This window comes from Cydia pomonella, chromosome 8 (genome assembly GCF_033807575.1).
Source record: "Cydia pomonella isolate Wapato2018A chromosome 8, ilCydPomo1, whole genome shotgun sequence".
Lineage (NCBI taxonomy): Eukaryota > Metazoa > Arthropoda > Insecta > Lepidoptera > Tortricidae > Cydia > Cydia pomonella.
This window is the reverse complement of record NC_084710.1, coordinates 3,298,541-3,782,088: the sequence shown is the minus strand read 5'-3', so window position 1 is coordinate 3,782,088 and position 483,548 is coordinate 3,298,541. Positions and strand designations below refer to the sequence as shown.

The following is a 483,548-nucleotide window of genomic DNA, read 5'->3' as shown; positions in this document are numbered from 1 at the left end:
TGATCGCATGCATTCAACGCTACAACAAGTTTGCAAATTTTAAAGACAACTTACATACGAACAAGGCAGATAAAAGAAAAGTGGCTGTGACATAATCGGACAGACAAACGGACATGACGAATCTATAAGGGTTCCGTTTTTTGCCATTTGGCTACGGAACCCTAAATTTAGGCTTGTAAAAAGCAAATCTGATGGCGGGCGACCGTAACTTTGGTTTGGTAAAGATATATTGAATGGGTTCTGCTCTTCACCAAATGCGTTTTACATTGCGTGTTACATCTATAGGTATAGTTATCGAACCTACTCACAAAATTTCAAGAGAATCTGTTGAGAAATTCGACCTTTAGGCGAAAACAGCCGAACAGCCGGACGTATTAGGTACGACAGCATTATTGCTTAAGCTGAAACAGAGTAAACAGAGACGCTTCGCTTGCCCTTCGCGCAAAGTTATATTACTCATATTGTCAAACACAAACATTTCTCGAATATTCTCTTCTGTCTTTAATATCTCAATATTAGAAGTTCATATATAAGCGCATGGTAATATGCCTACTTGAAATAAACTATCTTTATCTTATCTTTATAATGAATAGGCCTAATAATGATCAAAATAATCCCTCCGTCTCCGCCACTATAACTCAGATAAAAGCGACTTCCTACGTGTTTCAAAAGGCGGGTTAGAAGTTCAAATCTCGTTCGAGGCGGTGAATTACATTTTTCCCCATTTTTTTTATTTTGCCAGCAGACGGCTCTTTTTGTACGGATATCAGTGAAAATGGGAAATGTAGGTATATAAGTTATTTGACATTAATTTGGGCCCACGAATGTTTACTCTTTTGCCGCCTTTTATTTCCAGCACGCATTTCGCCTACAGCTGTAATTAAGATAAACTGTTAGGTATTAATAACAATATAGGGTGTTTGGTCCATCGCTTGCCAAATTAAAACAGCAGATAGGTTGGGTCATTGATTTGTTAGACCTGTACCCCAAAAGCATAAAATTGTTGTAGTAATTCACCGAATCGCATTTCACCTTGAATGAAAAAGATATCACTGGATTTTTTTACTTGACGCACTTTTTCCCGTAGCCTTTGACATTAGTATAATTAATTTGTAGTATTTAATTTTTCGTGTAGTACGTTACCGAAGAGGCATTTCGCCGCGATCGACGTTTGTTTGGGACTCTATTTAACTTGATACGTTAATTTGATGCTTGCACTAAAATTAAGTGTTTTTTAAACACGTTTTGTACTTGTAGGATTAAGCCTCAAGTGCTATCAAACTCATTAAAATTTTATCTATGTGACGTTGACGTTGCGTTGAATCACGTCGCCAATACAATACATGATCGAGGTGAAATGCGACTAAAGTAATAAACGATTGAGTCACAACGCGATGTTTAAATGCACGGTCGAGGTGAAATGCGACTAAAACTTATAGCCACTAGAAAAAAAAACTATTGAGACACAATGCGAAAATTAAATATGAGATCGAGGTGAAATGCGATTCGGTGAATTACTACAACAATTTTATGCTTTTGGGGTACAGGTCTAACAAATCGGGTCATTTTGCTATCTTATCTTTGAAACCTGAGAATTTCTTTTGCACACGGTTTTTTTATTACTAGCTTTTGCTTTGGCTTTTTAGGGGTGTTGGTGCCCTCACTTATGTATGGTAACGAAAGATGGGTATGGCAGAAGAGGCATCAGAGCCAAGTGAATGCAGTGGAAATGAGAGCGTTTAGAAGTGTGAGTGGTGTGAGATTACAAGATAGAATTAGGAACAGTGTGATAAGGGAAAAGTGTGGACTGAACGAAGATGCATTGAACAAAATTGAGAAAAGTATGTTGAGATAGTTTGGACACGCGGAAAGAATGAGTGAAAGAAGGCTAACAAAGAGAGTGTAAAAGAGAGAAGTAGAAGAGGGTGCTGGAAGGGGTGGACCTCGGCGGACTTTCTCTGATCAAATCGGCGAAATCCTGAAGAAAGGCCAAGTCAAGAGCACCCTAAGCCGCGACCGTGTATCAGGAATGTTATGAAAGTGAAAGAACCGCAAGAGGTATGTCAGGATCGCTGCAAGTGGAAATCCGTGGTCTCTACCTACTCCTCCGGGAATTAGGCATGATTATATGTATGTATGTAGCTTTTGCCCGCAACTTCGTCTGCATGGGATGATGATTGAAAAAAACTATCCTATCCTCAAACTATCTTCAAACAAATTATCATCTTAATCGGTTCAGCGGTTTAATCGTGATGACTTGAAGAGGTAACAATGTTAATTTCGCAATTATAATATTTTATTTGGGATTTTAATTGGGAGTTAAAAAAAAAACAAGCAAAACATTTTATAACCATTCTTTGGCGGCTTTGACATGTTCATTATACCAAAACATTTTTCAATATACCTATTCAATTTACAGAGCACCTAATATATCAGGAGCTTGATATAAAGGCACACGGTCAAAGGGCGTTCGTGCTTTTGACGGCCAGACAGACATACATATTAATACGTATGAATAGTATCCGTGTAAAGCGTTGAAAATAGCCGAGGCGTTTGTCTTTAATTTTTCAATGCTTATATAAAAAAAACGTAATACATATATGGATGAAGTTGTGTACCTATTCATTTAACCCTTCTCCAGGTATAGTATACGATATATGGACCACATACGCGACAGTAGAATTTCAACTTTAGTATTCCGGTTTTGGGTACAAATTAGAGTGCACTTTCGGGAAATGTGACTTGTTTTTAAATGAATCATCAAAGCTGGACAAGATCACAATATTTAGAGTTTTTGGGGAAACCTTGTAGATGTAACAAAAATTCTCTTAACCAAAAAATATCTGACTTCACAAATCAGCCATGCCTTCATGTTATGGTTTTCATCACCGCTTCACAAAATGTTTCGAAATAAATGAAGTGTTATATATAATAAAACAAGTTACTATCAATCTTTTTTTTTCATTTCTCATGCTCCGAAAGAGGGCATTGTTGTTCTAAAAAATGTGCATCAGATACTTTTCTGCACTAGAGCATTTTACTTTCTACTATATTTTTTTCTTTTTTTCTACGATAAGCAATTGAAATTCAGCTTTAAATGGATTTGTTGTACAATTTCCATTCTGATAACGAACTCCCCATTCCATAACGATATTTTTACCTAAATTGTTAATTGAAAGTACCCTCAAGAAATAATACTGAAGTTTATACTTAGCCGTGTTTTTTAATATGCACATGTACGAGTATTTTACTTCCGTCATATTCGAAATGAAAAGTTAACTCGGTTGTAAGACACTATTTCAGTCTTGGACTATTGGCGCTCTTACTGAGTTCGAACGCCAAACTATCTCGACAGAAATGGGTGCCTTTCATTCCTGGGTTAGCAATCTATTAACAAAGCAAAAACATTGCCGCTCGACAAACTTGCTCTAGCCAATCAGCCCGCGATCTTATTGCCAAGTCCTTTGTGTTTCACTCGCTGAATAAATGTTTCCGATTTGAATAAAACAAGCGCTAACTCGCTTAAATATTCCTATATAAATTATGAAAATATGATAATACAGATCATAGACAATGCTGTGTAAATGGTTATGTTGTCGCGCTGTTATTTTTTTCTGCATTTAGAGTCAATTTTATGTAAGCGATTAAATCTGAAAACACAAACACATTACACGGGTTAAATGCTTAAAATAATAATTTATGATACAAGTGCGAAAAATAGGAAATTCGTAACGAATGGCGATAAATTAAAACACGACCGAAGTGAGTGTTTTAAATCGACACGAGTTGCGAATTATATACCTATTCGCACATGTATCTGTACAACGTTTTACAGTACTATACGACCCTTTAAATTTTCGACATAGTTACATAATGTGTTAATTTACGCACTAGTGTAGAAAAGTAGCCCCATATGTACTGTAAAATACTTTTTAGAACACTATATACTTGCTTAGTAAGTATCGCCAAAGAGAATTTGAAATAGAGGTGTATTGTCAAAGAAAACTTTGTAGCGACGTAAATTAACTGCCATGTTTCGATACATAATTGTAACTTTTAGAATTATTCTTACACTGATATGTGTTCAATTTGTTAAATATCAAAAAGTGGCGCCATCTTATAGATCAAAGGACAAAAGTAGGTGTAGCAGCTTCGTTTTGAGTGATGGCAAATTGCACACATATCCGCTGACAGCTGCCATGAATACAATCTTCTTACACTTGAAAATAGACGCAAGTTGGCAGACATGAACCTCCTTTTTGATATCGTTCGAAGCCGTCTTGATTGCCCTGAGCTACTGTCTTGCATATTGTTTCGGGTTCCTAAACGTCGCACCAGGTATACCACCCTCTTTCAAGTCCCACTACACTCCACTAACTACGGCGCAAATGCCGTACTATCTCGCATTCCCCATCTTTACAATCAAGAATTTGACTCAACGGAACCTTTTAATGGCCCTAAAAATAAGTTTAAAAATGACGTATTAGATATATTACTTAACAAAAAAAGATGAATATAATAATTATTTTGGGTTTTAATAGGTTCTAAAGATTAACCAAATACTGTTGTAAATGTTAATCCTATATTATACTGTAGGAGTACTCATCATTGGCGTCTTGGCATAATACAAATTTTGGTATCTTATGCAAGGGATGGTCCCATGTAGTAAGTAAAACAGTTACTTTACAGGAGCGCTAAATAGTGATCTTTGGGTAAAAGCGTGATCACTTAAATTATTTACAAGAGCAATATAAATAAATTAAATCAACTATTAACGTTAATGCACACCTATCAACTTTATGCAAGCATGTGTACCTACCTCTAACTTCAATGTTCATGTTGATTATCACCTACTGTTACTGTTACTGTGGGCTTGCACAGTTTCACTTTGATTATTACTTTGTTTAACTAATTATATTTGTATATTATTTTGCACCCAACGGATAACTGTTATTGGCCTAATACTATGTAAAAATACCTATGTAAATTGTATATCTACGGCTGTTGTTGTCCTGAATACCAATAAAATAAAATAAAAAAATATCAGTGAAATAATAAGGATCAAAGTCAAATGGCGTTCTAAAAGTTTTAATTATGTGCCGAAAGATGGCAGTAAATTTACGTCGCTACAAAGTTTTCTTTGACAATACACCTCTATTTCAAATTCTCTTTGGTATCGCTATCGCTATAAAGCGGCCTGATTAAAACAATGCTTACACCTATATAAGAAGTCACAGCGATACGATACCGATCTGTCAGTGTCAAAACTCTCAAAAGTGACGTTTTTTGGTTTAAGAAACTGAATGGAAAAAAAAACGAAATTAATTATTTGTTTAGTTTATCCCGATTTGAGGTTATCGCCCACAACTTAGAACAGAAAATAAACTCTGAATTATACTGGAATAATAATATTCCTATAAAACTACTTATGTTTGCCCCATTAACATCAGTGGAGTGCGAGCGGAGTTTTTCAGCACTTAAGTATATTTTTGATGTAAAAAGAAATAGACTGACTGCAGAAAATTTGGAAAAAATACTGATTATTTTCTTTAATAAATCTATATTTTAACAAACTTTTGTATTTATTGACTAGGAATTAAAATTTAAGTCAAGTAAGAAATTAATTAAATGATTACATATTTGATTAATTTTGGAGTCATGTCCACATTATTGCGAGCAATGACGCAAATTTGTCCGATCTCTGGTTATAATTCTATATAAATAAGAGCAATACTTAATTTTTTACGCTTTTGAAAGAAGTCATCGATCCTATATGTTTTAGCGATTAGCAAATAAAATCTTCAATTGCTCGAAAAGCGTGACTTACTCCTATGACGATATTTTTTATTTATTGATCGTGTTATCGGGCTCGGTTCCGTTTCGGTAATAGGTAGAGGTAATGAAGTTTGTAGATTTAGTATTCACGAGATCAGTAAATATTGCCAGTGGCTGTTTGGCGCGTTAGTCTTTGCCTAGACCCCGAGCTGTCCGCGTCGGTCCCGCGTTTCGTTTCCCGCGTTTTTCGTTTTCGCGCGCTTTTGTGTTTGTCTTTGGTCTTTGCGGCCAGTATCTGCTTCTCTGTGCAAGTTTGAATTTGGAATATTGGAACAAGTAAGTAAACTGGTATTCTTTGTTTGCATCCACTTTGTATCTTTTGTTTGGGTAATTAAAACTGCAATTAATATTGCACTTGTGTTGTACTTAATTACCTTGTGTTGTACAGTTATTAATTGAAATGCCTTAAGATAACGTTTTCGTGAGAGACAGGTTATTTAAGGAAATAAGCATTATTATCTAACAAAAAAAGTAGAATAAATATTAAATTAACAAACCCCCTACGATATATGCTAAGAAAATCCATTTTATGCCAAAGAGATGATACTCATCAAACTGCTGGATCGATTTCTATCAAACATAGCTAAAAAACAACCGCAGGGAAAAAAATCGCATCGAAATCGGTCCGTCCGTTAAAGAGCTACGATGCCACCGACAGACAGACAGACATTGGCGTCAAACATATAACAGTTGTGCGTCGGGGGTTAAAAACAACTTAGTTGGTTTTATATAGGTAATGATTTATTGAAACCAAAAACTGAGAATAACAACTTCATTAATAACAAACTGAGAATAAAATGTTACCTAAAATTAAAACTACCTACAAAACTAAAATTAGTACCTAAAAAAACAAATATATTGGGCTAGGTCACCCCAATATATTTATATTAAGCTAGATCACCGAGGTCCGATCCCTGCGGAAGGGTTTCCGCCGATGCCGATCCGTTGGATGAGGAACGGGCCAGCCGTACGGTCCCCGGTGACATCATTTTTTTTAAGTTGCCTAATAATTTATGAGTCGCTTGGGCACCAACGGCCCTAGAGTTTCGACTGCAAAAGCCGCACATATATGACGGTCAGTGAGAGCTGTTTGTTTTTAATTTTCATGCTTACTTCGTTATTTGCATACCTACGTCAGAAGAAGATTTAGTTACAGTCAGCACCAGAAGTGGCTTAGCCGGTCAGTACGGCTACCACGAGCTTGTCACTGACCTGATACATTCGCTAACGAAGCATACAGGGTGTCTAAAATTCACACGCTGACACGCTCTGGTTTTCTTAGCAACAATGCGTAGAGCCATTGATACATATCTAAGGACGGGCCTTACGGGCAATAAGAATGGGGCCAGTACAGCGGTGTCACGCACACGAATTCGAGCCAATCGTGCAGTCTGTCGCCACAACGCGAGTGGTTGATGAGTTCGCATCACGCGCGCGATTGGTTGCAAAGTCGCAACGCAACTGGTTGCGCTCCGTAAGGCCCAAGAGCTCATTTCGACCATCTCACCCGCTTAGCTATTTTTGCTGCCGACTGTATTGGTGATACTAATTCGTGATTCGTAATATTCGTACGTGTATATGACAATATGTTCGCAATTTTTTCCCCCTACTCAGGGTTTGAAATATGGTAAAGAAGACAGCAATAGAGTAGCCAATTTGATATAGACGGTTAGAGATACGGATACGTAGCCGGCAACCCCGTTTCTCGCCGAGAAAAAAAAATTGTAGTAATTTCACAGCTAAAAACTAATTACGAATGTAGTACTATTTGTGTCACAATTTGACGTTTAAAAACAAAAGCAGGTGGGAATGGAAGCCTAGGTATGGAAGGCTATATAAAAATTCCTATACATATGTATCATCTTCACTCATCGAACCGAACTGAAAAAACTAGTAGGTTTTCCACACAATGCTTTATCAGCGAAGGACTTTGTTGTAGTGCAAGGAGCAGACCTCGATCGATCGCGTCTGTACCGAGGCCCTTCAACCTACTGGTATCATTGGCCTAGGGCAGTTATTCCCGTTCGCTTACCCTTTGAACGCTACGGTTATTTTGTACATGTAACAACCAATAGTAAACCTTATTGCAATATAATAAGGTTATTATTAAACGGTAACCGTGAGTGTCTGCGGACGTCTTTGGCGATCAAAGGGTTAACCAAGTGCATTTTTTAGCATACAAATGCGATTTATCAACCCTTTAGATATTGTGCACTTTTTGAAGAACTCCATACTGGTAGACCCTCGAAACCTGAGTTGGGAGTACACATACAACAGCCAGAGCGTTCGAAGAAGGAAATTCTTCAGAAACAGTACCTATAAGTACAGTGCACTACCATACCGTTTACAATTTTCCGTGTGAAATGACATGTGCAAGCTAGACAGCGCTATGCATATGTAGAGCGACGTCCCGTTCACACCTGTCTTTCCGTACGGAAATCTAATGAAAATTCCGTGCGTCTGCAGCCACTCGGCCAGGGATAAGTTCCAGGGTATTAGGATGTCAAATCAAATTGAGATTTTTAAGTTAGGCTTCCAGAGCTCTCGGTCCAATAGAAGTCATCCGTGCATCGTCTCAAGCTGGGTTCACACTTGTATCATTTTTCTGATCACGATCATGCGGATCGTATCGAGCTCGCGTATCCTGAGTATGTCGGCTCATTTTGGACATGCCGTATCACTACCTTCTTCTTTAATTTAAGAGCAGGGCTCTTGTCGATGCAGCTTGATGAAGTTGTCTCCACCTTGGTCGATCCGAAGCCAGCGTTTTAGTGTCCTGGTACGACACGGCTCCTACATGCTCCTTTACTTGGCTCATATAACTTTTTCTTGGTCTTCCCCTCCCTCTCCTTCCATTTATTTTACCTTCTATAATGTTTCTGATGAAGTGGTCGTGTCGTAACAGGTGGCCGATCATTTTTCCTCTTCTATTTTTAATAATGCTCATGAAGCTTCTCTTTTCCTTCACTCTTTTTAGGACGGCTTCATTGGTTACTCTTTCTGTCCAACTTATTCCTTCCATCATTCGCCAACACCACTACCATCGGAATGAAAAAATACATCCTTAGAGTCAAACCAAGATAAGTTTACAGCGATTTTGATAGCCCAGACGGTGTACGGATTATTTTAAACGTCAAACTTTTATTAAATTAAATTAAATAAATTAAATATCCGTTTATTTCAGACCGGGGGCCATAAAGAAAAATGTTAGTTACAATTCCTTAAATTATGTTAGCACCTACTCGTATACAAAAAGTAATTACAATGAAATTCTTAATAATTAAAAATTAGAATAGATAATACATAACAACAATAATAATTATAATATTCCACAATAACCAAATATATAAAAATAATCAAATTAATAATTCAAAATATAATACATAATTTTTACACAAGGCCGAGCATTATTTGCCTCCATTTGTCATAAATGGGGCAGTCAAACCTATAAGCAAACAGGCCTAGGATGCTGTTGCTGCTGCTTCGAACGCGACTGAGTAGGGAGGCCACTTTCTTGCGGATAATTGCGTGGAACCCATCTGTGTGCGCCGAAATTATGACGTTTACTTGACACTTGCACCCTCTGGACTATCAAAATCGCTGCCAACTTATCTTGGTCTACATATCATATCACAAGTTGCGCGATTTGGCATAATTATAGTCCCGCCAATAGTCGCGACAAGACGTGCGAAACGTGCCGTTTCTGTTTATTATTCGAATACCAGATAAATAAGAATACAGCTTTCCTTGCAATCTGATTCACTAAATGAGTAAATATGATTTGTCGATTTTGCCTGATAAATAAAATGCACAATGTCAAAAATCACCGGTTCTTAAAACCCAACGAATTAGAATAACTATTTAAGTCTGAATAGAGGTCAGAAATGATCCCACAGGAATTATGCCGCAAGCCACTCAACTGTACAGCGCGCATATTAACAACATCAAATATTGTACAGTCACGTCTGAAAATATCGATACGAACAAAGTACCAAAAACATGTATACACGACCTTATTGCCTATATAATGAAATGAAAAATGAAATGAAATTTATTATTAATAACAGAGTTACAGGTCACCACATTTTAAATATCACAATATTAATAATATTTATACAATAGTATATAAATTAATTACATTAGTTTAATAAATTTTAATTGTAATAAATGCAAATTTCAGTATGTTTTTGGTTTAAATATTTATAGGTAAATCGAAGAAATCTTGATAATTATAAAATAATTCTTGCGACAACCAATTTTTTAGTCTGACTTTAAACGCCGCGATGGAAGTTGCATTTCTTATAGTGTCAGGCAGGCGGTTGTAAACGGAGGGGCCTAAAACGTACACGGACCGCTCTGACCTGGCAAGCCTGTGTGCTTCGGTGACCAGCCTATTATGGTGTCTATTACTGCGGAGGTTGTAATTGGTGTTAATGCCCCTGCAATTAAACATATCAAGGTTTTCGCGCATGAATCTTGCTACTTGGTTAATAAATAGGCAGGGTAAAGGCAGAATCTTGAGATCGCGGAAGATGTCTCGCGCCGGTGCATCCACCGCCTTGCCGGCCATCGCACGAACGGCACGCTTCTGCATAGAGAACGCACGTCTCCAGTCGGAAGCACGTCCCCATAGCTCAACGCCGTACGTCAGGAGCGAGTGCACCGTCGCAAAATAACACTCTCGCACTGCGCCTCTTCCGGCTGTGTTCGCTAACCGTCGCAATGCAAAGCACGCGCGACCTAGCCTTCCACAAAGTTCATTGATGTGCGTCTCCCATGAAAGCGCGTTGTCGAGCTGGAACCCGAGCAGACGTGTGCTGGCCACGTGCTGTAGAGGGGCACCACCTGCACTTACCCTCAGGGTTGGGCTTCTATGACCGTTTAATTTAAAGGTCATGTAGCTCGTTTTCTCTTTATTTAAAGCGAGACCGTTTGACTGGAACCACTGGTGCAGTTGCTCCATAACAAGGTTAAGCGCCTCTTCCAACCCCCGTTCAGCGGTCGCACTGACGACTGCCGTGACGTCATCGGCGTACATCAGTATGTCTGCACCTTTGATTGTCTTTGGCAGGTCGTTCAGCAAAATGCTAAAAAGGGTGTTAGAGAGGCACGATCCTTGAGGAACGCCCATCAGGTTTTGTAGTTCGGAAGACACAACCTTACCTCCATCCCCGATGACAACCTGGGCCCTGCCGGTCATAAATGACAGTATTAGTTTGGAGGCCGCGCCTCGGATACCGTAGTATGCCAATTTGTCTGCAACTAGTGCGTGGTCCGCTGTGTCGAAGGCACGCGATAGGTCACAGCAGATGACAGCTACATATCGTCCCGCCTCGCGGGCGCGGAGCACACAGCGCACCACTTCTCGCACCAGGTCTGTAGTCGACCGGCCGTGTCGGTAGGCATATTGGCTGTCGGATAGGGTGTTCCTTGGTACCCAGAAACTGAGTAATCTGTTATTTAACCCTGCTTCAAAGCATTCAGGACATATTTTGACCTTTTTGAGGCACTCCGGATACTGTCCTAATCGCATGCAGTTATTAAATAGGTTAGCCAGGACATAACTGATTGCGGGGCTGGCTCGCTTTAGTAGTTTCGCGGAGAGGCCATAAACGTCGGTGCTATTTTTTGGTGCTATAGATGTTTTAAATATTTTTGTAATTTCGTCCGGTGTAAACAGTCTGAGTCTAATAGAACAATCGCTGGCGGCGCACTCGTCTAATAAAGAGGCAATACACTGGTCGCGATCGGCAGAGGGCGCGCCGCACGCGGCGGCTGCCGATACGAATTCGTGGTTTAGCGCATCCACCGCCAGTTGTTTGGTCGCGAACGGACGGCCCGCGCTGTCCACTAGCAGCTCGGTGTAGTCGACGCGCTCGCGGGGTGTATATATAATATATTAAGGTGTATACATATTTTTGACACTTTATCGTCCGTATCTATATTTTCAGACGTGACGGTACCTACGTATGCCGTGCCAGAAGTTTACCATATAGAATTTTAATGTATCCAATCAAAACTTTAATTGACCAATTACAACTTTTTGAATAGAGAGAATTTGTGTATTGGGTAAAGGTAATATTAAAAGATGGGCACTGGGTATATTTATGGAGAAGAGTTCAGTGATATGTAACGAGTCAGTTTCCAGTCATATGGACCATTTTAGAAGTCAAAAATGTATTGAGAGTTTCGTTCGATTCCGTTCATATTAATTAGCGATTCCGTCCACATTTCGTCTCTTTTAAAACCATGTTCTCGGTCCCGAGACCGACGTAAGTCTCACGGTCAGCGCACGTAATGGCTTTACGGGTAAAACAGATGGTAAAGACATACTTGAAACCCGTGAAATTTCTAGGTCTAAATATAAACCCCTTTTTATGCGAAGTCCTGTGCAAGACTCACAAAACATAGCCGCCACTACCACTATGCAATCGAAGTTACGCTCTCATTTTATTGCTAAAAAAAAGCATTGTTAGCCTAGGGATAAGAGCTTGCGACTTTCAATTCGGAGGTCGCGGGTTCAAACCCCGGCTCATTAGTACCAATGAGTTTTTCAGAACTTACGTACCTATGATATTTCATTTGTCTTTTTTTTCCTCTTGGTTGAAAGGTCAGATGACAGTCGCTTTCGTAAAAACTATTACCTGCGGAATTTTTCGGGATTGCCAAGCGGACCCCAGGCTCCCATGAGCCGTGGCAATAAGCCGGGATATACGCTAGGAAGAAGCTGAAATATTATGAAACTTGGTATTAAATTTTAAATGGCAATGTGTTGTACTTGTATGTCTCTTTTCTGTTGTATATACTTAGTAGCACGTAATGAAAACGTTTAAGTCTTATTTAGAAAAAAACCACTGCAATCGATAGACCATCGACTAAAAACATTTGCAATATCACATCCGCAAAGTTATGCACAAAAATCCGATCGAATGGTACCTACAATACCGACATAGTTCAGACGGGTATTTTTCCATTAAAATCCAATCGTGTATCGTACATCGCTTGATTCACATGCTAGACGGAGAGCTAACCCCGGGAAATGTTTCGAAGGCAACGCAACCAGATTGCTAAACTATCCTATTTTCTTGATCCAGGTGTCTGGCGCCCGGATTTAGTAATAAGGATTGTATAGAAAGAGGTGGAATAGGTACGGGTAAGTGTGGCTGGCCTTCACATTGGGGACTGTATAGATGAATTACCCAATATTTTTTTTCCCCAATCGTTATATTCCTATTCGCTTTTTTCCCCATATTGTTTTATTTCCATACGTCATTATCACCGGCAAATTTATGAACTCGGAATAAACTCAGTATCCTAGTCTTTTGGCTGTTCCTCATACGCGTACAGTTTCCAGTAGAAACCCCCTAGTTTTCCGAGCCCTCAGGACGATTAACGCGTTCTTGCCATCAGCTCCTGACTGCGATGTGTTTGCTAGCAGATGGGTGAATGTTTGAAATACTGTGAGTAGTGCATGCAATCCGATATTCCGGATTTCTAAATTCTGGAATTTCGGACCAATTTTCCGGAATTGAGACCACTGAATATCAAAAATTCCGGAATTGGATTTATGCACTTTAAATAGATTTTATTACGTTTACTACTGAAATCGTTAAGAAACTAAGTACACTATGCTGGTGTTATTAGCCGTCACTGACAAAAGTCTCAATATTACTAGCAGCATTAATGTTGTAATTTGTTGTGATATAAATAAATTAAGAAAAAATTAACCATCGATTTTTCACTTTTGATACTTATTTGCTAGACTTCGTTTTTAGGGTTCCGTAGCCAAATGGCAAAAAACGGAACCCTTATAGATTCGTCATGTCCGTCTGCCTATCCGTTTATGTCACAGCCACTTTTTTTCAAAACTATAAGAACTATACTGTACATACTTAGAACTGAAACGCAACAAATTTTTTTTCATCAAACCCATACGTGTGGGATATCTATGGATAGGTCTTCAAAAATGATATTGAGGTTTCTAATATCATTTTTTTCTAAACTGAATAGTTTGCGCGAGAGACACTTCCAAAGTGGTAAAATATGTGTGTCCCCCCCTGTAACTTCTAAAATAAGAGAATGATAAAACTAAAAAAAATATATGATGTACATTACCATGCAAACTTCCACCGAAAATTGGTTTGAACGAGATCTAGTAAGTAGCGTTCCTTCTCGATACAAAACGAGTGTTTTGCTGTTAGCAGATAAACAATGATTGATGGCGATTTGTGACACACAATCGTTGTCAGTTGTCACAAACTCATTTGACTCCTGAATCGGTTTTCCTGTGCTTCGGCGTGAGCGGCCTAGTCAGTATTCCCAACGGTTAAAAGACTTAAAAGAGCTTAGGTGTATCGAGTTCTGAAGATCTTTTATCTGTTTGACGAACAGTCTGGCCTAGTGGATTAGTGACGCTGCCTATGAGGCCGATGGTCTTGGGTTTGAATCCCGGTAAGGGCATTTATTCTTGTGATGAGCACACACACGTGAGATATTTTTAATAGTCCCAGTTGAAATCCCAGCCTTTATCAAACGGTGACAGAAAATGGTTTCCTCTATTTTAGATATATTTATCACTGCGAAAAGACCTGACGGCCTCTCAAAGGCGCTTAGTACACTGGACCTGATTCGCACGTCGCTGAAACATCGGAACGACGTGCGAATCGGATCCGGTGTGCTAAGCGTCAAACGACATTAGCGCGATGGAAAACTCGTCATACTCGTATGCAGTGCAGCGACATCTACCAGTCAATTAGGTGACCTTTCCATTATCGACGCGAATGATTTATGGACTCACCAAATTCATAACATTCATCTCTGTCCTTCCAATTTGAATATTACAAGAGTGATAGAAATGGAGATAGGTGAACTGAATAAGCCTAGCCAGTATGACAATTGTTGCTTTTATTTACATAGAGTGCTCACTCCATACATCAGTTTTGAGTAAGCGTAGGAGTTGAAAATAGAGTTCCGGTTACTCTGGTTATAATATTAGCGGAAAATCGTTGAGCATTAGACTTTTTGTTTGCCGCGAAATCTATCGTCGAGTAGCAGTACTGAGAGTTCTGCTACTTGACGCTAGATGTAGACTACGAAAATAATAGTATTTTTGGTAAGTAACAAAACCGTTGTCGTCAAGCTCACCATACTTATTAACCTATCGAATGAGCTAATGCTTTTACGGATACTGGAAAGCGATATGTAAATGTACTACATACCTATGTGGCCTGGATGTTAGTGAGATGACGATATGAGTTGTGCTGGTGTCCGACTTTATTACCTACATATAACATGAGTATCACATGATTATCCACCTGGTTTCTTGAGCTTAATAGTCGCCTCCAAACCTCCCCTTATAGCGACCCCATTCCTCACACAAAGTTTACCTTAAGTTCATATTAGTCATCATGGATCACTGTTCACTCTGAGTACTGATAACGTTGGTCACAATATACCAGAGACACATCATTAATCTAATAACACCATAAGAACGTTCTTGACTTGATCTAAAAGCAAATATCACTGCCGCGTCGATTTGTTCGCACACAACCTCCTTTTTCCTACTGTCGTTCTCATCTACCCTCTCAACTTCCCTCAAAAAATCCCAATAACCTAGAAGCGGTTACTTAAACGTGACTACTAGCGCCATCTACTCCATGGCGTTGGCAAATATTAGCTGGTTCGCAATACGTTCGCGACAACCGTTGTATGGAGTGAGCACTCTTGGTCTTCTTAATTCTCTTTGGTGTGGATCAAATCTTGGAACGTTAATTTGACCCACTTCCCGATTTCCGATTGCATTTAATGCAATATTATGATGACATGGGGCTGATCTGATGATGGAGATAGGAGGTGGCCATGGGAGCTCTGTGAAAAAACAACGCAAACTGATTGTGTTAGGGGTTGTTAGAATTGTATCGATGAGTATTAGATGCCTCTAGAAAGAAAAGTACAGTCAGCGATAAAAGCTTGCATCAAAAATATTTTTTGCCAAAAAACTTATTTATTATTTGTATTCGTGGCGTTTGTCGATGTACAAATAGTCATCTTGGCTAGGGCCCCTGTGCTCTGCAAACGATCGGAATCCTTCTGCGCGGCAAATGAGAAATAGACCGCAACAAAGAGTCGCAATTTGCTTGTGTCGGCCATATTTATACGATGAACTTATCGAATGTACCATTGTTCTGTAAATGGAAAATATCTATTGTCTTAGTACACCTGTCTATTGAGATACGGCACGGGTAACAATATATCATCTTTATGCCTCAGAGATCATAAAATTTCTGGAATAATCGTTAGGTATATAGGGGGTTCAAATTACATACTTGGGAATAAACTTTTGTGGCAGTTTAGTTAATTTCCGTTTTAATGCTAGAACATTTTTATAACGGATTAACAAAACATCGGGAGTTGTAAGGATTGATATTCTATACTATACAATAGTTTCATAAAAAAAACCCTAAAAAGAGCATCAAAGTTAAATGATAAATGGGGAAAACCATGTTCACAAATTATTTTCTCTCAAATTTCCCTAATTAGAGCTGTCTCCATAAGAGTCAGATGCACAAGACGACACATCAAAGCTTTTGAGTGCAAAAATGGAGCAGGAATCATATACTGAAAAATTGAAAATCCCCCGAGACCCCTATCTTCTATTCATTGCCGTCTTCATGTTTACCCATGTATATTGTGTCTTACGTTATCTGAATAAATCTCACAAAACATCGTCACCCTAAGACTTTTCACATCGTACAGTATGGGGAATTAACATAATTTGATATCGATCACTAGTTAATTCACCGTTGGAATGGTATAAAGATGAGGGCGTTTTTGTGCTCACCAGTTGGCGCCACTTTAGATGGTGGTCCAGAAAAAAAGCTCTCACAATTCTGCTCTTCTTATTTAAAAAAATTACGTTCTTATATAAATAAAATATTTTAACGTACGAATTTGCCGTTTTTTAAACCTGTTTAATTTTACATATATTTTAGTTGGCACTTTTTTATAACCACTAACTATATCTAATCTTTACCATGAATAATCAAAAATAGAAAAAAGATTTGCCACAATTATGAATCAGGAGTGAAAATTTGCAATAAAGAAAAATGGGTGTTACACCAAAAATACTATGAATTTGACATTTTGAAAGACCTACGTCGACACTAGCGGCGAAATGAGGCGTGCTTAAGAGCGGCAAACTTAGATTTCACAACACGTATTGGAGATCTCTAGAGAATGTTTTTATAGACTTAAGATATTATACACTGACGTAAGAATATCTCTAGGTATGTGAATCTTTAATTCTGTCAAAACTATCGTGATACTGTCATGGGTGGATGTCTATTGTACCAAACAAAAAAAAAGCGACCAAGTGCGAGTCGGACTCACCCATGACGTATTAAAAAAAACTTACTTACTATCTCGTTCAAACCAATTTTCGGTGGAAGTTTGCATGGTAATGTATATCATATATTTTTTTTTAGTTTTATCATTCTCTTATTTTAGAAGTTACGGGGGGAGGGGGGGGGGGGGGGCTGAGGTGTGTGTAGTAGTGTAAGATATAGATATACATAAGTTGACGATGTACATTGAGTTAGTTACAATACAGACGCTCGCGAGTAAGCACTTGTGTTTGATTTCACCTCTCAGCCCCATACATGCCACATGGCGACCGTGACCTCGAGCGCGGGCTCCGCCGGGCCGCACGATGTTAGTGTCAGCGTTTTCGCCGCCTCAGTGTTAGCGTGATTATTACAATATGGGCTGCGTAAGCGACAGTACTGCAGACTATTAATACGATTACGGACAATTTTCGTGTAGAAAAAATACAGTAACTCAGGCGTGATGGGGCAAGGATACAGCAAACAGGAGGAGAAAGAGGTTGTGATCACCCAGAATGCGGTTGGATCGAATGATGCGACGGGCACGAGCGAGCATCACACAAAGGTCAATAACATCCTTATAAGCGTTCTTTTCGTCGTACTCGCCCTCATCGGTTGCTGCGTCCTGTACAAGTTTTTCAAGAAGGCACAGCAAAAATATATACACAAAGAAGTCAGGAGAGAAGTTTGGGCACGATTGCAAGCTAGGCTGTCCATGAGGAAGTCAGTTCCGGCCAAGGACGACGAGGAGGAAGGCGCATAAGCGGTGGATGAAAGCGCGGCGTTTTACGTATAGTGTGTGTGTGAAGTGAAAAGTGTCGGGAGTGAAAAGCGTCGGAAATGTTAAGGGTATGAATTTAGAATTACAGACTATATATAATAAGTTAGACAATATACGCATATACCTACGAAAATTAGGCGAGGCTAGAAGGCAACTAAAACAAGGTCAGGAAAAAATTGACAATGCACAGTTGATATATGAGGACTATCAATCTTTAATCACTTCTGTTAATTTAGATGATCTGTCTGAGTCCGAGGAGTGTTATATTTTAGAATTATTATGTGGAAAAATAGATAAAGCTTATAGTAAAATTTTACAATATAAAGTCTTAGAGTGTGTAACCGAAAAACCAATTAAAATGGAGAAAAAATTCGAAATAAAGGAAGCGAACAGCTTAATACCTATTTTGGACGGCAAGGAGGAGACCGTGGAAAAAATGATCTCCGGTATTGAAATGCTAGACAGTATATTGAACGAAAGTTGCGAGAAAAAAATACTAATTTCATTTGTCCTTAAAACAAGAATTAATAAAATTGCGCAACTAAAACTTAAATCGAGTTATGAAACTGTTGTCGATTTAGTGACTGATCTACAAAAATATTTGTTGCCGAAGAAATCCGCAGTCTCTTTACTTGAACAATTAAATAACATTACACAGCGCGATATGTCTATTACTCAATATGGTGATAAGATCGAGGAGTTGTTCATTGGCCTAACGATAGCGCAAGCCGACGGGAAGCCCGAGGCGCGCGATGTCCTTAGACCAATCAACGAGTCCTTAGCTATAAAGAAATTCACGGACGGTTTGAGGAACCGCCGTCTTAGTACCATTTTAGCAGCCCGAGAATACACAGAATTAAAAGAAGCTGTCAGAGCTGCCCAAGACGAGGAGCTGGCGCGACCCCAGCCCGAGCCAGTAGTCATGAACATGAACTACGGCTACAGAAGAGGTTTCCAGCAGCCACAGCGCTACGGCTGGCGTGGGCGCGGGCCCACCAGCTACCAACCCAATCGAGCCAGAGCCTACCACAGCCCATGGATACCACGCTATCCCACTAATAGAGGTACTGTACCTAGTAATAATTTTCACAGGGGCCGTGGACAACGTACGAATTTTAGGGGACATCCCAGTACTCGCAGGAGTCGTGGACACCGCGGAAACGTGTATACATATACACACGAGCCGCAGACCCCTCATAGTTCGACAAGTGACGAGACAGACAGAGTTCAGTTTTTTCGAGCATAAAGTTTTAACTATATGTGACGGATTAGACTATGTAAATTTTACTGTAGGTGGAAAAAATCTTATTCTTATGATTGACAATGGCGCAAGTATATCAATTTTACAACAAAGTAACGTTCCCACAGAATCGCAGATATATGAGAAGGGTACTATTATATCAGGAGTAGGTGGCAGTATTACTAGTAAACAAGTGGCGGACGTGACTTTACATGACGGAAATACGATACAGATTAGGCATAGGTTTCACGTTTTGCAAGATCAGGATATGCCGTGTCATGCGGACGGAGTACTTGGTTTAGACTTCATGCGAACTTATAATGCGATCATAGACTTAACAAAGGACGAGCTTACTTTGCATTATGGAAATCAAAGGTGTGTGTTACGAATACAAAGAAGTAATGAAAACGAAACTTGTTTATCTTTGCCAGCGAGAAGTGAGTCTATACATTTAATTAAAGTAAAATCATTCGATTTAGGAAAGGATTACGTTATAAACTCCGAAAAATTGGCCGAAAATGTATTTTTGGCGGGAAGTATAAGTAGAGTTAAGCAAAGTAGAATACCAGTGCGAATTTTAAATACAAGTGACAAAAACATAAAATTACCTATTTTTGAACCTATTTTAGATAATTTGAGTGATTATAACATTTGTAACTTTCAAAAATGCGACAACGGAGTAGAAAGGGTTAAAAGGTTTTTTTTTTTTATATTTATATTTATATTTATTCACTTAAATACAATGCAAGTTTACAGTATGTCATTACACCAAAGCACTTACACGCTAAATTATTAATTATACATAAAGAGAAAATATGTCAGTGAGAGAAATAATACCAATACTAAATACATTCACAAAAAATAATAATAATAATACTAAATAAAGATAAAAAAAAAAAATACTAATAAAACAAATCATGATTCATTCAAATTATTTAGGAACTGTTTGGCAATACAACATAATTGGGCAAATTTTCCGGCAAACATGTCAGCCTCCTCGTACTGAGTGAGCATTAAGTGCAGTAAAGATATTGCGCGCGCGGTAGGAGCGTGTCGAGCGTGGCACGTGCGAGCGGACACGCGCTGCAACAGGCCCGGCCGGCGGCGCGGCGCCACCGCCACGCAGTTCATATCCTGGGGGACTCTCACCGGAACCACCAATCTGATCCTCTCTAGCACAGCTGGGCAGTCCACTCTGTGGTGTACGATAGAAAGATAGTGGACTAACAACAACAACTTCCTCCTCATCCGAAGCGTGTCTAGCCCAACCATCCCAGAGACAAACAATGAAGGGTACAGGTATGGATAATACCCGTAGGCTTTGCGATACAACCAGCGGGCGAATTTACGCTGTACTCTTTCCACCATCAAGGAGTATTTAGCCTCGTAGGGATCCCAAATAACAGCCCCATACTCCAACCTACTACGGACATAGGCACTGTATAGAACCACAGCGACTCCGACATGGAACTGCTTCGACGCCCTCATGACGAAACCTAGGGTTTTACTAGCCTGCTTACAAATACCAGTTACGTATTTATGGAAATCCAGTTTAGTATCTAAGACTAAACCTAGGTCCCTAATTTCCTGAACTCTTTCCAAACCAACGTTCCCCAGGCTATAATCGGCTAAAAGTGGCGAGCGCTTACGTGAGAAGGTAATGACCTTGCATTTTGCTGTATTAAAAGGCAGCCGGTTTTCTACACTCCATTCAGCTGCTGCATTGATATCGCTCTGCAATGCAGCGCTATCCACCATACTACTGACGCCGAACAACAACTTTAGGTCATCCGCAAAAAGCAAACAATCAGCTGAGCGAATTGTGTCAGGCAAATCGTTTATCATTAAAATAAACAATGTAGGCCCCAGAGTACTGCCCTGACTCACCCCAGAAAGCGTGTAGTAATCATTTGATTCGAAGCCACCTACCCTGACAAACTGCTGCCGTTCGCCCAAGTAACTGGCGAAGAAACTTAAAAGCTTTGGCGTGAAGCCCAGCAGTGCCAGCTTCCCCAGCAAGATGTCGCTGTCAACCAGGTCCGGGCATGTAGTATCAGCGGAAGGCGTGTTACCAGATCCGCAAAAAACTAAAGTTTTAGAGAATTACCCAACACCAACAAACAGTGATGAAGTTAGGAGATTCGTAGCCTTTTGCAACTACTATAGGAAATTTATTCCAAATTTCGCAGAAATAACATTACCATTGAACAAATTATGTAGGAAAAATATACCATTTCAATGGACAGAGGAATGCCAAAATTCGTTTAATAAATTAAAAGAGAAACTTATTACTCCCCCTATCTTACAATACCCAGATTTTTCATCAGAAAATGAGTACATTTTGAAAACAGATGCATCCTCAAGGTCAATCGGTTCGGTACTATGTAACAAAGATCAGAGACCTATAGCTTATGCTAGTAGACCCTTGAATAAAGCCGAGTTAAATTACCCTGTCATTCAAAAGGAGCTTTTAGCAACCGTCTGGAGTGTACGCTATTTTAGACCTTATTTATTTGGAAAACAGTTCACAATAATGACGGACCACAGACCACTCTTATACCTATTCAGCATGAAGGATCCGTCAAGTAGATTAATTAAATTTAGATTGCAATTAGAGGAATATGACTATAAAATAGTATATATAAAAGGAAGTTCGAACGTAGTGGCAGACGCGTTAAGTAGAATTTCAATTTCGTCCGACGAATTAAAAAGTATGAGCGAACAAGTTACAGTTATGACAAGGAAACAGAGTAAAAAGTTGAGGCAAGAGGAGGAGTTGTGTGACGAGAGTGTAGGAGATCTTAGTATACCCGAGAATTCAAGGTCTGATCAGCCGAGAATTGCGGAAATATTAAGAAAACCTAATGACTCAATAGAAATGTTGTTTGAATCAGAACACGAGTTAAGAAAATTAAGAAAAAATAAGTTAATAACTAGAGAAAAAGATTGTTTCGCGTACGCAAGGGATAAAAAACGTCTCTACATAAACCTTAACTATATGTCTCATTTCACGCGAGCCGTATTTGTGAATATGTTGAGTGATTTCTGTAGAAATATAAATATAGACGAGTTATGTATGATAAAAAATGATAAAAACGCGTTATTTATAAAAACATTGTTAAATGAAATAAAAACGATGAAAGACTGGTCCGGACCGCGAATAAAAATCCTAGGAAATATAATCCGAATAGATGACAAAGACGAGAGACGAGTTATCATTAACGACTATCATTTACTACCAACCAGCGGACATGCCGGCGTTCGCCGAATGGTTAGTAACATCAAGTCTAAATATTATTGGTCAACTTTAGAGAGTGACGTCAGAGACTTCGTGAAAAAATGCAGTAAATGTCAAGTAACAAAGTACTCTAAAAATATACGACAACCTATGGTTATCACGACAACAGCGTCGTCAGCATTCGAGAAAATATACCTCGACTTGCTTGGACCGCTAGACACCGATACGGAAGGTAATAAGTACATCCTAACGTTACAATGCGAGCTAACGAAATACATTGAAGCTTACCCATTGCAACGCAAGGATGCGATTAGCGTAGCAAAAACTCTTGTTAGTAATTTTATATTAAGATACGGTATTCCAGGTATGATATCAACGGACCGAGGTACCGAGTTTATGTCATCCACTATGGAAGAAGTTTGTAAGTTACTAAAAATAAATAAGATTAATTCGACCGCTTATCACCACCAATCGATAGGTGCTTTGGAAAATATGCACAAACATTTAGCCGCTTTTATGAGAATTCAGTGCGATGGTCACCCGGACACATGGAGCGATTGGCTACCGTTCTGGTGCTTTGCATACAATACAACAGTACATTCAATTACAAAGTATACCCCATTTGAATTGGTTTTCGGAAAGAAATGTCAAATCCCTAGTAATCTGATTAAAACTGTACAACCACTGTATAATCCCGATAATTATGCTCTAGAATTAAAATACAGACTACAAATAGCTCATAAGGATGCCAAGGAAAATTTGTTAAAATCTAAGGAATTACGAAAACAATATTATGATAAGTTATCTAACTCAGTGACTTATAAAAAGGATGATCTAGTTTTGATTAAGTCAGAAACTGGAAAAAAATTTGATAATCTTTTTAAAGGACCTTTTAAAGTGATTGAGGACGATGGAGTAAATGTTAAGTTAGAAATAGATGGTAAGATCGATCTTGTTCATAAAAATAGGACTAAGATTTTTAACCAGTGACTCATGTGTCACTGCTCTTTTTTTTTGTCATGTTGTGTTAACATTAATAGTTTGACTTTATGTAAACATATTTCATAATTGTGTTTTGTTGTACTATCGATATGTTTAGATTTCTTTAAATAAATCAAAATGTTTGATAGTGTATACATAGTTTTATATAAAAAAAAAATTAATTTACATCAATTTTTTTTTCTCAACAACCCCCCAGATGAGGTGTGTGTAGTAGTGTAAGATATAGATATACATAAGTTGACGATGTACATTGAGTTAGTTACAATACAGACGCTCGCGAGTAAGCACTTGTGTTTGATTTCACCTCTCAGCCCCATACATGCCACAGGGCAAACATTTTACCACTTTGGAAGTGTCTCTCGCGCAAACTATTCAGTTGAGAAAAAAAAAATTAGAAACCTCAATATCATTTTTGAAGACCTATCCCGCACGTATGGGTTTGATTAGTTTCGGAAAAAAGTGGCTGTGACACAGACGGACAGACAGACAGACATGACGCATCCATAAGGGTTCCGTTTTTTGCCATTTGGCTACGGAACCCTAAAAAGCTAATGCAGCGGCTGCAGATGCAGAACGCATGTGCACGTTTTTGTTTTAATATCCCACCTCGAACTCATGTAACTCTTTATTTAAATAATAGCGGGTTATTAAATATGGAATCGCGACGTTCGCTGCATTTTGCTTGCATGCTTTTTGGCATTATAAAAACCATGACGCCCCTCTACCTCTATGGAAAGTTAACTTTTTCACAACGCCATATTACGGGAGCCATTCATCTTATTTGCTCTAGGCACAGCACCGCAGCATTTCGTGGCAGTTTTAAATACTCTGCCACGAAGTGCTGGAACAATATACCACCACCTATAAGGAACTCACCATCAATTAGCTTTCTCAACAAAAATTATAAATATTGGGTTTTCTCCTGTGCCATCTCTATGCCATGTATTAGAACGAACGCCTACCTAGAGTTGTGCCAGCGAAAACATTCTCGCTCTCGGAAATTCCTTCTCTTGGAAATTTCCACACTTTCCCGAGTATGTTCTCTTGGAGAACATCTTGGAATTACCGAGAAAGTTATAAAAATTTGCAAAAACGTTTAAATTTTAGTATTCGTTTATAATTATTTAAGTAATTGACAGACATCTGCAAACATTCAAATGCAGTACTATATTATAAAGGTGACTTTCTCCACAGTCTCGGGAAATTTCCGAGCATATTCTCGGGAATGATCTCGCGAGAACTTTCTCGAGCACTTTCTCGGCACTTTCTTTGTCCGTTTATTGAAGGAAACGTACTAATTTATTGGGATAATGTTTCTTTTTTTGCTCAAATAATTTTCTTATGTGTGTTTAATTGCGGATCCCTTTGTTTGACATAATTATTGAAAGTCATAATGTAATGATAGTCATATTATCATTAGTCATAACTCTGAAACCGTTAACTTTTCAGGAATTTCCTTAGATTATCCTATAGATAGGTTAGGTTAGGTTAGGTTTGTTTTATGGTAATCCTGAAAAGTTACGCGTTTCTGAGAAAAACCAAATTATGACTAACGAAAATGCGGACAAACAATACATTATGACTTAAAACTTTATGGGAAACAATAGAGACCCGTTTAATTGATATTAGTAAGGCAACCTGGTCTCCTTTTCAGTGACGCTTTATAATAAATTGGTTCTGTCGTCTCATGTATTACCTAAACTCAAGCGTTTTCTAAATAAATTTCTTCTATTCTATTCTATTCATAAATGAAACGTATTAGCCCTCATTACCGAAAATTGCAACATTATACGACATTTAAAGCACCTCTAGATATTTTTACTTTATTACATTATTACACACAAAGAAACAACGAGAGGCTCACTTAATACTGCTATAACTATGAATTTTATATATAGTTTCAGTTTTTCTGGCCGCTACATGAGGTCGCATGTTATGAGTTATGACCTCCAGGCCAAAAATAACGAAATGTCGCTGGTTTATGAGACCGTGGCTCAAATTTAATGGTTAATTTTTACTGCAGGATTACCTAAGATTCTTAATTAAGTCTATATTTAGTTTTAGACTAGCTCTAAATCATTACAAATGAGTTATCTTTGAACCCTTTCAAGGAATACGTCGAAACGCCAATCCATCTGTATATGCATTAAGGGGGTCCCTAACGCCAATGACCTTCGATCTGAATCCCTTAGTTTTCTAATGTTATTTGTAGCTTATCATATTAATAGCAACGGCTGTTAGCAATATAGTATACCATATTTACTCCAAAGTTCACTGTCTTCGAGATATTTGGCATCAAAGTTGAACAATTTAAGGCCAAAAACTGGTTTATTGGCCATAACTATTGTGCTCATTAGTTTAAAATTAAAATCTCTGACCAGTTTTTAGACCAGTCAAAGACGAACCCAAATGAGTAGATTTCGTACATGTAAAATCCTTCACAGAAATCTAGTAACGGAAAAAGTGTTTTTTTAGACAATGTTTAAAAAAAAAAGTGTTCATTTCTTTCAAAACCCAGCAGACCAGAATGGGGATAAATGATTGAAGAACCGATAGCCATATTTCTTATAATTCTATCTATAGTGCAAATGTAGGAGTAACGACTCAAAACTAGTCAAATCGATGAAAACCGCGGGGAGCCCCTTAAAACTAATCGTACTCTAAGCCCGAAACGATTATACTAAACGATATGTCAATGTTAAAGCAGTTTCGAAGAATGGAACACAAGAAAACTGCGACGACAAACACGATGAAAGACGGTGAAATATTACATACTTAAATGTAAGGAATGCAATGGAACCTTTATTTTTTATTTTTGGAAGTTAAAAAAAAAACGAAAAGAAAATAATCTTTCAGGTCATTTTTGTATGTTTTTTTGTGCCCAATTTATTGTCTTGTTTTATGCAATAGACGCAGCGTTGAACGCATGTGATCACGAAATGAAGGGTAATGACAATGCGCTTACCGCTGCGTTTAAATAAAAATAAAATAAATTGATTTTATTTCAGGCAAGCACCCATATAAAACAAAGTGATACACAGAGAATTAAATTTTTAATTTTAATTTATGTTTTACTTTTAATTTATAATTTTATTTTTTTAATTTACCGCGCAAAACAATACGGTGTGCGACAAACGCATTGCATTTGACGCTGCGTTTATCGCATAAAACAACCGCGCCTTTATATTTTTTCTATGGCGAGAAAGGGGTTGAGCATCAGGACACCCCTGTCTATTTATTTTATGCTATGCTCGATACCGTTTTTTATTATCCGACCCGATGTAGACATGCCATTAGTTTAGTACCGATATCGGCGCTGATATATTACGGAATATACGGGTCAGGTATATCCAACGTATCTAGGGTAATTCCACCATTATTGACCGCAAGCACGCATTGGTTCTACCTTCGTTCGTTACATCTTAGGCACCAAACATACTATATGCACACTAGTGGCTCTATGAGCTGTGTAATCCTCGTGAATAGCGCCACTCCGCGATTTTAATGACAAAACTTTCGTGAGACACAGATATATTAAATATGTTAAAACGGGTACGCTCGACAACCCAAGCTTCTGACGACACTCCTCGGAATGGAGTGAAACATGTCGAGCGTTTTCGACTTGAAATACGTGAGTGACCCATTATACCGCTCCGCGATTATGAAAAAATCTATTTCTAAACCGTATTACCTATATTTAATCATAGAACCTGCTTAAAAAAATTCACAGCCTCGAAAGCATTTTTGTAAAAGCTAAGACTCCTACGCTAGAGATCTGACTCCTACGATAGGGTCGATAGGCTGTGTGGGCGATAGTAACGCTTGTAGTGAGGTATGGGGCACATTAGTCACCTGATACAGTAGGTGCTCGATATGTATTATGGCGCTCCAATGCACGCCCAGTAGTCCGGTATTTAGCGAATTATTGTTCTGTGTTTAGCGACTCAGAAGAGCCGCTATATATTCGGCAGTTTACACACAGCCTAACGGATTACTGAGCGGTTGTGTTTGATATGTAGAATTGTTTCTCTATAAAGCTTTAATTTCCCATATAAATGCAGCACCAAAAATCAGAAGGAAATTTCAGGTACAGTCAAGTGTAAACATATGGGTGTACACATCTTACTAAAAATTTGTAAGATTCATAAATATGGTACTACGCTCTTATTACACTGGAATAAGAGCGTAGTACCATATTTATGATACGATTTATTCGATGCATATTTTTGCACTTGACTGTACCGGATTACCGAGTCACTGGCCCAATATTACGGCCCGATTCGAAGAATGAGATACGATAACGATAAGTTCTAGTTTAGATAAGTTCTCATTTAGATATCGTTTATTTATTTTTTATCAAATTCTATAATTAAAAGAAGCTACTGTATGTAATTGCATGATTTGTATAGTGATCTAAATTGTATTTTTTTTTCTTATTTAATGCAGTTATTTATAAGATGTAATGTTTTGAAAAGATGTGTCTCGCCGAGTTTCTTGCAGATCCATATTGGGATACCCTCCTCCAATCGAGAGGGGATTTAAATCTTCTCGAGTCAGAGGTGTAGGGTTAGAGCCGGTGTAGCTTTATTTGACATTCATAAGCGCATTGTAAATGTAATATGCCTACTTGAATAATAAACTATTTTTATCTTTATCAATGTCACTTTGACGTTAGAAATATCGTAGATAGATCTTATTGGGATCACAACGGAATCGAAATAAACGTCAATGTTGACATGTCGTTTAGTTATCGATCTTTTAAAGATCTTTCCAATATCTTAAACGTGTCTTAATCATTCTTCGAATCGGGCCATTACAGGGTTCTATGGTTCACTTTTATCGAATTGAAATCTGAACATGTCACAATGACATTGAGTCGAATTTCAACTATCTTGAAAATGTAACATAGAACCCTGTAATATTGGGCCAGCGGAGTGCCTACTGTAGTTGACGGATATCAAATGATACAGGGTGCCCGTGAGCATTGCGAGAGATTTTAACGGTGCATTCCTGATGGCAACAGAAGCAAAAAATGTTATATGACTTTTAGTGAAATTCGACAAAAAAATTTTTTTTTGTTTTTTTGTTCTCTCTTTTTAAAAATGTCTTTCAAAATTGTAACATATTTTGAGCATTTTGATCATAACTCAGGAACATTTTGTAAAGACATTTAATTGTTAATTTATTAATTATCTTAATCAATTCCGTCAACGTCTGCCTATTCTTTCTGTAGTTTAGGCCAGAAACTTTTGGACCGCACCTCGTGTATCCGACACATCTAGGGTAATTCCACCATTAGTGAGCGCAAGCACGCATTGGCTCGACCTCCATTGGAACTTTGTTACACAAAACAGATAAACCCCCTTATTCATAAACATCGACTAAAGTTAACAAGCCGCTAATAATCGTTTGTCCCTTTCCGACGTATTGGTATGATGGAAAGGGACAAACGATTATTAGCAGCTAGTCAACTTTAGTTGACGTTTATGAATAAGGGGGTTAGTATATACATCGTGTCATTCGCGAAGACGCGTGCCTTGACTCGTATTGCCACGTTATTAAAGGTAAGATTTGACAAATCTGCGCGTCATTATACATGAGACTAACGTTAGTTACGGTTAGTTTTTTGTAAAACTTGGTTTTTTTTAGGTGTTATTTTTCACTTTTTAACCGACTTCAAGAAAGGAGGTTCTCAATTCGGCTGTTTTTTTTTTGTATGTATATATGTTACTCGATATCTCCGAGAATCGTGAATCGATTTTCAAATTTTTTTTTTTAATCTAACGGATATAACCCCGAGATGGTCCCGTTGGCACCTAGTCGGGGCCTGATGATGGGATCTTGGAGAAATCGAAGGAACTCTTCAAATGTTATAGCTACATGTATGGCGCTTTTGGTAATTTCTAAAGTCGGTTTTATTTTTTGTTAAAAAGTTTTTTTACATCTATCAATGGGGATATTTTGACCACGTCCTATAGTAGCAACATCGCCATCAAAAAGGCGTTTAACACTAAGTAACACTTCCTTCACTTTGTTCTATCCAAGTCATCAAAGCATTGTTTTGTGACGTAGGTACTACATATCTTTTTTGTTAAAAAGTTATTATAATTATAGTTACTGTGGTGATTTTTATACCACGTCGGTCGGTCGGCGCACACGCATACGGCCTGCCTGATGGTAAGCAGCTGCCCAAAGGTGACAGCAGCAGCAGGTGGCTCCATATGGGCTCTGATTATGGTGGTGGGTCCAATATACTACAGAAAACGGAGAACGTTCTCGAGAACGGCAAAAATCTCCAGGGTTCACCGTGTCTATTCTGTGTGAAATATTATGACTAGTTTTACTTATTCTATACCTGCGTTCTAGCTAAAATACACCTTTTTCTAATCTCCTAGTCACATGACCATCTTCCGTAAGAACCTAAGCACCTTCGGAACAACTACTAACCATCTAGTAACCATCCCAAAAGAGCATCACAATGCAACATTAGTAACTTGGCAAATGCTCTAAGGATAACTTTCACGAGTCTACATCGCGACGTTCTCTTCAATAGAAACTGCATCTTTGTCTTATTGGAATAGAGTTAAATTTGCAAGGGAAGGATTAGATTACATACGATTTTTAATAGTTAGCCTTGGAATACTTAAAAGGTGAACGCTATATTTTTACTATTCAGCGTAGCACATGCATTGACTGGCAATAAAAGTACGATTGCTTTCAAAAGATTCTTGATGCTTTACCACCGTGTCTGTTTTGAGTTTCGTGCCACTTTGTATGGAGATCTCTCCGATTTAATTGGCTAAGAGAAGAAGAGAGAGAAAACAACTCCAATCTTTTTGGCCCAAGTACCAAGACCACGCTTTGACTCTCACTTCCTTTCTCTACCAGACAATCTGATGGACATATCTGTAGATATATCACTAGCGAATCATTGTACATTTAGCGTCTGTCGAATAGATGCCCTAAAGAATGATAGCCAAGCTAAACTAAACCTTAAATCAATGACATAAGACTAAGGTTTAGTTTTTAGACTTTGCTTGTAAACACAGATTATGACCGTGTCATGGTGTTTATTCCTCTTTATTTGCTCAATAAAGTAAGGCTATTGAATTATGAATTACCAAGGTTGAAGTGGTCAGTACAAACATTCAAAGGCAAAGGTAGTGAAGGATTCTCTGCTCACCAGAATGCTCTATGAGGCAAGACGTTTATATGTATAAACATAAATTTAAATACAGAGTTAATCCATCTTGGTATAGGTAGTCATTTATAAAAACCACCCATGGGCCATGATTACTGGAAATTAGGTTAAGCAACTCTGTGTCTTCGCAAAGTTTACGATACATTTAACTATGCACACGCTAAAATACAATCAACTTCGTTGTTTTAATTATGATGACGGGGGTTTTTCATGCTAGCATTTATGACGTTTAATCAAGTGGTTTTACTTCGGTCTGGCCTGTACTGTTTTTTTTTTTCATCCTAAGGTAAAGTCCAAAGGAAGGAAATGATTTTAAGCATTACTTTACCTAGAATTTAAACTAATCGTTTTCACTTTTGTTTTACTAATTGCAGAATTAGCCCATTCGATTCCGGGAAATGGTCGATTAAAGTCAATTAAATTTGAAATTTAATTATTTATAAGAATATTTCCATTCCAACAACTCAACTCAAATATAACTTATGCTACGTACGTGAAATGAAGTGCAACTACTTAACTGAAACGAGCATATTGGACGAGCTATTCAAGCCCTCCCTTTTATAATAATTTAAATCACTAGTTTTGTTACACACTAGAACCTCTAAATGAAAAACTAGTCTGACACACCAATTTGTCAATAGAAAAAGGCAGAATAGTTGAAAAATTTAAAAAAGCACGTACTCATAGGTTTGATCTCCCATAGTAATTTTGACTTTTGCGCATTTTCCTACTGACTAATTGGGTTTGCCAGACTATTTATTATCTATTCAGTGATAGATCGCCCTGTTCTGAAGCCTTTCAATCCCGCGGCATAACCCAATTCAGTTAAGAGCCAAATAATTAGTTTACCCACCGCAGCTAGCGGCTAATGTGGTTAAATAATTCTGACATAATATTTGGTTTGGCTCATTAACCTAACTTGGTAACTGGAGCATTTGAACTAACATTTCAAGCGGAAATAGTTTATAGAAAATCTGACATTTAGTATATAATATTTGGTTTAGCTAGTTTGGCTCACTAATCTAGCTTGTAGTCCAAGATCCCAGAGCCGCCAGACCTCACTTATTTTCTCATGAATAAAATGTATGGGATAATATAGTGATAGTATGTACTTTTAACGTCTGCATACTTGCTATATAGGCCCGACGGCCATTTGTCCGGTACAAGGCGCTAAAGTTTGATAAAAAATTAACTTTCTTTCTTCCTCGCGTTGTCCCGGCATTTTGCCACGGCTCATAGGAGTCTGGGTTCCGCTTGATAACTAATCCTCAGAATTGGTGTAGGCTCGTTAGTTTTTAAGAAAGCGACTGCCATCTGACCTTTGAACCCAGAGGGTAAACTAAGCCTTATTGGGATTAGTCCGGTTGCCTCACGATGTTTTCCTTCACCGAAAAGCGATTGGTAAATATCAAATGATATTTCGTACATAATGTCCGAAAAACTCATTGATACGAGCCGGAGGTTAAACCCGGGACCTCCCGATTGAAAGCCGCACGCTCTTACCGCTAGGCCACCAGCGCTTCCAGCACCAGCGCACAAGGTTGGTAAAAATTTTACTAACTTTTCTTAATATTCTCATGGCTGATTTTTATGTATATTTTAGAAAATATTGTTAAAAATTGATTATCTATATTGCCAGACTATTTCCGTCGGCGGTAACTTTTACCAGACGCTTTAAAACTGTCACACAACTGCCAGTCAACCATAGGGCCATACAGAGAAATGTCACGGTGGGTGTAGTGAGAACTGGTTAGAAGCAAACAAGTACTACAGAATATATCATCATATCAGCCTTTTATCGCCCACTGCTGAGCATAGGCCTCTCTTCTAGTACGCCACTTATCCCGGTCCCGAGCCAATCTCATCCAGAAGTGACCCGCAGTCTTCCGAATGTCGTCCACCCAACGAGCCAACGGACGCCAGGCACTCCTTTCGTCTGAAAGCGGCCACCACTCCGTTAGCACTTTGGCCCACCTGCCATCACTCTGCCTGGCAACATGTCCCGCCCAGCTCCAGTTTAATTTGGTAATGACGTGTCCGACGTCTTGCACCTTGGTGCGACGTCGGATCTCGACATTCCTCACTCGGTCTTGAAGTTTGATGCCGAGCATGGCGCGCTCCATGGCTCTCTGTGCCACTCGAATTTTATGCACAGTCTCCTTAGTGAGCGTCCATGTCTCGGCACCGTAGGTCATGGTGGGCAGGACACATTGGTTAAAGAGGCGAGTTTTCAGGCATTGTGGAATGTTAACGGGTTTGAGGATGTCCGGCAGTTTATTGAATGCCGCCCAACCCAGCTGGATCCTCCTGGAGATCTCCTTCCGTTGGTGTGTTTTGTCAAAAGATAGAATATGTCCAAGATACACGTATTGCTCGACCACCTCCAGTACTTCGTTCCCAACCATAATAGTTGGAATCGATTCACCAGAGATGTTCGTCATAACTTTAGTCTTGGACATATTCAGAATATATAGCTATGCCTTATGTATACCTCATGTATGAAGATTATTACCTACTACTACTAGTTGTAAGTAGGTATAAAAGTGACCTCACACTAGCGTCTTCCCAGCGTCGGTGTCTAGTGAATTGTAATGGCTGCTGCTCGACGCAACGTTATTAGTGCATCTGCGCCACAACATCATTTTCCATAGCGACTAGACGCCAACGTTCAAAAGACGATAGTGTGGGGTTTCTCTAGGGCCTTTAAGTATACGGTGGCGACAATCTAGCGTCGCGTGCAGCGTGGTTTCCAAGGGATTTGAGCAGCGTGCATAAATTTCACGCCGCGCCTCACGGTCCGCTTGTCGGAATATCGGCTTTATCGTTCTCTCTGAGCGTTCACTCAGTTTTCACAATGTTTATTTATTCCACAGGATGGAAGTAGGCGTGCGGATAGTCGGCGTGATCCTTCGTCTGATAAACTTTCTTCTGCACCCGCTGTTCTGGCTGGCGTCCGCCCGTGGCCCGAAGCTGCGGGTGCCTCCACCAAAGCCCTTGCACCTCCGAAGCGCCACCGACCTAGCCCGAGCCGTCAGAGATGGAGAGGTAAAGGCAAACATTCGAAATTCAAAAACATTTTCTGCAAGTAGACCTCATGGGGCTCTTTTACAACTTATAGCTGTTGAACGTCTCATCTTTAACATAAACCCATTTTATGTAATTTGCTTACTTCTGTCCCTATATTCCAAGACACATTCGCGCCACCGACCTAGTCTCGCTTCGTTAATAAGTAATAAGCGAATGGAGCATTCCACAAAATTGTCTAGGTACCGTTGTCCCGTGCAAACGCGAATTTTCTTAAGATGGATGTAAAAAATACTCTGCAAAATAATCATCGATATTTCAAATGTTGACGTTTGCACGGGACAACTCAAAGAACATCCCTAAACATGCATAATTCGTTATTTTCTGACGATTAATTTTTTGACAGTGGGCGTGGTTATAAATTCTACTATATGTGACAGCTTCACAACCCACCGCCATTCTTCTCTGATGGCTGACTACCTTGTAACTTTTTACCTATGTTGGGCCCGTTACCCTTATCCGTCCTCTAAATCGTTTTTCTTGTACAGTCGCCACCAGATTCACAGTCCCCATTAGATATATCAGAGCGGCCAAGGTGCTCACAAATATCTGAACACGCCTCTCTTGTCAAGGCGCTAGAGTGCGTGTTGAGATATTTTGAGCACCACGGCAGCTCTGATATATCTAATGGGGACTGTACACTGTGGTGATTAAGAATTTTTATCAAACTAAAGCTCACAGCTCATCCACGTAGAACATGTCCCTTCTTGTTATGATTAGGCATCCTTCTGCCGTCAAACTAACTATTCCTATTAATATCAAATTAATTTTCAGATGACAAGCGAAGAACTAGTGGCAGCTTTCATCGAGCGTGTCAAAGAAGTAAACCCGATCCTCAACGCCGTTGTCGACGAGAGATATGCATCAGCTCTCGTGGAAGCGAAGGAGGTGGACCGACAGATAGAAGAGGCAAGAACAAATGGGAAGTCTCAAGAGATGTTTCAGAAAAAACCTCTGCTGGGTGTTCCTTTTACGGTTAAAGAGAGCTGCTCTCTCGCTGGTAAGTTAATTGTTAGAATGATACGTTACGTCCTACAACGATTGCATCAGTCCAGGTAGAAGCAAGAGAGGGAGACCGGCAAATAGAAGTGGAAACTCCATTGATATCTTTCTGAGGAAACCAGAACTGGGTGTCCTTTTTACGGTTAAGGAGAACTGCTCTCTCTTTCAGTAACTTAGTGAATAACTCTGACTCTCAGTTGATACAATTCAATCTAAGTATTTATTAATGCACACTGGGCCTGGTGTTGCAACACCATCGTGAGATAGAGAACTTACAAGATAAAAATGGGATGATATAGGAAGTTATTTAAAAGGAACTGCTTTCGGTCAAGTATAATAACGTTGGCCTCTGGCCGTTAAACTATAAATTCTCGGGCATAACAAAACAAAGTTGAGTGGGACAAACGATTGGAGGTCTTTGCTCAGCAGTATTAGAACGCGAAAACAAGAGCTAACAAGAGAGAAAATCCTATAGAAAGGGCTAGCTGTCAGAACCTTCCAAATCTATATTATTATTCCTGGCTCGCTTTTAATTTACATCCTTAAAGAAACCTGGCAGTAGTAGAAACGTCTAATAAAACATTATACTTTACCAGGTATGTCGAACTCCGTCGGCTGCCTAGAGAACGCCGGGAGCCGCGCCACGACCGACGGCGCAGCCGTCAGACTGGTCAAAGAAGCTGGTGCCATACCACTACTAGTATCGAATACACCAGAGCTCTGCCTCGGGTGGGAGACGACTAATCTGCTCAACGGGACGACGAATAATCCTTATTGTGTTAGTCATACGCCGGGCGGATCGTCGGGTGGAGAGGTGAGCTCATACATTATAGAAGCCATACGTTAGAGAGAGAGAGAGAGAGAGGTCCAGTACACCAGCGCTTAGGCTTGGATGGGAGACGACAAATCTGCACAACGGAACAACCAACTACTGTGTTAGTCAATCATACGTGAGTAAAAAGGTTATATATTTACTGTAAATGTACAGTGTTTCTTCAACTCTTAGCAATATTTTGCGAGGTGGTCATACTGAAAAACTTACTTTTGGAGTTGCGAAATATACATTGGCTGATGTCAATGTTTTCTATGGAGAAACCAAAAAATAATCTTGTTTCGGAAATATTTCCTAGCAAAATTGCACAGCATGATTATATATTGAAAAAACATCCCGTACGTCAGGTACTCAGTTACTAACCATTAAAATCAAACTGAACAAAATAGGGTCTTGATGTAATCTGCCCGTGGACATAAAATTTTCATTTGGTATATAACATGAAGCCATCAATGCATACGGAAATTTGACGTCCGCAAAGCTATATATAATAGCTATACACACTGAGAGGCCGCCTAAACGCCTGTTTGAATGCCCATTGTGAGCCCGGGTCGCTAAGTGGCTCGTTTGTTCAGTTAACATAACTTACCTACGAAAAACTGCGACCTCGTTTGGTTACATGAACCGTTTATTTTCCATGAAGCTTTCATTTGAGACTGTTTTTTCTGCGTCATTGTATTTCTTCTTTAGAATTTTTTCTTATGTAAAATTACCCTCGTATATACTCGTATAAATAAGTTGTATCGCAACGCAGATGTCGTAAATTTTAATTCTTCGATCAACGTTCCCATATTTTATAAACAGTGACTGATTTGACTATTTAGTACACTACCCTATTCTGTAGACCATTGTTTTGCAATAAAATCAATTGCATTAATACATACAGTAGGTATCCACGCGCTACGTGCTAATTTAATACACAGATACTTTATATGACAAACATCTTTTACTGGGCTCGTTCTGTTTCTCAGTAGACACGGTTAGTGCAAACACCGGTCCAAAGCAAAGGTTAAAACAAGGGCGCAAACATTACCTAAGTGTAACTTCAATATATGTACCTACATAGTTAGGCTTCAGTGTCGCACGACACTATCATTGTCTTTAATATTTATGTACCTACATGTGTAGCGTATTCACGAAAACGCTAATGCACATAGGCTATTCTTGAAGCTGACTCTTAAGTTTAAAATCTTTGTTTTGCTATTATTATGATTTGAAAATGACAGTCTTACCTAATTTTGTCCGATGATCACTCATTAATTCACTATTCGAAACTGTGCATTTTAAGATCTGTGATATAAAAACAAAGATACCTTTATTAAAGTTATGTCCTGTTATGCTAAGGATAAAGCACAAAGCGGCGGTGGCAGATGGCGTTGAATTCATTTAAAGAAAACATGTTATTAGATATGCCTAATCCTAAGAAACATAAACCACACTAGACTTTTTTTAGTTTTCTGATAATTGGAACCTTAATCTGGCGCGTTTTCACTAAACTGTATACCATTAACGGCCAGTTAGCAATTATAGTTTTGAATGATTCATGGTTACTTTCACTAGACTTAAATATCTCGTTACCCGTGAACAAGATGCATGTAACTGCGTCGAAATATCGGGAGCTCATAAACAATATTAAAGGTAATCAGGTTCATATCCCGGTCGATTTAAGTCCAGTTAGCAATCGTCACAAAATTGACGGTAATGTCAAACCCCATACACTTTGTCAGGAAAATGACAGTTAGACGTGACTTTAACACAACTCTAGTCGCCCTTAAAAGTACAAGTTATAATAAAAACCAGCCAAGAGCATGTCGGGCCACGCTCAGTGTAGGGTTCCGTAGTTACTCTTCCGTCACAATGAGCTAAACAGGAGCTTAAAGTATAGTAAATTGTTAACCAAGGGATGAAACGGTACCTTTCACGCGAGTTAAACAAATAGGCAAATTTGCATAATCAGTACCTAATTAAAGTAAGTCTTTTTACTAAGGGAGAAACTTTTTGCGATAACTCAAAAACAGCTAAACTGATCATGTCCGCTATAGTTTTCATTTAATGTCTTTCTATGGTTCAAAAGTTAGAGGGGAGGGGGACACATTTTTTTCTCTTTCGGAGCGATTATCTCCGAATATATTCACTTTATCAAAAAATGTTCGTTGAAGACAGCCGTGTTAGTTTTTAAAGACCTTTCTAACGATACCCCACACTGTAGGGTTGAAGAAAAAAAAAAAATTCACCCCCACTTTACGTGTAGGGGAGGTACCCTCCAAAACATAAAATTTTTATATTTTATTGTACGACTTTGTCGGTTTTATTGATTTATATATCCATGCCGAATTTCAGCTTTCTAGCACTAACGACCACGGAGCAAAGCCTCGGACAGACAGACAGACAGACAGACGGACATGGCGAAACTATAAGGGTTCCTAGTTGACTACGGAACCCTAAAAACGTACCCTCATTTCAGGGCGCCCTGCTGGCATGCGGTGCTTCAGTATTCAGTGTGGCATCAGACATCGCTGGCTCCATTCGGCTGCCGGCTGCGTTTTGCGGCGTTTTTGGACATAAACCTACACCAGGTGATGTTTTTGCAATCCTAACTAATATTACACCAATGTTAATGTGAAAGTTTGGTTAGAGTATAGGATTGGTTGATCTTTGAGAAGATTTTAGTTATAAAAGTTATAAAAAATGAGTTATAAAGTTATAAAGGGCCTACAGATGGGGGCAGTTCAAGGATTCCGAACATTACGGTCGTATGTTAATATTTTCCAAATACTTATCAAGCAACTTTCATTACTACAGGCATCATCCCAATAGAAGGCCACATCCCCACCCTGAACGACGAGAACTACCCCAAATTCCTCACAGTCGGGCCCATGACCAGAAAAGCGGAAGACCTGCCCCTCCTCCTCAATATAATGGCTGGAGACAACAGAAGCAAGTTTAGATTGGACGAGCCGGTGGACTTAAGCAAGCTTAAGGTGAGCTTTTGCCATCTTCAGCTTCACGGTGCTTACTTACTTACTGCTGTGGCGCAGCGACCCGAAGTAGATCTTGGCCTCCGACACCAAAGACCGCCATGCTTCTCTGTCCAAAGCCGTTTCTGTCCAGTCGACGGCGCCGAATTCGCTAAGGTCTTTTTGCTCTTCGTCTCTCCAGTGGTACCTAAGGCGTCCAGACAGTCTTCGGCCATGGAACTCCTGAGTACGCCCTCCAGACTGCACAATCCTCACCCATCCGGACTACGTGCCCGAGCTATCGGAGTCTGGCGGCTTTCGTTTCTCCAATGATATTCGGCTCGGACAACAGATCTTCCATCTCCTGGTTCCTGCGGAGTCTCCAGGTTCCATCCTCTCCACGTGTGGGTCCTAGGATTTATCGGTACATCTTCCTCTCCGCTACCAGTAGCGCGCGCTTTTCGTTTTGTGTTAGTGTTGACGGTGCTACCGGTCTCTATTTCTCGAGTATAATAGATCGTGTCATTCACGACGATGCCTGACTTGGCTGGTATTGTCATGTTATTAAAGTATGGAAGGTAGAGACAAGGAACAGAATCTTCATATACCGAAAGTGTCCGACAAAAAACTATAAATAGGTGGCGCTACAATACCTAGAATACTTGAGAAAAAAATCTAATCATAGACAGCGCACTTCACTCCGTCAATAACGCCTTGGTTCTTAGCTACTCTAGCGCTACTCTGGAGAGATTCGGAACTATTATTTATAGCTGACAGCTGGACACTTTTGCAACAGTTCTGCCTAAGGAGATTTTGTTCCTTGACTCTACCTTCCATATATTAAAGGTTAGATTTGACAAATGTGCGCGTCATCGTGGATGACACATATGCAATCTTGGCATAGTCTTTTGTCTCTGGATCGGAAGATTAATTGGCAGGCGGTTTAGTAAAAAATCTAGCACTAACTCTTTAGTTAATTTTATAAAAAAATTGTTAAGAATTGAGAATTTTTTACCAAGCATCAATAAGCTTTCCATATAAGGGGAAAAAATTCTAAAGGGTTAGGGTTATTGGGTTAGGGTTTTTAAAGGGTTATCAAGCGGTTTCTATTTACTTAATTTAACTGCTTATTGGTCTGCCGGCCGGCGCGTGCGTCGGAGCAGAACTGTGCAGTACAATATTAATTGAAGAATACCAATGAAAAATAAGTCGTATCTGTAACTTTAGCCCAATATTGTTTGCGTTCAATGCTGAGTAACTTATTAATCCTATAGGATAGGGTTTCAGCTTAACTTGATTAACTCACAGGAACGACTTTCGGGTTTTTCAAATAAGGAATCGAGGAGCTATGATAATAAGGAGGGATTCGTAACCACTTACCGCTAAAACCTTAAACAGGTTTCTGACTGGGTATTGAGTTTACTCGGAATTAATTTCAACGTTCGGGTTAGTTGTTTAATAGCTCCTCTACACGATGGCCCAGCGTAGGCCAGTCCAAGGGACGCATTTATGCGTTAGAGGGAGCAAGTGATATTGCTAACTCATTCCACCGCATAGCTGCGTCCCTTAGACTGGCCCACGCTGGGCCATCATGTAGAGGATCCCTAAGCAATAAGCCGTTGATAAGCTTAACTAGAAATACCAGAATGACATGGTTTCTCAAAAGCAGCATTATAAAACCCCGCTTAAAACCCGGTAAGCGGTTCCGGTCACGTAATATTTTGTTCCAGGTGCTATACATGACGGAAGCCACGGACGCGATACCGCTGATGCCGGTGCACTCCGGCATCAAGCAGGCCGTCCGCGCCGCCGCGCGCTGCCTGGCGGAGGGCGGCGCCACGCTCAGCCAGGTGAGGACGGGTTTATGCGCATTCCGCCAAAGGGTAATGAGTGGAAACGGGGGCAACGGACTGAGGAGAGGGGGGGGGGGGGTTAAGGAACTCGAGCCTTCCCTAAAAGCATATATCCCTCTTATATCATACAACTTTGCAAACTTTTGTTAAATTTTGAATTTTTCTATATGTAAAAATGACAAAACGACACATATGGATAAACTGTTATCAACGGCTTGTTAAAGTCGACGTACCTGGATGAATAACGTCATAAATTTTCATGAATTTTACAGTAATAAAGGCAGGGTAATCCTTTCATTTATTAAACTATCCTCATACTGAGAGAGGCCCCACACTAGCGTCTCCCGAGCGTCAGCGTGTAGTCAACTTTATGGCTGCTGCTCGACGCAACGTTGACGCAACTGCGCAGCGACGCCATTTTCCATAGCGCTGACTAGACGCCGACGCTCAAAAGACGCTAGTGTGAGGTGGCCCTTACAAAGCGCCGTCCATTTAAAATGCCCATTTTTTGCAGGAAAAATTCGAAGAACTAGAAAACTCTGTGGAATTATCAATATCAGTGTTCTTTTCTATGAAAGATATACCGAATATGCTGCAAGACCCGACTAATCCGAAGGTTGGTATTCAATTAAATTGAATGGGCGTAGTCAATTGCAATAATATTTTATACAACGTTGCATACAATACTTTTTCTACGAGTCATTAAAATAATACTTTAAACTAGTAGAATCATATCTATAGGTAAATAAAACCAACACCTATATACATTAATACACATTGTAGGAGAGGCCGGAAAACCGCTCAAAGATGGAAGAGTGAGTTTGAGGGCCGACACATCAGAGGAGGCCCTCAAATAATGCGAGTCCATTTTTAACATTTCCGGCCGAGGCATTACACAGTGCTTTTCAGGACTACTGCAAGGAAATAAGAAAACATTTGCATAACTATAAGTACTTTAATAGAAATTTAATTTATATTAGCGTGAAGACAATTGTTGAAAGAAAGCGATGTATTTTTGCCAGGAACATTTATATTTCCTTTACTAGAAGAGCTCATTTTTATAGCGAAGATACGTGTTTCTTGTATTTTTTTAGTGAAACACAATTACACTATCCAATTCAGTAAGTATTTTCCGATCCCGCTTTTTTTACTTTTTTTACACTTTTAAGAGGCGTTTTTCTGTTGTTTGCTTCAAATCGACTCTAAACTTAGAACAGTTTTTGCTATAAAAAAAAACATAAACAGCTACAAAAGTAAAAACGCCCTAAGCAGGAACTGAATGGTTTTGAAGTTTCTTTTTTTTTAACAAGTAATTGGTCCTATAAATAACCTAATTTTATTTTTGAAGGAAAAGGTGCGCCCTAAAAAGACCTTTTTCATCTCTCCTGTTCAGAATGTGTGATTTTCATGAGCAGATAGCCGGTGGAAAATAGCTTTTCCCACCGTTGGGTGGAAAGTAATTTTTTTTTTCAATTTATGATGAGCAAGCTTATGCTATATAAAATAGACCCAGTGTCTGTACCTCCATTCATTTAAGGCGGTACAGACACCTATTGCTATCTCTTTCTGTCTCTTGAAAAAAGCTATTTAAATCATTCTACTATTCCACTCATTCATGGTGGTACAGACACCTATTGCTATCTCTTTCTGTTTCTTAAAAATAGGTATTAAATGTCTGAAACCATAGACAATCTAGCAATTGAATGAATGAAATGATTGAATCATTGGGTTTTATAGACTGAATTCGTACCCAATTTATCGGGATCGTATCTAAAATCGTTTGCGATTTGTTGCATGTGTTTTGTATGTTGTCTATATAGTAGAGCCCATTACACTGAAACTTTTTAATCGGAAACAAAAACATAGAAAAGGCGGGAATAACGGATAAACTCACTCTGGAACTATATCGCCACTCGTTTCAAATTTCCCATTTTTCGCACTTGTATCGTAATGTACTATTACGATACAAGTGCGAAAAATAGGAAATTCGTAACGAGCGCCGTGAAATTAAAACACGAACGAAGGGGGTGTTTTAAATCGACACGAGTTGCGAATTACCTATTCGCACATGTATCGTATAACGTTTTACAGTACATATGACCCTTTCATTTTTCGACATAATCTTCTAGGGATCTTTGGCGAAGAGATTAGGCGTAAAAATCGTTTGAGAAAATTCATATTATAACTACTACGATTAGCACTCAAGTATTGTCTAATATGAATGCAAAATAATCGTTTTGTCGTTTTCAGCGTCAACGCAGCCTCCTAGTGGAACTACTAAAACACATAGTTGGTGGTGCGTCCCGCTCACTCCAAGCACTCGGTTTCACTCTCATAGACAAAACCAACTTATTCATACCGGAGCACCGGCGGAGCCATTACTGCGAGAGGGCGGACAAGCTAAGAGAACACATGACGGTATGTCTATCTCTTTCTATCCTGTAGTTATTGTAACATAGTCGGTCTCCCTCTCGTAGACAAAACCAACTTATTCATACCGGAGCACCGGCGGAGCCATTACTGCGAGAGGGCGGACAAGCTAAGAGAACACATGACGGTATGTCTATCTCTTTCTATCCTGTAGTTATTGTAACATAGTCGGTCTCACTCTCATAGACAAAACCAACTTATTCATACCGGAGCACCGGCGGAGCCATTACTGCGAGAGGGCGGACAAGCTAAGAGAACACATGACGGTATGTCTATCTCTTTCTATCCTGTAGTTATTGTAACATAGTCGGTCTCCCTCTCGTAGACAAAACCAACTTATTCATACCGGAGCACCGGCGGAGCCATTACTGCGAGAGGGCGGACAAGCTAAGAGAACACATGACGGTATGTCTATCTCTTTCTATCCTGTAGTTATTGTAACATAGTCGGTCTCACTCTCATAGACAAAACCAACTTATTCATACCGGAGCACCGGCGGAGCCATTACTGCGAGAGGGCGGACAAGCTAAGAGAACACATGACGGTATGTCTATCTCTTTCTATCCTGTTGTTATTGTAACATAGTCGGTCTCCCTCTCGTAGACAAAACCAACTTATTCATACCGGAGCACCGGCGGAGCCATTACTGCGAGAGGGCGGACAAGCTAAGAGAACACATGACGGTATGTCTATCTCTTACTATCCTGTAGTTACGGTAACGTAGTCGGTCTCACTCTCACAGACAAAACCAACTTATTCTTACCAGAGCATCGGCGGAGCCATTACTGCGAGAGGGCGGATAAGCTTAGAGAACACATGACGGTATGTCTGTCTCTTTCTATCCTGTAGTTACAGTAACGTAGTCGGTCTCACTCTCACAGACAAAACCAACTTATTCATACCGGAGCATCGGCGGAGCCATTCCTGCCATTACTGCGATAGGGCGGACAAGCTTAGAGAACACATGACGGTATGTCTGTCTCCTTTTATCCTGTAGTTACGGTAACGTAGTCGGTCTCACTCTCACAGACAATACCAACTTAATCACACCAGAGCATCGGCGGAGCCATTCCTGCCATTACTGCGATAGGGCGGACAAGCTTAGAGAACACATGACGGTATGTCTGTCTCCTTTTATCCTGTAGTTACGGTAACGTAGTCGGTCTCACTCTCACAGACAATACCAACTTAATCACACCAGAGCATCGGCGGAGCCATTCCTGCCATTACTGCGATAGGGCGGACAAGCTTAGAGAACACATGACGGTATGTCTGTCTCCTTTTATCCTGTAGTTACGGTAACGTAGTCGGTCTCACTCTCACAGACAATACCAACTTAATCACACCAGAGCATCGGCGGAGCCATTACTGCGAGAGGGCGGACAAGCTAAGAGAACACATGACGGTATGTCTGTCTCTTTCTATCCTGTAGTTACGGTAACGTAGTCGGTCTCACTCTCACAGACAAAACCAACTTATTCATACCGGATCATCGGCGGAGCCATTACTGCCATTACTGCGATAGGGCGGACAAGCTAAGAGAACACATGACGGTATGTCTGTCTCTTTCTATCCTGTAGTTATTGTAACATAGTCGGTCTCCCTCTCGTAGACAAAACCAACTTATTCATACCGGAGCACCGGCGGAGCCATTACTGCGAGAGGGCGGACAAGCTAAGAGAACACATGACGGTATGTCTATCTCTTTCTATCCTGTAGTTATTGTAACATAGTCGGTCTCACTCTCATAGACAAAACCAACTTATTCATACCGGAGCACCGGCGGAGCCATTACTGCGAGAGGGCGGACAAGCTAAGAGAACACATGACGGTATGTCTATCTCTTTCTATCCTGTTGTTATTGTAACATAGTCGGTCTCCCTCTCGTAGACAAAACCAACTTATTCATACCGGAGCACCGGCGGAGCCATTACTGCGAGAGGGCGGACAAGCTAAGAGAACACATGACGGTATGTCTATCTCTTTCTATCCTGTAGTTACGGTAACGTAGTCGGTCTCACTCTCACAGACAAAACCAACTTATTCTTACCAGAGCATCGGCGGAGCCATTACTGCGAGAGGGCGGATAAGCTTAGAGAACACATGACGGTATGTCTGTCTCTTTCTATCCTGTAGTTACAGTAACGTAGTCGGTCTCACTCTCACAGACAAAACCAACTTATTCATACCGGAGCATCGGCGGAGCCATTCCTGCCATTACTGCGATAGGGCGGACAAGCTTAGAGAACACATGACGGTATGTCTGTCTCCTTTTATCCTGTAGTTACGGTAACGTAGTCGGTCTCACTCTCACAGACAATACCAACTTAATCACACCAGAGCATCGGCGGAGCCATTCCTGCCATTACTGCGATAGGGCGGACAAGCTTAGAGAACACATGACGGTATGTCTGTCTCCTTTTATCCTGTAGTTACGGTAACGTAGTCGGTCTCACTCTCACAGACAATACCAACTTAATCACACCAGAGCATCGGCGGAGCCATTACTGCGAGAGGGCGGACAAGCTAAGAGAACACATGACGGTATGTCTGTCTCTTTCTATCCTGTAGTTACGGTAACGTAGTCGGTCTCACTCTCACAGACAAAACCAACTTATTCATACCGGATCATCGGCGGAGCCATTACTGCCATTACTGCGATAGGGCGGACAAGCTAAGAGAACACATGACGGTATGTCTGTCTCTTTCTATCCTGTAGTTACGGTAACGTAGTCGGTCTCACTCTCACAGACAAAACCAACTTATTCATACCGGAGCATCGGCGGAGCCATTACTGCCATTACTGCGATAGGACAAGCTTAGAGAACACATAACGGTATGTCTGTCTCTTTCTATCCTGTTGTTACTGTAACATAGTCGGTCACACTCTCATAGACAAAACCAACTTATTCATACCGGAGCGAGAAAGACAAGCTGAGAGGAACATATGACAGTAATTAGAGCTTTAATCTCAGCCTTTATGGTATAACAATACGATTGCTTTCGGCTTGCATGTGGCGGCGAGTTTTCGTTATCTGTTGATTCGATTAGGCGCAAGTTGTTACAAGATCACGGAATATTATTAGGCCCTTGCTCTTTATATGTATGTGTATTTTGGATACTTCCATAGTGTTATAGTTGAGGAGATTATAGTTTGGGGCAAGGCCGAAACCTCCTTGTTTTATCAAAATGTTCATATTAATTGCTGGTAATAATAGTTTGTACCTACATCGCGAACTGTGCCATGAATTCGAGCTTTCTTTACATTTTCATACTTGACATGTGGCGGCTATTAAAAAATAGTAAAAAACATGCATACAATAAAATAAATGCACACTTGTGCATCCGACAGATTTGTTAATGTCTCATATTTTTTATAAATCCACTTTATAAGATAGCTCGTCAAATTTATAAATTTAACTAATACAATGAATACGCGGTTACCTTATTTAATTTTTTTTTATCTTTCCTTTCTTCCTTCTCCTGCCTTGTTATGTTGTTGTTTTCGACGCTTTTCGGGTGATAAAATATGATCTTATGGTTATTATTTTACAATTAACCAGTTTTGATGTCAGGTCAATATGGAGAACGCCGTCTATCAGGTAGGACCGTCCACAAACTCTTACGTCGCTTTTAACTGTTGCCTTTGTACATACTCCACTTACAGAAGATCTATGGAGCAGAAGGAGCGAAGTAAGTATACAAAAACGAGATGTCATCTCAACCAAATCAATAATTTTATATGCTGGTCTTCTACATTGATCTCAGTTCTTATAATTTTGATTGAGGAAAAGACCATGACAGGATAACGATAAGCTAAGTGATTGGATAAGGATTTGCGACGTCTACAGCGCATAGAGCTAGTCGAAAACGAATTTATTTTAATCTTGTTGCAGCGAACCCTGGGCACGGACGGAGTGTTCCTGTACCCAGTGTTCACTGGGCCGGCGCACCGCCACCACGAGGTGTTCGCGAGGGCCTCGGGCGTGCTGTACACGATGCTGTTCAACGTGCTCGGGCTGCCCGCCACCGCCGTGCCTGTGGGGCTGTGCGGGGCCCTGCCGCTCGCTATACAGGTTACACTAGACACTGTTCGAGGGCCTCGGGCGTGCTGTACACGATGCTGTTCAACGTGCTCGGGCTGCCCGCCACCGCCGTGCCTGTGGGGCTGTGCGGGGCCCTGCCGCTCGCTATACAGGTTACACTAGACACTGTTCGAGGGCCTCGGGCGTGCTGTACACGATGCTGTTCAACGTGCTCGGGCTGCCCGCCACCGCCGTGCCTGTGGGGCTGTGCGGGGCCCTGCCGCTCGCTATACAGGTTACACTAGACACTGTTCGAGGGCCTCGGGCGTGCTGTACACGATGCTGTTCAACGTGCTCGGGCTGCCCGCCACCGCCGTGCCTGTGGGGCTGTGCGGGGCCCTGCCGCTCGCTATACAGGTTACACTAGACACTGTTCGAGGGCCTCGGGCGTGCTGTACACGATGCTGTTCAACGTGCTCGGGCTGCCCGCCACCGCCGTGCCTGTGGGGCTGTGCGGGGCCCTGCCGCTCGCTATACAGGTTACACTAGACACTGTTCGAGGGCCTCGGGCGTGCTGTACACGATGCTGTTCAACGTGCTCGGGCTGCCCGCCACCGCCGTGCCTGTGGGGCTGTGCGGGGCCCTGCCGCTCGCTATACAGGTTACACTAGACACTGTTCGAGGGCCTCGGGCGTGCTGTACACGATGCTGTTCAACGTGCTCGGGCTGCCCGCCACCGCCGTGCCTGTGGGGCTGTGCGGGGCCCTGCCGCTCGCTATACAGGTTACACTAGACACTGTTCGAGGGCCTCGGGCGTGCTGTACACGATGCTGTTCAACGTGCTCGGGCTGCCCGCCACCGCCGTGCCTGTGGGGCTGTGCGGGGCCCTGCCGCTCGCTATACAGGTTACACTAGACACTGTTCGAGGGCCTCGGGCGTGCTGTACACGATGCTGTTCAACGTGCTCGGGCTGCCCGCCACCGCCGTGCCTGTGGGGCTGTGCGGGGCCCTGCCGCTCGCTATACAGGTTACACTAGACACTGTTCGAGGGCCTCGGGCGTGCTGTACACGATGCTGTTCAACGTGCTCGGGCTGCCCGCCACCGCCGTGCCTGTGGGGCTGTGCGGGGCCCTGCCGCTCGCTATACAGGTTACACTAGACACTGTTCGAGGGCCTCGGGCGTGCTGTACACGATGCTGTTCAACGTGCTCGGGCTGCCCGCCACCGCCGTGCCTGTGGGGCTGTGCGGGGCCCTGCCGCTCGCTATACAGGTTACACTAGACACTGTTCGAGGGCCTCGGGCGTGCTGTACACGATGCTGTTCAACGTGCTCGGGCTGCCCGCCACCGCCGTGCCTGTGGGGCTGTGCGGGGCCCTGCCGCTCGCTATACAGGTTACACTAGACACTGTTCGAGGACCTCGGGCGTGCTGTACACGATGCTGTTCAACGTGCTCGGGCTGCCCGCCACCGCCGTGCCTGTGGGGCTGTGCGGGGCCCTGCCGCTCGCTATACAGGTTACACTAGACACTGTTCGAGGGCCTCGGGCGTGCTGTACACGATGCTGTTCAACGTGCTCGGGCTGCCCGCCACCGCCGTGCCTGTGGGGCTGTGCGGGGCCCTGCCGCTCGCTATACAGGTTACACTAGACACTGTTCGAGGGCCTCGGGCGTGCTGTACACGATGCTGTTCAACGTGCTCGGGCTGCCCGCCACCGCCGTGCCTGTGGGGCTGTGCGGGGCCCTGCCGCTCGCTATACAGGTTACACTAGACACTGTTTTAATGGTTTATCTTCGAAAATGAGATATCCATTCATTCATACCACCATCATTCAAGCTTTCGGTCATCTTGCCATCTATATTTCCACCCTTCTATTCATCCATCCTTCCCTCCCTCACTCCATCAATATCTCCGTCCATTCAACAAGTCATCAATCTAATTAGTGCGGCTCCTTGGCTCGATTTATTATGGAGGTATGGTCCCATCCGGCAGAAAGCATGAAACTTGGTATTATGCATATAGCTTTTGGGTTAGGGAACAATAAACATCACATTTACGCCTCGCGCCAAAAATCTGACGGCTCCTGTGCTGCCTTCTACAGTTCATGCACGCTCCCTATACTAACAATGAATTTTTTGACAAAAACTTTTATAAACATACGCCATTGTTTCAGGTGATCGCGGGCCCAAATCAAGACCGGCTGTGCATCGCCGTCGCCAGGCAACTGGAGATCGGCTTCGGAGGCTGGAGGCATCCTAGACAATAGGCCAAGGTGGTTGTCGAAAATAATAATAACAAGATACATCTTCATTATATGGTAAAGACAATCGAGCGCGTTATAAGTCACACACTGTGTGAACGAAACAGGACTAAACAACTTTCACTATGTGTCCAACTCAGAAACGGGGCCAACTTTTCTATAAAAAATATTGAATATGATTCACCGAAATATATGAGACGGTAGACTTTTATCGCGATTTCGGAGTTGGCCCCATAGTCAAAGTTGTTCAGAATGACCTACACTACTTATAGAGTTCGGTTAATACGGTAAAATCAGCCTGTATAAATTGGCATTGACAAATATTTATGTTTAATCTTTATAATAAATAAATTATAATTGGAAAAGATTAATGGCAATTAGAAAAAATATCGAGTTTGCTAATTATTTATTTACTTCTACACGGGTTTTTGTTCAGTTTTTTACACACATGCATTTTGACATAATGTGGGAGATGAGATGAAGGGAAACACCGCATGTGGAAAATGTTCCCCTCTCACTCGCTCTCACCACAATCACGACTGGCAAGGTCGCCATGTGATGTGGGCGATGTGTAAGGGACACACCGCATGTGGAAAATGTTCCCCTCTCACTCGCTCTCACCACAATCACGACTGGCAAGGTCGCCATGTGATGTGGGCGATGTGTAAGGGAAACACCGCATGTGGAAAATGTTCCCCTCTCACTCGCTCTCACCACAATCACGACTGGCAAGGTCGCCATGTGATGTGGGCGATGTGTAAGGGAAACACCGCATGTGGAAAATGTTCCCCTCTCACTCGCTCTCACCACAATCACGACTGGCACGGTCGCCATGAGATGTGGGAGGTGTGTAAGGGAAACAAAAGTTGTTGTCGGTATGATGTTTATTATAATACTGTTTAATTAAGTTGGGTGTACCCAATGCTTGGTGGCTTATACAGTAATGCTGTATAATTAAGTTTGTACATGCTTATACACACATAACAACTTTATTAGACAGTGAGAGGGAACATACTACACGCTACAACACAACATAGATTGCGTAAAATGTTGACTGTTGAAAATTATTATTTATATAATTTGTATCAATAATGACAGGTTATAAATTTCAAGAGGAATGAAAAATGGGTCACTGGATGTGGGAGTTGTCATATAGTGTACCGTTTTTATGTTCTTGTGTGTACTGTGCACTATTAATTCTATTATTATTCAATAGGTGGTTGTTAATTTTATGTTGATCTTTGTCAAGGGCGTAGACAGCCAGTTAACTAGGGGGATGGGGGGCAGTTGATATCGCCTTAGGCCGGGGGGGGCCAATGTATGTCCCCCCACATACATTGTATGTAAAATTATAATGATAAACAATTATAAACGTATTGAATTTTATATTTCATATCTGGGAGACCGAGATTTGTTCGGAAAACATATGAAAACTCGAAAACGCAGGTTTTCCCAGGGATAAAACCCTGGCTAGATCTATTATTCATCCCCGAAAACCCCCATATAGCAAATTTAAAAAGGTTCCCATAGACCCAAAAGTGCAAAAGTCAAACGTTATCGAAATTTCAGAAACTTTATGCTATGGAGTAGCATAGGCGATTGCCACTGGTATGGCGTGGTTTTGAAACGAACTTACCGTTGGCCACAAAAGTCACTAGCGATTTCACGGAATACTATTTTTGTATTGATTTCATTTCTATTCGGCAGAATTACATTGATTCAGTAGAAACCAACAGAACAGTACAGCCAACAACAGAAGTAGGCCAGCGAATGAAGTACCGGAAATAATTTACACAAAATATGAGCGTGTGGAGATCGTTTCGAACATCTTATAAAAAGCAGTTACTTTTATCACTTTGATTCTAAATTTTAAATATTGTCTTAATGATACAAAGTTAGCTATTCCCAGTGATATTCAAAATTAGAAAGAGTAATGTTACTTTTACGCCAATGTCGATATAATTCCTGTAGAGTCAGACCAAGCTAAGTTGGCAACGATTTTGATAGATGCAAGTGTTAAGTAAACGTCATAATTTCATAGAAGTTTGACGTTTAAAATAACCCTTGCACTGTCTGGGCTGTCAAAATCGCTAGTTGTGTATTGAGTTACTTTTATTTTCATTCGTGTACTCATATTTTTTTCTACTCTTACTAATTTTGAATATTACTTTAGCTATGTGTAATTGTTAGTTAGACCAATAAAATTGGTGTTATGTATAGTTAAGCGTATATCGAGGGCAAAAATGGACCTTGTAACTATGGTAATAAAAGTTTTCTTACGCAAATGTATGAATATGAATTAAGAAACTAATGACGCAAATTTTTGTTACGTTTATGCCTACTTGTGTATACACAATGTTATAAAAAAAGAAATTCCTTTTTTTTTCATGGGTTTGTACTTATAAGAAATATCAGTACAATTTTATCTGAATTTATCTATTATATAAGTAATAATTATCAATTGTGTTATGGCGCCTCCCGCATTGGCTGTTATATAACATCGTGTGACAGGGACAACATAGTAAATTACTATCAATGTTATCATGATGTCCCTGTCACACGATGTTGTATAACTTATAACAGCCAATGTGGGAGCACCATTGGCGTTCAAGTATATTCCAACGTTGATAAAGGATGCTACACACTGGCGGACCACCTTTTCCGAGTATTTTATTTCTTACAATTCAACTAGTTAAGCTCCAAAAAAATATTTATATACGAATAATATATTCAAATTATTGTACTGTAATATTTCTTTGCAAGGAACTAAAAGTTTAACCATATCCCGCCAGTGTTTATGTTTATACCTTGACCTTTATATGTAATATAAGATATCAAATTCAATATAAGATGTAAGTATACTGTAATGGTGATTTTAATTTATTGAAATATCTCTTGTGTATATTTATTTTCATATACCTACTGTACGGTTTAATTTTTTGACTAAATGTGCTGTGACGAAAATATACAGATGTGTGAAGGTTTTGGAAAATATTTCATCTACACGATGACATTGTGTAGACCTTATTTTTTGTATACACTCTCTTTAAAATGTAATTTTGCTATACTGAATAAATATATATGAATTATTGTTGATTTTACTTTCCTGTAGAATGTCCACGAATATAGGAAGCGCGATCCGCGTTCAGAAGGCCTACCGCGAAAACCGAAATTCGTAAATTGCAGGGATTTTTCTCTTTTACTCCAATGAAGGCGTAATTAGAGTAACCGAGAAACTGCTCACTCGACAAAATGTTTGGTGTTCAGACACGTTTAGTAACCAAAATACTCGCTACTCTACTAAATTACTAATGTAGTCCGAACTAGCCTCAACTTTGGTCTTAAATAAAACACAGCTAAGGTGTCTCACTGTAATAGGAAACTGTATTAAAATATTCATATCCTTTTTCAAGCTTAGAAGCACATAATAAATAATAGTACTGCCGTACAGAAAGGAAACTGTCTACAAAACTGATGTTTGGCAGCGATTCAGGGCCAAATCATGTTGTCCAATTTATGGGATCCGTTTCGGCTATTTAGGGTTATCAAAATTCATGTTATTATGTCATCTGTGGTTGTGCACGCAAAGGAACGTCAAGTTGTGCCAACCCTAATAACTGCTCGGACGGAGCAATGCTGAGGCGACTAGTTTCCTCCCCCTGTTATAAGCATGATGCAATTCCAATTAATTATATTTAAGTGGCTTGGAAATAAACAAAGAAAGAACTCATTTTTTATTGTTTAGTATAAAGACTTGTGGGGCTTTTAAAGCTATAACAGACGAGCGTACCGGCTCGCAACCTTGGTCCGGCCTGTATATCTCATTCTCGTTCTCACCAAAGAGCATATAATCACTACTTTCTAGCTCTCACTTGTAGCTGCGTACTTTAAGTGGCTTGGAAATAAACAAAGAAAGAACTCATTTTTTATTGTTTAGTATAAAGACTTGTGGGGCTTTTAAAGCTATAACAGACGAGCGTACCGGCTCGCAACCTTGGTCCGGCCTGTATATCTCATTCTCGTTCTCACCAAAGAGCATATAATCACTACTTTCTAGCTCTCACTTGTAGCTGCGTCCTTAAAGGCTGGTTCGGACTACGTTAGTAATTTAGTCGAGTGGAGAGTATTTGTGACTTTGCATGCCTAAAGGGTCCGTATGCTCCATGTGCACTATGTGGTCTATGTGGAGCATAAACGTAGTCCGAACTAGCCTTACCGCGGTTTACATTCACGGCTTGAGGCTCGGCACGCGGCTCGTGGCTCGGCTCGCAGCTCGTCTCGTGTCTCGGCCACAGCCCCTAAGCTCGTCGAACTAATCAATTTTAAACACAAGCGGCACGGTATAAGTTTTGTAACCGAATGAAAAGCCGAACTCGAATGTAAACAGCAAGCGCGCGTCCCCCGCGAGCCCCTTTGAGCTTTGACTTGTACCCAAAAAACCGCCAACCACGAGCCCCCCGTTTGCATACGCGTCTCGTGGCTCGGTCGCCACTCGCACGCGAATGTAAAGCGCCATTACGAATGAAAGGCGGACATGAATATAGTGATCTACTGGATAAGACGGGGGGGGGGGGGGGGGAGAAATGACCGAAAGCCATCCCCTTCTTATTTCGTGTTCTACTTTCCTTTTCTTATACTAGTACAGAGCTATAACCGCGAAAATCGAAGTTCGTCAATTACGGGCATTTTTCTCTGTCACTCTAATTACGTCTTAGTAAGAGTAAAAGAGAAAGATTTCCGCAATACGCGAATTTCGGTTTTCGCGGTAGGCCTCTTGGTACCCAAAACAGGAATAGTTTTTTGTTCTTATTTACTGACAAATTTCGTTTGCGAGACTCACGCCAAGAAGGAAGGAAGGTGGAGGTAAGGAATTAAATCTCCATGTACTAAAAAGTGTCATCAAAAAACTTTAAATAGGTGGCGCTACAATACCTAGAATACTTGAAAAAAGAAATCAAATCATAGACAGCCCACTTCAGAAGCGCTGGTGGCCTAGAGAAGCGCTGGTGGCCTAGAAGCGCTGGTGGCCTAGCGGTAAGAGCGTGCGACTTGCAATCCGGAGGTCGCGGGTTCAAACCCCGGCTCGTACCAATGAGTTTTTCGGAACTTATGTACGAAATGTTATTTGATATTTACCAGTCGCTTTTCGGTGAAGGAAAACATCGTGAGGAAACCGGACTAATCCCAACAAGGCCTAATTTTACCCTCTGGGTTGGAAGGTCAGATGGCAGTCGCTTTCGTAAAAACTAGTGCCTACGCCAAATCTTGGGATTAGTTGTAAAAGCGGACCCCAAGCTCCCTTGAGCCGTGGCAATATGCCGGGACAACGCTAGGAAGAAAGAAAAAAAAAAATAGACAGCCCACTTCACTTCGTCAAGACAAGACAAGACAAGACAAAGCATTTATTGCAATCATATTAAGTACACAAAAATTACATAATATGTACCCTGCAAGGGCGCAGCAGTCTTATAACTAAATAACAATCTAGTACCAAGATAACGCTTAGGTTCTTAGCTACTCTAGCTCTACTCTGGAGAGATTTGGAACTATTATTTATAGCTGTAAGCTGGACACTTTTGCAACAGTTCTACCATAAGAGATTTCACTCCTTTTAAATCCACACTCCATACTCACGCCAGAGAGCCTACCGCGAACCACGTTCAAATTATATTTAAGCCATTTCCTCTTATTATACTAATTTTATGAATAATCTGTATAATTAATTTAGTGAGTAAACAAAGACGAGACGAAAACACCTACTGCTCGTTTTATTATCTTTTTTTATAATCTGTTTCATGCGTTTCATGTCATTCAAAAACAAAAATATCTTGTCAAAACTGGTAACACTGAATTTAACGACGTTCTTTCGAGTGCGTGCGACATGACGCGCCGGTGAATTTATAGATAAATTGACGTAATTTTTATTCACATATACCACAAATAAGGTGAAAAACATTTGTTAGACGATATTTACAAGTGCATTTATCAGTGAATGTGTACATAACCTGCATTTTACCTGCAGATTTCACAATGGCCGATCAAGTGGACTCAATGTCAGATGCAGAGCTCCGGACAAAACTCGCGGAGCATGGTTTCCCTGTTATGCCAATAACGGCGTCAACAAGGAAGTTGCTGGTCAAGAAGTTGAAACTAGTGCTCGATAACAAGTCTAAGCCTCGCGTGGGCGGTGACAACAAAGCCGAGAGCAGGCGCTCACTCGCGCGGTATTCAAGCGGAGAAGAGTCTGATTTGGATACCAGCAATGCTCGCGAGAAACGTGCCGGCCGTCGCGCTACCACCGGTGGCGCCATGTTACCGCCCGCCAGCAGCAAGACGCGGCGCGCGACGCCTAAGAAGGATTCGCCGGTCAAGCAAGATTCCGACAAGGGTTCTGAGTCTGATGAGGAGAAATCGCCCGTACGTACTCGTGAAGAGGTAGAGACGGTGACGACGCGGCGTATGACGCGCACGTACGCGGCCAAGGACGACGACTACGAGACTGGCTCTGACAGTGACGTGGATGTGGACCGCAAGACCGCCTCGCCCTTCCGAAGCCACTCGCGCTCTAGTGATCATATCTCTAGTACCCTGCCCATTAACGACGCTTCTACCAGCCCGCCCAAATCATCACTATTTTCTCGGACAACTTTACCAAGCTCAAGCTACTCATCCTCACTCTCATCAGAACACTTAAATTCAATCCGGTCTCGGCTAGGCCTGACATCTACATTAGGCGACCGCCCGTCCGTAAGCAACTATACTTCAAATTATACTACAAGTACTTACCAGCCCTCAACTTCTACAATAGATGAGGTAGAATCTCCATATTTAAGTAATTTCACAAAACGCCTGTCTGCCTTGAAAGCTGAACCTTCAAAACCCACATATGCTGACCGAGATATCAACAATGGAAGCAGCACACTTTTGCCTCGCAGGTCCTACATATCGGGAGTGGCAAGACCTGATGTGGTAGACTACAAGTCTGCGAATGACAAAAAATTCTTGAAAAACAACCTTGTGTCCCTTGCTCTGGTGGTCCTAGTAGTGGTTTTTTTTTTTTTGCTTATTTTTCATGTATATAGTTAAGAGAAATGATATCACATCAGTGGTAGATGATCAGAGCAGTGTCCTGCCCATTTGTCAATTGAATATCCCAGGAAACCGGCCAGGCATTAACTGTGTACCTCGGGAACAAATCAGTTATGCTAAAGACTTGTTGAAAGTCATACATCCAGAATTAACTAAGAGAGTTGCTGATTTTCAATGTGGGAAGCCTGGTGTCCTCCCTTATTTAACAGAAAGAGAAGTCCTAGATATAGCTGCTACGAGAGCTGACACCTCGGACATCAGTCAGTGCCGCATGGATCTAAATAATCTAGAGGTATTGCTTGTGAACAATCCTCGCTGGGGTCTGAGTGTAGTGCAGCTTAAAAACTTGTATTCGAGAGATGCAGAGTTCTCTCCTATAACATCTTCTGATGTAGTGGTGCAACAGCGCAACAAGGGAAGTGTTGCACTAACCATAACTGACCCATCCACACCCCTCTCTTGTCTCTTCATTAACACCCTGTACTCCACTGGATCATCTCTGGTAGTAATTGGACTGCTCACATTACTGGCTCTGGGTTCCCAAAGGGGCTACAAATACTATGTTGCATATCGCAAAAGGAAGAGTGATGAGATCTACTCAATGGTGGAGCAAATAATTGACGTAATATCTCAGGAGACTGAAGACAGTGGAGAACCGTACATATCCGTGGACCATGTTAGAGATACTCTCATTCCACCCCAAAATAGAGAAAAAATGGCGTCAGTTTGGGATGCTGCTGTGAAATTTATTCAGAGGAATGAGAGCCGCGTGCGAATGGAGGTTCAATCTGTCGATGGGGAAGATTGCAGGGTTTGGCGCTGGTGTTCCGCTCACAGCAGCCCAAAACGCAGTGCAGCCTGGCAGGGACAGGCATTTGAGACCCAGGAAGGCTCTGTAAACAACTTGACCGTATCACCTACACCATGCCTAAAGATCCGTCACATGTTTGACAAAAACGACACAAATGACAACTTGAGGATGGTGGTGCAGGATGCAATTCTGGAGAAGTGTGGTGAGCGCTGCAATGTTTTGCATATTGATGTCGACCGGGCTTCATGCTGTGTCTATGTGAAATGTGCAAGCACGAGCGACGCGGGAGTGGTGTACCGCTCGCTGCACGGCTGGTGGTACGAGGGCCGTCTTATAACTGTTAAGTACCTTCGCCTGGAGCGCTACATGCTACGCTTCCCGAACTCTCCCTCCGTTGGGCCCTACCTGAAAATGTCCCGTCCACGCCGCACTTGGGATGAGTAACTACTAACTGACAATTTTACACCAACAACTTTGCGGCTTCGACATAGAGTACTTTAGTTGCCGCTTAGCGTATTCTCATACGGCCTGATTATTTATAACAACTTGATTTGTACTACGGCTGATTTTTCCTACTTCAACTAAGCCAATATTAAATCTCTGAAGATGGAAGAATCGGCCTCAAATTAATCTATTAAAGTTTGTGTTAGTTGTACTCATGTTTAGTGAATGTAAAACTTACAAATTGTATCTTAAGCTATTTGTTATTGCAAGAATTGATTCTCCGATGCTCTGCCTTTGTAATTTATTTGCTGATGAAGTCTAATTATGGATGCCGGAATCGATTCTTTCTCTTTCATTTTATTTATAAGCAATCGCATAATATAAACTCTTATGTAGTTCACTGGACATTGTTATGGTTAATTTGAATGCTAATTCATTTTGGTTCTTTTATTAATAATTTAAAATTTTAATTTACTGACATTAGATCGATAAAAGAATCAAAGTCTTCAATACATTAATGATCCTCATAATAATATATTTTAATAGAATTATCACTTTCGATTGAATTCGCGATGTTATGTATTTCGAAAGTTGTCAATTAAAATAGATAACATATCAGTCATTTCGGGCATTTAAGTTTGTTGAGCCGATCTGGCTAAAAATCATTTGGTCCTGATCTGAGTATTCATTAGGTGCTGGTTGGAACACTATGCCTTATGTAGCTTTCCTCTCGCTTCATGTTTATTTTCATATAAGTTTAAACATTGGCGTAGTTATATTGGTTAGGGTGTAGATTTTTTTAAGTATTGAGTAGTCTGTACCTTTTATATTTGAATGCTGTCATGAAACTTCACTTAATATTATTACATAGGAAGATAGATAAATTTTACGTTGTTAGGTACGCACACAATGCGTCCTTATATACTGGACTGTGTAAATGGTACTGTAACCTGATTTTTAAAGAGCGGGAAGGGTTAGGATAGATTTTCTATATAAGTACGCCAATGAGTAGGTAAGTAATATAATTATATGTCGCTCACTAGCTTATGTCTGTAAATAAATGGCATCACAAGTCGCTTTCGACACGATGGGCGCAAGTCGTTGACTTGTTTTGTTACTGAATTTACTGTTTTGGAATAAAATTGTTACAAAAATAATTGTAAGTAGGATAAGTTAAGTATTCAGATTAAATTTTCATTATTTTCAGTTCAGTCACTCACAGCACAACGTAATATGTGTTACATTAATAATAAGTTTGACATTTTTATTTGGATACTAACTGCTGTTTTAATTTCTAGCGTTATTTTATGGATTGATTTTTATTTTTTAATAAATAATTTAAGTATGATGACTTGTTTTCTTTTAATAGGAGTTTTAACTAGGGATTGGGAAAAAGGTATTAGTGTTTTTTTTTACATTTAACTTAAAGTTTTGATGACTGGATTTGCGTTATAAATCCTATAATTTGATTGTCTCTCTTTGTCTTATGAAATCTTGCCAGTTATATTCAGACAAATTCAACTGAGCTTATACATTACTTCGAAAACAATGCAATTATATGATACTATCAAGCTAGTTTGATTATGGGAGTCAAAGTACTAAAAATTACTGAATAATAATTTGCAATATAAACTTGTATCAAAAATGAGTATTTTGGAAGAGCCTCACTCGTTTCTTTTCAAAAATCTTAGTCTTAAAGGCAAGATATTCATATAAAAATTCCACTTGAATGGATTGGATGGATGGATTTTAATGATACAACCAAAAATAAGATATAAAACATATACTCGTATTGTAAGAACACTACAAGTTGTTTATGTAGGTAAAAAAAAACATGTAAACGATCAAATATACATATATTTATAAAAAAAAAACACATTTGTACAACAGAATGATCCTTATAAAATTAAAACGACTTATATTCAACAACCCGCTCCCAAGGCACTGGAATGTAAGGAACTTTCACAAGCTAACTTTTTCCCAGCCTGAGGGAGATATATTTCCCACATACGGCACTTCAAACTTGTGTTCTATTCCCAATGAGTAAGACCAATAAGACTGATACTCAATTGTTATTTTTGAACTGTCGGGCTGGATAAGGGCCACTTGCACCGTGCCATTAACCCGGGGTTAACCGGTTAAACCCGGAGTTACCATGGTTACCAATACAATTCGACACCGAGTTAACCGGTTAAGGTTAACCTCGGGTCAGTGGGATGATGCAAGGGTTAATATTTTTGTTGGCAGGTCAGTAATCTAGCAATTGCTTAAGGGCACCGAAGCACCTCCACTTGTCGGGCAGGTGCAGCGCCTCGAAGGCGTGCGGGAAGGGCGCGTCCCAGCCCGCCGCGCGGGACACGGGCGCCTCCAGGTGCAGGAAGCATTCCTTCTGAAATATTACGTTTTCTTTTCATGTCAACTATAAAAGCTACTTTAAAAGTACACTAGCCAATACGTAGTTGTAAACGTGCAGATTTGACTGTCGGATCTGAGGGCACGAGCAAAGCGAAACGCAATACCTACCTTTTCTCAAAGCGCACTGTCGTTTTTTTAACCCTCATATGTTGTGTTTGGATTATACCAGATAAACAAAATTCTCGGGATATGATGTCCATAGTGGACTTATTAAGCATAAAAAATTTCAATTGCATAGCTCTCATATTTTCGATTTTATTCATATCTAAAAAACCCCGATTTCGTCACTGACTACCTCACTCACTGATGATCGGGGATCATCAAAACCCTTAGGAAGCTGAAATTTGGTATGTAGAACAGTATTAGTACACAAACAACAAAAAAATCCAAAACTTGAAATTTTTGCCCGTAAGTAATACCATCACACGCTGACTTAGAACAGCACATTATGGTTCTCTTTGTGTAATTTCAAGTGGAGTCCCGCCGTGGTATATGAAATGGGGTATACCTACCTAGTACAGTCAGCTGCAAAAATATGTATCGAGAGAATCGTCTCATAAATATGGTACTACGCTGTTATTACACTGGAATAAGATGCTATGGGACATATTCTTGAGTAAGATGTGTACACCCATATTTTTACACTTGACTGTACTAAGTGGGATATGGTTATAATTTACCTGTATGGTGGCAGCTAATTCGGCGCCGAAACCTGAAGTAAGAGGCGCCTCGTGAGATATCAGGCAACGGCCAGTCTTCTTCACCGACTACAAACAAAAACATAATAATATCACCAACCAATCGTCATCATCGTCTCAATACTCTCAATCATCAGATAAGTTCGATGGTACTATAACATTGCATTATAACCCGACTTACATAAGTATGCAAATTTTGAGCTCCATCGGAAATCTGGAAGTGGGTCAAATTTAGCTTCCTAGATACCCGCGCCAAATAACTTACGAGTACATACTAATAGGCCAAGTTAAATAAAAGCTTGTAAAAAGGAGATTCTTTTTATGCACACATGCATTTGTTCCCTAATTAATAACTTATCGAATTTTTTAAATATTATTTGAGACTTCAGTGTGTAAGTGCTCTTACGATAGATGTCGCTAGGCGCTATCCGAGAGACGGCTTGTATAAAATTAAATATTAAAGAAGAGACGCTTTCCAGATTAAAGTGTTGGGCCAATAAGAGAGAAAACCGTGCAAGTGCGAGTCGGACTCGCCCACCGAGAGTTCCGTACTTTTAGTATTTGTTGTTATAGCGGCAACAGAAATACATTATCTGTGAAAATTTCATCTGTCTAGCTATCACGGTTCATGAGATACAGCCTGGTGATAGACGGACGAACGGACAGCGGAGTGTTAGTAATAGGGTCCCGTTTTACCCTTTGGGTACGGAACCCTAAAAAACCGCCAGACTCAAATGGGACCGAGCCGGCCACGTCTAGCGCATGCATCCGGATAGGTGGGCTCACATAAACACCAAGTGGACAGCGGTAGAGACCCGAGGGTGGGCAGGCCCAGATTTTGACACCTTCCTTTACAACTGGCCGTAGGAAGCACAAAATCGGGAGTTATGGAGAACCAGAAAGGCCTTTGCCCAGCAGCGGGACACACACATAGGCTAAGAAAATGCTTTAGTTCTATGGCACTAACGTTGCAGACGGTGTCCTGGTCCCAGGGCAGGATGGACTGCAGATCGATGACGTCGCAGCTCGCGCCGAGCTGGTCGCGAGCTGCATCGGCCACCTCCAGCAGCACGTGCACTTGCGTGCCCCAGCCTATGAGGGTCACTTCTGAACCTGAAATAAATTTAAATATTTTAAATTATTTTCTTCTCAACTTTTACCATCGACTGCCATCTGAGGACTATTTCACCGTGGTGACAATTGACACCTAACACTGAAAATTTTTTGACCGTTTCTGAATCGATAGTAACAAGGGGTCATCCATTAATTGCATTACACGTTTAGGGGAGGGAGGGGGAATAAGGTCTCTTAATGTCGAATACCAAAAAAAAATAAAAATAATATAATTAAAAAAAAAACACAAACAGATACAAAAAAATAATCTAAAATTATTTACAGGTGTAAATGTTTCCAAATGTTAAAACAAAGATTATATAGTTTATCAAATTATCCTTAGGGTCTCACTGTAATAGTATGACTCGTATCTCAGCCACCCTCCCTCAATCTTAATTCGGGAAAATGAGAATACACCAACAAATCGGTTTCCCAGACTATATGACTACATCAGAAAGGCCTGCCTTCTCTAAGCAGCTGAGCCTGCCCTAGCGGTAAAGTATAGTTAGCCAGCACATTTTTAGTAGCGGAGCGGTACAGAATCTTGGGTTCCAGGAACATGCAGGGGTCGTGGGAACGCAGGCGGGCTGTGAAGGATTTGTTCCAACTTTTTTTTTTATGATAGAGGAGGCAAACGAGCAGACGGATCACCTAATGGTAAGCGATTACCGCCGCCCATGGACACCTGCAACACCAGAGGGGTTGTAAGTGCGTTGCCGGCCTTTAAGATGGGAGTACGCTCTAGTACCTTGCAGTTGAGTCTTGACAAATTGCATGTGACACACTTAAGACAAGAGTTCCATAGAGTACAGTAACAGCTTATTCATTCATTAGTCATTAGATAAATAATAACTTATTCACCGCTATAACATAGCAGTGAAGGACAATCTGTTACGTACCTTCAATTGAGCTTTGGCGACGCACTTGTGAAGATTGAAATCCACTTCCATAGGTTACAATGATCGCTTATTATTAGATTAACCATGCACTTGTTTGCCACCATCGTTGCGGTCACATACAAACATAAAACAGGATTTTTTGTCTTCCAAAAGTACCAGGCTACCATGACTTATCAAGAGACTACGTTAGCGAGTCATGCAATTTTAAGTATGAGATGAGAGGTCTTAAAAATTACAGTTTAATTATATATATTAGATGCTCTTCTGGCCCGTGGAACTGTCATTTTAGGTGTCTCAAGACTCAAGCCTCTATATGCGCTAATGGTACCTATAAGATACCTACCTTCTCTCAGGAGCTGGGCCTGTCCTAGCGGTAAAGTGTAGTCTTCCACGGGCACGTCCTCCGTAGCGGAGCGGTACAGGATCTTGGGCTCCAGGAACACGCAGGGGTCGCGCGAGCGCAGGCAGGACAATAGCAAGCCTTTGGCCGCGATGGGGCCGCGGGGGACTACAACCTAGATAAAAGTTTACTTCTTATACATATTAAAATACTGTTAAGCTAGGTAGATTACTATACTATACGACTGATAACATTATACTTTTTTATTTTTTCTAAATACATAATTTGGGCCAATCTGTCATTTGGGTCAATTATTCATTTTTATTCCTTATATTTTGATCTGTGGCTGTAGCACGGTCGCATTTTTATCACTTGTCACTATGGCTGTCCCGTTCTATCAAGTATGTAAGTGCGAAAGTGACAAGCATAGTGACAAGTGATAAAAATGCAACCATAATGGATAGTTCTCTATTCTTTACACGATCAATTAAGAAAACGGATGGTATTTTCGTAATACGGCGAAAAAATAAATAGGTACAATTTTTTGTCCCAAATTAGGATATCGTAACGGATGGTATTTTCGTAATACGGCGAAAAATTAAGTAGGTACATTTTTTTTGCCAAATTAGGATATCGTATTTAATCCACCCTGAATGAGGTATTCTTCATACCAGCCAAATTTTATAAAAAAAAATAGGCACATTTTCTGAACATACTAAAACCCCACCAGAAATATATGATCATTGTCAAGAGGGCGCTGTTATTCTCATGACAGTTCAGTTTAGTATGAAACATTTAGTTCCGAAGAAATTCCGCAATATGGCGCGTGATCAGATATTATTGATCAGGCTTTAAAAACTTTAAATATGTTATCTCTTTATTCCTTTTGATAGAACCTGAGGATAGACCGAATAATCATTTAAATCGTGAGAAAAATTTCTGACATTTGACTTGACTTTTTTATCATCTGTCAGTGTCCTTAAAAAACTTTTGTCAATTGATTTTGTTATGGTGTTGTGCAATAGTATTTTAATGTGGTTTAGTGCTATGTTTGAATTTAATAGACAATTCCTAAGAATATTTTTTCTCTACGATAGAAGCGCTGATAAAAACGTGCGATTTGCAATCCAGAGGACGCGGGTTCAAGTTCAAGCCCGGGCTCGTACCAATGACTTTTTCGGAACTTATGTACTAAATACCATTTGATACTTACAAGTCGCTTTTCGGTGAAGGAAAACATCGTGAGAAAACTGGACTTATCTCAATAAGGCCAAATTTACCCTCTGGGTTGAAAGGTCAGATGACAGTCGCTTTTGGAAATCTAGTGCCTATGCCAATTCTCGGGATTTGTTGCCAAGCGAACCCCAGGCTCCTATGAGCAGGGGCAAAATGCCGGGACAACGCGAGGACGATGATGAGTTTTTCTCTTCGAGTCTCCTGTGAGTACTTAGGTATAAAACAATTATATGTTTGATTGACTAAAATAAGTTTCCAAATAGATAAATATTTACTAGGGAACATCTTTCACAGATTAACCTAGCCCCAAACTAAGAAAAGCTGGTACTATGGTTACTAGGCGACGCTACATACATGCTTACGGTGCTCACGAGGAACCCGAAAGATTTTAACCACGTACTTCTGAGGCCAAAAGAACGAAAAAAAGTTATGAGTATCAGTAATTTTTTTTTTCAAATTTTGAACATATTTGTACATAAAAAGTTAATGTTATGGTAAAACTGGCACTGAAAATATTTTTTTACGATTTTTTTTGTAAAAACTAGTTCTTGCAAAGGACTTGTCACTTTTTGACATCTATCAATAAGGATATTTTAGACTACCCCCCATAATGGCATCATCGCGATCAAAAAGGTGTTTTGCACTAGGTTACGAGAAGAAGATGTTTCTTTTTACATTGGTATTAACTCTGAAACTAGGCGAAATCCAGAAAAGTATATGACATTTTAGTCTCTAAATGTGATACACTGTCAAAATCTTTCAGTTTCCTCATGTAACACCATGTATAGATAAGTAGTATAAATACATACTACTACTACTACTGTGTTTTTCGTGTTTTTATTTCTATGTACAATAAAGTATATACATACATACATACATACATACTTATATTTACAGAAAATACCCATGACTCAGGAACAAATATGTTTCTCACACAAATAAATGTCCTTACCGGGATTCGAACCCAGCACCATCGTACAGTCAGGAATAAAAGCTTGTACCAAAAATGTAATTTTAGACAAAAAACTTATCATTACTGACCCTTAGTCCAGCAGCGTGCGCGAAAAATGCCTCAGGGCTCTGCGAGTGGTACAGGCCGCCGTGCCCCACTGCGGCGCACGGCGCGCGCACCGTCAGCCCTCCGCACTCAAACTGGCCTCCCGAGCGGTAGCGGTATTTAGCTGCTTCGTTTACTAGCTGAAATATAGAGAAAAAACATATAAGGCTATGTCAATAATACACGTCACTAAATACATTGACACAAAACAAAATGGGCAAAACCAAAATACTAGTTTAGGTGTTGATGGCAATAAGCATGTATACGACAAGTCTGATAGTGAGCCTGTAACCGAAAGGTGTCACGTACGCGTTACCGACATTTTAGGAACCTATAACTAGAATTTGAAAGAACCCCATATTGTAGTCTTAATATTGATATTTATTGAAATACAATTTTACAGCATAACAGCTAAGGGGCGCCAATGCGCTGGAAAGTTAAGTAGTATAAGCTAGGTAATAAAATTATACGATAAATATAAGAATAATTAATAAGTTGATGTTGATTCACAAGAACGTAAAAAAATATTTAAAAAGGTGATGATTTTTGTTAGCAAACAAGTCACAGTCAGGTGCAAAAAAAAAAAAAATATTGAGGAGTGTCAGGGAGCGGACGATTGGACGAACTGGTGTGCTAACGTGTGATAGGTTCCGTTCACTCAAAAACACTTCGATAAAGAAATCCATTATACGCAGAGAAAATGTTTGAATTCACCTGTATTTTTAGTGATATAAAGACTATCTGTACTTTACCTGTAATTTCGAAACTAGGGCTTATAAATGTAGGCAAGGAACAGTCAAGTGTAAAAATATGGGTGTACACATCTTACTCAAAAATATGTCCCATAGCATTTTATTCCAGTGTTATAAGAGCGTAGTACCATATTTATGAGACGATTCTGTCGATACATATTTTTGCACTTGACTGAACATTGATAGAAAAGATGCTGTAAAGGTAAAAAGCACAAGGATAAATTTTGGCAAATTAAGCAATTAATATTAAACAAAAATACATTTTAAGTTTTAGCAGCAATTTAACTCGTAAATTTTGCAAAATTCTGTTAGATATTAAAAGAGTCAGTATGATATTGCATTTACCTGATCAAAAGCGGGAAAGATGTAGTCAGCAAATTGTATCTCTGCTATGGCAGTGGCCCCGGCTGTGGCGAGCCCTATTCCAAATCCTGCAATACCCTGCTCACATAGTGGGGTGTTGAACACGCGATCCTTGCCATATTTCTCCTTAAAATATCCAAAAATAGGCTGTTATATCTCAGGGACCAAAATTAGTTTAACCAATTAACTACCCATCCTGCTTTTGTAAATAGACAGGTTAGTCAGACAAATTGATGCAGTAAAATAAACATTTTAGGACAGTCAGCATCAATAGTAGCAGACAAAATAACAAGAAAAAAGTATATGCCACCTTGGAATACATTTCCAAGCAGATATATCTCTAAAGTGACCATATAGTTCAAAAGTATCTGGCAGTTCTGTCACAATAATTGTCCTACATGTAATATATGATCAGGTGTCATATTGCGGAATTTAATTGTAAGTAAATTTTACCGAACCAAAATTAAACCGAACATTCTCTGCTCACATAAGTCAAAAGTCCACACCTCGACATTGGCAGAATCCACCTTGCTAAAATTAGTGAGGAGTAAAAGCCATTTATGGAAAAAAAAAGTAAATTTTTCATCCTAAACTGAACAGTCACCCTATACATCGGAATAACAGTGCCCTCTTGACAATGATCATATCATTCTGGCCGGGCTTTAGAAATGTACCTCTTTTTGTCAAGCTATTAGAGAATGGTAGATTTGTTTGACACAGTCTGTTCCACTACTTTTGTGTAGAGTAATTACTTACATTTTCCATGTTAAAGTGTATTTTAGTACAGCAATATACACATAATAGCTGCACTAGGTGGTACCAACCCTTGACAAAAATGGTATATTGCCATAATTGCTATGTATTTTTACAATAGTTAAGGATGAAAAGAAGTTTCTATAAATTACCTGTAAGCCAAGTGCACAGCGGAAAACTCCACCGAAGCCCACATCCTCCCCAAACAATACAGCCGAGGAGTCCTGCTTCAGTGTGATGTCCATGGCATTATTAATGGCATGCATCATGTTCATTTTTGCCGTCTCACCTACAGCAAAACACCAAATAATAAATATTATTTCTCATTTGCAAAGTAAAATGATGATAAAAACCTATTTATTTCTATAAAAGTTAGCAACTAAAATCAAATTTGTGTTAATCAATATTAGAGCATATGGCTTTTTTCCCATGATAAATAACTTAGACTAAAATACTCTGTGACTAAAATGACTGCTTACCCTTTCAAGTATGGATATTAAATCTTACCACTTTTATTTTAAAGAACAAAATATTAATAACTAAGTACATTTCTTAATAATTTTCGCAATAAAAATTACAAGTGATTAACATATGGCATTTTAAAAATACACAAACATCCTCCACAACATAAGTTAATTTTAAAGTAAACAAGTGAATAACCTAAAATAATATTTTTCATTAGAACAAATAACTTACCTTCGACCGGTTTTTCATTGTCAGGATAGTAAATAAAATGTGAGGATAGCCGTTTTGACCCATTGGACACAGTTTTAGCAAATCTTGTCAGTAAAACGAAGTTTTTTGTCGCTAAACTCGCCATGGCTGTAAAAAGTCGATGTCTTAGCTATGACTGACTCGGAATTATTCAAGCAACTCATCTTATCAGCAATTCTAATTAAGCTTTGATTGTTAAACGCCACTGATAAACATAATGATGTGACCATGATGTGACGAACGTTATTGTTTATTTTTTCTTATCACTACGCACCGTGGGGCATTTAGGCCTTATCTTATACTTGATTATTATGCAATTTTTAATATATGTTACCGTGATTTTATTGCGTTTTAGTTTCTTAAATTTCTTATGAAAAGAAATAAGTTTCAAAGTTAGAATATCGAAACAAAACAAACATTGCGTTGGCATTGGCGTTTTTCACTTGGTTAAACTTGTCATTAGTTTTGACGTTAAATAGTCTGGTCTGGCAATCACAACTTGTCAGTCAGTAAATACTAGATATACTCATCTCTTTCTTTTGGATGCTAGTACTAGCGTAAGACAAAGATAGTATGATTCTCTCTAACTGTGCTTGAAATGAGACAGCCCTGCGGTCGCATATTTATCACTTGTCACTATGCTTGTCACTTTCGCATTTACTTGTTAGGACTTGACAGGCATAGTCATAAGTGATAAAAATGCGACCGTACTGCAGCCGTTGGGCTAAACTATAGTTGAGTTTTGTTTGTATTTTGTATTATAGTTGGGCAGGCCATTTGCGAAATTCAAATTTTCTATGGGAACATAGGTCAACTCTTGGCGCCTACATTTTTAATTTTGTCACCTTTTTCTACTGACAAAATGGGTTTGCCAGAGTTTATATAGGGTACCAATGGCAATGGTGAATGGTGAAGGTTAACTGGAAGAGAGCCCTGAAAGGGATACGTTTGCCTTTGTATACGTACTAATGATGTGTAATTTTTCCAGTTCTGTTTTTCTTATTTTAGTTTTACTACTACTACTACTAAAAGTAACTCTCATATTTTCATCATGTCTGTCTGTCTGTATCATCCCTAAAAGGTTTCATGGCCATTTTGTAGTTTTTATTGTCATATTTGACAAACAAACATTTAGTAGGATCCTATAGATATGCTATACCGCGTGCGCCCGTGAGGGACAGAACATATGCAATGCGATTAAATTAAAAACACGTTTTAACATTCCTGACAACATACCAAAAACAACCTACGTAATTTGATCGGCTTATTTGTTGCCCACTATAAACTCTACTAATATAAAATTTAAGGTGGCAAAGAAAAAAAAATAGGCTGTGAGCTGTGACTCCTACTGAAAGTTCCATAAGTGCAACTCGTTCGGACATCTGAGCGGCTACCGGGATAATCGAAATTCGTCAATTTCGGGCATTTTTCTCTGTCACTCTAATTACCCCTTTACGGCCGGGAAAAATATTTTGCAAAGATTCATAAAAAATGCATGTGAACCGTTTTTAATTGTTATAAAATACGCGTATAAAATGTTTAAAAAAATCCTAGTGTCCTTTATCATAAAAAAAATCGCGTGCACGAAAGTGACGTTCAGGAACTATCTGGAAATGCACGAACGTGCAAACTCATTGAATTTTGTAAAATAATATGACTAAAACGCAACATTTTACAGAACAATGCGTGTGTATGCTGCACATGCATAGCATATGAAGTAATCAGTATTCAATTTAGCATAATTATCACAATTTTCTTTAAGAATCAACATCTTAACGATTAAAGAATGATTAAAAACAATAATCAACAATTGTAAAGTACTCTCAATTCAACTACATCTAAAGGAAATGCTTGAAAAAATTATTTGACGTGTAACGAACACGTTGCATTTAATACAACAAGTAATAGCCCTGCTGAAGCAGTCTGAAATTGGCGGGCTCTTGGAGATTTGGTATCGTCAAATTGAAGCATCATCTGAAACATCACTCAGACGCCTCAGACATGCTTCACTACGTCGTTTTCGTGGTGGTTTAACCAACATTTCTAAGATTTTGAAGCGAAAATCGAGTAAATCCAGTATTTCGCACCTAGGACGGCCTATGGCATCACAATCAAGCGAATATCCATAAAATGAATATTGATTCATTCACATGTAAAAAGAAAGAAAGAATTTAGTTTCAGTGTCCATCTCCTTGTTTAAAAAAAGGTATATCAACGCCTCCCATGGGTTTATTAGTTCATAACTTTTTCTGAAGCTGTAACATACACGTATGACCGAATCTTTATCTCCCATCTCTTGACAACTTTAATGCTGATCGTTCCCGAGCAGTTAGACAGTAGGAAAACATATTTGTTCTTTCCTCCTAACTAGTGACACTGGGTCTGTCACCATCAGCAGACTCTCTTTAGGTACATCTCATCGTATTCGTCGTTGATTCTTTGATTTCGTTTTCAATTCATTCAAAAAGCGAATAAGGGAATTCTTCGAGGTCATCGTATAATTCCTCAATATGTGATATACTCGTATCATTATTGCACAAAATTTCAAGGAATTTTTTGCCTCTTAATGGACGCTTAAAAAAAAAACACAAATCTAACATTACAAAACGAAAAGTATTATAAAACTATCAAACATATGACTATTTCTTTTGATTTGATTTTCTGCGCAGAAGCCGGATAGACAAAAACTTGCAAATAGTTATGACCATCGATTTACGGGCTACGGCCGAACCCACAAATTCGTGCACTTCTTTTTTAGGAGCATGTAGTTTCCCCTTAATAACTTATTGTTACTCTAATTTGTGATAAATAAACACACATAACTCTTTTACTGTAATAATTAAGTATTAAATAACAAGTTTGATACCAAAATTATACAAAATTAAGAACTTACGTGTGCCACTACTCCCATCAAAAAATGCCACCATCTTCAAAGCAGTCTCGCGACGGACTAATCCTACTGACCTGCGGTATTTAGTACTGAAACGTGTCGCTAATGTCTGCAGATTCGATCGGAATAGGTCTGAGCTCGAAAAGACAATTTACTTGCGGGCAGGATTTTTTAAAAGTAATTTGCAGAATTATATCGAACCGGTCGTAAAGGGTTACGTCTTAGTGAGAGTAAAAGAGAAAGATCCCCGCAATTTGCGAATTTCGGTTTTCGCGGTAGGCCCCCTGGCCCCTCCCCCATTTCATCTCTTTATGATTGTGCCGTATGTAATGGTATGTAAAAATTGGTAGGTTTCAAGAGCTCCTTATTTTGGTCGAAATTTAGGATAAAAATGAATGTTACAGAATAGGGAACTCTATATCCACCAATCAACACGCATGCGATCGACAGCCCACCTGAAGGCCTACCGCGAACCACGTTCGACGTGTTGCCACTCTGTCGCACTTATTAGTTCGTACGTAAGTGTGACAGGGAGGCAACACGTTGAACGTGTTTCACGGTAGGCCCTCTGGGGGCCTACCGCGAAAACCGAAATGCGCAAATTGCGGGGATCTTTCTCTTTTACTCTCACTAACACGTAAAAAATGCCCGCAATTGACGAATTTCGATTTTCCCGGTAGCCGCCCTGTTTCCGGCTGGACGTCCCTGTACCTACACTACATCTACAACTACATCCACCAATCAAAAACTGAGATAAATTAAAACAAAAAAATAAAAATAAACCGGCCAAGTGCGAGTCGAACTCGCCCTCCGAGGGTTCCGTACTTTTTAGTATTTGTTGTTATAGTAGCAACAGAAATAATTCATCTCTGAAAATTTCAACTGTCTAACTACCTATCACAGTTAATGAGATACAGCCTGGTGACAGACGGACAGACAGCGGAGTCTTAGTAATAGGCTCCCGTTTTACCCTTTGGACACGGAATCTTAAAAATACAGTAGGCGCTCGATAATCCGGCGCTCGCCAATCCGGCACGCTCAGTAGTCAGTAGGCATTTTGGGACTCAGGTAGCCCGCTCTATAATCCGGCATTTTACACAGCTGAACGCCGGACTACTGAGCGGGTTCGAGTAGTTTCTCTCGCTCGGCAGTCCGGGCCTAACCTTAGTAGCGAAGCCACGTGTTTGTTTTGCTTTTTCTTGTTTCGCAGCGTCGCTTTGACAAAATGACAAGCTTTTACTTCCATACAAATTCGATATTCCGGCAGTTCCGACAATCCGGCATAGAGAGAAAAAATCGGGTGCCGGATTATCGAGCGCCTACTGTAGCAGTGCGGCCCAATTTGTTAAGGCACGAAGTTCAAAAATAAGGATTTTTTTGCTGGATATGCTCGGATTGGGCTGCTCTAAATTTGAAAAACTTGACGTTCTGGTGCAAAATTCAGCCTCCTTATACCTAAGATCAGTCCTATGTAACTATACCTAGATAAAATATGTAGGTATCTATATTACTTATTGTAACGCAAACAAACACTATATCTCAATCGTTATTAACGTCTGCATAACATTTGAACATAATATCCACACATTTAACAAAGATTGAAAGTGAAGATTGTATAAATTTCAGAAAGGCGTAAATAATCAAAATTATGAGCGAAATATCCGTTGCCGTTAAATGCGCGAATGCGTAATGCGTTGCGAAACCGACGTACCGAGGCGTATTCGGATATTTAAATATTTAAGTAATGTGTTTAAATTTAATTTTTATAGTTGGTCAAGCAAATCTTGTCAGTAGAAAAACGCGGCAAATTTGAAAAATCGCGGGCTAGCAACACTGTGTTCGAATAATTCCAAAATCGCGTGTAATCTGTGTTTTATCTGTAGAATGTGGATCGTCCATCTTGTTTGTTTACATTCCGAATCGGTGCTAATTCAAGAGAAATTTCTGCTCCCAGCATTAAAATAAATATCAATATATTAAATAATATTGTGCATGACCATAAGCAAAGTCAAGATGCCTACAATGTAAGTAAAATCATGCTCGTTGATCTTAACCATTAGAAAATTTTGAGGTTATGATAATTACTTCAAGATCCCGGAGAATTTTTAAGATAATGTGCAGTTTTTTCTGTTTCAGGGTTAAAAGGCTTAAATAAAGATAAAACGTATGCCTAAATATATCCAATAAGACCACGAATTGTGCCCTCGAAACCGCAACTGATTCGATTGTTCCCAATATCAACAGACGAAGTCCTCAAATATTTTCAAAGGTAACTTTTTTAAACAATCTTAAGACGTTTAAGAACCTTGATTATACCTACTTTCTTTCGCAACATCAACCTAATACTTCCATATGTTTGTTGCAGGATTAAAACTCGCCCAATATAAGGCGTTCGTAAAAGTTTCTCTTCATACAAAACTTACCTACGGCGGTTTACGTACATACGTGTACAACGCAAACAAGACGAAAAATAAACTTGTTAATTAAAAAAACTAAAAAAATTGGGACAATAGTTTAGATTATTATTGTAAAAGTTGTCCGTTTGTTAATCATCACGAAAATATATTATTTAGGCTGATTTGTTTCATGCACTCAGCTATTGCACATGTATACCTATGGAAAATCCTAGTTTATACTTTCTGAAGTCGGTATGTACCTATTTAAAAGAAGTTTTAAGTCGCTTTACCTGTTTGTTCAATAAATTAAAATAATTTATTCAGTGTGCATAATTTTAGAAAAATATTTTAACATTTAAATCATACCTTCTTTTATCCAGAAACAATATAACTCCATATTACTCACATGAGTGGAAGTTGTTAAGTTTCCATTGTCAAGGTATCTTTTATTAATATTTTGAGTACCTGAAATTGTGTCAGTTCCTGACAAGTCTTGAATAGACTAATGTGAAAGTTAATAAAATTTCTTAACAGCATTCTCCTGATATCTAAATGACTTTTTTAAATATCTACATATAAAATATGATCTAGCCAATACATGTAAATATCTAACATTTTTAGCCTGTATAAAAACAGTAGTGTGAGCAAAACCTTACCAAGCTAGCATGTAAGAGTGGTCTCAGAGATATTGGAATATCTCTGTACTATAAATTAGGCAAATTGCTTTAGACTAAGTTTTATGTGTAACTACTACTATAAGAATACATTTTGAAACTTGGAATGGAAACTTTAAACTTGAAATTACAAATTTTCAAACAGATCTGTTTTATGCTTAAGATGCAATAAGTGACTAGGTACAAAGTATTCTGATGCTTGGTTGGAGTGGACCAGTAACATTGGTAACTTAATGATATTTTTTCAATGAATGGCCTGAATTAAGTGTAAGTAAGCTAAAGTGACCCGTATCTTAATTGCCTTGAAATTAAATGAACACCAAAATATCTGCAGTTGTGTTTTATTTATTTTTAATCTGTATATTTATATAAATATATTGTAAAACCATTTCAAAATTACACTGGTATGTGAATGTGACATTGTTCAAGAGAAATACACTAATTTACAATTAACAAGTGGCATAATTATTTTCTTTGGGCTTCTTCAGTTTCTGAACTGATGTTAAAAACAGCTTTCTACCGTGGTGCTCATGTTCTCTTTGCTCCCTATTTGTCTTCTAAGTTTGCTAAAACAGAATAAAACCATATCAAAATGATGTAAATAGTCCAGATATTTGATATTTAATAAGCCCTGCAATTGTGACAAGAATAGTTACAGTGATACCCTACCAGGGCTACCGCTGCCAGTGATGGCTCAGGGGTTACTTACCTAGGTTTTAATATTTACCTATATAAAACAATGGATTGTTTTATTCTAGTTAAATTCAGTAGTATAGGTACCTACTAACAGCTCGTTTGGTAAAAAGTACTCAAGTGCAAATGCCTTAACCTTTACATTTATTTAGCTATGACATCTTCATGTTTAAGTTGAATATATATGTAGCAGATCTGCTCCTAAGCATACCAAAGGTTAAGAATGCGAGCGTTCGCCTTTTGCGTCCACCTTTTACTAAGCATACAAACCTTTATTTTAATTCAATCTATTGATATATTTTTCGATTGTACCTACCTAAATATGTCTAATTAGCTTTTGAAGGTTGCATAAAGGAGCATTTGTATTGCATTTTATCGTGATATATCTTTAATATTGAATTCCAACCGAGAAATCTGATAATATATTAAAATCCAGCTACCTGCGGAAGCAATGACTTGATTCAAACATTATTTTCTCCAGCATAGTCCGTTTGCAAATAGGTATTTTTTGATCTCGTTTATCATATTGATTGACATCGTTTTTACTCCAGTTTAAATTGTCCCTCTCATAATAATAACAATTTCCAAATGCTTCAATAAACCGCGAGCGGCAATTTTAGTTGACGTACGAAGAGCGCGCTCAGCGGAAAAAAATATGTTTCGGTTCGATGTACATTGCTGCTTTTCTTAGCGCAATACTGCTCTGTGAGTGTTGCCATACTTCAGTTTGCTTTACATTGCTACTGACAGACTTTGCTTGACAGACTATAGGAGACAATTTTATCACTGACTGTACCTTTCTTTCCACAGACAACGAATACTCAATGGGACAATTTTAACAACCCCAAATACAATTAGTTTGTGTTTTGTCACAGAATTCCCAGCCAGCTCCTGTCTCCATCATCAGATCAGCTTCATGTCATCATAATATTGCATTGTCATTCGTTTTTCATACGTATGCAAAATTTCAGCTCAATCGGAAATCGGCAAGTGGGTCAAATTTAGCTTCCAAGATTTAACCCACATTAACTAACATACAGAATAGTTTATTATTCAAGTAAGCGTATTACAATGCGCTTATGAACGTCAAATAAAGCTACACCGGCTCTAACCCTACACCTCTGACCCGAGAAGATTTAAATCCCCCTTCAATTGGAGGAGGGTATCCCATTATGGACCTGCAAGGAACTAGGCGGAACACACCTTTTCAAAACATTACATTTTATAACTAACATGCATAAAAAAATACAATTAAAATTAATATGGAATTAAAAAAAAAATTAGTTATAATTTTAGGCCCATAAATAAATACCTTAAAATTAACATACATATTATAACATTATATTATATTTTTAAACTAAACACTGAAAATCACATTATGATATAAAATAACATACAGTAGATACTTTCTTGTAGAAAATTGATTCACTCCTAAATTGTAGGAGGGTAATTTAGGAGGGATTTAAATCTTCTCAGGTCAGAGGTGTAGGGTTAGAGCCGGTGTAGATTTATTTGACGTTCATAAGCGCATTATAACATGCCTATTTGGAAAATAAACTATCTTAATATTTAATGTGGTCGTCTGGAAGAGATAGCTTTTCAGCGATAAGACCGCTTGTCATTTCATCTAATTAACTACTGTGTTATTTGTAAATACAATAAAGAGTAAACACCGTACCCGTGTTGAATTACATCCTATCAAATAATTAAAACTCATTAATTTTTAAGTCGAAGATTGCTCGGCTCGACATGTTTCGCTCCATTACGAGAAGCTTCAACGAGATCACACGTTGGCGAACCGAGGCTGACTATCGTCGTTTAACTGTGTCTTACAGAAGTTTTGATGTAGTTATTGTATCCTATTTTAAAATAAGAATAAGGCTTTGATCTCCATTAACGGTTTTCAGTTTCACATAGGGATTTTAGTAATATCAATATTATTGAATACGGAATAGAAGATCTATTACAATAAATAAATATGCATATACGATGCGTGGGTCAAGTGCGGTGAAATTAGAAACTATTTTCTCAAGCCGAAGCCATAATTTCTTAGAATCAATATATAATATCTCATTGTTTGGTCATACAATGTAGGTAGGTACTGGATTTCTGGACTCTGTAATTAGAAACCAGTACCACTTTTAAGGAAAATTCCAATAATTTATTTTTTTATTATTACTTACACAAGCGGTGGTGGCCGAGTGGATCTAGGGACCGATTTTTGAATTTCGATTATTTCGACCGCTCGATTTCGTGTATTTCGTTCAATACTATTTCCACTAGGCATATTAAATATATAATGGGCAAATAGAATTGAAAGTGAGTGGTTATACGACCAGGGGCACCACGGTCATTCTCGACTCCGTTCGGGTCAGCATTGCTCCGAGAAATAGGGTTGTTTCCAATTTTTTGAAATGCTTGTTGTAATACATTCTATATTAACCAAACGTTGCCCTAAAATTCAACTTTTACCCTAAAAACGGCTTTAAATATGTTAAATTAACAAAATATATTTTGGCAGATGCTTTCGCGCCCAAAACGCTCTTTGGAAATTGTGTGACGTCACAGTTTACAGTTTGACATCCCCCGTTGTCTGGGCTGTAACCGCGAAAATCGAAGTTCGTCAATTGCGGGCATTTTTCTCTGTCACTCTAATCACTTCTTAGCGAGAGTGAAAGAGAAAGATCCCCGCAATTTGCGAATTTCGTTTTTCGCGGCAGGCCCCCTGTTCTCAGTACAAAATTTGATACTCAAGCCCTAGCCATTTAGGTGTTGGGAAAGATGTGTATGAGTGCGTATAAATGTGTATTTTGGCGTTAGGTGTAGACCCCAAACCGCATTGTTACAGCGTGGAGACTATGACCCAAGCCCTCTCACGCATGATAGCAGACCTGTGCCCAGCAGTGGGACGTATTCAATGCTGTCGGCAGTACCTATTAGTGTAACTAAAAAAAAACATTCATTCAGAATAAATATAACCCATTTTACAAAACAACTCTTCTGCCAAACTGCAGGACAGTTTGTTAGCAGAGGGACTCCCTTAAAACAAACATGGGTAGACTTAGCTAAATGGCGTAACTTCAATTTGATTTTGTTTAAGAGAAACATTTTAATTTCAAACTTAAACATTCTCTCCCTTATATCATACGGTATTTTATTATACAATTTTGGAACCAAATACTTTCTACTTTTTTCCATAATAAATATTACCTACCACACGACGGAACTTCTAATATTTTCTTACTACTTACTGTTTCTTGTTAATCTAGGGCGGTTTGTCTGCTGCAGTCGCAATCCGAACAGTACCTTTAGGTTACGACAAAACATTGCCAATTTATGTTACATCGGTCGTTTCCCAGACTTAACTCGTCAATAAAATACGTTATGGCATTTTTGCTGTGTTTATACTGTTTATTGGAGATCGTGATGGAATTTAATGGATCCCAAGATTCCCAAGTAGCAGGCCAATGCGAACTTGCAATGATATCATTTCTGATTTCGTGCATTTCACTCGTACTTTTCCGTACTTGTATTAGCGTGAGCGCACGCACGATAATTAAGTGATATCATTCAGATATCATTCTGATGTCTGTGTGCGTTCGAATTGCCTTGTACATCTTTATTGAACACAAAGATGATTCCTTTTGCGATTTGCGCAACTTTCATAATTACAAATTATAAGAAACGATAAAATTATTTTATTATGGGGAAATAATTTGCAAGAAAATGCAGGATGGCAGCAATAAAATTTCATTAAACTTATTTCTTATTTTTGTTAAACTTTCAATTTAAACTTGTGTGTCAAATTGTTGAAACAGTGCGTTACATTTAAGAGTCCCCGGCAAGCTTGGCCGAATTTCACCTTCCAATACAAACGGAGTTTCGTTCTCATTTTAAAACTATGGGTTGGATTGTAATGAGCAGAGATCGGACAAATTTGCGTCATTGCTCGCAATAATGTGGACATGACTCCAAAATTAATCAAATATGTAATCATTTAATTAATTTCTTACTTGACTTAAATTTTAATTCCTAGTCAATAAATACAAAAGTTTGTTAAAGTATAGATTTATTAAAGAAAATAATCAGTATTTTTTTCCAAATTTTCTGCAGTCAGTCTATTTCTTTTTACATCAAAAATATACGTAAGTGCTGAAAAACTCCGCTCGCACTCCACTGATGTTAATGGGGCAAACTTAAGTAGTTTTATAAGAATATTATTATTCCAGTATAATTCAGAGTTTATTTTCTGTTCTAAGTTGTGGGCGATAACCTCAAAATCGGGATAAACCATGGATAAACTAAACAAAGAACAGAAAATAAACTCTGAATTATACTGGAATAATAATATTCCTATAAAACTACTTAAGTTTGCCCCATTAACATCAGTGGAGTGCGAGCGGAGTTTTTCAGCACTTAAGTATATTTTTGATGTAAAAAGAAATAGACTGACTGCAGAAAATTTGGAAAAAATACTGATTATTTTCTTTAATAAATCTATACTTTAACAAACTTTTGTATTTATTGACTAGGAATTAAAATTTAAGTCCAGTAAGAAATTAATTAAATGATTACATATTTGATTAATTTTGGAGTCATGTCCACATTATTGCGAGCAATGACGCAAATTTGTCCGATCTCTGGTAATGAGGCACCTATAATGACATGAGGTATATCTAGGGCTGAAATTAGTGTATTGCTTCACCTTATAAAACAAACGAAATAGAGCAAAAACAAGTGTTGTATGAAAATTTTAAATTCGGTGTATTTTTAACCAGGTATTATGATATCAGTACCCCTAGTGTAACTTTGATCGACATCATAACGTGACGAACGCGTTTGCGTTAAGTCTCATTTTGTATAGGATTTTGAGTTTCCAAAACGTCCCGCTTGGAGCGCTCTTTCGAAATCCAATACAAAATGAGACTAAACGCAAACGCGTACGTCACGTTTGGAAATCGAATTTATTTACACTAGGGGTACTGAGGGTACTACTCACATAAACGAATTACAGTCGTAGTATAGATATATCTTACCCTATAGTAAATAGGTACAAAGTTTCTGAGTAATCTAGCGAGTCGTTTAAAAAAAAGAGCGAAATTACATTTATATGGAGAACCGAGCACTAAGCGGACGGCCGTGCGTGCCCGGGATAGGGACCGTGCGCGTTGGAGGGTCTGCCATCTTGTGGTCTGAATCGGAGCCATAAACAGTCAACCTACACATTTACATGTCAAGTGTTTTCTTGTGCATAGTAGGTTCTGCCATCTTGTGGGCTACATCGGAACAAAAAACATCACATTTACGCCTCGCGCCAAAAATCTGACGGCTCCTGTGCATCATTCTCTTATTTTAGAAGTTACAGGGGGGGGGGGGGGGACTACGGGACCCTAAAAACCGGCCATGCGCGAGTCTACAAACCTGTAGGTATATATTATTATATGATGTAACTAAAAATTTACGGTTTTCGCAATTTTTCCTTTATCTGTGCTATAAGACGTTGCTACGTACCAAATTTCATTCTGAGTTCATGGGAAGTACCTACCCCGTCCTGTAGGTTGATTCCCTTGCGAGTATCGAAAATTTGTTTTTTTTTTTATACTACGTCGGTGGCAAACAAGCATACGGCCCGCCTGATGGTAAGCAGTATCCGTAGCCTATGTACGCCTGCAACTCCAGAGGAGTTACATGCGCGTTGCCGACCCTAACCCCCTCCCACCCCTCGTTGAGCTCTGGCAACCTTACTCACCGGCAGGAACACAACACTATGAGTAGTGTTATTTGGCTGCGATTTTCTGTAAGGTGGAGGTACTTCCCCAGTTGGGCTCTGCTCTAGATCTGGAATGACATCCGCTGGCTGTGCCCTACCACACAAAGCGAGATGACATTCACAATACCCATACCTCTCTAGCCTACCCGGGGGTTTGTGGAAATTTGCGGCATAAACGACTGTATCTTTTGATTGCGTTGGCTTAGAAGTTTGATATTTCACAGCTCCAAGGGACAGTAGACCTGAGTATTAGATATAAATGACAGATATACAGACGTACGGGCGGACAACAAGTATAAGGGTTCCGTATTTTCCTTTCGAGGTACGTAGGTACGAGGAGAATCGGCGTTCCGTGCGGGCCCATTACGGGACGCATACTTTAGGGCTTAGGGCTCCAGAAACGGGACGTCCCGCATGTAGCGAGACGGTTGGCAACCGGTTCAGAGGGCTTATCGCGAACCACGTTCGACGTGTTGCCACCCTGTCACACTTACGTACGAATTTACAAGTCGACACACGTCGAACGTGGTTCGCGGTAGGCCCTCAGAGCCTCGGTGATCACTTGATGCTTTCTACAATGCTATATTTGAATCGTTAAACATTGACATAAGACCATATTATTGTTTCTTAAACACAAATTGAGAAAGACCGATCTGTATTACTATCATCAAACCAAACGACCATCCTATTCAAATATTATGTCTTGTGAGCATATATTGTTTTAAAACGAAGACGTTAAAAAATAACACGATATTTGAATTATAGACTCTGTTCGTTAATAGTTACAGTTGAAATTGCAATGCGATTGTTGTCTGTAATGCTCTTTTACGGAACGCGTTACATTTGACAGTCTGTTAGCAGTGGGTATAGATAGCTCCAATAATATATATAATATATATAAAATTTTGTACTTTAGCGTGTAGCTGCGCTCTCTCGGAAAGGTTTCCACGGAAGACCAGCGTCGAGACCCTTAGGTGGTATCTTGACATTAAGCTGAGTGGAGACCTTTTCAGTGACGCTTAATAATAAATTGATTCTGTCGTCTCATGTAATTACCTAAACTTAAGCGTTTTCTGAATAAATTTCTTCTATTCTATTCTATTCAATAGAATTCGCATTAACACTTTGAACGCCATACCTACCATGTGCGGTGCGTCATTGTGAACCTTGTCGGGATGCACGAAGGTTGATATTGGGCCGTGCTGTAGTCGCACGCGTCAGTTGACGTCTTCATGAGTCAAAGGGTTAAATAAAATAAAAATAAAATAGCCTTTATTTACAGAACAAAGAACAGTTTGCACATTATGTATTCTTTCTTTGTCTGCTTGCCCTTCGGCAAAGGCCTCCTCCTTGTCCATTCTCTCCGATCTATTGCCACTGTGCTCCAGTCAATGGGTTATCAAGCATAAATATTCACCTTGTGCCCGTATAACCCGACAGATTTTAACCACGTATTCCTGAGGTCATGAAGGAGCAAAAAATGTTAAACACATGCATTTGGTCATATTCGGAAAAAAAATGTGTGTGTGAAATAAAATCATTGCAAGGGATAAGTAAAGTTTTTTATTTATTTACAAATACATTTTGCAAGTTTCCTTTAAACCCTTATTCAGTGTCAAATTATAGTGGTAACCATGGTAACCAGGTTTGACCGGTTAATCACAGGAATGGTTTATTACTACTATTAGACCTTATTAGCGCCTTTTAGTACCTTTAATTTTCTTTTACAGTGGACGCATAGTAAATAACAATACTGATAGTGATAACCGAGGCTACAGTTACAGTCGTTACAGTCAGCATCAAAATTGTCAAATATATAGGTACACATGTGTCACAATGGTCAAATATATATTGTTACTTATTTTACAGTACATATGGAGCTACTTTACCGCACTAGTGCGATATTTTTTTTTTATACTACGTCGGTGGCAAACAAGCATACGGCCCGCCTGATGGTAAGCAGTTTCCGTAGCCTATGTACGCCTGCAACTCCAGAGGAGTTACATGCGCGTTGCCGACCCTTAACCCCCCTCCCCCTCGTTGAGCTCTGGCAACCTTACTCACCGGCAGGAACACAACACTATGAGTAGGGTCTAGTGTAATTTGGCTGCGGTTTTCTGTAAGGTGGAGGTACTTCCCCAGTTGGGCTCTGCTCTAGATCTGGAATAACATCCGCTGTGCTGTGCCCTACCACACAAAGCGAGATGACATTCACAATATGTGTGTGAAATAATATAAGTATTTCTGTTTTGCACTAATGTTGACTAGTAGTACTAAGTACATATATGTACTTAGTACTACTAAGTACCTACTCTTTGTAATGTGCAGTAAAGTTGAAAGTAAATAAATAATAAAGACATGAAGACTATGAAGATAAATATTTATTCCCGTTATGAAGTAGGCATTAGGTATTTCCAATTCCTCTTTATATCGTTGATTTTCGTTCTAAAAATTTTTTACCCTTTAGGGCCACACACACTAGCGCCTTTTGAGCGTCGGCATCTAATCAGCGCTATGGAAAATGGCGTCGCTGCAAAGTTACGCCTACGTTGCGTCGAGCAGCAGCCAATAGGCCTCACAGCCTCAGTACACGGAACGTAAGCGTAAGAGACGTGTAAGCGTATCGTAATACACGCGTAAAAAACAAAATTTCTGACAATCAAACAATAAAAAATCGTCATCTGACGATAAAGTAAGATCGTTGATTACATCCAAGACATCTGACGCTAGCGACTACATGATTTCAACTAATGAGATTTCACTTATAAATCGATTACGCTTCAGGGTCATTCTCTCATTTCGTGCAAATCGGTGATATTCTCTCGATTTGTAATTTTTCTTTTAATTGATAAAATTTTAGATTTCGTCAGTGTGGATTCGTTTATTAACACTTTTATGCAAAAGGCACCTTCGTAACCTTATTACTTTTCATTTAATAGGGCTACTGGTGATGAACTACGCGCTGGTAATGAAATGGCCTGAGATGGTAATGAATGATAAAGGAAAGGAATGAAATTGGCATCGGACGGTAATTTTTTCACTGGACTGTAATGAAACAAACTTATGAAATCTGACATAAAAATCTTTATTTAAAGAAAATTAACAACATTAATATAATCAACAATATTAAAAACGTGTCGATTAATGTCTGGCATTTAGCAAATACACAATATACCTGCATAAAACTATGAAATAGTGAAAAGTTGGCATAAAAAGTTTCCCAAAGAAATATATATGTATGCTTCTGAATAAGAAGAATTTTGTTATAGCCGATCCTTATTTGTTATTTAATAGTTTAAGTAACCAACATAATTATTGTTTTATTCAAAAAACTAAACTAAATTTCAATCGGTCTTTGATTAGTCTATTATTTTAAATTGTTGCATTATCATTAATTGACTCTCTACCTATGCAATTTCGATTAAATCTCTTGCATAGCAATTATTTTAATGGCGTGTTTTGCAAATTTCTACAAAAAAAATTTTTTTACTATTTGACCGCCATTTCCTTCTGTTTTCTTTGAGCACGAGGTGTCATTTCCTTTATGCTACAAATCTTTTTTGTTCCTTTCTTAACAAGTATCTATTTCTTTCTTTTTCTCTTTGTATCGCATATAATTCGGGATTACTTTTTATAATCTAATATTTCTCTTTTTTACGCTGCCTATCTTTTGCTAGTTAGTCTTCTTTGGTCATTTTTTTCTCTGGCCTGGCCATTTTAATGCTAAAACAAACATTTGACGAAGGGAAGCCCTATAAAAATGGGAAACGTGCACACGAAGACGATGCTGGGAATCTGTAGCCGGATGTTGCCCCAAAAATAAACACTGCGCGTAGAGGAAAAGCTGGAGGTAAATATTCAGGCATGGCAAGAGCTAAAGCACAACTGCGGAATATAGATTCGGATGAGTATGAAATGATCTCTGACGTTAATGAGGATGCGGAGCGACGTATCATACGTGCACGAGGGAAGGACATCTATGAGTATACCAGGGCAACTCCTACCATCAGCTCAGAAGTTGTAAAGAGCTCCTCCCCGGTCTGGAAAATCTATGAGGGGGACATAATTGACGAAGTCTGCACGGAAGCCAACAATGTGCTAGAGGAGGCTCGCAAATCCGGGAACTTGAATGCCTCAGCCCTGTGCCGACTGCTCCCAAATGGAGGTGGTCCGAATGCTCCGTGTCAGTGACTGTATGCGGGAGTACTAAGGAGCATGGCGCTGTATGGGGCGCCAATATGGGCGGACAGGCTCTCGGAGCGCAACAGCGCCCTACTAAGGCGGCCTCAGCGAGTAGCAGCACAACGCACCATCAGGGCATATTCAACGGTGTCCCATGCCGCAGTGTACCTCCTAGCTAATACCCCTCCGTGGGAGCTTGATGCTCAGGTACTGGCGGAGAGGTACCGAATGAGTGCGGAGGTGAGGGCGCGGAGAGAACGCGTAGACCCCGAAGAGTCGGAGCGAGTGCTACGTCAGGCAGAAGAGAGGCTCCTGGAACGATGGAAGGAAACCTGGAGGACTCGCCCTATGGCACCCGCACCATTGGGGCACTCTTTTCATCGTTCCGGGAATGGATAAAGCGGAAAAGAGGTGTGCTATCATACCGGCTGACCCAGGTGGTGCTTCGGTCACTACCTGCACAAAATTCAACGGGAGCTGAGTCCGGTCTGTCATGAATGTGGTGACTCGGACGACACAGCCCAACACACCTTGGAGGTGTGTAACCGGTGGGATACCGAGAGAGGTGCCCTAACGGGCGTTATTGGGCGTAATCTCTCGCTGCATAGTGTTGTCTCGGCCATGTTATGCAGCGAGAGATCATGGAATGCGGTTGCCACCTTCTGTGAAACCGTTATGACACAAAAGGAGGCCGCTGAGCGCGAATACGCGAGGAAAATGTGGACGCGCATCCTCTCAGGCGCAGACGGCAGAGGAGAAGGCGAAGGCGCTATGCAGCAGCCTTAGTCTGATCTTCCAATAGGGCTGGTGGGCTGGGTACCCACCATACGGCCCCACACGTCTAGGGGGAGGGCCACAGCGTCCCTGGTCCTCTCCTTCCTTAGCGCGGGTGCTCCCAGCGTCTATGCTGGGGAGCGTCGTGGTAGAATGGCTGCAATCCCTCGGCGCTCCCAGTAACGGCAGAGCGGGTGACGCCGCAGGGGATGTAAGTGGGTATTCTCCTCCCCTCCCTCTGTGTAGCAGAGAGAGCTGTGGGAGGAGCGAGTCCCACATACTACCCCCACATGGGCTGACCTGGCCCGGGGGTGAGATGCGTAAATGCATTTACCCCTGCTTCACCAAAAAAAGGCGATTATCTCACACTGTCACCGCATTTCGTTACGAAGTGCGGTGCAACGAATTCGCGAGCGGCGACGATACTAAGGTGGTGCAGTTGGCTCCGTATCTTCGTCCGGAGCTGCTATGCACGACGAACCAGGTTTATGAACTAAAACCAGAAGTAGAATAACCAGATTTTTATGATATACTATTTCTTAAGATTAATATTTATCAGACGCACCCCTACATTCAAAACTTATGTATCACAGAAGTACTGAACACTCATGTTTTGAGTGTCATCACAAGTAAAGGTAACAGAGCGGCAGGTTTATGTTAATCTACTGCGCTCGAGTAAACCCGAAATATCCGTTGGGCTTCCCTATTATTACATATCTACAGTTTTAAATGTTTATAACAACGTAATCTTTATAATAACTGAGCCTCTTTCCATTAAATGTACTGCCTCGAATATATTATCATTACCTTCTTAATGCATTCATTACCTTCCCCAGTAAAACTGGAAGGAAAAGAAGTGAATGAAACAGATATGAATGAAGTTTTGGAAGTTTTTGTCGCCTACGTCGGTTGGCATCAGACCTTAATTTTGCAGAATAAACCATCTGGAAGGCAACACTAAAACACTTCATTACGTATAATTATAATAATGTACACTTGGAACTTACTGTGTAAATCACTGGATGGCGATGAAGATTGTTTTGAACCACACTCCTTTTCGACACGCGAGAACGTAGGTATGTTCACTAACAGCGGCATACGCGCGTCCGCTACGAGATCACGCGGCCAACTGACTGACGAACAATGCGTAGCATCGGCGGTATACGCTATATACCCTTGCTATGTAGCAAAATATAGCTAATCCATTTCTCGCGTCGGTAATGAAGAGATTACTTGAACCATACACTTATAAGGCTGTATAATTTTAACTGTTAATATCTAGCTTCTAATATTAAACGATTTAAAACATAACTAAATTAGTCATTAAGTGAGCAAACAACGAGTTTTCTATTTTTAGTATCTTAAGGTTCAAATGTAGGTCAAAGTTATACCTTCATGCGTTACATGTAGAGAGGAATGAAAAAATTGGGTGTTAATTGTAAATATAAAGAAAACTATTACCTTTTTAGAATTGTTCGTTGAAGAGACATATACTTTAGGCCATATGTTACAACCTTGCTTTTACAGATATTCGAAAACAACAACACATTTTTGGTAAATTACCTAAAACACCGATTTGCACGAAATGCGAGAATGACCCTTCAACGCTCGGTGCCCAGAACTCTACGCGTCTCGTACTCGTAACGTTTTTACGATACGCTTATGCGACGCTTACGCTCCGTTTGCTGAGGTCCATAGAGTTGACTAGACGCCGACGCTCGGGAGTCGCTAGTGTGGGGTGGCCCTTACCAGTAGGTAGGTGTCCGTGTCATGGGGATAGGTATATTTATCGCAACGGGTAGCCATTTTGCATATGGCCGATGCCTGTTGCGCTACACGACATATTTTCTCCATCGAAACTATATCCCGCATTATTAACATAAAAACCAGCCAAGAGCATGTCGGGCCATGCTCAGTGTAGGGTTCCGTAGTTACCCTTCCGTCACAATAAGCTAAACTATTAGTACCCATAGTAGATTGTTAACCAAGGGATGAAATGGTCTTTTTGCGATAACTCAAAACCAGCTAAACTGATAATGTCCGCTATAGTTTTCATTTAATGTATTCCTTAAGCTCTACTTCTACGATTTTTTCATATGTTTGGACCTATGGTTCAAAAGTTAAAGGGGGGGGGGGGGGCACATTTTTTTCTTTCGGAGCGATTATCTCCTATAATGGATAATGTTTGTTGATGATCCCTATTAGTTTTGAAAGACCTTACCAACTATGCCCCACACTGTAGGGTTGAAGCAAAAAAAAATTTTTTTCACTCCCACTTTACGTGCTGGTACCCTAAAGAAAATTTAATTTTTAGATTTCATTGTACGACTTTGTCGGCTTTATTGATTTAGCATTAACGACCACGGAGGAAAGCCTCAGACAGATAGACAGAAAGTAGTTGACTACGGAACCCTAAAAAAGTTCTAAAATTAACCACCTTATAATAACATTTAGGGAGAACTGGTAAAGGCCCTCTGGATTGTTCTAAAAGACACATGTGGGGCAAAGTAATCAGATGCAAATTTTGAGTTGTTTCCTGGTGCAATTGACTCTTAAGTGATGATTTTGAATAATATTATTTTTATTACGTGTATTTGGATTTTATTTGGTGTAAATTTTTTGGTGGCGTAGCAATAATCACATAATAATTTCTGAAGAAAAAAAAATAAAAAAATAATCTTTTACAGGTTTTATACAATTTATGTGTCGCCCTTTCTTGATAGCCGGACACGCATTTGATCCGTCTATACCCTAGCAGAAGCTGAGGGCAGCTTTTTTTGTCACCTGCAATAATTTATGGGGTGAATATTATACATCGTGTTTTTTTTATTTCCGGTAATTTCAAGGGTGCATCCCTGGGCTTGAATTAAGTACTAAAATTAACCACCTTATAATAATATTTAAGGAGAACTGGTAAAAGCCCTCTGGATTGTTCAAAAACGAATAAGAAAGTTGCATTTTATCCACATGTGGGGCAAAGTAATCAGATGCAAATTTTGAGTTGTTTGCTGGTGCAATTGACTTTTAAGTGATGATTTTGAATGATGTTTTTTTATTACGTGTATTTGGATTTTACTTGGTTTGAGTATAATACACCGTGTTTTTTTTTGATTTCCGTTAATTTAAAGGGTGCATCCCTGGGCTTGAATTAAGTAACTTTCTCAAAGACTCAGGTATTCTAATTAACTCCATTTTGGAGATAATCAATCGATATTTTTAATCTTATCAGACCCTGGCGAACGAGCTTGTACACTTGCCTTTGGGCCTGTTTACATATATTGATTATTGTTTAGTACGAGTTCATACATTTGCTACTACACTTAAGTACTATCTCGGACGATCCATGTTCGAAATGACATTGATATGTCACAGTTTTCAATTGTTTGGTTGAATTAAATGTAGTGCCCCTGTTACAACGCTATGTGCATTTAATTACTTTTTATAAAAATAAAAACAGTTAAAAAATACAAAAAAAAAATGTTTTTTTTGAGAATAAACTAAGCCATTTAGTTTCCCAAAACGTACTTACAGATACCCCGAAGTTAACGGAATTCAAAAAAACACGGTGTATAGGTCATACTGAGCAACTTTTACAATGGACCAAAGCCGAAAGCGCGAAATAAATTTTCTATATCATACATTTTGGCTGGCCTGATGTTGATATTTTGTATGAGAGAATCATTGCAGGTGGCTAAAATAATAATATGGTTGTTTGTATATTTTATTCTCTGCCAATAAAGGTAGGTACCAAGTACACAATTATATTTTTTACGTTCGAAGAATAAGGTAAATAGTTGTGAAGCGCTTGTGGCCTAGCGGTAAAAGCATGCGACTTGCAATCCGGAGGTCGCGGGTTCAAACCCCGGCTCGTACCAATGAGTTTTTCGGAACTTATGTACGAAATGTAATTTGATATATACCAGTCGCTTTTCGGTGAAGGAAACCGGACTAATCCGAACAAGGCCTAGTTTTACTCTCTGGGTTGGAAGGTCAGATGGCAGTCACTTTCGTAAATACTAGTGCTTACGCCAAATCTTGGGATTAGTTCTCAAAGCGGACCCCAGGCTCCCTTGAGCCATGGCAATATGCCAGGACAACGCTATGAAGAAAGAAGTTGTATAAATTATTGGTTAACAGATGGAACGGTTAGTAAATACCGTTGGAGCTAATGGCGTGGAAAACTACTATCACAACTCATCTTAGACATGTGATGGTTCGTTTCGAATATGAGGAAAGTAAAAGAAATGTTTTTTTCTTTTTTAAACATGACTAAGTATAATTTTTCTAGGTAACATTTCGTGAGGGTACTTTCAGTTAACCATTTAGGTACAAGTTTCATTATTTATGGAATGGGGAGTTAAATATTAGAATCAAAATTGTCCATTTAAAACCAAATTTCAGTTGCTTATCGTAAAAAAAATGAAAAAATCGTACTTGGAAAGTAAAATGCTCCAGTGCAAAAACGTACGCTTTTTGCACATTTTTTAGAACAACAATGACCCTGTTTCAGAGCACGAGAAAATAAATAATTTAAAAATTATGAGGTTTAGCAATTAAATATAGCTAAAACAAGTAAAATACGTGTCGGATATTTCGCTATTAAGTAATAGTGACTGAAAACTGAATTTCACTACTGACGTTACACGACACGTGTAAGTTACAGCGAAAGACTCGTCCAGTACAATAACATTGCAAAACTACCGTCAAGTGGGTTAACAAATGGGGACAGGAGGGGTAACATTGACTAAGTAATATTCCCCAATTATATGAATGTGGGTGACAGTAGTGTGCTTTTTACAATCTTTGAATCATAATTAACCAGTTTTAGGGTAAATTTTCAACTAGCTATAACTGAAAGACCGTTAACATCTCCAGCATCTCCTGAGGATGCACCGTAGACAGGCGAAACACGGTCGAGTATTGTACTTTTGGCGGTGGCTTGTTATATTTAGTTGCGTATTCACTTTTGCGGTCTATTAATTGCATGTAAAAATACGCAAGTAAGTATTATGGCTGGGATTGATTGACTAGCATGTTATCTTTTCGCGGATCAGCAAAGTAATATTTTTTGCTTTAATTAGTATGGATTTCCGCAAAGTAACGCCTGATTCTATTCATTAAGCGACCTAAATCACTGATGTAAACTTTCAGGATATTGGCACATTATTAATTACGAAAACGGGACGTAATCGCGTATAATTTATACAAAAACGGAACTTAATCGCGTAGGTATGATTTATAAGTTTTGTTTTCCAATAAATTATACGCGATTAAGTTCCGTTTTCGTAATTTATAATTAAGGCAGTGTCTTACCTGAGCGAATAAATCGCGAACGCGAAGCGGCGCGGGTAAATTCAAGCCTTTGATACCTATGGAATTGTCCTACGTGGGCGATCTCCGAATGCCGTTGGGCCGCCGCGCCGCGTCGCATTCGCGAGTTATCGCCCACGTAAGCCGCGCTGTAAGCGACATAAATGTTTGGAATGATCGAGCATTCGGCATTAGCCAAAGCTTTCCAAAGAAACAGACACACGACATACATGGTAATCAGAAGATGACAACCTAAGTGCGATTGCGATTATGTGTTGAAACATAAGTAAATCGGATTTATCGCGAATTTATATTGTTACCTTTACTTACCCGATGAAGTCTATGAAAGAGTTGGGGGTAGACATCGCAAATTCAGACCACCCACCACAGATATGTTAATTATTATCGATAGTCCGATACGCACCACTCAGTACAAGATGTAACAAAAATAGTGGGGATCCGTTTATGAGTATATTCGGTATCGTGTGCTGATTAGGAAAACGTAAAAGAAAATTTTTTTTAGCAGAAAAATTTTTGGCCGTTTTATGGAGGGGTAGCTGATTTGGTCGACCTGCCCCATAGAAAACAAAAATTCTTCTTCAACCTAAGCCTTTTCCCATTATCTGGGGTCGGCTCTCCTTGTCCTCTTTCTTTCATAGAACACAAAAATTAAGCGTGAATAAAAGTTTTCTCTTTCTTTTGCCTAATCAGAACACGATACCGAATATGCCCTTTAACGGATCCCTAATTATTTTGGTTACACGCACGATTTAGTTATATTTTTATACTTATGTGTTTAAAATGCAAAACTTTTAGGTTAGGTTGAGATTATGACTGATGATGATGATGAGGAGCCTAATGATTAGGATCATTAGGCTCCTCTAGCCTGGAGTTCTCTCTGTAACCTAAGACTTATAACTGTCGCAGGTTATAGGCACTAGTTTTTACAAAAGCGACTGCCAAACTCAAGAATCCATGGAAAAATGATCCCTTATTGGGATTAGATCGGTTATCTCAAACTTTCAAAGTGTCTTTCTTCACCGAATTATAGCGAAATTATCAAATTTACTACTAGTTATAGCTTTTACTCGAGACTTCGTCTGCGTGGAATGAAGATTAAAAATGGTCCTACAAATAATCGGTTCACTATTTCTGGCTCCATAACTACCTCTGTCAACGATACTTAGCATCAATATTTACTTGGACCAGCAATGTACGGTGAATTGTCACTGTCAGGTGAAACAGGGGCCTGGTGATCTTATCGGCAACGGCTGCTGATAGAAGTTCACCTGATACTAATTTGACTATAGTAAAGATTAAGATACTGTCTAGCTTGTTATACTGTGTAACAGCAGTTTTCCAGCTCAGTACAATCCTTAAGCCATGTAATGTGTTTCATTCACTTAACGATAACGCTGGCAAGGTTAACGACCTTTGAACGTATTTCCTATATTCCACATAAAACGTATGTAACTGTACAAAAACGATCTTAGTCCACCGAGCTAAGTGGTTCAAAAAGTATCCGTAATACATTGCGATAAGGTATTTTTTCTAACATTATCTCAAGCTGTGAAGTCCAGAGTGTGTGTGAGTGACGTTCGATGTGTTGCCTCCCTGTCACACTTACGCACGAATTTACAAGTGTGACAGAGAGGCAACACGTGGCGGACGTGGATCGCGGTAGGCCCTCAGTATTGCCGAATGTATTCCCTTTTGCAAACATGATTATATATAGCACTTGAAAGATTAATTTGAATTTGGACTTCATTAGGTAAGAATATTTCATTCGTAATAGATCAAGATCACAATTGAATGAATTTTCCAAATGGCCGTCCGTAACGATAGGAATGATTGTTCAGCTAAGTTAAAAGGGCGCTATTTTGTAGAAGTTGACTACCGTGCAATGTCGGGCAAAAATTACCGTCGAAGTTTCTGAACTCGACTGTACTATTTTTTTTACTCTGCAAGCTTCGTTGCCTAAACACGGTACTCGACTGAAAAAACCTCTATTATATCACGATTGTATAATAGTATTAATAGTACATTACTATAAAGAACGGGAAAAGAAGGGTTGGAAGTCAAATAGATATAGACGGCCGAGCGTAGCGAGGTCGAATAGGGATACGCGGCCGGCAACCTCGTTTCTCGCCGAGATTTGTATAGTGCTTTTCTCAAACTTGCAATGAAAAAAAAAATAGGATGATGATGATTGTTTCATGTCCTAATAATGTGATAGGTTATTCAGTGCGTCGGGTATTGAAGGGGAACAAAAATGTGATTATTTTGGCGCTACGGCGTACGCCATTACGCTTTTTTCTTTTTTGGGTTTTTTTATTACTTTGGGATTATTAAAAGGGGAACGAAAATTTGTTTATTTTTGCGCTACGATGCACGGTTGAGAAGGTACAACCCTATAAACATTTCTGCATGAGTGAAAAAAAACTTTATAGGGCTGTATCTCCTAAACCGTGCGTCGTAGCGCAAAAATAATCAAATTTTCGTTCCCCTTTAGGAAACCCTGAAATAATATTCAACTAACACAAATAAAGTATTATGTCAGAATTTTGCTTATAGGTTTTTCATGGTTGAATGCCAAGACGTGCCATAATTTTACGTTTAAAAACAAAAGAAGGTTGCCTTACAGTCCTAGGTGTGTACGGCTGTACGAAATTCCTTTACATATCATCTTCAGTTATCGCACCTGATATGTAGTATTTCCGGACATCATCTTCAGTCATCGCACCTGATATGTAGTATTTCCGGACCTAATATGAAGTAAGTCATGTCAACATTTCATTACAAGTTTGAGAAAAATAATATTAACGTACACTAGGTCGCAATACAGTACAATAATACTATATTATATAGTATGGTTGGCAACCCTACACGGCTCTATTGGTGTGTTAAGATAAAATGACCCTGTTTTACAGATATTGCGATGAGTCGTAAGCCCTTTAATTTTATCATAGGCTGTAACGTAGGCTGTGAAATGGGAAACGAGGCGTGAGCGATAAAAGGTCAAGGGCCAGGGACATGGGAAATGTGGTGATCAGGATGAGAATATTAAGCATTTAGAAATAGGGTGGTTCAAGGTTTTCCATTCGCTTTGATGGCTATGGTTCCGCCCTAACAGCTATGGACTAGTTTTACTAATCACACATTATTTCACATTTACAAACTTCTTTTGTTTAATAGCTAAACATCCGGAGACACAGCCATATACATTATACAAGGTGCCCGTGAGCATTGCGAGAGATTTTAACGGTGCATTCCTGATGGCAACAGAAGCAAAAAATGTTACGACTTTTAGTGAAATTCGACAAAAAAAAATTTTTTTTTAATTTTTTTCCCCTTTTTTTGAACACTCCTGTACATAAAACGTAATTTTTATTGATAAACACATAAGCTAAAATTAACTTAAAAGTTTTTATTTTATTTGGGGGTAGCCTCTCGAATACATCTTTTTAATTTTTCGATGTCAATCAATAGGTATTTCCAGACTAGACCTCAAAGTGACAATACCGCAGTCAAAATGTGTTTTGTACCGACTTATGGCGAAAGAATGATTTCGAAAAACATTGAATCATCTCTGAAACTAGGCCTAATCCAGAAAATTTTATATGACATTTTAGTTTCTAAATATTACCAGGAATGCTTAGTTAAAATGTCTCGCAATGCTCACGGGCACCTTGTATTATGATACAAGTCTGAAAAGTAAGAAATTCGCAGTGTGTGGCGATAAATTAAAGCACGACCGAAGGGAGTATTTTAAATCGACACGAGTTGCGAATTTCCTACTTTTCGCGTGTATCGTACAGTTTTAATGGCCCTTTAATTTTTTTTTATCTATAGTGTTAGTAAATTTAATAATTGTATTTAGTACCTTAAGAGTAGGTTTAGTAATATTTCTGTTATGCATGTTTTAGTGAGAGTTGTTAAGGAAATAATTGAATGTCCTTTGTGTGTATTTTGAAACCTTATCTCCTGCTCACTTATTTCTGTTTGCTTTCCAAATAAATAAAATAAACCACAATAGTTATATATGTAAATAACAAAGAGCCAATTATAGGCATAACTTATTTTAACATAACTTACTTTACATTTAGCTTGCACTATTATGCCAGTACGAGCGAGATGCACAGAAAGAAAGTTACGCACACGCTAGCAAATATGTCAGTATCAAACTGGTGGTAGCTGTACGACTCTTGCGATGACTTCCGCGGACGGCAAGTAAAATAAATTCGTGGTAGTGTCATAGGAAATTATGCTTTAGTATAAATATAATATAAATTTAGAGACAATCTTACACAGATCGGCCTAGCCCCTAACTAAGCAAAGTATGTACTATGGTTACTAGGTGACGTTATACATACGTATACAATGTGCTTGTATACGTATAGTGGAGCCGTTAACCACGTATAGTACGATGAATTTTATCAGCTCAACAACGTTGTCGGCATTATTTATAGAAAAAACACACGCTTATTATAGACAAAGTTTGCAACATATAGTTCGTGTCATCCACGATGACGCGTAGATTTGTCAAATCTAACCTTTAATAATATGTCAATACGAGTAAAGGCACGCGTCTTCGTGAATGGCACGATCTATAGGGCTACACGTGGTGCCTTGGAGGCGCATCCAGGTTAGATATATATGATACGGATACGGACATGACGTAAATATACGTTTGTACTCGGAGTAACATATATGAAAGCGTCTTGGGGCCAATTCCGATTTAACGAATTGTTTGGGGTTGAATTGTTTTGATTCACGCTGATTAAAGATTTAAGATAAAAAATATTTTAGATTAAAGATAAAGATTTATTAGGCTAAATGTTTGAATTCATGAAAATCATAAAATAAACAATATGTACGAACATATATAGACAACAAAAGCTGAAAAATACAACATTAAGTAGGTGCGCATCACAAAATGGACCCAAATTCAGCATAATGCTAGTTACGCCAGCGCTGGTCTTCCGTAGGGTCCACTCGGTGATGTCACAACAGATAACATATAAAGGGACATTAAAAGATTATTAAAACAAAATAATAAATATATAAGAAAGAAAAAGAGTCATACAGTCGTCACCTGGAGAAAAACAAACGCAAAACAATCAAATAGAATAATAGTACATTATTGTCGAGGGTCGGAAGTAGCCTTAGAAATATTTTACATGCGTTCTTACGTATATATTTTCACAAACACAATTGAAACTTTGCTTTGCCGCTTTTTTATTTATTTTTAATAAAAAAGTGTATTTTCTGCCGAAAATACGCCTGAATAGTCGCGGTACCTACATTATAGTAATAAGGACTGATCATCTGTTTGGCTGTTTAATGGACTTATGCCTTCATTTGATATGGCCAATTCACCTTTTAAATATTTAGGAACTCAACAAATAATACACCAAAATTTTAACTCTGAATAAGCTTCCAAGTTCTTCTTCTCAATCAATCTTCTGTCTCAACACCCATGACAACCCTAAGTTAAATTAGAAAACTGAATCGAAAATGTACTTTATGGCGCTAGAATAAGGTATAAATTGGAATGTGTTTCCCGATATAACATAGGGTTGTGCATGCTACAGTTCTACACGTGTCACAGGTCGTTTCTCATCTGAATGAGTGAATAAAAAAGAGTTGGCCTTGAAGAAAAATACGTCGTGCGTAAAAGACAATTTTCACTACATGTACGAAAATTCCGAGCTAAATTGTTATATTGGTTACTAAGGCGCTTATAACACTGGATAAGATTCGCATGTCGCACCGATGTTTGAGCGAGATGATGCTATGCCCGTATTATACCTATAGCGACATCCAGCTCGCACTTCTGAGCGTGTGATAACCGTCTAAAAGTGCAGGCCAGGCTACGCAGGCACAGAGAAAGCAATGAAAATGGGTTACTTTGTCTGCAGATTTCTATACAAGAATCAGGTTTTATTGTTCGTTTTAAACGACATATATATATATATATATATATATATATATATATATATATATATGTATATATATATAGTCCTCGTCATCGTTTTCGATGAGGGCGATCCTAAATAAACATTATGGACGTTGTCTAGCATGAGCCCTAATATGGCTGGCCAGGCCGAACTTGCTCTTAAATAGTTAAATACTCTATTGCACGCATGACAATAAAGTTGGCCAGCTGCGTTGAAAGTGTACACGTAGGAGGGCTTAAGTCTCTCTTTCCTTAACTGGCGTTTTATGTCTAGGCTAGTGAGGCGGTTATCTTCAAATGTTTTGACACCGTTATGGATGGTAGAACGCCAAGAAGACCTTCCAGCAAGCTCCTCCCAACGCTCAGGGTCGATGGCGCAAGCGCTCAGATGCCGTTTGAGGACGTCCGTGTAGCGCAGGTGCTGACCACCGTGCTTCCGCTTACCCACCGCCAATTCAGAGTAGAGAACAGCTTTAGGCAAGCGGTGGCCATCCATTCGAAGGACGTGTACCACCTGAGCTGCCGCTGCATTAGTAAGGCCTCTATGCTATACATTCCGGAAGAACGATACGATACGTACCTACGTATTGAAGTAAAAACTTCTTTAGCGGCGCTGTGCCCTTTTTGTGATGGGGAAAAAATGTTAAACTCGCGATAGGTCACGTGACCGATAGATTCGTCAGATTGAAAATGCATAAGACGGACATGTGACCTGATTGAAAAACTCCATGATGGTGCTGGTAATGATAATGGCGTAAGAGTCGTTGAAATTATGGATGGAAGTTGATTTTTCTGAGAGCTAAACTTTTTAGTGTTAAATAATTGTAATAGTTCTGAAGTGTTAAATTTTTAATGTAATATAAATTGTCATGTTTGTGTACGATAGCGCAATAAATGAATATTGTATTGTACCACATAAATGATAGTACTTTTATACTGATAATTAAAGCAATTCGTGCAAAAGTATTCTCTAACCATTCCAAAATATCAAAAATGCACAACGTTTATATTTAAGTTTTCACTTCTGCCGGCACTCCTGGAGTGCAACCCGTTGTTTTTTTTTTAATTAATAATTATATAATTAATAATTAAAATTAATGAAGTGTCAATTGATTCATTATTGTGGCCCGGGAGACTATATTTCAAAAAGAATGGGGCTCAATACAAAACAATCTTAGTCCGTTTAAAGGGCAAAGCGCGTTGAAGTTTTATATTATGCAAGAAGAAATTTAGAAACAATTTTATACCAAATTAATAATAAAAAAAAAATATATATTATTCAGCCTAAATACGTCCCACTGCTGGGCACAGGTGTCCTCTCATGCGCGACAGGGCTTGGGCTATAGTCCCCACGCTGGCCCAATGCGGGTTGGGGATTTCACATGCACCTTTGAATTTCATCGCGGATGTGCGCAGTTTTCCTTACGATGTTTTCCTTTACCGAAAAGCTAGTGGTGAATATCAAATGATATTTCGTACATAAGTTCCGAAAAACTCATTGGTACGAGCCAGGACTTGAAACCCACGACCTCCGGATGAAAAGTCGCGTAAGCCGGTGGTGGTCTAGCAGATATGACCAAATTAATATATAAATTAATATAATTATAGTTGATAAATTTAAGTGGAAAGTTTTTATCGAATGTAAATTGTTTTTACAGTACATATGGTGCTACTTTACCGCACTAGTGCGAAAATTAGCATATTACGTTACTGTGTCCAACATTTAAAGGGCCATATGTACTGTAAAACGTTGTACGATATATGTGCGAATAGGTAATTCGCAACTCGTGTCGATTTAAAACACGACCGAAAGGGAGAATTTATCGCCACTCGTTTCGAATTTCCTATTTTTCGCACTTGTATCGTAATTATACGCTTCGGTAATATTAAAGCAAGAAATAACCAGGAGACTGTCACTTACACATTTTATGGTTGTTTTGTATGGCCGCGGGGGCCGATTCGACTTGTTTCATTTGTAGCTCATGAATCAATATTTTGGTGACTGGCAAATTGGGGTATATTTCTAAATTGTTTTTTGATAGCAAAGGAATCGTACTTTTAGATTTATTTATGATATTTAGTCTGCGGAGAGGTAAGCGAGGTAAAAATCCATCAATAGAATTGCATAAAATCTCCGCTCCTTTTTTTTATACTACGTCGGTGGCAAACAAGCATACGGCCCGCCTGATGGTAAGCAGTCTCCGTAGCCTATGTACGCCTGCAATTCCAGAGGATTTACATGTGCGTTGCTGACCCTAAGCCCCCCCTCCTCGTTGAGCTCTGGCAACCTTACTCACCGGCAGGAACACAACGCTATGAGTAGGGTCTAGTGTTATTTGGCTGCGGTTTTCTGTAAGGAGGTACTTCCCCAGTTGGGCTCTGCTCTAGATCTGGAATGACATCCACTGGCTGTGCCCTACCACACAAAGAGAGTTCACAATGCCCATACCTCTCTTGTGGACGTAGTTTAAGGACGTACCCGGGTCCAAAGCCATAGTTTTTTTTGTTTATATTTTAGCGAGGCCACTGATTGACACTGGCTTAAAGCTTAACAGAATTTATGGTGAATGATTTGTGATATGAACGGTGTTTATGTATCGGTAATAATTGTTGCCATCTATGGTTCAAGCTAATTTGGTTTTCAATACGAACACTCAAGAATTAATGTCCGTGACTGTACAAAAACAACTGTGCCCCTTTACGTCACAATCAAGTGGCAAATAGGACCTTCTGAATGTCATGTGTACGAATTGACCTTACGGCCCGATTCGAAGAATGAGTAAGACACGTTTAAGATCTTTGAAAGATCTTTAAAAGATCGATAACTAAATGACATGTCAAAATTGACGTTTATTTCGATTCCGCTGTGATCCCAATAAGATCTATCAACGATATTTTTAACGTCAAAGTGACATTGGTTGCCCGAATCGAGCTGCTTCTGTCAATTATAGAATTGACAGAAGCAGCTCGATTCAACCAACGGTTTGTCGTATACCTATGTATACGACGTACAAACGATATCTTAATGAGAATTTATCTAAACCGGAACTTATCGTTATCGTATTTCATTCTTCGAATCGGGTCGTTAGTAATCGTGGTACAGTCAGTTTCATTTACTTTCACCTGTTGTGTCTGCGTTGTTAGATAGATAGATAAATCAGTTATTTGACAGCTGCAAAGACACACAATATAAAGTTTCAATATCATAACAAAAACAAATTATTACATGAACAAAATAAAAATGGCACAAAAGAAAATTGAGACACCAAAATAGAAAAATAGAAATACACAAAAATAGAAAAATAGAAATAAGCACACATACAAAATGGAATACTTAACAAAAAAAAATGGTTGTTGTTCGGTCATTTATATTTTGATGTTACAGTCGAGTTCATAAATATGTTTACATTTCTTCACCTTAATCCATTGTAATAAGGCGAAAAAAAATGTACACATTAATACTCGACTGTAGGTAACATCGCCGATAAGCTACAAAAGCAAGGGCGTAGCTATCTAGTGAAGTTGGGAGGGGGCAAGTTGATGAGCAGACGCCGCAGACATTGTATGTAAAATTTGAGCTCTACAGAATTTGAGCTGCCTGTACCTGCCTACACCCATGTACAAAAGAGGCGACTGAGATGGTTTGGACGCATGTAAAGAGAAGACCTTCTGATTGCATCGGGAATGTTGCTATGGGTCTGAACACCGCTGGGTCTCGAGGAAGAGGAAGACTCAGGATGAGATGGGCAGATACCATAGCAAAAGACATGAGTGCCTGCGACGTTACAGTAGACGACACGTCCGATCGCGCGAAGTGGAAAGAAATGTTAAGGAAAGCAGACTCCACAATCAGATTGGAATAATAATGCTTAGGAGAGAGAGAGAAAGGGAGATGAACTGACTGTTTGAATGAGCTAAAATTTTGCTAATTACTTTATCATAATTATCATATCTGTGATGAAGCCGGTTGCTAATATGTGTAAATTAATTTATCATTTCTCCTATCCGAAGATTGTCTGGAAGAGATTGCTACACGTGTCATTTAAATTCTTTGTTTTAGTTTTGAGTTGAGTTTTGAATGTATTATTGGACCGTATTGTAAACCCTAAAAAAATAGGTGTTAGTAGGCAGGGAACCCTCACGGAGTCAGTAAGACTTGCTTTTCTTTATCACCAATTGGGTTTGCATGACAGATCTGGAATGTAGGAAGATCCGCAGAACCAGATCCGGAAAATTTCATACATTTCGGATCCAGATTGCAAACACTAATCACCTACGACGGTTGATTAGTTCATAGTTCATGCCTATTTTATTAATTGACGACAGGGATGGCCAAATATTTGGCGTAAACCGCACAAAGCGCAAGTAGCTCGATAGATCGTGATTTTCAAGAAAATCTATACAGATTAAATTGATCCTACATTTTAGGAATTATTTACGAGGGCGGTTTGAGAAGTCAGTGACTTTAAGTAAAACAAAAATCATTTTAACATATAAACTTTTTAAATACAATTCTGAATTCCTTGGTAGCTGGCAGTTTTTTTTAAAGGCGGGGCAATAAAAAAAGTTGTTGAGGCATATGTCAAATACGATCGGAAAATTGTTGGAAAATGGAGAAAAGCGAATTTCGTGTGTTAATTAAACATTACTTTTTACGTGGAAAAACTATTAAAGAATCTGCTCCTTCTCATGGAATGGTATATAAGTGCTTTACAGAATTTCGTTCTGGACGTACCACTACCAATGACGCAGAACGCTTTGGAAGGCCGATTGAAGTGACCACTGATGATGTCGTGAATAAAGTTCACGATATTGTTTTTGATGACCCACGAGTGAAGATTCGTGAGATAGCTGAGACTGTATACATTTCATCTGAACGAGTTTTTCATATCTTGAATAATATTTTGAATATGAAAAAGCTTTCCGCAAGATGGGTGCCGCGTTTGCTGACAGCCGATCAAAAACGACTTCGTGAAACAACTTCCGAGCAATGCTTAGTCAAATTCAAGCGTAATCCTAATGAATCTTTACGTCGATTTGTGACGGTAGATGAAACGTGGATCCACCATTATACGTCAGAGACGAAAAATCAGTCAAAACAGTGGACTTCTGCTAACGAACGGGCCCCAAAGAAAGCGAAAACCGTTAATTCGGCAGGAAAGGTAATGATCACTGTTTTTTGGGACAGCCAAGGTGTTATTTATATAGATTATTTAGAGAAAGGTAAAACAATAAATGGCCCTTATTATGCTAATTTTTTTGAAAAATTTAACGCAGAAGTTGTGAAAAAACAGCCACATCTGGCAAAGAAGAAAATCCTTTTTCACCACGACAATGCCCCTGCACACTCGTCAGCAGTCGCAACAGCCAAATTAGTAGAATGGCGTTACGAAATACTGCCCCACCCACCTTATTCTCCAGATTTGGCCCCATGTGATTTTTTTTTATTCCCAAACATGAAGAAATGACTCGGTGGGAAAAGATTTTCATCAAATGAGGAAGTCATAGCTGAAACTGAAGCATATTTTTCAGGGTTTGACAAAAAATATTTTTTGGAGGGGTTGTAAAAACTGGAACATCGTTGGATGAAGTGTATGGAGTTGAAAGGAGATTATGTAGAGAAATAAAACTAAAAAAGGTGAAAAAGTTTTTTTTTGGAAAAAAGTCACTGACTTATCAAACCACCCTGGTATAGAGGTGCGCATTCCAGTTTTTACCAGTTCGTGTTAAGAAATCCCTTCGTACGAAACGAACAACACTTTACGTACATTAGCCGCGAATGCTTCGATATAGGCCACCGACTGTACCGATGCAGTTTCCAACATTACGGCAAGTCGAGCCGTCCATCAACCCACTTAAACACCTTACCTAACAGCTAAGTGATAGGCGGAGTGATAACGCATTTCAAAACTAAGGGTCCGCGCCAAAGTATCGACTTTTCGTTTCGCCAGAACTGAATATTCATAACCTGCGATACGGCCGTCTCAGCAGCTGTCAAGCTCTCCGAGGCTCCCTAAGTCGTGACACCACCGCATCGATTAGACTCGAACGGGCACAGTAATCGAGTAACACGGTTACGAAACTATAAAATATGGAGTTAAGTTACGTTACGTGCCTATCTGTGTATCTGTGGTTGCGAATTTGCCGTTCGCCGCGGTGAGGAGAGGCGGCAGTCTCGCGCCGAGAGCCGCGCGGTCCGCTCGTCGCTCGAAACGAAACAAGTGTACCCTGTGCTGCCAGAGCGACGACCCCGTGCTGTGTCAGTTCTGCAGTTTGGTTGTTTATTAATTGAAAAGTGAGTGGAAGCCGGCCACGGCCGCGGCACACATGTTCGGCCCAGTTTTCACGATCGCTGCCTCCGTCTTGAGTATTCTGCTTTGCTTTGCTTTGTTTACCGTCGCTGCACTTGTTGCGCGGCCCGAACTGTAATAGGAACCGGCGATCCAGCGGAGCCTTAGCGAATTTGCGCAACTACCCTCTCGAGGATCCACGTAACGTATAGATTTCACGAAATAATTAAAAGTAAACTGTTTCGTGGTTGGGCTTTCCAATGGAACGCTCTCGTGAGTTCATTATCATGCGCGGCTCCGCGATGTTTTCATTCGATCTCGGCTTGATCGAGCTCGCATACTTACCGAAGAACATTGCGAACAGCAGTTAAAAATAACATTCTTTCTATGTGACATTTTTCTTATCACTTATTCTATCGCATTAAAATCATAAATGCATGAGCGTTTCAATCAACAGCCGTAAATTTTGGATGTGATTTGGTCTTTAATGGTTGACCTGTTGATTGGTCTAAAACAATACGAATTTTTAAGATAAATCAACGCACATGTCAAAGTATTAAATTTTAAATGGTAAGAACTTTATGTTTCACTTAATGGAATTTATTGCAGCCATCAAATTCCGCGTACAAGCGTTCGTACTTAACTTAAGCGATATTTCGTACCTAGATCTATATCTGTTCATAGCTGGCTTAACTTAGCGTGAAGTGATCCTAAGTTGCTAACTTTGGTAAACATAATTCAATATAACAGGTGTCACGAACATAAAGTACCCATTGGTTGATGGGTACAATAAAGTTACTTATTGAGGATTGGCTTCAGGATAGGAAAATTAATGGAAATTGCACACAACTTACACGCACAGGGTCTAGTCAAGACTATAATCGTAGATCGACAAACGCCGATCGAAAAGAAATAATGTCACAGTCCTAAATTGTTCCTTAAATAAATAGACTTAAGGTTTACTTGCAATGCCCTACCAGGGTGCCATGTGTTTCTCTAAATTGTAATAACTATATGTACTATCGGTCGCGAGTAGAAGCGAAATTTTATATTTAAATGTACCTATTGGGATGACAGATGCAACGAAAAATCACGTGATCATTTCCATCCATTATTTCACTTTCGATTGGCATTTTCTACCATCGTTTGTCACTGGGCTAGCCACGTAGGTAAACGAATTACTAATGTCTACTAGGGTTTGGAAACACGCAAGTACGCAGTGTACGAAGTAGTACATAGAAACGCGTAGTTTTCCACGAACGCACGAGGAAAACACTCGTTGATGCCGACCGACCTTAGCCTGTCATATTCGCTTTAGATCAAATACGCAAAAACGTGTCTCACTGATCTCGTGAACGTTTAACATTAACTTAACGATCTGCTTAATTGATCGCGAACAAAAAGCGACGTCCTTGTGAATAAAAAATGTGTTAAAAATGTACGGAATAGATAGGTATACCAGAATCTGCTTAACTCGGCAACGTTCAAAATACTGGACATACATTTTGAATTTTTGACCCCCTTTATGTATTTTTTCTAAAGAAAATCAGTGCTACAATTGAGCATCGAGGACTCGCATCCTTCCGTGTTACGATTTCTCGCATAACCCATTTTACACCATTTTCTGACTTGTTTTCTTACTTTGCCCAGAAATGCACAGGAAGTTGTCAGTGTCAGATATCAATTGTCAAGTTGGTGTAATGATGTACTGTAATCCGAGTCTGACTGTCAGAAATTGTAATAGGTATACAATTAGGCTGCGGGACTTTACCGCAATGTTTTATCACAATAACGTCCTCCATCACGCAATGGCTCTTGTCGTTCGAGCGCTGCGGACTTTTAATTCCATGATTTTGATTTTCCCGTCGGTAGTCATTGCGTACGGATTCGTTGAAATGAAAAGTTGATTTTAAAGAAGAACCTGTTTATTTATTACAAAACAAATCCAAAATTTAATATTGACGGATATTATTCGAATTATTGTTTTAGCAAATGCTTACGTAACATCTGATTGAAAAAAAACTTATTTGAAGCTTGTCTGATATGAAGAGAGTTTAGTGTAGTTTTTCGATCAGATTTTATTAAAAACTGTAAGGTTTACATAATTTTCAAGACAAAATAATAAGTAAATAAGCGCACGATTTTATGTTCAACGAAATTATCTTTTGACTTAGGTCGGACAAGTTACTTACAATTAGTTTAGGTACTAGGCTAATCTTTAGGTAAAGTATAGTTACCTACCGTTAATAGCTACATAGTTGAAAATTGTAAATAAACGAAATACATTTATTAACGTCCAACAATATACACACACAAAATTAATTAAAAACAAACGGACACCAAGAAGGATACCAAGTTTAATTGTTATTGCAGCATGTCGTTATTAAATGAGAGCGTAACTTCTTTTTTAATTTTTTTTTACAATGCCAGTGGCAAACAAGCATACGGCCCGCCTGATGGCAAGCAATCACCGTAGCCTATGGACGTCTGCAACTCCAGAGGAATTACATGAGCATTGCCGACCGTTTAAAAATCTGTAAACTCCTTTTTTGGAGAACCTCATACTGTAGACCCTCGGGAAAACCTCGGCAGCGAGCTCATTTTTTTGAGATTTTGATAGAGCTTGAAATAGTGGTGGATTGACAAAGTAAATTTTTGTACCCAAAGTAAATTTACTGCCATCTTTCGACACATGATTCATCTTCCTCGCGTTGTCCCGGCATCAACGCCTACCATCCATTCAAGTTGGACATTATGTAAATTCCATTAAGGGCTACCGTTTATGTGTTTTCCTTTTAAATTCGGAGACTTGCGCTATGAGCCTGCCAGTAGCAAGTAGACGAATGACATTGACTTTTGACATCCCAAGTGTGTGTTTTACTTTGAGACTAAAACAATATTTGCGTGAGATGAGTGTGCCTAGATTGCGATGTCTACGTTCACTAATATTATATATATCATAATTATTTTTTAATTACACCAGCTCGTAAAGGCTCTCTTGAATGTTCAAAAAGTGATGAGAAAGTTGCATTTTACCTACAAGAACGGCAAAGTAATTTGATGCAAATATTGAATTGATTTCTTATGTTGACTGGTGGAGCTGACTGTCAAACGATGATTTTGAATGATAAATATTTATAATAGCGCTCATTTAGATTTGATTTCTTTTATGTTTCTTTCGTTGCGTTTTTCACACGGTGGCTAAATTTTTAACCCTTGGTCCTTGAAACCCTCGGAACGCTCAAGTCAAGATTCCACTTTTCGAAGTCGCATGCGTTTGTTTAAGATAGAATCGCAATAATTCATTTCCTTTAATTTTTAAGTTCAGGTATATTATTCCGGTAAATATTCCGGTTATTACTAGAGTACTTACTATACATAATTTATAAATTATGAATAACGGCCATATTTTGGAAACTATGACAAACGGTTTGTGTCATAGTTAAGACACTATGTTATCTCACTACATATAACAACAGCCACATACGGCCCTCGAGCGCTTAGTTTCCATTTATTCGGCGCTTATCTATTTCAATTTGTAACCGGCAAATTATCAAGTAATATAGGTAAGGGACCAAGTATTATTAAACTTTAGCGAACGCGGGTGAATTGAGGTATTTTGCAAACCAGTGTAGTAAAGTTGAGATCCATGACAAGTTGAACTTATAATTGATCTAGAAATATAAATAATAGAATGCATGATGGGGGAGCATGAGTGCGAATGGACAAAGTATTAAATGACAATAAACATAATTATAAAAGGATAATCTAACAATCAGCAAATATGACGTGGCAAATGACACGGTTTTTAGCCTTGAATGAGCTGTGACGTGGAAAATATGCACGGTGCAACCACCGCGCGCACTGACCGGTGACAAAAAGTATGCCTTTGTTACTCGTCTTTTGTTTTTGATGGTCAATTCGACTACAGAGCAAGAGATAGCTAAAGATATCTGTTAACCACGTTATCATTTTACTGGTATTTTACTTGCCCATATTCCGTAAGCGGTTGAAATGATACCATGGTTAGAAGTTGGGCAGTTTAAGTCAAACACAATCAAATTCAGCTTGCGCCGAGTTAACTCTGTGCGTAGTTGTCTAATTTGTAGACAATTACTTTTGAACTTATTGTAGTATTTTATTTCTCAGTGCCCAGTATCATGTAAAAAAACATTTATTATCAGGCAACTATGGCCCATAACATAGACCTTTCAAACTAATATGCATACAGTAATAGAAATCTTAAAAGCTCAAAATCATTTCCGCGTCACACTTTTCTGTTCCGTCGCGTTCCAATGTAAGATTTGGCAGATTCCCACGGAACCGCCGAAATAACACACCCTTCGGCCAGAAGTCCGCGCTCGCGATGGTTTCCAGCAGCGGCCGCGGTACGCGCACCACGAACGAGCTGGTGCAGAGTAAAGGTGAAAGGATCACTGCTATATTTGTCAATTTCCTTGATAAAATGAGTGACGTTCGCCGCCGCATTACTGCCGCGATTATGACGATCATCCTTCACTCTTTAAGAAAATTGACAGGATACGGCCCCCGCGCAATGCCTCGTCAGTGATGTCGCCACAGTAATGCAGCTGTAGTTGATATCGGGACCGTTTCCTTAAAACAGGGGTGGAGCGTAAGATAAATTTAATAAGTAGGCTTTGGATGAATGGATTTAGTTTATTCTAGGAAAAACTGACTGCGTAGTCTAGTCTAGAGGTCAACGGGTTCGTAAGCTGTTCATATTTTATTTAATACGTTGACGAGTAATCTACTAAATTAATTTTGTATTAGCAGAAATATCTGCCAATGATAGAGTGGAATTCAACAGAAAGTCATATCACTTTTTTAATATTACGTCGATGGCAAACAACAATACGGCCCGTCTGATGGTAAGCAGTCTCCGTAGCCTATATACACTTGCAACTCCAGAGGAGTTACATGCGCGTTGCCGAGCCTTACACTCCGCACCCTCGTTGAGCACTGGCAACCTTACTCACCGGCAGGAACACAACATTATCCGGGGAGCGCTATGGTGGAGTGTTCTCGATCCCATGGCGCTCTCGCAAACGGCAAAGAGGGCGAAACGCCGGAGTGGGTTTAGTGGGTAGGGCCAAGTTCTCCCCCCCTCTCACCAGGACAGACGGGACAGGAGCGGCGAGTCCCCCACCCCCCCCCCCCCCCCATCATGGCCTTCCCGCAGCTGGAGGCCCGGTGCGTTAACGCATTCGCCCACAAAAAAAAGTGGCGGTGACATAATCGGATAGACAGACGGACATGACGAATCTATAAGGGTTCCGTTTTTTGCTATTTGGCTACGGAACCCTAAAAAGGAACACAACACTATGAGTAGGGTCTAGTGTTATTTGACTGCGGTTTTCTGTAAGGTGGAGGTACTTCTCCAGTTGGGCTCTGCTTTTGATCTGGAATGACATCCGAACGTATTTATTTAGCCTAAACATTAAACCTACTATCACATATGTCATAGTATCATACAGTATAATCTTATAAATATATCCATAAACATAACATATTTGCATACCTATATTATTTTCTACACAAACTAAAACAGTCTTAGCCATACAGTTTCCGACAAGCAGCAAGCAAATTCGTATTGTACGAAGGGTCGGCCTGAAAACCAGCGTTGTAGTAGGTAAGCCTGCTGCAACACATGCTGAGGTTCGCTCCTTTTTAGCATCATAATTTTAAAAGTTTTTTATATCTACATGTAAACATAAATTTGTGCCTAATTAAGTTTCATTTTAAGGCTTGTAATGTTTTGTAGTATTGCCTGTAAACATGTTTCAATGTAGTGTTAAATAAATAAATTCTATGTCTATGTCTATGTCTACATCCGCTGTGCTGTGCCCTACCACACAAAGCGAGATGACATTCACAGTGCCCATACAAGTAAACAAATATGACAGATTTTACTAGTAATTGACGTATAACCTAAACGATCAGATGGTTCTTTTCATAGAAATATTAATTATTAACATTACTAAATAAATAAATAAAAAGTTTAAGTACATGAACTGTTGATAAAATCATGGTTATCCATACAAATGTGAAAATACGAAGATTGAAGGTAATTTGGTTTGTTTATTGTATTTGTCTTTTCTACCAAACTCCACCTTAGTAATCTACTTTTTTGCATCCGTAATAGGTGTTCGTAGTATATAATAGAAACGCCACAGTTTTGAAACTTGCGGGGTGATAATGGATTTCATTAAATGTATGTCAGACTTTTTTATTATAAAAAAATACCTACTTATTGTATTGTTAATTTAGAAGTGTCTACGGTACGATTCGGTTTCGGCCGAAACTAGTGCCAAAGCCGAACCTTCGGTTTCGGCAAAAATACATGTTTCGGTCGGTCACTACTTTTCATATAGGTACATTTGTAACTAAGTGCAGTCAAGGTGATTAAACTCTTATATGCTCAAGATATGAAGTTAAACGCACAACAAACAACCCTCACCTGCTCCTGTGATCCCGAATGTGGCCGAAGGTTCCCGAAGCCACGAAAGTAAAATAGCAACCGACCCAACGGGTGGCAACTAGGATAGTTGTGGAACCGGTCCGTTACGATACTCGCTCGGTTTGTAACTTTGTAGTGTATTAATAACTACTTATAACTAACTCTATATGACACTTCTGAACACTAGCAACCACTAGTTAGTGCAGGTTACAATGTCAGTCGTCAATTTGAAATAGTGGATTGACAATATTGAATTGAATTGAAATCACTTATTTCATGTAACTATAACACATACATTTTGTTAGTAAAAAATAGTTTCCAAAGGGTTAGTACCTAATCCTAAAAATTATACCTAAACATACACACTTAACCTACAAGTTACCGCTGTATGGAGCCCATAGGGGAATGTAGTCCCGCACAGTGTAGGATATGCGTTTAGAAAGGAGGATGCGGGAGCTGAGATTTAAATATTTTAGGTGAATATATATAAAACTAGTGCGATAAGGACAACGCTAGGTTAGGCGAAAAATCCTGCGTAAAAATCTAAAAAAAAAACAATTTTTGTACTCGACTGTTGCCTCCTCCAAAACTTAATAAATGTAACGATTTTTTTAAGATCTAAATGGTAACGAAATTATCTGTGTCTGTTTTGCTTTTTAGGCTAATTAATTGATGTCAGTTTTGAATACCATGCTTCTCTTTGTGGCCTAGTAAATTAGGCCGTTTTTGCGAATATTTGAGATGGACTAGCGCCTTAAGAAACAATAATATAAAAAAAAAGCAAAACAGTCCGACACAGATATTAATAATAATAATATGTATTGAAAAAATATTGCTCTAGCTTCAAAAACCACGGACGAAACAGTCAAGTATGTTTGTATAGAGAAATGACCGGAGTGGTCATTTATCTATACAAACATAGTGTGGAGTGGTGTCTCTTAAGAGTCACGGGAACCCCTCGCCAAAAAGCCGCTTCCATACTATTGAAGCTCTCATTTTAAAGGCAGCTGCCCCCTATCCCCTTGGCGACGCCCATGTGCTTGTTTGCCTCTCAAAAAAGCAACATGAAAAGGTTCAATGATGAAGATTTCCGAGAAGTTTGTCGATAGCTTTAATTTATTTGTCAAAGTTACTGATCAAACTTCCAGCCGTTTCACAAACTGAATGTTTCTTTGTGTTAACATAATCTTCAGTACCTTAAGAGATTCGTAATCTTGGAAAAGAGGCTTTATCCAAAATTTCTGTAATGTGACGAAAGTACTGGGCGCGTATTTAGAAACGAAAATGTAAATTAAATGTAATATCTGCCATAGATACCATCTTTTATGGGAATGTTTTCGAGAATAAATTAACTTAATTCAATTATAGGTGTGGAGGGTGAATTAAAAGCGTTGAGGTAAATTAATTAATTTAGACACTTCATTCAAAATGTATCTTTAGTAATAAGGAAATAAATTTTAATCGCGCGTTAAATTGATATAAATTGTATTGGGACCGTGCGAAGTACATGGTGGGGGTAAGGAAAGCTATCCCGGTGCATAAGGTGGTAAAAATTAGAACTAACTGCGGATAGCGTCTTTAACATTTCGTACATGTTATATGGCTCGAATTAAATTTTATTTACGATTTCTCCTGTAATATTAATTTAAATTGTATGGTGTAAGGGACCATTGTAATCTTTATGATATGCTTAATATAACTAACGTATTTAATTTGATAATTGTTAATAATGTATCCGTGTAAATAGCTTTGCAAATGCCACATATTACGTGATCTATTTCTAGAAGTTAAGAATGGGGGTAGAATGGGGAATATATATATACTCTATAGATGAAAGTCGTCTGAAAATCCGTTCAGTAGTTTTTAGTTTTGAAGTAGTTTTATAAGATGCAGTGAATTGACATGTTCCCCTAGACATGCGGACGCTAGGTTGCGTGACAGTCGGGCACATAGCGAATTGACGGCTGACGCAACTTGGAACAAAATAAGTTTTGTATGGAACTTGTTTCGCAAATCTTTGCCAACGAAGAAAAATAAAACGTCAGTGCTATTTATTCTGTCAAGTTTACATCAAGTCAACTGTCAGCCTAATTGTTTTGTTTGTTATGAAGGCTTCAATGTTTTGTTCGGGTATTTCGTGCAATTTCTTTATTATTTAGTGAAAATATTGAAAATAGTGAACCGTGATCAGAGTAAAGAACGAGCTTGTTACAATGCCACCGAGAAAACGGTTTACTAAGTGTGAAATATGTGGCAAGCGAGCCACTCGAGAAAATCACGAAAAAAGGGATTTTATGGCGAAATTTCCCTTGGATAATGACCGGTACGTATTGCTTTAGATACTTTTGACCTTATTTTGGTGCAGCAGGCTTTAAACACATCGAAAATTTGATATTTTATATTAGTTAGTCAGTTTTTAGTTGTGAACTAGGGATGTACTAAAACTATCGATAATTGTATGTTTATTTGTATATTAGTGTAAGTAATTAAATAAAATATGTGAAATTTCCTGAGAACTTGCATGCAATATGACACAAAATTAATTCGTCGAAGATTTTCAGTGGAAAATTATCTATCATCTATGCATTAATGGTCATTATTTAACATATTTGATTTGATTTATAGATGCATATTAGCGCTAAATAATCAGTTGATCATCTCATTAGCAAACACTTGGAATATAAACTGTACATAACCAAGGCTGTATGTTTTCAGATGCAGGCAGTGGGTTAAATTTGTTGGGAACGAAGATCTGATACATCTTCCCATAGAAAAGTTACATTTATTGAAACATGTATCTACAGATCATTTTGAAAATAGTGCTTTTAATAAAAAAAAATTAAGAAAAGAAATAGTGAAGGATTTTATAATTACAATCTGAGTGTAATGAGGTATTCTAAAATAGAATCCTAGCGTAGTGAGGGATTCAATTGTTAACGCCTATGGGTGGTATTCCACCTATGCAATTTCTTTGTCCAATGTGTATTGCGTCTCACATTTTGATTAATGACAGAGTGAAACACAATGACATTGGACCAAGAAATTGGATAGGTGGAATACCACCCTAAGGTGGAAATATTTTTGCTACCACGTGATAAATTTACATACTGCTTTTCACATCACTTATGAGGAAATTATTATGGTACAAATAAATAAATACATTTAATTAATGGTAATTAAATTAAATAATTTAACCTAAGAAGTATGCAAAAAGAGGAAAAAAGTGATCCCTCCTAGTAGGGAAAAAAAGTGCTACTTTGATCCTTTCTAGTGGTGAAGAACAACAAGGTGTTCTAAAAAAAAATCGAGTCGACATTAAGCTCGACCACGTATTAGTCCACTCATAGAACTATCCACTATATAACATACAACTTAAATGTGAACTCGATCCTAACTTGATTTCGTTTCGAGTACAAAATTTGTAGACAAGAGTCTATATTTCAACCCTCTCCATTTTATCGATATCGATAAGAAACGCAAGCGTGTAGCGTACTACACTATTTAAATTGTTTATGGTGGTACTATGGTTCTTTGACAGTTCTTTGTCGTACATTTTGGTAATGATTTGCGAAACAAAGGGATTCCACTCGCTAGTATGGAAGTCCCGTCTCTTAAAACGTAGTGATTATATGCTCTTTGGACAACCTTCATGTCTCCGATAGGCTATTGTTTCTTTTTACAAATACAACCATTAAAGTAATAGGTCTAAGCAAATAAACAGCGGTATCTATTATCATTAAATATTACAGGATATAAAGTTCGACAGATGTTCATCCTCCTAAGTCCTGAGTTCCTTTTAAAAGGACAAAATCAAATCGAGTTCAAAAAAATAGCATACCATCAGATCCACAGCGCAGGCTTCGTCACATTACAAACAGCTCATCCACCTCAGTTTTCGTCAACCTATAGGTTTAGAACTATAATGGAATAAAATAAGGTTCCAAATTCCACACTGCAAAAATTACTCTGGGTCCTGGATCATAGGAAGTTAGAGTACATAGTGAATCACCAACCAACCAACCTACCAACCAACTTACCAACCAACCAACCAACCACGTTTATACGTTTTAAGTGTAATTTTGATACATCAAATGTTCATTCGAGAATAAGTCCTGGAGATTTTTTGCTGTACGCTAAAAGGTTAGATGGATTTCCATTATGTGTTGAGATTTTGGAGCGCCGTAATAAGTTACAACTAAGTCTAAATAAAGAAAATATTTAAGTACCCCTTCTTAACCTTTTGTACGCGAAGAACACCTAAAGTCGTCGTTACTATTCGTGCCCACAGCGCCAAGGACAACTATAGGTGTTATGGCTGACGCTGTCAAAGTAACCTTCACACTTTCAAGTAAGGTTTACATTAGCTCTCTTGCGCCCGGGAGCTTGGCGTTTGAATGATGTTTGTGTTTATGATATAAAGCTTTCAAAAGGTTAATAAGATTCTAGGTTTCTAATAAAAACTCTGGTTAGTTTATTGCCAATTTATCACAAATGTGCTTAGCAAAAATACAAAAATTATTAACACGCATTTAACAGTCTAAAACTATTCCTCGTTCTGTAAAATTCTAAATCGATTGTTGAAAATCGAATAGCTATATCCTCTTTAATTTCGAAATAAATCACCAGAAAGGTATTTTCCGTTCATAACTTGATAAGAAAGCCTCAAAAGAAGTAAATTAAAGCATAAAATAACACAACATTAAATTCCCCAAAATTCAATCACATTTTCTCCTCTCCCTTTATTGTGAAATTATTAACGCACCAAAATGCTACCACGATTGAACGCTTCAATAGCTTAACAAACTTACGAAGGCAGGTGGTCAACTTTGGAACTAAAGTTTCTTCATACACTGTGACAGCCTCCGTGCGACAGTGGCGACAATGACGGTATCAAAGTTAGTTTTGAGGTATACCACAGATAAAGAACTTTTGTGACATTCGGTAACCTTTGCCATTACTAACTCCAGAAAGAGCGGAGGTAATAGAGAATTGATGAACAAGCGGGGTTGTTTGGCTAACGTGTGTATTATTAGAAAGGGATTAGCTTTTGTACTATTTTGGAGTGTAATTTATGAAGGTCATTTAGGTTTTCTTTATATAATAAGTAAATAAGCGAGACAGTAACGCTTTTAGTTTTGTTTCAGGTTGAACCATAGAAAAATAAGAATCATAGAGTGCTGTCGCCATACATCAGTTTTGGTACCAAAACGATTATTATTTTCGTAGCCGACATCTAAATAGCATCGAGTAGCGGAATTATCAGTAATGCTACTTGACGAAAATAATAAGAGTTTTGGTACCAAAACTGATGTACGGAGTGAGCACTCTAAGCTTACCTGATGCTAACATCTTATCGTTATGATCGGTCATCTGATACAACTAAACTGTACTATTCGCCAACACACTGCCAGTCACCAGTTTGGTACCACACTGTACCCCTAAGTATTTTTAAACAAAAAAAAGTCACTTTCCATAAATCGTTTGTGCAACCCATCTTAACAGATGGTTCAAATCGTGATACGTTGAATATGCTTTTCGAAAGCTATTTAAAAAAAACTGAAATAAATGTCATATACTAAATAAAATATGACCAAACGCCTCCAGTGCCCAGGGCTAGGATTTAACTAGCGTCCTTTACATTCGCGGCAACCACTCGACCACTTGGCCACCCGAGTGGCCGTGACTCGAAATATGGGTATCGGTCGAAATTTCTCAAGTACATACATAAAGGCTTACGGCGCCATATTTTAAATAACAACTATTTTAGCAGCATTGCACAGCAACCTTTACGGCAAATAATTGCTAATTTACTATTAAACGTTTGAAGCAGAAACCACAATACATATAGATACACTATGTATACACGGTGCTCACGAGGAACCCGAAAGATTTTAACCACGTACTTCTAAAGCCAAAAGAAGGAAAAAAATTTATATGAGTTTCAGTAAATTTCGCCAAAAAAAAATTGTTTTTTTTTTTTCAAATTTTGAACGTATTTTTACATAAAAAGTTAATGTTATGGTAAAACTGGCACTGAAAAAAATTTTTTACGATTTTTTTTTGTAAAAACTAGTTCTTGCAAAGGTTACTTGTCACTTTTTGACATCTATCAATAAGGATATTTAGACTACGCCCCATAATGCATCATCGCGATCAAAAATTGAGACTAGTCATACCTATCGACTGAAGCAACTATAAGTATAAGTTTTAATTTTATTGTATTTAGTTCGTATTTTTATCTTATTCTATTATTATGGACTTTTGTCTGAATTAAAGTGATTTTATTTTTATTTATTTATTTTATTTAAAAAGGCGTTTTGCACTAAGTTACGATAAGAAGATGTTTTTTTTTTACATTGGTAACAACTCTGAAACTAGACGAAATCCAGAAGTGACATTTTAGTCTCTAAATGTGATCAGTAATACACTGTCAATATCTTTCGGTTTCCTCATGTAGCACCGTGTATGTATTAGCCTCGTTTCCAGAACGTGTCGATATATATTGATTGATTGTATATATTCATTTGCCTGGTCCTTCGTCAGGCGTGGGCGATTATGGAACGGCTGTGAATTTATAACAATGAGATTCGATTTTTTGATAAATCGATGAATAAAGTAAGACGTTATAAGAATTTTCCATTTTTATGAAAACGGATTTCTTTTAAGTTTCGTTTTTTATACCGATTTAATATATTCGAAATAATAAGTAGTCTTTAATGATAAGACCGCCTGTTGTCACCTCTATCTTCATGTATTATGTATGTCTTTCTGTAAATGATATTTGGAGGTTATGTAAAAAAGAGGATTTGTATTGTATTGTATTTGTATTGTAGTTTAATTATTGTTTGATGGAATTCTATTTAGCGATTAATGTCACGCTTTTGACGTTTTATCTGAGGGACTAGCCAAGACGTCAATCGTTTGCGCCGTAGCGAACGACACTGTAATCTCTATCTACATATCACTCTTCCATATTAGTGCGATAGAGATACATTGGCGTTTCGTTCGTTATGGCGCAAACGATTGGCATCTTGGCTAATAGGCACCCAGTGGTTCTAAGTGCTTAGCTAACATGCCAATCGTTAACGCTCCGTAGCGAAGCGTAGTCACTTCTATCATTCTGCGACAGTGACAGTTGCGTTTCGTTCGCTAAGGAGTGATTGACCGTTTAAAAACCATAATTGAAGATTGTCAATCGTAGAAATATGTTTAAAAATAGCCAAACATTTACATCACTGATTGATTATATTATTATGGTAGTCATAGTAATCTTTTATGACCCCCTATTTAAAACGGGGGCGTTGGGCATTGGGCACCAAAAATGGCAGTTTTAGTTAGGTGGGTCGGAGCCGTTTCAACTTTGGGGCCCACTGCTCTATTGTACACAACACAGGTTTACATAAAATTTACAGAAATAGAGGTACAAAGGCGAACTTAACCCTATATGGGATCTCTTCCAGCTTATATGGTATGGTGCACAAATTTGGCATAAATTGAATTGGAATTTTAGTGCTCTATAACACGCAAACAAATTAAATTGTATTATTACTGCATATTACGTTATGAGTGCATTAAGTTTTGAGTGCAATGAATGAACGAATCGTCAGCCAATCGCAAATGCCAAGGTCATTTTTTTTCATTCTTATTTAAATGTCACAAATAGCTGTTTTGCATGTTTTCTATGTAGGTCACATATAAAATGTTTAGACACATAAATAGGTACAAAACGAGGCGAAAACTTTCCAGCATTCCTATGTCAATTTGATGTTAACAAACCAAATTAAGTACTTATATTTCGCTGGCTACAAAACATTCCGAATAAGTTTAACTCATTTACCATCCTTTTCAGTGAATAGTTTGACTTGTATTTTGGTATTATATCTATAACTTTGCTCCCCAATTAATGTGTTCAGTACAAATGGTAGAAAAATAAAAAAAATGCTTTTTCTCAAAAATTAACGGCAAAGTCGACTTTGCCGATTTAAAATAGGTCGCGAAGTGCGTAGTTTATGGCCAATCAAAAATTAAAAAGTTAAAAACATTGCAATCTCGATTTCAGGACTGCAATATTGCATTTTTATCGAGTTCCAAACTTAAAAAAAAGTCAAAATGGTCATATCAATGAAGGCATAGGTCCATTAAACAGCCAAACAGATGATCAGTACTTATTATTATAATGTTGGTACCGCAACTATTTAGCTGTCTCAAATAGATTTGCGTATTTTCGACAGAAAAATATTTTTCTATTTTTAATTAAAAAAAAAAGGCGGATAAAAAAATCTTTTACTTTTAGAAAATATATACGTAAGGAAAAATGCTGTAAAATATTTCTATTATATTTATATTTTTTGCACTATTCTTGTGAAAAGCATTATATATGACTCGGTATAGGATTCAATTAAACGACTTCCAAGGTCGTCCGTTTAAAACGAATCCTCAACTAGCCAGTACCTATTTCCGAGCCTCGACAATAATGTATTTTTAAAGAAACATACAAAGGCACAATGGATATTAAAATATAGCTCTTTCAGTCCACATCGTGGCTACATTATAAACTTGGAGGTCGATTCTAATTGAACTAGAGTCAGACCAAGATAAGTTGGTGCGATTTTGATAGCACGGCATAACGTCGGGGATAGTGGAATACCGCGCAACTAACAAAGTCGTCAGAGTTCGAAATTCAAACAATTTACAAGGTAATTGAACCTTACTGCATTTGTTAGTTACGCGGTATTGCACTATCCCCGACGAATTATGCAAGTGTTAAGTAAATGGCATAACTTCATAGAAGTTTGATTTTTAAAATAACACTTGCACTGTCTGGGCTGCCAAAATCGCTGCCAACTTTTTGACTAACATGTTATAGTATTGAACTGGTTGGACCGTCAAGATCAACTTCATTTCGCATGCACCAATCAGTATAAGCGATCTTTAAGTATCAAAATAAGATCAAAACCGTAACTAATTGTAAAATCAGAACCGGGCTCTTGGTCAGTAATACGCCTGGAAACTATGTTAGTAATTAGCTATTATCAGCTAATCGAGCTGCACGCACTGATTCCGGAGGCGACGAAATCCGTGTCACAATCACAATATTGGCGAACGGCGCAACTGTGTGCTCAAAATATAACCGGCTTAAATCATTGAAAGAAGAAGTACCTATTATATTAATGAATAAAAAAAATATTGTTTTAATAGGCATCTAGTGTAGTGGACTACTGGATAAATACATTCTTATCCTTAAAAGTGCTCATAAGTGTAGCTTGTTCTACTCGTATATTATATTTCTCGTTATCTTCTACTTCAGTCGGTCCCTCAATGCTGAGGATTGTGACATCATGTCCTTCTGTTGAAGACCAGATTCCTCCATAAGCTTCTATTCCTCGCCAAGCGCATGACCTCGTGCAATTTTAATTGCATAGCTGCAGTGATTTTAGCACACCATCTAGTAGGGGGAGGGCCCGGAGGTCAGGTGCCCTCAACTTTGCCCGTCATAATAACTCTCTCTAGGCTATCCGGGGAGCGAGGTCTGATGTATATGAGAGTCAGGTCCTGGCATATTGTTGCCAACCGGCGTTTTATGCGTAGCTCTTCCATTATGGAGTTATCCGTAAAAGCCGGCGCTAACTCCACATCTCAAACGCGTTGAATTCTCGTTATAAAATAAAGAATATCATAACAGTGTATGGGACAATTGGACAATAAAAAAATACATAATTTTCAGTATTTCACGTCTTTAAACTCCAATATTTTCACAAAAATTTTACAAATGGATTTCACATTTTCGAATGAATTTGATGTTGTTAAAAATGTTACTTGAACTAACAATACTCTATAATATGTTTTCAATTACAATTATAGCAATCCTACAGTCTCAAAACACTACGAAAAACAGTCATTACGAGTAAGATAGGTACCTAATATACATACTTTACTCTTTGCATTCAGAGCCCTAGACCAAATCCGTCATTGTTTTTCTTTTTACGATTCTGTTCACGCCCGCCAGCATCATAAAAAGTAGTTACCACAGATACAATGCACTATGATGTCATATTTAAATGCCGTTCTCTTTTTAAAAACCGAACTGCTTCTGCAATCTTTATTAGATACAGATTAGCGAACGTAACATATTTTATGCAGTTTTTGATATTCATAAGTACGCAGTTTTTATAATGTAGGTATCATCTAAATGTTTTTTTGCTGATAATAGCCTCGTGATATGATAGGTATAATTAGGTTACAATTTGACATTACTTGTTAATTAAGGTGCAAATTGTATTCTGTTGGAGGTTTGTTCTGTATAATGTGGATACGTTTAAAACACGTTGACGACATGTTAGGTTGTCAAATGGATGTTGTGTTAACTAGACTGCAGGCAACGATTGTACAAGTACGTAAATACAACACAATCACGGTATTTTTTAAACTCCGTTAACTTCGTTATGGCTAAGTACATTTAGGGAAACTTAATGGGATAGTTTTTTTAATTTTTCGTATAAAATAATTAGTACCGTTGTTGTAACACGGACATTATTACGCTCAACTTCCTGAAATGAAATGAAAAGAAGAATATCGCTTAAAACTCTAGTGCGACAAATTATCTTCAAACACTAGATAATCGTTAGGTACACAACCCGCGTAGCCAACATGTCAATCGTTAAGGCGAAGGGTAAGGCAAGCTCTTTCCATACAAACTTTGTGCGCGTTTTTCTTCGTTTGTGTGTGCGCTACAGTTATTATTTTTGGTAAATATGCTTATTTTTCTGTTAGCTAGAGTTTGATGTATTATTATTTTTTAATTATATTTTTTTGTATTTTTATTTTTTTTAAATAAAGAAAAAATTCTACATGAAGTTCTGCGTATATCCAATATATACAGGGTGATTCATGAGACGTGAGCAGGACTAAGCCTACACAATCAGTAAATGTTAATGAACCGTTCATCATCATATTTAAGTAAAATAATCTCGCTTTATTTCTGTTGTTTAACTTTTTGGGAATGACAAATTTGATAATCTACAATCATGGACACCCTACAACACTTAATTAAGAAAGATAAAACCTCTTTAACCGTTATGACAGCAGTTTGATTATGAAGAAAACAAAATGTCACACTTGAGTGAGATACGATTTTTCAAAAGTAACCAGACTCCGATGACATTCAATTTGTCTCTTGTTATGGATAAAACAAAGAGGGTGACCATACATGGCGTAAATAAATTAAAACATTTTTTTGAACATTAAAAAATAAAAGAACGTTAATCTCACAAATGCTGGTACTAAACAGTTCCTTATAACTTACTGAATGCTCAAGCTTGATCCTGCTCACGTCTCCTGAATCACCCTGTATAAGCAAAAAATTTAATTAAATGCTACAGTGCCAAAACTAACGAATAAAACTTACAATAAAGCACAAGGTTTGTATGGAGTATGCCTTGCTCTACCCTGCGCCTTAAACGCAACTGTCACTGTCGCACTAATCTGGAAGAGTGATAGAGAGAGATGACTAAGCTACGGAGCATTAATGGTTGGCATGTTGGCTACGCGGGCTGTTGTGAATCTTAAGAGGGAAATATACCACGTGATCGCCTATACAAAAAGAGAAAACGTTTTTCCACTTCTAAACGGATGTCATTCCAGATTTAGAGCTGAGCCCAAGTGAGGAAGTACCTCCACCTTACAGAAAACCACAGGCAAATAACACGGCCCTACTTATAGTGTTGTGTTCCTGCTGGTGAGTAAGGTTGCCAGAGCTCAACGAGGGGAGGGAGGGTTGTAAGGGTCGGCAACGCGCATGTAACTCCTCTGGAGTTGCAGGCGTACATAGGCTACGGAGACTGCTTACCATCAGACGGCCCGTATGCTTGTTTGCCACCGACGTAGTATAAAAAAAATCTCCTGAAATGGAATTTTATAGAAAAAATAGTGTTATTTCGCTAGGATCGCAAAGCTATTCTTCCATCTCAAGCCTTAGATGATTCAGAGTAAAATAAATTACCTATTTACACGTTATTTAATATTTATATGTCAAAATCATCACTTAAAGGTCAATGCTACTAGCCACCATGAGGAATCAACTCAACATTTTCATCATATTTTCCACTCTCGTGGATAAAATGCAACTTTCTCATCGGTTTTTGAATAATAAAGAGAACGTTTACGAGCGGGTTAGTTGAAAGTTATTTTTCGAACTACTGTCAGTGAAGATATCTTATACCTTTAAATTTCTGTGATCTCGGAAATGGCTCTAACGATTTCGCTGAAATTTGGTATATGGGGGTTTTTGGGGGTATACAATCGATCTAGATTAGTCTTATGTTTGGGAAAACGCGTGTTTTCGAGTTTTCGTGCGTTTTTCTTTTGACGCAGAATATGGTCGCTAACTTCGTGTTGCCGGCCACTGTCCGTCTGGTCCAGCGGGTTAAGGCGCGGACGGCTACAAACGAGTGTTACGGGTTCGAATCTCGCCCGATGACTAACTTTTGTTTTTTTTTTATATGTTCAAGTTTATATATAATTTTTTAATTTTTATTGTTTTAGACAAGTTTAATTTAGTAAAAAAATTTAGTTAATGTTTGAGATAACAATATATATTTCTCATAAATATGTCTAACATTTACCTATACTGATTACGTGAATAAGATTTATGCTTTCGAGTTTTTATTTTATTGAGACATAAAAAAAAAGTAAGGAAAGCCTTCATGTGATCATATCAGTTTTTAGGATCACTGAAATCAAACACCTGATCTACACAGAAATCGATTGTAAATAATAATAATTGTCAGTTCACATTTTACTTTTTAAGTTTATGTAGATTATCACCTATACACCACCATATTACAATAAATAGTTATAACCGAGCAAAGCTCGGTCGCCCAGGTACTATTATTTTAAATACAACGTTTATAATGTTTATAGTTCGAATAGATCTCACAGGCCAATTCTAGTTTTAGTTATTAGATCTGTTTCCAATATGATTATGATTTGTCAGTGTTAAAAGTGACGTTGAAGAAATGTCAATTTGACACTAACAGATCAGTATTATCTTGGAAATATATCGAATAACCAAAGAGCATATAATCACTACGTTTTACGAATAACTACGAGTAAACCTAGAATTGGCCTGATACTCATGAGATAAGACATACCTATCCATAATACAAGTCTGAACCTGTATCTAAATAACGATTTTTTGTCTACAACACGTTTTTTCTATACGCGCCGCATTTACGATCAATTTTATAACTCACAAGCCACACCGTAAACACGTTATAATGTCAAAATGGAGTCGTTATCGGTCACCTACAAAGCCGGACATTTAAATAACTTACAATTTTATTAAATATGTGAAACAAGGTCAGACAAGCTAACTCGTTCTGAGATTGAGTTAATAAAACTTAAGAAGATTTATTAACTCAATCTAAGAACGCTTTGATAGATAAAGCTTGGATACCTAATTAGACCAAGCTATTTTGGCGTAAAAAGAGCGTACCTGGGTCGCCTAGCAGGAGGACGTCCTATCGGACGCCCTAGATATCGCTGGAGCGACATGGTGGAGGCGGATCTGCGCGAGCTTCGAGTCGACAATTGGCGAGAGGTCGCACAGGACCGAGAAAAGTGGCGCTGTCTTGTGTCGGAAGCCAAGTCTCATTTTGGGTCGCTGAGCCAACGGAGTAAGTAAGTAAGTATTTTGGCAAGGATTTTGATAGATCAGCCTGTGCAAGTGTTAAGTAAAGATCATAATTTCATAGATGTTTGACGTTTAAAGTTACACTTGCACTGTCTAGGCTGTCAAAATCGCTGCCAACTTATCTTGGTCTGACTCTATTGAACATTTTGGTGTAGGTGGGTATTCCCATCTGTGCCCACTTCGCATGACCACCGCCTTACAAGATGCACAGATCACAGCGGGCACAGATGGAAATAATTTGTATGTAGATGCGATTTGCTTGGAGCGACATGGTGGAGGCGGATCTGCGCGAGCTTCGAGTCGACAATTGGTGAGAGGTCGCACAGGACCGAGAAAAGTGGCGCTGTCTTGTGTCGGAGGCCAAGTCTCATTTTGGGTTGCTGAGCCAACGGAGTAAGTAAGTAAGTAGTCCTATTTCCATCTGTGCCCGGCGGGGACATGGGATTACACCAACATTTTTGTTATTACGAGTCACATGAACCTAACCGCCGCCATACAATCGAAGCTACGCTCTCATTTTAAAACGACATTCTGAAAACAACATGAACATTCGAGTAAATAAGTAGGTAATAGTTTTCGTTGCTAGAAATTGTAATACAAAGAAATTGGTGCGAGTAGAAGTTTTATAGGTGTACAAATCATGTATTCGCTCTTTTTTTGTACCTATAATGTAATTTTTTTTCTCCATAAATATAGGTACCCCGCCCGCAGCTTTGAATTTCCCTTTTTCACATCCCTATTTAAAAAAGTTGTGATTGGTCACTGAAATATTAGATTGTACAACAATGGCATACAGCCATCCATTTTTATCCGAGGCAATATAGTCAAAGATAAATATGGACATTTATAGCTAACTTATAGATACTCTGAATTTCACTTCGACTGCGAGGAAAATTTACAAACATTTCCAATATTTTAGGTTATTTTGCCATATTTGTTCAAGAGGTCGGGGGCGCGCCGGCAGGACTGGCAGTTTGTAGGGCAGATTTTACACTTTATTGCTAAGTTAATAAGTCGTAATATATGATTTTATAAGCAATTTTATGTCACTTACTCGCGACTTAAATGTCACTTTTACGAGCATGACAAGTAAAAAATAAAATTATAAATGACAAACGCAACAATATATATTTGCCGTTGACTAGCAACATTCGGTACAGTTCAGTCGCTCGCGGCACAATACGCGTATGGTCGTTTTTGAGCTCGAGTCAGACTTTCTTCCTTTCACAGCTATTTCTTTCTTTCGTAGTTCTTTGTACAAAGTAATGTGGAATAAAACGTGTAATTACAATTAGCCGGACAGACGTCGGTCATTAGACCAGCTTCACGGGCTTCCGTTAAGGACGCTACACGGCTTCTCTGTGACGATCTCCGGCATTAGTCTGCAAGTTAAACGATGTATTGAAACTACATTGAAGTAACAACTTTACCGGTATTTTCATAGACGGCATTGAGAGCAGAAGAGAAAATGTCCAATTCAATGTTGTTAACAATTACAGCTTAATCGAATTATTTTTCACCACAACACCATGTAAAGGCTCTTTTTTTCATCAAAAACTGATGTGAAAGTTGCATTTTATCTATAAGAATGGCAAATAAATTTGATGCAAATTTCGAGTTGTTTCATGTTGGCTGGTGAAAATGACTTATCTTGACTTTGAGGTGTGAGGTACAGGACAAATTTAGGGAAACTCGGAATAGCACAATCGGATTAGGACCAACCTCGAAATCTCTGCAACAGTCATGAAATTTGGTATGTATATAAATTAAAGGCCCCTTTTTCATGCCCAAACCATTTGACATTTGGGTACCTTGAGGAATCGCTGCCATCTTGGAATATGTGTACCATCCAGGAGAAATTCGCGTTAATCCGATTGTGCTAGAAGGTCATAGCGGTCCTACCTACCCTTTAGGCTAAGCACGCTGTTATCCAACAAAGAAACCAAATAAAGAAAAGTAGCCAACGCTATTAAGAAAATAAAAGTCCTTGTAAATTAATAATAATTTATTATTACCAAGACGTCTTTACAAATTGCGCAACCTTTAGTGCTGGTCAGAACTCGAGTCCTGAAGAATTAAAATCGTTTTTACGATACTCTGCGCTTCGCTGCAAAAATTGGCTATATCTGTCACTTGAGAGAGCACTAGCGACGTTCTCATCGGTATAACGCAGTCGCTGTGGTCGAAAATCACTAGGAGCCAATGATGACTTAGCGCTAAAAAAAACTTTCGAGTCTCTCAACTCATGAGTCTAGACCTTTATTGAGTCTTTTTTAAGCGCGACTCAGAAGGACTCGAGCCTCCAAATAAAGTCTCCGTCAACAACTTTGTATGTTGTCTCTAAATACTAGTAGCACTAAAGAAAATAAGCGTTACTGTATTGTGTACCTAACCCATGAAAAGGTATTACATTTTTTGTTAAAAAGTTTTCTGAAAAGGACTCAAATCTCTACAAAAGACTCGGATGTTGAAAAGAACTCAAGTTTAGACTTAATTATATGAGTCTGCGAAACACAGTCGAGTCACAGAATAAATAATAGTACTACCATCCAGAAATGACACTTCCTGCTAAACCTAAGTTTGATAGCGATTCAGGGACGAATTATGCTATCCCTTTTTAGGGTTCCGTAGCCAAATGGCATAAAACGGAACCCTTATAGTTTCGCCATGTCCGTCTGTCTGTCTGTCTGTCTGTCTGTCTGTCTGTCTGTCCGAGGCTTTGCTCCGTGGTCGTTAGTGCTAGAAAGCTGAAATTTGGCATGGATATATAAATCAATAAAGCCGACAAAGTCGTACAATAAAATCTAAAAATTTAATTTTTTTTAGGGTACCTCCCCTACACGTAAAGTGGGGGTGAATTTGTTTTTTCGCTTCAACCCTAGAGTGTGGGGTATCGTTGGAAAGGTCTTTCAAAACTAATAGGGGTTTTCAAAAAACATTTTTTTGATAAAGTGAATATATTCGGAGATAATCGATCCGGAAGAAAAAAAAAATGTGTCCCCCCCCCTCTAACTTTTGAACCATAGGTCCAAAAAATATGAAAAAAATCGTGGAAGTAGAGCTTAAGAAAGACATTAAATGAAAACTATAGCGAACATGATCAGTTTAGCTGTTTTTAAATTATCGCAAAAAGTTTTCCCTTCATAGTAAAAAGACTTACTTTAATTAGGTACTGATTATGCAAATTTGCCTATTTGTTTAACTCGGGTGAAAGGTACCGTTTCATCCCTTGGTTAACAATTTACTATACTTTAAGCTCCAGTTTAGCTTATTGTGACGGATGAGTAACTACGGAACCCTACACTGAGCGTGGCCCGACATGCTCTTGGCCGGTTATTAATGTATGGCAACAACCCTTTCGGCTATTTAGGGTTGTCAAAATTCAATTTAATATCTTATCTGTGGTCGTGCATGCAAAGTCAAGTTGTGCCAACCCTAAGCTCGAAGCAATGCTGAGCCGAACGGAGCCGACAATGACCGAAAGCAGGAGTGTCGCCTGTCGCCCCACTGGTCGAGTTTTAAAACAGAGGATTTGAAGGACTCGAGTCGAGTCTTTACCAACACTAACAACCTTACTCTCAAGTTTCTGAAATCGCATCTCCCGCTAACGACCCTATTACGAAGTATTTGTGTACCTACCTAACCCATGAATATTACTTTTTTGTTAAAAAGTTGTCTGAAAAGGACTCGTCACTACAAAAGACTCTGAAGTTAAAAAGAACTCGAGTTCAGACTTACTTTAATAAGTTTAAAAGTCGAGTCTTAAAGCAGAGGATTTGAAGGACTCGAGTCTTTACTAACACTTTACTCTCAAGTTTCTGAAATCGCATCTCCCGCTAACGACCCTATTGCGAAGTATTTGCGAATTTTTCGCTCCGAATACGGGCAGAATTTAATTGACTTTTAATCGCTCAGCAATTAAGAAAGAGCTCATTTACTCCGAGAATTATGTCGGTTTGGTAACCGGCTGAAAATAGTGTTTAAAAGTATTTTAAACTTATTTGAATCACTTAATTATGAAATTTATGAAGCTCGACAGTAGAAAGCCAACAACATGATAATATCAAAACGTAATTATAATTCGCGCATGCATTTTGCTCGTACTTGTGGCGCGAGCGAGATGCACGGGCGAATGATAACAAATGACATCATTTAGAGATCAGTTTGAAATCAAAATGTAAGTTTGAATTGGCCTCTTAGGGCAATCAAATTAGATCCAAAATAAGCGTTTTGAGGAATTAATTCCCAGCAAGCTGGAAATCGCCTTAATACATTCGTTTGGGTCTAAATGCGTGTAATCCGAGTTTGCTCTATCCCAGGAGGTGTGTATACATTTTCAGAGCCTTGGGAGATACTTTTTTCCCTGGATGGACAAACCATTCGATTCAGAAGGAACCCTGGTACTAACAGCAAGGTTTTGTGGATCAGACATTAGTAAAAAGGCGTTTTCGATTTTTTTTCAAGAAAAATGGCGGCCATTTTTTACAACCTTTGACTACAATTCACATTAAGGTACCTTTCGGATCCTCAGATATCGACTTCTATCATGATAAGAGCATATTTTCCGTCGTACGTACCGTGTTTGAGTTACAAGCAAAAAACTGAAAATAAGCAAACATTTTTGCACACCTCCTAGGATGGAGCAAACTCAGATTACACGCATGTAGAACAAAATGAAGGTATTAAATAAATACTTTGAAAAAATCGGATTTTTGACCTATCTATTCTTCTATTACTTATTAGTAGAAAATTACTAGGTAAGCGTTCGTATGTTTTTCGAGACATTATACATGTACGAAATATCATTTGGTTTGACTCTTGTAACGGAAAATATTGTAAAAAATGGACTAATGCTGCATGTGTTTTTTATTTTACGATTAAATTCAATTTGAAGGCCAAATCACTCCGCACGGCCCCCGTTGGTTGCGTAGTCCATCGCGAGAGGTGCATGCCCAATCCATTTGTTAACGAGCGACCCGGCCCGGCTTCGCACGGATTTACAAAAAACCTTAACAAATTGTACACTTAAACCTTCCTCAAGAATCACTCTATTGATAGGCGAAAATCACATGAAAATCCGTTCAGTAGTTTTTAAGTTTATCGCAAACATACAGACAGACAGATGCGGCGGAGGGCTTTCTCATTTCCGCCTTTTGAAAAATGAGATTTGGTTCCGGTCCGGTTGAGCATTTTAGTTCCTCACTGTCACTAATACATACTACTGCGCGCATTCAAGTTCGCTAGTAAAATTAAATGACGGCACTTTGTAAACGCGAATCGAATTCTCTAAAATAATTAATCCAACTCGATGCACGAGTATCGATCGTATCGATAACGCGTCGCCAATCGATTGGCACAGCGCCGGGCAGCTACTATACTATCTGCAATACCATTTGGCGACTGAAGTCATACTTGTTCAAAATTAATGAAGTCATATTGCTCTCTTTTTCATGCTTGTTTAGACCTAGCACTTTTGAAAGAGATGGCATTATAACTTCATTCGCCATTTGGTACTGCGATTACTATAGCAACGTGCAAGAGTAGTTATAGTGTGAAAACAATAAAAATTGTTACGCGAAATTAAGAACTATTTTTGAATGTTTTTCTTCGAATTTTGAAGTCATCAGTGAAGAGAAAACAATAAAATTATCAAGCGAAATGTAATCTTGAGCTAATTGATAAATACAACCATGTTCTCAGAATTTTTGGGAGACTGCAATTTTTTGAGATACTTATTTTAATTGCAATTTTGGAGGTAGTTACCCTTTAGGTCTCCCCTATGAGTATTTTTTAGGGATAATGAATTCGCGCGGTTGTTGTTAGTTATGCGACAAACTCAGCGTTAAACGCGATGCGTTTGCCGCACACCCATTTTAAATCAAAATGACACTGACATTGTATTACGCGGTAAACACAGCGGTAAGCGCATTGTCACTGTAAACCAATTTTTAACGTCTGCGAGCGATACTACAAAATTTAAAATTAAAGGAAAAGATTTATTATTTATTTTATTTATTTATTTCCACACTTACAACTATCTTTGCAGGTACTAGACCTAAGACAATAGTGTAACTAACATGGAAAAATGTACGCTTACTTGAACCCGAACCTCTGCAATCCGTACATTGCTCTTAACCAATTGAGCAACGGAAGCCTACCAGAACTTCGCAAAATTCAAAAACACAATCTGCCATTTTTCCTACATTCCGTTGATCGCATGCGTTCAACGCTGCGTTTATCGCTAGTGTTGTCAGCAGGTTGCCACCCATACTATAATATAGTATCGTACTATATTTTAGTCAGTTGTAGTAAACACAATATAGTACGAAAAATACTATATTTTCATCACTAAAGAGAGGGGTATCCATATGTCACTGATGTCGCAACGTATGCGACTTGGATTTTTAAACGCCGCAATACGCCTTAAGTCGGTGTCCCATTTTTTTCTATTTTCAAAAAATACTATTTTTCTTTAGAATAAAGGCAACCCTATTTATCGCATAAAATATCTGCGCGCTTTAGATACGTGCAAATCCCTTTTTATTCAAGTTTTTGGGCACCTTTAGACCTATTTATTATTTGGGTCGGCATTCTTAGAAATTAAAAAACTTTTTACATAAACTTACTCAATTATACTTGACGTTTGGTAAATAAAAGCGCGTTACTCAATATCAGAGTTTATTGAAATTAGAGGTGAATTGAACAAGTTCGTACCGAAGTTCTAAGGTCGCGCGCCGTGGGAGTGAAACCTAATCTCGTATCGGAATTAAGCAATTGTGGCTTGTGGTAGGAAACGATGTCACTTGGACATACTGCAAGTGCTCGACGCATTCCATTTTAAAGATATGATCATGATTACAGGTCTAGAATGTATTAGATTGCCTCGGATCGGAATGATGTCAAATGTCATTGACACTAGAGTCATATGATATTTATTTTTTAGTTTTTTTATTAGATTATTTTGTATATCTGTTTGTTTTTTTTATTATTATTTTAGTTTTTATGGCCCTACGTTTGCTTTGTTTCGAATTTTTAATGTATATATATTTTTAATTATTATAGGAGTTAGAAGCAATTTTGTATGAAATCTGTTTTTCGCTCCAAATTTTTATAATAATACAAGAATCGAAAATAGTCAATCGTAGGGTATAGACCCTAGGGTAACCTAGGGTAGGGTAACCATAGGGTTAATATACATCAAATTATGTAAAAATGTTTTTTTAAATGTCAATAATTTTTGTAAGATCAGGCAGGTCGTAATGTTCCTGTGTAATGTTCTGACGGTAGTCACATTAAACCAATATTTTTTTTTTTTTTACAGATAAAAACATTTAATGGGAAACATACAGCACATAATAAAACAAAATGGTAAAAACTAATCTAAATTAAAATATATCTAAATAAGGCCCCCGCGGCATTGTGCCAAAGATGCTGGCAGCATTCCCTCGCTGAATGGCAATACTAATGCGCTGCGAGAGAAAGCTGCCAGCTCTCTGGTCACCGGTAGAGTCTATGAGCCTTTTACTCATTTCTTTAAAAAGTATCTTGGCGCTTGGACCCCACGGCCCTAGTGTCTCGACTCCAAACGCCACAAAGTGGTATTGGGGGCCGAGACTTCGATATTTGAAAACCTTTTTGGTTTCAGCCGCCTCGGCAGCTGCCCCTGCCTTGGCCGAAATTCTTGGTAGATGGGACGGTGCCAGTGTATCGACGCATGTGGCGTCCCAGACTAGCACTCGACCCATCTTCCATGGGACCAGGGTCATACCGTCCGGTCTCTTGCCATCGTCCCTCGAAACGCCGTTTGGTTCAAGGATAGCCGGCGCGTTGACGGTAGCAAGAGATCGGCGGATGATATCGTTTAGGGCAGCGTGCCTGGAGAGGCGACCGGCACTTAATTGACAACAAAGGCCGTGGTGTCCAAGCACGTCGACGGTTGCGCCGCAGGGGCATCTGTGGGGGGCGCAGACCTTTACTCCTAATCTAAGGCTTGGGGCTAAACGGAGGGTATCCGGCTCTAGATATGTACCGGTGGGGGGGGAGGGGTAGGCATGCAGCCACTGGCCGGATTCTAGTTCTGCAGCTGCGAGGAGCCGCGCGCGTGTAGGACCAACTGAGCTGGAAAGTAGTTTATCAAAGTTAATTTTGCACAACCAATATTAGGTTGCTTCAGACGCCCGAAGGGCAAACCTTCCAGAAATAGGAGCTCCGCGTAACGGGGTCCGTCGACCCAGGGAACGAGACCAAGATTTTCACGTTTTACGATATGCCTAGGACAATCCCGATCTACCTGATCATATGATTGTCCGCCGATATATACAGCACAATCGATGTTACACAACCCACTGTACAATAGAAATGATGCGAAATTAATGCCATATAATGTAAAAGCGTTTTGTCGCCACTAGTATTAAATTGTTGCACCAGAGGAGCCATCATCGAGTATAGAGCAATACCGCGTAACTAACAAAGTCGAAAGAGTTCGAAATTCAAACAACGTAAGTACAAGGTAGTTGGACCTTACTACATTTGTTAGTTACGCGGTATTGCACTTTCAGCACTATTCCCGACGCCATGCAAACGCTCTCACGGTATTGTCACACAATGTTCCGCATACTGATAGCGCTGGTCGAAAGCCCCTCGTAAATGCCACCTCTTATCTTTGTGTTTGCCTGGTCATTTACATTACGCATAATCCACTGCATTAGCTATTCTATTTATTATCTATATAGGAACCTAATATTAAGGTGGGTTCTTAAGGACTTAATTTAATATCGAGCCAGTCACAATTTTATTATTTTGTTAAAGTATGTATAGTTTGGTAAGAGTCGTTTGTCAGTGGAGCAGAGGCGGAAATAATCATACTGTCTTTTTCTTATACTAGCTATTGTAACTCCAAAAAGGATGAGTATAGTTTTTTTTTATTGTACTGTTACTAATATTGGTACAATACTGTAATAAAAAAAATAAAAAAAACTTGTTTACGAGGCTGTTATGTATATTAGTTTTTTTTTCATTTGGAGTTTAAATAAATTTGGAGTACTTCCTTAATTGTAATCGGAATTAAGGAAGTACTCCAAATTTCAAATAACTCTGATTTCGGAAAATAATTTAATTAACTCGTAAAACGTACCTCGAAAAATCAAGAAAAATTTATGCTCGAATAGAAGGCGATACTTTGGCCTATACTCGAGTATATGGCGACACCGTTTGATATTTAACACATATCAGTAAAAGGACATGGGTCAAATAGTCATATGACATTCTAAGAGTTTTAGTCACTTTAGTTGGCTACAAAATTTATATTGACAATACACCTCTATTACCTACTTCTGTTTGATTTAAGTTATAGGATTTGAGGCACACATATAAAAAATAAGACGCAGTAATGCTAAATAAAAAAATATAAAAAAGTCTCGTAATTACGACGGTTGGAGTTATCCACATGATAAAGCAAACGTCACATTTCAACACCGCGAGATCGGAAGAGATAATACACTGTTATTATAACACTGTCACGTACCTAGACAATAAGTGATACTATGATATCCGTACAGCTTGATGCAGTGAAATCATAACATTTTGTTTCTGTGGGATGGACTGTCCGCGGTATTTCCGGACCGATACGACCTTCAAACTCTTACAAGCCGGCAATGCATGGCAACGGCGAAGACAACGACGTTAATGTACATGTTTGTTTCCGATTCAGACCACAAGATGGCAGAGCCTTCAACGCGCACGGTCCCTATTAAAGATTGTACGCTAAAGACGGAAACTGGTAAACAAACAAAACAAAAACAGTGCGGTCCCTTCATTTGTTTTTCTCAGCAAGTATCACGGTACCCTTTTTGTCGGCTGCTAGAGCGAGCAAGTGGCACAAAGGGCCAACAGGTCCGCTAGACGGACACTTTCACTGCTGAGTGCTGACGCAATCGGCGCAGTACGCCGTACACACACTAACCGATTTTAATCGATTATTCGACAAAATTCTATGTTTTAATAGAAGGTAAGGTTTTATGAATACATAAATACAAAAAAACGGCCATGAGCATGTCGCATGTCGGGCCTTGCTCAATGTAGGTTTTCTTATTTACCATTCTGTCAAAATAGGCCAAACGGGGTCTATTAGTAAGTATACCCCATTTCATTTACCATGGCGGGATTCCACTTGAGACGAACATTATAATAATAATAAATTTCTTTATTTAGATAACTAGGATCCATTGGGGTTAGGTACATAGTGACTAAAAATCTATTGTTAATAATTAAAAATAAATTAAATTGAAATTCACATATTATAAATAAATTAACTTAAAATTCACAGTAAAATAACTAAATTAAATTAAAATTCAAAATTAAAATTCACAGTAAAATAACTAAATTAAATTAAAATTCAAAATTAAAATTCACGTTAAAATTGACATTAGGCTTAAACAGTACGAATAGTGACAACAAAGGATACCTGGCAAACTTTATTTGCGGCGTCGACTCGTTGCTTACACGGACTGGACACTGGACTTTTTGGGACTGCCTCCTATTCGTACATTCGATCAAGGCTAGACGTTATTAAATAAATTATTAAATTTGCAACCGTTTACCGTTTTTTTTTTTTTTTTTTTTATGGTAGAGGAGGCAAACGAGCAGACGGATCACCTGATGGTAAGCGATTACCGCCGCCCATGGACACCTGCAACACCAGAGGGGTTGTAAGTACGTTGCCGGCCTTTAAGATGGGAGTACGCTCTTTTCTTGAAGGTTTGAAGGTCGTATCGGTCCGGAAATACCGCAGGCGACAGTTCATTCCACAGTACACGCAAAAAATGAATAAACCAATTTTAGTAAGCTTCGAATACATTTGAAATTGGAAAAATTACTGTCTTGAGTGAGATGCTCACGGCCTCTGGAAAAAACCCATTTTAGTAGGGGGAGTCCGGGAGACTTGAACCTCTTTTTACTCAGAAGCCACTAGAGATTTATCCGTAAGTGTTAGCAACTCGATATTTCGTGTATAGATGACATATCTAAATAGGTATCTTTAGAGCATAAGCAAAGTGCTTGGCTTATTCATTTTTGAAAAAAAAAACAAAAAAAACACGTAAATCGTGCATTCATTTTTGAAAAAAAAACCTAAACGCATTTTGGTCGCGTCGGTTGCGTTTATTACAATTTTATTATTTTGTATGGCTTCTCTATAGTAATAAAAACGCAATGGTTAAGTATAGGAATAGTTCGACATTTTTGAGATGTCCTAATTGAACTCTCATACTCATACTCATACTCATAGTTTATTGATAATGTAAATTACACACACAACATAACATAAGTAACATTCGGACAACTTATAAAAACTTAAACTTATAAAATGTAACTGTATTAGAATTTGAAACTTAGAATTTTTTTTTACCATTGTCCGTTGATTAGACACACAATAAAAAACAATGCTGAGACAAATAAGGTTATTGCTCTCAGATCCAAAACACGAAGCTGTGATATGTGATAGCTGAATGATATTGGATCCCGAGTTCCAAATACCCCACGCGATATATGAAGACAGCTAACCAATTTTCATTTTCGGTATAAATAAATAGTCCTCAATATCTTTTTAGTAAATAAGGAAAGTACAGAGGATTTCTTAAAAGGAGGAAAATAAACAAATGCCTTGTGATTACTTATCTATCTCTGACTTTTATATAGGTATATTTGTTGGGGCGTGGGTGTGTTCTGAAAGCGTTTTTTTATTTATCGGTGAATCTTGAGTACACGCTGTTTTTCTAGGATTCCGTACCCAAAGGGTAAAACGGGACCCTATTACTAAGACTCCGCTGTCTGTCCGTCTGTCACCAGGCTGTATCTAATGAACCGTGATAGCTAGACAGTTGAAATTTTCACAGATGATATATTCCTGTTGCCGCTTTAACAACAAATATTAAAAAGTACGTAACCCTCGGTGGGCGAATCCGACTCGCACTTGTCCGGTTTTTTTTTAATTCCAGAAGCTGACAGCGGGACGAGTTTTACTTGGAGACTAACTAAAATATGGTAGCTCTATAAAAACGTCTATATCTGTTCTGATGTAATATATAAAATTACTATTTTAAGCTTGTCTGTGTATGCTGGCCGAATTTTTAGTCTGTTTTTTGTACTTTATTTCTTCTTCTTCTTCTTCTTCACTGGCTCAGTGACCCAAACAGGATCTTGGCCTCTGACACAAGAGAGCGCCACTCTGCCCTATCCTGCGCCACTTCACGCCAGTTGGGTATTCCGAGGGCGAACAGGTCTTTTAGGACTTCGTCGCTCCAGCGGTATCTGGGACGCCCAGACGGACGTTTTCCACCCGGGTGCCCCACATACGCTCTTCTCACGGCACGATCCTCTCCCATCCTCTCTAGGTGACCGAGCCAGCGGAGTCGTGTGGCCTTGATTTCGCCAATTACATTGGGCATCGCAACCAGCTCCTCTAGCTCCCTATTCTTTGTACTTTATTTGAGCCCAATTTTTTCTGAATTATCCGGCAGCAGTGCACGACTTAGGTTTGAATTGAACCCACGATTTATGACCACCACACATTTGAATTGAACCCACGATTTATGACCACTACACATTTGAATTGAACCCACGATTTATGACCACCACACATTTGAATTGAACCCACGATTTATGACCACCACACATTTGAATTGAACCCACGATTTATGACCACCACACATTTGAATTTAACCCAAAGGTGCGAAAGGTTGAAACACTAGTTGCCTATAGTCAAATTGATTAAATAAGAACTATTCTTACCTATTTATACACTGTGTAATAAATTACCTTTAAACGGTGGTTAGCGTAGGGCCTAAAAAGTATATTGAGATAACTTTTGCTTAGAAATACAATTAAAATATTGACCATATAAAATAATTCAACCCGCAATGTAAAACAATACTTACGAGATACGACCTTTTTATAGTAACTGTCAACGCTTGTAGACTTTACTATAAAAAGCTCGTATCTTGTAATGTCATATCATGTTATGTCTCGTAATGTTTGCAGTACATTGCTGCTCGGTAAATTTTCAAAAATTAACTACGCGGTCATAATTAAGTGTAATTTAAAAAAATCTTAATTCATGATTACATTGATAAATTCTATGTCTGGTTTGATTTATTGCCCGTATTGGATTTATACACTGTATATGGTGCATTTATGATGCAAACTTATAAATAATTATTATTACGAAATCAAGTTTAAGTAAGTAGTTTCATTAGAACTTTTACTGTAATGATTTTTCTGATGTAGCATTGGCATGCGTATTGGAAAAAGGGCAATACAAAGTCTAGCAAAAAGCAAAGCAAAGTCTAGCAAAAAGCAAAGCAAAGTCTAGCAAAAAGTCTAGCAAAATATAGCTGTATATTATTATGTTTCAAAATAAAATAGAAATAGAAATAGTAGGTAATAATATTTGCGGTATTATGTAATTCGTTTGTTATCTTTATTTAAATACCTACATTTAAAGGCAGGCTATAAATCATTTTAATACTTTTAATCGATTACGTTTCGTTCGACAGACATAAATCTTTAAAAATTAATTTACTGTTATATGACATTAATATTTATGCATATTATACTGATATGCAGGATAAGAAAATATTAAGCGACTTATTTTAAACGAGTTTATTTAGGTTTTTCATACAAATCGACAACTATTTTATTTGTAGTTTGATTTATTTATTGAAGCCGATGGTCCCGGTTTCGAATCCCGGTAAGGGCATTTATTTGTGTGATGAACACAGATATTTGTTCCTGAGTCATGGGTGTTTTCTATGTATATAAGTATGTATTTATCTATATACGTATGTTTATCGTCACCTAGTACCCATAGTACAAACTTTGTTTATTGTATCTTTAGGTATTTAAATAAAAGTAAACAAAATCTACCCTCAAATGGCTCCTTGAGCTAGTTGAGGGTAAACGAAAACATTACGTGAAAGATACAGAGTTATAGTTTCGGGCGAGGTCGATCTGTGTAAGATTTCCCCCAAATATTTATTTATTATTTCTAAGGAATGATTTTTCTTAAGTTCCTTTAAAACAACGTCCAATTATATGTCGGTTTGTGTTAGTAAGTAGGTAATAGTTATTTGTTTTACAAGGGGGCAAAGTTGTTGTATAACCGCTCGTGCTAATATTAGCACGAGCAAGCGAAAGATTCAACAAACTGAACCACGAGCGTTTGAGCGATTGAAATTGAACTTTGCCTCCGACTGAAACACAAAATTTTTCACCACATCAACACGAGGAAACTACTAACTATGAAATATAAAAAAATTCAAATGAAATCAAATCCAAATGAACGTAATAAAAAAATAATCATTCAAAATCATCATTTAAAAGTCAATTCTACTAGCTAACATAAGGAAACAACTCAAAATTTGCATCTGATTACTTTGCCCCACATGTGGATAAAATGCAACTTTCTCATTCGTTTTTGAACAATCAAGAGGGCCTTTACCAGTTGGTGTGGTAAAAAGTATATTAATTCAATTCTAGAAATAGTTATAACTATTTCTAGAATTGAATTAGTAGCTAATGTTCAAACTGGTTCGAACGAAGAGTTCATCGCGTGTTTGTCGTATTTTAACGAATAAAGTGGGTAAAATATCGTAAGTCTTTAAATTATTCAATGAATTTATTAAAATAGTCCAATCCTGTGCTTCCCTGATAGGGTTAAGTATTTTATTTATAAGTTACATGAGTTTGTTTGTAAAACGTGAGTTCAAAAGAAAACCAATTTTCGCTGTGGATTAACATTGACAGCCAGAAAATTCCAAAGTTTTTGCATTGTCGTTAAGTCTGTATTTGAGATTTCGGAAAGTTTCAGCATTTGACAAGTTTTTAATTGGATTTGAAAAGCGTTTTGTTGTAATTAAATGTAAGGATTAAGAGGTGTTGCTAACAGGTAAAGGTCTTACTCGTTTTTCATTAGATGCATTTGTTGCTAGCTGCTGTTTAAATAAATATTAACACCTGTCAATTTTGTCGCACACGATTTATTGAAAAGACGTAATACTCGTGTAAACTGGCACGATTCTTGAAAATTATTATAAAGTAAAGCGCTTCTAAAATAATAAAACTCCCTTGAGACTCGAACATACCTATTTAAATTCCACTAATGTGTCGCTCCACATGTTTCGATCCAATTTTCGAGAATCTTCTCAGAGCAACGACTAGTACATTTACTGATCAAGGACGCGATGTGCACGTATAATTACGATATTAATAAGTAAAGTGCTGCTTATTAAATAAACTTAAAAATTACCTCCCATGTTTCGACACGAAAAGAATAATGATAAAATAATAAATAGGGAACAGTAAACAAATGTTGTTCACAAATTACTGTAAGAAGAGTAACCAAACCGTATGAATTTATCGATTGACGACAATCAACTATAAACGGCTGTACAAACTTTACAAAGTAAAGCATATTAAACCTTTATCGGTCCAGCACATTATTTAAATTAATACACGCTCAGATTTTTTACTCAAACCATAAATCAAAGTATTAAAAACCATCCTAATATCGTAAAACAAAAGAGTTGACTAGCATTATAATTAACAAGAATTTAAAATGTCAATCAGGCGTGTTCCACATACAGTTACTGCAGCTGCGACAAGCTAAACACGCCTTTATATATAACAATTAAACAGCGATGTGGAACGCAGGTGTTGGCTTGTTCTACAAATCGGCATTCACAATAAATAAATGGTTATATACAAAAGTGAGTGTTCCAAGGCTGACTAGTGTTCACGCCACTATCGTATGCTCGAATTTGCCGTGTCAGTCTAATTTGTACTTTAAAATATCATTGTTAAGGTCTAAATACGATTTTCCGGTGTTGATATATTTTGTTTCGCTCTACACTCGGTTGCCTTTTATAGGAGTAGCTTTCCTTGTCTAACTTTGTCTACGTTTGATTTATTGGTGTTTTAATATGTTTGGTTTAGTTTTAAATTGATTTGGTATGTAGGTGAGGTTGATAAAAAGGTTTGTTTATAGGTGGGCCGGAGCACGTTTGAAATCGTTGTCTTGTAACTATGACACTATAAGTTTCTTATTATACACATACTCGTATACTGTAACGTTAAAAACAACGCATTTTTTCCGACAGGTTTTGTTTTATTTGAGTTTTACTTATTAATTTTATAAATATATAGCGTGTATTTTTGATACGACCACATAATCAAAGGACAGTAAGTTTACACTTTCATAGGTTTTAAAAAATGGACGATTTTTATTTTTTCATAATAATTCAGCAAGCAATGTATCACTACTTTGTTTTAACTCAAAACGTCTCATTAATGACGCGACGTCATAACTGTCCCAAGTGATCATGATGTACGAAATACATTGCCGCTCGAAATAAATTCAAAATTTAATTATGTTCTGGTAGTGAAGACTAAACTAAAAACAATCTTTCAGAATTGTTTTATAGCACTAAAACCTACATCTAGTTTAAGTTTGAGGTTATATCAAAAATACGCACTGTAAGTATTTGAGGCATCAGCAAGACTAATGACGCAAACCTTAATATACTAAAATAGCTGATACCAAATGTTTACAAAAATGTGTTTTCTTAACAGTCTTTATTGTAATTAATCTTTATGATTTTATATTTCATAAAGAGTATCCCTGGTGTAGAAATGTGGTCACTAAATACAAAAAGATGAAATGTGGATAAGGCCTTATAACCAACGAAAGAAAAAGTGACCAATGTCTCGAGTGCCCAGCCTTGAAGTGTCGAATTTTCTCAAGTATGAGAGTTTCCGCCGTGGCCCGAGTACGAATGGCGAGGATGCTGGTTCGATTCCAGCCCTAGTCACTGGAGGCTTTTGCCACTTATTATTTCGTATACGACATTTTGAGTTTATAATTCATAATTATTTATAAAAACACATGTCTTGTAAGTACATATTAGTTAACGGCTTACCCCTTTATTCATAAAACTTTACGGGCCTGATTTAGTTAAATTATGTTTTATCCCTTTCTGACAAATACAGAAGTCAAAATGACAGATAAAGACAAACGATTCATAGCTAATTCAGGCCAGTAACGCGTTTATGAATAACGTTATTAGTCTGTTCATAGAAGTTTTAAGTGTCTGTTCTGTTGATTTGAAGTTGGTATTTGAAACTGGGTGTGTCGCGTTATAAAATCTAACATTCTAGGACTATAAAACCTAACATCCTAAATGATGCGATGTTGCACAATCTTGTTTACAAGACTTACTTTGTAACAGAAACTTGCACTTCACTAATTAAGAAGTTATGGCAGCATATCGAATTTGTTTTCTCAACTTGCGCAACAAATTTAACTTAAACATAGACTGGAATTAACATGGGGTGTAAAACCAAGAAATTAGAATGAGAAAAATGATATAGCGCGCCGCGCGAAACTTTCGATTGCGATATATGGCCGTCGCGCGGGTTTTATCTTCTATATCGAATGTACTTCTCTTTAAAATCGTGCTTGTCAGATTCTTCGGCTCTATCTTATACCTTTAAATGAGCAATTCTTGTATATATATATTTCTGTGATCTCGGGAACGGCTCTAACGATTTCGCTGAAATTTGGTATATGGGGGTTTTTGGGGGTATACAATCTATCTAGATTAGTCTTATGTTTGGGAAAACGCGTGTTTTCGAGTTTTCATGCATTTTTCTTTCGACGCAGAATATGGTCGCTAATTTCGTGTCGCCGGCCACTGTCCGTCTGGTCCAGCGGGTTAAGACGCGGATGGCTAGAAACGAGTGATCAGGGTTCAAATCTCACCCGGTGACTAACTTTTGTTTTTTTTTATATGTTCAAGTTTATATATAATTTTATGTAGATTATCACCTATATACCACCATATTACAATACATAGTTATAACCGAGCAAAGCTCGGTCGCCCAGGTACTGTTATGTTATGGTGGTAAGGTAACATATATCAACTTCGAAATATGTTCGCTGGATGTTTCATTTACCGAATTTTCATTTGACCGAACGCGTGTTATTTCAAAAACCGTTTTAAATTTTCCAAACTGCAAAATCAGAAATCAGAAATTTCTTCAAAAAATCATCGCATTTATTCGTGATAAATTATAACATACAAAACTGTAGCATAACAAAAGAAATTTTTAAATAAGCTCTAAGTTTTGAACAATAGGTACAGAAAATATGAAAAAAATCGTGAAACAAAACTATAGCGAACATGATCGGTCCAGTCGTTTTTGAGTTATTTCAAAAAAATCTTCTCTGCTTAGTAAAACGACGTACGCTATAAATAAGGTACTGCCTTATCTTGTAATGAACATGATACTAATAGCCCCCGTTTAGCCTATTCTGACAGAATGGTAACTACGGAACCCTTCATCTGATGATGGAGACAGGAGGTGGCCATATGAACTCTGTGATAAAACAACGCAACCTAATTGTGTTTGGGGTTTTTAGAACTATCTCGATGAGTATTAATGCACAAGCATGTGGAAAGAAATGTACAGTCAGCGATAAAAGCTTGTATTAAAATGAAATTTTTGCCAAAAACATTTTGTTTTAAAAGATGTTCAGTACCGACATATTCACCTCGCAGGCATTTTATGCATTTTATGTACTTTTGGTTAATAAAGCAAAATAGCCTCACAGGCTAAACGCTAAAAAATCTGTAGATGCATCTGTGCAATGGTCGCGTCATACTATTCAAACTGAAACGTGTCATGACGCATCACAAACAACAACAATAATACCGTGTATTAATGACCAGTCGGTAAGGATGGTTAGGTAAAAATGCGACGTTCGCGTATTATCTCGTGAAGCTAATGTGGCTTATTATCTGCGATAAAACAGTACTTAACATTTGCTGTATGTAACTGTTGCATCTATTGTATATAAAAATATCAAACTCAATTTCTGTAGATGTATGTATTTTAAATATTTTTACAGTACTACTTTCCCGCACGCGTGCGGGAATGAACACTCCGTGCATATGTCGAAACTTTAAAGAGCCATATATACTGCAAAAGGTTGTACGATACACGTGCGAATAGGTAATTCGCAACTCGTGTCGGCTTAAATCACTCCCTTCGGTCGTGTTTTTACTTATCACCACTCGCTGCGAATTTCCTATTTTCTGCACTTGTATCGTAAATAACTATTTTGGTTTAGTGTACCGTAAAATATGCCTGAGTCAGACTAAGATAACTTAGGCTGCAATTTTGATAGCACAGACTGTGCAAGTGTTATTTTAAACGTCATAATTTCATAGAAGTTTGATTATCGAACCTGCTCCCCAAATTTCACGAGAATAAATATATAAATAAATAAATATTATAGGTAATTATTACACAAATTGACTAAGTCCCACAGTAAGCTCAATAAGGCTTGTGTTGAAGGTACTTAGACAACGATATATATAATATATAAATATTTATAAATACTTAAATACTTTGAAAACACCCATGACTCTGGAACAAATATCCATGCTGATCACACGAATAAATGCCCTTACCAGGATTTGAACCCGGAACCATCGGCTTCGTAGGCAGGGTCACTACCCAGTATCCACTAGGCCAGACCGGTCGTCAAAAACTCAAAAATAAAAAAAAATTGTTCGGAAAGTGTGACCTATAGAAGAGTTTGTGCTTTAAATTACGAAAAGAAACATTGGCTTATGAAATAATACTCTTTCGCTACCTTATGAGAATACTAGGAAGCCGATTATTAGTATAGAATACAGAATACAGACTTTATTGGTAAATATAGACTTAGTACATTTTACACGTCATAAATCTAAAAACTATTGAGTACTTATCTATGTCCTTATCATTATATATAAGTAACAAAACATTATTATAATTACAATTTTAGTATAATTACAATGACATACTGACTGCAATAACAATTGATTTCCTAGCGTTCAGGAAGGCTACCACGAGCTTGTCACTGACCTGACACGTCAGTGTCAGTATTCAATTGTCAATATGTCAATATTCGCTAGCGTGTGCGTACTTTCTTTGCATTTCGCTCGTACTGGCATATTAATGCGAGGAGTTATGTCAGTGACAAGCTCGTGGTAAGGCTACTGATGAGTAATGAAGGATTTTGTAAGCGCCCTGATTCGTCCAGAAACTAGTTAGAAATCAATATATTTACTATTTAGCATTTTAATTTCTAGTTTTAGTTAGAGAGGCAATCAACTAAAATGTACAGTCAACCAATTTGAATCCTAGGCCACTATAGAACCTTGTCGCTTTAACTACTCTATACATGACATGCATCACTCAATAAGCACTGTCGTAGAAGTCATTATGACATGGTTCTATAGCGGCCTAGGAATCAAATTGGTTGACCGTACCCTACACATATCTTGTTCAAAAAGGAATTATCATTTATATTCTAGTTATAAAAATATTACGAATCTGAATCACTGATGAAGTAACTCATTCAATTATTAGGAAAACAAATAGGTTTAGGTCGGCAAGTCAGCTCGCCTAAGCAATTATGTTTCTGCTGACTACACTTCGGATAATAATAGCTTCATTTTGCGGTGAATGGTTCTTGGAACAGGCTAAGCAAGCACGTGTGAACTAGGGAGGTATTTGTAACTGCGGTATCTAAGTTCATTTGACGTTTAACGTTTTACCTTACCTAATCCCCAGTGCCATAAGGCGCACGGTAGGGCAAGGCATTCTCCATACAAACCTTGTGCAAGTTTTATTTGTTCATTTCGGCACTATAGCATTTAATTTAATTTTTTCCTTGTTTATATTGGATATACGCAGAACTTGAAGTAGAAATTTTTCTTAAAAAAATACAAAATACAAAAAAAAATACTTCAAAACCTAACAAAAAAATAAGCATATTTAGCAAAAATAATAACTGTAGCGCGAAACAAACGAAGAAAAACGCGCACAAAGTTTGTATGGAAAGAGCTTGCCTTACCCTTTCTTTGCCTTTAGACGAAAGGGAACGACCACCCCGAAACCGCCTTTCTATTCAAACGTAGTATTTTTATGATAGCTATGCCCGACCGTTTTTGATTTTTTAATTTTTTTCATTATCATAAGATTTAGGAGCATTTAAAATTGTGTATGGAACCTGTTTTTCGCTCCTAATTTTTATTTTATACTTAATAATTAAAAAAAGAAAAACATCAAACATTCGGGCATAGCTATGACTAAAATACATAAAATTCTGTAAAAATATTTTCCATAATATCAATATCCAGGGTTACCCCTGGATATATATGGAATGATAGATATAATATTGCAAAAATTAAATTGTGGTAATTAGTCTGGTTTGTAATTAGAATGTATCAGAATGTGTATCTACGTAGTCATAGACCAAAACTGGCTTGGTGTTCCGATGAATTAAAGACGGTGGTATTCCATGCGTAATTTTGTTTGGCATTTCACCTATAAGCGTCAATAAAAATGACCAAAAACGTAAACAATTTTCTTGACCAGTACCAGTGGGGCGACACTTCTCCTTTCGGCTTTTCCTGGTTCCGTTCGGCTCAGCATTGCTCTAACTTAATTTTGAGGGTTGGCACAACTTGACGTCGTCCCTGTACGTACACGACCACAAATAAAAATAATGACTGGAATTTTGACAACCCTAAATGGCCGAGAGGGATAGTGCCATACATTAGAAAGGGATAGCATAATTTGTCCCTGAATCGCTATCGAACTTCGGTATTTTTTCTGTGCCAGCACTAGAGTTTGCAAGACGGATCTGAAATGTATGGGAATCCGCGGATCCGGATCCAGATCCAGATGATTTCATACATTTCGGATCCGGATTGCAAACCCTACACAGTATACGTTTATTATTCTCAAAATTTTACTAAAATTTTGCCACACTATATGTGACCGCGGCCGGCAAAATGTCCCACTATGTCGCTAACCATAAGGACGAGATTTGCTTGTTATACGAATAACCTGACAAGGCGTCCTCATGACAAGGGACAAAGTGAGACGTTTTGCCGGCCGCAGTCACTTGTTGTCAGGATGACAACAAAAATTCACTAATTACTACCACATGTTCAGAGCCATAATAAACCATATAATAATAACAAGACAACGTTGATTTTTGTTTCATTTTTTTTCTGTAATTAAGGCGAATGCGGGGAAAACCGGCATATAACCTTATTGGGTTGGAGCGGAAACTCGTATTTGGATTCTTACTTTTGCTGTACACAGAAAGAAAGAGCTTCGCTCCTGCTCTAATAGTCTGTAAGTAGAGTATGTGTACATACGCAAGAATTAAAGTTGTCTTGTTGTTTAGGGTTGGCAACGCGCATGTAACTCCTCTGGACTTGTGATACAATATTAATATACTGATTTATACAGAAATTAATTGGTTTATTAGAATACAATTTCTCTAATGAGGACGCCACTGGATGGTCAAATCAGTCTTAAACGAAGTTGCCGCGTTCTGGCTTCATCGAACAGAAAAATAGTATACAGACGTACGCGTTTGCGTCAAGTCTTATTTTGTATGGGATTTTGAGCTTCCAAAACGTCCCCCTTGGCGTGCTGTTTCTAAATCCCATGCGAAATGAGACTTAACGCAAACGCGTACGTCACGTCACGCTATCGAATAAATTTACACTAAGGGTTCAGAAATAGAAAGCTTCAGATCACAATTACGTGTGATGCGGAATATTTCTTATTTTACCGGCCGTATGTAATGTACTATTTATTTCATCCCCCACACGTGCTCGATATTAACCATTCGTCGCCATAATCAGCGCCATTTTGTAAACACGATAACCGCTGTGATGGCGGCGATAACGCGATTAGATTCCGATGGAACGTCGTATCGACCGGAAGCTACGGAGTCGTGAAAGCGCCTACGTTATTGCCCATGAATTTTAGAGTGACAAAAGGAATGAATATTTCGTATTTTATTCATTCATTCATTCATGCCAATACCACGTACATTTATAGTATCTTTTAACCTCAGCACTGAAACCTATGCTGTTTAAAAATGCATTCTACACCGAATAAATTTAGTACCTTTTACTGATCAATGGTTAATCCAGTAGTAATGGTAAAAATCTGTAAATGCTACAGTAAAAAGCACCCAACAATTTTTTTCAAATATTTATCGGATATAAACCCATATAAATTGACTACAAAATTCTGTAGAATCTTTAAAATAGGTACACAAATGAGAGGTAATCTTCAGATTCCTCAGTTTTGTAAATGTCGCTAACTGACAAAAATAGGCACATATTTCAATGAAAATATCCCTTAAGTAACATTCCGATCCCAAGCGGCTTCTCGTCAATCATCGATACCTTTTAACTCGTCTAACATCTGCATAATGAACAGCCACTGAGCAGTTTCTGAAAACAATACCAAAAGGGATTATCTTAGCTGAGAGCTCACATCGCTCAGGACTTTAGGAAATAAGCGCTCGTTCGCCAAGGGACGAAGGAAGTTCTCAAACCAATTACCTACAGAGCTGCGTTTTAAAAGGGACTCTTAGCAATTTCTTGGAACTACATTATTAAATATTTGATCTGTTTTTCTTCGTAAGTTACAGGTAGATGATTGAAATGGCTCTCTAGCTCCATCATGAAAACGGGTTGAAACTAGTAGCGTTTTTGATATAAATGATATGATAGAACTAGTCATATAAACCAAGGCTCGGAAACCGGTTATATTTCCAAACCGTTACTATGTACTTGGTATAAAACCTTTTAATTTCGGTTTCGTTCGTAAAACCGTTATTTTTAAACCGGTTTTTAGGAGAACATTTCCATAAAGTTCTTGTCAGATTAATCGGTTTCTTTTTATGTGGGTGTCTTTGTTTACGTGGCACACTACCAGGCCGGTCGGCCGTCTCGTCGCATGTCGAATAAACCGGTTAATTTAGGCTACAAATGCTACAATATACTTAGTTCTTAAAACGTTCGCGTTCTTATGAAAGTTCGGAGTAAAACAGAAATAAATCGGTATCTACCGCTATTTTTAAAACCGGTTCCTAACCTTGATGTAAACTATGGAAACATACACGGTGATTTTGGAGTCGTGATCCTGAATGTCAATAATGTATTAAGATGATCATACTGAACTGAACAAGTTTTCTCATGGGCATGGGAAATGTAAATCGTGAAAAAATTATACTGTTTGTAGTTTGTACCACATAATATTATCGGAATATTTACGTGATATTAGGCGCCTATTAATCCATACACCACACTAAACGATTCCTGCCTAACCTTTCAACCTACGCGACCTCTGACCTACGTTCGAACCGATTAGTTGTTGTTTCGACAATCAGCCAATCAGCGGTCGAACCCTCTATTCAGCCATTTGGACTAATTGCGGATAGATCCTATCATAATGTGGATATACTCTTAGGTTTAGAACTTTAGATGCTTTGTTAGACATGATTAGGCACATGATTGATTATACAGTCCGTCTAAGATAAATAAATGCTGTTGTGCATTTTATCTGGCAATGGCAACACTGCCATAAACGTCACTGTCAAGTTGGCGTTTATGCAGATGCAGACTTAGATGAACGCTATTTTCATGGTCCTAAATAATACGGTACGCTTGGGCGCGTACCTACTTATTTATTGAATGTAGGTATGCCGAAACTAGCTTACACAAAATCGGCAAAATGGCCGCGTACCTAAGTACACAGTCTAAAAAGGCGGCTTTTATCTAATGTGAGAAGTATCTTCCATTTCCATTGCCATCCGATATCTAAAATTTCATAGCAAAAGTATTTACTTATCATAAATAACTGTAACTTCCGTAGTTGTAGCCTCTTTGTCAGTGAATTTGCCAATGTTATGAAATACCTAGGTGTCCTCGGTGTTTTAATAAACCCAATATTGAAATAAATTAAATAAACTGCTTTATTTCTCAAAAAAATCCTAAGATAAAAAAAAACAACTACACGTCACGGTCATGCACTCCGGATAGTTCCTCTAATTGCCAGCCCTAAAAGTAAGTAGGTACCGAAGTTACAGCCCTAAAAACACCCCTGCATTCGATACAGATAAATAAATGAACTCGAAATGAATGAATTGAACGGAGTGAATGAATGGATGCAACAAGTGACTCCGGGCGACCTTGAACATCGCGTTTTAGACACGCCAATGCCAGGGTTGTCGCGGTTACTACTATCCGATTAGATTTTTTTTATTAATAATTAAAGTAGTTAGTGTGATTACTAATTTTACTTTGTATTTTAATAATAATACATCGATTTAAATTACAATTATCAAGTAGTTAAAATAATTTGTGATAATTGTTCTGGTTTAAAATAATGAACTTGTTAGATACATCTACATCTTATTTGAATTACGTAGAGGTAATCACATAAAACTAAATTACGTACTTATGATGAGAACTAATTGAGATCTTGGGTTTGTTTTTAATATATACTTGTTATTTTCCTGGAAATAGTAACAGATGCATATAAAAAATATTTTTATTGATCATATAACATGTCAACTGCCGGTTTTTCCGATAGCTATTTAACGAGTTATATGCGAACAAAGCTGATAATCATGCGATATGATATGTATTATAGTTAGCCTAAAACATTTTCTATAATGTGTTCTTATTACTAGGAAATATATATTTACCTACTAAAAATATATAATAAAAACACGCTTAGAAAACTTAGGTTCGTTTTTTTACGCAATATCGACCGAATCTTAACATTTTTTCATAATTCGAGTCTATCTACACAATCGTCACACAGTTAATATATCAAACTTTGATCTTAAGAGCTGTATCACCTGCAATGCACCGTGAAGTGGCATATTGCCAAGCAATTTAGGTATGCGGCGCACATGACTCCCCGTGATCTAACATTAGGCACGTAAGGTCGATAATCGCTTACTTCGTCAATCAGCCGTTACGGGCATGGTCTAGAATTAGACGATTGTTGTCCAAATGACAACGAACTCGCTGGCAAACAGCCAGTGAGTAAAATGTGAGCCATTACGGCCCTTTGATGTTAGTGGGATATTGAGAAAGGTGGCGCAATGTCTCGTCAATTCGATACATATACTGGAGGCCCATACTTTTTGACTGATTTGTATAAAATAAAATAAGTGGTACCAACAAAATCGAATAACTTATATAAAAAAATATATATTTTATATACCATAAGTATACCATTTTTTCACTAAAACCTAAGTCATTTCCTATAGAGTGATTTTATTTTAAAGCGTTCATATTGACTGATTATTTTTTGGCGGCAAAAATAATAAAAAATGTTTAATGTTAAATTTTCAGCTAAATAGTAGGTACCTACGTTTACAGTTGGGCTTGGGCTAAACTATTACTATACAATACCTACTTGCGAAAACGACTAGTTTTGTTATAAAGGCTTTTATAACATCATGTTGAGTATTGTATTAGAAAGTATTACAGAAACACTATAAAATGGTCGCAGACAATAGTAACAATATAGTTTCATCGTCTTAACAGCACTATGCCTATAACATATCACGTAACAAACTGAACTTTCCATTATCGGGCCATTTCGCATTTTCCCAACACAATTGAGGCAATTTAATCTCAAACCCCCGTATCCCAAGGTCGATAATACATTGGTAGGTATCAAAACTGGCACTTGTTGCTTGGCATGACCCTGACCCATTTCGAGCGGCGCCATTGCCTGTTGCGCCGGGGGTGTCTCATGTTAGTGAATGGTGTGTTATCTGTGGCGAGGCTGGGACGTTTTTCCTTTGTGGTAACGATGTGATACGGGAACAGAGGGGTTTTTATAGCGACATATTTATAGCCACGGTGCAATTTCGTGAATAAGGAAGTTTTTTTTATCTTATGCTATTACTTAACATAAGTAGGTAGTACGTACTTACAAATATAGATATATTTTAGTACCTACATAAGTAATAATATTCATATAAAACATACAGTAGATATTCCATATGTATATACAGTAGGTATTTTTTTCTTAATTTTATTGCCCGATCATCGAGTATAGATAAGTAAATTTTTAATATTCGATTAAAATGTGTCGCCAAGAGCATATACTCCTATCCTATTTTCTTTCACTATGTAGGTATGTTATTAGAAAAAAAACTGGATTGTTTCGTAGGTATAGTCCTGTAAACCAATTTGCCAGTACAATAATGCGCAAAATTGATTTCAAATTTTCTGTTTTTTTTTACAGATAAATTAGTTTGCTGGACTTTATAAGCGTCTGCTAGCTTTTTAGTCCTATACATAGGTATGTATATTCAATCTGTGGACCATTGAATTGAAACACAAATGAACAAAACATGGCCTCTCGGTGTCCATTGCCGTCTGCTCTAACTTTTTTAATCTCAATTTTAAGCTAGGCCATCGCGTTACGTTAAGCCAGATTTTTTTAAATGGCGCCTCGGGATTAGGTTAGGTGTTCGTTGTTTGTTTTATTAGTGAATTTAGTGAAGGGTTTATATTTATTTTTGTTGAAACGGTAAAACTTTTTTACTATAAATGTATATAGCCGGATTATATGAATTATTATTTAACTGAACTACATTCACGGGAACAAATATTTTTTGTGTACGTGACCTCTGCTTAAGATGCATTACCTATTTACAATAATATATTATTTAGGAGTATTTGTTACTTACCCCCGTATAAAGTAGCCATTTATATTTCAGGTGAAATAACTTTACCACAGTGGTTTGAACGTGGCGGCAATTTTTCAGACTTAAGAAGGAGGATGATTGTCTCCTAGATCCCTAATAGAGGACACATATTCACTACACGGCGTAGCTCATAACATAATAATAACACACTATTGTATCTCCAATATTACGCGCGTCAAATTATAACTACATTAGTTCCTGTCAGGAAATAATACTACTTACCAAAACATTCTCAATTAAATACCATTTTATATTTCAGTACAGTTTTGTAGAAAAAAATCGCGGCTGTTGTCGTTCTTAGCTGAATTAGCAAAGCAAAGCAAAGTTGAACACTGTGGCAACAATTATGACTACATGTGTGACCTATATTTGTTACGTTTTCAATCAAAAAGGTACCATATTGTCATTTGTCGATTAAGCCAACTTTTTATAGTATACTTATGCCAGACACACCTTATTGATAACTGACAATAAGTTACGTTTTGCTTGAAAACGGCACGTTTACATATCAAACTCAGACACTTTTTTTGTTCACAGGGCGCCCATAGTGCAAAACAGTGTCGCAAAACAGTATGTAGTGGACAGTGTACGGCAAAACAGTGAAAATGACCGACATAATGACCGACAACGACTTGACCGACATACCCGACATGGCCGACGAGGACGGCTATGAGTTCGACTCTCTGAAGATCCCCGAAATCGTGACTCCGGACGACATGAACGAGTCAGGGTATCAAGAGGGCTCGGAGAAGAGTTATGGGGATAGGAGGGATTCGAAGGAGGGTTTTGGGGGGGAGGGGGATAGTGACCGCGGGGTGGACGGGGTGTCGAGCGGATGCAGCACGGCGGACGACTGTCCCGTTGTGTCGGTGAACGACGTCGTCGCGTATTATGACGACATCCGACCGCGTCGACGTCATGTGCCGCAGCTGAACTTCTACAGCGTGGATATTGAGAAGATGGCGATGGATGCTGTTGCTCAGGTGAGTGCATTTTTTTTACACAAAATAGCAACCAAAACGGATGTTTGTCCTACTTAGTCGCTGCAATCTTATTAGAGTGGTAGTGGTCATCAGTTAGTCTCGATGAGTGACAAGTTTCGTAGTTGCAAGGTAAAACAGTGTTTTTTGATCGTTGGTTACACTTCACAAGGTGAATGTGTATATAGTTGGTTGGTCTTTACTGAACGTTTAATATGAAATCAAATCAAATAGGAATTTCATCATCATTAAGTTAAATAGATCTCGATGTTTTTTGTATGACAGTCAGCAAAATTAAGAACAGAAATATGTTTTGTGTAAGCATCCTCTCAAAAGATGAACAAACTAACGGACATCAAGTGACGTAATTAAACGATAGTATTACAACATTACTGCACATGATCGTTAGAGATAATAACTACATTATGTCATAATGCCACAATAATGCTAAGTCCGCTCTATTGGGCTACATATCCTCTCACATAACGTTCTTTGACCCCTTGGTGTAATAGACATACATGTACGTTACAACGTAGGTATGCAAAAAATGTTGGTTCTTACTAAACAACTTCTACATAGTAGAGTAGAGAGCGTTTATTCGTGGCAAAATAAAAAAGAAAACAACATATAACATAACATAACATAACATATAAGCCACGAAATGGTTCCGACTCAGCATGGTGCTAGCCTGGCTGGGCTAGCGCTGGTCTTCCGTTGAGACACGATCTTGAACACCATGAAACGTAACACAATATTTACAATAAATATTTACAAAAAGTTACTGTGCGTATGGGATCTCTCAATTCTCAGGGATCTTTTTTTTATTTAGTTCTCTGATTTCTTGAAGACAGATTTGAGAAATTACTGTGTTGTTTAAAAGGGAAATTACACGGTTGGCCCCTTTGTTATCAGATGATGGGATCCTGGAGATATTGAGAGAACTCTTCAAATAAAATATGTGATTTAAGTATTTCTATACGTACATGTATATTTTTGCTCTCGTATAATTATGTCATAAAATTATAAAATTATGGCATAGTCATAAAATTATGGCATTTGAAACTATTTTGTAAACTTTTTTTTACGAGTAAGTTAAATGAGGTCAGCCAGGGCAATTACAGCTATGGGGCAGCAAGAACTGCTCTAAAAATACGGTGGGTTTAGAGCTAGAGCTACTTGTAAACGTGGCACACTTTTGCTAGTCTTAGAAGAGAGTTCACTCATGGAATAAGTGGCTCTATCTCTACTCACTTCTTGTATTTTTGGAGTAGTTGTATTTGTCCCATACTTGCAATTGTCCTGGCTGACCTTGCCTAATTCTTCATTGTAAATGAATTTTTAAATTTGTTTTCTTTGGTGGTGCAATAAAGAAAAATGCGTGAGTGTCGTGGAACACTCGATTGGAACGAAGTTAAGAAGGTCGTGACAGAAACTCGTGACGGAATTCAAGTGTTACCAAGGTGGATATAATTTTACCACAGACACATACTGCTTTTCACATCACATGTGAGGAAATACTTTTCATGTTCATGCTTGTTTCCTTCGTGTTCGAGTTCGTGACCGTGTCTGTGTCCGGGTCCGTGTCCGGGTCCGTGTCCGGGTCCGTGTCCGGGTCCGGGTCCTTGTCCGTCATCCTCATCCTCATTCTTATTCTCAATAGTATGGGTATACTTAGTTCTTTCCACAAAATTAAACTATTTTAACGGATTATATCTCATATACGTTGAATTGATATAATCCGTTAAAAATCAGTATTTTCATGAGTAACTATCGCGGCAAATGAAGACAATTTTTCTACAAAATTAAGTAGGCCGGCCATTGTAATATTATGCAGTAAAAAGCAGTCATTTTATGATTATGTGGCATTGAATATTAGGTAGGTATTTAATTATCTTTTGTTCTGAAATTGAATATAACATAAACAAGCGAATATTTCATTTGAAATAATTACATACCTCTTACACATACAGAAGAACCATCTAGATACGCCACTTTACACAGGTCTCTGCAAATAGATTTTACATTTTCCCCGTTTAAAAGGGATTATAAATCCAATAAATGGGGCTGGCCGGTCGAAGTATTAAACAGATGGCGCCATCATAGCTTGCCCTGTCAATCCCTAGAATTGTGTCAAATTCTTGTTTTTTTTTTGGAATTTTGTGACCTGGATTCCAGTACTTTAAGCCAAATCTCATAGAACAAAACTAGAGACAGGGGCAAGCTATGATGGCGCCATCTATGCAAACCTTTGACAGTTGCCAACCCCATTAGAAAGGAACAAAAGATATGGTTAGCCGCGTGATGCTTGCAACAGAAGATTTGGCGATTGCGCAGGTTTTAACGGTTTTAAGTATACTTTCAAAGTTATTGAGGTAAATAACTTTGAAAGTACACTTCTGTTTAAAATTATGCTAGTCAAATCCCGGCTATAACACTAGCTATATTATGCTATTGTGTGCAGGGTAATCGACATACAATTAAAAATAGATGAATATTGGACATGTTTTCGTGATTTTTTTTCTATAGAGCTAACTTTTACTTTTTAAGGTTTTGCTTAGATTGTCCTCGCCAATATACTTGTAGTTTCCAAGTTTTCTTTACACCTCTTGGCCTTGATTAAAACGTGTAAATTTTTTATATAAAAACTACTTTTACAGGACATATGGTGCTACTTTTCCGTACTAGTGCGTAAATTGGCACATTATGTAACTATGTCGAAAATTTAAAGGGTCATATGTACTGTAAAACGTTGTACGATACATGTGCGAATAGGTAATTCGCAAGTCGTGTCGATTTAAAACACTTCCTTTGGTCGTGTTTTAATTTATCGCCCCTCGTTAAGAATTTCCTATTTTTCGCACTTGTATTATTATTTTGCGGTAGCCTTTTCTTAACTTCATAGTCGTGTGTATTTGAACGATTCCTCCTCAATCATGGATATTATACCTTACAATTATTATAGTTATCGATATTATCTACATATTTTGAAGTTATACATTAATAACGTATGTATTACGACTTTATCACTACACCTTATAAAACAAAGTCCCCCGCCGCGTCTGTCTGTGTGTATGTATGTTCGCGATAAACTCTAAATTTTTTCATTATTTTCATGTGGTTTTCACCTATCAATAGAGTTATTCTTGAGGAAGGTTTAGGCGTAACCCGCGCGAAGCACATCTGTTAAATGTCAAAATGCAAAAAATGTATAATGACATGACTTTATTGAGAAGTACTTAAAAAACTCGTTATTAAAACAAAGAATAAGTATTTTATATTTGAGGTGTACAGGAGTAGGCTCTCCCTTTTTGGTACCTAAAGCCCATAACAAAGAAATAATCACAATAGCCGATTCCCACAAAATTGCATGCATCGGACCTCATTGTCCAGAGGTTCGGTCGTTTGAGCCCAGCAAGTGGCTCAGGCTGCCTTCAGGTCCGATGTCTGCTGAGCTTCCGACCTCGCATAGTAGATCTACGTGGCAATATTGGCGAGAAAAGCTTGGCATCTTGCGACTTGTACGAGCTTCGTGAATCGTCGCACACCCTTGCGTCTACGAAGTGAATTAGAGAGCGATGCATGGATTTACCTATATATCTCTACTATCGTCTAATCTAACTTCAATATCACATATTGCCGTCTTATATAACCTGACCATTATTGGCAAAATAATCAGAGCTTTGTGAACCCAAAATAGGTATGCAATAGTTGTTTGAAGCAGGTCTAATGCCATCCGTGTAACATCAGACGTTCAATCAATCACCAAATGTATCCTTCAGCTTCTCAACCTCCAGTTATGACTTTAGAAAGGTATTAGAACAAAATGTTACACAACGTAGCTTCGTTACAAAACGGTAACTGCCCGCCTTTCTCTCTAACAAACCTACATTGAGGAAAAGTTACCTCAAACGGATACATCGGATACTACAACAAACGAGCTTTATTTTAATTAAAATCTTAATGATCAAGTTCTACTAAGCCCCAATTCCAGCATCAGTTCCGTAAAAGTCCTGAAATATCGGCATTTTATGTCAACTGAAACAAAATGAGAGTTCTTCAGTTGTCCAAAAATAATTCCATCTTTTCACGGAAGATTTCATTTGACGTGATTAAATGTATTTTGCCAACTTTTTAGAACTTTTACATCGACTTTTTCCGCAATTCTTAAAAACCTCTTATTTCAATGGGCACTAAGGTTTTATTTATGAGATTTAAGGTATTTGTTGCAAAGTGGGGACGATGTCATCTTACTCATTGGGTTCTCAATTTGCCAATGAGCTGGGAAGTGGGCCTTTAACTTAAAATATTTGATGACAAAGGGAAGCCGAGAGATGAAAGCAATTCAAAGTTTGTAATAAAACAGCTTATAAAACGAATGTCAATAATTAACTGTTCATATTTTTGGAGTTTACTCCTTAAGAATCGTTTCATATATAAACCCGGGGAATGAAAATGTATGGGGAGTTAAAATTATGTTACGTTTTGTTTCGTGCGCAACTTAACAACGACTAACGACCAACGACTGCATAGAAACATTTTATTTATTCAATGTCAAAAAATAAGAACTGTCAATTGGCGGAGTTTTGATCTTACATTTTAAAATACATATTTACAGTACATATGGGGCTACTTTATAGCACTAGTGCGAGAAGTAGCATATTATGTTACTGTGTCGAACATTTAAAGGGCCATATGTACTGTAAAACGTTGTACGATACATGTGCGAATAGGTAATTCGCAACTCGTGTCGATTTAAAACACTCCCTTCGGTCGTGTTTTAATTTATCGCCACTCGTTTCGAATTTCCTATTTTTCGCACTTGTATCGTAATGTACTATTATAATCGTTTTTACTGAGTAAACTCCAATCGTGCGTCTTTCCGTGTATGTAATGCACACAGTTTGTGTTGTTATTAGTGGCGGATTCGTGGCTCTGTGAGCTGTAGACCTCGCGATAAGATTCATAAGCTTAAAAAATAAATAATACCTAATCACTATGGTCTTAAGTGCCATAGACCCTGATGGTTGGCACTTAAGTCCTTAATGCCAATTTCCAGCATTTTGAACATTTTCCAAAAAACGAAACGACAGAAAAATTCTACCTAACTACTGCACCTAATCACAAAATTTCTCGAGAATTGGTTGAGAATTGCGACGTGTAGATCCGGACATACGAAAGCAGATTGCCCGAGTCAAAACGACCCTCGCTGCTGCTATGGTCAATTAAACCGATTAACGATTACAGTACCTTGACTGTAAGGGCGTCCGCTAGCTGTCGCGGGCGCACGCACGCGGGTGCCAATGTAGGTGCAAGTTAGCGTTGCGCATACTATTTTCATTAACCTGTTCACACTACGCCCTAAGACCCACGCTGGAACTGTCCTATTAATACACTAAAATCGACCGGGATGTAAACCGTGATTACCTTTTATATTGTTTTTATTGAGCTCCCGATATTTCGACGCAGTTACATGCATCGTACCTGCCTAATCCGCCCTCTATCCGCCTGTTGTCTGCCTCTAAATTTAATCAATTGTTTATTTTTCTTGTATATTTTTACTGAGGTGTGCCAATAAAGAGTATTCTATCTATCCATCCTACCTAATTGCGTCTAAAACTGTTATTGTCCTATTAATTTTTTGAATTGTCCGTCAAATTGAAACTTTGCACGAGCATGACCGCAACATTTTGACAAACCTAATGACTATTCCGTTGTTAGAAACTTTTTGCGATTTTCTTGGCTCATTATTTAAAACAATGCGAGTAATGCGACATTAAGCCTTTTTTGGGGTTTCTTACCTGAATCTTAAAACTGTGATTTTAGGTCAACTTCTGATGACATTGATACCACAATAGGGTTGTTTCCATCTACAAATCTTAGGACAGAATTGTATCCCAATAAATTCTTTTGGATTATAAGAACATATTAAACTACTTTTAGGAGACCTGTAATGACCATATTTTTGTAAATATTGAATTTAAAATATCTTTTGGCACACGTCACGTGACCAAACTCGAAACGTCTTTGAAGATTCTGATGACGTCACAACTCTCGGATTGACACTGTTGACAGTTAGGCGATAAACAACAAATGACAAATGTCAGTTGACAGTTCGTATCTTCTACGTGTGTTTGTAGTTATGTGTCAAACCGTAAACTGTGACGTCACACAATTTTCAAAGAGCGTTTTGGGCGCGAAAGCATCTGTCAAAATATATTTTGTTAATTTAACATATTTAAAGCCGTTTTTAGTATAAAAGTTGAATTTTAGGGCAACGTTTAGTTAATATAGAACGTAATACAAGCGTTTCAAAAAATTGGAAACAACCCTATTCTGATGAATTCAGCGACACGCCTCATATGTATAATACTTGAAAAACAATAACCTCATTCTGATGCAGTCGGGTAACGAAGGTACTTTTCCCAAGTCTTTCGAGTATTATATTCTCGTATAAGTACTACGAATGCAATGTAATAGCAAGAAGCTTTCCTGACAGTAAAATTTGATGTGTTTCGGAAGAGAATCTTAGTGCTGCAGAGCATCCAGTAATAAGCTCGAGGTAACGCTGCTACTCTAAAGTAGGTCGGTAAGCATTTATTGTTATAAATTTCTTTCCTCAACATTTCAAACGAAAGTGACGTAGCAACGCAATCTACCAACAAACAACGAATTAATTTGTCGGCATTGGACAGACGATACACCTTGACAAATATAATGGTCTTACGTGCTTCTTTATTAAATTACCACTTTTCTCATCGTTAATTCCAATTCTTAAATTTTATAGCTACTGCTTACGGCACGCAAGATGTTACTCATGCTTTTAAATCTTAACTGCAATTTCAATTAGGTATTGCTTAAACAGTCGAGTGTGGTGTAAGTGTGGAGTGACTCGCCTATATAGATACACCCGACTACGCTAAACCCAAAAGAAGAGATAAAAAGTCACATTCGGATGGCGAGTGCAGCCGTGTCGCTGTTGCACCGTTACTGCAGCAGTTATGACACTAAATATTTTACTGACAATTTCCTTGTGGAACATACACTATCAGTAAGATAGATATTAAAAATTGGACGTTCCCATCCATTGGATAGTTTGTGCTTAACTTAACTATTTTCTACCTTGTTTTAATGGTCATATATAAAAAATAAATAAATATTATAGGACATTATTAACACAAATTGACTAAGTCCCACATTAAGCTCAATAAGGCTTGCGTTGAGGATACTTAGACAGCGATATATATAATATATAAATACTTAAATACATAGCAAACACCCATGACTCAGGAACAAATATCCATGCTCATCACAAGAATAAATGCCCTTACCAGGATTTGGACCCGGGAACATCGGCTTCATAGGCATGTCACTACCCACTAGGCCAGACCGGTCGTATATGTAGTCAATATTACTTAGTTTAGGCTGCGTGTTTTAAATATTGACTGTATTTTGATTATTATAAGTTAGTGTAGATTAAGACGAAAGAGGAGGATCCGTGCGAAATGGCCTTTTCACGTAGTCCTCAATTTACAATAATACAAAAATTGAAAAAAGTCAAACATAGGGGCATAGCTATGGTTAATATACATCAAATCATGTTAAAATATTTTCCATAATGTCATAGACAGAGAGGAAATTGGGGACTACGTTTGTATGGAAAAGCGGCCGTCCTCTTCCCTCTTAAGCGAAGGGAATAAACCATCATCAAGCATAAATGATAATTAATTACTTTTTTTTTTTATTATTAATTTTTAAATGTTTTTTTATTTATTATATTATGTAATTAGTAATGTCTTGTTATCCGAAATAAATGATTAAATAAAAAATAATGAAATAGCTAAGAAATATTACCAGTACAGGGCTTGTGCAGTGCATATAAGGTGAAAAACACGGAGCGGTGTGGCACCTCCTGCCGTGGCGGCACGCGATTGTGACTCGAGCGGCTTGAATTAGTTCTTCACCTAAATCTGCAGCCCTCCGCCTGTGACTTGTAGTGCCGCCGCTTGCGCAACCCGAATCGCCCGACTGTCTTCGTTTCGGCACCGCCGCGTCAATCACCTGCAAATATAATAATTGGACTCCGAGAGGAAGTGCTTTATTAGATTGAGCATTTGATTGTACACCTTGTATGGAGAGTAAAAGTGATTGTTACTTAATAGTAACGGGCGTTTTTGTGGGCTGAAGCTACTTAAAACGAAAGTGTGAAACCTATAATAGATAATAAAATAATAGTAGTAGTAGTAATAGTTATTTGTTTTACAAGGGGGCAAAGTTGTTGTTTGAAATTAATGATTTTTTTTAATTAGCCTGTTTGAGTGTCCCACTGCTGGGCAAAGGCCTCTCCCCTTGATTTCCACGATTCCCGATTTGCTATTTCCTCCGGCCAGTTGTTCAGGAAGCTGTCCAGGTCATCCCGCCATCTCCACCTGGGCCTGCCCCATCCACGTCCCTCTACCGGCATCCACTTGGTGGCTATGCTAGCCCACCTCTCCGGATGCATGCGGTAGACGTGACCGGCGTTATCAAATACATTTGAAAGAACAGTGTATTCAGCCAGCTAATGGGCAGACAAATCTTATATTCATAAATAAAATTAATCTAATGTATACTACATTATACTAAATTTAATAACTATGCGGAATATGGTCAAAATATTTATTTAAAGAGTAAAAAGCATTTTGTACTAAAATATTCTCTTATTGAATTGGGTAATTTATTATAGGTACAATTTGGGTGCCATACCATAAACACTTTTTGCACGCAGGGTTGTTTTCAATTGCTGATATGAGATTTTGTGTCGCTGCCGTGCACTATTATAAACAGGAAATTGATTAATATTTAATTTAAAATACATATTATAAACGTTAGTATTTTAAAAGTAAACCTACATGGTTCGTATGAATTAATGACAGAATATAAAAAAAGCTATAACTCCATAGGGAACAATATAGGCTGTTGTCCTTTAGTACACCTGCATGAAATAAGATCTTTTTCGAGCAAATATGATGAAAAATATCATAAAGTAGACTTTCACTATTGATGAGCACATTATTACCGTGTCTAATTCTTTCGACAACTTTTCTCGCATATCGCCTGCATTCCACATGTGCCTAGAAACTGCAAGCAACAGCGCCCTTGGTCGACATCCGCACACCAATCGATTCGCAACGCACATAGATTCGACTACAATACGGCTTCTTTCTCCCATATCTATTAACCCAACCACCAATACAACTTTACAGAAAATACAACTCTAAAATCATAGCTATAGAATAGCTTATAGCTTGTTTATGATATGTCTTTATGACGTCTTGTAAAGATAAGGTGTGGGCTAGTGACGAAGCGGTAGTAATTAAGTATAGGCATTAGTGCTCAGTTATTTGGCCTTGACGAAGATTCGTTTTCTTCGTTTGCACATATTTTCGATGGCTGATTAGGCGTGACTTGACGGTCGTAATAATGCGCAATACCTGAAGTTAAAGCGCAATACTAAAATGCCTGTTGTTACCTAGTTTTAAACTTGTATATATCTCTTTTTCTGTGCGTTTTTAACTTTATGGTGCACAATTAAGAATATTTACTTAAGTACCTATAAGATATGGACTGCTTTCTTTATATGCTTATATTTTTTCAAATTCCCAGTATGTCACGCAGGCCACGCAGCGAATTTGTTTCGCGCTCGCCTCGCTTTGAACTCTTCCGTTTATCCCCAGTGTGATAAATATGCCCAGTAGGACTAAGATGGTCGGCGCTTTATCATTTGTCACCATGCCTGTCACGTTCTAACAAGTATGTAAGCGCCAAAAACGGGCATAGTGCCAAGTGATAAATATGGAACCATGCTGCCACCTAGACAATCTAGAGGGAACTAAGTTCCGTGTTTTAAAAATCGAATAGGTGCCTTTATTAAATAAACTTTTTCTTATAACTTGTGGACTTGGCTATGGTCTACTGGGTAACTCTTTAACCTTTTCAACGCTTTTCCACACGTGTCAAGAAATGCCATGGACGCCAAAATTTAACTGGTGAAGAGCAAATATGAAGCTTAACTGACAGTAGGAAAGTCGCTTTGACAACGTCCGCCATAGCCTTTTTAATGGTCATTGGCGTCGCGGGCACGACAGACGATGACCGTTTTAGTGGTCTTTGCCGTTGAAAAGGTTAAACCCTGTTGTTATGGCATTTAAATTAACCAAACATGAATTTTTGTGATACTCATTTCCATAATCGGCATTTCTACGAAGCATGACAATACGTGGTGTTTCACGAGGAACCCGAGAAATTTTAATAGTGTATTCCTGATCACATTTAAACACTAAAATGTTTTATAAACTTTTCTGGAATTCGCATAGTTTCAGAGTTAATGCCAATTAAAAAGATAAAAACATATTTTTACATTATTTTTAATGTTCCTTCGTGCTAAACGCCATCTTGATGGTGATGTTGCTACAATGGGTCGTAGTCTAAATATCCTCATTGATAGATGTAAAAAAGTGACAAATAACACTTTGCAAAAACTAGGTTTTACGAAAAATAAGTGAAACGTTATTTTAAGTGACAGATTTACTAATAACATTTTATTTGTATAAAACACCACATAAAAATACATTTAAAAACACGAATAAAATCAAACAAAACACAAATTTACCTAAACTTATATTATAACATTTTTTCCTTCCTTTGGCGTCAGGTCTATAACCGCGAAAAACGAAGTTCGTCAATTGCGGGCATTTTTCTGTCACTCTAATTACGTCTTAGTGAGAGTAAAAGAGAAAGGTCCCCGCAATTTGCGAATTTCGGTTTTCGAGGTAGGCCCCCAGAAATGCGTTGTTAAAATCTTCCGGGTTTCTTGTGATACACCGTGTATAACGTTGTACAAGAGTTCTGCTACCAGACTGTGTTGATATTGTCGCCTGACTGATGGGACAAAACAACAAGAAATAATAGGTAGTTAATTCACCCAATTAAAAGCATAGAGAGACTCGTAAAGTTTTTGCTGTTGTATATGTAAGTACATGAATTATGATATATTTACAGCCATGCATGCTTTATTAAGCATGTTGCACGTAGCATTGCATTAATTAAGCACCTTAGTTGATAGGATTTCACACTGTACTAAACTGCGTTGGTACCGCAAGCAAATTTCACCCTAAACCTTAGTTACACACAAACACAACAGAGTGGAGTACTCTCCTACTACCCATAACAGTCGTAACAACGATTGGAAAACACATTCAATTCTTTACCGTATTCTCGTGTAGTAAAGTTCACATTCACTAGACTTACCTTAGGCTATGGAGTTGTACAGTAGCAGTAATCAGCGAAATTTGGGCGCAGCACAATGCAATTTGTCCTAGGTTCGTCGCGTTGCGTGGACATAGCTTACTGAGATCACAGAAATACCTTTCAATGTAAACTTTTGTTGTGACTCAATTTACTAATATGTTACTAGCTTGATATAATGATTATTGAACCGAATTTGTTGATTTGATAGTTGAATATTACAGAACATACGCCAACACAACTGTGTTGTCGATTTATGGTACCTAAATACTATTATTTTAGTTTCGTTGCAGCGCATCGCCAACAAACTGGTTTACAGTGTGGCGAAACTTTAATTATTGGTACATTGTTTTGTTAAATAAATTTAAAATAAAACGTATAAATAAGCAATAAACAAATCCCGACTGCATGGCTCAAGTGACAGCAAATGCTATTTAATTATGTTTCTGTTGCTATGTGGCATCGTATTATTTTGTCGCGTTTGGTACACCATTTATGATATGATAAAAATAAATATTTTGATTGATTGATTGATAATTATTATAGCGTACATATATATAAAGTAATCAGATGGTTAACTAACTAATCATTTATCAGGAAACAAAATAAAAAAGGTGCGCAATCAAAAATTCCAAGAAAAAGTCATCTGTGACTTATCTGTGACCAGATTAAAACTAGATTAGATTTAATAACTCAGCTATAAAACTTTGCAACACTATTTTATGACTATTTAGTCGATTAATGCACAGTTTAATGTTTATTACTTTAAGCGCATGATAAAACTAAAATATTATTCAACTTAGTTACATAAGTTACCTATATAACTTTGAATACTTGCGAGATTTTTTCTCGTAAACATTATATAAACATAATATCTATATTGAACTTACTGTATGTAAAATTTCCTTCTCTTTACACGTGATTGGTCGACAAAACAGGCTTTAGAAAGTTAGTTTATAACATGCGGTGATTTGGTTACAAAATATTTTAGCCAAGGAATGAAAAGCAATAATTTCAGTCGGAGTAGTTTGGCGCTCAAACGCACTGAGACCGCTAACAGTCCGAGACTGAAAAGGTTGCCTTTCACCCGAGTTAAGCACTTTAGTTTCCATTTTGAATACGAGGAAACCGAATATTAGGGGATTAGTAAAATTATTTGTTTCCATCTAGTTGCTCATGAAACGAGGACATGGAGGTATACGCCACTTTTCAGGCCTAGAGCCGAAACCTATCACTTTTGTCCGCTTCATACATAAACGGTGACCCATTTGCAGAGCATGATAAATTAAAACGAATAATCAAATGACCAAGCTGTTCCTGTCTGCGAAAGTCCAGTGTAAACACGGGTTGTTTGCAATGCTTTCATTCTGTACGGAGTTTGCGCCTAATTTTCCCTAGTGTATTGCAACGGGGCCGTAGGCACAACCTAACATAGATGTTAGGTTCAGTAATTTTAACCGACGACGTTCAAAATGAGGTTGGTTTGTTTAAACTTTTTTAACCTATTACCTATTCACTTGATCGTGTAATTATTACGTAAACATCAAAATTACCTGTGATAGTTGATAAACAAGACCAAGTGCGGGTAGTTAGAAAAACTCGCGCAGCTAGATGTTGGTATCAATTAAGCCAGTTTTTTCCCAGAAAACGTGGACAATACCGTCCTCGAAACGTTGGAAGTCATTTAAAACTTAATTATACGCGATTAAATCCCGTTTTAGTAAATAAGGAATTATCAAATGGCAAAGCTGTTCTTGTCTGCGACGGTCCAGTGTAAACGGAGGGCTGTTTGCAATGCTCTCACTGGTTTGTTATTCTGTACCTGGAGTTTACGCCTAATTTTCCCGAGGGCATTGCAACTTGGTGAATGCCCTCGTGACGAAAACGAAAACGTGGCCATAGGCATAACAGTACCTGTTGTGTTTAGTCATTTTCATCCGAATTTTGCCAAGGTGGTTGTTTTGACAGTATTTTTATTTGTTGCACGTAGACCGTTCATCATCACCTTAATCATTTTAGCCTTCAGTCGCCCCACCCACTGCTAAGTATATGCCTCTCTTCGTGAACGCCACTTATCCGGTCCTAGGCTAGCCTCATCCAGTAGTGTCCCGCGATTTTTCGACTGTTATTCACCCAACGAGCCACCGGACGCCAGGCGATTCATCCGAAAGCGGCCACCAATCTGTCAACATTTTGGTACACCTGCTATCACTCTGCCTGGCAACAGTGGCAACATGTCCCGCCGAATTCCATTTCCTCATTCATTTATTTATCTTATTGTCATTTTGACCATTCATATTATAAGTTTAATTAAATATTAATTTACTATGAGATGATTCTCATAAACTGAAATTCGAATGTAAAATTTCTTTAAAATACGCCATCTATTTCAAGTTCATCTTGTCAGCACTGTAACTATTAATATTATCGTCAGTGTAATAATATTAGTTTAGTTACCTATTTTACCTAACATTTTATACCTCAATCCGAAGGCAATGCCACTTATAAATTATTAGTTTATAAATCCTAGTGGGAATTTTCTCAGGATGTAGGTTGCACTTATAATGTAAAAACCAATATCCTCTTTTCTGTATCATCTGCCTGTCTATTTTTTTCCCCACTAAAGAAAAGAAAATAAAATAATAAAATAAAATAAAAATAAAAGTTATAATTTATAAAAATAGTCCCCCAGGGCCCCAGACTCCCATGAGCTGTGGCAAAATGCCGCGAGGAAGATGACGATCAATGTATACAGGATGTTTATTTATGCTTTAAATTATGGAGTGAATATATAGGTCATACTGAGCAACTTTTACTATGGAACCAACCCCGAAATCGCGATTTTTTTTTATCTGTTTTATACATTTTGGCTGTCTACCTACCTGCCTACCTTGACATTTTGTATGGGAGAGTAAATTTTTTTCGCGATTTCGGGGTTGGTCGCATAGTAAAAGTTGCTCAGTATGACCTATATATTCACCCCGTAAATTATTGCAGGTGACTAAATAAACATCCTGTATAAATAGTAGTATGTACCTAACGGTTATAGTATAAGTAGTAGTTTGATTAATTAAAACACTACAAAACCAATATATTTACTAAAATTCGACTTGATCCCTAATTTGTATAAGGTTTTCTCGTAAGAAAAGCTTATTATGATGATCCCACGCTGGCTGTTATATTACGTTGCGCGTACTCCCATCTTGAAGACCGGCAACGCACTTACAATTACAACCCTTCTGGTGTGGAAGGTATCCATGGGCGGCGGTAATCTCTTACCATCAGGCGATCCGTCTGCTCGTTTGCCTTCTCTATCATAAAAAAAACGTTATATAACATCGTGTGACGGGAGAGCATGATAGTATTGATAGTGTTTTATTTTTTATATTTGAATACTACGTCGGTGGCAAACAAGCATACGGCCCGCCTGATGGTAAGCAGTCTCCGTAGCCTATGTACGCCTGCAACTCCAGAGGAGTTACATGCGCGTCGCCGACCCTAAACCCGCGCCCCCCCTCGTAGATTGACTTACTAGACTGGACCTTATAGTAATAAGGGGAGAAAGGGCAAACTGAACGACCTGTTACAAAATAACTAAAAATATAACATTTTACACTACATGACGTAACGTGACGTCAAATATCAACACGTTGCTCAGTATATTCGTATTCGCCAATTTGGGGAAAGCCCGCAAGTGCGAGTGTATTCACCGAGATTACAGCAAGGTCACGTTTCACTAGGTCAGCCGTAATTCAATTACGGTGTTTGTTCATGTTGTGGTCAACATAGGTTTTTGCGCAGTTTTTGCAAATTATTCATTATTATTCACCCAGCGTTAGCGAAGGTCTGTTTCAGCGTGGGGAAAAAGCTTTTAATTAAAACAAAAATATTACTTTGGGCATCCGCGAAATAATAACGTGATAGACAATAAGTGCTAACTCGTTAACGTTATCCGTTATAATTACTTGCGTATTTTTAAATGCAGTTAATGTTCCAACTCTCCCACCGCAAAAATAAATACGCAAATTAATATAACAAATCACTATCACAAGTACGTATCGCCTCTCTATGTGGCATCTTCGGGAGATGCCGGAGATGTTGACAGTCTGGCGTCTGGCAACGGTTTTCGCGGTGGGAGGGTGGAAACATTAGTTTTGGGAAATGTCCAAATTGTGGAAATTGACATTAAGGACTTAAGTGTCAGTACTGCCAGTAGGGTTTATGGCACTTAACATTGTGACCACTGTGAGTTCGCGGTGATAATTTAATTAATTTATTTTTTATTAGTCTCAACTAAGTATATTTACATTTAGGTTTATGAAGCTGATCGCGAGGTTTACAGGGCCACTAGTTATTTATTTGCTGCTGGGCTCTCTTTATCCTGCACACCTCGGTTTGTGGCAAAATTAGGCCAATCTTTCGAAAAGACATCAATGTCGTTCAGCAGGGGCGATCGTTTTGCAAATATTCTATAGTAATAATGTATCGCCTCGAGATACCGACCATAAAATTATGTCAGGGTAAAATTATCCCATACCTTATTCTCGGACACAAACTATCAGTAAGCCAAAATGCATCCAAAACCATTCAGCCGTTTTTGTATATCTGAACGTCCAAATACTACAAAGAAGGTTGCTACAAAACCCGGGATGCTATTTTATTAGGTAACACAAACTAAAAAATTGAAGGTAAAGTGTTATTCTCAACAAACTACACGGAAATTATCTAGAATAAAAACCATAACCTTTATGGTACATTAATTGTAACCATAATTAGGTTACAATTATTGTACCATAAGGGATCAATATACGACGCGGCACGTGATGAGCCGGCTCAGTATTCCTAGTGTAAATTTATTCGACAGCGAAACGTGACGTACGCGTTTGCGTTAACTCTCATTTTGTATGGAATTCTGAGTTTCCAAAACGTCCCGCTTGGCGCGCTGTTTCTAAATCCTATACAAAATAAGACTTAACGCAAACGCGTACGTCACGTTCCGCTATCGAATAAATTTACACTAGGGGTACAGGTCCCTTTTACTTTACAGACCTGGGGGCCTAGCTAAATTGACAGAAGTTGATAGAAAACGCCAATAGAAACTTAAGTAATGTATGAAAATAGTCACGTGACTTCAGAGCACACATGATACATTTTCTATTCTTTTGGCGTTTATCGATATACGTTTGTCTTCCTAACTAGACCCCCTGTACTTGTGACGTTCTCGAGAACGTTTTCAATTTACTATAGAAAATTCTCGAGAATACTAGCGAGAACATCTCTAATACAAAAAGGGAACGTTCTCGAGAAAGGCACAACTCTAGTAATGTTACAATTTATAGAAAAAATATCTCCTCTTTTAACCTTGAAATGTTATGAATATTAAGAAGCAAATAAACACTTTCCAATACCGAAAAGAGCAGAACTTGATTCTTTTGACAGCTTGATTCATGGCTGATAAAATTATCAAATATATAAATCATTTTAGCTTCCATTAGAACCACGGTGCGTTAAAATTGATTTCTTTTTTCATTGCTTTTAGTTGAATGTTAAATGCCAAAGTTACCATTGTTGTTAAGTAAACAAACAAAAGACGGCCTTGAACTGTTACATAGTAAAGTGGTATTTTATCACTTTAGATCTATCGCTTCCGTATAATTCGAATAGTTTTGGAGTCGACATTACTTGTTGAACGTTTTTTTTGAATTTGTTGAACGTTTTTGATTTAAATAATTAATTTCACGTAGTTCCTTTCTTTTAAGATACTATGTTACTTTAGAAGAATTATTACTTTTTGTCTATTCTTTCGATTGGCATCATAAAAATAGGGAAGATTTTTTTTTCACATTTAATTCGGTTCGATTCCCAGACGAAGCAAGTAATTCTTAGAAAATCTTTAAATGCAGAATTACTGACTTTTAAAAATAACATAAAGTCTTTCAGCAAAATATCCTTTCTACGATATTTAAGGTACTTTCCCTTGATGTCCAATAGTCTTGGGACGTCCTGTATACGTAGTTTTTAGGTCAGAAACTATGAACGCAGAGTTATGTCGGGTATCGTTAACTATCTATTAACAATAATATTTTTAACAATATTAATCTTACTATGGAACAAATCTACATCGGTCATATCGTTCAGTTCATTAAATAGCCTAGTTGTTCGAGGGAAGAAACATTTTTGGCGAATGTTATAATAATGATACGAAATGTTATAACAACAGCATGAACTTGTTTTAGTTATTTTCTGTATAAGCTTTAAATTTCAACTTAAAATTAAATTTGCTAAATCTAAATTAACTTTTCAAAAATATCATGATATTTTCTGCATTCAAAAACAAGAAGTGGTTAGTAGGTGCTGCAAGAAGCTACTAAGGCTCTTGCAAAAAAATACATCTTCGAGATCACGAATTTTGCTCCTATTTTCTCAAGAAAAACCATGTTCTTCCTTAAAAAACGAAACACAGCTCATCTCGCCCTTTTTCCTTATGATTACATTATGGTGTACAAAATCGCTAACACGTGATATTTTGTACACCATGCTCCTAATGTCCCCTACCTCCCCCACACATTCGCATTAGTCAAGCTTAATTTAATTCGTCGTTTGCAACATTTTTGTGAACATTCATGTATTTTTTGTATAATTGAGCTTGCTGATAGCTAAAGCTTGGTAATAAGGAATTATATTAAAATAGTACATTACGATACAAGTGCGAAAAATAGGAAATTCGAAACGAGTGGCGATAAATTAAAACACGACCGAAGGGAGTGTTTTAAATCGACACGAGTTGCGAATTACCTATTCGCACATGTATCGTACAACGTTTTACAGTACATATATGGCCCTTTAAATGTTCGACACAGTAACGTAATATGCTACTTCTCGCACTAGTGCTATAAAGTAGCCCCATATGTACTGTAATATATTTTCTTCGATCGAATTCCCTTGAAATACTTAGTAAAAAATATGCAATTAAATTTGAAGTAATTATATCGCAATAGTGGGAGCGAATTTTTTTTTTTAAATTGTCTTTAAAAGCTAAATAATCAATGAAAATTGCCACACACGAATACATAACGATGCTGTTCTTGAAATAGAAATCGGTTAAAAATAGGCTTAATACCATAATTAAATACTGCAATAGTTTTTAAACGACATTTAGGTAACAATTACCGACCGATTATGACGACCGGTCTGGCCTAGTGGGTAGTGACCCTGCCTACGAAGCCGATGGTCCCGGGTTCAAATCCTGGTAAGGGCATTTATTCGTGTGATGAGCATGGATATTTGTTCCTGAGTTATGGGTGTTTTCTATGTATTTAAGTATTTATAAATATTTATATATTATATATATCGTTGTCTAAGTACCCTCAACACAAGCCTTATTGAGCTTACTGTGGGACTTAGTCAATTTGTGTAATAATGTCCTATAATATTTATTTATTTATTTTATTTATTTATTTATTACCAAATCTAACCGCACAATAAATCATTTCTATTCTATTTCGAGTAAAAACAAAATTATTTTAGACACAACGGAAATTACGACATCATTATTATACTCATATTTAATACTGAACCTTTAGTGTAAATTTATTCGATAGCGTGACGTGACGTGACGTACGCGTTTGCGTTAAGTCTCATTTTGTATAGGATTTAAAAACAGCGCGCCAAGCGGGAAGGTTTGGAAACTCAAAATCCCATACAAAATGAGACTTAACGCAAACGCGTACGTCACGTTACGCCATCGAATAAATTTACACTAGGGGTACAGATTTACTTGGATACGTCATAATTCAAGATTCCATAATATATCAGTTCACCCTAAATCATTTGTCAGGCTAGTCTCTCATGACAGCCATGGGTAAAATATGACTGCATTTTATTTAGGTCATACACAGATTTTCAAATAAAAGTGTTTTTTCTGGTGTAGGTCCAAACAGTTGATAATTTTAATTAAAAAAAATCCTTGAGACTCAGACATAGAGTCAGACCAAGCTAAGTTGGCAGCGATTTTGATCTCAAACTTCTATGAAATTATGACGTTTACTTATCACTTTCACCGTCTGGGCTATCACGATCGGGTCCAACTTAGTTTGGTCTGATTATTCACGTTTTTTAATGGTGCTCACATTGGCTGTTATAAATTGTTATATAACATCGTATGACAGGGACAACATAAATTACTATCAATAGTATCATGATTTCCCTGTCACACGATGTTGTATAACATTTTAATTTCTATTTGAATAAAAAAAATATTGTTATTCATTTAGGTACTAATTAAAGAGCGTAAAGAGCGGTGCCTCTTAACACAGGTATTTGTTACTTAAAAGAGGCGCCAACACTTACAACTGTATAAGTAGTTCTTCAACAGAATAAACAATTTTTATTTATTTTTTATTGATTTTATAACAGCCAATGCAATAACCATAATTCGAAAATTTCAAACTGTAGCATGACTAGCAATTTTGCCAGACTGACGCAAACTCAATACAGACACAATATTTGAGAGCTTGTTACGAATAATGATTTTTAAATCGGGTCATCTTTTAAGTAACCTGGTAATGTTCTATTCTAGACTGCATCGGCAGTTACTATGGGATGATATTATGGTCAAATGCTTAAGTACCTTTTTCCAATAAAAAATGAGTACTCTTATATGGAGATAAATCACTAAATTAGGCTTTTAAGATCATAAATTCGGGTTCATAAGAGTGACGCGAACCTAAGTGCTGTATAACGTCGTAAGACCCAGTCGCTTTTCGGTGAAGGAAAACATCGTGAGGAAACCGGACTAATCCCAACAAGGCCTAGTTTATCCTCTGGGTTGGAAGGTCTGATAGCAGTCGCTTTCGTAAAAACTAGTGCCTACGCCAAATCTTGGGATTAGTTGTCAAGCGGACCCCAGGCTCCCATGAGCCGTGGCAAATGCCGGGACAACGCGAGGAAGAAGGAACGTCGTAAGACCCACCAAAAAAAATATTCCTAATTTATATTTCAACCGTGTTGTATAGTACATTGGGATGAATTTCGTTTGTTTCAGAAAGCAACGAAATAAAATAAATGCTACCAGCGGCGGTATCATGGTTCCATTTTTATCACTTGTCACTATGTCCGTCACTTTCGCTCTTACATATTTGTTAGAACGTGACAGGCATGGTGACAAATGATAAAGAGCCGACCATCTTAGCTCAGCTGGTCTGGTTTAATTTTTTTAATTAATTGCATGTAAAATTACGCAAGTAAGTATAATGAGTTAGCACTGATTGACTAGTACGTTATTTTCTCGCGGATTAGCAAAGTAATATTTCTTGTTTTAATTGGCATGGATTTCCGCAAAGTAACGCCTGATTCTATTAATTATTTGATTTGGTTTAACTAAGGTAGTATTATCAATGGAGTGTGACGCAAAAATACTTCAAAGCAACGAAAGTAGGTATTAATATTTGAGGACTTACGCAATGTTTATTTACCTACTTGGGATTTCTTTTGTACTTGTTTAACGAAGAACTATAACTAACCATTCTGAAACTATAGCTAACTTAAACTATTCTCTATTCGAAGTTCGAGCCGTAACTGGCGCGAAGTTCGGGATATGTCACTAAATTCTTTCATATTTAATGGCTAAGACTCAAAGTTTCACTCTGAAGCTTAGTCTTCCGATAGTCAACTGACCATACAGGAAAATAAACACTAGAAGCTTGGTTTTGGTTGCTTTGCTAATTCCTCTCTTTCTCCAGATCTTCTCAAACCTCTGATTGCGTATTTTGCGAACTGAACTCACTGCTGGATACTGCCGATCTTTAGTTCTATGAGTGACTTACGAAGAATCATTTACGAAGTCGCTAGCGAGTAGATATCGTCACTGTAAACTCATGGTAATGCTAAGGAGCTCTTCTGATCATCTCCCGCTCAAAGTCGCCAGCCGCGGCAATCAGTGATAGGTAGATGAAGTCTTGTACGGTGTCCAGGTCACACAGTTCTACACTTTGTATAAGCGGGCCTGTCCTTTGCACAAACATCAGCTTGGTCTTAGATTTATTAATATGACCTAAGAACCGGCAATTAGTGTGTCGCGGTCCAAAAGTTCCTTATATCACAACAACTTTTTATAAAGATTTTAACATGAGATCGATTCGCGCTTTACCTTGTTTTCCTCTAATTTGTAGGTCTTTTAGAGGGTGAAACTTTAGTTCCTTCACTTTGTACAGTCAAGTGTGAAAATATGAGTGTACACATCTTACTCAAAAATATGTCCCATAGCATCTTATTCCAGTGTAATAAGAGCGTGGTACCATATTTATGAGACGATTCTCTCGATGCATATTTTTGCAGCAGACTGTACAGTTACGGACTTTAATTGTTAAGCCATTTAGGGTTTCCTTTACATTGGAAATTTCATACCGTTAGTATTGACAAACAAATGAACTTGAATTCTAAGTGTATTGTAATCATGCGATTACGAAGATCCGGTTTGGGACAATCTCAACTATAGTTTGAACTAAACGTGCCGATCGAGCACAGCTAATCACGACTTCTGTACATATTGTGCAGTCGACATCAATGATGCCTTATTCCGTTAAAAAAAAAGTCACTTATTGTCGCAAAAAAAGTAGTACATACAGCAACGGATAAGCAAACAAAAAAGACACACAAGCAGAATAGGGACAATAGGGTGTACATCCAATAGGGTTGTTGACTGTATTACAATATAGGTATATTACATAGTGCATGGTTAGCACAAAATCGATTGATAAAGAAAAGGATGAACCTGACGTCGTAGTCGCTAATTGTTTTGACTGTTCTAAGAGAAGAAAAAAACAACTAATAAGGGCTTATTTGGATGGTACGACAACTGGCATGCAACTTTAATTACATATTACATTGCGGTATTTGATCGATCGGCTGAATCGGTTGTAACCTCAATAGTGCGCAATGTAACTAAAATTGCATGCGAGCTCGCGCGCCGAGCCGTCTATATACGAGTAAATGGGTATATGAGCTTAAGGCAAACAATGTAACCATATTTTTGAAGTAGACTGTGAATTCGTGACTTTGACTCAGTTGCTAAGTTTTCATTGTAATGTCTTTCTATTGGCCGGGTGCTTGGCGGGAAAATAAAAACGATCGCAGCGCTTGATGTGGCCAAAGTTGGTGACAAATGTCGCAGTGTATGGGTACTTCCCAGTTAGTATGTTCGCGATAAACTCAAAAACTTGTGAACTTCTGAAGGTGTATTATTTGTTAAGGTTTTGTGTAAATTAGTTGAAATATGACGATGTTTGCTAAAGATGTCGGAAAAAATCACGCCGTCTAAGAGCTTTATTCGAAAACGCTGCCTAATCCGTTTAAGATATAACAACACAATGTATGGTGGGATTATCTCTCGTTGATTGGTCTACAAAAAAACCTTGTATTTTGCTACAACAAAATCTTGTATTTTGCTTCCTTGGTTTTTTTTGTTTTATGTAATAGACAGCAAACGAGCCGCCTGATGGGAAGTAGTCATCGCCGCCCATGGAAATAAGGAACATCGGAGGAGCCACTTATGCGTTGCCAACCTTTGAGAACTCTAAATACCTGCTTCTTAAAGAACCCCATGTCATAGCGCAAGGGAAACACCTCAGAAGGTAGCTCATTCCACAACTTGCACGCACTTGTACGTTGTGTTTACGAATAAAAGGCATTTTCATTCTATTCTATATGCTGGCATTAGCAAAGTATACCAATCGCGAAAGATGAAAAAACCGCAGCAAGCTCTCATAATTGCGTAATGATGGTCTGATGAGCTGATGACCGGCGGCGGACGTGACGTCACAAGGTCGCTGAAATGCGCAGGTTCGTGCGGAAATTGCGGAAATTTTATGTTATGCTGTTTTGTACTTGACCTGCGAGTGTCCTCTGTGAGGTTTGGCGCAGTACTTAATAGGGACAAAAAATAAGACCAATGCAATGGAAAGGAAAAACCAGTCAACAACATGATTCATCGTTACTTTAGGGTGATACTAGCGGCCCGATTCAAAGAATGAGGATACGATAACGATAAGTTCTGGTTTAGATAAATTCTCATTTAGATATCGTTTGTATGTCGTATAATTGACAGAAGCAGCTCGATTCGGGCAACCAATGTCAGTTTGACTGTAGAAGTATTGTAGATAGATCTTATTGGGATCACAGCGGAATCGAAATAAACGTCAATTTTGACATGTCATTTAGTAATCGATCTTTTAAAGATCTCTCCAAGATCTTAAACGTGTCTTAATCATTCTTCGAATCGGGCCGTTAGATTGTGTTGGTTGAATTTATTGAAAGTATGTTTTCTCAAACTTGCAATGAAATGTTGACATGACTTACTTCAAATTAGGTCGGGAAGTACTACGTATCCGGTGCGATGTGTGAAGATGATATGTAAAGGAATTTCATACAGCCTTAATCTAGGCCTGTAAAGCAACTTTCTTTTGTTTTTAAACGTCAAATTGTGACAACGTCTTGGCATTCGAACATCAAATAGTAGTAGATACGTAATTTTTAGCTGTGAAAACCAAATAAAACATATTAAGTACAATTATTTTTTTCATTGCAAGTTTGAGATTAATTTCTGCAACAAGCTTCGTCAAAAACATCTATATACTAACGCCCATTCCCACCCTGCAACAAGCCCGGCCCGAAAGTTCCTATTATGCCGGTAGCATTCGCCCGCTGCATGGCGATGGAAACCTGTTGGACCAGCCAAGACCCAGAGCGGGGATCATTACCCTACTCCCGTAAACGCCTGCCCAATTCCGTAAAAATCACCAGAACCTGAGGGCCTACCGCGAACCACGTTCGACGTGTTGCCTCTCTATCGCACTTGTAGATTCGTACGTAAGTGTGACAGGGACGCAACACGTCGAACGTGGTTCGCGGTAGGCCCTCTGAACTATTAATTACTCGTAGTACCTTTCATGAACCAAATAAAGGAGCATTTCTTCTGTTTTTTACTTATTCAAACAAATGATATTCATCCCAATTTACTTATACAACAAGGTCCAAATTAAAATAGGAAAACTTTATACTCTCTGGATATTAACATTACTGAAAATACTTTGACACAATTTTTTGTATATCAACCACAGCGATGCCCCTACGTTTATTTATTTATTTCGATTTTTTATTTATTGTACGAGGTAGGAGCATTTAAAATTTTGTATGAATCGCTCCTATTTTTTGCAATAGGTAATCAAAAAATCTAAAAAAAGTCAAACGTACGGCTACTTACATAGCTACGGTTAATATATGTACACCAGTGCACCAAATTATATAAAAATATTTTCCATAATATATGTACTAGTTGTAAATCTAGGGAAGAGCGGTGCCTCCCAATACAAGCATTGTTTTGCTTACCGGGCGGCTCCATCCCCTGCATCACAAAAATGTATATTATTATGAAATAAAGATTTTTTTCTTGTTTTGAATATCCAGAGACTACGCCGCCCCCATGCATGCATGCATGAGTGGCGGCCGTCCCCATTTCTCTTAATTAGAATAAGACGAGTGATCTATCTATTCTATCTCGCCGCGAAATAAGGCAGCTGTGCGACGCACGAGTATAATAGTACCATGAGCGTACCGAGTCAGGCACGGATAGCCGGCAGGCAACAACGCCGCCGGCACACACAGTTTTGGCAACGTCACGTGTCATGCACGGAACGTACCATCAACACGTGCATATTGGCGAATAGCCGGACCATGCGGCTAACGTCTGCAATGTCTGCATGCCATGTGGAAAAGTGGGACGATGAAACTCTGACACTCTGTTTGTTCTTGAAAGTCTTGACTCTTGATATTACCCACATTATAAATAAACTGATATCCAGGTAGAATTTTAACTTTCAATGCTAATACGGGTGTTTTTCGCTTCGAAAGAAAGAAAATATGTGTCCGGCTCTAACCTTTGAACCATGGGTCAAAAAATATGAGAAAAATAGTGAAAGTAAAGCTTAATAAATACTCTGAATGAAAACCGTCGGAACATGCCCTCGGACGGTTTTTTTTACTTTGCTTTGTTTGTCTATTTTTTTCAACGGTCGCGCATTGCGCGGTTTTAAGGGAATTTCCTCCCGCGGACGCTCCGGCTGTGAAAGGAGGTTTTCTCGAGAGATGGGGTTCTTACATAACCGACCGTACACAGTACAGGTTTTTAAACTGTCGGCAACGCGTATATCATACCCCTGGGGTAGCTGTGGATGCCTCCACAGGGTAAGGTAACATGCCATCAGGCGGTCCGTACGCTTATTTGCCACCGACATGGTATTAATATTAACGCCCGATTCGATGAGTACCGTACCGCGCATGCGCGACCTTGCTATTGTTCCGGTGCGCGCGCGGTAATAGCTGGCCATTGTCAATTCGCCATTTATTGTTTTTTTTTTCAATGAAAGCCGGTTTTTTTCCGCGTGTTGTTTCTCTAGGAATGAATTTAGAGTTTTGTTGAATTATTTCCTCACCATAACGCTTTCTCAGTTGCACGCTCCGCCAGATGTCCGCTTTTGACTTTTTTAGAGGTAGATTTTTTACAACATACGGTGAAATTGGGCTTAAATTGTACAGAATAGGAAACTCTATCGAATAGGAAATCTGACGAATAAAAACGATAACAAAGTAAAAAGTCGAGAATGCCTTTCAAAATGTCCAAATAAACCCTTTCCCCCCTGATACCCAAGCACGCAATGCCTACTTCGAAACGTACTCTTGTTTCAACACTTAACTTGCAGGCCAATTCGAACGTACACTGCTATCAGAATAACATCTAATTGATATCATTCAGTTATCGTCGTGCATTTCGCTCGTACTTCCGTACATGTATTGGCGCGGGCGAGACGCGCGATAGCGAAATAACATGACTCAAATATCATTCTAATGTCAGTGTACGTTCGAATTGCCCTGTTAGCCGTTTAAATTCCGTCAACATAATACACAAAAGCTTATTGTAGGAATTGGAAATCACCGTAGCTTGTCTTTATTATGAAATACTGAAACAAACCGTCGGAAAACTCACAAGCGCATTGGATCGAGAGCTCTTTATTTATTAATCTCATTTGCGGGCGCGCACATTGTCCGTTGTAACTAAAAGACGTATGTCATACTGAAAACTGGGGCGCTTACTACTTTCTAACACCTCGGTTAGGTTGGATCTACTCGTTTCAAAATGACTTTGGTACATTGAAGACTGCGGCGCTCACAATTTTACCTTCTCGGCTCAGTCCGTTTTACTCTTTTCAAAATTATTTATCGTACATGGATAACTGTGGCACTCACAGCGTTTAAACGCCAATTTGGTTCGTTCACGAGCTATACTACAAAAATCTCATTCCTCTGGCTATACCTATTCGCAAATTTTCAGGATATTCTACTTTATTAGCATCTCATTTTTGGTGAATGGTAAGTTGGTAACTGTAACAACGTTCAGGGTTCAAGGTTCCAAGTGCCAAGTTATCGACAGCCAAAACAGCTACGCATAACCTCCTGGGAATTAGCGAATAGGCACAGCCAGAAGAATGAGATTCCAGGGGAATGAGAATAATGACCCTCTACTCGTCTCATAACGATGTATGTTATTTGCAGAACGGTGACGCTTATGACGTTTTAACGATTAGTTTCACTTTATTATTCGGCGGCTCTTTAATTTTCCTTGGGTAGCGAGAGACGCCATCACGAATTATTAATCGAATCCCGATATGTGTGGCCGCACGCTTACACTGACTGGTTGTGATTTTTTTCACCGAACATTTCTTTGCGCAAGTTCCATGTCATTAATTTTGAGCCATTCTTTGGTAAAATGGAAGGACCATTATAAAATCATATTTTCACATAGATAGTGTCTGTGTCATAGATAGCCCTCCCAAACCTACCCGATCGTCTTGACAGCGCGACTAAGTTGCGGAGTATATTTATTACCGTAAATTGAATAAAAACACAAACAAATCAGCAGATTCTATAAACTTAGAGTGCATCCTCAACATAAGTGGGTTAGCTGTGACTGTGACAATATTTTATTCACCGCACTCCCGGCAAAAAGAAACAAGCAAAACACATCAAAAATTTAACTTCTTTAGTTCAGATGGCGCCACTGTGAACCCTGTAGTTGTGTGGGTGTTCTACTAACCTTAGACAAATACGTCCAGCAAAAAGCAACTTTATCGAACTGTAAATAAAGTTTCAAAATCCATTGAGCGAAAGACTTGATATTTGTTCTCGTATTGCCTACGCAATAAGGCCTATGTTCTAATGTAGATAAATGAACGGAGTCGAAGGGGATTCTTTTTATTGTCGCGTCATCCTGAAGGAGTGTTTGCATGGAAAGTATTTCCCTGTTGTCTTATAGGATGTTTTCTGTTGCTATGGAAACGTTAGGCTTTTGTCCTATTGTTCTCTGAGGTTCTCAATTCGGCAGGATATTTTTTTAAATGTATATGCCCCGATTTCTTAAAGACGGCGTATTGATGAGAATTAAAATAGCCGCATGTTTGTACATACTTGGAATTAGTTGCTGAATTGTTCGCTAAGATACCTAATCTCTTTTTTAAATGTAAACTAGCTAATGATTTTTTTTACTAAAACAATTATGTTAAATCGTAGGTATCTTAGGAAAATTCAATAACAGCATTTTCTCTCGGAAAGCGGCATTAGTCGATTTTTTCTGTTTAAAGTTATTAAATAAATTCGACACTTCAAGATTTTTATCATTTTTTTATTTTAGTTGTTGTGCCAGTTATTTTTATGATAACGTATTTTGGCTATGATAGCGTATTCTATGAAGTGCTCGACGGAAACCGGATTTAAGCCGAAACTGTAACCAAAGGTTCGATTTTGCTCTACTGATATTTTACTGAAAACACAGTCTTGTGACAAGTTTCGCGCAACCGAAGGTGTTGCAGGTTAATGGCCGCAACCGAGCCTTTATACTGAAATCTGTTGTAACCGAAACCGAATATTCAGTCCGACACTAGTTATATATAACTACATTAGACGTGGAATTTTTAGTAATATTGCTAACGAGTCTTAAATATAACTTTATTAGTACCAATATCAACTATCATTTTCGGCATTGATATCATTGTTCCATACAAACCCCAATTACCACCATCTTACTTTCATTGTGATGGATAACAAAAAAAGACTACCTCCTACAGAATAAGCATTATAAAACACTCCTTAGAAAGCGCACACTCGTATTCTCCATTCTTGCCTGACCAATTAAATCCTAAGACCTGGACAATTAAATCGGCAAATAGGAAGCGCAATGATACTCGTACCATTGAAATGTGGTGTTGGCAGAAAATACTAGACATATCTTGGACCGAACACCGGACCAACGCCTAAATACTCGAAGAGAAAGGAGTAACCACCAGGCTTTAAACCACATGTCTCCGGAGAGTTGTTGAATTCTTCAGACACAGCCAGTAACGCTAGAGACAACCTGGAAAAGCTTATGGTCACTGGTTCGGTGGAAGGAAAGAGGAAGTGGCCGCAGTCCAACGCGATGGTCCGACCAGGTCAGTAAATCGCTATCCATCATGGTCCGTGTCTTAGAAGTCGAAAGAGATCGAAAGGCCTGGACATCTGCCATCGAGAATCATGTGGTCCACACAGGAGGTCACAACCCTCAGCACTAGGAGCCTCCTCCTTGTTTCGTATATAACGTGATGTGGTATGAAGCTGAATAGCTCGGGTCGAAAATTGAGGAATTTTACCACGTCACGTTATATGACAACTACCAAATGTTTTGTATATAACTAGTATCTATTGCTTTTCCTAATCTTGGTCATAAACGCTAACGCCATCGCTACTGAGAGAAACGGTAAAAGCGGCGGTGAAAATACGCGTTTTCATTGATCATAAGTGTGAAAATTCACCGCCCTGGATGCCAATGCGAACGTCAATTTGATATCAAAATGATATATAAATGAAATAATTTAGTTACTCTAGTTACTTATCCGAACGCGTATTGGCGCGAGCGAGACGCACAGGCCATTAATAACAAAAATACATAATTTAGATATTACTTTCCTGTCAAAATGAAAGTTTGAATTGACTTCCGGGGAAAGATTTAAAAAAAGAATGTACAAGGAAGAAACTACATTCATAAGCTCCATCTAGAGTGTGGGACAGATCACCGGCGCATGATACACATCTGCCAATAAGGTACAAACGACGTGCTAATGTGATTACCATGTCGTGACGCGCTAACAAGCGCTTCTTGTATCACTTGTATTTTTATTATGGCTAATATTTGTTCAAATAAGCAGTTTAAATATGCGAATATCAGTCTTAATAATATATAGTAAACACCCCTATAATGGACGTGGCAACAATAATGAAACCACAAATTTTACATTAGTGACTTTACATACAAGATCATTAATATGAATTATTCTAGCATTAGCTTGTATTTTATTATGCAATAGGCCCCAGTCTTTAAGCTGGCAATATTTTACCATAAACAAAAGTTATAGAGCTACTTCATTTTGTCGTTTCTTTAATTACTGTCTGTTTTAAAATAAATTTCGCCATATTGTCCATGTTTGGTGAAAAAAAAAAACATAGTATTAATTTGTTGAACGGGTATATTGAAGCCAATCTCAGTATCTTTCATTATAGTCGTCGGTGCAGCTCATGAAATACGGTGTGCCGTGAACAAAAGATTTTCTTTTGGCAGGATTGGTCCATTTGGTCCTTAAAAAAAGCGCTGGTGGCCTAGCGGTAAGAGCGTGCGACTTGCAATCCGGAGATCGCGGGTTCGAACCCCGGCTCGTACCAATGAGTTTTTCGGAACTTGTGTACGAAATAGCATTTGATATTTGCCAGTCGCTTTTCGGTAAAGGAAAACATCGTGAGGAAACCGGACTAATCCCAACAACGCCTAGTTTACCCTCTGGGTTGGAAGGTCAGATGGCAGTCGCTTTCGTAAAAACTAGTGCCTACGCCAAATTTTGGGATTAGTTGTCAAGCGGATCCCAGGCTCCCATAAGCCGAGGCAAAATGCCGGGACAACGCGAGGAAGAAGAAGAGGTTCATTTGGTCCTTAGAATTCAAGGACAGATTTAAGAAGTGAAGCCATCAAGATTTTTGGTGTATATTTTTAGGGGAGGGGGCTCTCAATTTTATCATGGATAGGGATGCTTGAAAAAGATAACGTCCTGCATTAGCAATCTAGTGCATCACGTACCTACTGTAGGTATGTTATTTTATATATTTTTTAATTTCATATTAATTTTAATTGTATTTTTTTATTTCATGCATGTTAGTTTTAAGTTGTAATGTTTTGAAAATATGTGTCCCGCCGAGTTTCTTGTCGGTCCCATATTGGGATACCCTCCTACAATTTAGGAGGGATTTCAATCTTCTCGGGTCAGAGGTGTAGGGTTAGAGCCGGCGTAGCTTTATTTGACGTTCATAAGCGCATTCTAATACGCCTTCTTGGAAAATAAACTTTATCTTTATCTTATCTTGATATCTATATAATTTAAGCTACTAGACCAAGTTTGGTATAGTTTTCATATAAATCGGGGATGCCAAATTCAATGGTAGCTACATCGCACGTTAAAAAAAAATTATTGCGTTTAATAATGTTATTTTTTTAATTAACATCTTCCAGGATTTTAAATGTTTTTATTTTATGTTATACTAGATTCTGTATGCGGCTTCGCATGCGTGGGATGACGATAATGATTGTCAAGCTACAAGTATCCTGTGTCCTTCCTTGGGCCCCTAATTTTAGGACAGGCAGAGAGAATCACATTCGAATTTATTATATTAAAGTTCATCATCATATCAGCCCTATATCGCCCACTGCTGAGCCTAGGCCTCTCTTCTAGTACGCCACTTGTCCCGGTCCTGAGCTAATCTCGTCCAGAAGTGACCCGCACTCTTCCGAATGTCGTCCACCCAACGAGCCAACGTATCACAAAGTAGCTAAAAATACCTCGCGTGATTTGTGCACACGCCCCCCAAGATAAGTCTGCAACGATTTTTGAGAGTTAGCACACGCAGTTCAAGTGTTATTTATACGTCATAAGTTCAAAGAAGTTTGACGTTTAAAATAACACTTGCACTGTCTGTGCTATAAGTCGTTGCAGACTTATCTTTGCTCTAATTTTAGTACGGATTGTAATTTGAGATTTTCAATCTACAACTACAGATCTCCCGATTTCCGTTAATTATTACTATCAGGCATAATTACATTTGCGTTTATAAATGTTATTTGTAACATAATAATTGAATCAGTGGCAATACCTAATACCTAACGTAGTTTCGCGTAACAGGATAATGTAGTTAGCAACTGATAATTAATGGGATTACTCTATTTGACATTCACAGTACCTATTCTATGTCTAAATCGAGTTTAATAAACAGTGTCGTGAACTTTGTGTTGACGTCATAATTTTATTTTATCGATGAGTTTGAGTCACCCCACACTAGCGTCTCCTGAGCGTTGGCGACTAGTCAACTCTATGGCTGCTGACGCAACTGCGCAGCGACGCCGTTTTCCATAGCGCTGACTAGACGCCGACGCTCAAAAGACGCTAGTGTAAGTAATTTTTTTATTTGCTTTTTTTTCGTAAAAAGTAATTTAATGCTGCATATTGCGTTCTTGTAAGATGGGCATGCTATTTACTTAACCAAAAAATTTAAGACTTTGACATAACTACCAATATCATTTTGAACATTGATCGTCCGAGATAGTACTTGCGTTTAGTAGCAAATGCATAAACTCATATTAAAAACAAGCCCTAAGGCAAGTGTACACGAACATATGGGCCTTATGAGATATTTTTTTTTATTTTTATTATCTCGGAAATGGAGTTAATGAGAATACCGGTGTCTTTGAAAAATTAACTTAATTTAAGCTCAGATAGGCTCATCGAGAAGCGCTTACCATACTTACTCAACACCTTACCTGCAACTATCAGACAGGAGAAAAATAAAAATAAATTTGAAAGAGCTTTGTTCCAACATTACCTTGATAGCATTTAACACATACCTATACCTATACAATTTTTGCCTCTACAAATAATTAGACTTTATGATTATTATGTGCCTAACCTAGTGTAGCCCCACGGATCCCACAGTCAAACTGTGCAAACAGTTTTGTGGGACGTTGTATTTAATATTAAGTCACAGTATCCACTGTATTTTATTGAAATAAATAAATAAATAATAAATAAGGGCCTGTCTCACAATGTCCAAGTAAAGTCCTGAATAAGCTATTTGCCACTTAAATGACGAATCGTTGGCGTTTCACAATCTTCAAAATATAAGCTTAACTGGTAGATTAAGTACAACCATTTGCAGGAAGTTTTATCTGGCAGTTAATTTATTTGTTAATTAGCTAATTAGCTATCCAATACTTACTTGGTCATTGTGAAACAGTTAATTTTTAACAAGCAGAAACGTCTGCGATCGATCGACCCCGAGGCCGTGAGTTCAATTCTCACCCAAGACAGTAATTTTTCCACTTAAAATTGATTGTGAAACAGGCCCTTAAAATTAAAGGAATTTAAAAAAAAACACCGTCCATATATGTCTGCGGCGTCATCATGGTTCCATTTTTATCACTTGTCACTATGCCCGTCACTTTCGCGCTTACATACTTGTTAGAATGTGACAGGCATGGTGACAAATGATAAAAAGCCAACCATCTTAGCCTGTATCGTCTCGTCGTCTGCTCTAAAAAAAGCCTAAAAAATAAAAACGATGCTCGTCGTATCATATGACACCCATTGTACATGGTCGGTGGAGTGGGGATGTTGAGAAACCATAGGGCTTTAAACAGTGCATATTTAGATTGAGGTGGACACTTACTGGTTTCACACGCTTGCTCACATTAGCGCTATACATAACATAATGATAAATAGTTCAGGCTTGAATAACATTTAAAAAAAATTGTTCAATCTAATTTAATGCAACGCAATATTCGACCTTGCAAAGAAACTTACCGTTTTATCAGACTTTAATAATATAGAGAAGTCATACCAAATAATGAAATTGTCGCGATAGGAATCTACCACGCGACCAAAAATCGTAAGCGCTGTAAAATTTAAGGCGCTTACGCATTTAGGTTGCGAGATTCACACTCCGCTTCTATGGTTTGTTGTCCAAACAACACCAACTCATGGCTTAAAGTATTTTAATCTCTATACCCGTTAAATACGTAAAATAATTCAATGGAATAGGTATGTACTATTTTTTACTCCCATATTGGGGAGTAGCTAAGTGTTAATCTCGTGGCTAGGGCATTTGATAAGCTTAGTACGATCGAAGGAACAACCGTGCCAAGCGGCATTGCCTGAGATAAAAGTTCATACTCACTCTCACTGCAGTTATTTCCCCTACCACCTGCTTATAAATATTTTCATATTGGTATTCCATAACCTTACGCCATGGTGTGATAGCCGGCCCCGTATCTTGCTATTGTAATATCAACCCTGTAACTCTACAAATTACGTGCATATTCCAACAGTAGTAGTTCACTTTCTAAAGACTTCACACGTGACAGCAAGGATCTGTCCCTGGATTCCCGATGTGAGCGAGTATGTCGCCTCGAGGAAACTGGTGTAAGTGTGACCACGGGATTTTAAGACGAAATACCAGATGAGCCCCTTCCCAGATTTGAGATTTATTTCTTAGAAGACGCCGTGTGAAAGTTGCCATACAATTTTTTCTGTCACTACGTTATTCGATAATGATAAAGATATATTTATTTGCAAAATGTAGTGTAAATAGTTGGTCTATAGGTAATTTTAACCCTTTTCCAGGCATAGTACGATTTATCGACCACATACGCGCCAATAGAATTTCAACCTTAGCCATCCGATTTAAGGTTCAAATTAGATTGCACTTTCGGAAAATGTGACTTTTCTTCAAATTAATCACCAAAGCTGGATTTATTTGAATATATTTGAATTTTTTGGGAAAACCTTGTAGATTGGTGCGGCCTGGAAAAGGGTTAAGTGCGTTAACTAGGTACTATAACTAAGTATAGTATATAAAAAGTTCAGAACAATAAACCTTGCATTCTATTTATATACCTAATATTATTTAATTTATATCTAAGATTTACAAAATATTATAATCGTTATTCATTTTTATTTACTAGTTTACACAAGTCAAATATTCGTCAATTCTATAATAACACTTATCCAAACAACATTTATATAATTTATATAAAATCCCGTATACGGTATACGGGAAAAATTAACGCCGTGATCGTTGCTACTTACTAGTTGTAAGCAATACAGTTTTACGTACGAGACTTCCACTCATATTATTTTTTGTGTAATAACAATTAGCAACGAAAACTAATACCAGTCATAGACATAATGTTACGTAAATGTTCATGCCAAGTTTCATGTAATTTACTCATAAGCATGACGTTTTAAATGGTCGTTGATTGTATGGGAACGGTATTTAGGCGGGGGCGGGGGCGTGGAGCTCTCCGTACGGAAATCGAAGGCCATTGAGAGACGTTTCAAAGAGCCACCACTTTGATCCCTGTGTAAATATGTATGTCCAGCGAAGATTTTGTGTTTTAACCCTTTGAATACCACGCCTATCGTCACGCACGTCATCGTGATGAGCCAGGATTTTAACCCGCAGCCTCCGGATTAAAAGTCGGACGACCGATCCAGTCGGCCAGCCAAAAATATTGCCAAGACGAAACCATAAGGCACACACTGGTAAAAAGTTATTAGATCTCTTGTAGAGCCAAGCTTCTAACTCTACAAGCCCTAACTTCACAAACTCTACACCCTAGTCAAAATATGTGGCGCGGCCGTTTCGTTTGAAACTATTGTATAACAGAAAAGTAATGGACAGTGTGTTCAACATTTTTCACGTTACGTAGCGTAGCATTTTTTACGTAGCGAAACGGTCAAGCCACATATTTTGACTAAGGTGTTGGGCTATATATCAAATTTTCGTCCTCTAGTTTAAGGGGTAAAAGTTCCAAGTTTTAGATTTAATTTTTGTTGTTTGTGTACTAATACTAACTACCAAATTTCAGGTTTCTAAGACTTCAGGAACTATATATATATGCTCCTGACCGTTTTCGGCCACGGCGACTGCTTCAACTCCTTTTTTTGGCGTTCATGTGCTCTCGTGTGGCTGACGTAGCCGATCTTGTTGGCAAAGACCCGTGCGCACAACGGGCACGAGAGGACACCATCAATATAATTATAGCTGATCACCGCTGGTGGTCGGGCTTTCAGCTCATCCCTCTTGTCGTCCAGATCTGTTTGACGACGGGATTCAAAAATATCCGTATGTTTCTTAATCAAAGATCTCCACACAGGGCGGTTGGCGGCCTGCTTTTCCCACTGTAGCGGCTCAGCAATGTCGCAGTTCTTCATATGGCGTTTAAGCACCTTAATAGTTTTGATGATCATCAGTGAATGAGTGAGTGAGTCAGTGATGAACTCGGGTATTTCTAGATATCATTCAATCTAAAGTATAAAACTATGCAATTGAAACTTTTTATGTTTAATAGATCCACTATTGACATCATATCTCGAGAATTAGTGTATTTGGGATAATCCATTCCCAAGTTATGAGGGTTCAAATAACGACGAAGCGCTTCGAAAAAATGTAGGTAGTGCCCTTGCGCTTCGCTTGGCTCGTCTTGAAGGGGGCTCTACCGTGCCCCCAGATATCACTCTGAACTCACGAGCTCCGGTAATTTCGATCAGTAATTCAGCTACTTTGCTATTAATCATGATCAAGATGATTTACACTCAACAATGATTGTCAGAGGCGATGCACTTGAAACGCGATGAGAATAACAAATGCATTAATTGACTTTTTTTGCTCATTGCCGTGATACGATGCGATTATTGTTTTTTTTCTTAAGCACGCGTGTACTCGACGCTTCCCTACTGAACTATTGTTTACAATAAGAACATTTGAAAACTTAAGTAACTATGTATCTTATGTTGATAAAACTGGGTTTATAATTAAATAAATGTTCCTAGATTGTCACGGCAAACTGCATGTTAAGCGTGATGGTATAATACTGTCAATTTTAAAAGACGTTCATTACATGGACCTCGTAGGGGTAAACGACTTTGTATGGTAGCACGGTGTTAATAATCTTAATAACACTAACACCGAAACACAATATCCTCACGGTGAAACACACAATATCCTCACGGTGAAACACACAATATCCTCACGGTGAAACACACAATATCCTCACGGTGAAACACACAATATCCTCACGGTGAAATACACAATATCCTCTATAAAACTACAAATGTGTTTATACATGTTGCTACGTTACCAATATTTTATTATGATATTTTATGTCCTCTGAAATAGGCTCATAATTATAAACACTATGGTTCAAACAACGACATCTATGACAACGACAATGTAAACAACAAACTAAATAAAATCGCTTTAAACACCGATTAATATTAAAGGTTTACACATTTGATTTGATTAATTGGATCATCGTGGTCAACACAAACACGGCTTATCACGTCGGCAGAAGGTTCTAGGCCAGCACCCAAAGACGTCAAAGTTTAAACCGTTTAAAGACGTCAAAGCAAATTACAGAACAAAACTTTCTTATGAATAAATCTTCAAAAATATTTCTGAACTCATAATTGCTTCTTGTTTTGTAAGCTTTGACTTCAAGTATAACCGGTATCTACGGTTAAAACGATACAGGAGCTGAGATTTAAATATTTTAGGGGAATATATCCGCCTCGCTAACGGAAGCGGCTCCTAAAACTAGTGCGATAAGGACAAAGCTAGGTTAGGCACAAAATCCTGCGTAAAAATCTCAAGAAACGATGTTTCGTACTCGACTATTTCCTCCTACAAAACTTAACCATCTGAAATATTTGGTAATGATAATGAAATTATTTGTGTTGAACTGTTCATTTTTAATTCTGTTCTGTTTTCATTTTTAGACTAATTGATGTCAGTTTGGAATACCATGCTTCTCTTTGCGGCCTACTAAATTAGGCCGTTTTTGCGAATATTTGAAGTGCAGTAGCGCCTTAAGAAACAAAAATATCAAAAAAAGCAAAACAGTCCGACATAGATATTAATAATAATAATCTTTTTTGAAAAAAATCATTGATCTAGCTTCAAAAACCACGGAGGAAACAGTCGAGTAGGTTTGTATGGAGAAATGTCCACTCCTGTTGGCTCTTAAGTATAACAACATAATCCTGTTATAGGCATATATGACCATACATTATACTGGAGCGAGCATTGTGTGGACGCGTCTGTTAGTAACGTTTGCCAAAAAATTCAATCCTATCAAAAACATTTTCATGTAAAATGTTGCCGAGACGCAACCATAAAGCTCGCACTGTCAAAAAGTTATCAGATCTCTTGTAGAGCCAAGCTTCTAACTCTACAAGCCCTAACTTCACAAAATCTATATCATTATTTTTTATAGGTACAATAGTTCTTCTAGTAACGAATGATCGCTTTTAGAATCATGGCGATACTAGTTCTATCTACCTGTGGAAACTTGTAATTGGCTTACTGTTTTTATTTCGAAACCTATTTTGTTACAGTAGCTGTAAGTTTTCCCAAGAAATAAAATAAAATAAAACAATTCTGAAAGTTGTTTTAAAATTTAGTCTTAACTACCAGAACTTAATTTTGTTTCTGTTCCCGATCACTTGTGACTAGGGAATGCAATAACCGGGCGTTTTTCATTACCGGTAATTTACCGACGCGAGGTCCCACTAACCGGTTAACCGGTAAATTACCGGTTATACGTTTATGAAATAAAAAACATTGATTTTGCATTATTATTGATTGTGTCCTTATTTTCGTCAGTAACCTTTAAAAGTAATCAACAGCACTTTATAGAAACATCGACAAAACAAAATAATGATAATAAACTATAAACATTAAACAAGATATATTTACTAATCATATTGAATAAAAAATCAAACATGTATCATTTCAAAGCGAAATGAACTTGTACATTAAATAAGCAACATTAAACTTTTTTAATTCTTTAAAAATCGCAGTAATCAAAGGGTAACAAAAAAGTGACAGTCGTCATTTAAATGTCATACACGTTTGCATTTACAGATCTATCAATATAATATTTTTATTAAAGTAACTAAAACCGTAATCAATATTCATTAAAATCTAGTAATATAAGAAAAAAAATATTTAACAGCAAGATTAGTTTCATATCATTTTAACACTAGTTACTTTAAAATTGCACTTTAAGAGGCCGTTATCGATTTTAGTCGCAAAAATGTCTAACTATTAAAAATAACAAGTACTGGTTTCTATTAGCACGTCTTGTTTTCTTTCATTATAATTTTTTTTTTTTAAACAGGCTCACTTAATTAGTAATGATTTTTTTTTCTGATGGACGTTTAGGTAAACGCGCGAAAAGCAGTGATTTTGTCGATCTTATTTGTAAATTTCGTTAAGTTTGGACTGCTAAAAATGGTAATTTTGTATTACACATATCCTGTACTTCAACTTTAATAAACTACATTTTTGTTACTATAAATTTGAAGTAGTGTAAATGAAAGTTAGACGAAATCAATTTTCTTCAGAAATTACTTCAAAACAAGTGACAATTTCTCTGAAAATTGACTTAATTTCAACGTAATTTTGATACTTAAACAATCTACAACATTTGCTGAAACTGTTCTTAAACATCATTTTGTATAATTTACTACCATAATTTATATGAATTTTTAAAAACTATCCCTTCTCGTCACCTATTACCGGGGACGCACGCTTGCGACCTCATTATTAAAAGGCAAGATGAAAAAACATGCTAATAGAAACCAATACTTGTTATTTCGATATTACGTAACAAAAGGTGTACAATTTTATTCCAACGACTAAATCTTTCAATTTAAAATGTTTGCTCTAAAATCGTTACCGGGCTCTTAAGATAGGAGTTGGAATCAAGAACATGTCATCATCAAATCATTCTGTTAATTATATATAAAATATAGAACGTTGCTTAGACATTCGTGAACGATATCTTGAACACAAGTAACCAGCGGTAGAAAATGTTCTTTCGCATTCCACACTTGTCTGACACTACAGACTAAAACAAAGGACACTGAACATAGTAAGGCGGATCGGGTAGGGGTGGCGAGAAGGGAAAGGGCGAGGGATTAGCGACCACTCATTTGTCACAAAACATTGCTTCCTAGTTCCTACTCCGACGAGATCATAAGATGCAGAAAAGTAAGTATTTTAAGTGTGTCTTCGTAATCGTAAACCGTAGTAATTGGTTTTTTTTGTAAGTACGAAGACATAGATGGGCTAATTCAACAGGTTGTTACATTTTTATTTGCCTATACAACGTTCGGTAAATTCCCGGTTACGGCTGGAAATTACCGGTATTTTACCGACTGTAATATTGGTCAAATTACCGGGTAACCGGTTAACCGGTTAACCGGTTAGCATTCCCTACTTGTGACGTCGCGTCATTAAATGCGACGTTTTGAGTTAAAACAAAATAGTGATTCATTGCTTTACTATATATAGAAACATAAAAGTCGTCCATTTTTTACAAGCTTTTATTTACTTTACCTGACCGTAGTCTGTTTGTAATCAAATCTTGCAAGTTAAATTTGATCCACTTCCCGGTTTCCGATTGAGCTGAAAATTTGCATACATATGCAAGTCGGGTGACAATGCAATATTATGGTACCATCGAGCTGATCTGATGATGGAGACAAGAGGTGGACATAGGAACTCTGTGATGAAACAACGCAACCTTTGTGTTTGGGGTTTTTAGAATTTGCTCGATGAGTATTAGTTGCATGTGGAAAGAAAAGTACAGTCAGCGATAAAAGCTTGTACCAAAAATGAAATTTTTACCAAAAACTTATTTATAAAACCCATGAAAGTGTGTTCTTTAAAGCCTAAACTAACTACCCTTTATATTATACGGCCGTATCAAAAACACACACTGTATACATGCTAGTTTCATATGTGGACTCTGTCAAAGTACGTAAAATACCACCTCGCCTCGCTATAAGACATTTTTTGGTCCTCAATTATTTTATTTATTTAAACTTTATTTAAACTTTATTGCACAATACATGAAGAGTACAAATGGCGGACTTAATGCCAGAAGGCATTCTCTACCAGTCAACCATGAGCCAAACCGAAAGATCCTAATTGGTGCAGGGTCAGAATACAGAGTAAAATGACAAAAAAAAAATCACAATATTACCTATATAAAAAATTATGCGTTTCTCTAGAAACTTTCTGCCTCGCACAGCTAAACTGTGGAATGAACTGTCGCCTGCGGTATATCCGATACGACCTTCAAACCTTAAAAAAAAAAGAGCGTACTTCTATCTTAAAGGCCGACAACGCACTTGACACCCTCTGGTGTTGCAGGTGTCCATGGGCGGCGGTAATCACTTACCATCAGGTGATCCGTCTCCTTGTTTGCCTCCTCTATCATAAGAAAATATATTCGGTCCGTCTGTGACGGGCTTTACACGCGGCGTCTAGAGCAAAATTACTAGCATTCGTCGCCTAGCACTTACAGGCTAACTAACCAAACCACGAGAAATTTTTAGTCCTTAATTATTTAAAGCGAAATACGCCAGTCGGGTAGCTCGTATCAAGTTTCCAACTTAGTTATAAATTGACTGAGTTATATTTAAGCCTGTCTAAGAAATTTGAGAACTAACTTGGGTATCACGATACATTGTATTTGTAATGGTGATTAATATTACGTAACCGTACGGTATTGTACAGTCACGGGCTTAAATTGTTGAACTATTAAGGCGTTTGTCACACTTATGGTGTAGGAAGGATGCGGCACTAGTGTAGTGTAGTGTAGTGTGGTTAGTGTAGTGTAGTGTAGTGTTGTACCTTAGGGTTCACTTTATATTTGAATTTTCTCAGGTCAAGTATTGAAAAATCATTAGCTTGAAACCATAGTTGCTAACAGAAGACTGACGTCATATAACGTAATTTATACTACCAGATCTTAGAGCGTAGCGTTTCCTGAGCGTCGGCGTCAAGTCAACTGTATGGCTGCTGCTCGACGCAACGTTGGCGCAACTGCGCAGCGACGACATTTTCCATAGCGTTGACTAGACGCTGACGCTCAAAAGACGCTAGTGCGCAGTGTGGGGTGGCCCTTTAGGATTAGTTTTACCGAATAGTGTTTAATCATTAGCTATTTGCTTTTATGCTTGCAAAGGTATCACAATTAAGACCTATCCATACATGTATGTATACTAGTGTAGTTATTTTAATAAAAAACTTCCGTGAGACACACACATTAAATCTATTAAAACGGGTCATTCACGTATTTTAAGTCGAAGTTTACTTGCAAATTTCGCTCCATATCGAGCAGCTTCAACTGGAACACGCGTTGACCATTCAATATAAAGATAGTTTATTTTTCAAGTAGGCATATCACAATACGCTTTTGGACGTCAAATAAAGCTACGCCGGCTCTAACTAAATCCCCTCTCAATTGGAGGAGGGTATCCTAATGTGGGACCGGCAAGAAACTCGGCGGGACACATCTTTTCAAAACATTACATGTTATAACTAACATGCATTAAATAAAAAATACCTACCACAATTTAAATTAATATTTTTTTTTTTTTTTTTATTATACGACATTATTACACAAATTGACTAAGTCCCACAGTAAGCTCAATAAGGCTTGTGTTGAGGGTACTTAGACAACGATATATATAATATATAAATATTTATAAATACTTAAATACATAGAAAACACCCATGACTCAGGAACAAATATCCATGCTCATCACACGAATAAATGCCCTTACCAGGATTTGAACCCACTACCCACTAGGCCAAACCGGTCGTCAAAATAATATGGAATTAACAAATATATAAATATTAACTGGAAAAGATCCCTGAAAGGGATAAGTTCGCCTTTGTACAAATGATGTATGTTCTTTCCTGTTTTATGTTTCTTTCTGTACAATAAAGTGTTTTACTACTACTATGTAACAAAACATACAGTAGGTACTTGATGCACCAGATTGCTAATGCAGAACGTTATCAATGTTATCATTGCCAAACATCCTTGCTCAGTTTTAATAGCCATGCAGTTAGTCAAGTTTGCTTAGTATGTATATATATCAGTGTTGTCACATCTACCAACTTTTGGGTAGATCTACCTATTTTGCCTGCGTTCTACCTATCTACCTCCCTCGGCCTGAAATCTACCTATTTTTCAAAATGATACAATCGTAAGTAATTCTCAATACATGTGACGGAACATTACTTAATTTCTACCGAATTTAGATTCGATGTAATGAAAACTTGCCAAAGAAACAGATTATACAAGCAGATTCATTTTATCTACAAGCAATGGAAATCCTCATTTTTGTTTCGATTTCTTTAATAAACACGTGTACTAACATCACAATATTAAATACAAATTTTTTATCATAAAAACGTACTTGCTATTGAGTGGCACATCTACCTGTTTTTCATTTTAAAACCACCCATTTCTACCTATTTTTGCAACCTGTTCTACCACTTCGGCAAAATTGTATGTGACAACACTGATATATATTATATTCTCTTGGTCTGTCACCGTCGACGATGGTGGTTCGTTCCTACATTGTAGTCGCTCACACGGCTCATATTTCCATAATATCCTACGAAGGTTTATTAAATCCATCTAAATATTTAAACAGATGTCACTTGTCTTAAGATACATTGCAATATTCCGATCATAGTAGTATTGTTCGTGCCATCCATCCATTTGTCAAATCTAACCTTTAATGACATGACGATAAGAGTCAAGGCACGCGTCTTTGTGAATGAGACGATCTAATAGTACGTAAAAGTGATGAAGTCATGGTTAAATCACTATATTTACGGCCCGATGCGAAGAGTGATTAACGGCCCGATTCGAAGAATGAGAAACGATAACGATAAGTTCTGGTTTAGATAAGTTCTCATTTAGATATCTTTTGTATGTCGTATAATTGACAGAAGCAGCTCGATCGAAGATCGATAACTAGACGACATGTCAAAATTGACTTTTATTTCGATTCCGCTGTGATCCCAATAGGATCTATCTACGATATTTCTAACGTCAAAGTGACATTGGTTGCCCGAATCGAGCTGCTTCTGTCAATTATACGACATACAATCGATATCTAAATGAGAACTTATAGTTATTGTATCTCATTCTTCGAATCGGGCCGTTACTCTGTCGGTAATACGAGTATAATGATGTATTTAACTAAAGAAAGAAAACTCTAAAATGTTCTCAAGCCTTTTTGTATTTTTAGAAGCTCTTATTTAACTTACTTGTTAGCATGTATGTATGTATGTATGTATGTATGTATGTAAGTAAGGTTGTCTGGAAGAAATCGCTTTTACGTGTTTTTTCATTTCCTGTCTATTTTTAACTGTATGGTGCACAATAAAGAATATTTACTTACTTACTTAATATGTATGTTAGTAAGTTAGTGTGGGTCAAATCTTGAAAGCTAAAGACCCACTTCCCGTGCTTATGGAAACTGTGTGATAAATCAACTTTTTTAAAACAGGCTATAACTTTGATAATTGATTCTTCTTACAAGCTTTCATGTAAATAACTTTCTATAGGTATGGCATACGTTAAGTTTATTTGTACGTGCGTTTCATTTCAGGGCGAGCATTTAGTGACAAAAATCACAATATAAGGTACTTACAACGTGTGATCGATTGTCATTTTATTGAATAGCGACACAAAATCAATAAATAATTTGCGGGAAAGGATTACCGGCGGATTGTGGCGCTTTGGAAATTCAATTTGACCAATTTCAATTCGACTACAAATGAAACGAATTCAGTAATTTATTTTCAGCCTGAAATTTCAGTAATAATATAGGCTAAGAAGTTTACAAAGGAACTGGAATGAAAATAAACTTAATTAAGATTACCTTTTTTCTCACGATGGCGGAAACGTAGTCGGTGGAAGTTAAAGAAGTCAATTCTGACAGATATGAGTTGACTATTATACCTATTAACGAAGCGAAGACCAACTGATAGCCTTCGTTTATTTTATTTTATATTTAGTATGTTATGAAATTAAGTTAAAACTAACAGTGTATGGACCAAGTGTTTGTTCACTTATTAAGTGTCATTTATAAGGGACAATTCATAACTGTTAAAATTGACTTCTTAACGGTCAGGGACTGTAAGCGTTCATCGAATGATGTTAACCATGTACTGTAGATATTGGCGCTTGCTATCCCATTCGGTGTCTTTTCCATATTAATAATACTTTGGGATTGACAACGTTAATGGCTTAAAAGACTTATTCAGGTCAACAGCGTCTACATTTTCGCATTCTTGTGTTCTTGATTGGTGCCGTTCTTCTTCCACATACCTCATGGAAGTTATCAGCTGAGGAGTCTGGCTCAACTGGACTCGGCTGGAAAGAGCTGGAAGTAGCCACTCACGATAGCGACAAATGGGAAATTCTTCTGTGAGCCCTATGTCCATAATGAGGGATATCAGGATCACATCATCATCATCATCGTTCTTCTTCTTCTTTCATTCTGTTACCTCCTACTAGGGTGTAACGGTAATATTCTTCTACTGACTCCGGCCCTGGTCAGCTTGGGTAAGCTTCTTTCACCCTATCCCCAAAACACCCAACTCTTGCCCCCCGGAGCGACGCCAAGTAAATTTAGGGTGACCATGTTTCAGGTTAGAACCACTTATTAGGCAGCTAGTCAGGTTCCTGAGAATTTGCTTTTCCGGTTCCTTATATATGCGGTAACATTACTCACTAAAAAGAGTTGATAAAACTATTATTATAAGTGCACTACAAAACTTGGCCTAAAAGTAATTCAAAGTAGAGGACATAATAAATCCAAAGGGTTTGGTCAAGAACTACTATTCCATTAAAAGGCAATAAAATGAAAGCAATGAAAACAGACCCTTAAAATGAACCTTTCAGATAGTAACTATTTTTGTTATGTCAGCATATGTCCAATAAACAGAGTCACAAAACTAGAGTAAACAAGCAAATAATCGAACAATAAACAGGCTAGGAGAAGGGTCGGTCCTTCACATTTAATCCATTGGCCGACAACATTACCTTTGCATTCGCATAAAACTGTGTAAACCTTCACGCCTTGGGTTAAAATTCAACTTTGCATAACTTGACATTTTGATGTGACACCTGTAAAGTTGCGAAACATGAATGTTTTAAGCGAGTAGTTGTCAAACGGTTGTGCTTGTGTTTTTTGGGTTATTGGTTGCCAACAGTACGAGTGGGTATCCAATTGACTTCGGAATCGTAATATTACTGAGGTATCATGGCGAAATATATTTTGCCTTTGTGACGCTCACTTGAAATGAGAATATAGTTCATATATTTCCAGCGCCCACGTCCTTTTCACGGAAATAAACGGCTACCTTTGAGCTAATTTCGAGCTTCGTCGTACTTCACAACGCTGTGAAAATTTGAGGCACAATACCTACCTATATACATGCATGCAGTAAAGGGGACAATTTCTTGTTGAATATTTTAACAATCTAAAGCAAAGTTGGTGGTGGTTGATGGTTTTCTACTTACGAAGTTGATGATATAGGGGGTACGAATCCTGGTAAGGCCATTGATACAATAATAGACATGATAATCACAAAATTAACACATTTTTTTGAGAATGTCGCTTAAAATGTATTGTATTATTTCATTACAATTATAAGGTTATGTTTATCATATATCACAAGTCCGATTCTGATGATGAAGTCCGAATGATTATTATTAAGTACTTCCTTTTATGCCTTTAGCGTTAATACATATTAAATAAAACTCAAAAACCGTCACCAAGTTACCTATCCCTATAGATATGGATACTACTGAGTTTCGCAGTCTCGCGTTTACAAATCCTAAATTCGTGACTTAAATCCGCATGTTACCACGACACTTCAAGAGTCGTGTGCATGTCTCGATTGATGTATCGTAAGCTTTTGAATGTTGATGTCAATAAGCCAAGATATAGTGGTTCAAGTACTCTGCAATTTAAAGCGTTGGTCACACTAATACTTATACTAGCTGCTCCGCCATTTTGATGAGTTCCAAAAACAAGAAAAACATTTTTATAATTATCGAACCTGCTCACAAAATTTCAAAAGAATCGGTTGAGAAATGCGAAGCAAAGCATTATTGTCCAAGCTAAAATGGGAACCTTCACAGAAAGACGTATTGTACGTGTATTGTAGATGTATTTGCGAAAGATGTATTGAGAATGGTGCACTCTTCATGCACCATTTATATGCCAAATAGAACATGTCACTGCAAAAATACTTTACGTATTATATATACTTATTAATGTGGAGGGAGGTAAGAGGAAAGGAAAACCTGTCTAAGAGATGATATGAATTGAGCACAAGTGAATGATGGGACGACGGGTGGCGGAAGTAAAATACATGTTGCGCCGACCTCAAGTGTATGTGATAAGAGCAAGCAAACGATGATATTATATCATCATCATCATCATCATGGTGGCCCTTTGGTGATCCAACCTTGGATGTAGGCCTCTTCCCTCTTCTTCCACTCCTGTCGATCTTGTGCCCGATTCACCCTGTCCCGACCTCCGTGTCGTCGGATGTCGTCCACCCAGCGCTGCGGATATCGTATACATTGTATTAACCTCTACCCACGACTTCAGCCCCTTAGCAGTGGTCAAAGGGTCACCTACTGGTAAAACTGGCTTGACTCTGGCAATATCCAATATTGATCTCTGTACCCACACCTACGCTACGTTTTCCGTTACGTTTGCCATTCAAAAACGTTGTGGCCTACCGATCTTCCGTCCTACAAGCAATAACAATGAACTAAGCTTTCAGAGTTCCCTCTCAAATCCTATTTACAATGACAAAATCTTCAAATTTCCACCGGTACCTCATCATGGGTAATTCCACCAAAATGGATCAAGTTTCGCAGGCCGAGGCTTCCGACGGAGACAATGAAGCCGTAATTATACCCATTCAGGAATTCGAGGAAGTATTCCGGTCGTTTGGAGAAGTTTTTTATTGTTTAAGTCTAATTGATTATTCTTAATAGATCTGAAGTTTGTAGCGAATCTATAAATGGCAACCTTGTTATTGTTATAAAGGTCCTACTTTGTTGACGCTTTTAAGTAATTTGTCCATTCTTAAACATCTTTTTAGTAAGGCTTCGGGGGGTAGTGAAGAACGAGGGCGCGTCGGCAGTGGCGGATTAACCGAACAGCAGAAAAAGCATATGCTAAGGGCCCCGCGCCTAAGGGGGGCCCCGCGCTCCGACCCTGACCATGCGATTTCGGCACGTGGAACCGGCCAAGTTCAAGTAGAACTCGCACTCCGCGGATCCTGTACTATCACATTTTATTTACAAGTTATTTGTTTCGTAAGTCAGTAACAATATTGATCAATTATTATTATTTGTTTTTATCCTGTAAATTTTTCTTTATGACGATACCAAATTTAAATAATTTTTAGGCTTACGCAAAGACCAAGAGCAGAGTTTAGCATAAAACCGAAGGTGCAGAGTGTCTCAAAATTTTGTGCATGGCTAAGCTGCAGGAAACAGCAGAGCTCGGAAACGAACAATAGAAGATACTGTGTTAAAAAAAAAACATATTAGTGAAAAGCAAGGAAGGATGATTTATTTATTTTTTCAAATAACAAATTGCACCTTGCTACATGGATGATTTATTTATTATTTCAAATAACAAATTGCAACAGCTAATGCCTAATGATGTTCAGCTTTGAACCCGTAGTAGGCCAAAGGACGCGCTCCTCTAGGGCTGGGCGGGCGCCCCCGAAATATGCAGAGTTGCTGCAAAGCCGTTATAAAAAGAAAACAGCGGGGCCCCTATGCAGGGCTTTGCATTCGCGTAGGCCGGATGTAAAGCCCTGCATAGGGCCCGATACCCAAAGTATCCCAGCAAGTCGTACTTTCGAGCAAGAACTAAGGCCGAGCAACAGGCGAGCCGAAATCTAAAAATTCGCATACTAGGGAAAAATCGGTGACAATACAATATTATCGACGATGATGATGAAAACCGAAGGTAAGGAGGAAACCTATATAAAAGATAGGAAATGTGATAAGATAACACATCTTTATTAAAATTAGGCTTTTTGAAAATGGCAAAAAAAGAAACAAATAAAAAAATCGGAATTCCTTAAAATAAATAAATAAGTCAAATCAAAAAATGCTTATGTGGTCAAATGCTTACCTTTTCGGAATAAAAAAAAAAAAGAACAATAATCCGGATTTTAAATGACGTCATTATAGTTCGTGTCATCCACGAAGACGCGCCCCGCCCTTCTTCCTAATCGCTTATAGTACAAATCTGCAACTTTTTGCCAATGTAGTAGTTATGTCTACTAATTAATGTGTATCGACAGGACTACTATAGTAGTAAAAGGTTGCATACCACACTTGTAGGAACTATAGTTTTAATTGAAATTACCAATATATTAAGCTTTAATTTTTTCTTTCGGAGCGATTATTTCGGAAATAATAACTTTATGAAAAAAAAGGTTTTGAAGACCGTTATTCGTTTTGAAAGACTTTATCCAACCAAACGCCACACTGTAGGGTCAAAGCAAAAAAAAAAATAGTATCGGGGGGGGGGGGTACCCTAATTTTTTTTATAAGTAGTTTTTATTTTACCGTACTGTCGCAATGCATAATTTATATATCCATGCCAAATTACAGCTATCTAGCACTAACGATCACGGAGCAAACCCTCGGATAGACGGACATGGCGAAACTATAAGATACACTGCATAACATGTTACAAACTAATCGAGAACTAGTAAAAAAAAAGCGGCCAAGCGGCCGAGTCGGACTCGCGCATGAAGGGTTCCGTACCATTTAAGACGTATTAAAAAAAAATCTACTTGCTAGATCTTGTTCAACATTTTACCACTTTGGACACACATTTTACCACTTTGGAACTGTCTCTCGCGCAAACTATTCAGTTTAGAAAAAAATGATGTTAGGAACCTAAATATCATTCTTGAAGACCTATCCATAGATACCCCACACGTATGGATTTGATGAAAAAATTTTTTTTTAAATTTATTGACGTATTAAAAAAAAACTACTCACTAGATCTCGTTCAAACCAATTTTCGGTGGAAGTTTGCATGGTAATGTATATCATATATTTTTTTTAGATTTTTTATTCTGTTATTTTAGAAGTTACAGGGGGGGGGGACACACATTTTTTCACTTTGGAAGTGTCTCTCGCGCAAACTATTCAGTTTAGAAAAAAATGATATTAGAAACCTAAATATCATTTTTGAAGACCTATCCCTAGATACCCCACACGTAAGGGTTTGATGAAAAAAAAAATTTTTTTTTTTAATTTTTATGACGTATTAAAAAAAAACTACTTACTAGATCTCGTTCGAACCAATTTTCGGTGGAAGTTTGCATGGCAATGTATATCATATATTTTTTTCAGATTTTTCGTTCTGTTATTTTAGAAGTTACGGGGGGGACACACACACTTTTTACCACTTTGGAAGTGTATCTCGCGCAAACTTTTCAGTTTAGAAAAAAATGATATTAGAAACCTCAATATCATTTTTAAAGACCTATCCATAGATACCCCACACGTATGGGTTTGATGAAAAAAGATTTTTTGAGTTTCAGTTCTAAGTATGGGGAACCCCCAAAATTTATTGTTTTTTTTCTATTTTTGTGTAAACATCATAATGCGGTTCATAGAATACATCTACTTACCAAGTTTGAACAGTATAGCTTTAATAGTTTCGGAAAAAAGTGGCTGTGACAGAATCGGACAGACAGACGGACATGACGAATCTATAAGGGTTCCGTTTTTTGCCATTTGGCTACGGAACCCTAAAAATGAAGACATCGTAAAAATGTTGTGATGGTACTGAATCCTCGGGGTGCGAGTCCGACTCGCACTTAATCTTTTTTTTTTTCAAACCAGGGGGCCCCGCGAGTTATTGTGCTAAGGGCCCCGCGCCTTCTTAATCCGCCCCTGCGCGTCGGAGTTAATAGCTAGTAAAAGGAATTTTTTCTACGAATTAAAACAAAAAATATTACTTTGCTAATCCGCGAAAAGATAAAAATATATATATACGCAAAAAAAAATACGCATGTAATGTAAGTATAACGGGTTAGCACTGATTGACTAGCACGTTATCTTTTCGCGGATTAGCAAAGTGATATTTTTTGTTTTAATTAGTATGGATTTCTGCAAAGTAACGCCTGATTCTATTAATTATTTCTTCTACGGTGAACTTAACGAAAAACTTATTCTTCCCTATCCTTTTGCAAATATTTTTGCGCAGCCATGTGTGCTGACTGTTACGAAACAGGGCGCGATTTTTAGTATGAGGGTTTTTTATACTCGCGATCGCGGTGTGGGCGCCACATTTATTCTCCCGAAGTTTTTGAGGTACAATATATATCAGGTTTATTAGAAACTCTCACGAGAAGTAGAATTGATTGACATCTTCCAAAAAATCATGCCTGTAGCTAATTTAACTTAACTTACTATTAACGCTGTACGTGAAACATATCTCTAAAATATTATGAACTGCAGATATGTAGACTATAAGATTGTATTCCCTCAGTATCTAGTATTCTTATCCTACACTCGCAAACCCTCCAATCTGGGTGATTTGGCTCCTAATCCGGCACAATGAAATGTAAATTGCTGGCCACAACATTTATAAAGGTCAGTCGTAATAACGGCGCGGGATTCATGATACCATAATAGAGATCAGATATATATATATAATAACAATAGGTATGGAAATGTTCATTTTATAAGAGTGCCTGGAAGTTCATTGTCATTGATTTGGTCCTTTAGTCTGGAGATTTGAATGCTGGTTGGTTAAAATAGCAGTTTCCGCGGAAACTAAAGCTTAAGCATTATTTTGGCTGAACGAACACACGTTTGGACACGTGGAAAGAATGGGTGAAAGAAGGCTTACAACGAGAGTGTATAAGGGAGAAATAGAAGCGGAAGTTGGAAGGAGCAGACCTCGGCGGCTTTTTTTAATCAAATCGGGGAAATCCTGAAGAAAGGCCAGGTGAAGAGCACCCTAAACCAGCGAACGTGTATGAAGAATGTTATGAAAGTGAAGGAAGCGAAAGAGGTATGTCAGGATCATAGCAAGTGGAAATCCGTGGTCTTTGCCTACCCCTCCGGGAAATAAGCGTGACTATATGCAAGTCGAGACAAAACGACAGGACAAGGATAATTTTATTGGGATAAATAATAGGGACCATGTTCAGACAAACATAAACGTTCAGCAGCCGTAGTAAAGATATAAAGATCAATCGAAATATAAACATGTGCCAGGATGACGATGCGACGAAAAGTCACGTACTATCCACACATTTAAGTTTCGACTGGCTTTTCTGTAAATGATTTCTGTATTCTTTCCACGAGTTTGAGACTGACATATTTGCTAGCGGCTGCGTAAACTAACTCACAATGCATTTCGTACTGACATTGGTGCAAGCGAAATGCACTGCGGAGTTGAATTTAAATATTGACTCGTCGACGGATAAGGACTTGCGATCGAAAACGTCCATCGATCGATGAAACATTAATCTATTGAGCTATCAACGAACATATGCTGAATATTCGTAACCCAGTTAAATCTGATTATAACTTCCCTTCCTTTCTTCCTTCCTTTTGACACTTCCTTTTCAGATGCGTCATTGTAATTTTGTTCGCGTACTAACTTAACAGCTCTAAATTATGAAATTAACTGCATCTCGTGTGTCAAACGCTTTGTCAATTTACACTAGGAACGAAGGTTAACATTGCCCGTTCACGAAACAAAAGTAAAAGGGAACGGCTGCAGCTAATATGAAAGTATGTCAAATTGCGAAATGTATCAAGCAGCTGTCAGAATTTTGATGCAATATATCGCCTTTTCATTGCACGGGCTAATCGCATTAGCAAATGTTATGGTGTGTTAAGTTTTAATGTAAAGGTTACACTTGTCAAAAAGCTTCAAGTTATTAGAAAAATAATTCTACTCTATGAACAAAGGTATAAATTCAAACGACTTGGGCAATAGAATAGGGCCAGTACAGCGTCGATTGGTCGCGTTAGACTGTACGATTGGCTCGAATTCGTGAGTGACACCACTGAACTAGCACCAATCTAAGTGCCCAGAAGGCTCGTCCTTAGATATATGTCAATGACTTGATAGAAGTACTTCTAACCAAAAAGGGTAAATATGAGTGCTAAATTTTTTTGCTAGTACGGGGCTATATCTTTACCATGACTGCCTTAGCAGTCATGCCAAAATTGCCAAACTGACATAAACGGCGCTAACGTCTTCGTAACGTTCTTTCTATACATCTCGCTCGCGATATGCGAGTACGAGCAAGAAGCATAGAAAGTTACGCACACGCTAGCGAACATGTCAGTGTCAAATTGGTGGTAACTGTATTAGACTATTCTAGATAATGTTTGAAGTAAATTTAGTACTTTCATCAATATCTAGGCTCAAATATATTGAATGAAACATCTTAACTAGCCAGTCATCGCACATTTACTTAAAAATCATTGTTTTAGTTATTTTTGAGACACTAAAAGTGACATGGATATCAACTGCACCTCAAATATTGTTACGATATGACTGCTCCGGTGTTGATGCCGCAATTTTATTTGTCAAATTCCTTGGTAAGAGGAGTGACGGAGTATACGTCATACTCGTAATCATAGCAGTAATGACGTTTGACGACGAATTTGACGACCGGTCTGGCCGTAGTAGACCGGTGGTAGTGGGTGACCCTGCCTATGAAGCCGATGATCCCGAGTTTAATCTCGGTACGGGCATTTATTTGTGTGATGAACATAGATATTTGTCCCTGAGTGGGTGTTTTATATGTAGTTATCTATTTACGTATATATATCGTCCCCTAGTAGGTGTAGATACCTATAGTAGCTTTGCTTAGTTTGGGGCTAGTTCGATCTGTGTAAGATTGTCTACCAAGAGCCCGAATCCGACCAAGCTAAGTTGGCAACTATTTTATAGTCTTTGGGGCGGCGTTTGAGGGATAGGGGCAGCGACCCCCGTGCCGGCTCTTTCCTGGTTCAGCAAATATCGCTAGCTGTGCAACGCGGCAATGCCGCTAGCATTTTTGGCACGTTTGGATCAGGTGACAGTCGGAACGGGACATAGGGCTTTTGATATACAATTAGTTTGTTATAATTAATTAAATTTTTAGGTTTATTTCTAGTTTTAATTTTTTATCAGAATGTCTTTTTATATTTCCTCTTAACATTGAAGAAAACGTAAATAAATATAAATAATTAAAAATATAACTAAGTAATGAATTTTATTTAAATAAGGTACAAAAACATGTCAGAAACAATAAATAAAAACTTAAAATTACAATTAATCTAAATACAGACTATAAAAAAATAAAACTACACTAAACTAAACTAAATCTAAAAAAGGTCCCTGCGGCAAGGTCCCGATGATGCTGGCTGCGTTACCCCGCTGAACTGCCAGACTGATGCGTTGAGCGAGGTAACTGCCAGCTCTCCGGTCCCCAGTTGCGTCCCTGAGTCTCTTTGAAAGGTCTCTAAAGAGACTCAGAGCGCCAGGACCCCACGGACCCAGGGTCTCGACGCCGAACGGAACAAAACTGTATTCGGCACCGAGACCGCGGTATTTCCCCACCTTTGCGTTTTCAGCCGCCTCCGCAGCAGCTGCCGCCTTTACCGAGGTTCCGTGGAGATGTGACGGGGCTAGCGTGTCCACGCAGGTTGCATCCCACACCAGCACCCGCCCCATACTCCACGGAATCAAGGACATCCCGTCAGGTCTCTTGCCGTCACTTCTCAATATGCCGGTCGGCTCCAATAGAGCAGGCACATTGACCGATGCAAGAGACCGACGGATGATGTCGTTAAGGGCGGCATGTCTGGAAAAGCGGCCCGCGCTCCTCTGGCAGGAGAGACCGTGATGACCTAAGTGGTCAACGTCCGCACCGCAGGGGCAACGATGAGGGGCACACACCGGAATACCTAAACGGAGGCAAATCGAGAGCCGGAGCGTGTTGGGCTCTAAAAAAGTTCCAATTTTAGGGGATGGATGCGCGCGGAGCCAGTGCCCTGCTTCTCTAGTGCCCGCTGCCAAGAGTCGAGCTCTTTCCGCAGCGCTGCACTGGTCGAGAAGGGTAACTAAAGCCAATTTGCACAATGGATCATCCCAATTTCTTTGTGACTCTGGATGTTCAGGGATGTCTTGACCGGGGCACGCATACAGCCACGCATTTTTTGCGTCGTTCAAGCCCGAGATCTCATAGTTTGTGCAAAGAATTTTCCCTATGAGACCCAACGAACTATGTACCGACGACAAAAAAGCTGGCAAAGCTACACCCGACATCCTACGGATGCCTAAACCACCGTGCCTGATGGGAAGGGACCCTTGACACCAAGACCGGTCACTAAACTTAATGTTAAAGACACTTTCTAAATTATTTTTAATTAAATTATCTACTCGCGATAAAAGATCTCGATTTTTCCACAAAGGGCAGCATCGGAGCACGTATGTTAACTTTGGAATGAAAAGACAATATTTGATAATAGAGAGTGCATAATGGGGACTAATTTCGAGTAACCGGTGTGAATGATCTTGGAATTTTGATTCAGAATTTTGAATATAATCAGGAAAACTTTCCTCGAATATTGGGGATCCTAGAAGGCAAAGTGTACGTCTATCAAGAATTTTAATATTGGGTGCCAGTTGATTGAATCTCTGTATCAAACTATTGATATCGACACAGGTATCTGGAATGTAAAGTTCGCATTTATCAAAATTTAACGTTAGACCGATGGATCTGAATTTATCATTTATCAGCGAAAGGTCGGCCAGAACTGAGTCCACGTTACCTCCTAGAGTCCCATCATCCAAATACCACACATTGAATTTTGATGACAGTTTTTTAATTATATTGTTTATCCCTAAACTAAAAATTGCCGGCCCCAGGGGATCTCCCTGCTGGCAACCGACTTCGGATGACAATTCGTTCGAACGATACATCAGCTTCGATGGATCCCCATAACAATGTAGTAAGTAATTGTATATTTCAGGAATGTGAGATTTAACCTCAGAAAGCAAAGTCCCGGTTTAAAGAATTGAACGCATTCTTCACATCGATTTTCAGTAGAACCTCACACTGACCGGCCTCCAGATAAGACCGGAGGGCATGCACAGCAGCCTCACAGCCTCCTCTGACCCCGAAACCTAATTGAACAGGTTCAAAAGTTTTTTGCAACTTTGCCAAAATGTACTGAACTGCAATTTTAGACGCCAAACGGCGAAACGTTGAACCAACAGCTATTGGCCGTACACCTCCGTCTTTTTTAGTAAGTGCAATTAAATTTGCTCCGTATATAATGGGTACAATATCCGAGTGGATGCCGCCCGAGTACATAAAATTTATTAATTTAGCAATACATGCGATGAGTTGCACGCCTGCATCTCCCACATACGGGCCCGTCAAATCTTTTAAATGTTGAGGAGCCAGGCCGTCTAAGCCAGCTGCCGAACCAGTTTTAAAAGAAAGGATGGCGTTGTAAACATCCACGTCTTTGATGTGCAGGCATGACTCGGTCGGTACCGGAGGATCAAAGAAAAAGGGGGTTACCGGAGCAGTAGGATGCTTAGCCTGTAGGGCCAATAGAGTGTCAGGGTTTTCCGGAGACAACACATCACTAGAGAAAAGAAGGCGAGCAGCTCCCTTAAGATCACCGTCGCTGATCTTATTTTCAATTATTTTTTTCCGATTTAGGGTTGACGGACGGCCTTCTTGTACAACTGGCGGGACAGAATGGGGTGAACAATTATTTTTAATTTTTTGCGTCAATGATAGATTCTGATCGTCATCTTTAGCATGCAATATCGTATACGGAAAAACAAGTAGGTGGTGCCAGTCTTGAGGTGAGTTTGACTCGTAACACTTTTGTATCAATTGTGCGAGGTGAGTTGCCACGGCGATTCTAGCTCCGCGAGGGATCCGCTTAACCACCTGAACGTTATTTTTCAGTTGGCTTAGATGTATATGAAAAGTATGGGTATGATGAGCCGGTAGCGCGTGACCTAAGTTCAGTGGGACATCATCTTGACTAACACAGGTGCGGTGAGATTTGGCTTTGTGAATGTTCAAACCCTTAGAGGTTTGAAACGATTTGCAACATAAATGACACGAATATGTCGCGGTAGGTTGGGATGCGGCTTGCATATTAAAATGTACAATTTCAAAACACTTTTACCATAAAAACAATACAATCTCTAAATGCAAAGGAAAACGCATATAACACAAAAAAGGGCACAACAATGTCAACAATAACACTGCTTTAAACATAAAATAAAAAAGGAAGCAATTTAAAATCAAATACCACTCAAATAGTACTTGCACTTTGTAGTTAAATCGTTCCAAATTCCCATCAAAACTCTACAACACTTACTTCCATTTTGGTTTATGTGATTTGGTTTCAACTTATTCAACTGAATTCATGTAATGTTGTCCGGCTGCAAAGTAAAACGACTTTCCAAGTAATAAACTAACGAATGGTCTTGTTATCTATATCTACCAGCATGCGTACGACATGGCCTTTTTCTCATCATGACGTCTCGCCGGCAGACTAGATGGCGTTGATCGCCGCCCTTTCGCCGCCGCAAAGTCGCGTTTATTTTTATGCCGTGTCGTGCAGCTGTACGCGTTCGTGGTCCACAAATGGTCTAGCCGGAAGATCAGCGCTGATTTTTGGGTTAGCATTTATGCTGAGGCGGGACCATTTCGTGGTAAAATAATTATTTATTCTGATTAAAAAAAAATATGCTATACTTTCGTATGTTATAGTTTATCACGAATAAATGCGATGATTTCTGATTTCTGATAGCCCAGCCTGAGCAAGTAATTTCATATATGTTTGACGTTTAAAATAACATTAGCGCTGTCTGGGCTATCAAAATCGCTGCCAACTTATCTTGGTCTGACTCTATCGTATTCTGATACTACCAGTCTCTCTCTTATAGGTATATACTATATTATTATATTACTTGCGATTATTTATTTACTGATAATAATTTCCTCTATTTCCAGGTACGTCTAATAATCATTGGAGTATTTTCTGAGCCCACGTCAACTACAGGATTAAATCTAATTAATTAATATCTCGTAGGTAAGTACACTAATTAATACGTCGTCTCGTAAGCTTAGCGAATGTCTATATTTCTAATGAAGGTAAGAACTAAATACGTTACATGTCTGTGATTTACATATACATACTAATTTATACATATGAGTGGATTTGATTCCGTGCTTTTAATTGAGAGGGAGAGCCAAGGAATTAGAATGAAACAAAAAAAAATTTCGCGCCGTGCGTAATTTGCGACTGTAGATTTGTCATCGCGCGGGTTTTTACCTTTATCTCAATTACATACTCTGGAATAAGATGATGTTTATTTTGCATGTCAGATCCCTCGGCTATATCCCTAGTTATCTTTATATTGCTATGGTATGCAGAGTAACGACATTTGAAAATAAATGAAAATTAGACATGTATTCGTTTTTTTTTTCTATCAAGGCAAATTAACCTTTTAAGGTTTTGTTTAGTCTGCTCTTGTAAATATAGTCTAGTTTCCAAGTGTTTTTTTTTTTCATGGCGATTGTCTTTGATGAATACTTGTAAAAATTCAATATGAAAACTACAATCTTGCGTAGCCTTCTCTTAGTGTAAGGCCTGAGTGGACGCTCGAGTTGGGCGTGCAGCAGGGCGCGGCGTGCGGCGTGCATCTTAAATAAATGCAAACGCATAGAAGTGACCTTAGTGCACGCTGCTCAAATCGCTTGTGAGCCTGACGCCACGCTGCACGCCCCGCCGAACGCTCCGCTTCGAGCGTCCACTCAGGCCTTACACTTAGAGATGCAAATTTAAGTGTCAGTATACCTATATAAGATAAAAAGAAACACTTATCTAGACATAAATAAACACTTAAATTTGCATCCTACATAAAAGGAACACGTAATAAAACGATGGTTCGCGTTACTACAGCCCATTTACAAGTTAAAGCATTTTTTCAGATAAAAACTGTTATCAAGATCGTATCGTGCAAAATACTAAAGCAAATAACATAAAAACTCAATGACATAATAATACTAAAGAATGGTCAGTACATAACAAGTATATAAGCCAAAATTATTGTCAACATTTAACCGAGCCTCTGGCCAGTGTTCAGTAAGTAAAAATTCTACAACACTTTTGAGAATGATGAACTCCAGAGAGTTATTCCAAAAAAAGATACATAATTCTTTAGTTCATCGGTTCGTTCATCCACAATGTCAAAGGTGAACCGTTCACTTAATGTCACTAACTTGCCCTGGAAGTGACGGAGCCTGTGCCTCTATTTATATCGGTATTAAACATCCACGCTTGGCGCTTAGCTTCCTCCTACGCTCAGATTCTTACACCCCTAAACTGATTTATCCCATTACATTAAAGTCCATAATCGCGCTCGGAGCCGCAAATATATGTTGTATGTAGTTTAACCACATAGGTGTGACCTTTCAAGGTGTTTAATCCGTTACGACAAAGTTTACAATCGCACAGCGCAGCAGCAAATTGAGTTTGTATACAGGTTAACCAATTTACTTTGACCTTTTGAGTTGGGAGCAACTTGGACGGAATTGTTGCTTGATTAGAGTTCTTGTTGTGTGGTCGGGCGAGTTTGTTGCGGTAGGGCGTGCAGCGAAGACTTATATAATGAGGGATGAAGGGGGGAGATAACGAGTTTACCTGCGACCTTGGTTAGGGCATGTGTACGGTCTTTCAAGATGCCTGTAGGTGAATGGTTTCACGTTGCTTTGAAACCTACAGGTCGATATAGAAATTAGAAGAGGGATTTGTCCCGATATGCCCACCAGCTCTGGTGAATGAACGTTAAAGCTATACGATCAAGTTATGACAGACAAGTGGTTCAATCGTCCTAATCACCTTAGTCTCGTAAAACTCACGATCTAATGAAAGTACGGGAAAGTATTTATTTTAATGTAATTAAAAACATTTTGGATTGGAAGAAAGTATCCCTACAGCTTTATTTAATTACATAAAAACAAAGAAATAAACAAACATAATGAAACTTACTAAGTAGGTACTTAAACTTAAGGTAAAAAATTGTATTGGTAAGAAAGTTGCATTTCTTTTGGTCGATTTTACAACAAAATAAATTCAACCATATTCCGTTCACTATTGATTTCATTCATTTTTTTGTGGTAGGGCTTAAAAGGTTACTGGATTTCCTTACTAAGATCCGCTTATATCCTTACTAAGTAAAGCCTTCAGTTAGGGAATGGCAAAACTAAGTGCTTAAAATTTTGTCAGTATCTATTGATGTATCACATGTGTTAAAGTGTCAACAACAAATAAGCAGTTATGTCTTTATAATAAAAGGGTCACTAAATTCTCCATCTCATCCACACTTACAAAATATACTCTCGTACGTCTCCTCTGTCACTGACAACGCGTTGCCATAAGATTTTAACTGACGGCGTTAACATTCCCTGCACTGCACTTACGGAATTCCTAATGTTAGTTGCAATATACTTAACTCCTAACCAACTCTCATTAAACTGCGACGCCCAGGCACAACACCCACCTGGAGCAATGTACCCTCTGTTACACACCTTTCTATAAGTCCATTACTATTTGAACAGGACTACATGCAATCCTTTCGATATAGATCTGCCCTATTGTCCGCTTTCCCTTTTCACGTCCAGATTTAGCTTTGAATCGGATAGAGCAGAGGTCTTGAAAATAAAACACATTGTTCTCTGAAATACCTAGACTTGTCAAATGGAATGCGGACTAGTGCCGTACTGAACCAATATTTCACTCCCACACATGTCTGTGAGGTTGTCCAGGGGCAGATTTCCGATATCAATTTCAAATAATTTTCGAACGCGAAGTGCGAGATAGTTGCGAGAGGTGTTTAAGTTACGTGGGTGTTGCTGATTGATTAGTGAAAATGGATCGCTGCTGGCCAGAAGAGCAGCATGCATATGATATTGAGACGTACCGTACCAAAGGGTTTCACCGCAAGGCGTAAGTTTTGCATTAATTTCGGAACATGCGGTTTGCGGAGTGCATACGTAGCGAAAGTGACATTTAGAAAATGTGATTTATAAAACATCCTTATTTATCTTCTTTTCGTAAAAATAAATAGTTTTGGTTTATGTTTTAGTTATTTTTTCAATAAAATTTTGAAATGGGTAATCTGCCGCTGGACACCTTGAATGTGAATAGAGTCAAACCAAGATAAGTTGGCACCGATTTTGGCAGCCCAGTTTATATTTACGTCAAACTTCTATGAAATTATGACTTATACTTAATATCAAAATCGCTGCCAACTTATCTTGGTCTGACTCTAGATGTCTTATTATCATGCCTGCCGTGATTGGTATCAATGTCGGCGGCCATTCGTAAAGTTCCTGTGTTTTTTGACGGTAGTTATTGTTTTGTCGATTTCCGTCCTCATACTATACTTACTATCTAGCTGTACCTATAGATACTTATGCATTTTTACCCTCTCGTTTAGTTACAATAAAATCAGTTAAGAATCCAGACGCGTTTGCCTTATGATTCACCTGCAATCAAAATTGAACCTTATCCCGTAAAGAACATGGTCCTTCGAACCGGATGCTTGAACAGTGACACGTAAAAATAATTGGTTCAATAGAAAATGAGTGTAATTTCGGTGAAATAACGTTAAATACATATGGAAAAGTGGTTAATTAGTTGGACAAATATGTAACAAAAGTGAATTAAGCCAAAGGAACTTTAAGGATTAAGGCAATTCGGTGTTTTTACAAAAATAGTTTTGCAAATTAATTACGTGTGATAATCGGACAAAGGACAAGGTGTATCGTGGATATAACGTTTGTGTGTTGTTTAACTACAAATGAGACAGTACTGTGCCGTGTATTACAATAGTGAGTCGCTGTGATTTAGGTAAATTTGTTGGACAATTTCGTGCGGCACTCACTTACCCTACACATAAAAAGTTAACAAAGGAGTGGAACTTTCCTACAGTGGTTACGTACTTTTATTGCTGTGTTTTCACTATATACGATAGACTATTAATTTATTGATTGTGATAGACTTATACTACAATGGAAAACATTGAAAAGCATATAGTGATTCAAGCTGATACGCTTGAAAAGGTGAAAAAGGCGTACGTTAACTACAAAAAATCGCCTAAGGAGAGATTGACGGCTGGTTATGTGAAGGGAAGAATAGATACACTGGAGTTGTACTGGAAAGAGTTTAAAGTCTTACATGAAATTTTAATTTTGTCGATTCCTATGGAACAGCGTCAAGCTACAAATTATTTCGCCAACAACATGTTTGAGGAATTTGAAGAAGCGTATTACGCATACAAAGGCGAAATGATGTCTAAGTTAGATTGTATGGGGCCGACAAAAAGTGAGTCTAAACAAACACTTACACCTAGTACATCGAATAGTGGTGAAGTAAAATTACCACGTATTTCGCTTCCTTCGTTTAATGGCGACTACACTGAATGGCAGTCTTTCCATGATTTATTTATGGCATTAGTGCATAACAATGAATCTTTGCAAGATGTTCAAAAGCTACATTACCTAAAGGGTAGTTTAGCTGGAGAAGCGGAGGCATTATTACGACAATTTTCAATAACCGCTGAAAATTATAAAGAAGCTTGGTCAGTACTAAAGAAACGTTATGCCAATAAGAGATACATAGCAAACTGTGTTTTTAAGAAATTCTTTACACAAAAAACGTTAACACACGAATCGGCTACAGCATTAAGGCAACTGTTGGATACTTCGGTGGAATGTATGAGTGCGCTGAAACATCTAGGCTTACCTACGAATCATTGGGACGCAATTATTAACTACTCCATAGTGTCAAAATTAGACTCGAGCACTCATAAGGAATGGGAAGAGTTAATAAGCAGAGACGAGACGAACGACTTACCTAGTTTTGAAAAATTAAAATCGTTCCTGGAAAATAGATTTCGTACTCTGGAGATGGTTGAACCTGCAAGTAAAGTATACAAACCTGTGAAAACAAAGATGTTTCATGTTACTGCAACGAGCGAAGTGAAGTGTACATTCTGCAATGAAGATCATTATATTTATCAATGTAAACAGTTTTCCAAGCAATCAGTAGAAGACAGATACAGTTTCGTGCAGAAAAATAATCTCTGTTTTAATTGCCTAATACCGAACCACAATGTATTTAAATGTAAACAAAAGACAACTTGCCAGATTTGTAAAAGAAAGCATCACTCGTTATTACACCGAGAGAAACAAGCAAGTGGAGAATCGCATACGTCTGGAGAAACAAATAACAACAATAAAGAAAAGATACAAACCGTCGTCGTTGCGCACACGTCGAGCGCATCACGGGTTCTACAACCTGGTCGAGGCACCTTGTTGACGACAGCACTGGTGCATGTTACAGCGGAGTCGGGGCAGTCACACGTGCTTCGGGCTCTCGTGGACCAGGGTTCAGAGGAGTCCTTCGCGACTGCAAGGGCGGTCGAGTTGCTGGGTTTGAAGAAAACTAAAATCAGCGGAGTGATCTCTGGTGTTGAGGAGTGTGAGACGACTATCAAACATAGGGTAACGTTACGCATACAATCAAGGTACGATATTTCCTATTGTATAAATGTAGATGCTTATGTATTGAAATCTATAACCCGTCAGCTACCATCTAGGGAAATAAGAAGTCTTAATTGGCCACAAGTTGACGAATTAGATTTAGCTGATCCCACCTTTGGCTCACCAGGGAGGATTGACATTCTTCTTGGTGCGAGAGTTTACAGCGAAATCCTAGAAGCAGGTTTAATCAAAGGACCAGGAAATTTTCTTGCTCAAAAAACACACCTGGGCTGGATTTTGTCAGGGGGTAATAAGGATACTAATGCATCATTTACTATTTCACAGCACATTACAAGTCTCCATGTTACAAGACAAATTGAAGAAGATAATAATCTCCTGAAAAGGTTTTGGGAGATAGAATCTGAACTATACGCGAAGCAGAGCATGTGGACGAAAGAGGAAGAAAAGTGCGAGGAAATATATCAGCAAACAACAACGAGGGACGAGACAGGGAGGTACGTAGTACAGCTTCCTTTAAAGACAACTTTTGAAGACACTGTAAGATCGTGTGGAAATACAAAGCATCAGGCAGTAATCAGATTAGAGCAGCTGGAAAGAAAGTTCGCCCGAAACGAGCATCTGAAAGCAGAATACACCAGAGTTATACACGAGTACTTACAGTTAGGCCATATGAAGAAGGTCGACGCAGAAGATGAAGGTAATGCAGTATATCTTGCGCATTGTGCTGTAATAAGAGAAGATAAGGAAACATCAAAGCTGCGCATAGTTTATGACGCGTCAGCAAAGGGCCCAAACGGATGTTCCTTAAACAGCAGCATGATGGTAGGACCTACGATTCAGCCAGATCTTCGTAGTCTGGTATTTAGATGGAGAGCTCATAAAATCTGTGTTATTGGCGATATTATAAAGATGTATCGTCAGGTAAGAATGCATGACAAACACACAGATTTACAACGCATAGTATGGCGGGATAATACATCTGAGAAGATAGATAGTTACAAGCTACTTACGGTGACATTTGGGACAGCAGCTGCACCTCATCTGGCTGTCCGTACTCTTCAACGTTTGGCTGATGATGAACAACACAACTACCCTCGAGGAGCGGCTGTAGTAAGAAACTCCTTTTACATGGATGACCTTATGACAGGTCATGAAGATCTCGACGAAATGAAAGCAACCTGTAAAGAAATAAATGCATTATTAAAGGCAGGTGGTTTCGAGATGCAAAAGTGGTCTAGTAACTCTGAAGAACTCCTGAAGGACTTGGTTGATGGCACGAAGACTCCGGAACCTGTAAAAGACAAAAAAGAGATTAAATTAGATAAAATAATAAAAATACTGGGACTTACCTGGGATAGGAAGGATGATACTTTTCACGTTTCAGTAAACTTACCAGCAAGCAGGATACCTGTAACAAAGAGAGTGATTTTATCTGATGTTGCTAGCTTGTTTGATCCTTTTGGATGGCTCTCACCTGTTGTAATAACAGCCAAAATCATGATCCAAAAATTATGGCTTTGTCATTGTGGTTGGGATGATGAGTTATCTTCAGAGTTGGTTGACGAATGGATGAGCTTCAGAGACGAATTACACGAGCTGCAAACTGTTGAGATTCCAAGATGGATCAAGATGTCATCTCACTGCAAAGAAGTATATCTGCACGGGTTCTCTGATGCCTCAACACTTGCACTTGCAGCTGTTGTGTATGCAAGAGTTGTCGACGAGCACGACGTTGTTCATGTCACGATGTTAGCCTCTAAAACAAAAGTAGCCCCCCTGAAGCAATTGACTGTCCCGAAGCTTGAAATTTGTGCTGCGGTGATATTAGCAAAGCTGCTGCATGAAATTTCAAGGTTATTGAACATACCTATGCACAAAATCTACGCGTGGACAGACTCAATGGTAGTGCTTTCATGGTTGCAGTCCCCACCCAGCCGCTGGCAAGTATTCGTTGGCAACAGAGTGTCAGAAATTATCCAGCATATAGATAACGACAGGTGGAGACACGTTTCGTCGGAAGACAACCCAGCTGATCTTGCCTCAAGAGGTATCAGGGCAAGTGAACTAGCAAACAATGAACTTTGGTGGAGTGGACCCAGATGGTTAAAGGATACAAACACTGAGATGTTAAGGGCCACTACAATTCCAACGACAAATCTAGAAAGCAAGAAATCATTCCACACTTTAGTACAAGACACACCTATTTGGGAGAGTTTTCGTCGATGGTCAGGATGAAAAGAGTGATAGCTCAATGTAAGAGATTTTTAGATTATAAAACCAGAAGACATGATATCTTGAGCGCTGCTGAATTAGATGAAGTTGAAACCTGCTGCGTGAGATATTATCAGAAACTAGTATATAGCCAAGAATTTGAAGACCTGAAAAAGAAAGGAAAGGTTAGAAACAAAAGTTCATTAATTAAACTTACCCCGTACGTAGATGAACACGATTTACTGCGAGTTGGAGGACGGTTGAGTAAAGCGGATCTGCCAGAAGACGCTAAACACCCGATTATCGTACCAAGCAAGCAACATGTTGCAAGGTTAATAATAGCGGATGCTCACACCAAAACCTTACATGGCACAATCTTGCAGACGATGACCTACGTCAGAAGTAAGTACTGGGTCATAGGTCTCAAATCATCAGTTAGAGATTTCACTCGTAAATGCATCGTGTGTATAAAAAACAATGCACTCACAAGACAGCAGCTAATGGGTCAGTTACCCACCTCAAGAGTCACTCAGAATCGCGCCTTTTACCACAGTGGAGTTGATTTTGCTGGGCCAGTGTATCTGAGAACGTCAAAGGGTCGAGGTCGTACATCTGCAAAAGGCTACATCTGCTTGTTTGTCTGCATGTGCACAAAAGCAATCCACTTAGAAGCAGTAACTGATCTTACAGCTCAAGCATTCATCGCGGCGTTCAGGAGGTTCGTCGCACGTAGAGGACATTGCGCACAATTATGGAGTGACAATGGGACCAATTTTATTGGTGCTGATAAGGAACTAAGAGATATATGGTCTAAGAGCACTAACAGTGTACCTAAAGAGATAGCTGAACTTCTTGCTAATGATGGTACGACGTGGCACTTTGTGCCGCCAAAGTCACCCAACTTTGGAGGCCTGTGGGAAAGTGGAGTACGCTCGGCAAAGCGCCACCTATTGAGAGTCAACGGAGCTACGAAGTTGACGTATGAAGAATTTTCAACTCAGCTAAGCCAGGTTGAAGCGTGTCTAAATTCAAGGCCACTCTGTCAGCTGGATGATACTCTGGACACACTTAACCCCCTCACGCCAGGACACTTTCTTGTAGGTCAAGCTCTGATTAACATTCCTGATAGAAGTTATGAAACTAAAAGTTTACATTTGTTAACACGCTGGCAACTCGTACAAAAACAAACGCAAGATTTCTGGAAAAAATGGCAGTCAGATTATTTAAACACACTTCAGCAAAAACACAAGTGGTACGATGTAGTAAAATCACCCTGTATAGGAGATGTTGTCATTATGAAGGAGCAGGACTTACCACCGGCCAAGTGGCTGCTAGGCAAGATCACGGCACTGCACGCAGGGCCTGATAACTTAGTACGTGTTGTAACGGTCCAGTGCAAGGGCAATCACATTCTAAAGAGACCGTTGTCTAAATTAATATTGTTACCTAAAACTGCAGATTAATACACAGTTAACGTCTGTAGTGAAAAATAATGAGCTATGGTGGGCAGTTAAATTTATTTAGTATGTTAATAAATTTCAGGTACTAATAATGCTGGCCGACTGTAGTTGTAATTGGTAATACCTACTCAATACATAAGCACAAAGATTAGCGACATACCGAAGCTATTTTCCTAAAAAAAAAAAAATAACAATGTTATAAAATGCTTGTGCTATTTATTCAAAGCGCTAAATACTTTGTCCTATGTAATTTACGTTAAGTATAAAAAAGCTGCTAAGTTTATGTTATTTATGTATTTATAGGAGGATGCATTAATTACATTTTGTAGATGTCACGTGTATAAGACGGATCCCCTATGGGTTAATTCTTGATAATGGGTTACCGAGCGGATCCCAGACTTTCTTATAACCAGCGTTTAAGCATACCATTGTAACTTTATTACATGCAAATGTAATTAAATGCACAAGTAAAATAGGTTTGTAAACCTTTATTTGTTTAGAAATTAAGTTTTTCCTTATTTACTTACCTATTCAACTTGTTTAAGTACAAAAAAATAAAATAACGAATTGTTTGTTAAAGATTATCTAGATGTTAAGATATTATGCTTCACGTCGTCCATAAAAGCGAACAAAATACATACGTATTACAAACATAGAACCTCCTTTTTATGAAGTCGGTTAAACAAAATGATTTACGTATACAGTCCACTAAAGTGTATGCTATGTAATAAGTTTTGTTATTATGGTTGACCTATTTAATATAGATTTTGTGTTTAGAAGTAAGTTTAGGTACTAAAATGTTATCAAAAGATACCCTACGCGGGCACGCAATTATTACCTCCGCGATGCAGGCAGTTAGTTGTTTACTTAAAGAAATTGAGCCTACTTTATCAGTTATCATGTTTCTTTGGTTCATGCCAGCGTCGCTTGAATTGTAATTAGTTATTTGTTATTATGCAAGTGAAATGCATTGAAATCATTAGTTTTGTTTATTAGTGTTGAACTTAAAACATACGGTTGTGATGTTAGTGCTTGTGATACCTAAGTGTTTGGATGCATTTGGATATTATTGTTCAAGCAACTATGTACGTAAGTTTTAGGTTATGTATTTTCCTTAGTTAAGTTAAAAACTGTTGTTTTTGGCGGGCGGTATGTTTTGTCGATTTCCGTCCTCATACTATACTTACTATCTAGCTGTACCTATAGATACTTATGCATTTTTACCCTCTCGTTTAGTTACAATAAAATCAGTTAAGAATCCAGACGCGTTTGCCTTATGATTCACCTGCAATCAAAATTGAACCTTATCCCGTAAAGAACAGTTATATTAAACCAATAGACCAGGTTGGATAGGTACGTTAGGTAGCTTCAGATGCCCGAAGAGAAAACTATCCAGAAATAGGACTCGTCATCTCAGGGAACGAGACAATGATTTTCATGTTTCACAATAGGTCTAGGAATTTCAAAATCTGCTAGACTTTACGATCGACTGCAGACATGAATAAGCCAGCCAGCCCATTTCCGAGTCTTGTCTGTGGTGTCATACTTTAGGTATAGACAAAACCTTTAAATAACTGAAAATATTTCAAGAAAAGTGTACCAGTAAATAAATTAATAGTTTAAAAAAACACTAGAAAATCACGCTTTTATAAATGCACGTAAAAACCAAAAAGGCTTTATCATCAGACCTTGAAACCTAATCGTGGTCAAAGTTCATTACAAGACTTTTCAAACAAATCCAAACACAGCCATGATACGATGTTCCATCATGAAGTTCCAGTTCATATCTTCCGGCTCCATCATCAGATCAGTTCGACAGTACCATATTATTGTATTGTCATCAGAACTACATAAAGCTGCCAATTTTCATGACGCTACGATCCTTGGAAGATGGTTAAATTAGTTACCTTAAATTCCATTACATAGTTAGTTACATACAGGTCGACCTACTAAAAGCGTGTTAAAAAACCTTTAATGTGTATACTTATATTTGAACGGGTCATTCAGGTTTTTTGTTGACTTTTCAACGTCGTGTGTCAGGAGTGTCGTTAATGTTGAGTGATTCGTTTTAATACAATTAATATGTCAGAGTCTCATGAAAGTCTAATAATTATAATATTAGATTAGTCCTAATAACGTAACTAAACAGAGCAGGCTCCGTAGAACTTGTGCTTTACTCATCCTCTATCCGCCCACGAACCAAAACTTGTCAAGACAAATGAAATATTAGTACCTAAGTAAAACAAAAGATTCAATACATTAAACCTTGGAGTATTTAACCAACCGGAGTTGCCTTTAAGAGCTTATCCCTCTGTCGAAAACTTAGGCTAATGGTCATACTTATTGTATGGACTGACGTTTATCTGACATGGCTATTTGTGCGTTATATACAAATAGTCGGCAGACTATTTTATATAGAAAATCACAGACAAGGTGTCTCCAGTTGGTTAAATGCTCCAAGCAATGGAAAACCTTTTTAAAGGGCTCTGGGCAGCTAGAGGAAGGTTAAATATGTCCACGGTAGTTTTACTATAGGAACAGGGAATTGTGGTTTCCAGACAGACTGCCATGGTAAAAGGCATGTCAGCGAGAACCTGTCAAAGCATTTCAAAACAGGCAAACGTGCTCGCGTGTCGTGCATGCGGGCGTGCAGGTAAAATTCAAGTCTGGAAAAACGAATTCACTATTTTAATTTGTATAAAGGGGATCAATTAATTTTTTCAATGGCAATTAAGAGGAAATACCTGCGGAGCCCCTTCAAGCGCTGGTGGCCTAGCGGTAAGAGCGTGCGACTTGCAATCCGGAGGTCGCGGGTTTAAACCCCGGCTCGTACCAATGAGTTTTTCGGAACTTATGTACGAAATGTTATTTGATATTTACCAGTCGCTTTTCGGTGAAGGAAAACATCGTGAGGAAACCGGCCTAATACCAACAAGGCCTAGTTTTACCCTCTGAGTTGGAAGGTCAGATGGCAGTCGCTTTCGTAAAAACTAGTGCCTACGCCAAATCTTGGGATTAGTTGTCAAAGCGGACCCCAGGCTCCCTTGAGCCGTGGCAATATGCCGGGACAACGCTAGGAAGAAAAAAAAAAACAGCGGAGCCCCTTCTCGAATTTGAGAATTTTAGGTAAATGTCTTCGTCGCGCTGATGTGGGCGGCTCCTGTAATTAGTGCGATAAGGACAACTGCAGCTTTGGTAAAAATCCTGCATATAAAACCTCAGAAATTAAGGTTTCGTTGTCGACATCTTCCTCCTCCAAAACTTAACCAATCTTAACAAAATTTTGGAAACGGGATGAGAAAGAAATTATCTGTTTGACCGTTTTGATTATTGGGTTTATTTTTGCCGATTTTGTATGCTAGGCGTTTGTTTACGGCGCATTAAATGGGCCGCTTTTAGCGCTGTTTGAAGTTCCTATAAAAACAATAATATCAAAACATAGGTACCTATTAGTAATATTAAACTCATATAAAAAAATATATTCATCTAGGGCCAAAATCCAATGAAAATGTCGAGATCGTTTGTGTGGAAAAATTATCACTAATATTTCTTCTTAAACGGTGCATACAAAACTTTTACTCGCTAATAAATAACACTATTGATTGCGATATATATCAGCATCAACGTTAATAGTAAGCCAATGTTTAGGCCTATTCTGACTTTACAAGTTATTAAAGTGTTGCTCTTGTTTTGATACTAATTTGACGCGGAACGCACCAGGGAGTCGTGTATTGCATCTCGCTCGCATGTATTGGTGCGCCTGAGAAGCACAATCAAAACTTTAAAAAAATATTTTATCAGAATCGAAGTAATGGTGACTAATAAAACCAATTTGATACACGATACGCAAATGAAAGTAATAAATCCAGAATATGGGATATTCAGTTTTAATTGGATTTATTTGCGAATGGAAAATATTGCTATTTCGTTAATCCTTACAATATTATTGGAATATGGGGACTTTAACATAATGTTGCATGTAAGTATAAATGAGTCTTTAAGAAACGATATCTGGGAATGCCATTAGATTCCGGATTTTTTATGTAATTTATTAAAGAGGCTCCCCGCGGTTTTCATCGATTTTTGACAAGTTTTGAGTCGTTACTCGTACATTTGCACTAAAGATAGAATTATGAGACAAACGACTAGCGTTTCTTCAATATTTTATTTCCATTCTGGTCTGCCGGATTTTGAAAGAAATGAACACTTATTTTTTTAAACAATGTAAAAAAAAACACTTTTTTCGTTACTCGATTGCTGTGATGGATTTTACATGTACGAAATCTACGCATTTGGGTTCGTCTTAAACACAACTTTCTCTTTGGTCGTCTGAAGCTACCTAACGAACCTATCCATCGCGTCTATAGGCCGGCCGTACGCTTGTTTATCATCATCGCTGTACAAAAATTAATTCATAACAGCATTTTTAATAATTGCAGTCTCGTATTATACAAAATGTTCACAGTAGTGCGACGTTAAGACACGCCAGAAATAAAATACTTTTTAGTCTTCTTAAGACACAGACTTTCTCGTTTAGATTTCGCAGCGTAATTTTGTTATATATGCTATTAGCCACACACGAAGCGACTTACTTCCGCAAGTTTAGAATGCACAAATACGAGTTATTTCGAAGTGAGTACAGACTGCTCCAGTATACGTACTTCTATAAGTACAAATATCATTTCTGTCGAAGTGAGCGTCTAGGTATGTTGTTTTGTGCGGTGGATGACGTTTTGGCATTACTTGGCTTTATTTATGCGACAAAAACTTTGAAGAGTGACAAAAGATACCGAACTATATGCAGTAAAGTCTGGTTAACACAAAGTGAGCAATATTCGCACAACAATTTATTTAAATGCGTTGAAATTGCATCCAAAGACTGGTGTTATTGTAATTGTTGGTATACCTACTTCAATTAATTTACTACTTATAGGTAGCAGTTTTTTTTTTGTGCCTATTGTGACAGTCTTTATATACTTTTTATTAGCCTAAGACAGGGCTGATTTCTATAAATATTTGTATTATTGGTATTAATAAATTTTCATTTGTAACAAAATCATCTTATAGATCAAATGATGAGCCTACTGCTTCGCTGCAAGACATTTTAGTTACGTTTCTCACAGCAAACAACTTCTTTTTTGGACGCAACTTTAAAAAGCGGCCGCCCGTTGAATATCAGTGTAGCTCATGCAATTATTCATAGGTACTGTTAAGTCGGGTTTCTTTAACCCAACAGAGAGTAACTTTGGCTTACATAAAAAAAAACACATGAAGTAGGGCCTAATAAAATTATAAAAACGTGAAAAACCAGTACAGAATTCCAATATTTCCAATGGCCAAAGTTACCCTCCAGGCCCAATGAAACCTAAATTTACGGTACGCCATTGGGTAAGTGATCTGTCTTAAATACTTTGCCTTTTTATTTCACCAGTACGTTCATTAAGAGGTATCGCGTCGAAGGAACTTTTATATTGCAAGATGTAATTAAGGGGACTTTACTGGGAACTCTCTTATCCTTTTGAATTCTTTGATAGTGCTCTCTGGATATTAATTTATTAACTTTATCAAGTACTCCTTAGTTTGGTGTCATTTGCTTTAATGGGATACCAAGACGGAAAAAATGTGGTTATCATTTCACATTAAAATTGAGTTTTAATTTCGGTGACCATTTACTATTTTTGGGTTAACCATAATTAGTTTGATGTCATTTGCTTTATTAGGATAGTAAAATGTGAAAAATTGGTAATAGTTTCATGTTAAAATGGAGTTTAAATTTTGGTAATCATTTACTGTTTTTGATGCTAACCATGGTGTTTTTGATGTATAATTTTACTACATCTGGTGATCAGTTAAATACCAGCCTTTATTTACTGCCTTTAAAAGTAAGTACCTATATAAGTAGATATCAAACCGGTTACCAATAAATAAAGGCTACCAATAAATAAAGTGGTTTCGAATAGGATATTTGATAGAGTTGTTGTTACAAACCCCATTGTTATCTTAACTTAAGGAAAGGGTAACTAAATAAACAGAGTTAGTTTTGGGTAAGCGTATCAACAATGCTAATCTAACCTAATCTAACAGAGAAACCTGTTAAATGTTTTTCAAGATATTGCGCGAAAAAGAGACGGGAAAAGGGTAACACTATTGTGTGGACTACATACTTGGTGTGGACAATTTTTCTGATTTTTTTTATTGCGTAACTTGTAATGTTATTAAGTTAATTATGTATAAGATGTCTCGTGAATTTCTTAGACAATAAAGTGTCTTTAAATTGTGTATATGAAATCATCATTTATTTACACTTAAACTGTTAACTATTGTCCTCGAGAGTGAGAACGTATTTTAACAATTTAGTATGCGTGCGAAACCGCTTAAATTTTATGACTAGCACTTTAAATTAAAACTATATACAGGTTATATTGAGCAATTTTTACTATGGGAGCAATATCGAAATTGGGAAAAAAAGTTACTCCCCTAACCGAAATTGGCGAGAGGCTTGATAACCCCTTTTGTAAGTGTTGGGCCTCAATGAATGTCCCAATCTACCGCAGGGATAAATGAGTTATAATATTTTAATGAATTAATTTAATTAAATTGTAAATAATGTATGTACTTAAATATAAATTGTTTTGCCAATACTAACATAGTGATAAGTAATATTGTACCTAACATATGGATTTGTGATGTCTGAAATAAAGTCTTAATAATAATAGAAAATGTCAAGGTCAGACAGCCAAAATGTAATAGCCAATTCTTGTTCGCGATTTCGGGGTTGGTCCCATAGTAAAAGTTGCTCAGTATGACCTATACATTCACATCGTAAATTGTTGCAGGTGGCTAAATAAACATCCTGTATTTACAAAAATTAAACTTTAGAGGTGTGTCTAGTATTAAATGGGCTGCTATAGTATAAAAACGTTTAGAATACAACTCAGTTATCGGGGAAATCCTGAAGAAAGGCCAGGTCAAGAGCACCCTAAACCGACGAGCGTCTATGAGGAATGTCATGAAAGTGAAGAAAGAGAAAGAGGTATGTCAGGATCGTAGCAAGTGGAAATCCGTGGTCTCTGCCTACCCCTTCGGGAAATAGGCGTAATTATATGTATGTCAGTTATGCTGCTCAAATGATAGCATTTTACAAGTAAAATTGTCATCTTGGCTAGGCCCCCAGCTTTTACCACGAGCTGCTAACGAGGTTTTCCTAAAACTAGTAAGATACTTTAAAAAAGGAAGTGTAAATATTTTTACAAGATCAGCAATGCGCATGTGATACTCTTGATGCTGCACGCGACTTTATGACCATCGAGTCATTTTGGTCAAAATTCTGTTCTTTGTCTTGTTCACGACCACTCTGTCACATTTGTATTTCTGTCTTCTTTGAAATAAATAAAAAAGACAAGTGTGTTTTTTTACATTTTGATTATAATTTACATGAACAAAAAAATATCTCATACTAAAAGCTACACTCCGTCACATTATTTGGGGACAAAAAACACGACAATGAAAATAATTTTGATCCATTTTCGAACCGCTGGAATGAACTCATCGCTCCTACCCATTTTTGATCTGAATTGCACTAACGTGTGATGACCTCGTGCTGTTTGTAAACGCATCATAACCTCTCTGTATAGTCTGTGGGTTATCCGCAAACCGGCCAGCAAGTAGCGCGCGCAGGCGCCGGCGCTTCGGCGGCCATTGTGCGTGCGCAGAGAGCGTGCGCGTCTCGTGGCCCACTGTGCGCCATGATTTTTTGTGCTAAGACGGAGACAAAGTAGCATACTCCTAGCTTGACGGATAACGGTAACATAATAAATTAATTATACCATCATATCACAGAACATTACCACTAAACAGAAATTACAATCGGCCCGATTTGAAGAATGATTAAGACACGTTTAAGATCTTTAAAAGATCGATAACTAAACGACTTATCAAAATTGACGTTTATTTAGATTCCGCTATGATCCCAATAAGATCTATCTACGACATTTCTAACGTCAAAATGACATTGGTTGCCCGAATTGAGCTGCTTATGTCAATTATACGACATACAAACGATAACTAAATGAGAACTTATCTAAATCAGAACTTATCGTTATCGTATCTCATTCTTCGAATCGGGCCGACTATGCGGCACCAGTTTTCGTTGCTAAAAGTTTTGTTTGTAAAACTTCTAAGCTAGTTTCTTTCTCGCGATTTTCGTGTTGTATCCATGGTAAAACTTGTTCCCTACGACCTACATCCCTCGTCAGAGTATGGTTAGACATAGAAAACTAAATAATCTGATGACCTTGTTCATACTCGAACATCGGATCACCAGTTTCAGAATTACAACTAACTAAACTAAATAGACCGCTAAAGGTGCAAACGGCAAATAGTAAATAAGTAAACCACAAGGAACATTGGTATAGATACTTAATTTCTTTTTGAACTTGTGGACCATAGTTGCAGTATTGGACTATAGTTGGGTGGTTTTACGGTAACCAATTACTTTTATTAGAAAAACAATGTCTGTCCCAACGGACACTAAAAGCCGCTACCATTAAGAGTCGACGCGCGACTCGAAAAGCTTGGCATATAACTTTTGCAAAGTAAACTTAATCAAAGGCACGATTGACTTTCAAATCCCTTAAGCCGCAAAAACATCGTGTTTACGAAGAGTTCCGTAAGTATTTTTTAAAGGAAAATGTAATTTGTGAGTTACGACAGGTTTACTGTTTGGCAGTTTTACAGGTTTACTGTTTGACACCATTCCAAGTGCGAGTAGCATTTCAAGTTTATAAATTAAATAAATAAATATTATAGGCATATTCTTACACAAATTGACTAACCACCCGATTCGAAGAATGCGATACGATAACGATATGTTCTGGTTTAGATAAGTTCTAATTTAGATATCGTTTGTATATGTCGTATAATTGACAGAAGCAGCTCGATTCGGGCAACCAATGTCACTTTGACGTTAGAAATATTGAGATATATCTTACTGGAATCACAGCGGAACCGAAATAAACGTAAATTTTGACATATCGTTTAGTTATCGATCTTTTAAAGATCTTAAACGTGTCTTAATCATTCTTCGAATCGAGCCGTAAGTCCCACGGTGAGCTCAAGAAGACTTGTGTTGTGGGTACTTAGACAAATATAATATATACAAATACTTAAATACATAGAAAACATATATCCATGACTCAGGAACAAATATCTGTGCTCATCACACAAATAAATTCCCTTACCGGGATTCGAACCTAGGACCATCGGCTTCATAGGCAGGGTCAAATTGATCTGTTTGAGTGTTTGGCATCTTTTTTATGTAACTAGTGTCGTATTGTATGTTAGGGCTAACGTGGATCAATACACTACCCATTCGCAGGCCCGTAGAATTAACCGGTTAATCGTCCCGCGGTGCAGGCTCGCAAGGGCCCAAAAGTCACTTGGGATCTTAGACGTAAAATTGTATAACTTGCTACCTGAGGAAATAAAACTAAAAAAAAAGTTTGACCAAAATCATAAAGCAATGTTAACTGACTTAGCATGCTACAGCGTCGACAAATTTGTTGAACCTTTTAATAGTTTTTGCTAGTTTTATTTCCTGCCTATGAAGCCGATGGTCGTAGGTTCGAATCCCGGTAAGGGAATTTATTTGTGTGATGAGCACAGATATTTGTTCCTGATTCATGGGTGTTTTCTATGTTTTACACATATTTATGCATTATATATATCTTCGTCTAAGTACCCGCAACACAAGCTTTATTGAGCTTACTGTTCATGGGACTAAGTCAATTTGTGTGATAATGTCAATATACCGTGTAAATACCAACTGGATTTTTCATTCACAACTCATCAATAATCATATAGACATCTCTAACTAGAATTATAAAATAGAGACAATACCGACTAAGACATATTTACATCGTAAAAATAGGGCTATACATACATTCATTAGCTATTACGTACTTATCCGACTTTAACATCGATTCGACCTTTCCCCAAGGGCTCAAAAAATATCCTACTAAAGCGTTCATAGATGTTTAACAACTTATCTATCTTGCAAAAGGCCAACTAATGAGACTATTGTGTAAACATACCTAGAGCCCTTCTAGCAAAATCTTTAGAAAAGCATCCATCCATCACCGCCTACTCTCTCTTTTCATCCCTAACGATCAGAAAGGGACGGGGTCGTTAATTACGCCGAGTTATGCCTGTCACGTGGTGACAAATTATGGGGCGAAGCAATTTGACAATGGGAAGATTGTGTACTTGAGAGTCATACACGTACAGATAAAGAAGTATATTCGGGTCACAAAAACACCATTATCATTTCTGCTTAGGACTTGAGTAACGCTCAGAATCCTGACATAATTCATGGCTAATAGGTACCATGTCCCGATCCCCTTTTGGGGATGGAAAAGTCAAATTAGAACCTAATATGGAGTATTACTGCAATGTTCTGCCGCCAGAGTGCAGTACTAGCACCTTTCGCAAACCATAGAGTAACTTATATATACTGTGCTTTAAACTGCTTTTTGACAAGTTTTCATAGATAAGAAACCGGTCAAGTGCGAGTCGGACTCGCGTACCGAGGGTTCCGTACAAACCTGTAGGTATATAAGTAACAGTTCACCCATCACGACAATCGAGTCATATGAATTATTAAAAATATTTTTATTATATAATGTAACTAAAAATTTACGGTTTTCGCAATTTTTCCTTTATCTGTGCTATAAGATGAGTTCACGGGAAGTACCCTGTAGCATTTGATTTCCTTGCGAGTATCGAAAATTTGCGGAAATTTGCGACATAAACGGCTGTATCTTTTGATTGCGTTGGCTTAAAAGTTTGATTTTTTTCACAGCTCCAAGGGACAGTAGACCTGAGTATTTGATATAAATTCCAGCTTGATACCTCCACGCGTTCCTGAGAAAACGAGTCTTGACAGACAGATAGACAGACGGACGGACGGACAACAAAGTGATCCTATAAGGGTTCCGTTTTTTCCTTTGAAGGTACGGAACCCTAATAAAATATGACATTGATGCATCAGGGGGGTTTGTTTACAAAGGTCCTACCGGCAAACGTGAAAATCAAAATTTTGTTATCTCCCTCTTTATCGCTCGATTATGCAAGAGTGATAGGGAGGTTAGATAACGAAATTTCGATTTTCTTGTTTCACGATAAACCTTCAGATTGTGATGGATTGTGGTAGTGGCGCCCTCTAAGCAAAGTTTCCCTATAAGGTGCGCTCAGTTTTTACCTCTTTGATACTTCTATTATTATATCTGGTTACCTTTTCTCTATATCTGGCACTGTTATATTATAGGTATGCATTTATGTATGAGTGTTTATGTATTTTTTTATTTGCATAGTATGTTCTTTGTTTTCCGTGTAATTTCTGATAGGTTTCTTTCATCTATTAATTTCCGCTACCTAGTTTTCTGGAAGAGATCGCTTTTTAGCGATAAGACCGCCTGTTGTTTACCGCCTGTGTTGCTATTTTATTTTGTATTGTTCTTTTTTCTATTGACATGTTCAATAAAGTGTATTCTATTGTATGTGTATGAACCCAGAAAATAAATAACTACGCTACTTCGTTAGGCAAAGTTTAGTATCTACGAAGGAGATTATTGAAAAAAAAAACAGGGATAATCTTGTTTCAATTGTGACCCCAAAAGGCAAAAAATACCTACCATAAAAAATGTTTTTTTTTGTATTTAAAATGTTATTGACCTTAGTTAATATCTTTAGAGCGGCATTAAGTAGGAAGAATAGCTTTTCGAATCTAACGAAATAACGGTATATTTTCTATGAAATTACATTTCGGGAGAAAACGTTTTTCACTAACTAAATCTTAACATTGATTTTGATGTGGATCGTTTCAGCTTAATATATTCTAGGAGTACAGGTTTCGCTTTTTTGAGTAAAAAAAAGGAAAACCCAAAAACCTAGTTTTTGATTGTGTCAATAACATACTAAAAATCATAGTGAATGGAAAATATTTTGAAGTGGAAAAACGTTTTCTTTTGGTGTGGATACGGATCACGTGGTATGCCTACTTCCCTTTTAAAATAAATTTGTGGTAATTTGTTGCTGATAAAACTCGCAGCATATGTGCACAAATATTTACAATTGCAAGTGACAAGTGAACGATAAGTGATGTCAAAATAAAAATACCACCATACCACTTAAGTTTTCTCTTGAAAAAAAAAAATTATAGTTCGAAACAGTCTCCTAGATAACAAAATTCAATTAAACCACACTACACTAAAACCCTATTGCCTTCCAGTTCTCGTTACAAATTACCAAGTAAAATTTTATGCTTAAGAATTCTCAGATCCATTCACCGCTGTTCATAGTTTAAAAATAACATCTAAATATAAAGTGCCAAGCTGCCATGTTTAGAAATAATGAAAAATGAGCGATTAAAGGCTGGCGCGCACGTTGATTAAATTTCCGAGGAGAGCGGAATAATCTGAGGCGCGCACTGCAACGTTATAACGTATAAGTAGCAGGTGATATTTTAGAAGCAAAGAAGAGGGGAAGAGTCTGGGGGCACGGAAGTGCCCCCGCCAAGACGAGCAAAGCGAAGCGCAAGGCTACCTACCTTTTCTCGAACGGCTTCGCCGTTTTTTTGAATCCTCATAACTTGGGTTGCGATTATACCAGCAGATAAGCAAAAATTCTCGGGAATGGACTTTTTAAGCATAAAAAAAATCAATTGCATAGCTCTTGTACTTTAGATTTTATTCACATCTAAAAAACCCCTATTTCGTCACTGACTCACTCACTCACTGATGATCATCAAAACCTTTAGGGTACTTCCTGAAGTCCCAGGAAACTGAATTTTGGCATGTAGGATAGTATTAGTACACAAGCAACAAAAAAATTCAAAAACTTGAAATTTTTAGTCACTAAGGGGGTGAAAACGGGGGTGGAATCTTTTATGGAGAATCAATAACCGCTAAACCGATTTAGTTGAAATTTGGTATGTAGATAGTTTTTGTTATGGGGAAGGATATATAATAGTTTTTAACCCCAACGATGTTTTCCTTCACCGAAAAGCGACTGGTAATAAACAAATGATATTTCGTACAGCCGATGAACTCATTGGTACGAGTTTGGGTTTGAACACGCAACCTTCAGATTGAAAGTTGCACGCTCTTACCGCTAGACCAACAGCGTTCTATCGTGATAGTATTGATTGTGTTTTATTATGTTATCCTTGTCACACGATGTTATGTAACATTTATAACAGCCAATATGGGAGCACTATATCTATGCAAATTTGAGCAAACTTATACATACAAAAAGCCCATAATAGTATATTGTGATACAAGTGTAGTGTGCTAAGCCGGTGGGCCCCGGCGGCGGGCGGGCGCCGGCTCCCGCCAGTACGCGTTGTAAAATCTACTCGACCAATTTAAGAAGGCTCCGTTTCCATACATATTATTAGCAATAGCTTAACTCAGTCGGACTATAGATAAAATTAGATTAGATGATTTATTTCATGAAAGACAATTACATAATAAATTTGCATTGATGTCAAAAATATAAGAATTTCTATCATGATCGTCAAAATAACTTAAAAATGAAAATAATAACAATACTAATGAAATAATATTATAGCTCCAATAAGGATTGTCAATGGAATTAGAATAACAGTAAGTAGGTAAATACTTACAAAATCCAAAATATAAATGTACAATGTCAAAACGAAAATACGAGAACAATAAAAATAAAAACGATAAATTAATAAAAGAACACAAATAATATCTCCCAATAAGAATCGTCAACACACAACAATATAAAAAACAAGTAGTATAATATAATGAAAAAGCACGAGTGTTATAATATACTTAAAAGGTACGCGTGTATAATATCTAGGATTATAAACCCAAAATCGGTGGAATAAAAACGCCGTTTGGAGCAAGTGTGTTGAAAAATACATTTTTTCGGTAGCGGCTGGTCGTCGTAATATTAAATGTAGTAAACACTTTTTATGGACTAGTGCGTAAAAAGCCATTTGAGTTCACACCCAGCGTGGACACGATTTTATGAGCAAGATGTGTAATAAAATACAAGAGCTAAATGGCAAAGTGATTGTAAACAAACTGGAATATTAAATTGAATACTATAGAATAGAATAGAAATTATTTATTCCGACAACACATCAACTCAAATAACACATATATCAAATACTGAGCAAAGCTAAACAAAACAGTAGAGACAGAGATGTGAAGCCGAAATGGTCTCCACTCAGCAATGCAGCTGACGCGACGAGCGTGGTCAACGGCGCTGGTTTTATGTGGAGCCAGTGGGGTGTGCGGGTACAGCACGGTGTGCGACACGTTGTGGACACCGTAAATAAATATATACATTAAATTATATATATATACGTACCCCTTAATTTTAAAATGCATAACTCCCATACATACCTAACTTTAGAATAAACAGTTTTAGCATGTAAGTACTTTAGAGTATATTTTACAATTGTATCTGCATGTATTTATACGTGAAAGCAAATAAATGTTCTGATTCTGATTCTGATTTTGATACATATAATATATTCATACATAACTGCTTGATTTAGTACGTAGTAGTATAAAACGCCATAGAGCAGAAACATTTCACTTTCTGCGCACTTCATACATAAGCATTTTTTTGCGACGGATTCGTGTGATCAATTCTTTATCATCGATACTCTGGACCACCGGAAGACCTATGCATGAGTTGTCAGCATTCAGTACGGTCAAGGAATTTTAGTATTATTTGGAACCTTATCACAGTGACAATGGTATGAGGTCTCTAGCGACTTTCATATTGATTGTCACTGTGACAAGGTATAAAATGGTACGGTAGTTTAATTATTTGCCTCTACAATGCTCTGAAAGCTCGAAGGGGAAATGCTACGGCGTAGATGCCTACGACGTAGCTTCTCGTAGCTCGCTATTTTGCACTGAGTTATTTAATATTCGTATCTAGGCGTATTCTGATCGTAATAACAGGTTTGAAATTTGTTCCGGATTTGCTATGGATATAATTTAAAACATGTTATTACAATCAGAATACGCGCCCTGACCAGAGCGACTGCAATTACCAAATTATCAATTATTAATTCGCTGGTTTCTTCCTAGAACGTGCAGAATTGGGAATGACTTGCCTCCTGAGGTATTTCCTTTGCGCTACGACATGGGATTCTTCAAGAAGCGGGTATTTAGGGTTCTCAAGAGTCGGCAACGCTTAAGAGGCTCCTATGATGTTGGTTATGCCCATGAGCGACGATAACCGCTTTCCATCAGGCGGCTCATCTACTCGTTTACTAACTATACTAACATAAAAAAAATTAAGTACATAATTCGTTGTCGCGCGCGACAACTAAGTCGTACTAAGTAGTCTGGACTAATTTTGAATGTTCAGTCGATATTTATTGACAAAATCGGTTTGATTGGTCGTTTGTATAATTTAGCAATAAAAATCGATTAACAACGGATTGGTAGTGCGATATTTATATAAACTTACGGCTCAATTCGAAGAATGAGATACGATAACGATAAGTTCTGGTTTAGATAAGTTCTCATTTAGATATCGTTTGTGTGTCGTATAATTGACAGAAGCAGCTCAATTCGGGCACATTGACGTTAGAAATATCGAAGATAGATCTTATTGGAATCACAGCGGAATCGAAATAAACAATGTCGTTTAGTTATCTATCTTTTAAAGATCTTTAACGTGTCTTCATCATTCTTTGAATCGGGCCGTTAATTAATGTATAACGATTAATTGCATACGGTTGTAAGACGAGTTTTCTTGGAACTCGCGTTCGTATTTATGCGAAATCTCTACCCTTGAATATATTTTCACGGCTGACTAGAAATAACAAATATTTTAACATTAAATATACTCATAAATTATGAAATATGTATACAAGACTTAACAAGCTATATTTAGCGTGGAATCCTGAATAGTTTTTTATCCCCTATGTGAGGAAAAACTTACACAATTTCCCGACGAATGTTGATAAGCCAAACGCTAAAAGAAATAAAGGAAAGCTTTAAGTAACATCTTAGAGACTGACAAAATTGATGAAGTTGTTGTTTTTTTTATTGGAGAAACAGCAGAAATATGCGACAGGATAATAGTTAACATTGTTAGGTACATTTATATTATTGAGATGAACACTTGCTTCCTTAAACGCTCTCACTAAAACAAGCGTAGTCTAGGGACAGCAAAATTTGTATGGCAACATTTAAAATCGTTCACACAGCGTCTATGCAGGAAAATCGTCTAGCCGTGTGAACGATTTTGTAAATCTGGCCATACACACTAGGGTATACCTGCGCAGTTTTTCCTGTACAGTTCAATTGCTGTATAGGAAACTGGACAGGCGAATGCCACACACGCTCCGTTTTACCTGTCCAGTTGATAAAACTGCGCAGGCATACCCTAGTGCAGGGGTTCCCAATCTTTTTCAACATGCGGCGCAGTTACAAGTTTAGTATTTTGCAACGGCGCCCTTGTAAATTTAAAATCACGGTCGAAAAGAGTGACACGACGCTATATTATTTACCGATGCGAGCGCTCAAATAGGTACCCGCGAATATTTGTGGTTTCGGATAATGATAGAACTCACGGCGCCCCTCTTTACTTTCTACGGCGCACCAGGGCGCCGCGGCGCACACTTTGGGAACCCCTGCCCTAGTGTGTATGACCAGCTTTAGTTACCATACAAATTTCGTTGTCAATACGGTATTCGCCATGTGAATCTAGCCTTACGGTCCAGTAGCGTAATGCCAAGGCTGAACATTTTGCTGGCCGGGCGTTGGCTGGACGATGGATGGATTGTGTGAAAGAGGATATGAGAAAGAAAGGAGTGAGCGCTGAGGTGACGAAAGATAGAAGAGAATGGAAGAGAAGATCATGTTGTGCCGACCCCATATAACGTGGGATAAGGGCAGGAGGAAGAAGATCGTAATGCCAAGGCTCTCTCCATGGTTCTTTGAGCGACTCTTAGTTTTTCATTATATCAATGACATACTAGAAAGTCATGGAGAAAGGAAAATATTTAGTGGAAAAGCGTTTTCTCTTATTGAATTTTAACGTTTAGAATGCAAAAATAAATGTTGAGTCGTGTCTGAAAATAGGTTAATTAAATAATACGAAAAATCGACCAACATTCACAGTATTCAAATCGTAGTACATCCACCTTTCGTGTCAATGCAGGCAAGCTCTATATCCAAATACAGGTAAATCGTAGTATTTAAACACAAAATGAACATCGTTATTTAAACACGCCCATGAATCGAGCCGTGAGTATGGAAGGTAAATAAAACAAAATAATCCGAATTGACGACGCCGCAAAAGCTAGACCAGTCAACAAGGCTTTGAGGTCAATTCAAATTTACGCCTGACATCAAAACGGTATCTAAATAATGTCATTTTGTTATACGCTTGTTAGGTGTATGTTTGAACTTGTTTATCCCCCATATTTTCACTTTACTTAGTTTTTGATTAAATAAAATACACTTAAAACTTACTAGACTGAGTCAGTAAGGGATAAATAGCGATTCTCCATATTGCTGATTGTTTCCGATAGCGATCGAATACCGGTATTATATTTTTAACCGGTATCCGGTATTTATCGGTGTTTTAGGTATATTAATAACCCAGATACAAAATATTATGTAAATGTATGTCGTACCGCCAAAATGGCCGTATATACGCGCAGAAAAGTACGCTAGTCTGAAACCGCCCTAAAAGTTGAAAAAATACCCCATATTTAATGGTCGTTGGTCGGAGTAGGAAGCCATATTGAAAAGCTGAAAGCTGTTCCCGTGGGCGTCCAAAAGCTGTTGCTAGGATTAATCATGTTTATTTATTCATTAGCCGATTTTTTCATTTTCTAATTAATATTGCGTTAGGTATTGCTATTAAAATTTTCTATTCGTGGAATTTTTACAAGCCTGTATTGGCTTGTAAATATTGATTATGGATGTATTTGTGTCCTTTTCAATAATTTTATTAAGGCGGTCTTCACACTGGATTAGCATGCCACTTCGACATCGCTATATTATTAGTATTATTTAGTAATAGCGAGCTCTATGAGCGAGATAGAGATAGTTCTCTATCTCGCTCATAGAGCGGCGTGCACTACGCATCAGTGTGATAATCGCGTACACAGATAGATATATAGAATGCTCTTTATTAAATATCATTTATTTTCATTTATTTTCATTGCACACCTTAGTAAAATATACAGACTCAGGTAGAATCATTGATTAAAGATAGAGACAGACAATAGGCGGTTCTACCGCTAAAGAGCAATTTCTTCCAGATAACCCTAAATAGTATAGTAGACAAAAATAATAATAAAAAATTTCCCGTATCCTAAATAAAATCAACCCCATGTTAAAATTACTTTATCACTCAACGTTGCTCAAACTGTACCTAAAATTATGTTACGCTCAAACAATTAACTTGTTGATTGACAAGACGGCCTTGTACCACCCGGTTATCAACATTGCTAGATATACTTCTCACTTCGTATGTCTCTTGAGCTGAGTATACACTAAAATTGCTTATCCATGTTGATGTCCGGATTTTTGACAATTTCGGCAAGCCGTCGGCAGCAATGTTACGCCGCAATACGGCAGCTGTAACGCTTGTGCAGTCTGAATCCGAACGGTACTTTTACCTGAAGGTTTCGGAACGCACTCTCCGAGGGTGACCACTCATCGCTGATGCCGACCGCCAATTGATTTAAGCAAAAGTATGGCCGTGCCGAGCGTGCATAGGGTTGTCATATGAAAAAAAATATTGACAAAAGTCCGAACTTCAGTCTAAAAATCCTAATATTTCCTGGACGGTCATTTCTCAATCGGGTCTCGATCCGTTCTTGACACCGACCGTGTTGCTATGTCTCATCTCTGGCACATACGTCACATCTAACGCAGGTGGGGGTAGACAACTAGACAGTTCTCACAGGGGCGTTAACAGGAGTAGTGGTGCGTTTTGGAGCAAAGTTCCGTAGTAACTCTAATCCTAAACTTCTGGGTGTCCTAGGGACACTACAGTCACTAGCCCCTTTAATCGCCACCATATACTGTAGTTACAGTATTAACCTTACCTTTCCTCTGATCAACTCCAAACCTTTAGCTAACTTCTATGGTTATTTGAGGTTTCTTAAAAAAGCGTGATACTTCCTAAGTCTCCTCGCAACCCTTAGAACATTGTAACAAGGCAAACCTTCATGATGCAGCCACCACGCGCGTTGGCCGGCGATAAAAATATAGCATTTCCGATTGTCTTTCGTTTTTTGCTGCCTCTAATGCAATGCCCAGACGCATGACTGCCGCTACTTACCTATGTTATATATATATTCTGCTGAAGTTTTTATCTGCGTGAGCCTTGGTGAGCCTGCGTTTCCAGACACGCAGCAGCATACGCAGCCAGAATTCATCGTTCGTTTCGACGAAGATTGGAAGGCCAGTGACGATATTTTATTGGCTTAGACTCGCTCGCTCTTAGTTTTATTTTTATTTGTCCATATTTTTTCATTTACCGCTGGTTAGCCTGTTACAATATATGATAATATAATCTTCGTGGCTCATTCGTTACCTACTCTAGTGAACACACAGCTTTAGGCCGGCCGTCTGGTTGCTAGGCGCCGGAAAAGTGCCGTCGCGACGCCATACCTCCAAATACCAAAACGTCATAAGGCTATTTATAACTCCAACCTACTTAGGACCTTTTTACATTTGTGATTACACTCATTCTGAATGATCGCGCTTTAAAATGGGGTATCGACATTCGTGGCTCTAACGCACTTAAGACCTTTTTCTTTTACTATAACGCTCAGTACTAAACCAAGTCTCTTCCAGTATATGTATTTGGGGTGAAAATTGGATAAGAGCTTTTGTGTGCGGCATTACAATTTCGAGAATAGAGGCCTTTAAAAAATACATTTGCGTCGTGAAACACCTGCGTTGGTAGGATGGGAAACGAATTCAATATGTTATTAAATTATAGGATTTAATCGCGTATTAAGTTTCCGACGTTTCGAGGACGGCGTTGTCCCCGTTTTCTCGGAGAAGGCTGGCTAATGTTGGTCTTGTTTATCAACTTGAGCGGTTTGCCCACTAGGGATATTACTCTGTCGACACACAACGCTATCGATATTCGATTTTTCGACTGTCGATATACGTTTCCGCTTACATTTACTAATGACTGGATTCCATGCGGATGAGATCCTCGACTCGATTGAAATTGCAATGTTTTTTTTATTTCAATGCCTTCCCGCACTTTTCTATAATTTAATAATCTGTAAAAATCGTGAAAGTTTCAATCAGTGAATTCAATATGTTTTTTAACCAATTTCCATTTCTTTTGCAGGTAAGGTTTGACAAGTGAGCAGTGAGTTTTACAGAAACCTCTTAAAAATTAGTGTAACATGAAAGTAGAAAATTATTTAATGAATAATTTAGGTTAGGTATGACTTTTAATGATGTGGCCTACCCATCATTTCATAAAATGATTGCTACGTCATGAAATCATTAATTAAACTAATTTTTAGGTTTAAACTCACGTGCTTTTAGACACAGGTTTCACGGTGCTAGTACACACACACTACTACAGTAAATATCATACGTTTACTCTCACCAAGTAAGGTGTTTTCGTACAAAGAGTTACTTTTCACGATTCCTTTCAAAATGTATTTTAGAAGTGCGGACCGACTTAAACTTCAATTCCAGAATTGTAAAACTACTGTGTCCAAAGCCTCTCCAAGAGCCATAGATTGGAATCTTTAGCACTAGTTCCTAGAAACCGAGAGGACTGCAAACACTGGATTTTTCCAAACGAGATTAAATATTTGCCGAAGGATTCCGTTACAAAGAGAAAGTTCTGTAGAAGCTTTGATATTTGATAGATTGTAAGATATTGCAAGATGCTGAAATGATGGGAGAGACGAAGTATTTTTAACTAAGGCATCGTTAGTTTATACATGTTAAAAGATGAATTATCCATTCGGCTAGTTTTGGAACTAACAGACACTACTGCCAGTGGGGCGACACTCCTCCTTTCGGATATTCTCGGCTTCATTTGGTTAAGCATTGCTTCGAGCAATTATTAGGGTTGGCACAAATTGACATCCCTATGCGTGTACGAGCACAGATAGGATAATGACTTGAATTTTGACAACCCTAAATGGCCGAAAGGGATAGTGCCATACATTTTTTTTTATTTATTTTTTTATTTATTTTTTTATTTTTTTCGTCTTCTTACTATGAATGGGTGGGATTCCCAAGTAGTCTACTGATTCTATCTTTATTTCTTTCTTTGCTTAGTTTCGGATGTAGTCAGTGAATTGTACACAGGGGTGGATTGTTTTTATTTTACATTTTACACAGTTTTGGTCACAGTTTGGTCACAGTTTACAGTGCCATACATTAGACAGGGACAGCATGATTCGTTCCTGAATCCAAGAAGTTATACCATACCATATCATACCAAGAAGTTAAATATGAATCAGGCAACAGTTTCTAACGACTAACGAGTGTCGAGTGAATGCGAATGTTTTTTTATAGCGACGCTTTTGGATTTGAGTTTTAATTATTAAATCTCATTCCACTATGATACTGATCTGTCAGTGTCAAGTGACGTTTTTGGTTGAAGGTTGACATAATGCGCATTTCAGCAGGTCGTCTTAAGGAGATTGGAACCATCTCATATTGGGATGATGGCTGATCCATGTTAGATCAGCATCACATCATATTGCTGGAATTGGCCTGTATGACACGAGAGTTGGGAATTATTTTTCTTCAGGAACATTACACTTCAATGACATTCGTAAATTTAAATAAAAAAAAGCAAGTTTTCAGTGATATCTCTACGTTTTCGCTACAGCACGGCGCACGATCACTTACTTTACGAGTATTACTCGTAAAAACGTGTTGGACTGAGGTAATTTTTATGCCTATCGGCCCGATTCGAAGAATGAGATACGATCACGATAAGTTCTGGTTTAGATAAGTTCTCATTTAGATATCGGTTGTATGTCGTATAATTGACAGAAGCAGCTCGATTCGGGCAACCAACGTCACTTTGACGTTAGAAATATCGTAGATAGATCTTATTGGGATCACAGCGGAATCGAAATAAACGTCAATTTTGACATGTCGTTTAGTTATCGATCTTTTAAAAATCTTTCCAAGGCCGTATGTGGTGGATAAGTAAATTTTGAGTATATGGCTTGTGACTCATTATTTTGTACACACACAGACAAAATTGACAGGCACACATCCATACGCATGTTCGCGCGGCACGGCGTCAAACAGAGCACTTGTACCGACACTTAATTCTGCGCGTTTGCTCAGATGTGTAAATATTTGGGCGAATGTGCGCGCCGCGTGATCTGGTGACGCTGGCGATGTACTTTTTTTTTAATACTTCGTCGGTGGCAAATAAGCATACCGCCCGCCTGATGGTAAGCAGTCTTCGTAGCCTATGTACGCCTGCGACTCCAGAGGAGTTACATGCGCGTTGCCGACCCTAAACCCACCCCGCCCTCGTTGAGCTCTGGCAACCTTACTCACCGGCAGGAACACAACACTATGAGTAGGGTCTAGTGTTATTTGGCTGCTGTTTTCTGTAAGGTGGAGGTACATCCCCAGTTGGGCTCTGCTCTAGATCTGGAATGACATCTACTGGCTGTGCCCTACCACACAATGCGAGATGACATTCACAATGCCCAAACCTCTCTTTTGGACGTAGTTTAAGGACGTACCCGGGTCCGGGTACTAGTTAATCTACTTTTTAAACTGGCAAATGCATATATGTGATTAAAGAGTGACTAAGAGATTGAACGGAACAGAAATAATATCGCGCGACGATGATGCCTTCCTAGCTCCAAATCTTATTAGTTTTATCTGCTTATGAGGTCATGTTTAACTTCATAATCTAAGGCATCGCCGGCTCATGGGCTAGGGGTGGGGGAGCAATTGCTAATATGGCTATGGTAGTGGGAAGGAGGGGATTTTATTCTGTACGGGAGGGCAGCTACCCCCTGTGCCCCCTCTTATATACACTAGTGTCCATTTTCATAATTTGGACATTTTCCAAAAAACAAAACAAAATTTTACGGGAATCGGTTGAAGAATAGGATCTGCAGAAGGGAACCGGACATACGAAAGTATTTTTGCCCAATCTGAAACGGAGACCTTCGCTACTGCTCGGTTAGTAAAGTAAACAGAGGGCATTTTGAAAAAATATTGTGTTTTGTTTTTATTAAAATATTTATGAGAAATTAAAAATAAATAATTCGTGAACTGTTACTATGACGTTTTAATACACTATAACATAGATTAACACCGTAACGCAAATATCTAAATATAAAATTAAACCCCCAAACGTGCACTAATTATATCTAAGTATAATTTTGAATATCCCTATTCATAGCAGCTTCAACTCCAACGACTTTTATGTAACTAAGATAAATATAATTACAATATTAATAACACCAACTATAACCTACTGTCGTCGCTATAACCCTAAACCCTTTATTCCCCATCATAGCTTAACAGGCCAATTCGAACGTACAGTGACATCTGAATCATATTTGAACCATTTTGTTTAGTTATTGTGCTTCTCGTCTGCGTCAATATATGTACGGGCAAGTAAGAGCGAAATGCACGATAACCGAATGACATCGGTTAGATGTTAATCTGATATCAGTGACTTTGATTCTTGGAGACCCTATACATCTCTAAGGATACCTAATTTGATAAACTATATAGTTTTTTAGTTTTGACATTTACACCTATAAATAATTTTAGATTATTTGTTTTGTATGTATTTGTATTTTTTTATTCGACATTAAGATACTTTATACATCTCTAAGTAATAGTACTACTTTAGTTTGCATTTATATTTTCAGTTAATTGTATTTTATAATTGTTGATTTGCTTTTTTTGCTTGTATGTAAATTCCATGTTGACGTGTAAAAGTGCCCTTGTGGCCTATTTGCTGAATAAATGTTGAAGTTGACGTCTACGTTCGAATTGGCTTGTCAAGTCTATTAAATTGATAATCCAGCTAGATTGAATGGAGGCTAGTTCGGGCTTTCCTTTCAATTCCAAGCCTTTGTGAATACTTAAGTCTCTTTTCCCACTTGTCCTTATTTCCGAGCTTTTTATTTCTTTCAGAATGTACACTCGTCGGAAAGGGTTAGTTGGGGATCCCTAAAGTGGTATTTTTGTATTACATGGGATGTAACTATGCATAAAAATACCATTCCATTGAGATTAAGTATATCAAAAAAAAAAAACTCCTGCGCAATATGCCAACAAAATCAATTTTATGCCAAAAATGCCTTACAGCATTTTGGAAAAGAGCTGATACTCTTTAACCGCATCGAAATCGGCCCATCCGTTGGAGAGCTACGATGCCACACACAGACACACATACACATTGGCGTCAAATATTAACCCCCCTCTTTTTGCGTGGGGGGGGGGGGGAACTGTCGTTGATTATTCGACGCGACAGTAATAGTATGAAGATATTATACATTTAAAATGACGCGAACAGATTCATGTTTGGTATAACTGCAAACTTAAACTAGACGTAGTTTTTAGTGCCATTAAACGATTCTAAAAGATTTTTTACATGTAGTCTTAAGGGGCTGTCAACACCCAATGTCCTTGAAATTGATGTTACTTAAACAGTTTTTTAAGAAAGACTATTTGTTTTAGTCAAGTAAGAAAAATATATGTTCATATTAATTATATTTCAAAGACCGTGGTTGTACTCGATACATGATTGAACGAAATCGGCTCGATAGAAAATAATTGCAAAGTTTGGTCTTAAAATCACAATTAAACGGTTTTATGTCTTTATTGTTTTGACTTATGGGTCTGCAATTAAAATCACAATTTCAAAACATTTATATTTAAACCGCTGTTGAGTAAAATATTACACTAATAATCCACTTTTTTTTATTTAAATATTATTCTTATTATTCCCTTGCCCAGGCCCAGTAACATACGACAGTGCTATCTCATTTACTCCGATACAAATAGACAGTGTGCGCGCTTTAGGTATTGACAGCCTCTTAACTTGGTAGTTTTGCTTTGGTGAGCATAAATAATTTTTGATTGAGCAGCAATGTATTTCGTACATCATGGTCATTTGTGACAGTTGTGGCGTCACGTCACTAAATGCGACGTTTTGAGTTAAAACAAAGTAGTGATACATTGATTTCTGAATTATTTTATATGGACAAAATAAAAGTCGTCTGTTTTTAGGGTTCCGTACCCTAAGGGTATTACTAAGACTCCGCTGTCCGTCCGTCCGACTATCCGTCTGTCACCATGCTGTATCTCATGAACCGTGATAGCTAAACAGTTGTCATTTTCACAGATGATGTATTTCTGTTGCCGCTATAACAACAAACACTAAAAAGTACGGCACCCTCGGTGGGCGAGTCCGACTCGCACTTGCCCGATTTTTTTATAAAACCTATGAAAATTAAAGTCTAAACTAACTACCCTTTGGTTATGCTGTCGTAACAAAAATACACGCTGTGTATAAGACTTTGTGTGTCTCTAACTCGTACGTACAAAAAATGTCTATTAAATTCAAGCCAAACCTATTAGGCTTTTGCCCTAGATCTAATATTTGCGCCGATACCACCCACGCCGTAATATCCAATGATAAGTGAGATAAGAAACCAGATAGCCTGACCGTGTTAGGTGATAGCATATAGCTTTTTCCAATAACTGATTCGTTAATTAATATAACCTACGGCCCGATTCGAAAAATGATTAAGACACGTTTAAGATCTTCAAAAGATCGATAACTAAACGATATGTCAATATGTCAAAATTGACGTTTATTTCGATTCCGCTGTGATCCCAATTAGATCTATCTACGATATCTCTAACGTCAAAGTGACATTGGTTGCCCGAATCGAGCTGCTTCTGTCAATTATACGACATACAAACGATATCTAAATGAGAACGTATCTAAACTAGAACTTATCGTTATCGTAGCTCATTCTTCGAATCGGGCCGCTATGATGTTAAAGCAGGGGGACACATATTTTTTTCTTTCGTACCGATTATTTCCGAAAATATTAATTTTATGAAAAAATGGTTTTAGGAGACCCGTATTCGTTTTGAAAGAACTATCGTACGATACCCCACACTCTTAAAAAATCAAAAAATATCATTTTGTATGGGAGGTACCTACCCAATCTACCCATGCATGATTTATGTATCCATGCCAAATTGCAGCTTTCTAGCACAGACGGACAGACGGTCATTTCTATGTAACTACAAAACCCTAAAAATCACGAAAACCTGTCTAATTTGCATTTATTTTCAGCAGTACAATTTTAGTATAAAATAGCTAGTGATGTAGCCGAGAGATTTGACTAGCAACATTTTTATCAGAACTGTACTTTCAGAGTTATGGAGGTAAAACGTTAAAAGTATTTAAAACCCACGCTCGGCAATCTTCCTGTCGTATCTTTTGTTCTCTTCTAATTTCCTGGCTTTACTCCCTCTCTTAATAGGCACGTGTTCACGTCTCAGTTCTGACGAGCGTGACCGCTTTTCTATTACGCGGAGGACCCTAAGGAGTGGGGGGGGGGATTCGTCTGGAAAATTATTTAGGACGTCTTCTAAGAAATGGCAAATAATAGAAATAATAGCTACTGAATGTAATGTATTTACTGAATTGTGGCTCGAGTCAAATGGCTCGGAATTTATGTATAAATAGACTCAAATCCAATGAAAATCAGTCTTTTTGTGTGGAGATGTCGATACGAAATAAAGTAACCCGGGTGTTTTGGTAGTTTCGGGTGTTGCCACTTCGTTTTGGCTAAAATTATTTCTCGTGTTAATAAAATTTTTCTATTATTCATTTTCTAAGCGATTAATTACGAAAATGTTTCGTTTTTCTTTTGAACCCACAACAAAAGGAAAGCCGGTCTTAAAAAATATTGTGTATATCGAAATTAGCTATGGTTAGATCTGTCTTCTACTCGTATTCTCGAATAGTACCTTTCGATGCTGGTGCGGAAAGCGAGTGACAAGACTTGAGACGAGTGAAGAATGACATTTCCGCACGTGTAACGAACGACGGTTTTTAATACAGTTGCGAAAAAATAAGAAATTCAATAAGTACTTTTTTATGCATGTTCTATAAGACAGAAACAATTGTAAATATAAAATATTATACTACTATTACCTGAGTATCGTTATTTACGATTATTTGTGTATCGTATATTTAAATTGTATGAAAACAATATCGAATGTTGCCTTCTTAAAACATTCTTGCAGGAAGAAATAGCTGCCGAAACGCCTGTCAAAGCAGAGTTGACAGGCCTTTCGGTAGCTATTCCGTTCCATTCAGACAACTTATTAAGGACGGTTTTTCAATATTCAATATTAAAAAATAAATAAACGTGTTATAATGATGAAGAGGTAAGTAATAAAATATGAAATATGCTTATATTTATACAGTAGTTTTTTTATGTTGATTACGACTTATAAAGGAAACTAACATTAACACTCATCAAGAAGTAGTAATGAATTGGAACAAGTGGAAAAGAAAAAAGCACTAGTTCGCGAAATCCAACTTTCTGCACGCTAAACAGTTACATAAAGTAGAACTTTTTGAGCAACTCTATTAAAAAACATATATTTTCTTCTTTATTTAGTACAAGTAAGGTCGAAAACATATTTAAAAAAAAAATCTGCGGAATATACGAAAAAGTAACGACCCTGGTATATATCATATAGGTAATATAACGTTTTTCTTATTTGAGTGGCAATTACTGAAAATACTTATGTCTGTATCGCGCCTGTAACGGTGTAGCGTAAAAAATAGCTTTTTATTTCTGTAAACTTTGCTATTTCTACAGGAAAGTCACTAGCAAGTTAAGCATACAATTAAATATGACGCAGTAGGCTGCCTAAAATCGAGATTCAAATTATTTATTACATTCATGCTGAACGTACGTTAGGTCCTAGATAACTTGTCAGATCAGTGGGCGGCGAAGTGAAATTGATTCGTTTTATCGGTGATAAGTGGTGACGTCATAGCACTTGACAGTGACGTCACGGACCAATTCAGTGTCGCGATGGGCGGCCAATTGTACTAGTAGGTGTCGGGTGTTTTATAGGGCAGAAACTGTAGTAACTCTTTACCTACATGAATTTGAGAACGACACTCGGGTTTTTTTAACGAGACTAAACGATGAAGAAGGACAATGAACAAGTATCTTTATGTATTTTACAGTACATATGGTGCTACTTTATAGCACTAGTGCGAAAATTAGCATATTACGTTACTGTGTTGAACATTTAAAGGGCCATATGTACTGTAAAACGTTGTACGATACATACGCGAATAGGTAATTCGCAACTCGTGTCGAGCTAAAACACTCCCTTCGGTCGTGTTTTAATTTATCGCCACTTTTTTCGAATTTCCTATATTTCGCACTTGTATCGTAATGTACTATTTTAATTTTTGTAATGTTGTTGTTGATGTATTTTAAGTATAGCTAAAGTCACACCAAGATAAGTTGGCAGCTATTTTGATAGCCCTGGCAGTGCAATTGGTCTTTTAAACGTCAAACATTATGAAATTGACGTATACTTAACACTTTCATTGGCTGAGCTATCAAAATAGCTGCCAACTTAGCTTGGTTTGCCTCTATGCTACTAGATTTGACTTTATTCGATTTTTGATTGAAGAACAGATTTGATAAAAAAATTAAATGCTCCTAACTATTATAATAATTCAAAATTCGAAAAATATCTAACGTCTATAGTTGATAATGTTGATATACAACCAATTGTGTCAAAATATTTTCAAATATGTTACTAACCAGAGAGGAAAATGAGGACTGTTTGTATAAAAGGCGATTTCGCCTGCGTCCTCCACTTTCTTCTTAACATCCTGAAATGTATAACAGTTGTTATAATTTTAACAATACCGAATATAAGTTTCATAGCATATCAGTACCCCTAGTGTAAATTTAGTCGATAGCGAAACGTGACGTACGCGTTTGCGTTAAGTCTCATTTTGTATGGGTTTTTAAACAGCGCGCCAAGCGGGACGTTTTGGAAAGTCAAAAATCTCATACAAAATGACACTTAACGCAAACGCGTACGTCACGTTTCGCTGTCGAAAATATTTACACTAGGGGTACTGAGCCCCTATGGGATTTAGAAACAGCGCGCCAAGCGGGACGTTTTGGAAACTCAAAATGACACTTAACGCAAACGCATACGTCACGTTTCGCTATCGAATAAATTTACACTAGGGGTATAGTTCTGTCCTCGTAATGAAAAAAATCGATTTTAACTTTTTATGAAAAATAGCATCGGTGCATAAATATATATCTGTATAATATATATTTATTTATTTTATGGCTGTAACCCAGAAATAGTAGAAAAGATTAGTTACTAAAAATGCAGTATTTGTTCAAAAAACGCTTAAGATACAAAATTTAAATGCAGCATTTACATCATACTAAAGTAAAATGCAGTATATTGTTGTTTACTGCATGTTGAAACAACAACGTAATGAAATTTATCTACCGCGCTAAACTGAGGTGAACGCAGCCAGTACATTTGCTGCATTTTACCTTAGTGTAGCCACAGGCTCGGCTTGTCCTTGGGTCGAAACTGCAGGTAACACTAGTAAATCAGTCTGTGATGATCACTGATCGGAGAGGTCCTACCTAATTAAAAAGAATATGATAGTGCTACAGTTATATTAATGTATTGCATGAATAAAATATCAATAATATACACTTGAGTAAAATATTTTTCTATTTACAGATTAATTTTTTTTCTCAGTATTTAGGAAATATCACTATAATTTATTACTTTGAAATAGCCATTTTAATAGCAAAGCTATTCATTTTACATTTAAACATTATATACATATAATCTATATAATGTGGTACCTAATGTTTTTTTGCTGCATTTCACCCATAAATAATAATTATATTAAAATCATCTCACTAATATGAAATGATGTTCAATATGTAACCAAGATAAATGCAGTATTCGACACATGTACTTCATTCATTATATGTATTTTAGCATCGTCTATATACAAAGATATACTATATACTATAATACCAATAATACCAATCTACTATAATACCAATATACAAAGATATACTGCAGTACTCGACTTTAAAACCAAATTTTCGCACAGATTGTAATGAATAACTAAATAATACGACGGAAAGTACAAATTCAAGTTTATATAAAAATATAAATAAGTATTATAATTTAATCTCCTTTAGTATAAAATTTCACAAAAAACCTTCAATCACCTTTTTTTCGTAACTTTGTTTTTGCAATTACAGCATTTTTCATTACAAGAGCAGAGTTATACACTGTAACATGTAAACATATTTATGAAATAAATTAAAATTAGTGATATTCGACGCTTAAACGCAAGTCTTACGTCCACTTTTCTCATTAAAATGAGATTTTATGTAATGGAAATTGACCCTCTAATGTAAGTACTTTCTACCTCAGCTCACTCTTATTAAATATAAATAAGAGGTGCAATTACACTCTGCCCCCGATGTTATATTCGACCCTTTATTCAAAAGGGCTTTACTTTCCCGCTTTAGCTAGAAAATGTAGTCTTTTGCTTTCTACGCCGGTATTGGGGCGTAAAAGCCTTAATGTTTATTAAGACGACGTTTCTCGTAATGGAGTTATTAATGTGGGTTTTACGAGCGATTGACTGAAGCGGTGCCGAGTGTTGTGAAACTAGGGTTGAATTCGACTAGTCGCAGTGACAGCTTATGACATGGCTTAGAGTATAATGCCTCGGACACGAAAACACGTGCTCATTATTTTTTGCTGCTTTCAAACATATACTCAAACCAGCCATTAACTAGCAAGTTGCTTGAGCATCACTTTATATAGGAGTTAGAAGATTTAGTAACTTTTTAGTACTTTGAAGGCCATTTTCTCCTAACAGGTTGAGTTTGGGCAGCTAAAAAAAAATACGTGTCCGTTATTTTAGACTACTCTATAACATATATCAAAATGAATCAAATCGGAGTCGGACAGTTGGGTACCCTTCCTTGTGAGACGAGTCTTAAAGCAGAGGACTCAAAGGACTCGACCCTTAACCAATACTACCAAAGCTGCGATGCACAATGAATCGCGTTCATGAACAAAAATCCTTACGGTACTATGGAGCTCTACGTGGCATATACCCTGTGGCGCGCACTGCATCTGCGTCTGAAAGCACGAATCGTCGTGCGATTCGCACGGAGAAGTGAAGTTAATGTGTTACACCAAGCTGTTTGTGCATAGATATTGAAAATCTACAGTAAAAAGAAAAATAATCGCAGTACCGTCGCTCCGAAGTGTGATAAGCGCCATAATTCATAAACACTTCTTGCTTTTGTCGAGTTATTTTTTCATATTCGTATATAACATGACATGTTTACTGTCATACATAATTATTTACACTTAAGTTGAACTCAAGCAACAGCTGTAGCTATATTTAGACTCATTTAAATGTATCTTCAAATATATTCAACGGCAAAATGCGTGAATAAACAAATGACAACGTCAAGTATTGACTTTTGAAATGAAAATGAAATTCCGAGAAATGGATCCACGGAAGATTGGAGGGCAATGTGAGACATCAACCAAAATTAATATATTTATTGTAATTTATTATGGCTGTTTACAAAATAAAATATTTTACGAGTCATTACAGTAAGTATGAGGAAAAGAGCCTTTCTTTGTCAATAATATTGAATACATTTTTCGGTTTAAATCACGTATTTTTAGCAACTCGCGTGATTTGTTTTGGAGAAATATAAGGCGTCGTACGGATCAGACTACATTGCAGAAAACGTCACTGAGGTAATTTTATAGAGAAGTTTATATACAATTTTACATTTACAGTATCAATGCAGTTGACATCGGCAACATTGGGAATTTTAATGTTAATAGAAAGTCATTTTATTTTATCAAAGTGTATGTATTACTCACCCAGTATTGTATTGTCCTAACCCTAAGTATACTTGTTGCATGGTAAGCTCTACGAAATTGTATTTGTCATGTTTAATATTAATATTTAAGCTCGTTACTGACACTTATATGAGTCATGCTTGAATTAAATAATTATTTAATTTATTATATTTTTATAATTTTAGTAATGCTGGTGTTGTCTGACTTCGAACGGTACCTGTAGTCTCCATTTTAAAGTACTAAGTAAGAGTACTGGGGCATCGCGTACTGCTGCTCGCTGGGTACGCACTCGGTACACATTCGTGTAAGGTGCATGATTAATGCATAAGAAAAAATAATTTGTACTAAACAATAGGCGTATAGGTCGAGTTATCCACGATGGCGCGCAGATTTGTCAAATCTAACGTTAAATAATATGACATTACTTCGTGAATGACACGATCTATACTGACAATAGATCAAGAAAACGGTACAGTAATTTAAGATATTTTAGATGTAGTAAACACCCCTGTCCACGATGACGGCTTAGCAACCAAACTGTCAAGGCCGTGCTGGCAAATGAATCATCAATAAACGGGGGTAGCATGTCAGTTCAATTATCAGCGGAGTGGGCGGGCCGGCGCCGGCGACGCCGCGGCGGGTGTTTTACGGGGCCTGTATCTAGGGCTAAACAAGACAATATTTTAATAAAACGTTACGTTCACAATTAGGCTAAGAATTATGGCGTTATTCATAAAAGACTGTCAACTCTCATCAGCCCTTGATAATCATTTGTTGTTAAAAAGAATCCAAATTCAAAAAGTTTGCTTAGTTTTATAAATAAGTTTTATGAATAAAATTATTCTTTTGGCGGTGGAGTATCTTCCAGCTTTCTCTATCCTGCGCCATCTTTTTGACTTTTCAATACGACACGACCCTCAATTTTCATTAAATAATAAAGCAACGTTACACTTAGTAGGTATTCTGTTTTTATTTATTTACCTACTTAGACAATTTAGATATGTCAAAAAGTCCCGCGATACAAAATACGTAGCGATACGCTGAGAAGAATAGAGAAACGTGGAAATACGTGCAAGATAAAATAAAAACACAAACGTTGGTTCGTTACCACATTTATAATCAAACCCAAGTTTGACGAGAGCAAAAATTCACTTCTACTTGTTCTTAATTAAATATCGACTCTTTTATCAACATCCATATTAAGCAATTTTTGAATCATTGACAGCCTCTCGTGTGGTGCAGCGGCGGCAACATGGTTGCATTTTTATCACTTGTCAATATGCCTATCATTTTCGCACTTACATACTTGTTAGAACGTGACAAGCATGGTGACAGGCGATAAAGTACGACCGTGCTACAGCCGCTGGAATCAGCGGAGTGGCTCCATACATGGCAAAACATTTCGGGTCTCCGAGGGATCTTCCTGAGGTCCTACTCGAGTTTTTCACACTGTTAATCCCGATTTTAATTTAAAAAAAAATATATATATATATATATATATATATATATATGTTAAACATTATTAAATTCTACATGAAATATATAAATGTACTCTCGCAATCTCGCGCGCATATTTTAATTTTTCTGAAAATGTTCAACTCAATTTTTTACTGTTTTTTCAAGTCATAATTCAATATATTTTTCAGACAACTACCTTAATTGTATATACAACATACCTAAATTATAAAGAAATCGGATTAGTACTTTGGTTGTAATCAAATAAAAAAGTTTTTTTCATTTTTGCATTTTTTTAAAAACCTGAAGCATTTGAGGCCAAATTTTTGGTGAAAGCACTACATATATATAGATTAATAAATCCAGTAAAAGGTCATTAATTTTTTCGCTTAGGGGATTTTGGCCAAGCTTACCCGGCTATACCCTTTTAATCGCAACCCATTTTATGCGTGAAAGCTCTTAGTTTTCAAAATGGGTATATGATTTTTTACCGTCCGGGAACATGTTTATAGGTAATAATAATAATATTATAATAATTCAGCCTATTTACGTCCCACTGCTGGGCACAGGCTCATGCGCGAGAGGGCTCGGGCTATAGTCCCCACGCTAGCCCAATGCGCATTGGGGACTTCACATGTATGTGACACCTTTGAATTCCTTCACAGATGTATGAAGGTTTCCTCACGATGGTTCCTTCACCGAAAAGCTAGTGGTAAATATCAAATGACATTTCGTACATAAGTTCCGAAAAACTCATTACGAGCCAGGATTTGAACCCGCGACCTCCGGATTGAAAGTCGGACATCATATCCACTCGGCCACCACCGCTTACACCGCTTGTTTATAGGTACTTGAGAAAATTCTCATGTAAAATAAAGCGTAGGATAAACGAAAATGGAAGCATGTCAGCAGGGCCGGCGCCGGCGCGGCGCGACGTCCGCGACAATTAGCGCCCGGAGATACAGGCTGGAAATTAAGGCGTTTGCTGCCGATAAGGTACCTACAAACTAGTGTTCGACTGAAACCGGATCATTTGCCGAAACCGAACCGGTCGAAACTGAGTCATCCAAGATTTGGTTTCGACTCAGTTTGGACCGAAACCGTAAGAGTAAATATTAACCTAATTTTACACGTTTAACATGTTGCGGAGGAAAATAGCTCACGACAGTTTGATTTTAAACAGGTATTAAAATCTGGGGCCTTTTTTACACGTATGAACAACGAAACACCTAAAATTCGTGGAAGTGGTATTAAAAACCTGCCAAGTGCGTCTCGGAATACGCCTATACTAATAAAATAAAAATAGAAATCCCTTATCATTATAGAAAAGTACCGGAACGCCATCTGAAAGTGCAATGTTGTAAGTTTCGGCGTGACCGAATCGTTCGACAGTTTTTGGCCGAAATATACAGGCCGATTCGAACATACACTGATAGCTGAATGACATCTAACTGATATCATTTAGTTATCGTGCATTTCCCTCATATTTGAACGTACATGTATTGGCGCGAGTGAGACGCACAATAACTAAATTCAAATATCATTCTGACGTCAGTGTACGTTCGAATTGGTCTGTAAGTTTTTGTGCTGAAATACGCCGAAACGAAACCACCGAAACTTCGATCGGACGCTACTATAATATTTGTAAAATTACAAGATGTATAGAGAAGCATATAGGTAGCCTAAATTATGGGCTTTCTCAAAGCCCTTTGAAATGTCCCCGATGTTTGCGAATTTATTTCTAAACAATTAATTTATAACTAACTTAATGCTATAAATTGCATATACAGGATGTCAATCACAATGAAAAAATCAATGATGATCAACTCTGGTCAACGTGGGACTCGAACCCACATCTTTGGATTGCCGGTCCAATGCTTTACCAATTGCGCCAGCTGACCATCCGTCATTCACTGCGAATTTAATGCTGTCTTTTCATGAACCATTTACAAACTTGCCCTGAATTAAAAATAGAAACAAGATAGGTACACACTACAATTAAAACACAAATCTTTACTGCCGCTACCGTCTAACATCGTTTTTTAGAAGCATTTATTTAACTTGCACAGTTTGTACAGTCATGTATACATATTTTTGGCACTTTGCCCGTGTCGATATTTAATACCTTGACTGTACTTATGTATATAGGCAAGTTAAACTAGTTAGACTCACTTCCCATTATTCGATTTGACTGAAACTTCACATTACGTAAGTTGGGTGACAATGCAATATTATGGTTCCTACCATCGAGCTGATTTCTGATGATGGATATAGGAGGTGGCCATAGGAACTCTGTGATAAATCAACGCAACCTAATTGTCCTTGGGTTTGTTAGAATTGTCTCGATGAGCAATTCGTTGCCTGTTGAAAGAAAAGTATAAGATAAGATAAGTAACGATGGTTGTGTGTATGTAATAAATAAATAAAAAAAATAAAAAATATTCAGCAATAAAAGTTTGTATCAATTAAGTCAACATTATTTATTTGCAAAAATAAAAAAAAAAGTCTCGTTTAAATTTTATACACATTAAAACCCCAAAAAGGTAGTAAAATGTACATTTTAGGAGGAACACTTTGACAGGCAAAAAACTGGTTTACACGCCCTTTGAATATTCAGGCGTGTCGCTCTAGATGCATACATTACGGACGCCTTGACATGTCAACATAAACACGTTTAAATATAGCCGGTATTTAAACGATACGGTTAGATTATAGGGTGGAGTCGATATTGGACATTGACTATCTCCCGTAGACTCCTCATAGCCTCCAATGTCCCAGAATAGTTTAGTTTTTGAATTTGGAACCTTGACTTATTTAATCAAAGTTAAAATTACGTTTTAGAATAAAGCCTTCATACGAGTACGAGTTTCTCGATGGCCCTTTCACTAAGGTTCGCGAGGTCTTCAATGAATTTAGTGAGAGGGCATTCCAGAACAATGAAAAGTATGTGTCTGAAGAGTGTAAACATTAATCTCTAAATTGATATTTAATTTAATTTAAATCTAGTAACTAAAATGCCATTCGATGAATAAATAAATAAAATAAATAAATAAAAAATAAAATAAAATAAAATATTTTTATTTCAGAACTACTAGAATTCCATAAAAAAAAAAAATTGTTAGTACCATCGTTATAGCTAGGGGTTAGTAAGTACATTAAAATCAAATCATATCCAAACATAATAAGAATAATAAATAATTAATAATCTTGACATAATAACAATGAAATCATGATTCATAGTAAAATAAAAATTAGTTGAAATAATAAATACAAAATACAAAAATACAAAAAAAAAATACAAAAATACAAAAAAAAAATATAAATATAAAAAAAAAGGTAAATAAGATAAATAAGATAAATAAGAGCCTCTGAGACTCGGGAGAATATTGAAGTATTTTATAGCTAAACGCCCCTTGACTTGTAAAGTACGAGTATTATCAACATTGTATTGTAAAACAGTGTTTTGATTAATTTTTGTTGATATTAACTGTCAATAAAGTGTCTTAAATTGAAGAGAGGTGAAGTAAAAATAAGAATAAGAATTCTAAACATAAACTAGCGATGACAGTTTCGTGTCACGACATATTGTGCGTATGGACAACCATAACATTCGCAGCTAAAATGAGCTACTACATACTCTGTCTATAATGAAAATAAACATTATTAATTCTGCCATTTAAGTGCAAATGTTTACACCCGCCGACCACCTTCTTTTGTCCCTTTCATTTGCATCAAAAGTAAATAGAGAAGGCGCTTTGCTAGCTCGTTTCGATATTTAAATGAGGTATAGGTGATATGTGATCTGTGATATTACCGGCCAGTAACTAACCACTGATTGTCTGTAGAGTAGAGCTTATGTTAGAATGAAATAGCCAGTTACGAAGTGTAGAATCATTTACTCGTACTAGGAGCTAAATGATTATTTGATTAAACTACATAGAGGCTTAGAATTATGCAAGCCACCCCACACTAGCACCTTGTGTACCCTACGCAATGTTGGCGCAACTGCGCAGTGATGCACATCTATTCCAGTATGGAATGTTACTGTGATACCAGTGTTCGAATCCAGCACTGAACTGGATCGAATTGTTTAATTCCAGTCATTTTCATCGTCCAGTGAATTTATGGAGACAGTGACCAAAAAAATAATACTTTTTCACTATTTAACTTTCATCCAGCACTGGATTGACGGTCTACATTATTCCAGTGGCGCTGGATTGGGCGAGCTGGAATCAATAGTAAACCATCATTCTGCTCACTGAACTGGAATTTATTATATTCCAGTGCCGGTTCACATTATTCCAGTAGCATTCCAGCGTTGGATTCGATCACTGAACTGGAATGCCACTGGAATAGATGTGAACCGGGCATGATGCCATTTTCCACAGTTAGATTAATTATATAATCATATAGCTACTAGTATAAAAAAAAAATACTTTTATTCAGTAACTATGATTTGGTATACAGTAGCTGTGCTGGTGCCTCTTTGTAAGTATTTAAGATACTTGTGTTAAGAGAACACCGCTCTACCACAGGATGTTTTGCTTACAATATAACATGTTCGTATAGGTACATATATTATCTTTCGATATTGCATTTTAGCATTTTACTTAATAAAAACAAAAACAATAGAATTATAACTGCAACAACTTATGTATATATATTTTTAAGGTAGAATGTACAACAATTATCTTTTCTTGTGTGTTTGTGTGTGTGTGTGTGTGTGTGTGTTTGTGTGTGTGTGTGTGTGTGTGTGTGTGTGTGTGTGTGTGTGTGTGTGTGTGTGTGTGTGTGTGTGTGTGTGTGTGTGTGTGTGTGTGTGTGTGTGTGTGTGTGTGTGTGTGTGTGTGTGTGTGAATATATTATATTAATTTATGTGATTAGTGAATATATTATAGTATGAACTTGTTCTTTTATAAAAGAGCATAGGATAGACTGCCCATGCCATAATCCTTATGTTTGCTTTGGCTCGGTTGAGTAAAAATAGTACGAATGATGTATAGTATAAATGTAAGTAATGTACCAAAGGAAGAAAAAAGTAAAACGAGCGAAGAAAATGATAAATGACCGAGTAGTCGTGAAGGTAAATGTGGCTATTAATATTTTCTCTACTTACATAATACACTTGCTAGTCATATAGGTAATATAAGGTTTTCTTTTGTGCAATTAAGATTAAATAAATAAATAAATAAACTTAGGACTAATTTCAAGGGTTCGGTAGCCAAGGAACCCTTATAGTTTCGCCATGTCCGTCTGTCCTTCCATCGGCAGCTTTTTAATATAATTCGTAACAAATGTAAATATTTAATTGTGTGGGTGTGAACAGACATAATAATTAAAAAAATAAGTTAAAAAAAACATTTTTGGATGGAATTTTAACAGGATCTTTACTAAATTCTATAGAACTCAGGAAGAAAATGTTAATCTCAAGGCTAAGCCCAATCAACTAGCACTAATGCTGCCTATATTTGGCACGCCCATGTCTGAATAAAGTCATTAAACAAATCAACGGGGCGTCTAGTCGGCATTCGCTGTTTTTGGCAAATAACACTTTAATTCCACAATGCGTGAAGGTCCCTTCCTTTTTATAGACACTATTTTTATTGATCAGTCAAGCTAATTAAGAGCCAAGATTTATTGTCAATTTTTTTGAACGTTAAAATGGACTCAGAATGAGAAAGTTCAATTATAATTAAATAACTTCATGATTTTCAATAAAATATATATAAATATGTACGCCACATTAAACATCACTAATAGGGTGGTCTAAAAATACGCTGACAAGACATTTTAGGGGAATTTATTTTTCGCCCGCCATTTTGCACCGTGTATCGGCGTCGTATGTCCGCTCTAGGCAAATTACTAGGCCGCGTAGCCAACGTTACAATCGTTAACGCTCCGTAGCGTAGCGTAGTCATCTCTCTCTATCACTCTTCCATATTAGTGCGACTGTGACACTTGCGTTTCGTTCGCCACGGAGCGTGAATGATATTTATTTAGTTATTTTATTTATTTATTTCAAATATTTATACGGCATTACAGCATATGCCAATACACCGAATAATTAGACTATACAAATACAAAACATATATAAAATAAAAAACAGATATTCATTAATAATCACATGCAAGTGCTGGAAAGCCTATCATCCATCATCTCACAGAACCTCAGACACTCCTGGCACACATTCGCCCATCTCCCCGCAAACAACACACTCTGGTGCTGATGTCAAGAGTGCATTGAGCAGCGATAACGCGCGGAGGAGTGGCGAGTTCCTGCGCGATACTGTGCGCGCCGCCGGTACGGCCAACAGTGGACGCGTTCGCGGCCTCAAGAAGACTCGAGGAATATCCGGGACGTACAACCTCAAGACTCGATCTACCAGTTCCGGGCAGTCCGAGTCACCGCGCAATATGCGACAAGCTGTAGTCAGCAAGATGTTGTTGCGCCTGATGATATGCACGTTGGCTACGCGGGCTGATGTCCGCGGTACGAAATATTAAGTTGCGTGCCGTGGCGAGCGGAGCCACGCCAATCCGTGTGTTCTTCACCTAACATTTTGAAAGGATAGAATTATGTCAATCGTTTTTAAACCGAGTAAAACATATCTATTATAACTTGCCTGTATTCTATCCGCTAAGTTCTGCAAGTTTGCAGTGAGCACTTAAACGCATTAATAGTAGATCAGTTGTTATCGTGGTTTCAAGCAGGTCCCTGCCCATTAGAAGTTGGGTTTACGGGCCGGTAGTACATTACTCTGAACTTAGATCTACAGACTAAAACCTAAATTATAATACCTACGTGAAAACTAGAACCGAGGGGGTTGCAAAAACAAATATGCAGAGGGGGGGGGGGGATCAGGTGTCTCTGCCGCAGTTTGTAAATGTATGTCAAAATGGAACACAATTCTAGAGGATTTATGAAAGTACTCCTAGTGTGGGAAGTTTGCGAAATGTTGTAGGTGGTGAAATTTGTCAGCAAAATATTAATGCGTCCAAAATATATATTCGACAATGATATTTATTTACTTAATCGTCTTTGTGGAAATAGTTTTTATCTTAAGGCAAATAATATATCATAAACGACATACACATATGTATTGACATATTTCTGGTAAATACGATTATTTGAGTAATAACTGGCCGGTACTACCACCATACTGAGAACGTTGATAAACAAACAACGACATTACTTCTTTACAATAAAATTGTATTGTCCCTAGCTCCCTAGTTATTTTTAAGATTCTACTTATTCTTAGATCCGTTTATTCAGCCCACTTCCCACATATCACATAAGCACACGTTATACCCCTTGTTGAGGATACATAGTATAGTACAAACAGGATAATTCGAACGCATACTGATATCAAAATGACATCTTACTGATATCATTCAGATGTCGTGCATTTCGCTCGTACTTGTCCGTACATGTATTGGCGCGGGCGAGACGCATGTTAGCTAAATAATTTGATTTAAATATCATTCTCGTGTACGTTAGAATTGGCCTGATAATCGATGAACAACTTAAATTAACTGCCCCCCGCCAATTATCTCTCGTTTAACCCAGTGCCACCCAGATTGTAGGTGGAGGTGGAGGGCAAACAGGCGGCCAAGTCTCCAACTTAATTTGCGGTAGACACTGACCATGGGTTATTGACTGTCTATCATGGACTCCGCATTACTTAAGCACTTACAAGGCAGAGGGAATATATTTACCACTTGATATTCAACTGTATTTCAAAGTGATGAGGTTCAGTTTGGCATAATTTCGGACGCCTTTATGGCTTTATAAAGGGCTAATGGCTTACAGTAGGCACATAGGCACTCTTTTTCTCCTACTTTATACTCGTACTACAAAAGATTTTGCGCTCTTCAACTCAATTAGTATGGGAGCGCAAATGTTTTATGATTTAAATGCTCTCTATTCCCTTATACTATATAATATCTCTGCGCTCAGAATTGCGTTCTCTTGTTAAGGTGAGCGTAAGGAACTGAGAAGACGCCCGTCTCATTGATCTTAATGCGAAACGGCGGATACGTAAATCCCGGCATACGTTCTGGCCCCCTATAATGCCTCACCTGCGATAGAGTTTTTAAAAGTAAGTTCGGCTTTCCAAGCCATATCAGAGCTCACGCTCTCGTAATTAGCCAGGGTCGCCGTTGCCGATTACGGCATGGATGGCTATAAATATATATATATATATATATATATATATATATATATATATATATATATATATATGAAGAAGCATCAGGAGGCTCGGCGGAACGTTTGTCAACAGTTAGTGACACATCACGAGTGTTGGCATCATCGCTTTCATCGTTATCAGCCATTGTCGTATAAGGATGGAGAAAACGCGGAAATAAAAGCACGTTCTACACGTTTACGGATCACTGATTTTATTTAAATAAACTTTAGATTAAACTACAATACGATTGACACGATAAAATTAGATTAGGAGCCAATAGGTTAGAACACGTGCACCGCCGTGCGCAGCTATCAACAGAATGACGGCTGCCGACCGGTCGGCGCCATCTTGCTACCCTATTCGGGGGGAAACCCGCTCCTATTTTAATGCTACCTTCAACTTTTCATAACTATCAATGTCAACATAATTTCAAAGGTACCCTAATTTTTATAATAATCAACAATCTTGACATTTTGACGTTTAAGCAATCATAACAAACAATTAGCTGTCAACTGTCAATATGACACTCAATCAACCACGATATTTTGACGTTTAACCAATCACAACAAGTTAGTTTAGAGAATACCCACCATTAATACCAACATTTAACTACTAACATCGTTTACCATCATTTTACGTGCTATTATTAATCAAAACAAACAACTAAATAACAATCATTTGCAAGTAATTCAAAGATAGGGACAAGTGCTGGCGCAATATCAAACGGCGCGCCGTCACGGCCGTCCTGCATATTCACACGTCCTCGTGTGCTGCAGCTGTCTCATCTTCAGTATCTGCAAACGAGTAATAAATAGTGGTTTACACTACGATCCACTCGGTCACCCTGACCATCATATGCCACACAAGAAATAAAGTTAAACTCGTGCCACACAGGCCCGTCATTACACAAGGTCATGAGTACCATATAGGATCAGGATGACACACACAGTTATAAGCATACACACAGTATAGGATCATTAATGCCACACAGGCTAAGTAGTCAGTACCACAAAGGCGAACCATTGCCACACAGGCTCGTCAATGCCACACAGGCTCGTCAATGCCACACAGGCTCGTCAATGCCACACAGGCTCGTCAATGCCACACAGGCGCACCAATGCCACACAGGCGAGTCATTGTCATTACAGAGACCATTAGTGAAATCATAGTAAGCAAAGATATTGTACGTAATAAAGTTACTCACCATCGCCGTCATCGGCACATTCTGTCTCAACTTGGTCAATAGGGATTTCTAACCCAGCGTTTAACTCTAAAGGAACATAGCACTCAGGCATGGCCCGCACGCGATCATGTGCGTATTTGTATGTTCTATTAGAGTTAAGAGCCTTCAGCAGATACCTGTCACCATCCAACAGCTCTACTACCAAATATGGACCTTTAAATTTTGAGTCTAACTTTGTTTGATTACGCTCGTGGTTTTCCAAAAGAACGTAATCACCAACTTTAAACTTTTTAACCTTGGCTTTAGTTTTATCGAACCTGTTCTTTTCGTAAGAAGCGCTAGCCTCTATTTCTCGTGCCGATTGCTCTCTAATAGAATTTAAGTCAATTGCAGTCTCGTCCATTTCTAATGTCATTAGGTCTAAAGGTCTTGCAACCTTTCCTATTAAAAGCTCTAAGGGACTCGCTTTTGTTACCCTACTCATCGTACAATTGATAGCCAGCTGAATATCAGGCAGCGCATCTTGCCAAGACCTATTCCTACTTGTCTCTACAGCTGTTAACATATTTTTGAGCGTAGACATAACTCGCTCTACCTGCCCATTAGCTCGGCTACTACCAGTTGCAACAAGATGTAAATCAACATTATGGGCGTTGCAATAGTCCCTAAAGTCCTTTCCTGAGAAACATCTACCCTGATCAGCAATAACGCGCTGAGGTGCGCCAAACAATGAAACATTGTATTTTAATGCTTTAATCGCACTAGTTGCGTCTATATTTCGTGTATGGTATAAAATCACAAATTTCGTAAAAGCGTCTATAGATACGAATACGTATTCTTTCGTATCTTTCTTTCCGCTTAACTTTCCCGTTGCATCCATATGAATGGTGTGCCATGGAATAGTAACTTTGGGGATGGGGTGTAATTCAGCTTGGACCTTTCCGGAGTTACCCTTTGCCACCCTGCAAGTTATGCAATTTTCTACAAATTTCCTAACATACTTGTTCATGTTTGGAAACCAAAAGTGGCAGTAGACTTTTTCTAGGGTCTTTTCCCACCCTAAATGCATGATGTTTTCATGTACATGATTTATTATGGCCCACTGAAAAGCCCGAGGAACTATGGGCAACCAAATACTTTTATTGTTCCTGTCAACTTTTCGATATAGTAACCCACGCCTAATTTCATACGTTTTAGCAATGTCGCTATCGAGTTCATTTGTTTTAAATTTAGCTATGATAGATTTTATTTCATCGTCTTTTTGCTGTTCGGCTTGTAGCCAGGTATCTGAAATTTCTGTTAAATTAATTCGTTTCTGTTCGACTCTAGTTATCTGCTCACGGGTTGGCAAAGGATTACGTGAGAAGAAATCTGCGTGACTCATATGTTTGCCCTGCCGGTATTCGATGTCAAAATCAAATGACTGTAGAAAACACCACCACCTATGTACTCGTGGTGTGAGATCGACTTTTGATTTAGATGCTTTGACCGCGTTGCAGTCTGTCACTACTAAAAACTTCTTCCCCTGTAAATAATGACGAAAATGCTTGATAGCGTTGACGATTGCAAGTGTCTCTAGTTCGTAGGAGTGGTAATTTGACTCAGCCATAGAGGTTCGGCGACTGTAATATTCTACGACATGTAATCTACCATCAACTTTTTGCATAAGTATTGCACCATAGCCTTCCGCGCTCGCGTCCGTGTGCAATTCCGTAGGAAGATCCGGGTCGAATATGGTAAGTACAGGTTTGCAAGTAAGAATATCTATGATTTCTCTACGAATTTTTTCAAGCTCGGGTGTCCAGTGAATTTTTCCTTTGCCTGACGTAAGACCGTAGAGCGGGGCTGCTTTTTGCGAAAATCCAGGGACAAACTGCCGAAAGTAAGAAGCCAAACCGATAAATTGACGTAGTTGAGTAACAGTTTGAGGAGGTGCCAGTTCAGTTAAAGCTCTAATTTTACGTGGATTTGGTCTTATTTCGCCTGCAGACACCTCAAAGCCCAAAAATTCTACCCTCTCTTTCAGAAAAGCACATTTCTTGATATTTAAGGAGAATCCTGCATCCGTCAAAGCTTTCATTACTAACTGTAACCGCTCAAGTCCTTCCTCGATAGTACGCGATGGAATGATTACGTCATCTAGATAGACGACAGCAAAGGACTCGGTCAACGATCCTAGGGCTTTATTAATGGCTCGTTGGTAAATTGAAGGCGCATTGCGAAGCCCGAAAGGCATGGATAAGTATTCAAATTGGCCTTCGGGTGTGACAAAAGCTGTACGCTCGATAGACTCTTCTTGGACCGGTATCTGATGATATCCACTAGCCATATCTAACGAGGTAAAATAATTAGCTCCGACTAAGCGTTGAATTTGATCTGATATTAATGGTAGAGGATATCTATCAGGCACCGTGTTGTTATTGAGTTCCCGGTAATCGACGCAAAGCCTATCACTTCCGTCTTTCTTTTTAACCAGCAACATGGGACTTGCGAAAGGAGAACTGCTTTCCCGTATTACACCGGCTGATAAAAGCTCTTTAATTTGATTACGTACGACAGTTCTCTCATCTGGACTTAACCGGTAAGGCCTACGTTGAACCGTACGGTTGGGGTCTATCAATTTAATTTCCAGTTGGCCCGTAGTAACCCTACCAGTCGGCGTGCCCTCCACAAAGTATCTAGAATTATTTTCAAGGAGCGAAATCAATTTTTGTCTGTCGTGCCCAGTCATATCACTGTTTATACCTTCAAAACTATTTACTTTTTGCCCTACACTACAGACTGATACTACTTTTGTTTTATTAACCACAAGCTTATGCTCAAAAATCTCAACCGAAAAGCCTGACAAAAGCAAATCTCTACCTATCATAATGTCATCAGTAATATTTTCATCTGGCACCACATGAAACAACAACTCCACCGAATAACCTTGAATAGTTACTGTTGACAAAACTTGGAAGTTGCAATTGATATTTCCATTTAAACCTATCAACGTCACTGCATAATACATTCGTTTGCCAGAGAGTTTACTTGCTAAACTTTCTCTTATTAAAGAGCATTCGGCACCAGAATCGAAACAAAATGAAAACTTCTCACCGGTTTGGTCCATAAGATGATCAGTGGCTGCTTTGATGGTGCAGATGTCCACCCGTCGCTCGACCCGTGTATCGCTGGCCTTAGTATCCCTACTAGGGCAGTGTGAAGCGATGTGACCTTGTTCGCCACATTTGAAGCAGGTTGGAGTAATCTTCTTTTTGTTTTCGTTGTCTCCTTTCGAAAATTGTGGTGTAGATGTACTTGAACTTTCGGAACGTATGCTAGTGTTGGGGTCACGACTACTGCTTCCTCGACATTCGCTAGATATATGGCCTAGCCTGCCACAGTTGTAACATCGTCGTGAGCTATCAGTACGCGGCTTTTTTGCATCCACAAACGAAGTTGTCTTGTCTTGATTAGGAGGTCCTCTTTTTCTAAAAGTATAGGCCATAAGCTCTTGCTGAAGTTTGTTGCGGTTTTCTATTTCAGTGGTAAATGCCACTCTTTGTAATCGAGGCTCTATCTTCGCAGCATGGGCTAGTGTAACAGCGATGGCGATTTGCTCGGTGGTCAAAGACTTCCATCTTGCCAACAAGGCGCTCATAAAGCGACTGGTGTAAGCGGATAAGCATTCGCCTTCTTTTGGGCTCTCATTGAATAATCGCCATAAATTTGCGGCAGGAGTTTCAACAAAATCGAATCGGGCGAGAAACAGGTCTTTCAACTGGGGCCAAGTTATTCCAGGAAAACTAGCCTGTGCTAACCACGCTGCTGCGCTTCCTTTGAGTGCTTTGCTTATGGTCATTATGAGATTACCACCCGAAAGGTGTTTATCTTGCAAACATAAGTCCACTGTTTCGCACCACGCACGAGCATCGCTATCCCGAATATCAGGATTAAATTCAGGCAACGAAACTTTTGATTCCGTGACACGTGGTTCTTGTATAGCACGAATTAACTCTGCCAAGTTCCGTTGTTGCATGTCAAAAAGAGATTTCCATCGATCGCACTCATTATTTAGTGAATATTTTTCATTCTGACCTGTAGGCTGCTCTGGAAATGCACGGGGTAATCCCACTTCTGATGAAGAAGCATCAGGAGGCTCGGCGGAACGTTTGTCAACAGTTAGTGACACATCACGAGTGTTGGCATCATCGCTTTCATCGTTATCAGCCATTGTCGTATAAGGATGGAGAAAACGCGGAAATAAAAGCACGTTCTACACGTTTACGGATCACTGATTTTATTTAAATAAACTTTAGATTAAACTACAATACGATTGACACGATAAAATTAGATTAGGAGCCAATAGGTTAGAACACGTGCACCGCCGTGCGCAGCTATCAACAGAATGACGGCTGCCGACCGGTCGGCGCCATCTTGCTACCCTATTCGGGGGGAAACCCGCTCCTATTTTAATGCTACCTTCAACTTTTCATAACTATCAATGTCAACATAATTTCAAAGGTACCCTAATTTTTATAATAATCAACAATCTTGACATTTTGACGTTTAAGCAATCATAACAAACAATTAGCTGTCAACTGTCAATATGACACTCAATCAACCACGATATTTTGACGTTTAACCAATCACAACAAGTTAGTTTAGAGAATACCCACCATTAATACCAACATTTAACTACTAACATCGTTTACCATCATTTTACGTGCTATTATTAATCAAAACAAACAACTAAATAACAATCATTTGCAAGTAATTCAAAGATAGGGACAAGTGCTGGCGCAATATCAAACGGCGCGCCGTCATATATATATATATTTGCGCGGACCGAGAATGCTCCCAGGACTGATATTGTATGACGAGTGTCGGGAATGACCGGTTCCGGGACAAATTTTAAATAGAAAATCAGTACCTTGGGAGCACACCCGGCCGGCGGCCGGATGTGAAGTAGAAAAATATGATAGTCCATTTAGTAAGTGATCTGTAACATGCGAAAACGTTTATCAAACGTCGTAAAAGACAAGCATTACCCAACAAGAAATGCCATCTCGTCGCCGGGATGTCTTAATCGATCACAGTTTAACCGGCTCTAATCGCATGTAATTTATGCTATCAAGTGTCTGATTGAGTTAGTCTGCGGGCTGTCTTGAACAGTGACGTAGATTTTCATGAAGGGAGTAAACAAGGCATTTGGAGGTTGGCAACTAATGATGACGTAATAACCCTTTGAAAGCTAAGGACTTTTAAAGGCGTCGTGGGTGCCTTTAGTGACAAGATTAGTTTAAAGGTGCATGCATATGTATGTAAGTCGGGTGGCAATGCAATATTATAGTACCTTCGAGCTGATTTGATGATGGACACAGGAAGTGGCATAGGAACTCTGTGATAAAACAACGACACCTAATTGAGTTTGGAGTTGTTAGAATTGTCTCGATGAATACTACTTGCCTGTGATAAAAAGCAGTCAGTGATGAAAGCTTGTATCAAAAATGCAATTTAAATTAAATGAAGGTTTGAACGTACTAATCGCGCCAGTAATGCAGCTAAGAACATCACTATTTTATTATACGCCAAAATTGCGACGCAAACGGAATCCTGTAATCTAGGTGACGTTCGTATGTTATAGTTGTTAAATTTGCAGCTGGTCCCCAACGGCTTATCCTTTGTCCATTGTTAACTAGAACGGCGCATGCCACTACCTGCAAAAAAAGGACCCGGTCACTTTAACCGCTTATTTAATTACAACTCCTATGGTAAATGAAATAAGATTCAATGAACAATAATTGTAAAATAATTTGCGAGTTCTTGTGTGGTTCCAGTACTGGTCAAACCTACGCACATGCTGGCAGGCGAAGGAAGCCCTCTCGACAATCAACCCCGGTTTGTCACGAAGGCTAAGACAGCTGAATAGCACACCACACACCACAGCTCCGGTTTATAACTGGGGCAATAACTGGCCATGCCCCACTAAACAAGCACCTGGTGACTACGTTGAACAGACAGCCCCCTCTGCAGGGCATGTATGGAGTCAGAGGAGACAGCCTACGTTATTCTCGAATGCTCAGGGGCGGCAGAGTACCGGGCAAAATACTTCGGTTCACTGAGGTCTCTCTGAGAAGTCGTCGGCAACGTCAAGGTTCTGCTAGGCTTTCTGGTCGAGCTGGGTTGGTAAAAATAGTGCAGACTAGACAGATTATATGATATCGAGTTGCGGAAACTAAGTCCGCGAAAACCTATACCTATCACCCTTTCATATAATTTTCAATGCCATCTTAAAATAATGGGCAGTTATTCCTATATTGGAACAATTTGATAATCGTAATGTCTAATAATATTGAAAAATACAACACCCAATTGTAAGTAAACATAGCGATGTTCTACAAACCTTTTTGTTTCCTCTGCTATTGTGTGAAATAATTTAAATAAATGCTGAACAAACAGCTATTGTTTAAACCTGCAGTGTGTTTAATTCGCAAATAATGAAAAATGGAAATATAGCGCGACACGACGGTGTGCAATGTAGGTTGCTTTAACGTTATTATAAACATATTATATTATGACCCAATACACACACATATATACTTACATACAAACAAATACTCGTGCACACACAGCTTAGAAATCATAGCATTATACGTTAAAAAATAGGTAGAGTTAGACCATGCTAAGTTGGCAGCTATTTCAAAAACCTCTGGTACAAGTCTTAATTTCATAGTAAGTACTTTGACATTTAAAATAACACTTGCACCGTCTGGGCTATCAAAATCGCTGCCAACTTAGCTTGGTCTGACTCTAGGTATGAGTAAGCTTCAATATAACTTCTCTGTATTATTTGTTTAGTTTAGATATGTAGATTAAAAATCTATAGTAGATAGGAACTGGGTCCTGTAACACCGGGTTTCCTAGCTCAGGACACAGGGTCTGTATTCAATTTGTGCAATATTTTTTTTTTTCAATATACTTATAGTCATAATATAAGAATTATTATATTTCATACATAACATTATCCATATATTTCTGTTCCAGGTAAGCTAGCAGACAGGATGCGACGGGTAAAACAAACTTTTAATGGACTTTATTCCAATACCTCGCAGTTCATTTGAAATGTAAATTTGTGCTAATTATGTCGCGGTGCTTATGCTGTCGATCCGTCCCTTCTGTGATCATTTTCTCTCAGAATTTCTAGAACTGTAGGTTTTGGTCGTTATTGTCATGAAATCAGCCAATAGAAATCATACCACATGACACAGAAAGTGCTCCATGTTTACCCTCTGCCGCCGACGAGGCGAGGATGACCCTGACAAACATGATGGCCACTATAAACAGAGACTTAGATAAGGCAAAAATACCAGCCCAGACGACCCGGGATAGACAGTCCAGGCGAAGAATTACCAGGAGAGCCGACCATGGATTAAGACAGATACGCACGAAGCGTTTCGCTTCAACATGTTTTTATTTAATGATAGAGGAGGCAAACGGTACAGACGGATCACCTGATGGTAAGTGATTACCTCCGCCCTTGGACACCTGCAACACCAGAGGGGTTTTGCGACCTGCCAAGGAGTAGAATGCCCTGCTCCAGTTTGTGCTTCCGCATGAGTACAATCTGGATCTCTTCAAGGCTAGAGTAAATGGGTATCTCATAGGTAAGCGTGCTCCATCACTTACCATCAGGTGAGATCGCGTCCAAACACCTGCCTATCCTCCAAAAAAAGAAAAGAACAAGAAGAAGGCAATTGTAGTCATAGGCGACATAGACTAATTTGGTCATAAACCTAGTAATTCATATCATGAAAGGGATCTCTTGCCATTCTAATCCTGCGTACACTTGATATATTCGCTAGATTGTCGATCAATTTTCTGAAAGGCTAATAACTGCTTTTTCTGGTAAGTAGGTAGGCACGTGGCCGAGAGAATTTGGTAAAAGTTTAGCATTCATCATCATCATTTTAGCATCCTGCCGCCCATTGCTCCTACTGTACGCCACTTATCTTGGTCCTAGGCTAGTATTATCCAGAATTATCCCGCGATCCGAATGTCGTCCACACAACGAGCTAACGGACGCCAGGCTCTTCTTCACGGCAATGACGTCACCCACGTCCCGTACCAGTGCGCGTCTGATCTCGACTAAGTTTAGTGCATTACTTATATAGAAGAATCTTTCGTCGCTGGAGTTTCTTCCAGCTTTCTCTTACTAGCGCGAGCTCTTTGTCTTTTGACACGGCCGATCCGGCCGCTCTCATTGGGTCTACCCTCACTCCCACAATAATTAAAAAAATAACGGTCAATTAGCAATAATGCTCAAAAATTTTCCGCACCTGAAAATAATTCCAGTTACTTTGTTAGAATTCTATATTGGGAGCGTGCACGACTGTCACGCAACCTAGTGTCCGCAATTCTAGGGGAAAACGTCAATTCACTACATCTTATAAAACTACTCCAAAACTAAAAACTACTGAACGGATTTTCATACGACTTTCATCTATCAATAGAGTGATTCTTGAGGAAGGCTTAAGTATATAACTTGTTAAGATTTTGTGTAAATTGTTTGAAATATAACGATGTTGTTGGAAAAAATCACGCTGGCTAGGAGCTTTACTCGAAAACGCTGCCTAATCCGTTTGAGCTATAACAACACAATGTATGGTGGGGTTGTTTATCATTCATAGGTCTACAAAAAAGTCCTCGATGTGAAATGTCTATCTTTTACGGATAACTTACTATATCCATTCTTAACTTCTAGAAAAAGATCACGTAATATGTGGCATTTGCAAAGCTATTTACATGGATACATTATTAACAATTATCAAAATAAATACGTTAGTTATATTAAGCATTTCATACAGATTACAATATTTCAGGAGTAATCGTAAATCAAAGTTTCATTTCGAGCCATATAATCGTACGAAATGTAAAGACGCTATCCGCAGTTAGTTCAAATTTTTACCACCTTATGCGCTGGGATCGCTTTACTTACCCCCACCACGCACTTCGCACGGTCCCAATATACTAGTAGCATAGCATCTACATATTTAAAACCTAAAATAACTGACAACTAAGTCAGATGTTATCGCACTCAGCGAATAGGTATTACGCATACTAATTGAGCAATCATTTAAAATACCCGCATGAAATGAACATGTGACACCAACATATAGTTTGTATATGTATTCAGGTAATTATAGAGTAATCATCCTTAAGTTCAGGGTTTTACGAGTATTGTCAATTACATCATTAGACGAAGAAAGTGGGACAATTCGTGATGCGAAAGTCAAAACAAAAAATAAAGTTTTGTATTCTGAAAACGATCGCTAAGTTTAACTAAATTTAGACGTTGACTTTCAAATAGTAGTCCAAGTTACTCGTAGTTTGAAATATTGAATACCGAACAATTAGAAAACTAATGCCTATTACAATAATGTTTAACCCTTTGAAATTCGTAACTGAGTCAAAGAAAAGTTTAGACTTTCTACTAAGTTTTTCATTTTCTTCTACAAGTAGTTGTCCGCGAAAAGCGAAGTCCATTTCATTAACGGAGCGACGCGAAGGTCTCTATTTTAGTTTCGGCAAAAATGTTTTCGTATATCCACATGTTCTCCCCTACAGATCGCATCTCTCAACCAAGCCTCGTAAGATAGATTAATTGTGTCAATTCAGTATATAGAAATTTTCCAAAATTGCAGAGCCGAAGCGGTACAAGGTCTCACAGAGCTACTATAATTGCACCAAGCTTACTCTGCAGAGTATTTGCAATGATAAAGTGTGACTGTCTTCATTAATATCAAATTTGACGTTTATAATGGCACTCATCCACTTTATTCTATTCAAGTCAGTACACGGTTAGCTTAGCTTTTTCCGTTTTTGCAAATTACATTACATTTCAAGGTAAAAATTATGCTAATCTTCTTTTTCCTCGAGTTGTCCTGGCTTTTTGCCACGGCGGCTCATGAGAGCGTGGGATCCGCTTGATATCTAATTCCAAGAATTGGCTTAAGCAGTAGTTTTTACGAAAGCGACTGCCATCTGACCTTCCAACCTAAAGGGTAAACTTGGCCTTATTGGGGTTAGCCCGATTTCCTCACGATATTTTCCCTTCATGGAAAAACGACATAAAATTGTGTCCCAAAAAATTCTGTGGTATGAACCGGAATGAAAGTCGCACGCCCTAACCGCTGAGCCACCAGCGCTTCGGTTTAAATTATGCTATAATTATACATAAAGATATTTTACTATTCAAGTAGGCATATTAGAATGCGCTTATGAACGTCAAATAAAGTTACTCCCTTATATTAATCCCTTATTATTTTGTAACACCTGTTTTTTTTTCTTTGCATATTTGCTTGTTCTCATTCGGTCGTGTAGCCAATGACTGATAAGTGATAGCGTTAGGCAATAAATGGTACGTTCACACCTGTAATACGTAATGACGTGTGTAGTTTATGTACTAATCGTTTCTTAAAGACTTTATGGTTACCTGCCACGCCGCTGTACTTAAACCAGTTTTATTTTATGGCGATTCGGAAATAATTTATAACAGCTGATTTTTTTTAGTTTAGGATACGTAGTCGTTTTTCTTCAAAAAACGATTGATAAAGGTGTTTATCTGGAGCATTGCGTTGTACGCGAGTGAGACATGGACACTGGGACAAACAGATACAAAAAGGTTGGAAGCTTTCGAAATGTGGTGTTGGCGGAGAATGGAAAGGATTATCTGGATTAGGAAGATGAATGAAGAGATTCTGAGTATGATAGGAGAAAAGCGATGCTTATTAAATACAATAAGAAATAGGAGAGCCAAGATTGGAGGCGAAGGAGAATTGCCTCGTGCGGGCCAGCCCCAACCCCATCCTGGCTACTTTAGCAGGCTGATACGACTCACCTTGTTGTGCGACATTTTGAGTGTGTCATGACCGCTCACCTGGTGATTGTTTTTTTTTTTGCTGTACTGTTCGCTTTTTGTTTTTGTTCTTCTAACAATTTGTTTTAAATCTTAAATGTTACTAACCATTATGGACTATTGTTGTCTATTGAAATAAGTAACATTGAAATTGAAATTAGGACACCTGATACAGCATGACATCTTTTTCCTAAACATCCTAGAAGGCAGCGATTTTGTTAGCCCAGCCTGTGCAAGTGTTAAGTAAACGTCATAATTTCATAGAACTTTCATATTTAAAATAACACGTGCACTGTTTGCACTGTTAAAATCGCTAACAATTTATCTTGGTCTGACTCTACCATAGCATCAAAACTACTTTATCCTATGTTGATAAATTACATAAATGATGAGATAAGCCACATTTAATCAACTTCAAACAACGAGGAGGTAGGAGGGGGGGAGGAATAGGAGTAGCAGTACTACATATTTTTGTTCCTGTTAGTTGCCCTTGCCTAGGGTTTAGTTGTGAAGTTTGGGCCACTGTGATTACATGAGGAAAACGATACGTAAACAGCTGTACATCCCGACACCTCCTCACTGTAACCCCATAACGATGCTCCGCTTACAGTCACTCGATACAAATTTATTACCCGCGCTGATTGGTCATTCGAGATGCCCTATGGTGCCTTCCTCCAGCGTTGCGTATATTTTTAGGTAAGACTGTTCTATTTATGTGTACGAGTATACTTAGAGGAAGTATTCCATCTTTTATCCAAATTTTGGATCTATATATTCAAAAGTATAGGTCAAACTGAGCAACTTTAGCAATGGGGCGAACGCCGAAATCGTGAATAAAATAATTTACTCGCAGTCGCTTATAAAAAACATCGACATCTGATGATGTAAGAAAGAGCCTATATTTCGTAGTATGTCTGCAAATAGTCTGCTAAAAGACCGATATCAAATTTACTGGAAAGAACCACTTTGCCCCAGCCAATGATTTATTGTAACTCAAGATATGCTATACGCGTTCCAAAATGGAAGCGCTTACCTTGTGCCAATTGGACAAGTTACCTTTAGTTGCACCAGGGCAAGCGAGAAATGTGCACGTGCTAATGAGCTCCCGCTCACCGGTAAAGAAAGAGAAAAGCTCATGTTTTACAACTAGTATGACAAAGAATCAAAGATGGAATGCGAAAATTAATCAAAATTAACAGATTTCTTCGTAGGTATAGAAATATATATGGAAGTATTTTTTATGCACCTCCTATCTATAATTATATAATATCATTGGCCCCAGCACGCATAATAACCAGAGCCCGCAATTTTCGCGGCAGAACCTAATTTTTTACTTGGTGGACCATATTTTACACAAATATCGATATCGATAAAAAACGTTTCTACACTAGCTAGATTGCGACAGTCTTTTGTTTTGTTGCGAAAATTCCGGGCTCTCATTATAACCGTAAGTGATATCAGGGTGAGATTGCAATGATATCTGCAAATGTTTTGTAATGCGGCGACCTAAATGCTGGTACTATTAGCTAAGTAATTCCAAAATACATGTAAACTAGTATCCTGCCTGGATATGATCGAGCCGATTCGCTCGGATTTGACTCAAAACAAAAGTGTCAGACTGACAATAAAAGAGGCCCAAAAACATTTAATTTTAAGCTCACAGGTCACTAGCAAAGCTTAGAGTTAGTTTTACAACCCAAAATAACTTAATACCAAAATGTGCCCTTTGTTTACTACCCTCACCCATTGCGGTTGACTCCCGCTCCACATCTCTCAGATTTTCAATAAATAAAAACCTTGATAACATTCCTTCCAGCCTCAGCCTCCCCTACGCAGCCTGAGTGAAGCCTAAGCCCTGGGGAGACGCGGCTAAATGGAACCCCCCGCTTTGTCAATAAGGGCGTATGTCATGTTGAATAGGAATAGAAATTCGCCTTTACGTGCAGTTCTACGTACAGACTTATATTAAACGCTTTTAAATTGCTAAAAGCCTGATAACCGGTTTAGGGCTAATGTAAAGAAAAGTTGGCTTAAATGTGGAATTATATATGGTTTGATTAATATGCCTCAAAGTTAGAAAGGTGTCCTAATTCTGAATACCTCAGTTTAGTCTTAATATTTATCTAGGTTGTAGATAGGGAAGAGTAGTTTAATACAGGTATATTTACTGTAATGTTGAACCATATAAGATTAGCCAAATTTTACCCAAAAAATCTTATAAATTGACATTTATTATTATTTATTTGTTACCTAGTTGTGTCCCGCTGCTGGGCAAAGGGACACAACTAGGGACACAACTCTTTCCTTCTTCCACGCATCTCTATCTAAGGCACATTTATGTTAGGCAAATATTTTCGAAAAATCTCAAGATCGCGGGGTCTGCCACGACGCCGCACAATGCTTGATGTCCGTTCTGTAGTTTTCTTGGTCCACAAGTCGTTTAGCATACAGCGAATGTGTCCAGACCAGTCCCGTCGACTGGTCAGGGCTAAGTTGGCTGTTAGTCAGTTTGACACCAAGAATACTAAGCTTAATTGTCATCTGTCATAGGTCCATGAGGGGTGGTCCAGAAATCGCGAAGCGTCTGGTTGACGTAACCGGTGACCGAAGAGCTGGCGGCTTCCTAAACAAGATAAAACGAAATGTAAATCAAAATTCAAAAGTGTACAGTGTAATGAAAGCAATGTCTAAGACTGACCATAGATTGACTTTTTGTCTTTGCAATAAGGTTTATGAAATATCAGTTAATAGAGTAGACCACTGAATACAACTCTTACGTTGTTTTATAACAAAATATTCACTATGCAGTGAACAGAATGAAACGTTGTTGCCAACTTGGACAGGGCTATTCACACATTCTACGAACTTTGGAACGACGCAAAATGAAAATAACTGGGAACCAGTGCTTGTTTGCAAACTTATTTAGATAGTAAAAAAAATCGAAATAAAAATGTTATGAGGCTCGTTATATGTTATACTAAAAATAAACAGGAGATGAAATATATTGCAATGAATAGCTACAGCTTGTTCTGTATTTGGATGTTATTCATTTATTTATTTAAACTTTGCACAAAATACAAAAAATACAAATGGCGGACTTAATGCCCAAAGGAATTTTTTACGATTTTAATCTTATAACAGTTATAACGAATAGCGAATTAAGAAGTAATATATTTAGTAATAAATTTTATGCAATATATATTTATTTTATACATAATTAGATAAAATAAAATCTATTGATAACAACCCATTTTCCGATTTCTTACTTTTACGCAGTATTTTAAGTTATAAAAACTACGAGCCCAATGCAGAAGAGTTCGGCTACTATTTAAAATTGAAAGTAATTTTTTTTCAAAGTCAAATCTAGTAAGTAATTTTAGTAGCATAGGAGAAATAATTAAAAAAAAAAGTGTTGTAAAATTAATCAACTTTACTTCCTATATAATACAAGAAAAAAATATTCATGTATTGCAATAAAAAATTACAATTCTTCTATCAACTACAACGCATAATAGTTCGGCTATCGATCTTGAGTACGCAAAATAGTTCGTCTACCACTTAGTTGTCTCGCCTTTGCTCTTAAGAACAGCCTTGATCCTCAATGGCATCATCGCTACCAACTCTTCGCACTCTTCTGGGGTTATAGACTCCCAGACAGCGACGATTTTCTCTTTTAAATCACTTTTTGACCTCGATGGAAACTTGCGTAATTTTCTTTTTCATTTTCCACCACAATGTTTCAATGTGTCACAAATCTGGACTATTCGACGGCCACTCCATAATGGGGATTCCTTTAGACTCGAGCCAAGTCTTCGTGGTCTTCGCAGTATGGCAAGATGCCGCGTCTTGTTGAAAAGTGTAGACATTTTCATATTTCAAGCTTGGAATAGATGGAATTAAACTGGTTTTCAAAATATCCGGGTATTTCACTGCATTAACAGTCCCTTCTACAAAATGCAAGCGGCCTACCCCTTGTGCCGACATGCAACCCCATATCATCACAGACCCAGGAAACTTCACTTTTCTCTGAAAATATTTCGCTAAAATAGTTAAATACATATAACAATTGCAATCAAAAAAGGCAAATCAGCCTATTAACTTAAACGAATATTTTCAAATACAAAACTGCTTGGTATACCACGTTAACAAAAAAAAAAAAAAAACTTATACTGCTCCTAAAATACTTTTACATTAAGAAGCATGACATATTTTGATCTAAAACTATTAATTCTTGGATACTGTAATCGCAGAGTTATGCATGTTGTTGTTACGCTACCCACTCTTAATTAGTTAATATTGTACAGTTTTTGCATCGCACGGCCGCGGGTGCGCTACGAATACCAACCTTACTCCTATTCAAATAAGTATATATGCGAATTCACTCGTGTTTCCGAGGGATGCAAAAACATACACACCACGTCATTGTATAGCATTAAGTTAAATTTAAATTCTCATTTTAAGTGAATAATGTATATTCTTATGAGAATAAATGTCTTAAATGTCTTAAACCATTCTCTTAATGAATGCTTCGTCTTTATTTCGAACGATTTTTTTTCGTTCGTCGCCGACAGTTACTTTGAATTTTGATTCATCACTCCATATTATTTGACGCCATTGCTCAATAGTCCAGTTTGAGTGCTCGCGAGCGAATTTCAGCCTCTTCTTTTTCTGTAACTCCGTTAGTAAAGGTTTTTCCTTGGCCGTGTAAAAACCATATCCCATTCTTTTGAGAACCCTTTTGCAGGTATCCACTGAAACGTCTTTTTGGATCATATCACGCCATTTTATGGTAAGTTCCCCGCACGAGCACGGCGGTTTTATTTGATAATTTTCTGCACTCGTCATACGCGGTCGACCAGACTTCTTCAAACACGAAATTGTGCCGTGTTTCTTGCGATGCTGGATGATTGACTGGACTGTAGATCGTGGCAGTATAAATCTCTGGCGATTTGGTTGGTAGATTTTCCACTCTCACCACTGGAAATTATAATTTTCCTGACTTCTTCTGCGAATGCGATTCGACGGAATCCAGTGCTGTCAAACTAGTCTAACTTGACGGACGTTCAGACTTACTCTCTGAGTAACAACAGTTGAAACCGTACACAGTGTCAGATTATCGATCTTTTCCCTAAACTACATTAATTTTAGGATTGCCTAACATGAAATTCTGAAAAAAGAAATCCGACGTAGTTTTGGCTGGTGGGTTAATCGTATTTCATTGTTAGCAACCGAAACACAGCCATGATTGATTAATATTTGTTCATTTGATTGCTTCCGTAAATCAACATTACGGCTAGAACCATTCATTATTCTGTGTTCATTTTCTACTAAAATGCATGACAACTAGGTATTTTGGAGAATTTTGTTGTAATTATTGACAGTTGAGGTTGAGGTAGTGTAACTTTTAGCGACCAAGGCTCGGCCATTTTGAAAAAAATAAATAAATAAATAAATCGACGAACGTAACTGTTCAAGAAAAGTGAAATCAACAATCAATTTCGTTCTTTTTTAAAGAGCCATTGCTGGGCATAGGCCGCCTTCACGTCATTTAGTACAATCAAAAGTATCAAATGCACACTATTGTCATTTCACAAACAAGCAAAAGTGGACTGGGTAAAAAATTCCCGTTTCACTTAATTATGCCACTTACTTCATCGATGTCTTTGCAACTTTGCATTCATTGCAACGATCGTATTTACACAGATGAGATAGCGGCGTTTCCCTCTGACGTCATTGTGAGCGCCGGGTTATCATTTAGCTACAACTGGGGCAGTTTTGCAATCTGCTACACAAAAGCCCTTTGCAGCAAAGTGAATTTGAATTTGTTTTTGCTATAATTAAGTTTTACTAAAAGCTAAGTTTTACACAGTATAGACGTGACTAAAAAACATCCATCCACCTTCTTTTCGTTATCCACGTTGGTGGTTTACTAGTGTATGAATTTGGGTTGTTTCAGTGTTTGGTTATAATTTATAATGCATTTATGACATCATTTAAAATGGCCATTTAAACAAAATACTTACGTCTGTTTTGTTCGTAATAAAATAAATGTTTGGCAAAAGTTTACCATTTTATTTCCCTCACCTCTTAAAGGAGTGAAAATAACAAGCCAATCTAAAACCGTACATAAAATTTCGACGGACAAATATGTATCATATACCAACATTGTATATTATTATTCCACTATCAGAGCATATACGTATTAATCTAAAAAACAAAGTTAACAACGTCGTGTCAAAATCCCGAAGCAGGTCAACCTCATTATCGATATTACATTATCGATAGATTTCCCACCCCTAGCGCTCCGGAACGCCATCACCCGCATCCGGTCATCGACCTCTCGACCATTTTACATTTGCTGTCAGCGAAACTGTTGTTTCATATAAAATTAACGATAGCCCCTCGTTTGCCGGCTGTATGTATAAGTTTGCAGTGTTTGAAATTGGCAAATTTAATTTGCTGTCGCGTAAAACTAATACTAAGCATACCACATAGTATGTTGATGACGCCAGCTTTCGTTTCGACTGCATTATTAAATTTGTCACTGTGTACATACTTAAACTACTGTCCAGTTTCATGAGATCCGTGGACAAAGAACGAATTGATAATACTCAATGGATTTTTCTTTTTACGCAGCTCAAGTTAAAATGGAAGCAGACTGTTGTGAGAATACGCGGTGTTTGCGAGATTCTTTGGTGCTTAATATTTTAAATTTAATTAATTAGGGTTAATGTGTATTTCATTTGGCAAAAGTTTTTCTTTTTTGTGTTTATTATAAAATGTTACGATTTAATTTGGTAAATTTGCTCGAAGGGGTATTATTGTTTGGTAGAACGATGACGAACGATGGGGGTTCGGGGGCGAAAAATTGACCTAGCTAGGTCTTATCTCGATTACGATTACATTTTAAGAGTTAAAGAGCTTCTGGAAGTCAATCCGGACGAACCTACATTTTGACGTCTAAATAATATACATCGTGTTTTTTATTGAATTCCTTTAACTTTTTATAAAATAAAAAATGTATACCTATTTATAATAATATTTTTATTTTATTTTATAAATAGTAATTAAATGTTGCATATAGCGTTGATCTAACACAGGCATTACATTTAATTCAACCAAACAATTTAAAACTGTCACATATCAATGTCATTTCGAACGTCAATTGTTCGAGATATTATTTACGTTTAGTAGCAAATGTACACACTCATACTAAACACTAATCAATATGTAAACAGACCTTAAGGCAAGTGTATACGCTCATAAGGGCCTTATAAGATAAAAATAAATTACTGATTATCTCCGAAATGGAGTTAATTCGAATACCGGTGGCTTTGAGAAATTTACTTAATTTAAGCTCAGGAATGCACTCTTGAAATTAACGGAAAAAAAAACACGGTGTATAAAATGATGTTAGATATCATCCGCGCGTGCATTTCGCTCATACTTGCCCGTACATTGGCGCGAGCGAAACGCACGGGCGAATGAGAACAAAACGGTATCATTCAGATATTATTTTGATATATTGCTAATGCAATCTATATCAGCTCCAGTTCCTAAATATGATTAACCCCCAAGTAGATATCTGGTTACCGCAATATAATGAACTCGCATGTATAATGTATAATATGTGTACCTTAATAGCTGTTTATAAGTATTTTAATTTGATATTGCCTATTGATAACTGATTATTTATTATTATCTGTCACATAAGTCGCGCAGGACGCCGTTTCGCTCACCTCGCTGGGTCCACCGAAAACCAGCGCCGTTGACAACGCTTAGTTGTGCCAACTGCAATGCTTAATTCTTGTAATTGTGTCTGTTGTTAATGTATTATCTTCTTTGTAATAATTGATGCGTTGTCTGAATAAATATTATTCTGTTTCACAATATCACAATTTAAGTTTTAATTGACCCTCTGGACGGTCTGGCATTTAGCTGACGAGCGTGGGCTCCCCCAAACGTTACATTACTGCCTCTTGCAGCTGTTATCCTGGTACTGACTGATTTGTGAGCACATTTTATTGAATGTACTTTTGCTTAAATGACACCAGTTAAAAACAGGCTCGTTGTTGCTAAAATTTTATGAATGGCTGTTCTGTAATATTGCTTTATTTCAGAACTGTATATCTGGGTCAAACACATATTGCAGTAAAGTTGTTAAATCTGTAGAAAATTCTGATTCTGATCCTATCCTTGTGGCCCGCTTCTTACCATTTTCCATTGGAACAGAGCATTCCTTTTAATTCCGTTTGACTTCAAAACAAAATAAATTCATAAGTGCTTGTTGCTAGGCCTACATGAATAAAGTATATTTGAATTGAATTGAATTCACCTATACACCACCATATTACAATAAATAGTTATAACCGAGCAAAGCTCGGTCGCCCAGGTACTAAATACTTAAATGAATAGAATAAATAAATATTATAGGACATTATTACACAAATTGACTAAGTCCCACGGTAAGCTCAATAAGGCTGTGTTGCGGGTACTTAGACATCCATCATCATGACTCAGGAACAAATATCCATGCTCATCGCAATAATAAATGCCCTTACCAGGATTTGAACTATGGACCATCGGTTTCATAGGCAGGGTCACTACCCACTAGGCCAGACAGGTCATCAAAGAAGAAGAAGTAAAAGGCTATACGAATGCTCTAAGATTTTGAATGGCCATGCTCAGTGAAGACATATCATATGAAGACATACATATGTTCGGAAGTCGTTATTAATGAAAAACTTTTTGAGCATTTGCTGCTTGCAAATTATTTTATTTTTATCATAGAATAGAATAGCTTGACTCGAACTACATACCAGTGGCGGCGCGTCACAAATATTCGTAGGGAACCCGTAGCTAATTTTGCTTTCCTTTTCTCCATGAACCGATCTTGAAAGTACTCAACGGGCTGAAATTAGACAAGCCGGTGGGAATCGAGTTCTTTGAACGATCCGCCACTGCTACATACACTTAGTGAAAACAAAACGAAAAAAAAAAAAAACATTGTTCCTTTTAGGCGACCAATTTTCATAATTGTGACTCAAAATGCACACAAGTTTTACTGTATATTCGGCCGCCTAATATTCGGCGCTTCGGCCGAGTGTGTAACCGAATATTCGGTATTCGGCCAAAACCACTATTCGTGGCATCTCTAATTGTTACTTTCTTTCTAGCATAGATTTTTTTACATACGCACAAAATGTTAAGCTAATATTTCGTCGATATGTCTCGTACCACAAATCCGCAAGGGCGAAAAAGTTAAAAATAAAGATACGAGTAACATATTCAATACATCATACTTACAGTAATCTGACAACTGAAAGCGGGTTTATCAAGCTCTGTGGGTACTTAAGGGAATGTTCGCTGGTTCATTTCAATAGAAATGTTTTGTTTTTGATGTATGAAAAATACCTTTTTATGATTTTATTTTTTTATACAATATATACCTATTTAAAAATATCCCGACCGAGCGTTAGTGAAGATCTCCGTTTCAACTTGGGCAGTAATGTTTTTGTTTTTTTTTATACTACATCGGTGGCAAACAAGCATACGGCCCGCCTGATGGTAAGCAGTCTCCGTAGCCTATGTACGCCTGCAACTCCAGAGGAGTTACATGCGCGTTGCCGACACTAACCCCCCCCACGTTGATCTCTGGCAACCTTACTCACCGGCAGGAACACAACACTATGATATGGTCTAGTGTTATTTGGCTGCGGTTTTCTGTAAGGTGGAGGTACTTCCCCAGTTGGGCTCTGCTCTAGATTTGAAATGACATCCGCTGTGCTGTGCCCTACCACACAAAGCGAGATGACATTCACAATGCCCATACCTCTCTTTGTATTTCCGGATGTACTCTACTGGTCGCATTTCTCAACTTCTCGGTCGTTTCGTTTTTTGGAAGATGTCCGAAATGGTGGAAATCTTAAGTGGCACTTAGGGCCGGTACAGACGGACTGCAACTCGACTGCAACTTGTATTGTATGGGAACTGCACGTCGACGTTGCAGTTGGAGTGCAGTCGGCATGCAGTTCCCATACAAGTTGCAGTCGAGTTGCAGTCCGTCTGTACCGGCCCTTAAAACCATTGCGTACCAATACTTTCATGAATATAGTATAGATAAGTCAAGTTGATACCTGACGCCCAAATTTACAATGCGTCGTTTTAAATATCAATAACAATTTTATTTTTCGTGTTGCTTGCGTTTATAATTTATGTTATGAGAATGTTTGCCTTCGAAGTGCGACTTTTTAATAATATTTATACCTGAATCGCCACACCTCGAGCTAGTTTAGAACCATAGTTGGAAGCTTTTGAACTATAGATGGGTGTAACTGTAAATATTGGGGGCTCAAAACATTGATATATATATATATCTAAGGACGGGCCTTACGGGCAGTGAGAATGGGGCCAGTACAGCGGTGTCACGTACACGAATTCGAGCCAATCGTGCAGTCTAACACCACAACGCGATTGGTCGATGAGGTCGCATCACGCACGCGATTGGTCGCAACTTGTTGCGTTAGACTGCACGATTGGCTCGAATCCGTGAGTGACACCACTGAACTAGCACCATCCTTAGTGCCCGTAAGGCTCTTCCTTAGATATATGTCAATGGCTCAAAAATAATATAAAAGGTAATCACGGTTCATATCCCGGTCGATTTAAGTCTAGTGAAACCAACCGTGAATCATTCAAAACTGTTACAGATGGGTGGTTTCACGGTACTTTTCTAAATCTAAACACCAACGGAAAACAGAAAGTACGTAACATTACCGCCCACACAAAAATACTACGAAAACAGAACGAGATTTCCGCCTACGTAAAACCTAACAAAACATACAGAAGGATTCTCCATAAAACCTACAGTATCTAATATAAGTTGTTAACGGGCTCCAGGCGCTCGTGGCGTGCGAATGGCGCAATCATACGCCAATTATCACTGGGTGTAAGATATATGGCGCAGTAGCATTCTTTAGAATTTAACTGACTAGTATTTTTTGAAAGGTTTTCAATTCGTAATGGTCTTTGTTCTTTACACGCTTTTATGTAAGTCAGTAAATAAAGGACTGTTTCTAAAAATGCTAAGAAATCGATTCACGTGAACCCATCACTAAAAAACCACTCCCATGCAATGGAACTTACGCTCTGAAGAGACATGCAGGCGTATTCCGATTTTATTAAGAAGGAAGAATAGCTTTGCGATCCTAACGAAATAATGGTACGTTTTCTATGAAATCCCATTTCGGTAAAACAGTTTCCGCTATCTAAATCATAACAAATCACTTTGAATTTGATGTCGATCGCTACAGCATAATACATTCATTTGATGTACGTTCAAATTGGCCTATAGGTTACGAGGGTATTAAGTTTCAGAGTTCCTTTACTGCTCTTTCCCGCTGTTACAGTCTGCATCTTCCCATGCATTTAAATCTGAAATGGCGCCAATATTATACGCTTTCGCGCGCTCTGACACATGCCAACTGAGTGTGTTTATTTTTGTATTTGTATATTATGTTACTTCAATGTATTTTGTAGACTATACAGGGTGAAATTTTAACTACCAGCCATACTCTGCGTAGTGACTTTGTAGGTCATACTGAACAACTTTTATTATGGGACCAATAGTCCAATACCGGAATGTATGAAACAGCCATTTTTTATTCGCGATTTCGGCATTGGTCTCATAATAAAAGTTGTCCAGTATGACCTATAAAGTCACTACGCAGAGTATGGTTGGTGGTTAAAATTTCATCCTGTATATTAAGTGTTTGTTCGTATTGTGTATTTGGAGTTCCCGGCGTCGAAAATAAGCAACAGTTGAAAATATTTTGGAACAACTATGGTATCGTTTTACAAAAATATTTGTTGGGTCCAAACAAACAAATACTTACTCGTATTTATTATGTTTTGTTTATATTTATTTGTTTGTCTTTTTGGCAAAAGTATCGAACCATTTTACCAAAAGTTTATAGTGATTTACGCCCATACATCGAGCAATAAGTACATCGGTATTTTAAAGGGTCTATTATCGTATTATTGTATTTTTTTTTAATTAAATATACTTTCGAGCTTTCAAACATCTTCCACATGAATTAGGCATGATAGGGCTGCAAGGCGGTCACAACTCGACGGGGTGCCATCTGCACCGGGCGCGTATCGGACGGGCCGTGACAACCCTGACTGTAAACAATATCTTTCCATTTATAGCGTAACCCGACGACTTACAGATAATCTGAAGGAGGCCGGATTGGTTTGTTCAATTTGATTTTATGCTATTGTAATGGAAACTTTATTTTTACTTTGTAAGCTCTCTCAAAAAACAAGGGAAGGGACCTCGATTCCCAGGCCGTATTAAAGAGTTTCTTAGATTTTTTACGTCATCTGATATTTAGTCGTGATTTTTTGGGTGAATGAAAAAACCTGGGAAAAGAACCTGTATATATCAGCAATACATTTTCTAGCAGTCGTCCGTATACAGGCTATTAGGTATATAGGTAATATATGTACTGAAAATTGTATTGGACGATTCACCGTTTAGAATTTTCACAGAAAAATCCACTTATTTCGCTAGGGCAGAAAAGAAATGCTAAGCACATTATGTTTTGCTTTTTTACGCTTGCAGGTAAAATGGACTTTTACGCGCAGATTTTAAACGAAAGCAGCTTTCGAAGTTACCTAATGAAAACTACTTATACTATTGCAAGTTACTGTAATAGACAAAGGAATATTAAGCCGCGTAAAGTAGTGCAAAATATTAACGGAAATTATAACATCTTACTTCTTAAGTAGATGGTGCTATTGGTGCTGTACGAGTAGTGGAGAGGGCTGATTTAGACGGCGCGCGAGGTAAATGAGCCCTTATAAAAAAAAAATAAAAAAATCTTCGCGGTTTCTCTGTTTTTTGACAAAGTTGCGTTCGGCGCTCGAGCTCACAAACTTGGGTTAATTATTGAGCCAACATCATAAACAAGTCCAAAAAAAATCACAACTGCCGGTTTTACGCAAACGGACCCTATTACAATAGGCGACAAAGTTACTGGATTAATGAGCGTATTGGTAATTCTTTGTGTATGGCAACAATTGAAAACTGTTCTACCTTAGAGTTGGCCAAAGGAGAGACTGCATAAAAGATTGAGAGACCAAGAGATTGCATATGATCGAGATGACCCATATCACCGTGACTCGGGTGGCGGAGTCCGATGCCTGGAAGCTTTGGTAGTTCACTCTTTCTTTCGTACATTCCATTTCAGTTTTAACTATACCCATAACCAATAATGTATTACTTTGCCTGATTTAAAAACCTCGTTAAAAGAAAATTTCACGGTTATTGAGCTTGCCTGTGCAATGTTTGCCCATCACTCAATGGTAACCTGAGCTAATACCGCAGATAATTGGGAACTTGGCCCGAGTTGAGCTAAGTTCACTAATGTTTACTCAAATTCGGCCAGCGTCTTTCTTGTCAGCGAGCTAGTGTTATGGAGACACGTCGATGTCGAGTAATCTTTTACTTTAAATACGTGAGTGACCAGTACCCCTAGTGTAAATAAATTTGATTTCGAAACGTGACGTACGCGTTTGCGTTTTAGTCTCATTTTGTATTGGATTTAGAAAGAGCGCGCCAAGCGGGACGTTTTGGAAGCTCAAAATCCTATACAAAATGAGACTTAACGCAAACGCGTTCGTCACGTTATGATGTCGATCAAATTTACACTAGGGGTACTGTTTTAAGACGAAAGTAGAGGACCCGCGTGAAATCGTCTTTTAATACAAAGGTAGTCCTCATTTTGAAAATATTTTGACACAGTTTGTTGTATATTAACCACAGCTATGTTCCGACGTAGTGATTTTTTTAAAATCATTAGTTATTATAAGAGTGAGGAGTTTTTAAAAATTTGTATGAAATCTGTTTTTTGCTCCTAATTTTTACTAATATCAAAAAATTTATTGATATTATGGAGAATTTTGTGTCCAATCCAGAGAGAAAAATGGCGACTACGTTTATATGGAGAAGTGGCCGACACTTTTCTCTTAATATATTAAATAACGAGATCAAGTGTTACTTTTATGTAATTATATCAAGTATAACACTCCCAAGGTGTCATAAACTGGTTACCCTGAGAACTCTACCTGCATATGTTAGTGTAACCACGCTACACGGGCCACACTACATGTAGATTAAGGTAGGTATGAATGAACGTGGCGAATGGAACTTTGGGTGATGTGTTGGTTTTAAGCTTTTTTGATAGAGTCCATCTAAGCAATCTGTGAGCCGACTTGCATAGAAAAAATCGGTCAAGAACATGTCGGTTGTAACCCTTATAGTTTCGCCATGTCTATCCGTCCGCTTTGCTCCGAGATCGTTAATGCTAGAAAACTTCAATTTGGCATGGATACATAAATCATAAATAAAAACTACAATTTTGTTCCCATACAAAGTGTTATTTTCTTTTTCGCTATAACACAGTGGTGTGGGGTTGGATAGGTCTTATAAAACGAATACGGGTATTCAACAACTAATTTTCGTAATTAATCGCTCCGAAAGGGAAATAATGTAACGCGCGAGTAAGCTCGTAAAAACACTAAAAACCAAATGTAAGGAAAAGTAACGTGCCCTTAAGCTTGTTAAATCTAAATATAGGTAAATGTAACACGTCGTATGTAAGCTGGTACGACCGTATACACGCAGAAAAATATGCTTGTCTGAAACTATACTCAAAGACTATTCACTCTTTCATTAAGAAACCTACATAGGATTTTTCAAGGGTTTGACTTTTAGGCTAGGCGAAGTCACGCATCAAAGTCTCTCGTTCTGATACCGTTGAGAGTAAACGTATTACACGTATTACATATCACTATATGCGTTGAAAGGTTTAACCTTCATTGTATGTAGTCATTCTATTAGAACATTTACATATAAAATACTTATCTTAACTGAAATCCCTTTGTGGACAGGAATCATAATTCGCAACCCGCCTCACACGTGTCCCCGTCATTGGATTTGACAGTTCCAGGTCGTATAACGTGTATGTTCTATGTTTTAATAAATTGACATTTCTACTAGAACAAAAATATTGCAGTACTGGCCATGTGGAAGCAGAAACATAAACAATGACAATATAAAACTATTTAGGTACTATCAAAATAGCTGTGGTTTATATACAACAAATTCTGTCAAAATATTTTCAATAATTATGGAGTGTGGAATTAAGAGGAGTGGCATCTCTAATGTTAGAACTGTTGCAAAAGTGTCCAGCTGTCAGCTATAAATAATAGTTCGAAATCTTTCCAGAGTAGCGCTAGAGTAGCTAAGAATCTAGGCGTTATTGACGGAGTGAATTGCGCTGTCTATGATTTGTTCAAGTACTCTAGGTATTGTAGCGCCACCTATTTAAAGATTTTTGATGACACTTTTTGGTGCATGGAGATTTCGTTCCTTATCTCCACCTTCCGTATCAATAATGTTTATATCGAGAGAGGAAAATGAGGACTACCTACAAAGGTAGTCAAATACAAATAAGTATAAGTAGGGTATACAAATGAAAAGGCGATTTCGCACGGGTACTCCACTTTCCTCTTAATGTAGCAGGGTAGGGCATAGGTATATAAAAAGCGAAAGAGTGAAATGAAATCATATGTACCTACTTAGTAACTGGTCACGAACATAAATATTCAAAAGCGTAGGTCGAATTCAATTACGTTTGAACCACGTGACTATTCACAATACGGCTTAAATAACCAGATAGTTCGTAAGAACAAAGCTGAAAATAAAACCGTCGTTTAAGATTAGCATCATAATTAACCCGCTAGTGACGTCACAGATTTACAGGTTCGTGCCTTTGATAAGAGCACGCACGCCCGCAGGGAAATCACCGCGGCTTAGCGCAACCATCACACATATGTGGCTCGCGAAAACGACACGTCAGGATGAGATTTAAACACGTTATTATTTTACTAATTTGATCTCATTTCTGTACATTTTTTTATTTAGTAACCAAACAGTCGTATAAACATATCAACACTGCAATACAAATGATGTACCACAACAAAAAGACCTGGAAGTTTATAAATTACGAGTATAAATTATGTTAACTGAAATAAATATAGTTATATAGCTAATACAAATTTGTGTTACAAATAGAAAAATAACTGATATCTGTACTTATCTACTAAAACCACTTACGTATAACTATATTTTTTAGACTAGCCAACGAATTTTGAAAGCAATCTACTTCGAATAGATGTTTATTATAGTAACTAGGAACTCTGAACTGTAATTTTGCAAAGGACTTAATGTGTTTTTAGAAATAGAAATGGAAAGCATTTATTCGTGGCAAATGTCAATCACATACAACAAACAAGCAACAAGTATATGAACAACACATAACTATAACATAACATTACATAACACATTATGAGCCACGATATTCATTGGAGAACCTTTTATATATTTTGTTTCGTTGTTTTTAGTAAGCGATCTCATTCAACTGGTTGATGGAGGAAACTTTCGGTGACTCTTCTTCATTCTCTCGTTATCCCGGCATTTTTGCCACGGCTCATGGGAGCCTGGGGTCCGCTTGACAACTAATCCCCGGAATTGGCGGAGGCACTCGTTTTTACAAAAAGAAGAAACTTTCGGTGACCATCTGGAGAAAGCCGTCCATGGTTTAAACCTTACGATACTGACCAATCTCCAGTGGAAAATGGCTCTAGAACAGTCACACACATTAAATCAGTTGCTTCATACATTACATTACAACAATTTTGTAAACAGAATTATGAATAACTTCTTTATTGCGACAAAATCCAATACCCAATCGGCGACCGACTGTACGATATATACAGTTTTAAAAATCTATTTACGCCCTAACTATCAATTATGGTTCCTAACGCGGTTGGTGCGCTGATTTCCCTCGGGCCGCTCCGTGTGCGACGTTCAGCCGTTCAACCCACGGATATCATGAAATGTATTAAACAAAATGTATGTCCAAATAACGTGCGTGTTCTGCAGGCTTAGGCGAAGTGTTAATCTCAAACTTAAGTTTTTGATTTAGGTCGCTAGATGGCAGACCTTCCAATTAGTGTTGGTTAAGACTCGAGTTCTTTGAGTCCTCTGCTTTAAGACTCCACTCAGTTTTGCAGACTCTTATACTTAAGACTAAACTCGAGTCCTTTTCGGAGAACTTGTTTTTTTACAAATAACTTCTAAATGCGTTGTCTTTAGGTAAAATTCATGGATGTACATAACATAAATCATACAATAACGCCTATTTCCTTTACTGTAGTTTAGGTAAAACCTATAAAATTGTTGACTGAGTCTTTATTCGGAGACTCGAGTCGTTTTGATTTGCGCTTAAAAAAGACTCAATAAAGGACTCGACTCGGGACTTAAAAGACTCAGAAGTTTCTTAAGCTCTGAGTCTCATAAAAACGAGTCGAGTTCATCAATTTAGACTCAAAAGACTTGTGTTCCTACCAACATTACTTTCAATGCGCAAGTGATCAATTAATTTGTGTGTTCTCGTTTTCTATTTAGGCCACAAATTGACGGCACTAGTCGCGCAAGTCGCGCATGGTTCCTATTTATTTAGCTACATAAATTTGTCTTATTTAGTAAAACTTTGAAAGCGGGTTAACCTTGAAAATTGCAAATATCTACATTACATGAAGCTTCTTTCTACCGTAACTACAGTAAGCAAGATGCTCTGCAGTAGCATTTCTAAGTATCGTTAAAGTAAAAAGCGGTGCGGATGCTGGTACACTAGATATAAGCGATTTACAAAATTATCCCACTTTACTATTCACACGTAATAGGTACCTGTACAAATCAATCGCCTACAATATATCAAAGAGCTTAGACTTACAGAGCCTAGCTGGTATCATTCAAGACGGATTTATTCTAGTATTGTCACATGAATAAGAAGTTTAAAATCAAATCTGCCCATGTACGTGTAGATTCCTATAGTTGGAATTCAATCTGCTTCGTGTATCACATTTATTCGACTGAGTTACCTCTGAGGTATCAGTGAATATTGTTACATTTTATATTTGAAAGGATTTATTATATTTTATCCATGTGTTGATAGACGTAGAACTTCATGTACTTATAAAAATGCTGTACACAGGTTCATTGATAATTTGTATTGGTATTCACGAGTACTTTATGTTATGTATGTCAAGTTATTGTTAATGTATTTAAATCTAGACGAAAATCGCAGTTTCTGACTGATATTTTATACGGGCGCTGGGTTAGGGTCGGCAACGCGTATGTAACTCCTCTGGAGTTGCAGGCGTACATAGGCTACGGAGACTGCTTACCATCAGGTGGGCCGTATGTTTGATTGCCACCGACGTAGTATAAAAAAATGACCTTCACGAGAAACAAGATCTTTAACATATTCGATGATTTATTTCAATTAATAACCTCTAACATCGCACAGCTAAACTGTGGAATTATGGCCTTTCAAGCAAAGAGCGTACTCCCATCTTAAAAGTCGGCAACACACTTGTGAGTTTGTGACCCCTCTATTGCATCAGGGCGACGGTATATAATTTTTTACCATCCGGCGATTCGTCTGCCGCCCTCCGATATCATAAAAATATTCTATACTAATAAATGGTTTTGTGTTTCAGGTATTAAGCACTTATTGTCAGCCGATAACGAGGTAACGTAATGCTGCCATTTTTTTTTTTTTCAAAAAACTAATAAGTATTAGTGATCCGTTTTACCAATTTCCACACAACACTACATCTCCTCTTTCTTATGAGTGTTTTTCTGGTTGCAACTTAATACCGCTCAGAACTCGTTAATCAAACTACGAATTCAAATAGGGATCTTTTTTTTAATTATTAGCAAGGGTAATATATAAACCCGAAGCGTTGTTTGTTGTGTCTAAATTCCAGGAGCGGCAGTTCAACTTAACATATTAATCTAAGTTTGATCCCTGTTTGACATCTCTTGAAGGATATTTCACTCGCACAATGGGTCATTCCACGAGAATTTCGCCTACGAAATGCCATTCTTCTTATAGGTACTTCTGAAAATGCCGATAAAACTATATTTGATCTGGTAATATTTAATGACTTGGCTAACAAATTGACAGTCAGGTCAATTCCATCAATATAATGTGATACTGATCTAACATATGATATCATTCCAATTTGAGATGGTTCCCATCTCCTTTAGCCTCCTGCTGAATTGCGCATTATGTGAACTTACGGTCCGATACGAAGAATGAAATACGATAACGATAAGTTCTGGTATAGATAAGTTCTCATCTTTTGTATGTCGTATCGATTCGGGCAACCAATGTCACTTTCACGTTAGAAATATCGTAGATAGATCTTATTGGGATCACAGCGGAATCTAAATAAACGTCAATTTTGACATGTCGTTTAGTTATCGATCTTTTAAAGATCTTTCCAAGATCTTAGACGTGTCTTAATCATTCTTCGAATCGGGCCGTTTAACTAAAAACGTTACATTTGACACTGACAGTATCAGATTAGTGTCATATTGGAGTGAGATTTAATCTAATAACTAAAACTCGAATCCAAAAACGTCACTTTTGACACTGAGAGATCCGTACCCCTAGTGTAAATAAATTCGATTTTGAAACGTGACGTACGCGTTTGCGTTTAGTCTCATTTTGTATGGGTTTTTGAACAGCGCGCCAAGCGGGACGTATATTTAAAAATATTTTCGACAGCGAAACGTGACGTACGCGTTTGCGTTAAGTGTCATTTTGTATGAGATTTTTGACTTTCCAAAACGTCCCGCTTGGCGCACTGTTCAAAAACCCATACAAAATGAGACTTCACGCAAACGCGTACGTCACGTTTCGCTATCGACTAAATTTACACTAGGGGTACAGTATCATATCAGTATAGTGTAGGATTTAATAACTAGAACTCGGATTGGCCTTAGTGTAGGTAATCTCAAGATTTACACATTAAATTTAATTAAGGTAGCACGCCGTTTCGTATTTATAATGAAACAAGGCGCATGGCGAAAAACGACCGATTTGTGTCCTTAACATTTACAACACAAAAATTATGACAGTTTTTTTTTTCAGTCTGCCCGAGCGTTATTTGATCACACGTTCATTGAATCTTATGCGTCTCTCGCTCTGCCCAAACTTGCGAAATATACTTTCACGTAGAAAGGAAGGTCGCTCGCGCGCCCAGCCTTGCGCTAATATGCAACCGATCTAAGGCAATGCACCAAGAAATATTCGTGAAGAAACTAGGTGATGAATAGGAAGAGTTTGAGATGATGAAATGTATGTGATTTTTAAATTAAGGCTGTTCTTTCTTCTTTAATAGTAGTTTATGTGACTGCTACATAATGAAAGGCATTAAAACACATGAGTGTGGATTTAAGAAACGAACGAAGTGAGTGCCTCTGCCTCTTTATGTAGAATTACATACATTATTTTATTTGCACGCATATTATAAATTTTCTATGATATATTCACTAACCCAAATTACAGCCAACATTCGGGCGTCGTTGCTCTTTTGGCGGAACTCGCGGATATATGGCGGAGTGCCCGAAATAACTTTATCGCTCAATTTAAACGAAACTTTAGCTATAGTTATTTTAAAAACAACAAAACAAAGTCATTATATACTTAAAACTAATTAAAAGATAAACTAACTGTACGTCAAATGGCGGTAAATGAAAACTTTTTCCACGCATGTCACGCATTCGTAATTTTATTAAATTCAAAGACAATCTAGAGTCGGGGACCTATTTCCGTATCGTTCGATACAAACTAACATGCGAGATTTGTCAAAATTGTATGCAATTTACATTTCATGTCGAACATAAAGGCATCTCGCCTGATATTAGAGTAGAGGTCGAATCGAATTGCTTTTTTTCAGCGATGTTCGAAATTCGAATTAAATAAATAAATAAATATTATAGGACATTATTACACAAATTGACTAAGTCCCACAGTAAGCTCAATAAGGCTTGTGTTGAGGGTACTAAGACAACGATATATATAATATATAAATATTTATAAATACTTAAATACATAGAAAACACCCATGACTCAGGAACAAATATCCAAGCTCATCACACGAATAAATGCCCTTACCAGGATTTGAACCCGGGACCATCGGCTTCGTAGGCAGGGTCACTACCCACTAGGCCAAACTGGTTGGCCATCATTTAGAATTGTAACAAAACAGTTTATCTTAATTTATTTATCGTATGGCGTTTACACACTGGTTTTTACAATAATGATTACATCAAATTAAAATTTACAGTTTTGCAGATATACACTCGCGTCCTTTGTCAGTTCTTTAAAATCTTCGACAGGTCCGTTGTATCTAGTGATGGGGCAATCAAAAACTATATGATGTATGGTCTGTTCCGGATCTCCACAGTCGCACGCCGCCGACTCGCTCCACCCCCATTTGTGCCAGAGGTGCGCACAGTTGCCCACACCGGTTCTCAGACGGTTAAGCCTGCACCATATTTGGCGGCTTTCTTTAATGTTGGCCATCATTTAGATTTTTAAGGATAAAAGTAATAAGTAAGTATTGTAAATTTTGTTGTGTGGCAATAAAGATTTTTTTATTTATTTATTTATTTAAGTAGTGAACGGTCTGTTCAGTTTTGAAACCGTCCGAGATTACTCACTGTCTTTTGTGAAGTCGTGTCCTTTTGAATTTAAAATGTCAGTTGTTCCAAATATGTATGTCAGTCACCAAGTCAGTCAGTCCATATTAGGCCAGTACGGATGTCAAGAGGGAAGCATACCACGTGGTCGACCATACAATAAGAGAAAACGTTTTTCTACTTCTAAATATTTTCCATTCTTCATAATAAATAATAATAATAATAAATATTATAGGACACTAGTACACAAATTGACTAAGTCCCACAGTAAGCTCAATAAGGCTTGTGTTGAGGGTACTTAGACAACGATATATATAATATATAAATATTTATAAATACTTAAATACATAGAAAACACCCATGACTCAGGAACAAATATCCATGCTCATCACACGAATAAATGCCCTTACCAGGATTTGAACCCGGGACCATCGGCTTCGTAGGCAGGGTCACTACCCACTAGGCCAAACTGGTCGTTCATGATTTTTTTAGTATGTTATTGACACAATGAAAAACTAGATTTATAGGTTTTTGGAATTCAATTTTTTTAAGTAAACCTGGAGTATATTATGTTGATCTAAATCAAAGTGATTTGTTAGGATTGTAGTTATTTCGTTGAAAACTTTTCTCCCGAAATGGAATTACATAGAAAAAGTACCTTTCGGTAGGATCGCAAAGCTATTCTTCCCGCTTAAACGCCCCGAATAGACCCGTTGCAAATAGGTAAACGGCCCGAATCGTAGAATGAGATACGATAACGATAAGTTCTGGTTTAGATAAGTTCTCATTAATTAATTTAATTTTTAAGTAGTTTTATTTTATGGCTAGTTTAGTTTTAATTTTAATAATATAAATAAAGACAGTTCTCATTTAGATATCGTTTATAAGTCGTATAATTGACAGAAGCAGCTCGATTCGGGCAACCAATGTCACTTTGACGTTAAAAATCGTAGTATATAAATAGTAGTATCGTAGAGAGATCTTATTGGGATCACAGCGGAATCGAAATAAACGTCACGTTTTGACATTTCGTTTAGTTATCAATCTTTTAAAGATATTTTAAGATCTTAAACGTGTCTTAATCATTCTTCGAATCGGGCCGAAAGTTAAAAACCTGTGCACAATTTCAGTTGCAGTGATTTGTAACGCATTCCTTGCCAGAATCTTGAAGGCACATCGTTCCATTGACCATGTATCAAAGATATGCATACAGTTTTGTACGTTACGCCACGGTAATAAGGCGAGAAATGTATATTTATTTATGCGGCTACAACATGCAAATGGTTGCAAAAATGCACGGCCTTCGCATACCGGCGTATTGTGATACGTTTAGTCCAGTTATCGAGTTAGTGTTCAAAGTAAAATACTGACGTTTAACACTGAAGTCGAGTGAAAGATTTTATTTAGAATTCATAGATATTTTTATTTTTCCCTTTCCTTTTCAATTCTCTTCTGTTTTTGTATGTGTGTGTGTGTGTGTGTTTTTTTTTTTAAAATATACACAATGTCTGTTGACAAAGTTTCTTGTCTTCATGTTATATCAGAATATCTTGTAGATGTTTCCCTTAGTATTAGCATGTCTAGAGTTGGTAAGAACTCTAGTCTTTTAAGTCTAAATTTGAAGAATTCCAGTCGTTATTACGCGACTCTTTACTTAAAAAACTTGCGAGTCTTTTAAGTCCCGAGTCGAGTCTTTTGAGTTAATTACAATTTAAAAGGACTCGAGTTTTCGAGAAAAAAATTATAGGTTTTATCTACGAGTAACACAGAGGAAAATTGACATTGATTTGTGCATAACTCATGAGTGGAGACAATGTTTTTTAGAAAACTTTTGTACATCATTTGAGAGTTCTCTTTAAAGGGCTCAAGTTGTTACAAAAGATGTAGGTCTTGATAAGGACCCAAGTTTCGACTTAATGACTTGACTCTGAAACATTTAGTCTAGTCTTATAGCAGCGGACTCAAAAGAATTCGGACTCGGAGTCTTCAGCACTAAGCATGTCTGTCTTAGACCTAAGTTAATTTGCTTCTCCAGATAATGGTTTGAACTATAAATGTGTCCAAATTACCACCGCATAAAATACTCTCACTGCCTGCACTGTGTGCAACACCTAAAAAAACTGTAGTTTCTTCTCGCCCCCCGTCTCGTTGTTATGACACCTATCAATACCGGAACGGCCGTGACTAAAACCCACAATGCCTGACGAAACCTCAATGCTATACAGTTTGTCTAGGTCTGAGTCTGGCTGATTCATGGATGATGTCAAATTACGCCATTATTGCAAGGTATTTTTTTTAAATTAAAAGATGTCTATTAGCTAATTTAAAAAAAAAAACTAGTAAGGTAGAGGTACTAGTGCTCGACGCTACACTAGTACTCGACATGGGCACTTTATGTCAAAGTGACAAGGATTAAGTTCAAATACAGAACAATCTTCGTTGTTCAAATTTAACTTATATTTCCATGAAATAAAGTGCCAATGTCGGTGACCAGTGCAGCGTCGAGCACTAGTACTTCTACCTTAGCTGATTTAGTGTGAAGATATTCAATAGGTACTCATGATTAGATCTATACACAGATTGAAAAATGTGTCGTCTCGAAGAAAAAGACCCCACTTTGTCGCTTGCCATAAGGGCGCTTTGACAGGTTATTCGTATAAACAGCATATCTTGTCCGTATGGTAAGCTACAAAGTGGGACGTTTCACTAGATTTTGACACAAATAACATCTACGAGAAATACTCCTCTTTATGCAAAACCGAGAAGTGAAGGAAACCAAAATCAAAATTTTAGCTTGGAACGATAATCAGAGCCATTATATATATCAGTACCCCTAGTGTAATTTTAGTCGATAGCGAAACGTGACGTACGCGTTTGCGTTAAGTCTCATTTTGTATGGGTTTTTGAACAGCGCGCCAAGCGGGACGTTTTGGAAAGTCAAAAATCTCATACAAAATGACACTTAACGCAAACGCGTACGTCACGTTTCGCTGTCGAAAATATTTACACTAGGGGTACTTATAACTTAATTAAACCAAATTCGATTTGTATACCTACATTATATAAACAAATTGTTTTTTTTTTACTTTGGAATATTATTAGATAGATAGATACATTCTTTATTCATACCCACAACATACATGGCATTAGCATCAAAACAAACAAAAAAGAAAAGTGTAAAATAAAAACATGCAAACTTAATTTAATAAAAACATTTTTTAGTTAAATTATTTCTTTATTTCAGATTAATTTTACCCATATAATTGTTAGTAATGGCTTATGGCTTCGTTAGTAAATTAACTACTACATTATTTATTTACAATTAATTGAACCCGAAATTTCAGGAAGGTACAATCTACCCAGCCAGCTATGACCTTGAGTATGTTGTTGTGATTGCCCCGCACCCGGCGCAACAGAGACGCTATCCGTTGACGCCTGATGACGTAGAAGTCATCAGAGGGCCTACCGCGAACCACGTTCGACGTGTTGCCTCTCTGTCGCACTTGTAAATTCGTACGTAAGCGTGACAGGGAGGCGGTAGGCCTTCTGTTCGTTCGTCGGCGAACATTCCTGAAGCGCTGCAGTAACGAGACAGTCCCAACAGCATCCTGCGACTGCAGCACGGTCGTATTTTGTATCACTTGTCACTATGTTTGTCACTTTCGCACTTACATACTTGTTAGAACGTGACAGACACAGTGACAAGTGGTTAAGCTAGCTGCAGAATAGGTATAGTTTCGAAAAGTTTTAGTCACCTTACAGTAACACACGTCAGTTATCTCTTATAAATATAGGTACCTATACCTACTCGTATTTTTGTATTAAACGTACCTACTTTTAGCGCTGCTTACAGCTAATTTAATGTGGCATTCGAATTTCCTATTTTTCGCACTTGTATCGTAATGTACTATTCACTAACAATAAATGTAAAAGTGGTGCTTATATTCTCTTATATAAGATGTCTGTATAAATAAATGTGTTCAAGAATTTCAACAAAGCCTCTGACGCTACTAATACCTCTGATAAAAATGGTATTTCATTATTTTCTCCGCCAACTCAAAGGTTTTGCAGCTCAGACGAGCGGAGAATTCTTAATCTTCCTACACTGAGGCGTGTCGTGTCGAGATTCTATTCGTTGTCGATAAAATATCGCAAGAAAATTTAACACCTTAAGACCAAAGTAGACGACCGCGCGTGAAGGTACCCCCATACAAACTTAGTCCCCATTTTTCGCCATGGATATTAACATTATAGACAAAAATTACAAAATTTTATGTAAATTAACCACAGTTTTAGTTTATTCAGTATAATATTTCATGCAAAAGTAACAGTATATTTTGCATGATACAATTTTTGTGGTTAGTTTTTAATAATTAATATTAATATTCAACTCTGTTGACGGTGCCCCTTTATGCGGAGAACGGTTCCAATAGAAAATTAGACACTTAACTTTATATAGGTAAGTTCATAGGAGAGATGAGAACTAGGTAATTATCTATTGAGTGTGGCCTAGATATTATTTTTAAAATGATTTATATTCTCTGAAAATCAAAATAATAATTGTCTGCTAGCTTACGGTTAAAATACGTCGAAATAATAATAAAATATTAGGCAGGCATCTGGTTTTTAGGGTTCCGTAGCCAAATGGCAAAAAACGGAACCCTTATAGATTAGTCATGTCCGTCTGTCTGTCCGATTATGTCACAGCCACTGTTTTACCTTAGTATTTAGTCCTCCACTTTCACCTAATAACCTAGTTCATTTTAGAGTCCACTAACTCTCAATAGTTCTTATATCCTAGCGGGTGCTACCTCTGCTTGCATCTCATGACACGGACAAGGGCAGCATCCGCTCGGTGTTCCCCTTACAGCTCATTGAAGTGTCAAAAGAGCCTTTACGCGCACTTCGCCTCCGCGCGTGTTATGTGTACTGCCTTAAGAGGAATTCCTAGTTGCGATTTTTCCATACAAACGCTCTCGACTGATTCCTCCCTGGATTTTCAACCTAGAGCAGTGATTTTTTCAAATAAGATCAATATCATCAATATCTGTGCCGCTATGTTTTGCTTTTTTGGATTATTTTATTTTAAAGAAAGATACAGCGCCTCGAAAATCGCAAAAACGGCTCAATTGAATTGGCTGTAAAAAAAGGCATAGTATACAAATATGACAAAAAATATCCAAAAAATCAAAACATAGCGGCATAGATTATTTCTTCCTCTTGCAGTTTCCAAAATTTCATAAAGATTGATTGCGTTTTGGAGGAGGAAACAGTCGAGAGCGAAACCTCGATTTTTGAGTTTTTTGCGTGTGAATTTTAGTCCGAGCTGCAGTTGTCCTTATCGCACGAATTAGAGGCGGAGACAGTTTCTAAATATACGTACACAGAAGGAATAGTGATGGGCATAACATGTTAATGGTTAAAATGAGAAAAAATACACCAACAACCAACAGTCTGCCAACAGTCGATCGGCGTAATATAACCAAAATACCACGTAGTTCTAAGAAAAGGGTGCATGCCATGTGTTTTCACACTCTTTAATGTAACAATTATTATGTACCATAGTTTCGTAATAAATATTTATTTTATATTCTATCCTATTCTAAAATGTACCCGTAATGGCCTGTCACTTCAAACCGTTTTTTTGTATTTTTTTACATTGCAGGTCATGTAGTGCTTATGTTTACTATTAAAGGCCTGTAAACAAAGCTAAGTAGGATAATAGGTACAACCTGCTTATTTTGATTAAAACATCATAAATACCCATTAACAATTTGATTGTCTTGCATTGCTCACACTTGTGCGTCACAAGTAAACCACTAGATAGCAAATTTACATTACGGCTAGCCGATATCAAAATAAGGGCCATTTTGAAATGCGGCGGTTCAACGATTAAGGTATGTTGGGGTAATACCGGATGTGGGTGAAGAACGTAGCATATTCATTTCTCCCTAATTTGGCTTTCAATTACGCTACTTGGCAGTTTATTGTAGAACCGTACACAGTTGCCCTTAAAAGAGTTTTTGATCTTTTGCAGCCGTGTGGTTGGCACTGCTAGTTTGTCCTTGTTTCTGGTATTGATGTTATGTATGTCACAATTTCTTTTGAACTTTTCTCTATATTTATGGATATATACAATATTATCGTAAATGTATTGGGAGTATACAGTCAATATATTAATCTCCTTGAACTTATTTCTATGCGAATCTCTAGCACTCATTTTATATATTGAACGTATGGCGCGCTTTTGCAGTACAAAAATGGCGTTAACATCAGCAGCACTACCCCAAAGCAAGATACCGTATGACATGATACTATGAAAGTAGGCAAAGTATACCAGTCTAGCTGTCTTTTCATCTGTCAAGTGACGTATTTTACATACCTGGGGTACGCCCATCGAAACCAGTGACCCAGGAGATCGTTCTCCATTCACGTCCACTCTTTGGATTCTCCCATTTAAATAAGATTCCAACAAATTCAGCGCTCTTCCTCTAACTCCATAAAAATAAAGTTTCTTAAGGAGTGTTTCGTCACAAGAAATCAAACAAAAAACTAACATGTATACCGCCGAAGTAGACCTAATATTATGTAGTACGAAAGTACCTACATATACGGATGCATATGTAGATGTTAACGCACACATATATAGTTAGTTTCGGATACAAAATAGAGATAGCACTTCGAAATTAGTTTCCTTAAAATGCTTCAAGAGGGCTCTCTTTTCCTATATATTTTATTCTATTACTTTACTCTTTGCATACGATCCTTACATTTTATCCAAAAAAAAGATTGTATATCAACTATATATATAATTGCAATATTTTACCGTCAAAATCGCAATTGTTAACACATTGTTTACTTATTAAATTGCCTTATGATATAAGTATCAAAGTTTGAGAGCCACAATTTTACCAAATTTTTATATCAGGGTTAAGATCGGATACAAAAATACGAAAAATAGAACATTCGATGACAACTTTTACATTTGTATTGTTGGCTGCAATTTATATACGTAGGAGAAGGCTAAACAGCGGACCTATTCTTTGTGATACCTTATTCTCTTTCCATTTAAACCAACTTTTATTCACCATCCGATGTTATCCCTTGATGGCAAAACACTCGTTACCCTAAAAAAAGTATGTTTCATCTTTACACGTGTACAAAACTAAAACCTTTATATATTGAAGATTACCAAAATTCAGGCTGAATCTACGGTTATTATTTAACGATTTGCTCCGTACTTCAAGAATCTGACACGATCTAGAAAAAAAAATCACGAGTTATCTCAATTGGTCCCAAAATTGTCCGGCATTATCCCAACCTACCTTACCCAGATTGTCATTGCGATACGTTCTTCAAAAAGACGGCACAAGTTTAGCCCCATCGTACTACTACTACTATTTAGATTGTAGGTTAACCATACCTACTTACAAAATTTCACAACACACCATGATCACACCCAACTTATTGTCACGGATAGGTACGACGACCGAAGCAAGGACATCATTATTTTTTGTAGTCTTTATCTGAATTAATTAATAGATACAGTATAATATAATAAATAAATAATCAATATAAATAAATATTATAGGACATTATTACTCAAATTGACAAGTACCACAGTAAGCTCAATAAGGCTTGTGTTGAGGGTACTTAGACAACGATATATATAATATATAAATATTTATAAATACTTAAATACACAGAAAACACCCATGACTCGGGAACAAATATCCATGCTCATCACACGAATATATGCCCTTACCAGGATTTGAATCTGGGACCATCAGCTTCGTAGGCAGGATCACTACCCACTAGGCCAAACTGGTCGTCAAAATAATAATTAAAAACAATATTATGTGATAACATCAAAAACAACTTATGTCGGGCAGCGCAGGATGAATTCCGGCCGGCGAGCCGGCAATGTCAACGGAACGGCGCGCAATGAGCGGGCGCTCGCGTCTCGCATCTGTGTGCGCGCACTCACACTTAGATAGCTCCCGCTCCCGCCCACCGCAGCGCGACAGAAACATAGCTTCAAAAATTCGAGATTTGAAAAGTTGCTCAGCTAGGAATTGCTCTACGTTCGACGTGTTGCCTCCCTGCCACACTTACGTACGAATTTACAAGTGCGACAGAGAGGCAACACGTCGAACGTGGTTCGCGGTAGGCCTTCTGAGCCCAAGACTGTAACCCCGTGGGTCACCGCAGAGCTATACCTCACGTACCAAAATTGTCGGGAATAATTTGTAACTTTAATTTAATTATATTGTTAAAAATTATAAAAACAACTTATTATTTGAACAAACTATAATTCACGTGCCTCCCAACTGTCTTGAATACCATTAGTCCGTGATGAGTAAATAAATGCTTGATTTTACACTACACGGTACAGAATTAAGAAATGATAAATTGGTAGGTAGAAAAGATAAACAGGCGGATTTATCGTCTAAGCATTCGAGTGAAGTCCTACAATTCCAGGCAATCATCATTTTGCTGTCATTTAGCACGATCAAGCCCATCGCAATCCCTAAGGGCAGTGAAAGGCATGTCACACCTCTTAAATCATGCCACAGTTCACAGATCACATATGTTTACGTTACCCACAGGCCATATCGGCCATTATGGCCATTACAATAACCATAGGCCACGGAGGTTAGCTACGATTGTATTGAATACTAATTTCCGTGGATGTTACTTTATGGAGAAGATTTTACACCTAGGATTAACCTATGGCCCCAATGGAACCATTATGGATAATTTATGGGTATTGAGTCACAAGGAATTAAGGAACTTAAGGATAGCAGCTTATGCTTTTGCCAGATTTAGGCAGAGTAGGTTCGTGGATTTTCTCACTGCACGCAATATTATCCAAACCTGTTTGATTTGTTGAGGTGCAGTATGCACAATTAAGAGGGGGCGAACGCAAAACTGCAGGTTTTATATTGATTTTGACACATTTTAATTAAACCTAACAAATTTTGGATTATTTCTACTCAGAATCACAAGCACTATCGATTTAAGCAATAAAAAAGTGTCCCACTTTTATTTGTCAGTTTTGTAACGCAGTTTTATACATGTTGTATGGAGCGTTACAAAACTGACTAATAAACTTTGTATGGAAAATTAAGGATGCTTTTAGGCATAACGGGTACATTTTCCTAAAACCCCCCCTATATTTACAAGGGCATGACTAAGCAAAACCGTAAAAGGTTTAGTTGGCTTGATAGAAAAAAATCACGAAAACATGTTTAATTTTCACTTATTTTCAATTGTGTATTAATACCACTGCATACTTATGGCGTTATTCATAAACGCCTACTTAATTTAACAAGCCGATGATAATCGTTTGTCCCTCTCTGTCATATCAATAAGTCGGAAAGGGACAAATGATTATTAGCGGCTTGTTAACTTTATTAGATGTTTATGAATAAGGGGATTAATCGTTATACTTGCCGCAAAACTAACTGGCCACTGAGATCATAATGCTATCTCCTTTACCCTTGTTAAGACCAACCAAGAGTGAAAGAGATGGCATTATGACCTGACTCGCCAGTTAGTTTTGCGCCAAGTATAGTGATATAGCCGAGAGATTTAACTAGAAATTTTTAAATCAGAAGTATACTTTAAGAGTTATTGAGGTAAATTCTCAAAGCCACGCAATCGCCAAATCTTCAACCCGGCTATCAGCCTATGAAAAGTGAACTTTCCGAATAGGAGAGATGAAAAATATGTTCACTTGTTTCGTTATTCCAAAGACTTAGGGTGCAAATAATGAATGAATGAATACAAAAGTGTAAACATATGTTTGACGTCGACTGTACACACGCTGTACTCGGTATGCCTTTTACATTTAATCAGATCAAAGTTAGTGTCAAAGAGCCCAGAATCAGATGTTGAATGAATATCAAACGACGTAACAGCAGACGCTGAGCGCGCTGTGAATACGCGAGGAGTTTAGTTAATTATGCCGCTTGTAAATTGCTCTTTCTGACAAGCATTTGGTTGAGGGAATATCTTGGTAGTTTAGTGTCTAGGAAGCAGCTCTCTGCAGATCTACAATGTACAAAATTGCCTGTCAAATATTAAAAGTGTGATCGAAATTGGAGTGATGTCAACTGTCATTGGAGGTATTGAATACAGAAATAATATGTGATTGCGTAAATTATTTGCCGATTAGTTCCCGATTCGCCGGATTATTGTTTCGTCAGATTCTTGTTTCGTCGGATTTTTTCAGTTACAGAAAATCAAACATAACTATGGAAATATCGTGGCATTACCAGTATCTATTAAATAAAATTACGCTATTTCCTTGAAAATATGAATAGAACCAATTTGCCCTATTGTGTAACAGTAATAAAACAATAATTTTTAACCATACGCTTTCTTTACCGAACTAATTTTCAAACAAGAATCTGACGAAAGAAGAATCCGACGAATCGAGAACTAATCCTTTGTAACAATATGTTCCATCCAAGGTATAATCACCCGCTGTACCTCCTAAATACGGCTTTTTGTATTTTCCAGTTCCCTAACCATACGTTTTAGCAGATTCAAGCGGCCGCCATTAGTAGTCTGCCTCTTTCGCACACATGAAATGTTCATATATGTATATTAGAAGGTGCCGACGACCGCAAAGCTGGCAGCTTCCTCGCTAACACTATAGTAATCACATGTCCGCACGGCTGAGCGCATCCAGTTGAATTTGTATACATTAAATGAACTGTATATTAGATGGCTTCTGTTTTGCACAGTTTATCTGTAAATACAACTTAAATGTATAGTATGCTGTACAATAAACTGTTACTTTTAACCTGATCATGTCAAAGTATTACCCCTACTCATAATACAATTTGTTGAATACTTTACTTTACTGTGTTGTCTTTTTTATGTCTCGGGAGTAACGTAAAACATATCAATGCAGGTTTTAAAAACTACGCTTTTTTTTAATTAGTTATTTGAATTTCCCATTTATCGACTTAAATGTTTTATGTCTTTTTATTTGCATAGTCAGCGATTAAAGTCTTGGTAAGCGTACCATCAAAAACCACTCTTATTTGACTTCTATTCGGTATCAAAATTGAATGCAGTTTATTCAGCTTAATATACTTTAAGCAATCGAAGCTGAGGCAATCAGCGCTCCAAAGACACAACAATAGCAACATACATTATCGACAATTATAGACCAGTCTAACTTATACAGGCAGCTTAGACAGCTTTACTATAATAGATTTAAGACTTAAATTGCCACGTTTTATCCACATTAAACAATTTGTATATTGCCAAGCACCTGTTTAGGTTTGCGCCACGATCTACAATTAGGATGTCTGGATGTCTAGACTCAAATCACTCACGATTTTGCAAAACGTCAAATAAAAACAAGTAGCTCAATTTCAAGCCTTATTCTTGGGGGTTAAAGTGTAGTTACTAATAGGGTTGTGAGGGACTTAGTGCGGTTTAGTTGTAGGTGTGCGAAATGTCAATAAATCAGTATTGAACAATGGTGTATCATCGGATGATTGTTGCGCAAGTTGGTGCCGTGTTGAGAAATTTGGCCTTTGCATTGTGTTGAAGACACCTAGATTGGTCTGGAAACTACCTAAGTAGACAAATGAGGAAAGAGAAAGGTAACTGTAAAGACTGCCACCGCCTACAGCTTTATAAGGCGCAGGTTCGCCCACACATGGGATATTGTTCCATCTTTGGCAGAGGTACCCCAGAACCAGCATCTCCTTCTGGACCGCATCTAATGAAGAGTGACTCGAATTGTCGGCTGCTAGCGTATTTCAGATCGGCTTGACTCCTTGGCGCTGCGTGGAGATGTATAGCTTCGCTCTGCATTTTCTATCGCATGTATAACGGGGAGTGCCCCGAGGAATTGTTCAGTTTAATCCCTGCCGCTTTTTACCGCCATCGCCCTACGCGACAACATTTCAATCTTGACTACTTAGATGACTGGTACTTGGCAATCCTCAACTGTGCTTTTCTCCAGAAACTTCCTGCCTCGCACAGCTAAACTGTGGATTGAACTGTTACCTGCGGTATTTCCGGACCGATACAACCCAAACCTTCAATAAAATAACGTAATCCCATGCTAAAGGCTGGCAGCACACCTACAACCCCTCTGGTGTTGCGGGTGTCTATGGGCGACGGTAATCGCTTACTATCTGACGATTCGTCTGCTCGTTTGTCTCCTATATCTTAAATTCAACTCCTATATCTTAATTTCAAGTGTATTCTTGTAATTCCCAATCACTAACGACGTTACGACTTTCGGGTAATTTCAAATTACACCCGTAATTCAATGAAATCAGAGTCCATTTTCCTAATCCGCATTCCCTTAACCCGCCATTCGAAATTGGTCAATTACAAACTTGATATACCTGCTTTATCTTTACCATAAATTTGACACGGACATATTCTCTAGCGACTGCGTAACCTTACTCGTTACTCGCAATGCATCTCGCTCGTACTGGCATATTGATGCATGTAAGACACACCGACACAGTTACTACTGTTTACGTTCAAAGGTTCGACAGTCAAACGTGAATTAAGAACATAGCAGGATGTGTTTACTGTTTTTAGTCCTTACTTAAGAGGCTGTCAATACCTAAAGTGCGCAAACTGTCTATTTGTATCGGAGTAAATGAGATAGCACTGTCGCATGTTACTGGGCCTGGGCAAGGGAGTAATAAGAAAAATATTTAAATAAAAAAAAGTTGATTATTAGTGTAATATTTTACTCAATAGCGGTTTAGATATAAATGTTTTGAAATTGTGATTTTAATTGCAGACCCATAAGTCAAAACAATAAAGACATAAAACCGTTTAATTGTGATTTTAAGACCAATCTTTGCAATTTTTTTCTATCGAGCCGATTTCGTTCAATCATGTATCGAGTACAACACGGTCTTTGAAATATAATTAATATGAACATAATTATATTTTTCTTACTTGACTAAAACAAATAGTCTGTCTTAAAAAACTGTTTAAGTAACATCAATTTCAAGGACATTGGGTGTTGACAGCCTCTTAATAGGCTAACAGCTATTTCCCGCATTTTGATGAGACTAGCAACTTAGGTCCAGGCAAAATCTCCAACCTTGACTATGATTGCAGTAGGTTTTCCTCCGGCCCAAAATCTGCATAATCATACGCTTTACGCACCGGTACGCTTAGTAAACGCGTTGCAACAATGTTTATTAATCAATTGGGGCGTTATTAAGTTATTATTTAGTTAGGCCATTGTGTTATCAAAGTAAATTTATTATTGTGATTAACCCATATGTGCAAGAAGTATCAATACACATACTAAAATAATCAATTTGTTGGGGTTCTTCAAAAAAGGATTGTACAGGTTTTTAAAGGGTCGGCAACGCGCATGTAATGCCTCTGGTGTTGCAGGCGTCCATAGGCTACGGTGACTGCTTACCATCAGGCGGGCCGTATGCTTGTTTGCCACCGTCGTGGTATAAAAAAAAAAACAATTTGTCAATTATATTCACTTAAAATTGAAATGTGTGATCTGAAATATGTAAGCGGTTAGGTAGTTTTTAGGAAAAAATGAGTTTAAGCAGATATAACAAAACACGTGCTCATTATTTTTTGCTGCTTTCAAACATACATTCAAACCAGCCATTAACTAGCAAGTTGCTGGAACATCACTTTCTATAGGAGTTAGAAGATTTAGTAACTTTTTATTACTTTGGAAGACAATTTCTCCCAATAGGTTGAGTTTGGGCAGCTAAAAAAAATACGTGTCCGTTATTTTAGACTACTCTATAACATATATAAATATGAATCAAATCGGAACCGGACAGTTGGGTACCTTTCCTTGTAAGTTCACACACACACACGTTCACAAACTCTACACTTTGTGAAGTTAGGGCTTGTAGAGTTAGAAGCTGGGCTCTACAAAAAATCGGATAACTTTTTGACAGTGCTAGCCTTATGGTTTCGTCTTGGCAACATTTTACATGAAAATGTTTTTGATGGAATATTATTGTCAATCTTTCCTTTACACGGTTCTGCTTATGACATATTAAATTAATTTATTGCTGATTGCATCTCATGACACAGAATATATAGCCAACGCAATTCTGACTCATATGTCATTACATTACGGACACGTTTAGTTTAATTCGAACAATATTACGAAACTGTTTTACTATCAACTTATGATACAATATTTGAGGTCTTGTCAACATATCCTGAGCCTTCCTGCCCAGTATTAAGGTACATGATTATCTTGGCTCTAGTAAATAGTTTTTTGATTAAGTAGTTATAAATTCTGCAACCTTAAAATGAATTTATTAAATTTTACGTATTCAATACAAGAACTTTGTAACTCAGAAGTAGTTTGTGATAGAATTTATGGCTAAACCAGGTAAATGCTTAATAAAGTTTGAAGGGGAGACGTTAAATGCGTGTAAAACTAATATGACACACATTAGCTACTAATACGGAGAAGAACGGAATTGCGATTACTCCACCGGCAAAAGCCAGGCTCTTAAAGTAATGATTATCAGGTAATGGTGCAAACACAATCATGTCACCGTCTGGAGTCGACTTTCAAAGATAATTAAATTTTATATTTTAGCCATAAGCAAGGCCGTTGCATAATAAAAAAAAATCAACACAAGACTTATGGGTCTTTAATGTAGGTAAAACATAAGACTTAAATGCTTCTTGCACGGTTACGATTAAAATACACACTTCTGGGGGCCTACCGCGAAAACCGAAATTCGCAAATTGTGGGGATCTTTCTCTTTTACTCTCACTAAGACGTAATTAGAGTGACAGAGAAAAATGCCCGCAATTGACGAACTTCGATTTTCGCGGTTATAGCCCTGGTTACATTCGAGTTGCGACTGCAGCAACGTTCAGTAACGTTGCTGACATGCGACATGCGATGAGATGCGACAGTTCGCATCTTTATTGCTGCATCAGTAAGTATGCGATATTACTGTTGCCATCTCTTTATTTATTTTTCTTCTCCAGTAAGCTTGTTTACAACATGAACATAAAAGTAAAATGCAAAAACACAAAAAAAAAATACATAAAATATATTATAAAAAACGAAACCTAGGGCGCTGCTGCAGGGCCCAAGCTGCTGGTGGAAAAAGTTATTATAAAAAGACAGAAAGTTCTTATGTCCAACCACAAGTATGAAACACCACAGAAAACCGCAGCCAAATAACACTAGACCCTACTCATAGTTTTGTGTTCCTGCCGGTGAGTAAGGTTGCCAGAGCTCAACGAGGGGAGAGAGGGGTGTTAGGGTCGGCAACGCGCATGTAACTCCTCTGGAATTGCAGGCGTACATAGGCTACGGAGACTGCTTACAATCAGGCGGGCCGTATGCTTGTTTGCCACCGACGTAGTATTAAAAATGGCGTCGTTCCACAGTGCAACGTAGGTTAATTAATTACGAGAATAATTAATGTTTAAAAGCGTTTAATAGTATAGGGATTAAGAAACTTACCTTAATCGCTAGAAATACATAAAGCTACTTTCTTATTTATTTACCAATGGCTTTCATAATTATAAAACTTAGAATACAACCAGGATAAACACTATGATGAGAGAAAGCGAGTTTAGCAATATAAATTGCTACAAATGCATTATGCAAGTTACATGTTCAAATAAACAAGTAACGTTTATACATTATGCAAGTTAGTTATTTACCAATGGATCTCATATAAACATGCGTTAATTACGATCAAACACAGATTGGTTGCGACAGCCTATAGTGAGTAGCATGTGTATTGGTTTTATGTATTCACGCATTGGTTATGCGGTGCGAACATTTTATTGCAAGCAATTGGGAAAATTTATGGCCTAAATGAATAATCGAGGGCTTGAGTTCATTGACTTGTTGGGAGTTTTATTGTTATCTTTTTGGTATAGTGGAGCAATTTTCTTACCAAAGAGCTTAAATTAATAGTGGTCGACTTCACGTGTGACCGAAGGGAGCTGGCAGCTTCCTCGCGCAACGTGTTAGTATCGCAATCCATCGAGCAAATGCTGCAAGTGTCCACGGAACCATGCCAAAGGGGCCAATTTTCTGGATGTATTTTAGGTATTCGTTTTATGTAACTATAAATTTAGGTAATAATTTATTTTCCTATTCACTTTATTATTTTGTTCAACCTATGTTTTGCGTCCCTACATAGTTCATCTACTGCGGTCGCTTCGCTACCAAACTTTTCAAATTTGACTCCCTAAATGTATGACCACCAGAATCAAACGTAGTCTCCTACGTTTGAAACTGTTATGTGTGTTACAAGGATTACCTATCGTAAACAAACGTTGCGCAAATCGTAAACACGTCATTTACAATCCTGCTGGGAAATACTTCGCGCGTGCTGTCCGCTCACCGACCAGCTTTCGGTGTTCTATATTTGAAATAAAATCGAAGCGACCATATTGCACGTCAACGTTACTTTAAAAAAATAATATGATATGTAGTGGTGTTTTAATTTGCAATCCTTGTATATTTTATATGTTGACATAAAAGTGCAGTCAAATAATTCTGCAACGTATGTACGCAATTTAAGGAAGATTTCAAACTTTATTACATGCAGGTAAAGTAGAGCAAACTAAAGCTTCAGCTGGCTAAAATATATGTCTAAAGTGGGAAATCAATATCTACCATTTTTTTTTCATTATAATGAAACTGTTTTTTTTTTTTTATGTGTGTTAGATAGACTCTAAGCGCCACTTGCACCATCCCACTAACCCGGCGTTAACCGGTTAAACGGTTAGTAGTATGGTGCAAATAGCCCTAAGGTGTTCAACAGACAAAATGGTCAATTTGAACTGCTCACTTGGCTTCCGTCCTACGGTGGCAGCATGGTTGCATTTTTATCACCTGTCACTATGCCTGTCACTTTCGCACTTACATACTTGTTAGAACGTGACAGGCAGGGTCACAGGCATAGCCCGCTGGACTGTAGATGGAATCCGTCATATTTGGCCTGAATTGTTCTATTGGTATGCAAGTTATAACAGTTATTGTACGCAATATACCTGCAAGTATAACGAAACATATTTTGAGCATATGTAGATCATAGATGATAACTGTTGCCAGGATTGCCAGGCAATTGCAACGCAGCCTTCGGCCGCTTTCCCTCGTAATACAGCTATTACACTATTAGTCCACTAGGTACGTGCAACACGCTTGACCATAGTTGAACCTTAATATCCTTATAACTAGATATATTATTAGTCAGCTTTATATTGCTACTAGATACGTGCAGCGACATATTTAGCTAACCATTTTTAGCCCTTATTTCTTTGCAATAAGCTTTAGATATGATCAGTTAGTGGGCTAAATACTAAGTACGCAGCCATCCGCGGAGTGCTCTCGGCAAATGTGTCAGTTCCGACGGCCGTAATGACCTAATGATAATTATTTCCTATTCGACGGTTAATGGTAAAACGATATAACTTACTGTACGAAGGTTTTATTTTATGTTAACTTGCATGTGGGTCTGTAGCTTTGTGTTAGAATTTTGGGGAGTAAAGACTAGTCAAATCAGTTGGTGTGGACGCAAACGCCAATTTGGCTACCAATGGAGGTGCGTACGCAAGAATACCAATTTGTGACACTAGTATTCGCGTTTGAGAGCAAATTTGACCTTAGAGCGCTCAAATATCATCATAAATCTAAAATTGGTGATTAAATTGGAGGTTGTCGCCAATTTCTTTTCTGATCGAACCGGTCCATTTGATCATCCCGTCTGGACTGATCTTATTATTATTATTATTTTTTACATTTCTTTATAATTCTCAGTATTCTGGGAATACTGGCTTAATGGAATACACGGGCCAAAGCCAAGTGCACCCCATATTAGGTTTAGGATGAATTGATGAATGATGAACTAAGGCTACGATTTTGATGAGATACAGCCGATGAAATGGGCAATGGTAAGTGTGTACTTACTGTGACTGTTTGCGTTTGTGAATTAGGGAGTTGTATATCGCTCTGTAAGAATTTTCTGACTATCCTACAAGTATTTAGAATTACAGCTTTCTGCATTACAAAATAAGAAGAAGGTGGCAATGATAGAGTTTTTATAGAAGTATGTAGCTGTTGTGGGATGACACCTGTAGTAGACAAAACAATGGGTACTATGGTAACGTTATTTAATTTCCATATCCTGGCTATTTCATCTTTTAAATCGGTATATATTATTATTATTTAAGCCTTTTATTTCCAATAGAAAAATATACATACATGCACGAATAAATTATAAAAGCATTTAAAAGTATTTACGTTTTTCCTTAATTCTCTTAATCTAATTAAATTATATTATTTTGTAATTATTGTTTTTTTTTTATATAAATAATATTGAATATTGCGAAATAATAATTTATAACAATTTAAGTTCTATTGGATGTCCATTTATGGACATAGGCCTCCTCCATACTATGCCATATTTCCCGATCGGTGGCGGCACGGGTCCACGTGACGCCGGCCACGGCCTGGATGTCGTCTCTCCAGCGGCGTCTCGGGCGGCCGGGGGGGCGGCGGCTGTCTCTAGGGTACCAGTGTAATATTCTTTCGCTCCATCTTCCGTCCTTAATCCTAGCTGTATGCCCAGCCCATCGCCATTTTAATTGACATGCCTTTACTGCTGCGTCTATTATTTTTGTTTTGTTGCGTATTTCAGTATTCTTCACTCTGTCGCTCAATTTAATGCCTAAAATAATCCTTTCGGCCTTTCTTTGGAAGATTTTAAGCTTATTTATAGTACTTTTTGTTATTGGCCAAGTTTGACATCCGTAAAGCAGAGTTGGGGTCACAACAGAGTCCATAACTTTCTTTTTGAGTTTTATATCCATACCCGACTTAAGTATATGCTTGTATGACCAAAATGCGCTCCACGCCTTTTTAATACGCCGCTCTATTTCATTTTCAGGGAAACGATGTTGTAGTGATATTAATTGTCCTAGGTACACGTATTCAGTTACATACTGAACATTTTTCTGATTAATTGTAATCGGTTCGGGATTGCTGTTCGTCATAACGCATGTCTTTTCTGGGTTCATCTGCAGACCTCGCTTTTCGCTCTCGTGGTTTAGTGATTTGAGCATATAGATAAGGTCTCTTCGATTTTCTGCCATTAAAACTATGTCGTCGGCGAAGCGGAGGTGATTTAAACGTTGCCCGTCTACTTTTATACCGCAATACGACCAGGCCAAGTTTCTGAAAATGTCCTCCAATACCCAACTAGCAAAATAGGTGCTTATAGTATTCTTCGAGAGTACTTCTTTTGTACTTATAAGATACCTGTGCTTTGCTACAAACCTGGATTTGGGCACAGTTATAGGAGCATTCCTTGCTTATAATGATCTTATAATCAACTTGCAGAATGTTACTAAGCCTTATAATACACTTACAGAAGCGCAATTACTCCTATAATGTTCTGAGGCTATGCCTATTTAAACACAAATACTCTTATTAATAACTAACATAAGTATGTTATAAAACAATCTTGTATATATAATGCACTAGTAATGTTCTTAGTTATAAGTACATTTTATACTTACACTTCTCTCCATTCGTGCAGTTGTTTTGTGATAAACAATTACTTAAAAACCAAACTTAGGAAAATTCATATGGCTTATTAATGAAACCATCATAATTTGTTTCACTTTAGAACATACATAAGCATGGTAAAATATTGTGTACATGGTGTGTAAACTCACCAGGGAAGTCATTTTTATTGTAAATGTCTACCAAAATGTGTTTAATTTCTCAATGCGCTTCGAAAAATAGCTCATAGAATATTTATTATTAAAATAATATTCATACAATTATTACGAATATCCGCCATGTTTATGAAATACTCTGCATCAAGTGTTTTATGGGACAATTATAGGTACATTTGCACTTATAGCATTTTCAATCCAGATAACTCGCCTCCATATTAAAATATATTAGGGTTCCTCGCGAAATCTCCTCGTACCGTACCTACTACAATCTATAAATCCTAACAACATTAATTTAATTATATTTTATCATTTTAGTACTTTTCGCGTAGGTGGCATTTTTAAATGTTAACTGCTTTTTAAAGTAAATATGACTTTGTTAAAACGCAACGAGTGTATGATACCACATTTCCTATATGAAACTATTCCATGAATCAAGATTGCCCAGTTTTATAGACATCCATGGACCTTATAATTTTTTTTTCATACCTACTCAGTATTTTTTTAAATTGTAGTTGCATTCTTCTAAAACTTATCAAACTTTTTCCTTTGAAAATCAAAAAATTATTTCATTACGGAACCCTCGTTTACATCACCTGTTTTAGCACAGAATTGAATAAGAACACAATGACAAACGTTTACTTGTAAAGTGATTGATCGAGTATCATACATGGTTGTTTAATCTAATATCGCTCTAATAAAGTACAAATACATTTAAAAGAATCTTGAATAAGTCTATTAACGTAGCAAACTTATAATAATCCCAGCTTAGTGTATTATTATATCTTGTGGTTTTACAGAATACTACTATAGGATCAAATATTATTCAAGACTATTTGATCTTCCTGCATACTATTATAGGATACGTATACTTAATAGAGCCTTATAAGGATAATCTTGTAAGAAACTAGAATACTGTGATATAAAAACAAATGATCTTGAGAGTATTTACGCTTGTGAAATGCTACTATTAGTAACAATATCTTGTAACTGTTTTGTTCGCTTGTCTTGTAGCAAACTACAGGAGTGTGAAGTAAAAACAAATGATCTTGAGAGTATTTGCGCTTGTAAAATGCTACTATTAGTAACAGTATCTTGTAACTGTTTTGTGCGCTTCTCTTGTAGCAAACTACAGGAATGTGAAATAAAAACAAACTATCTTGAGAGTATTTGCGCTTGTAAAATGCTACTATTAGTAACAGTATCTTGTAACTGTTTTGTGCGCTTCTCTTGTAGCAAACTACAGGAATGTGAAATAAAAACAAACGATCTTGAGAGTATTTACGCTTATGAAATGCTACTATTAGTAACAGTATCTTGTAACTGTTTTGTGCGCTTATCTTTTAGCAAACTATAGCACGAATATATAAGAATGAATGCTCTTGAGTATGTTACAGCTTATCGCATGCTATTATAAGTAAAATACTCTAAAACAATGCCTTTATAAGAACGTTATTAGTAGATAATTACTAATAATATTGAATTGTAGGATCACTTTGCTAGTTTGGTAGGGCCGTGAATAGATTAGGTGATATTGGGTCTCCTTGTTTTACCCCGCGGCTTACCTTAAATTTGTCACTCTTTCTTTCTAGTTTTACTACCGCCTTACTTCTTTTGTATATTTCCCGTATTAAATTTATATATTTCGTTTCGATTCCTTGATTTGACTGATCTTATTGTTGCAATTTTAACTTTCCTCATCATCAAATCATAACAAAAATCGAATTACGTCCAGCTGCCTGCGGTAAATCAAATGACATTTAGATACATATTGCAAAAAATCCTTTCGAGTTTTGGAATCAGTTACGAATGTTCCTCATACGAACAACACTAACTGCTAAGTATTTAAATCACTTTTTTGCTGAAGATTAATTGTTTAAATCGAGTTCTAAAACGCAAAAACAATCGTAGTAGGCACTACTTCATGTTTTCATCTAATTAGAAGAATGGATCTTCAGATAAAAGGCTAATTATTATCAGGTTATTTGTGAATTAACAAGTGATCAAAGTAATTCGAGCAATTACAGTTATATAATAGCAATCAGAACTGAGCATGCACAATGCACGGCAAAAAGTGTAATAGCAGCGACTCGATGCAACGCAGTTCGGTGTGTACCTGCAACACAATTGTGTCTACCAACTATGTACTGTGTTATTTAAAGTTGTACGCGAAGTGAAGTTCTTACATTCTATCATACAACTTGGAACACACGGGTAGCTGGGGGCACGTCCCGGCATTTCGATGTTTTTAAGATGAAATATCAGAAAATAGTTTGACGGACAATAACTTTAGTAAATTTGTTCTAATTTAAATGAAATTCAGTAAACGCGTAATTGAGGGCATTCTATTTTAGTCATTAAATTATGAGCAAGCTCGATCAAGGAGTCTTGGAGCTACAAGAGCCTCTAGCCACAAATAGCTTTTGTGAGGGGTCTTGATATTCTGGTCATCTTATTTGTACGACAGTATAGTAGAGTTTGGTATCAAACGAAAGTGCTCAGTGTACACATTTATGATATTTTTCAATTAACGATTTTAAAATAAATAGCAAGATAAAATCGCAATAAAATAATCATAATGTAGGTATTTGACAAGAAAGATTACGGCTTACCATAGATAAAGTTCATTTTAATATCTATGGTGACTTTAATGTATCAGCTAAGGGCTCCACAGACCTTGCAATAAATCGCACGCAGTTTTCAATCCTAGTGGGCGCCCTAAGCATAATTTATTCGTTCAGTATTACGGCCCGGCCACGACATTGCGCGGCGGCGGTAGCGGCGAGCGGCGACCATAGGTTGGAGCGAGACACAGCGATCCGACCTTTCGTTCCCACCTATGGCCGACGCTCGCCGCTGCCGCCGCCGCGTGAAGTCGTGGCCGGGCCGTTACACATCATGATTGGACGGCATGCTTTACATATTTAGTTAGCGTAAAAGGAGTAGCGGTGAAGTGCAGCGGGACTTTGAAATTTCAGTTTTAAATCATATCATTAAACTTTTAAATGCGGGATCAGTGATTGGGTTTTATAGGCAATCTAACTACTAATACGGACAGTTTGGATAAATAAATAAGGCTAATTTCGTGGCTGTTATAAAACTATAAAAAAAAACACATTTTTACGGTACTATATCTATTAGTGTTAAGGTCGTAAATCAATTCGATTAATTTCATCTCAAACGCAATTAATATTGAAATACCTGTTATGTAATACTAATATTTTTAACAGTTGACTCACTGTATAAGTTGGCTTACCATTAAAATATTTATAAATTATACCTACTCATAAAACTTATCTAAATCTTTTTCTAGAAAAATGCTCGCTGTCTGAACTCTGAACGGCAAGAATACCTATAATTTTTGCTTTACTCGGCGACAAGAAATTCCTTATGCAAACTGAGTGGCAAGCATTACTAATATTGAAACTTGGTTTTACTACGGCGTAGCGAGTCAGGCGAAAACTAATCGGCTTACAGGTCCGGTAACTTACAGAAGTAGGGCCATAGAATTATAATATTCCACCGGGTTGATGAAAACGAATACTTGTACCAATATTTTAACTTTTATTCATATGATGCAAACATAATAACAACCAATTTATATTAAATATTCCAATACGCCTTCACTATAACTTGTCCGTACTCGAACTGTCCGCTTGTAACAGTTGTAACTGCTTACAAGCTTTTTTATAACAATTCAAAATGGCGGAAACCACACGTAGGAGTCAATTGATACTCTTTTATAAGCTAGTCATAAATAAAAGTAACTATAGTCAGAATATAAGATATATATAAATAATGATTCTTACAGAACGGATAAAAGTTAAATGTAAAAAAGTCACTGTCAAATAAATCCGCTGTTTGGATTGGAAAATAATATAAATGGGATAATTTCTGTTCATCATCATCATCGTAATTTTAATCTGCTGTCGCATATTGCTAGAAGGCATCTTTGTGTACGCCACTGTACAGTTCTGAAGCTAGTCTCATCCAGAAGTGCCCCGCGATCTTACGAATCCACCCAACAAGTAATCGGACGCCACATAGAATATTATTATTCTTTCTGGCTTTGTAATAATTTATAATTCAAGATAGGTTATAGGCGTTCCAAAATTGAAGCGCTTACCTTGTGACAAATAAATTGTACAAGTTGCCTTTAATCGCACCTGGGCAAGCGAGAGAATGTGCACGTGCTGACGGGGAGCTCACCGAAAGAGACAGACAAGCTCATGTTTAAGTATGCCAAAAACGAATGGATTGCGAAAATTAATAAAAATTAACAGATTTCTTCGTAGGTATAGAAATAAATATGGAAGTGTTTTTGGTGCTCCTTATGTTTGAGTATAACCTATCTATAGTTATATAATTTTATTGTTAACCAGGAATTACCTCACCCCACGGAGGGAGATTGACGACAATTGCCAAAATCTCAGTTCTATTAGCAACATCCGCCGTTATAAATTGATGTTCAAAATGTGTATTGTGTCAGATGCTTACCAATTATAGTAAATAACACTCTTGGAAACACGTTGATACAGGACATTAGAACGATTTAGATGCAAATTACCTCAAACGCTGGTTTCAAAAAGTTGATGAGAGAATTTTTTACATTTAACTGAAGATACCTCTCGTAGGTATCTTATACTATTTTATGAAAGGCATCCAATGCATGTAAAGAAGTAGCCAATTAAAATGCTAATTGGAGCCAGGCCTGCCTCGAGGTCTGTTCGGACTTCAATAGTCGCAACTAGATTTGATATTTATTTGACATACATGATGCATGCGAGATGGTTAATTGATGAAGTTTTAAAAAGCGGCAAAATCATTATTTTATAGTACATTACTATAGAGGCCGGGAAACGAAGGGTTGCAGGTCAAGTAGATATAGACGGCCGAGCGAGCGAGGATGGATAGGGATACGCGGCCAGCAACTCTGTTTCGCGCCGAGATTTTTTTCTCAAACTTGCAATGAAAAAAAAAAGTAGTCAATTTGTTTTATTCGTCGATTTACACAGCTAAAAAAAAATGCCACGACATTGTGTCACAATTTGACGTTTAAAAACAAAAGAAAGTTTTTTTTTATACTACGTCGGTGGCATCAAGCGGCCCGCCTGATGGTAAGCAGTCTCCGTAGCCTATGTACGCCTGCAACTTCAGAGGAGTTACATGCGAGTTACAGTGTAAGCGTTGCGTTGCGCGTAAGTTGCTTTACAGGTAAGTAAGCCTGTATGAAATTCCTTTACATATCATCTTCACTCATCGCACCGGATATATAGTATTTCCGGACCTAATTTGAAGTAATAAATCATGTCAACATATCATTCATTCATTACAAATTTGAGGAAACTTAATTTGTTTTCTCCAGTTGAGTAGTCAAGCCGATTGTTCATATACATATTGGTGAGACAATAGAACATTAATTAACTTCTCATTTATCATTTGCTTTAAGTATAAATTGTAATAACTTTATGAGTAATATCTCTAATAATTTAAACTAAAAAAAACATTATGTACCTACTGACAACGCAAACTGTAAAGTACAACATTTAAGTACAAGTATATACTTAGTATGCTAGTAGTTCTCAGAAAATAGATAAGTAGGAATAGAAACTATTTTACGCACGGTTCTATGTAAATTAACATTTTCCTGTTTTTCTTTGAATCATGATGTTAAAGGAAAATTACAAAAAAATAAACTTATTCCATGAACTGATGCAGTTTTGCTGAACTTACGTACAAACGTAATTTTTTATACATCAATTTATTTTAGGATCAGACCACTTCGATCAAGGAAAATATATCGAGAAGACCAGATACGTAGGTATTGTGCGTTTTTTTTTCAAATGTGTGCGACAAAGATTCTGTATTTTTTATTTATTTAATGCATACTTATTGGGATTTAACAGTTCAGAATAAAATAAAACAAAACTTCCCGGGTCAGAGGTGTAGGGTTAGAGCCGGCGTAGCTTTATTTGACATTGATACGCGCATTACTACCTATACCAATAGGCCTACTTGGTAAATAAACTATCTTTATCTTTAGGATTGAGGTCAATCCACCTACAAATCAATAAATCCACAGTAATCCCTCTCATCGGTAGTGAGTAGTGACCCTACCCACGCAACAGTATTCGATTCCCGGATTCGAATCCTGGTAAGGGTGTTTATTTGTTTCGAAGCTATAGATATTTTCTATATGTATCTATTTATTATATCTAGTGCCAACAATACAAGCCTCTCAAAGGACTCGGTCGATTTGTGTAAGATTGTTCATTAATATTCATTTAATTACGAATTATTTCATTTCTGTGGCTTCGTACAATATTTTATTTGAAACACTATATAATGTGCCTACGATTCCCACTGACCGGCTGGAGTCGGGCCGTGACGGAGCGCATTATCAATGTAAATAAATAAATAAATATTATAGGTTATTGAATACAAATTGACTAAGTCCCACAGGAATCTCAATAAGGCTTGTGTTGTGGGTACTTAGACAACGATATAGATAATAACTTAAATACATAGAAAACACACATGACTCAGGGACAAATATGGGATGGGCATGAATCATCACACAAATAAATGGACCAGGATTTGAACCGGTAACCACCGGCTTCATAGGCAAGGTCACTATCTACTAGGCCAGGCAGGTGATGCCTATACATTATGTATTGTTATTATTATTATTATTTTACTATGAAAAATTTAGCCACTGTTTTATTTTCTTAATTTTTCTATACTGATTTATTTTATGTTAATTTTTGCATGTCGTGTCTTCGACTGAATACTGACACTTATATGTAAAACCTTTTCTGTTATCATCTTGTACCATACGTATTCTGGCAAATAAAGAAATTCTAATTCTAATTCTAATTCTATGGCCAACGCGATGGAGTCCTTCCGGAGCCGTCCGCGTCGGTACAAATATGAAATACGCTCCAACTCCGCCCGTTCGGTAGGAATCGTACGTCGAAACTAAATCGTATCGTATCGTATGTCCTCCCGTTTCATTTGTCATCTTGGCTTCTGCCCCTGTAATTCTTAAGGGTTAAAAAACCTAAATCGTAAAACCTTAACGCTGACAGTTGACGCAACAGGACAGCAAAATAGCTCTGACAATTGACAATGGGCCTAATAATTGCCTTATTTGCACACAGGCCGTCAGATGGCGTGATTAAGGCCAATCATTATCATAATAACTCATAAATGCCACGGTTTCATGCCGTTTGAGATCCACATTGAGGAGAAACTAATTCATTTCTTGATAGATGTAATGGATTCTTGTTGGCATTCTGGCTCTTTCCTTAGTCTTGTGTTCCGATAACCAGCTTTACATTGTAAAGGCACTTAGTACCTACTGTAAAAGTTTAATACCTAATAATAAATTCTTTATTTAGAAAACATTCCAAGTCATATAGGTTAATATTACCTTAGTACGTATTTTTAATGACTTCTACCTGACCTAGAAAAATCCTGTATCTGAAGTAGAGAAAAACAAATAATTAAATAATTTTGCTATTTTTATAAAAATATAGGCCCTATATCTTTCTTTCTAGACTTACTTTGCTCCTACAACGTGATAATTTGATAATTATTTTTTTGATAATATGTGAAATAAAATGATGCATGAGTTTGAATCTCGAGGTTTCATTTTTGGTGACTGTACACTGTGCCAAGTTCTATCGTTAACGACCGATCTGACCTAGTGGGTAGTGACCCTGCCTATGAAGCCGATGGTCCTGGGTTCGAATCCCGGTGAGGGCATTTATTTGTCTGATGAGCACAGGTATTTGTTCCTGAGTCATGGATGTTTTCTATGTGTTTAAGTATTTGTATATTATATTTATCGTTGGCCGAGTACCCACAACACAAGCCTTCTTGAGCTTACCGTGGGATAGTCAAATTGTGTAAGAATGTCCATATAATATTTATTTATAGTATTTATCTACAACCATAACTGGTGAGAGGAATCTCCTTTTTTATGATACAGGAGGCGAACGAGCAGACGGATCACCTGATGGTAAGTGATTACCGCCGCCCATGGACACCTGCAACACCATTGGTGTTGTAAGTGCGTTGCCGTTTAAGATGGGAGTTACGCTCTTTTCTTGTAGGTTTGAAGGACGTATCGGTCGTATCTCCTGGGAAATTGCGAATAGGTATAGCCAGGGGAATTATATTGATATAGAATGACCCTCTACACTTAACAATAATCCAGAGGTTTCATAACACTACGTAAACAAACATTGTATTCTCTCAAGGGATCATGTCCCCTGACACGAATACGTAATGAGACAACTGTTGAGATTAGATTAGACGGGTCATGTTTGCTGATAAGTAACTATAATCTACATATTTGGATTAAGTAACCAAGTTTTTGATTAAATAATATAAATAATACATTGAGGGAGCAAGCCTTTAAGACAAGCTTGTCTTAAAGGCTTATTGTGAAAATATATCAAGACTTTTAATTACATTATAATTAGTGATAAACTAAGTACCAATATTATATTAATTATAAACTAAACGTTATTATTTATAAAAAAAAAATAGTAAAAAGTAAGGAAATAAATCTCCATGTACCAAAAAGTGTCATCAAAAAACCTTAAATAGGTGGCGCTACAATACCTAGAATACTTGAACAAAAAAATCAAATCATAGACAGCGCACTTCACTCCGTCAATAGCGCCTAGGTTCTTACCTACTCTAGCGCTACTCTGGAGAGATTTGGAACTATTATTTATAGCTGACAGCTGGACAGTTTTGCAACAGTTCTACCATAAGAGATGTCACTCCTCCTTATTACACACTCCATAGATTTAAAATTATTCTTCAATAATCAAGTCAATGTTAGACCAGAGGCGAGTAGAGAAGACTGACAAGTCCCATACAACACCGCGACAACCGGTATTGTTGAAAATTATGCTAAATATTATTTTTACATTTTATTTATTCGCGTATGAATTAAAACAGTGCTTACCTTCTCTAAGAGCTAAATAACGCCCTTTATCAAGAATTTGCTTTATATAATTTTATTATGCTTCTCTTTTCTCTAATTTTACATTTAAAAGTCATATACAGCAGTAAGGTGGAAGTCAGTTTTCATGCGCACAAAGCTAAAATGCATTTGCCGTAAATTTGAGGGACTACTGCGAACCACGTTCGACTTGTCTTCCTGTCACACTTAAGTACGAATGTACAAGTGCGACGGAGAAGCAACATGTCGAACGTGGTTCGCGGTAGGCCCTCTGTATTCCGGCCCGATTCGAAGAATGAAATACAAGAATGATAAGTTCTGGTTTAGATAAGTTCTCATTTAGATATCGTTTGTATGTCGTATAATTGACAGAAGCAGCTCGATTCGGGCAACCAATGTCACTTTGACGTTAGAAATATCGTAGATAGATTTTATTGGGATCACAGCGGGATCGAAATAAACTTAAATTTATGACATGTCGTTTGGTTATCGATCTTATTTATTATTATTCTTTCCAAGATCTTAAACGTGCCTTAATCATTTTTCTAATCGGGCCTTTCGTGTAGACCCACCATAACATACGCCCACTCGAAACGTGGCTAAAAGGAGATAGTGATGACACAGTGGTTTAATTTCGCGGCTGGTCGGGCAATGGGGTTAATGTTTAGTTTTTGGCGGGACATTGAAGAATGTATATTTTTACCGTATACAGTTTATAAATTACCCTGTATTCCCAAAAAATAAGTTTCTTACAATATTACCATTTGTGTCTAAGAATGATCTGGAACTTTACTTTTAGTTCACTCAAAACACGTGACATGAGTCGATGACTGTAACATCTTAAGGCAATCAAATAAGCACAAATAAGCCTTCTATACCTACATATTGGCGCTGAGCCGTTGAGCGAGACTCATTTCATGTCAACATATAATTATTTATGATTATATTTGTTTACCTGCACCCCTAAAATAATCTGCGCCGTGTCGCATTCGCGAGTCATCGCCCACGTAAGCCGCGCGGTAAGAGGCGAAAAACCATCGAAAAATAACAACGAAACAAAATCGCGAGTCGTGATCGCGATCCGTTCGACATACGCATTGAAAATTTTAAACCTGCTCGAATCAATTATGACTACGTTTGAAAATTTTAAACCTGCTCGAATCAATTATGACTACGTTTGAAAATTTTAAACCTGCTCGAATCAATTATGACTACGTTTGGCGAGTTCCTTTGACACTTGGCATAATTCAACTGTGAAAAGTTCATAAAAAAGTTATTTAAATTGATAAAAAAGGCAATAATTCAGAGCAAATTGAATTGTTTCCGCGTCACTATCATTCCAAAGCAATTGTTGGCGTTCCACCGGGACGTGTTCTACCACCGATCAATGAAAACTCTATTGTACTAACTGACTCAACGTTATCAACGTAAAATCTACCTTAACGACTTTAAAATACAGTTCAAATCCGAACACACAGGACGACTTTTAAAATGTTCACATCGGTGGCTATTTACCCAATACTGCCACTCTGCATTAGTTGAAATCAACCGTTTGTCACAGAAAATAAAGTTTACTATTGTAATTTGCGATCGAGTTTATGGTTGATTTATTTTGCCTCTTTCAGTATTTATTGTGACGTTTAAATATTTTAAAATGTCGTTGGAGCGGCACTTTGTATTCCGATTTATTTTGATTTTAATCAAGTTTAATGCTTGCCGTGTTGAAAGCCGGTGTTGCTCGAAGAGTTTGATGTATTGTTTTATTTTTATTGAAATTACTGTTTATCATTAAGGGTAGGTACTTAGCACTATGATAGGGCACCAAGAAGATATTGGCTTATTTTTTCAAAAGCCTTTTGAGTGATAAAATAATAGGAATTTAAATACACCGATTGATCGCATACATGAGTCCTAAATTTTAAAGTATTAACATTTGCATTAAAAAAATTCTGAAGTATACTCAGCGTTTCATAATTATTTAAATTATCAAAACTTAAAATAAATATTTAAATATCTATTACATATTAATAATAAATATATTATTAAACTATCACTGAAATGAACTACTTACTTATTTATTATTTTCACTATATCAATTTTAAAAAAAAACGCTGTCCTCGAACACACGAACATAAGATTTTTTTTTCTTTTTCCTTTTTTTCTTTCTTTTGTGTGGCCCGCCAAACCCGCATGTAGCCAGTTTTTGGATTTCGAGTCTTAAATACAAACTCCTAAACCGCCTTGAGTTATACATATTTTCAGCTTGTTCAGTGTTTGCACAACTCGGCTCACCGCTAAACTCAACTCATTAGGACCAAACTGCACTGACTTCGTTCAAACTTTGCTACGGAGGTTAACCTCTTTTGAGGCCTTTGACGCATCGTTCTTTGAATTAAACAAACTAGGAAAGGTTACAAGTAAAGTTTCAAACGGTAAAAAGAGATACTAATATTTCTAATCACATTTGGAGGATTTAATTCATAATTTGGTAACTATTTAATTGTAAGTTTCTGTTTGGCCCAATGGTTGACTGGTAGAGAATGCCTGAAGGCATGAAGTCCGCCATTTGTATTTTTTTTTGTATTGTGCAATAAATAAATAATAAATATTTCACAATCAACTTAGTTATAAATTCACGAAAACCCAGGAGTATGCTGTTGACATATCATACTTCACAATTTCAATAAAATTAAAAACTATAGTTTTGAACATCGCGCTTTTAAAGTTAACCAATCAAAAGACAGCTACATAATACATATAAAATGAACATTGGACAAAAATATACACACTGTGAAATTTAATCGGTGATAAGGAACCATTTATTCTAGCACTAACACAGTTCTAAGTTGTTTTTTTTTTATCATTGCTAATTTTTAAGTTGAAATTATATTTTAATTGAAATTTACTGTCCCCATAGTATAGTGTAAAGAATTTAAAAACCTCTTTACAAAGTAACAGCATATTGTTATGCTGTCAATTTGTCATTGTCAAATTGTTAAATTCCCCAAGTGATTGCACTTGACGTACACCTACTTTTCTTCTACGGAAGGTGGAGGTAAGGAAATAAATCTCCATGTACCAAAAAGTGTCATCAAAAAACCTTAAATAGGTGGCGCTATAATACCTAGAATACTTGAACAAATCATAGACAGCGCACTTCACTTCGTCAATAACGCCTAGGTTCTTAGCTACTCTAGCGCTACTCTGGAGAGATTTGGAACTATTATTTATAGCCGACAGCTGGGCACTTTTGCAACAGTTCTACCATAAGAGATGTCACTCCTCTTAATTCCACACTTCATATTTCCTTCAATAATACTTACTAGGGTGTATCCAGTGGTGGTTGATTCAAGATGGCGAAGACGTCTCGAGAATATTTTTTTTGTATTTTGCTCATTCATGTTGTTCAAAGTGTAATATTGATGGCTTATTATGCAATGAACTATCATGGAAGTGTGCAGCTAATGAAAATCTAATCTTGAAACGCGTTTAACCATGTTTTAATCAACATCCGGCAATCCATCTTGGCTTTTAGTAAAGTCCAGCTATCTTTTTACTAAAAGCAACTTTCGAACAACGTCATGCTCTACGAGCACACATAAAATTTACAACGAAACTTGATATTGGCAAAATCATCATAGATTTGATAGATTATTTTAAAAGAAGAAGTATCCATTGGTTATCAATTTTGAAGATATCATAACTGGAATGAATTAGATGGTGAAGTAAATTGCATGAGATCTCGCGTATTGAATATTCTATTTAAGTGGGTAATTAATATTTTTCAACTCCTGATCAACGATTAAATTTCATCTTGTATATACAATAAAGAGACTAAGTAGGTAACTGAGATTTTTGTTACTAATGCATTACTTAAATACTAACCTTAAATGAAGTAACAGATTGCTTCTAAATGATTAATATAAGAAAGATGTAATTGATTGATAAAAAAATAAGTTTTTATGAAATTATGTAGGTTTTTAAACTATATCATAATATTTCATTTTAATAATAAAATATACTTACCTGAATTGCCCTCATGAATACATAATTATTGTTTATTGTTAACCGCCGTTTCTGTATTACAGGTAAGCACTCATTGATAAAGAGGTATTTGTGCAATGCCGCCGTTATCAACGTCTGCGGGAATACCCTGTAAACACGAGGCCTGAGGGTGTGAGTAAGTGTAAACATTATATTATAAACGAACGGCTTATTATCAATAATATAAACTGAAGTTTATTATTATTCATCCTTTATTTATCTTTGATCTCAGGTAATGTATTTTTACAATATAGATATAAAATTAAAATACAAAAACACATACAAAACAATTGAAAATATAAACACATTATAAAACACCTAACGTATAGAATACCGCTAGCAGCGGGGCAGGGCCCAAGCTGCCGGTGGTCAGGACAGCAGAGAGTGATGCGCGCCGTGTCCAAGATTGCCGCCTTCTGCATCTGACCCTAGGTGTTGGTCTATACTCTTCGCTATGAGACCGTTCGGGGACGCGACTATCGGAACAATTATCAACATCCCACATGGTGGTTGTTTAAAAATGAGAGCGTAACTACGTTTGTATGGAGAACAGAGGGCCTACCGGTGAACCACGTCCGACGTGTTGCCTCCTTGTCACACTTACGTACGAATTTACAAGTGCGACAGAGAGGTAACATGTCGAACGTGGTTCGCGGTAGGCCCTTTGAGCTTGCTGCGGACTCTTATGCATGATGAGGTGACAGACAGAGTTAAAATGTTAGTAGGGATTTTAGGCTTTTTATCATATTCACGCACGACAGTGTATGCACAAGTACGACAGGTGGCCATTTGGCCAAAGAATTATCCCAACTGAGGTAAAACCTGAACGAAAAACCTTTTTTTTTAAATAATGTATGTAAATATCGTTCATATGTTTCATATTACTGCTCATAATGTTCTTTCATCTCACTTGAAAAGGAACAAAATAAATACATTTAATCATGAACAGTATGCATGCGGGCAAAATATACAGTTGTCATAACAGTTTGGTTAGTGAAACATAAACCTCTAGACAGACGTTAACTGCCAAACATGGCGCTCGCAATTTATTCTCTAAGGTCGCCTTAGGACGCTAGTACATATCAATCTACACAGGCGCCTATTATTAGGAAGGCGGCAAATCGTGCAGAATGGAGAGCCTTGGCGCACAAAATAATGATCTCCGTGATCGCGACCCTCACTCATGAGGAAACGAGGAAGAAGAAGAAAACATCTGACATATCAATCAGTGGTTTATTTCAAGTTTTTTGGAGAAATCGCGAAACGTCTGGTTAATGTAACTGTTGACCGAAGAGCTGGCGGCTTCCTCGCACAACGTATCGGTATTGCGATACAACGAAGAAATGCCGCCAGCATCCTTCGTACAATGCCTCAAGGGCCTATTTTAGATATAAGCTAGTTATAGTAATCCATTATGTATATTGTTATTGTAAATAAAGTATTTTAACCATTATCAGTGGTTTGTGGCCGTCGTATAAACGCTATTATCGCGTTTCAAAAACCAGACCCCAAGCTTCATAGGTTGGGCCACTACTGATTCGCATGTGTGTTGCAGCTTACTTCTTTTATACATATAAAGCTGTACAGCCATGAACCGGCCCCACCCACTCTGGTCAGCCCATAATCTGTTAGCGTAGGTCAGCCGCATGCCAGGCCTAGGCGAGACTAGCTCATTTAACGTTTCATAGTATCTATCGAGTTAAGAACGGAGCGTACGTCACGTTCCGAAGCGGTGCGCAAATTTATTGCAGTTTTGCTTGGTGTCTTTCGAGAGTACAGACATTTGAACATAGTCTACTCTTTGATGGTTTGAAGATTGGGTCGGTTACATTATAGTATAACCCCCTTATTCATAAAACTTGTCAAAATTGTTTTTTTTTTCTTTTTCTGATTAACAGAAATGTCAAAATGACGTAGGTAATAGGACAAACGATTATTGGAATTTGAAAACTATCGCTAGGCTTAATTTGTTTCAAAAGAAAATAATAATTACTAGAAACTTCATTAGTGTAATCGACTGCCAAGTACCTATATAAATACAGGCTTTAAGTAATGCAAGCAATTGTGTTACTAAAATTTAATACGGAAAAGTCAGAAATGGCGCCCACGTAAGCATTGAAACAACCAATTTATATTAATATCTACTTACGAACTGAGGATTTATTTGAAATCTTTAGCGACAATTATTATTAAATCTTATAGCCCAATTAATAATTGACTACATCGACACTTTAATTCTGAATTTTACGTTTCATCCTACATCGCTACGTGATATCCGCTAGAGGTCAACAGGTTAAATGTAAATCGAATTTAAATCATTAATGATCAGAAGTTTATAATAACTACTTAGATAGGTACGCAATCACAAATCATATAAAATAATATGAAATACCTGCCTACTACAATTTTATATAATTAACTTAAATGATCAGTGATTAAAAATAAGCAATCACGATTCACAGTAATATATTATATTACAAGTGCGAAAAATAGGAAATTCGTAACGAGTGGCGATAAATTAAAACACAACCAGAAGTATTACCTATTCGCATATGTATCGAACAAGTACTGAATTGTTCACAACTGAAATAGATATCATATATTGATGATAACAAAAAAATGAGAATTAATTTCTGTAGACTGTGTGTGTGTGTGTGTGTAATCTTTGTTGTATTAACTTATAAACAAAACTATCTACATAATCAAAAAATGATGTTAAAAAGTTGTTGCTAGATTCTTGAATTTCAATTTTTTTATTTTTTCAAACATTTGATTTTGTTAGAATGGAGTCGAAACAAGAAACTCTGCGAAAATGTTTTGTACATTTAAAAGAATTCTAACATGTGGAAATAGGACACAGTGGGTCATTTTAGTACAGAAAATGTACCAGTTTCTACTATACTATATAGAATTATTACATCCTTGACTATAAATCGCAAAAGTGGTAGTGGCTGGCCAGCGAAGATAATAACCAAGGCAAGCCTGAATTGATTCCAAAGCACTTTTTATTATATGAAGTCCATGAACTAACGAGATGTCGCCAAATTTTTTAAGTGTTACCAACCGTACATTTGTCGACCATTAAAAAAGATAGATCTGTACCCCTAGTGTAAATATTTTCGACAGCGAAACGTTACGTACGCGTTTGCGTTAAGTGTCATTTTGTATGAGATTTTTGACTTTCCAAAACGTCCCGCTTGGCGCGCTGTTCAAAAACCCATACAAAATGAGACTTAACGCAAACGCGTTCGTCGCGTTATGATGTCGATCAAATTTACACTAGGGGTACTGAAATGCTGCTAGGAGGTATTAAGAGTCTCGGACACTGATCAGTAAAAATCGACCTTATGTCTCAGTGTCGCTAGATGACTCGAAATTACAAAGGGAAATCATTCAGTTTGGATGATGAAAGTTATTTTTCCTTTTAGCAAAACTGATATATGTACCTGGAAACGGTTGATATTATACTAGCAATAATTCTACAATACCAGGCAATATGAAACACAAGTATTATGGACAAGTTTGAGCAGACATACATTACAATTCTTAGACTTCAATGACATACCATTTGTATGTAAGAAAGTCCGAAATCCCACAAACCTTTTTTTTTATACTACGTCGGTGGCAAACAAGCATACGGCCCGCCTGGTGGTAAGCAGTTTCCGTAGTCTATGTACGCCTGCAACTCCAGAGGAGTTACATGCGTGTTGCCGACCCTAAACCCCTCTCCCGCTCGTTGAGCTCTGGCAACCTTACTCACCGGCAGGAACACAACACTATGAGTAGTAAACCTTCCACAATGTCGGCTGATTGATAGTTTTTATAGCTGTTTGAGTAATTAAGCGTATAAAAATAATTGGAGAGCTGAAAATAGTGCCCAGCTAATAAAAATGACTAAGACTTGTGTTCCGAAAAGGGACAAAAACGGTGTCGAAAGGTCTTATTCGAACTTTATATCTAAACTACGTCAAAAAGCTGACCACAGGCCATATTCTAACATCTATTAATGTTATTGTAAATATTTATCATGTATATATTGCCTAAAAATAACAAAGTATCGTACAAAGATATATGAGTATTTTTTCACAGGTCTGAAATAATTCTCATTTTTATGTTATCACCCGTTAACTACTAAAAAAAACGTAACCAAACCCTCCGGTGGTCGAGGCCGGAATCGAACCGGCGTCTTCTCCTTGCGCGGCTAACGTCGTCCTGCCCACTAGACCAGCCGATCACGGCGGCACCCGTCCCAAATTCTCGAGTGTATAGAATGCAATCTTGGAAAGTCTAGGCACCTTTGAAAAACTCTTAAGGGCGAGCAACACGAGCTTGTACCTCCTATATGAATTCCTTACGGGTTAACGGTATAGCCAGAGAGATGGTGCTTTTTAGGTTTCCATAGTCAACTAGGAACCCTTATAGTTTCGCCATGTCCGTCTGTCTGTCTGACCGAGGCTTTGCTCCGTGGTCGTTAGTGCTAGAAAGCTGAAATTTGGCATGGATATATAAATCAATAAAGCCGACAAAGTCGTAGAACTAAATCATTTTTTTTTAGGGTACCTCCCCTACACGTAAAGTGTGGGTGGAATTTTTTTTCGCTCCAACCCTACAGTGTGGGATATAGTTTGAAAGGTCTTTCAAAACTAATAGGGGTCTTCAACAAACATTTTTTGATAAAGTGAATATATTCGGAGATAATCGCTCCGAAAGAAAAAAAAATGAAAATAATCGTGGAAGTAGAGCTTAAGAAAGACATTAAATGAAAACTATAGCGGACATGATCAGTTTAGCTGTTTTTGAGTTATCGCAAAAAGTTTCCCCTTCATAGTAAAAAGACGTACACTTCATCCACAGTTCATCCCTTGGTTAATAATCTACTATACTTTAAGCTCCAGTTTAGCTTATTGTGACGGAAGAGTAACTACGGAACCCTACTCTGAGCATGGCCCGATATGCTATTGGCCGATTTTATATTAGTAGTGAAAAACACTAATCAAGACATATTACACACTCTACTAAAACACTATTCAATATATATTTAATAAAATAATTTGATTTATTCCCTAGTTCTAACTTGTCCATGTTGTCGAGATAAAGCTCCACAAAAAGTGCGCAACCTTGCGCGCGCGCCGAAAGCGCGGGGCTACTTTCCAGCTTGCACAACGCAAGGCCGCCCGCCACCACGTGGTCTGCGCGCTTATCATACAATATCTTTAGCTCTACTTTAAGGGGCTAAAATACTATTATTTAGCATTGAGCAGAGTTATTATTATTTCCTTTATTCATTCAATATCTTAGGTTAGGCTTTTTTATAATATGGATATAAAAGTAAAATATAAAAACACTTACAAAACAATACAAAAGATATAAACACATTATAAAAAACCTAACCTAGGGTGCCGCCAGCAGCAGGGCAGGGCCCAAGCTGCCGGTGGTCAGGGCCGCAGAGAGAGGAACCGACGTACTATACGCGCCGTGTCCAAAATTATTATTATAATTATTATGGTAACAAACAATATGTTCTTTGTTTGGCGAAGACTCCGGGCGAGAGGGCAAGAAGAATTTAAGAATTGATTGAAATGCCTCTGAAGTCCACCCTAGATTAGAAGATATGCGAGCGGCCGCTAACTCCATACCATATTCGTTATTTCTGAAGGCTCGAAGCCCCTTCTTTTTTTGAAGTCGGTTAGAAATGGTGCCTGTACAGTTGGATGCTATGTTCCCATTCTAACGGTCATTTGGTACCTAGATTATGCTAAACATCAAGAAAAATGTCTCAAGCTACCAAGTAATCAATCAGATAGAAAACATTATTGTAATGTTCGACAGCTCCATTATACATATATTCTTCAATACTTTTAATTAATATCATCATCTTGGGATCACTAATTAAGCTTTAATTTCTTCAATATAATATAATGCTTTATTTTTAATTTTAAGCTATGTTCAATACAATATTTTATTGGTATGAATGAATAAAGAATATGAAGAGTCAGTTTCTGAGAAGTTTTATTAACTATATCTTATATGGCACATAGGTTCACACGTTAATAGTACATTACGATACAAGTAGGAAAATAGGAAATTCGAAACGAGTGGCGATAAATTAAAACACGACCGAAGGGAGTGTTTTAAATCGACACGAGTTGTGGATTACCTATTCGCACATGTATCGTACAACGTTTTACAGTACATGTGGCCCTTTAAATGTTCGACACAGTAACGTAATATGCTAATTTTCGCACTAGTGCGGTAAAGTAGCACCATATGTACTGTAAAATTTGTTTATTGTTGTTTTACTCGGCTAGTACTACACACTGAAATAAAAAGACTTGTGTACGCCAGGGGCCCATTTCTTGAACGGTATTAGATGAATATTATTAGTCCAAGAACTGGGGCCTATTTCTCAAACGGTATTAGACTAATATTATCAGTGTGTTACCATGGTAACTCATACAATTTGACAGTTCATGGACTAATAATATTAGGCTAATACCGTTTGAGAAATGGGCCCCTGTCAAATCGTATGTGTTACCATGGCAACACCCTAATAATATTAGACTAATATCGTTCGAGAAATGGGCCCCTGTCAAATCGTATGTGTTACAATGGCAACACCCTAATAATATTAGACTAATACCGTTCGAGAAATGGGCCCCTGGGGCCAGATTAGGACAAGGTTCTTTTGCTACTAATTGCAATGCGACTTAAAAAAAAAGTTAAAATTGCTTTAAGTGCTTTCAATTTCGTACAAGCACATTTACCTTAGAAGGATGTATAGCTTCAATCGGGTTTATACCTAACATAATATCGCTATAAAACAAACCTTGTCACTTAGGACTTAAGATATATTTTTGGGAAATGGATTCGGTGAGTCAGTGACCGTCTTTTTTATTTAGCGTTGCGCAATAAAATACAAATATATGCAGAGCAAACATTGTACTGGGAATGTCCTATTACGCATTTGATTTCCGTAAAATTACATCTACTGAGATAACGCGTGTAATTTAAAAGCGCAAAAATCAGTACATTTATTTTAATGCTTTTTTTAATGTACTAAAATATAAATAAAATAAATAAATGTTTGGTGGCGTCCTTGTAATTTTGTACAAATAAATAGTTTGTACAATGGGTATGGGTAATTAAACAACGATACTCGTACTTTGAAAATAATTATAATTAGCCGAAATTATTGAGTTCTTAAAAATATAACTGTACCCCTAGTGTAAATAAATTCGATTTCGAAACGTGACGTACGCGTTTGCGTTTAGTCTCATTTTGTATGTGATTTAGAAAGAGCGCGCCAAGCGGGACGTTTTGGAAACTCAAAATCCTATACAAAATGAGACTTAACGCAAACCGTTTGCGTGACGAACGCGTTTGCGGCAAACGCGTTCGTCACGTTATGATGTCGATAAAATTTACACTAGGGGTACTGAACTTAAGTAATAAGAAAAAAAATTGATCCATTCCTATCATAGAACCGATTTTATTGTTACCTACTAAACTATTGGTTGGTGTGAACACATAGTTCGCCAGACTCAATTTTTGTATAAGTATAACAAAATATTTTTGTGTTACTGTTATGCAAACATTTCTTTCATTGTATCCATATAGGCAAACTTTGGTACATAGGAATAATCCATAAATTTAAAAATAAGAGTTCAATTAACACTTATTGATTTAAGGCTTTTCTACCGCCACATTATTTCAGTTTCAGTCTTTTATCATTGCCACAGACAGACCAAGGCAACGAAGATCAGTAGATCAGTACGGAATGCTTTTAGCAACTGAATTTCTATGACGTGAACCGTGAATTCTTAGTGCACTAAGTCCCACTACACCTTAGGGCGCGGGTACATTGGCGATTTGCGAGAGTTGAAAGCGAGGCGAGCGCGCAACATGTTCGCCGCGAGCGCGCAACATGTTCGCCGCGAGCGCGCAACTAGTTCGCCGCGAGTGCGCAACGAGTTGGCCGCGAGTGCGCAACGATTAAGTACTCTCTGTGCTACGGTAGCAATCAAAGTTTAGTACGTTAGTACGATGAGGTATGAACGAAATTGATTTTTAAAAAAATCGAGATCCTCTGATCATTATTTGATTAACCAAAGTCAAAAAGTTCTAATAAGTTTTGTAATTGGAGAATTTGGTTAGAACTTCTTAAAACTTATCCAATTACGATTCCCCTAGACTAATTACTAGGGCTTGAATTGATGTTGTCCTGCTGTCCCTCGGGTGTCGTTCTAGATTACCTTTTGGACTAACTGAGTCCTACGCGCCAATTATTGGTGGTGTACAATCGCCAAATATATCATAGCGGCAAAAGTGCTCATAAATATCGAAATATGTACTGTAATGTCTTGATAATAAAGGCTATATTCAGGTATTTGTGAACCGCTCCAATAATTGATGACGACTTTACATATATTTTTTCATACAGATTACGTAATGCGACAGCGATTTATGATTTCATTTTCTTGTTGCTGTTATGTTGTCGCCTGTGTTGCGTTAAAAACAACAAAAACATTTTATAGTAAAAAAATCTAGGAAATGTCTTTTTAGGGTTCCGTAGCCAAATGGCAAAAAACGGAACCCTTATAGATTCGTCATGTCCGTCTGTCTGTCCGATTCTGTCACAGCCACTTTTTTCCGAAACTATAAGAGCTGTACTGTTCAAACTTGGTAAGTAGATGTATTCTATGAACCGCATTAGGATGTTTACACAAAAATAGAAAAAAAACAATAAATTTTGGGGGTTCCCCATACTTAGAACTGAAACTCAAAAAATCTTTTTTCATCAAACCCATACGTGTGGGGTATCTATGGATAGGTCTTCAAAAATGATATTGAGGTTTCTAATATCATTTTTTTCTAAAATGAATAGTTTGCGCGAGAGACACTTCCAAAGTGGTAAAATGTGTGTCCCCCCCCCCCGTAACTTCTAAAATAACAGAATGAAAAATCTAAAAAAAATATATGCTATACATTGCCATGTAAACTTCCACCGAAAATTGGTTTGAACGAGATCTAGTAAGTAGTTTTTTTTTAATACGTCATGAAATTAAAAAAAAAAAAATTTTTTTCATCATACCCATACGTGTGGGGTATCTATGGATAGGTCTTCAAAAATGATATTAATGTTTCTAATATCATTTTTTTCTAAACTGAATAGTTTGCGCGAGAGAACCTTCCAAAGTGAAAAAAAGTGTGTCCCCCCCCCCCGTAACTTCTAAAATAACAGAATGAAAAATCTAAAAAAAATATATGATATACATTGCCATGTAAACTTCCACCGAAAATTGGTTTGAACGAGATCTAGTAAGTAGTTTTTTTTTAATACGTCATGAAATTAAAAAAAAAAATTTTTTTTCATCATACCCATACGTGTGGGGTATCTATGGATAGGTCTTCAAAAATGATATTAATGTTTCTAATATCATTTTTTTCTAAACTGAATAGTTTGCGCGAGAGAACCTTCCAAAGTGAAAAAAAGTGTGTCCCCCCCCCTGTAACTTCTAAAATAACAGAATGAAAAATCTAAAAAAAATATATGATATACATTACCATGCAAACTTCCACCGAAAATTGTTTTGAACGAGATCTAGTGAGTAGTTTTTTTTTTAATACGTCATAAAATTTAAAAAAAAATTTTTTCATCAAACATATACGTGTAAGGTATGTATGGATAGGTCTTCAAAAATGATAGTTAGGTTCCTAATATCATTTTTTTCTAAACTGAATAGTTTGCGCGAGAGACACTTCCAAAGTGGTAAAATGTGTGTCCAAAGTGGTAAAATGTTGAACAAGATCTAGTAAGAAGATTTTTTTTTAATACGTCTTAAATTGTACGGAACCCTTCATGCGCGAGTCCGACTCGCACTTGGCCGCTTTTTAGAACAGTCGACGGTATTTTGTTAGTGCTAATAGCGAACAGTTGTCAAAACAACATTGCAATTGTTATCCAAATTTCCCAGTAGCCTAACAAAAACTCAATGCAAAGCGGATCTAACGACACATAAATAACTGAACCTGGACCTTATCCCTAGGCATTAAAGTTGTGAATGGTCAGTTCATGTGTCAGTACGTCGACCTACGTGTGATGTGCCGATAGAAAAACAAGTCCGGCTCAATAATGAAATGTCAAGTGTCGGCAAAAAACGAGGCGCGAGGTGTTGTTTATTTTGTTTGTTGAAATTGACACACAGATCAAATGACTATTGTGGTGATTTTTAATGTAAGCGTAATAGGTTATTATTTATAGTTAGAATTTATTAATAAATAAATAAAATACACAGGTTTACTAATAAGTACTTTAACCTGTCATGTAGTATTTAAATAAATAAATAAACATTATACCTATAGTAAACACCCCTATAATGGAACAGGCACCAGTAATGGGATGGTAAAGACAAATCCTGTAAAACAAATATTTACCATCAGTTTTTAATTGCTGGCAATATTTTACCATAAACAAGAGCCAAAGAGCTGCTTAAGTTTAATTTTTCATTGATATTTGCTACTTTGAAAATGAATGGCGCCATACATTCCATGACTGGAGCAAAAAACCACAGTTTTAATTGGTCAATGATATTGAAACCAATTGCAGTAGCTTTCATTAAATACATAGAAAACATAAAGGACGATTTGGACATTCAACTTTTAAAGCGTAAAGCGGTAGAAATTGTAAAATTATAATGTAGGTGTCGGTGAAATATCAAAAACACTCTAAATTTTCTCTTAAATGTTCCATGATTGGTGCCGTTAACATAGGACATTCTTTCACAGATTGACCAAGTCCCACGGTAAGCTCAAGAAGGCTTGTGCTGTGGGTATTCAGACAACAATATACCTATATAATATAACGCCCACCGGATCGGCATAGCGATCCAAAGGGGGAATGCAGCCCGCCTGACCCTGCCGCAGGGATCGGACCTGGGTGATCGAGCTTAATATAAACATATTGGGCTAGATCACCGATGTTGTTTTTTTTTAGGTTTTAATTTTAGATTTGTAGATAGTTTTAATTTTAGGTTACATTTTATTACCTTTCTTTTATTTTTGATTTTAACAATTCCTATAATATACAAATAATTTAATACATAGAAAACACCCATGACTCAGGAGCAAATATCTGTGCTCATCACACAAATACCGGGGTTCGAACCCAGGATCATCGGCTTCATAGGCAGGGTCACTAATCACTAACCCTATGCCAGACCGGTCGTCAAATTACTCCGAATTTCTATGAATCTATTTAATCTAATTTTAGAGTCATTCGAACATTCATAATTAATCTAGTAAAATTATTATTCAGACAAGCTAAAATACGGCTTCAAACTGGCTAAAACGCAATGTTGCACCCACATGATACTCGTATGCAAGTGTCTGGGCCAGTAGTAAAAACCCGACATTACAGACCATACGTGCGGTCAACTAGTTATTATTTTAAAGAGAAATACGCGATACGGCCTTGGTACAGATACCGTAAGTTACGGAGCTAATCTGTCGTCTACAGTATGTTAACTTCAAAAGTTTTTAAAAGTTTTATTGTAAGTAACTTATGGCACAGAATAAGTAATAGTCATGACATTTGTATCAGAATAAGCTTAAATTAAGGATATTGGTTATTTATTTTTAATTATGTTATTTAATTTTTAAATGTTTTAATGTAATTAATGTGTAAGTCTCTTGGTTCAGCACTGTATACTTGCATATAGTTTTAAATAAATTAAATTAGTACTATCGTACAGAAAAGAAACTTCCTACAAAACCGAAGTTTGTCAGCGATTCAGGGACGAATCATGCTGTCCGTTTCTTATGTTTGCTACTATCCCTTTCGGCTATTTAGCGTTGTCAAAATTCGTCATTATCTTATCTGTGGTTGTGCACGCAAAGGGACGTCAAGTTGTGCCAACCCTAATAATTGCTCGGAGCAATGCTGAACCGAACGGAGCCCAAAATGCCCGAAAGGATCAGTTTCGCCCTCCTGCTTATGGGTCCAAAACTTTTTTAGGATTCGATCTTTACCACTGGAGGACTTTGTCATTTTTTTCTTAAGTATATACGATTATTTCAGTTTATGATACAACAGCACTGGAAGAGGTGCCGCTGTATGACGTAAATATACTGACATATATATTTTGACTGCAGTAGAATGGTTACATAGTGAATAACTCTTGTAACAGTATGTAGAACATTACGTGGGCGTGTGCCGGTCGCAGATACAAAAACATAGTATTTGACAACATTGCTACATGCCTATTAAGATAATATTATTGCTTACAGTGTATGAGACTTAGTCACAGTCGGACTTTATAATTTGTAGTCGCGTGAGACTTATTTATTAACAAGCAAAACGTTTATTAAGATAATATAATTAACAATGAAGTACCGAGTCACTACTAAATAAAACTAAAATATCATCCTCGTAATTACCAGGCTAATTGTTGCCTTTTTTGAGTTTCTTTTATTTCGTTTTAAATAAGAGTTCAAAACAAGAATTTAATTTGTACTTGTACAAGTACGCCGGGACTTAGGATATAATAACCTGTCTTCGTTAATTATCACACAGACAAAATTGAGGTTATACGTACTTAAATGGCTAACAACATTGTCTTTCTCAGAGATATTATTACAAGTAGATAGATGTCCAGGATTCTGGATTACCCCCTAGAACTTTTGATGATAGTTTTTAAGGCGATTTAGCGCTCTTAGTATTGTTTTATTTATTCCTCGATTGCAACACCGTATAATGTTAATTGCCATCATGAAATAATTATATAATTATTCAAAGATAGCTTTAAATAAGAGAGAATAGTCAAATCGAATATTTTAATATTAATGTAAAAACACAAACACCTTTTAAAGCATAGGATATTATACATTAGTTTACTGTGCAAACCTAGAGTCCATAAATGAAACTAGAAAGTAAGTATACGATACATTTATACATACATACATATAATTACGCCTATTTCCCGAAGGGGTAGGCAGAGACCACGGATTTCCACTTTTTTCCTGACATACCTCTTTCGCTTCCTTCACTTTCATGACATTCCTCATACACGCTCGTCGGTTTAGGGTGCTCTTGACCTGGCCTTCCTTCAGGATTTCCCCGATTTGATCAGAGATAGTCCGCCGAGGTCTACCCCTTCCAACTCCCTCTTCTACTTACATAGATACATTTATAGCTTACCCAAAACAGTATTATTGCTCTGATAATCTATACGTACCAATATAGACTGGTCAGTTATTCTAATGTACCCTAATGTTTAAAACGATTTGTGCTCGGAGTAATTGTTTAATGACGTAATATATTGAGCCAGATGTAATCGCTCTGCATAAAGTTCGAAGCTTACATAAATTGCTGTCACTTTATCTAAGTAATCAGGATTTATTTTTCGGCAAAAAGCTACACTTAACAGTTGGCAAAGTTTATCCAGGCTTTTGAATATTCTTTTAAGCCTCACTGAGTTTAAGTGAGCAAATAAGTTGTTTATTAACGTTTAAAAACGTATAAATAAATAAAAAAAATATTGCGGTACCACAAAATGCCAGATAGTGGCTGGTTACCTTTTTCTAGCTTTTGCCTTCTACTGTTGTATAGTACCTATAGTCCTACGTCAGTGGAAACTCACGAGTCATCTTGTCTTTCCACCGCATGACATGTTCTGTTTTCACTCGCTTGTAGCAGTGGGTCGGCTGATGAACCACTTTTTTTTTAACCGAGCTCTTTGTGACCATACTTGCCGCCCACATTGGGGATTTTATCGGCCCATCTCGCATTCCTACGTCCTTGTCAGAGTCTCGTCAGACACTACATAATGCAAAAGCTAGTTTATAGTTACCTACCCTTAAGGGTTCGAGTCACCCGGTACGAAACGGGAAAATATGAAACGCGGTTAGTTTCGCAACGCGCGCGCAGATTCTGATAAAGCCACCGCTGATAACGCGCAGGCACCTAGGGCTGCCCCTTGCTATGTATGTCAGGCTGCAACTGTGTCCTACTAACATCACAATGTGATTGTTTGGGTGTTTGTATGTTTATTGTCCCATCACGCAGAAAGAAATCTTTAACGGATTGCGATGACAATCGGCTCACAGAAACCTAGTTTATAACCTGGGAAAGGACATAGGATATTGCATCGAGAAGTAATATATGTTGTCCTGCATTGCTGCCACAAATGTCTAAGGTAACTGCTTTAAACTGGCGATTTGCAAGCGAGTTGAAAGCGAGGCGAGCGCGTAGCGAGTTCGCCGCGAGTGCGCAACGATCTCGCCGCGATCTGCTTACTAACTTTACTAAGATACTGGGATTATTTGAAAAACGTTGCGCGTTCGCGCAACCTTAAGGCAGTTTATGAAATTGAAATTGGTTAATACAATCTGACATAAATAGACACATTTATTGTGGTTAGAATATGTGTAAGTGAAGGACTGTTAAAGGTAATTGCCAGCCCTGCCGGCCCTGATAACATTGGAAAGGCGACTGCATTTTTATTTTATGCTCATATTCGGGTTAGTACTTTGTAGGCCAGTTGCCCGGCCCTGCATTCTAGCTTAATTTAATCTAAATCTAAAGGCCCAAGTAAATGCTTTAAAGTAAAGTTTTAGCACTGAATAGAATCATTCTAACAAAACCGATGTTTGACAGCGGAAGGTCATCTAGCATTGTGCCAAAAAGATTCCGTAGTTGCCAAATTTCTATAGGAAAAGTTCTCAGAAATTAAAATTTAGCAAACAATGATGACATAGATCTTAAGAGATACAGGCTTTATTGAGATTAAGAATGAGATATTTCCTCTGTCTGTCTAATTAATATGTGATATATAAATATTCTTCATATTTTTGGGACCTTTATTATGTACGAGTAGTAAGAGTGTGAGTCGTGCTTAAATAGCAAAATAACTAGGAGTCTCATTCACAAAAATACAAAATTTCCTTTCCGAGGCTGCGGCAAAGTTTGTATTTTATAAAAAAATTGCCTTAATTAATAAGATTTAACGAACATTTTCAGTAGTTAATTAGCTTTCTTTTGAACTTCGTTAATCTTTTAAGATAATTATGAATGTTGGTGGCCATTTGTCTTTGGGAATATCGTGATACTTATACAAAACGAAGCTATTACATAACGAAATCTTCGTAAATGCATGTCTTGCGAACTTTATAAAAGTAATCTCAGTGTGATATACTCACAGTACATCTGATCTTGCTTGTACGTGCGAACCGCATTGAGATTGTGATACGCTGCGAGTTATGTCAGAATTGTATCCAATAGAGATCAATTATAAAAGTTTAAAGTTTTTCAAAGCTATTCTTTCTACGTCAGAAATTAAAGCAAAAAATGAAATAAAAAATCTAATATTCATATTTAAATTCATACGCTGTTTGATTGGCTCTAACAAATATGAATACATTAAGGTAGTTAAGACTGGAAAACGAGTAACTAATAAGTTTTTGGCAATAGTTTCAATGTTGGTACTAACTTTTATCGCTGACTGTACTTTTCTTTCCACAGGCAACTAATACTAGTGGGTTTTACGGGGCAAGTTAAAAAAAAACAAAATGCAAAATAATCGTATAAAAAATGAATAAATCGTGTAATTGTAAGTTGCGCAAGATCGGGACAGTTGGCACGCTCTCGTTTCGGAGGCCAAGATTCTTTTTGGATCACTGAGCCAAAATAGTTAGTAAAAAAACGAATTACTTACCGTGGATAGGTACGAAGGCTACGGCTGGTCAACAATAAAGAGATCTTTTGTAAACATTGGTTTTGTGGAGACTTCACTACAAACTAAAAAGTAAACATTTCCAACCAGTGATTGACATAAAAAATGAATCCAATTCCCCGATAGCGGAATAAAAGAACAATAGAATCCAAGATGGCGGAAAAAGTTCCAGCAGAAGGCTTCGCAATTAGCTAAAAAGCTCCTATTTATGTTGGTTAGGAAAAGCTCCTGGCTTAATTTGATTAAAAACTGAGATGGCTATGAGGGAAAATTGTGGAGAATAAGTAGGAACGTATTGGCATGTACAAAGTGAGTGGAATTACTAAACGAAAATCGTACTCGATATGGCGAAAATGGAAACTCGTGGATAAGATATTACCTAAAATGCTCTAATATAAGAGCGGAAAGCTACGGTTTTTATATATAATGAAATATGAATGTTAAATCTGTTTGCTTATGGATTACTAAAATGACACTTTGATTAGCCATACTACTGCCCAAACTTTCCAATTCGAGTGTGGCGATATTTTTGCCAAAATCTTTTTTTTCTGATAGTAATCTTTCCATTCGCAAAATTTACCAATGGTTTTTTTTCTGTAGCTTATTTCCCCGGTTTGCTTTTTTCCCCAGTAGTAACAATCCCATTCTCCTAATTTCTCAATCTTTATGTATCCGAATTTAAAATTTCCCATTCTTTTTTGTTCATAAAAGCACCGTTTCTGTTCGCATTGTTTCCCAATGTTATATTTATTCTGGGTGCCTTCTTGCCAGTCCTGTTTATGATTATTTTAGCACCAGGTGTATAAGTAAACTTGGGTTTACAGTTTCTAAAACTTAGGTCAGAATTATCTTATCGAAAATACCTCGTCAACAACCACTTCAGATTGGATTATACACGATCTACGAGTAATGGAACTATTTAGTAACATTCAGGCCGTTTTTCAACAGAGACATTGACAGAGTTCTTCAGTCATAATAAAACTTCATTATAATTAAAAAGTAACGATATCAGAAATAACACAACCCCCAAGTAACTATTGGAATTGCAACTGTGACAGAAAATATAGATTCCATTATTAGGCACAGTATAGATTACCGGTTAGGTACTTATAGATTTCACCAAATTGATAAAAAACTGCTCTAAGGAAAAATAAAGCAAAGAAAAAAAAAATATTCGGAAAAAAAAGAAGAGAAGCTAAGCTATTGTCAACAAAAAATATCTGTAAAATATGCGAATGGAATTATCGCATTCGGTAAAAAAAGATACCAAGAAAATAAACTTCGGCAAGACAAGCGAAAGGATACAAAACCATTGGTAAATTTTGCAAATGGAAAGATTACTATCAGAAAAAAAAGATTTTGGCAAAAATATCGCCACACTCCCGACAAGGTGGTTAATTTGAAGGTCTATTCGAAGGTGCACTTATATCTAAATGACGTCAGTTAGTAGTCATTCGCGTGTTCTATTCGCTCGGACTTGTCCGTACATGTACTAGTGCGAGCGAGATGCACGGCGGAATGATAACTAACTGGCATCATTTAGATATCGTTTTGATGTCAAGTGTACATTCGAATTAGCCTGTTGGCCATTGGATGACTATAGAGCACCGGTCATCGATCCTTAGGAGGAGGCCCAAGTCCAACAAACAATGACTTTCGGCTGATGTGACGATTCTATAATTTGGCTTACTTTCTGCAGGGGTATTATGAGTGGTTTTATCCACGTGATAGAATAACTGTCACTTGTTAAAACCATGGGATAGGAAGTGATGGACACCGTTTTATCACGCTGTCATGTAGACAAGAACTTTTGTTACAGTTTTGAATGATTCACGGCCCAATCTCGGTATCTCCAGTTGCATGTAACTGCGTCGAAATATCGGAAGCTCAAACACAATATAAAATGGTCGGTTTAATAAGTCTAGTGAAGAAGTTCTGTTTATATTTACACAATCTGATTCATCACTATAACCTCCTCACACCAGTCAATTGAATAGTCCTCTGTCTTTCTTGAATATGAAATTAAATAAACAACTAGCTAAACAAGCAATCTGCCTCCAGCCATTGTCTGAAGCCTGGTAAAAACAGCGGCCAAGTCTGCACAAATAAAAGCACGATAACGTAATAAGCAGCGCTCGAACTCCGGCCTGACGCAATTTGCTAGCAACTGGCAAGAAAGCCATCTAGTTCACTGGATAGGACGTACCTGAATGACTGAGTACACGTAAAATATTAACCAGTATCTTATCTGTGCACTTCATACGAAATGAAACTGAATTATTATTATTTGGGGGTGTTGCGGGCCTTTGGGTGCCACTTTGACCAATGAGTGATCTATTGTGAGTTTAGTTCATTACTAATACCCGTTGAATCCAGGAAGTTCCAGATTTTTTGGGCCGTAATGTTCTAAACTAGCGTAACTGAATTACTGCTACTGTATGTATGAGTAGGACTGCGAAGAAATTTAAAAGTTTCCTTATGGTTCCTTTTTCTTTATGGATCAGCGTAAGGTCTGTAGCCTCCTTGCGAGAGGAGACCACGGTCTAAAGGGAAAGGTTAGCCAAAGAAAACCTTTACGTTCTATACGAATAAAATAATATATAAGTATAAAATTTGGCTGTCAAGCGTGATCTCAACACCTGCAGTTAATATGCAATAAGCAATCGAGTAATTGCAGCATAATAATTCTGTTTTGTTTTATCTGTCAATCAATCGCTTGAAACTTGAATTACTGTTAAAGTGGTTGTAAAACTGGACTCAATTATTTTCTAGAACAAAAGAGATCGTTTTATTTTCGTGATGTAAAAACAATTTTAAATACACAAGGCCAATGGCTTGATGCAAAAATACGATATAATCTGGACTACCACAATGAGTTAGATGCATAGAGATTATAAATGACCTTTTAGTTTGCCTCAGAGACTTGTCATACGCTTCGCTTGACAGACAGATGAAGTGTGCGAAAGGGAAGCCATCACGTATATGAACAAGCCACGAGTGTGAAAGAGGCAGACTACATATGAGAAAACGTAACCATTTTTTGAATTCGAAGGCGGCCGAGGCGGCCAAGCTCTTATTGCCGTATTTTTTAACGTTAAAAATATACGAGAATCAAAAACAAAAATAAATATTAAGTAATTTAGTGAAGATGGTGTCATGTTGTGTGCCGGGTTGTTGTGTTTCAGGGCCAAAAAACCCAGGGAAATACTCATTTCACAGGTAATTATGATATCGTAGCGAAATTTTCGTAACGATATTTTATCAAATTAACAGCATAAAAAGTGTAAAAAGCCAATTTATACAGTTCATTATAAGTTTTTCTTCAATTGTGTGTTAATATTTCATGATATTAGTCAATAATTTAGAATATTTTGTGTAAAAACCTAAACTGTTACTTTACGCTAGGGCTTGACAAAATGTTCATATGACTGTATCGATAACTTGTCGGTATATTAGTAGGTAGGTATGGAATTAGTTGTTCACAAGACATCATTAAGATATTAACCTTTATAACCGACTTAAAATAATAACGATTGTTATAATACCTTTTTTGAAGGCGCACATGTTCAGCGATAAATTTAAACTTCACTTTCCAACACATTACTTACATTTTAACCACTTTTCCACGGCTTTGCCGCCAACACAAGGAAACACAAGACAGCGTATAGTTGTACACAGCGTATACACACCCAACCCAACTTGTCAGGCGGAAAAGGCGCGAAATTCAAATTTTCTTTGGTAAGTCAACTATTTGCGCCTACTGTTAACACTTAGCATGTGTTTGTGTTAACGACATTGCACATGTTACACCACTCGCACCCGCATACGACAGAAACCTGCTTTATCAACGCGAGTCACCTGCTTTACCGACAGTGCCGCATTCCATAATGCTTGTTCGGACTACGTTAGTAATTTAGTCAAGTAGCGAGTATTTTAGTTACTAAACGTCCCAGAACACCAAACCAGGTGAGAAAAATAAAAAATCGCAATGAGTGGCGATACGATTTTAAGTCGACACGAGTCTCGAATTAACTATTCGCAAATGTATTACAATACATATGGCCCTTAAAATGTTCGATATAGTTACGTAATGTGCTAATTATCGCACTAGTGCGGTAAAGTAGCTCCATATGTACTGTAAAATAAGTAACAATATATATTTGACCATTGTGACACATGTGTACCTATATATTTGACCATTTTGATGCTGACTGTAACGACTGTAACTGTAGCCTCGGTTATCACTATCAGTATTGTTATTTACTATGCGTCCGCTGTAAAAGAAAATTAAAGGTACTAAAGGCACTAATAAGGTCTAATAGTAGTAATAATACTGATACCTATTACATTTTTTATAAAAACAAACACATTTGAAAAAGTAGTCAATAAAGCAGTTAAACATCGATAGATTATTAATATGTTGTAACATGACATCACTATTTTTGTTCGCACATAGACAATTTACGCACACACTTGCATTTCCTTTTTGGTCACACTTTTGAAGTTTGACAGTCGTTCTATACTATCCTATTTCTATGGTTTGCCTGGTTCCATGAAATTACGTAACATATATACTACATCCCATTTGTGATGAACTTTCACCTGCATTTTCACCTCCTTAGGGGCATAGTGGATCAAGAGGAAACGATGCAGCGGACGAACTGGCCAGGAGAGGCTCAGAAACGCCGGCATATGGACCCGAGCCCATCATACCCCTACCAATATCCTATATACACAACCAGCTAGACCTACATCACAGACAACTGCACAATAAATACTGGAAGGATATGGACACATGCAGGCAGACCAAGGATTTTCTACCGGAACTGAACCACAAACTCACCAAAATACTACTGAAAACACCTAGACATCAACTACGTAAAATAGTAGGATTAATTACGGGACATAACACACTTAACAAACACCTACACAATATGGGTAAAACAGACAGCCCCACGTGCAGAGCGTGCATGGAAGAAGAAGAAACAACAAAACATATTCTCCTAGACTGCAAACAGGTAGAAGTATACAGGAACAAATACCTAGGGACTCCGTGCACACTAGGAGAGGCATTTAGCAACCTGAAAACTTTGCTAGGCTTCGTGGAGGAGCTGGGGTGGTTAGAGTAGCGCTACCTCGTTTCACGCAAAATAGGCACAATGGTTGTCGATTTGCGGAAAATGCCCAGAGGCACTAACTAACTAAACACCTCCTTAGGGTATAAATAAATAAAAAAATAGGTACTTATATAGTAGGACTTTCCTTATAGAACATGTGAAGTACAAATAGAATAAAAATATAAATTGAAATTATCTAATGTAGAATGTAACCTAGGTTTTACAAAAAAAAATCGCAAAAATTCATTTTCAGTGCCAGTTTTATCATAACAAAAAAATTTTTTTGGCGAAATGTACTTAAACTCATACAACATTTTTTCCTTCTTTTGGCCTCAGAAATGCGTGGTTAAAATCTTTCAGATTCCTCATGTTACACCGTCTATATTCGAGGATCTTACTTAAAATAATCTCCACCATACTAAAATAATACATAATACTAAAATAAGGACTTTATAACTACGAGGAATTTCGTACATTGACCTGCCTGTTTCTATCTCTATCGCACGCTCATAATATATTACTGTCTCACCGATGCTGGCGGTCATTACCCCAGTACGAGCGGGATAGCAATATAAGTATGCACGTGCGATACATATACAGAATGGCGGTTCAATGTACGAATTTCGTCGTGCTTAGCGTACTTCGAGCAACACCGGCTTCCGACACGTCAGAAGGGAGGAGCCTAAGCGATATGTTACCGAACAAGTCATTCTGCCATTTTTTGCGGGGGGAAACGTGCACACAGTCGCACTTCTCACTCACTACATACAAAATACAATCTGTAATGATGGCACCAATACATAGAAAATGACACACGTCAAAGACAAATCTTGCACACCCCGATCTCTTTTTGTGCACAGACTAGTCGGAACACCCACCGCTATAAGTACAGTTGTACCATCAGTTTCACAGACGAGTCACAACAGTTGTGCCAATGCATTGGCAGAGGGGAAATATTATGAATGCCGTCTCCCTTCCCTGTGTTGCTCGAAGTTAGCGTCCTTATTTTACCAATTATTTATAAGTTGAAAAAGTATTGTTCGTGTAAATTATTTCAGATATGTTCTCTGTGTGTAAATTTCCCATTTTATTTTAGTAAAATAACCCATTATTTTACGCAATTCATCTTACAGCTTTCATTACCAAGTTTCATTATTGACGTAAGGATAATTCTGGAATATGGAAATAAATTTAAATGTCTCGGAAATTTTGGTGCTCGCGTAACACATCATAAATATTGGGAGTTCGCGAGGCTGGCAACTCCTTACAACATTTAATGGCTATTTGCATATGTTTAAGAAGATTTAAGGAAGAAATATAATAGAAAGACCAAGGTCGTATATAGGTCGAAGGGTGCCACTAAAACTTGGGTCACATTGCTATTAGAACTGATTTATTAAGTACTGAAAAATGTAGCGCTGGAAACTTTGCGCCGTCTTTCAATTGATAAATATGATGATGATGATGATAACGCTACGCGAAAAAATTTCTATTTTCACCACATGCAGTCCTCAAATGCGTTTCTCAACTTTTTGCCTCTCGCAGCTTAACTGTGGAATAATCTTCCAACACCTTCCAAAAGTTACAGTAAGAGGCCAATTTGAATGTACACTGATATCGTAATGATATCTGAATGCTGTCAGTTAGTTATCGTGCATTTGCTCACTTTTTTTATATACTACGTCGGTGTCAAACAAGCATACGACCCGCCTGATGGTAAGCAGTCGCCGTAGCCTAATTACTCCGTACTTACTTGTACACACTTGCAATTGCAATAGTTGTAGCGTTCTTGTCCGGCCATGACTGTATCGGCATATGATCGATGAACACCTGAACAAGCCTCTATTGTCGGCGCTAGAGTGCGCGTTCAGATATTTTTGAGCATCTCGGCCGCCCCGATATATCTGATGGCGACTGTATTGACAAACGGTCATAAATTCAACAAGTTTTAAGTTCCTGGCGAGGGTGAGCACTATTTACGTTCCAAAATTTCGAACTGCTCTAAGTACACACAAAGATATCACAGAATTAATTAAAAGCAGCCTTAGCACTTTGATAATAAGAGCTTTCAAGTTATGCAAACTTACGCGCTAACTGTATAATACAAACTTACCTTTTCACTTCGCGGTGACACAACTCTTAACATTAGTAGAGAATTTAGTTCAAGACTGCACTAGTTCGAAAATTTTCCGACCGCATTATAATTTTGTATTTGGCTGTCTAGTTCGGTCGTTTAGAAAGGGTATTCTTGCTAGTAAATACGCGTCTCAGTAACTTTCTTAACAGATCATGGATGGACTTTATATCTTTGAAATAAGGTATACAAATTGTCAGTTAGAATTGGCATTGGAATAGGTACTTTATACTTTGTAAACCGAGCAACCGCAGCTTACAACTTACAATTCACGAGCGAAGTTGGTCGCACGTTGACTGCGAGTTTGGAATTTGTGATTGTGTGAATAATTGTGTTTGGACCTTTGAATCTTTCGCTCAAAAATTAAAAGAACTATTTAAATTATCAACTATAAAGGTGCCTAAGAGTGAGGCCACATTGGTGCGTTGCGTTACGTTTGCATCGCGTCGCAACGCAATCGTGTGGCATGTCATAATAATATATGTAAAACGACGCAGCGTTGACGCTGCGATGACGCTTGCAACGAAACAACGCGACGCAACGCACCAGTATGGCCTCACTCTAATGTAGATGTCGGTTTATTGTGGGGTCTATAGCCCAGACTTTCTACAGAACTTTGGTTTTTAGTGACAAAAAAAGTTTTATTATTTTATTCTGAATGCAATAAGAAAACTGTGAAAATGCAATCTAAAAAACTGTAAAAATACAATCGATGCATCGATGAGGTTTGAATCGTGTATTTTTTTCTTGACCTTTAAATTTAAGTGTTGCTAATGTACGAAGGATTATTAATATTAAATAACTAATATTCATATTAAATCCTCATTAAATTTGGTAAACTATGTCTAAAACTAGGGATGTTATTATTCGCATGACATTTTCACAAAAAGTAAAAAAATAACATAAAAGAATCGTGTGCGTTGCAACGGCACAAAGGTTCACATTTTAATGATATACTCAACTCGAAGCTATGAACAAACTACACAAAGACTTAACACATTGCAACCTTCACAAAGGGTGGAAAATATATAAGTGTAACTCTGTCCTCGTATTCACTCAATTTGTGTAGTTAAGGTTAGCGCTTACATATAAACTGGCGCTGCGCTGCTGCAATGCTTTCTGCAATGCAACGCGACAACGATTTCTCTCTCTATCTTGTCTTACGAGGAAAGTGGAGGACCCATGTTTATTCTATGCAAAATTTTGCCACTGTTATTTTTCTTGATTTTTCTGTATTGTTTTATTTTATGTTAAACTTAGCAATTATTTGCATGTCGTGTCTTGGTCTGAATACTGATACTTACATGTAAAACCTTTTCGGTTAGCATCTTGCACCATACGTATTCTGGCAAATAAAGAAATTATATTATATTCTATACTTATTTAATATACTCAAGTAGAAGTGGACTGCGTTGGTCGAGTGGATCATTTTATGATAAGAACCGGACCCCTGAAGAAACTAATTGGTGACCCTTGAGTCAGATCATAGGCACGCATGTCATCCTTCGCAACGTCCAGCCCGCATCTCTAAGGCTTTCCCCTTTTTCCGGGCCCAGGCGGAGGCAGCATAGCCAGACATTTGTAGCTTGCCAGTTGCCACGCGACAACGCGACTTCGATTGAATTTTTTTGCAAAGCGACAGTGGATAAACTATTACCTATACACACATGTTTATTTTCCTTCAACGTTATCAAGTGGCAGTGTTTTGTTTGGCACTTTTCGCCGAATTTTCACCAAATTATGCCATTTTTTCGCAGCCGAGTTGCCTTTTTTTCGTATATTTTTTCATTTAAGATCACCATATATTTAGGAAATAACACAATTGACTAGTGTAAAAAAACATAAAAATCATGCACTGATGCCTTAATACAACTCAATTAATGTAATTGACGATCTTTTTTTTTTTGCAAAAGAACGACTAGAGCATCGGGTGGCACATTTTATATTCTGGCCAATGCAACATGTGCGATAACCTTTAGTCCATATCCGTAGAAGGTCATGAACGGAGGCAGAAAAACAATAGAACATCGCAAATAAAGGCCTAATATCGGGATAAGAATAGATTGCCCTGGGGCGTCAGGATTGAATACATATCGTGAAACGCGTAGCCAATGTTTTACCGTCTTCAAAAACGGAAGGTTCTTATTGTTGCTTGAACTTTTATATGTCATAAAAAACAACCAAATGAGTCTATAGACTTGCGGCCCGATACGATAACGATAAGTTCTGGTTTAGATAAGTTCTCATTTAGATATCGTGTGTATGTCGTATAATTGACAGTAGCAGCTCGATTCGGGCAACCAATGTCACTTTGACGTTAGAAATATCGCAGATAGATCTTATTGGTATCACAGCGGAATCGAAATAACGTCAATTTTGACATGTCGTTTAGCTATAGATCTTTTGAAGAACTTTCCAAGATCTTAAACATGTCTTAATCATTCTTCGAATCGGTCCGTTAGACTACGCTAACTTTTCATGCTACGCCAAGTATTGTTCTCCTATGGGATATGTATGCAAGTCACTGCCAAATCCCTGCAAACTTAGCGTGGTCGGAGTCAAGGATTTTTTTGTGGCGAGAAATAGATTATATATTAGCACACCACCAGATGGCGTGTGTAGTCATTTTTATCTATTTTTAGATATTTTTGAAATACCATTAATTACTAAGGGCTTAGGACACGTATATAATGCAAAGGATGTTGGAGAATTGGACCCGGGTACGTCCTTAAACTACGTCCACAAGAGAGGTATGGGCATTGTGAATGTCATCTCGCTCTGTGTGGTAGGGCACAGCCAGTGGATGTCATTCCAGATCTAGAGCAGAGCCCAACTGGGGAAGTACCTCCACCTTACAGAAAACCGCAGCCAAATAACACTAGACCCTACTCATAGTGTTTTGTTCCTGCCGGTGAGTAAGGTTGCCAGAGCTCAACGAGGGGTGGGAGGGGGTTAGGGTCGGCAACGCGCGTGTATCTCCTCTGGAGTTGCAGGCGTACATAGGCTACGGATACTGCTTACCATCAGGCGGGCCGTATGCTTGTTTGCCACCGACGTAGTATAAAAAAAAAATCGTGGAGAATTCACACACATATTTGAATACTTCGGAGAAGTATCCTACACCAAGTCAGACGATGCAACGGAGCTCATGTTTAATTTGTCTTTGGTTTTTATAAATAGTAAATTTGTATTTATTTTTTCGTGTATTCTTTTTTGTTTTTTGGGCTTCAACGTGCCTTAGTTTCTGTAGAGCTGTGTCACTTATTTGAGTAATAAATAAAATAAATGTATGCAGGCTTCCTGGGAAATTTAAATGATATTTCGTACACAACCATTTGAAAATACTCTACATTATAAACGATAGATACGACACGATAGAGAGAGTGAAACGATAGCGACAATTTATTTTCAAATTTTTTTCGTTATTTTATTTAACGAAAAACAATTTTTATTAATCCATCTTATTCCTACAATGAATATAACTCCGTCATTGTCGTTACCTTTGAATATAATAAAACACGCAACAATGGCATTTTCGGATTAAAACAAACTTTGGAAGTTGGTTTATAATTTAGATGAACCCGCAACCTTAGGGTTGTTCGCCATTTTTTGCTCGAGCGGTTCGAGTTTAGACTATAATCATCTCGAGTATAGCTATATAGCTATCTAAAAAACTAAACTACTTAGATATGACTTCATTAAAGTAAACGTTGTTAAAGTACCCTTTCCGCCTAATGCGTCAATACCAAATCCTGTCCAAATGCGTCGTCAAAATGATTTTTAGATTTTAAGATTTTTATTATTGTATGTATACTAGTTTGTAAGGTATGTATATATGGGCCTTAGTTGCCTGAAAATAAATGATATTTAAGTTAATTTAATACCTGTTTTTGACACCCAAATGGGATGTTTTAAATATTTAATTGTTTTAATTTCATGTTTCAGATCATAACCTATCTGCTTACAATATTTCTTCAATCTAATGTGCGTGATTGAGTAATAAACGTCTAGGTACACACACAGATTTTCTGTTTACAACTGTAATATAGATTTATATGGCATGAAATATAATAAAATAACAAAAGGCGAATAAACAAAGCGTTGAGGCAAAGTAGATAAACAAACGGATATGCAGACGAATTGCAGAGGTTGCGGGTTCAAATCTTGCCGGAAACGTATATTATTAATTTTTTCCTTTAATATATAACAATTGGTTAGTATCGCTCGCAGATGCATCTGCTTGTTAATAATTGGTAAAGTAGGTAAATTTTCGTCAAAAAGAAATAAAATTGAGTTGACTTTCGTTTCATCTCGACTCTCGAGTTACCCGTGCCGAACCATCCCAACACTGGTTAGAAATAATCATGATCCATCATAAACTCGCGTTCATTAATCAGATCTCTTGAATAGCATTAACATTAATTAAGGTAACTTTTGTTGACGGATCTTGCCACCATTATAAACCGAGAATGATTAAATCTACATCCATAAATTCTGTAATTATTAGAAGTCATTGATGTTCGAGTTCAAAAAGACAAGAAATTTATTTTGATAATTCTGGTCTCAACCAAAAACATCCAACGTTATTGAAAGTTCTCTCAATGGTCTTTTCAATGGCTAACTTTGAGGCCTTCCTAGGCTGCTTCTTTCGGCACATTGTCCTGTAAGATCTTTAAGCTATTTAGGCTTCAAAGGTATCAAAAATAAAAAAAATCAAGTGTGAAAAATCGTGACTTTCTTCACGCATACCGTAGCTACCAAAAACAATCACTACCAATGATGATGACGATAATGAATTGATCATGATCAGTTACATTCATAAATACGAGTACACACTGTCCCCTGGAAGCAAGGCTCGGAACCGGTTCATAAAATACCGGTAAGAACCGGTTTATTTCGGTTTTTCTCCGAACTTTTATAAAAACGTGAACATTTTAAGAACTGTATTGTAACCTAAAAAACCAGTTTATTCGAGGAGCGATGAAACGGCCAGCCAGCCTGGTGGTGTGCCACGTAAACATAGACATAGGATGAAACCGGTTTTTATTGCTCTAAACCGGCTAATTTGACAACAACTGGTCTCTTAAACACCGGTTTAAAAATAACGGTTTTTCGAGCGGAACCGCAATTAAAAGGTTTTACTGCGCGTACAGTCAGCGTCAAATACTTTGTAGCAACCAAAGTAGCCATATAGTTCGGTACACCATAACATATATTTAGCATTACCGGATTATACCGGATTAGGTGTACCGAACTATTTGGCCACTTTGACTGCTACAGAGTATTTGACGCTGACTGTACATGATAACAGTTTGGAAATTTCACCGGTTTTCGAGCCTTGACTGTAAGAAGTATCTCAGTAAAGCGTAGTCTTATTATCTTGGCTAAACTCTTGCGAACCACGTCTAACTCTGAAAAATAAATTGCAATTTAAGTATTAAAATATTCTGAAAGGACTACAGGAGCAATATTTTAAGTCCATTGTAATTACGGTTTCACAAAGTATGAAGTAGATAGAAAATATCTGTATTCATTCCTGCGCAACAATATTTATTTGCTCAGATCTAAGGCGTCATTCAATCTCATTTACAAGAATACAAGAATGGTCTTTTATATTGTCGATGCAGTGAGATAAATTACCGACCTTATGCCCATTGCTTTATAGTCTATATTCGTTTGTGTCACGTATTTCTTTTCGAAAAATAATTTCAGTATTGTAAACGTTAGTGGCATTATTCATCGTTTCTTTAGACCGCCGTTGAAGGTGTGGGAGATTCGGATTTCAGATGTAAAGGCATGCAATTACGTGAAAAATAAGACTGGTTTTCCAATTTTATTGATGGTCAAAGCTAATCGCAACACATGACAGCGGCTACCGTTTTCACACTCTCTTAGCACCTATCAAGTTACCCCAGATAGGTGTGCCGTAATGCAGAATAAAGTGAATGTAGACAAAATACATCTCAGCTTAGAATAAATTTAAAAGTGGAAAGATTACTGTCTTGGGTGAGACTTGAACTCACGGCCTCTGGATCGATACTCCAGCGCTCTGCCAACACGCAAATACATCTACTTTAGAGTTTAGAACTTCACTCGAGTGGTTTCATATTTTGTAACTCAAAAACTACCTAACTTGTCTCAGACCAGTATTGTACGACCCTGCGTCGGATAGTAATAGTTTTAAGTTTTTTTTGTCTTGTGTACGGCCTGTCAAATGTTAACTTAAAACCACTAATGTTTTAACTAACTCTAAATTCAATATTGCATACTAAGAGCATCTATATAAGTATTTTAAATCAAGTCGCAAAGGAATGTAAACTTTACTGTGAATAGAATAAGTTTTATTTTGCATTTACATTTATTCGTTAAAATACGAGGTTGAAGATGTCAGTGGCATGTTTTATTACACTTGTGAACGCAGGTGAGTCGAATGCGAAGGTAAGCCAGTGTATGACAAGAACAGAGTTTTTTTAATGCAGGTTGCTTTTAATTATCGGTAGCTGAAACTTTTGAAGTAAAAACTTATTTTTTCCAGTATCTTATCTTGTACAGTCGCCGTCAGATATATCGGAGCGACTAAGGTACTCATAAATATCTCAACACGCTCTCTAACGCCTTGACAATAAAGGGGTGTTCAGATATTAGTGAGCATCTTGACCGCTCCGATATATCTCATGGCGAGTGTACCTATGTTAACATACGACCTATACGACTTCCGATATTTTGAACTGTGTATAACAACAGCTAGGATTTTAATATATCTTTTTTTTATACTACGTCGGTGGCAATCAAGAATACGGCCCGCCTGATGGTAAGCAGTCTCCGTAGCCTATGTACGCCTGCAACTCCAGAGGAGTTACATGCGCGTTGCCGACCCTAAACCCGCCCCCCTCGTTGAGCTCTGGAAACCTTACTCACCGGCAGGAACACAACACTATGAGTAGGGACTAGTGTTATTTGGCTGCTGTTTTCTGTAAGGTGGAGGTACTTCCCCAGTTGGGCTCTGCTCTAGATTTGAAGTGACATCCGCTATGCTGTGCCCTACCACACAAAGCGAGATGACATTCATAATGCCCATACCTCTCTTTTCATTAATTAGCATTCTGTAGATCTCGTTCCCGTTTGCCCAAACAGTCATGTCATTCCTCACGGAACTCATCTTCAGAACTGGACTTTGACAAAAATGTTTCTTACCTAGAACCTTACTGAACAACTTAACGAAGAAGACAAATCGCCAAACGTGAAATATGCGTCCTTGAAGAGTTCCGTTCAGGTCTCCATCAAATGACACTTTTTGAATGCGAATGCTTGATTTGTTGATGAGAATACGAAAATTCTAATAAATGTGCCTATAACATTTGAGGGGTTCATTCAATTCCTCGTGGATCTCATCAAGAACTGCATTTGACAAAAATGGGACCAACTTGGAGCTATATACTCTTGAACCAAAAAACCCAAATCAGTTCATACCTGACCGAGTTCTGAAACATAAAAAATACCTCTTCCTTTATTTTGGAGTCAGTTACAAAATAAAGGAAGAGGTATTTTTTCAAATAATTAAGAACGAAAGGAAAATCACTGTGCCTAATACAGCAATGTAATATACGTATTTGATTTCCATTGCTGGATGCCTCCAGGCAATCTAAATCAATTGAGTCCATACTTAAACTGGTTTTTCTTAATCTCTCGACTCGTCAGCCAAATGCTCAAGACCTTAAAACAGCGTCCGCCCACGCCGCTGAAAATAGAACCTCATACCCCCGTAGCTACGACTATAGGCATGGGGGTGAAGGGAGGGAAGGGAGGGGTTAGTCAATGAAATGAAGCCGGATTGTGGGGAATACGTTGGGAAAAAGTTTAGCGAATGAGAAGCTAGTGCACTTTTTTATATTAAAAGATTGTCATAGTTCTTTTAATTTACCTGACTATTTTTTATGATATATGTAGGAGATAAACAAACCGACGAATCACCTGCAATTACCGTCCCCTATAGACAACCACATGGTGTTGGCAAAGGGCTTGCAAGTGCGTTGCCGGCCTTTATGATGGGAGTGCACTTATTTCGTTAAGGCTGTATCTAAATTGCATGTCTTGCCAAGTTTTGATGTGAGGACGGCTAGAATATAACACAATCGTAACATCCCCAGTATTTTTATTTTAAAACCAGGCTACCAGAACAATTCAAAATATTTATCGCAAAAATAGGACAGTTCTTGAATAAAATACCCATATAATACAGTCAGATAAAATGTATTTGCATTTCAAATTACGCAGTTCCACCCGGTGTTTGACTATACTTAAATTTATTTTGTACAAAGTCTTATCAAAATGGTAATAGACTTTCGGAAACTCTTATTGGACGTAAGAATATAGTCGTAAAATGAGCTTTTATACTATTACCAAAGACTGGTGTTTCAAAACTACTGATAAGATCAATGTGGAGAAGTCCATCTATATGGGAAGCCCGTCCACTAAGCTTTCGTTGCTTTTAACTCTTGCGTTTGTAAGTATGTGTACATACACCACTTACAGAAGGTCGGAAGAGCAGGAGTAAAGCTCTGCCTTTTTGACTATGTTTGAGCGACGTACGTATACAAATACGAGAGTTTTTGCCCGATGACGGTCTTCCCGGCAATAAATTTTATATGCGCCTCTCCACATTGACTTTACTTTCTAAGCAACGCTTCTAAATCACTGGCCGCGAGCTCGACCGCGGCTCGTACTTGAATCTTACGTATAAAAGTGCATTTAGGGGTGATATTCACTTACCAGATGTTTGAGTGAAAGAAAACATTTGAAGCCTTTATAAGGCAGAGGGAATATATTTCCCACCTGATTTTGAACTTTATTTCAAATTGATAGAGATAAATTTTCCTAATACCCGTATATCATGCAAACGGATAAACCGTGCAAGAAAAGCTAATTCTAAAGCTAATTTTTACACGGGCTGGATACATTTTTCAGTACTTGAGACTCAAATGAGAAAAACGGGTACCTTTGTACCAGAGTCGTTAACTTTGATTGTATTGTCCACAAAAGTGACGTTTTTCTAAAATACGTTTGGCCCGTGTACGAGATTCGCAATCTTCGTTATTTAGCATCAATACTATAACCCAAACCCTCTCGCAGTACAAAGGAAACAGACCTATGCCCAGCAGTGGGATGTATACAGGTTGCTAATGATTATGATACTTTGACACTTCCTATACTCGTACCTACAAGGGAATAATCCAATCTTTGCGGGGTCTTTGCCCAGCAGCAGTATAACATTATAATGGGCTAAGAAAAACAAAAATATTTAAAGCGTTAAGCAATTTGCTTAACACCATATTATAAATATCTGTTTAGTATAGATGTTGAACACAATTTTGTATGGAGATTAACAGTCTGCAATATTAACTAGTCTTTATTGTTACGCATAAAGTTAGTTTCTTTGTTAACAAAGTTCGCAATTTATTTCGCTTTGCAGTAAGTTTGTGAATTCCTTATGTTAGCCTCGTGACATTCAAACGTTTTAGTAGTTTCATAAAGAACAGATTTTCTGCTCTTTCCATATTTTAATAAAATTAACTGGAGCGAAAATCCCACGCTTAATATATAGGAAAACTGTTTTAACGGCATTAAACAGAACTATCAAGAAATATATTAATTAATTAGTGTACAAATAACATTCCCTATAGTATTTTTCAAATAGCTCGCGTAGGGTGACAGCTGTCATCTCAAAACAATTTTAAATGATTTTGCGACTTCAACTCTTTGGGTTTGAAATTAATAGTATGGCCTTCGCCAATCTTTTTGATTTTTTTTTATTTATGACACTAATTTCTGACTTTTGACAAATGTCATCATTTCCGAATATTAACGAACAAATTGTCAAAAACACTGCCAATGATTAATACAGAATGTATCTTTTTGTAGTCGATTATTGGAAATGTTTTTTTATTTTGTTCTAATAAAAAAAAAAAACGTTATATCATTATTGAGAAGTAACCGTCCGTGGGTTCTCAGGGTTTGTCCAACGGCTAAGGACACTGTATATTGTAGCTTAAGTAAATACAATCAAATGAACTTTTATATAAAACCTATCTCAATCTGACAAAGTTGTTACATTCTCCTATATAATTATATCAAAATACACTTTATTATAATGGAAATAGGGTAGTAATTTGCAAGAGCTCGCAAGAACCTTTCTGGAACCTTCTGTTTGCGAACGTGCGATTGTCTTTTGTCTCAAGTATATTTGTTGGTTTTGGCCATGTCCGACTGATTTATTTGCCCCAGACTTGAAAGGAAATAAAACAGCTAAACATAGGCCGGGTTACTTGTACATAATTGAAATAAATGGGTTTTCTCGCCTCGACCGAGAGTCGAAATTGTGATGAGTCGCACCAAACGACTGATCGTGATCGAAGTCTACGGAACAACAGCTTTCTCTGATATACATTAGCCAGATCTACTGTAAGATTTTTTTGTACTTTATTGCATGATATAAAATTGTACAAATGGCGGACTTAATGCCTTAAGGCATTCTCTACTAGTCAACCATTGGGTAAAACAGAAACTTGCAGTTAGTGCAGGATTGTACACAATAAGAGGGAATATGAAAAACAAAGTTATTCTCAACAATATAACAATATTCTATTTATACACTTACACATATAAAAATAATAGCAATATATACCTACATACATACATATATACAAATAAATATATATTAGCTAAGCTTTGGTTCTTATGAGGCAAAGACACGACTCAAAATCTGAGTCACACTAACATCATAGTACTATGCCCTACTCATAGTGTTGTGTTCCTGCCGGTGAGTAAGGTTGCCAGGGCTCAACGAGGGTGCGAAGTGTTAATAGGGTCGGCAACGCGCACGTAGCTCCTGCGGAGTTGCAGGCGTACATAGGCTACGGAAACTGCTTACCATCAGGCGGGCCGTATGCTTGTTTGCCCCCGACGTAGTATAAAAAAATAAATCGCCGGCATACACTTCCACTCTCATCGCGGGAACATACACTCCCATTTGAAAACGAAATTCAGTACCCCTAGTGTAAATAAATTCGATTTCCAAACGTGACGTACGCGTTTGCGTTTAGTCTCATTTTGTATTGGATTTCGAAAGAGCGCGCCAAGCGGGACGTTTTGGAACCTCAAAATCCTATACAAAATGAGACTTAACGCAAACGCGTTCGTCACGTTATGATGTCGATCAAAGTTACACTAGGGGTACAGAACATGAAATTGACATCTCGTATTCAAGTTACATGTAGCTATTTCTGGAACTAGTTTTCGTTGTTAGAAATTGAAATACAAAGTAATTTTTACACACAATACTTCTACTCCATTTTTCTTTGAAAAACAATTTTAGAAATCGAAGTTCGTCAATTGCGGGAATTTTTCTCTGACACTAACTACCTACGTCTTAGTGAGAGTAAAAGAGAAAGATCCTCGCAGTTTGCGAATTTCTGTTTTCGCGGTAGGGCCCCGGGGAATAGATAAATGTTATGTTAGTTTTCACGCGAAGTGTTCGAAAATTTAGTCATGTCATTTTTTAATGAGTGCGTAACTTCGATTGTATTGGAGCGGCTTTATGGCGACGGGTTCCTATGACTCAATGAGAAATTGTCAGTAAAACAAAATGTGTCTAAATAGGTCATAAGGTTTTTAAACATACTATGGATATATTTTTTGTTAGCCGTTTAAAAGGGACTTTACTTCATATATTCATTCTTCCCTATTTTCGCTCCCATTTCGTTAAACGGCAATTAATTTATTCAACTAGTACAGCGATAGTAGAACGTAATGAGTTCCAAAACACGACGTATAATTAGTGTACCTCCGAGCATAACTCAATTTAAAGCCTATTTTGTCATGCAAAGTACTATCAATATGCATGGAGTATCCCGCGAATTTCGGGGCCCGCCGCTTTGGGTGCGTGGCCGTTCGTGTGTTAGTATGCTAATTGGAATTTAAGTGGATTGTCTTATAGGGAATTTAATAATGACGTTTATAGCATTCCCTATGTCGGCTTTTTTAAGTTTGAATCAAAGGGAAGTAGTGGGTACTTGACACATGTTGAATATTATAACAAAATTTAGCTAAATGCATAGAAAATGAGCCATCTATTTAAAAAAGTGAAATTTAAAAATACATATTGAGATTATAAAAAAATACAAGGCTCAAAAAAAAAATTTTTACTATCAGAAAGGAAAAATAAAATAAAACCTTTCAATTCCGTTCATTTAATTAAAAAAATAAATTTATGACAACTATAAATGTATAAAAACGCAATATGTCAGGGTCAAAATAGCAATTTTCTTGATCTTCCATACATTTAGGACAGACTAATTTAATGTGACGTCACGTTACATTATCATTTTGTTAGAGGCGTTTCAATCGTCGAGTGCGACGTCGTGCTTTAACTCTCATTTCTGACCTTTGTGTTGCTTAAATGCCATGCGTCCTATATAGACATTTGATCCTCAGGAAAATCAAGATTGATTGACATTATTTACAAACAAAACTGTCAAGTAGCCCATTTAGTATATAGGTAGAGGCGTATTGTCAAAGTAAACTTTGTAGTCAAATACATTTACTGCCATCTTCCGACACAGGAACTGAAACTCTTAGAATGACATATGGGTATTTGACCCATATTTTTTCACTGATATCTGTTAAACATCAAACGGTGACGCCATCTACTCTAGTATCGGCCTAATGTATATCGTCATCTATTCGAGCCTATCTATATATCATCTATATATATATGCCAAATTCGGCCACCAGAGGGCCTTGCAAAATATACCTTGCTGATGCCGCCGTAGTAATTGTTTATTTTCTTGATGAAATGTGTGACGGATTGAACGTCTTAATCGCGGCCGTGTTGCGGTGACGAAATGTCACTGATTTTATCATGCAAATTGACACATAGTACGCCCGCGTTAAAGCCGCAGCAGTAATGTCGCAGTACCTAATGTGTGGTGAATAACACCTCTGTGAAGTGACTTAATACCTCTGTGTAGTGACTTAACACATCTGTGTGGTGACTTGGCGCTCTTCGTAAACGCTTTATAATTCGCTACCTGTGTAGATTGCAATGTTTAATAAAGAAGCCGCGCCTACGCATCGTATCGTTGCCTTTAGTCGTCATGAGATCCGTTTAGAATTCAATTTAAATGTAGGAAGAATCGTTTAAATGAGATCAGCTGTGGAAATGTAGCGGCAGCTGCTGTCTCGGGCCTTTCAAGTCGAACGTCGTTGATAAGAACAAGGATCCGGTCCTATTTTTTTATTATTCCGAAAATATATTTTCAGTGGAGCGCGATGCCCTACAAGTGATATCATATCAATATCAAATATCTGATTTCTGGTCAAGGATTTATAATTATGATTTAAATTAATCATGCATAGAATTAATTGCAACCTACAAAATTATCGTCATTGCAAATTAGTTTGAAAAAAAAAATAGCTAATTAATTCATTCTTTTAAAATTATGGCTTCAGTCCAGTGGGACTATTTCGCAGTGTTAATGTATTAGGAGCTTTAAATACGACTAAAATTGTACGGTTAGTACAAGACAGTGTACGGTGATTTTATTAGCTCTTGTAAAGCGATAGCTGGACTTTACAAGTAGCACGCGGTCTACCGGCGGTTGACTCCAAAATGGTGGCTAAACGCGTTTCAAGATTAATTCTCCATTCACTGCACACTACCACATTCGTTTACTGTATACTAAGAATTCAAAATTCAAAAATTTATTCTGCAAGTAGGCCTCAAGGGCTCTTTTACAAGTCAATACAACATTTATAGTAACATCATATAGTGACATGAAAAATATATAACAACATTTATAAATACAACAGCCAATACCTGGGTAAACATTACATTATAATAATCTTAAAATAAATAATTACTACAATACAATAGAGATGTATAGTCTCTATGGTTAAAAACACATTAAATCTGGAGATGTAAAAGGTCCCCAATGTCAGAGTACTAATACTAATAAAATTTGGAGGTGTAAAGTCTCTCCAAGTGTCAAAATAAAATTTATACTAAATAAATAAACCGCGTCTGGACTGTTAAACTAGCAGTCTCATAAACTAATGCTACAGAATACATAACTAGTATGTACCAAGTCAAGTATATTATACAATATGACAGAGACGTATAGTCTCCACGGTTACTACATTAAGTTTGGAGATGTATAAGGTCCCCACGGTCTGAGAAAAATAATAATACACAATAATAATGACATTAATAAGATTTGGAGGTGTAAAGGTTCTCCAAATGTCAAAGAATAAAAAAAATAAAAAACTTAAAATAAGCTATCGATATTACACTTTAAACAATATTAATGAGCATAAAACAAAGGAATTTATCATGAGGCTTAACTATTAAGATGGCGCTCGAACCAGAAGTCGTAGCTACTCAAAAAAAAATATATTTTAACTGCCGACGTGTCTTTATCTTTTCCATTATTCAACAGTAAAAATGTCATAGTACGGAACCCTTTAAATTACGCTTGGCCAAGTTTTCATTATTCTAATTTGCGAGACAGCATTATAGATATTCTGTTTAAAGTGCCACTGCGTAATTTAAATTAACTTGCTCTAATTGTGCCAAATTTTATTTACGAAACTTTATCTACTGTTGTTAGCGAAACTAAATTAGTAGGTACTTATGTTTATTTGAAAGAAAATGTTTAGCGTTAAATAAATTTTTCGGAAACGTAATTTGCTTGGAATTTTTAGAGCAAATGTGCTTATATTTAAAACCAAATGAGGTGTTGTTTTACTTTTATATCCTTAAAATTAAACATGAAGTTAGTAAAAATGATTTTTCTTTAGAAGAAACTCCTTTATACAGATGTATTTCACACAAATCCACCCAAATTACAAAAGGTCCATTATAATTTGAATCTTTTTTCATACAAATCAAAGTCAGTCAGTTTTTTTAGTGCGTATCAAGGTCGTCTCATAACAAGATAAAGCCCATAACAAATTGGTAAATCAAAATGGGCCTTCGGCATTCTCAAGGGTCTATTTTGGGCGGCACTTGACTGTGACAATCATTGGACAAGCTTGTTCAAGCAATTGTTTGACAACCATTTGTAAATCATTAATTATTCTGAGAGCTTGGGGATCGCGGGTATTTTTAGCAAATTAAATTAAAACATTGTTTTTTCTTTAAGTAAAAAGGTTCTGGAGAGCTGGAAAACTGGTTACTTTTTATTCGAAGGACATGAAATACACTTCGAAATCGCTTGACTGACATAATATCCCCTTAGCTGTAGAAAGGCTCCACGGGCCCGAGAAGTTTTCAAACAACCGCAATACTAGGATGAAGGTGAAACTCTGATGTACGGAAGGTGGAGGTAAGGAAATAAATCTCCATGTACCAAAAAGTGTCACCAAAAAACCTTAAATAGGTGGCGCTACAATACCTAGAGTACTTGAACAAAAAAATCAAATCATAGACAGCGCACTTCACTCCGTCAATAGCGCCTAGGTTCTTAGCTACTCTAGCGCTACTCTGGAGAGAATTGGAACTATTATTTATAGCTAACAGGTGGACACTTTTGCAACAGTTCTACCATAAGAGATGTCACTCCTCTTAATTCCACACTCCATACTCTGATGTCTACTTACTATCCACAGCTGACGGGATATAGGGAGCGTGCATGAACTGTAGGAGGCAGCACAGGAGTCGTCAGATTTTTGCCGCGAGGCGTAACTGTGATGTTTATTGTTCCGATGTAGCCCACAAGATGGCAGAACCTACTATGCAAAAGAAAACACGTGACATGTAAATGTACATGTTTATGGTTCCGATTCAGGCCACAAGATGGCAGACCCTCCAACGCGCACGGTCCCTATATACAATATAAAAGTTACGATTTGACAATCGACTTATGTTAGGAAGTACTAGATTTGAACATGCCTATATTAGGGTCAAACGGGAAAATTAGACTCTGTATTTTATTATATGATCGGCCCGATTCCAAGAATGATTAAGACACGTTTAAGACCTTGGAAAGATCTTTAAAATATCGAGAACCAAACGACATGTCAAAATTGACGTTTATTTCGATTCCGCTGTGATCCGAATAAGATCTATCTACGATATTTCAAAGTGACATTGGTTGCCCGAATCGAGCTGCTTCTGTCAATTATACGACAAACAAACGATATCTAAATGAGAAATTATCGTTATCGTATCTCATTCTTCGAATCGGGCCGTTTGTCTATCTACAGGAAGATGCATAGCGCTAACTCATACCTTGAGAAGCTCAAGCATGAAAGGGTTTTTAACTTTATTGGTACATAAGTTTGTAAACACTAACATAAATTTAACATATTTGAGTAATGTTGCTAACATTATAACTTAGAGCTTCTTAACCTTATTCTAACATCAACATCATAAAAGTTCTATAAATAGAACCGTAAATACCTAAAACCTTAATATTTCAGCCAGAAATAGGCTAAATCGTGATAAGTATATTGATTGCTTGACATAAACGACCGCGGCCGCGTTTAGATTACTTGATTACTTGCACAGTAATAACCTACTAAAAATGCCCTCTCCATTGAGATATATATAAGGACGAGCTCTACGGGCTCTAAGAGCGGTGCTAGTTCAGTGGTGTCACTCACAAATTCGACCCAATCGTGCAGTCTAACGCAACTAGGTTGTGACCAATCGCGCGCGTGATGCGAAGTCATCAACCAATCGCGTTGTGGCGTTAGACTGCACGATTGGCTCGAATTCGTGTGCGTGACACCGCTGTACTGGCCCCATTCTCATTGCCCGTAAGGCAGGTCCTTAGATATATGTCAATGGCCCTCTCGGTTTGCTTGCACTACAATGTCATGTGTTTTAAATAAAATAAAGTCTTATGCTTTAAAATAATAAATGAAAATTATATTGCATGTATTTTGTAACAGCTTTTTGATAAACATTTATACCAAAGACTTTTAACGAAACAGGAGTCAGCAAGAGCGTAGGTGTGAAATACTCAAGTTGAATAACATATATAACCTACATTCCATATAGAGGGACGTATAAGCACCTACTATGAACCGACACGAGTTACACTTGCAAGCAATATAAAATTATTATCTGTAGAAAAACAAATATTTACACCATTAAGAAACTATGTCAAGAACTTTCAATCAAACTCAACCACATCATCAACGAGCACGGTCGAGTAAAACCGCAAGTATCGTTAAGTTACTAAATCACTAGGCGAATGTCAACGAGGCACTGTGACGTCATCGGCTCTTCGTCATCGCTTCCCTGAATATGGACTGCGTATAAATATATCAACTCCACATTCTAAAATAAAACCCTAAGTCTTTACTGTTAAGGTTGGATTTGGCTTGAATATACCGATGAACCTGTAGTGTGGTTAGACTAGGTCTATCAAGGTGAATAATCAATGTCAAGAAGACAACCTGTCACTTTCACACTTACATGTAAACCTGAAGAGTAAGTGGGAGATCAGATGTTTGTGTAAGGGTGGGTGGTTTTAATAAATTAAATAAGTTATTGTGTTCGAATCTAAACTGTCGTAAGACATACTAACATTAATTTATTATTTGTCGCTACAAGTGTAAGGTGACCCAATCCCAAACACACCACTATGCTTGCCTGCAACGACAGTGCAAGACCTCCCCCAAGTATCTTTTAGCGCGCGCGCAGCGTGCAACGCGGCGCGCAGCAGTACGCGAAGCACGGCCGTCGTGAACGCTGCTCGTGTTAGTGCTTGAGAAAGGAAACTCTCCGAAACATGTCACGCGAGTGAGTTTAACTTACCTCTGTTTTTTCCTCACCGCGGTCGCCCCTACTACAAAACTTTACTTAAGAAAATGGCTATAAAATAAGAATTTAAATGCTTAAAATAGCTTTTAACTTAGTTTATTGGCTGAAGATATTCTCTTCGATAACTCTCGCTTGAACTTTCTTTTTATACGTCGACTGCCGTATATTAAAACTTCTGTCGATAGGGAAACTATTATTTAGTCGTTCTTATGAATATCGTATACTTGGAATACGTAAACTTTGAAGAAAGTTTGAAAGTAGCATGAACTGTGGCTTATAGTTAGAACTCGAAACTCGGAAAGACTATACTTGCCGCAAAACCAACTGGCCACTGAGATCATAATGCTATCTCCTTTACCCTTGTTAAGACCAACCAAGAGTGAAAGAGATGGCATAATGACCTGACCGGCCAGATAGTTTTGCAGATAGTATAATGGCCTTATTCATAAACGCGTTACTGCCCTGAATTAGCTATGAATCGTTTGTCTTATATTTGTAAGAAAGGGATAAAACATAATTGAAGTAAATCAGGTCCGTAAAGTTGTATGAATCAGGGGGTAAATAATTTAGATTAGGAGATGGGGATGAGTTTTGTCTTAAGTTCAATACAGGGTTTTATAAAGTGGTAGCGATTTATTAGATCACATATGGTTGCAAAAATTTAATAACGCTTAATAACATAATCCGTCGATCTCTTGCCACAATGTGCCTGCTCTTCTTAAGCCGACTGATGCTAGGGATGATCGCAAGAGACCTGATGGGGTGTCCTTGGTTCCTTGGAGCTTGGGACGAATGTTAGTGTGGGATGCTACGTGTCTTAATCATTTTTCGAATCGGGCCATTTATGCCTGTCATAAACAAGTGTCAAAGTTATAAATTCCGTCCATGCTAAGTTTGCATCCACTTGACAGTGGCATTGTACTACGATATGCGATATGAATTCTTCTCATTCAAATGTTACGCGAACGAAGTCGCGGGCAAAGCCTAGTAGAACAATAAAAATGCGTACAACACTGGTCGGGCTTTGTCCATGTTTTACTTGATACCAATTTTTTTTGCAAATATTTCATTTTTGGTACAAGCTTTTGTCGCTAACTGTACTTTTCTTGCCACGGGGAAATAATACTCATCGAGACAATAATTCTACAAACCCCAAACACAATTAGGTTACGTTGTTTCATCACAGAGTTCCATATGGCCACCTCCATTATCAGATCAGCTCGCTGGTACCTTAATATTGCATTGTCACCCGACTTACATATATATGCACATTTTCAGCTCAATCGGATATCAGGAAGTGGTTGAAAAACGGTTTGCAAAATTTGAAAAATAAGTTAGGTACATACGAACATGTCAAGTTAAATAAAAGCTTGTAAAAAGCCAATTATTAAAGAAAGAACACTTGTTGTTCACTGTCCACTGCAGAGTCACAAAAGTCAATAAAATCCTACGAAATGTATCCCACGTCACAGTTTTGTCCGCCGACTACTACGTACATTATATAAATGGGAAACAAAGAGGTCAAAGAGGGCCCTCGGAAGTAAAATTGGCAAAATTAGGAGGCTTGGCTCTTGGAGTCCTCCTTTTTACTACAGGGCCTCATTTTGTTTCCATCTCTTGATTATTTTCTAAAGAAAATAATATGTCTGTTATATGCCTACACAATCAGTAAAATGTTAATGAATCGTTCACCGTCATATTTAAGTAAAACAATCACGCTTTTTTTCTGTTATCTAACTTTTTTTAAGGACAAATTTGATTATCTACAACCATGGATACCCTACAACACTTAATTAACAAAGATAAAACTTCTTTAACCGTTATGACAGCACTTTGATTATGAAGAAAATAAAATGTCACACTTGAGTGACATACGATTTTTCAAAAGTAACTCATTGGCTAAAATATATAACCGGTACGTCAAACCTTCTGCGTGGCATTAACGGTTGAGTCGCTCGCGACACAATTCCCGAGGTCATTTTTAAATTTGAATTGGATCGCGAGCCAGACTTAGGCTTCTGTAGTATGTACATGTACTAAAGTCAAAAAACACAATTCCCTCCGCTCTTCTAGACCGAACTATTCCCTAATGATTCTGCTCTTAGTACATTTTAGTACACTACACGGAAACGGAACGGGAGCGAGGAGTGACACTGACACGGAATACATCTTCTGGCCATATGTTTCTCAAGTCCCTAAAACATGTTGTATATCTAAATCCTTTCTGATTGGAGGTAAACTTTGCCGTAACACAATTTAAACAAGTAAAACATCACCGAAACACTCATTACAAGTAAAACGACCAATCTCTAAACAATTTACGACTCTTCAGCTCCATCCGCCTGCGTCATTCATGCCTCCCTTCATTGAACTCGTGGGCGTACCACCCTAATCTCCCTCCCTTTTTAACCCTTCCTTATTATATATTGGCATCTCCGTCCCTCTTTCTACGCCGTCATTGACGCCCACGCTCATTCAGACTATGTCGATGCATATTTACTATCTACAAGTCTAGAGGCTTCCGTACCTTCGTAGTTTGTTTTTGTGCTTTTCGTTTTCGCATTTTTACTTAGTTTTCTTTTTGCTTCTCGGTGAAAATGTATTTTAAACTTTTTGTTATATTCTGTATATACAATGTGTTTGTACACGAGTCCAAACAAGATCTTCTGTAATGTGCGTCAAACTAAGTTGCTTTAGTTCCAAATGATAATTCGGGCGGCGGGCAATTATTCTTTAGAACTAGAAGTTGATGCTCATTAGAGTAGGTCTTGTTTGGACTCGTGTAACTTATGAAATGTTTTAATTGGGGCTATCATTATAATGTCATATTTTAGCTGACATCCTGTACTATCCTTTAACAATAAAAAAAGTACAGGTCAACGACCTCGTTTTCGAAAAAAAGTTAAAATGTGAAAAAAAAGGAAATTTTGTGAAGACAATTTTTATCCTTGTTATTAATTCTCGAGTAATTGTGGAAAATTCTCTGTTACATTTATGCTTCGAATGTATGCCCTAATTCATGAGCTATTAATTTTTTTTTTTAAATATACGATGGTAAATGGACAGATAATGGTATATTAACCAAGTGCAGTAGTGTTTGGCATCATAAATCTTTGAAAGGGTGCATTTTTAAAATGATTGAGAAAAACACATGGGTATGGGGTGTGATTTAGCGATAACGGCTCGACTGTACGTGGACAAACACATTGTATTATGTACGCTTATTTGTAAAATGCCGTATTAGTTAAAACTTATGAGATGCTTCATGGTCTTCAGTTTTGACGACCGGTTTGGCCTAGTGGGTAGTGACCCTGCCTACGAAGCTGATGGTCCCGGGTTCAAATCCTGGTAAGGGCATTTATTCGTGTGATGAGCATGGATATTTGTTCCTGAGTCATGGGTGTTTTCTATGAATTTAAGTATTTATAAATATTTATATATTAAATATATCGTTGTCTAAGTACCCTCAACACAAGCCTTATTGAGCTTACTGTGGGACTTAGTCGATTTGTGTAATAATGTCCTATAATATTTATTTATTTATTCATAAAGAGTGGTTTGTTGTGTTGGGATCTCATTTAAATACAAGTTTTTACAGGCCAATTCGAACGTACACTGACATCAGAATGATATCTGAATAATGTCATTTAGTTATCTGCGTAGACCTAGAAGGGCAGTACGAGACGAGCAAAATGCACAATAACTGAATGACATCATTTAGATGTCAGTAGTTCGAATTAACCTGTTATTTTTACAATGCATGCGATGTGGTTTGATGAACCTTAGATACCCTGTCCTACAATCTAGCTATAGCCTGTACTCTCATGCAAAAAGTACGTATACATATGGGTACACGTACCAATGGGAATAAAAAAGGCAATTACGTGAGTCGTCGGCGACAACTTTTAGATAAAACGCTGGTTAAGAAAATTACTCAGCGCTATCGCATCCCGCTACTCTTCGGCAGTAGACCCACTGCCTTAGCTGTAATAAGCTTGCATACTAACCTCAATGCTCGAAATAGTTACGACGCTCTACGGCTTAAAATAACAACCAAGTGCGAGTCAGAGTCGTGCGTTGAGGATTTCCTAACTTTGCAGAATTTTTATTAGGGTTCCGTATCTCAAAAGGAAAAAAGGAACCCTTATAATATCACTCTGTTGTCCGTCTGTCCGTCCTACCTTCCGTTAATTCACAACTCGTGTCGATTTAAAACACTCCCTTCGGTCGTGTTTTAATTTATCGCCACTCGTTGCAATTTTCCTATTTTTCGCACTCGTACACTCAATCTCACAGTAATCTTAAAAAATTCTTATCAGTGAATCACAATATCTCTCATGCGGCGCAGGCCGCAATTCGCCCACGCTACGCCGCTACGCCCCTACGGGCTACGACAGTGTTTTACATGGCCGCGTTCTAAAACGGCTTTCAAACTTTACAAAATAATCTGGATTTGAAACCTATTCTGATTTAACATTTCATATGGCTACGGAAAGCCTCACTTTTTAAGCAACTTTATGAAATGCTTTAACGCGCCGGCAGTAATCTGAAAGCTGTAATCATTCGCGTAGGCGGCCTAGTGTGAACCACAATACCTCCCACGCAGCGCAGGCCGCAGTTCGCCCACGCTACGCCGCTACGGGCTACGATAATGCAGTGTTTTACATGACCGCGATCAGCTACATTCAGGGTTGATTCGGATTTAACAATTTTAACAGCTACAAAAAGATCCACAGGCCAATTCGGACATACACTGATATCAGAATCACATGTAACTAATGTCATTCAGTTGTCGTGCATTTCGCTTGTACTTGTTCGTACGAGTACATGTATTAGCGCGGGCGAGACGCACCATAACTAAATAACAAGATTCAAATATCATTCTAATGTCAGTGTATGTTCGAATTGTCCTAAAAGTCGTGCATTAAAGGTTTCACGGGATAGCAGAGTTCTACTTTATTTTATTATAGACTTAAATAGTAGATGGCTTGCGAGTGAAGGCTTAGAAAGGTACTAATAAAAAAAAGTTTTTTATATATGGTTGATGTGCGAATTTGGGTCAGAAATAAATATTAATAAAATTTATTAGAAAAAAAGCACAAAAACGAATTGGCCACGCGTTAAAGAGCCATGAAAAGTCAGTTTTTGAGCAACTTTATAGTAATTTGTACGTAAGTAATCTGAAGGCTGTAATCATCCGCGTAGGCTGTAGTGTGAACCACAATACCTCCCACGTTGCGCAGGTCGCAGTTCGCCCACGCTACGCCGCTACGGGCTACTGGCTACGACAATGCAGTGTTTTACATGGCCGCGTTCTAAAACGGCTTTCAAACTTTACATACAGCGACGGAAAGCCTCACTTTTTAAGGAACTTTATGAAACGGTTTTACGCGCGGACAGTAATCAGAGGGTAAACTAGGCCTTGTTGGGATTAGTCCGGTTTCCTCACGATGTTTTCCTTCACCGAAAAGCGACTGGTAAATATCAAATGATATTTCGTACATAAGTTCCGAAAAACTCATTGGTACGAGCCGGGGTTTGAACCAGCAACCTCCGGATTGCAAGTCGCAAGCTCTTACCGCTAGGCCACCAGCGCTTCGTATATATTTATTATTCCAATTGCAATGCGGCTTAATAATTGAAAATAAGAAAAAATGTTCCTATATATATGATAACTGTTCTCAGAATGAACGAAAGCTCATCCCATACAATCAGAGTCGTGGTAGAATAGTTTCTAAATCGTTATAGACTATCTTTTGTGTAATATCTGCTATGTCAGTAATAACTAAGTTAACAAGTTTACGCCATTTCAGTCAATTTCTGAACCATAACAGATTAGGGTTTCGTCAAGTTTTTGCTGTTTTTGTCTATAGAAAAGCTAATCCAGTTCAGCTGGCGATCGAACTCAAAGAGTATATAATATATTGAGAATTTGCTGGCCGTCCAGAAAAAAGTATAAAAGTTAGCTAATGATTATAACCCACTTAGTACTATTGCTTTAATATTATATTTTGGAAAAATAACCAAACAAATGCTTAAGAATACGAAAATTTAAGTTTAAAGTTTCAATTGTCTTCGGTTACCGCGATCTTTGCTCATGAAGTAATATTACATAAACGGATTCGCGTACCTATATGTAATTAATTAAAAAATGCTAAGTGGATAATTGTCCTTTTTAAAAAAAGTTTTTTTTTTTATATTAACTATGCCATTTAGTATAGGAATACACCGTGTTTTTATTGAATTCCGTTAACTTCGGGGTATCGGTAAGTACGTTTAAGGAAACTAAATGGCCTAGTTAATTTTCAAAAAAATATTTTTTTTAATAGTTTTAATTATTTTTATTTTTGTATAAAGTAATTAAATGTTGCATATAGCATTATTGTAACACGGGCATTACGTTGAACTTAACCAAACAATTGAAATGTGACATATCAATGTCATTTCAAACATCAATTGTCCGAGATAGTACTTACGTTTTGTAGCAAATGTATTAACTCATACTTAAGAGTCCTTATTCCTACAGACGAGCGTATTTTGTAAAATGCTTCCTTTTTCATTCAAGATTACGACGTAACTATTAGTATTTATTCAAAAACTGGTAACGTACTCAAATAATCGTTTCCTAAACTAGCGGCTCCAACAGTTCAAATTTTCATTTTCTCTTTTAAACCTCTTTTTTAATGAGTTTTTTTGGGAGTCTTTTCCAAATTTTGCAGTGAGATGTGGCGTTTCGGTTCTCAATTTTGCTGTAAACAAGAATCATTTGGTACATGAATGACTACAATTTGATTCAACATATCTCGTACGAGGGGCTGGAATGATTAACAATCGAAGATTCATTTGAAAAATCTGATAAAATACCTTCCGAGTTTTCTTCATTTTTTTGGCGAAAACAGGGTTTTATTATATTTTTTTTCCGCAAATTGTACGCATATTTTGCTTTAAAAATAATATTATAGCAAACTGTAACTTTATGTTAACCTATAAAAAAAAATCATAACTATGGGACCTACATTGCCGTAAATTTATATTTTTTTTAAAACACGTATAAATCACGCAGCAGCGACGCCCCGCTCTCAGTCCGCGCGGAGCGCGCTTAGAGGATGGACCTGTGCTCGATTGTCAGGCATTCGTTGCGATCGTAATCAGCTACGGAGTTCCGAGAAGTGCTATATACTGCGATTAGAAAATCTTAATAAAAGTTCATTTTTTACACTATGCTTAACAGACTCTCGCTTATTGATGGATTTTCAGTGGTCCTTTTTTTTATACTACGTCGGTGGCAAACAAGCTTACGGCCCGCCTGATGGTAAGCAGTATCCGTAGCCTATGTACGCCTGCAACTCCAGAGGAGTTACATGCGCGTTGCCGACTCTAACCCCCTCCCGCCCCTCGTTGAGCTCTGGCAACCTTACTCACCGGCAGGAACACAACACTATGAGTAGGGTCTAGTGTTATTTGGCTGCGATTTTCTGAAAAACGCATTTTTACTTGAAATTACGTTAGGGTTTGCATTTGCATTATTATTTTTGACCCGGATGAAGTCCAAGTTCTCATGATGGAGTCAGGAGTTGGTCACCAGAACTCCTAATCTACTCATTATAATCCCATCGTGTTTGGGCTCAAAAGATTTGCCCTGACGAACACCATCGATCTAGATGAGGTCCAGGGTCTCATGATGGAGTCAGGAGTTGGTCACCAGGACTCTTTATCTACTTATCATAACGCCATCGTGTTTGGGCTCAATAGATTTGCCCTGACGAGCACCATCAATCTAGATAAAGTCCAGGGTCTCATGATGGAGTCAGGAGTTGGTCACCAGAACTCCTAATCTACTGATCATAACTCCATCGTGTTTGGGCTCAATAGATTTGCCCTGATGAACACCATCGATCTAGATGAGGTCCAGGGTCTCATGATGGAGTCAGGAGTTGGTCACCAGAACTCCTAAACTACTCATCATAACCTCATCGTGTTTGGGCTCAATAGATTTGCCCTGATGAACACCATCGATCTAGATGAGGTCCAGGGTCTCATGATGGAGTCAGGAGTTGGTCACCAGAACTCCTAAACTACTCATCATAACCTCATCGTGTTTGGGCTCAATAGATTTGCCCTGACGAGCATCATCAATCTAGATAAAGTCCAGGGTCTCATGATGGAGTCAGGAGTTGGTCACTAGAACTCCTAATCTACTCATTATAATTCCAACGTGTTTGGGCTCATGAGATTTGCCATGACGAGCACCATCGATCTAGATGAGGTCCAGGGTCTCATGATGGAGTCAGGAGTTGGTCACCAGAACTCCTAAACTACTCATCATAACCTCATCGTGTTTGGGCTCAATAGATTTGCCCTGATGAACACCATCGATCTAGATGAGGTCCAGGGTCTCATGATGGAGTCAGGAGTTGGTCACCAGAACTCCTAAACTACTCATCATAACCTCATCGTGTTTGGGCTCAATAGATTTGCCCTGACGAGCATCATCAATCTAGATAAAGTCCAGGGTCTCATGATGGAGTCAGGAGTTGGTCACTAGAACTCCTAATCTACTCATTATAATTCCAACGTGTTTGGGCTCATGAGATTTGCCATGACGAGCACCATCGACCTAGATGAGGTCCAGGGTCTCATGATGGAGTCAGGAGTTGGACACCAGAACTCCTAATCTACTCATCATAACTCCATCGTGTTTGGGCTCAATAGAGTTGCCCTGACGAGCACCATCAATCTAGATCAGGTCCAGGGTCTCATGATGGACTCAGGAGTTGGTCACCAGAACTCCTAGTCTATTCATCATAACTCCATCGTGTTTGGGCTCAAAAGATTTGCCCTGACGAGTACCATCGATCTAGATTAAGTCGAGGGTCTCATGATGGACTAAGGAGTTGGTCACCAGAACTCCTAATCTATTCATCATAATGGTAATTTGATGGTGCTTGTCGGGGTAAATCTATTGAGCCCAAACACGATGGAGTTATGATAAATAGATTACGAGTTCTGGTGACCAACTCCTGACTCCATCATGAGACCCTGGACTTCATCTAGATCGATGGTACTCGTCAGGGCAAATCTTTTGAGCCCAAACACGATGGAATTATAATGAGTAGATTAGGAGTTCTAGTGACCAACTCCTGACTCCATCATGAGACCCTGAACATCATCTAGATTGATGGTGCTCGTGAGGGCAAATCTATTGAGCCCAAACACGATGGAATTATAATGAGTAGATTAGGAGTTCTGGTGACCAACTCCTGACTCCATCATGAGACCCTGGACTTCATCTAGATCGATGGTACTCGTCAGGGCAAATCTTTTGAGCCCAAACACGATGGAATTATAATGAGTAGATTAGGAGTTCTAGTGACCTACTCCTGACTCCATCATGAGACCCTGGACTTCATCTAGATTGATGGTGCTCATCAGGGTAAATCTATTGAGCCCAAACTCGATGGAGTTATGATGAGTAGATTAGGAGTTCTGGGGAGTTCTGGTGACCAACTCCTGACTCCGTCATGAGACCCTGGACCTCATCTAGATCGATGGTGTTCGTCAGGGCAAATCTTTTGAGCCCAAGCACGATGGAATTATAATGAGTAGATTAGGAGTTCTGGTGACCAACTCCTGACTCCATCATAAGAACCTGGATGGACTTCATTCGGGTCATAAATAATAATACAAACCCTAACGTGATTTCAAATAACACTGAAACTCTATAGCACTAATGTGCGCAAACGATTGGCATCTTGACTAGGCAGCATGGGTGCGTAGCCACCATGCCAATCGATACGACAACGAAACACTATCTGTCTCTCTCTCGTACTAATATACACAAACGATTGGCATCTTGGCTGGGCAGCATGGGTGCGTAGCCAACATGCCAAACGTTTACGATACGACAAGGAAACACTATCTGTCTCTCTATCGCACTAATATGCGCAATCGATTGGCTTCTTGGCTAGGTAACATGGGTGCGTAGCCAACATGCCAATCGTTTACGATACGACAACGAAACACTACTGTCTCTCTATCGCACTAATATACGCAAACGATTGATATTTTGGCTAGGCACCAAGCAAGTGTGTGGCCAACATGCCAATCGTTTACGATACGACAACGAAACACTATCTGTCTCTCTATCGCACTAATATACTTTATTTATACCTGCAGTCATTTACTAACTTCTTGATTTTCCATTGGTGTGAAAGAGACAGAATAAAGAGCAAGGGTTATAGTACACTCTGTAGTCTGTACACTTAGTAGTAGTGTACATAAAAAAAACTACTGTGCATATAAAATAAAATAAAGAGTGCCCATATAATATCATATAACACTAAAATTAATGTTGCTTGAAATTATATTGAAAACTATCAAGATTATTCTAGTCTGCATTGAAACGCGCGTCGCGTTGCCGGCGCTCGCGTACCGAGCGCCAACGCCATCTATCGAGCGTTATTTCGTGAAATCGGAGAACGCTCCAAGGATTAAGGGCTCTTAACACTAATCGATATGTAAAGAGGCCCTAAGCCAAGTGTACACGCTCGTAAGGGCCTTATAAGAAAAAAAAATATCTCCGAAATGGAATTAATTAGAATACCGGTGTCTTTGAGAAAGTTACTTAAGCTCAGGGATGCACCCTTGAAATTAACGGAAATAAAAAAAAACACGGTGTAGATACCTATATCCTTTATTATATGTTGTCAATTTTATTACCTACGAAATGAGCACGCATTAAACGGCGATGTTAGGGCCCTCTTTCGTTTAAAGCGCTTACAGAAGTTTTAACCAGAGCTTTGTGACGAGAAGCTTTTAACGAGCTTAATCTGCTGGCTTTTACGTGACGGATTTGTTGTACGATATTTAAGGCCCTAAGGAGAATACCTAATATTTAAAACTAGTAGCTCTGTGAGCTGTAGAACTTGCGATAATATTATTAAAAAATAAGATCAAAAACGTAAACCACAGGGAATTCTAGTTTTAAGTGCCATGGACCATAACGGCGCTTAAGGCTTTTGTATCAATTTACGCTATTTTGAAAATTGTCATAGTGTCATTGGGTCAAATTTTGAAAATGTAACATAGAACCCTGTAAGGAGTGGTTCAAAAAAAAAAGTAGCAGCACATTATGTGGATTTTTCATTTTATTTAGTGATAATTTTTAAGTAGAGCATTTTTGTAGTAATCTGTACATACTATTCTATACAATTATATACAGTCGTATTTAAAATAAAAGAGCGAATTGAAGTGTTCGCCTTTTATATTACATGTCTCCTAAGAGTTTTTGAACAGCGTCTTTTGAGAGAATTTATGAGGTATTTCTCATAAACATAATTTTTTCTTTAAGTTCGATAAGCTACTTAATACATTATTAAATTGTCTTGTTCGATATTGCACTTTTTTAGGGTTCCGTAGCCAAATGGCAAAAAACGGAACCCTTATAGATTCGTCATGTCCGTCTGTCTGTCCGATTCTGTCACAGCCACTTTTTTCCGAAACTATAAGAGCTATACTGTTCAAACTTGGTAAGTAGATGTATTCTATGAACCGCATTATGATGTTTACACAAAAATAGAAAAAAAACAATAAATTTTGGGGGTTCCCCATACTTAGAACTGAAACTAAAAAAATCTTTTTTCATCAAACCCATACGTGTGGGGTATCTATGGATAGGTCTTTAAAAATGATATTGAGGTTTCTAATATAATTTTTTTCTAAACTGAATAGTTTGCGCGAGAGACACTTCCAAAGTGGTAAAAAGTGTGTCCCCCCCCCCGTAACTTCTAAAATAACAGAATGAAAAATCTAAAAAAAATATATGATATACATTGCCATGCAAACTTCCACCGAAAGTTGGTTCGAACGAGATCTAGTAATTAGTTTTTTTTAATACGTCATAAAAATTAAAAAAAAAATTTTTTTTCATCAAACCCATACGTGTGGGGTATCTAGGGATAGGTCTTCAAAAATGATATTTAGGTTTCTAATATCATTTTTTTCTAAACTGAATAGTTTGCGCGAGAGACACTTCCAAAGTGAAAAAATGTGTGTCCCCCCCCCCCCCCTGTAACTTCTAAAATAACAGAATGAAAAATCTAAAAAAAATATATGATATACATTACCATGCAAACTTCCAACGAAAATTGGTTTGAACCAGATCTAGTAAGTAGTTTTTTTTAATACGTCATAAATGGTACGGAACCCTTCATGGGCGAGTCCGACTCGCACTTGGCCGCTTTTTTATTTGACTTCACTTACAACAACTCGAAGGACCACTTTGTTTAAGCAAGTTGCCACGTTACCAATCATTTATTGTTTTTTTTTTTGGTTAGATTTGGGAGTTTAGAGGTGATTTTTACTCTATCATATCCCTGGATTGACGCCAGGATGTCCCGAAGGGATACCCTGGGGGAAAAAATCAATCATTGAGATATATGACATCGTCTTATATAGGCTCTAAGTAATACTACTGTTATCTAGTTTGCATCGGGAACAGCGACATCTTTGATGTAATTTGAACAACAAACAATACTCCATATCGTCTCGAACACTATTACATTTTTGATTGTTAAAAAAAGAGATAAAAAAAAGTTTCTCCAAATAAGAACATTGGTATAGAAATAAAATTATAAACGAAGTAATTAAAAAACTAGGTAATTAGTTTAAGTGCATACGTTTATATACTAAGTCTCTCTAAACACTTGTAATGTTGTAAACCGCATGTTAGTGTTAAGGTTTTACGTATATGTTCTTCGTGAGATACGTATATGTAAGCATTGGTATTTTAGGACATTTATATTAAAAATAAATAAAACATGAACAAACAAAAACAACGATATGAACCATTTCATTCACCTGAAGCGAAGTCCCCAAACAGTCTAAACTGAACCCCTTTCTAACAGGTCAATTCGAACGTACACTGACATCAGAAGGATATTTGAATCACGTTATTTAATTATCGTACGTCTCGCCCGCGCCAATACAAGGCGAACAAGTAAGAACGAAATGCACGATAACTGAATGAGCATTTAGATGTTATTCTAATATCAGTGCACATCCGAATTGGCATGTAAGTCCATAACACGTAAACCTGCATCTCACCCCCCCCCCCCCCCCCCCCCCCCTTCTACGGCCAAGCACCACCCCCATTGTAAGCAAAACGGTAAAAAATCGATATCCACCGGAACCGCAACATTGCGCAATTGCAGTGACCTTCAACGACCTTGACCCTACACCCACGCTCCAAAATACCACAGGTCAGGCCCCAATATACCAAAGGTCAGGCCCCAGAGCTCTGTTTCGAGGCCCACTTTCGCGCGGGCTTAAAAGGTGCAAGGTTGAATGATTCTGCTATTAGTGTAGGTGTTTGGTAATACTTAACAGTTTGCAGAAAGCGCGGAAGATAAATGGTTTTAAGAAGAATTTAGATGGTGGAGCTGGCATGAAAATGGCAGTTTTATATTATGAAAAGTACAGTTTATTACTATTAACTTCAATTGATCAATTAAATGATGGTATTAGACAGTGTTCTTATGTTGTATAGGTTTAAAAACACTTAAGGCCTGTTTCACTGTGTCCAAGTAAAGTATTGGATAAGCTACTTGCCACTTATCTGACGAATAATATGCTATATAGCTGTGGTTGATATACAGCTATTTGTGTCAAAATATTTTCAATAAGGCCGGCGCTTCACTGCTGCGCACGCTACATCCACGGCCCACGTTTTACTACAAACTGTGGGCAAGCCCACGAAATTTTTTATAGGAACGTGGGTCGTGTACATAGCGTGCGCAGCAGTGGGGCGCCGGCCTAATGTTCCAGAGAGGAAAATGAGGACTACATTTGTATGAATAAGCGGTTTTGCGGGGATCCTCCGCTTTCCTCTTAAATCTAATAAATAATCTGATAGGTATATTAAGTTACTTTAGTTCCTATATAGAATAAGTCAAGTTTTAGACTTAGATGCACAAAGCTCTTCAAAAGGAAAACAGCTTCGCGTGGGCGAGTGAACGTGAAAGACTTATATATTTGGCCTTTCCAGAAGGTGCCTTATGAATATTTACAGCAATACCGGGCTTGCGTAAAAACAAAGGATACTTTTAGGGTCTTCATTTGAATGACAGGCACACTCGATGATTACGGTCGGGATCAAAGAGCGGAACGATCAAAAAACGACTTTGAGTTTATACTTTCTGGTAGCTTTACTTGAAAGCATATCCGGCTATTTTCGTTGCGGGTGACATAAATGTATGTATGTCACTTCATTGGACATAAACAGGTTAACATAAAACAGATAAAAAAATGTTATGTACAAAGGCGAACTTATCCCTATCTATCTATTGATAGTGACATTCATTCAACAGTCTGCAAAAATTAGAAAAAATATTTAAAAAATACAACAGTACATTTACACAGAATCACCTTAAATCATTTACATTTTAAAGTATTTTTTATGCACTGTTGCAGAAAATTAACTAGGTATCGACCTATTTTTAATAAGGTAGGTTTTATCTATCACCTTAAATTATTTATAGAAATTTTGTTGTAAGTACTGCCTAAAATTATTGAGGAACAAAATTATACGCTTACTAATAAGAGATGCTTTAATTTGATTTTCTCTAGAATAAAACATTTTAATTAATTTAAGCTACTTGTCGTTTAATTATCAGGAATTTAATAAAGTCTGAATTTACCAAATTTATGCTTGATTATAACTTTGTTTGTTTAAATTAATTTTATCTTGTTACAGGTAAGGCCCGAGGGACTGATGTAATTTTCGGTAATTAACGTAGTGGAACGCTGTTACAACTAATTATTAAGGTAAAGGTTTATTGAATCGTTCTTAATTTCTTAAATTAAGTTTTGATGAAGTCTTGATGAAAATAGAATGAAAACAGTATGGTGGATACATTTTAAAGTATTTTTTATGGACTGTTGAAGAAAATTAACTAGGTATCGACCTATTTTTAATAAGGTAGATTTTATCTAGGTTACGTTACCTACGAGGTTAATTAGAACCAAATATAGTAGAAAATGATGTTATTCGTATTATAATTCTATTTACTTAAGTACTTAACTCATATAGCCTTATTAGACACATAAAAACTCAAAAATGCGTGTTTACCCAGAGATAAGACCTAGCTAGATCGATTTTTTGCCCCCGAAAACCCCCATATAGCAAATTTCATTGAAATCGTTTGAGCCGTTTCCGAGATCCCCGAAATGTATAAATATATACAAGAATTGCTCGTTAAAGGTATGATATTTTGTTGATATGTTATACGTACTCGAAACAAATAATATCATTACTATTAAAAAAAAAGTCATCTACTACTTGTACTTACAACAAACAATTAAGTACCCTTTATGAGTAAGTATATAAGCTTAGGTACTACTTTATTTTTCTTTTTTTTGTCTTTAGGAAATCCTTCTTTTCACTAAAGCAAAGCCAACATGTCATCAGGTGACAAGCACATCTTTTACTTGAACACAGAACACAGTTCAACTTACTGGTAACTACTTCAGTCACAAGTTCAGAGCAACATTGAATCGTATAGTAATACTAAAAAGGTTGATTTTTGTTTGTTTTCCAACACGTCACCTGCCGAATTATGTGGGTGGATGTGTTTGTTTGTGTTGTACACCGAAGCTTCTACACAGAGCAAAATTATACTAACGAGAAGAGAACCCATTTTATTTGAGCTACAAATATGGGGTGACATAGTTTACATGTTCAACAGACTTCTAAACGTTTCTCCTTTACGGAAAAACTGTAGTTAGGTTAAATGGACGACTCACGTTAAAACGGCCCGGGCCGAGACGTCTGTCACTTCAGTTTTCTAAGAAAATCATCACGTGATTACCGATCACCCGTCATAAATAATTATTAAATTTAAAATGTAATAAATCCCCTACGTTATATGCTAAAAGCATTCAATCGTTTTGGGGAAAGTGCTGATACTCTTCAAACTGTTGGATCGAATTTTATCAAACATAGCTAAGAACCACCACAAGGACCCTCGCTTCCACATTGAAGAAAACCACATTGAAGTCGGTCCATCCGTTAGAGAGCTACGATGCGATAGACAGACACTCAGACATTGGCGTCAACCATATAGAGGTAGAATAGAATAGAATAATTTTTATTCGTAAACACAAACAAGACACATTACATTACATAATATAACAAAAACAAAGAAAGTATAAAGAGCCACGAAATGGCCTCATCTCAGCATGTTGCTGGTGGTTACCAGCTCTGATCTTCCGATGAGACCATCAAGTGAGAAAAATCGCGAAAGGTAACAGACAAGAAGGAGAAAGGCATAAAATAATGTAGAATGAACAAATAGAAAAATAGATAACGACTAAATTAAGTAAAGATTATTTATATATCAAGCATTGTATAACACTGTATCGGTCCGGTTCAACCACACCTTGGCTGAACATTACCTACAGCTGCATACGCAACAAGCGCCAACGGTAGCTACACGAACTAAAAGGCAATGACAGACCAGACCAATATCGAGCGTCCATTAGATCAATTTTACAAGATTACTATATTATCGAAACAGCATCAGAGGAAGACGAATACGAACCCCCTCTTTACGTCGGGGATTAAAGACGAAGTGTCGAAGCCCGGACCCGTCATTCTTTAAAAAAATTCTCGGTAAAGTCTGTTAAATATCAGTAAATTACTAAAAAGGATCAAAGTTAACGCAACAAGTTAGGTATCCGTCCTTCAATTGGCCCAATTGATGAGATTACCCAAAACTGGCCCGAGTCTAATCAAGTTTCAGAGACAAATTAGTAAAAGGCACCTTTTGGCTAAATTCGTTAGCTTAACACGACCTTTTGAAATTATACAATTAGGAAATTTAAATTTATGTGCATTTCTAACAGAAGCGGCATTAGAAATTTACAAGTAGATAAATTTCCATTTTGCAGCCACTCGCAACAACAACATAAATAAATAATAGTACATTACGATACAAGTGCGAAAAATAGGAAATTCGAAACGAGTGGCGATAAATTAAAACACGACCGAAGGGAGTGTTTTAAATCGACACGAGTTGCGAATTGCCTATTCGCACATGTATCGTACAACGTTTTACAGCACATATGGCCCTTTAAATGTTCGACACAGTAACGTAATATGCTAATTTTCGCACTAGTTCTATAAAGTAGCACCATATGTACTGTAAAATAAATTAAGTTGATTGTCATTTTTGTTTTAACCTTTTACAAAATTTCCATCATCAGCACTTAGATGGTTGGCAGTCTTCAACTGTGTGTACGTTTCTCCAGAAACTTCCTGCCCCGCAAAGCTTAACTGTGGAATGAACTTTCGCCTGCGGTATTACCGGACCGATACGGCTTTCAAACCTTCAAAAAAAATCGTACTCCTATCTTTAGATGTTAGGTAGTATTGTGCATATAATATATAGGGTTGACCGATAGTACGAATAGTGTCTTTTTTAAGAAGCAAATACCATAGAATAAAATCTAGAGAGGAAAAACTTATGTGGCTCCATCATGACAGGTGCCATTGATCTTTTAAAGCCCTATCATAGGTAAATACCTACCTCTCCCTTTACCTCTCATTGTTAGTGTTTAGCTTTCATACATTGTAGTTATCAAATTACACGATTTATTGGATGCAAACATGTTTATTACTAGATAAAAATGTTCTTATAATCTAGTTTACAGTGACTCTATCACTAATCTACAGGCACTTATTCTATTCATTGTAATTTGAACTCTATGCTAGTTAATATAAAAGTTATTATCGATCGCCTAGTGATAGCTCAGGGTTATCGGCAGGCGATAATATACCTTACTCGTTTGCTGTAAGGTTAATTATTGATTGTTCTGGGTGAGTGTGGGTGATAATTGTAGTTTAATTTAGGAGCGTCGTACGCGCACATAGCAACTGTGATAAATTAGGTTAGTGTAGAGGTTACAGTAGTTTTAAAAATAATCATTTATCTCATTGTCGAACAAAAACCAGTCTCTTTTTTTAATGCTTTTCTGTTTATTAGATTTCTGTAGATTAGATTAATGTAATGTACCAGCAATTTTTAAGTCACACGAAACTAGCCGCCGCCGTACAAAACGAAGTTACGCTCTTATTATAAGACAATACATTTTAAAAAATTGTTATGAATAATGGCGCCGTGCCCTCATGGCGCTGCTGCTAGTACCGCCCGAGTATCGTGCGGCCGGGTCCGGGGGGTCATTCTGCTACGCCGCCACTATGTGTTGGAATGATATTCCTCCACCTGTGCGCGAGGTTAAGAGTGTCCAATAGTTCAAATCTAGTCTTAAAAAGTTGTATATGCGTCATCAAAAGGAATTCCAGGATATACACGTTACCAACCCGGTGAGGAGTGCGTTCATAAAGTTTACTTTTAGGTAAATACTTGAAACATATGTTATTTATTATTCTGTTCCAGTATTAACTACCCCGTAATAACGATTGCTACCTACCTATACTAAATGTTCTCTTTTTTATGTCACTTGTGTAATTCGTTAAACGAAGTAACGATTCGTCTTGCGTTGTGTTAAATAATACCGATACCTCTCCAATTATCTGATCAAGGGCGGGTTTAAATCCAGTAACCTGTACCCGCACCTTTTTCATTACTTATTTATACAATCAAATTGTTGCACATTGTTATACCTAAGATGGACTACTTAACCTACCTAACCTTTATATGTATGAACTGCTGTAAAAAGTAATGAAATAAACGTATTTGTATTTGAACATTCAAGTAACATCTATGTTTAGTACTAGTTTAGGTAGAATTTATAATGTAAAGAAATTAAATACAAAACTTTTATTCACTCTATTTTCTTTGATGTCATTTTGTACGCGCTGGAACTCGATCACCAGGTCAATGACGGCTATAGCGAGGCTCATTTGTTTCACTCCAACAATTATTCCGCTACCCACTCAGCTCAGCTAGCTTCCCCGCTGCCCGCTTTGCTCTCCGCTGCTCGCTCAGCTTCACTCTCACTGGTGACACAACACTATTCACTACACTATCAATAACTCAATGCGTACGCGCTTAATCTGGCGGGCAATGAACCGAAGGTGACATAACATTATTTGCAATTAGCGGTCAGGTTCATTTGTCTTGCTCGTACCGATAAGGATTGATAGCTTAATTTATTTTTAAACAATATATTATGATCGCGGATCTCATAAGGGTGTCCGCTAGCTGGCACGGAGCGGGTGAGCGGGTTAACGAAAAATAGTATGAGCGACGCTAACTGGCTAGAGAAGTATGCTTGGAACAAAACTAAGGGACAGAATCCGGAACGAGGAAATAAGGCGAAGAACAAAAGTAAAGGACATACTCGAGCGTATCGACCAACAAAAGTGGAGGTGGACAGGCCACATGCTGCGAGACAAGCAAGAAAAATGGAGCAAGCAAGTGACCCACTGGTACCCATTCGGTTGCAAGCGCAAAAAAGGTCAACAAATAACCAGATGGGAAGATGACATCCAGTTTACTCTAGGACCCCGCTGGACCAGAGTTGCTTTAGACAGACAACACTGGAAAGAGTTGGAAGAGGCCTATGCCGACAGGCACATCACACTAAGAGACATTTTATAATAAGACAACTTAATATTTTGTATTTACAAGTGATTCATATGTGGATTAAAGGCTTATTTAATTAATTTAATAACTGGCGCAGACGCGTGCGACGGATTTTACCTACAATAACTAGCGTTAAAAAAACCCGGAAAAATATGGGAAAATTTCCAAACAACTTTTTCAAGTTTATTCGAAAAAAAAACGATGCAAATTTCAGTTACAATACTTCCGAAAAAAAACGAATAAAGCCGGAAAGAACAAGTTTTATTTTTAAACTTCTGTATTTTTCCATATGAATTTAATTGGGAATTTAAACAGGATGGTTAAGGTTACACGTCTTATATGTTAGTTTCTGGCATTTTATATATTTGACACTGTCATCACTCATCAGTGGCATTGTTTATGACGTATTTAATTTTTCTGAATAAAACAGGAAAAAAAAAACGAAAAAAACTAAATTTTGTAAAATTCCCGAAATAAACATTTGATTTTCTCCGGAATTTCCATCCCTAACAATGACACCCGCGTGCGTGCGCCCGCACTGTGCACCTGCGCCAGCTACCGGACGCCCCAAAGGTTCATATGGAAATAATGCATTTGGCTAGTTCAGCTCGTAAGAAATTCATGCGTCAAAGACGTCAGAGTTGGAAATTGTTGCAAATTGATTTCAATTTAATCTCATTTTGCTCGCGCATCTCTTTCATATGGTTTTTATTAATGTTCACTATAAATGCCTACAAAAAATAAAACGTCAGTGGAAACTGGGTTAAAATGAATCTGATATTCTGTGGGTTTATCACCAACAAACGAACAGACAACAAAGAACTTATTACTACTTTATAATATGTTTTTAATCTCCATTAATATTTAACTATCAAAAAATCGTTGTTTGCGGTTAGTAATTAACAAAGGAGATGTGTTGTTATATAACTTAATAGATTTGTATCGCAATTAGAAACATCTGCTTGTATTATTCTAATAGATGATTGGGTTAGGTTAGGCTTTGCCTTAGAGTCGACTACTTAATTAGGCGGACTAGATTGACAAGTACACAAATGTTGCCAGTGTTGCCACAATATGGCCCGTGTTGTTCATTCAAATTATCAAAAAAGTTCACAATAGAGTCTACCGTGAGAATTTGCCGGTAGGGGCGCTACTGTCGTGCGGCCAGTTAATTCAAATGTCACTTTAAGCCGGTAGTTATACGGAAGGTGGAAGTAAGGAAATAAATCTCCATGTACCAAAAAGTGTCATCAAAAAACCTTAAATAGGTGGCGCTACAATACCTAGAATACTTGAACAAGAAAATCAAATCATAGACAGCGCACTTCACTCCGTCAATAGCGCCTAGGTTCTTAGCTACTCTAGCGCTACTCTGGAGAAAATTGGAACTATTATTTATAGCTAACAGCTGGACACTTTTGCAACAGTTCTACCATAAGAGATGTCACTCCTCTTAATTCCACACTCCATAGGTAGTTATTTTAAAAATTGTGCTATCTCACAGTACGGCCACATCTGAAAATATCGATATGAAAAAAGTGCCACAAACATGGATACATGACTTTATTGCCCATATATTAAGGTAGTGTATACATATTTTTGGCACTTTTTTTCGTAATAATTACCTAGGTATGAACATTCGTATAATAAGTTAAGATGACGAGAAGTGAAGATACCTGCGACGATATGATGAGAAGTGAAGAGACCTGCTTAAAGTGACATTTGAACTAACCACAAATTTCCCGTTTCTACCACGACTCTTCTCTTTCCGCACAGACTCTATTTTACGAATGTTCGTACCTATGAGTAAGTAGTTATTTAAAAAAATGTGCAATCTCACAGTACTAACGACAAACATATTAATATAGGATAAACAATAATACACATATTGAGATTAGATAAATATTTTCGCAATGTACGAAGATCAGACCAGACGGGACAAATTTTCGTACAATCTGATTCAATTGTCAATTTAATTGAGTAGTGTGGACGAAAATAGGGTTGTCGATCCCACTTGATTCGATTGTAAAGGTCAGTCCAGACCGGGTCACATTGACGATCTGAAATTAAATTGACGTGAATCTCATCTAGCGTCCACGTGTACTACATTTAATCAACAACTTTTTTGGGTGATTTTGGGTGAGAGTCGAGCGCCAAAATCTAAAAAAACTTGCTCAGAAACGCGCATAGGTACTAGTGTCGAACATTGTCATTTATATGTCCGCACCTCCTGATTAGATGAATCACAATCTGACACTGGAATCAATCACTTATCTTGTGATGTTCATAAATCGAGATCGTTTATAGACTACTTTATAAGAATCACATGGATTAGGACAGTGCACCAACAAAGATTACCAATATAATTTTATCGATATGTACCCGTGTCTATTTTTTCTTTGCTATGATAAAGTTACATATTTATTGACCTGTTTTATTTTTTTCTATTCCTGGTATCATTTTTATTTGTCAATCTAGTCTGCCTAATTATGAACGACGTAGTTTTGCCTTAGATTTTAAATCTATTTTAGTTAAAAATTCTGAGTATATTATACTTTCAGCTAGGTACACATTATTTTCCCATTCTATATTTTTTTTTACTTTTTTGTTTTAATAAACGGAAATTACAATCTAAATGATGATAGAAAATATTTCCTTACACGAATCATAATAACGTTACACCGAAGAAAATGATATTTGCAAAACTTACGCCTGCAAACACTGTATCATAAAGCAACGTTTAACTAAAAATAAAATTTAATTCGTTAAATATAAAGTCCATATTCCTGTACAACACAGTAGATCAAGAGAGGTTGACAAAGTAAGCCATTATGCGTGTGAAAGGAATGAATAATGTCAAACATTTTCCTCATATTCCTCAGTCATCAATCTTGTCATACGCAGGGTAAATTGTATGAGAGTGCTTTGGGGATTGTATGGGGATGTCGGTGGTAAATTATTTTCTATGGAAATGAAATGTGACTGCTTGAGTAATAAATAATCGATCATTAATAGAGAAGAAAAATAAATTAATAAAAATATACCTATTGAGCACTGCAGACAAAGAAAACGTTATATAACTATTAAATTCAAAATTTAAAAAAGAAACCCCATCCTATATGCCAATAAAATCGACTTCATGCTAAAAATGCCTCACCTAATTTTGGAAAAGAGCTGATATTCTTTAAACTGCTGGTTCGATTTCTTCTATGAAATATAGTTGAATACCACCACAAGAAAACTCGCTTTCACGTTAAAAAAAACAGCTACGATGGCCACAGACGGACATTGGCGTCGGTGGTTAAAAAAGAATATATTTACACAAGTACGTAACAACCACTTCTATCTTTTGTAAACATTTTAGAGAAGGAAAATAGGCTATGCGAATAACTAAATATTCTAAAATACAGTGTGCAATTTGTTATTCCATTTTTAAAACGCAAACGAGCACTGTCTTACAGACACATCTTAACTTATTTAATAAAAATCCTAGCATTTAAAAGATCCTATAGAGATGTATTTAATACATAGGATTAAGTATAATAGGTATCCAATAGAGAACCTAAAAATAGTACTAAAACTATTTCCAAGTTGAAAAAACCTAACTAATACCCAATTAGACTTCGTAACGCACGGAAGCCTACAAGTTCCTTTACAGGCCAGCAATATAAATTTCCTTTTCATTGCTAGACCGCTATCAAATTAAAAGTATATTTGCTCGCAATCTAACTTCATATTTACTCGCTTAAATTACCTTTAATTACTTTATTAATTTCGCCTCGAAATGTGGTAGCTGGCCGGTTTTCCAGTGGATGAGTTTTGATTAAACTGTCCCTTTACGAGTATGACGGGTCACGTTGGGCCACGTGACGCGTTGAAGACAGATTTTGTTGCGTAAATATGTCATAGCGTCTTTAGGGAGGCCGTTTTGATCATTCTCTAATGTATTTGGTTACGTATGTAATGCTTCGGCTAACACCTACAATACAAACCCTATTGAGCATAAATAGCTCATTTTTTTATGATAAAGGAGGCAAACGAGCAGACGGATCACCTGATGGTAAGCGATTACCGCCGCCCATGGACACCTGCAACACCACACCAAATTGTATGATTGTTCCATAATAATTATTTATTTAAATGATATAGGTACTATAGGACGGATACTTGAAGGGCGAAGGCAGTGTATTTAAATTAACGGAGATTATCTAAAAAACTATAACATACGTATAGCATTTACTTGCCGAGCAAGACCTGACTAGGTAGACGCGAGCTAGGCCAGCAAAGTTTACTAGGACGCAGACACTAAAATACTTCAACGCGTGCTGCATCGTAGTCCCTGCTCGCGCTTCTCAATTAATCCTCGATCGAGGTCCGAGGGTCATGATTCTACGTTGAACAGTGGCGCCCTCGTGTTACATTACTTATATTAAAACATTATTGACTCGTTAATCTTATAAAAACATGCCCAAAACTGAGTGTAGTTTGTCTGTTTCTGGATACAAATATATTAAAAACCAAGAATAAGTGCTTACAATAAATCCCAAGTGAGAAAAGTGACAATGTTTTTTCTATATGCCTAAATGTGTAATTAATAAAGAAATGAGATTATACATTGTTTACCTCTTCTTTATGTGTTGTATTATTTGTACTGTTTATTGAGGTGTGCAATAAAGAGTATTTGTATTTGTATACATTGCTATGAGTGCTATGACCTATTGGTCTGCTTGCCTCCTATATCAAATACAAAATCACTGGTTAAGCTACATCTGCTGTTTACTGTATGTATATGCGATGCCCAAAGTACGAATAATAAACTCAAAACCTTCATACCTGCCCCTTGATGTGGGGTCCATGTTATCTTTAATTATACTGTTTGTCCACTCCACACACATAATGATGTATTCTACTCTTAATTATAAACCCAAACAACCCAATATATACTTTATCCACATTGTATGACGGTTGCAATTTCAATGTGAACATCATATTCCTCCTTTATGAGAGAAATAATTTATTTGCTTCTGTATTTTTTAACAAACAAATGATATGAGATATTACTTCATTTGTGCTCTCGATTTTTGTAGGACAGGACTAGTTTATTCCAGTTAAGTAGTACATAAAAGCCACTTGCACCATTCCACTAACCCGCGGTTAACCAATTAAAACTGGGTTAACGGTTTAACCGGTTAACGCCGGGTTAGTGGGATGGTGCAAGTGGCGCTAATACAAGTTAAGTGATAACGAGTAAAAGCGTTGGCAGCTTAGCGGTAAGGACGTCCGATCCGGGGGTCTCGGGTTCAAACCCAGACTCGAATGATTTTTTCGGAACTTATGTACGAAATATCCAGTCATGTTTCGGTGAAGAAAAACATCGTGAGAAAACCGGACTAAATAAAATAATCTCACTAATCTCAACGAGGTCTAGCTGGTTGGGATCTCAGATGACAAGTTGCTTTCGGAAAAAACTAGTGCCTACGCCAAATCTTGGGATTGGTTGCTAAGAAGACCCCAGGCTCCATATCGCATCTATACGTTATGTCGTTACCCTGAGGTAACAGAAATATTCAGTCAACTTAAATGTTTTAGTCAACATTTGGCAATATTAATATGTCGTGACTACCTACCTACCAACCGTACAACATCATGCTCTACGAGCACACTTGTGACATTGGCGAAATTATCATACTTTTTGATGGAAGCTATTAATTTATTCAAAAGAAGAAGGATTGAATTCTATTGTATGTATTTCAATAATTTCATTTCATTATCTACCAAGGAAGAGGCAATGAGAGTCAGGTTAATGTCCATTATGCTTTATTTCCTAACGTAAAATTCAAACGTCTTACACAATTACAGAATATTAGCACATCATCATTACTTCACCGTTATAAATTGACCTACCTCGTCTCCTTTTTCATGTGAAAGTTACACGCAATAAAAAGGTAACGATGACACACGACAGATCAGCTTAATTTGGACATGTATATTAAATCTCACGTGTTTGGCAAAATGCCTGATTTACCACGACGTCTACATTAATAAAGCTTGAACTGTATCGTCATCAACATAAGGTTTACTTTAGAATAAACAGGTGAAATGTATATAATAAGATAAAGTGACGGTTGTAAACAAGGTATCACGTGAATTCGACATCTAGAGGCGCCAATTCTACTACCCCAGGAATGTACGTGAAAATAACTAAATTTTTGAATGTATTCCAAAATATACGATTATTTTTATCCACAAGTGACTCACGGTAGTAACCTACTTTAAACGTTTTTAGGTAGGTCAGCCTCCGGGTAATCTCAACGAGGTTAATCAATGAGTTTTATCCTGTGACCTTTAATTTAACTTTTGGGTTAAATTGTTAATTAAACCTGGCTAATTTTGGACGTGATCTAAAATGTGATCGCAGCTATACAAATATTGATCTTTAAGAACGATTTACCGAGTTTAAATCAAAAGTAATATTAGATAACAGGTTCAGTGCCTATCATTATTGTAAAAGCCGGCCAAGTGCGAGTCGGACTCGCGCACAAAGGGTTCCGTACCATTACGCAAAAAACGCCAAAAAAAATACGTTTGTTGTATTGGAGTTCCATTTAAATATTTATTTTATTCTGTTTTTAGTATTTATTGTTATAGCGGCAACAGAAATACATCATCTGTGAAAATTTCAACTGTCTAGCTCACGTTCCATGAGATACAGCCTGGTGACAGACAGACAGGTCCCGTTTATGCCCTATCGTTACAAAACCCTAAAAAGATACACTTACTAACAAAGCAAGGTTTGACAGCTACAGGCAGAAATTACCTATGACCAGACACTTAACACGTTACTTATCATGTTTTGATTACTTTGGGGTCCTTGAGTTATTTTATAACATTTATATTATATGTAATATTTCATCACTATTATGTCACTTAACACCGGTGGCCCTACCACTTTCACCATCCCACTAACCCGGGGTTAAGCGGTTAAACCGTTAACCTAATATCAAATTGTACTGGTAACCATGGTAACTCCAGGCTTAACCGGTTAACCCCGGGTTAGTGATTGGTGCAAGTGGCCCTTAGAAACCGCTATTTCAATTAGGGACTTTGCTTATTACTTTTGATAAGGCTTGAATGCCTCTTTATTGGTCTTCGTTATTTCAATTCTTCAAACGAGAATCAATCAAAAATCTGTTTCCTAGCATTCTCAGATTCATTAAAAGACGATGATGGAGAAAAAGGTGGTGTATCGTAAAAACAACACTACAAAAAACACAAGCCCAACAAAGAAATACTTTACTTAGGTATACAAAACTAGCGGCCCGATTCGAAGAATGAGATACGATAACGATCAGTTCTAGTTTATATAAGTTCTCAATCAGATATCGTTTGTATGTCGTATAATTGACAGAAGGAGCTCGATTCTGGCAACCAATGTCACTTTGTCGTTGGAAATACCGTAGATAGATCTTTTTGGGATCACAACGGAATCGAAATAAACGTCAATTTTGACATGTCGTTTAGTTATAGATCTTTCCAAGATCTTAAACTTGTCTTAATCATTCTTCGAATCGGGCCGTATATGGCTACTGTACATTTTCCGTACCAACCTGTTCCTAATTTAGTTATTATATGACATCATTATAACCGACATTAGTTTCACTACGTATACAAATATTAAGAGCATACATGGAAACATTACATTATTTGTAATAAACTTGATATTATGTTACTCCAATTCGGTTCGGTTTGTACATAATTTAAATCCCGAGAGTGCCATATGGCAATCATATCGCCGTCTACATACCTATTAGCTATTCGTAAAGGGCTTGCGGCTTATTAAAATTTTACATATTGATCTTACTTTAATATAATTTTAACAGCACTTGGAACAAATCTCATTCGCACCGGTACAAAAGTACTATTAAGTACTTAGGAGCAATTCGAAATGCTCTTTAAGTGCCACATGCATGAGCCATATAGTTCGTCTCATTCACGATGACGCGCAGATTTACAAATATAACTTTTAATGACACGACAATACGAGATAAGGCACGCGTCTTCGAATCTATACAATCGAAGTTAGGGCCACCTCATACTAGCGCCTCCCGAGCGTCGGTCTCTGTCTAATCAACTCTATGGCTGCTGCTTGACGCAATGTCGCGGCAGCTGCGCAGCGACGCCATTCTCCATTGCGCTGACTAGACGCCGTTACTCAAAAGACACTCTATTTTTAAAACGACATTCTAAAATATATTGAATTTTGAAATGAACATTCAAGTAACAGATATCTACGTCTGGTACTAGCTTTCGTTGCTAGAAATTGTCATACAAAGAAATTAGAGCCAGTAGAAGTTTTACATACAAAACTTCTAGTCGCTTAATTTTTTTCTTTGTTTTCACTTCTATTTGCTTAACTTTCTTTGTTTTCGATTATATGAGAGTTGCTTTTCGGCGACGAGTTCGTGTGACTTATAGAATTTCAGTAACACTAGTTCAAATCCCTAATTAAACAATAACATTATCTGTCTTCCTGGAATCAGCGAGCGTGTCGCATTACCATTGTCGCAAACTTGTTCCAATCTCACCGGAAAGTCGATCCAAAAGATCAACTTTCATAGTCGCCCAGCTCCGGTTGCTAAGCTAAACTACCCCAATGCGTACACTACTCTATTCGTTACACGTTAAGGTTGAAAATTGTAGAATGTGTTGTCATATTCAGAGAACATGTCTCAAGGCCGGAATTAAAATTTAGTGCTTTAGTGTCAAGTCCCGGATTTGCTTGGTTTTATGTGCCTTTGTGAACTACTTTTGGAATTCTAGAATGATCGCTCTTGTGGCGTAGGTTGGGCTACTAAGCAAATCAGGATGTCCTTTTATATATATCTACGTTTACGACTTAACAAAATATTATTTTTCTAAACTTCTGTTACTATTTGAATAAAGGTTTAACCAGCCGATTCACCTTACTGCAGCGTTGCAGTGCAGTATTTCAGCTGACTGCATTGCTGCAGGAAATGTCAATATTACAGCAGCAAATTAATTTGTGTGATGAGCAAGGAGCAGGGATATTCCTGAATCGTGGGTGTTTTCTGTGCATTATAATAAATATTTATCTATACATTTATTATATTGGGATACCCTAAAGCCGATTTTCTTGCAGGTCCCATTTTGGGATACCCTCCTATAATTTAGGAGGAATAAATCTTCTCGGGTCAGAGGTGTAGGGTAAGAGCCGGCGTAGCTTTATTTGACGTTCATAAGCGCATTGCCTACTTGGAAAATAAATTATCTTTATCTTTATATATATTCGTTGTTTAAGTACTCACAACACAAACCTTATTGAGCTTACTTTCGTGGGGCTTAATGAATTTGTGTAATAGGTAATGTGCTATATTTATTTATTAAAACAGGACATTTTTCTAATGTGTTACAACTTATTTACAACTAAAATTACATTTATATTGCATTAGCAATTACGCAAAGGAATTCTTGGCAAATGACCGCTAATTCGAGTAATAGGCGGAGATAAAACACTGAGCCAAGGGCGTGTAGCTTGACTAGAGTAGATATTATAGAAGCAGTATTCTAACTTAAACACATATGGTTGTGTCGGATATCTTCTTTTTCCTGGCTATTGTACGATCAGCTTCAATAGTAGCAGATAAAACAACGCGCCATAAAAACATAAGAGCACGTGTGATGTAGATATTATAATTTTCATCACACTTGCTCCACCTGGCATGCAAACGGTGCTACTTCTACACTAACTAATAACGGTGCTAATTTTTAGTACACAGTACACTTTTGAGATATTGCTTGTCGTTAGCAGTGTCGAAAAATTAGTTCAAAGATAGGTTACTGTTTTCAGACCTTATTACTGTGGCTCAAGATAGAGCGCCGCGTGAAGGTCTTTGTCACATTAGCGTATATTATTGCGAAATTGGATGTATGAAAATGGACGTAATTTATAATAACACCAACGTGTATACGTTACCCTGAATAGACCACCAATGCTTCTGGCCGATTGTACTACGAGTTAAGGCTCATTTAGACGATGCGAGAACTCGCATGCGAGCTTCATTACATTGCGGTATTTGATTGGTCGGCTGAATTGGATGGAACCTTAATAGCCCGCAATGTAACTAAAATCACAGGCTAGTTCGCGCGCCATCTACATAAATGAGCCTTTACAGTAATTTCTTTATAATAACGGAGTTTTGAAGGTCGATAATAATTTAAACCTTTTACATTCTGGCCAATTCGAACGTACACTGACATCAGAATGATATTTTTTTTTATACTACGTCGGTGGCAATCAAGCATACGGCCCGCCTGATGGTAAGCAGTGTCCGTAGCCTGCAACTCTAGAGGAGTTTGAATCATGTTATTTAGTTATTAATAACGGGCGTCTCGCCCGCGCTTATACATGTACGGACAAGTATAAGCGAAATGCACGATAACTGATCACATTACTTACATCATATCAGTGAACGTTCGAATTGGCCTGCTTATGTCTTTAAATTATTCATTTAAGACATTCTGTACTCATGTGTTATAATTTATAAATAACACTTTACAAAGTGTTGTTGGGGCGCTCTTGACTCTTTAACTGCTTAGGGCCACTAAGGTCTACTTGCACCGTTCCACTAACCCGGGGTTAACCGGTTAATCCTGGAGTTACCATGGTTACCAGTACAATTTGACACTGGGTTAACGGTTTAATCAGTTAACCCCGGATTAGTGGGATGGTGCAAGTGGCGCTTACACTATCCCAATAACCCGGCGTTAACCGGTTAAACCTGGAGTAACCATGGTTACCAGTACAATTTGATACTTAGGTTAATCTTAATGCTTTAACCGGTTAACGCCGGGTTAGTGGGATGGTGCAAGTGGCGCTTAGAGTGTTGTTGGGGCGTTATGAGCTAACCCTTAACTGCTTACATATAAATAAATACAATAAATTAATAAATATTTTAGGGGCATTCTTACACAAATTGACTAAGTCCCACGGTAAGCCAAGAAGGCTTGTGTAATGGGTACTCAGATAACGATATATATAATATACAAATACTTAAATACATAGAAAACATCCATGACTCAGGAACAAATATCTATATTAACAAAATGTAATTTAATTGATCATATCCTATACGGCTATCATGAGTTGACATTTGACGTTTACACTAGTGACTGTGTGAACCATATCGCAGTCCATCTCGCTCGCACTGATATATTGGTGAAATAGAAAGGGACTGCCATCGAGTTCACGCAGGCACTTTCGTAAACGTCAAATGGCAACTCAAGGTATCCGTAATAGAAGATAGAACCGCCCACGCATAAAACTTGCTAAGGCAAATTATTACTCTAAAAATTTAAGTGGTAAAAATACAGTAATAAAGTAAAATACAAAAGTATGTGTACGCGTAACTGTCAGTTTGTATCTCTGAAACACTTTGTCATGAATGATTAAAGGCATAAGAAGAGAATTTATGAGCGGCGAGAGTCACGTAGAGCTGTAATATTCAAAGCTTTTGTCCATTAACAAGAGACGTTTTTTAAGACTATTATATTTTTTATTTTTCCCCGACTGACGAAGAATGGTATGTAGAGCTGTGGAAACTTTATAAGTATATACCGTACCAAAAGTGAAATTGTTGCCCAAAATGTTTAATCTAATCTATATATTTTTTTCAATTTGGTTCATTTTCATAAATTTCTGCCTACATTTGTGGAATGTCGAGGAGAAAAAAAATTGCAAAGGGAACGAATGAATACATTTCCTTAAGATGCGAGCTCTGCATCACACGCTGCATGTCCGCATGCGTATCCGCAATCAAAACAATAATCATTGCTCTCGCGAAATACTCGTGGTAGTGATATCGGGTTGACGACCTCTGCTACAGGGTGGAATATTGTCATGTGCGACCAAATTTTAGCCTCCCAAGTTACAGAAGCGTTAGTTTTATTTTTTAATTTAGAACCTTATTTAACCTCTTATCTGTGTATGACAAGGATACTGTCAATTTTCTCGAGAATGATTTTAGTGCTCTATACAGCACAACCGAGGTATGAAATCTACGGTTTTTTACCACAATATGTGTGAATGCACATCCTTAACTGCACACGCGCTGCACTATTGCGTGTCCGCGATCAAAACAACCATCACTGCACTCGCGAGATGCGAGACGCGAGATATAATTGAATAAAAGTTAAAATTAATAGCATCGTTCGCAGACGTAATTTTGGGTTAGTCACATATTGATGGACATGACTGAGTAAAATTACTATCTATATATCTAAGCATGCTCAGCTGATTGAACTTCAAAATGGCTACGTTGTCTCCAGATTTTTTTGTCTGTTGTTTAGTGTAATATTATAGTTAATTATTCGATGTACATAATGACATGAAAGTGTGCAGTAAATTAAGAATTAATCTTTACGAATAAACGTGTTTAACCATTTTTCCACACCCGGCAATCCATCGCGGCTTTTTGTAAAGTCCATCAATCACTTAGGTATATCAGATATCAAAATGTCGATTGTCGTATCGCGATCCTCAGCTTATAAACTGCCTCTGAGACGGCATATTTTATAACCTTTGGCTGTTGATAGATGACATTTATAAAAAGGACACCTAAAAATAAAAATCTAAAAATGCAAATTCACGTATAACATTGGATTTCTTATAAACAATATGTTATGCTGTCTTTTAATCTCTCGAGTAATTTATATCAGCCGTTATATCACAACACGTGCTGTCAGTTCAACGACGTTGTTTTCAAGTAAACGCATTATGGAATTGCAACTAAGTAGCTGATTTAAGTGATCGTGTAGTTATTAATAGTTAATGATGTGTTGTATTAACATGCGTGGGATCATTGAGCGTTTCTTGTTTGGTTAATCGTGAGGTAAGAACAGATAGGTATTTGCTTTCTTTTGTCATTGGGACCATTCTAACTAATACGCCTGCCTTTAATTCGCAAATATTATATTGATTGGCCAAAATCGTTTAGCTAAGAAGATATTTCTGTGGAAATGGCGCTGCACGGGACATGTTTTACGAAGGCTCAAACAACCACCAATCCAAGCAAGGGCTGACTTGGCAAATTCCCGGAAAAAGGGGTAAAGGTTGCCCACGTACCTGGTGGCGCACAGTTGAAAAGGAGGCTGCATCAGCTAGCCTTGGCTGGACAGAGCTGGAGGAGGCTTAGCTGGACCGTGAACAAATAGAAATCTCTTCTGAGAGACCTATGTCCCTGATGACTTGATGAAGAACAACAGGATACAATCATCAACATCGATGTCCTATTTTTTATATTTCGTTTCCCATATCACCCCATAATATATACGTTTAAAATGTTAGTACACCACGAAACGTTCTTTCATCTTTTCCTGTTTAAAATTGCATGCGTTATTGAAAAAGTTTCCGTTATGTAGATAGTTATAAAACCTTATTAAACTACGGTTTCTTGAGCGGGACTAAGTTAATTTAAACATGTTATATTCATGATTATGATTCTTTTGCACTTTATTCAACCCGGTCTTCTCTCATTGAGTAACTTGTAAGATGATAATATAATTTTGCGTCGCCATTTTGAACATGACTGCACTCCTCTTAAATGATAATTGAACGGGAGTAAACTTAACATAATTATGGATTATGGCTAGATAAAAAAGACCCTGTATAATTTCCTAATTATAGTCATAATTTCGCGTTGTCAAGGAATTTAATTTCACAGTAACAATAGCATGAGGTCCCTAGTGACTTTCATATTGATTGTCACGGTTAGTTAGTTAGTTAGTTATGCTGGGCATTTTTTCGCAAATCGACAACTATTGTGCCTATTTTGCGTGAAAACGAGGTAGCTCTAGCCACCCCAGCTCCTCCACGAAACCTAGCAGTGTGTTCAGGTTGCTAGCTGCCTCCTTTAGTGTGTATGGAGTCCCTAAGTATTTGTTCCTGTATACTTCTACCTGTTTACAGTCTAGGAGAATATGTTTCGCTGTTTCCTCTGCTTCCATGCATGCTCTGCACATAGGGCTGTCACTGTGAAATAGTACTGAAATTAAATTATTTGACTCTACAAGTCCAAGCCAGTCAAGTTGTTCTAGTCAAAGCTAGTCGCTTCGATATAAAATAATACCTATACCAATAAAGTGACCGTGGTAGACGAAAATCGTACTTTCAAACCTCGTTTGAGCAGAAAAAAACCGATGACAAAAAATTCGATCAGGAACCTTATCATCACTTAGAAGAGGTTTAACAGCCGACTCCCAAGGACAACGCATTCGCTATTTGCATTCTGGACTCGACTGGACATCTAAACTATGATTTATTTGTCAACTAATAAATATTAGAAGCCAATCGTGTAGGTCAACTGCAAGTAATAAATCAGAATTTGCCGCGATTTATTACATCATTCCAAAAGGCAGTAACTACTTTATATTATTTATATTATAAATCGGATTAGATGTGAAGGTATTTGCATATGGCCAATTAGAAGGAGGTAAGCTAGAGTTAGACGTTGCAGGGTAACCTTTTGGGTAGGCATTATCGTGCCAAAGGTCGCCCGATTTCGGCAATGCTGAAGATTAAGGTTCTATAAATCTTATTTAGTAGTAGTAGTAAACTCTTTACTATCCAAACACACATAGTAAAAGTAACTTACAATTAGGAAAGGTAAGTACAAAAGGAAACTTATCACTTTGACGGATTTCTTCCAGTAAAACAGGAGAAAGAAAGAAAAGAATGACAAATGCAGCAAAAGTACATTACAAGTACAAGCAAAGGATTTATAGCCGGTTAAACAACTTTTTCAGGAGAAAAAGACCTTTTCATCACACTTGCTCGAAAAAGATCTTATTTCATGCAGGTGTACTGAAGGACAAAGGCCTATTTTGTTCCCGCGGGAGTTATGGATTGTAAAAAAAAGTTATAACTCCCTAGGGAGTTATAGCTTTTTTCTTAAATTATGTCACTTATTCATACAAATCAAGTAGCATAAACGAGTTTTACTTTTAAAATACTGACGTTTGTAATTTAATTTTTGATTATGTTTAAAATTATTTAATTTGATTAATTAAAATGTCGTTTAAAATATTTTGACATAATTTTCAATAATGGCTGAATGTCAAATAGGTCGGTGCCTTCGATGCCTAACCTGTCGAGAAATTACAAAATGGCGGACAAAAGTTTGATATGTCATCGTATTTAAGAATTATTTCGCTTATAATTTAGTTTTTTCTTCGCAAGTGAGATGAAAAACATTGTGTGTGACTCCGGGGGTAAGAATATTGCAAACTCGGGCCTTTAATTCCCTCCAGCCTGCGGCTGTCGGGAATTACCACCCTCTTATCCAAAACTTCAGTTACCCCCCTCGTTGCACAATGTACTATTTTTCTACTTACGGAAATGGCTTGATAGACTATAAATACTTACATTACACTAAAAATGAATGGGGAAATTACACTTAAACATGAGAAACATATGAAGCAACTAATACTTTTGCATACCTAAAGATGTACAATGTACTTATATGTAAACATTAGCAAATGAATCAGCAGTCAGATAAATTTATTTAACCTACAACCGCAATACATTCGTCATATAATTCAGGTTAAATGGCGTGTCGAAAAATAACATCCGAATCGAAAAACTTCACCCTCCTTTGCTTATTAGTCGGTTATAAATGTGGGTTTGTTCCCGATGTTTAACTAGGACGGACTCATTAAAAGTACTGATAGACACTCACCCATTAAATTCATGCAAACATTTGAACAGTGTTCAAGCGTTTTGGGACGCTTTAAGACGGAAAAGGTTACTTTAAGTACCTATGCGCTAATTTAGGAGGCGGTATTAACACAACGCTCTTAAGAGCCACACGGGCTTAGCTGGCGTCATAAAATCGAATTAAGCTCTCATTTTAAAACGACATTCCGATATAATATGACATTTTAGACCCGGGCATGTCCTTAACCTTTTGAACGCCAAGAACACCTAAAGGCGTCGTTACTAGTTGTGCCCACAGCGCCAAGGACAACCATAGGTGTTATGACGGAAGCTGTTAAAGTATTCTTCACACTTTTGAGTAAGATTTACATTAGCTCCCTTGCGCCCGGGAGCTTGGCGTTTGAGTGATGTTTGTGTTTATGACATAAAGCGTTCAAAGGGTTAAACTACGTCCAAAAGAAAGGTATGGGCACTGTGAATGTCATCTCGCTTTGTGTGGTAGGATACAGCACAGCAGATGTCATTCCAGATCTAGAGCGGAACCCGACTGGGGAATACCTCCTTATATAAATAATAATAATAAGGCGTAGGGATGTGACGACCCCATCGCCCGCTGGTTTTACCAGTGCAATCAGTCAACGCAGGGCAGCTTGTGGCGAGCTGTTGGGGAGTAGCGACCTCACGTACCCGAGTGCTCCTGGGGAGTTCTGTTAGCCGCAAGGAGGGTGGGTGGGACAGGATTCTCTGCCTCTGGCTTGCCTTAGCCGGCCAGCCAGAGTGGAGTCGTTAGAGCTATAAGGTCCAGGGGTGGAAGTGAAAAATTGCATAAGACGCGAGTTGGCACAGTGGCTGCTCGCAGCCACTGGGTAGAAAGCGGCGTACACCTCTCGACACCCCTGAGCCGCTCACACCGGTGTTGCCCTTGAGCCATCCTAGATGTCGCTTTTTGTGGGGGCCCATCTTGGGGGGCGAGTCACCGTCTGCCGGAAATAAAATTGAATACCGTTTTATTAGGCAGGCGTCCGGTTTTTTTATCCCATAGCCCAGTATTTAGTCCATCGCTTTCACCCAATAGCCCAGTTCATTTTAGATTCCATCAACCCTCAAATAGTCCTTACACCCTGGCGGGTGCTGCCACTGCGTGCGTCCCATGACACGGGCAAGGGCAACATCCGCTAGGTGTACCCCTTACATTTCATTAAAGTGTCAAAAGGGCCTCTACGTGTTGGCTTCGGCTCCGCGCACGCCTCCCAAAGGTCCGGAACACCATTGTTCCGTGATGGGAAAGACATACAATAATAATAATAAATATTATAGGACATTATTACACAAATTGACTAAGTCCCACAGTCAGCTCAATAAGGCTTGTGTTGAGGGTACTTAGACAACGATATATATAATATATAAATATTTATAAATACTTAAATACATAGAAAACACCCATGACTCAAGAACAAATATCCATACCATCACACGAATCAATGCCCTTACCAGGATTTGAACCCGGGATCATCAGCTTCGTAAAAGTAAAGTAAAAAAGGCATTATTCAAGTAGGATTTTACAATCTCTTTTGAATCGTAGGCAGGGCCACTACCCACTAGACCAAACCGGTCGTCAGATCCTCATATAAGTCAGTCCTTATATAAATATATCCTTACAGAAAACCGAAGCCAAATAACACTAGCCCTACCCATAGTGTTGTTTTCCTGCCGGTGAGTAAGGTTGCCAGAGCTCAACGAGGATGCGGAGTATTAGGGTCGGCAACGCATATGTAACTCCTCTGGAGTTGCAAGCGTGCATAGGCTACGAGGCTATGAGACAGACGAGCTGTATGCTTGTTTGCCACCGACGTAGTTTAAAAAAATACATGAAATACATGTAAGTACATACAAGTAACAATATAATAATATCTATGTCATGTACTACATAGTCTTCGTTACAAGTCATTGTAATCGATTAAAATTAGAGCTATTTTAGTACAAGTATTTCATACAAAACTCCTCAGTGCCCGAGGCCGGATACGATTCGGCGTCTTCTGCATTCGCGCCTGACGATATCATGAGAGATGGTGATAACTGATAAGATATACTGTATTATACTTTGACAGATAAAATCATTTGCCAAAAAACACTCGAATCATTTGGCCTTGATGCTTATCATGAAATTGGAATTGTTTACCAACTTATCGTAGTATCTTATCATTAGCTAACATATAGCGCAGTAAACTTGATATGTTTCACGACTGAAAGTCACGGCCGTTTGCCGGTATCGAGTGGAATCGGATCGGCATCAATTTAATAGGGTAAGTAATGAAACGTATACGTACTTATGGTATATTCCATAGAACATATAAACTCTAATAGTATAATATTTAAAAGTATAACATTCACTAAGAATAACGAGTATAACGAATAACAACCAAAATTATAATTTCATAATCAATAACATCCTGTAAGTATACTATCATTTATGATAAAATTCATGTAATATAATGTTGAATTAATATAACTTTAAAAATATATAACAACGATTACCAATAATAAGCTAAAAAAGTAACATACTAATAAACGCCTTACAATTCTCCAAAAATAAAAGTCAGTTCAATTAGCTCGCAGTTCACCTAACACGCTCCTCCTCGCTTCGCTCGTCGTCGCACCTATCTATACTCCTGTCAAACAATACTCTTCCGTGACATTATCTACACGCTCTGCTGCTTTATATTCAAATATTATTTAAAATGTTATTCGACATTTTGATATGTATACTAAATGTAGATTATTTCAAACGGAATTATTTCTTATGCTCCTTAGGTGAAACAATGATATATTTTATGTATGTTATATCATTATGAGCTTATACTTTTTGAAAATAGACAATTCGTACATTAAACTTAACGTTATTATACGTTATGAACGTTTGTAAAGTAAAATTATACCAAAAGTGCGTATACATTTCATGACGCACCCGATTTAATATTCACTGAGATCTGTAATTTATAAAAATCCCCTGAGATTTAAACACCATCGAGATATTCGAGTGACTAAATTAATCTAAGTCGATTGTGATGCAGTGAATTAGGTCCTTCGCCGAACACAGCTCGCAGAGCACACGGAGTCCGTCATGCGTGCCCAGGCTCGCAGATACTGCGCAGATATGGTTGTTACTAATTTGTGCCTTCTAGTTTTTTTTTTCTTCCTCGCGTTGTCCCGACATTTTGCCACGGTTCATGGGAGCCTGGGGTCCGCTTGGCAACTAATGTCAAGAATGAAAGCGACTGCCATCTGACCTTCCAACCCAGAGGGTAAACTAGGCCTATTAAACAAAATTAAATTACCACCACAATAAGCTATAAGATGTACCGTACTTACTTATTAATTAACTAGGCAATAAGCTAACCCATCTGTTTTTAAGGGAGTTCCCTCTGCCAACAAACTGTCTTACAGTTTGGCAGAAGAAAATAAAATTGTAAAATCAGGGTTTTTTTTTACCAGAATAAATGATTTATTTTTTTTTTTTTTTATTTAGGCCTTGTTGGGATTAGTCCGGTTACCTCACGATGTTTTCCTTCACCGAAAAGCGATTGCTAAATATCAAATGATATTTCGTACATAAGATCCTAAACTCATTGGTACGAGCCGGGGTTTGACCCCGCGACCTCCGGATTGCAAGTCGCACGCTCTTTATTACTTTTAGTTATTTAAAAAAAAAGAAATAAACGATGATTTCAGTCTAAAATAACATGATGCATTTAGTTCCGCAATGAACCATTGACCACAATTATTCTATTATATCTTTACAACGAAACTTGTGGTATTTTATATCGAAATGACATTGATAGAATAGAACATTTTGTCTCAAGGCCTGCATTTTCGGTTAGCAGTAGATACTTTATTTTAAATACTTTCTAGTAACAAATGAGTAAAATACGCGTTGTCCTTTTTATTTGGCCTTATTTCGTTGGTATTTGTGTAAAAAAATATTTTAGTTAAAATATAATCAGACTAGGTATATAATTCCGAGAAATTGACCACATAGCTACGTGTTTACTTAAGATTATTTCTTTACTTAATTTTTTTATTTAAACTTTATTGCAGAAAATTACAAATAAAGTACAAATGGCGAACTTAATGCCTAAATGTATTCTCTACCAGTCAACCATCAGGCTAAACAGAAAAGGTAGTACGTGCAGGCATTAAACAAAAGTAACTTAAAACAAGTAATATAGCGATAAATAATAAATAAATAATAAATATTATAGGACATCTTCTTCCTCCTGCCCTTATCCCACGTTATGTGGGGTCGGCACAACATGTTCTTCTCTTCCATTCTCCTCTATCTTTCGTCACCTCAGCACTCACTCCTTTCTTTCTCATATCCTCTTTCACACAATCCATCCATCGTTTTTTGGGTCTACCATCCGCTCTCCGTCCATCAACATTCATTCCTAACATTCTTTTTCCTATATGGCATTCATCCCTCCTCATTAAATGCCCATACCACGCTAACCTACCACTCCTTATCTTCTCCGCTACCGGTGCTACTTTCAAACTTCCCCTTATATACTCATTCTTAATTCGATCCTTTCTCGTCACTCCACACATCCATCTCAACATTCTCATTTCCGCTGCGTGCACTCTTCTTTCATCCGTCACTTTCGTCGCCCAGCATTCTGATCCATACATTACAACAGGTCTCACGATCGTCCTGTAGATTTTCCCCTTAAGTTTAAGGGGCATTCGTGGATCGCAAGTTGTTCCAGAGACCTGTCGCCATTTCATCCATCCCGCATTTATTCTATTTTTCACGTCACGGTCGATGTTGCCGTCACTTTGGATCAATGACCCAAGGTACCGGAAATCGGAGCAGACTGGTAGGGATACACCGTCTAAGGCAATATGGGAAAAACTGGATAGACCACCGAAATCGCAGAACATATGCTCCGTTTTGGTTCTGCTTATTTTCAGTCCCACACTTTCCAGCTTTTCTTGCCATTTTCCCAGTCTGCTCTGGACCTCAAGTGCATTTTCTCCGACAAGAACAATGTCGTCAGCAAACAGCATACACCAGGGTGCTTCCTCCTGTATGTTCGATGTCAGAGGACATCATTACACAAATTGACTAAGTCCCACAGTAAGCTCAATAAGGCTTGTTTTGAGGGTACTTAGACAACGATAATATATATAATATGTAAATATTTATAAATACTTAAATACATAGAAAACATCCATGACTCAGGAACAAATATCCGTGCTCATCACACTAATAAATGCCCTTACCAGGATTTGAACCCGGGACCATCGGCTTCATAAGCAGGGTCACTGCCCACTAGGCCAGATCGGTCGTCACTATAATATAAACGGTAATAAACTTACATAAATATACTATAATTAAATATATTTATGTATTTTGAGATGGTCCTGAAACGAACGACTTAAGGATGTTAAACATAGGTTTTTGTCACAAAACTGAAAGTAAGACAACTTATTTTAATTCTTAAGTTAATTTAAATATAAGGCAATGAGTAATTTGTTTATAATAATATGTTGATAAATAAATACCTAATTGCGGTAACCGATAAGGGCGACAAGTCAACGCAATTACTTTATTTTGTTGTTTTCAAGTTGATGTCATGTTGAGTGGCCACACTCGAGAGTCAAATCAACGAGAATAATCAAACAATGCCTCTTTAAGTGACATATGGTACTTTTCCGTAAATATTTACCGAAACTTGAGTCACACAAACCTAGCAGCCGGCTTATTTATAATCGAAGTTTCGAGTACGCTCGACGACTGCTCTGGCCTATTGGATAGTGACATTTAGTGATCCTCCCTATGAAGCCGATGGTCCCGGGTTCCTATCCCGGTAAGGGATTTTTATTTATTTATTAAGGGCATTTATTTGTGTGATGACTGATGAACACAGATAATGTTCCTGAGTCATGGATGTTTTCTATGTATATAAGTATGTATTAATCTATATACGTATGTACATCGTCACCTAGTATCCATAGTACAAGCTTTGCTTAGTGTGGGCATGGAGCTAGGTAGATCTCTGTAAGATTTTCCCCAGATATTTATTTCAAAACGACATCGGGTTCGTGTGACACTTAATGTCCATTTTTTCTATGGCGTTGTGACTTAATTCTACTTTAACCGAATTTACAGGGTTGAGTATTTTTATTCCTTTTAAATAACTCATTTAAGGCTCTGATAAGTGGTAAAAAAAATAGGTTCAGTTCTTGCTAGATGTATATGTCGTCCGCCGATAGTAAGATCAGGCAGGATCGTGAAATTCCTAGGCATATCTTGAAACGTGAAAATCTTTGTCTCGCTCCCTGAGTCGACTTACCGGGACCGTCAAAGCATTACACAGGAACATTACGATCTGCCTGACCTTACGATCGGCCGCCGACATACATACCTGCTAGACCTACTTCTATCAGAAATATTCTAAATAAGAGACCACCGCAATGTTACTCTATACATAAATCGTTATTTTATCAGTTCATGACATACCCTTTCTAATCTGAATGTAAAGCTATTTGGTTTCATATATTTAGCAATTTTCGAGTAAATGTTAAACCATAGATATTTCGATACTTTCCTCCAGGCCTGGTAACGTCATCAAATTCAGACGAATTTTAACTTAAGCACTGTATGTATAGAGTCCAGACTCTATTTAATATACCTGTATATGACATGGGGCCTCAGAAGGTTAAAAACGTTTTTTTTTTGTATATCGATCAATCAATGCGCAATCGATAATTTCGATGTAATTTTTCAATATAAGATATAATTACATTTCTCTTTATGTTACTTAAACCTTAACCTATTCGAGTAGACATGGTAATAAACTCTAATTGATTAATAAAATGCTCGTACAAGATTTACATCACTGACCGCAAAAGTCAGTGGTCATCTCAATTGCCAAACGCAAATGTCACTGACTTCATATCGGAATTGGTTGCTAAAAGCAATCTTCATGTCCGTTGGTGGATCTTATGCCTTTGAAATAAAGTTTACAATTGACAGATAACTGTGTCGGTAATGATACGAAGTTGTTGCATTTGTAAATATTTATGTAACGAAGGTACTGATCGGAACATAATTTTCGTTAGATTACGTACATAATTCACTGTATGATATTTGCTTAGGTTTAGCGTACAGTCCTGCATCAAAAGTATCTATTTCTAAGAGATTAACAAACGAGATGTCTCTGTTTGTAGAATAATGGACCCGGGTATGTTTTTTTTTTTTTATACTACGTCGGAGGCAAACAAGCATACGGCCCGCCTGATGGTAAGCAGTCTCCGTAGCCTATGTACGCCTGCAACTCCAGAGGAGTCACATGTGCGTTGCCGACCCTAGCATTCCCCCCTCGTTGAGCTCTGGCAACCTTACTCATCAGGAACACAACACTATGAGTAGTATGTCCTTAAACTACGTCCAAAAAAGAGGTATGGGCACTGTGATTGTCATCTCGCTGTGTGTGGTAGGGCACAGCACAGCGGATGTCATTCCAGATCTAGAGCAGAGCCCAACTGGGGAAGTACAACCTTACAGAAAACCGCAGCCGAATAACACTAGACCCTACTCAAGTACTCATAGTGTTGTATTCATATATAGTGTTGTGAGTAAGGTTGCTCAACTCAACTAGGGTGCGGAGTGTTAGGGTTTGAACGCGCATGTAACTACTCTGGAGTTGCAGGCGTACATAGGCTACGGAAACTACTTACCATCAGGCGAGCCGTACGATTTTTTGCCACCACGTAGTATTAAAAAAATTAAACTGCGGTGATTACTTTTGAGAATTAATTTTGTGTCTAGCATAAACGTCTGCTTACGATGCTATGAAGCTTAGAAACAATTGAAAAGTGGAAAAATTCACTGTCTTGGGTAGGACTTGAACCCACTAGATCGCTAGCCCAGTACTCTGCCATCTGAGCTACTAACACCTTACCCAATACACCGAATATTTCCACCATATATGAGCCTTAGGGAGGCCTTAGGGACATTTACTATAAGTGTTAACTCAACCAGCCGTATAAGAAGTATAACACTCTTACGGTAGATGTCGCTAGGGCCTCCCTAACGCTCATATATGGTGGAAATATTCGCTTTATTGGGTAAGATCTTGGTAGCTCAGATGGCAGAGTACTGGGCTAGTAATCCAGTGGTAGTGGGTTCAAGTCCCACCCAAGACAGTGAGTTTTTCCACTTTTAATTTGTTTATACAAATACAAAACTTTATTAATAACACCAAAGTTACAAGTCAAAATGTCTTAAAAATAGGTAGGTATAAGTTCACTTTGTAGAGATATATCTTTCTTTGGAAAAGTATTCCACGTTGGCCTACTTTTCACGCGTTAATTCCTCCGCTACAATTGTTGCTGACTATACTAGCTGGTAAAATATCGGTATGAGTGGAAATCAACGTATACACATACTTAAGCCTTAAGAATGCGCTTATGCAATATTAGCTACCTACATTATTGTATCAAAACAAGCATACACCTATATGATACCTATTTGATAAAAAAAATCGTGTCACTCAGTTGCTCCTTATTACACACAGACTTATTTATACTACGTCGGTGGCAAACAAGCATACGGCCTGCGAGATAGTAAGCAGTCTCCGTAGCCTATGTACGCCAACAACTCCAGAGGAGTTACATCCGGGTTTCCAACCTTAACACCCCGCACCCTGGATGAGCTCTGGCAACCTTACTCACCGGAAGAAACACAACACTATGAGTAGGGTGTAGTGTTATTTGACTTCGGTCTTCTGTAAGGTTTATTAGGTAAGTAATATTCATAGACGTTTGTTTTATTTTAATTATCGAAGAAATTTCAAATTTTAGACTTGTTTTGTTTTATTGTCGCCTAATTTACATAAATATTTATATAGCGTCATAGACACACGGCCCGATTCGAAGAATGAGATACGATAACGATAAGTTCTCATTTAGATATCGTTTATATGACGTATAATTGTTAGAAGCAGCTCGATTCGGGCAACCAATGTCACTTTGACATTAGGCATATCGTAGATAGATCTTATTGGGATCGGAAATAAACGTCAATTTTGACATGCCGTTTAGCTATCAATCTTTTAGAGATCTTAAACGTGTCTTAATCATTCTTCGAATCGGGCCGACAGTCATATTTTATTGATAAGTGAATTTAATTACAACTAGCATTTATGTATATGGAATTGAAAAAGACACTTGTAAAGTACTCATGTAGATTAATATGTATGTATATTTCCTTATTAAGCTTGTATTACTAAACTAGGTGTGGTTTTGACGTCTTAAGAACATTTTATATGACATTTACTGACAACGCCCATTCGACACTTAAGTGCGAGTTGAACTCGCCCACCGAGGGTTCCGTAGCTCCTATACAAATTTATAGGTTCATATTACAAAAAGTTTAAAAAATTCTACAAAAAGATTTGGTCACCCATACAATTATAATTACAAATACAATGCAATACAAGTTTTCAGATTTTTCCCTGTATTTTTTTATTTTTGCGGTATACACGGCCGTATCTTTTTTACGTCAAATGACTGGTAGACCTGAGTATATGGTTTTAATTTCAACTCGATACGAACGCGTTCCCGAGATAAAGGGTCGTGACAGACAGACAGACGGACAGCAAAGAGATCCTACAAGGGTTCCGTCTTATTTATTTATTGAATCGAGTTATCATAACATTACAGCTTACGCCAAAGCGTTAGGTAGATTCATAACTTAAAAACTACTTATTTATTAACTAAAAACTATTTTCCTTTTAACGTACGGTACCCTAAAATGTAATGGCCAAAATGATTTCCTGCCTCAGCTAATTGAATTTGGAACCTAATTGAATATGCTAAAATAGTCCATTTGTCACAAATGGCATTCCGGCAGAGACAGGTTTGACATTTTCGAAATTTATTGACAGTAATGACTAATGATGGGATTAATTCAATCAAATTAACATGTCGCACATAGTTTTACGATGTTTGTTCATATTAATCGGAAAGTAAGAGTTAAATAACATCTAAAGCATAGTGCATATAGAATTGGCACATAATTAGCAATGCTTAAAAAATAATAATTCCATGGCGGGAAAAAATTGTCAATTACAGTTCAATCACCAACCTTCAAAGTATTAATGGTGAACATGTTATTTTCCTAGCTTTATGCTTTTTAAAGTTTCAATCATGAATAAAAATTAAATAAGACTAGTCAAATTGTCCAGGGTATCAATTCATTGCGATCTACAAGAAATCAACACGCCAAAAATGTCGACAAAAGTGTTGTGCAGAAAATGACGGGAGTCCATTATGAAAACAGTTCGTAATTATTTACATAACATAGATTTTTCTTTAATTTATACATATTTGAAAGCTACACATACATACACATACATACATACATTACTATTTAAAATTCACCATTCATAACTTTCTTATTTTATTAACTTAAAAAAAGATCAATATTTCTATGGTCACAGGTTCAAATCCCGCTGCTTGTGCCATATGCTCGCTCAGTGTGGACCCGGCTACTATCGAATAGTTCTTTTTACCCGACTGTCGATGGAGAGCATTTAAAAAAAGAATAAACCGCACACGATATTGAAGGACAGCAACATTCGCCATTTCTTTGAACAATTTTTCCACTCCATACTAGTTCGGCTCGCGTCCGGGTCATTACTAGAAATGCAACGAAATGAGGTTTTGGCCGAATACCGAATATGCGGCCACACTCTATTATATTTTACCGAATATACGGCCGAAGCGCCGAATATAAAATATTAAAATATGTGTACATTCTGGGTTACATTTACGAATATTATGAAGTCACCTACGAAGGACAATGTGTCAAGATTTAAGTCTTGTTGCTCATTGCGCCGTAGTTAGAGTCCAGCAAATTTAGCCTTTGATAAGAATAAAATCATTAGCAAATAACAAATAAAGATCGATTCGATGGCTGCTCATGGCCTTATGCGCAAGCTCGTTCGTCGTGATAAACATCAATTCGTTTAAACTGTCGATTTGTGTGCTCAAACCCTCGCTGTAGCCACTACAGTATCAGCTTACCAATGAAGTATTTCTCTCAAAAAAAAAATCCCTATCCGAGGGCGATTGTACATTTGGTACAAAACGACTGATCATTTAATTACTTCCCAAATTTATTTGTAGTTTTACATGTAAGTATGTAAAAAAGTATAATTGTTGGTAAGAATATTTACTTATTTACTTAAATATTTAAACAAAAGCCTAAATAGGTGCAATTGGTATTCGGTATTCGACCATATAGTACACACAATTTGGCCGAATAACGAATATTCTGCAATGTCGCCGAAAAGGCCGAATACCGAATAGTTGTCGTATATTCGTGGCATCTCTAGTCATTATATCCCAGCCCTACCAAGGACGCCCTACGGCCCACATCCGTGACCGAGCACAGGCTAAAATAAACCTTAACACGTCGACGTAATATCCTTGTCACATAAAACGTGATAAAGTAGATCGCTTCGTGTAATTAGTTTTGATTCAAAACTTTTGGCGTCCTATTGACGAATGACAACCTTATTTCGAAGTTGTCTGACATACCTTTATGAGTACTTCCTATTATGGTTTTTATGACTGTGAAATTAAGCCCTTATTTAACCTTGGCTAAAATATGTGAACAAGAAACGTAACTGAGTAAGAATCGAAACGTACGGCCCGATTCGAAGAATGATTAAGACACATCTAAGACCTGACCTTAGAAAGATCTTTAAAAGATCGATAACTAAACGACATGTCAAAATTGACGTTTATTTCGATTTCACTGTGATTCCTATAAGATGCTACGATATTTCTAACGTCAAAGTGATATTTGCTAGCACCAATAGATGAAACTTACTAGATAGATACTCAAGAGACAACAAAAATCACGTAAAAAAGTATGAAGGTAAAGTACAAAAATATCATAATAACTCACACGATACGCAATTAATCAATAAGTTAAATGACTAAAATGACATTTAAGCCTAGCAACAGCTATTAATATTGTCATTAAATAATAGCTACATTATCATTTTATCTCGCATCTTATAGGCACTAATATCACTATTATTCTCTGTCAGTATCGGCATCAAGCCTGGGACTCAGTTTTTACGATTTGTTGAAGTTATGATGTTGTTATGATATCACCTTGACGCCAATTCGAAATTACAGTTTGTTTTTTTATACTGCGTCGGTGTATGTGTCGGACGTCGGCAAACAAGCATACGGCCCGCCTGATGGTGAGCAGTTTACATAGCCTATGTACGTCTGCAACTCCCGCGTTGCCGACTCTAACACTCCGCAACCTCGTTGAACTCTGGCAAACTCACCGGCAGGAAGGCTGCAGTTTTCTGTAAGGTACTTCCCCAGTTGGGCTCTGCTCTAGATCTGGAATGACATCCGCTGTGTTGTGCCCTACCACATAAAGCGAGATGACATTCGCAGTGCCCATACCTCTCTTTTGGACGTAGTTTAAGGACGTGCTCTGGTCCAGTTTATATTAAAATCTCTCTCGCCCGCGCGTATGGACAAAATATACCTACGAGTAAAATGCACGCACGAACTGTCATTTGAATTGTTGTCACTAAATGGCATTATTTTGACATGAAAATATAAGTTTGAAATGTCCTAGCCACGACTTATATTGTATTTCGCTTGCATTTATTGGTGCGCGCGATGCCAAATAACACGACCAGTAGTAATTTCCGCGCGCACCAACCATCCCAAGCGTATCGTAATATTTTAATAAGAGAATGAATTTTATCTGGATTTGTTATGAATATAATCTGCCAGTGTCAAAATCTCTGGTTGAAAACTGTCACAAAAAAAAATCCAGATCAAATCAATAACCCGTTATTACAATCAGAATATGCTTCTAGTAACATAATCAAGTCACCTATAACAAAGGTCTGGGTACAACTTTTAAAAATGTCCTCGAATAAGACAACTAAAGATAAAAAAGGACCATTTTTATTCCACTGGACAATAAAACAAACTTTATACCTACTTATAAAATGATATAATTTTAGACGACCAGTCTGGCCTAGTGGGTAGTGACCCTGCCTATAAAACCAGTGGTCCTGGGTTCGAATTCCGGTAAGGTTCCTGAGTCATGAATGTTTTCTATATATTTAAGTATTTGTATATTATATACATCGCTGTCCGAGTACCCACTACACAAGCCTTCTTGAGCTTACCGTGGGACTTAGTCAATTTGTGTAAGAATGTCCCTATAATATTTATTTATTATTTATTTATTTACTATTGGAAATGGTCTCATATATAAGTCTTTATTGTACCGACTGAGTGCATAATGGCCATAATATATGATACATAATTGACACTTAGGTATGTGCCTAATCAATAATAGGAATTTAATCCCTGTTAATATATACTAAAGTACATGTTTTTTACCGGTTGGATTGTTATAATAAATAAATAAATAAATCTTTATTGTTCAAAACATTAATGGTACATATGCAGTTGGAGCCCTGGGGACTGCGTTAGTTTACACTGTGTTGCAGCCCCAGTGGTTGCCCGTATTACATGATTATTTGAAAGTTGAAAAGAACAATTACACTTAATTTTTAACATAAAAAGGTATTGACAAAAAAAGCCTTTTATATCTAGTTTCGGTACAAACAATACTAGTTTACTTATGTGACTGTTACATAATGTCAGGCATTAAAATACTAATGTTTTAATGCTTAATTATATACTGTTGGAGATTAGTCAAGCCCACTATTTATTAATGGCTCCCTCTTGTGAGTTTTGGCTGGAGGGATTTTGCCAATAACGATGTTTCAAGACGTACCACGCATGAAAAGAATGCTCGGTGTATAATATAATAAATTTTGATTTGGTAGAAGGACTTGTGGTAGGAACGTAAAACAAAAAAGAAACATTTATTGTTATGGACATTACAGGCAAGACAGGCAATATTTACAGTTTATTAGCCGTTAAAGTTTTATATTATTTTCTTGTATGTGTTTAAGAAGAATTCCATTGATAGGAGGATCCATGAAAGCCCACTATAATTTGGATCTTTTTAAATCGAGAGTGAATAGACGACTTTATAAATTTTGTGATTTTAGACGAAGGCTTTATAGAGTTAGAGCATGTAAAGTTAGATTTTATAGGATTAAAAGGTTGTTACTACGAGATCTGACTAATTTTGTGTCATCATGTTATTGGATGACACAACTCTAAAGGCCTATAACTATTACTGTACTTACTGCTGGACCAAGATGTACTTAGGCTTTATGATAGAGCATGTACAGTTAGGATTAACGGAGTAAAAGTCTTGGAGTTAAGAGATCTAATGACTCTACTGTGAAAACTATAGGCGCATGTTAGTCTTGGCAACACTTTACATGAAATGTTTTTGGTGGAACATTGTTTTTCCACTCGTTGACTGTAATAGTTGAAATAAGATTTATGAAGAAGATAAGAAATATTCGTATACCAAACTATAATTGCATACTTTTCATGTATGGGCTCCCAACTCAACTATAAGATTCATATCGATACGCTGTAGTCAACTATATAAAAAAAATACCAAACCGGCGCGAGTTCGCGCAGAGTCACGCATTTATTTGCACTACATTTTCGTCTACTGAGATACTTACCAAATTTCAATAATTATTTGGGTTTCCCAGTAAAAGAATATTGTTTTAGATGACTCGTAGAAAAAAGTATTGTATACAGTAGCGATATAATTTAGTTTTTTAATCTCGTACTTTACTTAGGCAACTCAGCAAGCTTCGTTAACACGGTGCTCGACTGAAAAGCTCTCTATTATATCACGATTGAATAAAATACTATTTTAAGTAGTTGACAAACTCTAATTTACGGGTTTTTATTTATAATTTCAATGGGCCATGCGCGTTTACGTTCTACGGGCGTTGTTACTTGTTATGTGTCAAATGTGAACTTAGATCTCTCGGACAATAAAAGCTCTCAGCATTGCGACATCTCACTCACGCTTATCAATTTCTCTAAAATAATTACCAATAAATATCTCGAAGGACGCCCGTATATGCACTAATATCTCAACTTACCATAGGTGAACCTTAAGCCTTTAAGCATAAGGTTCAAACATGTTCAATTAAGCGTGGACTATGGTACGTCTATAATCATAACATGTCACGACATTTTACAGGTTAATATATGCAAATATGCTTGCGTGTGGGTACCATCGTCGAACTAACCATTCGTGGACCTTATCGTGATGACATAGGGTATACTTTTGGTCAGTTATTTGTGTGTATAGGCGATAGGCTCGACACTGACCCACAAACCTATCTACTTTCAATTAACATTTACTTTTTTGAGCCCTTGAATGAGGAATTTAATCGATAATAGTGTGCCAATTAAAATAATTTTACGTAATGTTTATTCGGTAATAAGTACTTGATAATAATAAAGCGGGATTCCACCAGTGTGCGGTACTGTTCGGCATTTTTGTAAAGCATATGCTTGTATTTAATCATTGCGTTTAAATTTCATTATTTTACCTTTTATCTGACATTTCAGCCAGGTTGCAGCTATGGTCACGGAAGACTGAAGTCCCAGCAGAGTTTCAATGAAATTTAATCGCAGTAGACCCGTTAATAATATTAAATATGTGTACAAAATGCGAGAGTTTAAAGATGAATGAAGTTAAAAAATTCAAAAGTCAGAAAAAATATATTCGCGCCGTATATGGTATCCCACCAACTGAGTTTTGTAAAGAACATTTAATTAGACTTCGTGTACTGACTTTCCCATGCCTATATATTTATGAAATCGCATGTTATGTTAAGCAAAAAAAAATCCAAAGCCTTAATAGTGTACGTCAACAAGGGAAGGTTAACAATAACATCTCATTTAAAACGGCATTATTATCTTAAAGTGTTTTTGAAATGGCTTCAAAATTTTTCAATATTTTACCCAATGCCATTTTAAATACAGAAAACATAAGACTTTTTAAGAAACGTCTGTTTGCATTCTTATCAAACAAAGCGTATTACTCCATTGACGAATATAAAAGACGAATAAGAAACAGAGAGAACATTAATTTAATTTAATGCAATACTAAAAATTATATAGTGTTTAGAATAAGGTAAGATTTAAACATAATTTATTGTTAAAATTATTACCAACACAAAACAAAATTTGTACACCTAATGCTGGTAAGACATAGTGATACTAATAAGTACTAAATTGTAACATCTATGTACCTATGTCTAACAAATAAAAATATTAATTGAATGATCGATTGATTGAATGAATATGCTTGTCCCGCACAGTGCCGCACGCTGGTGGAATCCCGCCTTCAGACGTACATAGGTACTACAAACCTAGATCGTTTTTATTTTTACTTCATATACGTACTCAGAAAGAAACATTGGTTATGGTCAAGAATTATAAGTACTAGAATGAGTCTGGCAACACCTACCGACGAAAAGTTTACAAAATTGCGAATTTACCACATTAAAATTTTTCGAAAACTTTTCAAATTTTTGTATGGGAATCGACATTTATCGTTTCCAAAATGAATGCTTCCTTAATTTCATATTAAATTTACCTGAATTTTCTGTTGTCTGTACAACTGTACAGAATCTATCAATATGTACAGAACTGTGCTACTCTGACACAATGATAGTCTTATGTTATATCTCAATCTATCTCCATACCAATTGTCATGTACCTAAATCTGTTCAATAGCATAAGTGTAAAAACGTAACAGACAGACATTGATATTTATAATATTAATTAGTAGGGATGCGGCTGTGACCTCCGACTAAACCAAACAAAACCACACAACCACCTAATCGATAAACGAGATCAGCTATAATCAAAGCAAATTTAAACGTTTTTTTGCGTGCACACGCATAATGCATACATTATTGACCAATAATCGTAACAGCCTTGAAAATCTCTAATAACATAAGACGTTTTGAAAGTAAACATGTTGAATACAGGCCGCGCTAATAACTCAATTATATTCGATCCATTTGGCTAATAAACTTCCTGTCTTTGAGCAATCGAACGGCAAACAAAACGTATCCTTATTTGTGATTGCGAGAGCGAGATGGATATGCTTTAGGCGGTGGGTCTTTGTATATTTATCTACGGAATGTTTGGAAACAATAACACATGTATAACACCATATTCACCATCGTGATAGGGTTTTGTTAGTTACCATGGGCCCATTTCTCGAACGGTATTAGACTAATATTATTAGTCCATGAACTGTCAAGTCGTATGGGTTACCATGGCAACACTAATAATATTAGACTAATACCGTTCGAGAAATGGGCCCCATATGGGGCTCATATTATTAGTGTGTTGCCATGGTAACCCAAACGACGACTTCAGGTTCAGACTAGCGTATTTTTCTGCGCGTATACGGTCGGTACGTTTCGGCGTTACGAGCTTACGACTTACGTGCGTTACTTTTCCCTAAATTTGGTATATTTGAGCGTACGCGTACGTCCGTGCTCGTACGCGTATCAGAACGTAACATTTAACACAAATCTAAACACTACTGACACCGTTTTCACCCCCCTTATTCATAAAAATACAAGGTGCCCGTGAGCATTGCGAGACATTTTTCCTGGTAATATTTAGAAACTCATATAAAATTTTCTGGATTAGGCCTAGTTTCACAGATAATTAATTAAATGTTTTTTTTTTTATAATTTTTCGCCATAAGTCGGTACAAAACACATTTCTGACTGCGTTATTGCCACTTTGAGGTCTAGTCTGGACATACCTATTGATTGACATCGAAAAATTTAAAAAAATGTATTCGAGAGGCTATCCCCAAATAAAATAAAAAAACTTTTTAGTTAATTATAGGTTATGTGTTTATCAATAAAAATTACGTTTTATGTACAGGAGTGTTCAAAAAAGGGGGGAAAAAAACAAGTTTTTTTTTTTTGTCGTATTTCACAAATGTTGCATGCTCTCGCAATGCTCACTGGCACCTTGTATTTGTCTCTTTCTAACAAATAGAAATGTCATAATGACGGATAGGGACAAACGTTTATCAAGGTTAATTAGATTTGACAAACGTTTACGAATAACGCCATTAGAGTATACCTAAAAAGCAGGTTTCTATGTGGGCGTAGGACACTTAAAATAGCCTAAAATGTTTATTTAATGAAAATATATGCAAGTACAAGAATTTGAGCGTAAAATATTTACATTTTGTATCAGTATGTTAATGCAACATTTAGCCGGGTATATATCGCTCCTAATGTCACTTGACCAAAGTTCATCGAATATTTACAAAGAAATAATTTATTTTGTGAAAATATATTTTAACCTTTAACCACCCAAGTCAAAATATTCCAAGACAATTGCAAATTTTGACTGTCAAATTAAAGATTAAAAATATAATGGATTTTTTTCTACTCGTCGACTGTAATGGTTGAATTAAGATTTCGTATACCAAACTATAATTGCGTACTTTTCATGTATGGATTCCCAACTAGACTTTCGATACGCTGTAGTCAACTATAAAAAAATTTATCAAGCACGTGCTCCCGCGCTCCCATAGAAAATACGTGCCTTGACTCTTAATGTCGTGTTATTAAAGGTGAGATTTGATATATCTGCGCGTCTTCGTGTATGACACGAACTACATTTACTCGTAAGCAAAAAAAAGTTTTCACCAGAAATAGACACGACGAATGTCGTTGAAACGTACGCTCTAAAAATATTATTTAATACTTTTTCAACAGGCAAATAGCTTGCGAACCTACAAATATTTTCTTCAATTCCATTTTTATATACTAAGGGAAGTTGTGTTTTGCTGACGGCCGCGTTTGGTGCCGGTAAGAAATCAATCACTCGCTGACAACGCTCGAAAAATTGGAATAACGAACAAATACCTCATTTTTAGCCTTTGTTCAACTTACAACAAAATTCAGTGATTATAATATGAAAAGGAATTAAGGAAACAAAAAAACTCAATAAATTACGATGATTTACTTAAAAAGGGGGCGTTTGCATGATTCTTTCCGAAGAGTTCAAGTCGCCTGAAGTAATCCGTCTGTTCGGTGTGCGAACTGTGTGATATCTTTTACAAAATCGTTTGTAAGATTTTGCGAGAAAACCAGTTCCTTATTACTTAAATTTTTAAGTTCGTTTATTTTTTCTTTCAGTGTGAATCCTCTTTACTAAACTACGATCCTTTGACCTAATTACGATATTCAAACGTGATAAGCTAGCAAGAAATAACGAAAGTAATTTGTCATTCTCCTTCACCTGTCACCGGCATATGTCATCGACTCGAGAAGTTCACGGTCGAGGCGCGACCTTTACTCGCCTTTCAAACTCATTCGCGCTCTCTGCATACGAGCCACATTCCTATTTTAAACATCTCAAATTGATTTCATATGAATTTGAAATTTCTCGCATTGAATGTCGCATGGAAATCCCGGGAGTTTAGATGGCGGGAACCACGGAATATTATAATGAGTTTATTACTATTTCTTACTTTACTAGTTACCTTATTACCATTTTTCTGTGGCGGGGACCGGGCTTTCCTAGTTTCAGGACTGATTTTGTATAGAAAACAGTATGACTTTAACAGTAATTGATGAGAAAAAAGTGCAGCAAAAGCGGACATCAACTGTAGTTCGTTTTTTGAGCATTAGAAAAAAGCTAAGCGATCTTGACGTGTCTTTTTATTAAAAAAAAACACTTGAAAAAGAAGTCATAGCAAATATGAAACAATTATAAATCATATACGATTGCTTACATTCTTTTGCTTTCATAAGTAATATAAACTTATTTAATAAAAAGCGTTTATCAAAAACAATAAAAAAAAACAAGACGCCAAGACCCGTCAAAACACGTAATGACGAGTTTTGGTAGTGTAATGACACTCATTACTTTTTTTCTTAAACGAATTATTATATTAATACAACTAACTGGTCAAATAAACTGCATTATTAAATATCTCAAATTGACTTCGTGCTGGTGGCTCTCTGTGAGTTGTAGACCTCGCGAGTTACTTTACATAACTTAAAATTGAATAAATTAGGCATTAAGGGCCACTTGCACCATCCCACTATCCCGGGGTTAACCGGTTAAACCGTTAACGCAGCGTCAAATTGTACTGGTAATCATGGTAATTACAGGTTTAACTGGTTAACCCAGGGAAACCGGTTAACTGAGAAAAATTTCCATTCGATAAAAAAATTATATAATTTTTGAAACCCGCTTACAAAATTTTACGAAAATGCGATGAAAAATGTGTCCAGTAAAGACTTCAAGAGTTCGAATGATAATGCGTGAGGCAACAAATATCAGGTCATGCACGGTTACGACATTTGTAAGCGCACTTCGTCCTCTCGTGTCACTAATGATAGTGCCAGTGCCTCCAATACAAGCCTAAACCAACATTAGATCATTAAATATACACTTGACCAACGGCAATGACCCCTGACCAAAACCTTTGGCCAACGTTATGATATGGTTGACTTATGTCAAAAGTGATAAATTGACTTACATTTTTAAACCAGGGGTCGCAAACCGTGACACGTGAGCATGCGTCACTTTTGACGTATTGCTAATCTTACAAATAACAATTAAATTTAAAAAAACCTAGCGTCGGTTATAGGTCATAACTGTCATAGAATAATAAATCATTTGATGCCTCACATCATTTTGGAAAAGAGTAAACTGCTGGATCTAGTTTTATCAAACATGGAACCACCGTAAGGAAACTCGAATTCAGGTAAAATTAACGTACTGTAATTAGACCATCCGTTTGAGAGCTACGATGCCACCAGATACACAACACAGACAGACATTGGCGTCAAAATTATAACACTCGTCTTTTTAAAAAGTTACAAACATAAATTAAGCCTGTTTTGTAGTAACATTTATAATTCTTTAAAATTACTAGAACTTATAATTTTTATATCAGCTCTTTGCTTTAGTTACATATTTGTATACCTTTGTTTTTAAATCTATTTACAAAATATATAATATAAAAATGCACTAGTTGTTTGCATTATTTGTCTATTAAATATTAAGATAGTTTATTGGTATGTTGCAATGTTTTTGTCTTCTATTTAACAAACCTGTCATAAAATTAATAATTAATATACGTTATAATTTTTTTCAGGTACGTTTTCTCATGAAGAATATATTGCCGAGGGCGGTATGTCAACATGATAAAATATGTAGCACAGAATACGAAAATGGTGAAATGGTAAATATATTCTTAAGTTTATATTCTGTCCTTGTGTATTAGTAGATATGCTATATTATTTTGATATAATATGGTAATAACATAGATATATAGCAAAATATCGTTATTAATAATTCTGGCAAAATGATTTAAAATTGTTTTCATAGTCTTAGGTTTTGATTTTACAAAACAAATGAAATAAATTGCGGGTCACTTTATAGTTTGAGGACAATCAGAATACACTGACACTCCATCACAAACAAGAAACAGGAGAAAAAAAAACATAATAAATTTAACTCGTTATTTCCGACGCGATACGACCTTCAAGCCTTCAAAGAGAGCGCACTCTCATCTGAAAGGCCGCGGCAACGCACTTGCAACTCTGGTGTTGCATGTGTCCGTGGGAGACGGATAATTGCTTAACATCAGACGATTCCATTCGTTTGCCTCTTATAAACAAAAAAATAAAAAATATGAATATAAAAAAAACTAACATAAATTATAGTCAAGTTGAGTGGAAAGAGTTTGCATGCCTGTGACCTGTTTTTCAATCAATCTGCGTCTGTAAGTAACATCATAAGCTACAGCTTAGATAGTGAACACACTAAATTTCACATCATATTGAAGATAATTATCTTCCCAGTTTTGTACAGAACATGTTTAAACGAGAGGCAAATTTAAGAACTCAAGGTAAAAAGGTTGGATACCCCTGTATTACACAGCTCCTACTTCCAGGATTTGCCTTTAAAAGGGCCCAGGCCTTCAGGGATTTGTCTTTAAAAGTGATACATTCATAAAAGTTATTGTTTATTGGTTGAAATAACATTTGACACATGAAAGAGATACATGAATAAATACTTCATAATGTTATGTTAGAATTTCACTCTCTTTTTCAATACAATTCCCAATGTAATCGTAAACAAAATATAGTCATTTTACAACATTAGCGTACTATTTTAGATCCAATACAATTGTGTTAAGGTTCTTTTTAGTAATAATTGCGAATTCGACTTAATGCACTTTGGCTTTGGCGAGGTGTTGTACTCCCGTTGCGTAGCAACGCTACGTCGCAGGCTCCCGTAGGCGTAGGCGTCTACGCGTGACGTAGGCGGACTACGGGTGACGTAGTCGAAAATTTCAACCTTTTTGAAGGTCACAGTCTATATATTTAAAAATAAACTGCACATATATGTTGTGTAACAAAAACAAAGCATCCTTTCACGCGGCAAGGTCAGCTTTGTTACTAAAAATCGAAATCTGCGTGCAAAACGATAACGCGATACATTTTATCAAAACGTATCAAGACATTAGTGTTGAGATGGATATATACAGTTTTTACACGTGTGAGCGGGACGGAGTTGTAGCAACAAGTCGCGTTCGCGTTATCGGTAGTGACGTCACGACCCTTTCACTGGCGCGAGCATTCTCACGACGTCAGTCCACGCGGCTCGGTCACGGCGTCCGCCCGTCTCGCTGTGTTCCTAAAACGACTGACGCGCGTTCCACATTTAAAAATTTAAAAAGTTTTAACGGACCTGGATTCTAAAGAATTTCGCCATGGGTGTTATCAAGGTGTCCCCCGATACTGCGTCTCTGATCTCCGTGTGTGACATGCTCGACGACATGAAGGTGAGTGCGAATCATGTGATGATTGGCTATGGCGCGCGGCCAATTCCGTATTAGTGAAAAGTTTAGTTTTTATTTGCGATGGTGTAAAATAAGCGTACCAATAAAAAATGGAATTCTACTTAAGTAATAGCGGCTTAGGCGCTTGCGATTTTGTGTTCAAGAGTCTCTGATCCTTTAAATTTCGATAAGGAACAAATGCAGGTTTCTCGCCATCAACCAAATTTACTGACAAGAACACTACATATTATAATTTACATATCCGGCTTCTATCGAGTTCCTGTAATTGACTCTGTTGTTATTAAAAAAGTTAAATGTAAAGTTTATAGCTGTCGGAATTTCTTGTGTAAATTAATAAAATAAACATATACAATATGCTGATCTATAAAATAATTTGTAGTTCGTATAGTACGGTTGTGTAGGCGTTATGTCGCAAATTCTCGACATTTTGCGCCGTACTGTGTCCTTCGGTGTCCAATTGTTTTATTCTTACCCACATAGTGACAAAAGATTGTGTAAATCGATTCGTGGTCGATTTAAGTGTGCTTTGTGTGTTTGTCCGTTGTTTTATCAGCTTTTTACATCTATATGACACCAATTAAATTAATCATGATTGATTGTAAAGCAAAACTTGTTATACATATATCTTGAATAATAAATCTTCGTTTCCAAGGTTATCGGTGTGATATTATGTTTTCTCAATGTATTATTTTATTGATATTTTATTTAATTAAAGCGATAAAAAACCAATATATCTAGAACATAACATAACTATACTAACTGTTTTTTGCACAATTAAATGTTAAAATTACAATAATCATCGAGTAGAAGAGGTTATAGACGTTTTTATTGCTAATGCGTAATTTCTTCCAAATAATCTTTTGGTGGTTTTTTTTGTGTATTTATATTTATCAAAACAAATTATCGGAATTAAGTGATACGAATAAGAACACATACAAATAGAACTTATACAGAATAGGAATTGGCTGTTTTGCTTTCGAGTGGCACTTTCTGAAATGTAAAAAAAAAATATTAGGGTCATTGCGCTAGTTTTCGTCCAGCTCCTCTTTTCGTCTACTTTATAAAGTTTAAATATAAAAATATCTTGCACAAATTTGGACTTATTTCAATCCTTAATATTTAAACGATAGATCTACTTAGAAAATGGTATTTCGCAAGTGATGATGTTTTCGTATCTTTTGACGGCTAAACAACTTAATTTATACAATAAACTAAACTAGGTATTTCAAACTCCTAGGAATTCATATAGATGAGTGAGTAGCTGCGCGTTACGTCAGGGTTTCCCGCCATGTTTGAAGTCCGATTGTTTTTCGTCGGTTACGCGGAAGTCGGCCTTTTTCGTGTTTTTTCGCGATCTCCAAACATGGTAGCTTCTATGTTTAATGCATTTTCCGGACGTGTCGCCGAATTTTATCGACTTCCACGAACTTTCGTCTGTGCGTTTCGTGATACGTAAGACCCAAACCAATTTTTGCGCTTTTGAATTTGGAACTTTCTTTTATTTCCATGTAATTTCAAAACTCGAATTTAATTTTTATAGGTCATGTCATCTACGATGGCGCGCAGATTTGTCAAATCTAACCTTTAATGACACGACAATAGGAGTCAAGGCACGCGTCTTCGTGAATGTCACGATCTATACTAGTTCAAGTACGCCGCGACTGACGAGGACATGTTTATTTTGTGCGTACATAGGTCACTAGATAAGTTTTGCAATAGACAAATATGAAACATAGAGGTGGCCTATCACATACTTATTAAAACTATATTTCCATAGACAATGATTGGCCGGAAAACATTTTATTTTTAAATTTTCTTATTAAAAAATCTAAACTTTCTATGGAATTAAAATGTCGAATATAATATGCGTAAAACGTCCTTAGTCCACGCCGACGTTTTCATTTTTTTTTTAATAAGTAAATTTAATACTAAAGTACATGTTTTTCGCCCAAATATTGTCTATGGAAATATAGTTTAAAAAAATATCTGACAGGACACCTCATTGTTTCATATTTGTCTATTGCAAAACTTATCTAGTGACCTTCGTACTATATATTTTGAACAGTGTAGTAGGTAAGTAGTTTTATAATGGATATGTCGCAAATTGAAAATATATAACAAATATGATTCTGCAACTTTATTTGCAATGTTTTTTGTGTTATTACGTTATTAGTTACGAGTTAAATAATAAAAGAGTTGTATATGAGCGGTTACTATTAGTATTTTTTCCATTCCTAGAAATTAACCCGATTTTTGATGGCTCAGAATTTTTGTGTTAATTTTGGACTGTGTAGACTTAAGGTTTACCTACCTTAAACTCTAAACAGGAGAAAAAGAGAGAAGTATCTTTTATTTATTATAAGTACATGATAATATTTATCTATTTATCACTTGTCTATCTATGCTTATTTAATGAAATATATTAGCGAAAAATGTACGATTCTAATTCGCGACCGGTAGAAAGTTTATACGAAACTCATTAGCGATTTAAAATTTGAAATGAGGTAACAAAGCAAATGTTGACTTTTACTTTACAAAGACTGGTATTTACTGATACCGGTACCCCTAGTGTAAGTTTTATCGACATCATAACGTGACGAACGCGTTTGCGTTAAGTGTCATTTTGTATAGGATTTTGAGTTTCCAAAACGTCCCGCTTGGCGCGCTCTTTCTAAATCCAATACAAAATGAGACTAAACGCAAACGCGTACGTCATGTTTCGAAATCGAATTTATTTACACTAGGGGTACGGTTCTGGTTAAGGTATATAATTGGTAATATCAAACGGTTTAAATTATTTCTTTTTTTACCCGTTTAAGAATAAATGATAATTTAATTAAACGAACAGATGTATCTTGGTCTAAACTGCGAATACGGATTTTATATCTGACGGATTATAATTATTAAATTTAGGAATTAATATTTTATACAATCGTTATATAATAGAGAGCTTATCAGTCGAGTACCGTGTTTAGGCAACGAAGCTTGCCGAGTTGCTTAAGGAGATTGAAAATTACAACTATTATAGGTAAAAAACTTAAGTAAGTCACCTGTTGTATGTAGTTGTGACGTGTTCGAATAGACATTTGTTTTGTTTGTGTGTGTCTTTTAAACATGTATTGTCTATTCGAACACATCACAACTACAATTACTACATACAACAGGTGACTTACTTAAGTTTTTTACCTATACACTTCTCTTTCTACGAGTCGTCTAAAATATTTTTTTTTACAAAAAAAAACCTAAATAAGTAATGAAAATTGGTAAGTATCTCAGCAGACAAAATGTGGTACAAAAGACATAAACGCGCGAAACGCCCCCGTTTAATCTTTTCTATGGGAGCGCGGCGGCACGTTATTGGACAAGTTTTTTTATAGTTGACAGCGTATCGAAATGAATATTATAGTTGAGTTCGGAGCCCATACATGAAAAGTATGCGATTATAGTTTGATATACGAAATCTTAATTCAACCATTACAGTCAACTAGTATGAAAACATTATAATAAGTGCTTTAGCATCATTTGTATCCACTAAAACGCTATTAATCAGTAGGTCGAAGATGGTCGCTGCTTTATCGTCTGTCGCCATGCCTGTCACGTTCTAACAAGTATGTAAGTGCGAAAGAGACGCATGACATGGCAGGCGATAAAAAACGCGCCTTACTGCGACCGGAGGTGAATTTAGATTTTCTATTCCGGTATTTAAGCTTGTAACGATTTGTTAGTGGTAACTATCTTATACTAGGTCACACGGTTTTTTCTTCCGAATTGGCCAGACACATTACCCTCTATTTATATTTAATCTTCCTCTTTAAAAAGATTCATTTTATTACTTACCTTTGCGTTTGCGCGTCCATTTCGCTCGCAGTTGTTCGTATACGTATATTGTATTGGTGTGAGAGTCAAGGGCGAATGAATGAATGAAAGTTATTAATAAATAATAAGTGAATAATAACTAAGACATCATTTTGAGATCACAATGTCAATTTGAGTTGTCATGATTTACAAATTGTCAACAGTGTAGAGTAGACGATGGAACATTTAAAGAAGTAGATTGGATACCCTCGTGAGGAGCCTAGTAACTAGATCGAAGCGATGGCATGCTTTGAATTATTCATTATATTACTTATATACTTAGTTATGTCACCTAAGGTTACAGAAGTTAAATGAAAGTTGTTCAAGTGTTTTACTAAAGTTTGATGAGCGAAAATTTAATTTATTTTAATACTTTCGTAGACTTACATAATCGTACGTAATAAACACATATGAAGAAAATGATACACCTATGAAGGTTCCGTATATTCGTACCGTAATGCATTACGATACGGGTACGAAAACTAAAATTCGCAAATTTAAACACCGAAAGTATAGTAAAAGTTCTTTATTCGTATGAAATATGATACGATGATGGTAGTAAGTGAAAATTCCGGTACAAAAACTAATTTTGCAACACAACATGTTACAACAATTTTTTTTTATACTACGTGTGTGGCAAACAAGCAAACGGCCCGCCTGATGGTAAGCAGTATCCGTAGCCTATGTACGCCTGCAACTCCAGAGGAGTTACATGCGCGTTGCCGACCCTAACCCCCTCCCGCCCCTGGTTGAGCTCTGGCAACCTTACTCACCGGCAGGAACACAACACTATGAGATTATCAATATGAATATCAATATCATGCAAAGTAATCTCCAAGTCCTGAATAAGCTACTTGCCACTTATCTGACGAATAAAGTCATCGTTGGTGTATACGAGTAAAGTGCTAAGTTTTGTAGGATTTTTTATCTGGCAGTCAATTTATTTGTTAATTAGCTATCTAATACTACACTCGTGAGCTCGTAACATATATAAATAAATAAATATTATAGGACATTATTACACAAATTGACTAAGTCCCACAGTAAGCTCAATAAGGCAAAGGGTACTTAGACACAACGATATATACAATATATAAATATTTATAAATACTTAAATACATAGAAAACACCCATGACTCAGGAACAAAATATCCATGCTCATCACACGAATAAATGCCCTTACCAGGATTTGAACCCAGGACCATCAGCTTCGTAGGCAGGGTCACTACCCACTAGGCCAAACCGGTCGTTAATATATTATATGTACTAACATTTTCCCAAATTAGTCCAAACAATCTGTCATTGCAGTACCTATAAAATTGGTGCAACTAAGTTACTTGGGTAGTAACTTAGCAACCTGATCTGTCATTTTAGTATCTGACCGCTTAGCTCGTCTTGTGTTGTCGCGCGACTCCATACTTGAAGTCGCGTTTGACACAAAGTATATAAGCAGCATTAACAGCCAAACAGATTGTCCAAAATTATTATATGATATGTAAATAAGAATATGTGTAGATAATTTCGAACACTTCGCCCGCTGACTATAATTAAATCGTAATAAGAGAAGGGCCCCTCCCAAAAAATATCTTTTTAGGGCGTTGTCATACGAAAAAAACTTTAACCCGGTTATCGTTTTTCAAGCACTTGTTTATTGTTATTTTCGTTCCGTCACGTGACTTGCCGGGTGTTAACGATAATGGCGTTATTAATTGCCAATATCGTTTGTCGGTGACGCCAGCAAGGAAGATAACAATAACGTTATTATACTACATGTTTGTTTACTGGAAAGTTAAAATAATATGTACGATAAATAAACTAATGCGTTTAATTATTCCTAACAATAACAAAAAAATAATATAATGAAATGAATAAATGAAAGTTGTTGTTATATCTAAACAACTTATCTTTTTAATTATGCATTGATCAACTATCGTCCGATTATCGTTATAGTATTATTTACTTTATAACAATTGGATTAGATATGGCCGATAATTTAATCATTTCGTATTTCGTTTAGTTACACAGATAAATATAACATAGTTTGGAAGTTTTGGACTTTGGACGTTCTTAGATTTTAGCGTGGCAAAGCTCAATATTTCATAAAATATTTACTGGCCTCTAAGACAATAAGTCCGTGTAGATATATTTTTAGAACGTTGCCTCGTAAAGATATTTTGTGCACTCGACCGTAGGTAGCATAACAACAACCAGCCAACGACAACATTGTAAGTGAAATAGTGCGGATGTGGTACCCTTATCGCTGAGCGTATTGTATCTGTGGCTAGCCACTTGCTATTAAAAAAAATGTCATGTTTTATTGGCAATATTCTTATGTCTTTAGGAGCAAATTGGTCGTTTGTTAATGGCACATTCGTGTCTGAAATCAAAAATGCCTCAAATAGTAGTCATTTTCTCTTTACTCCAGGGTTTCCCAATCTTTTTCAACCTGCGGCGCAGTTACAAGTGTAGTATTTTGCAACGGCGCCCTTGTAAATTTAAAATCACGGTCGAAAAAGAGTGACACGACGCTATATTATTTACCGATGCGAGCGCTCAAATAGGTACCCGCGAATATTTGTGGTTTCGGATAATGATAGAACTCACGGCGCCCCTCTTTACTTTCTACGGCGCACCAGGGCGCCGCGGCGCACACTTTGGGAACCCCTGCTTTACTCTATTTTATTCTGCGTAGATAGTTCTAAACCGATGTATCCTCCTATAACATCAGTCATTGTAAAACTATAAGTATAAGGTAGAAGTACTAGTGCTCGACGCTGCACTAGTACTCGACATGGGCACTTTATGTCAAAGTGACAAGGATTAAGTTCGAATACAGAAAAATCTACGTTGTTCAAATTTAACCTTTATTTCCATGAAATAAAGTGCCCATGTCGGTGACTAGTGCAGCGTTGAGCAGTAGTACTTCTACCTTACCTAACATACCTGAATCATTATACTCTCATTCCCCTGGAATCTCATTTCCCTGACTATACCTATTCGCAAATTCCCAGGAGATTCCGCTTAGCTCTTTTGGTTGTAGATTGAACTTGGCACGTGTTACTCAGTCACCAAAAATTAGATGCTAATAAAGCGAATATTCCTGGGAATTTGCAAATATATAAATCATTTCTTTCAAGTAACTTTTTTACAGACTTCTGTATTTCAAAAACGTTAGGATTCTTAAGTTGTAGTTTTATCATATAGGTGATTTATAAAAAAAAGTAACTAAACTACAAAACTAAATCCTAGATCTAAAAATAAAGAATACTAGTCTTAAAATAAAATACTAAAAACTATCCCCCTGCGACATAGTACCGTAGAAGCTAGCAGCATTTCCTCGCTGTATCGCAAGAGTAACTCTTTGAGCGAGGAAGCTGCCAGCTTTGCGGTCATCGGTGACCTCTGTAATCCTTTTGGATAGTTCCTTACAGACTCATAGTTGTTGTTAATAAGTATGGCCAGGGGAATGAGATTATATATTGTAGAATGACCCACCTACCTACTCTATGCTTAGGCGAGCGATAATCTACATCACGAAACGAGAGACCGCGTATAAGCAAACTCTTCCTCGGTCAACTATGTTACCAAGAATACCTATTGCACTATCAAGTCAATATAAGAAATCCCAATTTCCTTATTATATTTGTCAACACAAATATTTGGCAACTGTGCCTACAGCAACACAGTATTTCTTTGTTGGAGAGGGAAAACCCCAATTATTTGGACTGACCATCATGCTGTTCAGTTGAGCAATTTGTTGAAACATGTGCCTACAAATAATTTAGAATAATTATTGCCTTGACACAACTAATTTTATGCTTTGTGAAAGCTGTCATTGTTGTCCTTGGGGGACGCCTGGCCCGCATTATCTCGGCTGAAATGACTTTGATGAGCAATGGAATTTTTACGATTAAACGTTAAGCAGAATCCAATACGTTCCTTTTAATTACCTAATGATTTCTTGATTGCGACTTGCTATCCGGAGGTCGCGCGTTCAAACCCCGGCTCGTACCAATGAATTTTCGGAACTTATGTACTAGATATCATTTGATATTTACTAGTCACTTTTCAGTGAAAGAGAACATCATGAGGAAACCGAACGAATCCCAATAAGGCCTAGTTTACCCTCTGGGTTGGAAGGGCAGATGGCAGTCGATTTCATAAAAACTAGTGCCTACGCCAATTCTTGGGATTAGTTGCCAAGCGGACACCAGGCTCCCATGAGCCGTGGCAAAATGCCGGTACAACGCGAGGAAGATGAAGAAAGATGATGACAACTTAGAAATAAATCAAGTTATTGTTATTAAATATTTTGATTAGTGTTTTTTAGTAATCACACTACTGTATAATAGCCGTGGAAGTTAAAGACACCAGTTCTAGTCCGGCCTCAGACACTGGAGAGCTTCGAGCAGCACCGGCTTCCGACACGTCGGAAGGATGCAGTGCAGCCCAAGCGATTTCTCACCGTACAAATCGTTCTGCCATTTTTTGCGGGGGGAAACGTGCACACACACACACAGTCGCCCTTCTCACTCATTACATACAAAATCCAATCTGTAATGACGACACATATACATAGAAAATGACACACGTCAAAGACAAATCTTGCACACCTCGATCTCTTTTTGTCTATGGACGAGTCACAACATGCACCGCCATAGGTACAGTTGTACCTATGCTTCGGCAGAAGGGAAATAGTACGAAAGCCGTCTCCCTTCCCGGCGTTGCTCGAAGCTTAACAGTTTGGTCACTCTTTATTTAGTACTGCTAAGTTATGAAAGTTATGAAAAAAAAAAGAAATCTCCTTGATAGATAACTCACGCATTTTATTGAAACGTTTTTCGATTGAAATTCAACGATATGAGTAACGTTCGTTCCGAATTACATCACTTGAATAATAACTCTGTGCGTAAATGGTCGAATTTACATTTTTGTCGGCGTGCGAGGATGTTTACACGGGTTAACAAAGAATTGGAGCATCTTCGTGCCTTGTTTATTACGAACAATGTTTTTATTGTCTTATCTATGTTTACTTTGATATGAATGTACTTGATTTTTTACTTGCAGCGGTTTTAATTGTTATAATCAGGTTAGTTAAGTACTTCAATAATTTTTCATACTTAAAAATAAAATTCAAAAACTAGACTACCTAAAACTGTTATAAATCTTTGTTATCAGACCAGTTTTTTTTTTTTTTTACGGAGGATAGGCAGGCGTTTGACCACGATCTCACCTGATGGTAAGTGATGATGCGGTCTACGGTGGAGCACGCTTACCTACAAGATACTTATTTACTCTAGCCTTGAAGATATCCAGATTGTACTCATGCGGAAACACAGACTAGAGCCGGCAGTCCACGCCTTGGCATTTCGCATAAGCTAAATAAAACTAAAGTATAGTATAATTATATTTAGCAAACCTTTTATCGTTATAAAATTTTTGGAAACTATGAGCTAAATGTTTAACACCTTAAGTATGATTATTGCTTGCTCATCCTCAATTGAGATAATAAGACCATGATTCAACTGCACTTAAGTACCTTATTATATACAGGAAAAAGTGTGTTTTTCTACGACTCATCTTTGACGTTTTACCGTACCTAACTTAAATTACTAATCCAGTCATGTGGCGAAGTTTTTACTGACCAATTTGCTTCGGTACGTTACATCGTTTTGGCTTATGGCTTTCATTATCTGTGATAAGGTCAATGCTGCCGCCGGATACTAAAAGGCAGTCTTAGAACATTTGTTCACAGCAGTCTGCCTTTTAAATCCGACCGAAATTACCAATAGCAATAACCTCATTATAATATTCCGTGATTTCAGACTAGCGGTTTACATGACCATACGCGAAAGAAAACGCACGCGTAAGCTGGCAAACAAGGAATGTAGGGAAATGTGATGTGCGTATACGCTCATACCGCCGAAACGACCGTATATATGCGTAAAGGCTTGTCTGAAACCGCCCTAAGTGTGTCTGCGGGGTAAATGTGGCTAGTTTTCACATTAAGACGAAAGTGGAGGACTCGTGTGAAATCACCTTCTGGCCTTATCCCATTTTTATTTGGGGTCGGCTCTCCTAATCAATTTTCTCCAGTTATATCTGTTCCGGGTCGTCGTTGGGTCTATATTCTTATTCTCTAGGTCTTTCTTAACTTCGGAAATCCATGTAAGTCGGGGTCGTCCACTCTTTTTCGGTTCTTTCATACATTCGAGCACCTTTCTAGTCATGTGGTCCTCCGGCCTTCTCATGACATGCCCATACCATCGGAGTCGTGTTTCTGTTAGCTTGTCCTGTATGGGTCTTATTTTGAACGAGCCTCTGATGTAACGGTTCGGTACTTTGTCCATGAGTGTCACTCCTGCAGACCACCTAAGCATTCGCATTTCAGCGACGTGAAGTTGGTCGGATTGTTGCTTCTTGAGAGGCCAACATTCTGCACCATATAACATTGCTAGTCTGACAGCAGTTTTGTACACTTTGCCCTTTATGCGGATAGGCATGCTCGGGTCACAGAGTACTCCTGTAAGCTCCCTCCACTTTTGCCAGCCCGTACTTTTACGATGCCTAGGTACTTAAAGTTTTGTACGGTTTTAAGCGCAGTATTTTGCAGGTGTAAAGTGTGTTGGGAGTTACTGTTGGCAAACTTGCAGTGCATATATTCAGTTTCTCTGGATATTAACATAATTCAAAATATTTTGACACAATTTAATGTATATCAATCAGCTATGCCCATACGTTTGATTTTTTTTAGAATTTTTAAATATTATAAGAGTTATAAGAGCATTTAAAAATTTGTATGAAATCTGTTTTACGCTCCTAATTTTTACAATAATCACACAATTAAAATACATCAAATTATGTAAAAATATTTTTTATAATGTCTATATCCAGAGAGCTGATGCGGATTACGTTTGTATGGAGAAGGGAGAAGCGGCCGTCCCCTTTCCTCTTAAGGCCTGTTTACATATTGATTAGTGATTACCTCAAGTTAATACATTTGCTACCTACGTTTAGTAGCCGCACTTACCCGCATTGACCTACTGCAATCTCATGTAAGAGACTTGTGATTTCTTGATTTACGATGATACATAATTGTTTTGCTAACTGTACATGAAAAATGTACAGTTATTAACCTAGAAAATGAAACACAACGTTGAAAGACTTCCTAAATATTCTACATGCCACTAAAATTTATCAAGTAATAAGGTAGAAGTACTAGTGCTCGACGCTGCACTAGTACTCGACATGGGCACTTTATGTCAAAGTGACAAGGATTAAGTTCGAATACAGAAAAATCTTCGTTGTTCAAATTTAACCTATATTTCCATGAAATAAAGTGCCCATGTCGGTGACTAGTGCAGCGTCGAGCACTAGTACTTCTACAGGTTTTTACAGAAAGAAAAACTACAAAAAGTGACCAACAGCTGTTACTAAATATTTTCTTGATACATCTACTTCACACCTGTCAAATGTTGCGTATAACGTAACGAAACCTACTCTAATACCAATCTTCGCATTCAAATACATTATGCACAATATGGCGCATCATGTTTATAAATTCAATATCTAACTCAAATTGAACTTTAAAACCGAAGAATAAAACTGACGTTGCAGTGGCACGTATTTGCTTTTTTAACAAGTCACATTTTCGTTACGTCGTAATAGTTTAATGGTGGCGATTCATGACTCATGAAGTTGAAACTGAAATGGTTCCAACTCATATTTCTGCGTCATTCTAATTTTGACTTTATTTTTACGTGTTTAAAGTTTATATTCGTTCTTTATCTTGATTGCGATCTAAATCCATATGTTATCAAATGCCTGGCCTGTGAACTCTGACTGTGGACAATGTATTGCGAAATAAGAGTACTATTTCCACACGTGCATGGCTACTGTTTCTTTCTAATAGCTAAAGTGTGATTGAGATGGACGATTTTCTAAGTCTCTGTTTAATTACATAGTTACGCTTGAAATGTCGAGCTCGCAATTTCTTGTATGTAATAATAGTTATTTACGATACAATGTGCAGAAAACAGGAAATGAAATTCGCACGTGTATCGAATGAACAATAGGATAAGGTATATAATTAGTTTATGTAGCTTCAGATACCATTATTAAAAAAATTACAGCGAATTTAAGTTTTTCATACAAAACTTGTTTTTGCTCTATTTCATTTGTTTTATAAGCTGGAGCTATATAAACTAATTACGGACATAGATATTCCTTAATGCCGTTGTATGTGCAAAGTTTCATTACAATCCAACGTGTAGTTTTAAAATGAGAACAAAACTGCGTTTATATGGGAAGGTGAAATTCGGCCGAGCTTGCTGCGGACTCTTGAAATGTGATCCAAATTCTTTATCAAGAACACTCGAATGATAATTATCATTTCCACAAGCATAGTTATTAACACACGACCCGATTCGAAGAATGAAATACGACAAAGATAAGTTCTCATTCAGATATCGTTTGTATGTCGTATAATTGACAGAAGCAGCTCGATTCGGGTAACCAATGTCACTTAGACGTTAGAAATATCGTAGATAGATCTTATTGGGATCACAGGGGAATCGAAAGAAACGTGAATTTTGACATGTCGTTTAGTTATCGATCTTTCCAAGATCTTAAACGTGTCTTAATAATTCTTCGAATGGGGCCGAAAATCTAAATTTAAAGGTAACTATAACGTGTGCGTCGTCGAGTCTCGTGACGTAAATTTTGAACCATTATCGTTTTCGAACGTCAAACGTTATGTAACGTACGGTTTTGTCAATATTTTTAAACTTTAAACGCTCGGCTGACCTTGCTCGTTGATAACGGCCATTATTAATTTATCCGAGAATAACTGAGACAGAAATAAAATGGAGGTTCATTGTTTTATCTTTTACAATACAAATATTTGTATTTTTCTTAGCTTCTTCCCGTGACAGCATGAAAGGTTAATGATGTTTTATAAAAACTATAGTTCGCGTCATTCATGATGACGCGCAGATTTGTCAAATTCAACCTTTAAAAGCGGCCAAGTGCAAGTCGGACTCGCCCATGAAGGGTTCCGTACCATTTATGACGTATTAAAAAAACTACTTACTAGATCTGGTTCAAACCAATTTTCGTTGGAAGTTTGCATGGTAATGTATATCATATATTTTTTTTAGATTTTTCATTCCGTTATTTTAGAAGTTACAGGGGGGGGACATACTTTTTTTCACTTTGGAAGTGTCTCTCGCGCAAACTATTCAGTTTAGAAAAAAATGATATTAGAAACCTAAATACCATTTTTAAAGACCTATCCATAGATACCCCACACGTATGGGTTTGATGAAAAAAGATTTTTTGAGTTTCAGTTCTAAGTATGGGGAACCCCCAAAATTTATAGTTTTTTTTTCTATTTTTGTGTAAACATCTTAATGCGGTTCATAGAATACATCTACTTACCAAGTTTGAACAGTATAGCTCTTATAGTTTCGGAAAAAAGTGGCTGTGACATAATCGGACAGACAGACGGACATGACGAATCTATAAGGGTTCCGTTTTTTGCCATTTGGCCACGGAACCCTAAAAACGTGATAATTCGAATCAAGGCATGCGTCTACGTGAATGACACGACCTGTATAATTTGTCCTTTCTCGGGTCTCAAACTGTCTCCATACAAATTTTATCTAAATCTATTCAGCGGTGTAAGCGTGCAAAGGTAAGACAGACAAAATTACTTGCGCATTTATAATAAATAATTATAAATTATTGGTAATATTAGTAGGGAGTAGTGGGATAGAACAGTGTTGCCATGTGTGGAAAAGTGCCTAAAATGTACGAGAACGGCACGATAGATAGACGAGTAGTTAGCTTGAAAAGTTGCTGTTTTTGGCACCTAAACTGGACTTGGACAGAGTACCTATCATCAAAATGGAAGATAGATTAGTCCCCTGCCGTAATACCTATGAAGATTCCTATCTGATTATTCATATCTTATCAATTTATAAGAACTATACAATACGTTATCGGATTGTTAATTCTCTGCATATCGTTATTCTTTCTCACCTGAGACGAGAATATATTTTCTGGAATATTTAAGCAAAAAATGTACTTCTCGTGGAAAAATCATTGAAATTATGTAATATCGTGTAGAAATGGATTCCTCGTTTCAAAGTATGCCCACATATATTGCTTATTTTTTTGATAGGTTACTGATAAATTGGGTAGTTTACCCCACTGTTCTATATTGTCGAACAAACCAAATTACAAGCGCAACGAATCAACAAATTCGGCAACAATGTAAAGAAAAGCGTAAACATATTGTAAAAGTAATGTGTAGACATCGCGCGCATGTCGGTGCGCGCACGCGACATTTTCACTGCACGCTGCGCGCGCGTGGACTTTACGTTTTCATTGCGCGTAAAAATCACGTCGGAAGGTAGGTTGAGTTACGTACACTCGTCAGAATTGGAGTAAACTGACTGCGGGTGTGTACTTCATGAGACTAACGGTGTTACATTGATATTAACTTTAACGATTTTCACACTGAGTCGTGGAATCGTCCGAGTGGCATCTGTAGTGATCTTAACAATCATAACGTTCAAGTTAATACGATTCCGCTGTGATCCCAATAAGATCTATCTACGATATTTCTAACGTCAACGTGACATAGGTTGCCCGAATTGAGCTGCTTCTGTCAATTATACGGCATACAAACGATATCTAAATGAGAACTTATCTAAACCAGAACTTATCATTATTGTATCTCATTCTTCGAATCGGGCGGCAAGTACGGGTAGTTCAAAAAACTCAACTTTAGCCAGTCAGACCACGGGGACCACGCCGTCCTCGAAACGTCAAAACTTAATTATACGCAATTAAGTTCCATTTTATAATTAATAATTAACGGCGTTATTTGTATAAATCTTACACTTTTCATGACTAAAAGTTACTTTATACGTTATTGATAAAATATTCAAACGATCTTCTGGGCGACGTAGACCGACCTACCTACGAGCATTATCACTTGTATGTAAATGTGTCATGAATGGACTATGGACAGCTGACATACGTCAGCGGAGCTGTCAGCATGTTTTTTACAACCGCAGCAAATTGTAACACAATTAGGTACTTCATTCGCTTTTCGGCCCGATTTTGTTTGAATAAACGTCAATTTTGACACTGACATGTCTAATCCATATCGTATCTTTGACGTATTTTAAAGTTCGAATCAGGCAATAATAATCTTCCCGTGAATAATAATGACTTTGCAATCCCGACTGTCTTCTGTCTAGAGGCCAATTCCACCGGTTTTGTCCCTGATACGATACATTTTTTCATTTCCGTATCGTATCCCATACATTTTTGTCGCACTTTATTTGTAATACGGTAATATTTTTAAGATTTTTTGACAGAGAATTTAAGAGGTACAGTCGCCATCAGATATATCGGAGCGGCAAAGGTGTTCAAAAATATCTAAACACGCACTCGAACGTCTTAAGAATAGAAGCATGTTGAAATATTTGCGAACACTTTGGCTGTGAGTGAATGTGCACTGGAACTTCGACAGGAACAACACTTAATTCGACTTACTAAATCGCATAAAATGCTATCTGAATTTCTACCAATATTAAATGTTCGCGACAGGTAGTAACAGCGTATGTTTCATTCATGAGCGCCGTGCATTCTGCTCTAAATATAGAATCGCATGTATGATAGATTCCACGAACGATATAAAATGTTACATTAATATCGATGTTATTCATTTGTAGAAGATTTATAAAGCCTAAGAACAATTTGTACTTCGAATTTCACATATAGATGGCGTTGTACGCTAAGGGCCAGTAGCAGCATCCACATTTTATAGACTGATCAACGTCTGGCAGTTAACAATAAAATTTAGAGAACGCTTTAACGCTGACAGATAGTTTAAGGAACGACCCTAATTTGTCAAAAGCTATGTTTGGCAATCCAGATGCCGCAAAACATACTGAATCGTGCAGCGCCATCTCTCAAACTCAGGGCGCGATTTTATCTTACACACAAATGTATCTCTGCGTAAAACTCCATTTGAAATTATGTTTATCACAACCATGGAATATTTATATCTTGAAATTATCTCTGTCAAAGTGTATCATAGTAAAACACTTCAAGCAACACCAGCTTCCGACACGTCGGAAGGGAGGAGCCCAAGCGATATCTTACCGTACAAATCATTCTGTCATTTTTTGCGGGGGGAAACGTGCACACAGTCGCACTTCTCACTCACTACATGCTAAATCCAATCTGTAATTACACATACGTAGAAAATGACATGTCAAAGACAAATCTTGCACACCTAGGGATTGCAATCCGGTCCGGCGGATCCGGTAATCCGGCCGGATCCGGCACTTTTCAGGAGCTACCGGATCCGGTAAAAATCACCGGATCCGGACCGGATCCGGTATAATAAAAAAAACGCCTAAATACAGCACGCGCTGTGCGTTTCAGATGAAGAAAAGGCAACGGATACGAGGTATGAAGAACAGAACAAAAAACGAATGAAAAAGTTTAAATTTAGTAATATAAAAATATATTTATTATGACGATGACTGGGAACAGAAGAGGATTTCTTCTTCTTTCATGTTGGTGGCACGATATGACGATTACATAAATACTGTAATAGAAGGAAAAATGAAAGGATGGAGATGCCATGAATGGCATTTGTAATTTATGCTAAAGAGAAGGTTCATGTCGTGTCATAATGTTGTGATAGGAGATTAACCGACTACTATAATATTGATAATCTTTAGTTTTCTCCGATATATGTATAATTGTATATATATGATAAAATATAGATTCTTTTCCATTCAAATTTAAGAGAGAATCTTTTGTCTTTACAATTTCATCCAATGCAATTTCCTTCATCTCCTGGTACATGCTACTCTACGTCCAGCCAATTCTTTATTTGATCTATGTAACTTTCCCTTTCCGCGATGGTTTTCAATCCTACATTCTATTATTTTGCGCATGAGATCGTCGTGTCGTGTGTTGTTCCTTATAATTTGACCAATATACTTCTCCATAAATTAAAAAAAGTACTATTTTTTTAAGTCATACAGTCTACTACTTTTTCGGACAAATAAATTAGAGCAAGATAATACTAGAGCGCATTTAATATCATAATTGGTTAAAAGTAATAAATAATAGTAAGCGTAGGAGTTGAAAATAGAGTTCCGGTTACTCTGGTTATAATATTAGCGGAAAATCGTTGAGCATTAGACTTTTTGTTTGCCGCGATATCTATTATCGAGTAGCAGTCCTGAGAGTTCCGCTACTCGATGCTAGATGTCGACTATGAAAATAATAAGCGTTTTGGTACCAAAACTGATGTATGGAGTGAGCAATCTATGTAATTCTTATTTCTCTATGCTAGAATGGATGTCAACGTTAGAGTTTGAGAGGAAAGAGAAGAGTCGTGGAATGTATGGGGCCCAATACATTCCACGACTCTTCTCTTTCCGAACAGACTCTACAAAGAATTCAATCAAAGAACAGTTACGAAAACTTGTCCTTTCAAGGAGCTCCAATTCCCACCCCACATCCCATCATCAGGCTTTCGAAACTAAGCAAATTTATAATTGTAAACGAAAATTTGAGCCCTTTTGAATGGTTAAATATAATAAATTACCGATTTAAAATTTTTGTTTTCAAAATGATATTGACATTGTGACACTTTTTACTACCAAGTTCTATTTTATTGTTAAGAAGTTATTTATTAACTTCAAATTATAGATTTAGGAATACGTATTACGCAAAAAACTAGAAAAATATGTCATTTAATTAACTTTTATATCCCTATACCAAACCGGATCCGGTCCGGCCGGATCCGGCCGGACTACGGCCAAAATTCGGCCGGATCCGGCCGGATTGAAAACCAATCCGGATTGCAATCCCTATGCACACCCCAATCTCTTTTTGTGCACGGACGAGTCGGAACTCGCACCGCCATAAGTACAGTTGTACCATCAGTTTCAAATTTGCATGAACAATTTATGACTGATTTCATTCATAACTTATCCATACACTTTTGAACCCTACTGTACCTTTGCTTCGGCAGAGGGGAAATAGTACGAATGCCGTCTCTTTTCCCGGTGTGGTCACTTTTGGAAAAAAAATTATGCTTATTTTTGCACACCTGCAAATATTGTCTGGCACGTGCCGAATACGTATTCTCACGCGATGATATATAGTCTGTATCTTTAGGTATTTAAAAAAAAGGTAAACAAAATTTACCCTCAAATGGCTCCTTAAGGCAGCTGAGGGTAGATAAAAACATTACATGATCAAATAATGTAGGTTTAAAGTCAGGTCGTTCAGTGACAGATCCAGGCGGTTTTGTATTTGGTTGGTTAACCAATAAATATTAAAACTACCCGAAAATGTACAAATTGTTTGTTTACCTTTTTTTAAATACCTAAAGATACAGACATAGGAAAAGGGACAAGATAAGAAATTGACGATATAGTGATGTGGACGGGTTACGAAGGTGACGAATTTAGGAATTGTATGTTGACAACATGGCACTGTGGACGATTTAAAAAGGTGACGAAATAGGATTGTGGACGAATTCACCCCAACAACACATAATCGTGAGCAACATGTAACCTAACAGTACCAAGGCTAACTCTACTCTTAATTAAATCTGGTCTGAGCCGCCGCCATCTTACCTAATCGTCGTGAGCGTTGCATCCTTGATATTAACAAGTGTAGCATTTTCGGTGGCCCACATTGCATTCCGACGCAAGGATTTCAATGAAAGTTATACGTATTCAAACTTGATATTCATTTGTTATTAACTCGCAGTGTATCGTGCGCGTTACACACCAAGTTAGTATCAAGTTAATACTGTTAATAGATTAGATTAAATTATTTTATTTCATGATATAAATTTCAATACAAATTTGCCTAAGCCAAAATTATAAGAATTCACATCACGATCGTCAAAAACTAGAAACTAACATGCAAGAATTCCATAAAAACCATCAAGTAATTTAATATTTTATCTCCTAAAAATTGTCAGGGTACAATTAACAAAAAATAGAAATATGAAATAAATTAAAAATTTCTAAATTGTAATTTCTTAAATTAGTTAAAAAATGGATAGCAAAAATATGTCCGTTGTATAATGCAATAAAATTCATTTTGAGCAAAAGTAAAATCCATAAATTCCTTCACTAATAGCCATATTATATTAAAAATATAAATATGAAAGTTGAAATACGAATAAACATCAAAATTTAAACTATAAAACTCCCATAAAGCTCAAATCTAAGTAGGTACATATGTAGTTAGAATGAATCGTTCAATATGTTTCGGCTCTCTGGTAGATGCTCGTAATCGATCAAAGCATACTGATATTTGACCTAAATTACGTGAGTGACGTTTTTTTAATAGTTTGAACAGTGTTCGAATATGAATTAAATTTTCCATTAAATAGTTATATTTTGTCAAAACAAATCATTATTCAATAAAATACGTACGCCATCCAATTTAATATGTTTTGTTAAATCTTAATTTATTTTCAGGTAATTTCGATCACCGGTCGAGTGATCCAAAAACGTTTTATTGAAAACAAAATCGCTTCTTAATTCGATCAATCAACTCTTAATTTTAATTTTCCGTCCCTTTTATATTTAGGCCAGTTAACCATTATCGTTCCAAATTCAAATAAGATTTCCATCAACAGGTCCTAAAATGCAGCCAAAGTATTAGCAAGTAAAGAAACTGAACAGAGTAACATTTCTAAACGATCTAGTGTCCTGCCGATGTTTCGATTTCGGTTTCGGCATTAGAAAAACATGTTTCGATCGAAGGTTAATTCGGTTTTGTCCAAAAAACTGGCGAACCTTTCGGCCGAACCTGTATTTTTGGTAGTATCCGACCGATATTTCGGTAGGTTTTAACATAAATAGGTAAACAAATAATTTTTTTTTTGGCCAACAATCAGAGACAAAGAAAACACATACGAAATTACAATTATAATAAATGTTGAACATTAAATTTAATTAAATTATTAAACAGTAATTAAAACAAACACAGGATTTACATATATTCAATGCAGTGAGAGTTCAACAATAAAACTTTAATTATCGCTCGTACACGTACACGAATGTCCAGTGGACAGTTTACGAAACATTATTTGTCAGACTATCATTTACAAACCTTTGTGTAGCTAGAACAAAAGGAACTCAAATGCGTGATAATAGACACTTGCTTGTAGCAAAAAAACTGCAGGTGGCTGTGAATGCTGTGATATTAAGTGACCCTTTCATAGTCATTTGTAGGGTTCCGTAGTTTATAACTCTTGCTGTTATAAAACAACGTGAGTAAGTTAATAATTGCTAAACACTTTCATTTCCGCATTACATAAAGGCTAACCTTTGCTTCATTTTCAATGTATCAAAAACATAGTGAAAAGAAAAGTAGTTAACCAGCAACTGATATATTCCGAACCTGGCCCCGCTCAAACGGTATCACCAGGCTAGGGGTCGTAGGGTGACATCCATCCATTTTTCGAAGATTACGATCGGAGACAGGCAATACAGCTGCCTAATATGAGGTTACTTAACCGTGCGCTTTTAATAGGCTGGTATGTCTGAGGGTCTACGGCTAACATGAAAAAACCTGCCTTATATCTGCCGCTCTTTCGCTCGAATGGGTAAGAGCGATAGAGAAGCAGATAACGATTTTAAATTTTTCGATGTTGGCGGTACACTGTTTGTGTTATTGGTAATCTGTTACTCTGCTCATTTTACCGGCTCCCGTGGTCTCAGCGTATGTAAATTAAAATAGCAGATGGGTCCTTTGAGGGAGATTTTAGTATGCGAAGCGGCGGGCGCCCTATAATAAATTATTCAGGCTATTATTAATATTCTCCGTGCGTTTGTTTACTTTGGCTGTGAAAAATGTTCGATATAAGTAAATTTAATTTTAAATGGGATAAGTACGGGGTTCGAATCTCGACCTCTTGTTTGAAGGCCGCTTGCTCCACTGCTTGGATTTGTAAACATTTTAGTAATGTCCGACCGAAGTTTTGGTTTCGGTAGGTTTCGGTATAAAAATCATATTACAGCCGGAGTCGGTTTTGACTAAAAAATTGCCTAACTCTTCGGGAGCGCCGAAACCTACACGATTGTATTTTCGGTAGCATCCAACCGAAGTTTCGGATTCGGCAGGTTTCGGCGTAAAAATTATGTTTCGGCTGAAGGTTCGGTTTTCGCCTAACTTGAGCAAAACCGCACCTTCGGTCACAATTTTAGGGGATGTTAAAAAAAATCTTGTAGCCAATAAGGAAAAAAATTGACGCGCTGTCTAAATACAGTCAATATTATGTATATTATATTACAATATATGACATCAAACACATTTCAACTTACATAATATTACCAAATGTCCATATGACAGTTAAAGCTTGATAAAAAATGTGAACATTGCTTAGTTATCAGGGTCAAAAAGAATGCACTTCTACATAACACGGATAAAACATTTCATAACAAATTTAGATGTTATACAAGAGAGGTCAATATTACGATTATTAACAGTAATTTGGTCATCATCACCAGCTCGTACCAAGTGTATCCCAGCTCCTACTGCTGGGCACAGGCCCCGCTTCAACCTTACTTAGTAATAAATAATAAGTGATATATGTAATGTCTCACGGAAGTTTTATTAGCATATATTATACAGAGTGTAAACATAGTCACCTGCAATAATTTACGATCATAGTAGGTCATACTGAGCAACTTTTATTATTGAGCCAACCTCAAAATCGTGAAATTTTTTTTTTATTTGCCATAGAAAATGTCAACGTCAGACTATCCAAAATCTATGGAAGAGCCAAATTATTTTCCATGATTTCGCGGTTGGTCTCATAGTAAAAGTTGTTCAGTATGACTTATATATTCACACTGTAAATTATTGCGGGGGTCTAAATTTACACCCTGTATAAATCAAGAACTTAGAATTATTTCCTTCTAGCTTCTTTTAGTTGTAAATCATGAGGTCAATTCAATTAAACAAACTAAATAATGATAGTCTTGAGAGAGTAGGTAGTAGAATGTAGGCCAGTGAGTTTAGTAAGAGTTATCGTACTTACCGCAATCATGGCACGTAGGGCCTTTTAATAGTTTACTGTAACAGTGTTGGGCAAAACTGATTAATACATTACATAGTCAAATTACGTCTAAAGGCGTCCTCGTTATTCCACCTCGTTTATGTCTTACTTCAACAATAAAATTACAATAATTACTTACGATACAAGTGCGAAAAAGTAGGAAAACGAGTGGTGAATAATTAAAACACTATAAATTGACACCAGTTGCTGCGAATTGCCTATTTGCACGTGTATCGTACAACGTTTTACAGTACATATGGTTCTTTAAAGTTTTGACATATGCACGGAAAGTGCTCATTCCCGCACGAGTGCGGGAAAGTAGCACCATATGTACTGTAAACGTTATTTAATTTATTTATACTTCGGCAACCCAACTTGGCAATAGATAAAGGCGAGAAATTCCAATTTTTGGTTTTTTTACTGCCCAAGCTGCAAGCTGGCTTGTCAGACGTGTTTGTTGAGGTGCATTTTGATTTGATTTGGTCTGAGTTTATTAAATACTTTTTTTCTTTTACAGGTAAATTGTCTGCTGTTGTCGCCTTTCGGCATAAAAACTTGTCATCAGTATTGAAACAGGTTTGATAGATTATCAAATATTGACGCTAAAACTTATTTTGGGCTTCTTATATTTTGTATAACTTTATTTCATTTAATAAAGACGAGTCAATAATCACTAACCACCAGTTAGCAACTTAGTTTAATAAATTTGATAGAAGTTAAACGGGTATATAGTTTGTACCTTGTATATTTCGTTATATTCTAGAACATAATAAAATTATGCTCCTTCAATCAACATCCTATATTTGAAGTAAGTTAATTTAATTCGAGAATTGATGAAGAACATTAAGTTATAGGTACGGTCGAGGAATTTAATTTCAGTACCATTTCGTATCTGATGACAGTGACAATATGTCCATATAGATCATGTCATTCACGACGACGCACACCTTGACTCGTATGGGCATATTGTTAAAGGTTATATTCGACAAATCTGCGCGTCATCGCGGATGACACGAACTATAGCGACGTTCTTATTGATTATCACTGTAACAAGGCCCAAAATTATTCTGAAATTTAATTCTTTAAATGTAAATAAAGCTTCGGTGACCTGTGAAAAGGTTAAAAAACCCTGACATACAATTTTTTTGTATGCTTATAGTAGGTACAATTTGGCCGTAACTATTTTATCACTATACATTTTCTCGCATAGCGTTATCAGTGATAACCGGCACTAATGGCCCCTCGGGAAACCTTATCAACTTCCGTTGTGATAACAACACTTTTCCATAACAACACGTTAAATAATTATGCCAAGTGCGGGGCGATAACGCTGAGTATGCAAAGTAGGTATATGCGTTGCAAATTAAAAGTAAAGAATTTTTTTCTGAAAATTGATAATTTTTTCTGCAATTTGTGGAGAGTATCATGGAGATTTCTATTTTGGAACAATGGTTTGTAACTCTGGATAGGTTAAGGCGTTCCAAAATTAAAGCGCTTACTTTGTGACAAATTGTACAAGTCGCCTTTAGTTACACCTGGGCTAGCGAGAAATATGCACGTAATAACCGAGCTCCCGCTTACCGAAAGAGAAAGAGACAAGCTTATGTTTAACAACTAGTATGACAAAGATTAATGGAATGCGAAAATTAATCAAAAATAACAGATTTCTTCGTAGGTATAGAACGAGCTCAACGAGAGTGCGGAGTGTTTAGGCTCGGCAACGCGCATGTAACTCATCTGGAGTTGCAGGCGTACATAGGCTACGGAGACTGCTTACCACCAGGCGGGCCGTATGCTTGTTTACCACCGACGTAGTATTAAAAAAGGTATAGAAATAAATATGGAAGTAAATCTATCTACCTATAGTTATATAATATCATTGGATGAGTATAGTTTTTTTTTTTTTCTTATTTACTGACAAACAGTGTTTGCCAGGCTATAACTGACAACATGGTCATTGTTGTAATTCAGAGACAAAGCATTAAGTACAGAAGTAAACATCCTTAAGGCTGTAAAGCCGTATTTCATCAATAACGATTCCATTTTGCCTCGAGCCCGGGTCCGTAAAACGATGTCCTCGCAGTCCCCAAACAACCTTCACCTAATTTCCTCCCAAGGCTCTGTTAGGCTGATTTTGTCACTTAAATCACGGTTTCTGACTGATTCTCAAAATTCCCTTTTATGTTGTCTCAAGAGACCCGTATTATAAGAAGACCCTCAAATTATCTATTTTTTGTTTGTATTATATTACCAGGATATATTTTGATTTGCGGATCTTCAATGTTTGTTGTTTGTTGGGTTTCATCAAAACTGGATAGATATTAGGCCAAGGTCGAAAAATAGTAGGTATCTTAAAAGGAGTTTAAACACTGTAATATTATGCTTAGCGCGTTTAATATGTGATAAAAACTGATAAAAACACGTGTTTTCAAATACGGAATTTCCACATAAACAATATCACTGTTAATATGTCAATATATCTGAAAAATATTTGTACAGTTTTACTGCCACTGCAAATAATTGCAGCACAAATAAGTTTTATTTTTGTTATGTCGTAATGTGTATTATTATAATGTTAATATTGTTGATGTCTCACTATTTGCGAACTTTACAAACACTATATACATGTTTAACAACTCGTTTATACACGAAAACACTACTGCTGTCTCCATTGACATACATCTAAGGACAGGCCTTAAGGGTAATAAGAATGGGGCCAGTACAGTGGTGTCACGCACACGAATTCGAGCTAATCGTGCAGTCTAACACCACAACGCCCACTAAACAAACACCTATTAACCCTACGTGTTACAGATAGCCCACTCTGCAGGGCGTGCATGGAGGCAGAGGAGACAGCCCACGTCATTCTTGAATGCCCAGGGTTGGCAGAGTACCGGGCACGATACCTCGGTTCGCCGGGGTCTCTCCCAGAAGTCGTCGGCAACATCAAGGGTCTGCTAGGCTTCTTGGTAGAGTTGGGTTGGCAAGAGTAGTGCCGACAAGCCACCACGCAAAATAGACGCGATAATATGATGTCGAGCTGCGGAAACCAAGCCCGCGAATACCTATAACCTATAACCACAACGCGATTGGTTGATGAGTTCGCATCACGCGCGTGATTGGTCGCAAGTGGCAACTAGTTGCGTTAGACTGCACGATTGGCTCGAATTCGTGAGTGACACCGCTGACCTAGCACCATTCGTAGTGCCCGTAAAGCCCGTCTTTAGATATATGTCAATGGCTGTCTCACTTTTTATACTACGTCGGTGGCAAACAAGCATACGGCCCGCCAGATGGTAACCAGTTTACGTAGCCTATGGACGCCGACAACTCCAGAGGAGTTACATGCGGGTACTGACCCTAACACTCCACACCTTCGTTGAGCTCTGGCAACCTTAACAGCTGGAACACAACACTATGAGTAGGGTCTAGTGTTACTTTTAAATGGCGAGAAAGCTTACGACATTCCGCGTCAAATAACGAACTATGAAAATATTTCTGATTGGTAACAGATTATGGCAATAAAAATTATACTGTACTTTACATTGGCTGGGCTGGGTACATCACTCACGAGACCGGGCCAAGGATAGGGTCGCCGCGCGCATACAAACGGCGTCCTAGAGCTCTGAGGCAACGCAACGCTTGGCACCGCTCGACTCAAGATCAAACGTGCCACTGACAACCCTGGAGGCGTGTTCTGAGAGTTGAAATGTTATGCTCGTTTTATTGAACCATACCAGTGGAATGAATCTGCCGAGGTTTTCTCAAGGGACTATCGTGTGTGGTTCCTCAGAAAAGGGTAGGTTTTTAAAATAGGGTAACGCGCATTTGATACTCCTTATTTGACATACAATAACTGCGCAGCACATTTTCAATTCAGATACTTGAACCTCAGGTAAAGGCCAAGTCGTGAGACCAACGTCAGCCCCATATAAGCCAAATTTCGGCCAGCGTGAATTTATCAAAAATAAATATTATAGGACATTATTACACAAATTTACTAAGTCCCACAGTAAACTCAATAAGGCTTGTGTTGAGGGTACTTAGACAACGATATATATTATATATAAATATTTATAAATACTTAAATACATAGAAAACACCCATGACTCAGGAACATTAATATCCATGCTCATCACAGGAATAAATGCCCTTACCAGGATTTGAACCCGGGACCATCAGCTTCGTAGGCAGGGTCACTACCCACTAGGCCAAACCGGTCGTCAAAAGGCACCGGTAGTGTGCCGGGTCCAAATCTTTGGACCCGGCATTATTATTTGAAAATAACAGCAAAAAGACATACGCGTACATAATGTAACGTTTTTTCGGACTATGGGATGAGATAAATATGTATGGGGCCAAATACCCAAGCAAGTTACCTCTTTCCTATACAGAACATACCATCGTCCACACTCTTAATTAGTGTTGCAGGTGGACACCTGCGTCGCACATGGACATGTGCGACGGTAATCGCTTACCACCAGACGATTCGTCAGCTCGTTTGCCTCCTTTATCATAAAAAACTGACAATCCATAAACCTTATCTCAAAGACATAAAATCCAAAATTAATCAATTGTAGCCCATTTAAAAATGCCACAAAGTAGTTAAATAAAAATAAAATAAAATTCTTTTATTTCAGACAGAGTTCATAAACATCTTACAGTTAAAACTACAAATGAAATAAAATAAAATAAAAATCACAATTACAAATTAGACCAATTAGTTAAGAAAAATGTTTTTTTTATCAATGAAAGTTATTGAAAGCTAACTCACGTGTACGCAACGTGAACGAGAATATCCAGTTACAATTAGTACACGATTTAACCTTCATATGCTCAACTTGCTAAGTATATAAATTATGCAATCGACATTCAACCTTAAGCTGATACACTGAAAACAAAGACACATGTTATTGACACCTGAGACAGTTGAATGAGATAATGGTCATTAAACAGTGTTTAAAAACACGTGAGAGATATAGATCGTGTCATTCACGAAGACGTGCGCCTTGACTCGTAATGTTATGTACTTAAAGGTTAGATTTGACAAATCTGCGCGCCATATTGAATGACACGAACTATACAATAAAATTATTACTGTTTATTATGGTTCATTAATAAGACCGAATTAGATACGAATTCAAATTTGTGAAATCCTATTTTACAATACATGTGGTGCTACTTTACCGCACTAGTGCAGTAATTAACTCATTACGTGCCTATGTCGAAAATTTAAAGGGCCATATATACTGTAAAACATTTTACAGTACATATGGGGCTACTTTATAGCACTAGTGCGAGAAGTAGCATATTACGTTACTGTGTCGAACATTTAAAGGGCCATATGTACTGTAAAACGTTGTACGATACATGTGCGAATAGGTAATTCGCAACTCGTGTCGATTTAAAACACTCCCTTCGGTCGTGTTTTAATTTATCGCCACTCGTTTCGAATTTCCTATTTTTCGCACTTGTATCGTAATGTACTATTACGATACACGTGCCAATAAGAAATATATCCCTTCGGTGGTGTTTTAATTTATTGCCACTCGTTGCGAATTTTCTTTTTTTCGCACTTGTATCGTAACGAGGTTTTTCCGAGGGTCTACAGTATGGGATTCTTCGAAAAAGGAAGTGTACATGTTTTTAAAGGGTCGGCAACGCGCATGTAACACCTCTGGAGTTACAGGTGTCCATAGGCTACGGTGACTACTTACCATAAGGCGGGCCGTATGCTTATTTGCCACCGACGTGGTATTTAAAAAAGACACCATATTAACATTTGGTTTCTAGACTTTTTTAGTGACAGAAAGAGAGAAAAATCTCTATTTTGAGAAAATAAGTGAGAAGTGAATAAAAAAAGGGTATTTGGATTTGATTGCGTTCGAATATTGACCTCACGATATGTGTCGACCAGGTCAGAGATGCGTTTCGATAAAAGGCCTATTATTCTACCATTAAACAATAAAACGTTTCGCAATCGGTCACCATCTTCGCTCGTGCAAATAAAAAGTAAAAGGTTACTGACATCTGCACGTTGAAACGCAACGCGGGCGCTGAACAAAACGCCCGTGGAGCGTGAAACAGTTTTCCGACGTTAAAAAAGGTTGTTTCCATGAAAGGATCTAAACCAGTGATTCGCAACCTTTTTTACCCTGAGATGATAAGTTCCCTTTTGTTATTTTTTAAAGTATCTTGTTGTTGTTTGGCTGTCCCGTAGAAATCAGAGGCATCACATCAACTAGAATGTATGAAACAGACAATTTTTTTTTCGCGATTTTGGCATTGGTCCCATTATAAAAGTTTTTCAGTATGACCTATAAATGAAAAAAAAAGAATAAACTACGCTGGTGAAAAAATAAAACAACCAGATAGGTATCTTTTCTTTTTCGGAATTGCAATTGTATGAACTATGTACCCCTTTATCTGTATCTATTTCGATATTCATAAATCGAATGCGTAGTCATGTTGCTTTGGCCGTTTAGGAACTCTTGATTTTAATATAGTTGAAAATTTTATGAACAAAATTTAAAAAAGTAATGTCGAATATGATCCATGCTATTTACGAACAATAAAATAATGCTCACAAAGCGTGAAACGAACGTCAAACGCGAAAAAAAAAAGATTTGTGCGATATAAATATCCTTTATTATCTTCAGTTTAACCTGTGTGATAATAATTTTTACGTTCACGGCCATGCAACAGGCCACCCATTAGTGTAAGGCCGGAGTGGACGCTCGAAGCGGAGCGTTCGGCGGGGCGTGCAGCGTGGCGTCGGGCTCAAGTGATGTGAGCAGCGTGCACTAAGGCCGCTCCTATACGTTTGCATTTGTCGCCCCGCCCCGCTGCACGCCCAACTCGAGCGTCCACCCAGGTTATGGTTGATACCAGATGAAATATAATGTAATTAAACCCCATAAATGCGTCCTAAAGATTTGCCATGGTCTGTAATGTATTAGTGTAAGGCCTGAGTGGACGCTCGAGTTGGGCGTGCGGCGTGCATGTTAAACAAATGCAAATGCATAGGAGCGGCCTTAATGCACGCCGCTCACATCACTTGTGAGTCCGACGCCACGCTGCACGCCCCGCCGAACGCTCCGCTTCGAGCGTCCACTCGGGCCTTACAGGGTGCCTAGCCAAGGAAACGCTTTGTCTCTCTATCACTCTCTTCTGTATTAGTGCAATAGTGACAGTTGCGTTTGGTTCGCTGTGGAGTGTACACACTCTGGTCTCGTCCGTATGATGCTTATAATTTTGGTAAGAGATGAGTTGAGTTTTTTTACTAGAGAAGCAGCAAAACTACTAGTGTGCGGGAAATTTACAAAATTGCGAAATTTTATCATGGAACATTTTTTTTGTGTGGAGATCGAAATTTTCCTTTTCCAATATTAATTTTTCCTTTTCTTCCTGTGATATTTTCTAGAAATTTCCGAAACTTTTTGGAAAATGTCCGCAACTTGCACACTTGTCTCCGTCGCACTGATATGGAAGTATGGAAGAGTGATAGAGAGACATTACCGTTTCGTTCGCTAGAACGCAAACTATTGGCATCTTGGCCAGGCGCTAAGCAAATCGCAGCGCTGTAAATAAAAACAACCGTCAGATCGACACTTTTGTGTTAATATCGCCTCTATTGATTCGCCACGCATTTTTTTCGATACCTAAGGCATACGGCCTGATTCGAACTTTAAGATTCGGCAAATATTAGATCTAGATACGATATGGATTGGATATGCAAGTGTCCAAAGGGACATTTTTGTTTGAAGAACCGTCACTTTTGACACTGACATATCCGATCCATATCGCACCTAGACCTAATATTTGACGTATCCTAAAGAACGAATCGGACCGATAGTTTGTACATATGCATTATGAAGCTTTATCATTTTTTTAATTTAAACTGTTGCGAATAAGGAATCAATTTAGTTTATGATTAGTTCCAGTTCATATACCATCATACGTACAAAGTTTTTTAATATCAAACAACATTAAAAGCAGCTAATTTGTACGTCGCTTAAGATATTTTTGACAATACAGTAAACGCTTGTCGTTTTATGTCACCTTTTATTTAATCGACCACAAATTGTAATTTAACTTGCTACATATTACTAGTTATGCATTTAAAAACTCGTTAAAGCTTTAAAAACGTCTTATTTGTGTTTTATTTGTTTAATATTGAGTTGCCGAGACCGTAAAAAAACTGGTCCATATCCATATTATAGCCTCAGGTAGTAAGGTCTTAATTGCCTTTTTCATTTCATTGTGATTTAAAGTCTAAAACTTTGAACATAAAGTCGTTTTTACAATGAATCTCTGCATTCTCCACCATCGATTGCGTTACCACACCAGATATCAAGGTCAACGTATATTGTTTACTCCGTACTCACAAAGAATGTTTCGAGTTAATTATATATGTTCTTATTTTAATTATATCGTGCGTTTACGAACGTGTTTGGGTATTGACAAGGAAGATAGAGGTCTACTTGTCTATAAAATTTTGAATTAATTAACTTATCCGACATTTCATCCAAAATATCTACGATAAAAATAAAAATAAACTTTTAAAAAGTTTGGAGAAAAACATCTCGGAGATATCTACGGAATGCTTATGTTTATCTACTAAATTATGTATAGGTAAAGATTTAAGTCTAAAATTCCTATGCGATGACGAAGGATGAGTAGGACTTGCAATATCGATTACAACAGACACATTCCACAACCTTTAGCTCAAACAACACTGACATTAATACTGATCGGACCCAACGTTCTTTAGGTGTTAATTTCCCCGAGACCCTTCAAATAAAACATCGTAACCTAAATAGAAACATAGCGATAGTTACGACCTTTTTAAAATTAAACGTCGAACAGCTGACTCGCACGCCGTCTGCATAAATCAGTCGAATTTAGAACGCTCAAATAATTTAAAAGAAAGTGAAAATGGCTTCCTTCCCGAGTTGAGAACGCCGAACGCTCCCGCGCGCAGTTCCGTTACGCGCGCGTATGCTTGGCCCATGTTAATTAATTACGAGCGGCACGAAATCGAAAGTAGTCGTAGAATGGAACGTTACGTTTCTTTGGAAATGTGACCTAATGAGAAATATTTTGAGTTCAATCGAACGTGGACGGGTAACATGCAAATAGGAAATCTATGGGCTCTTTTGTAATTTATTTGCTCACCAACACTGTACCTATCAGAATGGTTCTTAACTGGTGGTGGAACCGATATTATTCCGTCGAAACAGAGTGATCCGATTTTATAAACAAAATACCTAAGTGGATTGATAATACGTACTTACCTATTTGTTTGCGATGCAACTTGATTGTGCTCGTACGGTAATATGTATACACTATCCTAATATATGGGCCATAAAGTATATTTTTGGCACTTGGATCGTGTCGATGTTTCAGACGACTGTATAAGGTCATTTTTGATTAACATCAAATCACTAATTTATTTCTGTTATACCTATCCACAATTCACTAATGTAGGTATTTGATAGCGTTTAAAAATGTCACCGGTTTAATTAATTCAGAACGCGCGCAGCCGGTTCGTGCCATTGATGCCGTATCACCGTATTGCGCAGATAAAATTGCTATTCGGAAATATGATATTGAGTACTGACCTTTCCCATCGATATTCCTGACGCTTGTCCACTAATGGAATTCGATATCGAAATCGTAAACGTCTCTCGAACTTCCACAAAATCGTTTCTAATACGAGAGTTAGCGGATTTCCGAATGGAATTGCGTAATTCATTCGAGTGGTTCAGGTTTCCGAACGCGATCAAGGTCGCCGGTGTCAAGTACACATGCCATTGTTGTGGCGGGAAAACAGATTGTTTACCGCTTTTTTTATAGCAAAAAAACTGTATGAATGGAATGATGCAAGCTTTACAAAATAGTGTTTATACCTACTCTTATGTTACTTATTCAAATACTAATAACTTAAGTACAATATAAACAGCGTTAGTTTTTGTCTTTATATTAGTGTTACAGAAGACAATGTGCATAAATATCCCTAAGTATATTTTATTTTCTATTTATCCTCCATTAGAGTCTACGTATAGTCACAATTTAAATTAGATTAGATTTATTTATTTCATGATATGAAATTACAATATAAATTATATTAAACTAATCTATATGAATTTCCTAACCTCAAATAGGTACTACATTGTTCCAACAATGTTTCGGTAATCATTTTCGATATTCGATTGTTTCAATCGAGTGATATCCGATACCGGCGGAGCGTGAAGCTCGATTCCAATGCATATTCATGTACATTAGCATAAACATTCTGAACGCACCCTCTCCGTGGAAAAACGTCACAAGCGTCTTCAAACTTCGTATATTCTTGTGGCGTTTCGTTTTTGACGGAACGAGCGGACGTTCGCGATTTCGTTTTCGTCATAACTCCAGTTTATTCATTGAGGACATGTTTAATTGTCGTGCTTAGGAATGCACTGAGATGTATAGCGAATATCAGTGAAGTGGCTGACGATGGCATTCTTAGCTTCAAGTCATTCATCTATAGATTTGAGAGTTACACCAAGCTAACTTTACAGCGAATTCGATAGCGCAGAACGTGGAAGTGGTATCATAAACGTCACATGTTTATAAAATTATAACTTTAGAAATAACACTTCCACAGTCCGTGCTATCAAACACGCTGCAGAGTTAGCTTGGACCGACTCTAGTCATTTTTAACGTTTCTTTCCCTGATTCCAGCTTGCCTGATTTGAGCATGATTGATTGCCTACGACACTATAACTTTTCAACGGATACGTATACCTTATTTTTTAAATAGCTCGGGTATGGTGTCAGCTGTCCACTGACAAATGTACTAAACAGCTGTCACCTCAATCCATTTTAAGGTTTTAAGGTTATAAATTGTATGGAGATGGGAGATGATAGATGCCACCGTACCCTATGTGAAGAAGACCCGGGACCATCAGCTTCGTAGGCAGGGTCGGATGAGACGATTATATTTTATTTAAATGAATCATTCAATACTTACTGTTTGAATTGTGTATAGCATATAGCATGTTGAAAGTCCATCATTGTTACTCAATGCAACACAGTTAATTGTATCTTTCAGTTCGCAGTCTGAGCGTAATATTATTGCGATTTTTTCATTTGTATGTGAATCATTAAATTTTATCGAAAACAAGATAATTGCGTAGATAAAGATAAGAGTCGACTTCCTCCATTAAGTATATTATTTAGTTTTTAAATAGGTACATGGTAATTAAAGTTCTTGCGTCACTATTTAGTGACGTTTTGACATGTTTTTAGGGTTCCGTAGCCAAATGGCAAAAAACCGGAACCCTTATAGATTCGTCATGTCCGTCTGTCTGTCCGATTATGTCACAGCCACTTTTTTTTATGAAGGTATTTTACGATGACGCCTTCCTAGTTGGTCTAATATTAACTAATGACATCGGTACTCGGAACTAAAAGATTCATGTGTTTACAGCGATGAATGAAATTAATTCATAAAGTGGTTATGCTCTTTTGCGGCTAAGAGGCAAGGGGACGGCCGCATCTCCAGACAAACGTAGTCCTCAGTCCTCTGAATATTAAACATAATTGAAAATATTTTGACACAATTTGATGTATATCAACTACAGTTATGCTTACGCTTGACTTTTAGTCGATTTTTTGATTATTGTAAAAATTTGATGCGAAAAACAGATTTCATACAAATTTTTAATGCTCCTAACTCTTATTAAAAAATCGAAAAAATCAAAGTTAGGGGCATAGCTGTGGTTGATATACAACAAACTGTATCAAAATATTTTCAATAAAGTTAATATCCAGAAAGGAAAATGAGGACTACATTTGTATGAAACGGCGATTTCGCACGGGTTTTCCATTTAAAACCACTAAAAACTTGCCTTAAGGGGCCCACAGATTACCAATTTTTCGCGCTTATCGTTTTTGCGAATAACTGACAGGCCTATATCGTCCGGCGAACAGTGCCCCTAGTGTAAATTTGATCGACATCATAACGTGACGAACGCGTTTGCGTTAAGTCTCATTTTGTATAGGATTTTGAGTTTCCAAAACGTCCCGCTTGGCGCGCTCTTTCTAAATCCAATACAAAATGAGACTAAACGCAAACGCGTACGTCACGTTTCAAAATCGAATTTATTTACACTAGGGGTACTGATGGTAATTAGTGGGCTTCTTAGCCATACTCTGCGAAGAGAATGCGTTAGCAACTTCGAATTTGAAAAAGGCGTTCTTGTCATACATTTCATCTGATTGAACAATTTCCAATTACCGTCGCCTATGGACACCTGCAACACCAGAAGGATTGCAAGTACGTTACTGGCCTTTAATATAGGATTACGCCCTTTTGTTAAAGGTTTGTACGTAGGTATTTAGGTAATATTTCAAACGTAAAGTCACTAAAGACTTTTTCGTCACAGCGGAGTCGTCTAGGCTCCGTTCAGCAGACGATAGCGACCGAGAAGAGCGAAAAGCGTGACGTACCATAGTCGACGGTTAATTGACTGTTTTTGGACCTTATTACTAACGATATAAGGTCCATATTCAGCTAAGTACAGCAGTTGGTACGCCGGCTGACACTGGGTAACGAATGAAATCCGGTACATAATTTTTACTTCTGTACAAAAAATACGCATGTACGACACGTTGGATTTTTCATGTTTGGATAGAAATAGGTAGTGGCTGTGGCGCCTGCGGCGAATGTGTTACTTACTTACTTACTGCTGTGGCGCAGCGACTCGAAGTGGATCTTGGCCTCCGACACCAAAGACCGCCATGCTTCTCTGTCCAAAACCGTTTCTGTCCAGTCGACGGCGCCGAGTTCGCTAAGGTCTTTTTGCACTTCGTCTCTCCAGCGGTACCTAGGGCGTCCAGACGGTCTTCGGCCATTTGGAACTCCAGAGCGAATGTGTTACAAACAAATAATTTCTGCCGTCTTATATTGTCAACTCTGTGTTGAACTCCACTTCAGTAAAAAAAGAAGAGCTTGTTACATGGTAGGTATAATTAGAGATATCATAATGTTTATGTGCTGTTTGAACAGTGTGGAATCGGTGTACTCCCATTGGCCCCGCCCACATGACTGGCAAAATTAGTAGTCCTTAACTGTGCGTTTCTCCAGAAACTTTCTACCTCGCACAGCTACGCATAGGTCTCGTATTTCCGGACCGATACCACCTTCAAAGAAAAGAGTACTTCTATCTTAAATCCGGCAACGCACTTACAACCCCTCTGGTGTTGCGGGTGTCCATGGGCACCGGTAATTGCTTACCATCATGATAAGTCTGCTCGTTTGCCTCATATATCATTAAAAAAATCCCGTTTTGAAAATAAACGCGCTCATAATCATACCAACACAATAAGTCGAGTTGTCAATTCAATTCAAACAGCTTTGTCTTTCTGTAATGTAAATAGAAAGACAATGTCGTATAAATGTTTAGTTTATTTGTATTTGAACAGCAGGAGAGAAATATGTTTTTTCATATGTAGGTATAAGTAAGTCCAACAACATATAATTTTTGATTCGGATCGCTAAGTTATTTTATTTACTATAATGAAATGCTGAAATTTATTATGTTCCTATTATTCTGAGATTGCAGTAGGTATAATTTACCAGGTGTTGCCTGTAACACGAGCAAGAAATTTAACTGTAGGCTGTAAATATTTGTTCAGCGACTTTTGAAACTTATGAATTCTTTAGTCTTTCTATTTTTCATACAAATTAAATATTACCTTCAATGTACGCTGTCATCAGTGTAATTGACGTTTATTGTCACGCTTAAAACGTAACAAAATTCGCAATACATTGCGTCTTAGAATAAACTTTAAAGTGTTCTAAAAATCAAACTAATTTTAAAAGTTGCTGAACAAATGTTGGTCAGTTTGAGGAGCCTACAGTTTAATTTTTTGCTCCTGTTACAAACCACACCCGGTATAAGAAAATAAATTGGTCTTATGTCTATACAAAAAAGTGACGTAGCCCTCCAGAGTGGCCGGCTTCTTTACTTTTACTTTAGTTTATGGTATATGACGTCTCTTTCAGTTTATGCTTTATTTGTAGGTAGTAGTGTGCTACTTATAATATAAATAGCACCTAACTATAGCTTCGTAATGCGTAAGGTCCTATAGGACTTATACAGTTCGATGAAATTTAAATCATATTCAATTCAAACAGAGTTGCATTTGTTTTGTTTCGATCAATTTTAAAACAAAATATAATCAACTCTTTTCTTTGCATTATAGGTTGAAATTTCAGTGGCATATTTTGGATTTTTCATTTGTATTGGGTCTTAGGATAGTCAACTAAATATGGTGCACAAGTTCAACACTTAAAGTACTAATAACAGTGTTATTTTTAGCATTTGAGGATTTTTAATTAACTGTGTAACATTAACGGCTGGTTAGCAATCGTCATAAAACTGAAGGTTAATGTCAAATCCCGTACATTCTGTTAGGAATGTGACGGTTAGGCGTTACTGGAATAAGACTTAAGTCGCGTTTTAATGTACAGGTTTCTAGCCTCAGACCGAAATAATTCATATAATAGTATGTAGGGCAAACCTGGGCTATTCGATGATACTTAGTTATTCAGTGATAGTCAGTTTTATTGTCTTTTAGCCGAGTTGCCCTGTAATTTTATTGCTTAAAACGATGTCTAAGAAATATCACGAATGTGGCTAATGTGGTGTAATATGGTTCCAAGTCATAAAATTACCAGGTAACTTGGCTAAAAGACATTAAAACTGACTATCACCGAATAACTATGTATCACCAAATAGCCAAGGTTTGCCCTATGTATGTCACTTTATTGCACATGAACAGGTCACACATAAACCAAGATATTCGAGTTAGATTTTTGGCATAGTTGGGAAATTTTGGACGTTCGTTTTTTTACCAATTTATTGAAAAACACTTTTGAATAATTCACGGCAAATATGTTATTACGACATTTACATTCTTTTGCTTTCATAAGTAATAGTTAAGTACTGATTTTTTTAAAGAGTTTTTCAATAAAAGAACATATTTCAAGATTGTTTACCTTTTTCCGATGCTAAAAAAACGTATAAATAGTTAGGTGGTATTATGTAGGTGAAATAGTTGAACTAAAAACTCGTATTTGTCAAATCACAATGATTCAAAGTAAATTAACCACGATTGGTTAACAATGGGTGTCGTCATAACTTGGAGGAACCGCTGGGACAGTCCTATTACACATTATCATTCAATGAGTTTATATTGTCAACGGTCTCACTACGTGATTTCTGTCTTTTTTATACACTTAAATATTTAGCTACACTGCGTATATTTATATATATATGTTGTATGTATGCTTCAAATCTTGTTTGTCATCATAGTATGCTAACATGGAGATGATCTGATGCTAATGTTGGAAGTTAGCCAAAGGAGCTCCTCAATGGAAAAACAAAAAACAAATAGGAACCTTTGGGGACCCCGACACTGGTCTTCGGTGGAGACCCTTCCGAGAGAGCGCAACTACAAGCTATACAAATTAAATAGAATACTACAAACTATAAGAAGAAGTACAGTCACCAATAAAAGTGTGTGTCACATTTCTTAGGATTCTGTACCTCAAAAAGAAAAACGGGAACCCTTAGATGATGACTTTGTTGTCCGACCGTCCGTCCGTCTGTCTGTCAAGCCCTTTTATCTCGGGAATGCGTGAAAGTATCTAGTTGATATTCAAACAATACACTCAGATCTGCAGTCCCATGAAAAGTTTCGGGTTGAAATCCTGGTAAGGGCATTTATTCGTATGATGAGCATGGATATTTGTTCCTGAGTCACCCTCAACACGAGCCGTATTGAGCTTATTGTGGGACTTTGTCAATTTGTGTAATAATGTCCTATAATATTTATTTATGAAGTGGTAAACTGCCGCTAAGCTCAAATGGGACTGCGCAGGCCACGTCTGCCGTATGCCGGATTACCTGTGGGCCAAAACAGCCAGCTGTTGGGTCCCACAGGTTGTAAGGCGTCACGGTAGACCTCGTCGGAGATGGCGGGATGAACTTGACGCCTTTGACAGAGACTGGTGGGAGACTTCCGAGGATAGGGCACGTGGAAGAATAAGAGGGAGGCCTTTGCCCAGCAGTGGGACAATATGGGCTTATAATAATAAATAATGATATAAAAAATCAATCTTTATACGAATGATCTGTCAAAACGTCCTTATGGCAAGCGACAAAGTGAGTCTTTGCTTGGCATTAAAGTTGACAGTTCGAACAACTGACAGGCCGATACCGTCCGGCGGGCTGTTAATCAGTGGGTACCTTAAGATGAGGAAAAGTACTTATAAAATAGCTAAAAACACTCACGAAGAGCATCACGTAAAATTCATGCTAAACCAGTTGATTTTTGTAAATATCCAAGTAAAATGTAAAGCAGTGAGTTGATAGGTATTATCATAAAATGACGCGTTTCTACCTATTATTATTGTAATTTGTGTTTGCGCAGGTTTTGTGAAACAGGCAACGAACCAGCAGATTGACTTGTCGAATCTGAGGAACTACATTCTATTAACCAATTAAACATTTAGGTACGGTCAAGGAATTTAATTCCTGTACACTTGCTCTCACCGGAGCTTGTCACAGTGACTTTCATATTGAATGTCATTGTGACAATGTACGAAATGGTACCGAAATTTAATTCTTTGACTGCACATCATTACCTGGTCTAAAATTTCATTTTTAAAACGTGTAAATCAATGCCTGCTTCAATGCCAACTTTTTCGCATTTAAAATCCTTTTTTATGATATTTTAAATAACCAAATATACATACTTATGGCAGTTAATAATTAATATTAATGGGATTGTAACATTTCATCTAAGAAACTAGGATATTATTGTATCCTGACGGGACAGAAGGACGTATAAGTTGATCTAACCACCTAGAATTCTAACCTCTCTTAAAACATTCATCGAGACGGTTTTAAACAAACTCAAACTTTCTTCACCTTCCTAAAGCCACCATGTTCTCGTCTCTATCACCGTCACCGATCATAAGTATACCGCATTTATTTGAGCTCAACCGAACGTCACTAATTGTCATTTATCCTCCAACACATATACTAAATAACATGGAATGTCAAATAAAAACTTATAATTATTGTCCTTATTATACTCTCAAAAACAATAACAGTTGGTCACTTGCAATGTTACCACCAAAACCTAAACACGTCAAAAACTAAGATCACTGGTCAACAAAAATGCGTATGACGAAACGGCGATTATAATTGTTGCCATAATATTTATGGGCCTTTTAATTCAAAGTTGTGTACTGTATGTGTGTATACTCGTATTATGGCCCATGCCTAGCTACACTTTTTTTAGATATGGGGATTTTTATCTTATTCTACTCTACGAGCTCTCGACCCCAATAGGAGAATAAAGGTGTCCCAAAACTTTAATACATTTTTCGTTCCTTTAGTTATTTAGTTCCTTACAATCTGTTACATATACAAAGTCTATGAAAAATGGTAACGGAATGGAAATAAAAATCTAGAACATGACAGTTCCCAAATATGAATAAAATGAAGTAGGTATACGATTCCTTAGATCCATAAATTGTTAGTTTCAAGACACTTATAAAACTACATTGGTTAACTAAATAAAATGGCCCGTATATTACTTAAATGTCTTAAAATAGCATGAACATGTGGTATTGTATACTATATTTATTTGAGTAACATTAAGTTGCAATTATTAGCATAAATATGACAACAATGAACACATCTTTGTCTAAAACATAAAAATAATTTATTACATATATTAATGGAATGTATACACATATAGTCGGCGCAACGTAACAACCACAGACAGGGTATCAGTTAAACTGTAGGTCTTAGCTTCATATTTGTAAGGTTCAATTCATAACTGTCAAATAATGGTTCTTACGTTTCGTCAACTATAGCAATCAATGCTACAAAGACGTATAAGTAAATAATGTTTAACAGTAAACAACTTTAATGTGAATGCTTCTTTCAATGAACCAAAAATAAATACTTAATTATTTATTATTTTTGTTCTTTCATTTCATTTCAATTGGCCTTAAGTAAATAGGGTACATGAAATAGAGCGAAAGATGATTATTATTTATTTTAAAATTTGAATCAGGAAATAAGGCCCAAATTACGGATACCTTAGACTAACATACATACATACATTTACATAGGTACACATAAATTTCATCATTAATACCGGCTCATAATTTTATTTTACTTTCTGCTGTTATTAATTATTATGTACCCATGTTAACATTATTTACTTAATAATTAACCTTCAGGTATATGTACTGTTTCTTAGGTATGTTAAGTACTAGTCATTGTACTACAAATCCATTTGTATAAGTGACTGTTTGTGTTCCAAATAAAATAAAAAAAAACATTATTTTGGCGACAGAACGGCGTGAATGAATTGAATCCGTTCATGTTCTTGCAAGTAATTCATTAGAAGCAGAAAATGGTGGCGTTATGTTTGAGGCATGGGTTTTCGCGTCTAAAGCCATAAAATACGGGCGTACAGAACTGTGACCTTGGTCCAGTCAAAATGTATCTTTCTCGCTGCGTACTTATATAGTGGACGTTCGGCGGGCCACCTTAAATACACGATCGAACAGGCCTTGTACCGGACCAAGGTCGCGGTCCGGTACGCCTGTCTGTACATAGCATTAAGCGTATTTATTGGTCGATAAATTTAAAAAAATCGAGGTGAGCAGGATATAGGTACATACCTAAATTATACCTAATTTAGTTTTAAGTATTGCTTGAGCAACTTTGTTAGCCTACTATGTAAAGTACAGGAATGTGAACAAATTAGTTTCAACAGCCTGGCCTTCCGCCCGGATTTCCTGCGATGATCTAAAAACTCTTGACTAAAAGAATAATAACGTCATTAAAGTTTCGTGATCTTACATCACGATTTATTTAGTACACTTAACTTGAAGTATAGTAGGCTTTAATAATACATTACGATACAAGTGCGAAAAATAGGAAATTCGCAACGAGTGGGGATAAATTAAAACACGACCGAAGGAGTGTTTTAAATCGACACGAATTGGCTATTCGCACATATCGTAGGTACAGCATTTTTTAATACATATGGCCTTTTAAATTTTTGACATTACGGAATGTGCTAATTATCGCACTAGTGCAGTAAAGTTGCACCATATGTACTGTAAAAATATTTACGTAAAGTAAAAAGTAAAAATATTTAGGTTAAATTGCACCATATGTACTGTAAAAATATTTATGTAATTAAACTAGCCGTTTTAACTAATACTTAAACTGCGTCTAATAAAATAATATTACATAATTTTGTGTTTAGAAAGCCAAAAAATTGTATTTAACCTAGCCTAGGACTTGCACAACTCTAATTTAGGCTTACAGCAATAACCTAAACTTAACCGATAGCACCTTGACCTCGAGGAATTCCTAAACCATCGATAAAACCGAGCTCGAGTACCGCATCGACTAACCGATTAATTTCTATTGCTTATTGTTCTAAAAAACACGCAAAGGCTGACCTTGCCTCGGGATTTCTCCTAGAAAACTAGAGAACAAAGCGTCCACGTAAACTCTTACGGCATTAACAGAAAGTCTATTTTACCTTGATTATTCGGTAACGTTTTTGTGGTTGACAGTCTGGTTGAAAAGTCCATGATCGATTGTTTCGATTTGTCGGGAATTATACAAACGACATAACGAGGACGTCTCCTTGGCCGTGACACTGGCCGTTTGTGGCGTTTCAGAAGAAATATATTTAAAACTATAATAGCTGCTAACAGATGTCATTCGTGAATAATAAAATAACTGAAGAATAGTCACTAAAGGAGTTCATTTCTCGAACGCTTTAGACTAATAATATTAGTCCACTAACTGTTAAGTCGTATGGGTTACCATGGCAACACACTGTGAATATTAGACTAATACCGTTCGAGAAATAGCCACCAGAGCGCTCTAGAGGGAAAAACTTCGCTTTGAGAGTCACACGAAGGAACTTAGGGGCCGATTTTTAAATTTCTAGCATGCGATTTCGTCACTCGAAAATCTGAGGAAGACGGGAGAGCTGATATTTTAAAAATACGCGCAATAGAAATTAGGAATTTAGTGGTATTGACCACTAGTTTTCGATTTTATTAGTAGAATTCAAAAATCGGTCCCTCCGGCCGCCGTCACCACACAATTGGAATTACGCTCTCATTTTTAGAATAACATGCTTAAATTAGATGAAACTTGGCATGAATGAACATTTTTAAAGTACGTAGCATATATCTCTGGTACTATTATACTCTTATTATATGTCTACTACTATTTTGCGTTGCTAAATTTTTTACACATAGAAAAATGAGCGAATAAGTAGTTTTGTATGTGAAAGTTCATGACAAATTTCACGTTATAGTCTGTCAAACAACTTTGTCAGTAGGAAAACGCGCGATATTAAAATTTTCTATAGAGCGATAACCCTTTTTAAATTTGCAGCTTTTTCCTAATGACGGAAATGGCTTGACAAACTATATTTCAGAATGTCGTTAGTTCGATTGTATGGAGGCGGTAAGGTTCGTGTGACTATAAACAGTACCTACAAAATGCATTTTTTTCATAGGATATCTTACTGTACTATGGGTACTAGTACTAGGCGACGATAAACACATACTTATATAGATAAATAAATACTTATATACATAGAAACTCCCATGACTCAGGAACAAATACCTATTCATCATACAAATGAATGCCTTTGCCGGGATTCGAACCCAGGACCATCCGCTTCATAGGCAGGGTCACTACCCACTAGGCCAGACAGGTCGTCAAAAGAGACACATATTCGCACAGGAGATATTTTCTGAGAATAGCCGGTTTGATTCACATCCTGATCGCAGTCAGATAAATGTTTATTGAGAAGTTATGTCCATTGTCAGAATAAGTGACCGTAATAAACATACTTTAAATCCGGCATACCATAACTTCAATGTAAAATTTCTTTATTATCTTTTAATTTTTATCCTTACACTGCACCGTGGGACCTATACGGTTTCAGAGGAATTTCGTCACGCGTACACTTCGGCTGTGGAATAAGCTACTCGTATTGAGGTTAAAACCTCACCACCATTATGAATATTTAAAATTGTCAAGCCAGACATTAAAGAATTGTCCAACGTAATTTATTGTTGGATCGACACGTTACAGTGAAATCCGTAAATGTATCGCTTTGATTACAAAATGTTTTTCATTAAGACACCAACTAAAGACTTTTAATTAAATAAATAAATAAATCCAATTTTCAATTTGTTCACTCTATATTATTTTATGTCTTTTTCCTTCTTGTCTGTTACCTTTCGTGATTTTTCTCACTTGATGGTCTCATGGGAAGATCAGCGCTGGAAGCCACCAGCAACATGCTGAGATGAGGCCATTTCGTGGCACTTCATACTTTCTTTGTTTTTGTTATATTATGTAATATGTAATATAATGTGTCTTGTTTGTGTTTGGGTACTTAGACAACGTATATCGTATACCCCGAAATCACGAAATAAAATTTGGCTATGTCGTACATTTTGGCTAATCTCACGTTGATTTTTTCTATGGGACAGTAAATTTTTTTTTTCGCGGGTTGGCCCCATGATAATTGTTGCTTAGTATGACCTAAATATTAACGGGTTAGTAAATGGTTTAAAGTTTAGTTAATTTATATACTGTATAATATATAAATACTTAAATACATAGAAAACACCCATGACTCAGGAACAAATATCCGTGCTCATCACACGAATAAATGTCATTACCAGGATTGAAGATGACCCACTAGGCCAGACGGGACGATAGGTCGTCCATTAGTCCTGACACATAAATTGCTTAAAAGAATAGGTAACGAAAATCTCAAGACCTCTTGAATTAAACACATCCTCCTTTGCGTTGCGTTGTCGGGTAAAAAATAGCGTATACAAGATTTTAAAGGGCTCTTCCTTAATCAGGTAGGCTTTACGCTTATTTGCTACCAACATGGTGTGATAAACAATGTTTTATTTCGTGTTTTATATCTGATATTCAGATACGTGTTAATTGGAACAAAGTTACGTCCATTGTACTTTACCGTAATAACCATAAATCCGGCATACGGTAACTTCGCTATAAATTTCTTTTAACATTTAACTTGGTGCGGTTACCATCCTTCGAGGTGACGTTAAGCATTTCGACCTCGTGCAAAGGCCACAAAAGAGAATAATAAAGTGTATAGACTGGTATTCTGTACATATCACGCTCCTCATCAAAATATAAAATAGCGCGTAAATCGAAATTTCGTTACTCTATCACTTCTTATAGCTAGGGTTGCCATAATTATTTGCTTAGTCGAGCGATATAGAGGCAGATATAACGAAATTTCGACCTTCGATTTTCGCGGTAGACCCTTAGGTATTATATATAGAAAGGCCATTCAAACAACAATTTGCTGCGCAGATATGCATATCTATAAATAAAATTGTCAACATATTTATTATAATATCATGTACATAGGTGCCTATAACATACGTTTTTATTTTTATTTCTTTTTAAAATGCCATGTCTTTCGAGTTCCGATTCGAAAGTTCTTTCTAAAATATAGTATATTTAGTTGTTTCTGTGATTTTTCCTGAGTTTAAAGCTGTTATGTCATCTAATAAATCAAGTTATGGCCACTTTAATAATAGTTTTAATAACATGGCAATCAAAATATTTAATAAGTTAAACCAAGACATTAAGGATTGTAAAGATTTTAGATTATTTGACAAAAAAGTAAAAGACTTCTTTATTAATAGGCCGTATTACACAATTAATGAATATTTCGCGAATTCACTTGACTAATTACTCCTCACATTATCATGATTGATTATTATTTTTACTTAGTCCTACGGAATGACATGTACGTACCCCTTAATTTTAAAATGCATAACCCCATACATACCTAACCTTAGAATAATCAGTTTTAGCATGTAAGTACTTAAGAGTATATTTTACAATTGTATTTGCATGTATTTATACGTGAAAGCAAATAAATGTTCTGATTCTGAATAAGCTCAGAAGCAACTTCGTCTTGTAATTAAGATGAAGGTTAACGAACGATACAAAATAGGAGCTCGCTAATATCACCCCAATGATAATTAAGACACAGTATTTATAATCCTCATTAGTTATATGTCTCTGGCTCAAGCGCAATACACTTTTATCACAAGTCCGGTTTACAAGAAAACAGAACTAGTTGTTTGACATATCCTATTGTCCTAGTTCGTTGGTCATTGAAAACTAAGCCTTGAGTGTTTGTCAATACGGATGTTTTTAACTTGGTCAGGGTATTCCTGTATTGTCTGTGGACTTGATTGGGGGCAATTTGGTACAAGATCACAGAATACGGAACTCAAACCGGAAGTTTTTGTAAATAGAACAGGATATAGGGAATTAATCGTCGATCGTTTGACTACTGGAGGCATATTAAGAATTTAAAAACTACAACTGAATTTGTTATTGATGTAATACGTGTACGAATATGACACGTCTCGCAGTACAATTGACACGCACTAAATAAAGGTATGTCAGGATCGTAGCAAGTGGAAATCCGTGGTCTCTGCCTACCCCTTCGGGAAATAGGCGTGATTATATGTATTATATGTATGTATGTATAAATAAAGTTGGATTTCTAAATTTCGTATAAGTCACTGGTCCTCCCAAAAAAGACGGTACACAATTGATACTGGAATTGTACCTGTCGTAAAACAATAATAGAGCAAAACCTTACTTATTTTCTTATGAATAAAATTTATGGGATAATATAGTGTTAGTATGTATTTGTAATGTCTGTATACTTGCTATATTGGCCCGACGGCCATTTGTCCGGTACAAGGTGCTAAAGGTAGGTAAAAATATTACAAACTTTTCTTAAATTCTCATGGCTAATTTTTCGGTATGTTTGAGAAAATATTGTTAAAAATTGATAATCAACATTGCCAGACTATTTCCGCCGGCGGTAACTTTTACCAGATGCTTTAAAGCTGTCAAAAAAATACTGTTATTTTACTTATATTCTCACTCTTGATTTTGATATATGATACTCGAGAAACTATTACAAAACATTTTGTAACTACCCACACTAATTGGAGGGTCCCATATAAAGTTTATATGGGCCCCTCCCCCAGACACATATAAAGTTTATATGTGTGTCTGTGTGAAACTACTATAAGTGTATAAAAATGTGAACTAATTATTTTTGTTGTTTTGAACATTCATTATTAAAAAATAAAAATAAATACAACAAGTATGTACTTGTGTAGCATATAGCTATTTATAAATTTTTTACCATATATCCAACGTAAAGTACAATTACATTTTTGACGTTATCAATTGTACCAAAGAAAATCCTTTAGTAATCAATTGTAAACTCTATGCCGTTGATATAAGGTCCTTCAGTACTCAATAATCGGCACATTTCTGCGGCAACACTCGGTCTTCGTTACTTACGATCTTTAGTAACGAAGAACCATATTGTAGATCAATTCCAGAGCCATTGCTTCTGGTCGTTGAACTTTTGAAGAATTCATTAATGACATCTGTGAGTTCTCCAGAAACTTCCTGTCTCACACAGCTAAACTGTTGAATGAACTGTCGTCCGCGATATTTCCGGACCGATACGACCTTCAAACCTTCAGGAAAATAGCGTACTCCCATCTTAAAGGCTCGCAACGCACTTGTAATCCCTATGGTGTTGCAGGTGTCCACGGGCATCGGTAATTGCTTACCATCAAGCGATTCGTCTGCTTCTTTACCTCCTATGTCATAAAAAATCTATACCTCTTGTCTATTGACCCAGCACAGAGCTCCGTCAGCTTCGACTCCAACAGACAAACAAATACGTTCACATTTATAAGTATTATTGCTAGGTTTAAAAAATTCTTGGCTGACATCCTCTCCTCCTCTCTCACTGAGCGATGACATCTGCTTTGATCCTCTAAGTGTATCTTATTTGCGAGGTTAAATCTTTACAATGTATAGTTTATTGCTCTTTTATTAATGTTTAGACATTTATTTGTTCTCTGATATTGATATGGTGTTAAATTAATTTGCAACATTTCCGCTTACTTGCAATTCTTGCAAAGCATGCTGTGTAGACTTGTTTTGGATATCGTGCTAGTTTTTAAGCCATAATATACAATTGTATGTTTCTGTTTCTCATGATATTGTACGATATTTGTTTAGTGTACTAATAAGTAAATAAAATATTAATATTATTTTCGGAACGCGTGTGCGTCAGGACATGTTCACGGGTAATAATTTGCGCGTCTTATTTCCACAAGTGCAATTGACGTAAATTGAATTTAATTACTTTAAAAAATATCCAAAAATAAGGAATATCTTACACAATATTAATTTATAAATCGAAATCTTTATTGATCAAATCTAGAGGGTGATAAGAGCTATACGGCCCACTGCTGGGCACACCTCTCACGCGCAAGAGGGCTTTAGGTATAGTTCCCACGCTGGCCAATTCGGGTTGGGGACAACATAAACACCTTTGAATTTCGTTGAAGATGTATGCAGGTTTCATCACGATGCGAGATGTTTTCCTTCACCGATAGTGGTAGGTAAATATCAGATTACATTTTCCGAAAAACTTTTAGGTACGATTCAGAATTTGGAACTGGGACCTCGGGAAGTCGGGATTGAAAGTCGGACGTCAGAACCACTCGGCCACCACCGCCCCCAACAAAATTCATATTTAACAATATTTATTTTAATCAGCAACAAGAAATATTCCGATTCTTAGATTAAAATCGTGTAGGATGTATCCAATTTTAGCACCGCAATACAATCAAGTTGCATCTTATTTTGTTACTACGAATTTTTATTCAATTAAATATATCGGAGCGGCCGAGGTGCTCAAATATATCTGACCACGAATTCAAGCGCCTTGGCTGTAGAGGCGTGTTCAGATATTTATGAGCGCATTGGTTGCTCCAATATACCTGATGGCGATTATAACCATACATAACTTTTATTGCAATTTAAAGTTCTACTGCTAATAATGTACTTACTTTGTAGAGCCCAATCTATTATTAATGTTACTTAAGATAACAAGGCTTCTAAAAATAGAACGTACCTATAATAATCTTGCACAATTCAGTTTTTACAAGTCAACCTTGTGAGCAGTAAATGAGTACAATAATGTCCTAATAATAGGACATCGGGCATTACCGAGTATTTCTACGTTTAAACACAAATACATCGCGTAAGCAACGATTCCATGCCCTAAGTATATTGTTTATGTATAGTTACAAACCATGGATCTGCCTCTATAAAACCTCATTTAGACTGTTCAAGAAAGTTCTTGAATGAATGCATGTACATGCAGTATTCAATACATTGTTAACTACAAAGTACAATGAATTCAGTCGATCGTCTAAATACCGAAATGTAACGAAACACGTATGCAATTTCTTGATCCGTCTTAATGGGGCGTCTTAATAAACACGATATTTTCATATGATTTTTTGCGTTTATGATGATAATTCAACACTCTCCCACTGCAGTGCAGCTTGAATTGGATTTCGTCAATATTTTTTTACAAACTGGGCAGTAGCTCTGATAGGAGTGATAGGCAATAAGCCAAACAAACAACACTTGACAAGTTTGTTTAGCTCTATTTTGGCCTCGATTAATTCAGAATTCTACCAGATTACTCGATAACGCTAGTTAAACAAGAATATACACGTCAAAACATCCGTTACAAATTGAAATTGTTTCCTCTTATTTGTGTCATAACAACTTATGATGATATCGTTAAGCCAGGAAGCACGTTTTCAAGAGTGACATTCGTAGAAAATAGCATTTCTCGCAAATATACGTATACAAATGTTAGAAGGCGTTACGTGCTCCCTGCTGAGGTTTCCCCGAGGGTATACAGTATGGGGCTCTTCAAAAAATGAGTGTACAGGTTTTTAAAGGGTCGGCAACGCGCATGTCTGGAGTTGCAGGCGTCCATAGGCTATGGTGACTGCTTACAATCAGGCGGGCCGTATGCTTGTTTACACCAACGTGGTATATATAAAAAATCGTATCGCGTGACATTACAATACCTACCAGGTGAATTATCGTTGTGTGGTAGACAATCATTGAATTATTGTGTTAAAAAGCCTTCTAAATATTTATTTATTACATAAATAATCGAGCGAGTTTTCCACTTGTCCGAAATACTAATTGGATAAATTGTCGGTCAGATAACCACGAAGTGGGAAACCCACGAGTCGAACCGAGGAGCCGGTAAACCTCGTCGGCGATGGCAGAATAACTTCTACTCCGTTTTGAGAGACTGGCCAAAATCAGCACCAATCCAAGATGAGTGGAAATGAGGGGGAGGCCGTTGCCCAATAGTGGGGCACAGTGGGCTCTCATTGTAATGGGCTTATCTCGAAAAGATGCCTTCTAATACGCATATTACAATTTATTATCAAATGTACCTACCAATCTATCTACTTTCTCAAAGGTAAGATAGGTAAGAAAATAGACGGTGATGGCGACTGACTAATAACGATCTGCCAAGTCTGTGCTTCATTCTGTTTCGAACTACGCTTCATTCCAAAATTTGCATAACAATTTACGAGGAATCGGAAAATACCTATTCCTATGTTTACTTAAAAAATATCGTTCTTGAACCCGCTGTTACAAATCACTTTGTTTTCAAATCGATACTCGTTTCAAACAGCTTCAAAGAGCTGGCAAATCTTTGAAAAGCGTAAACGGATTGTTTCATTTTCGTGTGACAGTAACATGTGTTTCTCGGAAACTACCATGACACTCGACAGTGTAAAAAAGCAAATACAATGCTTCAGAATCTTCAATTGTTATTTATTTGTACCTTAGTATTGGTGTCCGTAAAATAACTAATGGTTTTACCGATTGCGGTTATAAATTATACTGACAGACTTAGATGATTTCTACGAACGCATTAACTCTTACGTATGCTGTCGTACATAATTAGTTTTCCACAGTTAGTTACAACATTATGCATAATAACGTTACAATCCTCCTCTCCCTACAGCATAGCACTAGATTACTCGTATTTTCGTACCCTATCTAATGTTGTTTCGTTTGGTTGTTACAGAGCGAGTCGAGCTACACATCATCGGAGGAGGGATGCGGCGGCGGCGAGCGGCACGCCGTGCTGAGCTACGAGCAGGTGTCGCGGCTCAACGACGTCATGGACGAGGTGGTGGCCATCCACGGCCGCGGCAACTACCCCACGCTGCACGTGCGGCTGCGGGAGCTGGTGGCCGGCGTGCGGGCGAGGCTCGAAGCCCCCCAAGCCGCTGGCGGCGCCGGCGTCGCCGTCCGCGACGTCCGTCTAAACGGCGGAGCGGCTTCTCACGTTCTCGCCGATCGCCCCCAGCCCTACTCCGACATCGACCTCATTTTCACCGCCGACCTCCCCACCGCACGCCACTGCGACCGCGTGAAGGCCGCCGTGCTCGGCCACCTCTCCACTCTCCTACCCCCGGCCACCCCTCGCCGTCGCGCCTCCACGGCCGGCCTAAAAGAAGCCTACGTCTCCAAAATGGTTCGCGTCAACTCTGACGGCGACCGCTGGTCGCTCATATCCCTCGGAAACTCCCGCGGACACAAATCCGTGGAGCTCAAGTTCGTGGACACCATGCGACGTCAGTTTGAGTTTTCCGTGGACTCGTTCCAGATCGCGTTAGATTCGCTACTCGCGTTCCACGAGTGCGCGGCGCTGCCCATTGGCGAGAACTTCTACCCGACCGTAGTCGGCGAGTCAGTGTATGGAGATTTTCGCGAAGCTCTGATCCACCTAACAGAGAAGTTGATCGCGACACGCCAGCCCGAGGAAATCCGCGGCGGCGGCCTGCTTAAGTATTGCGCGTTGCTGGCTAAAGGATACAGGGCCGCGCGGCCGGATCGCATCAAAACGCTAGAGCGATATATGTGCTCGCGGTTCTTCATCGACTTCCCCGAGCTCGGCCAGCAGCGCGCCAAGCTCGAGGCGTATCTACGGAATCACTTCGTTGGGCGCGAGGAAGAGGCCCTCAAACACCGCTATTTAACGCTACTGCACGGTGTAGTTCGCGAGTCGACAGTGTGCCTCATGGGCCACGAGCGGCGGCAGACGTTGGCGCTGATCGAGCACCTGGCTTGCCGAGAGCTGTGCGCGCGGACACCGGTGCTGCTGGCGCCGGGCGTGGGCGTGGGCGTGGGCGTAGGAGTGGGCGGCTACTACGTGTGCGTGTGCGCGGCGTGTGCGGCGTGCGCGGCGTGCCCCGCCTGCGCCGCGTCCTACTGCCAGTGCTGCCGCCCGCAGCTGTGCCCCGCGTGACCGCGCTAGACCGCCGTGATCAGAGACACGTGATTCTTACCTTCTTTATCGATCGATGAATTTAGTGCCAAATGTATATAATAAAAAATATATGTATATGTATGATTCACTGTCCTATAGGCGAGTGTATATAATGTGTAATACGCTTCGTATTCTTGGCTGGATTTTTATTAGGAAAAAATGGGAAACACCAAAGCGAAAAAGACAGGCCGGTAGACTTACGCTTCTTTGGCGATTGCGAATATTTCAGTAGATAGAATTGAGTGGCTCTCGAGTACTGTCGCCGAGCCAGCTCGACTTGCCATTGAACCTCGCGGCCTTCTGAGCCATATCGGTAGCTTCATGTGGAGACAATTTACCTTGTGTCAATTCGAAGTTGCTCACTTTACTAGTACACAGATCAATTCTCACCAGTCAATTCTCCCGCAAGGCCTCCACGGTAGTATCCTGGAATCTACTAGCTAGTCACTACTGATCACCAAAGCTTGGTGAAGAGTTTATCTAACTCTGATTGGTTATGATGGCAGTATTACTGACTATTAGTGCCCTAGACTACCCACCCCGCACTCGTTTGCTAATAATCTAATCAACTATTGTAATGTTAGCTAGAGAACTAAGCAGAACGTATTTAGCCAACGCTTGAGGTCAAACGTGAAATAATTTCTAGTCGTACTCCTTTCGTGTTGATAAGTTAATATGTTAGCAGTACGAAAATTATTTTCCACGAAATATAATGGACGCATTGTTAGGAATAAGTCCGAGTCGATGGTCTGCCTATAAAAAAGACTAGTTAATTATTATTAAGCTTTTTATGTATAAAATTGTCTCCATAAATAATTATAGTGGCATGTCTCTCAAAAAAAACCCCGCTCAAATGTCAAAGGCGTAACTTTGACTCGAGCTTCAACTAGGACTGCTTTGGAAGATAACGATAATTCAATGTAGCTACTAAAAGCTAAATAGAAACAAGTCCGGCCTTGTCGTTGGCCTTTAGAAACGTTTAGTCGGGTTTAGGGACGTACGAACGTTGTTAAACAAATGCAGACAAGGAATTAGGCATAGACTGTCCCCGCGGGGACGGCAGGCGCGGCCGGGACGCACCTTGCTGTCGCAGTCTGTTAAATTCGTGAAGCGTAAAGCAAAGGTAGAAGAGTTCAGTGCGCGCCCGGCTGCCACGCGAGATGTACTGAAGACGTATTTTATTACTATGTATTTATATAATATAACGTGTATACATTTGTCTTGATCGCTCTAGTATTGTATACGGCTTGGCATACGAGAGTAACAAATTAAGTTAATTATAAAAACAAAAAAGAGAAAAAGCAAAAAAAAAGACTAAGGTGTGTACAATATTAAAGTCCACTCTTGTTATTGATAGAGATCCATTTATGAATATTTTAAGAACATTTACAAGTCACGTCGAAAGCGTACTTATGGCGTTTCAACTTTTAACATTTCATCAATTACAGTAAATATTGTAGGTGGTATGAAAACATGTGATTTAATTGTTGTAGAGTAACATACTGTTGTCGATGATTATACTTACATACATTATAATGTAGATTAAATCCAATAGAGAGATGTACTATTATTGTTGTATTTTAATGATATATAGATATACGAATGATTGTGTAAACTGTGTCCGGCCAAACGTGCATGTCTTAGATATTTGCCAATGCATATTCAGATAAAAAATATATGTATACACAATTATTGCATGGAACTCTTGAATAGGAAATAAGATGTTTACATATTTTTGATTAGTCGAAACGACATCCAGAGGAATCAAGTACAATGGCTCCTAGAGTCACTAATGTTTCGGGCCTACTCAACATGGACGAATCCGACTTGCTCACTATCGAACCAAAATTTGAGATCTCATTTTTTTTATTCCCTCAAAATATTTCGGAAATGTAAGAACATGTTCAATTTATTTTTAACTCGTACTTTGTACTGTTCGCGGCCCTTATCAGGGTCAGCACTGGATTCATGAACTTTCAACCCTTCGTTTTAATGTGGTACCTATCTCTTAGGGCGTCCGCTGGCTGGCGCGCTAGCACGGAGCGGAGAGCGGGTTAACAAAAAATAGTATGAGCACCGCTAAGTGGCGCGGACGCGTGTGATGGATTTTACCTACAAACCTATCTGCACCCGCGCCAGCGAGGGGGGCGCCCTTAGAAGTTAGAGTAAAAGCTGTAATCACATCAGAACGGAGGGAAATTTACACACTGATAATACCCATCAGGCATACCTAACGATACCAAAACTTAGAATGTCATCGAATCCAGTGTCCTGTGGCTTTTGCTCTTGACATGACTTAAGAATCACGAATTATAAAACGCTTTTCGAATTCTCAACATTTTAATTAACGAGAGGTGTATTGATATTATAATATATCAAATATTTAGAAACGTGTCTATTTCCTAAGTCATTGAGGGCGAAGAGGAGGAAAAAGGTCCGGTGTCTCCACGTGTTCGTGTCAGTTCTCAAGTCTGAAATGTCATTTATATAGGTAATGATAAGATTTCAGGTTAACTTCAAAATGGCGGAGGCGTTTCGAGAATATTTTTTGCTCATGAATGTTGTTTAATGTGTACTATTGATAGCTTATTACATATGTATGTGTGCAGCTAATGAAAATTTAATCTTGAAACGCGTCCACTCCTTAATCAACACCCGGCAATCCAGCTACCATTTTATTTAGAGCAATCACCGTACAAAGTCATGCACACTTTTGAAATCGGCGAAATCGGTATATAAATTTGGTAGATCAAATTTGACGCTGGCACAATTGTCCCACTGGACAGATGCCATTTTTCTTACTGGTCTGATCTAGGTAATGATAATTTCATTACGAAGTATCTTAGACTAATAGACGAACGCAGTGGGACGCCGGACTAGTATGTACTTAGAAATAAAAGAAGTACATAATTATAACTAACGAAATCTAAACCATATTCCATTTGTACCTAATAAGTAAGAGTGAACGTAAGGTAATTATCACTAGTTATACCTCTCGGAATCGAGACAGGCGTCTAAGTTGTGATTTGTAGTCTTTTCGACAGGTCTTTTAACGTTATCTATATTGAATATTATCATATTTTAAATAACTGTGATTATTATATCTATATTGTAATCTATTATTGGCAGTACCCGGTATGAACTACCTCCTCGCTTGAACTAAAATTCTGATAAATCGTGCTTGTATTGTATTAGAAAATATATTTTATTACCGCTGTACAGACTCAGATGATTATTCCATACATTGTAGGTTTGAAATAGTACAACTTCAATCTTCTTGGTATGGCAAAGTGAAATTGTAATGCAGTGCAAAAAATATCAATTGCTACATAGTTTGACCCGATTTAGAGAAACGTTTATATCCAGGAACTACTGTTGTTTAACAGAAAATATTGTATTTTAAATTATATCAAAAAGAACAAGTAATTGTGGTATTTTTGATTAGATGAATGAATTTGCGAACGGCGATGTCAATGCCATTGTTCAAATAAAAAAAGAAAATACAAATTATTCGGCCAGTATTTTTAAAACTGAACTTTATCACTTTGACTTAAAAATGATTACATTCTGTAATACATGTTGTGAATGTTGATTACAGTAATCAACTTTCAAGGTCATATCTGGCACTTCGCACTAGATTAATTTCAGCAATAGCTCTTCCGTGGAAATATTTCGTGACGCTTCCATGAAATAGTCTAAATGTTTTGGAAATGTTTTTGCAAACGAGAGACATTGCGGTTTATTATAGGGTTTTATTTTTCTAAAGTTACCATCAGTTTTCAGCTAGCCTTTCTGTGTAATGGTTAATTTTATATTGTGCACGTCACGGGGCGTCTGCGTACTGAGTTTGTTTGACTATTTGTATATATTGTAGGGGTAGAAAGAGATGAGGCAACATTTTGTTTGATCTAATGTGAGACGAATTGTTTTTGTCGATTTCCTTTTAAAATGGATTGTCCGTTCTGAATGAATTCATTTTCGACAATCTACGTCTTTATATTTGATTATAAACTTCAAATTAATCACGAATTTTACTGTAAAAGTAATATTCCATATGATATTCTCCTGATCTGTGTCGTAATATAAAGCCGTACTTTGTAACGCAAGCACGTTTGACGTGTAAACCCGGTTTTGCATTTAAAGTAATATGATATACGATGGAAAACGCCATTAGCTCCTTAACCGATGCATTTATATCATTTGCTCATTTCGCAATTGAAAGCTTTGCAATTCAAATTTAGAATTCTCATTACCTATAATTTAAAAATATAAAAGCCAGTTTTTGGGCTGATTTGGATGGTATTTGATCTGTTGGGACCCGATTTAAGAAGGCTATAAATGATGAATGTGTCTAAATCCGCTAGGTAGATTCGGTATTGGGTTAAGGAAGGGTTTGCGAGTTGTAAAAGTATTCTTTAGTAGTGTAGAGTACGCAGGCGCCTATACAAAGGCGTGCCTTAGTGGATTTCTTGATTGAAACAAATGGCAGGGACACGGTGAAATGCCACTTTGTTGAAGACATGGCATAGATCGTATCGCTGCCATTTGTCACCTTGGTTGGGTTATTCGTACTACTTTTTTGGTAATGTTGCCACAGTTAAGGTCAGCCAGGGCTTTTACAACTAGGGGACAAATTCAACTACTCTAAAAAATACAAGAAGTTAGTCTAGAGCTAGAGAGAGCCAAGTTCCAAGGGTGAACTCTCTTTTATGACTGGCGAAAGTGTGCCATGAATACTCTAGCGCTAGACTTCTTGTATGTTTAGAATAGTTGAATTTGCCCCATAGCTGTCAATTGCCCTGGCTAAGATTACCGATTACTGTCCCAAGTTTGAGTATAAAGTTAAACTTTTGGTCTTGCCAATCTTGGGGTGTTATCGGAGATAGGAGTGGTACAGGTAATCGATTAACATAATCAATGAATACAAAGTTTGTATCATTCGTGTTAGATCGAGAATTCTTGATCTTTTTTTTTGTGTGGGTGTTTTTTTACAATATCTTTAAAACGTAAAATAGCATTTCATTAAATGCAGGTATTATTGTAATATTCTTGGTTTAAAACTTTCCTACGCCTCGATTCGAACTTTAAGATACGTCAAATATTACGTCTAGATACGATATGGATAGGGTATGTCATACATATGCGATCCATATTGTATCTGTCGTATTTGATTATATCTTAAAGTTAAATCGGTTCTATTCAAATCGCAAATATTCCCTTCAGCGTTTCTTTAAAAAAAGTAGCATCGAAAGTTACTGTTACTCTAACCTTCTTGAAACCTTACAGATTGTACTCTTATATGCAAATGATCTTTAAAATTATTTTACTACTACATTAAACCGCCCTTTTCATCCTTAACACATTGCAAATATAATTGTTATATACAAATGGCATATTCTGTTTTTCACTAAATCTGATGAATAAAATTATTTTTTAACCTACGGATCAAGAAAGCCCCAATTCTCGATGAACTCACACGGAGGCGTACTCTGATTATAATAACAGGTTATGTATTGGATCTGGTAAAATATGATTGTGAAAAGTGACGTTCAAAGGTTGAATAAATGTCACTTTTGACATTGAGAGAGAATCCATAACAAAACCAGTCCAAAATCATAACCGGTTACTAAATCAAACGCCTTAAGGGGCCCATTTCTCGAGCGGTATTAGTCTAACATTATTAGTGCGTTGCCATGGTAACCCATACAACTTGACAGGGGCCTATTTCTCGATCGGTATTAGTCTAATATTATTACTGTGTTACCATGGTAAACCATACGACTTGACAGTTAGTGGACTAATAATATTAGTCTAATATCGTTCTAGAAATGGGCCCCAGTTCGTGGACTAATAAAATATTAGTCTAATATTATTAGTGCGTTGCCATGGTAACCCATACAACTTGACAGGAGCCTATTTCTCGAACGGTATTAGTCTAATATTATTACTGTGTTACCATGGTAAACCATACGACTTGACAGTTAGTGGACTAATAATATTAGTCTAATATCGTTCTAGAAATGGGCCCCAGTTCGTGGACTAATAAAATATTAGTCTAATATTATTAGTGCGTTGCCATGGTAACCCATACAACTTGACAGGAGCCTATTTCTCGAACGGTATTAGTCTAATATTATTACTGTGTTACCATGGTAAACCATACGACTTGACAGTTAGTGGACTAATAATATTAGTCTAATATCGTTCTAGAAATGGGCCCCAGTTCGTGGACTAATAAAATATTAGTCTAATACCGTTCGAGAAATGGGCCCAAGGTCTTGTTTGTCATAGGATTTTTAAAAGTACGGATAACCCAACTCGGTGGTTCCACAAGCACGCAATGCCGACTAGTCGCTCATATGTTACCCGCGACGGTCGGCATACGGACTCTCTTTAAGATACGAGTAGCCTAGCACGTAGCCTAGTTTTATCAAATATATTTACATAGTTATTACTTTCTTCCGTCGCCCACTCCGGGCCGAGCTACACTGTTGTTGCGATGTTTAATATAAGTACTATATTTGTGAGGAGTTTTAAGATTGTAAATTTTACAGAAAATTAAATAAAAATGTTGTGAAAATAAATTATAAAAAAGTGATAAACAGTGATGATTGTCTTTTATTTTTATCCCAGATACAAAGGAGCTTCTTACGAATGTAATTATAAAGTACTTACATACTAATTACCTTCAGTTTAATTATGCGCTGTAATCGGTTCTGTTTACATATTTTTTCTTCATAATAAGCTCCTAAAACGATAATAATAACAATGAACTTAAAAAGTATAAGTAAATAAAGCGTAGGTACTGTAATGAAACCTGACCTGACCTAAA

At 37.5% G+C, this 483,548-nt stretch overlaps 5 protein-coding genes, 1 long non-coding RNA gene and 2 other non-coding genes across 10 annotated transcripts; 4 read left to right on the top strand and 4 right to left on the bottom strand.

The window, feature by feature from the left end:
* The first annotated feature begins 5,785 nt into the window (after window positions 1-5,785).
* On the top strand, window positions 5,786-52,208 carry LOC133520256 (fatty-acid amide hydrolase 2-A-like). Its single transcript, XM_061854635.1, has 11 exons — window positions 5,786-6,111; window positions 33,552-33,723; window positions 34,537-34,762; window positions 35,361-35,578; window positions 38,061-38,172; window positions 38,399-38,577; window positions 40,284-40,403; window positions 40,921-41,022; window positions 42,657-42,824; window positions 46,733-46,912; window positions 49,033-52,208. The coding sequence occupies exons 2-11, from the start codon at window positions 33,553-33,555 to the stop codon at window positions 49,123-49,125; spliced, it is 1,569 nt and encodes a 522-aa protein (XP_061710619.1). The 5' UTR covers window positions 5,786-6,111; window position 33,552; the 3' UTR covers window positions 49,126-52,208.
* On the bottom strand, window positions 10,028-14,650 carry LOC133520301 (uncharacterized). The gene is made up of 2 exons (XM_061854670.1): window positions 14,633-14,650; window positions 10,028-11,710 (listed from the first exon to the last, which is right to left on the bottom strand). The coding sequence occupies exons 1-2, from the start codon at window positions 14,648-14,650 to the stop codon at window positions 10,028-10,030; spliced, it is 1,701 nt and encodes a 566-aa protein (XP_061710654.1).
* Window positions 52,209-54,915: 2,707 nt separating the features above from the next.
* Window positions 54,916-58,811, top strand: LOC133520398 (inner nuclear membrane protein Man1-like). The gene is given in 3 exon segments (XM_061854787.1): window positions 54,916-55,064; window positions 55,142-56,169; window positions 56,171-58,811. Coding segments are annotated over 2 exon segments (2,313 nt in total). The 5' UTR covers window positions 54,916-55,064; window positions 55,142-55,149; the 3' UTR covers window positions 57,464-58,811.
* A 491-nt stretch (window positions 58,812-59,302) lies between these two features.
* Window positions 59,303-68,274, bottom strand: LOC133520399 (2-oxoisovalerate dehydrogenase subunit beta, mitochondrial). 2 transcript variants are annotated; one of them, XM_061854790.1, is made up of 9 exons: window positions 68,138-68,274; window positions 67,786-67,911; window positions 67,242-67,378; window positions 66,319-66,462; window positions 65,206-65,361; window positions 62,932-63,103; window positions 61,544-61,689; window positions 60,559-60,645; window positions 59,303-59,852 (listed from the first exon to the last, which is right to left on the bottom strand). In XM_061854790.1, the coding sequence occupies exons 2-9, from the start codon at window positions 67,907-67,909 to the stop codon at window positions 59,712-59,714; spliced, it is 1,107 nt and encodes a 368-aa protein (XP_061710774.1). In that variant the 5' UTR covers window positions 67,910-67,911; window positions 68,138-68,274; the 3' UTR covers window positions 59,303-59,711. The 2 variants fall into 2 exon arrangements, with proteins under 2 accessions (XP_061710774.1, XP_061710773.1); XM_061854789.1 differs by having other exon boundaries at window positions 68,078-68,245.
* A 5,119-nt stretch (window positions 68,275-73,393) lies between these two features.
* LOC133520397 (uncharacterized) lies at window positions 73,394-75,222 on the bottom strand. Its single transcript, XR_009799754.1, has 2 exons — window positions 74,897-75,222; window positions 73,394-74,329 (listed from the first exon to the last, which is right to left on the bottom strand). It is a non-coding gene; the product is annotated as an uncharacterized LOC133520397 (long non-coding RNA).
* A 27,379-nt stretch (window positions 75,223-102,601) lies between these two features.
* LOC133520241 (terminal nucleotidyltransferase 5C) lies at window positions 102,602-483,324 on the top strand. Of its 2 annotated transcripts, XM_061854618.1 has the most exons (3): window positions 102,602-102,746; window positions 151,105-151,550; window positions 475,469-483,324. In XM_061854618.1, exons 2-3 carry the CDS (start codon window positions 151,173-151,175, stop codon window positions 476,693-476,695), a joined length of 1,605 nt encoding a protein of 534 aa, XP_061710602.1. In that variant the 5' UTR covers window positions 102,602-102,746; window positions 151,105-151,172; the 3' UTR covers window positions 476,696-483,324. The 2 variants fall into 2 exon arrangements, with proteins under 2 accessions (XP_061710602.1, XP_061710603.1); XM_061854619.1 differs by lacking the exons at window positions 102,602-102,746; window positions 151,105-151,550 and adding an exon at window positions 424,628-425,310.
* Window positions 253,494-253,565, bottom strand: Trnaa-ggc (transfer RNA alanine (anticodon GGC)). The gene has a single exon. It is a non-coding gene; the product is annotated as a tRNA-Ala (tRNA).
* Window positions 410,579-410,651, top strand: Trnat-agu (transfer RNA threonine (anticodon AGU)). The gene has a single exon. It is a non-coding gene; the product is annotated as a tRNA-Thr (tRNA).
* Window positions 483,325-483,548: the final 224 nt, after the last annotated feature.

Bases quoted from the DNA above. Each gene is read 5' to 3' on its own strand.
- LOC133520256 (XM_061854635.1), top strand. From the start codon at position 33,553: ATGGAAGTAGGCGTGCGGATAGTCGGCGTGATCCTTCGTCTGATAAAC. The intron at 34,763-35,360 runs GTAAGTTAATTG...ATACTTTACCAG, and splicing joins AGAGAGCTGCTCTCTCGCTG to GTATGTCGAACTCCGTCGGC. The intron at 46,913-49,032 runs GTTACACTAGAC...CCATTGTTTCAG, and splicing joins CCCTGCCGCTCGCTATACAG to GTGATCGCGGGCCCAAATCA.
- LOC133520399 (XM_061854789.1), bottom strand. The intron at 61,690-62,931 runs GTAGGTATCTTA...AATTTATTTCAG, and splicing joins GGCCCAGCTCCTGAGAGAAG to GTTCAGAAGTGACCCTCATA. The intron at 60,646-61,543 runs GTTAGTGCCATA...TTTTGTTTGTAG, and splicing joins ACCAGGACACCGTCTGCAAC to TCGGTGAAGAAGACTGGCCG.
- LOC133520241 (XM_061854618.1), top strand. From the start codon at position 151,173: ATGACCGACATAATGACCGACAACGACTTGACCGACATACCCGACATG. The intron at 151,551-475,468 runs GTGAGTGCATTT...TGGTTGTTACAG, and splicing joins CGATGGATGCTGTTGCTCAG to AGCGAGTCGAGCTACACATC.